Source organism: Felis catus, chromosome C1, assembly GCF_018350175.1.
Source record: "Felis catus isolate Fca126 chromosome C1, F.catus_Fca126_mat1.0, whole genome shotgun sequence".
In the NCBI taxonomy this organism is placed as follows: domain Eukaryota; kingdom Metazoa; phylum Chordata; class Mammalia; order Carnivora; family Felidae; genus Felis; species Felis catus.
Window position 1 is genome coordinate 100,662,571 of NC_058375.1, and position 576,716 is coordinate 101,239,286.

The 576,716-nt window shown below is 41.2% G+C and overlaps 3 protein-coding genes and 3 long non-coding RNA genes across 22 annotated transcripts; 3 read left to right on the forward strand and 3 right to left on the reverse strand.

The window, feature by feature from the left end:
- Positions 1–59,648: 59,648 nt before the first annotated feature.
- On the reverse strand, positions 59,649–109,808 carry LOC123379027. Its single transcript, XR_006582944.1, has 2 exons — positions 105,662–109,808; positions 59,649–59,923 (listed from the first exon to the last, which is right to left on the reverse strand). It is a non-coding gene; the product is annotated as an uncharacterized LOC123379027 (long non-coding RNA).
- Positions 109,809–115,587: 5,779 nt separating this feature from the next.
- On the reverse strand, positions 115,588–196,494 carry GDAP2 (ganglioside induced differentiation associated protein 2). 5 transcript variants are annotated; one of them, XR_006582949.1, is made up of 17 exons: positions 196,280–196,494; positions 187,731–187,974; positions 186,313–186,452; positions 177,337–177,490; positions 176,849–176,937; positions 170,818–170,894; positions 169,286–169,445; positions 166,887–167,043; positions 157,179–157,255; positions 156,376–156,452; positions 153,076–153,215; positions 152,345–152,399; positions 141,080–141,223; positions 136,977–137,197; positions 129,103–129,933; positions 119,363–119,545; positions 115,588–118,670 (listed from the first exon to the last, which is right to left on the reverse strand). XR_006582949.1 is itself a non-coding variant. In XM_006935025.5 (14 exons), exons 2-14 carry the CDS (start codon positions 187,904–187,906, stop codon positions 137,150–137,152), a joined length of 1,494 nt encoding a protein of 497 aa, XP_006935087.2. In that variant the 5' UTR covers positions 187,907–187,974; positions 196,280–196,494; the 3' UTR covers positions 136,727–137,149. The 5 variants fall into 5 exon arrangements, 1 of the variants encoding a protein (XP_006935087.2); XR_006582948.1 differs by having other exon boundaries at positions 115,588–119,545; XR_006582950.1 differs by lacking the exons at positions 115,588–118,670; positions 119,363–119,545 and adding an exon at positions 122,325–125,599.
- A 34-nt stretch (positions 196,495–196,528) lies between these two features.
- WDR3 (WD repeat domain 3) lies at positions 196,529–227,887 on the forward strand. 4 transcript variants are annotated; one of them, XM_045033357.1, is made up of 28 exons: positions 196,624–197,220; positions 198,259–198,337; positions 199,343–199,544; positions 200,489–200,698; positions 203,276–203,394; positions 205,496–205,574; positions 206,460–206,555; positions 207,487–207,600; positions 207,807–207,908; positions 208,353–208,450; positions 209,311–209,418; positions 209,942–210,172; positions 212,520–212,613; positions 214,442–214,543; positions 216,112–216,197; positions 216,585–216,720; positions 217,393–217,449; positions 218,721–218,821; positions 219,040–219,151; positions 219,610–219,744; positions 220,021–220,071; positions 221,078–221,143; positions 221,641–221,733; positions 222,222–222,269; positions 223,172–223,215; positions 224,866–224,994; positions 226,755–226,848; positions 227,148–227,887. In XM_045033357.1, the coding sequence occupies exons 3-28, from the start codon at positions 199,374–199,376 to the stop codon at positions 227,301–227,303; spliced, it is 2,832 nt and encodes a 943-aa protein (XP_044889292.1). In that variant the 5' UTR covers positions 196,624–197,220; positions 198,259–198,337; positions 199,343–199,373; the 3' UTR covers positions 227,304–227,887. The 4 variants fall into 4 exon arrangements, with proteins under 4 accessions (XP_011283394.1, XP_044889292.1, XP_023114811.1 ...); XM_011285092.3 differs by lacking the exons at positions 196,624–197,220; positions 198,259–198,337 and adding an exon at positions 196,529–196,609; XM_023259043.2 differs by lacking the exon at positions 198,259–198,337.
- Positions 221,497–458,065, reverse strand: SPAG17 (sperm associated antigen 17). 9 transcript variants are annotated; one of them, XM_045033354.1, is made up of 50 exons: positions 457,464–457,601; positions 423,819–423,959; positions 423,123–423,206; positions 398,998–399,055; positions 391,157–391,288; positions 379,649–379,835; positions 377,904–378,098; positions 375,461–375,642; positions 371,367–371,528; positions 370,175–370,247; positions 369,857–369,969; positions 358,678–358,815; positions 358,476–358,589; positions 357,511–357,661; positions 354,043–354,270; positions 353,729–353,947; positions 346,407–346,468; positions 345,690–345,803; positions 338,720–338,874; positions 334,973–335,151; positions 333,115–333,212; positions 324,621–324,860; positions 323,498–323,609; positions 321,226–321,384; positions 319,363–319,476; positions 307,922–308,097; positions 305,905–306,022; positions 302,610–302,788; positions 300,124–300,283; positions 291,597–291,814; positions 289,600–289,744; positions 287,707–287,861; positions 278,517–278,705; positions 276,729–276,874; positions 276,495–276,625; positions 274,642–274,769; positions 272,664–272,846; positions 271,594–271,707; positions 271,031–271,076; positions 268,790–268,889; positions 268,525–268,572; positions 265,733–265,832; positions 264,926–265,028; positions 262,890–263,021; positions 254,187–254,323; positions 252,535–252,719; positions 250,552–250,612; positions 247,481–247,625; positions 245,147–245,291; positions 221,497–221,683 (listed from the first exon to the last, which is right to left on the reverse strand). In XM_045033354.1, exons 3-49 carry the CDS (start codon positions 423,125–423,127, stop codon positions 245,152–245,154), a joined length of 6,429 nt encoding a protein of 2,142 aa, XP_044889289.1. In that variant the 5' UTR covers positions 423,128–423,206; positions 423,819–423,959; positions 457,464–457,601; the 3' UTR covers positions 221,497–221,683; positions 245,147–245,151. The 9 variants fall into 9 exon arrangements, 8 of the variants coding, with proteins under 8 accessions (XP_044889289.1, XP_044889286.1, XP_044889287.1 ...); XR_006582945.1 differs by lacking the exons at positions 398,998–399,055; positions 457,464–457,601 and adding exons at positions 233,597–233,823; positions 457,895–458,065; XM_045033351.1 differs by lacking the exons at positions 398,998–399,055; positions 457,464–457,601 and adding an exon at positions 457,895–458,065 and having other exon boundaries at positions 369,857–369,966.
- LOC123379030 lies at positions 403,395–410,475 on the forward strand. The gene is made up of 3 exons (XR_006582954.1): positions 403,395–403,494; positions 408,519–408,665; positions 409,893–410,475. It is a non-coding gene; the product is annotated as an uncharacterized LOC123379030 (long non-coding RNA).
- A 20-nt stretch (positions 458,066–458,085) lies between the features above and the next one.
- LOC123379029 lies at positions 458,086–482,710 on the forward strand. 2 transcript variants are annotated; one of them, XR_006582951.1, is made up of 3 exons: positions 458,086–458,677; positions 478,284–478,485; positions 478,675–482,710. It is a non-coding gene; the product is annotated as an uncharacterized LOC123379029 (long non-coding RNA). The 2 variants fall into 2 exon arrangements; XR_006582952.1 differs by having other exon boundaries at positions 479,595–482,710.
- Positions 482,711–576,716: the final 94,006 nt, after the last annotated feature.

Here is a 576,716-nt window from a genome sequence, read left to right on the forward strand (position 1 = left end):
CCCAAGCAAACTCCATGCTCAGCATGGAGCCCAATGTGGGGGTCAATCCCACAAACTGTGAGATCATGACCTGAGCCAAAACCAAGAGTCAGACGTTCAACTGACTGAGCTACCCAGGCACCCCTGAGATGAATACTTTTGAAAGTACCTTCCTGAACATTCAGAAGCTCCCACACCAAGGCTCTCCAATGCAAAGCACCCCCAGCTATGGCCGCCCTGCTGGTTCTGTGACCTCTCCACACTGGTCACCAACCACTGCCTGTGCCATTGAAGTTGCTGAACATGCTGTCACTCTTCCCCAAACAAGGACAAGCCTGGATTTTGTATCATGATTTTCATTTTTTCTCCCCCAAAGGACTTTCCCACGCCACGAGCTGCCTATTTGGCCCTTCTTGGGTATGTGTTGTGCTCTAGCCTGAGATTGTGGTGAGGCCAAAAGCTATTCTGAGGTTGTCTTTAGCCTCACAGCTATTTCAGGCTCCGGTTTAGACGCGGGGAGGGAAGCCAGCACTCTCTGCCTGAGAGAGTTGTGTCTCAGCCACAACTTCCAAGACTGATCCTTTTATGCTCCTGACACCCTCAGATCCAAAATAGCCCCCGCCCGGAGGTCGGATGCAGCGGGCCTGTGCATGTGCAGCCCAGCCTGCAGGGCTGGAGAGGTTTCTGGGGGTTGAGACTGAGCTCCGGAGAGGCAGCCGGGGCTACACCTCCAGCCTTCGAGCTGGTAGGCTTGCGAAGGGAGAGGTGCTCCAGTGGACACTCAGCTTCCAGTCCTATAGCCGGATGAGGAAGCTCACTTCTGCCTGCTGGGCTCTCAGTTTGTATATTTCCTTCTGGGCTGCCGTTCATCGGTCTGTGCCACAAATATTACTGAACGCCTGCTATAGGCCAGGCACCGTCCTGGGCTCTGGAGGGGCAGCCGTGGACCAAACAAACACAAATCTCCCCCTCGGGGAGCTGATCTGCAACAAAAGTTGTAATACCGAATTGGCATTGATCTTTATACTTTGCAAAGGGCTTTGCCCTATCTTTTCTTAACAGAAAATCCTCTTGAATAGTCCGGGCTGATATAATACGCGTAGTTTTATACTTTCCTGTTTTCATGCAATCCTTCCAGTAATTCCCGGAGTTAGACACTACCCCATTTTACTGCCAAGGAGACAGAGACCCTGGAAGAGTCAGTAAATTGTGCGAGGTCCGCACAGCCAGTAATTGGCAGAACAGGAGTCCAAACCCAGGTATGTCTGACTTTAGGGCCCACGCAAGATCTTAACTACTATGCATAGAGAGGCTGGTGGCATCCACTTACAGAGGCTCAGTGAGACACAAAGTTTGCCAAAGGCAAATTCTGTTCCATGGAATGATGTGACATCAAAGGCTGTGGAAACCGCGTTCTCCCCGTGCATACCTCCTTCTCCCTCAGCCCAAGTGGATGGAACCGGACTCTGCTCAAGTGCTTTTGCGTTCTAGGCCGCTTCCCACCTGTACACCGAGATGGTTCCCGGTCCTGCCGGCCTTCGAGGAACCATCTGCTCTGACCTGCCCACCCGGCAGCCCCTCGGGAGAGCTCTTTCTTCAACACAACCCGGCCCACGCGGTTCTGATTTGCTTCTCTCTCCCGCCAGCAAACAACACGTCCCAGACAGGGTGTGGTGCCCTCCTCTGCCTTCTTCCAGCCCGTCAGCTACCCATCTGATAGGTTGCTTATCTCAGTTAGGAATATACGTGTCTCATGCTTGTCTGCACCACTCTGCACATTGCTGGCACTGCTTGGGGCTCGACCAACGTTTGCTGAGTGAGTGTTAAGGGCGGGGCAACTTCCAGCCATTTGTAGTTGCCTGGAAAGGTTGGGCTGGTTATTACTAGATGTTAACTGCCTCACAGAGGACAAGTCCTCCTTTATCTTCCCTACCATCTGGGTCATGTTATTAATGTGGCCCACGGTAGTCAACGAATACTTGTGCCTTCTGAGTATTATTGTACGAAGGCATTTCTGAAGGCTTTGGCTGGCATTCTAACCCCTGGACCCCTTGAACCGGAAACCCTAGTGTGAGATGGCTGGGGTCTGAAGCAAGCCAGGGTGTTCTGGTATCTTAACCGTAGACTGCCTGCAGGCCAAAGAAACTATTTTGAATAGTCCAGGTGGACATGGAGGGAGCCACCTTAATGCCATGGCAGTGCTATGACAATACACATGTCAGTGGCTCTGTGGCTGGGTTCTTCCTCCGCAAAGCTGCTGTTATCCCAGAGACCAACCTGTGACTGTCCAACAGCCTGACTGTCATCTGGGTGGCCCTTGAGATCAGCTCTCCAGGAAGAGTCTAGCCAGGCCACAAGGACATGATGTTCCAACAGCATTCCCTGAAGCCTCCCCTAGCATGGACCCTCTTACCAAAGCACCTGCAGACTAGCAAAAGGCACCTGAGGATTCCTCAATGCCCAAGGCTTGTGTAGATAATCTTTCTTTAAATCTCTATTCCCTCCTAACCCAATAAAAGCCTATTTTTGTCTACAATTCCTAGTTTAAGCCCAGGCCTCCTCTAACTGGTGACCTGAGAGCTAAATGTGTCCAACAGACTCTTATTTCGGTCCAGACAGGATTAAAAAAAGAAGAAGAAGAAAAAAAAAAGAAAGAAAAGAAAAAAAAAAAAGAAAGGAGTGTTATTAGGCAGGGCAAGTATTTCCTAGTTGTCATGCTTCCCACCAGCCCCATCATGTCGTAGAATGTGTTAGGAACATGGATATGGTTGCACTGCCGGGGCCTGAGCTCTGGATCCGCCCCTAACTAGCTGTGGAACTTCATCTGTCTGTTCTTCAGCTTCTTGGTGGGTAAAATGGGTGTCATCAACGTCCCCTTTGTCATACATGGTACCAATCTCAGAGGTTTGCCGTGAGTGTTAAATGAGCGTTTAATGTTTAGGACAATGCCTAGCATTGGGTATACGATGGATATTTACTGGGCACCCACCATGGGCCAGACTGTATTAGGGACAGGGGATATATCAGGGAACAAGCCAGACTAATCTCTGCCCTGTACGTGACATAGATAATAAACACAAGAGTAGATGATATAATAAATGTAGTGGTACACGTTATAAGGAAAGATGAAGCAGGGAAGGGGTGGAGAATCCTGGGGTGCAATCTAAAAAGGAGAGCCAAGAAGGCCTCCCCGAGAAGATGACCTTCCAGAAAAGACTATAAGGAGGCAAATAGTAAGCCATGTGGAGCTCTGCAGGGAAAAGTGTGCAGGCTGATGGAACAGAAAGCAGAAAGCGTAGAGGCAGCCTGTCGTGTTTGAGAAAATGTCAAATATTTTTATTATTATCTGCCTGGTCCTTGGAGGCATTTGAATTTGTGACACTGCTAGCGGCCGTGGAAACTGGTCCTATGACTCTGGTCTTGACTGGGAAAGAGCGCAGGGGTGGGTGGAGGGCCAGCATGGGTAGTGCGAAGGAAACAGGAGTTGTGTTCACTTCCTTTGCTCGAGGGGGGCTCCCTGAGGGCAGGGACCATGTCCCCGGGCTCCAGGCCCAATGGTTGCTGTCTATCACTGTTAGTGAATGCATGTGTGCGTGCATAAAGGCAGTGGTCCTGGACTGCAGGGTCTGGGAGAGAGGAAGGAATAGTGATGGAGACCGTAGGGCTGAAATGAGCTAAACATAGGAGGAGGCTCGGCCTTAGAGGCCCACGTTTCTAGTTGTGCTGATGATTCTGGGCCACCGGCTGGTGGCTTTGAAGGGAGTTTTGTTTCCAGCTCATTAGAAACGGTCAGTTGGTTTAACTGCAAGGCAGGCTCTTAATGTGATGCACATCTAAGCAGATTGGAGACATTTTTGCCAGGGTTGCTATTTTAGCAGGCAACAATTTGCGTGCCCACCAGGAAACCAGGTTTGGTATGAAAATAGAGACTTCCCCTGGCGTCTTGTATTCAGGAACCAGCAGTAGCTGGCTTTCTATCCGTGCTGCTTCTTGTCTAGGAAACAAGGCCAAAAAAGGGGGAGGGGGATGGAAAGGGGAGAGGACAGCGACTGCCGAGGTGTGTGCTATTTGCAGACGCAAGACAGGTGGGAGGAATAACACCCTGGTTGGGCTCTCGTGCAAAATGAAGATAACCACCCATACTCACGCGGTGAAGGTCAGGATTCCATGCAATGGCCTATGAAAAAGTGCCTGCCCATCATCCCTTCCTTCTCGGCCGGAGACCCATCTCCTTCCTCTGCTAGATCAAGAGAGGACGGTCTCCTCTGTGGGAGATGTAAGCCCCAGGACGTACGAGAATAAAAAGAAGCAATCCAGCAGGGAGCGACAGCAGGCATATGGGATCCTCAGATATGAGGGGCCGGTCACTTGAACCCCAGTCCAAGGATGACACCTGGTACGGGGAGCTGCAGCTGGCCACAGCTGTCCCCCAGGCTGGCCTCATGGGGCTCCCGCTCACCTCTGGCTGCCCCGTGAGTTCAGGCGTGCGGTGACACAAGACACAGCCAGGGACGGGAAGCACAAGTCACACGTGGCAGGTGGATTTGTGTGAGGCCTGCTCATGCTTTTCCACCTCTCAATTTTGCTCTTGTTTGCAAAAAAAAAAAAAAGAAGAAGAAGAAGAAGAAGAAGAATCCAGTTCGTATGAGATTCACATATCCTGTGTAATTTTGATCGTCACTATCCGAACCTCATCTCAGCAGAAAGGGGAATTCATAGCTACCAGAGGGGGGCATGGATGTGGCTAGAATAAGAGACCCAGATGCCACCTGACTCTCTACTATTCCTTTGCCTGTTGATCTCTGCCCATCTCATTGCAGCTGCAGTCTGGCTTTCTGGAAACAAAAGCGGCAATAGCCTCCCGCTGTGGCAGGTGTCAGACCTCGACTTTCTTGATTTGGAGCTAAAAATTCCCAGGAAAGGGGCGCCTGGGTGGCTCAGTCGGTTGAGCGTTCGGCTTCGGCTCAGGTCATGATCTCCTGGCTCATGGGTTCAAGTCCCGTGTCGGGCTCTGTGCTGACAGCTCAGGGCCCGGAGCCTGCTTCGGATTCTGTGTCTCCCTTGCTCTCTACCCCTCCCCCACTTGTGCTATCAAAAATAAATAAATGTGATTTAAAAACATTAAAAAAAAAACTTTTTTTAACGTTTATTTATTTTTGAGACAGCAAGAGACAGAGCATGAACGGGGGAGGGGCAGAGAGCAAGGGAGACACAGAATCCGAAGCAGGCTCCAGGCTCCGAGCTGTCAGCACAGAGCCCGAGGCGGATCCCAAACCCACAAACTGAGATCGTGATCTGAGCCGAAGTTGGACGCTTAACCGACTGAGCCACCCAGGCTCAGGGACATCCATTTTTAAACATCTCCCCCAACGAAGTTATTTTCAGTAGCAATCATGAAATACAGATAATAATAATACAAACAACACCAGGAAAGAAGTGCGGTGAAAAAGTTCACTATTAAACTTTGTATATACAGTCGTACCAGTAAAAAGTAAATTAAAAAATAAGATACAAAATAAAATAACTATTGCAGTACAATGAAGGGAAAAAGTCACGAAATAACTCTTTTTTGCATTCATGTATTTTTTGGAAAGAAGGAAAACAAGTTTATACTCGCATATTGATCTGTCACAGTAATGAATAATATCACTTCAGTTTTTGTTTTTAAGTTGTAACTTTTTGCAAATTATTTGGTCAAACTTAATACTTGCATATTCACATTCAATAGGCGATTTAATAAGATTTATCCAACTGTCTTTGCTCGTGGTTGACTGAATAATACTTTTTATCAATTTTACAGGATTTTCTTCCTGTGACGTAACATATAAATAAATAGGAAAAGTTTGGGGTGCCTGGGTGGCTCAGTCAGTTGAGCACCTGACTTCGGCTCAGGTCATGATCTCTCACCTCGTGGGTTCAAGTCCCACATCGGGCTCTGTGCTGACACTCAGAGCCTGGAAGCTGCTTTGGATTCTGTGCCTCCCTCTCTCTGTCTCTCTGCCCTCCCCTAACTCGCATTCTGTCTCTCTCTCTCTCTCTCAAAATATAAATAAACATTAAAAAAAATTTTCTTTTAATGAATAGGAAAAATTTTATTTATTTATTTATTTATTTTATTTTTTTAATTTTTTTAATGTTTATTTATTTTTGAGACAGAGAGAGACAGAGCATAAACAGGGGAGGGGCAGAGAGAGAGGGAGACAGAATCTGAAACAGGCTCCAGGCTCTGAGCTGTCAGCACAGAGCCCGACGCCGGGCTCTAACTCACGGACCGCGAGATCATGACCTGAGCCAAAGTCAGCCGCTTAACCGACTGAGCCACCCAGGCGCCCCGGAAAAATTTTAAACATAAGGATATGTTTTTCAGAATTTATTAAAATCCCATTTCACAATAAATTCTAGGAATGGTAATACCATTCATGTCTCTGTGTCTCACTCATTGATTCTAGTAGCTTTCAAATGCTGACATGGTTGACAATATTCTAGTAAAGTAGAAAATCCATTATACAACTCAATTATTTTTTGTTAAAACTTCCAAAGTTTTTGTTCTATAAAAATCAGAGTTAATGTCTGAACCATAGCAAACATTGACACTATTTGCTTTAGATCAAGTGTCCAGTTCTTGGTGACAATGATCAAGGTTATTACATGCTGTCCTTTTGATTCCTCCAGTCAGTGCAAGCCAGTATCTTCTGTCATTTCTCCTGGTGTTCACAAAATGACAAAATGGGAGTCATTTGAGTTCTAGTTCTCCATTTTTGTAATCGCTCTCTCATTGTGGCTTGTTTTGAATCTACTGTTTGGATGCAGGAATATGTATGATAACAGGGGTTGGGCCCATGAAGTGAGCTTGAATGAACCCAAATCATCAGGAATTTACTCCAAACGAATGTGTGTGGGTGAGTCTGCGTGTGCCCGGGCTTGGCCGCATAACTGGGAGTTCTCCAAGTTAACTCCCATGTAGAATGCAAGTTATAAAGGATAAGAAATGAAAATGTGCTAATTTGAAGCTTACATACATATGACTTAGAAGGCAACCATAAGCAATTGTGTAGGACTCAGACCAACAAAAGATTTTTTTCAGGAAGGAGTACTTTATCACTGACATTGCTTAGAATTGCCGACACATGGTGATAATAAAAAGCAGATTGATTTCTATTTGGTTTTATTATTGTTTTTAAATTCTCTGCAGACTTCCTTATTGCCTGAACCCAGGGTAGACTGTTCCCCGTGCCCCGCGGTTGGTACCCTAGTGCATTCAGTTGTGGTGGGGGGGGGGGTGGTCGTGGGGGTGGTGGGGAGAGGTTCATGTAATAAAATAGACAAAGACTTCAAAGGCTCACCCTGCATTTCAAGGGCTGTACTCAGAGAAGGGGGCACTGCTGTGGCTCAGGCAGCTACTCCACGTGGTGTCTATTAGTCTCCTCAGTTGCTTAGCATAAAACACACACACACGCACAGCCCATACGCTTCATCCCGTAGGTCTAAGATGCTCCTGCCCAGCACGACTGATGTGCCCACATACAACCACATATGCAGTGGGCTCCAATTCCAAGTCATATCAGCTACCGTATCCAAGATGATATCATGGAGCCGTTGTTCTCAGTCTAGATAGCCGAGTGATCGCCATTACTCTTCTTGTCATATTGAGATCCCATCTGATATCCATCAGGCTATGTATTACTTAGCAAACAAAACCACTAATAACACACCCTATCCTCAAAGTCTGTGCTAACACAATTTCTCCCATCTTAACGATACTCCTTAGCCAGTCCTTGTGTATGACTTCTTTCTTCTCTATGATGGTCCTGCATAACCCACTCCAGGTTGTGCTGAGTTCAAATGCTGGCCATAGAGTGGGCATTATTGAGCAGTGGAACCCAGTAGGGTGGATGGCTAGTTTTCTCTGGTTGCTGGGATTGGGGGTGCAGTGAGGAATGTTTTGGTGGGGCTTGAAGGCTTTGATTCCCCGCTTCCTCCAGCTCCTCCCTCATTCCTTGATTTCCATGGCCAGGATGTCACTCTTTCCTGATCATGCTGTACACACATATGAAACTTAGTGAGTTTGTAAGTGAAAGTGCAGGTATAGTTCAATAGCCTGAAATATCAGTTTCTGAAGTTGTTTTTTTAATGATCTCAAGTTAGTAGCTAGTGGGATCATATTAAGACCTTACCTTTGAATTTATGTCTATGAGGAAGACTTCTGGGACAGAGTTTGCTCTTCCCTTACGCAGGTTATCCCCAGGCACTCAGAGGCAACCACCTGACTCTGGTCTCAGCCTTTCTCATTTCGTTTCAACTGCTTTATGGTGGCAACTATTGGGTCCCCTCAAACTCTAGCACTGGTGAAATCCCAGGTGACCACAAGAAACACACTGCCTGTCACTTTTCACCAAGCTTGCTAATTTCCTATCTCTGAATAAAGAGTATTATTGTCTTCACTCCCATCTCAACAAAATGACCTATTACATTTTCCTCGCAGGTCTGAAATTTGCAACATACTCTCCAGAACCCATTTATGAATTATTTAATCTTATTATTTGAAAACCTCAGATACCGACTCTAGATGATTTCAGCAAAAATAAAGAGAGGCAGACATTTATTGGAAGACCACTGGGGCATCCAGATGGTGAATGTTGAATATACAACTCACTTGTGGAAGGGGAGAAACTGAAGACCTCAATGGCGGACATTTGCAGCCCTTCTATAGTATCCTGTTTTTGTTTTTGTTTTTTTTTATGTTTATTTTTGAGAGTGAGAGACAGAGCGTGAGTGAGGGAGGGGCAGAGAGAGAGACATACACACAGAGCCTCAAGCAGGCTCCAGACTCCGAGCTGTCAGCACAGAGCCTGACATGGAGCTCGAACCCATGAACCGGGAGATCATGACCTGAGCAGAGGTTGGACGCTTAACCGACTGAGCCACCCAGGCGCCCCTAGAATCCTGTTACTAATGTGCATTAGCAAACAGAAGTTCAGCGTGTCTCGGGGAGAATCTGAAATTGGCCGAGCTCAGAACTGTTGTCTGACTATATCAGGGGCAGAATTGTGTGGTACAGACCAGGCCTGTGGAGGGTGGAGACAGGGCGATATGCCTTGTTATCAGGGCCTGCACCCAAAGAAAGGGCAGTTCTTTCAAGATAGGCAGCCTCTGCTTCGGTTTTAGGGGAGGAGGAGGGTGTATCATCCTCTTCCTTCATTAACCCTTGCCCCGCCGTAGGTCCCACTCTCTGTACACCTAGGGCCCATTCAACAGTGTGTTGACCGACTGATAAAAAGATACCATTGGCCAAAAACAGGAGGCTCTAGAAGAGGTTCAAGACCAATGGACCTCTGGATAGGAAGCTGGTGGTGATAGGGTTAGAGAGAAAAGAAAACAAGGAGATGATTCTAAAATCCAGAGAAGAGAATTCAGGAGAAACGCATTACTTTGTGTGACTCTGAGGTTTTTCCCAGCATCCTTAGCTTCCGAAGAGCCCTCCCTTCTCTGAATGGGAGCTCCCAGCACCTGTATTGCTCATTTGACTCCAAGCACAGATACTCTGCCTTGCCCTGTACATTTCCACAAGGAAACTCCATGTCCCAAACAGTACGTCAAGATCCCCAAGGACAGAACGCGTGTTTCCTTTTGTTTTTGCATCTCTAGTATCAGGCTTGTTGCCCCTTCTCACACTAAATATGCAATGACTGTATTTTCATGATGACAATTGCCATGAACATGAGTGAGAGAAATAATACAGGAAATTTTCCTGCCTACTTATGTCTTTTGATGCTTAAAAAAAAAACAAAAACCCTTAAGTTAATAGCATGGCAGTGACAATGTCTAAAATTTATATTCCATTTTTTTTAATGTTTATTTATTTTGAGAGAAAGAGAAGGTACAAGCAGGAGGGGAGGCAGAGAGAGAGGGAGAGACAGAATCCCAAGCAGGCTCCACGCTGTCACCGCAGAGCCTGGCGTGGGGCTAGATCTCACGAACTGTGAGATCATGACCTGAGCTGAAATCAAGAGTTAGATGCTTAACCCAGGTGCCCCTAAAATTGATATTCCATTTAGAACAGGATTTAAGTCATTGGGTAAGTAGAGCTTAGTTCATTTTTCACTCACCACTAATAGTTATAATCGATGCTTAATCGGTTGTTCATTTTTTCTCAAGCTCGAATAGACTACATATTTCTAAGTCTACACGAGACAATGTCTGTAAGAAATCTAGCAAGCTGTCTTACACATACTAGGTCCTCAATAAATGGTAACTAAAATATGCTGGTTATAAAAACCATTCATCTTGGGGGTACCTGGGTGGCTCAGTCGGTTGGGCGTCTGACTCTTGTTATAGGCTCAGGTCACCATCCAATGGTTTTTGGGATCAAGCTCCATGTTGGGCTCTGCACTGACAGCGGGAAGCCTGTTGGGATTCTCTGTCTTCCTCTCTCTCTGTCCCTCCCCTGCTCACACCCTCTCTCTCTCAAGATAAATAAATAAACTTTGAAAAAAATAAATAAAAATCATTCACCTTGAATCACTTTTAGGTCAAACTTTCCAACTAAGGCCCTTTGGAGTTTTTTGACATCTTGATTCTCAAAACCCTTACAGGAAACTTGTATTTATCCTGGTTGGTCTCAGAGGGTTGAGGTGGGGGGACCCAGTAATCAGATCTCCCTGGAGAGGTATTCTTTCTGGTCCCTCTCTTCACCTCTTGCCTTCACCTTTTGGAGAGTCAACCAGAGGCTCTCTCAGAGCCTCTCTGGAAAAATGTGTTGCGATCGCTTCGCCTTGGCTTCTTTTTTTTTCTTTTCTTTTCTTTTCTTTTTTGAAACAAGGAACACTTAAAACTATATGTTTATCATGCATCCGGGAAAGGGCTTTCTTTTTTCGCCCCTTCCTTGCTGTCAGATAAAAGCAAAACTGGAAGAGGAAAATCACGTTGCAGGCCGTCAAAACAGTCTCAGGGGTTGTGTTGCTAACTCAGCTCTAAGTTTCTCTTTCCCCCAGACTCTTCCTTGAAACTTGATCTTCTTAGAATAATACATGCATTCTCACAAAGGGAGCTCCTTTTCAAGGGGAAGAGTCAGGAAGTTCAGGCTCGGGGCTGGTGTCTCCATGCCAAACGAATACTTTCTGGCTGTGTCCTTTCTCTGCCTCAGTTGTCTCTCTGTATCAGGAGGCAATAATCATTTATATCTTACAGGCTTGTTAGGAATTAGAAGGGCACCTGGCACATAATAGGTCCTCGGTAAATATTAGTTCTCCTTATTTCTACTGGGCACCTCATTTGGGGGTAATCACCATTTGCCAGCCACTGTGAGCGGGCGTGTGGGTGCATATGTCCATAGCACATGTCTGTTTTATTCGTTACTATATCTCTGTACCTGAAACAATACTGGGCAGAGTAGGCACCCCCAAAACAGTATTGGGGAAATCCTTAAACACCTATATGTGGGCACACACACACACATCTATAGACACAATTACACACACACTTCACACACACACACACACACCACACACACACACACACACACACACACACACACAATTATGAATATAAATCGTTTCTTGCCAGGAGTCTTGATATTAGGCTGGAAGAGGAAAAGCTAGCAAAGAGAAGATCGTGAAAGGTTTGGTTCACACAGTCCAATTTCAGAAAATATCTTAGTGTACAAAACTGAGGTTTCAAGAGAAGAGGTTAGCACACCAACTTTGCGGGAATCGAAGAGGAGGGAGCGGGAAGTTGTCCCGAGCGGAGCAAGAAGATACAGCAGAGGAAGGGACACAGGGGAGGCAGCCGGTGCCCCTGCCCTCTGCCCTCTGCCTTCTGCCCTCTGGGGAGGCTGTCCTGGGGCCTTAGGGTATTCTCCAAGGCGGGTTTGCACCCTTTCCAGGGCTTCCTCTAAACCAGGTGCCTAGAGAGGCAGTAGTGAGTCCCCTCTAGCCATCGAAAACTATTCTATTTAGGTCCACTTGCTCAGTTTCCCAGAGTCCTGGGATTGCTTTAAATGACTGTTCCTGGACATCTGAGTGTGTTGCTGAGTCACTTCCTAAGAACGTTCCTGCACAGAAGGCCACAGGCTGCAGCACACAGTTCTAGCGACAAGCTCAAACTCACGGCAGCTGATTTCAAGGCTGTTCTGTGTTTAGTGTGGGGGAGAGAATCCCAGGGTGTCTTGACGGGGGAGCCACCCACTCCCCCTCTGGAACAGACCTTTTTCCATGTTCTTGTCTCCCGTGACCTCCAGCAGGACTCCCCAGTCCTGTTCAGCTTCTCCCAGAAGAGCAGACCCCACTCTCCTGCCCATCCACTTCTCCATCTTGATGTCCCTGGAAACAGTCCAAGCATGAGTGTTCAAACCAAAGAATGTGAGGGGCTGGTGTGGATCACCTCTTGTGCTATCCGCTCTCTGGAGACACGCAGGGATCCACATCAAGCGTATCCAGCAATCACACACTAAGCCGCGGTCCTTCATAACGTTAGTCCTCCTCATTTGGGAACTTTCAAGGCTTAGGGGCACTCAGCATAATTCTGTTATTTGGCAGATCGATGACGGAGAAAGAGAGCTCTTTATCCATTTTTATCCCCAGTAAACTATTTTAGCAGCAAGCTTCCATCCATTTGCTCATACATTGATTAATGAGCAAATTGCAAATGGGGTTGTCCAGTTAGAAATGGTGTGCCTTCTGCGGCGCCTGGGTGGCTCAGTCAGTTGAGTGTCCGACTTCAGCTCAGGTCATGATCTCATGGCTCATGAGTTCGAGCCCCACGTCAGGCTCTGTGCTGACAGCTTGGAGCCTGGAACCTGCTTCGGATTCTGTGTCTCCCTCTCCCTCTGCCCCTCCACCACTTGCTCTCTCTCTCTCTCTGTCTCAAAAATAAAATAAACATAAAAAATTTTTTTAAAGAAATGGTGGGCCTTCGAAAGGAGCCCCTTCATTTAAGCATTCACTGGTCAAAAATCTAGCAAAAGCTTGCTGTGTGGAAGGCCATGGGCCAAGTGAGAATGCTGAGATACACTGGAAGGGACCGATGTCGATTTTGCTGCACATGATGTTGAGTGTTTTCCCAACCTTTGCGCATAATCTTTGCAAAACTGTGTGAGATAGGTGTGGCAAAGAGGACTTGTCCGCCCTCAACCTTGCTTTCCACCTTCTTTTAGTAACAGAATCTTCCCCACCCGGAATTTCAGCAAGGTACATGACTTCCCAGCTGTCCCTGAAGAGGACAATGGGAAGATCAGATGCTCGGAGTGGGCGGACATTTCCCAGCTTCCCTTGCAGCTAGGCATGGCCGTGAGACTCTGTGCTAGTCGACAGGATCTGAATGAAAGTATTACGTGCAACCTCAGGGTCAAGTCCTTCCTAGGCAAGCTGTTTCCTCTCTCTGCTCTGCCTTCCTGGGAACTGGACATGGCCGTGGTTGTGGGGCTGGCCCATAAGCATTAGTTCATCTGGGCAACGTTTAAGCAATGAGACCAAGGGAAACTGAGTCCCTGGCCAGCCTCAGAGAATAGTCTTCTACCTCAACCACCTGCCCACCTATGGGTCATTACATGAAAGGACAAGAAACTTCTAACTTATTTGAGTCTTTCTAGTTGGACATCTCTCTGCTACGTAAACTCATTTTCTACAGTTGTAATGCAGTACAGAAATCTATGCTCGTGATGAAAAAAATGAAAAAGCCACGCGAATTTTCTAAAACCACCAAGGTGTGATACGGTACTGTAAACCCGGACTCGGACCCAGGTCTGACATGTTCTGCTTCCTCATGCCGTCTCCCCTCAAGCAGAGAGAAGACGCCGTGGGGTCCCTTGAGCTTCTCAAAAAAAAGGAGCTGTAGCGTAGAGATTTTTAGCGGTTCATCTCACAAAATGCTGTCAGGGAAGGGGGGACTGACTCTAACATTTACTGAATGCTGCTAGGCGCCAGTTATTCTGACGTGCGCTTTGCATTGAGGACGTTGATGTTGCCCCCAGCTATGCACAGTCTAAGACGACATACGCAGAACTGACAGTAAGTTCCACACAAGAGAGCAGAAGTCCGGTGAGCGCAGAGGAAGGAGAGGGCGGTGTCCCTCTGCACAGGGTCAGGCATGGCTTCAAGACAGAGGTGGCACTGGGCATGAGTCTTGCAGAACAAGACTGTGGGGAAAGGACGTTGCAAGTAGAGAGCGCAGCATGAGCAAAGGACAGGAAGCAGGAGAGCGCCAGAAGCACGGCCCGGAAAGAAGTTCCATGAGCTTTGGCAGCGACAGGCAGGCTGGGTGGGTGAGAATCCTGAGGGCTCTGAGGAGCAGGGTTCAGACTTCAACAGAGAAGCCGAATCACTGTGTCGTAGACCCGAAACTAGCGTAACATTGTGTGCCCACTATTTGCAAATTCTAGTAACGGAATAATAATAATAAAAAAAAAAAGTCCAGACTTCAAGTGTAGAATTCAGGGGCACCTGTATAATAATTCTGAACCAAATGGCAGACAAATCGGAGATTCGGAGGCTGAACATTTACTGAACCACGCCAGGGCCCCAGGCACTGGACACAGATGAGCGTATCAGGAACGCGGCTGCTCCATGGAGGAGGACGGACTGGAGGACTGGAGGCCAGCGAGGAGGCTAAGTAGGAAAAGCAACAGGAGAGGAAGGGCTGGATGGCGGGGCAGACGGGGCCGGCAGCCCACTGGGTGTGGGAGGTGAGGGAGAGAGAGGAACCTAAGATAACTTGGAGCTTTGTTTTTGTCTAGAAGCTTGAAGAGAAGAAAATTTCTTAAAGGTACTCTGACCTTTTTTTTTTCTTCATTTTTAAAATTTTATTTATTTTAGAGAGAGAGAGATAGAGAGAGAGTGAGCGGGGGAGGGGTAGAGAGAGAGGGAGACACAGAATCCAAAGCAGGCTCCAGGCTCCAAGCCGGCAGCACAGAGCCCGACCCGGGACTCGAACCCACAAACTGCAAGATCATGACTTGAGCCGAAGTCAGATGCCCAACCGACTGAGCCACCCAGGCGCTCCTTTTTTTCTTAATTAATACAGTGAATGCGAAGCTCTGCCGTGAACTAAAAAGACCTCCCTTTTCTGAGGACTATCCCTTTACGAGAGGCCTGCCTGTAGCATATTGTGTTTCTCTGGGGGTGAATGCCACGGTGGAGGGTTAGGATTAGGGGCCTCTACCTCTGCTCCCAGGAAGTCCAGAATTCATGCCTCAGCTGTCAGTTTTCATGGCTGAGAACACCAGGAGCCATGTTCCTGAAGTCCTGGGGTGTGACTCTGGCTGACTTTTGTTTTAACTTGTCAGATAGATTTGTAACCTGTAAACTCATCCAAACTTTGACAACACCTTGAGGAATCTCGGGAATCTCGGGAACCAGTGAGTACGCTGTCTGTACATCCATAACAAGACGGGCTCCATATACACTCACTCAGCACGCTTCTCAGAGTCCGGTCCATGAAAAGTGAGCCCTTCTGGTCTGTCTGGCTTCCTCTTCCTTCGCCTTTCCCTCTAGGCCTCTTCAATCCCCTTGAATCACAGGACACATATGAGTAGTTGGGAAGTGTTAAACTCTGACAGTAAAGCAAAATCCGAGTTAAAGGCAATGGTCGAACCAACCACGAGCAGACACAAGCTAGTGAATGAAGAGTTTCAGGCGCAAAGAGCCAAATAGTCTGCATTCCTGAGAAATCGAATCACTTTCTCATTCTGGTGACTATTTTCGCATCGGACGTTGCTTCCACAAACCAAGTGGGTGTACCTTTTTGACAGCTGATTTATCGCCGAAAGATTTGAGTCGGGAAGCTGAAAGAAAACACTTCGTATCTATGCGTTTTTTAAAAATCTGCCCACGCAAAAGAAGGCAGATGTCCATTTCTGATGGGGGATCGATCGCGCTCTTGGAGGCTCCGGAAAACCAAGTCCACACGCTTCGCGTCTTGGTCTTTAACCGATGCTGTGCTGTCCTTGTTGTCCTGTGCGGGGTCAGGAAGCTCATTCAGTACGACAACTGCCTCGTAAGGCAAGTTCCACCTCTCTGTACCTCACATCCACCCTCCTGGGAGCTCTGATCCTGTCAGATCAGCACCTGGCCCCCCAACACCTGCGTCTCTGGACCCTTCTCCTATTGGTTTGTGTCCCCTTCCTCCACGGTCCTGGGTCTTGACTCCTGCATCTACGCTACAGTCAGACTGGAGCTGTGGTGTCTCATCTCTCCTCAGTGAGGACTCCCAGCTGCCAGCTCCTGTGTGGGTCGGGGTAGGGCAGGCAGTGGCGGAAAGCAGTTGGCTTTTTTCTTGGGTCTCACTATTCATCCAGTGTCATTATTTGACCTCAGCTATTTAATAGGCATTGCTCTCGGGGGCAGAGAGGAAAATCCAAAAGCGACTCACCTTCAAAGATTTGTGCGCAGTCTATGACGGGGGACAGGCAGACAGAAACAGTGGATTACAACCCAGTGGGGAGACAGGCCCAGGAATGATGGCAGCAGGGATGAGGGGCAGCTGACCTCCAATGGCAAATGGAAAGAGCCCCCCAAGTTCACACCAAGTTCCTCCAGTTCACACCGAGTCTCCGTTCTCTCCATAGTATTCAACACTAGTGATGAACTCCCTTCTATATGCTCCTTATTTTTAATTCTAACCAAAAACATTCAAATTATGAAGTATTTCACCCATGCTTCAAAATACTAGGAATAATAGAACAGAAGTTCAAGTGGTGGTTTTGAGTGACAGTTGAGAGAGGCCAAGGGGTCAGTCTGTGTGAGGTCCGGCAGGCTGCCCCCCCTGCAGCTCAGCTTCCTCCTGGGACACAGGGACGGTCACACCCCCTGGTGAGGCAGCAGTGAAGGTGAAATGCATTAGCGCTCCTAATGTCCCAGAGCAGAGCCCGGCGCAGTCGGCTTCTGTGTTAGCGTTCACGGTCTGTATCGGCCACGATAGTGTGGATTTTGTATTCGGGTCACCTGCCCGTGCGTCCCATCCACCTCTACCGCCCGCTGACAGTATCATCGGGAGCAAGTTATTTAACCTTTCTGTGTTTCCATGCCCTTATCTGTAGGAATATAGATTATATTGGAATGACCTCGCAGGATTGTCTTCAAGGACTGAGTCAACACCGGGAAAGCTCTGACAACAGGTCTGGCACATATAAGCGGCCAACAAATATTAGCTGTTATTACAAAGTAGAAACCCTGTGCCCTCACTCAGTGTTAACAGGTGCTAACATTTGCCATACTTGCCTCGGGTATTTTTTTTAATTAAATAAAATGTTACAACTAAAGTAGAAGTTTTTCCATTTCCTCTCCTCATCCCCTTCTGTCCATCTATACTCATGATGTGTCTCTTTCCTGCCCATGTAGTACTTCTTATACGTATAAATTAGATATATCCGTAAACAAAGTATAGGCATTTTTATGTTTTAACATGTTTATAAATAGTATCATACTGTCTATATTCATGTATAACTTGGGGTGCCTGGGTGGCTCAGTCAGTTACGCATCCGACTTTGGCTCAGGTCATGATCTTGCGGTCCGTGAACTCGAGCCCTGCGCTGACAGCTCAGAACCTGGAGCCTGCTTTGGATTCCGTCTCCTTCTCTCTCTGTCCCTCCTCCTCTCACGCTCTTTCTCTCTCTGTCTCTCTCTCTCTCTCTTTCAAAAATAAACATTAAAAAAAATTATTCATGTATGACTTGGCTTCTCCCCTCCCACCCTACCCCGTGTGCTTCCCCCACCCAACTTTGTTTCTGAGATCTATGTTCCAGTTCATTCATTTTCACTGTGTATTGTACACCATTGGATACATAAACCAGAATGCGTTAGTCCGCTCCCTGAAGGATGGACGGTTCGGTTGTTTCCAGTTTCTGCTGTCACACACGTGTTATTTCAACCACCTTTGTGGGCACACCCCCCTCTGAAGGGCTCTGATCCTGCAGCTTCCAACTATTGTCTGCCTATTTTACTCTGTGAAGCATCAGACAAATGTCTTTGCTCTTAACGTGTGGACGATTATGCCAGGTAACTTAGATGCCTTGTCTTATCCAATCCTCCCAGTGATTCTGCAAAGCAGGAGGCAGGGTAGAATGAGGAGTGTCGTGCCAAGTACCTGGATTCAGATGCCAGCTCCTGCCCCTCAAAGGCAAGACTTTGAGAAAATCACTTACCTGGTGCCTCAGTTTCCTTCTCTATAAAATAGAAGTAATAATTGCACCTCTTGTAAGTTACCTGTTACCGAGAACGGTGCCCAGCACATAATGAATGCACAGCAGGTATTACCATTAGGGAGTTTTCACAGGAAGGGAAACAGAGACTCGGAGAAGCTTAGTAACGTTACCCAAGTCACCCAGCTGAGTTGCACGGATCGAAAGTGAGGCGCATCTGACGTCGCAAGCTTCTAAGCCCATATGCTTTCCACTTTGCCACCACCTCCTTAGATGGAGTTTAGTGTTCGTGCAGTAACTACTTGGTACAGCTGACTCAGCCTGGGAGACCTGGGGCCAAGAGCCAAATCATTGCACACCGTCCCTCCTTCTGAAACCCCACAGTACTTCTCCCGCGGGGTCAGGAACTTGTCACTGGACAAGGTACAGTCCTCCTCAGTGGCTCTTGTCCTTCCACTCCTGGCAGCCAGAGTGATCCATTAAAATGCAAGTGAGGACAAAGGAGGGAAGGCGATACAACGGAGCAAAGGTAGTCTCCCCAGCAAATGGACATCCACATGTGGAAAGTGAATCCAGACGCAGGCCTTATACCCTTCACAAAAATTAGCTCAAAATGGGTCATAGACATAAATGCAAAATGAAAAACTAAAAGACTCCCAGAAGATAAGCTAGGAGGAAGCCTCGCTGAGCTCGGGTATCACGATGCCTTGTTAGATACAATACAAAGGACATCATCCACGAGACAAATAATTGATACGCTAGACTAAAGTTAAAAACCCCTCCACGAAAAAGAATATCAAAAGAATTAGAAGGCATGCCACAGACTGGGAGACAATAGTCGCAAAGGATATATCTTATAAAAGACTGCTCTCCGAAACGTACAAAAAACTCTTCAAATTGAACACTGAGAAAACAATCTGATTAAAAATGGGCCAAAGACCTTAACAGACAGTCACAAAAGAAGACAAGCAGATGACAAATTAAAGCAATAATGAGATACTACCTACCACACGTATATTGGGAGGGCCGAAATCTGGAAGACGGCCAACACCACATGCTGGCAAGGATGTGGAACAAGAAGGCTCGTTGCTGTCGGAATTCATTCATTGCTGATGGGAATGCAAATTGGTACAGCCACTTGGGAAGACAGTTTGGTGGTGTCTTATAAAACTAAACACACCCTCACCATATGATCTAGCAGCAGCACTCTTTGGCTTTTGCCCAAAGGAGTTGAAAGCAAATAACAGACAGAAACTTGCACACGGATGTTTGTAGCGGCTTTATTCATGACCGCCAACGCCTGGAAGCAACAATGATGTCCTTCAGTAGGTGGACGGATAAGTAAGCTGTGGCGCGTATAGACAATGAAACATTCAACCCCAAACGGAAATGGATTATCAAGCCATGAAAAGATGTGGAGAAATCTTAAATGCATATTATTAAGCGAAAGAATCCAAACTACTTCCAAGGCTGAATGATTCCAACTATATCACATTCTAGAAGGCAAAACTATGGAGACAATACAAAGATTAGAGGGCAGGATGGGGGGAGGGTGATGCACAGGCAGAGCACAGACGACTTTTAGGGCGGTGAAAATACTCTGTATGATACTATATTGACGGGTACATGTCCTTATACGTTTGCTCAAACCCATAGAATCTACAATAGCCAGGGTGAGCCCTAAGGGAAACCATGGACTTTCGGTGATTGTCAGTACACATTTATCCTTGGTAACAAACGGACCCCTCTGATGAGTGATATTGAGAGCGGGGGAGACTGTGCATGTGTAGGGGTAAGGGAATAAGGGAAACCTCTGTATCTTCCTCCTGGTGTTGTTGTCAATCTCAAACTGCTCTAAAAAATAGAGCCTTTCTCAAAACGTAAATCAGCTTGCCACTCTTCTGCTCAAAACCCTCCCCTCATTCCCCGTCACACTCAGAAGGAAACACAAATTCCACGTTATGAGGTGTGTCGGGCTCTCAGGACTTGCTGTCTGGCTTCCCGTCCACCTCACCTCTTCCTTACGGGCTCTGGTCAAACCAGCCCCTCCATGTCCTTGAACTTGGCACGTCACCCCACCTCCAGGCCGTTCCTTCTGCTTTCCCTGGATCTTTACAGATCATTCCCTGATTTCACTCAGGTCTCTGCTCTGACCCCACATTTTGCCAGAGGCCTTTCCTGAACGCCCACAGAGCTATCTTACCCTTTACCTGCCTTTCCTTTCCAACCAATCAGAGCCAGTGTTTGCTAAATAGCTTAAAGGCAGGTCTTGTTGCTGGGTCTATGGGAGGCCCTGGGGGCCTGGGGTAGGGCCTGGTGTGGCCCGGATGGGGGAGGGGAGCCACAGAAGACTACCTAGGGTAGCAGCTATTGGTCAGTGGGTAGAGATGTCTTTCAGTATTTTAACCAGTGTGACTACATCGGTCTGTACCACTGGACCTCTAGGGCCGAGTGCTGGCCAGGTAGGGAGTAGGCTTTCAAGAGGTATTTGTTTAATCAAATAAGGAAGGAAGAATGGACAGGGCGACACTTTGGGGAAGGGAAGTCCCAACAGTTAGCTTGCGGCATGGGAGAGGAGGGAGGAGAGGTGTTCCTGGTTGGGTTGGGTTGAGATGGTGGCAGCTGGGTGAGCTGCCAGTCTCCCTCTCTCTGGTGGCCACCTCTTCTCATCTACTGCAGAGAAAAGGACTCTACCCCTGTGTCATCCGCTAGAAGTCGCTCCTCTGGTCTGCCGCACCTGCTGTTGACTTTGCCGTTGGGTTGGTCTGCTCCCCCTGGAATCTCGAGCAGCAACATCGTTCGTGTCCCCCGCCCCCCCCCGCCAGCCCCCCCCCCCCCCAGTGCAGGGCGGCAACAGAGGGAAGGTGTGGGGGACAGCGCTTCTCGGCCTGCTTCTCGGGTATCGCCCACACCACCACCCAAGGCTCTGAAGGCTTTTCAGTGTGTACATGGGGCCCCACGCATATTCCGAAGAGCCTCTTCATTGGTTTTATGCCCTGCCGTTGCGTTCTGAAACTGTTAATAATTTTTGAACAAGGGCCCTGCGTTTTCATTTTGCATCGGGCCCTGCAAATCAAGCAGCTGGGACTGAGGGTAGTATTTCCATAAAACAAGAAAACAGCCTGCCCAAGTTGAACCCCACCCAGAGGCTAAGATTTCTCATTATTGCAGAGGACAGCTAAGGCCTGGGCCTGCCTGAGTAGCAAAGGGGGGCCCATTACCCAACTTCATGCCCTCAGGTGGCCACACAGAATTAGGCAGAGGTTTTTAAGAGCGGCGTTTCTGTATCTCAGGCTGAGTTCTTCATTTCATTTCTCCCTGAGCAGAAAGCAGGCAGCGGCAGGATTTCTGACTGTCTGGGATAGGGAGCCATCCCCGGAGGTCTGGGCGGGTACAGCACAGACTGGGAGTGGCCCTGCACGCACACACCCGTACCCACCTTGGCCTTGTTTTTGTTTTCATTTGTTGCTTTGTTGCTAATTGGCCAGAGTCATCCTGACAACTGAATTCTGGTTTCTCAGACGCTGGGAGCTCAAAGGGTTTGTTCAGACACTTGATTTTGCCCCCTAAGACCCACAGGTGAGGGCGGGGGAGAGAGAAGACTGAGCTTAAGTCTGGGGCAGGGCTGAATTCCAGTTCCTTGGAATTCTTGTGTTTTTCCAGGGACTTGGAAGCCCCCAGGGGCCAGGTCTGTGTTTCAGTTTTCCCAATATACCTCTCACCAACCGCCCTGCCTTGAAAATCCCAGGCTCAGTAAATGTTACTTTTTAACCAATTGATTAAGCCACTGGCTCATTCTGCGGCTGTTCCTGTGTCCCCCCCCCCCTACGATGTCACACAGGCGGGACGAGCCTGTGGGGGCACAACTGTGAGGAGACTACATGCAGCTCTTTACTTGACTTCAAACTCAACATGCCCCAATGTGAGCTCTTGTCCCCTGGCCAAGCCTCATTCTGACCGCATTCCCCAGTGGATGGACAGCACCATTGTTCAGAGAGGCAGCACAGAGGAGTGACTGAGCAAGGAGTGAACCACCTCAGAGGGAGCGCTCGCCAAGCCCCTTAGCCGAGTGCGCCACTCTATTCTCCGTGCCTCAGTTTCCTCAGAGTTGTGGGGATTGAATGAACTGAAGCACGTAGAATATGTAGAATAGCTATTTTTACTCCCTGTGCATGTATTCAAGCCAGGAAACCAGGAGTCAGGTTGGATATCCACTTCTCCAACCTGCACCCCCACTGCTGGTTACATTATCTGCTCAGTGGTTGAGGAATCCATTCCATGCTCTCCCTCTTTATCACCAAAGTCCTGGTCCAAGCCACTGTCATCTGTCAAACGGACTGCTACAATTGTCCACAGCCGGTCTTTCCACTCCCCTTCTCGTCTGTTCTGTTCTCCACACTACAGCTAAATTAATCTTTCCCAAACGTTGGTCTGATCATGCCACCATGCCTACAAGAGCTACAGGGTCCAGCCTCCACACACACCAGACCTGCCTTTCCCCTCTGCTCTACCAACAGGGGCACCATTGGCCATTTGAGCCAGATGACTCTGTTGCGGGGGACTGTCCTGTGCATTGTACAATGTTAACAACGTCTCTGATTCCTACCTACTAGATGCCTGTAGCAACCTTCAACCTAACTTGTGACGAAAGAAAAGTATTCTAAGACTTGGCGGCCAAATGTCCCCTGGGGGACAAAATCACCCGTCTCTGTTGTCTTCCCTCCTACAACGAGGAACAGGCTGCTGCTGCTTCTTGGAGCTCCTTCTGGGTCTTGTCCCTGTCCCTACGCCTTCTTCGTGTCAGAATCTCCATTCCACAATCACCTTCTCGAAGGAAGCTTCTCCAACACACCTGCTTCTCTGACCTCCCTATTTGAAGCTCTCCTAACATCGGGTACTGTTCCTGTACTTATTATATGGGACTCAGAACAAATGTTTACCAACATAGTTGTGATTTTGCTTTCTTTTTACTTGTATGATGATTTGATTCACATCTGTCTCACCCACCAGACTGTATGCTGCATGTGGGCAGGTCCTGGGCATCACCGTATCCCTAGAACACGGCCCTGGCTCCACAGAATTGCTTTCTAGGGAGGAAGCAGGCAAGCACACGAGCAAACTCACCAGGAAATTCTGTGGGAATTGGGAGCACACAGAGCACCTAACACAATCTCTGGAAGATCAGTGGTGCTCATGAAGGAGGTAGCATCACAGACCCCGTCAGGACAGCTGAGTGAGGGACGGAAGAGACACCGCGGGGAGAGTCTTGGCCTCAAGGTGTAATGATCAGCCTGGGCGAAGACACAGAAGTAAGACTGCATGGCCCTCGAATCCCTCCTTCTCCCACTCTCTTGCCACCTTTTGTCCAACTCCTGCTTTTCCTGGGCTAAGGTTTGCTTAAGGGGCCTCCCTCCGGACAAGGTGGGAGGGGACACAGGGAGAGAGCCACTGCAGGCTCCCCAGTAGGGTGACCACAGTCCCAGTTTGCCCAGGCCTGTCCTGGTGTTAGCACAGAAAGTCCCACATCCTGGGAAACAGCTGGTCCCGCAACAAACCAGACATCCGGTCACCACCCTCAGGGTTGGCTTGTGGCCACCCCAGCCACCTGGAAGGAGCAACAGGGCATCTGTTGGAATGATCTCTTGGACACCTGGGCTCGAGTCTTGGAATGATCTCTGGACACCTGGGCTCGAGTGAGTCCGGCTCGAGTTCCTCAGCAGCCTTGTAAATTCCAGGGCAGTTGTGTCTCCGGCCTCCCTTTCTTTCTCAGGCCTCCCTGCCTCAAGCAGCTGATGCAAGGGCCTAATGGGAGAATGTCTAGAAAAATGCTTTGTAAGCTCTGGAACAGAAGGAATTTTTATCATCATTCCTTTCTGGATCATTCAGGTCTGGAAGCACCGAAATCCCGCCGAGCCCTATCGAGGACTCAGGGAGGCTGCTCCGGGTCACTCTCTGCTTCGAGTGAGCCGCCCGCCAGGCAGCCCCAGCCAAGGCCTGTTTGGACAGCCGCCTCCTGGACTCCTGGTCTGGCCGCCTCCTCTCCAGCTTTGCACCTCCTTTTCCTTTCACTGGGGGAACAAACACATTCAGATTGAAACTATAAAGTGCTGGTCTGAGGGAGAAAAGCATCCCATTCCTTCCAGGGAGCATACATGCCTCTGGGCCCAGCTTCCCTGCTCCTCCCTCCAAGTAAAACAGCGGGGAGGCCCCAGAGCCTAGAGGCAGACACACTGGGCGGGGCCCTCCTCTTAAAAGGAGGAGCCCGCATCCTCCCCTCTAATCTCTTCCTGGAAACCCTCCTTCTCTCCTGCAGCCCGGGGCTGTTGACTCTGGTTTACCTCCCAGCTGGGTGGTTTACATCCACAAAGCCAACGCGGAGGCCACGTGTGACCCGTGACCACCTCTCAGACACCCAGGCGGTGAAATAAATCCTGAACAGGCTGGGGCAATTCTGTGGTTCTGTGGCTTCTGTGAGGGCTAAGTGGGCTTGACAGTAGCCCGTGATGGGCTTGCCAGACAAAACACGGGGCTGCTCCAGCATTGCCCAGGTCCTGCTTGCGCTAAAAAATAGTTGTTGTTTATCTGAAATTCAAATTCGACTGGGCATCCTGCATTTTTATCCACTAAATCCGATAACTGCACCTTGGTAGCCCATTTCTGAGTCCGTTTTTTTACTTCCTGAGTGGGACAGGCCCATGGCCTTAATTTCCTGCCGGGGATTCCTGGGTCCAGTCTTTGGTTCCTGTCCCCTGCTGGGTGGATCAACAGATTCCCAGGCAGTATGGGGTGGGGGTGGGGAAGCTTCAGAAGGAACCTGCTTGGAGTTCTGTCCCTAATGAGCTGATAAGTTTGCTGCCCGAGGACCTGAAAGGTGACCAGACCGGGGAATCTTGCAAGATCCTACAGAGAGCATTTGTAGACACGGAAAGGATGATGGTGGTTGAGTGAGTCTTCCCAGGAAATTGGTGTGAAAGGGCCCTTGGCTGGGTGGCAGTCTGCTGCTGAGATGCGGGGAGATGGGAGGTGCACCTGTCCTTTGCCTCTGCGGTTTTGGCTACTGCACCGACTGGAGACTCAACGTATCTATTTGTATCCAGGAATTTGCCAGGGCCCTGGGAGAAAAGGTCTTGGGGTTACAGCCTGTTTTCCGACTTTCAGAAATAATTAAGACTTGTGTAATGAACTGGGTAGCTAGTAGCTGAAGCCAGATCACAGGAAAAGCAATGGGCTGGGCGGGTGGGGGTGGGGTACCCCACAAGGAAACACTCTACAAAGGAAGGAGGTGGGAAGAAACAGGGCTAGGGAAGGACAGTAAGTCTAGGCACAGTGTGGAGGGGATATGGGAACACTTTTTTTTTTTATTTAATTTTTTTAAATTTACATCCAAATTAGTTAGCATATAGTGCAACAATGATTTCAGGAGTAGATTACCTAATGCCCCTTACCCATTTAGCCCATCCCCCCTCCCACAACCCCTCCAGCAACCCTCTGTTTGTTCTCCATATTTAAGAGTCTCTTCTGTTTTGTCCCCCTCCCTGTTTTTATATTATTTTTCCCTTCCCTTGTGTTCATCTGTTTTGTCTCTTAAAGTCCTCACGTGAGTGAAGTCATATGATATTTGTCTTTCTCTGACTAATTTCGCTTAGCATATACCCTCCGGTTCTATCCACATAGTTGCAAATGGCAAGATTTCATTCTTTTTGATTGCCGAGTAATACTCCATTGTATATATATACCACATCTTCTTTATCCATTCATCCATCGATGGACATTCAGGCTCTTTCCATACTTTGGCTATTGTCGATAGTGCTGCTATAAACACGGGGGTGCATGTGCCCCTTCAAAACAGCATACCTGTATCCCTTGGATAAACAGTAGTGCAATTGCTGGGTCATAGAGTAGTTCTATTTTTAGTTTTTTGAGGAAGCTCCGTGCTGTCTTCCCGAGTGCCTGCACCAGTTTGCATTCCCACCAACAATGCAAAAGAGATCCTCTTTCTCTGCATCCTTGCCAACATCTGTCGTTGTCTGAGTTGTTAATGTTAGCCATTCTGACAGGTGTGAGGTGGTATCTCATTGTGGTTTTGATTTCTATTTCCCTGATGACGAGTGATGTTGAGCATGTTTTCATGTGTCGGTTGACCATCTGGATGTCTTCTTTGGAGAAGTGTCTATTCATGTCTTTTGCCCATTTCTTTGTTTTTTGGGTATTGAGTTGGATAAGTTCTTTATAGATTTTGAATACTAACCCTTTACCTGATATGTCGTTTGCAAATATCTTCTCCCATTCCGTCGGTTGTCTTTTAGTTTTGCTGATTGTTTCCTTCGCTGTGCAGAAGCTTCTTATTTTGATGAGGTCCCAGTAGTTCATTTTTGCTTTTGTTTCCCTTGCCTCTGGAGACGTGTTGAGTAAGAAGTTGCTGTGGCCACGATCAAAGAGGTTTTTGCCTGCTTTCTCCTCGAGGATTTTGATGGCTTCCTGTCTTACATTTAGGTCTTTCATCCATTTTGAGTTTATTTTTGTATATGGTGTAAGAGAGTGGTCCAGGTTTATTCTTGTGCATGTCACTGTCCAGTTTTCCCAGCACCACTCGCTGAAGAGACTGTCTTTACTCCATTGGATATTCTTTCTTGCTTTGTCAAAGATTAGTTGGCCATATGTTTCTGGGTCCATTTCTGGGTTCTGTATTCAGTTACATTGATCTGAGTGTCTGTTCTTGTGCCAGTACCATACTGTCTTGATGATTACAGCTTTTAGTATTTTGAGCCTGGCCCAACTAGAGCGTCTTGGAAGGGGAGGGAAAGGTTATGTAGGTGAACTAAAGGATGTGCCATTAAGGGTTGTACTGTGGGGACTCAAGCAGTTTTTCTGCTACATATGCTCATTGTAGCTGTCTACTCTCACTAGTTGAGGAACACCAAGACTGGGCTAAGCGGCATAACCTATACGGGCAGCTGCAGAGATAAGCGGAGTTCTGAGGACAGCTGAATTGGGAATTCAATCAGCCCAGAGCTCTGCAGACTGGCCAAGACCTGGGCACATTCTCAGACGCACCTGCAGGTTAGAGGCAGCGGAGCGGGGACAGGGTGGTTCAGAGCTCAGTGGTCCTGAGGTCAGACTTATCAGTGATGTCTGAGTTCCTTCTCTTCCAGTAGGTGGCAGCAGGTGAGCAAACAGAAGGATCCAGGTTGGGTTTAGGGCACAGGTGTGTGTGTGTGCGTGTGTGTGTGTGTGTGTGTGCGCATGCGCAACTTCGGCAAGTAACCAAACTTCTCCAATTTGGCAGGTGGGGGCTCTGAGTTATTATAACTTGGTTTTTAAAGGAAATGGGACCTTACAGTGTAGTCATGGGTTAGTGAGATCAAGACCACTGGGAAATACACTTTGGAAAGAAACTGTTCCGTTTGGATACCGGTTGACACCAGATTGAACTTCTTTTGATTAAACTTCTTTTGACGCTAGATTAAACTTCTTCCAAATGGAAGATATGGCTCAATTTTTTCAGTTCTAATCTCTCATGAATGTTCAGTTCATAAGGAAGCAGGAGAGGGGAGTCGCCTAGGGCCTATTTTTTTTTTTTAATTTTTTTTTCAACGTTTTTATTTTATTTTTGGGACAGAGAGAGACAGAGCATGAACGGGGGAGGGGCAGAGAGAGAGGGAGACACAGAATTGGAAACAGGCTCCAGGCTCTGAGCCATCAGCCCAGAGCCAGACGCGGGGCTCGAACTCACGGACCGCGAGATCGTGACCTGGCTGAAGTCGGACGCTTAACCGACTGCGCCACCCAGGCGCCCCAAGGGCCTATTTTTTAAAGGAATCCCTTTCTCTGAGTGGGTGCAGTTCTATCCTAGTTTTGGAGAGTGGAGTTTCAGGCCCCTGTTCCTTCCTCAGGTGCATGCCCCAGCGCAACCTTACGTTCAAAGAAAGAATGTTCTAGAACATAAGCCCCTTGCCCTTTTGTGACATTGTTCAGGTAATAGAATTAGTGAACATTTACTAAATGCCAGGTACTAATCTAAACACTACATACTTGCTTGGGACCTTTTGATCCTTATAGAAGCTCTTTCGGATGAGGAAACAGAGGAACTCACCAAGGTAACACAGTAACGGTGGACTTGCCTTTTCTCTCTTAACCACCTGTTGTCCTGCTAGACAGAAAAATTCACTGCAGCGAGGCAGGGCAAACAGATCAGAGGGAGGCCAAAAATGAAAGAGCTGTAAGAAAATTCAGGCAAGGCAGGGAGAAAACAAGAGAGAGCAAAATTGGTAACCAAATGCTTGCCTTGAAGTTCTGTTGACCAGAGAGAAGCCACAGGCACAGTTAGCTCTGAGCTTTTTTGTAACCAACCGGAAGAAAGAAATTACAATCATTTTCAAGATCCCTAATCTCCAGAAGGTATAAAGTTCAAGTATCAGGGGAAGAAGCACAACTATCTGTGGAACTATGATAAAAGGGAGTTATCTCCAGTTGGTTGTTGGAGAGCCACTTATCCAAGGTCTCGCAGCTGCTCAGCCAGAATTTAAACCCCAACCACCGGCCCCCCCTTAACCCGCCTTCTCCGACACGGCCCCACACTGCCTCTGGAGCTGGACGAGGTGCTCTTGATGCATGTGTATTGAATGGCTACCTGACTAACCAGTGGAGCTGGGACAGTAGTTCAGAAGCATCTAGGGCAATGAGAGTACATCTTGATGTTGCTATGTCTGTTCTTATGTAAGAGTTGTTTATAAACCAAGCGTTCACGCTTCAGGGACCACCCGTATTAATAGTAGCCTTAACATGCTCCCAAACCTGAAAGCAAACCGACTTGTCAATGCATTCCCTCAGAGACTCAGCACAAACAGCTATTGTGTGTCCTTTGTCTTCTGCACAACCTAAGAATTTGCTTGGAATCAACCTGATATGAATGGAATTTCACTTACTTACAGGAGTTCCACAGAGACTCAATCATATTCCCTCTCTCTCCCTCTGTCTCTCTCCCTCCCTCCTTTTCTCCTTACCGAGACTTAGATGAACACAAGGCTTGAATCGCGTATTGGGCTGTTCTTATAGAAAGAGAGAGGGAATATTATTATAAGTGTAAAACTGCTTATAAAATTCTTACAGCAATCGGAAAAAAAAATTGGAAACATTAACAGCTAAGTCCCAGGTCAGCTTACACTTCATTAAATAAAAAATCCTTCAAACGTGATAGTCATTCAAAGAGATCCTTACTCAGTGTAGTGGAGAAGGACCAAATCCACACCAGTAAGAAGGAAGCAGATGGCCCTGAATTCGTAAAAATCCCCAAAGTTCCATAATCAAGCTGATATTTTCACCAAACAGTGTCCAAAATCTGTGCAGCACCTCTTAAACTTGAATGCCTGAAGCGAATACATATTGAGAATCCACTGCAATCTGCCACCAATTCTGGTTCTTTCACACGCATCCCCTTCTTGGGGACCCACAACGACCCTGGGATTTCGGTTGGGCAGATATAATTATCCCTGTTTTACAGTGAAGAGCTCAGGCTTAGAGAGATAAAGAACTTGCCGGAGGCTGTAAGTGAGTAGGGACCCTCCTGAGAACAGCCGGGAGCCCCGATTTCAACCCTGGGTCTTCTGTACTCTTGAACTCTGGTCTTTGACCTCTAACCTCCACTGAAGATGTGAGTCCCCATCCCCACCCGCTGGAAGGTTGGAGAACTATGAAAGCAAAAATAAAGCTCTCATCTTCCACTCCACCTGCTTTCCCTGCTGGTGCAACCATGGCCATCAGCACGGCACAGCTCTCCCTTCTGAGGCTTTCTGGGCCAAGTGCACCAGCTCTTTCCTCCTCTTGTTGTCATGGCCACACTCCCTTTTACTGCAGTGATACATCAAGAGGCCCCACGCCATCAGGCTCCAACAGGTTCTGCTTCTTGGCTCACCGTGTGCTGTAGAAGTTTCCTTAATTCTTCTAGAGTTACTGTGAAGGGTATAAAGGGTGAAATGTACAGATCGCACCTAGCTATATTCCTAGCATGGTAAGTTTTAGTGATCCTTAACCTTTCATTCACTAAATGGTCATTCACCCCAATTATTTGGCAATTTTTGTTGAGTGCCTGCTATGTGCCAGCATTGGGGATACAACAGTGGACCAAAGAGATGAAAATATGTGCCCTTAAGGAGCTTCCCTTCTGGGGTAGAAGTAGATGATCAAAAATAAAACATAAAATCAAGAACTGTGGCGTGTGATTAATATAACGAAGAAAGAGTGGGTGCTATAATAGAGAGTGGTTGATCCTGGAAGGCGTCTCTGAACAGGTGACATTTAAGCTGAATTCTGGAGGACAAGAGGACCCAGCTAAGCCATGAGCCTGGACAGGAGCTTGCCAGGCATAGAAAATTCAAGTGCTGGGGCTGGGGTGGGAGGGACCTTAGAATTTCCAGGAGCTGTCAAAATGTCTGTGTGGCTAGAGTGGAGGAGGTGAAGAGGTGAGTGTCAGGACAAGGGGCCAGAGACAAAGGCAGAAATCAGATGGCACAGCCCTGGAAGACTGTGGTAAGGAGGCTTGGTGGCCTGAAGAAGGGAGGGATGTGTGAATACACCCTGTGGATCTCCTGGGCAAGAGCAGACCAGCAGGACAAGTATCAAGTATGTGGTGTGTGAGAATCACCTAAAAATTTACCCTGAAGATGCAAAAAACTACCAGAATTTCAGGGAGAAATGGATAAACCAAAAATTGTAGTTGGAGACTTTTAACCCATCCTTCTGAGAAACTGATAGTGCAGATAAATATTGTAAAATGCACAGGATATAGAACATCTGGGATATAATAAATAAAGACTTACATACATACATTCTTTTTTCAGTTTGTACATTTTTTTTTCGAGTATGGAGCATTCACAAAACTGTCCCTGCACTAAATCATTAAAGAAGCTTCAGTTAGCCACAAGAATCAACATCATGCAACGTTGGCTAACATCTGAAAGAAAATTAGAAATTAATAATGAAAGGATTTCATTTTTAAAAGCCTGTATGTCTGAAACTAAATAGCATCAGTTGGGTTAAAAACGAAAGCATAAGAGAAATCAAAATGTAACTAGAACCAAATAAACATAAAGACGTGGTGGATTATAAAGGTGAGTGTGAACTTTATAAATACATTTATCCAGGATATAGGAAAGGTTGAAAAGAAGTGAGCTAGGCCACCGACTCAAAAGATCTGCAAACAGTCAGAGCCTGGAACCTGCTTCCGATTCTGTGTCTCCCTCTCTCTCTGCCCCTCCCCCGCTTACACTCTGTCTCTGTCTCTCTCAAAAATAAACATTAAAAAAATTTTTTTAAATAAAAAAAAAAAAGATCTGTAAAGAAGCAAGAGAGCCAACCAAGAAGAAATAAAATAGTAGGAAACAATAAAAGCCAGAGCAGAAGTCGGCGAAATAAGGAGTGAAAACAACAGCAGCAAAGATTAGTAAGACCGAAACCTGGTTCTTTCAGAAGATTAATAAACTAGGTCTCTGTCAAGACAGATTGAGACAAAAAAGATAATGTACAAACAAAATATAGAAAAATATGGATGTAAGAGAAACGTTAAAGTCCTGTTATAGACCGAATGTTTGAGTACCCCCCAAATCCATACGTGGAAGTCCTGTTCCCCAGTGTGATGGTAGTTGGAGGTGGGGTCTTTGGGTGGTGATTAGCTTTAGATGAGGTCACGAGGGTGGAGCCCTCATGATGCAGTAGGGCCCTGCTGAGAAGAGGCCTTGCTCTCTCTTCACGCATACACTCAGGAGAAGGCATGCGAGTGTGCAGGGAGAAGGCAGCTGTCTACGAGCCAGGAAGAGAGCCCTCACCAAGAACCAAGAACTAATTCTGCAGACACCTTGATTCTGGATTTTTTAGCCTCCAGACCTATAAGAAAGACATGTCTGTTGTTTAAACCACCCAAGCTTAAACACCCAAGCTATTCTGTTATAGCAGCCCAGGCTCACTAACACAAGGACATCATGAAAACCCTATGCTAATAAATTTGAAAATCTAGATGAAATTAAAGCCCACACCAAATCTACCCAACATCAAAGTTTAGCCTAAAAGGTGAGATTGGTCTCAGATTAGCAGAAGAGACACGTCTTCCGTTCTAACAGGAGGAGGAAGGGGAAGGTGCTGAGCCAAGAATATTGGAAACTTGGTGGTGAGGAGAGGACAGACTTTGTTCTAGAGACTTCATTTGTTCAATACAGCAGGAAGTGAGGTCAAGAGCTGAGAATGGGGATGAGGAAGAACTGGGGAGAAAGCGAGAGAGTTTCGAGGACAAAAGATAAGGCATGAAATAGTCCTAAACCAGATGATAACAAAACTCGGATCAGCTTCGTAACCCCAGAGCCTGGACTGGCGTGTGCTCATTAGGACATGAGGAATGACCGGCAGACTGAGGGCCAAGAGGGCTTGCAGTGTGGACGCACGAGCTGGGAAGTGTTCAGGCAGACATCTTGGGCCTGGATGACAGAAAATTAAAGAGTGCTCGATTGGGCAGTCAGACACCTGCTCCACCACAACCCCTCTGTGGGTTCCTGTGAACCTGTTTCTGGGCTTCAGTTTTTCTCATCTAAAGAATGGGGATAATGGTGCCTGCTGCCTTCATCATACGGAACTGATGTGAAGACTGTGTGTGTGACTTTTCACTTGTCACCCCTTCCAGATCCTTCCTCACTCCCCTGCCTGTCTCCGTGCCCTGGGAAGCTGATCTCAATGGACCACAATTCCTGGCTCCTTAGCCCTCCTTCTTCCCTTTAGGCCCCACTGGTCAGGGGCACCAGTGGCAGATGGGGGAGTAGAAAAAGAGGACAGAGCTTTCAATGCTACAGACGCTAGGGTCCCCCACTGGCTCTGCTGTGATTCTGGCAATGCTACGTTCTTCTCTATAGTCACAGGTCCTGTGAGCCCATCCCATGTCCATGTCTCCAGCATTCTCAAGCTCAGACAATACCCTTCCCTTTTCTTGCCCCTTCAGGCCAAAGTGTGGTAACAGCCCTTGCTTCTTCTAGTCCCTGGGTATTGCCTGTGACGCTGGCCAGACCTCTGTAATTAGTCCCTTCATTAAACTCTCATCAGTCTCTTTGGAAGGTGCCAACCATTCCTGACAGGCCTTGAATTCAAGGGCCAAGGACAGAAAGGTTATTCAGATGCTGAACAAAGGTAAGGTAACTGGGGGCAGGGAGAGAGGGTGCAGAAGAGGAGAAGAAGCATCAAGCTAAGGGACCATCTGTGAAGTCTGGCATGGTCTGAAGTGAGAAAAAAGATTATGCCACTTCCCCATGGCCTTGAACTGGGAAGAATATTCTATTCTCTAGGAGGAGAAAGAGCTCAGCTTAACGCTGAGGCATAAGGTTGTTGCAGAAACCAAGCCATGGACAGAGGGCCCAGGAGACAGGTAAAGGCAGGCCTTGTCTTTGTGCCCAAAGTGTTCTTGGAAGCCACGGACATGGCAAAGTCGCTCAGGTTTGCCACAAGAAAAAAATGGGCTTGCCAAAAATAGGCCAACAAACAGATCATTGAGAAGGGCAATAAAAAAATTATTGTTGACTCTAGCCACTCATTACATCAGCAGATCTCCATTGACAGGCTTCTCTATATGTTGCTGTCTTCTGTTCATTCTGCGTGTCCTTTTAGGTTGTGTGTGCCAGGTGGAGGAGAGGAAAGTTGGACCCAGGGTCCCAGTTCCATCATGTGATGGACAAGGCTTCATCTCTGCTTGTCTCACCCTGCTTGCCCTCGTTCCTTATCCAGCTTCCCCAGAATAAACCCCGTGGGCCAGACTTAACAGCATCTGGGTTCATTACCGTGGTTTCTGTTCGTCACCATTATGTCTCGCATACCTACCTCCACTGGGCCAGCAGACCCAGCAGCACCTGACATGAGCACTGGACCCCTTTATCTCTCTGCCTCTTCCTTGTGGCAGCCAGCCACATCCCATCTGCTACCTCTAGAGCAAGTGCCTGGTGTTGGAATCACGTGAGCTGGACTTGTTCAAAAGTAATTTCTTGCCTCTGAGCCTTTGTCTCCTCATCAATAAAAGCAGAGGCCATAATGGCTGCCCCCAGGCTCGCTCTGAAGTGTCTGCAAGACGGCTAGCACACAAAGGACAATCAATAATGTAGAGTGCTTCTTCTCCTTCACCCTGGGGATCTACTGCCACCTGGATGCCTGAGTCCCATGCCTTTCTCCTTCAGTGAACCACTGCTGGAGCGAGCACAGGGCATGGGCTCTCATTGGACCCTCTCTGGACTTCCCCACCTCCATCTTTGAGGATGATCCCTGTGCCTAAGGTACCCTGTACCTACCTCACCCTGGCTCCGCGTCCTTCTCCCGTGTCCCATCCTGCCTTCAGCCTAAACCTGCGTGATTACAGTACCTTTCAGCTCCATTAATTCCATATTTCTTTATTTATATGATATAATGAAACCCTGCTTTCAGATCTATAAAATGGGCACAAAATTCTGTGCGGGTAGAGGGTAGAATGCTTGACATCTTATAAAATTTATTTATATATGACATTTAAAGATGTAGTATATTCTGCACAAATTCGACTTAAAGTTAATATAGGAGCTATAATAACCTTTACTTCGGTGTCTAATAAACAATAACTTTATTGGATGATTTAGAACATTTGTGTTTGGATAAGATTTGGGTAGCATGGTCTCCTTAAAAAGCTATCCAAGGGTGTTTGACTTGTTTCCACTTGATAAAAACTTTCAGCAGTAAGTAGAGGCATTAAAAGTCATACCATAGACCAACATTAGACTTGGTACATAGCGAGTGCCTCTGGGGAGAGAGATGGCGAGATGGAGAGGGAAACTGTGAGCACCTGTGTTCCACTTCCACTTTTCATGTTGTACAGTTTAAGTGATCTAACTTAACATTTATATTACTCTTCTTTCTAAAAGTCGGTGTCCACAGATGCTGGGGGTTTGTCAGGGCTGTTTTCTTCTATTTCCTGTATTTCAAGACATAAATGGTATGTAATTTATATATTACAATATTTATAATATGTATCATCATATGTATGGTATATATTTTATATACACTATTTTAATGGTTTGTTAAGGTATAATAACCTAAGATACACATATTTGATAAGTTCTAGCACATGTGCACAGCCATGAAACTATCACCACGGTAAAGACAATGAACAGATCTACCCCCGCCCCCACAAATGTCCTTGTGCCCCTTGGCAATCCCTCCCTCCTTCCACCCTACCTCTCCCAGCCCCCCAAAACACTGATCTACTTTATGTCAGTGGAGATTATTCTGCATTTCTAGAATTTTCTATAAATGTAATCGCATAGTATGTACCCTTTTCTATCTGGCTTCTTTCACTCACCATAATTATTTAAACATTTATCCATATTGTTGAGTAGCTCAATAGTTTATTCACTTTTATTGTTGAAGAGTATTATATCTTTGGAATATGCCAAGGTTGTTCCCACTTTGGGGTTACTTCAGGTTATTACAAAGAAAGTTGCTGTGAACATCCAAGTACAAGTGTTTGTATGGACCTTCTCTAGGGCAAATACGTAGGAGTGGAATGGCCGGATCATACGGTAGGTTACAGTTACCTCTTTAATAAACTTCCAAAGTGGTTGTACCACTCCCCATCCCCACCAGCAGTATATGAGAGTCCCAACCCCCTGTGTCCTTGCCAGCACATGCTGTCTTCAGACTTTTCATTGTAGACACTCTGAGTACCTCACTGTGGTTTTAATTGGCTTTTCCTTCATGACTAGGGCTATTGAGTATATTTTCACGTGCTCATTTACCATCCATATATCTTTCTTTGATGAAATGTCTGTTCAAACCTTTTGCCCTTTGAAAAAAAAAACACTAAATTGCTGTTTTCTCAGTAGAGTTTTGGAGACCCTTCTATACAGGCTTACCTCATGTTACTGTGCTTTGCTTCAGTGCGCTTTGCAGAGATTGTTTATACAAAGTGAAGGTCTGTCGCAACCCTGTGTGGTGAGTCAATTGGAGCCATTTTTCCAATAGCATTTTCTCACTTTGTGTCCGTGTCACATTTTGATAATTCTTGCGCTATTTCAAGATTTTTCATTATTATTATATTTGTTATTGTATTCTGTGATCAGTGATTGCGACTCAAACTAAAAGCGCAGATGATGGTTAGCTTTTTTTTTTTTTTTTTTTTTTTAGCAATAAAGTACTTTTTAATTAAAGTTGTACATTCTTTTTTAGACACAATACAGTAGTCTCTCCTGGATAGGGTTAAAGGTCTCCGGACATTTGTAGAAATCATCTAGTAGGCTAGAGAGATGTGAAAAATAAACAAATAAAAACAGGCTTTTCAGAGAAAATAGCTGGAGAGAAAAACAATCATTAAAGAAGGTCTAATTGGTATTAGAATAATTATCCTCATTTAAAAACATATTGCAGACAAGATCAAGACCAAATGAGAAAAAGACAATCAGGACACAAGAAAGACATCGTGGAAAATAAAAATATGATTATTGTCAGGCAGATAGAGGATCCTAATCTTGTAAAGTATGTATATTCATCTGCATGGGCTGCCATAACAAAATACCACAAAATGGATGGCTTAAGCAACAGAAATTTATTTCTCACAATTCTGGAGACTGGAAGTCCAAAACCAAGGTGTTAGAAGCCGTGGTTTCTGGTGAGTCCTCTCCTGGGCATGCAGATGGCCATCTTCTTGCCATGTTCACACTGGCTTTTCTCTCCGATCACATGCACTCCTGGTATCTCTTCCTCTTCTTATAAGGATATTAGTCATATTGGATTAAGGCCTACTGTTATAACCTCACTTAAACTCAATTATCTCCTTAAAGGCCCTGTCTCCAAATACAGTCACACTGAGGGTTAAGGCTTCAATATATTAATTTGGGAGGAACACACTGTGGTCCATAACTGGGGAATTGTAAAATACTATCTACGGTCAATGGAAAAGAAATGAAGGCATGCATATTTATTGAAGGAACTTAAGATTTGAGCCACTTAAAAGTTTCAGTGTGTAGATAGGCCGAGGTGGAACTAGAGACTTCAATCCTACCTAGGAAAGCAAAAAGTCAATGGATACTATTCTGAATTTATAAATTAAGAAATAGTGGTAGAAGCAGATTCCAGAGCCGGAACAAGCAGCTAGAAGAGTTAAAACTGGTTATTCCTAGGGAGAGTCAATAGAAGTGGAAAGCGTGCTACTTTTCATCTCATGGTGAATGTCTCCTTACTATTTTTAGCCACACCCATGTATTTGATAAAAATTTAACAAAAACTGCCAACAACGTCAACAAAGTGGTGGCTTCTCCATCTGTTCTTTTCCTTTCCCTCCAGTTAGACCCTTCTTCAATATTTCCAAACATGGGACCATTTTGGAAACCCATGACAAGCTCAGCTCTCACTCAGCATTCCTAGTTTCTTTTCTTTTAATTGTTTTTAAATGTTTTTATTTATTTTTGAGAGAGAGAGAGAGCACGAGTGGGGTAGGGGCAGAGAGAGAGAGGGAGACACAGAATCTGAAACAGGCTCCAGGCTCTGAGTGGTCAGCACAGAGCCCAATGCGGGGCTCGAACTCATGAGCCATGGGATCATGACTTGAGCTGAAGTCAGGCGCTTAACCAACTGAGCCACGCAGGTGCCCCTTCTAGTTTCTTTTTAATTCCATTTCTGGTTTTATCTTTTTGCATGTTTATTTCCACAATCAGATTATAGTTCCCTTGAAGACTTATCTATGGCTCATTTCCAATGCCTGGAACAATAACCTGGCACACGCTGATGTTCGGTGAATATTCGCTTTATAAACACAGATCTTGTTACCCCTCTGGAAAGCAGTTCTGCTCAGCATCTCATTATCAAACGTGTCCCAACCCTAGAAAACCAGTGTGGAGAGATCCTCATTAGGATCATTTTAAGCAAAATTCCCCTTATGTATTTAGATTTTCAGTAAACATTCAGAAAATGCTATAAAAAATGTCTGGAAGAAGCTTCTCTCCATTTGCTTAAGCATAAACTTTTTAAACCTTATATGTATCTTCTGCTTCCCTCATTTCATCCATCAATTTGTCCTCAGCGGGCTCTATTATATGCAAAGCTCTGCATAAATGCATAATTTTATAAATCACATCTTGTCCTCACAGAGATTATAAGCTGTCCTCAAATGTGAAAGTCAAGGCCATTGTATAAATTCAGAATTTATACTGCAAAAACACTAGAAGGTATACAGGTGTCTCTGCTTTGATGAAATACATGGGTTTGCTGAAAACTTACCTGGAAATTAAATTTCTTTGTCGAGTAAATCATATCCCATCATCTGCTTAATGCTGCTGCCTTGGAGATTTCTTTCCCTGCATTTCTGATTTATGCTAACCCGACAGCAGTGCCTGGGATTCTGGCTCTAAGTTCCCTCCCAGCCCTAACCTCTCCTTTACAGAGTTAATCTGGGAACATTGCCTCGGTCAGTCCGTTCAAGAAGGAGTCCTCTGTGAGGGCCAGAGAGCCTTTGGGGAAGAAGATGGTCATTCTCTGCACGGTCTCTTTGGCATGAAAGAGGCAGTGAGGCACTGGAGCAAGATGTCCTGTGACTTCTAACCCTGGGAATACTTTCACGCCTGGCTTCCTGACATCCAGACCCTCAGATTCTCAGGCTCAGGATGATGGAAGAAGGACAGGGAGAGAATAAATGATGTGCTCAGGATCCCCATGGTGGGCTTGGGCTAACACTGAGTACTCTATTATCCAAAAGTGTTTATTGAGAACCTATTCATGCCTTTCAGAAACTCCACAACTGACCTTCCTACTGCTCATTCCCCGAGACATGAGTTATGCTGTTGGAAGTCTAGCTTCAGGTAGACATTTAAACACATAATTAGAATGCACTGTGTCCCAAACAAGAATTGAAGCAACCAGATGATTCAGAAGCAGCCGAGAAGAGATACTGAATGATTCTGAGAAAAGGAGGGGTGATCAGGTCTGCCTAGGGTTTTGAAGGATGAGTAGACATTTGTCAAATATGTAAGGTAGAAGAGGATCCTAGATAGTGGGAACAGCTTGTAAAAATGAAGATGATTGTGATCACACGGATCGTTGTTCTTGTTGCGATTATAGATATTAATTTCAAAAAAAATTATTGCTATTTGTATCGAGTAGCAAAAATAGACTTTTGTATGTTGATTTTATATCCAGCTACCTTGCTAAATTTTCATCTCAGTAATTAGTAAATTATTTTCAGTTGTCCATATAGGCAATCATGTCACCTGCAAATGATGGCTAATTTGTTTCTTCCTTTAAAATTCTTATACCTTCGATATATTTTTCTTTTTCTTTTTTTTTTTTTTAATTTTTTTTTCAACGTTTTTATTTATTTTTGGGACAGAGAGAGCCAGAGCATGAACGGGGGAGGGGCAGAGAGAGAGGGAGACACAGAATCGGAAACAGGCTCCAGGCTCCGAGCCATCAGCCCAGAGCCTGACGCGGGGCTCGAACTCACGGACCGCGAGATCGTGACCTGGCTGAAGTCGGACGCTTAACCGACTGCGCCACCCAGGCGCCCCTCGATATATTTTTCTTGTATTGTTTCACTGATTATGAACTACAAGACAATAGTGGACTGATATAGTGTGAGCAGGCATCTTTGTCTTATTCCTGATTTTAAAGTGTCCCATTCATTCCCTCCGACCTCCACACTTTACTTCCTGAAACTGCTCTTGCTAAGGCCACCAATGACATCTATATTGCCATATTTAAAAGACATTTTTAAAGGATAGTTCATCTGACCTCAGTTGCATTGACATCATTGATCACCTCTGTTCTTTTTTAAAAAGTGTTTTTATTCTATTTTTTAGAGTGGGGGGCAGAGAGAGAGAATCTTAAGCAGGCTCCACACTCAGCACTGAGCTCAACATGGGGTTTGATCCCACAACCCTGGGATCATGACCTGAGTCAAAATCAAGAGTCAGATGCTCAACCAACTAAGCCACCCAGGTGCCCCGATCACCTCTATACTTGAAACTTTCTCTTCTTTGGGCTCCTTGGTACCACACTCTCCTAGAGTCTCTGACTGCTTCTTCCCAGGTTTTCTTTTCTTCACATCTATTTTTCCTCGACATGTTGAAGCTCCCATGGTTCATATTGGGTCACTTCTTTCACTCTACACTCTTCTTAATTGAGGTCATCCATTTCATATGCCATCTGTTTGACACACACACACACACACACACACACACACACACGACGACTTGACATTATGCTTAGATGTCACACAGGCATCTCAACTTATTTTGTTCAAAACTAAACGTGTCATTTTCCCTACTCTAATGTAACCCACCTGCACTCTCCCCATCTCAGTAAATGGTGCCTTTAGCCAATCAGTTACCCAGAACAGAAAAACAGAAATCTGGGAGTCATCTTATATGCTCCCTTTCTTTCATCCCCCATCACATCCCATCTATTCACAGGTACCATTTATTCCAACTCACAGACATCACATTCCTTTTGTTCTCCATCTCTTTTCAGTCTAAGCTAATGTGCGGTCTTGCTTGACTTACAGCTGTAGTCTTCTAACTGGGGTCCTTGAACTCTTGTTTCTTTATAACCCCTTGGACAAAGCTGTTAAAAGGATATTTTAGAAATACAACTCAGATAATGTTACTCCTTTGTGTCCCTTCATTGACATCTCCTTACTCCCCGTCCTCTAGCCTCCTGGACTCTTGTACTCCTCCGAGAGGCCAGTTTCTCCTGCCTAAGATCTTTAGCACTTATAAACTCCAGGAGGGCAGGAGCTGTAGCTTTCTTGTTCTCAGTTTTATACCCACGTCCAGGAATGTGTAAATAGTTGATATATATTTGCTACATAAATGAGTGATGTTTCTTTTGTTTAGAATGTTCTTCCCTCACTTATTACCTAATTAAATATTATTTATCTGTTAGGTCTCATATCACTTTCAACATCTCATTTATTCAGAGAAGACTTCTGATGACCACCCCTCACCTTACCCTTCATCTATTGGCAACAGCTTTCACTCGTGACAGGGGTAGGCACTGACCCTGGCTGGACCAGCTTCATTGTATCTCATTCCTTGGGTCAATATAAGTCCCCTCCTCAGATTTTCCTATCTGGAAGGCTCTGTTGCCCTTGGGTCAAAGAGATACTTGGCTATGAATCATGTTTTCTGATGTGTGGAGAAAGCTTTTCTGGAGTAGGAGAGAATGAGGCCAAACTCAGAGAGACATGGAGAAGAGGAACAAAGGCAGAGTTCAGATGGTGTGCCAGTCTCTGGATCTCGTTATCCACCCTTGGCAACTTCTCCAAACCTGAATTGTCCATTCTTCTGTGCTTCGATGAACTACCTCAATATCTTTTCAATCAATTCCTCCTCTTTGCTTAAACTAGCTCAAATTGGGTTTCTAGTTGAAAGATTTCTGACTAGTACACATTCCTTGACCTCCCAATCTAAATTTGGTCCACCTATTGTTTTCCTTATGTTTTTCCTTCATAACTCCAGAATTTATACGTGTGAATTCATTTGTATGTTTTTTTAATGTCTGTCTCCCCAGAGATGATGGAAGTTATGCTTATTTTGTTTACTACTTTTTGTCCTGCACACAGTGTAGTGCTTTACAATAGCAAGCATCCAGTAATTATTTGTTGAATTAATGATTAAATAAATGACTCTGTGGTTAACTAGAGATGTAGGGGGACCAGAGAGGGAGGAGGCTTCGGATGACTCCACATTTTCTTGCTTCATGAAAAGAATGGAGGATGATACCATTTCTGTTCCCAGATATGGTGATCTTTCTTTCTTTCTTTCCTTCTTCCTTTTCTTTCTTTCTTCTTTTTTTCTCTCTCTCTTTTTCTTTTTTTCTGTTGCTTTTATATTTCCAGAAACTTTACCATCACTGATACCATCAGACTGGGAACATATGAGGAGGACTCAATGTCAGGGAGGAAGAACATGATTTAGGTTTTGGATGTGAGTTTGGGGTACCCATGTATCCACGGTACAGTGAAGCTTCCAGAAAATAGTGGGTCTATCTGTCTCTGGCTTAGAAGAGAGGACAAGTTGGAGATCTGATTTAGAGAGGCTAAGATAATAAAGCACACTGAAAGTTTTGGAAGCTAATGAGATCCTCCAGGGAGCATGACATGTAGGAGAGATCTGATGACTGAGGAGACAGCCCTGAAGAACAACCCTTCAGGTTGGCCTAGAACCAGAGCTATCCAGTGGTCTCCAGAGTCTGCTTAACTCCTGGCTTCCAGCTGGGCCACAAGGGCCACTGGACAAGAAGGTGAGTCCTAGGTTTTGGAGAGTTTCTGGGAAAAAGGAAGTGTGAGGCTGAGGTCCACCTCTTTGGTGGACCTACACGTGGCCTCTGTCCATCTTCCCAGAATTGTGCATCCTTCACCCAGGACAGATGCCTCCTTAAGGCATCTGACATGTGCCAGGAACTTTAAAAACTTTTAAATGTGATATCACTTAAACTTTTAAATGTGATATCACTTAAATTCTGAGGTATAAATTATTACATCTATTTTACAGAAGAAGGATCAGGGGTTGAGACAGTAAAAATCTCACCCTGGATATGACATTTGGGACACACTCAGACCAGAACTCTAGTGCTATGATCTTTCCACATTCTGGCCTCTTTTTCATCACAGGTTTGTGCCATATGGAGAGGGAGAACAGGCCTGTCCCACAAAATCTATGGTAACAAAAGGTCCAGAGGGCAAAGTCAGCAGCCTGAACATTAACTAACTGCCAACTCTTGCCAAACCCACTTCTCAGAAGAGAGTGAGGTCAAGGTCTACCAACCCATCTCATGCTAGAATCTCTCCGTTTGGTGCTACCAGCTGATCTGTGTGATAACTCCTAGTGGCCCTTGCTTCAGGGCTGGTCCTATAGCTTTCCAGGCTTCTCTCTGCTCACTGACAGAGCAGTACCTCAAGGAGTCTCCTTGGTTTCTCCTAGAAGGTCATGGCATATGGAGACCTAGCACTCCGAGTTGAGCTGCACTGGGATTCTTTTCCTAATTCTGGAAGTAGAATCATTTATCTGAAAAAGTAAAGTTTCTGGAAATATAAAAGCAACAGAAAAAAAGAAAAAGAGAGAGAGAAAAAAGAAAGAAGAAAGAAAGAAAAGGAGGAAAGAAGGAAGAAAGAAAGATAAAGAAAATGAAGAAAGAAGAAAAGAAAGAAAGAAAGACCACCATATCTTCTTAAAAGAAAAAAAATAATTTTTTTTGGAAAAATGGCCATGCCTTCAAGTACTTTTTGGATGTCATTGCTAATCCAAAGCCATTTTATTAATTTAGAACCATAAAACATATTATAGCTTAGCTTATTCCAAAAATGATCACATCTGGTATATTTAGTGACAAGCAAGCCTGGGGATAAATGAAAACTATACAGGACAGAAAAGGGGATGCCCATATTTCTCCTTAAGTTTTCTTAAAAAAACCCCAACAGTTGTTCCCAGAACAAAAAATTTCCCCTCAGATTTTATTGTGACACAACTCTATGATCCAGAAAAATACACTCACAAAAGCCGTCTCTCCTGGTTAATACCTACCACGTATTTCCACAGCGGAGGGAATATTCTTTTATCCAGGTGCCTTCTCCACCTTCCCCAAACCAGGGCTCATCAGGCCAAGTGGGACCTCACTGACTAGGGCAACCACACCGAAACCAATGTGTCTTCTATAAATGAAGAGGCTTGAGTCCTGGACAGGAGTCACAATCTAAGTTTCTAGCTAAGACCTTGTACAGATGAGTTTTCTAGGAAATTCTTATCCCTGTTTTATAGATTCCTAATTCAACAAACATTTACTGGGTTTCTTCCGTGTTAGGAGTCAAACGAAGGGATAGAAATATAAAATTGAATGTGCTATAGTGTTCTCCCTGAAGAATCTCAGAGCCCAATGGGAGCAACCAACAAGCAAATCAGCAATGGTTGAAGTATGTACATGAGACTCCACCTGCCTGTGAACCTGGGGGTGGTGGGAGAGAGTCAAGATAGACTTCCTGGAGAAGGCTCTGCCCAAGCTGTGTCCTATCAAACCAAAAGGAATTAGCTTGACTAAATCAGATGGCTTGGCTAATTAAGAAGGGCATTCAGAGTACAGAAAGTAGTATGTGAATGAATAGATATAAATAAAAAAGCATGTGGCACTTTTTTTGGAGCTATAGATAGTATAATTTGAGCCATCACAGTAAGGGAGGAAAGAATCAAGATGAGGCTGGAGAGAAAGTCAGCTGAGGGGATTGGGTTATTGGATTTTATCCTATAAATCAGGAGTCAGCAAATGCTTTCTCTAGAAGGGACGAATAGTACATATTTTACTTTTTGTGGGTCATGTAGTCTTTGTCACAACTATTCAGTTCTGCTACCATAGCATAAAAAGCAGACACAGATAATATGTAAATAAGTGGGCATGGCTGTGTTCCAATAAACATTTATTTACAAAACAGGCAGTGGGCCAATTTGTGCCAACTCCTGCTATAAATCATAATTGCCCAGAAATAGGCTGACCAACTCATCCCAATTTGCCCAGGACTTACACGTTTTATCACTGAAACTCTCACATCCTGGGAAACCTCTTGGTCCCAGGTAAACTAGGATAGTTGGCCACCGTACTTAGGAAGGTTGTGTAAAATATACAGAATCCTGATGCCACTCCAGACTCAAAACAAAATCTACTGAGGTTATTGGGGCTACAGGTGATGGGATACCATCTTTAGGCAAGAGAATGGTCAGATTTCTGTGTCAGATGGTTTGCTCTCAAGGCAGGTATATGTAGCCAACACTCCAACCCTAGATGACATGAAAACATGGTCAACATGGCCCTTTGAGAGGATGGATCCAGCCCAGCAGCAGCACTTGACCTGGGGCTGGACATTAACAGGTTTATGCAAATGGCTTTTCTCTAAATAATCACCACCTAACAGGGATTCAAAGAGGGTCCACAGAATCCAAGTGACTGGGAGCCTTGACTAGAGGGACCAGAGAAGCGGCCCTTGTCCCTCCTCCCCCTAGAAACGAAGGCTCACCAGGCCAAGGTGGGGCGTCACTGTCTACAGCAGACACACCCAAACCAACACTTCTTCCAGAAATGAAGAGAGGAGTGAGTCCTGGGCTGGAGTCACAATCTATGTTTCCAGCTAAAGCACACATACAGATAAAGAAAATAAGCAGAAGGGAAGATAAATGTTTGGGCCCAGATGTCAATTTCTGGAAGATTTTCATGGTCAACCTTTATCAGCAACAGCTCTGAAAAGCCAGGTCTGAAAGTTTCCTTTCTGAAGCAACAGGTGTTTAACTTCTGTTCAGAAATGGCAACTGTTTGGCTTGGGCAAACAAGGAGTTTGCACTAAAAGGACTAATCGTACTCTCTTTACTTTCCTTAATCAGTCCTTTTTTAATTTAGCTTCTTAGCCATGGGGAAATTTTCCACTTAGTTACAAATGATTTTTCCTATCTTCTGGACCGCTTATTTCCAAAACAGGTGGGTCTCATTCTAAGAACGTCAATATAAGAAAACCCATGCTCACAGTACAGATAATTTGAGTTATGTAAAAATTCTTGACATTTAAAACAGATAGTCTGCAAGAGTTTGTTTATGAACCCTTAATCCCATTAACCATGTAGCCAGTATTCTTTAGCTATTGCCAAATTAAGAGCAATCAGCAATGGAAATGATATATATTTTAAACCAATGCAGAAATAAATAGCCTTGTAGTATTAGGCAGCAGGGCTTGGTAGTTAAAAGAAATGGTTCTTGAGTCAAACAACCTCAGTTGGAAACCCTGCTTTGCTTCTTACTAGCTGTGTGACTTTGGGCATGACTTTGGGCATGAATCACATGTGTGATTCATCTTCTCAGTTTCCTCATCTGTGAACCAGTAATACAAATAATAGTCCCCCCATAGGATTGTTGTGAGGGTAAAATAAGGTAATATATATATAGTGCTTAGCATAGTAAATACGTAATAAACGTTAGCTGTAATATTATTTCTCGTAGGCAAGTAATTTTATCCCTACAGCCTACATTTTTCTCATTAATGAAATGAGGGAGTTAACTTCTAAAGTTTTTCTGTTATTTACTAATTTTCCATCTCATGCTGAAAATTAAAACAGAGAGAGAGAGAAGGCAGGAAAGGGAGGACTGATCCAAGATAGAGGCATCCAAAGATCCTGAACTCACTTCCTCCCAAGGAGACACCAAATCTACAGCTACATATGGGTAATTTCCTCTGAAAAAGATCTGAAAATGAGATGAACTGATCTCCACAACAAAGTTTAAAAGAACATCTTGATGGGTAGGAAAGGCAGAGAAATATTCTTGCAAAAATCTTTACCAGACAGATGCTTCTCCCAGAGGAGCAAAGGGTTGGTGCTCCATGTGAAGCACCTGGGCCCCTGGGAAATCCAACAGAGAGACAAGCCCCCAGAATGTCTGGCTGGGAAAACCAATGGTCTGATCCAGGGGGTCCAGGGATTCCCAGGAAAGGGATATGTCCTTCTTGGAGGCCTTGTATGTGGTCTTGCTCCCTGAGACCAAGTGAAAAAATAGCACTCTGAAAAGCACCTAGACTATACGTGAGGGAGCTTCATTTGCTCACCTGGGAATATCAGTTGTAGGGGCAGGGGACAGTTGAGTTGCTCCCTGGAGATGGAGTCCCCAGCAGATGCTGTTGTGCACTTTTCACATAGTCTGGTAGCACAGACAAGCAAGCTTGGACAAGGCACCCTCCCACTACATTGCTGGGATGGACGGGAGTGAATGGTCATGGCACTCACTGAGGCCAGGAAGTATGACCAGTTGCAACACTCTTCTGCCCCCTAGACAGAGCTGGCAAGCATAAGTGGTTGTGGCATTCTCCCACTCCCCAGCCTACAGCTGAAGTGCCCACACAGACAAGGCACTCTCCAGCTGCATTGCTGAAAGCCCACAGGCACACACAGTCAAGACATTTTCCTGCTGCCTTTCAGAAGTTGGTGAGCATGCCCACTCCCAATGCTCTCCAGCTGCCTGGAGGCAACAACAGGCATGAGCAATTCAGAAAGGAGACACCCTTGATTGTCTGGTCCTGGTGGATAAGAGGACTGGTGTTCCATAGCTCCACAGAACTATGACAATTGGAAAGACAGCTCTTGGCGGTCCACCACCCACAAGGCACTACACAGACAGCAGACTGAAACCCAACTCCAGTATTCCTATGAAAAAGGCATATTTACTTATCCTGGAGCTTCAGCCTGAGAGATAGCCTTCAGATTTCCCACACATCTGGATACTAAGAAAGTACACCAGAGAACGTAAGCAGAAAGACACAACCCTTGTGCACCCCTTTGACCTTGCTACAGCTTGACAAGACTTCCCAGAAAGGAGCTTAAGTATTCTTACAAAGCTCCAGTTTCACAACTGTTGCCTAGGGGACACTAGATCTTCTGGTCCGGAGGCCGGCAACTATCATAATTGTGGCTCCACAGGCTGTATACATTTGCATACTTTAAGAGCTGCTGCCCAAGGGTCTGGTTTCCAGTCAGTCTGAAACTAGGTTCTTAATGAGATATTTTTCCTTGAATCATTGACAAGCACACCCTCAACAATGAGGTCATATCAAGAATAAATCAGCCGGTTATACAATCACAAAATCTTGACAGACAACAAAGAACTGGGGATAGTTTGAATGAAAAGGATCATCACCTCAAAAAGTTCACTCCTTCAAGACTGGGAGAGATAGCTATTTAACCTAATACATAGAAACAAACACAGAAGGTCAAGCAAAATGAGGAAACATATGTTCCAAACAAATGAACATGATAACCCCCTAGAAAAAGACCTAAATAATATGAATATAAGTCATCTACCCGATAAATAATTCAAAGTAATAATCATAAAGAGACTCACCAAATTCAGGAAAAAACAAGGAAACACAGTGAGAATTTCAACAAAAAGGTAGAATACGTAAGAAGGTACCAAAGAGAAGTCACAGCACTAGAGAACACAATAACTGAACTGAAAAATACACTATAGGGATTCATCACTAGACTGTATGAAGTAGAAGAATAGATCGGCAAGCTAGAATATAAAGCAATGTCTCATCCAGACAGAGCAGCAAAAAGAAAAGTGAATTAAAAAAAATTAAGACAACTTGAGAGAACTCAGTATAACATCAAGCAGAATAACATTTGTAATATAGAAGTCCCAGAAAGAGAAGAGAGAGAGAAGGGGCCAGAAAACTTATTTGAAGAAATAATAGCTGGAAATTTCCCTAACCTAAGGAAAGAAACAGATTTCCAGGTCCAAGAAGTCCAGGGTGTTCCAAATAAGATGAACCCAAAGTGCGCTACACCAAGACACGTTATAATAAAATATCAAAAATTAAAGATAGAGAATCTTAAAAGCAGCAATAGAAAAACAAATTATTACCTAAAAAGGAAACCCCATAGGACTATCAGCAGATTTCTCAGCAGAAACTCTGTAAGCCAGGAAAGAGTGGCATAACATATTCAAAGTGCTACAAGGAAAAATCTTCCAACCAAGAATACTCTAACTAGCAAGGTTATAATTCAGATTTGAAGGAGAGATAAAGTTTTCCAGACAAGCAAAAGCCAAAAGAATTTATTGCCACTATAAGCCAGCCTTGCAAGAAACATTAAAGGTACTTCTTTAAGCTGAAAAGAAATGGCACTAATTAATAACAAGAAAACATACAAAAGTAAAAATCTCACTGGAAAACTGAATATATAGTAAAGGTGATGGATTAATTACTTATAAAGTTACTAAGAAGATTAAGAGACAAAAGTAGTAAAATTAAGAAAAACTACAATAATTAGGAGATGTATAAAATAAAAAGATAGAAAAAGTGACTTCAAAAACATAAAATGGGGGGAATAAAATGTAGAGTTTTGAATAGTGTCCAAATTTGAGTCATTATCAACTTAAAAAATAGACTGCTATATACATAGCATGATGTATGTGAATGTCACAGTAACCACAAAGCAAAAAGTTTTGTAAATACACAAAAGAAAATGAGAAAGTAATCTAAACACAGCACTAAAGAAAGTCATCAAACCACAAGGAAAGAGAGAAAGAGAAGAAGAAATGAACAGAGGAGAACTACAAAAACAGCTAGAAAACAATGGACAAAATGGCAATAAGTATGTACCTATCAATAATTACTTTTAAATACAAATGAACTAAATTCTCCAATCAAAAATATAGAGTAGCTTGGGGCACCTGGGAGGCTCAGTTGGTTAAACGTCTGACTTCGACTCAGGTCATAATCTCGTAGTTTATGAGTTCAAGCCCCGTGTTGGACTCTGTGCTGACACCTCAGAACCTGGAGTCTGCTTTGGATTCTGTGTCTCCTTTTCTTTCTTCCCCTCCTCTGCTTTCTCTCTGTCTCTCATAAATAAATAAATGTTTAATTTGTTTTAAAACATAGAATAGCTGAATGATAAAAAACAACAACAACAACCACCCAACACTCTATATACTACCTACAAAAGACTCACTTCAGAGTAAGGGCATACACAGACTAAAAATAAATGGGATGGAAAAAGATATGCCATGCAAATGGAAATGGATAAAAAAGCTGGTTTAGCTATATTCATGTCAGACAAAAAGTTATGTAAATAACTTTAAAATAAAGACCATAATAAAAGACAAAGGGGGCCACCACATAATGATAAAGGGGTGAATCAAGCAAGATATGACATTTATTGGGCCCCTGGGTGACTCAGTCAGTTAAGCATCCAACTCTTGGTTTCAGCTCAGATCACAGTCTCACATTTCACAAGTTCAAGCCCTACATCTTGGGCTTGGGATTCTCTCCCTCTCCCTCTTTCTCTGCCCCTCCCTCTCCCTCTCTCTATAAATAGATAAATAAATAAATAAATAAATAAGAGAAAAAAATTAAAAAGATATATTTATAAATATATATATACACCCAACATAGGTGTACCAAAATATATAAAGCAAAATATTGACAGAGCTAAAGAGAGAAATTGACAGCAATACAATAATAGGGGATCTTAACATCCCATTTACATCAATGGATAAGTCATCTAAACAGAAAATCAATAAGGAATGAGACATTAGACCAGATGGACTTAATAGGTATATACAGAACATCCCATCCAATAGTGGCAGAATACACTTCTCGAGTGCATATGAAACATTCTCTAGGATAGAGAATATGTTAGGCCATAAACAAGTCTCAGTAAATTCAAGAAGGTTGACATTATATCAAGAACCTTTTCTGACCACAGTGGTATGAAACTAGAAATCAAGTACAAGAAGAAAGCTGGAAAAACTACAAATATGAGGAGATTAAACAATATGTTACTGAACAAGTCCTGGGTCATAGAAGAAATCAAAGGAAAACACAAAACAGAAAAACAACATATCCAAATCTATGTGATGCAGGAAAAGCAATTCTAAGAAGGAAGTTCATAGCAATACAGGCCTACCTGTATGCTACAAACAATTTAACTTTATACCTAAAGGAACTAGGGGGAAAAAAAGAACAAACAAAGCCCAAATTTAGAGGGAAGGAAATAAGAAAGATCAGAGTGGAAATTAATGAAATAGACTAAAATGACAATAGAAAAGATCAATGAAATTAAGAACTGGTTCTCTGAAAAGATAAAAAAAATTAACAAACCAAACAAAAAAAACGGAGAAGTCTCAAATAAAATCAGAAATGAAAGAGAAGTTACAACTGATACTATAGAAATACAAGGATCATAAGAAACTATTATGAACAGTTGTATGCCAACAAATTGGACAACTTAGAAGAAATGGATACATTCCTAGAAATTTATAATCTTCTAACACTGAACCATGAAGAAATAGAAAATCTGAATGGACCTATTACTAGTACAGAGATTGAATCAGTAATCAAAAACCCCCCAACAAACAAAAGTCCAAGACCAGATGGCTTCATTGTGAATTCTACCAAACATTCAAAGTTTTAATACCTATCCTTTTCAAACTCTTCTGAAAAACTGAAGAGGAATGAAAGCTTCCAAACTCACTTTATGAAGCCAGAATCACCCTGATGCAAAACTCCTCAACAAAATATTAACAAACTGAATTCAACAGTGCATTAAAAGGATCACACACCATGATCAAGTAGGATTTATTTCAGGGATGCAAGGATGGTTCAACATTTGCAAATCAATCAATGTGATATACCACATTAATGAAATAAAGGATTAAAATCATAAAATAATTTAATAGATGCAGAAAAAGCATTTGACAAAATTTAACATTGATTTATGATAAAACTCTCAACAAAGTGGCCCAACATATATTTGTGGCCCAACATAATAAAGGCCATATATGACAAACTCACTGGTGCTATCATATTCAATGATGAAAAGCTGAAACCTTTTTCTCTAAGATCAAGAACAAGACAAAGGTGCCTACTGTCCCCACTTTTATTCAACATAGTATTAGAAGTCATAGCCAAAGCAATTGGGAAAGAAAAAGAAATAAGAGACATGAAAATTTGAAAGAAGTAAAGCTGTCACTATTTGCAGTTAATTATATATTGAAAACTCTGAAGACTCCACCAAAAAAAATTAGAAATGAATTCAATAAAGTTGCACATTACAAAGTTAATATACAAAAATCTGTTGTGTGTCTATACACTAATAAACTTTCAGAAGGAGAAATCAAGAAAACAATAACTTATGATTGCATCTAAATGAATAAAATATCTAACCAAGGAGTGAAAAGAACTGTACATGGAAAATCGTAAGATATTGGTGAAAGAAATTGAAAAAGACACAAATAAATAGAAAGATATTCCATGCTCATAGATTGGAGGAATTAATATTGTTAAAATGTTCACACTACTCAAAGCAATATCCAGATTTAATGCAATCCTTATCAAAATTCCAATGGCATTTTTCATAGAACTAGAACAAATAATTCTAAATTGTTCACAAAAGGTATAGAAACAAACTTTCTCAATCTTGAGAAAGAAGAACAAAGTTGGAGATAATAGGCTCCCTGCTTTCAAACTATACTGCAAAGCTATGGTAATCAGAACAGTATGGTATTGACATAAAGACACAAAAAGCAACGGAATGGAATTGAGAGCCCAGAATTAAACAGACACATATAGGGTCAAGTAATTTATGACAAAGGAGGAAAGAATATACAATGGGGAAAGAACATTTATCATTTCAACAAATGATGTCGAGAAAACTGGGCAGCCACATGCAAAGGAATGAAACTAGATCACTATCTTACACCATAGACAAAAAATAAGTCAAAATGGATTAAAGACTTATATTCATAAGACCTGAAACCATAACACTTTTAGAAGAAAAGAGTGGTGGTAAGTTACTTAACATCAGTCTTACGATGTTTTTGGATCTGACTTGAAAGACAAGGGCAAGAAAAGCAAAAATAAACTATTGGGACTACATCAAACTAAAAAGCCTCTGCACAGCAAAGGAAAGCATCAACAAGATCAAAAAGCAACCTATTGAGTGGGAGAAAATGTCCCCCAAAATGTGTAAAGAACTCATTCAACTCAATAACAAAAACCAAACAATCTGATTAAAAAGTTGGCGGAGATTCTGAGTAGAGATTTTTGTGAAGAATACATACAGATGGTCAACAGACACATGAAACAATGTTCAACATTATGAATAATCAGGGAAATGCAAATCAAAACCACAATGAGATATCATTTTATACCTGTCACTATGGCTAAAATAAAAAAGACAAGAAATAATGACTGTTGGTGAGGATGTAGAGAAAAGGGAACCCTCATACACTATTGGTGGAAGTGTAAATTGGTGCAGCCATAATAGAAAACAGTATGGTGTTTACTAAAAATAAATAAATAAAAATAAAAATAAATAAATAAATAAATAAATAAATAAATAAATAAAATAAAAAACATTAAAAAATTAAAACTAGAACTACCATATGATCTAGGAATTCCACTACTGGGTATCTATCTAAAGAAAACAAAAGGCAGCCTATTGCGTGGGAGAAAATATCTCCCAAAATGTGTAAAGAACTCATTCAACTCAATAACAAAAAACCAAACAATCTGATTAAAAAGTTGGCGGAGATTCTGAATAGACATTTTTGTGAAGAATATATACAGATGGTCAACAGACACATGAAACAATGCTCAACATTATGAATAATCAGGGAAATGCAACAACCTAAGTGTCCACCAATGAATGAGTGGATGAAGAAGATGTGATTTATACATATAATAGAATATTATTCAAAATATATTATAATAGAATATTATTCAGCCATAAAAAAGAATGAAATCTTGCCATTTGTGACAACATGGATGAACCGTGAGGGCATTATGTTAAATAAATAATAATAAATGTTAAATAATAATAAATGTTTATGGAGATGATGTCAAGTACAGAACTCCAATATAGTCTGAGTAATGTTAAGAAAAAAGTGTGCCCAGACTGCAAAGAAACCTGCGAGAGGCACCTAGCCAGACGGGGAAGGATTAGAGAAAGCTCCCCAGCGGAGGTGATAGCTGATGTGAGTTTTGACGAATACATAGAAGCATAGGTAAGAAGGACAGGTAAGAAGGAGGTTCTATTCTGGAGAAATGACTGTCTGAAAGAGATCATAGTGGAAACTTGGAACAATTTAGCTTTTATTTATAACTAATTTTGAATTATGGCATAGAGGGAGATGGGAGCTGGAGAGGTAGAGAGACAGCCAGGTCATAAGGGGCCTTGTATAAGGAGAACCTTGCATAAGGGCTTTCGTTAATGATCTTGGGTGTTATCCTGCAGGTAGTGGACATCACAAAAAAGTTTGAATCGAGGGAACAACACGGTCTCAATTATATTTTAGGTCTGTAGCGTTGTGCAGGATGGATTGTATAAAATCAAAGTTGAAAGAAGAGAGAACAGTATCAGAAATCTACAAGAGATGAGAAATAAGCTAGGGAGTGGCAAGAAAATGGAAAAGAGGGAGTGGATTGGGCGATCTTAGGAGGTAGAACTGACATGATTTTGCTATGGAGATAAGCAAATGGACTTGGCGCTACTGTTAATGATAACATAACGGATAATGTTGGTAACTGAAGACAAAAGAGTAGATGAGGAGGTGCAGGGAGAGTAGGTAGAGGTAAGATGAAAAGAAGATAGAGGACTGATTGAATTGCAAACCAAGAAGGGAGTGAAGAAGAAGTAGCCAAAGAAGTAAGAAGCAAACCAGGATAGGGAGTTGTCATGAAAAAAATCTGGAAAGGCAAGAGTTTCAGGTAGGAAGCCAATAGCGTCTAAGTATTGGACTTAGCAATAGCAAGGCAGTTCTTGAGACAGTCAAGAGTAGTGTCAACGGAGTAGTGGGGACATAAGCCAGACTGCAGTGGGCTGGGGTGAGAAAGTAGAGATAGAACATAGGCTGCTCTCTCAAGAGGCTTAGTTGTGAAGGAAGACAGATTTAAAGAGATGCCAGTTTGAGGGGGGAGAGACATTGAGAGCCCTGAACACATTTCTATGGGAAGGGGAGAGATTAAAGATAAAGGCTGGTTGGAAGGGATCCCTCTCTGACATGCTGCCCCTTTAAGGAGTGAGCTCTCTGTCACTATTAGAGCACACCCACTGTCAGGAATGCTAGAGGAAGGGCTCTTCCTTCGATCAGTCTAGCTAACCCAATGAAACCTTCTAATTCTTAGATTCTTCAATGTGATGGTGATTTATTGATCTTTTCGTATTTGCATTGCTGTACACTGACCGAGGCAGGATATGCACGTAGATTAAAGCTATATCACTGATGGAATCATCCAGGTCGGCAATTGGGGCTGTTGGCTACTTGACCACCCCAGCTCTCTCTGATTCAGAGATCACAATGAATTAATTCAAGATAGAGGTGATTGTCAGGCTAACCATCTGCTTAGCTACCTTCCCATGTCTACCTTGGGGAAAATCCAGGAAAGGCCTCTTCTCTCCAACTTGGAAAGCAATTTTTGGCTTCTAAGTCTACCTGTCATTTTAATTCAACTCAACACAATTCAGTTAATCAAACACCCATTGAGCGCGCACTGTTTGCAAAGGTATGTTGATGGGAACACGCTTCCTGTCCCCAAGAAACACAGTCCTTCCCCAGTCATTCATCTCTCTGTGAACTGGATATAAAAAAAAAAGAGAAATAACATAACCACCAGGATAGTCATGTTCAAACCATGTTTACGGAACCCTCAGATTCTAAGGAGGTGCTCCCTGACCACGGAAGTGGGTGAAGGTACGACGAGAGGCTCCAGGCCGTCCCATCGCAGCTTCAACTCAAGTAGCTCTACTCTTATCTGTTTTACACTTTTGGGTTGTCATAGCGTTTCGTTTGAACCAAGAGTTCCAAGCTTAGGGCCCCACTAAAGTCATGCTTGATCGTCAAAATCAAGAAAGGCATAATGCTTACTACTAAGAATCACAAAAAAAAGAAGATCAAAGGCATGGATAAAGGGGTTCATTTGGTCTTCCCAAACCTATTCGTGAGTTAAGTCATCAGAAAAACAAATACAGAGCAGCAGGCATTGCACCAGTCCCGTGCTGGGCACTGGGGAGACACAGATGGATTTCATAATCCAGTAATGGAACCAGGCAAGGGAATGATCACTCTTGGGGGGGGGGGTGTATGTGGCATGATCAAGGTGTGGATTAAGGATGGTGAGGAGACATGGTGACAACAATGAACATTGTCTGAGAAGTACGTGAGAGGGGTTTTTCCAGAGAAAGCTTCATAAGAGAACTCATTCAGCTGAGTCAAACGTGTGGCAGTTTGCCAGGAAAAGGAAGAGAAAGGGTGTACACCTGTCCCCGTGGCCAGCCCCAAGTGCAGACAGGGGAAGGGCAGAAGATGACAAAACGCTGGTCCTCAGTAAATATGTGGGGACAAGCTGACTGAGTGATCTCGACAGCTTTTCCCTCAGGCTGCACCTGGGCCTCTCAGAGGCCCTAAGGATTTCAGAGCACTTCCTGCCAGTCAATGGCTCCAGCTCCCGTGGCCTTCCACGTACTGCCACCTAGTGGCCATGCCCAATGCCCACGTTTCCCTGGAGAGTCTTGAATCTGGAGGCCGACTAAGGGTCATCTCCGTTTTCCCATGGATTATAGAGTTGGGGAAACGGCGAGTGCAAAACAGTGACAAGTGACTTCTCTGGGAACACAGGGTTTGTGAGCGCTGGGGCTCTGTGACTCTAGCACGAGGTTGGGTGTGATCTAGTTCACACCCCCTGACAGCCTCAGGCTCTGGCAGGCTTGTGCTGTAGGTTGAGTGACACTCAACTTGGTGGCTGCCTCTGGAATGTGCTTAAAATCCTCATCCAGGCTTTGGTGCGGTGGTGATGGTTTAAGAGAGAAAGAACGTGGGAGTAGGTAGCGGAGCTAGAGAGAAAGGAAGAAGCTATATTCTCTCCCCCTCCCCTGCCCCAGCAGCCTAGCCTTCAAACCTGTTTCTTAGTGTCAGGGTTAAATTGTAGTGTAGGGCTAACCTGTAGCCTTGAGAAATAACAGCTTTGTTTTGACACTATAGGTTAAGAGATAACAGCCTTGTCCTATCAATCAAGGGAACAAAAGTTCAAGGAAAATCAACTGGATTAGTGTTTGATTGGATTGGGGCAAGGGCATGTTGAGAACTTTGAAAAAATGGCACCGGAGGCAGGGTCAAGGAGGTCAACTGGTTGCGGCTTAACGGCAGAAGGTCGGAACTATTTCCACCCCCATCTGGGAACTGTTCCTTTGTTCTGTTCCCAGGTGATGATAAGACGATGTGGTCGGCTATAAAAACTCTGTACCCCGGCTGTTCGAGGCCGCACTCTGATCAATAGTGTCGGTCCCGATCCGTCGGCCTTGCCTCTCATTGCAATAAACCTTGTTGTGACTGTCACTGGTGCCCGTAGCATTGTTTCAGGAGTCGTGTGGATGCAACATTAGCAGTGAGAAAAAGTGGCTAGTGGCGTTCTGGGGATGGACAGAGACTGTATCCTTCAGGGAGCCACCCTATGAAAGAGAGGAGAGAGGACTCTTCAGCCGTACGCTTTCTGAGGAATGGATGGGGGTGGGGGAACCCCGTGGCCACAGGCAAAGGAGAATAGCCAGAGACAAGGCTAGAGGCCACTGAAAACACCTGTCAGCTGCTGAATGTCCGAAAAAAGTGCATTCAAATAGAATTCTCTGTTCAAGCCAACCATTTACATGCAACATGTTTCAGAAGCCCATCTGGTTTCAATCTGTACTGTGACAAAGCCACACACTCAACTGTCCTGGTTAAAATTCATACGTCACTGTGTGTAGGGGTGGGCCTACTCTGTGGTGCTGGCGTATATTATATGTTTTGCAAATATATTTGCAAAAATACATATCTATGTTTGATGTTTGCAATTTAAATGACTTTTAATTCTTAAAACTGTATTTAGAGTCAAAACCCTTTGGTTATAAAAATCATAAGGAGCATTTTTGATAAGGCAGAAGTATATCTAGGTTAACAAGAACAGATCTGGCCTTGATCTGACTGTTTTATACCTAGTAGCTAATGCCAGATGGATTTTTACGATACAAATCACAGGAATAATAAGACTAATATGACCGACACAGTCAAAAGATAACAGGAACCAGACAGTAAAGGTGGTGAGAGAAGAAAATCTGTATAGTAAACAACAACGATTTTGGAGACAGGATTACAAAGTTGAGCCTAAATTTTGGTCTTCATATCCTATCAGACTGAGAAAAAAAGGCGTTGCTACAGTTGAGCCCTGAATGAGGCATTTCATACCCTGGCCAAGGTGGGCTCACAGAGGAACTCCCTTTCCCAGTCCCAAAACAAAACATGCCTTGAACTCTTCCTGAATGTCCCATGCTCGAGGCTGGGCAGCATGTCCCGGGATCAAAGCCCTGGCACCTCATCTTGTACCCATCAAACTGAATTCACAGAGGGAGGGGAGAAGGGAGGATGGGGGCTGCTTCTGGTTAGCTTACGTCTTCTGCCAGTGAGACGTCCTCTCCCTGTGGACAATTAAGCGGTTTTCACGGACCTGCCATCTGGGCTCGCAAAGTGTGGAATAGCTGCTCTCTGTCTCCACCCTACCCCACCCTGGTTCGGGGAGCAGGCCAATGAGATTCAGGAAATCTAGCCCTTTCTGCACCTCCTACCCATCCTCCTTTCCTGGCATAGCTGCTGCTAACCCAGTCTTCCGGCCCTCTTTCTCAGTTGATAAAGCCAGCCCAGGAGCACACCCCGTCAAGGGCCCTGCAAAGAGCCAGAGAGCCACCCCCGTCACTGTGCTGGACCTTGGGACAGGGACTGGTGGCACCAAATGTGAAAGCAGCATCAAATTCCCCAGGCTCTTGGAGCAGCAAAGCCCTGACTTGGTCCCAGTTTTCAGAACAGGCTTGCTTGTGCTGTCACTGTCGGTGCGTTTTTAGGTGGACTGACATGTGAGTTGTGGTGGAGGCCAGAAATGGAGGTGTCAAAAGAGCCAGGCTCAGACAAAATCGCGCGGGGAAGGCATGTCTGAATTCTTTGTCCTGGCCTCTTGGGCCTCGTCTTCCCTACCTACAGCCTTCAGGGCTCTTCACTAACAAACATTCATTTTGTTTACCTCCTGTGTGTCAGGCGCCGTGCTGGGCCCTCACCCTGACCTCACCCATCTCTTGGCCAGGGAGGAGAGAGCCAGGTAAACAGGCAGTGAGAGACCTATTAGATTTATAGAAGGTATGATGAGAACTCAGGGGGGAGGTGTGAGAAGTACCTTGGAGACAGATTTCTACAAAGTGCAGAGGGGCTCCTCTGGCTCAGAAGGGAAGAAAGTGCAAGAGAACAAAATAACTAACAACTGTACTGAGCTTGCGTTTTGTGCAACGCTTCCTCCTAAATAATCTCATTTGATCCCTAAAACAACTCTTTTAGGTGAGGAAGGAAAGCACTGGAGTCCTGGCTCACAGCAGATACTTCAAGTGAGCGAAGTGAATTCAGGTGAATTCCATCTCCCTTTTAGAGACCAGGAAACTGAGGGTCCAGAGAAGGTAAATCTTTGTGCAAGGTCACAGAGCAGGAAGCAGGGAGCCAGGGCTCAATCTCAGGCCTCTGATTCCGAATCCTGCATGCTTCAGACCGCTGGAGTCCTCTTGAGGGTACAGGAGTTCTCCCTAAGGATTTTCAATTGCGTTTATTTTGTCAATAATTTAATACATTGATATAAGCATATTCTGAGTCACCACGATGGCTCCTTATGGCCAAGTACACGTAGGGTTTTGGTGCCCATGTCTGTGTCTGTGTTTACACACAAATCAGAGGCTCCATAGAGTCCACCTTGAATTGCTGTTAAGAAAAGAGAAGTGGACTTAATGCATAAATGAAGCCTTGTCACCACTGAAAGCTGAGTGCCCACTGTAACAACCACTGTAACAACTTTCACAGTAGCCTAAATAGAAAAAACCCAACAAAACAGAGTAGAAGTGTACAGTAATAAGATAATAAAGCATAGTAATAAAGGCATGTTGAATGCAAAAACGCTGACACCATAGCAGTAATTAACATGTTTGTGTTGCCAGTGACAATTTAATTTTTGCAAAACAACATCATTAGTCATTTAAATTAACCCAAACTGGCTTAAACAATAAAGGGAAATGCTTTGGTTCACATAACTGACAACTCCCAAGGCATTATGCTTTCAGGATCCATTTGATCAGGGCTCCGACTCCATTTGTCTATAATACCTTTGGCTCTGCTCTCTTCCATGTGTCTGTTTTGACCACAGGCTGGTTGCAAGTTGTCCGCTAGCAGCCACTAGGCTATATGCTTCTTTTTTCACATCTGGGGGAAAGAGAAAGCACCGCTTGACAAATACAGAATGAAAGTCTTGAGTTTTACATTAATTGGACTATCCTTGAACCATACTCTGTGGTCATAAGAATGCCAGGTTAGGTTTGTTTTAGACCTACTTATAGCAAGAGGGATGGGTTAACCCTGATTAGCTTAAACCAAGCAGAGCCCACCCTTACCATGGAGGCTGCCATGCCCTGGGAAAGAGGACAAAGGATATTGAAGAGACATCTACAATGTCCACTACATAGGGTTAGAACATTTCAAGAAGAAAAGTGTGATGGACAAAGCCCCTAAGAAAGGAAGTTCTTAGCGAGTTAGAGAAATTAAATGAGATCTGTGTGTCTGGATCTGTGCATGAGAAGAGGTTAGAGAGGAATTACCTCAAGCCAGGGCATTCTAAACCATGGCGGGAAATTGGGATGTTTTTTTCTTCTAAGTGCAATGGGAAGCCATTGAGGAATTTTCATTCAAGGAAGGACACAAATAGGTTCATCTTTTAATATAACTCTTGCTGCCATGTGGAAATGGGTTGGGAGGAATGAGAAAAGAGTGGAAGGGGGAAGCCAGTTAGCAAGCAATTGTAATGATCCAGGCAAAACAGATTTATCATTATGCTCATGAAACTTATGCTTCAAGGCTCCCCACTAGCACGAATCTCTTACAAGGTGTTCTTGAGAGAGCCCTGTAATGCTCTCTCATGCTGAAATGTTTTCACAGAATTTGTGAGAGTAAGATGACTTAACAGAACCAGATGAACTCCCATCTCGTCCACTCTAACTCGCCCTCCGTCATGCTTGCCTTCATGACAGATGACTTTAGCATGACCGTGAGGATTCAGGGGGCCCAGCTAAGTGGAGGTGGAATTGGGGAAACATTTAGTGTGGCTTTGGTGGAATATATTTTTGTGGTTCTGTGAAGTTCTTCCAGCAAGGGCCTAAGCAATAGGACAGCCTCCATGCCTTCCTTTCTCCCCACCCTTCACCATCACATTATACTTAATGAGTCTCCCGTTTCTACCCCTGTGGTCCAAATCTGACCCAATATCCTCCTAAATAGTCTTCCATTTTTAGTCTGGGCCCCATCCAGTCCCTCCTCCACATTGCCCCCCAGAAAAACCTTTCTGAAACAAAACCAAGATTGGATACCAAAACCCCTCAGGTGAAAAACTTTGGTGAGAACTGCCCATTGCCCGCAGGGTAAAGTTCATCATGTTCCACATGTTCTATGTCTTTTCCATCTCATCTTGACTTCCAGTGTTAAGAATTACCCGGTCTTTTCTGCTTAACCTGTAGTCTTACAAAATAATAGGTAACAAAATGTATAACAAATGGATGATGTTGATTCCTCTTCAGTTTACCACTCCGGAGCCTGGCATTCTTGCTTTTCTGTGGCTACAGCTCTGGGAAGTGTTTCTGTTGTATCTACACCCCATTTACTCCCAGTGGCTTATGTCAAGTAGGAATGCGAGTTGATGTTGACCCGTGAGGGCAGAACTGTGATATGTTCCTTTTGACCACCTCCTTGCCAGAGAGTAATGCTATTTAATTGGTTTGACAGAGGATTATTATGGAAAAACTTCTGTGATGGTCCCGTATGAATTCCTGAACCTGCCTTTGGGGAAGCTGTGTGGGACTGGGTTAGGGCTGGTAAGGAGAAGGTGGTCATGCATAACCATAAAGACTAGCCATTTTCTCTGGTTGATATCCAAACAGATTCAAAGTGTTCTGTTCATTTGTTTAATAAAAATGTTGACATTGCCCCTAGAACCCAAGTCTAAGGAAGAAAACAACTCAATAAAAGTGATAAACCTCTAGCCAGACTGATTAGAAAATTGACAAGAAACAAATCACCAATATCAGAATGATAAAGAATATATCACTATTGATTCTACAGATATTTAAAAAATAATAAAGAAATCTTTTAAACAACTTTAGGCCAAAAAAAAAACCAAACAAACAAAACCTGATAACTTACATGAAGTGGACAAATTTCTTGAAAGACACAAACTACCAAACCTTACTCAAAAAGAAATTGATAACTTGAATATTCCAAATCTATTGAAGAAATTGAATTTATAATTGAAAACTTTCCCACAAAGAAAAGCCAAGGTTAAGAAGAAAACATCACTGAGGGGAATCTATCAAACATATAAGGACATAGTATCAATTCCATGAAAACTCTCCCAGAAAGGTGAAGTGAAGGGAATACTTTCCAATTTATTGTACCAAGTCAGCATTACCTTGATACTTAAACTGAAGATATTACAAGAAAAGAAAAACTATAGATCAACATCCTACGATATATAATCCAACGATATATATGATATATATATCATATATATACATGATATATAAAATGTATAATAGAGCATGACCAGTTTATCCTAGGAATGCAGGATTGGTTTAATATTTGAAAATCAGTCAATGTAACTAACCATACTACCAGAGTTAAGAGAAAATCCACATGATTATCTCAATAGGTGCAGAAAAAACATTTGACAAAATCCAACATCCATTCCTGATAAAAAGTCTCAGCAACTAGGAATAGAAGGAAACTTCCCCAACAAGATATGGGACATGTATGATAAACCAACAGCTAACATCACACTTAATAGCGAAAGACTGAATGCTTTCTCTTAAGATCAGAAACAAGATAAGATTTTGCCCTTTTCATCACTCCTATTCAATGTTGTATTTGAGGTTCTAATTGGTGTAATAAGGCAATGAAAAGAAATAAAAGGCACTCAGATTGGAAAGGAAGAAGTACAAAGCTATCTTTATTTGCAGATGGCATAATTATCTGTGGAGAATATCTGATGGAATCCACAAAAAGCTACTAAAATTAATGAGTTTATCAAGGATGCAACATACAAGATCAATATAAAAAAATCAAGTTCTTAGCTTAAGAAAAGAAATAATTGATTACGTGGGTATAGTCAAAATGAATTTTCTCTTCAAAAGACACTTTTAAGAGAATGAAGAAACAAATCAGTGTGGGAGAAAATATCTGCAAATCTTGTATCTGAAAAAGTACTTGATCCAGAACATGTGACACGCTCTCAAAATTCAACAACAACAAAAAAGAAAAAAGGGGAAGAAGAAAAAAGAAATAAATACAGAAAGAAAAATAGGAAAAAAGGAAAAATAAGTGAAAAAATTGAACAGCTCAGCAAAGAAGATCTATAGATGACAAATAAGTACATGAAAATATACTTTAGATCAATAATCATTAGAAAATGCAAATTAAAACCACAGTGAGATACCATTGCTCCCATATTAAAATGCTAAAATTTAAAAGTCTGACCATATTATTTGTTGATTAGAATATGGAGGAACTGGAACTCTCATATACTGCTTGTTGGAATGTAAAATGGTACACCTTTGGTAAGTTTCTTAAAGATTTAAATACATACCCACGTATGATCCAGCTATCACACTCTTAGGTAGTTACCAAAGAGAAATGCAGGTATATGTCCATACAAGACTTGTACAAAAATGTTCACAGCAGCATTGCTTGCCATAGTCAAAAATGGAAACAATTGAAACGCCATTCATAGATGAATGGATAAACAAATTGTGGTACACTATTCAGAAAAAAAAAAAGGTACTATCGATACACACAACAATATGGATAAATCTTAAAATAATGATGCTGAGTATAAGAAGCCAGGCGAGCACATAAAATACTGCATTTGTGTTTTCTTTCTTTTTTAAAAAAATTGTTTTTAATGTTTATTTATTTTTGAGAGCAAGAGAGCATGAGGGGGAGAGGGACAGAGAAAGAGGGAGACACAGAAGTGGAAGCAGGCTCCAGGCTCCGAGCTGTCAGCACAGAGCCTGATGCGTGGCTCGAACTCACGAACCGTGAGATCCATGACCTGAGCTGAAGTCGGACGCTCAACCGACTGAGCCACCCAGGCGCCCCTATGTTTTCATTTATATAAAATTCTAGGAGGTGCAAACTAATGTATAGTGACAGAGAGCAGCTTATGATTGCCTATTGATGACTGAGAGGAGAGCAGTGCAGGAATGAAAGATTACAAAGGGTGCAAGACGTTGGAGGGTAATAGATATGTTCATATGTTATTTCTGGTCAAATTGGGTGTAGACCAGCTGAATGTGCAGTATTATGTAGCCCAGATGCCTATGATTGGTGGTTTATTGTGAGAAGGTAAATCATGACCTGCCATTCTACAGACATCTCAAAATTTTACTTACATCTGAATTTCTTTAGAGTTGTGCTGTCCAATATGTAGCCACTGGCTACATGTAGCTATTTAAATTTAAATTCAATTAAATGAGGCACGCCTGGGTGGCTCAGTCGGTTAAGCATCTGACTTTGGCTCAGGTCATGATCTCATGGTTTGTGAGTTCGAGCCCCACATCAGGCTCTGTGCTGATGGCTCAGAGCCTGCAGCCTGCTTCAGATTCTGTGTCTCCCTCTCTCTCTGCCTCTCCCCGGCTCGTGCTGTCTCTCTCTCAAAAATAAACATTAACAAAATCAAAAATAAATTAATTTAAATGAAATAAAATTAAAAAGTTCACACTTCATGCTAGTGTTCAATAGGCACATATGGCTAGGTGGTTAGTGTATTGCACAGTGCAGATAGAGAACTTTTCTATCATTGCAGAAAGTTCTATTGGACACTGCTACTGTGAAGTCTTGCTTTCTTTTTCTTTTTCTTTTTTTTTGAAGTTTTACTTGAGAGAGAGAGTGAGAGATCAGGGGAGGGGCAGAGAGAGAGAGGAGACAGAGAATCCCAAGCAGCCTTCACACTGTCAGTGCAGAGCCCAATGTGGGGCTTGATCTCACAATCTCACGACTGTGAGAACACGACCTGAGCCAAAATCAAGAGTCGATGCTTAACTGACTGAGCCACCCAGGTGCCCTGTTTTGCTTTTCAAATGTATGGTCTATTGATCTACATTGGCATTATCTGGGATCTTGTTAGAAATGCGTAATCTCCCCTTCCATAAGATTTTATGCACATTAAAGTTCGAAAAGCCCTGGTCTAGGCAGTCTAGTGAAATAGTTACACAATGGATGTTGACATACAGGGGGATTTAGTGTTTCATATCAACATGAGGGGCTTGGGTCTCTTCTCTGAGATACCAATTTGGAGTTAAACAGGGAAAGCAAAAAGAGCCCTCATGAATCCAATCAGGGTCTTGAACAGAGCTAGAACATGGTGGGGGCAGGTACAGAATACAAGAAAGTAAAGTTTGGTCATAGGTGACCAGTCACTTAGCCACGGTCAGGAACGGGAGTGGCAGAATCAGGAAGAGGAGTAGATGTATCACAGTTCCATTTTCACAGGCAGGGATGGGCCAGGCCAGGACCCAGAGCAGAATCTGGGACAGTTGTCACTATTTGTTTAAACATCTGGCTGCTCCTGGATCTGTGTTTTTCTTCCAATCACAGAATTCCCCAGTCTCAAAGCTGGAGGGGTCCTTAGCAGCAACCCTCGCCCCATTTTCACTTAATGACCACAGATACATTAAGAATTCCACGGGGCTTCCTGCATTTGTCCCACAATCGCTGAGCATCTACTATGCAGCATGGTACATCAAGGAGGATCTGTATTAGCTTATGGGACTTCCAACATTCTAGGAGCCAAGATCCAGGAGTGCAGAGAGGTGCACCCTTAGGGCTTGCACGCTCTGGGTAAATGTCTGAAGTCCGATCCTCCCACCTCTGCTTCTCTTTCCTCTAACTCTGAATAAATGGGTCACTTATCATTTCACATCTGTCGAACCACAGCCATATATTTCCAAACCTCAAAACTGGACCTCTGTTCTGTTGGGCCTTCATTCCCCTGTTATGCTGCTGCGCATTATTTGTCCCTTCAGACTGCTTTTGGCCATGCTTATTTCCTACTCTGTCTCTCCGATCCCCCTTCTCCCTACTCACCACCCTTCCCCACCCAACCTCCAAAAGTGATTGGCTTTCGTTTCGGATCATTTTTCTAGGCTGCCCTGGCCTGAGTTATTTCCAGCTCCCTTTGATAATTGCTCTCAGTCCTGTTAGGTGAACTCCTCGCTGGTTGGTGTGTGTACCTTGTCTCTAGCTGATGGGCTTTGCACATTTTCTTGACATTTGTTTGTTCCTGCTTTCAAATCATTAGCAAAGATGTTAAATAGAACCAGACCTGACCTTGCTCTCTGGGGAAGTGCCCTCAGCGCCCCGTTCCCCTCACTGGAGCTCTTTCTGGGTATTTATATCATTATCCTTCATTTATGATCTCTCAGCCAGTTATGGAGTCCATGTGACCACGTTCTCATCCAAAACAATCTGATCTGGCCTCAGAGTAGAAATGGCGTGTCAGGCTGAGCAAAAGCCTTTACCCAAGTTCCAAATCCTTTACTAAAGACCTGGCCTCGCTCTGTTTTTCTCCTCTGCCCAAGTCTCTTGAACTTGCTCCTTTCCATAAATCCTTTGTGACTTTATCCTTTCCAGATGTTGATGGATTTTCACTGTTAACATCTGTTTTATTACTGTGACTATCCAATTTACTGGCTAGTAATTTCCACAATTAGCTTTCTTTTGCTTTCTTTTTTTGAACATTCACACCATATTTATGGCCTCTTCTCATTCTCTGCCCTTGATTTTCAACTCTCTTTGTAGTTTTCCAGTGATTTTTCAAACTTTTTATACTTCAACCCAGAATGGTGAGGCTCAGGACTCCACCTTCTTGGTGACAGATCTGAGCTTCAATGAAGGGGTGTTTTAACTTGATTTAGAGCTATTGTTGCTTACATTTCTGTTGCCAGTTAATTGGCCAGGTTTTTTTCTTTTCTTTTTTTAACCTCACTCAGACAGAAAGAAAAAAAATTTAATGATGACATTGACGAGTAACTTTACTTACCTAGAAGCCACTTATCTAGTATCTTTGGTATCTAGAACACAGCAAAACACACATAAGAATCTAAAAACCTAGAAATAATCAGAAATACCACAGGCTGGCCAGAAAAGATGTAATGAAGTTCACGTATTGAATGACAACAATCTTCATCGCTTTCTGGGTTCCTAGGTTATTATCTTAGTAGTTTTCCTATGTCCTCCACGGACAGCAAGATACAGGTAGTCTCTAGCTTTAGGAGGCATTGTCTCCAGCATTATGGAACCAGGTGTTCCAAAGGCTTGCCCAGCACAAGGGCCTGCTGTCTGAAGGCTCAGCACTGTATCATTTTGAATGAGAGAGGAGTAAATCTGGTGTTAGATTAGAATGCCATCTAGCCCAATCCACTTTAGTAAAACTATAGCCCACATAGCTGATCACATTTTTAAAAAACTCCTGGAATTCTCTTCTTCCCCTCTCCACTTGAATCCTACTTATCATCTGAGATCATTTGACTTCCAATTCACATCAGAACAAATGAGCAAATAAGAAGGGGGAGGGTGCGGTGGTTGCTATAAGCAGTCACTATAATAACAACAAAAAGTGTTGGCTGCCAGGGAAGAGACAGAGAATCTAAAAAATAAACCAAACCCAAAACCTCTGGAGACTTAGAAGTTTTGGAGCCATTTTGTATAGGGGAAGATAATTCTGGGTCACTTTAATATCCATTGTTGGAATAATTCTATTTAGGAACAAGACAATAAATAATATTGATAATGGTGATCTTGGACCTTGATTCAGAAAGAAACGTTAAATTGGCCTTGGCAACCATATTTAAGGAAGTAAGGAAGCATGCCATTAGTTTTAAATTAATAGGTAATAGATGTACATCATTCAAAATTCAAAAAGTACAAAAGGGTACATAGTGGATAGTAGTTTCCTTATACCTCTATTCCTAATCTCCAAGTAATCCTCTATTGATACAACCACTATAACCCATTTCTTTTGGACGTCTCCAGAGATATTCAAAATGCCTTTAGGAAAGCATGCTTTGTAAATCGCTTCTAAAATTTTGGATTCTAATAAATAATCTCCAGTGATCTGGAAAATTCACTTAGGTGGAACTGCTTATTTCTCAACAATTCAGGGTGAATTAGGCATCATTGAGTGTGAATTTAATTTTCTAGTTTAATGGGACAGAAAGAGACATTGTTGACTCCAGAGACTATGGGAGAGACCTTTCCAGTGTCCAATGTGGAGACGGGAGGGTTCTGACCTTTATCATTGAGTAAACATTGTTTACTCAACTCCATTTCCCCAAGCTTTTTTAATCCTATTGTGTGTAAACACACGGTGGTTGGGGGAAAATGCATCCTACTTTGGGGGCAGGATGTAAAGAATAAGACTCAGCCTGCCTGTGTGGTGACTCAGTTGGTTAAGCCTCCAACTCTTGGTTTTGGCTTGCGTCATGAACTCACCGTTGTGAGATCAAGCCCCAAGTCGGGCTCTGAGTTGACAGGATGGAGTCTGCTTCGGATTCTCTCTCTCCCTCTCTATCTGTCCCTCCCTTGCTTGTACCCACATGCTCTGTCTCTCCTCAAGATAAATAAATAAACTTAAACAAAGAATAAAATAAGATTTATCTCCATAAGATACTTAGAATTTAATTTTTGAAAAGGAAAGGCATGCACAAAATGCTGTAATAGAAGGTAAAACATTGCCGTAAGAGAATTTAAAATGCCAAGAGAGGAGAGGTCACGTGGAACTGAAAGAATCCAGCAAAGCCTCATGAAAGAAGTAGCACTTGAGATAACCCTAGGGGAAAAAAAAGTAGGAGTTCAACAGAACAGAAGGCAGAGAACATCCCGGGAAGGAAAAGCATGAACAAAGATATGAAGCCTGTAAAAGAGCACTTTGGACAAAACTGTTAGTGGGATGACGATTGGATGTCCATCCCCTTCCTTTTCTGAAACATTTCAAGCCTGTTCCTAAACACTAGAGCTACAAGTAGACATCAGCCTGCAGACCCAAGGGGTGTCTTTGGGAGGGAGCAGTGATCATGTCCAACAAGGCAGGGATGATCGAACTGATTTGTGTGCAGGAGAAGCCAACTGTCTCCTCCACCCTGACTCCAGCAAGTCTGCTCTGCTCTTGGGACCTCTTTGTTGGTCTAGTGTGCCTAAGCCATGAGTAGTTACAACTCCTTGTTTTCCTGGAACTGTCCCTTGTTTCTGTGGTAGTTCTTTAAGGACTATGCCTAGAATGTTACCAGAATGCCAGGCCATCTGCTCCCTCTGGCTTGGGATGGCTCATGGCTGCCTCGCTTTCCTGAAGTGGAGAGTCCCTGAACCAACATCCAGAGCCAGGGGAAGGGGACAAGGCCAGAAGGTAAACTTTCCTGGAAATGGGTTTGTATTTCCTGACATAGTTCCTTCCATGCTTTCCTGGGGGTAAAAATGGCCTGTGACCATGTGTTTGACATTTCCCTCTGGCAGAAGCCCACAAGAACTTTCATGTACAAGATGCATTTGATTAATGATGGAGCCAGGCAAATTCTTTTGTTTTAGGCTTGGAGGGGTGCTTTCCTAGGTGTTGGGCTTCTTTATTCCTTGGCACTCAGTCTACCATTGTCAAACTCAGAAAGGGCTCAAGAGAAAAGCATTTGCCTTGTTAGAAGACAAAGGGTTTTTGTTTTTATTGTTTTTCTTTTTAATCCCAGAAACATAGATTTATAGATATCCAGAAGAGAACTCTCAGGTCACCTAGTTCAAATTTCTACTTCATCCAGAAAACCCAGTCTCCTAGACATGCTACTAGATTTTAAGACCCATGAGAACAAAGACCATATCTGCCTTATTTACTACCATATTCCCAGTGTCTGATTCATGGTAGGTATTCTATAAATGAGTGTTGAATTAAGATAGTTCAGTCCAGTGGTGCCTCAATATCTCAATCAGTTGAGTGTCTAATTTTTAAAAAAAAATTTTTTTTAGCGCTTATCCATTTCTGAGAGAGACAGACAGACAGAGCGAGGAAAGGGCAGAGAGAGAAGGAGACACAGAATCTGAAGCAGGCTCCAGGTTCTGAGCTGTCACCACAGAGCCCAATGCAGGGCTTGAACCCATGAATCACAAGATCGTGACCAGAGCTGAAGTTGAATGCTTAACTGACTGAGCCACCTAGGTGCCCCAAGTGTCTGACTCTTGATTTCAGCTCAAGTCATGATCCCAGGGTCATGGGATGGAGCCCCATGTCTGCTTCTGTGTTGAGCATGGAACCTGCTTGGGTTTCTCTCTCTCTCTCTCTCTCTCTCTCTCTCTCTCTCTCTCGCTCTCTCCCTTGCTTGTGTACTCTCTAAAAAAACAAAACAAACAAAACAAACAAACAAACAAAAAAACCCAGAAAAAGGTAGTTCAGTCTCTCTTGAATGCTTCCAGGAACAGATAATTCAGTGTGTTGCAAGGCAGCTAATTCTATGCTTTTAAACATTGTTTTTCATGGGGAAATATTTTTGTGAGAACAGGGGTGCCTGGTAGGCTCAGTCAGTTGAGCATCTGACTCTTGATTTCAGCTCAGGTCATGATCCCAGGGTTGTGGGATCAGGCCCCATGTCATTTCTGTGCTGAGTGTGGAGCCTGATTAAGATTCTCTCTCTCCCTCCCTCTCTCTCTCTCTCTCTCCCCCCCCCCTTTCTCCCTCTGCCTCCTCCCTTGTGTGCAAGCTCTCTCTCTGTCTCTAAAATAAAATAAAAATAAAAAAAAAGCGAGAGCAAACATGAAAGGAAAAAATAAAAGCAATAAAACTTGTGGTCCAGGTTAGGGATGGGAGTGTGGAAGAGAAAAATGTTGTTTATCAATTTTTAATTGGTTTTTAAATGTCAGTGTAACTGATGTGTAACATTGTGTAAGTTTAAAGTGTATGATGTGTTGATTTGATACATTTACATCAATTTTTAAATCAGTTTGTCAATTTCTACAACAAATCTTGCCAGGATTTTGTTTCAGATGGTTTTGATTCTTACAGATCACTTTGGGAAGAATTGATATCGTCATCATATTGAGTCTTTTAATCCATAAATATAGTATATATGTTCATTTATTTAAGTCTTTAGTTTTGCTCTACAATGATTTATAGTTTTCGGTATACAGATCTGCACATCTTCTGTCAGATTTATTCCTAAGTATAGTATATTTTTGATGCCATTATAAATGGCATTTTAATTTTGATCTTTGTTTATAGTATATGGAAATACAACTGAGTTTTGTAAATTAACTTCATATCCTATAAACTTGCTAAACTCAATTATTTTCTCCAGTAGTGTTTATAGATTCCTTAGGATTTTGTACATGGATGATCATGCAGTAAATAAAGACAGTTTTATATCTGCTTTTCCAAATCTGTATCTTTTGATCCCTTTTTCTTCTCTTACTGCACTGGCTAGCATCTTCACTACAATTTTGAATAGAAAAGGTGAGAGTGGACATTCTTACCATTTTCCCAATTTCTAGAGAGAAACATTCAATTTTTCACCAGTAAGCAAAATATTTTGCTGTAGAGTTTTGTAGATGACCCTTATCAGGACAAGACTTTCCCTTCTATTTCTACTTTGCTGGGAGTATCAACCCTAAATCAACTTTCTTCAAATACATCACCTGCATGTGTTGAGACAAAAACATGGATTTATTTTAGTCTGTTAATATAGTAAATTACATTGATTACTTTTCAATTGTTAAATTCTGCAATCATGGGATAAACCCCACATATTTATACTATCATTTTTATACATTGTTGCTAAAATTTTGTTAAGAATTTTCCACTTGTGTTCATGAAGGATATTGATATTTAGTTTTCTTTTATTTAAAAAAAATTTTTTTTTTCAACGTTTATTTATTTTGGGGACAGAGAGAGACAGAGCATGAACGGGGGAGGGGCAGAGAGAGAGGGAGACACAGAATCGGAAACAGGCTCCAGGCTCTGAGCCATCAGCCCAGAGCCCGACGCGGGGCTCGAACTCCCGGACCGCGAGATCGTGACCTGGCTGAAGTCGGACGCTTAACCGACTGCGCCACCCAGGCGCCCCGATATTTAGTTTTCTTATAATGTATTTTACTGTTTTTGTGTCAGAGTAATTCTGGCCCAATAACATGAAGTGGGAAGCACTCTCTCCTCTTCTATTTTCTAGAAGCATTTACATAAAATGAATATTATTTATGCTTTGATGTTTGTATGAAAATATACATTTTTAATATAATTATGAAAGCAATTTTAATGTCCTTGCTTGATACCTCCAACATCCAAGTTGTTTGTGAATCTGCTTCATTTAACTTTATTATCTTGATTGTATGTCACATTTTCCTGCTTTTTGCCATTTGATTGCATGCCAAAAGTTATATACATGAGAACAGTAAAGACTGGAGTAAAATAATATTCGTTTAAAATTTTTTTTTTTCAACGTTTATTTGTTTTTGGGACAGAGAGAGACAGAGCATGAACGGGGAGGGGCAGAGAGAGAGGGAGACACAGAATCGGAAACAGGCTCCAGGCTCCGAGCCACCAGCCCAGAGCCTGACGTGGGGCTGGAACTCACAGACCGTGAGATCGTGACCTGGCTGAAGTCGGACGCTTAACCGACTGCGCCACCCAGGCGCCCCGATATTTAGTTTTCTTATAATGTATTTTACTGTTTTTGTGTCAGAGTAATTCTGGCCCAATAACATGAAGTGGGAAGCACTCTCTCCTCTTCTATTTTCTAGAAGCATTTACATAAAATGAATATTATTTATGCTTTGATGTTTGTATGAAAATATACATTTTTAATATAATTATGAAAGCAATTTTAATGTCCTTGCTTGATACCTCCAACATCCAAGTTGTTTGTGAATCTGCTTCATTTAACTTTATTATCTTGATTGTATGTCACATTTTCCTGCTTTTTGCCATTTGATTGCATGCCAAAAGTTATATACATGAGAACAGTAAAGACTGGAGTAAAATAATATTCGTTTAAAATTTTTTTTTTTCAACGTTTATTTGTTTTTGGGACAGAGAGAGACAGAGCATGAACGGGGGAGGGGCAGAGAGAGAGGGAGACACAGAATCGGAAACAGGCTCCAGGCTCCGAGCCACCAGCCCAGAGCCTGACGTGGGGCTGGAACTCACAGACCGTGAGATCGTGACCTGGCTGAAGTCGGACGCTTAACCGACTGCGCCACCCAGGCGCCCCTAATATTCGTTTTAAAAAGGCCCTGCCCTTGGGTCGCCTGGGTGGCTCAGTCGGTTAAGTGTCTGACTTCTGCTCAGGTTATGACCTCAAGGTTCGTGAGTTTGAGCCCCGTGTCGGGCTCTGTTGACAGCTCAGAGCCTGGAGCCTGCCTCAGATTCTGTCTCCCTCTCTCTCTGCTCCTCCCTGACTCGTGTTCTATCACTGTCTCTCAAAAGTAAATAAACGTTAAAAAATTAAAAAAAAAGGGGGGGGGCTTACCCTTTTCTCTTTCAGACAGTAAGACCTCCCTCTTCTAATCAGGAATCAATCTGGGTTGGGGTTAGTTTTCTACTTTAGTTCAGTGAAGTTTATCTCTTATTTTTGTGTATTTATTTCCTCCACATCTTTGTTGAGGTATAATTGACGAAACTAAAAATTGTGTACACGTTAAAGTATAGGACGTTTTGATATACACATACATTGTGGAATAGTTACCACAAGCAAGCTAATTAAAATATCCATCACCTCACATAGGTACCTTTGTGGGGAGGGGGGCAAGAATACTTAAAATCTACTTTCAGCAAATTTCAGGTATATAGTAATTATTATTAACTATAGTCACCATGGTGTTTATTAGATCTCTAAAACTTATTTTTGTTGTAACTGAAAGTTTGTACCCTTTAAGCAACATCTCCCCATTTCCCCTATTCTCTATCCCTAGTAACCACCCTTTCTACTCTGTGTCTATAACATTGGCTTTTTTACATTCCACCTATAAGTGAATGCATCTTTCTGTTTCTGGCTCGTTTCACATAATTGTCCTCTGGGCCCATCCATGTTGTTGCAAATGGCAGGATTTCCTTCCTTTTTTTTAAGACTGAACAACATTTTAACCTATGTGTACCACATTTTCTTTATCCATTCATACACTGATGGACATTTAGATGCAATGAACAGGGGAGTGCAGATATCTCTTTGGGATAGTGATTCCATTTTCTTTGGATATATATTTGGATATATATATTTCTTTGGATATATACCCAAAAGCACGAATGCTGAATCACATGTTAGTTCCATTTTTAATTTTTGGAGAAACCTCCATACTGTTTTTTATAACGGCTGTACCAATTTAAATTCCCACCAACAGTCTATAAAAGTTCCTGTTTCTCCACATGCTCGCCAACACTTGTTGTTTTTTGACTTTTTGATAATAGCCACCCTAACAGGTATGAGTTGATAACTTATTGTGGTTTAGATTTGCATTTCCATGATGATTAGTGATGTCGAATACCTTTTCATATGTCAGTTGACCATTTGTATGTTTTCTTTTGAAAATGTCTATTTAGGTCCTCTGGCCATTTTTTAATCTAGTTATTTGGGGTTTTTTTGTTTTTGCTATTTATTTGAGTTAGTTCTTTTATAATTTGGATATTGACCCCTTATGGGACATATGGTTTGCAAATATTTTCTGCCATTCCATATGTTACCTTTTCATTTTGTTGACTGTTTCCCTTGCAGTGCAGAAACTTTTTACTTTGATGTTGTCCCACTTGTTAATTTTTGCTTTTGTTGCCTGTGACTTTGTTGTCAAATCCAAAAAATCATTGCTAAGGCAAACATCATGGAGCTTTTCCCCTGTTTTTTTCCTAGGAGTTTACAGTTTCAGGTTTACAGTTTACAGGCTAAGTCTTTAATCCATTTTGAGTTAATTTTTGTGTATGGTGTAAGGATCCAATTTCTTCTTTTATGTATGTATGTATGTATGTATGTATGTATTTATTTCATGTGAACATCCATTTTTCCCAACACCATTTATTGAAGACACTATCCTTTCCCCATTGTGTATTCTTAGCACCTTTGTTGAATTTTGTCAAATGCTTTCTATGCACCTGTTGAGGTGATATTTGATTTTTGTCCTTCGTTCTATTAATGTAATAAATCACATTTATTGATACGTATATGTTGAATTATCCTTGCATCTCAAGGATAAATCTCACTTGATCATGGTGTATGAGACTTAATGTGTATTTTCCAGAATTTTGTTGAGGAATTTTGCCTCTGTGTTCATCAGGGATATTAGTTTGTAATTTATTTTTTCTTATAGCTTTGGTATTAGGGTAATGCTGGCTTTGTAAGATGATTTTGGAAGTATTCCTTCCTCTTCAATTTTTGGAAAGAGTTTGAGAAGAATTGGTATTAATTCTTCTTTATATGGTACAATACACCAGTGAAGCCATCAGACTTTAGGTTTATCTTTGTTGGGAGGTTTTCAATTATTGATTCTATATCTTTACTCCTTTTGGTCTGTTCAGATTTTTTTTCTTTATCATTCAGTCTTGGTAGATTTTTGTTTCTATGAATTTATCCTTTTCTTCTAGGTTATCCAACTTGTTGGTATATAATTGTTCACAGTAGTATTTCAAGATTTTTTTTATATTTCTGTCGTATCAGTTTTAATGGTTCCGCTTTCATTTCTGAATTATTTATTTGAATCTTCCCTTTTTTCTTAGTCTGACTAAAGATTTGTAATTCTGTTTAACTTAAAAAAAAAACAAACCTAGTTTCATTGATCTCTTCTAAAGTATTTACTTATTAGCCTCATTATTTATTTCTGCTCTGAACTTTGTTTTGTTTTCTTCTACTAATTTTGGACTTAGTTCTTCTTTTTCTAGCTACATGTGATGTAAAGTTAGGTTGCTGAGTTGAGATTTTTCTTTTTTCATAATGTAGGCATTTATCACTATAAATTTCCCTCTTAGAAGTGTTTTTGCTGCATTTTGGTATATCATGTTTCCATTTCTGTTTGTCTCATGATTTTTTTTTTTAATTTCCCTTTTGATTTCTTCTTTGATCGATTGGTTGTTTAGGAATGCATTGCTTACTTTCCACCTATTTGTAAGTTTTCCTGATTTCCTGTTATTGATTTCTAGTTTCATACCATTGTGATCAGGAAAGATGCTTGGTATAATTGCAAACTTCTTAAATTTGCTAAGATCTCTTTTGTGGCCCAATATGTGATCTATCCTGGAGAATGTTTAGGAGTGCTTGAGAAAAATGTGTCTTCTGCTGTTATTAGATGTCTGTTAGGTCCATTTGGGCTAATATATAGTTCTAGTCATGTTATCTTGTTGATTTTATGTCTGAATGAGTCATCCATTGCTGAAAGTGGAGTAATGAAATCTCCTAGTATTATTGTATTGCTGCCCATGTGTCCCTTCAGAACTGTTAATTATTTGCTTTATATACCTAGGTGCTCCAATGTTGGGTACCTATATATTTATAACTATTAAATCCTTTTAATGAATTTACCCCTCTATAATTATATAATAACCTTTGTCTCTTGTTACAGCTTTTGAGCTAAAGCCTAGTTAGTCTGGTATAAGTACACCTCACTTTGCTCTCTTTTGGTTTTCATTTACATGAATATCTTTTTCCATGACTTCACCTTTAGTCTGTGTGCGTCTTTAAAGCTAAAGTGACTCTTATATTGTTGATTTTAGCCATTCTGACAGGTATGAATATCTCATGGTAGTTCTGATTTGCATTTCCCTGATGGTAAGTGATGATGAGCATCTTTGTATGTGTCTGTTGGCCACCTGTATTTTTTCTTTGGAGAAATGTCTGTTCATGTCTTTTGCCCATTTTTAAATGGGATTATTATATTATTATTATTATTATTATTATTATTATTATTATTATTTGCTGTTGGGTTGTATAAGTTCCTTTCTATTTTGGATACTAACCCTTTATCAGATATGTCATTTGCAAATATCTTCTCATTCATAAGATTTTGTCTTTTAGTTTTGTTGATTGTTTCTTTGTTGTGCAGAAGCTTTGATGTGGTCCCAATAGTTTGTTTTTGCTCTTGTTTCCCTTGCTTCAGGAGACATATCTACAAAAATGTTCCTGTGGCCAATGTCCGAGAAATTACTGCCATAATTTGGCTCTCTTCAAGGATTTTTATGGTTTCACATTTAAGTCCTTAACCCATTTTGAGTTTATTGTTGTGTATGGTGCAAGAAAGTGGCCCAGTTTTGTTCTTTTGCGCATTGCTGTCCAGTTTTCCCAAGACTATTTGTTGAAGAGACTGCCTTTTCCTCATTGCATGTTCTTGCCTCCTCTATTGAAGATTAATTGACCATATAATGCTGGGCTTGTTTCTGGACTCCCTGTTCTGTTCCATTGACCTATGTGTCTATTTTTGTGCCAGTGTAATATCATTTTGATTACTACACCTTTGTAGCATATCTTGAAATCTGGGGGATGGGCAAAACAGGTGAAGACTATTAAGAGTACACTTAATCATGATGAACACTGAGTAACGTATAGAACTGTTGAACCACTGTTTGTACACCTGAAGCTAATATAACACTGTATATTAACTATACTAGGAATTTTTTTTAAAGTAAAAAACAAAACAAAACAAAACAAAAAACTGAAGTGACTGTGACTCTCTTGCAGGCAGCCCATAGTTTAGTCTTGTGGGGTTTTTTATCCATTAAGCTTCTGTGTGTCTTTTGGTCAGGGAATTTAATTCATTTATATTTAAAGTATAGTTAAAGTAATTATTGATACATTAGGAATTACTATTGCCATTTTGTTAAATTTTTCCTGGGTGTTTTGTACGTTCTGTATTTCTTTCTTAGTCTCATGCTATATCTATATTTGGAAATTTTGCTCCCCCAGTGATCTGGAACTTCTTGGCTGGATTCCTAGACTCCCACAAAGATACTTCCCTCTGTGGGTAGTTGTCAAACTCATGCTTCTATGGAAGGATGATGGTAGAAAGGTCCTCCTCCTCCATCTTGCTGATGCTCTGATTTATGATGATTTCAGTTCACCTGTTGTTTTGTCAGGGCTTTGGGACCTAAGTACCACAAAATTATGCTATCTTCCTTGTCCTTTCACTCTCAGCCTGTCCTTATCAGTATTTGCTCAACAGAAGTTTGGATGGGAAAAACTGCTGAGTAGTGAGGCCTAGCTCTATGTTTGGGCTCCTCCCGGATTTCAATCTACCATGCCAGTCTATGTACACTCTCATGAGCTCAGAGAGTTTACCCTTGACCCAGGTAAGTCTTTTGCTTATGGAAGCTCCCTGCTTAGCCTACCTGTGATGGCTGGTAGAGTCAATGCCCCCAGGGATGAAAGCAGCTACCAGTCTTAGCTCACCTAAGAAGGCTTAATTCTCTCTGGAATTTAATTCATTTGAACTTCCTTGCATCCACAACAACATCCAATGGCTTTAATTAAAAAGCACCACAGATGACTTTAAATCAGACTATAGATTTCTTTTTTCCATTCATCTGGCGTTTTCTGTTGTTGCGGTGGGAGTGATATTAACATCTTTATCCCAACAAGTGGAACTCTGCTTTTGCATTTTTTGAATTTTCTTACATCCATTCTTCATTTTAACCAATTCTCTTCAAATCTCCTCCTTCATTATAGCCTATTTTTCCTTTGGTTTTCTTACTTCTATTTTATAGAAGCTATATCCTCTTGTGTCTTTTGGAGGAATTCTAGGTGGTTTTGTTTCCTGAGAAAAATTATCTTCCTCAGAGCCTTCAGAACCATGTTATATTTTTCCTTATGATAAAGTAATTTTTTATCAGGTGCACATACTTTTTTTTCTCCACTCTCTACTTGGTAGCCAGCAGCTCCCCTCTTTCAAATTTAAGCCTGAAAGTGAAGTTGATGTTTATTGTACTCAGATCAGTTTGAGTTGCCTGAGAGTAATTCATCTAGTGAGGTCTGTTGGACTGAGAAAAGATCTCCAGCTACCACTGTCTTAATTTTGGGCCAATTAGAGGCTGTCAGATAGAGCTTGCAGTTGGAAATACTTTATAGAATGCACTGTTCAGTGCACAGTGTATTTTCTTAACTACTAAGTATGCCAGGTAACAATTCAGTCTTTGTTCATCCTTTTTTACTGTATCCCTGTTGGATACAGGAAGCAGGTTGAATATTGGATGGGATGTTGGGAAAAGAATGCTTTCAACATGCTGACTAAACATGAGGTGAACATAGTGATAGAACCTGTGGCCTGATAATGACAAGCTGTCTCTTGCCAACTTCCTGGTGAAATATAACCAGGAAGAAACACTCAAATCAAAAACAGTAAGTGAACATTGTCAAAGCTGACAATGATGACATATGGTCTGCTTGGCTTCAAGGTGCAGCATCTGAACAGAAAGACAAGATGGTATGAGCTTTGAGTGGATTTTGAATCAAGTTTGGAAAAACACTGATTTAGAAAGGGCAACAAGGCGGAATAGGAATGCCAGTTTTGACTCCCTGCTCTGGGAGCCTTGGAGTCTCTCCCTGAAGGTGGCTGGGGAGTAGGATAGGGCAGGGGGATGTTAGAGGAGTATTCAGAAGATGCTTAACATGAAAGAAAATGTGAAAAGAGTGGAATGGAAAGGACTGGAAGGGAGGACCCCAGTGGGAGGAGGCCCAGGAGGAAGGAGTGGGAAGAAAAGTTGAACTGAATGGGGATGGGAATATATGGCCCAACGGAGATGCACTTAGGCAGCAACTGGAATGAAGAAAAAAGAATAGAAAAAGCACCAAAGTGTCAAGATGGAATTAACCATCTTTAGGATTTTGAAAGATACTTTGGTGTTTCTTAAGATCTTGATGTCCTAAAAGGAGACAAGATGGATATAGGAATAATTCAAATAATAATAATGAAATTAGTTATTCATCAAACACAAGTTGATCCTTACTCAGGCCAAGGTGCTCTGTCACTGTTTAGCAAAAATGAAATGATAAGAAAACAACAACAGAATTCTCAATGAAACTTGAATGCTGGTAAGTGACTCATGCTTCAGGAATTGAGAAGGCAAACAGAGCTCAAATGTCTACCCACCTGGCACTGTGTGCTTGCTGGCATGTTCCATCTGGCATAGGGGGGCTATCCAGAGATGGGTCCATTAATTATACCTTTCTTCCTCTTATTTAGATGCATCTGGTCGCTGACACAAGGGACTTACGTCTCAGGGACGGGACCCTTGCTGCATAGCAGGAGACAGTATTAGACACTATCCCTTTTGCCAGCCTGTAGATCTGGAGAGGGATCCTAGAAAAGGCAGAATCACCCACTCTCAGGACCATTTCTCAGATTTATCTACAAAATAAATCACTTCTCCTTCCTAGAGGGGAGGTCAGCAGTCATGGAAATCCTTCTGCATGAACACTTAAAGGAGTGGGGAAGTAGTGTATCCCCCTAACAAGAGTAAACCAGTAAAATTACTGCATTATGATGGAGTAAGAACTTTAGGATTCCTTTGGGTGCTGGTGATTTCCTAATTCCAACAGAGCAGAGCCTGGAAATCTAATGGAGATACAACAGTGTGGAAGAAAATTGTTGCCCTATTAATGGTATTACCAAAAGAGGTAAGAAAGGTTGCCAAGAGCACTCTAGAGAAAGTACAAAGTCTGGAGACAGACGAGACAAAAGCTGCCTCTTTCCCATTACATTGCCAGCACTTAGTCCCCTGGGGAGGTGGTCACAGTGGGATTCTCAGGCTGACTCCCTGGCTTGGATTCTATGCTCATCAAGTCACTTCCTGATAATAATTTGGCTTTTTCCATGCAGACTTTCCAACAGCAGAGAGATTGTGCTAACGTAGATACTCGGATTTTATTTCTCACTGAGAGTATATACATCGGCATCTGGTTTCTTGTGGGTTGTCTGATATAATCAATCCCCCTAAGCCAAATCAACTTTGTATAAACTAAAAGGCTTGAGTTTTGGACTTCGCAAAGCTGAGGACCAGACCCAGATCATGTTTACCACAGCAAGACACGGCAGGTCTCCTCAAATATTTGTTGGGCCTTCACCCCAAGTTGAATACCCATGTGTACCACAGACCAGCAAAGGATTAAATAACCGATGCAGCTGTGCCCATGCCTTTGTGTTAAATCTGAGTACGCTATAGTAAATTGTGAAAATTAATGACCCATAATTACATTTTCTGCAGTAGGGTACCTAGAACCAAGTAATTATTACATACAAATAAAACCAGCACCAGCTAGATTTTTCAAAGCCATCACTTCTATACCTCTACCCCTTTCCAAGACCACAAAAGCCGTCTCCCTCTACCCTTCCCCAGGCTCCCTGCTTCCCTTTCCGTCTTCCTCTCTCAGCAGCAGTGAACGTTTCCACAACACTGTTTTTAAGGTCTTCGACACAAATGATTGGATTTGGCTCCGAGTCGTTAAACGAAGTGAAAGCCATAAATTTCCTGTCACGAACATGTGGAAGACCTCTTCCACAGGGAGGACTCCCGCGGTTGTCCTTACTACTCGGAGAAGCAATGCAAATATTTCACAGCCCGAAATGCAACCGCTGAATGTGGCAATAATTCTGCATGTCCGAAGAAGGCCGCGATTTAGAAACGAACGCTGCACATTTCTAACCATAGGAACTTAAAAAAATAATAAGTGGTAGAAGTCAGCATCTGCTGAGAACTTTGCTTCGGGATGATGTGATTCCAGGTCAGGGCTGGCTGTTCACGCCTCTTCTGCGAGGGGACCTCTTCACCTTCCAGCATAGAGCTGGCTGGGGCTTTAGTGGTCATGATCAATTGTCCCAGCAGGGTCCGTGCATGGAAAAGCCTTTCTTGGCCTCAGAAGGAGCTCAGCCTGGGAGGTTGGCCTGGGGGCTGACCAAAAGCAAAATAGGGAAACCACTAATAAGATCCAGCTGGAACGAATAGCCTCTGTTTATTTTGGGAAAATAATGTTATGTCATCATGACACATATCGAAATCTTATGTTTTCGATTGGACAGGCCAGATCCGTGAGCTATAATTCAAGCCACAGCAAGAGCTCTTCCGCTGGAAGGTGAATTTATCTGGTTTTGTAGATGTGTCCTTCAGGTGTGCCTTGCGGAAGTAACCATGTCATCAAGAACTTCAGATCTCAAGCACTGGAAACGTAGGGGAGGCTGCTTATTTTCCATACAGAGAGATCAGAATCAAAGGAATTTTTAAGCAGGGATAAGGGATGGGTTTGATGGCTGACATCGCTCTCTTGTACCTTTAGAAATAATTCTCCAGGGGATGGCTCTGTCGCTGAAGCGTCTGACTTCCGCTCAGGTCATGATCTCACGGTCAGTAGGTTTGAGCCCCCTGTTGGACTCTGTGCTGACAGCTCAGAGCCTGCAGCCTACTTTTGGATGCTCTCTCTCTCTCTCCTTCCCCCCCACCATCCCTCAAAAATAAATAAACACTAAAAAAATTTTTTTAAAAAAGAAATAATTCTTCATTCAGAAGGAGGGAGGGATCAACGTTTTAGTGGGTGAAGCATCTGTGTGGTCTCCGTCTGAGAAAATTGGAGAGTGAAAGGGCTGGAAAGCTGTCAGCACAAAGAGAAGACTGCTGAGGAAGGGGCACCCTATGAGGCATCATGAAATAAACTGCCCTTCTAGGCAGAGGCTAGAGGGTAGAATCACAGAGGCTCTGATTCTGCGGCATGTACGGCAGGATAATCAGCCACCGCGTTACCCTCTCCTCACCTCCAGGGTCCATGCAGAGCTCCTGAGCGTGTGGCCTGCGGGCCAACACTGGTCCAGAGATGTGTGCTCTCTGACCCACGCAGTGGGTCAATTTTTCAAAACTGAGCATGCAAAACAATACACAAAACTCCAGATTTCTAGTTTCTCTTAAAAGAAAAAAATAAATAAATAAAAAGGAACGGGCAGGTGAAGCTGAACTCCTACGCCCCATGACGTGAGCTGGCCCAAGTTCAGTGGCGGCTCGTTACAGACCCAGAGTGGTGTTCGGTGCTGGCGTGTGATGGTGACAGCCAGACTGAGCAACCTGCTGGGGTCTGCAGTCCAACACCCTCATTCACTCGCTGTGTGCACTTGGGCCAGCTTCGTAACATCTGTGGAGCTCAGTTTACCAGTCAATAAGATAAGACTAGTAATTGTGCTTATCTCATAGGTTATTGTGAAAATTAACCAAAGCAAGTGTGTTTCCAGGAGTGCCAGGTAAAAGACAGTAGTTTTTGAAGGTTATTTATTTATTTTGAGGTGGGGGGGGGGCGGGGAACCAGTCAGGGGAGGGGCAGAGAGAGAGAGAGAGAGAGAGAGAGAGACAGTGAGAGAGAATCCCAAGCAGGTTCCACACTGTCACTGAGGAGCCCGATGTGTGAGATCATGACCTGAGCCAACACCAGAGTTGGACACTTAACCGACTGAGCCACCCAGGTGCCCCCAAAGTCACTATTATGTAAGTATTTACTGTTATTATAACCTAGTAGTAATGGTTATTATTACTTAATAATTAATTAATTAATTATTACCTTTCCTTCTAAATTATTTTCATATGTTAATTTATCTACTCTTCCTAATAACCCTATGAGCTAGGTTCTGTTATTGTCCAGATTCTGGGGAATGAGGAAACTGAGCCATGGAGAGGTTAGGTAACTTGCCTAACCTTGTCACATGACAAGTAAGTGGTGGAGCCCACTCCAGGGTCTGTGCTCTCGATGGTCACGCTATAGAATGTTCTTTTGGGGGGGGTGCCCTCTCCAGTTTGCCATTGTACTCACCATTACATATCCAGTGTGCACCGTACCCCCTTTTTCTATCTCCCCCTCCCCCTCCCCTGGACTCTTTCAGGCTATCTCATTGGCCCCACATGCACTTAATTTGGGGACCCCTAATACAGCAGAGTGGATATGCTCCACATAGCTGACTGCCACTCTCCCATGTAAAGCACCTCTGCCAACAAGGCCTTTATGAAGAACCAAGCAGAAAACAAATGGTGTCTATTTGCCTACCGTCAGGGTCTACTCTAGTAGGCGCACTCTGTGATAGTGAAGTGTGGTCTCACGTGAGCAACATCAGATCACCTGGAACTTGGTAGAAATGCAAATACTCTGGGACCCCACCCCAGACCTCCTGAATCAGAATCTCAGGTGTAAAGAGTCCAGCAACCTGTGGCTTACTAAGCCCTCCTGATTCCAATGCAGGCGAAAATTTGAGAATCGCAGCCTTAGAAGGTCATGTTCTTTTCTGCAAAATAAAGAAATTAAGACTCCAATCCGGAGGGATAGCCATATCCGCTCCTACAGAGTTGGCCCAGAGAAGGATGTGGAATAATTTCAAAACCACTCCAGTGCAAGGACTAGTTGGGAACAACATAGCTTTCCAAAGAAGCTATCAGGATGAAATAGTGGCAAATTGTATGCTTAGGTAATTAATTAAATTACACTTTTATTTGTTGTCATATAAGTGACATGCTTTCCACAGGATGAATCAATTAACATTTAGAGACCATCTGCTCAAAACAATTTTAATTTTAAAATAGTTGTTATTTTCTGGCAAGAGTTAGATAAAAGGTCCAAGCATCTGTAGAAGAGGCCAGTGTAAAGGAGAACAGATATCCACAAATTCCCTGTCACAGTAAGCCTGTATCAAGGCCATCCAAAAGTTGCTTTACATAATCACAATCTGTCAGGACTCTGGTTGTAATTGACAGAAACCCAACTCAAACCAGCTTAAGCAAAATAGGAGAAATGTAAAAGTTGTTCTGACTACGTTTAGATCCAGAAGATGAATACGTTTGGGTATAAAATATGCAATGAATCAGAAACAATTTTATACGGCTCAATAAGACCTAATCAGAAGAATGTTTATAATAACGAAATCTGATTGCCTAATATTTGAGCCAATCCGAATTAGACCCTGCTAGCATGGCTGGATCTTAGGAGGAAATAAGCTAGCGAGACATAAAGCCCACTTATGAGGGTACAGCCTTAGAGGAGGAGGTGGAGAAATGACCTGGCCTTGACAGGAACGGGGAGCATGATACAAGTCTGAGGACTGGACACAGACCAGGCTCCTTGCTGGCTGGTGTAATATACATCCTATTTGGATTATGCCCTGACTCAACCCCACTTCCTGAATTCTCCTGGCCCTACGACTCATCCACTGTCTAAGAGGAGCCATTAGCACAGCATCTGCTATCAGCCCAGTTCATCTGGAGGGAAAGAATGCCCAGACCTTGAAAGCATTCTGCCCTGGCACGGTGGGAGAGGAGATGAGGGTGACCAGGAGTGTGCCACTTCCTTGTCTGAGATCAGTAGCACCTGTAAACAAATCAGTAAATCACTTTTTAGAGCATGTGGCCTAAAGAATGTTTAATCCACTTGAAACTTGTGAGTAGGCCAAGGGATATTTGGCTAAGCTAGTTCAGTTGTTCTTCTGAAACCCCATATTAAGGAGTTTGGACTTTATCCTGAAGGTGTAGGGAGCACCGAATGATATCAAGAAGAGGGATGAGGGGCACCTGGGTGGCTCAGTCGGTTAAGTGTCCGACTTCGGCTCAGGTCATGATCTCACGGCCCATGAGTTCAAGCCCCATGTCGGGCTCTGTGCTGACAGCTCAGAGCCTGGAGCCTGTTTCAGATTCTGTGTCTCCCTCTCTCTCTGCCCCTCCCCTGTTCATGCTCTGTCTCTCTCTGTCTCAAAAGTAAACAAACGTTAAAAAAAAAAAATTAAAAAAAAAAGAAGAGGGATAACATAAGAGTTTTAGGAAAATCAACTCTGGTTGCCGTGTGGAGACTAGAATTGTTATAATATTCAAGGCAACAGTTGACAGTAGTCTGAAAATAGATCATTTTTAACAGATGCTGCTCCCCTTGTCAATTATCAGATCGATAAGCCAAGAACTAATATTTATTAAAGAGTAAACTTGCATACAACTTGTTTAAAGTATCAGACAAGCTAACGACAAGCTACAGTAGAAGGTTGTCCATTTTTTTTTAAAAATGTGAAGAGTCGCATTAATTGACCTGTGGAGTCAATTAAGCTGATTGGTAAGAATCAGAGCTCACCAGTTACTACCAACTTTGAGTCGTGTTGGTGGCAAAATATGTTCTGATTATTTAATATTTTCAGCAAGTAACCTATATAAAGAAATGTTAGTGGGTCGAGGCAATGACCCGAGAACTTCAGAGCTAAGAAAAACAGGCCTCTTCTATCTATATTTCTGTGACTTCTTTCAACCAGAACCAGGTCTCAGACCATAACCCTAAATATATTCTTGCTACTGGTTACAAACTCAGGCCCGTGACCTCCCGCATGTATTTATCACACCCAGGTATTCTGGAGGCGATAAGAATTCATAAGAGTTACATTTGACCAGTTCTTGGGTCACGGAGGAGGGGCGCTCTCCCTTGTTGTCTATAAGTCAGCTCATCCAAAAATAGACTTTTGGTTTGTTTTTCCTTTGGCTTCCTAATGTTCCTGGCAAATCAGGAACTGGGAGATTAATACACATTTGCTTAAGAATGAAGCTTTCAAGACCGGACCCAGTTTATCAACAGATCCTTTGTAAGAGGAAAAAAAATGACTCTCTTCTGAGGATACAGAGTGAAAATCAAATGACTAAGCAGTGGGTGTAGAGAGCAGATTGAGGGGTGGTGGAGGGGAGGCCGCTGGGGGGATAGGTTGGGTGGGTGATGGGTATTGAGGAGGGCACTTGTCGTGATGAGCGATCAGTGTTGTGCGTGGGTGATGAGTCACTGGATTCTCCTCCTGAAACTAGTGTTACCCTATATGTTGACTAGTTGGAATTTAAATAAAAACTCGAAATGAATGAACAAGAAGATTAAGCAGTGGGGAAGACCATGGTATATGCTACATATATTGGAAAATGTTATAGAGACGGTATACGTGTAGCGAACTTTTAGGTCTTAAGAAGGAAACTGCTTTGCCAGTGACATCCAAGTCAGCTGCTGAGGCAGGAAAAGCAACCTCACTACATTCTTTGTATGCCAGCTCCTCTCGGGTTGAGGTCTTGGCCCCCATTAAGTCAGTCCTGGGCTTTTCAAAGGTTTCTAAATCAAGTCCTTCAGAAACTTGCAGTAAAATTTTGTTCTTCTCACTCTTGCCTCAAAGTGATGGTAGCTTCCGGCATTTCCAGACCTTCCTGTTCAGCTGAGTCCTCTAGAGGAGAGTTGTACAATTCTTCCTTTTGTTTCCCTCTATTTGTAAAAAATTCTTGCTTCCTCCAGGACATCTGTGTCTCTTCCCCACTCGAGGAGGAAACTCTTGCCCTCCACCCACACTCAGGGTTGCAAGGGGTAGGTTCACAGCAGGACAACTGGTTTAGTCATGCAATTCAAAATTAATAGGTACTCAAATTAAACTTAGACCAGTGAAATACAGAATGTGTTCTTGTGTTTGGCATTATATAAACTTTTATTATCATAGAATTTAGATTCTTGCAGAATGCCATCAGCCACAGAGTGGAGAACTAAAATCCAAGACCAACTTGAGCTGTTTGAAGTGATCATGTGACACTCATAAAGCCCACCAGTCCAGCAAGGAGTACCCAGCAGGGTTCTGCAGAGATGAGCTCACACATGGCCTCACCTAGTGGCATGCATGCAAATTCTGTTCACAATGATGCTGAAGTGGATATATATTTATTTCAAAACCAAGAGCCCTCAGACTATCCACATGGCAAGCCTGTGATTTCCGATCCTGGACTATGAGATGGCTTCTTTTCAAATATTTATGAGAACATAAATTTCAGTTTGCTTTCCCAAGTGAATCATAACAATTCTTGATGGGAAGGATTCGTCCAAAGAAATGAAAATATCCCAAGTCACTATTAATTAAAAGGAAATGTACTAAGACATATATCACTTTGGCTAGAAAGAGCATTCCAACTCTGAAATATAACAGAGCCTGCCAACTCTCAATGGAAAGGGGGATTCATTTGACCCAGAAAAGCCTAATCAGAGAAGTAGCTAGCAGTTATGAGCTATTGTCAGGTTTCAAAGAGATTGGTGTGGAAGAGGGGGAGTCGAGAGGATAATGCTCTCAGAGAGGTTTCCTGAGACCAGCACCATCATGAAAACAGTGAGACTCATCCCAACAAGAGAATTCAAGATTGCAGAGGATTGACACACCCATAAGACTTAGCAAATAGGTGCGGTAAGTAGGCACTAAGAGATGAACACAATAGTATGGCCAATTCTTATCAAGGATCTGTTGGATGATACGTGCTATGTTTTGTTGACAAACATCAGGCTAGACTAAGGACTGAGGCAAACCTATGCTAACTCAAACCCTCTCCAGAAGTTGGAAGCAACTTATGTAATCATTGACAGATGAGTGGATAAACAAAATGTGGTATGTACCTGCAATGGATTATCATTCAGCCTGAAAAAGGCAGGAAATTCTGGCACATGTTACCACATAGATGAAACTTGAGGACAATATACTGAATGAAATAAGCCAGTCAAAAAATGACAAATACTATATGATTCCACTTATGTGAGATATCTAGAGTAGTCAAATTCATAGAAACAAAAAGTAGAATGGTGGTTGTCAGGGGTTATGGAGAGGAGGAAATGAAATGTCATGGTCTGAATGTTTGTGTCCCACCAAAATTTATCTGTTGAAATCTTAACCCCCAATATGATGGTATTAAGAGGTGTGTGTGTGCGGGGGGGGCTTTGGGAGGTGATTAGGTCATGAAGGTGGAGCCCCCATGAATGGGATTATGGTCCTTAAAAAACAGATCTCAGAGAGCTCTCTCCCCTCCCACTATGTGAAGATACACTGACAAGACAGCTGTCTAGAAACCAGAAACCAGAAAGAAGGCTTGGACTTCCAGCCTACAAGAACTGTGAGAAATCAATGTTTTTTTGTTTAATCAACCCCAACCAGTCTATGGTATTTTTGCATAGTGGCCTGAATAGGCTAAGACATGGGAGCTATTGCTTGATGGGTGCAGAGTTTCCGTTCTGGAAGATGAAAAGAGTTCTGGAGATTGGTTGCACAGCAATGTGAATATACATAACACCATCAAAAGATATACTTGAAAATAGTTAAAATGGCAAATTTATGTCATGTGTATTTTACCACAGTTGAAACATTTTTAAACATGTATCAAAGTTCATATTTTATGTAGGTAGTTTATTGTACAATGTACATATGTACATTGTATCATACCTCAATAAGTGTCTTTAAAAAACAAAACCAAAATAATAACTCCAGGTGAGGTCAGCAGAGATGAGCCCATTTTGTCTAAATGGTCAGAGAAAACTGCAGTCCACATAGGGTACTTGTAGATGAGTACAAGTGGACTAAGGAAATAAACTCTGAAGTATTTAATATCAATATTCTGCTAAATATAGGGTAATACCAAGATGTCACATGGGATCTCCTATATGCCTCCATTGTGGAATGCTCATCCAATTTTCCTTTGGTATTCAGGATCAATCATCCCAACCAACACTGTTCTTTGTGGATTCAATGGCATGAGAAGCCCAAAGTAGCCAGGTGACAACCTTAATTTTCAGTTTAATGGAATTGTTATTGTGTCTATTGGTGGAAACATTCTTCCCTCTTGAACTAAGATCTCTAGGCCAGCAGACCAGAAAGTTGCAGGAACAGAAAACAGAAACTTTGCTGTTATTAAGAATGAATGAGTGGTGCCACTCCCATTTCCACCCCTTGATTCCTGGACCCATGACTACTGGCTATCTGAGACACAGCACCAGATATTGGGTGCTGATTCGCAGTTTATCTGAGCTACTGGAGAACCTTCACCCCAGCCCGGGAAGGTATTGCCACCTTACTGGAACTATAACTGAGTCTTCATAAATCTATTCCCCTGTTCCATTAAAGCAGCTGCTTTGGGGTGTTGAGGAACATGAGAAGACCAGTAAATTCCATGAACAATGGGCCCATTACTGCACTTCTTCTATTATGAAGTGAGTTCCTTGATCAGAAACAATGCTGTATGGAATACCACGAGAGAGGATAAGACATTCTAGGAGTTCATGGATAATAGTTTTTACAGAAGCACTGGGTATAGGGAAGGCAAAACCATATCTGGAATAAATGCGTATTCCAAAAAAGATAAAACACCGCAGCTTCCAGGATGGAAGCAGTCCAACGTAATTAACCCGGGTAGCTGGCTGTTCATCCAAGAATAGTGCCATTTTGGAGGCTCTCGGTGATAGTCTCTGTTACTTGTGGATTAGGCACTGGTGACCACAGCCAGATTAACCTTGATGAGTGCATGCCCATGTTGCTGGCCCAGGCAAATGTCCATTTCTGCCGCCATAGTCACTTTGTTCATGAGCATGCTAGGGAATGACAAGGGACGGAAGGGGAAAGAGGCTGACCGATATCCACAAAACAGATTATTCTATACACTTGATTATTAAAATCCTCCTCTGCTGAGGCTATCCTTTGGTAAGCATTCACATGGAACCCAAACATCTTCATGGTTTTTGCCCATTCAGAGAGGTCTAGTCACATACCTCTTCCCCAATTCTGTTACCAAATGTCCATTATGTCACTTCTAAGACCTTGACCATTCAGCCAAACCTTTTGCTACAGTCCATGAATCTATTTGCATGTCTCCTCATTTCTCCTTCTGAACAAAGTAAACACCCAGGTACATTGCTTGAAGCTCTGCCCTCTGGGAGGACTTCCCTTCACCACTGTCCTTATGGGATGTCTCAGGGAGGGACTGTAGTGCTACAGCTCTTCACTTTTGTGGGGCGCCTGTACATGGTACAGAAGCATCTGTAAGCCAGTTCTAAGTGTTCTCTTCCTCTGCCAGTTGACTGCAGGGAACTTTCCATGAGGCCACAGGTACGCGGGGTGAGAGAAGATAGGGCAGCAGGAGTAGGTCCAATGGCCATTTGAGCCACTTCTTCATGTAACTTACGCCTTTAGGATCCGATCGGGATTGAGCATGTACTTACTGCTTCCATTTAATGATGGGTTGTTGTGCATGTCTAATTTTATGGTTTGGTGAGTTAGATAACAACCAGTTCACGAAGGTAGCTCAGTTCACATAGTAAATTGGTGGTCCATGGTTAAGTGTTCAGTCTCTACGAAGGCCCAGTAGCAGGCCAAGAACCATTTCTCAAAAGGAGAGTAGTTATCCAAGGAGGATCTTAGGGCCTTTCTCCAAAATCCCAAAGGCCTATGTCGCAGTTCAACTATACGGACCTTTCCAAGTCCCCAAACACATCCCTATCTGCCACCGACATTCCAAGCACCAACGGATCTGCTATATCATATGGCCCAACTGGCAAAGCAGCTTACACAGCAGCCTAAACCTGTTGTAAACCCTTTTTCTGGTTCTGGGCCCCATTCAAAACTAGCAGTTTTTTGGGTCACATGGTAAATGGCCTGAAGTAACACACTGAAATGAGTAAAATGTTGTCCTCTGGGGCGCCTGGGTGGTGCAGTCGGTTAAGCGTCCGACTTCAGCCAGGTCACGATCTCGCGGTCTGTGAGTTCGAGCCCCGCGTCAGGCTCTGGGCTGATGGCTCAGGGCCTGGAGCCTGCTTCCGATTCTGTGTCTCCCTCTCTCTCTGCCCCTCCCCCGTTCATGCTCTGTCTCTCTCTGTCCCAAAAATAAATAAAAAACGTTGAAAAAATAAATAAAAAATAAACTGTTGTCCTCAAAAGCCCACTAGGGGCACCAACTCAGTTGGTTAAGTGGCCAACTTCAGGTCAGGTCAGCATCTTATGGTTCTTGAGTTTAAGCCCCATGTCTGGCTCTGTGCTAACAGCTCAGAGCCTGGAGCCCGCTTTGGATTCTGTGTCTCCCTCTCTCTCTCTGCCCCTCCCCTGTTTGTGTTCTGTCTCTCTCACTTTCAAAAATCAATGAAATAGTAAAAAGAAGAAGAAGAAGAAGGAGGAGGAGGAGGAGGAGGAGGAGAAGCAGCCCACTAAGGCATTGTGCCTCTTTCTTGGTTGTAGAAAAGGCCAGCTGTAACAACTTCTCCTTTACTTTAGAAGGGATGTTTCAACATGTGCCATTATCACTGAACCCCTAGAAACTTCACTGAGTAGAAGGCCCCTAAATTTTAGTCAGATTTATTTTTCACTCTCTGACACACACACGTCTTACCAATAAATCTAGAGGAGTTACTAATTCTCACTCATTAGGTCCAATCAGCATAATGTCATGTGATAAATATGGGAGAGCAGCTATCTCTTTGAGATACTAATTTTATTTCCATTTGATGTATGCCCAGAAGTGAGATTGCTGAATTATATGATAGTTCTATTTTTAGTTAAAAAAAATTTTTTTAGCATTTATTTATTTTTGAGAGAGAGAGAGAGAGACAGAGTGCGAGTGGGGGAGGGGCAGAGAGAGAGGGAGACACAGAATCCGAAACAGGCTCCAGGCTCTGAGCTGTCAGCCCAGAGCCGATGCGAGATCACGACCCCAGCCGAAGTCCGGAGCTTAACCGACAGCCACCTAGATGCCCGTCTATTTTTAGTTTTTTAAGGAATCTTCATACTGTTTCATGTAACGGTTGTACAAATTTACATTCCCACCAACAGTGTACAAGGGTTCCCTTTTCTCCACACTCTTGCCAGAATTTGTTATCGCTTGACATTTTTTCCTCTGCAAACTGTAGTTTTTAGGAAAATATATACTTAATTTATTTACAGAGATACTGTATTATTTATAACATTTATAATAATAATAAATCATAAATTTATCATTTATTTATTTATTATTATTTATTCTTTATTAATAACAAGTTAATAAATATTCCTATTCAGGGCACTGAGCTTGATTTATATACATTACTCTTGTACAATAATTTCTTGAATTTTTTAATAATAGGCATCCTAACAAATATGAGCTGGTATTTCATTGTGGTTTTGATTTGCATTTCCTTGATGATTAATGATGTTGAACATCTTTTCATATAACTGTTGGCCATTTGTAGATCTTTGGAAAAATGTCTATTCAGGTCCTTTGCCCATTTTTTAATTGGGTTATATGATTTTCTGCTATTGACTTCTAAGTGTTCCTTATATATTTTAGATATTAACCCCTTATTGGATATACAGGTTGCAAATATGTTCTATCATTATGTAGGTTGCTTTTCTTTTCTTGTCCTTTTTATTTTTTTTAAACTGTTTCCTCTGCTGTGCAGAAACTCTCTAGTTTGATATAATCCCACTTGTTTATTTTTGCTTTTGTTGCTTGTGCTTTTGGTGACAAATCTAAAATATCATCATCACCAAGCTCAACATCATGTAGCTATTCCTGTGGAGCTTTTCCAGAATTTTAGGAGTTTTACAGTTTTAAGTCTTATATTTAGGTACTTAATCCCCTTTGAGTTTATTTTTATGTACAGTGTAAGATATAAAGCAAATATATAAAAGAAACATTGATAAAATTTAAAGATGATATTGATAAATCTGTCATCAAAGCAGATTTTAACACATTAAATATTATAACTATTTTAGCTATCAAATATAGATAGCACATGCCAAAAAAACATAGTAATGTAAATGACTCGAATGTAACTAATGAATCTGATCTAATATATAGATCATATATAAACTTGGCTCCTTAAGACTAGAAAATCACCTTCTTCTCAACATTCACAGAGATCATAATCATGTTAAGCAAGCTGCAATAAATTTAAAAATTGGTACATAAAGACTACATTCTGTAATAAGAGTACAATTAGGTAAGAGTCAATAGCAAAAAGACTAAAAATTCTCCTATATTTAAAAATTTAAAAATTTTGAGAGAGAGACCACACATGCATGCACACATATGAGCCAGGGAGGTTCAGAGAGAGAGAGGGAAAGAGAATCCAAGCAGGCTCCATGCTGTCAGTAAAGAGCCTGACACGTGGCTCAAAGTCACACACTGTGAGATCATGACCTGAGCTGAAATCAAGAGTTAGGCGCTTAACCAACTAAGTCACCCAGGTGTTCTTAAAAGCACTCTTCTAAATACATAATGCGTCAAAAAAAATCGTATTGGATATTAAATTACTTAGATATGAATAGTAATAAGATAATAAATATCAATACTTGTGGCATACAGTTAAAGTGGAAATTGTAGGTTAATTTTTAGCTTTAAATATTTTTTTATAAATGTTTACTTATTTTGAGAGAGAGAAAGAGAGAGAGAGAGAGCATGAGTGGGGGAGGGGCAGAAAGAGCATGAGTTGGGGAGGGGCAGAAAGAGAGAGGGAGAGAAAGAATCCCAAGCAGGCTCCATGCCCTATGCAGGGCTTGATCCCATGACCTGAGCCAAATCAAAAGTCAGACACTCAACTGACAGAGCCACCCAGGTGGCCCATAGCTTTAAATGTTTATCTTGGAAAAGAAGAAGCCTGAAGTGTAATAAGATTAGGAAATTTGGAAAACAACAACAGGATAAACACAGAGAAAAGAAAGGGAAAACGAAGAGTAAAAATCAAGGAAATAGGAAACAAAGATACATTAGAGTGTCAGAAAGCCAAAGGTTAAGTCTCTGGAAAGGCCAATAAAATTACTTAACCTCTGTCAAGATTGATAAGGAAGAAAAAAAGAAATATACAATTAAAGAGTATTACATTACACTAATGTGATATTAATGCCATATAGTATTAATATTGCATTAATATAGCAGTGATTAAAAGGAAATATTATGACCAAATGTATGCCAATAAATTTGAAATGCAGACAAAATGGACAAATTCCTAGAACATAAACCTGATGCTAGAAGAAATAGAAAGCCTTAATAGTCCAATCTTTATAACATAATTGAAGTAGCATTTAAAACTCCTCAGTAATGAAAACAGCACAGGTTACAGTTGTACAAGCAAATTCTACCAAGTTTTCAAGGAGCTGATCATTTCATTATCATAAAAGCTCTTCTATAAAGTGGAAGAAAAAAGAACCAAACCTTCCCCCCCACCCCCTGCCCAATAAATCTAATGAGGCCAGAATAATCTCAATACCAGTACCAGTCAAGGATGGTAAAAGAAGTAAAATAACAGGAAAAAAGCAGTCATGAATTTACACATAAAAGTCCCAAATAAAATATTATCAAACTAAATCCATCAGTTTTTGAAAGAAAGAATACAGAGGAATGACTGTAAAGGGGCATGAAGGAATTTTTAGGGTGACAGAAATGATCTTACACGTTGACTGTAGTAGATACATGATTGCATGTATTGGTTAAAATCCATTGCACTATACACTCCAAAAGTTAATATTATTGTATATAAATTATACCTCAATTAACTTATTTTCAAATACGTTTTTATTTTTATTTTATTTTTAAAGAGACATTTTATAGAATTCCACACATATTTCATGATAAAAATTCTTAGTAAATTACATGAATAAAAGAAAGCATTCTTACTCTGATAAAGACTATCTACCAAAAATTTACATAGGAAGCCACATCATTCTTACTAAGGAATGTTAGAAGCATTACTTTCAAAATTAGAAAGAAGACAAAGATGGCCACCATTATGACTTCTATTCAATATTGTCTTGGTAATTTTAGCCAGCATGGTAAGACAATAAAAGTACTAAGAAAGGTTAAAAACTGAGAACAAACTGAGGGTTGATGGGGGGGTGGGAGGGAGGGGAAGGTGGGTGATGGGTATTGAGGAGGGCACCTTTTGGGATGAGCACTGGGTGTTGTATGGAAACCAATTTGACAATAAATTTCATATATTAAAAAAAAAAGTACTAAGAAAGTTAAGAATGGGAGGAAAAAAGAAACAAAAAATGATTTTCCCAAATAATATATTTGTCTGGACAGAAAAATCCCAACCAACAGAATTAGAAACAATAATAGAAGTTAGCAAAGTGACTGGCTAAATTAGCAAGATAAAAGATAAAGTTCTATTTTTATGCCAACAAAGAACAAAACAGTTTTAAAAAGGAAAGCATTTGAGTATCAGTAAAAAATAAGGTGCTTAAGAATAGATCTAACAAAGCATATGCAAGACTTGTCTGTAGAAATTAAAAATTTTTTTTTAATTTTTTTTTCAACGTTTTTTATTTATTTTTGGGACAGAGAGAGACAGAGCATGAACGGGGGAGGGGCAGAGAGAGAGGGAGACACAGAATCGGAAACAGGCTCCAGGCTCCGAGCCATCAGCCCAGAGCCTGACTCGGGGCTCGAACTCCCGGACCGCGAGATCGTGACCTGGCTGAAGTCGGACGCTTAACCGACTGTGCCACCCAGGCTCCCCTAAAATTTTTTTATTGGAAAAAAGGGGATTTAAGTAAATGGAGAGGTTTTTTGTTGTTATTGTTCATGAATAGAAAGATCTAAGTTGATTGATTCCATGCCATTTTAATCACACTTGCAACTGGCTTGGAATTCAATAAGCTTATTTAAAAATGTATACTTAAGAGCAGAAGGATGAGAAAGAAGAATACACGGGGATCCTTGCCCTACTAGTTACCAAGACTTATTATAAAATTATAGGAATACACAAGTGGATACATGTAATAGTAGGTAAAAAGAGAAATAAGCTTATACAAAATGGAACTTTGATACATGATACAGATGGCATCACAAATCAGTGGGGGAAGAAATGGTACTGAGAAAGTTGATTATTCATATAAAAAAAAGTTAAATTGGATCCCCAACCCACTCCATACATAAAATCAATTCTAGATGTATAAAACAAAATGTGAAAGGCAAACCTTTTAAAACGCAAAATAAAATATAGCTTTCTGATCTTGGGGTAAGAAAGAATGTCTTAAGCAAGAGAGAGCACACTATAAGAGACAAGATAATGTTAAATTAAAAATTGTATACTGGTGGGGCGCCTGGGTGGCTCAGTTGGTTGAGTGTCCGACTTCAGCTCAGGTCATGATCTCACTGTTCGTGGGTTTGAGCCCCCAGGCCGGGCTCTGTGCTGACAGCTCAGAGTCTGGATCCCGCTTCAGATTCTTTGTCTCCCTTTCTCCCTGCCCCTCCCCCACTTGCACTCTGTCTCTGTCTCTTAAAAATAAACAAATGCTAAAAAAAATTTTTTTTTTTAATTTTATACTGGTTTGTAGGTTTCCAGGTGCTCATCATATTATTACACATTATTGTATATATTATATATTTATAGTTTCTATAATAGTTGTATTATAACATAATTATTTATTATATACTATGTAATATACATTATATAGTTTATATAATCATATTTTTATTGTATGTTTGTAGTTTACATGTTTGTGATAAATACTCTTGAACGTGGCAAGTATTATATTAAACACAACAGAGGGGAAGCATTTAAAAAATGAAGAAAGAAATGAAAGGCTGAGATGGGCTAGATAGAGCAACTATGTAGCCAACTTAAATGAACTAAATGTCCAGGTCAGATGAATTCCGTCCCAGAATGTTAAAAGAATTTGCAGATGTGGTTGTTAAAAGTCTTTAGAAAATCATCAATGGGAGATATGATAGTAAAGTGAAGACAGTTAAATAAATACCCTGATTTTTTAGAAGTAGAGTTTTTTAAAATAATGGCAATCAACTTCATATGGATTCCTGTCACAAATTTCTAACAGATGACATGTTGGCATTTTGAAAGAATCATGTGCCCACCAGGAGCTTCGTGGGTTACTGGCAAGTGTAATTTCTGTTTGTTATTGGGTGATTGGACATGTATCATGATTAGGCAGGCAGAAACATAGTGTGATCTTGCTAAGTGATCTTAGCAAGACCTTTGATGAAAAAAAAGTCCTCTGTTTTTGCAGACAAGATAGAGAGTGGAAATGTGTGGATTTGTTGCTGACTGAACAAGCCGAAATGTATTGGTCAGTACCAGCCTGAGTGAGCCCTGTCCCTGGCCTCCTTGCAGTTCTTGTGCAGCCTTGAAATGTGGAGGGGGAGCTAATAATATATTCAGTGCCAGAACCAGGACTGAGAGAGACCTGGACAAGACAGAGTGAGCATAGATTAAAAACAAAACCCTCAGTTTAGTTTAAAAATGTACTTGGAAAAACATTGTTGGGAGGAAGAGCTGAATTAATAGCCACATGTCTGAAAAAAGGGAAGGGGAGAGGCAGAGACAGGAGGAAGAAATATGTCCTCCAAATTCAGCACAAGGAAAGGAAATGGCGTGCTAGGGTTGCTAAAAGAGCGGTAAGACTCATACTCTATTTTGCAAATGGCTAGAATGCATCTGGAGTTTGGGTCCAATTATGGGCACCTATTTTAAGAGGAACATTGACCAACTAGAGAGAACCCTGTGGAGGTCAGGTTGGCTGTGTAGGAGTCATACCAGAGAGGGTTGAAGATTTTAGGGTTTGGGTTTGTTTTTTTTTTGTTTTGTTTTTTCTTTGCTTAGAGAGGAGAAGCCTTGGGCTGGGATGGCTACTTTAAAATATTTAGCCTACTATGATGTGGGGAAGGGATTCGACTTATTTAGGCTCCAGAGGATCTCACTTGGTTTGGTAAAAGGAATCTTTAGGAAGGTAGGTTTTTCTTTCGGAAAACAAGGGGGGGGGGGGCGGAGAATTTCTAACAAAACCATTCAGAGGCTGAATATCTGTCTCTCACAGAAATAAGTTGCTGTTACTAGAAGTGATCAACCCGTTCTGGGTGTTTTAGAGAGAATTCCACCATTGGGTAGAAGATTTTGCTAGATGGCCATCAAAATCTTTACCAGGGGTTAAGGTTCAGGGATTCTATACCTACCCCTTACCAAAAACTCTCAATTCTGTTACTGAAATGATATTAGGAAAACACTATTTGCCTATCAGTTGACTCCAGGAATCTATCTTAAAAGCACAGTTACTTCTAGGTATAGGAAGCTTTAAGCAATTAGCACATAACCCTAACTGAATTTATCAAAGATTGGCCATAGATTAGACTCAAAAATCGGCAGGGAAAGAGAAAGAAATAAAAAAATATATTACTTTCATGAACAAAACACGATCATCGTAACTGTAGGGGAATTTTTATGACAGGAAGAGAAATCACCCTTTGCCCCGTTGTCTTAAAACTGACTTCACTTTGACATTTCCTGCATTTGTCCCTCTGCACACTGTTTTTTCAAAATTATTATTATTTTTTTAGCATAGTGGTAGTCAGAAATATTTTGGTGGGAGAAGTTTGGGGAAATAGATTTAGAGTAAAGAGTAAAGAGCAGCTGGGCTCAGAGCAGAAGAGCTCTGAAAGCCTAGAAGTGAAGGAAGGAGTAGGGAGGCTGAGGGAGGAAAGGGACTGACTGGTTAAGGCACAGGATAGTGCAAAGTACCTGCTTTGGGGTGGTAATTCTCTACTTTCTGGGTCCTGCCTCAGTCAGACGGAATGCCTGCTCTCTCCTTAAGCAAAACCCACATGCCCCTGCCCATTCCTGCTGCCTCCAATACCCTTGCACCCTCTCTGCTGCTCTGCCTCCTGGGTCTCTTCCTGCAGAGAAACCCAGCCAAGAGAGGCTCCTTTTATTGCAGTGTGACCAGACACACTCCCAGTTCCAGATGTTGCTGGCATCAGTTGAACAAACCTCATGAAGACCGTAAAGCCAAGCACAAAGCCCAGACTAACTGTTTTAGATGTTTTCTTTTTCTGAGAACTGGGACAGGGGTCTCAATCTTCTTCATGCCTTTCTCAAGCTAGAGCCACGTAGGGACAAATAAAAGTTACAATTTTCAACCAGTTGTTAATCATGACTGTGTAAGAATAGCATAGGGCCCAGTAGAGCCAAGTGAATGTTGCCGAGGGTTCCAGACATGATGCAGGGGGGTTCTTGCTTGTTCCAGTTCCGTACAGTGGGGTGGTGGTCTAATTTGGCCTAGAGGCCATGGAGAATCCAGAAAGGTGACAAAAAGGCATTTTGAGACTTGCTTCCTTCACTTGATAAAACTCATCAGAAAAATCTAGAAAAATATCCCTCAACTGATGGAAAGGCCAGCCCATGCCAGGGTAAGGTGGACCCACGGTCTATATCAAGGGCGTTAGAAGGAGGAAGGAATAGTGCTATGGTGATACAACACCAAGAATCTGCTTTCCCAGGCAGGGTCTGGTCTGAGCTCCCATGGTGGGGAAGCTGTCACCTATAATGCTAGACTTCTGGCAGGACCTGGAGCCTTGGGCACTACGGTGCAGGCCCCATAAGTACATGGGGTATATCTTCAGGCTCTGTAAGTCAAGGAAGACAGAAATATTCTTTTTTTTTCAAACCTTCAACTTTCTCCTATGCCTATGGGTCAATGTATGTTCCTCCTCTTGCCTAGAGCTCCATCTCTGTCCTAGATCCCTTTGCCTGGCTCCTACTTATCCTTTAAAACTTGGTGTTACCCCGCTGGAAAGTCTTCTTGAACCCATCACTTCCCAGGCCAAGTTCCCACAGCACCTGGTGCCCTCTGTGTTACGCTGTTTTTTCTCTCTCCCATTTAGCCTCTAGGTTTCTCTGAAGTCAGGGCGATGCCTTATCCATTCTGTACACACAGGAACACTCAGAACTGTTCTTTGAATAAACAAATAAAGGAATGGCGTCCTGGGATCCTGAGGAGCTAGAGCAGAGTAGCAGAGATGTCTTAAAGACGGCATATCAGGAGAGCAGAGCAGTGGGGCTTCTCCCAGGGATCTCAAGACCAACAGTTCCCATTAAGGTCAAGGATGGGGAAGAGAGTGGGGCCCCAGGGATGGCTTGGTGACCATTATGCTATTAGAACTGAGTATGCAGAGTGTGTAGCCGTTCTGAGGCAACTTACAGAGCAATGATGATGAAGGTTTGTTTTCGGTTATGGTGTGGCCTCAAAACACCATTGGGAGAGGCCCCCCGAGACATCTCAATACTACAGTGTCTCAGAGTTGCTTCCAGAGCAGCACCAATAGGAGCCTCAGTTGACCTGTGTTCTGTTGCCAGATACAGAGCAGGGTCAAAACAACCATGGGGACAGTCACTATGGTGGGGGGCCTGGACATGAAAAATGCGGTGGGTGGGATCTGGCACTATTTTGAGTTGGTCAAATTGCCATACATGATGTAAAGCACGTATTTCCTGCCAGAGCAAGTCCCATATATGGAAGGATACTAGTAGTAATATCATTGTTAATATGATCAAGCCAAAAATTAAAATGACCCCAACACTAAATAGCCAATTATTTGTGGGTGGAGGGAGTGACTTCATGGCTCAAGTAGTTTCGTTGTGAGATGAAAGGAAGAGAAAGCAAGTACAAGACCGGAACCCACTAGGCCTGGTTATCAAAGAGCTGTGGGGGTCTTGCAGTTTGTCAGGCAACATGTCTCACCTGAGACAAAAGGCGCACAGAGTTGTCAATGGATGACTGCCCAGCTTCCATTAGTACTTCTTCAGTTTCTGTCTCTGTGGCACCAGGAGGCTCTCACTGAGAGGAGCGGTGGGGAGTGAAGGGCTTTGTCATGGGGAGTTGCCCTGCTTCTCAGCAGAGAAGAGTCCCATCCCCCCCACCTCCTGAAGCAGGAATATCCTGGTCAGTATGGGGGCGACTGTGCTGCTTGGTGGGGGCAAGGTGATGGGGTCTCCTTTCGTCACCGACTTACTGTTGCGCTGGGCTCACTAACGTCTTTCAAAGGCTCAGTAACTTCCAAAGAAAACAACCACAAACCACTTCTACCTAGCAGAAACAACAGAAGGACTTATTTGAGCAAGACTTCAGACTTGGCAGGGGCTTTTCTAGATCAGAGGTTGACAATTTTTTTTTTTTCCTGCAAATAGCCAGAGAGTGAATATTTTAGGCTTTTTTGCAGACCATGACATTTATTTCCCAACGACTCACCTCTGCCCCCTGAAGCATGAACGTAGCCATAGACACCATGTGAATAAATGAGTGTGGCTGTGTTTCAATAAAATTTCACTTACAAAATAGTGAGCTGGATTTGACCCATGGGCCATGGTTTGCTGACTCCTGAATTAGATCAACAAAAAGCTGTCGTTACCGAAATGGTTCTCCCACATTACAGCAGGTTACTGCCATGTTCTGGGCTTCTCCGAGGAATGAGGCTTAAGGACAGGCGTGACCTGGAGGGCAGAAGGTCAATAGTAGGTCATCAGCCTTGCCCTGGTTGCTGCACTCAAGGCCACTCTGCTGAAGGGAGCAGAAGAAGGATGGTCAGAGGCATGAGGGGCAGGAGGAGAGGGAAAGTTAGAATGTATGGTGAGAAAGGGGACTCTGGGTGGGACACAGGAGGGGATCAGGGAGAAGCTGGGGACGGGAGGATTAAAATAGGTGGATGGATAGGAATCTCTGCTTTAGCCAGCTCCCTTTTACTGGGGCTGGACTGGAAAACACTTGCTCTGGGTCACAGATGACTTTGTCCAGCTTCTTTTGGACAAAGCCTCCAGCACCTCTGGCTGGGCCTTCAGGTGGTCCACAGTCTTGCGGGTAGAGAACTGGTCCATTCTTTCTGCCATCTCAGATCTTGGATACCTCCCATTTCTCAAAACTCACTATACCAGATTTCAGCTGAACTCAAATAGATGCTTAGAAGTGACACAGGGCAGATCCCCTTTCCCGAGTCGTGTTCCCGCTCTCAGCTGTCACAGAGCTAACCTTCAGAAGTACTGAGTCCCCAGGATCGCCATGTTTTCCCTGTAGGGTGGGAGGAAATACTCAGTGATTTCTCCTTTCTTGTGCATCTGCTTCTCAGAATACTAAGGATTCTGCACCGTTTGCTGTTGACAGCTCCCAGATAATGGATGGTCAGATCATGGAATGACTTCAGAAATGGCAGTCAGCTCCTTAACAAAGAGCAGGTCCTCCCAAGGCTGCTTGCATCATGCAGAGTCTACATTGTGCCTGCACATGAACTTGGAGTGGAGGGAGGCACAGGGCATGTGTGCACAGTCAGGAATTCCGAGCAAATACTGCCATGGAAGGAAGCATACAGGTGGCTGAGTGGCCTTCCAGGAGCCTTCTCTTCCCTCCCCTACACAAACGGGAGAGTGGCAAGAGTGCTTAAGAAGGCGGGGTCTAGAGTTTGGGGACCTGAACCCTAACACATTCTGGCTGTCACATTCTGACACATTCTGGCTGTCAGTGACTTCGGAAAAATCATTCAACTCCTCTGAGCTGTACTTCCCTCATCTCTAAAATGAGCATACTATTTCTGACGTAAAGAACTGATGTGAGGATTGCTGGAAATAATCAGTTTCAGAAAAATAAACCTTTTTCTTCTTCCTATTGTGACATAGACAGGAAGCAAAGGGTGTAGACAGGGTCCCATGAAAACCCCAGACCTCCTGCTCTGAGCCTGTTCTAGCTGCCTGAATCCTCCTCTGGAGATTCTTTTGGAATAAACGTCCATTTGTCTGGAGATAAAACAAGGTACGTCACCGTCAGTCGCTTCTGTCTCAGGGAGATGGAATATGCTTCTCTACGTGCATTTTCCTTCACTTTAAACAGAACACTTGCACGTACATTGTATGTTCAGAACTCAATACAGTCCTGGAAAAGTGAGCCTAGGGAGGGATCATTCTCTTCATTGCACAAAGGGGAAAAATGAGTCACAGAATCCAAGTCATTCTGAGGGAGTCTGGACAGAAACCAAGTGCTTATTGCACTAGAGCAGTTGCTCAGAGGGTGTCCACAGATGCCCCCGCTCCAGAAGCATTGTGGGGCTTTGCTACAAAAGCGCATTCTGAGGCCACAGTCACATGGGTTGTTTAGACTCACTAGAGGTGGGCCTGGGAATCTGTATTCTTTGCACCTTCCTCATGTAATTCGCATACATTTTATAGCTTTGAGGCCATTGCTCCCGAGTCTACAGCAGGGGCTCTCAAGCCTAGCTAAACGTCTAGATCACCCGTGAGGGATTTACTTAACAAAATACACTCAAGCCATACCCACTCAAGTATGGGCCCCGTACTCCAGAGTTGTGACTAGATAGGTTCAGGGTGGATCTCTGGCATCCAGTGCTTCTTATTCTCAGCACCAGTTGAAAGTTTGCTGCAATTAAAATGGCCTGCACGGGCCGCACCCCAGGCCATTAAAGCAGAATATCTGGAAATAGAATCATTTGTATTTAAAAAGTCTCTGGGCTACATGGGCATTAAGGAGGATACTTGTTGGGATGACCACTGAGCATCATACGTAAGAGATGAAGTTCTGGGTTCTACTGGGTTCTACTCCTGAAGCCCATACTACACTGTATGCTAACTAACTTGAATTAAATAAATAAATAAAAAGAAAAGAAAAAGAAAAAGAAAAAGAAACAGCCTCTCCCAGGTGCTCCTAATGTGCAGTCACAGCTGAGAACCAGTGGTCTAGACCAGGGGTCAGCAATTTCTTCTGTAAAAGTCCAGAAAATAAATATTTTTGACTTTGGGGGCCGTATGGTGTCTGTCACAACTACAGATGGTCCTTGACTTACAACGGTTTGACTTAACAATTTCTTGATTTACGATGGTGAGAAAGTGATATGCATTCAGCAGAAACCATACTTGGAATGTTTAATTTTGATCTCTTCCCGGGCCAGTGACATGCGGCACAATACTCTGCCATGATACTGGCTGGTCGCAGCTCCCAGTCGGCCATGTGATCCTGAGGGTGAATCACCAAGACACGGATGACCATTCTGTCCCACATGACCATCCTGTTTCTCACTTTCAGTAGTCAATAAATTACATGAGAGACTCAACCCTTTATTATAAAATAGGCTTTGTGTTAGATGATGTTGCTCAAATGCAGACTAATGTCTACATAGGCCAGGCTAAGCTATAATGCTCAGTAGGTTATGTGTATTAAACACATTTTTGACCTATGATATTTACAACTTACGATGGGGTTATGGGAACCTAACCCTATGGTAAGTCAGGGAAGATCGCTACTCAAGGCTGCCATTGTAGCGTGAAAGCAGTCCTAGACAGTATGTAAACGGACAGGTGTGTCTGTGTTTTAATACATTTATTTTAAACTTTTTAATGTTTATTTATTTTTCAGAGACAGAGACAGAGCACGAGTCGGGGAGGGAGAGACAGACACAGAATCCGAAGCAGGCTCCAGGCTCTGAGCTGTCAGCACACAGCCTGATGCTGGGTCCGAACCCACGAACCGTAAGATCGTGACCTGAGCCGAATCTAGCTGCTTAACTGACTGAGCCATGTGGCCCTTAATACATTTTTATTTACAGAATTCGGTGGTAGGGTGGATTTGGCCCATGGGCCACAGTGTGCTCGTTCAGATCAATGCCTCTAAAACCAGCTGGATAATTTGTTTTTAATTTCCAGTCTGTGCTAGACTGATTCTTTCGTAAAATACAACAAAAGTGAATTACTACAAAAATGAAATAAAAAACATAAAATACAAGCCCACTGATTATGCAATTAGATGTCACAGCAATGCCAAATTACTATCAAAGCTTCTAGTTACACTTTCTTTACCTATCTTGCATGAACTGGCAACGAACATCTCACATTAGATCTGTTCGAAGATAACACTCTGAGCCCACTGCTAAAATCACAATAATCTTCTCGTTTAAGAGATAAACGTGAACAGAATTGGATAGAATTGGTATAAACTTTGTAGAGAAACAACCTTTGCATCCAACTTTGAAAAAGATGATGGACCTCTGTTCGTGAAGAAGGAAAGAGAAGGCATCTTAACATAATACTTGCCAGTTAATAAACACTCCATAAAGTAAGTGAGCTGGATTTGAATCAGGCAGGGAAAAGCAAGCTTTACTTGTTAAAAAGTTAGACAGAGGCATGTTTGCTGCTGTAAGTTGAGTAGTGCTGATGAACTCTCAAGTGAAAGCACTTTGAGGGGCTTTGAAATCAGACAAGGATCAAAACCTGGCAATGCCGTTTATTAGCCAAGTTGGGGTAATCATTGACTTTTGGGAGCCTCGGTGACCTCATCTATGAATTAAGAATATCACCGACTTCCCAGGACTGTTGAGGAAATTCAAATCATATAATACAAAGTTCCTACCTCAGTACGTGGCACTCAGTAAATGGCAGCGACTGTCACCGAAAGCAGGCAGCGTCGTGGGGAGAACGCCAGCTCTGGAGCTGGGCAGACCTTGGGGTGTGAATTCTGACTTCACCACCTGTGTGATGTTGGGCCCTTTCACTTCAGTGAGTCTGTTTTTTATCTGTAAAATAGAGACATCAGTACCTACCTATCTTTCAGGTTAAAGTAAGAATTAGGGTTGATCAAGGTATGTGAAATGGTGGCCCAAAGTAGTGCTCAAAAGGTGGTGGTTCCTGTTTCTCCCTCATATAATTTCTTTGTTGAGCTATATTCATATTGTCATACAATTCACCCCTGTGAGTGTGCAGTTCAGTAATTTTTAGTATATGCACAATGCTCTGCAACCATCATCACTATTTAATTTCAGAACAGCTCCTGGCTTTTAACCCATGTAACTCAGTAACCTGAGCTCGGCCTCTGTCCTCTTGCCAGCTACTGGAGGCTTGGCAAAGCCTGACATGGGAGCCATCACACCAACAATACTCTGCAAGATTTCTTAACATCTCCAAAGTCTCACACCCCACAGCCTCAGCTCCAATCTATTCTCTCTCCTCCTCCCCCTCTCCCTTCTCTGAGCTTCTGTGTCCTTCCCAGTGGATAGGTCTGTGTCCTTTCTAGCCCATTCCCTTGGCTTCTTCACTCCATTACTGCCAGTCATTACTTCGCCACGTCAGGGACTGTTTTTCTGAGACCTGCGTCCCCTCTCATGATGAGGGGGTCTGAAAGAGGGATTCCCAACCGGAGCTACATTTCTCACCTGCCTAGCATCTATGTGGACTAGGGTAGACTGGTCCTCATCCCTGGGAGGTGGGCAGAAAGGTCACTTCCAGGCTTAAGTGATTGAGAAGGGGGTACTTCTCCTCCACCTTCTCTTTCCTTCTCTGCCAGCTAAAGGCAGGACGGACGCCAAGACCCAAGAGGATATAGCTAACTAAGCTTCAAGGAAGGAACATGGGTCCATGAATCATCACATGTGAGGCTACCTATGGAATCCCTGATAGGATTGACGTTAACAAGAAATGAAACGATCATAGTGATGCTATGGAGAACTGGAAGGTCTGCTTATTACAGAAGCTAGTTTTGCCTTGATTAGTATACCTGCTTAGCTCAAAGAAAACAAAACCCTTTTTTAACCTCAGAAGCCCCCAGAGGGAAAATGGTTATACATATTATCCTTCATACAAATTTTTCTGACCTATTATTATTACTCTTATTATACACCCAATTCACCCAATTCCATTCAAGACTGGGACTTGCAGGGATGATAATAAGATGTCTCTGCTGACAGAGAGACTGAGTTGCTCCATGAGGCTGGGGGAACGCTTCTGGGGCAGCTGGTAAGGGCCTTCCACCCCATCTCCCACCCTCTACTCTAGGATTAGATGCTCTGGCTTGGCCCCCTGACTCAAGTGGTCAGTGGTAACAGGGCTTTCATAGTTCATAAATGCATTTATTCATTTGGCATCTTCATAAATTCATTTATTCATGCCTTTACTTGTTCGTCTACCAAATGTTTCCTGAGACCCTACCTTCTAACTAGCACTGCTGTAGGTGGCACGGAGTTTGGAGAAATGAAGAGGTCTTGGTCCTTGTCCTTAAAAGGCAGAGCACAGAGGCAGAGATAAGAGCAACAGCTTGTGATTAAGTCTATGTCAAAGCAGTGGCACAACCCTCTGACAATGGGCCAGAGAGGCCTGGGGGTTTGGTGGAATCTAGAGAGCTGGACGCTTCTAGATATGCTGGGGCTTGTGGTCAAAAAAGACAAAGGCCTTGGCAGGGGCTACGCCATCTCCCAGCTCGGGTGGAGCCTACTGGCATCGTGTTAAAGCACAACGAGAAGGAGACGCCAGAGTTCAGTTGGCTGCCCCAAAGCACTAGGGAGTGGACTCTGGCTAACTACAAACAGAGATGATACCTCTCTCCCTCAAGCTGGCTAGAACAGTTCCAGAGAACAGCACAAAACCTTCCTTGGAGACAGGCAGGAACTTGGGCTGAATTTCAGTTGTCCAGTCTGGCTCTCTCCCTTTTCTTCTTCTCTGGTTCCTAAGCCAGTAGCCCAGGTGAAACTGCCATCAGACCTGCCCAGACTTGCTTTGCCAGAGAATCTTCCATGGTGTCACCCAGGGGGAAATTAGTGCACCTTCTGGTGTGTGTGTGTGCACGCACGCACGCACGCCCATGTAAGAACAGGAATCCTCTGGCACAGGTGCGAAGGTTTCATACCACTACTACCTCTTGCCTCTCTCCTTGGAAAGAAAATCAAGAGGACCATTTTTTATAGCCCAGTGGGTATGCAAAACCAGTTTGAAATCCACCTGAGATCTAGTCCTGGGGCAGCCCTGGGATCAAGAAGACCAAGGGTTTGGGTCAAAGCTCACAACCACACAGGGGAAACACCTAGCGTTTCTTCCCCCACAAAAAAGTGAAAGGCAGAATGGGAAGATGAATATGGTTCTGGTGTCTCCCCTAGTCTGTCCCTATGACCAGAGATTACAGACCATGCTACCTATTTGTGCTACAGGACTCAGATATCCTCCCAGGGGACCAGCCGAAGGCTCATTGATCAGATGTCTGTCATTGAGGCTTCTCAAACTCCTTCCCATCCTGCCGGGTCTTAGAGAGCACAGCCCCAGAATTCTTAGGTGACAACATATTGTTTCTCTAGTGGCCAGTTCCTTCTGTTTGAGATGTTTCCTTAATGTATTTGTTGAATGATGATGCTGAGAGAACTTGCCCAGGGTTTCTGTACCGAGTCACCATGACCCAGAGGTTGACCCTTAGGTTTGCTGGTTTGAGAACTTAATTTCATCAGTTCCTCACAGATAAGCAAGGTATGGAGAACCACATCCTTTAAATAAGGGCCTGAATGACAATGAGGAGATCAGGTAGGATCACTGGTGCCCATCTTTTCTCAGAGAACTCCTGAGGATCATACCACTCAGGATGCTGAAACACAAAGCAGATATTCTTAATGTGGACACAAGCAGGGAAAAGCTCCATGGGATATCCTTTGCTCCTAAGGGATATTTAATCATCCTAGAGTACCTGGATGAACTGCCTACTGCACTCTGGAGATGTTTCTGGTTGAACAGTGCTGGTTCTCAGAATCAGAGGGATCCCACTCCAGCCTGGAGCTTGAGAAGCACCAACCAGTTGGTGTAAACTCACACAGACCACGCCCATCTGTGATGCCTGCCTTGACCCAGACATAATACAGTACAATTGAACCAGTAACTTTAGAATCTAGTGCTTCCCAACTTCTTGTCCATCATGCAACCATACACAACAATGTTTGTGTGGCATACTGGGTGAACTGATAGAGGGACTTGTCATCCTAAGTCCTGTTCTGCCACCCTAAGGTTCCAAGAAAGTAAAAGCCCCCAATACAACGGTGGGTCATTGTTGCTAGCGAACATGTTAGAAAGCTCTGGCACATACCATGATCTTCTTCACTGGACTTGGGAGTATTTAGTAGAGATGGTAAGTTCTCCAGTCTCATCAGCAACACACCTTCTTTTAGGATCTGATTCTTTTAACATTGAGTCTCAGGGTGTTTTGGTTTTACTTTCGGCAGATGAATTCTTCTAATCCTTACAAATCTTGAATACCTTCTGTTCTCTCCAGGTCCCCTCTTCAGGGCTGAGGCACCCAGCTCCCAGCTGCTGAAGGCTCTCAGCTGTGTCCCTTACTAGGTCAGTGCCCTTGGCAGAGAACTGCCTGGCCCAAGATTGAGGCCCCTCCCAGGGGTGGCTCACAGCCAGGACTGGCTAATGCAGCGTTATAAAGGCCAGGCCTCCTGGCTTCAGTTGGAAGTCATTCTGAAAGCTCATTCCAGCTCCAGAATTCCATCAGATTGTCTAAGGGCTCAGTTACAACTATATTAAAGATTAGTTTCTTCTTCTGACCAATCATCATAGGTGTCCCTACGGAAGTACACCCAACTTCTACACTGTAATTCTTGGCATCGGATCTGCCTCCAAGGAACCCTATCTAGGCCATACTCTAAGATCTCTTTAGGGGTGCCTGGGTGGCTCAGTCGGTTAAGTGTCCAACTCTGGCTCAGGTCATGATCTCACTGTTCATGAGTTCGAGCCCTGTGTTGGGCTCTGTGCTGATAGCTCAGAGCCTGAAGCCTGCTTCGGATTCTGTGTCTCCCTCTCTCTCTGCCCCTCCCCTGCTCACACTCTGTCTCTCAAAAATGAATAAACGTTAAAAAAAAATTTACGATCTCTTTAGCATTCTACATACTTGATGTCTTTTACCTTTTACTGCATGAAATGGCCAGATGTCTAGAAAACTCACAGAGTAAATGTTAAAAGTTATTTGATGATGTGAGGACTGGTGAGCAACTGGAACTTCTGAGAGAGGACAACGATTCAAAAGAAAAGTCTGAGTTTCCCTGAAGGAAAGGAGAGAATCCAGAGAGACCAAAAGGCTATCGACCCTCTACATCTCCTAGGACCAGTTGCCTTCTCTCTCTGGGCCTCATTTCCTCCATCCATCGTGAGATCACCACCTGATTGCTCTGCTCAGACTTCCTAGGTTCTCCATTTCTGTTTCTCTAAGGTGGTGGTCCCTCCCAACTTGCATGCGTCAAATAACCTCTGGGTGGCAGGGGGTGCGGGGGAGAGGGGAAAATGGGTGATGGGCATTGAGGAGGTCACTTGCTGGGATGAGCACTGGGTATTGTACCTAAGCGATGAAGCATGGGAAATCTACCTCCAAAAACAAGAGCACACTTTACGTACTGTATGTTAGCCAATTTGACAATCAATTATATTAAACAAAACAAAACAAAACAAACACCTCTCAAAAGACTTGTGAGGACACAGACTGCTGGGTACCACCACTAGAGTGTCTCATTTAGTGGGTCAGGGGTGGGGTCCAAGAATCTGCATATTTCTCACAAGTCCCAGGTGATGGAGGTTGGGGGGCCACGCATTGAGGACCACAGCTTGAATGGTATCTAACGGCTGCCTCTTCTTTCAGACAGAAAAGGGGCTGGTTCACCAATTATAACGCGGTGGCACTATTCCTCAAGTGACTTTAAAGAGTTAATTCAGCTTCTTCATTTGCTTAGTGAGAAACTCTCTGTTTAAGGAAGTGCATTCCCAGCCCAGTTGGGGCCCAACTCTCGAAAGCTAAATCTTATGGGCAAAAGAGGTCACTTTCTTCCAGAGGAGACCGCAAAGGCTGAAAACCAAATAGATTTGGGTTTATGGCAAGCTCCTCAAAGCAGAGAAGGGAAGGAGGGAAGAAACCGTCTTTCTTGAAGACTCTTGCCACCTGAATGTGGCCTGCGCCCCGATGGTGTCAGACGCTGAACCTCCCCTTGGGCACAAGGTCTCAGACTCCAGCTCCCCGGGATTCTGGGGAAAGTGCTATAACCTTCTGAGGCGTGCTCGGTGCCAGCAAGAATCATCATCAGCATGGGGCTGTGCTGCTGGAAGCAGTCTCCCTTCTCTGGCCCGGGGCCTCGCCACCCAGTCTGTTTTTACTGGACATCTAGGAGGCCTGAGAGCCCAGGCGTCAGGGCACTTCCTTCTTAAGAGTGTAGTGTCTGGGATGCCGAACCCGGGCCTGCCAGTTCCCATGCAGGCCTCCAGGCCATGACCTAGCTTTGCTGGCTCGAGGAAGGCAGGCTTTGCCTGTTGTCAACAAGTATTTGGTTGGACGGTGCCCTGGAGCTGTCTTCTGGAAGCACTTGGGCACTGCATGGATCAGGGACATCTTCTAATAAATCTTCTCTTTTTCCCCAAACGCAGTTTACCCAGGTTTAAAGCGTGAGAGGATCTCAGGTATCCAAGGGACCCTGACAAACCAACCAGTCTGGCTCTTTAATAACCAGACAATCCCAGTCGTAGTCTCGAAGACAACATTTTACAGTCTGCAGAGTCTACAAAAGGCTTTCATGTACATTTCACGTTCCCCTCACACAGCACATTGGATCTGTTAAAGGTCTGCGGACTCTTCTAAAGTGTGTCCTGTGGACCCGTCTGCTCTCCCCGTCTTCCCTGCTGCCACCCTGGCACCCCTCACCTCTTCGGCGTCAGCCTCCAAACACGTTTGTTCTTTTGTGCCTTGCTCCTCCGCCACCCATTTTCCACATGCTGACCAGAACGATTTTTTAAAAATATCCATTGGTGGTGGCTGCACAATCCTGTGAATGTACTAAATGCCACTACAATCTTCACTTTAGAATTTTATGTATGTTATGTGAATTTCACCTCCATTAAGACGTGTGTGTGGGAGCACCCGGGTGGCTCAGTCGCTTAAGCATCCGACACTTGACTTCGGCTCAGGTTGTGATGTCATGGTTCGTGGGATTGAGCCCCACGATCTGTGCTTGGGATTCTCTCTCTCCCTCTCTCTGCCCTTACCCCACTTGCATGCACACTCACTCGTTTTTACTCAAAATAAATAAATAAGTTAAAAAAAAAAAAGATGTGTGTGTGTATGTAAATCACCATATGTCGTGTGTTAGCACAAAACTCAACGGTTTCCCCGCTGTATTTAGAACGAAACCTAAATTTTTTTCCATGAGAATACTAGGCCTACCTGATGTGACCTTGCGACCTTAACCTACCTCATCTCCTACCACTCTTTATTGCACGGCTCTGTTTCCAGGCACACTCACTTCCTCTCTGCACAAGCACACTGAGCTCATTCCTAAGAAGCTCTGCATGCCCCAGTCTATAATAATGTTCCACCCAGATCCACCCAATCCGAAGGAGCCCCACGCAATCACAATCAGCACCTGGTTTTGCATTTTATTCACATCACTATCTGATATTGCCTTGTTTGCCTAATTGTCTGACTCTTGCCCCTCAAGAATACTTGCTCCCTGTCTCCTTCAACAGTGTGCCCCAGGCTCTAGAACAATGCCTGACACATAGCAGTTGTGTTAGTCAGGTTCTCCAGAGAAATGAACCAATAGGGGAGAGAGAGAGAGAGAGAGAGAGAGAGAGAGAGAGAGAGAGAGAAAAGAGAGAGCGAGGAGAGAAGAGATAGAGAGGGGAGAGAGGAAGAGGGAGAAAGAGAGAGAGAGAGGAGACTTATTATGAGATTAGTTCACATGATTATGGAGGTTGGCCAGTCCAAAATCTGCAGTGTGGGCCGGCAGCCTGGAGACCCAGGAAAACTAGTGGTGCAGGTCAAATCTGAAGGCAGTCTGCTGAAGGATTCCTTTTTGCTGGGGGAGGCTGATCTTTTTGTTCTAACCAGGACTTCAACTGACTGAATGAGAGCCATGTACACTGTACAGGATAATCTGCTTACTCAAAAGTCATCAATTGAAATGTGATCCCATTTAAAACACCTTCCAGGTGGACACATAAAATTAGCCATCACAGTAGATATTGTGTAAGTGTTAACTGAATTTCTAGTTTGATCCTTGGAAGGCCTATGATACACGGATGACTAGCCCCACTTCATAGGTGACCCTGGAGCGAGGAAGTTAATGGATTCATTTGAGAACACAGAGCTGGAAAGTGGCAAAGGCAAAGAAGGGCAAGCCCCTCTTCTACCACCGAGACTGGAACTCAGGTTCATGGTCTCCAGTGTACTCTGGACACACGTCGTCTCATGTGCTACGCCAAGTCAGGACTGTGTCTGGAGAGCACAATCTCTACTTTTCTCCGGAAGCTCTTCCTTATGGTTACAGAGATCTCCCTGCCAGGACAGGAGCCTGAGAAGAGTCCGAGGGACAAGGGCAGTGCTCCTCCCCAGGACTAAATGCCCTTTGGTTTTTTATGCCTGTTGCTTCCCACTCTCGTTGCTTCCACCACGTCAGTCAACGACACGTGCAGGGGAAAAGCAACCCACGTTGTTGCTGTGGCCCACTGCTGGCTAAAGGAGCTACCATTTGCCAGATGCCTGCTGCGTGTCAGGCAACCTTCAAGAGTAGATATCAACTCCATTCTGCAGCTGATAAAATGGAGGCTACGTAACTTGCCAAGGTCACAACTTGTAAATGGCAAGGCAGATTCAAATCTTGTCTGACTCCAAAATTACAGTCTTCTCACTACCCCACAGGGTCTCTTAAAAGAGGTCAAATCTGTGACTCAATTCACCACCTTCACTTCCTCCCCACTCCGTTCCCCTCCTCTGCCAAACTGAAGCAGTATGCTGTAGTGGACAGATCACAGGTCCTAGACCGAGAAGGCCTGGGCCCTTCCAGGCTGTCTGAACAAGCTGTTTGGTCTATCATTCTACAGTTGATTCATGAACGAAAGGAGAAAAAAGTACCACCATTCGGATGAAAAGAGATGATGGCTGTAATGTTCTCTGAGGACTAGAAAGCGATACGTGTGTTAGTTGGTATTGTTATAATCTACACACATGACTTCTTTCTAGATCTGAAGTAAAAACCTAACTTGCAGGAGTCCTTTTCTGACTGATACAAACCCATTTAGTCACTTGCTTGATCTGTATGCTGTGAGCATTAGCAAGAATTAGGGCCTCGTTTTCAAATAAATTCAGCATTTGTTATGTATCCTCAAATGGACTGTTCAACAAGGCAGGGACGGAAACTTCCATTTCCTTTTCATCCTTCTGTCTTGCCCAATGCAGGGATCTTCATTTAACAGAAGCTGGCTCAAGAATGATAATTTGTAGGAGAAGTCAAGAAGTCATTTTGCTTGAGGGGAGTAAGAACTTTGATACAGGCAAGTGTGGTGAATCAGAGGTGCAAACAGAGTGGGGGACGGAGCTATTTCCCTAAACGAACTAGTGAGAAAAAAATGGGGCCACGGGAGAGGGGCAAAATCCCAAAATCCCAATGCTTATCCATTTTGAAAGGGTGGGTATTGGTTCTTTCTGTCCTAGGGTTGACATGGTACCGTGTAAAATTTCTAAACCACGAGTCAAAAATCCTGGGCTGCGGAATCGCAAGTCATTTCATATCCTTAAGCCAGTTTTTAAATTTGTAACATGATAGTGCTGAACTCGATTATTGTAAGGTTATTGTTTCCAGCTCAAACATGTTATGTGATCACAGACAAGAGGCTTTCTTAACATACAAAGACCTCCTACAAACCAACTAAAAAAAAAAAAAAAAAAAAAGCCAGTAACCCAACAGAGAAGGTGAAGGATATAAGCAGATAGTTCACAGAAAAGAAAATACAGGCAACGTTTAAACCAAAAGAGCCATGCAAGTTAAAACTACAAAGAAATTAAATGTTTTCAACTATCAGATTGGAAATAGAGTTCCATGATGCATTGTGTTGCTGACTATGAGAACGCCAGCACTGTCAAGAAAGTAGTAGAAGCGTATACTGGACAATTTGGTGCTAACTATTAAAATTAGAAGCTCACATATTCTTTGATGTGGCAGTTCCACGCCTAGGTGTTTACACAGGTATACTTACACACATGAACCACCACCTTAAAGGGCATTTCACAACAGCATCTTGGCAGTATCAATGGATTTTAAAACAACCTCAATGGCCATCTCTGTACTGTTACTTAGATAAATTATGGTGCACTAGATTCCCAGGCAATGTAATAATAGCAATCTTGAAAAACAATGAGCCATCGCTCTATATAGTACCACGGACAAACCTTCAAGATATACTGTTTAATAAAAAAAGAGACGGGGAAGACAAAAAGAATATATATGTTGTATAATATACATATTCCTTTTTACTTGGAAATACTTTAAAACTTACAACAAAAATTGTAAAAAAAAAAAAAAGGGTGTAAAGAACACCTATGTGTTCAAAACATAGCTTTGATACAAAGCCTGTAAACGCAGCAGAAGAAAACTACAAATAAGGCATAAGAAATGGTTTTCATATGGCTGCTTGGTTTGTGACAAAGATGTCATCGCAATTCAGTACAGGAAAGGATGGTCTTTTCAATAAATAATGTTGGGTCAACTGAAATCCCTTAAAGTAAAAGGTTCATTGATCCTTTATTTCACACTCTATTTCACAGTATACCAAAAAAATTTTTTTAAAAACATAGACATGTATATATGATTGTTAAAGCAATATGCTACCAGAAAACAAAACAAAACAAAACAAAACAAAACAAAACAAAACAAAACCACAGACGGTATCTCTACAACTTTAGGTAGGCAAACATTTTTAAGACAAGATGTACAAACCACTAAACAAGAGAAATATTTAATAAATTGGATTCCATTAAAATTAAGAACTCTTCATCAAAAGACAACATTCAGAGAGTCAAAAGGGAGGTGACAGACTGAGAGGAGAACTCCCTCCCTCCCTGTCATGACAAGGGCCTCATCCAAATACCCAAAGACCTACAAATCAAAAGACTAAGAATGCAACAGACAAATGGGAAAACACTTGAAGTTGGCATTTAACAGAAGAGGATATTCAAATGACCCATGTGCAGATGAAAAGGTGCTCAATGTCATTTGATCAGGAAAATGCAAATGAAAACCAAAAATGTGATACCGCCACACTACCACCAAAATTAAAAGGACTGATTAGAACCAAATGTTGGCAACAATGTGGTAGACAACTAGAATTCTCACACGCTGTTGATGGAGTACAGATTGGTTCAACCGCTTTGGAAAACCATTCGGTAGGTTAATTTTTTTTTAGTAGCTCTGAGGTGTAATTCATATACAATAAATTGCATATTTTTGTCGTGTATAACTTGGTGAGTTGTACATATGTATGTACCCATGAAGCAATTGCCACAGTCAAGAAAATAAACATGTCCACCACCCCCAGAAATTTCCTAGTGCTTTTTGGAACCCATTCCTTCTCTCTATTCCCCACCACTTGATACTTAGGCAACCGCTGATCTGCTTTCTATCACTATGGATCAGTTTGTCTTCTCTAGGATTTTATATTCATGGAATCACAGAGTAGGTATTTTTGTACCCAGTTCTTTTACTCACATATTGATTTTAGAATTCATCCATGTTGACTTAGCTATTGTTTTTTATTGCTGAGTAGTATTCCATTGTACAGCTGTACCCCATTTGTTGATCTATGCACCTGTTGATGAACAGCTGTGCTGTTTCCAGTTCTCTACTATTACAAATAAAGCAGCCCTGAACACTAATGTACAGGTCTTTGTGTGGACATATGCCTTGTTTTCTCTTGGATAAATGGAATGACTGAATCATAGGTAGAGGTACATGTAACTTTTAAACAGATGAGCAGCAGTTTTTAATAGAGCTAAATGAACATGTTTCCTATGACCCATCAAGTCCACTCTGGCTATATTCCCAAGAGAAACGAATGTATACGTCCACCCAAACATATGTACCAGAATGTTCATAACACTTTACTTGTAATAGCCAGAAATTGGACACATATCCAAAAGCCCCTGAATGGTCGCTAGAAATCCTCCACCACTGGGGTGTTCCTGAGTTGCTTTGAGCCAGCCGCGGGCCTTCTGTCGCTCAGAAAATCTGACTGTTACAATCACTCCATTACATATACCCTCAATCCCCCTCCCCCTCTTCTCCTGCCCATGTTCTTGACTCAAACCCCAAGAGTCCTAAATTCAGATTTCTGCCTACTTCCTGCCGGCAGGTGAATGTGACTACAGAAAAGCATGCTTCTTTGTGACTGGTGTCCTAGTTTTTCTCAATTAGGAATAGATCAGTCCCCTAGGGGGCGTTTGGAAATGTGACCGGGAGTTCTTTTGATCATCACAATCAGTGAGGGGTATTACTAAGGGCCAGAGATGCTAAATGTCCAGAGGGCCAATAGCCTGGGAAACACTGCTTGACCACAAACCTCAAGTGGTAAGTGCTGACCACAATCATGCTAGAATTCCTTCACTGATTCCTTTTTCCACTCCCCAGACAACTTTTCTCTCTTCTCATTTCAAACCTCTAAAACCTTTTCCCTCTTCCTCATTTTCAGCTAAAAACCCTATCTCTTAATCAAAAGAAAAAAACAGGAGAGTTCAAGAAAAAATGTCCACATTCTCTTGATTATCTACCAATATACCTACAACTACACCCACATACTCAGTGTCCCCTACTGTCGCAATGGGTAAAGTGTCCAGGATATTTTCGAAGTCCTGCACCAGATTCTATCCCCTCTCACATACTCAACAATTTCCCCCCTGCAAAAATTTTATCATCAATTTCCCCTCTCTGCTCTATTATTCCCATCAGGATATAAACAGTCCATACAATTTCACAACCCCCAAATATTCTCCCTTGACATCATGTGACCCTCCACATTTTAGAAGGATCGTAATGTACAGGGAGCCAAGAGGCCTGGCTCTGCCACCATGTCACCAATGACCTTGGGTGGTTGACCTTTGCACACATCTTTTTCTCATCTATAAAATGAAAAGGTGAGACAAGTGAATCTCTAAGATTCCTTCTCTGGTTAACATTGGATATCGATGACATGTCCCCTCACAATGTACATACACATCAGGCAAGGCACAAAGCAGAGCGAGGCTGTTTAAGAAAGGTATTGTAAGCCACACACTCCTCCACGGGAGGAACATGGGGCACGGGACAGGAACACAAAGGATCCTTTTACCAGGGAGGTTAACAGTAAGGGCCTTCAAATAGGGATCAAGTTCAGGGTGGGGGAGATCAATGAAGTTAGGAGAACTGGTGGAGGTTTCCTGGAGGATAGGGTTTATGACAGGGCTTAAAGGATACTCAGAGGAACAGTAGAAGTTCAGAGCTGCAGAAACTCTGCCAGGAGTCAGCCCAATGTGTTGGAGGTGAAGGAAAGTAGTGGGAAAAAGACGAGGCTGTAAAAATGGGCTGGGGCCCTATTGTTGGAACCTTGAGGTCTGAATGAAAGGCTTGTTCTTCACATGCGGCGTGGAAATTCATGCTGAAAAAACTAAAGATAGTGGAAACAATGGAAACAAGTATGTTTTGCAGCTCAGCTTGAGTCCTACGTCCAACATGAATTTGTGTAGCTAAGGTTCCGGTCTCTAATACAGGGAATGGGGCAGAGATGAAGAGAAAATCATCTTTCTGATGAATTTGGCCAAAGCACATCTGGAAGTTGTCCAAAGAGAACAAATGAGTAACCCTAGAGTCCTGGTGTACCAAATACCTGTTTTTTTTCTGACTGTAACTATACATTTAACCCTGGAACCTAGTCTCTCCATATCAGGAACATTCTGTTCCAAGTTACCACAGGAGAATGCCCATTTCTTGTCATACTGGGACATGCAGTTATATGGGTGGTTGCCAAGACAAATCTTGTCATACAAAGGGCAAATAAATGTTAAATGACAGGACAAAATACTCAGTTCTAAGATCAAATACATATTCTCATTTAGTTGCTAGCACATTCTTGGTTACTTTGTATAAAGCTCAACATTAAATACTTCAACAGCCTTTAACACTGGCTGTGGGGTTCACAAAGCTGTGTGGGGAGCCTAAGAGTCTGAATTCCCATTGATCCCACCACCAATTCACAGGTATCCTTAAGAAAGTAACTGCCTGCCACTATTAGTTGGCAAACTGGAGGCCTGGATACTTTGACACCAGGTTCAAATCCTGGCCCTGCCACTAACATGACTCAGGCCTTAATTCTCTTTGTGCCTCAGTTTCCTCATCTGTAGAGTGGGGATAACAAAGGTCCTAGCCTCCCAGGATTGTTGGGAGAATCAAATGTGTTCATCTATTTAGAATACTGCCTGGCCTGTGGTAAAGGATTATAAATACTAGTTATTACAATTTACCTCCACACTATTTCAGCCTCTCTCTGAGGTTATCACTGCCTACTGATGGCTTTAAATATGCAAGGCAGGAACACAGTTTCTGTAAAGGACTGTGAGGCAGAATTTAGGATGCTCAGAAATCTGACCTTTCACCTCCACTTCTTCTCCCAGACTCACTGGTGTGTGATCTATGATCAGAGACCCCTGGGAAGAAAGAGAGAAGTTCTGTCAGAATTTTTTCTTTGAGGTGGTCATAGTGACCCTCTGATACAGCATGTTCTTCAAGAAAACTCTTCCCCCACCACCTCATTATCCATTTCCATTTCCCTTCTTCAATTTCCTGGTAGCTCCTTTCCCATTTTTCCTTTGGTGGCTTCATTGGTACCAGTTTTTCTTTTCTCTCTCACCTAGCCCATTTTTCAAGTGTGCTTATCTGTATAAGGACACCAGGACAAATGTGCCAAAGGTCAAAGCCTGATAACCTGGGTCAGAAGATCAGTTTCTCTGGTAAGAGGTTGAGAGAAGAGTACGGAGCCTCTTGGTTCACCCAGTGGGAGAACGTGCTTGGGCAACCATGGAGTTAGTGGGCTGGACTCAGGAGACTTCTGGCAAACAAATTTCCCGGGGAAAACATGGAGCACATACCTTTTCTATTCCTGTGTGCCTTCCTCCCACCTGAAGCTAAGGGAGTTAAAAATCCAACTCAGGAGTGCCCAAAGGAATGTTCTTAGACATGTTGCAAAATTTGGTTGAGTTCAACATACTCTCAGATCTGATTCCCTCTGGAAAATCTCTACAAGGTCACACTTCACTGAAACCATGACCGAACAAGGACACGATTACCGTGCAGTCTCTCTGGAACAGCTGCAAATTCAAATAAAGCTCATCCCCTCAAACGATCACTTTGCAACTGTCATACCACGAGTCCTAAATGTGTGTTTGAAAAACAGGAAGTGTTAAAACTATAAGACAAGAGAGTACAGTATGCTATTCCTGTCCGTAGGTCATCCAGAATAAAGGGCAGGACTGACAACTCTCTGCTGGAATGCATTTGTTTTCAACACTTCACGGCAAAGTGAGATTCTTCAAACAGGACAGTAATAATTTGGTATGGACATGGCCAAACCTCCTGACCCTTATCGCTGAACACAATGTCCTAGTCTACTCTAATTCATTCCGTGACATATCTGCTTGAGGAATCTTGACATTTTCGTCACTTCTTTTCTCTATCTCCAGGTTGGTTGCCAACCCTTGCTAACACTGCAACAGGATGTAATCATTGACCAAAACTCACAGGACTTTGTGAACTGCTTCTGTTGCACTGTGTTCTTTTCAGGAATTTGCCTTGGCAAAGTCCTTGCATTTATTACATTAGACTTGGGTGAGCAGAAGCCTTTCATAAAAGATGTAATTCTGGTGAATTCTGACAATATCCAGAGTCAGGGGGTCGATCTTATTTACAAAGGATGTGACGATGCTACTTTTCTAGTCGGATATTGCACTTTCTAGTTTCTAATTTACCTTCAGCTACGTTTTGAGGCGATGCAGTATAATTATAAGGCAAGAGTAAGGTCTAGAGATAAAGGCCAGGTAGGTAAGAAAATGGAGAAGCTAAGTTTCAAACACAGGTCTTGTAATTCCAGAGCCCTGTGTTCCTTCTGCCAACACTCTAACAAGTTAAATGCAATGAACAAGGGAAGCAGGAAAAAGAATCTTCAACCCTTAAAACACAGCACACCATTAAGCCTTTCTTTCTACAGTGGAACAGACACTCTCCTTTGCGAAAGAATGCATTTTTGATGAACATATATCCGTCTTTTATACCTTCTTTGCAAATAACTCATTCTACACCGAAAGTCATTTAGCTATTTAGATATGTAAACAAGGCAAGACTGATTTTCCTGCCTCTTCTTCCTACCTTCTCTACCCCCTGGTTGTAGTAATGCATGGCTTTATAGATACATGCCTACTTGTTTTTCATAGTAGTATTACAATATAAAGTAAAAAACAACAAAAACAAGCAAAAAACATAAAAATGGGTGTCAGTTAAATACTGCTTATAGCTCAGCAGTAAGTAAGCTATTTTTAAAATGTAGTGTAGTCAAGAAGTACATATTTATAATGTCATGTTCAGAAGTAACTATAAAGGGCAGGGCTTCCAATTAATGTGAGAATCCAAGAGAGCAGTTAGCCCAAATATTTATGAAAAATAAATAGTACAGGTATCGTGCTCAGCACAGTGAATAGTGTGGTGTTCAAAACAGACACTGCACAGCGCACCCTCTAGATGCAAAGTTTCTGTCTTTCACCAAAACCTACCTGGAGGGTTAACAAAACTCCTTTTCTCACTGCAAAAATGCAAAGGGAGTATTACACAGCAGGCTGCATCCAAAGCCATGTTTGAAGAATTGTCTAACATTGGGCAATCTGATTACTGCAAGGATTTCCCAAGGAGCAAATAGCGAGAGAAATGTCTGTAGCAATAGAAATATAGCTGAAGATTCTGCATCTTTTTTGAAGATTCTGAATGTTAAAACTTGAAATCAGAGCAACTACTCAGTGACAAATAAGTCTCTGAAATTTCTTGCTGGGCAATAAGGTCACCTGTCTCTAGCGGACTGGAGGGGTCCCACACGATCCTGGATCACACAAGCAGACGGCTGACACAGACCGGCATGCTGAGAAAGGATCTAGATGAGCACGAGGCTCTCATAAATCATGCATTAGCCTCCTGATGACATTCTGCTGGAAGAGGGAGAGGCTGGCAGGGACTGAGCCATCACAAATACAAGCAGGGAGTTGGTGGCTCCCTTTCTGAGGATGGGCACGTGGTCCCCAGACAAGTTCAAAGGGCAGATGTCAGTATTTAAAGAGAGACTGTGGAGTGTGACCCAGGACACTTTGGATGAGGCAGATTCTTAGAATCATATGGAAAACCATGAAGTGCACAGCAAGAGGGTTTAGAATCACAGTCTAGCCCTGATTAAGCAGAAAGTCTGTGTATTTATTACCATACAGTAAGTGGATCAATGACTCTGTGTGCTTCCAGACATTCCAATATCAGATATAGGGCAGCCATGGGGAGTTAGGCAAATACAAAATACACCAGTTATTACTATTAGATTCCAGAACTTTTCCCTGCTCAGCCCAGGAGGGCGCCCTGGTCATTCTCATTACAGTGATGCAAGCATCTGTGATCAGTTAATGTCCAAACATAACCTTTTTGCAACACTTGGACTAGGCTTTCCCCAGAGCTCTCTTGTAAGTGGGGAAGGACCTATTAACTTGTTGCCTATCAAGGTTCTCCCTGGATGCTGGAGTGAGTGAAGAGGAACTTTCAGGTAGGTGAGTACATTTTAATACAGATAGGAGGACTGACAGGATAGGTGGGCAAGAACTGACAAACAGACATCTGCCTAGTCCCTCCTGACCAAGGATTTTGTCTATCCCTTGTTGGGACAGAACTGGTCATTAACATCAGATTCACACTTGTCTTGCATGTTTACAAATGTCCCCACCAGGCTAGAAGATGCATGAAGTTAAAGACTCTGACCCTCTTGTGCAAGCCTGTGTTCCTACAGCCCAGTGCATGGTAGCTGCTTAACAAGGATTTTCTGAGTAGGTAGTAAGTAAACTTGTGTCTAGTAACTGTTTAGTAGAACAAATATAGTGGATTCAGTTGCTCACAACTGCAACTGATTCTTATTGTTTGTGGTAGTTACATTTTATAAAGGTGCTGGGACACTAAATCAGTGAATCCTGAAACACTGCTGCTAGGAGAAATACGAGGTTCCACTCGCTGAGCCTCTGGTCAAAACATTTTTCACCAACCAATCAATCCGTAACTTTGTTTTCTGTATGTTCCTGTTTAAAGATCCCTTATATGGTTGACTCACTAACACTTGTGGCCAACAGCACCGTACAACTCATGCCTGAACGGAGCTCATCTAGCCCATTTATTTCTTCCCTAAGGAACATCACAGCCTTCCTGCGTTTAGGAATACCAGACAGCACTCGAGTGCTGCACTGGGAGCCATTTTAAACAGAGAAATCAACAGAGAACAAAAATGCAAAACACCTGGCACTAAATGAACCAAAACCAGGAGACTTGTTTATGGCATGGGAGCTGAAACGAGGAGGCAGAGTGCCATCTGGTTCCACCTCAATCATTTTGCTGTCACAAGGCAGAAAATAGAGCACCTCTTTGGTGTGATGGAGAAGAGTAATGGACCCAAGAGGTAGTTTACGGTTAGCATCCGGGTGCCTGGCAGGTCCCCCAAGCACACGGGGCCTCTTGAAGAGCTACATTCATCTGGGGATGATTACATGAAGACAGGAGGCATTAGGGAGGTGAGCGTGGAACTAAATAATCACCAAGTTATAAAATGCCAGGTTTAGCAGGTAGTCCTTGAACACTGAAAAAGACAAATCTGGAACACGTGGAAGATTGTATCTCACAGAGTAAAAATAAAAAAATAATGGATGGCATAGGCTTGGAATAGCTTCCGAAGTTCAGAGACATTCACAGGTGGATATTAAGGAAAGGCAGGAAGTGTTAGGGAATTCTTAAGAATGGACCACACTGAATTGTTTGGACTCTGCCAAGGTGATGTGACACGAGCATCTCTTGTCCGTCTCCTAGCCTGGCAAGAGAGGCATGCTGACGACGGTGCCCAGGTTCATGTGGGGTAACTTTACCTGAGGGTAGCTCCAGGGGTAGGTATTAAGCATTCATCAGTGCCCACTCTCTCTGCGTGTGTGTGTGTGTGTGTGTGTGTGTGTGTGTGTGTGTGAAGGCCCAGCTGTCGGGAAGGACAGGAACGGCTCTGGCCACTTAGGCTTTCTGGCTCGTTTTATGGGTGACTCAGTCTCCACCATCCTAGAAGACTGCACAAAACTCCTCTGCAAGGCTGTCTCATCACCTCAGAGCCTTCCCACAGGTTTCCACATCTTGTTGGCTTGGTAGAAAATCAGTTTCTACCTCCAGGTCTAGTATTTGGTCATTAATGAGGCAATTTGGGACCTGAAACCCAATCCTCACTTAACAGCCCTTCCCCGGGGTGGAGGGAAGCAAATTATTCAGAGTTAATGTTGTGAAGCAAAGTTGCTAACCAAAGGAAAGAAAATTTGGCTATCCATAAAAATGTATTATATGGGGATCCTCTTAATTCTTATGGCTTTCCTGCTCCTAGGACTCAAGTAGTTCCCAAATCCTGATTGACCAAGTGATTCTCCTGCTTCAGATCTTACTTCTTGGATACCATAAGCATAAATACATTTTGCTTTCAGCAATTACTTAAAAACCTACTACATGTCAGCGACTGTTCAAGGAGATATTGAGAACACTGCAATGAACAAAACAGAAAGTCTATATCCCTAGTTATTCATATATATATATTCATATATATATTCATATATATATGACCTATATATTCATATATATATATATATATGAATATGGCAATAAATGTAGTATTTAATAAATGTGGCACTGACCAATCAGAAGAGGTGCTAGCCATAGTCTTGGCATAGGGTTCTGGAAGGGCAGGTGGTATTAACCCTTTAGTTGCTAGGATTGTGTGGAGATCCAGGGAACCTGGGGGAAGGATGGGGGTAGTAAAGGGCACCTGCAGGGCTCAGGATGGCAGCTATTTTGGTACTTTTAACAGTTGATGTGGTTGAATATGAGCCCTGGCGGTAAGTGCCATGGGGAATATTAAATGGCACGACATGACCAAAGCGTGAATAGAGTGACTTATCCCAGAAACGCAGTAATACTCATGTTTTAGAAAGCAACTTTTTTCGGGGGGGGGGGGGTGGTCAAGGGCTGGTGGGGGGGGGGTGCACTAAAGGGAGTGCAAAGGGAGGAGCAAGTGAATGCAGTGCCTGAATGTTCTTTTTTAAGTCTCCGTCAGCAACAGACTTTGTTTTTATAGCACTCCGTGAAAACAAAATACCCTTAATCTCACAGTTTACCTGAAATGAGTCATGACCTAAAGGTTCTGATGTAAATGATGAGAGTACGTAAACGGCAGATGCTTTAGAGGAGAAAATAAAAATCAGCAACATCTGAATTTAATGTCTGAATATTAATAACCCTCTCTCTCCTTAACAGGAGACCATGGTATGGAAGGCGATGTGGTAAGTAAATGACAAGAAGGAGAAGCAGCAGAAGGCCAATCCTGAGTAACACGCTGGACGCAGATCCAAGTGGCTTCCGAGCAGTGAGCTGTGAATGTTACCCTCACAACTGTATTTCTGAAGGCAAAAAATGGCATGTTAGTCCTAACAGGCTGTGGTTTCTCACTTTTCCTGTTGAAGCACTTGGGACCAATAAATGTCATTTTTTAAGTGGTAATTTTTGAGAAAGTGACTTTTAAGGGAATCAAGTTTTGAGAAATATGCCTGGGAGCCATGAGTGACTACAGAAAACATGTTAGGCCTTAATGTTTAGTGCCCTTGATATAATTATTTCAAGAAAAGGAAAGAAATAAGACATCTCCAAATCCTGTTTCCATGCTTATGAAAAGAACTGTGATCAACATTATTCAGAACACATAAACAGCATCTTCTTTCAATAGTTGGCCAAATACTTAATGTAAGGTTTCTTAGTTTGATATTTATCTGGAGAGATGTTCCAGACCTTTAAAATAGTTTCTCAGAGGTGTCCCTGACCTAAGAAAAGATGAAGAACCACTGGCATAAGGGAAAATTCATTCATTCATTCATTCATCTGTTCGTTCATTCATTCATTGCACATGCATTTATGCAATGTCCGTTATATACCAGGTACTAGGCTAGGCACTAGGCATATAACACGTAATGAGTCCAATGAGCTCCCTATTCCCATGCAGTCTGTATTCTACTGAGTGGGTTGGGCAGGCTTATGGGGTTTAGAACCCTGGGCAAGTTTTTTGCTTCTCTGAGCCTCCCTGCTTCATCTGTAAAGTAGGAATAAGAGGATAAGAACAAAAATGAGTCAAATATCTTGTACAAAGGTATAAATACAATAAATAATAATTATTATAAAACTCCCATCGCCCGGAGGAAGTAGGCGTAGGTCAGAGAGGTAGCGCTATCTTCATTTTTGTAGATACAAAGGTTAAGCTCAAAGGGGTTGCATGAACTGTGTTAGGCAAGGGAGTGATCAATACATAGTCCTGATCTGGGCTAGCTAGTTGATACACTGACTGGCTCTTGATTTTTTCTTTCTCCAAATTGCTTTTTCTTCATTAGGCCTCTACTGGATTCATCAGTTTTAGAGAAACACTGAATTATTTAAAACGGGGGTTGGCAAACGGTGGCCCGCTGCCTATTTTCACATGGCCCTCAGGCTGAGCGTACTTTTATAGTTTTACACGGTAGAAAACAAAGAAAAATATTATTTTGTTATACTTGAAAAGTTAGTTGAACTTTACATTCCAGTCTCCATAAAGTCTTATTGAACACAGGCACACCCATTTGCTCCAGTACTGTCCGTGGCTGCTCTCATGCTATAGTGGCAGAGCTGAATGGTTGTGACAGAGACCATATGGCCTGAAAAGCCTAAAATATTTATGATATGGCCCTTGACCAAAAAAGTTTGCCAACTCCTGACTTAAAATGTCATTTTCTCTTGAAGGAAAGACATACCAAATACATCATCATCTTCTGAACTGGGAATGTGACATAATTTAAGATTAAAGAGCCAAGATTAAGTCTGGAAAGTGAGACACTTTTGATCACAGCAATTAGAATACTTAAATGAGACACCAGCTAGTGTTTATGAGACTTTTGGAAGTATTAAGTCATTTGATCCTCAGAATAACTCTAAGAGGTAAGTACTCTTTACATATAAGAGGGCTGAAATTCAAAGAGGTTGGGAGACGTGTCTGGGTCACACAGCCAGTAAACGGCTGAGCTGGGATTTGAATTGAGGTCTATGCTTCTATATACCAGACCAAATGCCATACAATGGACAGCCTGATAGCTTAAGGAAGACACTCTGTATAGATAGATTTACCCAATCTTCTCTGCCTTTCCAAAACGTATTCCCTAAAATTACCTGATGGGCAGTTTCTTTAGTGCTCCCAGTTTCTTCTCTTTTTTTTCTTCTGTAAAATGGGGGAAATAATCTAACCTGCAAGTTTATTTTAAGAGTTAGGGATAATATATTCGCAATGTCTGGTATCCTGTAAATGACAGCTGCTATTATTTCATTACTACTGTGTCGGGATGTTTTTGTAAGATGCATGTATAGCAAATCTGCTAAGGCAACTCGAGAGGCAGGGGGAGGTGGTGGCTATGAGAGAAAAGTAGAGTTAAATACGTCCCCTTGTCCCTGAAAGGCCTGGCAATCAGTCCCAGGCTGTCAGTTGCCTAAATTAGGCATTGACATTGGACACGCTCGCTTCTGTACAAAGTAGCTTATGGAGTAGCTACTGCGTGAGAATCAACACCACACGTGAGGAGGACGCAGCGATCGTGCTGGAGAGGAAACGGGAGAGGCAGCAGTTGGGAGGTCAAGGGAGAGTGAACAGCTGGAAGTTGTACTTTAGAATTCTCTCTCGTGAGGAAGGAAACTGGGAAGAATGGCAATAAGAAGGAGCTATGCCACTACTTGGAACCCCTAGGTTGGCGACCAGGGCAAATGCCTGCTGCCAGATTTCTCTAATGTCCAATCTGGTAGCAGGCATTTCCCCCGGTCACCAACCTAGGGGTTTCTCTTTTACCAAGAACAAATGTCAGTGACTTTCTTAGTGTGGGCCAGGCACTGCACCAAGTGTTGTGACCATATTTTCTCGGGTGATTCTCACAACCATCTTGTGAAGTAGACACTGCTATCAATGTTTTATAGGTATGAAAACTGAGGCTTAGTACGGCTAAGTGACTTCATAGCCACAACAGCACTCCTGTTAAGCATCAGTCAGGATCGGAATCTAGTCTTTTGACACTGATTCCACTGCCCTTTCAATTACTCCTCAGTTGCTATGGCTAGGGACCTATGTGGGTATTAATTCATTCAGTAGGTACTTATTGAGACACTGTTCTACCAATCGTGCAACATGGAGTTGTGTCTTAGAGGGAGGAGTAAAGTCCAAACAACGCAGGAGGAAGGGTGGAGGGGAGTGGGAATGGAGAATGACTCTTAATGGGTATGGGGCTTCCATTTAGGGTGTTCTAAAAGTAGATGGTGGTGATGGCTGTATAACACTGAGCATACTAACAACCACGGAAGTATACATTTTAAATGGATGAATTTTATGATATGTGAATTACATTTCAATAAAGATGCCAAAAAACGTAAGGAGAAAATAAAAAAATGCACATACCAATAAAGGATATACTCCATAAAACTAGAATAGAAACAGGTATAGTCACGAGAGCTTTTATATCCATAAGAATATAATATAGGATGGTATTATATTTACAACTTGATTTTGATACATGTCACAATAAATTATATAAACATAAAAACAAGACAAACAAAAAGCCCTAGATGCAGAGTAGTCTAACCCTATGCCACTCCACTAAAAACTAAAAAAAAAAAAAAAAAAAAAAAAAAATGGGGTTCTTGCCTTTTTCTCACTCCTTGTGTAACTCCCATGGGGGTACGTGAGGCTCCAAACCGACTTTACTAAGACAACATTTTCCATAGCAACAGGATGGATTCAACAAGGAAATGATAGCACCTCATAGTTCTGGTCTTGTACTAAGTGTTTTACAAAGAAAACAACTGTGCAGCATGTCCGCTGTGAACTGTGAACTGTGCATTCACTTACCTAACTTTAAGCTGACTGATAACTCTGCTGCTAATTCTTGAACTCTGGTCCTCCCGGGGAACTTGGCTGAGCAAGTGCAACTTAGATAAAAAAAAATAAATGATAAATAATAAATTAAAAAAAAACAAAACAAAACTTGTTTAGAGGTCTCAGAGGGAATGTCAAAGGCAAGGGGCCGTGCAAACATAGTTAAACCAAAGGGCTCCAGCTATAGATAGCAAGGTCATCCTGAAACTACCTACTATCGCCATGATCTGGCTGTGAGCGCAACGTTGCTGCCTTAACCTGCCTGGCCCTCTACTTCCCCATCTGTTTGAGAACCTATGCCCCTTTCATAGTAAGTTTTAACACTTACTTTGTTATTAGAAATAAAATTCACAGATACCAACCCACCTAAGACAATGTGTTAAACCAATGTTATCATTTACAATAAGCATGTCAAAATGAAAATGTCAGACGCATCTCAACTAGAAGACCTAATGAAATGGTCAAATGCTTTGGATACCTCCTTATAAAAAAATAAATTTGGATTTTTTTTTTTAAATTCAAAGACGAGAGGCCATTCCATCCAAAGTTATAATGAATTGATCTTATTTGCCTTTAATAAGAGAAAGAGGAAAAATAACTTGAAGTAGGGCTTACAACCCAAATCAAGTAACAGGCTGCTAAAACTGGAGAAAAGCAGGTAAAACTGGGCCTTATCTGTAATGTGAAGCCGGAACAATTTTCCAATGCTGGGCTACAGGATAAGGCAGAGAGGACATCTTTTCTATCTTGATGGAGAGCCATACATTCATTGAACTTAAAGATCTTGCAGATGGGGAAAAGAGGCTGGATCAGAAACAATAATTTCCACGACATAGATTATTATTATGCTTCTATACAGGATGTCATCAAGAAAATATATATATTTTTAAAAACAGACCTTACAAAATTCAGTGGCAGCCTCATGTTTCATGTATCTCCACTGCCTTAATAATTTGTGCAAGTATGTTTTAGGAAGTAGGGAAAGAACTTGATTTTGATACATACTATCTTTGTTAATAAATGAGTTCCTCTTGCAACTCTCTCCTGGTATTTTCTCCCAGCACCCAATTAGAAAAAAAAAAACACAAAACAGTAAAAACCCAGCCTACAGATATGCTTGTTCATATCTGGAGTTCTTTTCAGAACTCCAGAACTTATTTTAGAAAACTAGGAGAAGGTAAAAAACTTATTTGAAACTATTTTAAAGGACAGGGCAATTTTTAAAAATATGTCTCACAGGTGAAAATTAGATGTCTGCAGACTATTTCTCAGAACTATCAAAGAATATAATAGTGGTGAGGGGGAGGAATTCTTTTTTTTTTTTTCTGCAAAAAAGCTATATCGAGATTCAGGAAGAATCTCATGTTATCATTAGTTACAGATGTTAAATGTGCAAGAGAACATTAATGTACAAGTTGAGCCTAACGGTCCTAATACCCTTTTACTGGACCACAACCTAGCATGATAGCCTTGAAAAACAATTCATATTTATTGTGTCAATTTCTTAGCACATTACACAATTGTTTAAAAAAACCTTAGCCACATCCCCTCCAGAGAAACACCATTAGTTTTATAGTATTTTTGAGAAAATACAAATTAAAATTAAATAAGCTTGTTAAATAAGCAACTTATATCGATGCTTTGTATCATTACTTAAGAGTATGAGTTTTAAAATCAGACTTTGATTTGAATCCTGATTCTCTCTCTCAATGTAGAAGGTAACATATATAAAGAGCCTGGCAATGTAGAAGGCACAGACTAAGTCCTCAAATGTTAGTTGTTCTTTTTTTTTTTTAGTATTTATTTATTCGGAGGTGGGGGAGGGGCAGAGAGAGGGGGAGAGAGAGAATCCTAAGCAGGCTCCACACCCAGCGTGAAGCCTGACACAGGGCTCAATCTCATAACTGTGAGATCATGACCTCGGCCAAAATCAAGAGTTGGACACTTAAGTGACTGAGCCACCAAGGCGCCCCAGTTATTATTATTTCTAATCAAAGCAATGGTAGCTACCTTTTATAAACACTTAACCATCCATGCTTTATGAGCATTATTGCATTTCTTTCTAATTATCCAATGAGTATTATTATCCCTGTTGAACACATGGAAACACTGAGGTTCAGAAAAGGTGGAGAACCATGCCTGAGGTCTGAACCCAGGTGTGTTAGGGGCCAAAGCACTAATATTAACTAACCATCCTTAAAAATTCTTGGGTCAGGGGGTGGGGGGAACAGTGGGGGGGAATGGGAATGTGAGTGTGTGTGTGTGTGTGTGTGTGTGTGTGTGTGTGTGTGGTTGGGGGAATCCATGAGTTTATTGTGAGAATTAGACATTTTTTGTGCTGATGAAAAACTTCAACATAATTAATATTCATGTTCCAGATATTAGTTTATTAACATAAACTGCTTTAAAACCCAATTTTGCCAGGACGTTTTAAGTGCCTACGTTCGTATTTATGTTCACTTGCACACTAAAGCTGGGTTCTGCTTTGGCTGCGGAAGGCTTATGGAGAACAGAGGCTGACTTAATAGGGGAACGATACATTCAAGCTAGATGAAGGCCAAGTGATACCACTACGTGCTAAACAAATGAAAGGAACAGTCTGAACTGAGACACACGGGGGAGACAGCTGAGTCACTACGCAGCACACACAGCACAGGGCGGGTGTATGCTAACCCTGAAGGAACCTGTGCTACAGGGCTCAGTACCATCATCACATTACGGGTGACAGTTCTGTTTGGGCAAAACATCGTTGTCCATCCTATTTCGTTAAGGTTACTTTAAGTTGTATTAGTTTTATAGTTTTGCTTGTATCTAATCTATAAACTTCTTCTGGTTTTATAATTGTGCAAGAACTATAAGCGTAAAGCATTATACATAGCTTTATATATACTGAGATACAATAAATAATGGAGTAAACACTGAGGAACTACGACAACCTCTCCTTACTAAAAGGGGATGTGCATTATTCAAGTTTGAGAAACACGCCTCTGTCAGGCACTGCTTGTGTGCGTGGGCTTCAGCAGGTCATTTAACCTCTCTATCACCATCGACCTCACAGGATTTGTAGGAGGATTGAATGAGATAATGAATCGGAGTGCCTGGCCCACAGAAAGGATTACGATAGTTATGTCTCCTTTCCTCGAAACAGGGAAAATATGGAAGCTGAATATAGTCTTGGCTCTTTTCCTTGTGGTCTTGGGACCAGGAGTATTGATAATCACCTGAGCTTGTTAGAAACTGAGAATCCCAGGCCCCACACCAGAGCTACTGGATCAGAATCTGCATTTTGACATATTGCCAGATGATTTATTATATGCGCATTAAAGTTTGAGAAACACTAGTCCAAGTCCCCATAGAGAAGGTGGACAGTAAAATTCACTGCATTTAACTCCATAGGTTAACTTTGGTGATTACAGAAAATCCAGGTGTAAATGACCAAAACAAACTATCCCACCCTATGGTTCAATATAAACACTACCATTTTACTACTGGCTCTTCATAGGCTATATTTACAGAGTGATGGGATCTAACTTCAACTTCAGAAAGACCAAAATATGTTTTTAAATGTAAAATATTCAGGGGCACCTGGGTGGCTCAGTTGCTTAAAACTCCGACTTTGGCTCAGGTCATGATCTCGCAGTCTTTGAGTTCGAGCCCTGCGTCTGGCTCTGTACTGACAGTTCAGAGCCTGGAGCCTGCTTTGGATTCTGTGTCTCCCTCTCTCTCTCTGCCCCTCCCCCTGCTCACGCTTTGCATCTCTCTCTCTCAAAAATAACATTAAAAAAAAAATAAAAAGTAAAATAAAATATTCATAAAAGCATCCTGAATTCTGAATAAACACATTTTAAGATCATGTCAAGAAAACATTTTTGGGTCTTCTGTGCCCAACAGCAATTAAAATCATTTACATATGTTAAACTCTTATTTAAATATTTTGGCCCACAAGAATTGGTCTAACAAAGTGCTGGCTCAGTTTATGATGACTGTGCGCTTACACTAACAAAACACACCGCAAAGGAAAAGTATGATTGTATATACAAAATGTATTAATTTTAACCGTTCAACAAAAATATTAGATCATTCAGCAGTTACGATTTTGTTAGTGTAATTCACCTACAGAATATCTGTTTTTCTTCTTGAACTCAGTGACCCTATACATTTCATGCTTGTTTCATGTAAAAAGATTAGATACTATTCCTGGAAGCAACGAAAACAAAATTAACTAATATCCAAAAGAGCCACTAACACATAAAGTGACCTTGATATCATCTGCTTAAGGGCTATTCTGATAGAATCAAAGCTTGAACTATGTTATTTATTGCTCTGTGTTATCTACATATGGGCCATAGAAACCACATTCAAAGAATGTGATGCAAAGTGGATTACTGGGTGTGTGTGTGTGTGTGTGTGTACACACATATATATTCACATACATATGTATGAAGGTAGATGTATATAGGATGTGTATATGTATATGTATATGTATATGTATATGTATATATATATATATAGGGTTTGGCCTACTGGGCAATCCTTATAATCTCTGGGTTTCTGATATGACCTAGATCACAGGTAGAGCCCTCCTTTAATCTTTCATGGTTTCAGGCAATCCTGAACCAGAGTCAATCACGTACCATGAGGTATATCAGTGCCAGTGTAGGTAAAACATTCTAGTGCATGTGGACTATGATGACCATAACTTAAGAGAACTACCATCTGAAACTCCCTGGCCATCTCCAATTTTAGAGGTGTATATGCTGCTACCTTATAGTCCTCTGGGTCATTAATACAATCAATCCACTGGTCTTAAAATACAGTCCTCCTTCTAGTACTTCAAATTCTAATCATTTCTATTCATATATTAATCAACATAAACTCTCTGTATATATACATACACAATCAGGGGAAACACAAAGAGCGATTTGTAGCTTATACGGAAACCACATTTTATCATTTTCTTATTAACTACTGCAAAGAAAAGAAACCATTACCTACAGTATGAGTTCATTAAACAACATCTAAGCAAATGGAGAACAGGGAGAAATAGTCAGGCCCTGTTCTTCTACTGGAGTGGTTACTCTCATCCCTCTCTAGAAATGCAAGATATTTTAACCCTTTCAGATTTCAGATATGTGATCAAAAACCTGTATCCATTTTTCCTATCAAAATTAAAAATCCTGTTGTTTGGTCTCAAACTACTTGGATTCCTTTGAAAAAATAAATATAACAGAGCACCAGCCAGTGAAATAAGATGTATGTTAAAGAAAAGAAAATCTTGAAACCACTTGATCTCTAAGCTTTAGGAGTCTAATAAAGATAGTTTTTTTCCAGATGTTATTTTCGCTAGCAAGAAACTTGGATATAGAGGAGTTAAGAAGAACCCAAATATACACTGAAGAAATGTACTTGTTTAAAAAATCCTATTATGCCTTGGATGAATTAATGAATTAAATTAAAATTTTAGAAGTTGTTTCTTCCTCAATTCGACTAGCATCTGGCATGACCGAAGTTGGATTAAATCAAAGACTTGGTGGGGCTTTGAATTAACATCAGATGCTAGTGCTCATCTCCACCCAGTCACCCTTTTATCCTCTAATGTGTCCCTGGAAAATGGCATGTTACCCAGACAACGCAACCTGTTGACAAAGGCAGATACATACTGAACTTTACATGATCATTTCACCATAAGGTCACTATGTTCCCCTCGTAGGACTTTATGCGCTGAAACAACTTCATTATATAACACTCTAGGCAGCTATAAAAGCATGAGCTTGGTCCCATACCAAATTTAGTTTCACTGAAAAGTACAGCCCTTATCTTTGGACACCATTAAATTGTGAAATGGGGCTGATATGTATATACTTTCATATTACCTTTATACCCTAGGATATCAATTGAACCAGAATTTCACTATATGTAGAATCTTGCTTGTGTTACTAGACATTAATATACTCATATGAATATAGCAGAGGGACATTCTTTCCAAATTATTCTTTCCAATAATTTTAGTTCCTTTTGAACGGCAAAGTAGTTTGCAGCCTCTATTATCTACAGAGGAAATGATTCAGGCCAGATGCCAACTGGAGGTAGCCCAGTCCACTTTCAAAAAAGAAAAGGTGGTATATTTTTAATGACCACTCCCAGTGACCCCAACTCTGATCTAATAATAGCCTGGAGAAGATGAAGATAATTTTTCAGATTTTTAAAGCTCAAAGCTTAAGGGATTTAAAGCAGTGCTATCAGAGAGGAAGGAGGAAGCCTAATACCAGCCAACTGACTGGCTGTCTGGATCTGATGACCTAGGGAACATAACAGGAAACTCTTACCAAATAAGCACATATAAGGAGCTAAGTGGCTTTGATATCTGATGCAAAGCAAATGTGTCCAGTACATACAAAAGAGAAGAGGGTTTATCGAAGAAATGTAAAGTCCCCTGTTGCTTGAATGGGGCTAATACAACTATAGGGGAATTTCTCTGTCATAAAAGGAGGAGGTTTCCTTTATCGCCACTGAACGATTAACTTGGGCACAGATGTATGGGACCTTTGGAAGCACTGATCCTGAACACACTGGAACAGAAGGGTTCTACTTTTTCTTCCCTGAACCACCAATGTACAGGATGGACTGAGGGAGGGGCGTGGCATAGGAATCAAAAGGAATATGAAGACAACCAGACGGAAATGACAGTGGTTTGACCTTAATTCAAGAAGAAATGTTTAAAATGGCTAACTGATGCCTCTTGTTAAAGTGTGGCATTGGGGGAGGAGCAGGCCAGAAGAAATTCTGGACAAAGTAGGAAGGAGGTCCTCACGGTTGGGATTTTTCACTAGCAGCTCTTGTCCCACGAAAAGAAAAATGACTCAGAAGGTGCCAAGGACAAGAGGAGTGCCTGGTAGTACCCTCAAGTCTATCTATTATCATTTAAAGACTGACCGAAACGACACCCTAGATAAGCTCCGCTAGCATTTTGCACCCAAAGGCATCAAAAGCCCTTTCTAAATGCTCTTAGGATACCTCTGTGAGGTAGGTATCGTAATTCTGGTTCTTATTCATAAACAAGCTAAGGCACAAATAGAGTCTGAGTGGCAAATGCGATCTGGAATTTCATTTGCTGCAACAAACTTCCTCCATATTGATGTAGGCAACTCAAGAGACACTGCGAGGAAATGTCCTTAGAGGGAGTAGCTTTAAGAGCCAAACAAAATCACACCTCTGGGAAGACCACGCTCTCGAAAGGGTCACTGATGGAGTCTAAGAGATACCTTTCACTTAAGAGTACTAATAAGTGAAGTCCTCTAAAATAAGGCAACCAAATCACCCATGATTATAGGAAAAAGGCGGAAGATATGGTCTTATTGTCCTCCACTACTGAGACCAGAACAGTGGCAATCTTAACAAATCATAAGTCCAAGGAACTTTAGTCCTTAAATCTTCGTCTTAACTAGTGCAGTAAGATTCCAAGACCTATAGTTTGCTAATGATTTTGGTATTTTGATCAGATACATTTCCACATCCTTGATCCCAGACAATTCTCTTTTATCATAACCAAATTATCTGCATAAAATGTAGTGCCAGGATCTGAAGCAAACAATGCATCTATGGTCAGCACACACTGGTTCTATATATTTTGAGAAACAGTGAAGTACACAAAGGAAGCGTGCAATGTTAGAGAGATGGCATGGACAACATTGGTGGCTGGTCTAACGGAGAATCTAGTGTCCTCTCAGGAAACTGAAGATACTCAAAAGTTGCTCCCCGATTTCTATTAACAACCCTCTAAAAATGAACATTTTCATTTGATACAAATATACAAATTTAAAATAAGTGTGCAGTTCGGAATGGCCTACCATTTTCAGATTGCTTATGTGCCAGAAAATATACAGTCAATAAAAAAATACCAGAGAGGTGGGGACAAAAGGCTCTCTGGATCTGAAGAGCAAAAATGAATATCACTTCAATAGGTAGCAATTCGTGGAGAAAGTGACGTCCCTGGAAACCAGTAGCGCTAAAAGATGGCAGGTCACAAATCTGGTGATGGGGGATAAGATGTATAGTAAGGCCCATTTTCCTGTGGAAGAAAAAAAAAGACAAGAACATTAAGTAATAAAACCAATTCAAATGGGAATGTGAAAGAACGGGATTTACAGTCGGCGATATGGCCTCTGTAAAATGTCTAGCACATGCGTGGCCCTGAGCCAGGCCCTCAGCCATCAAACCAGGTCCGCTGGAGTCAGCCAGAGCTGGTGTAGAGTAGGCAGAGGTAATCGGGATGGTAATATTTTTAAATAACCTCATCACTTAATATTTAATTCTATATACCAGACACTTTATCGGCACTTTCCTTTCATTATCCCTTCATGTTCTCACATAATGCCATGAAGTAGATAACATCCTCTTTTCACAGAAGAAGACACCAAGGATCACACAGCTTGCAGAACTCACCCAAGGCCAGCCATCAGTAACCAGAAGAGTCTGAATCTAAATCCTCGTCTATTCAAATCTAACACCCAGATTTACTTTTTTAGACTGTACTGTCTTACTGTGTGCTGCATCTTAAATTAACGTAGAATGATGGAAAACAAGAGTAAGGGCAAATTTCCTGACTTCATTTCGGCTAACTTTATCTTAATAAAAAAATGAAGACAGTTCACTTTATGGTAGATGGGCCTCTGACTATACTTACTGGACTTAGGATTCATTTCTCATATCTAAGGAAAGTATTTGACAAAAAACTTGTTTGTCAGTAAATCATAAACAGAATTGTTTAGCACCAATGTAGATAATAATTAGGAAAGCAGAACGGCGGACCAATGAAAATAGCATTGCTTTACGGTACATTTACATTATTGGTTATGACAGAGCATTAAATGTATCTGGTTTTGAACCCAGTAGGTGGCTAAATGTTATCTAAGGGAATCAAAAGCTCTAATATTCTTCAGAGCAGATGCTCTAGGGCAAGAATTGATCTTGGGACCTTAGCCCGGAAAACAAGAGAATATCTAGGAAGACTTACTTTCTGATTACAAATCTGACCAGATATTAAAAACATTTCTAAAAATTAGGTAGAAACAAATCCTAGGAGTGGCTGCCTTTCATGTTATTTGAAAAAAAGTTAAGGAAAGCCTTTTTGTTTTTGTTTTGTATTTCAGAATTGCCCATCAAGATCCTTCATACTAACCAATCCTATATCCTCAACATGCATGGAAGCTATGCTTACGAAACATGCCTCAACAAATAAATCAACTTTGAAGTTCATCTGAAAAGAAATGGTTCACTATCTGTCTTTAAGATTTCTCCGTTCCATTCGACTACCATATTGTTTTAGGTTTCTTACATCCGCATTAAATTGTGATAAAGTAGGAAGGGCAAATCTAACTCTTAATGCTATGAAATAGAGCTTTTTACATTAGTCTCACACTGTGCAAGAGACTGCCGTGCAATCTATTTTCTCTATTTCTGGAAACAAAGAACTTTGAAGAATTGTCGCCAGGTAAACTTGTATACTCTTCTTCGACTACATTTATAAGAGTGCTGACTGGCTAGCTCCTTTTCTGAAATCGTCTCCGTACCATTTTGATACAGATAGATAAAAATTACCTTCTAACTACCTTCAAAGGTTCCTTTCATTCCCATAAAACTTATGTCAGTATTCTAAGTCACACAAGACCCAGAAAATAGAAGCCCGCTGAGACCTGCCAACAACAAACGCCACATCCCACCTACTATGTGCAAGGCATGACTGAACATGCCAGTAAATTAACCAACTCCATACTTATTTCCTTTTCTCTAATCATACTTTCAATTCTTCCTAGCAAGAGAAAATGTTTCCTTACAAGGCAATAACCAACCACCTATCGGATCTCCACCTCAGTGTTCCACGGGCCACCTCAAACGCAGTGTCACAAACTGAACAAACACACCGCCTGTCTCTTCTCTCCCACTCCAACACTGCCCCCGCCCCCCATGCTCTTCCTCCAAAATGCCCCTCTGGGGTGGCGGCCACGCCATCTACCCAGTCTCCCACGGCGGAAGCTCTGGTAGTCACTTTAGGCATCTTTGCCCTTTCATCTTCCTGAATGGCTTCCTCAGTCACCAAATGCTGTGGGTTTTATTTCCTAAAATGTCTACTTCTAAATCTAAGATCTTCAAGCCCTTGCCATGAGCACTGCTGCTGCCCCAGCTCTAGTCTCCTTTCTCCTCCGATCCTCTACTCGCCTCTTCCTTGTCTCCCTGCCTCTAGTGTTATCCTTCTCCAGTCACGTTCTGCACTGTTGCTTTTGCCATGGTTCTAAATAGAAATATAATGGCAGTTCTCCCTTGTAGAACACTCCCCACTGACCACAGAGCCAAAGTGCTGCAAGTAACATGTAAAGCTCTAGCATCTAGTGACCTGCCCTCTGCCAGCCCTTTCCACATTGTCTCCTGACACCTTCTTCAGTTTCTCCCCTTTTTTTTGTCCTTCTCTTTGGCCTTTATATATAGATGGCCTGATACCTCAATTTTAGAAAGCTCTAGTACAGGCACAGAGAGATGATTCAATGACCCAAGTGTTACATTATAGGTTGTTTTATTAAAATGTAATTAATCACATCATTAATTAGGCCTGCATTTGATATACAAAATAGAAGAAAAACCTAAAACAAGCACACAAACAAAACAGACAGACAAAACCAGGCTAGAGTGTGGTGTTGATATTTAACGAAAGTCTGTTTTATGGGCCCCTAAGATTATAGAAAATGTGTTGGCTTAAAAAACAGTCGTTCGGGTTTTCTAACCAATGCAATCCAACTTGTATGTTCTACCCCAGAAAATATATTATAAATCCAGACACTAGCTTTGAACTGTCATTCCAAATTTTTGATCTCAAAATGTCTTTTAGTATCTTTCCTTTTATTTCCCGCTATCCATTTTTTTTAAATATTAAGAAGAGTGATATATAGTTCAAAAGAATAATAATAAGGTTATTTTCTACCCCAGCAATCTGCATGAACACAAATTGGTATTCTTCCCCCCCTTCCACATATTCAACAATCTTTCTATGATCCAGCTACTCCAATTACAAATCCTCTCTGCACAAAAGCCAAATACGAAATTTTATTAGTCATTAGAACACATTAAATACTTTGCTCTTCACATAAAGGAACACAGGAATTAGAGCTGAAGTTAAAGAAATGGTGGAGAGAAAATGTCTTGTAGAATATTTATTTTGGTGTATACATGCTGTACAATAATTGGGGAAGAACAATCCATTTGAAGCTTAATATAACCTTCAAATATATTCCCTGATTCATGCATAATGTTATGTAATCAGCAACAGTTAAATAAGGAGACTGATGATCTTTTGGCCAAGCATGTTACTTACTTTTGTTTTGTTTTTAACTACTAAAGCGGTAGTGAGAATAAACACAATGCGATGGATAGAGCTTTAATGACACTCAAGAGTAGCCCTTTACTAGTGTTTGATATATTCACAAATTCATCTAGAAGTAATAATAATACTAGTGTTGCTTGTTCTTAAAAACATTAGATAAACTTTCAGCAAACTGAAACTTGCAGCAGAGTAAAGGCTAGGCTACCTTGTTTGAATTAATGCTGAAAATGTCAGACACCAAGAGATTCTTCTGACCTTACTTATGTAGATAAAAAGCGATTCAATCTTAAGGAAATTCGGCAGAGGTGGCAGAAAACTGACCATATAAGCAAGGGTTGGCTTCAAACCAGCAGAAAAATCTCCCATTGAAAAGTTAACTGAGGAAAAAGCTCTCTTAGGACAAAGCGTTTTCCTAGTTACTGCAGGAAGAGAATGTTGAATGATACTGTCAAGTTTACTAAAACACACGAATTGCATTAATACCATCTTATAATAAAAGGATGCTGTGCGCCTAAGCAGGGCCCCATAGAGCAGTTAAGATACTACACCGGGTGAGGGAGAACTCCTGGAACTTCTTACCCTGGCATCATATTCAAGGACAAAAGGTGGAAAATCAATCTGTTCTGGTGATATGGCAGAAAATAGCTGGTGGAGGCTGTCCACATGGTGGATTTTGTCCTTCAGTCCTGAGACAGAAAAGGTGGTAAAAAACCATGTTGATACCTAATCAATAGAAGAGAAACACAATTTAAGCCAGGGGCCAGTGTTAGAAATGCACAACGTGATTCTGAAAATTTATACTAGATAGAAACTATTATTTCAAAGTTGAAACTGATGTCAGAAAAAGCTTATAATGAGCCGTATTTGTCAAAGTGCAGGTGGTAGCTCATCAGTGAATTATGCAATTAGTTTAGTGGATTATGGACAGAATTAAAAACAACCACAATGAAAAGGACACACGCTAGAGCAACAATTACTAGGGAAGGTGATAAGGGGCGAGCCAAGTGTTTCATGAAGCTTTCGCTTCTGTGAGGTGTCTGTATGCTTCCATGTGTAGTGTGTTGTCACATAATATACGCTTCTTACTGTGGGTTGTGGGCAAAAGGACCCCGCATTATTTGGCAGAATAATGGATTCAGTGGTTCTCTGAAAATGGTTAACATTTCCAAATCTCAGAAACTCATCGTTTTTCCAAATGAGACTGCGAAGAAAATTTGTGCCGAAATGTGATACATTTATTTTTCATTTGACATTTGGCATGCAGTCTTTCTTAGTCAAAGTGGATCTTCTGTGAACGTGAAGCCACCTTTACTCATTTCAGTTTACAACATGCAAACCCTCTGTAAGAGCCAGTCTGCAAAATTTGTTGCAAAAAAGAAAAAATTATTAACAGCAAACAATAGTGACATAAACTAGGCAACAGCTGGAACTCACAAATTATTGTTCATCGCTCTCAACTGCTGATCTAATCAAGTCATGTTTATCAACGGCTTACACAACGGCTCTGCGCAGTAGGTGCAATATTGTCGCTATCCCCATTTACAGAAGGAAACGTGCATGCGAATGTGTGCCCTGGGACAGTGCGCTACAAATGTACAACTGGGCACGTTACAAATACAGGACACTTTGGATATCTGCCACCGATGCCAGTCATTTTGTTAATGTCTTACCACATTTTCCACTGGCTGTCCAAACCTTTCACATATTCTAGGCATGAAAGAAGAGAGACAACACTGCACTGACTTATCAGGATCCTGTCCAGATTTGCAGAACTTGGTAGAGACTCATTTTCAATCATTATTTCTCCCTTCCAGCTCCAGATTACCCCTTCTATTGAGTTCTTAATACCAGAAATTTACACTGCATTTAGAGCACTTATTCCTGCTTCCTAGGATTTCAGTTTCTTACGTCCATTTCTATAATTTCCCTAGTACTTGGCAGACAATCATAGAATAACAGCCTAATGTTTTGTGAGACACAGACAGAACCAGCATTCTCAAAATATTTGATAAAGAAAGAATAAATAAAGATAGGACTTACTTTACAATGATTTTTATAGCTTGAGTCACTATTTTATTTTGGCTACACTACTAATGACTGGCATAAGGCCTCAAGTATTAACATTAGCCTCTCGGCTACCCTCTCCCCCTGCCCCAGTATTACCAAGTTTATTTAAAGGGGGGTGTTGGAGGGGAGGGGAGGCATTTGGCCTTGCTAGAACTAGGTGAGTTAATTTAAATCAAATTGAATAGTCACTCAATTATATACCCCCAATCAGTTTTTGACATCAGTTCCTTTAAAGTACATGCTGTTACATACCTCACGAATGTAAACTTCTGCAAACTAGGTTAGTGAAACTTGCAGATTAGAAGAAGCTCTCAGACTGGCCACAGAGGTAGTTAATAAACCAGTTAAGAGCTATGGAGAGGTCACAGACATGTTACAGATTCCAGAATGAGCTTAAGAAAATTAGAAGATTGTAGAGTCTGGACAGAGAAGAACCAGAAGGCTATGTTAAGACAGTAAACATTTATGCAAGGCATAAACATCTGCTGGTCATCTGTGTCCTAAGCATTAAGTTGTACGTCAAACAGGAAAACAATGATAGAGCCACTCCTCTAAAGGGAACTTAGAGCCTAGTAGAGGAGCCAGATTATAAGCATGAGACTAACAACTAGCTAAGGCAAAATGTACTGACTGTAATGAATGGCCCACAGAGACACGTGACTACCTATGTATGCAAGGAGCCCCAGCCACTTGGAAAAAGGGAGAAACATACAGAGCTATAAGGGCCTATGCAGAAGACTTCAGAAGACTTTTGTGCCATTGTTCTCTTGCCTCAAAACCCTTTTACATGCTGCTTTTATAGTCCTGACACCCTTTCCCTCAATTCTTTGCCTGGCTAAGTGTTCTTCAGAGCTCAGATCAAAATTCACCCCAATGAGGAGGCTTTCTTTTACCACCCTCCACCCAAAGCGGAAAAGGAGCCTCCTTCTAAATGTTCCAACAACACTTTGTTTACTCATGCTACTGCAAAGCTAGCAATAGTATTATATTATCTGATTCTCTAAATAGACTATAAACTCCCTAATGTGGGGAATGTCTTATTCAATACCATATTCATAGCATCCAATTAATGCCCAACCAAAAAAGTAAGGAATTCAATATGTTTTGGAAGAATTAACAAATGGAGTAATAAGAGTTTCTAAGCTTATTACTTTAATACTGTTTAGGGCTGGTTTAATGTTTCTTCATTCTACAATAAAAATATATTGCCCTTCAATCGGTGCCTCAGTTTCTTCATCTATAAAATCAGCAAATTAGACTTAAATGATCTTTAAGGTCCCTCTTAATTGTACAGTTCTACGAAAGCACTCCTGCATATGCCACACCAGACCAACATGGGGGCGGCGGCGGTAAACTCAAAGAGACGGTTGGATTGGGGAAGTTGAGGCAGCGATCTGTGAAAGAAACACATTTCTCTGTCGCACTTTCTGCCATTACCTTCTTCACATCCTCCATGTATTGCAAGAGAAAATTACTCAAAGTAGATAGAAGTAGAAACTCAGTTAACTTCTGCTCAGCAACCTGAGCAGAAAACTCAAGAACACTGTCTTCACTTTTTAAAATTTTAACTTTTATATAGCTTAACTTTTAATTTTCAATTATTTATAAGTCATATACATTTACATAGGTAAATTTGTATTACTTATTATCTACTATTTTAACAAACTGAAAAAAATGTAAAACTTGAAAAAGGACTGCTTTGATATTTTGTGAATGCCATAAATTCTTTCACCCAATTATTCACAAACGCAAAGCCAAGAACACAGAATCACAAAACAATATAAACTAGAAGACTGTTTACACACGTATGCACTAATCAGTTGGAGCCAGAATCAATGGTGGGTTTAAATTCTGTTACTTTGCCTTGTATTAGTAAACTTCTAAGGAGAAAAAGAGTAGTGATTTATATGAGCAGTCAATTTATTACCACTTTGGGTGGAGTGGCCTGGAAAAGATCTGAAGAATATCAAAATCAGAACAATGTGATTCGATTGTTTTATTAGCCCTTGATTTCATCTCATTATTTTATAATTACAAACACCCCATTTAGAGTTCTTGACTTAGTATAAGATAATGGTGGATTTCATTACACATGGGTTTTATTCTCTCAATCCTAATTTTCCCCATCCCAAAATGTTATGAAGAGGTAATATAACAGTTTTCACTTTATTCATCTGGTCTTCAGCCTCTGCCCAGCCTGCCACTGACTCCTATCTGAAACAGTTCCAACGTGTGACAGCCAAGGCTAGTGGCTCTAACTCTGAAATTTCTGGTAATGTGTTTCCATCAAAGTCACAGGATGGATAGCTATTTATAGATTTTCTGTGTGGAGGAGGAGGGGACTAAAGCCATATCTTAGCAAACAGTGGCTACACATTTTTATAAGTCTGGTATAAAGGAACACTATTCTGGTAAGTCTGAATTTGTAACAAAAGAAAATTATGAAAATGTTCAAACAGTCACTAAAGTTGGAAGGATTTTACAGTGAATACCAGCATAGCCACCACTCAATCATTAACACTTTCCTTATGTTTTCTCTATCACATATTTATCCATCCGTCTATCCATCTGTGGATCTTATGTTTTTGCATTTGCAAGTAAACTGCAGACATCAAGAAGCTGTCCCCAAATACAGCATTCATCTCTCTAACTAGAGTTCAACGTTCACTCAGTTTCTTTGCTATAAAATTTACATTCGATGAAGTGCACAGATTTTGTGTGTACTTTTACTGTTTCGCCAAATGCACACACTGGAGAGGCAAAAACTCCTATTAAGTTAGAAAACATTTTCATCACCCCGGAATGTTCCCTCATACTCCTCTTCCCTTATGGCCCTCTCCACGGAGGCAAACAATGTTTTGATTTTTTTTTCTACCATGGATTAGTCTGGTCTGCTCTAGAATTTCATATAAATGGATTCATACAGTATAATTTTTATGTAACGGTTCTCCTACCCAGCTTAATGTTTTTAAGATTCTAGCATGTGGTTCTGTCTATCAGTAGTGTGTTCTCTTTCACTGCCAAGAAACACTGCATTACGAGAATATACTAGAACTTAATTATTCATAATCCTATTGATGGGTGCCTGGCTGTTTCTAGTCTTTGGCTGCTATGACTAAAGCTGCTATGCACGTTCTTATAGAAGTCTTTTTTGGCACATAGTTTTCATTTCATTTGGGTAAATACTTAGTGGCACTGATGGGTCACAGGCTAGGTATATATTTAGTTTATAAGAAATTTTCGTTAACTCTTTTCAAAGTAGTTGCATGATTTCCAACTCCCTCTTAGGATGTAGGAGAATTCCTGTCACTTCACATCACTGTCAGTATTTGGTACTGCCGGTCTTCCAAATTTTAGCTATTCTGGTGGCAGTGTAGCAGTATTTCATTGCAGTTTAAAAAAACGTATCTTTTAAAATATAACTGACATATAATAAACTGCACATATTTGAAGTATACAATTTTTTAAGCATTGATATATATATATATATATATATGCATACATATATATATATATATATATATATATATATATATATATATACACACACACACACCCCCATAAAACCATCACCATAATCAAGAAAAAGGACATAGCCATCAGTCCTGGAGGTTTTCAGGGCCCTTTGCCACTCTCCCCTCCCACCCTCCTCCCCCCCCCCCCTCTGCAGGTAATCGCTGCTCTACTTTCCGTAATTACACGTTCGTTTGTGTGCCCTAGAATTTTATACGAATGAGATCATACGGTGTGCACGCTTGTCTGGCTTCTTTTACTCAGCATAATTACTTAGAAATCTATTCGTGTTGTGATGTGCATCAACACTTCATCCTTTTTCATTACTGAGTAGTATTCTATTGTATGGATATACGAGTTTGGTTATCAGTTCTCCCAGTGACGGGCATAGGGGGGTCGTTTCCAGTTTGGGGCTACAATACAGCCTCCATGAGCATTTGTGTATAAGTCTTTGTATAGATAGATTTTCATTGGTCTCAGGTAAATACTAGGAGTGGAATGGCCAGATCACATGGTAGGTGTACATTCAACTCTTTAAATAAACTGCCAGATTGCATTCCAAAGCTTCTGTAACATTTTACATTCAGATCAGCACTGCATCAGAATACCAGTCCTTCCACATTCTCACCAACATTTGGTATGGGCACTCTTTTAAGTTTTAGCCGTTCTAACAGGAGTGCAATGATACCTCATTTTTAATTTGCACCTTCCCAATGACCAATTATATTAAACATCTTTTTGTGTGATTATTTGCCATCTATATATTTTCTTTGGGGAAATGCTAGCACAAATTTCTTGCCCATTTCTAAACTGAGTTTTTCCCTATTAGTGATTTCTGGGATTCCTTTATTCTAAAGAGAAATCCTTTTTCAGATAAATGCTTATTTACAAAGACTTCTCTCAGGCTGTAGCCTCATCTTTTCACTCTCTTAACCATCTTTAAAAAGGCAGAAGTTTTTAAATTTGATGAAGTCCAATTTTGTTTATGGGTTGTGTTTTGGTGTTGTATCTAAGAAATCTTTGCTTTACTCAATGTCACAAAGCTTTTTCTCTTATATTTTCTTTTTAGAAGTTTAACACTTTTACGTTTTACAATTAAGGTCTTTGACCCATTTCCAGTTAATTTTTGTATGTGATGCAAGACATGGGTCAAAGTTGTTGTTGTTTTGCATATAGATATCTAATTGTTCCAGTATCATTTGTTGAAGAGAATGTTCTTTTTCCACTGACCTGACTTCACACATTTCTCAAAAACCAGTTATCTCTATACACGTGAATCTATTTCAGGGTTCTCTATTCTGCTCCACTGATCTAGATGTCTACCTTTATGCCAATACCTTGTGCTGTCTTGAGTACTGCAGTTTTAGAATAAGCTTTGAAAGCAGGGAGTGTTGGTCCTCAACTCTGGTCTTCTTTTAAAATTGTTTTGGCTCCATTAAAAAAAAAAAAAGTGGGGAGGGGGTGCCTCGATGGCTCAGTCAGTTTAGCGTCCGACTTCAATTCAGGTCATGTTCTCACGGTTTATGGATTTGAGCCCCACGTCGGGCTCTGTGCTGACAGCTCAGAGCCTGGAGCCTGCTTCTGATTCTGTGTGTTCCTCTGTCTCTCTCTCTGCCCCTCTACCACTCATGCTCTCTCTCAAAAATAAATAAACATTTAAAAATAAATAAATAATAAATAAAATCGCTTTGGTTCTTTTAGGTTCTTTGCATTTTTGCTTGTCAATTTCTACAAAAAAGCTTACTGAACTTTTGATTGGCATTGAATCTGTACATTCAGCAAGCACTGAGATTTTGACAATAATAGTGTCTTCTAACCCCCAAATACAGCATGTCTTCCTTTATTTATGCCTCCTTTCTCTCACAAATGTTTTGCAATGTACACAACTTGTACAGTGCACGAGTCTTTCACATCTTTTGCCCCATTTACCCATAAGCACTTAATAGATTTTGAAGCTAATATAAATAACATTATCTTTTAAATTTCAATTGCACTGCCTGTTGCTAATATATACAACTGATTTGTGAATACTGATCTCAAACCCTGAAGCCCTGATAAAACTTACTTATTAATTCTATTAGTTTTTCTGAGGATACCACAGGGTCTTCTACACAGATGCTCATGTCATCTGTGAATAAAGACAGTATTATTTACTCCTCTCTACATCTAGAGGCATTTTGCTTCTTTTTCTTGCCATATTACACTGGTTAGAACCTCTGGTACAATAATGAACAAAAGTGGAGAGAGCAGACATGCTAAAAACCAACCTAATCCTCCTGTCCATTAAAGAAAAATATTCAGTAGCTACTGGGTGAACAAAATATAAATGGATTATGAGATGTGGGGAAATAGTCAAGTGATATCTTTAAGTGCTACAGAAAGAAAAAAATTAGCCACACACTAAGCATAACAAAATAGTAGAAATGTTGATATAACAGATGTTATCTGATAAGACTATGTAATCAGAACTTTACTGAACAAAGAGCAGGAAAAGCCTTTCATTTAACTGATTGTTCCAACACTGTACTTTTCTTTTTTCTTTCTTTCTCTTTTCTTTTCTTTTCTTTTCTTTTCTTTTCTTTTCTTTTCTTTTCTTTTCTTTTCTTTTCCCTCCCTCCCTCCCTCCCTCCCTTCCTTCCTTCCTTCCTTCCTTCCTTCCTTCCTTCCTTCCTTCCTTCCTTCCTTCAAGCCTGGCCAAACAGCGTTCTCATAAGCACTTAATTAGCACTTACTATGCTATTCCAACACTGAGGAAACCAAAAAAAAATTTGCAATTTTTAAAAGGATTACTTAAAATATTTCATGCAAATTTTTAAATGTTTCTTTTTTGAGAGACAGAGCATAAGTGGGGGAGGGGCATAGAGATAGAGATAGAGAGAGAGAGAGAGAGAGAGAGAGCTAGAGAGAGAGAGAGAGAGAGAGAGAGAGAAGGAGACACAGAATCTGAAGTAGGCTCCAGGTTCTGAGTGTCAGCACAGAGCCTCACGCAGGGCTTGAACTCATGAACTGAACCATGAGATCATGACCCGAGCCAAAGTCGGATGCTTTACCGACTGAGCTACCCAGATGCTCCTTACATGCAAATTTTAAGATGAGAAATTCAACAATTCTGTAAACAATCAGAAAGCGAAAAGTGAAAAACATTCTCTCAATGAAGTCTTCACTCATCTCTTACTATGAAGGGTAATGAGGACTTTTCATTACTTATCTTACTTAATTTCTCCACAGTGCTTTAAAATAATGACTACTTCTACCGTCTTTGACGCTTTTCCTGTCCACTGGCTCCCACAACATTAGTCAATCTTGGCTCTCTGGAAGATCTTCACATTACTGCTCCTTGGTCGCCCTCCTTGATCCCAGGGCTCTGTCAACTTTAGCTGTCTTCTTTGTGATTTTATTCATTAGCATATTTAAAGAGTTAAAGCACTATTTGCTTGATGGAGACTCTCAGATTTATATCCTAGTCCATGATCCCCTTTATCTGATGACGGCTAGAAGTCATGAATGACACAGTCCTTTCATTTACTAAATAAATAAATCCTGGGTTTTATGCTGAACTAAGTCCTCTTTTCTCCAAACCCCAATGATATAGTCAGAATTTTTTTTTTCCTTGCCTGGGCCTGAGTTTGGCCAACTGTTGCAAAGGACTCCGCTGTAAATACTTTAGGCTTCCATTAACATTCTAAGAAAATATCACTAGGCAGGCCTGAAGGAACAGTGGTGTGCTCTACTGGAGGCAGGACAGTATGGATATGGACTAGGAGGTAGCTGTGTCCTTTCAGATACAAGACGGTGGTGGGACGAGCTCACGTAGAGGCAGTGGGACTAATGGCACAGGCATGGATTTGGACAGTAGTGAGCACACAGAACTGATGTAATAGGATGTTTTCCTGGCTCCTGGCTTGGGCACCTGAAGGGCAGTGGTCCCACTGACTAGGACAGGAAATATAAATAGCAGTTTGGGAGTGAGTAGGGGAACACAGGAGTTATTCTGTTTCTCAAATGTTGAACTTCAGGACCCTGTAAGGCATCTAAATGAAGATACTTAATCAACAGTTCAACATTCACGTCTAAGCACAGGAATGACGACGAGGAGGAGGACGATGGCGACGATGATGATAGTGGTTAATGTTTCCTGAGCGTTTATTATAGGTCAGGTAAAATTTTAAGCATTTTGCAGGTATTAACTAATGTTATCCTTCCAATAACCCTACAAGGTGAGCACTGTTATTATTATCTCCGTTTTACACAAGATGAAATTAAAGCACAGAGGTTCCATTATTTGCCTGAGATGATAAACTGGTAGTTGGCAGAGCTGGGACTAGAACCTGAGTCTTGGATTATGCTTTAAACATTGGGCTTTTCTGCCTCCCCTCACATGTATGTATTTGGGAACCGCATATATATATTTGAGGGTTGCTGAAGACACAGGAATGAAACAAGGTACAGAATGAAAGAAAAGGATGAGGGTTTGGGAACACTGACATTCCAAGGATAAGCAGGAGCAGAGAGAGGGGACAGCATAGGAGACCGAGAAGGAGCAGCTCGAAGTGCGAGAAGACTCAGCAAGGTTACGTTCAAGGGAGCCCAGACAAAGTGTTTCAAGGAAGAAGGGACCGGCTGGCATTAAGGCTGCAGGGAAAACAGGTAGGACGCAGATGACCAGTGATTTTGCTGTGAGTCGCTTTAGTTGCCAGAGTGGCATCTGAATGAGACTGGAGTAAATTAAGGTGGATAAAAAATGGAGACAGTGAGTGCAGAACGTAGGTCACACTAAAAAATTTTGGTTGTCAAGGGGAGGAAATAGAAGTGGAGGCTTTAGCATGTTTAAAAGTTGATGAGTTAGATCCAGAAAAATGGGAGGAGAAAGACAAAGACAAAAACTGCTGAAGAGAATTCCTGAGGAGACGGAAATGTGGTGTGTAGTTGATGAGTGGAGGCTCTCCAATTAAAATGTCTAGATCCAAATCCAAACTCCACTACTTACTAGGTGCTTACCTCAGAAAAGTTACTTACTCTCTCAAAGCATCAATTTCCTTGCCTGTAAAGTGGGCATAAACTACTATCTACTTCATAGATACAAGACTTTAACAAGATAATGCCTGGGAAGAGCTGGCACACAGGAAGCGCTTAGAAAACATCAGCTCTTATTACTAGGGGATCCAGACCACCAGGTAGAAGGTCTGCCCTTCATTAAGAAGAAACACATTTTTTTTGTGACAGAAAAGGAGCTAATGATAGGAACAGATGTCACGTAAGCTTGGGGTGGGAGGGAGAGGACAGAAAGCTTTTTACTGATGCTTTTGATGTTCTTGATCAAGAATAAGGCAGGGCCAACTGTTGGAATGAGGGGCTGCTTGAGGAGAACGTGTCCTTCCTGAGACATACTGTCTAGTGAAATACCAGGGGGGCCTTAGCAGTGAAAGCTCCGTGTCTGCTTAGAAGCCCCCAGTCACATGGCTCTAAGATTTCTCCATCTGTGTTCAGCAACCCAGATACGAGAGTGAAGAAAGCAGAGTGGTGAAATGTCTCACGACCAGGTTTTGATGAGCAAGTGTGATGAACGATACTGTAGGCATTAACAGCAGTGACTGAAGTGACAGGGCAAGGGTTTCAGGCTGGACAGGGAAGAAAATAAAGACCAAAAAAAAAAAAAAAAAAGATGATATTTTTAGAAAAAGTAAAAGAACCCAGGGAGTGCATGTGTTGATGAAGTCAAAATGCAGGACTAGATATTAGAGATATTAGGGATGTGACTGTGAACAAGACAGCTGTAATCTAGCTCTCACAAATCCTGCAGGCTAGCATAAAGTAGAAAATTAAACAATTAATTGGAATTAAAAATTAAAATCTTAAGGGGGAGTATAATGCAGGAGTACCTACTCGTTGGCAGAACGGGTCGGGGAAGGCTTTCTATGGACAGTAACTACTGAGCAGAGGGGCAAACAGAAGTTAGCACGAGCAGAGGAAGGAAAGCGCATTCCGTATCAAGAGCGTGAGCGAAGTCCAATGAACACAGAGCATGAAGAGGCAAGCAAGAACTGAGAGGCGGACAGCCTGTATGCGTTGCCTACAAAGATACTAGACTTAACGTGGGACCAAAGCATTAGGATCACGACTGAAAATCACTGAAAAGGAACAGTAGACAAAGAAATTGGCCATCACAGTGGTGATAGTGAGAATTAAGATGTTGAAATAGATCTTAAAATGCTGGCATGCAGTGCACTTAAATGTGAGATTTAGCTAAAGAGAAACACACTGTACCTTTGAACGAAACGTTGGATGAACAAAATAAACAGCCTTCAAATTCCTCTTGTATCTAATGCGAAATAAAAACATGGGTCAGTATGTCATGTTATAGACAATTAACTCTTTGCTAGAATACAGAGATATATTCACAAAGGGGAAAAAATTTTAAATGGGTGTAGTTTTACATATTGAATTTTAAGTGAAATGTCAAAAAATAATTCAGGGGACATTTCATTATTTAAAGTATCCATTTTATAGAAGATATTGTTTCTCTTGGCTGTGACAGAGCCAACTACAGGTAACACAAAGTAAATTCATATCTAACAAAAAGTTATCATGTGCCTTTTTTTATACTGTACTAGAATATCTGAGATCATATCATGAATTATAAAACTCATGGGTCACTGGTCAAATGAAATAATATTTATAAATGTATTTTGAGAAGAGTAACACACCTTATTAACAGAAGGTAGTATTTTTGTTATCTTATATACAAAGATTGGTAACGACCCCAACCCTTTCGCAAGATGTTTAAAAGCAGCAAAAATTTTACATATGAATTTACTTAAATGCAAAATACACTGGAGTTAAGGAGGGCCTCCTGATATTAAAATATCTGATCTATGTGTGATAAAAATCTTTGTTACATGAAATATCTTTTCACAGAATACACAGCAATGTTTACTACTCATTAATAATAAGAAAGAAGCTATCTCCCCTCTTCATAATTTGCAAAAATAACTAACTTGACATCAACAACATCGTAGAGTTTCTTCAGGAAGTCAGAGTCCAGGTGATTGTATTCACTGGTCAGTGTGTGAAAATATACTAATACATATTCCTTCACAGCAATGTGATCCATTACATGGATGAAATATAAGAGAGCCTAGAAGGAAAAAAGAAGTAAACGTAAGATCATCTTGCATAAGTAGTCAATTTCGCAGAAGCCAAGAGAGAGACAAAACTCAGAAGATGAACCTAATTGATGCCCCAGGCACTACAGATGGACATCTCAGACTAATGAGTATCAATTCTCTTTGAAAAAGAGCTTCAGGAAAGTGAACCTAGCCAGTGTTTACCAGTTCTCAGAAATGCTACAGTAGGATCCCTTTCTGCCTTGTTCTAAGGGCTGGAGGAGAACAATCAGTCTCTATGTGCTCAAATAACTCTTCATATACTCAAAAGAGTTCTTCAGTCAATTACCAGGTTTTCCCTCTCTAGGATAATGAATTGTAGAAGTACAATTTCTAGACTTCTGATCATTCTTGAAGTTTCTGCCTGCAACTCAATGAAAATCTTTGCAGTCTCTAGTGGGATGCAGACTTATGGCTCTCACGTAACCAAGAATTACTACAGAAGGACATTCTGAGTGATGCCTCCCTCCCATGGCTCACTTGGAGGACTAATTTTCTTGGCATCTTTAATGTTGAGCTGAAATGAGGAAAAGGACAACAGGTTTAGTCAGTAGATGGCAATGAGCCGGGCAGCATTTCTAGAGCTCTGAAAGATTCAAATTTAATGTGACCCAGATCACATTAGAGAAACACTTCATTATAAGAAGGATGAAATTTAAGAGAAACATTAAACACGGAGCAGAGCTCCAATATGGGCAGGGCCAGGGTAACCCAGTGGTGTAGCTATAAACAATGACATAGAGGAAGCTAAGAATTAACCACTGAAAGATTATCAAACAGGCGATTTCCCAATTCTCCTCAGGACAGTCTTTGGCATTATCATGAGTAGACTAAAATGGATTAGCATCCAACTGCTACCAGAGCGGACGAAGGAGGAGGGCACTAACAACACACAGGATCCTTCCACTTTGCTGGTTTGGACCTCACAATGTATCTCATTATGTTACATGAAACGATACATCATGGATATCCAGAACACCAAGCAAGTGCACGCCAAAATCAAATGCAGAGATTTATGTTTTTATTGGTTACCAATCACATTATTAATGATCAGAATGAATGTTATGTTGGTTGTTAATGACAGAAAACAAATGGCTACAAGTAGAAACTTAGTAATGATATAATTTGCATTAGTCGAGCTCTTCCTGTGCATTTGTGTGTGTGTATTTTTATTATTATTTCTGCTTTACCAGACTGCTTTTGGCCCTCTTTCTATCCACTCTCCACCCCCTGCAGGGCAATTAAGATACCCATTTTCAGCTTTAAATTCCCCATCTTTAACTTAAATGTTTTTCATTATAAGGAAGTATAGCCACATGACCGAAAAATGTAGAAAACAAATTCTCCCCAAAACCATGACATCCATTTTGAAATATTTACATTTTGAGTTTTTACCTTTATGCTTAAAACAAAACAAGTTAAAATCAGGGTATAGGCAATTAATGCACCACTTTTCTATTGATATTACATTATAAATATTTCTCTATAGTACTGTATTTATTTGCCTTTGTAACCATAACCTTTAAGGGTCACAAAATACTCCATCTGTGGATATGCCATAATTAATTGTTAGAACTTTAAGTCATAGTTTTGTGGTACAAACCAGCCCATGGAGCATGCCAGGTCCATTGCTTCCATAATTTTTTTTTTTTTTTTTTTTTTTTTACCTAAACACCAGTGACCAGGAGCCTAAGGGCTTAGCCAGAAAGCAATGATCTGCTTTTGTACAAATGTGTTTTATCTCAAAATTGTGTGCAATTTTTATATTTTTAGGTCCAAAATTTGTTACTATGGTTAAGAACGATTTGTTAAAGTGATTTTCCTCTTTTGCAGTCACTTTCTAATACACTGATGTTCTTGGATGACCTATGTATTTATCTTTTGGATTCAATGGTCTCTTGCCCAAGTATTCCAATTTGGGCAGTTTCAGGCTCTACAGCTACTTCCATACTCAGATTATTTCCTTAGTACAAATTCTGAGGAACAAAATTCCTGGGTCGATGGATATGACCACCTTTATCATTTTAATTCATCTTTGATGACAATGATTATTATTTAAAAGTTCAGGACAGTTTTGAAAGTGAAAAAAGATATCTCATTCTGATTCGCTTTTTTTTTTTGGATTACTAATCATTTTTATTTTTTATTTATTTTATTTTTTTAAGTTTATTTATTTTTGAGAGAGAGAGAGAGAGAGAGGAAGCATGCAGGGAAGGGGCGGGGGGCGGGGGGGGGAACAGAGGCTCTGAAGTGGGTTCCACGCTAACATCACAGAGCCCCATCCGGGGCTCAAACTCACAAACCATGAGATCATAACCAGAGTCAAAGGGGGATGCTCAACCAACTGAGCCACCCAGGCGCCCTGGATTACTAATTATTTCTTTATAAATTTTTTAAAAATGTTTATTCATTTCTAAAAGACAGAGAGAGACAGGGCACAGGCAGGGGTGGGGCAGAGAGAGAGGGGGACACAGAACCTGAAGCAGGCTCCAGGCTCTGAGCTGTCAGCACAGAGCCCGACACGGGGCTCGAACTCACGAACTGCGAGATCATGACCTGAGCCGGAGTCGGATGCTCAACCAACTGAGCCACCCAGGCACCCCAGTAATCATTTTTAAAAGCATAATCATTTTCTTATTTTTATTTGCCAGTAATAATACCATTTTTTTCTCTTACGAATCTGTCCTTTGCATCCAAATGAAGGGATTATGGAATTATGACATCTTGGGGTAACTACATCTCTGACTTCTTCTCTTCAGATAGATACTCAAGAGTTAATTTTTCTTTTTTTCAAGACAAGCAGTATCTGATTGTTAGTACAATTATAACCTAGAGTGATTCCAACCCAAAACTATCCGGCTACATCACATCCGAAACGGAGCGGCTGCGTTTTTGGAGATCACATGATGGCATTCTCATATTTTCGAGAATTTGCTCTCCTACAGAGCAAAACCGAACCCCTAACGTAGTGAAATGAATGGTGCATGCCAGCCTACAGACCCAGGGCTGCTCCTCTGCCCAGATACACACATTTCCACCCCCTCTCGTATTCTCAGTCCTGATTCCAAATTCACATCCTACTAATTGTAAAAATCAACATCATGTGTAAAATAGAGCCTTGCTGTGGCTTACCTTGTCCATATCTATTAATGTGACAGGAATGTTTCTTCCAACTACCACCATCACTGTGCGCCCACAGTTATCAACACCTGCGAACGGGAAATGTGATCAGCGCCTAGAGACTTTATTCCAAGGCTGGACTCGGACACTGTAAAAACATTCTACACAAATATAAAAGACTGAAAACCAGGAACTTAAGGTTTTTCAAATTTCATCCTCAGATTTCTTTCACTTTGTGGAAAACAATACATATATATATTTTAGCTTTATGAGGTTCTGATGACTGCACTTATTTTTAAGATAAAGGCTTCCTGCAGGTTTTAAATCAGGGATAGCCAAGGGTAAGGCTGCAGGGCCAAGGCCTTTTTATAAATAGGTTTTGTTCAAGTTTTAATAACATCAGTGATCCAGGAAAAACTAATGGGAACTCAATTCTGAAAATTAACAATTACTGCCTGAAAAAGGAATTTAATGGAGAAAGAGTGGAAACTTGAGAACTTTCCCCATCTCCGTTATACATTTAGACAAGGTTTGAATTTTGTATAGCAAGTGAATGGTATTTTTAAGAGCAGAAAAGATGTTAAAAGGTAAGAAAAGAGACATTAAGAAGAAGTGGACCAACGTAGAACTACAAGATGAAAATTTTATAGGTTGAGATGTTATTTTTAAGATCTTGATGATGAGCCAAACTATCCTCATTAGTATAAAAAATTTTTTTTCATAGGCAAAATGGGCAAAATCAGAGAAAAATGAAGTTTCTAGTAGCGTGCTAGGTGGGGTCCTTAAAAAGGAAAAGAAAAGCTACTTACGCTCACCTGTTTGGTATAAGGCTTTTAGAGAAGCAATATCAGATAGATCCTCAGATCTTGCTTGACACAACCAGCGATTATAACTAGAGAAATAAAGGATATAATTATTATAATAATCCCCTGTAAATTAAATTTACAAATGGAATCTGTTTCTTTCCCTAAAGAATGAGGTTTTATTATAATGTGCAAGAAGTTAAGGAGGGCATATTATGCAGAATCTCAACCAATGTTGAGAAAATGTTAAACCAATGTTTATTATATAATAAACAAAGATGAGTCACTGAGAAAATGTGTTCATACTACATGATTTAAAATAATCCTTTATGATCAAGTGAAGACTATTCATATAAATGACAAAGACAGCAAGTACTCAAATGAACACTGTTTTCAAATACTATTATTTTCCCTTACTAAACAACATGGCAGAGAAGGCCTAAAGCAATAGCAGTTATCCAAAACAGATGTACACTCACCCAACGATTTACCGAGTGCTTACAAAACGCTAGGTATTGAGAATGCTACAGTGAATAAACACTGTCAGTGCCCTCGAGTTTACTTTTCAGAAGAAAAACAGGTAAGTGTTTTACATGTTACATGGGACCACAAAGGAACTAGGTAATTTTATGTGGGAAGTCCAGGTTTATTTTAATGATTGGTTAATCAAACCAGTTGTGCTGAGAACCCACAGAGCAGATCCCAGGGATCTTGGCTTAGCTTGGCTTTAGCTAAAAGGACATGAAAGCTGGAAGAGACATTAAAGATCTCAAAGCGGGGAAATGACTTGCAAGGTCGAGCTAGTCTTAGTCACTAGTCAATTACTGCTAGAGTTGAATTTGAAGTTTACTCATATCTCCACAGTTCTGGAAAGGTCAGTACTTTTTCTACTATTTCATACTGTTTTGTTGTAATTCAAAGTGCCACTTATTTGCAAAAACAGCTTTCACAGCACTGAAATCATGAGAAGCAACTCTGAAGAATCTAGGTTACATAGGGCAACATCCCACAACATGAGGAAAACTAAACCAGGAGAGGGAGACTTGGGTTCTAATCCTATCGCTTTCTGTGCAACCTTAGTAAATAAAGCTGCTTCACCTCTATGGACCTGTTTCCTCATCCGTAAAGTGGTGTTTACAGAGGACACCTTTCAGCTATAATGTACACTCACACAACTAAGGGCATTTAATAGGAAACCTATTACATATGGATTGTAATCAACAAGTGATATGTCTGCTAGTATCACAGAAACTGAACTGCCTGTGAAAAACATACTTGGTATCACAAGATTCTACAGTTTAAATCTGGAAACTTACCCACCTACGCAAATTGAAAAGTGAAAGACAAAATAGCTTTCAACTCTGGCTTAAGACATAACTTGCAACTCAAGAAAAGAACTATGTTTATGGTCGTTCTCCCTTATCCCTATGTACTGTTCCAAAATTTTAGAGTCATTTCCTTGGTTATTCACATGAAATCCGCAAAGGTACTGTTTTCTAACTGTCTTACGGTTAAGTCAATCTCACCGCAAGACTGAACAGAACAGATCTTAAGTGTCTCATGAGTTCCACAGGTCCGACCTGGCATAAAACATGTAACAGGAATTCAGTAAACGTCTGTTAATTTCTATACTCCATTCATGTATTCATTAGCTCACTTTTCAAAGGTGCAGGGCATACATGCAAATGTCTGCATCATAGTAGGGACTCTAAGCTTTGTTGAATGAAATAATAAACCTAAGTATTATTCAAGATATTGGGGGGGGGCACTGGAGAATGATAATAAAAGGCACTTGGTTTCAAAGATTTTAAAGCTGAATATATGAGATAGACACATATTACAAAGAATAAACTTTGTAACAGGATGGAACGAAACACGCAGTCCAACAGACGTCTAAAATTCTATCAATCAAGTGTGCTCAGAGGAGGACTGGCGGGGGTGCGGATAGTGGGAGTGGAGTGGAGGCAAGATCCAGACATGCAGAATTAACTGTTCTCTTCTTTGAACCACAAAGATTAGTACAAGGCTTCACCCACTTACTGCCAGTGTTTGCTTCTACTCAGACCACATGACAGAGAATATGGCTTATTTGTCTCTATATTTCCAGCCAATCCCTAGGGTAGCTCCTGATACTGAGTAACGATGTGTTCAATGAACTCTGAAAAAAATCTTTTTCGAATTGGAATTCAGGTGCACAAAACAAAATTAATTAGCCTTGGTTCAAATCACTCTCATCACGGGTACACACATGGTTCTCTTTAAAAAACTGCTTATCTAATTACTTATGTTTAATGAAGTAATAAGTGCTCTGAAACCTCCTGACCAAAACAAAAGCAGGCACTCTCACAATAATCTACATCTAATCACATGGTCACTCCCCTCCAATTCTGGCCCCTGCCTCCTCTCCTCCCGCCCCCCCCCCCCCCCATAACCAGTGTCTGGAATCACAGGTTCATCATTTTCTTACTTTCCTTTTTATATCTTTTTTTGTTCATTTGTATGTATTCCTAAAAAGTTTTTTGGAAAAAGCTTACCACTCTGTATGTAATCTCTTGGGTCTTCTTTGACCTACTGGACTGCTAAGATTCATCTGTATCATTGGGTGGCATTGTTCTTCATTCACCTTGATTACCATGTAAACTGTAGTTGTACTACATGCACACGATGCTTTTTTTCCATCTACTCTCCTACTGGTGGGCGCCCGTACTGTTTCCAGGTTTGTGCTCCTGTGCACAGTGCTACGATCAACTTATTTTACATGTTTCCTGGTTTATGTGTGCATGCTTTCTCTTGGGTAGCTACATAAGGGTTGAAGTGCTAGGTTACAGGTATATTCAGTTTTGGGAGGTAAGGCCAGACCCCTTTTCCAAAGGGTTGTACCTACTTGTGCTTCTACAAGCAATGGATACGACTTCCTGGGAACCCATGTCCTCAGCACGTGGTATTGGCAGATGTGTTAACTTTTGCCAGTGAGGTTTGAAAGGGTATCTCATTTCTCTGGTCACTAATGATGCTGAGAACCTGTTCATATGTATTGGACATGCCTTCTGTGAGATGCCTGTTCATATTGTTTTTCTAGAGGGCTATTTGTTCTTTTCTCACTCACCTGTAGGAATTTTTTGTATATTCTTGATCCTAGTCATTTGCCAGTTATGTTTACCGTGAACACTCCCATTCTGTAACTTGTTTTTCACTTTAAGATTCACTGCTCCATCTGCCAGAACTCTTAATTTTAATAGAGTCAAAACTATTTTTTCTTTTACAGTCAATTCCTTTTATATCTTGTCTAAGAAACCTGTCCTTTCTCCAAGGTATAAAAGACACTATCCTACAACTTCTTCCATGAGTTTTAATTAAAAAAAAAATTTAAGTCCTCAATCCATCTAAAATTGACTTTAGTCCATGGTGTGAATCCTGATATGGTATAAACTCTAAAATGTTGTTAACCTTGATCTGTGATTAACAGCTTGAGCTCCTAGAATAGATTTTGGCTGGCAAAATCTATACGAGCATATTCATGGGGAGAAGGTTTATAGCTTACATGTGATTCTTTAAAGGCTTTATGATTCAAAAAGGTTTAGTTTCTAAGCCTGAGATGAATTCCAATGCAACAACTCAGGACTGCAATCTTCAGCTGGTTTCTTCTTTATTCTAATCAAGTCTCCTCCCTTCCCACTACGGATCACAGAAGTTTAATTTGATTATCTAGTCAACTTTCTTTTCCTTTAAACAAGAATTTGGAAGAAGGGAGTAAAAGCAAAAGATGTTAGCTTTATCTCCTCAGCTAACATGTTTGTTTCCCTCAACTATTAAAAAAATATTTTTGGAGTGCCTGGGTGGCTCAGTCGGTTGAGCGTTCGACTTCAGCTCAGGTCATGATCTTGCGGCTGGTGAGTTGGAGCCCCGTGTCGGGCTCTGTGCTGACAGCTTGGAGCCTGAAGCCTGCTTCATATTCTAAGTCTCCCTCTCTCTCTTCTCTGGCCCTCCCCTGCTCATGCTGTCTCTGTCTCTCAAAAATAAGCATTAAAAAAATTTCAAAAAAATTTTAAAACTTCCATTATATCTCTTATAAACTGCACCTCATTTTTTGCTATAGTTTCTGCACTTTTTTTCAATAAAGACATACAATTTTTTTACCCCAATCCAACAATCAAAACAAACGCTAAAAGGAAAGTATCAACTTAAAACATTTTCTTGTTTTCTTAGAGCTTATTCCAGGTAAACGGATTTCTATTACCTGCTGGGTAAATTGCAATAATCACAGGTAAACAGTCACACAAAGTATGGCAACACGGCAGCGAAGGGAGCCACTACAGTGCTCTGAAGGCAGAAATACTGAGTGGACAGATTCTCAACAGGCTGCAATCAGCTAAGGCTGGATGCCGTCCTCACAAAGCTAACAGAAGGCAATTTCTTCCAGTTAATCAATTACCATCCACGTGCATAACCACAGGTTGAATGATGAAGAAAAGATACGCTAAATTATTCTTAAAAGACTAATGGCTAACATATTTGTGTGTAACCAATAGCCCAGGAAGAATGTTGGCTTTGGAATCAACATAAGCTTTCCTGACCTGATGGAACTGCCCCACGCTGGACTTGGTTAGGACCCCTGTCACATACTCATTGGACCCTGTAGTTTAAATAAATTATTCATACAATACTTAGTTTAACATTTCTCTCCTCTGCAAGACCCGAAGCTCCATGAAGCTGACACTGTATCTGTCTCGCACGTCACTATTATGTTTTCAGCATGACACCTAGCACATTAGTAAGGGCTCAGAAAATACTTAACAGTGAAGGAGATGAAGTTTTTATTCCGGAAAATGACTTAAGAGTTGTTGGCAACTGGATCTTAGGCCAAGCGAGGAATACTAACGGAAAAAGAAAAAGTTACTGTAATATAATTTTAAGAGTTTTAAAGCTGTATTTTTGAAAAAGAGTATCTAGGTTGCTTCCTAATTTTTGTAAGTAAACCAACTTCTATCTTACGATATACCCAAATCACTGTCACAACTGGATAGAAGACCTAGAAATATTAGTAAAGAATTAGGCAACATGCCTAATTTTTTCAGATGTTAAAAAGAATTACCGCACAGAGGTAATGATGTGGCGAGGTAGTGCTGGGCAAACAATGATCTGACTCTATAAAGACAATCCATGGGACCTTAGTGTTGTTACTGATGGAAGAATTGAAAGCTTTCAAAAAGATATTGCTAACTAAAGACCTACTTCCTCAGAGATTAAAAAAAAAATCACTCGATCAACCCGATCAACCCACATAACGAACAGAAACCAGACCTGTTATGTGTAAATAAAGCCTTATTTAGACAAAATAAGAGAAATAAATAAACTGAGAAAAACCACAGCCTGAAATCTTAAAACATTCAGCACGTAGCAGAGTAAGCACTCAGTTATGTTATGAACTCGTAGACAAGGAGTCATCAAATCTCAAACCTTTTGGTCTCAGGACCCTTTGATGTTCATGTCAGTTATCTCTACCAACATTTACCACGTTAGAAATAAAAACAGAAATGTTAAAAGTGGTTATTTGTAAATCTAAAAACGACAAAAACCTTTACGTGAACATTAAGCGACTTTACACGACAAAAACTGTGTTTTGGGAGAAGGGTTAATACTCCTCGTTTTGGCAAATCTCTTTAGGTTCTGCTGGATTCTCACATCTGCTTCTGCATTTAATCTACTGCAATGTCACACGGTAAGTAGCCTCTGGGAAACTCCACTGAACGGTGGCAGGAGGAGGAGGACAAGGGCAAATAGTCTGAGTAGCATCACAAAACTGGTTTTGGTCTCTTGGGCTCCCTGAAAGGGTCTCTGGTTCCTTGCCCACCCTTCTGAGCCTCTGTTATTACTCCGAAGTATCCTGCAGCATAGCTATGAGACTCAACCTCATTTGTAATCATCACAGACGCTGGGCACTTAAATGGAAATCTGACAACGTTTTGATTCAGACGTAGCTTATCACTCAAGAGCACAGTGTGAGAGGCACCTCGCCCGTTTCTCAGTGCAGGCTTTGGGAGCCACAGGCTGTGTTTTGACTACACAGTCACAGCCTGACCGCTGCTCAGAACACACCGCGACACCTGAAGACCATGTGGCTCACTCATGAATTTTAAAACAGAGGGACTACCTTAATTATCTCGGGCTACTTCAATATCTAGAATGTTATCTTGTACAGTGTAAATATTCAACATTTTCTGAACTGAATGGAAACTATCAACTGTGCAACAAATGTGAATCTCAAGATCAAGGCCCTCTACCAACAAGGACAGTGCTTTCCATGCTGTATTCATATTCCTTCTGAGAAGCTATCCCTTTGCCGAGGACTCCTTTCCAGAAAGGAGTGAAGAGCTTTTAATGCTGACTTGAACTAGTCACTGAACTAATCATTAAGTGAAACAAATCTCATTAAAGAGAGAAAGAGACACACACAGACAAGTATCCAGTCCAAACACAAACTTCAAAATTTCCGGATTATCCATACTACTCATGGAGAAATGAAAAAGGTATGAGGGGTGCACGTGTGTGTAGAAGAGAAAGACAGAGAACAGGTTGACTGATTTGAGAAAAGTGGCTGCAATGCAGTTCTTTGAATATGAATACAAAAAATCTCTAGTCCTTTGCCAACGTGTCTGAAGTTGGTTTGTGTAAGTGGGCTGAAGAAGGTGGCGGAGAAGGGAGATGTGCCGTACTCGCCACTCGGAAGGCTCTTTCTCAGTGAGTTGTGACTCTGGGCGAGCCAGTCTTGGGGATCATTTACCCTCTAGAAAGGGGTCAGACTACATCAGTGATTTAGGACGCAGAAGAATCACTTATGAAACTTTAGAAACTTTCCACAGAGGTTCTGATGCAGGAAGTTTGGTGTGGGGCATACACATTTTTAGCAAGCAGCCCGGGTGATGATAATGCTTACAGACCATGTGTTCCACTTTGGAAAACTGTATCAGACGATTACCAACATTCCTTTTGACTACGGGTATTCATTCACGAGAAACCACAAACCAGTGGTTCTTGAAGTGCGGTCCACAGTCTTGACGCTTTTCAGGGGGTTTCCAAAGTCAAAACCGTTCTCATCATCATACTGAAACATCATTTGCCTCTTTCACTGTGTTCACATTTGCACCCATGGCGGAAAAACAACTGTTAAGTCAAACTACTGGTGCCTTATGATGAACCATGGTGGAGGCCCCAGATTGTACTAGCAGTCACTATGCTCTTCCGTTGCCAAAATTCCCAGAGAACCAAAAAAAAAAAAAAAAAAAGAAAAAGAAAAAAGCCAGTTTTACTTAAGAATGTCTTTGATGAGGAAGTAAAAAGTATTATTTTCATTAAATCAACCCTTGGGAACACATCTTTTTAATTTTAATGTAGCACAGAATGGGAAGAACACTTCTACATACCGAAGTATGAGGTTGTCTTGAAGAAAAGCACTGTGTGACTTAGAAGCTGAACTAGTTGCTTTTTTTTCGTGGGACACTGTTTTTCTTCAAGTCATGACTGGCAGACAAACTGTGGTTATTCAACATGAGTATCTGGCAGATGTTTTCTCAAAAATGAATAAAGTGACCCTGTCGTTTCCAGAAAAACAACCAACGGTATTTCTTGCCAATGATAAAACTTGAGATTTAAAATGCACATATAATTTTGGAAAATTCGTCTCTATCACCAGAAGCTTAGAGCTCCTAATACTTAAAGACTTTTCTGATGAGGTCAGTGGCAATATTAACAAATATAACTTCTTCATATTGGGTACTGAAATCTGTCAATATTTAGAAGATCCGAATAATTCAGTGAATCGATGTTTTCCAACAGAAAATGTTATACATTCATGCTATAAATTCCTATTATAAAACCAATTCAAAGAGGACAGAACAAAACATTTTAATATATCAGAATATAAAAATTCATGGATATGCTTTGAGATTCCCTATTACCACTAAACTGTAAGAAACTACCATTTATCAAGTTATGTTGTAATAGCAGAAAATACCATAAATTATTTGAAAAGGCTATTAACATACGCCTCTCCTTCCCAATTATGTATCTGAGTGGGGCTGGATTTTCTTCATACACTTCACCCAAAACAACTTATTGCAACAGTCTGAATGCTGATATGAGAATCCAGCTGTCTTCTATTAAGCCAAACATTAAAACATTTGCAAAAATGTAAAACAGTGCCATTTCTATTTTTTTTTTTAGTTATTTTTCATAAAAACACAATGGATTATTTTTAAATAAATTAATGATTTCTCATACGATAAATACTGGTAGACACAAACCACGTAAACAAAAGCTCTCTGGGGTCCTTAACAATTTTTAAGAGTGCAAAGGGGACCTAAGACAAAACAGTTTAAACACTGCCTCCGACCAAAAAAAGGTACCCAGATCTAGTAGTGCATGAATCACCATGTGAAAAAGTTCAAAATATATACAGATGCCAAAGTCCCAGTCATGTGAGGGAGAACCCCATCACTGTATTTAAAGAAAAATGTTTGCCAGTTGATTCTTACACATGCAAATTTAGAAACCACTGAAACTATCATTTGCTGGCCACTGCTTGTGGAAAAGCTGTTCATTGGTGCCCCCTAGTGGCAAATTTGCTTTGTTTCTAAAAATAAAATCAGAATAAAATGAAGACCAGAAAATCACCAGATACAAAGTTCTAATTCTGTAAGGGACTGCAGAGGTCATCCAGTCCCCTCCCACTTACAGATGGAGACTGACAACAACCACACATCACTACAAGATACCGTGACAGAGGCTATGCTTTGCTTAAGTACAGGGGTGAAAAAGCATACAGGAGAAGCCATCTATTCCAGACTTCCCTTCCACCTATTCTGGCTTATCTCCAGGGAGATAAATTTCCAGAGGCAATCACTTTTAAGCTGAAACCTGGAGAATGGGCAGGAATTGAAGGATGAGAGTATTTTGGTCAAAAGGGATGGCAAGTACCAAAGCTAAAAGGTAAAATAGACCAGGATTTGCTCAGTACTGAAGAGAACAACAGTGATCGATTTTAAGAGCTTGCTAAGTACCAGGTGCTCACAACAATCCCATGAGATGTTAACCTCTCAGCCAACCCTATAAGGTAATGCTGATATGAACTATAATTTACCATTTTTCTTTCCTGTAAAAGTGCCTGAAAAGCAGCTAGTTTTCCAAAGACTGTTAATCCTTGGAAAATCTTACCCGGAAGCACATAAGCTGCTTTTCTTTATGCTTGAAAAAGGACTTATTCAGAATTGCTTTAGAAGACACCTGAAAGAAATGGAATGGCTTTTAAGGTCCCTGGGATAAATCGGGGAGAAATAAAGTGTTTTTAAATGTAACGAAACTATAGATTACGCTTTAGTTATAAATACAACAAAGTTAAGTAAAATCTTTGTTAACTCTGCCTTTCCCTTCCCCTAGTTGCTACTTTTAGAACTTCACCCAGAGGCACCACAACTATAGTAGAAAGAGTGGGGGCTCAGAAATCTGATGTGCATCTGAACACTGGCTTCGCTACATTTTAACTGTCACCACTGAGAAGTTAACTTTGATTTTCTGCATCTACCAAATAGGGACAACATCTTCCTCACCGGATTGTCATGAAAAATAGACTAGAATACATTATGTGTTGATCACTTGGCAGCTGTAAGGTCCTTTCTTATTCCTCAAGTCCTTCCATGTCTATCAGTCCAAAGGGGTTCGCCTTACTTTCTCTGATGCTGCTTCTGCAGGGCTGCCTCTGATAACTGGCCCTGAAGGATCAGTCTTCTCTGCTTATCAATATCTCCTTCCATTCGAGCAAAAGCATGAGAGCCGATGAAAGAGAGATCTACTCCCAAGCCTTCAGCCTCCTCTTCTTGGTTGTCTGTAACAAAAATACTATCAATAGAGAGCGTAGGACAACACCCAACTATAAATGCTACAGACTGTGAATGCCTAAGAGGGAGGACTGTGAGGTAATCAAAAACACTGGGGTTAACGGTATTTTTTTTCTTGAGAATCAAACTGAAATCAGATTTAGGCATGTAACGAACTGAAATAACGCAAGAAACCCCCTGTCCCTGTGTGACAGAAGTTTTAGGAATACCAAGGTGACCTAGGTGTCACTTCAGGAAGGAAAGAGTAGAACCTAATGATAAGCAAAAAGAAGTAATTATACAGAATGCAGGTTGAAAGATGGACTGTCACACCACATCTGACAAAACAAATAAAAAAGAACAAATGTTTGGGATCATTTATCCAGAACTGCTTAAGGAGGCAGTACGTGGTTAGCGGACACAGAAACTGGAGTCCTTTTGTTGGATAAGCCCCAATGACAGACGGCTGGAGCGGGACTGCAGGACCCACATTCACTAGGATAACGTTTCATTCTAATTTAGCATCCTGGTTTTCTCTACTGGTCATGACTATGTAATCATTCTGACCCGTCAGAGTTCTAGTTTTCACCACAAATTAATAAATTAACTTTCCAATTTACCCATATGATCATTTTGTTTGGCTAGATGTCAGGACTTCGGGAATGGATCATCTCTTAATGTGCTCCTCACTGCCTTCCCAGATTTATTAAAAAAAAAAAAAAAATGTCTTTAAAGAAAGGAAAAAAAAATGCCTTGGACCATGGGGAGCTTCCCAAGGTGATGCCACTACTTGAAGCCCAGCCAGGTGGGCCACCTCAATGGGACTTCCTTACCTCTACTTCACTGCTCTTCAAATTGTGACAGGTCAATAGCTCAGAAAGTGTGCTTTTATGAACAAATACCCACGAATGAATCAAGTAAGCTGATTTTACATCTATTTTAACAGACTGAACATCCTAAATGAAAAGATTTATGAGTACTAAGGCCTACATCTTTGAGGCAACCAAGCACTCTTTGTGAATGGCTGACACAAGGAACCCTTTGCCTAACGAGTTGGCCTAATCTGTTGCCCAGGATTACGATCTCGAATTGGGTTTGCTATTCATTACTCCTTGTCATACAAAATGTATTTACCCATTTAGGAAAAACTATATTCTTTAGTGGTGGTCCTAAGCATGAGAATTCCAAATAAGTCTGGGCGTATCCTAAAGTACATAGGCAGCCCTCCAGCAAAGCTTGGTTCAGACATTTCCTGGTGGTAAACCACTTACAATTCCTCCACTGGAGTTAAGGCTGCGTACTGGTGATAAGAAGGAGATGAGCAGCCTTCTACAGATTTTTACCTTGATGCTCATTTACAAGTGTTCACAGCAGGAATCTCACAGTAATTCCTAGACTGCTGAATTTTCAGATCAAGTTCTAGCACTGAAGCATGTAAGGCATGCCTCCACAGAAGGGAGTTATGGCCTTCACCATGTCCCCGTGAAGACCAGTGCAAGCTGTCAGCACGGATTCAGAAGGGCTCTCACCCTACCGTGTTCTGCTACTGCTCCAATCTACATGAGTATATAACTTAAAGAAACCAAAAGAGTGATAACAGCATTCTTGTTTCAATATTTAATATTAGGTCTGGCTTTTAGAGGACATATTGTTGAAGCTGTTGACAATTTCAGATGATTGTGTACTTCAGGAAGGTGAAAATGTTGTTATACCCAACTCTGGATCTCTACTGCCTAACAAACTTGATGTTGTGTGTGTGTGTGTGTGTGTGTGTGTGTGTGTGTGTGTATAAACATACATTTTTTTTTTAGGTTAAAGACTACACTTGGGGGCGCCTGGGTGGCTCAGTCGGTTAAGCGCCTGAATCTTGGTTTGGGCTCAGGTCGTGACCTCACGGTTCCTGAGACTGAGGTCCACATTGGGCTCCATGCTGACAGCATGGGGCCTGCTCAGGGTTCGTTCGTTCGTTCATTCATTCTCTTTCTCTCTCTCTCTCTCTCTCTCTCTCTCTCTCTCTCCCCCCCTCTCCACCTCTTCCCTGCTTGCATGCACACACGCTCTCTCAAAATAAATAAACTTAAAAAAAAAAAAAGTAAATTTTAACAAGAATAAAACTCTAAAAACATTTAAGGTGGTCTTGATCTTAATGACACTCATAGAGAGCCCCCAAAGGCAGGCTAAACCATCTCCTTCTTGGTGGTGTTCATCAGTCCCTGACAGAAGAGGGAAATTAAGAAAGGCAGAACTCACCCTCCGGGGCACCAGGTTTTTCACTTATTCTAATCTGTCGTTCAGGTACCACAGGCTCCCCTTCTGCATTTCCAATATCTGCAGGTAGGTATGGCAATGATCGACATTCCTCCTTTAATGACCTTGGGAAGTACAGAGGTAGCAGCTTTTGGTAAGTAGCCTGTGTCAGAAAAGCAAGACATTCTGTGAAAAATAATGAAGTAATGAAGCAGCCATCAGGCGTCAGCAATGCATTGTGCTGTTCCAGTCACTGTGAAGACAGCTCCCGCCAAGAATAAAGACCTTTCCCCTTCTAAGCTCGACTAGAACCGTCTGGGACCCTCCATCAGTTCTTATGTAAAAGGTCAGGATATTGTTAGATGGTCAAGTTAAGCCTGACTCCCATCCCGGCAACTTCAGGTCACTGAACCTGGAATGCAGAAGCGCTGCCACTCCTGTCCTGCGGTCATCTGCCCCTCCCTTGGAATATCGTATTTTTCTTTAACGACAATTTCAGCTTTATCACCTCCCATGGGAAGCATTTCCTAACCCTGTGCAAGCTAGAGTTCTGTGTTCCTGTCCATTCCATACTTCCATTAGTGCACTTATCACGATGATCAAAAACTCTGAACTGTCTGTCCCCACCAATAGACAACGGACTGCTTGAGGACAACGACGCCGACTTCTTCACTGGTGTATTCCCATCTAGTGTAATAAACTTGTACGCCAGACACTCAATGAAAGATCACTGACAGAACGAATGAATAGGTAACCAGGTGAAATAAGAGACAGCAAACAAGCAAACGTGTCTCGTTTTAGCAAATTCAAAAGTATTTATATATCATGCATATAGCTATTAATACTTTCAGTGGGTATTTCACAGGAATTAACTCATTCACCACAAAACTCCTGTGATATAACTGCTATTAGTACTCCCATTTTATCAAAGAACAGAGAGGTTAAGTAACTTTCCCAAGGACACGAAGCTGCAAAATAATGTAAGCTGGATGGGAGAGAGCACACTAAAACTAAATAAAACTTAAGAGTTAAAGCGAAGACCTAATTTTCTAAAACGGCTCCAAATTAGACTGAAACATACTAACCCCAACTACATACAACAAAACATAACCCTCCAACTTAATCAGTGCCAGTCACTAGGCTAGGCTGCCACCTGTTTCCAGGTGAGGCAGACATCAAAGCTTTTCCAGCACAGTAGCGGTTTTCCAGTTACGCTGCCCAGGCACCCAGTACTTGGGTTATAAGGTGATGCCTCAAGATATTTTAAGAGCTAATACAGGGAGCAAAGCAGAACAACTCCACCTTGTGGGACTTCACTAAGTGAAAACAGTCTTAGCAATGAAAAACATGAACAAATGCTCCTTTCTGATTTATTTTTAGTTTCTAACATGGATTTTTTTCAACAAATGATACCAAACACATACACTGATACCTAGGATTTGCCTGCTAGCAATTCAGCAAATAGATAATGATGACACAAAGGCAAACACTAGTAAAAGTAAGATTTAAACAAGGCAACATAATTAGCAAGATACCTCTTCAAGTTCAGAGACAGCAAATACTACTTTTTCAATGGTCTCCCCATGAATCTCCAGGAATCTCCTTACAGTGCCTAAGGAAAAGAATAAATTATTCAACAAATAATGACTCGTGTGAAGAAAATTCAAACAAACTCTTCAAAGTTTTATTTTTGTAATACATCACTCCTCATTTCAGTAGGTCTCTGCTCAATGACACCTTATCAGTGACGCCTGCCCAGACCACTATAATTAAAAATCCTTCTCTGGGGCGCCTGGGTGACTCAGTCAGTTGAGCGTCCGACTCTTGATTTCGGCTCAGGTCATGATCCCAGGGTCATGGGATCAAGCCCCATGTTGTGCTCAACACTGGGCGTGGAGTCCGCTTAAGATTTTCTCTCTCTCTGCCCCTCTCCTCCGCTCACACGTGCTCTAAAATAAAAAAATAAAATTCCTTCTCTGATTTACTTTCCTCCAGAGTAAATATTATAGACATCTTGTGGAATCTGTTTATTTTACATGTTCTCTGTCCTCCCTGCCCCATCTGCTAGAATGAAAATACCCCAACAGCAAGAGCTTTATTTTATTTACTGCTTTATTGTCAACGTCTAGAACAGTGCCCGGCCATAGAAGATGCTGACTCCAGACAATTCATCCTTATCCAGTATATTTTTATTCCCTGGGGCCTCTCACTCTCTGCCTAGAATGATCTAGCCTAAGCGTCTCTGTATTCATTCAGTTACAGTATTCAACGACCTCCTCAGCCCTGCATCCCTATCAAAATCTCATTAAACCAAAGGTGATTTTTTTTCTTAATTTCTACATTATTCTGATTCTTCTCTATCAATTTCCTATCAATGAAACCTAAAGGCCTTTTTCTCAGTCCTTACCTCACTAGAGATTTCTCTAGCTTTAGTTTTAAATGCCCATGCTCTACCTTTTTTTTTTTATATATGAAATTTATTGACAAATTGGTTTCCATACAACACCCAGTGCTCATCCCAAAAGGTGCCCTCCTCAATACCCAATGGTCTACCTTTTAAAAATGCTATTCTCCAGGGTTCTGACCTCCATATTTATTTTCTTGATATATATATTCTCTTGCCTCACCAATTTGCTGGCTAGGCACTGATGTAAATACTCAGACTCTCAGATCTTTATATACTGTTTTCTGAATGTAGGAGCTCAATTGCCTACTGCCTACAGGGCTTATCTGCCTAGATCACCCAGAGACCTCAAACTGGGGAGGACTAGACTTGACCTCCATCTTTCCCCCCAAATCTGTTCCTTTACCTGTATTCTTTATTCCATACCATAGCAACATCCAATCACTCATCCAAGCTCTAAACCTGATTTCAACACTTCTTTCACTTCTTCCTTCATTTTCTTTTTAAAAAAATTTTTTTAAATGTTTATTTACTTTTGAGAGAGTGAGAGAGAAACAGAGAGAGAGAGACAGAGAGAGAGGGAGATGAAGAATCTGAAGCAGGCTCCAGGCTGTCAGCACAGAGACTGATGCGACGCTTGAACTCCAGGACAGCGAGATCAGGACCTGAGCCCAAGTCGGATGCTTAACCGACTGAGCCACCCAGCACCCCATTCCTTCACCCTGCATTCAATGGGTTATCATGTCCTTTAAATTCTACTGCTGACAGAAATTTTCAAACATCCACTCCTTCTTTCTTCCAGCTGCTCTTAGGATCTTAATGCTTATGAGCCTTTGGCAGTAAGCTCTTAATTGTGTGCTTATTTTTCTCTTTTCCAGGTCTACATATTCAGCACTGCCCGAGTTATCTTCCTTACCCTGTCACCCTCCTTACTCAATAATCCTGGGGCTCTGCACTGCTTATAGGTTAGGATCCAAGTCCCAGCATGGTTCTAAGCCCCCCTGGCTTTAGTCCTGTTTCCCATCATTCCTCCCACACACCTTATGTTTTGGGCAAATTGGCTTCTTTGCTGTACTCAGAACGCTCCACTTAACTTTTACGCGACCCTGCCTCTGCCTCCATGGCTACCTTTGACTAGATATCCTTCATTCACCATGGCCTTCTCTTAGTGAACTCCTACCCATTTGTCAAGACCCTGTCCAAAGCCATCTGGTTTGTACAGAACTCCATCCTTTCTTGTGCTCCTCTTACAACCTGAATAACCCTGCATTTGTGAACTTCTCCTAGCATTTTACGGTTGGATGGTGAGCTCTCTGAAGGCCAAGTATACCTTACATTAATATTATGAGAACCTAGCACATCTTTTTTTTTTTAATTTTTTTTTTTTCAACGTTTATTTATTTTTGGGACAGAGAGAGACAGAGCATGAACGGGGGAGGGGCAGAGAGAGAGGGAGACACAGAATCGGAAACAGGCTCCAGGCTCTGAGCCATCAGCCCAGAGCCCGACGCGGGGCTCGAACTCACGGACCGCGAGATCGTGACCTGGTTGAAGTCGGACGCTTAACCAACTGCGCCACCCAGGCGCCCCGAGAACCTAGCACATCTTAAAGATGTGGCAAGCAATCATTCAAAAGTAACCAGCACCTGAATTAACATTTTATAGCTCTGGTTATCTACATATTGCCTGCCTTGTTTGCTACTGTATCTTGAGAACGTAACAGCAGACCCATTTGCTGAAGGACTATTCATTATTCTCCCTCTACAAGGTGATAAGTTTATTTTTCATTTCTCTTTCTATTCTGCCTTAACAATTTTTTTAAAATGAACTTTCAGAAAGGGATTTTCTTCTCTTTGACTCCAAGTTTTAATTAATGTTCACACATAGTGGTTTCCCAGCATACAACTGTAGGATTTCCACTAGAAGACAAAATGCAATGCCAGATAGTAACTAAAACTGAATTCCCTCAGCAGAATTCATTAAGAAAAGTAATTTTGCAAAAAAAAGGATTAAAAAAAAAAAAAAAAGGAGAGTGATGTCATGGCTACAAGGATTTAGTACCAACAGTCAATTCAAACCGTTTCCTTCCAAGTTTCATCTCTGCACTATTCTTTGCAGCCAACCAGGATGTCATGCACCTCACTTTTAGTGAAAACCCTTTAACTGGTGAGAATGACATCTGGGGCATTAAAATTCCCAACAGGGAAACACAGTAAGAACAAACAGCGTCATCTTTTTTTTCTCACCACTGTATCCTCTCCTGTATAGCACAGGGCCTAGCACACAGTCGCTCAAAGTTTTGTTGAATGAATAAATAACCTGATGAACTGATTTTAATGCAGATGTTTCTCTGGGCTTCTAATGCAGAAGAACTGAACTGCACGTGAACCCAGGGAAAAACGATAAATAGTCTTGATACATCTATCAAGAGGACATTACCTAGGTTTCAAATGAAATAAAGTTTGGTAATATTTTAAAGAGTTTGGTACTAAAGCCTTAGAGTTACATTATTAGACTTGCTCTTGGTCTGTACATGCTGCGAAAGTCCATCTGTATTTTTTTTAATAAAATGCTACAGTTTTGCTATTGATTTAAGGTAAAGTCAAACAGGCCTTATAAAAGTTGACTTGCCCATGTTTAAGTTTTCCATTTCCTTTGTGCTAAATAAGTAAATTCTTAGAAACTGCCTCATTGAAGTCCCTTAAACCAACTATTGACCTTCATCTGCTCTTACTACAATTCCTGCTCAAAGTTGACACCTCCAGAGTACTGTACCAAGTGATTTATCAAGCAGTTTTTCTGGGGCCACAGAGCCAGTGAGACTGGTAGAACTGGGATCAAAAGCCAGTCTTCTTGACTCCCTTTTCAGAGCCTTTTCTACAAAATGTTGCTGCCTTTTTAAATTCTAACGCCTGAGTGGCTCAGTCGGTTGAGCATCCGACTTTGGCTCAGGTCATGATCTTGCAGTCTGTGAGTTTGAGCCCCGCATCGGACTCTGTGCTGACAGCTCAGAGCCTGGAGCCTACTTCAGATTCTGTGTCTCCCTCTCTCTCTGCCCCTCCCCCGCTTGCACTCTGTCTCAAAAATAAATGAACATTAAAAAAAATAAGTTCTAACCTATATGATTACTTTAATAAGAAACGGAGACATATAAAAAGTCATAGCTCAAGGTATGGGATGATAAGGCAAGGACTAAGAGGAATCAGAGAATGTCAAGACCTGTCAAAAGCTTTGCCAGGAAGAATTATATAAAGGCAGGAACTTTGCTTTGGTAAGGCACCATTCAGAATGCATGCAGAGTAGTGATAACATAGGAGCTTCCCACTGAAGCAGTTCTAACTCAAGCATAATTGAATTATTTAGTATAATAAACAGGTTACTGGACTTGGGAGTCATCAGTATGCATAACCTTAAGAACATGATAAATTTCTGAGCCTCTTTATTTGTAAAAAGGACACCATATTCCCTAAAACACAGGGCTGTTGAGGGAATTTCTATATCCCTTTTTAAAATACATACTTTTTTAAAAAAGTTCTTTAAAGATTTGAGAGAGAGAGAGAGAAAGGGAGACAGAGAAAAAGATTTGAGAGAGAGGGAAAGGGAGACACAACGTGAAGCAGGTTCCACACTGTCAGGACAGAGCCCAATGTGGGGCTCGAACTCACAAACCGTGAGATCATGACCTGAGCTGAAATCAAGAGTTGGATGCTCAACCGACTGAGGCACCCAGGTTCCCCCAAAATACCTATTTCTTAAGCAAGTACCATATGTAAACCATTCTTGACCTATGGAAGCATTAGAAATGCAAAGATGAAAAGATAAGAGCTCTGCTCCTCAAGAAACTCAGTCTAATATATATAAAGTATAAAATAGGTAAATTCACTACAAAATCCTTGAGCAGTCAATCTTCATTTTAAAAATAGTTAATTGTTAAATAAGACTACTTATGTACTCACCCTAAATTCTAGGCTATCTAATAATAATTTTATACATTTGAGTATCTCTAGTTTATCGTTGAGAAGACTTTCAGCTCCTTGTCTTTAAATTCTAGACATACAAGGGTTCTTAAAGATCATCTTATACAGTTTTCCTCCTCAATGAGGAATATCTGCAACAAATGGTCATTTAGCCTCTGCGTGCACATTCCCAGTGACAAGAAGTTCACTTAAATCACCCGCCTATTACAGTGAGTCCTATCTCAAGTGGGACCAAATCTCCTTCCTTCTGACACAGTCTTGGACCTGTTCTCTACCGCTGGAGGTCTTACCTACAAGTCTTACAAGAAATCTGTGAACTCCCTGAAATTGTACACAAATTTCCTGTGTATGTATGTCCTCTGGGGGAAGGGGTCCACAGCTTTCTTCCATCAGATGCTCGGCATAGTTTATGATGGCTCCCCAAGAGGCTCGGAACCACTGCTCTAAAAATGCAGCACAGAGTAAGTTCACGAGACTCCTTCAGATGTTAAAGATGGGCACCATATATGCTAAAAGCATCATCTTCTTTAGGAGAAACACCTGTTTCTCCTGTTTCAAACTGTTGGCTCTCCAGTTTGTCAGTGTCTCATAAGATAGGACACCCAAAACTATATACAAACGTCTAGATGTGGTCTGAACCTGCATATAATACAGTGAGATCATGGAATCTCTCGAGCCGAACACCTTGTTTTTATATCACATATATGACATTCTGTCTCATAATGATCAAGCTTGGTCTTTTTTAAACCTCAATGCAAGGATTTATACTCAAATGACACATGTGAAAGCTGCTATTTCAACTGCAAAGTGCTACATAAACACTGTATCATGAAATCTGTTTGGACATCATTGTTGCAATGTTACAATTATTCTGAATCATGATGCAAAAACCCAATGCGCTGACCATACTTCTCAGCTTGGTGTCATTTGCAAATTTCGTAAGCAAGCCTGCAAGCCTTTATTCAAGCGGAGAAAAATGTCAGCCTGGGAAAGTAAATTGAGCTCAGCAACTTATCAATACAAAGTTCCCTCCAGGATGCCATGATTAGCTAATCAAAATCTTCTCTGGCTATAACTATTTAATTAGTGATAACAGAAAAATATGTAAGGCTCAATTTATGTGCTGCAACCCAATCCTATTTATGAAGTCCTCGATGTAGGCACAGCTTCGCCAATGTTACTTACGAAGTGCTATGTGTGTTGCATCCTCTAAAGGATAACCTCGTTTTGCAGAATTGATGACACAGAATCCAACAGATGACATTGACTGCTCTCTGCGGACAGAAAACACAAAGCACCAATATTCATAACACATACATATGTAATTAATTTAAAAATGCAGCTCAACTTCTCCTTCCCTACCTCCTCAACAAATCTAGTGTAACAATTAACTCAGTTACGCTATTTAATATTTATATTAATATTATAATTGTACCACTCGGGGGGAATATAGTTCAAGCAAAGATTGAGTGAAATGGGAACAGGTTAAATTCTTAAGTCACCCAAATCCATTTCTCTTATCCTGCTAAATTTGCGAAGATAATTTTGTCTTCAGAATCCTCTTACGTGATTTAAATCCCTCAAAATTTGATTTCCACAGCCAGGTTTCATTTTGAAACCGGGGCCTTTGACAGTGTATGGCATGGTGCATCCAGGAGGTGAATAAGCCATACTTTGCCAGCTGAAGCACGTTTCTGTAGCAGCTGTACAGGGAGCTCTCAGCAGCGGTGCGATAGCGGCTCTTGTACTTAGGTCCCACTGTGTGAATGATGAACCGGGCAGCTAGATTAAATCCTTTCGTCAATTTTGCTTCACCTGTCCGGCAACCTGGGAACAATGGAGCATGCTTAAGTCATGGAGGTGTTGGGGGGGAAAAAAAGTCAACAAAATAAGGCATAAAACAGAAAAGTAATAAGAACTTCATTGAGAAATTTCAATTAAAAATATGGATTGAACACAAACACTGATCTCTGTTGTCAAAATGACAGTGAAGCAATACGATAGGTATAAAAACAGAGACAAAGAGAATGGGAGAGAACATCAAGCAGATAAGCATCATCAAAATTCTGGAAGGCAGAAGGCCTGGAAATAACTGATTCAGCAAGCAGAGAAACCTAACTGCTCACAGAAAAGAGGTCGCCAATTGGAAGCAAGCAGGTCGTATGGAAAGGAGGTGTTGGATTCAAGACAGACTGCTTGGATTCAAATCTCGGGTCTACCACTTTCCTTCTGTGCTACCTGGGCAGCTGCCTGGCCTCTCCAGGCCTCAATTTCCTGTTTAGTGGGAATACTACTGGTACTCACTTCACAGGATGAAATTAGTTAATACATGCAAAGTACACACACGCGTTACCTACCATTCTTGTTGTTACTACGGAACACTAGGAAGGCTCAAGACTTGGAGGCTTATTTATGTACTTCTAAAGGCTATGATGTGAAGTGGGACTAAAAAGAGGAGGCGGAGTTAAGTTTGCATAAGAACAGTCAAATCTGCAACAACCCCTTCCCAGCCAGCACAGCAAGGGGATGATTTCTTTACCATCACAGCAGCAGGAACATTTTACTCTCTGGAGATGCTGCGCTGGAGAGTGTCTGGACTGCAGAACCCCGGGTGCAGCTGAGAAGAGGGGATTTAGCTAAGGTGTTACACTCTACAGTGAGAGCTTTAGCCTTCTGCTCCTAACTGGTGTCCAAAACACAGATGCCCACGCTTACACCCCTTCCAGGAAACTAAGAGGCCCAAACCAAAGGACTCTCAGACTGTGACAACTAAGGGAAGTTCCCCAACCAAACAACAGGGCTCCTTCTGCTCATCACCTGTGGCTAGACCCGCCAAGCAGTAACTCTTGCCCGTGCACACAGAGCTTCCCTTCACCTTCTCACTTCCTCCATCATAAATACAGCTGACACTCAAGGATCACTAGGAAGTGAGCCAAGCCTCTGACCAAAGGGGGTCAAAACGATGCTCAAACAAGAGAGAAGGCAACCATTGTCAGATAGGTAAGAGAAGATACGGTACCTCAGAAACAAAACCAGAATGCTATAAGATGTTATAAAAAAAAATATTCAGAGAAGAGGAAAAAACAAAGCACTTCTATAACTGTTACAGCCAAATGAAAACATGTTATCAGGAATGACAACAGATACATTAACGCTGAAGTTAAGGAAAGCTTCTGGAGAATAAAAAGCTAGAAAATAAGACATGAAAAATTGGAGGATTAAACAAGGAGGTACAAAATCCAATAGAATTTCTTCAAAGAGAGAACAGAGAATACAGAGGGAAGGAAATTATGAAAGAAAACAAATTTTCCAGAACTGAAAGATAAGAGTTTCTAGCTCACAGAATACCCAAACCACATCAAGGTGGAGAAACTATGAAACTGAGAATACCAGAAAGATGAGATCATAGTTTCCAGAGAAAAAAACATTATCACGCAAAGAATCAAGAACAAGAATAGCATCTAAGTTTTCAAGAGCAATAATAAAAACAGAAAACAATGGACCAATGCCTTCAAAACCTGGAAAAGGATTACTAGCTTAGAATTTCATTTTCAGCCAAACTTCCAATTAAGTATGAAGGTGGAAGGTCTCAGTAATTTTGTCCCCATCCATCCTTCTCAGATATCTCCAGTAGAATTTATCCACAAAAATGAAGGAATACATCAAAGAAGAGAAAGGCATGAGAGATCCAGAAAATGGGAGGATTCACTGAATAGAAAAAAGGATTTCCTCGGATAATAACTAGACAGCAGGCATAGAGAACAACCTAGAGAGGAAAGAGGACGGTGGATTTCAGGAGGCACCTTGTCAAGAAGAAAATGGACTTGAAAGATAACCAAGAGTTTTTGACTTTACTGAGAGGTTTATAGTCGTATTTAAAAGTTTGAGATTGAATCAGTGATAGTTAGAATATTAAATAATCAAATCAATAACTCAGGAAAATAGCTATACAAAAAGAATTCAAATCCGTTTTGTAATAAGCAGTGAGCAATATTTATACAGTCACAATGTTAAGGCTGAATGTCGATTTAATAAAAATTTGACAGACCAATTGGGGAAAGGGGTGAAGAGGGAAGAAAATGTGAATTTTTTTTTTTTTTTGTATAGTTAAAAGCAGGGAGTGGATAAGAGTTTAATCTTTAATTTCCACAATAGGAAGTCAACAGAGAAGGAAAAAAATCGATACAGTAGTTGTAGCATATTATTTGGAAATAGAAGTAAAATAAGGAAGTTAAAGGTTTGAAAGTATATGCCCCTGAAGAAAGGGAAGGGAAAGGCAAAGACCTGCTGCTTTCCTTTATATATTTCGATGTAAGATTCTTTGACTTTTAAAACCACATACACATTGATCAATGAAAAGCCGTAAGCACGAACTGATACTCAAAAAAGAGAAAGGGAAAAAAACATCATTTGGCACCATTTGAGGCAGCTCAAATTGGTTTAATAACCAATTCTTAGTTTGAAAAATGGTAATCAAAAGAATTAAGCATTTACGCTGCCCTCTGATAGAAACTAATTCAGAGTAACCACATGTCAGTTATTGGGGAAAGGCTCTACTTTAGAGGAATATGAGCTAGCAACCAAGGATATGATGATAGGTTTTAGAAAAATACAACTTCAGGGGCGCCTGGGTGGCGCAGTTGGTTAAGCGTCCGACTTCAGCCAGGTCACAATCTCGCGGTCCGTGAGTTCGAGCCCCGAGTCAGGCTCTGGGCTGATGGCTCAGAGCCTGGAGCCTGTTTCCGATTCTGTGTCTCCCTCTCTCTCTGCCCCTCCCCCGTTCATGCTCTGTCTCTCTCTGTCCCAAAAATAAATAAACGTTGAAAAAAAAAAAATTAAAAAAAAAAGAAAAAGAAAACTTCACAACCTTTTGTTAAAATTAATTAATTAATTTTTGAGAGAGTACAAGCGGGGGAGGGGCAGGCAGAGGGGGAAAGAAAGGGACAGAGGATCTGAAGTGGGCTCTATGTTGACAGGCTGACAGCAGCGAGCCCCATGTGGGGCTTGAACCCACAAACTGCAAGATCACATCCTGAGCTGAAATCAGACACTCAACCGACTGGGCCACCCAGGCGCCCCTACAACTTCACAATCTTAATGAAATTACCGACTCAGATAAGGACTATAAATGTTGCTAAAACCATTATGTGAATGTATGACAGGGTCCTGGGTATTCATAGAACTTAAATAACCCCATATGGACTACAGAGGGTAAAACAACTGTACAAATGGAAGAATCAAGCCGTCATCACTCTAAGCCAGAGAGCCATCTTAGTGTCAGTAATGGTCCACTAACAGGTCAATCAGATTTTATACGTCTCCCAATATGATATACTAAGTACACAATACAACATCACCTATGAAATCCTTTAGCCAAATCTGATTCAATTAGATACAACTTCCAGGTTATAGGAAATACAAGGGATAAAGCGACAGACCAAATGGTACCTCAGGGTAAGCAGATAAACCCAGAAGGTGAGCCATCTTGGAAGACATGTTGGCCTACTTTACTCAACAAGTGTCATAAAAAGGGAATGGAGTTGGATGAAAACAAAATCTTTAAAGATACAACAATTAGATGTAATGTGTGACCCTTGGGGCACCTGGGTGGCGCAGTCGGTTAAGCATCCGACTTCAGCCAGGTCACGATCTCGCGGTCTGTGAGTTCGAGCCCTGCATCAGGCTCTGGGCTGATGGCTCGGAGCCTGGAGCCTGTTTCCGATTCTGTGTCTCCCTCTCTCTCTGCCCCTCCCCCGTTCATGCTCTGTCTCTCTCTGTCCCAAAAATAAATAAAAAACGTTGAAAAAAAAAATTAAAAAAAAAAAAAAAAAGGATGTAATGTGTGACCCTAGATTGGATATTGCTTTGGATAAACTAGCTGCAAAGCGCATTTCTGGGTCAACTGGAAAGTTAAAACTATGGTTTGGGTATTAGATGAACAGCCAAAAGGTAGAATTCATTTGCTGAAGAAAGCAGACTGCAGAACAGTATGTGTATAATTATCTTAAGATATGCACTGTATACATATAATTATTTTGGTAACAAAATATTTAAGAATGTATGCGTATGCCCACATACACATAAAGATCCAGAAGAATATGCGCTACAGTACGAGTACTGGTGATCTCTGTGTGGTGAAAATGTTAAGTTTTCATTTATTTCATAGCTTGTGTGCATATACTTTCTACAATTTACATTTACTGCTTCTGTAACTAGAAAGCAATTATTTGAAAGGCATAATATATATTAAAAAAAAAATAAAGCAAGTAAGGAAATATGTATTGGGGCAGTTGGCAGAATCAGACCTGAAGATCTCTGAAGACAGACTACAGACACAGAAAAGAATTTTAAGTGTTCAGGATACTCTGGTTTTGGGAATCGCACCTTTTCCTTAATAATTGTTAACCAAAATGCAGAACTCTGGAGACTAGACTCATGCTAATAATAAGCACACCGTTCCCAACCTTCCACTTGTTCTGTCTAGCCCAGATTTCTTCTAACCCAAAGCCTAAATCCTGACATCATTATGAACAGTTAAAACACAACCCTGAAAGTATCTTTAATTCCTGCAGAACAAATGCAAATTTCTTGAGTAAGTTCAAGTTCACTCCAGCCGAAACTCTGTCCAGCATGCCTTTTACCCCTCCGCTAAGGAGCGCTGCTGGTACGATAACCTGAATATCGGAGCAGTAAAGATTAGTTAGGACTTTTCAACTTCACTTATTTCTCTCCAAATGCTAACATCCACAGTAAGAAACACAAAAGTTGTTTTAATCCTTATAGCAAAGACTCCTATTCATAAGAGAACAGAGCAATCAAAAAACTCAGTGCGTGTACTCCCATCCTAGCAAATGTGCACATTAAGTACCAAGTGACAGAACATTTAAGTAGCAAAACTACACAGTGGTCCTGATTGCAGGAGAAAGTATTTTCCTTCTCTTTTGCACATGGAGACGCATAAGCTCTACACTGGAGAATGTTGTGTGTGTGCCTGAGAAAAATTTGCACTCTGGTGCTGTTAGATGGACTATTCTGGGTATGCCTATTACATTCATTTGACCCCACAGTGTAATTCAGGCCTGCTGTTTCCTTACTAATTTTGTCTGGATGATCCATCCAGTGTTGAAAGTGGTGTACTGTGGTCCCTGCTACTGTATGGCTATTTCTCCATTTAGATCTTTTTTTTTTTTTAATTTTTTTTTTTTTTTTTTTTTAGTATTTATTTTTGAGACAGAGAGAGACAGAGCATGAACGGGGGAGGGTCAGAGAGAGAGGGAGACACAGAATCCGAAGCAGGCTCCAGGCTCTGAGCTGTCAGCACAGAGCCCAACGCAGGGCTTGAACGCACGGCGAGATCATGACCTGAGCCGAAGTCGGCCGCTTAACCGACTGAGGCACCCAGGCGCCCCAACCATTTAGGTCTTTTAATATTTGCCTTAAATATTTAAGAGCTTCTACGTTCGGTGAATACATATTTACAACTGCTACATCCCTTTGATGAACTGACCCCTTTTTCATCATACAGTGACCTTCTCGGTCTCTTGTGACCAATTCTGACTGGAAGTCTATTTTATCTGGCAGAAGTACAGCCACTCTTGTTCTCTTTTGGTTTCCATTTGCACAGAGTATCTTTTACCATCCCTGCACTTTCAGCCTGCACGTATCATTAAAGCTAAAGTGAATCTCTTGTAGACACTATACTGCTGGGTCTTGTTTTTTTATCCACCAACCACTCTGTGTCCTTTGATTGGAGAACTTAGTCCTTTTATGCTTAAAGTAATTGCGGCTAGGTAAGGAATTACTATTGCCATTTTGTTAATTGTTTCCTGAGGTTTTTTTAAGTTCCTCTTTTTCCTCTCTTGCGGTCTTGCTTTGTGATTTATTTTTCTTACTGGTATGCTTTAATTCCTTTCTCTTTATCTTCTGTGTATCTGTTAGAGGTTTCTTTTCTTCATGAATATCACGAGGCTTACGTAAAACATCTTATAACAGTCTATTTTAAGCTGTTAACACGTTACCCTCCTCTGTGATGCTACTGGTGACATAGTCTGATACTGTTAGTGTTTTCAATAAAAATAAGACATCATCACTGCTGAGTCTAGTTACTTAACATCCCAGGGAGTTTGTAGTCATTCATCTGCTACTTAAAGGGTGCCTCCACTACTCCTCTGGGTACAGGCACACAGGGACCAAGGAGACATACAGTTCCTGTCCTCATGGAGGTCAAAGTTTAATGTGAACCCCATCATCATATAAACAATTTATGAAATTACTATTATCATAAGAGCACAAAAGAAAAGCACCACAGGCAGGGAGCACATATCATGGGGAGATTAGCAAATTCTGAAGTAAATACCAGGAAGAGAGTAAGCAAAGACTTAAGAAGAATTAAGAACTGCAAGAGCAAAGTACATGCAAAATTGAACAAGAGCTAAACGATCAGTTCGGTTCAAGTACAGTAAGGGAGGGAGAAAGGGACATGGAAGGAGCCGGAGGCAAGTGCCTGAGATCTTGTAAGTCCTTGGACACCAGCTCAAGGAGCTTGTGTTTTAAATGTCATGGGAGGCCACTACACGGTTCAAAGCAGGGAAGCAGTAAGAAGGGATTTACAATTTAAAAAGCAAATGCTTACTGTATGTGGCAAATAGACTTAGGTAAAGAAGAATGAATGTAGGGAGACCAGTTGAAAGGGAAGCTCCAGTCAGGGAATGATGGCAAGACAGGCTAGGTTGGAGGCAGTGGTGATAAAGAGACTCAAGATATATTTATGGCTTGATGATAGCCTTTATGTGGGGAATAATGAGGAGAAAGCGTCAACCCTAAAGTTTTCTGTGTGAAAAATGGGAGAGAATGACAATGCCATTTTACTGATAGCAAACACTTTCTTATATAATAAGAGTTGTCAAACTGGGCTTCCCCATCCTGAATTTGGAGAATTCAGGTTTTAAACTTACTGCAAGACTTTTATATTCACCCCTGTCAGTGTTTTCATTTTTTGGCTCCTGGTTCCAGTCGGCTCAGAATATTTAAAACTCTTTGGTCATCCAACATCTCCTATTAACTCCTCTCAACTTTCTATCATCTACAAATTTGGGGAGTCATGCTTTGCAATCATTTATGAAGCTGTTACTGAAAATGTAAAAAGGGGAGAGGATTAAGTATCCAGCCTGCAGTGCGTCATTAATAATCTTTCCTTAGGTTTGCAGAGACGCATCAAACAATTGGGGCCTGTAACTAACAGCAGCAGTAACACTAAACACTAGAATGTACTTTGAACTTAATGTCTATTATTTCATTTACTTTTCATGATACTGTTTCTATCCCCAAATACTCGCTGAGCTCTTGTGATGTGTCAGGAACTGAGGTAGAGACTATCATCACCACGCCACTTTAGAGAGTAGGAAACTCAGGCTCAGCGGTGAAGTGACCGGTTTTACACAACACTAGTTAGTGAAGGGCAGAGTTACAACATGAACTCCTGCTTAGAGACTCTCAGACACATGTTGTCAAATACTGAGGTTTCATTTGTATGCTTACATTAAATTTGATTACTTTCTTTCTCTTACCCTTCCGTCTAGCTCTAAGGGGTGAGAACACACACACACAGGCCGTAAGGAATTTTTCCAGACCAGCTTCTCTATTACCTTTATCAAAGAACTTGTCAGTATTATCCCTACTGCATTTTCTAATTTCTACATGTTCTTCCCAGTATCATGTTTTCAGTTTAATTGAGGGCTTTTTTCCTCCTTCAGCTATCATATAGTTCAGTTTCTTGATCAGATGATGTAATGCTTCTCTCTCTATCCTCTCTTTCATGGAATCAGCATTATTAAGCATTCCTCTTCAAATTCTAATATTCTTATTAGGTTAGAAACCAGTTTCACTGATAAATGGTAGAGATCAAAAAAACTCAACATTTTATACAGGTGATATCTGTTATTTACATTTTAAGAACATTGCTGTATTTCCTAAATACCTTTTATAAAATGGGCTGACTGAATTTCACAATATTCTATTTGGGCTCAAATAATAGTAACTTGGCTTGCCAAGTTGGTAATTGAAGAAAATGAATGCAAATAAGGTAAACAAGATTCTGAACTAATGGAACTCTTCCCTGTCTCCATTTCTAATGAAATATTCTCAGAAGAAGGTTCTGGTTAAAAAAAAAAAAAAAAAAAAAAAAAGCAAGTGCAAAAGTAATCGAGAATATATTTGTCCTTACAATGCATTTTGGTTTTATCACTAAGTCAACTTCATTTCCAAAGTGCAACATTTACTCTCCTTGAGGTATATGAAAAATTCTCTATCAATATCAAATAATGATAGAATTTTTTCAGTTTAAAGAAAGGATAGTTGTTTCACAAGGCTTATTTGTGCAAGAAAATATACAGCCAAGAAAATGCTACCAAAGACTTAACTGGCTATAGTAACTAGCATTTTTAAATTCAAGAACATGACAGAGGAGTTTTACTGAGAGTAAAGTCTCAGTGTTCAGTTTCTAACACAATGTGGGGCTTTCAAAAGCTGTTTTTATGTAAACAAAAACAAAACAGCTGCATCTACTTAGTATTCTCACTAAATGCAAAACATGCTTCTTTAAATATCAAAAATGTGTCCTAACAATAACATACCTAGGAAAACTCACTCACCCTTAAGTTTCTGGAGGTCCTCCTTCAAATCGGGTCCTGCGAGCATGAAGATACTCTCTGACACAGGGTTCTTATCTGTAAGACTTTCATTGCTGGTATTCACAATGGCCGTACAGTTCAGTAATGCCACGTCTCCTTTCCTGAGGAAACGATGAACAAAGGACAAACGTGGGGAAGAGGAGGGAGATAAAAAAGCTAACTGCTAATTATTTCAAAACGTTCTATCCTCACTCCCCTTACAACATTGGTTTTGCTAGCTCACAAGCTTAAGCAACAGTAGAAAAGGAGTTCCGGACTCAGGAAGACTAATCTGGCATCTTAGATCTTCAATGCAAACGCTGCAAAGCCGCTACCCACAGAATCGTGTTCTTTCTTTCCTTCTTCCGTATTGCTTTCATTGCAACAGAGTGCTTATAGAGCTGAAAGTGGTTGGTTTCGAGAGTTTACCACAGCAGCGTTATTCCTAATAGCCAAAAAGTAGAAAGAACCCAAATGTCTAACAACTAATGAACTAACACTGACAAATGGCATAGGTATGTATATCCATACAGTGGAATATTATCTGGCCATAGAAAGAATGAAATACTGATTCACACTACCACATGGATGAATCTTTAAAACATACCAAGTCACAACTGACTCCATTTACATGAGATGTCCCCAGTATACAAATCTATACACAGAGGAAGTAGATTAGTGGTTGGCTGCAGCTGAGAGATGGGGAGACAGGGAATGACTGCTAACGGGTAGAGGACTTTGGGGTGATGAAAATGTTCTAAAATTGACTGTGGTGATGGTTACACAACTTTGTGAATACACTAAACACCACTGACTTCTACAATTTAAACTGATAAACTGTATGAGATGTGCATTATCTCTCAATAAAGCTTTTTTTTTAAAGAAGAAAGGCACTACTACTAACAGACGCAACACAGGTGAACTTTCGAATGATCACGCTGAACAAAGGTGGCCAGATGACAAAAAGGGTACGTGATTCCATTTACATAAAACTTTGGAAAATGCAAATTGATCTATAGTGACAGAAAGATTAATGGGATGTGGAGTCAGGGGGGGCATGAAGGAGGGATTATGCAAGGACACAAAACACACTTTTGGGGGTGATAATTAAGTTGGCTGTGGTGATTGGAATGGGAGAGCAGGCTCACGGATATACACATGTCAAAGTGTACCAAACTGTACACTTTAAAAAAATACGCAGCTTATTGTATGTCAATTATACCTCAATAAAACTGTGTAAGTATGTGCAAAATGATACGTTAACAGAGCTAGGGCTCACAAAAAAGTTCAGAAGAAGTTATGAGAAAAGAGGGGTTTAGAAGAAACAATGAGAAAAAATAATTCAGAAAAAAATTACGAGAATATTATCATATTTTGGTATGATTTAGTCAAAGAATTACCAAAGAATCACTTTCCCGCTGATATCCTTGTCGTAAAGAAAAGGTGATCTAACAGTATTTTCTTGTAATGTTTCAGCTGCAGTATCGGAAGTATTTAATTCATCTTCACATGAGTCGCCCCAGCTGGGTAGCGTATCCACATCCACAAACTGGGAAGGGGCACCCAAGGGATCCATGGAATGGGAACTTCAGCTGGTCTTTCCCCAAATTTCTCAGCAATTCAATATTCACTGGAGACTTCAGCCTAAAAGAAAAGAAAGAACCATTTTAACACAAGTACAGATACTACTTTACTTCCATTAGATCAAAAAACAAATCTCTACTGTGAAATGCTCTAATAGTACATTGTGTGATTAGTCACTTAAACACTCCATAAAAATCAATACACAACAAAGAATTGCTATAGTTTCTCTAAAGAAGAAAGGGGGATTATTGAAGCACAAATTCTTTTCAAAGAATTATAGTCATTAAAATAATCACATGACCCACCAGTTCTACTTTCTAGAAACACAGGACAATTCATTCAGCATTCACTGAGTGTCTGCTATGGGGGGCGGGGGTGGTGCTAGGTGCTGCAAGAGATACAAAGATAAATAATATGCACAATTTAAAGAGTTCAGTGGAATGATAATATGGAGATAAGATCTTAATGATAACTGAGTAGGACAAAAGGAAAAGCGGGGAGGTTCCTGCAATCAAGTATAAAAGTTTGAACTTAGTAGAGAAGCAGACGGAGAAGAAGGCGTGGATTTGAGAGGCAATATACATACAAAGGAAGAATTAACAGGACTGGACAATTTACAAGATATGGCAGGAGACAATGATGTGGTAGGAAGATGGTTGTACAGAAACGTAGAAGTTAGAAGAGGGTGATAGGAAGACACACGGTATCAAGTACTACAGAGAGGCCATGGGAAATTCAGCATGAGTAGAGGATATTTAATTTGCCAAGAAGCCAGACAGCTGTTGCAGTAAAATGCAGATTCATTCATCCAATAAATCTCTATGAGCATCTGTCATGGGTCAGGTATTGTTGGAGGCACGGGGGATGCACTGGTGAATAAGACAGCAAGTCCATGCACTTACTGAGCTTATGCTTCCTGGAGAGGAGATGATAAACAGTAACCAAACAGGCAAGCAGGTATCTAAAGAATGACTGAGGGCAGTAAGTATTACAAGAGAAATGGGGTATCTGAGTAGAGAGCTAAATAAAGTGAGAGAGCAGGCAACGTGAAGCCCTGCAGTGTTTCAGGCAGAGGAAATAGCAAGAGTAAAGGCCCAGAGGGCAGAAAGGAGCTTGGTGTATCCCAGGAAGGGTGAGGAGGCCGATGTGGATACAGTAGAATAAGCTAGGTAATGAGTGGTGGGTGACTGAGGTTGGTGAGAGATGGAAAGGCTGGATGATGCAGTTTGTAAGCCCTAATGAGAAGGTTCGATCTTATTGTAAACAGGAGGGGAAGCTGTTAGAGGATCTTGACAGAGGTAATGACTCAATATAAACAACACCTGGTAAGATTACTCTAGCTACCGTGAAATGGAGTGAGGGTGAGAATAAAACCAGAGACCAGTAGAAAACTGCTGCAGGGATCTAGGTGACATGGTGAAGAAGGTGGTGAGAAACGGTTGGATTTGGAATGTATTTTGAAGGTAGAGGCGACGAGACTTGCTAAACGGCTGTGAAGGATGAGGGAAAAGAAAAGAATCAAAGGTAATTCCTAGATTTCTTGCTCGAGCAGCTGAGTAGATGCTAATGCTATTTACAGAGAAGAGGAAGGCTGGAGTAGGTTGTGCAGTGGAGTGATAATCACGGTCGTTTTTCCTCATATGTTTTTGCACGTGTTAAGTTTGAGATGCTCCTCATATGGCCAAGTATTGAAGTCAGATATGCAATTGGCTGTAAGAGGCTAGAGCTCAGAAAAGAGGTCGGGCTACAGATATAAATCTGGAAGACTCAGCGTGTGGGTGGCATTTAAGGCTATGGGAACCGGACATGATTACCAAAAGAGACCATACAAATGGAGAAAAGAGATCCAAGGACTGAGTCCTCAGGCAAAACTTATAGGTTGAAAAGAGGACAAGTTAAAAAAAAAAAATGATAAAGAGGAATAAAAGGATAGGGAGGAACACCAGGAAACAGCCTAAAAGCCTAAAAGCCAGGTGAAGAAAGCATTTTAAGGAGTGTTTGAGAAGATCAGCTAAGGGAAGTGCTACTGAAATGCCGAGTCACAGGGCCAAGAACTGATTAGTGTGTTTGGTAAGTTACAGATCACTGTCACCACTGAGCAGGCAGATGATCAGCTGGGCTGTGAACTTCTTGTTAGAATTTTCTGTGTGACCTTAAGGTTTGTTATTAGAGAAGGAGAACAAACATGCCTTTCTTCATCTAATTCCTTGGTGTTTCTTGCTGAGAAATGTGAGATACTAAATGGAACGAACCATGGATTAGGCACAATATGTTAGCTCCTGCGCCAGCACTGTGGCGTGGGAAGTGTGATCGTTTATATAACAATTTCAGAAAGGCCTTATAGATGATACCATGATAAAACTATGTAAGAGGATTATTCTTATCCGATATAAATACGCCTTTGAAATTATTTTGAAATAAATTAATTTTATCAGAAGTCAGTGTTTAATCCACCCAATTGGCCTTTGAAACTGGAGGCAATCACGAGATCTGCTGATCTGTTAACAAGTATGCAAACCTGAGCTGGACAAGCTGAAGAGAGGACAAATAGAGACATTTATTTTCCACAGTTGAACTGCCTGGAGCTCAATGGAATGACATTTTGCAGAAATTCATACTTAAAAAAAATTATTCACAGATTTCTGAAGACAATGACTCATGCTGAAACTTAGCTATAACATAAAAAAGTCCATTAAACACAGAGTTAGTGTTCATTTTGCAAACTCGAGTGCCAACTTTCAGAACAAAATTACTTATTTATTTTGTATTAAAAAAATTTTTTTTAACATTTATTTATTTTTGAGACAGAGAGAGACAGAGCATGAGCAGGGGAGGGTCAGAGAGAGAGAGAGGGAGACACAGAATCCGAAACAGGCTCCAGACTCTCAGCTGTCAGCCCAGAGCCCGATGTGGGGCTGGAACTCACAGACCGCGAGATCATGACCTGAGCCAAAGTCGGACGCCCAACTGACTGAGCCAGCCAGTCGCCCTCAAAATTACTTCTTTAAAATAACTTTTCTAACTCTAATATCCACTTATAGAACATTTGGAGGGGGGAAGTAACAGGGGAAAAACTCCCCAATTTTTATGTAGTTCCTATCTTTTTCTATGATAGGTGAAATCATAATGTATGTACAATTTTGAATCTGGCTTCTTCAGTGTTTTAAGATAAATCCTTCCACGTGCAATTACACTGTGAGGGAGAGGCAGGGTGGTACAAAGTAAATAAATTAAGCTTAGGCTCTGTTATCAGCAGACCTGAGTTTAGGTCTAGGACATAACAGTTGGGTCATCCTTAACTGCAAGCCGTTTCCTTACTTCGAAAATAAGAGTAATCTACTTACAGGGTTATTTTGAGGATTATACAATATAATCTGGCACAAAGCAAGGTACGATGAAAAGTTACCTGTTACAACTTTCTCAGAGCCAAGGTGAAAGTCACCTGCACCACTGCTGAGATAAAGTTATGGCTCCACGTGTGGCAAAGACCAAAACACTTGCTGTCAAAGACAGTACCAAATAAACCAAACCAACTGCTGAATTAAGATACACTTATTTATCTCAATGTCTGCCCTTATAATGATTTGTTAACCCCTAAAACCCAGATCAACCCAACATCTTTTTTCTCTCATTCTAGTCTTATGCTATGAGAAAAACAGTATCCTGTCTGCTGCCAAGACAAATGCATGTTTTCCGAGGCCCTCCATCAACACTATTAGGAAATACTAGGAAACTGTGTTAGTAATTCTTGGGTGACTCTATACTACACCATATAGCATTTGCGGTGGACATCCTCCAAGATGTCCTTCAATGATGCCAATTCCTGATATCAATGCCCGGGTACAGCTGCCTCTGACAATGAACAGGGCTGGCCCATATACTAACCAATAGATTCTGCAGAAATGATAGAATATGACTTTGAAGGATGAGTCATAAAAGATATTGTGCTCTCTTGGAGTGCTTGCTCTGAGAAGTTAGCTCCTACGATGTGGGATACTCAAGAAGCCCATGAGAAGGTCCCCATGGGAAGTACCTGAGAGTTCCTGCTAACAACCAGCATTGATGCCCAGGCAGGTGAAGGAATCCCCTTGGATCCTCCAGCCTCAGTTGGGCTTCAAATGACTTCAGCCCCAGCTGACATCCTGACTGCAACCTCACAAGAAATGCTCATGAACCAGAACCACATAACTAAGCTGCTACTGAATTCTGAATTCCTGGCCCATAGAAGTTATAAGACAATAAATACTTATTTGCCCACTATGTCCCAGGCATTCAATTACTTAAGTATTGTTAGATGCTGAGATTCTACTGGCAGAGGGAGACTCACAAAAATCACACAAATATATAATCACAGAAACAAATATACTGCCTAGCTGAAATTTGTGAGAAGTGTTCTGTAAAGAAGAACAAGATGGAAAGCTAACTTAGATCGGAGAGAATGTCTCTTCCAGGATGTGACAGTTGAGACCAAAAGTAGACAGGTTTTACAGAGGTGAGGAAAAATCTGGAAGCTGCACTTTTAAGCCTGCCCAACTGCCTTCAAATAATGCATTTTATTCCACTTTACCAGCTCTCCTCTAAGTGAAAAGATAATAACTCTTCCTTCACAGTATCTGATCTCTCCTTCCCCTCTGTCCTCCTATTCTTAAAAAAAAAAAAAAAAAAAAGTCCTACCCTATTTCTTCTTCAGATGCCAGCTAAATGCTTCATTCTATGACCTAACTTCATAAACATAATCTGTTTTGGAGATCTATTTCCTTTTCTTCCATTTATTCAACCTACTGCAGTTTTGTTGGCACCTCTGGTAACAATGCTAAAATTGCTCTTTCAAGGTCTAACAATGACTGCCCAAATGTTAAATCCAGGAGCTAATCAAATTTTAGTTGCATTAACTATTGGTCATTCTTTCCCTGAAACTCTACTATCCTCTTTGACAGTACACTAGTGGGTGGTTGGCTTGTATCTTCGATCACATCTTATCCATATAATTTGTTGGACCTCCTTCCCAGATCTTAAAAGTCACTGTGCCCCTTAAGATATTGGGTGCTAAATGAGCAATAAACATGCTTCAGAGCTCTCAAAGTTGAATGGCATTCTATAGAAAGCGTCATAGCATTTAACAAAGAATAAATTCTTTTTCACCTCCATCTCTAAACAGAAATTGGTATTTCTCATAAAAAAGAGATTTAAATCTCCCCTTTTCTCCAACACACACACCTTGGCAATAAAGCAAATGGAGCAGCAAAGCCAAGCTACGCAGGAAAATTTGATCCTTGATACTTAAGGAATATGGGTTCTTAACATTTTTCGTGTCACAGACCCTTTTGGGAATCATATAAAAAGATCAAGACCTTTTCACCACCCAAAATGTGAGTACATGAGCTGATATAAGGAAAGATTTGCAAATAAATTTGAGAAGGTTCCCAGACTCTGATTAAGAATCCCAATGACAGAACACAGAGTGCTCAGGTGAGGGAGGAGGGAAAGGCAACACAGTGCTATGTAGTTGAAGCCAAATTTTGGTTAACATTAAGGAGCAAGACCTTCCAGTGAATATCAGTTAATCAGTTCTGTACTTTGCGCAGGTTCCTAAGTAAACACTAAACCTTAGTCTAAAAGGCTCCTGAGGCAAGACATCTATGTCCCAGGATCAAAAAGTCTACAGGAGACAAACAGAAGATTCTAGAATGGATCATATCTATTTCCTTAGCCATACTATCTTAAGGTTACCTTCAATATCTTCATGAATGATGACCTAAAGATAAATCCTTTACGATTCAAATGCATAGTGAGAATAAACAATTCTCATTACCCTATGGCTTGTCTATTTCCCCAAATATTGTCAATGTTTAGGTTAAGACCTCATTTGTTTTTTAAAAAAATCTGCAATCCTTCAGTTTAAGAAGTGCTCTAAATAAAGCTTTATATGAATAATTGTATTGGCTAGAGGGATTAGATTTTTATTGTTCAAGACTAGGCAGGGTCAGGCAGAATAGCCTAGATCACTGTCTCAAGATAACCTCGTTTTTGTCTGGATAAAAAGAAAATGGTATCATTTAAAAGAGAAAAACAAGAACTTTAAATCTGTTTGCTTGGTTTTTTTTTTTTAAATGTTTACATTGTTTGGACAGGCCTGGGTAAAAGTACATAGAGAGCTGGTCCATGCTTTTGACCTCCATTAATCACCAGCGCTCTTTTCACTGTGCAAACACAGCAAAACAAATTACAGATTTACCCTTCCTTATGCCTTGTATTTCGGTATTTAAAACTTCAGGGCACATTAGATATTCATCTGGAGTACCTCCATCCCAACACCAAATCTATCATATTTATGAATTATTCTATACAAATAGAAATAACTTTATTTTTAAGTTACTTAGGTGGAACAACAAACCAAGGCAATAAAGATAATGTCAACAATAAATACAGTTTAACAAATATTTCTAAGTGGTATCAATGGCCCAGGTCAAATTTAACATTATTCAAAACCACCGAAAGCACATGCTCCAATGGTGAGTTCATAGTACCACCTTCATATTAAAAGAACTTCATTTAACTAGGGGCGCCTGGAAGACTCAGTCGGTTAAGCGTCAGACTTGGCTCAGGTCATGATATAATGGTTTGTGAGTTCGAGCCCCACATTCGTGTCTGTACTGACAGCTGGGAGCCTGGAGGCTGCTTCAGTTTCTGCGTCTCCCTCCCTCTCTCTGGTCTTGCCCACTTACACTCTGGGTCTCTCTCTCTCAAAAATAAATGAACATTAAAAATTTTTTAAAAATACTTTACTAAGTTTTAATTATTAGTATTAATACAATTAATACAAATTGGACAATGTGAAACTTAAATGAGAAATCAGGGTTATTCTCTTTAAATACTGTATGAATTGGGACTTTTATAAAATGCATTATCTTGGCACTCAATCACAGCTGCTCTTACCCCAACTTTTATTAAAATTATTTTTTCCATTTGTGATTGTCCCTCCGCATATTTCATAACATTAAGAGAAATTTTAAGTAAAATCATGACTCATTCAAATATAAAAATGAATAGGTATCCAACATTTTATTTAACTCAAAAGCAAACCAGGCAGGTGGTAGATTGAAGGGAATTCCAAAATTGAACATATTGATCAGGAATATTGAAATGAACATACAGGAAGGCAACTTCCACTGAATCTTTAAGAGGACAAAATCTACATGTCTATAGACAAAAATTATACAGTATTGACATTAGTTATCTAGAGTTCACAGAGTTGTAAAATAGCTTTCTTGGAATAGCATTCTAGATAGAATCTAGATTATGCAGTTTTCTACTGAAGCATACATTTTTTCTAATTATATAATGCATATCACCTATAGGAGATTTTAACTATACACACCCACCTAAATGCTCCCTTCCCCATAACATTTACTGAAATAATAGTTTGTTGCCACAATTTCCTCCTTTCTCATTCATCCAAGCCACGGTAATCTTGTTTCAAAACACCTACAGTGCTACATCTATCTATAGTCTCAGTCGCTACTATTGCAATTTTCTTGAATATGGAAGGCCAGATGCACATGTGTTAAGAACTCCAGAAACGTCTGAAGATAATCAGATAATTTAGATAAATGTCTGATTTCTAGGTTGACTGCAGACATCTTGTTAAATAAGCAAAGGCAAAGGCTTATTTCCATCGTAGAGCTTTTTGTTAGCTTTAATTTTCCACAACTACACACATCAGAACTCATTTCTGAACATTTCTGTGCCGCCCAAGAATAGAAGCGGACAGAGCTGCAAGACAGAAAGCCTAATTTCCACTTGGTGACAGAGTACCTAAACCTCGATTACCACGCAAGGAGGAGTCAGCACTGGTCACTTCCCCCTCAAGCGGCCAGGGAGCGGAAACACAAAGCCAGACCAATGTCACTCCAGGGACTGTGGGGATCCAGACAACTCAGCATCCTGGGCTCGGCGCCTATCCAGCCCTGACTCGACCTGCTCTCGGTTTGTGGAACTCTCCGTCCACACGCGCGGCAACATACACTTGACCGTGGGGCTGTAACCTGCAGGGGTCCCAGCCGCCCTATCTCACCTGCATCCAGGGCGCGTGCCTCCCCAGTGACTGCAGCACCACTGGCCCTGGTACCCAGGTCTGCCTACCCTGTCTTCTTGTCGATAAGTCGTCCCCGACAGTGCTGCGGGCCAGAAGAGCCCGACCAACCGCTGGGGAAGAAGTGGCAGGCTCATTCTCCCAGAGGGCGGACAGCACTAACCCTCTCCGTCCGCACCCCCAGCCGGGGCCGAGTCCGAGCGCCTCCAGCCGCGCCCCCCGCCCGCTCCACCCCGCTTTCCCCCCGGCCCGGGTCTAGGTCCCGCCTCTCACCGCACTCCGGCGGTCCCATCCGGGCGGCAGTGGGGCGGGTTAAGCTCCTCGCAGAAAGCGGCCGAGCGGCATCCCCAGACACCCCCGGCCAGGAGCTCGGCGATCAGGTGAGGCAAAGTCCCAGGAGGCTGGAGTGACCAGCTGGAAGAGCTTTGAGTGGCGAACACGGCTTCCGCTACCGGCCGGCCCTCACCAACCACAGCCCACACGTACGTCATTTCCTCCTCGAAGGCAAAAGGAATGCCGGGCGGAAGTGGGTCGCGGAGCGGACCCGGAAGGGGCGGGTACTGTGGGCGGGTCCAAGCGGCCCGGATCCTCGTGGAGGCCCAGGTGGGTAAGGTGGGGGCCAGGCGTTCCAACCCCGTTCCTCGCGGTCCTGGCTGAGGCCTTCGGGGCACCAGCCCCAGATGAGGCGGGGGCGTTTGCGGCCGGTTGCTAGGGTGGAGGGGACCCTGAGCGACTGCGAACCTACCGACGTCCCCGGAGGCCACCTGCAATCGCCCGGGGCTGGCGCCTGCGGTAGTAGAGGTGCCGCGAGTCCAGCGGCTCTCCAGAGGATGCTCGGGCAGCATGATCCGTGTGCGGAGCCCCCTCGCTCTGTCCTGACTGAAGACTTGGGTTAGGGACGTCTGACAAGTCTGTCGCAACGTCCCAGCCCTTCAGTGCATCATAGCAGCAACGTATTTTGGGGATCTGCGGCTATACCTGGAAACAGGGATGGTAGGGGTGCGGGGGAAGGTTAGGTCATGACCTCTCTCTGAAAGGCGTCGAGATCTGTGCACGTGAGACACAAATGACCAGTGCCAAGTTGTATGGAAGGTAGTTTGAATACGGAGGCAATTGAAAAGGCTGCGAAGATTGGTCTAGCCTCGGAGGAAGTGGGCCTCAGAGAATAACACCGGTTAAAAAAAATAGGTCATGGACAATGCACGTTTTTCTAGGTGAGAGGAAAAACGTGAAGAAAGCAAGGTGGTAGGACAAGGAAGGAAACCAACTAACCTGATAGGAACCCAGTGGCAAAGAGCTAGAACAGAAAGTATCTTACATCCCTTTGCTTAGTTTCCTTGTCTGTAAAATGGGGGTAAAAATAGTACCAACTTTGAAGGTTTATTGTGAATAATTTTTTATAAGTATATTTACAATACTTTAGATGCTTTTCTAAATGCCTTACGTGTATTAACCCTTTTAATTCACTCAATTGCTATTTGTCATTAACCACATATGTTTACTCAGGTGTATTCATTTAATACATCGCTATTTATAAGTGCCCTTTAAGTCTTGCCTGCTATAATAATATTTTTTAATTAATGAGCCAAAGGTTGCTACAAGGTTTTGAGCCTGAATGGCTGGGAGGGTTGTGTGTCTTAGAAACAGGAACAAATGAGGGGTTCAGGAAGCAAGGTAGGTTTGGTTTTACATATGTTCAAGGAGGTGCTGCAGGGTCTTTGAATGGGAATATTTCATAAGTTTTTGGAACTCTGTTATTTGTATTCACGTATATGGACAGGAATAGAGATGTAGGTGTCCCTGGGCCCAGGCATCCTATGTGAAGTCTCCAAGGAAAATACTGTGGAAAGAATTGGTAGATGGCCAAAGACTACCAAGAGGACCAATTCTAGTTAAGGGGCTGGAGAAATAAGAGGAATTGGGGAAGAATTGATCAAATGGCATGGGCTAACAGCATTATCACATTGTTAATAATTCTTTTCTTGGGGCGCCTGGGTGGCGCAGTCGGTTAAGCGTCCGACTTCAACCAGGTCACGATCTCGCGGTCCGTGAGTTCGAGCCCCGCGTCGGGCTCTGGGCTGATGGCTCAGAGCCTGGAGCCTGTCTCCGATTCTGTGTCTCCCTCTCTCTCTGCCCCTCCCCCGTTCATGCTCTGTCTCTCTCTGTCCCAAAAATAAATAAATGTTGAAAAAAAAAATTAAAAAAAAAATAATTCTTTTCTTGATTTTTAACTGGCTTTTGTTGGTTCTTAGGTGAGGAAAAATGAGGCCACTAAGTGATTACTAAAAGAAAATATTAAAGAGAGCTGGCATTGATTATTTTTCTGTTAAGGTAGGCTGAAGGAGAGTGTAATCAGAAATAGTTTCTGTAGAGTTAAACCAAATGTAGAAACCAGCAACAAAACGCAGCTCCCAGAAAAAGGGTGTAGTTTCTGTTTGGTGTTGTATTTTTTAAGATGCATAGGTGTTTGGGGCACTTTTCACTTTGTATTAAGACCAGAGAAGCTTGGCTTATCTTCTTCACTTGTATCTTTTGTCAATAACCAGTGTTTCAGGGGCACCTGGGTGGCTCAGTCGGTTGGGCGTCCAACTTTGGCTCGGGACATGGTCTCGTGGTTCATGGGTTCGAGCCCCACGTTGGGCTCTCTGCTGACAGCTCAGAGCCTGGAGTCTGCTTTGGATTCTGTGTTTCCCTCTGTCCGTCCCCTGCTCTCTCTGTGTCTTTGTCTCTCAAAAATAAATAAACATTAAAAAATTTAAAAAAAAACAACAACAACAGAAATCGGCCCTGGGAGGTAAGGTGAATGTGGCTCTCAGCAATTTGTTTTCGTAAGACCTCTTGTGATTTGGATATGTACCTGAGTTTGAGAACCACTATGCTAGAGGATAATGTGCCATGAAGTTAAGGATTTTCTTTTACTCAACATCATATCTCTAGTATCTAGTATCTAAAATAGCACTTCTCCAGGTAGTAGGATTATAGTAATTGTTTACTGTAAATATATTCAGACTCTGTCCATCTCAGTGTAAAAACTTTGATGGCGGTTGAATGAACAGAAGTGAATTGTTGAGCTGCCTTGAGGCCATATGTCGGTTATTTGTGAGGTGGGCACAAGATGACCAATTTGAAACTTGAGGAATGAGGGCTTACACGTGAGTCAACAGCACATAAAAAAATGAGGATGTCCAGGTATTATGTGAATGATTTATTCAGAGTAAATAAAAGCGAAGAAGCCACAAGTTACATGCTTTAACCACATGATAAACAGTTGGTGTTTGCTGGCCTCACAGAACCCAGACACCCAAGGAACTGAGTTTTCTTTGTTTGCATGCACAGCTGCCTCACTTGTGGAACCAGACATTACGACATGGGGCTCACGAAGCAGTATCTCCGCTATGTTGCCAGTGCAGTCTTTGGCCTTATTGGCAGCCAAAAAGGTAATATTGTCTTTGTGACGCTTCGTGGTGAAAAAGGACGCTATGTGGCAGTACCAGCCTGCGAACATGTGTTCATCTGGGACTTAAGGAAAGGAGAGAAGGTAAGCCAGAAATCAATGAGGTTGATAACTGATTTATACGTATTTGAGGATGGGGAGGCAGAAGTGGGAGATTTTTGTATGTGTGTGCCCCTGGAAGAGAAGTCTTTCTTTGGGCCTAGGTAGCAAGTAACAGGTTCTATTGTGTTCTTCTGCACTAAATTCTGAAAACCACACCAAACAGCAGTTTACCTCTTAGATATCTATTTGTAGTATTTCCAGGTGAGTAGTTGTCATTATTCCTGACATGTTTGGTTTTCTCTGCCAGTTCTTTATTTTTCAAGTTCTTCTACTTGGCCTCGCAACCAGTTATAAAATATTAACCATTTAAAAGGAATATTACTCAGCTATGTTGATCGAGTCTTTTTCTCACTTCTACAGATGAGGCCCAAGGTTGTTAAACTAGGTTTTGATACTTTGTGACTGAGTTCCCTAAACCTACCACTTCTGCCAAACCAAATTGAGGCGTTTTGATCTTGTCCACTTACTATGTGACTCCCAAGAGGTTAATACTTTGATGCTTGTTGCCACCCAGAATTTCTTGGGGATAAACCATACAGCACTCTAGTGGCACACAGATTGACTTCTTTAAGATGGGGCTCAGTTAAAGCGAGGATGTTTTAATAACCCTATATGGAAAGTCATTTGGTGTTAACATAGGATGAGGATTTAGTAATTTATCACTTGGGAAACTTTCGCACATCATTATGCTAATGTAGGGCTTTGGAGAATATAATTTTACCCTTTCTTGAGTGTTTCATTGCCCAGCACAAGTAATAATTCCTCTATTAAAGAACTTGAGATGAATTGTAGAATTTTATTATCATTCATAAGAGTGATCTGGAATTATTGACGCTCTTAATTTTATTGTCCCTGATTATTCCCACACTTTTCCTTTGATGACGTGTTTAACTCCTGTACATCGTTTATGATTCTTACAATTGCAGATCCTCATCCTTCAGGGACTTAAACAAGAAGTCACTTGCTTGTGTCCCTCCCCAGATGGGCTGCACTTAGCTGTTGGTTATGAGGATGGGTCTATCCGAATCTTCAGTCTTCTGAGTGGGGAAGGAAATGTGACCTTCAATGGACACAAGGCAGCCATCACTTCCCTGAAGTATGATCAGCTAGGAGGCAGACTGGCTTCTGGGTCCAAGGTGAGACTTTGAATCAGGTGCCCAGATTTTGATTTAGTAAAGGACTATAAGGCTTATGTTGAAGCTGGTTGTTCACAAAAACTGATGGGTGAAACAGTGGGTTTTTGGTGTACAGAACAGTATAGATGGTGGAAATAAAGGGAGAAGGATGAGTATGAATTGGGTGGTTCATTTTATTTCCTATCACGTTCTCTGATAAAAGCCTGTTGGTATTGTTTTTAATCTTTTTAATATTTATTTTTGAGAGAGAGAGACAGGACAGAGTGTGAATGGGGGAGGGGCAGCGAGAGAGAGAGACACAGAATTTGAAGTAGGCTCCAGGCTCTGAGCTGTCAGCACAGAGCCTGACACGGGGCTGGAACTCATAAACCGTGAGATCATGACCTGAGCCGAAGTCGGATGCTTAACCGACTGAGACACCCAGGCGCCCCAAAATCCTGTTAAATATAGGAGCAAGATGAGGGTGCCCCAGATAACTATTATATAGCATCATTGTGGAAGTGCTACTTAAAACAGTACACAAGGGGAAAAACAGATGGGTCAAGGAGAGACACAGTGGTCATTCTTTGCCATTAAGTCCAATAAAGTCCACAGTCATCAGTTTAGAAGATGCAATATAAAAGATTGCATTGACAGGGGCGCCTGGGTGGCTCAGTCGGTTAAGCGGCCGACCGGCTCAGGTCGTGATCTCGCGGTCCGTGAGTTCAAGCCCCGCATCGGGCTCTGTGCTGACAGCTCGGAGCCTGGAGCCTGCTTCTGTTTCTGTGTCTCCCTCTCTCTGTGCCCCTCCCCTATTCGCGCTGTCTCTCTCTGCCTTTCAAAAATGAATAAATGTTAAAAAAAAAAAAAAATTTAAAAAAAAAAAGATTGCATTGACAACAGTAGGTTAAATAACAGAAAAATACTATGAAACCATACTAAAGAATGTAACAGAAGACTTGAATAGAGATACAAACCATGTTGAATGGGAAGACAAAGATGCTACTTTTTTCCAGTTCACTTATATAGATAAAGCAATTTAAATAAATATCTCACAAGTTTTTGTTGTTTTTTGAGAACATGACCAAATTATTTAAAGCATGAATGGAAAACAAATGAATCAAAAACACCAGAAATTTGGGAAAGTTGAATAATAAAACAGGGCTTCAGGTTTGTTTGTTTTTTTTCAGAGTTAGATTTTTTTTAGGAGGTTTCAGATACTAAATGCATTATGAAGTCATAATTTAAAATGTGTTAATCTGGCATCAATTCAAAAATAGGTAGATTATTGCAACCAAATGGGAATCCCAGACTCAAATCCACTCTCATGTTTCTAATTAGTATATTTTAAAGATAATGTTTCTGGTGTGTATAAAAATGATGAATTACTCACAAAATAGTATAGGCAATTGGCTCAGTATGTAGGGGGAAGTTTTGAATTAAAGCTTTACTTTATGCCATATGCAAAATGAGTCACAGATTAGAAACTTAAATAGTAAAAAGTGATATTTTAAGTACACTAGAAGATACACTAGAAGTAAGTATCTGCTACTAAGGTAGAAAGGGACTTTAAGCATGTCAGTAAAGAAAGAAATTACAAAGGAAAAGATCAATAGATTTGAATATTTAGATTTAAAGCGTTTGTACATTAAAAAAAATAGGAAACTTATTGAGAGTAAATCCTGAGTTCTCACAGGGAGAAATTTTTTTTCCTTTTATCTTCTTTGCTTTTTGTTGTATTTGTACGAGAAGATGGGTGTTAGCTGAACCTGTTGCTGTCATGGTGTACATGCACCTCAAGTTTATCCAGTGATGTATGATTGTTATTTCTCAATGAAACTGGAAAAAAAGTTAAAAGACATTGAAAAAGGGGATGTATTTAATATTTTCAGTATAGGAAGGATTAATAGCGTTCATCTCATAATAACTTTACTGAAGTTGGCAGTGGTTTTTGAGAAGCTCATAATATCCAGAGCCAAAGGGATGGGAAAACTGGCCTTGTCATTCATATCCCTGGTGGACCTACAGATTGGAGCAAATTAAAGAGATCGCCTTGTCGCGATGAATTGCAAACTTGAAAACTAATACCTTTTAACCCAAGAATTTCCCTTTTTAGTATTCTGATCTGAGGTATATACAAAGATTTCTGTGCAAGAATGTTCATTTCCACATATTTATGATAGAAATTTGGGAACTACCTAAGTGGTTAAAACAAAAAATTTTAAATGGGTTATGGTATATCCTTAGGATTGATTATTATATGATCATTGAAAACGAGAACAGTCTGGAGGGATGTGGAAAAATGGAAATATTTTAAGTGAAAAGAGTTGGGGGGGGTTATAAAATGTTACCAATAACATGATCCCAGTTTTCTAAAAATAACCTGGATGTTGGATTGGAACATTATAAAACAGCATACCTGCAACAGTGGTTACATCTGGGTGGTGGAATTAACTGGTGTTTATTCCCTCTGTACTTTTTTGTATGTGTTTCCAGATTTTCTACAGTTTTCTGTTCTATCACCTTTGCAGTAAAAATACTACATCCTATTGTTTCTCAAGGCAAAGAAAATTCTTCTGTATTATCTGATCCCTTTAGGACACAGATACTATCGTATGGGATGTGATCAATGAAAGTGGCCTCTACCGTCTGAAGGGGCACAAGGACGCCGTGACACAAGCATTGTTTCTACGAGAAAAGAATCTACTAGTTACTAGGTAAAGAAATAACCGTTTCGTTTCCAGTTCTTTCCTATGTGAATGCATCAGAGAGGGTTTCAAAGAGGAAATGTGCCTCATTCCTTCCTCATTTCTCTGCACTCTCCTCAGGCTCATGTGCTCGCTTCCTCCTTTGTCCTCTGCATTCCTCTGTCCTTCCCTCTTTTCCCCAGTGGTATCATAGAAGCTATCCAGAGTTGTTTCTAGCATTTTTAAAGTATCTTTTCTGATTTGTTATTGTTATCCCCTGGCATTAGCTTTTCCATGTTCCTTAAACCTTGGCATGCCTTTCATAGACTGAGCTGTCTGCTTTCTGGATCCCTAGAAAATCAGGAAAGCAGAATGTGGAGCAGTGGGCTGGTGTAAATACCAAGTGCTTGAATTCCTGCCTGCCTTTTGAGAACAGACGTGCTCTATATGTAACCCTTCTGAACGTCTCTTAGGTTGAGCCATTTGAAATTTCCATTTGTGTAGGTCAAACATGATATCCGCCATTTCGTATGGCTCAACCTTCTATAATAATTATTGGTCCTGAGGAATGGCCACCCAGGGAAGTTTGGGATCCTAAGGTTTGCCAGCAGTAACTAGAAGAACTTTAGTAATGACTCAGAAGCAGTTGTGAAGGAGCACTGAATGGCATACCGTTGGTGGGTTAGTTCCTGTGGGATGGCACATTGGTGTATCTTGTTAGATAACACAAGTTCTATGAGAGAACGACTAAGGTTCCACTAGAATTGTACCCTTTATAGCTCAGTGAACAGTTGACCCTTGAACAACAGATTTGAATTGGGCCGGTCCACTTATCTGTGTGTTGTTTCCAATAAATAGAGTACTGTAAATGTGTTTTCTCTTATGATTTCTTAATATTTTCTTTTCTCTATCTTTGTTGTGAGAATGCATATCACATACAACGTAAGTGTTAAGCAGCTGTTTATGTTATTGGTCAACAGTAGGCTGTATGTGAGTAGTGTTTTGGGGGAGTCAAAGTTGTATGTTGATTTTTGACTCCACTGGGGTGAGGGAGCCAGTGCCCCCTAACCCCCTCATTGTACAGGGGTCAATTGTTTAAAAAAAAAAAAAAAAAGGAAATAACACAGTGAGGTGGGATTGTATACGCAAGACTTCATAAATTGGGTTTTTTGTCTTTTGGTTTTTTTCCAGTTTGGTCATGAAGGAGAATTATATTGGATTTATATTAGTGAAGAAGCAGGGAAGAGGTGTTTGAGGCAGGAGGAGTAGAGCTCATTGGCAGGGAGACCCAGAAGCCAATTAATGAGAGGTTTTGAAAATGGTGCTGAAGAATTTGATTTTGATTCTATAGAGAACCTGGAGCTAGTGTAAGTTTAAAAAGTTGTGATTATCTGATAGTAGTTTATTGGATGTAATGAAGGAACGGGAACGGACAAAGAGATCAGATGAAAAGCTATGAAAATAATTCAGGCAGTAGAACTGAAATTCAGGCTTGTGTACAGAAATGAATTCGAAGGAGTGAAGGCCTCACAGAGGCGGCATAGAGACCAGCTGGAAGCAGGAGATGGGGGAGCAGAAGAGATCCGAGGTATTTCTGTGTCAGACAGCTGACAGAAGGAAAAGGTTAATGCTGCCATGCTCAAAATGATGGGCCACAGGTCCATCACACAGGTGATATGTGCCTCATCACTCTGAATTCAAGGTTATTTTTGTGCTTGCAGGTGCAACGTGGTATTTTGTACCTGATAGCCACATGGAGTTAGATTTTTTCCTCAAAAAAAGGAGGAGTAGGGGCACCCGGGTGGCTCAGTGGGTTGAGCATCCAATCTTGGCTCAGGTCATGATCTCATGGTCTGTGGGTTCATGCCCCATGTCAGGCTCTGTGCTAATAGCTCAGAGCCTGAAGCCTGCTTCAGAGTCTGTGTCTCCCTCTCTCTGACCCTCCTCTGTTCATGCTCTGTCTCTCTCTCTGTCTCAAAAATAAATAAACATTAAAAAAAATTTAAAAAAAAAGGAGGAGTAGTAGCATTAGACATGTTGCTGTGTGTATTTTTTTGAAGGCAACAAATGAGTCCTTGATGTCCTGTTTACTGATTTTTTCTCATAAAATTTTTCTCGTTTCTTTTTTTAGTGGGAAAGATACCCTGGTGAAATGGTGGGACCTTGACACCCAGCACTGCTTTAAAACAATGGTTGGCCACCGAACCGAGGTACATGTAGGGTCACGGGCCCAGGGAAAGAATGGCGAGGCAGAAAGAAAAGATGGTGTTCTCTCCTGCTTTGTTTTTACTGCTCCCAGTAATCCTTGCATGCTGTCCCGAGAGACAGAGAGGTTGGTGCGGTGGAGGAAGTGCCGGCCGTGGGAGCAGATACAGCTGCTTCGGGATTTAGTAAAGATTGGCCTTGGATAGGTTTTTAACCCACGAATAGGAGTTTCATTGCTTCTAAGTAATGTGTCCACCTTTATGATTGTAGGGGGGTTTAATGACACTGTACAGTGCCTGGTCCGGTGACACGTAAACAGCAAACGTGGCCATTTTAAGAGTCACCTGAACATACATATTTTCAGTGAAGAGCAGGGAGTATTTTAGATCGTTGTATCCTCCTCCATGTTTTGTTCTTACCAGGCTTTCAAAAACATACCTGGAATTGATGATGAAAAGCAATTAGATTCTTTGTTGACTCGCAACAATATTGTTCTTAGATGTTTGAGGCTGAAAATTATACAGTAGACATCAGTGGGGGTACCTTTTATTTGCAAGGCACTGCTGAAACAAAGAAGTACCAGACTTAAAATCGTCCTTTGAGTGGATTCTAGTTAGATCGATTTGTGCTGAACAGCCATTATGTAAATTTAAGGGTAGGAAATTACAGAGAAACTTCTAGTTACTGCATGAACAACGGTTCTACCACAGACCACTTTTTCTTTCCAAAGGTGAGAATTTCTTTCAGTATTTTGAAAAGATTACCTTAATATTAGCTTTGTAAATTCCAAAGGGATTTCGCTACAGATAGTATACTTAGACTTTTGGAATGCCACATCATATATCCTGGAATGTCTTAAAAGTCCTGTTTGATCTTTTTATACCCTGTAGGTGTGGGGGTTGGTTCTCGTGTCAGAAGAAAAGCGACTCATCACTGGGTCTTCCGACAGTGAGCTGAGGGCGTGGGACATAGCCTACCTACAGGAGGTAATTGCTTTTCTGATTATGGGCAGTGCTGTGTTTTAGCAGTGTCATGGGCTCATCGAATTTAGAATCAGATGTAATCATTGAGTTCTTCTCATTGTACTAGAAGGAATTCTATCACTGATAACTTCCAACTCCTAAACAGAGATTTTTTTTCTTCATTATTAGTGCCTTTGCCCTCATTCATTTGAGCTTGAAGAAGGATAATTTTAGGTTACACCTTCTGGTAATGCTAATCTTTTACTTTGTGGAACTCTTAGCACAAAATTCCTGGACCTTTGGGTGTCCGTGGGTGGACTTAAGAATATGTGTGGCCCTTTCCCCTTGGACAAAAATCTGTGTAAAATTTCCATGTGTTTATAAAAATATATTCTGAGAAGATCTGTTACTTTCTCAGATCCCTAAAGATTTTGTGTGGAAAAAAGTTTATGGACCTCAGATTTAGCTGGAGTTAGGTGTGGAGTGTTGTGTTCAGTAGCTGTTCTGGTGGGTTCTACTGCAGTAGTCTAGGCTGTATCTTTGCTTCTTTAAAGGAGAACATATAACCTCTGTAGGTATTATTGCCTCTGTCGTTCTCGATTCCAGACTTGAATCTTTCCTCCACAATATGGTGGTAGCTCTTTCACCTAAGAAGGTTTTAAAGTTAATGAAGAGTCAGTCACCGTTTTTTTTTTTTTAATTTTAGATTAAGTTAATAACTTATTAGCTATAGTCCGTATATTTCAGAAAGTTATTGAGATAGGATAGTGAACACTTTTGTTTGCATTTGCTATAGTCAGTTTTTAAAATACTCTAGTAAGCGTCCTACCATTGAAGAGGTTTGATCAAAGAGAACCCTAAATGGAAGTTACCGGTGGCCATGAGGATAGGTTTCTAAGTCATTAGGGCTGGGACACATTATTTCAGCTTTTATTTTCCCATTTTTATAAAACAGATGGATGACCTAGAAGAACCAGAGCCCAAGAAAAGCAGAGGGTCCCCCCCTGGGATACAGGATACACCTGAGCCTCGGGATGGTACCCCGGAGACAGATGAAACTCCTGAGGACGTAATTCTTTTTTCTTTTTGTTTCTAAGCTTCATTTGAATTGAGTCGTGGGAACAATGAGAATTGGAGATTTTTTAATTTAAAAATTTGCAGTTCTCATCATTTCAGGAAATACCTTTGTCACCCGCATTTCTTAGAATCGTATCTTTTCAGAGGTTTGACAGAACTTGCATTTAACCTTCACCTTCTCCTTTGCTTCTTCCGTAGCGCATCCTTACGTGCAGAAAAGCTGGTTCCATCATGCGGGAGGGCAGGGACAGAGTCGTGAACCTTGCCGTAGACAGGACGGGCAGGATTCTAGCTTGCCATGTGAGTACCAGTCGTCAGAGAAAACAATAGGGATGGGCTGTTCCCTCTCAGAGACCGTGCTTGTTTCACATCCAGTGCAGAGACTGCGTTTCCCCCAGTCGTGTTAACAGTTCTGTATGTGCTGCTGTGTAGACTTAGGATCCCTAGCTTCTATTAGCATAACATAGTCATAGTTACTGTGATGGCCCTTATCGTTAGCGAGCATTAGTGTGTGCTTTCTAAGCAGTTTAATGGCATTAGCTTCCTCTTTGGTCTTGAGAGCAATGCTGTGATAGGAAGCGGTATTCCCACTTTACACACGAACCAACAATCCCAGAGAGAGGGAGTTGTCCCAGCTAATACAACCAGTAAGTCCTGAAGGAACATTCTTGTTTAGGTCTTAGTGAGAAAAAGCTACATTACAAATTGCCTTTCCTGGACTCACGTCAACTTTCACCTTTCTAGGGAACCGATTCTGTGCTAGAAGTGTTCTGCATCCTTTCCAAAGCGGAAGTTCAGAAGAAAATGGATAAGAAGATGAAAAAAGCTAGAAAGAAAGCAAAGTTAGTTTTTTAAAAAATATGTACTACTAATAAAATATCTGGGGTGGGCCACATAGCCCTGATAGAAAAACTTCTTTAAGGAAGTGATTACCCTGCTAGCGATTACTGTTAAAAGCTGGAGAAGATTTTGTGTAGCACTGATAGTCCAAATTTTAAATTTCTGCTCCACGGTACAGCTTCATAGTACCTTCCTGAGTCTTGAACTCAGAGCCATACAGAACTACAAAAGCTGTACAGATTTCGTAAAAATAGCTTGTAAATGATTTTGTTCTCAGGCTGGCAGGTGTCTTCAGTGACAGCAGCCCGTACAGAACGAAGCTGGGTTGCATAATGCTAACAGTGGAGGTCATGAGGAGAAAGACTGTAGCAATGACATTTGGGGGCAAAATAACCTTGGAATAGGTTGTTATAATAACCACAGTAACTGTTTCCTCAATGGTTGAAATTAACCAGGCTCAAAGGAAAAGACACCTGACTTGGCAAATTTTTTGAGACCTCTGGTTTATTTGACATTGTTAGATTGATAGGTACAGGTTACTGGATCTTGTAAAAAGTTCTGAAGTGAAGAAAGTTTACTAGAAACATATCACTGGGATAGTTTGAATTACGAAGACTTGGCCCAGGAAATTTTATGGGCCGTTGCCTTCAGAATCCATTTATTGAGGGTACCTGTTAAATGGAATAAAACTTTGTATTTATGACACTAGTTTACAAAGCACTTCTGCATACACTGTGTTGTCTAATTCTCACGGTAATCCTGTGGTTAAGTGACCCCCAGGATCACACAGAACTTGACTCAAGTAATTGCAAAGATTCTTATAGAAAAGTAGTAGCATGATAGTCTTTTTCCCCCTCTCTAGATTAAATTCTTCCAAAGGGGAGGAGGAAGACCTTGAAGTCAATGTTGAAATGACTCTGCAAGATGAAATCCAACGGGTGACTAATATCAAAACTTCTGCCAAAATCAAGTGAGTAAAAATAAAGTATCTGAAGTACTTGAAAGCAGCATTATAGAAATATTGTGCTACAAAGTTGTATTAGCTTTTTCATGCTATTTGTAAGCAGCCTAGAGGAATTATATATTTGGAGACAGTGGTCATGGGATACCTGCCCTCACCATGGGCCAATTATTCATCATCTCATATTTGTTTTATTAGAATAACCTTATTAAATAACCTATTTGTTTAGTCTTCTTTCCTGCTGCTATTTAGAAAGAAAAACATGTACCCTATGTTCCAAAAGGACTTAAGGTCACTTAAAAAATTATACACACAAAAGCAAGTTATATGTCGGATTCAGTATCTGAGCCCAGGTTTCTTTGACTTAACAGCCTATGCTCAATGTCCAATTCTCAGAGCACTTTTTGTAAAATTCTTTACAGTTGCTCAAATGTCTTAGGTTGAGGACACGGTGAAGCCGTTCTACTAGAAAATGTTAACCTTGTGAGCGAAGATGGTAGCTAGAACATTTATGAATTATTTTCTCATGCAGATCCTTTGACTTGATTCACTCGCCTCAAGGAGAGTTGAAGGCGGTCTTCCTGCTGCAGAACAACTTGGTGGAGTCCTATTCGCTGAGCCCATCTGCACCTGCTCCTCAGGCTGTGAGGACGAGCAGAATCACCCTCGGGGGTCATCGCAGCGATGTGCGGACTCTGTCTTTCAGCTCAGACAACATTGCTATCCTTTCAGCAGCGGCGGAGTCTGTGAAGATATGGAACAGGTTTGTGAACTGGTGCTCTCCATAGCTTTATCCAGTCGTGTGATTTTCCCCGTGAATTAGGTTTAACTACGCTTTTTTGTTTTTAAGTTTAGTTATGTATTTTGAGAGAGAGAGAGACAGAGCAGCACAGAGCCTGACATGGGGCTTGATCTTACAAACCATGAGATCGTGACCTGAGCCAAGATCAAGAGTCGGACGCTCAACTGACTGAGCCATCCAGGCCCCCCAGACTTGAGTACTCTTGATGGTTGGTTGTTAGTCTCTTCAGGCCCTACCTACAGTTCCCTCAGAACGTATCTTAACTGTAGGCGTGTGGAGTTTAGAGTGGGAAAAGTTGCCTTTTTAAATTTGGTGCCCAAAAAATGCAAGCTTATTCCATGTGTGAAGCTTGTCGCTGTACTTGGCTCGAGGAAAATGCACAAACATGCTGCCTGTTCCTTCAGTTCTAATAGGCTGTTAATGCTGCCCAGTATTTTGACTGCAATTTCTCATTCCTGACTTTCCTAGATGACTATTCTATACCTTTTGTCTCCTGAAACCCCAGACACCCCTAGCACCTATAAGCTAGTGAGCTTGCTTCCTAGTTCACTAAAAAAACGGAATCCTAGAAAACGTTCACGTGCTCCCAGCCTATCTGCCAACTAGGCTGCATCTACACCCACATAATCCGTCTTCCCTCCCGTTACCATGGTGGTGCTCCTAACCAGAGTTCCCCACGACGTGTACCTGAGGTTCTTCCTCTGCTCCCTGCGAGCACTGGTCCTCCTCCTCCACCTGTAACGTGCCTGCTCTACCGGATCGTTCCCCTCAGCCTGCAGATATGCTGTAATATCTCCCGTCTCAAAAGTAATGCCCCGTTTCCTGCTCAGTCTCTCCAGAGCCAGCCCATCCTCTGGTTTCTTTTCTCCATTCTGTCTCCATTCTCCATTAGGCCTTTCCCCACTGTCTCGCCACAGCAGCTCTTGTCACCTCATCACTGATCTTCATGTTTCTGAATCCCGTGACCCAAGAGCTTCATGTGACACTCTCTCCTTGAATTGATAACTTCCTTGGACTCTCATTACTTCCTCTTCCTCTGCTGGCTGTTCCCTCTGTCTGTGCCAGTTCCTTCTTACCTTTCTGACCTCCAAGTGTCTGACTACTTCCAGGGCAGAGTCTTCGGACCTTTTCTCGGTCTACAGTCACTTTACGCTGCTTTCTCTGTACTCACCATGCATAAATGTTTCTCTAGCTTTAGCCTCTCCCTGAACAGCAGACCCTTACATCTAAGTAAGATGGATGTCTAATTGGGCATGTCAAGGTTTTATGTCCCAAACCATGTTTGTGATCCTGTTTCTCTGACAGCCTACCCACCTGCTCAGGGCCGTTCCCCCATCCCCAGCCCCGTTCACTAGCGGGTCCTGTCAGCTCTACTGTCAGGACATGGCCAGCATCTGACCACATGTTATCACCTGTGTGGCCACCACCAGCCCCATCTGCTGTCCTTCCTCCCCGGGGTTGTCGCGATAGCTTCCTGACGGGTCTCCCTGCCGTGTGCCTCACCCTCTGTGGTCTCTCCACACAGCCACCAGAGTGCTCACAAACCTCCCCTCTGACTCCACTCCCGTTCTGCTGCCCTAGAGCTTGCTGGCCTGTTGTCATCCCCTAAACGCAGCAAGAACGTGCCCCTGTGGTAGTGGTTGTGCTCCTGGTCTTTGTGCCTGGAACCATCTTCCCCATTATATACAGGCTTTCTCCCTGTCTTCTCACCAAATGACAGTCCTGCCCTCGACCAGGACGCCCTCCTCCTCCCTTCTGACCAGCATGGTTTCTCCGGGACACCTGCCAGCACTGGATAGGCCAGCATGTGGCTGCCTCGTTCCTAAAGAATGTTCGGGTTTATGAGGTTCAGGACCTCTTTTCTGTTCAACACACTGTTATATTGCCAGCACCTAGAATAGCATTTGGCATTCAGTAAGTTGTTGATTGAAGTGGGCATTTGATGTTTATCTGTTGAATGGATGAATGCTTATGGTCCAATAAAATGAACTTTACTTGCAGAGATATTAATATGCTAATTCAGCCTATAATCCTCTGGGCTCACGTCTTTATGGTGGCACATCGGGCTCCGTTGAGCCCAGCACATGCTTTTTTATGCCCTGCTGTTACATAATCTCTGTTCTTTAGGATTAGGAGGCCCCTACACAAAAAAATAAAGTTAGGTGCCATGTAATTTTTTTCTCTCTTGACTATAATTAGGTTTGGGCCAAAGTCTGTGGCTAGGTGTGTATTGAACGTATGCATTGACCTCTAAGATGGGGAGGCAGGTTTCTTAATGTATGAGTTCTTTATTCCTTCTTTCCCACAGGGCCACGCTACAGTGCATCCGCACCATGACCTGTGAATATGCGCTTTGCTCGTTCTTCGTACCTGGTGACAGGCAGGTGGTCGTAGGAACAAAGGTAAACAGACTTCTCGCACTCTGGAGGCTCTTCTCAATATTCTTAAAGTTGTTTGAGAATTCTGGCTCCTGTTTTTGCACAGAACAGGAATGTATTAGAAATGTATTAGAGCTGGATGATATGTGAAGGTTGGTAGTTGGTTCCCCTTTTTTTTTTGAGGGGTTTTCTTTTTAGCTGTAGGTTCTTTTATAAAAAAAATCAAACCTTATGTTATGAGTAATAAAATTACAATCACGACCTTGAGATCACTGTCCGTGTTTTGGTGATCGGCCTTTCACGCATCTTTTTATGAGCACCTACGTAGTTGTTTTAAGAAGACTAATGATAAAATATACAAAGTACTTAGTGTCATGCTTGGCAGATGGAAGCATTCAATGGAGACAGACTGACTAGTCCTCATTCCCAGTTGCTAATCAGATTGGAAGATAGACATGCAGGAATGAGCAGACAGATTTGGATTCAGATTCTCCCCCAAGGTCACCAAACTTCTCTTAGTGTGTTTCCTTATCTGTATAATAGGATGGTGACACTTGTTTTTTGACAGTGGCTTTTGCACTAGATAGGCCTACGTCTGAGTGCTAGATTTTCCACTTGCTAGCTGTGAGAACTTTGGACATTACTTACTCCTATAAGTCTTGGTTTTCTCATGTAAAATGGGGTGAATAACCTACGTCACAGTAGGTAAAGCACTTAGCACAGAAACTGACTCACAGCAAATAACTAATGACTAAGAGCTGGTAGTAGAGGCACAGGGAAAATAAGGTCATGGAATACTTTAAAACATGCTTTGCAAGTTATTTGTCATCGTTATCCCCCTAAACCAGTGCTGTGTGCACGTGATCACTTTATTAGAAATCCTGTGTATCACAATGGGTATTTTTTGCCCAGCTAAAAGCGTAAAATAAGCTAGAGAGATTTTAGGGTCAGTGTTGGAACGGACATTAAATTCCAGTTAAAAGTTTCTCTCATCTTTCATTCATTCTTTCAACAAACGTCCCTGTATTGTTTTTGTTAGGAAAGTGTGTTGTGAGTACCTTCCAAGTCCACCTACCTGTGTGACTAAAGTGCAGCCCCCACATCCCAGCCCAGTCTCTGATCATTTAACGTACGTGATCTTATTTAACGCCCACAGCAGCTTAGAGAGGTTGCTGCTATAAGCCCCATTTTGCAGATGAGAAAATGGGCTCTTGGAGGTGAATTCAGCAGTAGTCAGCCCTGGGACCCCAGTCCTTCCACCTTAATGCTCTCCGCACCCCCCTTCCCCTGCAGAAGCCCATCATAGAGCGGGCTTTGCGGCTGTGTGTGTTCCTCGCTTGGTATTGTGACCGCGGCATATCCCAATTTCTAAACAGGAAGTGAGTCTCATTGTTTTCTAAGCCTTTGCAGTTTATTTTTAAGTCCATTGCCCTCCCTAGCATTGTAGGTAGATTTCTGTTGCTCACTGTCGGTGTACTGGAGAGGAGGAAACCAAAACTAGATGGAGTAATGTTGGTTAAGCCAGATACCATTTAAAATCGCTTTAACTCGAAAGGTTTTTAGGAGCATTTGCTGCTGTGTTTCTCCTGGTTTGCCTCTGGCCATGCTGTTGCCCTTCTGAAGTTGAGGGACCAGTGAAAGTGACGAGCCCAGTACTGTGAGGCCGCAGGCTCTGTCGTTGGGCAGCAGAGCAACCCTGCCAGAGACTGCTCCGCGCATCGGCGGCCTCACTCACCACGCGGAACGTGCACTCCATTCACAAGCAGTTGGCCACATCTAAATTGTGTAGGCATGAATCTTAGAGGGTATGGATGTGCTCATTGGAGCTGTGCTCATTTTGTGTCTTCCACAGACGGGAAAGCTGCAGCTTTATGACCTGGCCTCGGGAAATCTGCTGGAGACAGTAGATGCACACGATGGAGCTCTGTGGTCCTTGTCTCTCTCTCCAGATCAGGTAACTAAGCCAGACATTTGGATCCGGACTTCAGTACACTAGCTGCCTTTCCCGTTGCTTGCATCAGCGTTTCCTGCTGCCTGCCAAAGATTCTTCAGGATATCTTTAAAGAAAGCCAACTTTTTGTCTAATCATGAGATTTTGTACGTGGTGGCATATCATGTGCCTGATAATACGGATAGCTGTCGTAGCAAGTGAATTCTCGTTCAGCTGCATGACATCACATTACTTGGCCTCATGATTTTTTCCAGGGCTTTGTGCTGCTTCCTAAAAGGAACTATCTCCTTGGGCAACGAAGTGCAGAGGATGCAGTAGACTTTCTGTTTCTGCTTTCAGTCCCTACATCCACGAGGCTAGAAGTCTAGTGTTTGTAGCAAACGTATCAGCCCTTTCAAGTCAGTAACAGGGTGCTTCCCTTGTGAGGGGTCACCTTGGAGAACTGTATGCTTATTCTAGTAATGGTGCTGTTGGTCAGCATTTTGAGATGTTTTTTGATAATACTTTAATAAGAGCTTGTGGCCCATTCACTTGAACCTTCTCGATAGTGGCAAACCATCTACTGAAAGTAGCTGTTTTTGGAAAAAATGGAATCTGGAAGTTAGAGCAGGTTACATCGTCTGTGGTCAGAATAAAACAGCACTTAAAGTTTAAATAGTAGTAACATCTAGAATTCTATCTCTCGAAGTATTTTTATTATTTTTTTTAACATTTATTTATTTTTGAGAGAGAGCGTGAGAATGAGTGGGGGAGGGGCAGAGAGAGGGAGGGAGACACAGAATCCGAAGCAGGTTCCAGGCTCTGAGCTGTCAGCACAAAGCCTGATGTGGGGCTCAAACTCACGAACCCTGAGATCATGACCTGAGCTGAAGTTGGATGCTTAACTGACTGAGCCACCCAGTTGCCCCTCTCAAAGTATTTTTATATCCATCTTATCCTTTATTCTTTCATAATGGTTTTAGAAGCTAGATAGTCTTGGTCATTTCAGCATCACAAGAGTCCTTGTAAGGTTGTTTCCTATGGCAAATCTCAAATGGCAGAATAAACACTTGAGATCTAGCTTTCTGACCCATGTTCTATAGAGTTTAACACTACAATGCGATGGGACTGATTTTCTTGATATTAGAAAACAATTTCAAATGTATTTTACGCAGAGACATTGCAAGAATAAATTTATACCCTTCTGAGAAATACTTTGAATGAACTTATTTAGATGATCTAGTCTGTGTATATTTGTCAAACCATTTTATCAGCAGCAACTTCTTTTGACTGGTGCTTTCTTAGGTGGAGCAAAAGACCCTACAGTGTTCAGAGTCCTCCTGATGCTGAACGAAAGTATAGCTAGAACTTTCCCCTAGCTACTGTCTACATTAGCTCCTGCTAGGAATTTTCAAATAAGATCTGTGGCTGCCGCCCCAAAAGAGCAAGGAGAGGGGTTAGGGAAACCACGTTTTTCTTCATTCTTCTCCCATGCCATTAAATACAAATGGTCTTTTATGCTATTTTGATGTCGTCTTATCAAAGTTTCCGTAACAAAATATTTTTTAATTGCAATGTCATTTGATTTTCAGCGTGGCTTTGTGACAGGTGGTGCAGATAAATCTGTCAAGTTCTGGGATTTTGAGTTGGTAAAAGATGAGAATAGTACCCAGAAGAGGTGAGTAGACATTTTTTAATTTGTGTCCTTGTTTTAGAGTGAAAATGGGGAACTACTGAATGGGTTTTTGACATATTTTTTTTTTGAATGTTTGTTTATTTTTGCGAGAGAGACAGAGCATGCATGGGGGAGGGGCAGAGAGAGAGGGAGACACAGAATCCGAAGCAGGCTCCAGGCTCCCAGCTGTCAGCACAGAGCCCGACGCAGAGCTCGAACTCAGACTGCATGATCATGACCTGAGCGGCAGTCGGACGCTTAATCGACTGAGCCACCCAGGCACCCAACATGTGTATTTCTCTTGTGCTCCAGGGACTTTTTGGAATTTTTGTCTGCCTTTGTAGAGCCCTCATTTATTAATTTTTCCCTTGATGCTTTCTGTCCTGCCAGACTTTCTGTGAAACAAACCCGAACCTTGCAACTAGATGAAGATGTTCTTTGTGTCAGTTACTCTCCCAATCAGAAGCTGTTGGCTGTCTCTTTGCTGGACTGTACTGTGAAAATTTTCTATGTTGACACTTTAAAGGTACAGTGATTATGCCTGCAAATAGTTTCTGTCTTTCTGACTGACCTTGGTTGGGTTGAGACTGTAAAGTGGCCCTAACTGTGCCCAGCAGTGGTAGGTTTCTAAAAATTTATACGGGAATCAAAACATTTTAGGTGCACTAGGAAAGCCGGAGTTTTAAAGAACCCTTTGGTTCATAAATTTTGCTTGAGGCAAGTTCTATTTCGTAAGTTCAGAAAATCCTGTTGCAGCCAGTAGCTTAAGAGCGTTGTTGGGTCTCCCGGGCAGTGCTTCCACACTTGGCTATACGTCGGGATCGTTTGGGTTGCTTTTAAAACTATAAGATTACTGGGCCCTGTGCCCTGAGTCGGCAGGACTGGATCTGGCCTGGGAACATTGTTGTGAAGCGAGGGCCCAAAGTCTTTTCAGCTGAGAGGTGCTGTGAACGTCCCTGTGCCCTATTGTGCCTGAGGCAGTGGGCGTCAGGGGCATGCCGGGCTGTGGCAGGTGCATGCAGTGTCCACATGCCGGACCCAGGCTGAGCTGCCTTCAGTGGTTTGTCTTCTCGGGAAATACAAAGCAATCCAGAACAGTGTTCATTATAAAGTTATATTTTTGATCCACTTGTAACAAACAGTGCCTATATTTTATAGATAGATGTGAATTATTTGTTCTTTTCTTTTTAATACTTAGTTTTTTCTCTCGCTGTATGGACACAAACTGCCTGTTATATGCATGGACATCTCTTACGTAAGTAAAATGTAAACAGTGTCTCAGAAACAAGTTGTCTTTTCTAAAGCACTTTCTTAGTTCTTGGCTTGCTATCTTGACTTCAGAGTATTTTTTCATCCTGTTGTTAATCTTTCACCCAAAAAAGCCATAAAATGACATATGTTATAATTGTACCTTAAATATGTATATTACTTTAGTACTTTCAGAATATGTTCACAAATGTCTTAATTAATCCTTAAAACTAACCCCACTGTGGATTTTCCAGATAGTATTTTGATGTCTAAAATACTATAATTGGTAGACCGCCCTAAAATACGATTTTAAAAAAGGCTCCCCCTTTGTTCTGAAGGATAATGCCGGTGAGGAGGATGGAACTTGGCTTCGTATTTGGACACTTACCATATTTTGCACTATCTGTATACTTTTAGTCTCTTGACCAAAATCATATTTTTGCAATGTCTAGTTATGGCTAAGAGTGGCAATAATGTGTTTAAAGACACGATCTAGTCTGTGTGAAAGGGATCAGCCCCGTGCTCTAGCTGTTTGAATTCCATGCGTTAACAGTAGGTAGGTGTCACACAGTATTTCCGGTGTTCTTTTTTTAAATTTTTTTAATGTTTGTTTATTTTTGAGAGAGAGAGAGAGACAGAGTGTGAGTGGGGGAGAGGCAGAGAGAGAGGGAGACATAGAATCCAAAGCAGGCTCCAGGCTCCGAGCAGCTTAGCACAGAGCCCTATGTGGGGCTCAAACCCACAATGAGATCACGACCTGAGCTGAAGTCGGACGTTTAACCGACTGAGCCACCCAGGCGCCCCATTTTCCGGTGTTCTTAAGTTGACAACCATTTGAATGAGAAGTTGAGATAGGAAAGATAGGAGAAATAGAGATCAGGAACATGAGATAAAAGGCTGGGTTGCAAACTTTCCAGTAGGTTCTTTCCCACACTCTTCTTTCCTTCTTTCTCCCTCTTCCCCCAAATCCTAGGACAGAGATTAGACATTCTTCTTCCTATGTGTTTAACAACGTAAATAGGTAACTGACATCAGGGCACACCACCACCCTACGGCAGTACAAACCCACTGGAGCCGCAGAGTTCTTGCTCTCACTCAACAAGCTTTTAAAGGCAACCTTAGATAAAAGCAAAGAAGTAGGTGCTCTTGATAGATGAAATTAATTGTTTGGTATTGATTTTACTGTTTCCGGAAAAAGTGGGTTAAATGTTCTGGGTAGTCTAATTGTAGGGTTTCTGATAGTCAAGCAAAGTAACGGTTTACTTCTCTTCCTTGTAGGATGGGACACTAATAGCCACTGGCTCTGCTGACAGGAACGTGAAAATCTGGGGTTTGGACTTCGGGGACTGCCACAAGTCTCTCTTTGCGCACGATGACAGGTAGGTGCTGTCTTTTCAAAGACGTCCCTTTGCGTCACCTGTATCATTTCCCTTGTGCCTCTGTGTCTGTTATTTTGGTGTTTTCAGACAGTCATAAGTGTAAAATTCTAAAATATAAATAATCAGGCATTCTAGAACTAGCTCTTCAAAACTATGTGCATGAGACTCTTCACTAATGTGGAATTTGATGACATTTGCTCCCTTCTCTCACTTTTCAGCGTGATGTACCTCCAGTTCGTACCCAAGTCCCACCTCTTCTTCACCGCTGGGAAGGACCGTAAGATTAAGCAGTGGGATGCGGACAAATTTGAACACATACAGACTCTGGAGGTGACTCTTGCTGCTTAGTTTCCTCAGCTCTCAGTACTTCAGAACTTTAGAACTTTACTACTCAGTACTCAGTACTTCAGAACTTTACTACTCAGTACTCAGTACTTCAGAACTACTTTTTTTCTTTTTTTAATTTTTTTTATGTTTGTTTATTTTTCAGAGTGAGAGAGACAGAGGATGAGTTGGGGAGGGGCAGAGAGACAGGAAGACACAGAATCCCAAGCAGGCTCCAGGCTCTGAGCTGTCAGCACAGACCCTGATGTGGGGCTCAAACCCACAGACTGTGAGATCATGACCTGAGCCAAAGTCGGACACTCAACCGACTGAGCCACCCAGGCGCCCCTTTCAGAACTACTTTTAAGATCAAGTGTGGGCTTCCCACTGATGTAGAGCAGGTATCGGTCAATGAATAAGGTATTTCTTCTCAGGGTTTTTGTTTTTGTTTCTTTTCTCTCCAGGGGCACCACCAGGAAATCTGGTGCTTGGCTGTAAGCCCCAGTGGAGACTATGTTGTGTCATCGTCCCATGACAAATCTCTGAGACTTTGGGAGAGAACAAGGGAGCCTCTTATTCTTGAGGAAGAAAGGGAGATGGTAAGGACTTAGGCTTGGTTATGGAGGTGCTGGTGGGTATCTGACCTGCTGTCCCAGCCGCGGCGTTCTGTCTAGTGTGGCCACCCCTCAGCCAGTGCGAATCCAGGGACCTCCAGGAGATGTTTCCAGCACTACTGTCACCGATTCAGCAGCCACACAGAGACAGAGATGCTATTGGGGACTGCATTTTGAAAGAAGCAGCTTTTCAGTCTCATTTCACTTCATGTAGAGACCATGTTTTTTCTTCCAGATTAACTTCTCTCTCTCTCTTGACAGCAAAGGGAAGCAGAATATGAGGAGAGCGTGGCCAAAGAAGACCAGCCAGTAGTAAGTAAATCTTTTGGGACTCTGAGATTGAGCCCTGTAATTATCTTATTCGAATTTACTTTAGTTTCAAGAATTTCTAATGGAATTAGAATTAGGATCAGATGCTGAAGTCATCACCAGCTCATGCAGGACGCTGTCTGTGCAGTCCTGTTTGATTCAACTGTATATCCTGATTTTGAGGGACAAATGACTGACCAAATTTGGTAATGCATGATTGTCATTCTCGCTATTGTTTTGTTTCATTTTTTAAGGAGGCCTCATGGAATCATAGAACAAATATAAAAATCAAAAGGTTTCAGAATTTGGGGTTTTTTTTTTTGCCTTTAATTTTAGAGAGAGAGAGAATGTGTGAGCACATGCTAGTGGGGGAGGAGTAGAGGGAGAGAGAAAAAGAGAGAGAGAGAGAGAGAGAGAGAGAGAGAGAGAGAATCCCAAGCAGGCTCCACACTCAGTGTGGAACCCAGTGGGGGCTCAACCTCACAACCCTGGGACCATGACCTGGAACCAAAATCAAGAGTCGGACACTCAACTGACTGAGCCACCCAGGCTCCCTTGGGCATTTTCTTTAAACTTTGTAGAATAGGATATTCTCATAATAATGAATATAAAATACTTGCCAATGTCTGGAACTTAGTAAGTACCCTATTAACAGTAGTTGGTAACACCATGTTACCATTATCATAACATAGTGATGTCTGTTCTTTTCTGGATATAAGATTAATTTATTGTTTTGTTTTGTTTTTTAATGTCTATTTATTTTGAGTGAGAGCATGTACACTTGTGCAAGCAGGGGAGGGGCAGAGAGAGAGGGAGAGAGAGAATCCCAGGCAGGCTCCACGCTGTCACCACAGAGCCCAATGTGCAGATTGATCTCACAAATCACGAGATCACAACCTGAGGTGAATTCAAGAGTCGGATGCTTAACTTACTGAGCCACCCAGGTGCCTCTAATTGGTTCTGTAATGCGTCTCAGCAATATTGTCAAGGATCTCTTTTTTTCTGGCAGGTTCCAGGAGAGACTCAAGGTGACAATTACTTTACTGGAAAGAAAACTATTGAAACGGTCAAAGCGGTATGTTGATACAGAATGTAGTATCTCATTTTTAAAGAGGATACCAACTTTTCAGTGAAAAGTTTTTGTCAACCAGATAGCCCTTTTGTGGCGAAAAGTTGATGAAATATGTAGGTGGAGATCATAACCCCTGTTTTCCTTCCTTGTAACCGAGGACAGAAGTAGTGCCAAGTCGGTGATGGTTTGTAGAAAGGAGAGCTCATTCTCCCCAGTGTCCTGGAAGCAGCACCTCTAAGGTGCCGGGAGCTGCCCTGCTCCCTGAGTGCACGTACATACGGTCTCACCTGAATCCAAGACGCTTAGTGTCCTCCCCGTAAATTAGAAAGAAAAGAAAAACCGAAGACGTCTACAAGTGGCTGTCTGGCACTCTACTGACACGTGTTTATTACACGGATTCAAGTTATCTAGTAGTTCTCTAGTCAGGTCTTCTGGTTGCAGTGTTCCGGGACGATGGGGCGTGTGGCAATGATGTCTGTCCTTTGTCGCCATCTGTGTAGGCTGAGAGGATCATGGAGGCTGTCGAGCTATACCGAGAGGAAACTGCAAAAATGAAGGAACACAAAGCCATTTGTAAAGCTGCAGGGAAAGAGGTGAGATAGTCCATGAAGTTACACTCTCAGAAACGTGTCTAAATGGAATTCCTGAGATGAAAACCATCATTTTAGGACGTTCTTGACTCAGATCTGCAAATAGATCTCTATTACAGCTGGACTGTAATAGAGTCTTTCCTATTTCAAGTATTAGAAAGAAGGAGTTGAGGGCCTAGGAGGAGGGAAGCTTGGTTTTAATGGAAAGCAAAAGAGAGGAAATTCCAGACTGAGGTGACCATTATATTGGGTAGAAACTCCTGCTCCTGCTTTGGTTGCAGAGGCACTGTAACCATTCCAGATTTCCAGATAAAATATTGTCCCAACTCATTCTCAGCACTATTAAAACTAAAAGGCCTGGTCATTGTTTTATATTCTTTCAATTTGTAGGGTTTCCCTTTTCAAAACTAGAGTACGATTGTCGCCCTGCCTATGACAGGCACCATCCAAGTCTTGGTTTTTAATGATGTGATTTAATAATTTCTTCATAGGTTCCTCTTCCCATCAACCCCATCCTGATGGCCTATGGCAACATCTCTGTGAGTAGAGTGTCTAACAGCTTCCCCCTGGTTACTCAGAGGTTCCTTTCAGGGACAAGAGAGGCAAAGTAGGAAGTGAGGAGGCATGATTTTTTTTTTTTTTAATGTTTGTTTATTTTGAGAGAAAGAGAGGAGTGTAAGTGGGGGAAGGGTGGAGAGAGAGAAGAGAGAATCCCAAGCAGGCTCCTTACTCGTCAGCCCGGAGCCTGACACAGGGCTCGATCCCATGGACTGTGAGATCATGACCTGAGCCACGATCAGAGTTGGACTCTTAACTGACTGAGCCACCCAGGCGCCCCTCAAGAAGCATGATTTGAGGCTGGATGTATTGGGGAATACTTTGCCGTTAAAACTTTCTTTTGTCTTCCGTGGTGTTGAGTATTTCAAAAGGACCATTTTAGCGTAACTTCCAAGCCATCCTTTTTGGTTGGACTGGATGGCATTCTTGTATTTTCTAGTGCTTATTTGTCCAGTTTCCAAAGCCCTGTTGCAGATTCTGTCCATGTAAATGAACTTGGAAATTGAGGTTTCCGGAGGAAAAGTTGGCATACGTCAGTCAGATAGAGGAGGAGGGAGAAATGGGACAGCGTGTGCACATCAAGCAGTCTGCAGTATGTTCCATGCACGTGTCATTCGTCGCACTCATCCTGTGAGTCAGGGCAGCCTCATTTTACTGCTAGGAAACTGGCCTGACTCACAGATAGAAGGTAACACAGTTGGGGAGTGGCAGAGCTGGACTGCGAACCCAAATGTGACAGACTCTAAGCCCGCACATGCATTGCCCTCTTAAGAGCCCCGTTTGTCATGTGAGCGGGATCCCTGGTGTTTAGGAGATGGGAATGAGGGAGCCTCCGTAGAAACCAACCCAGGGCATCACTAAGGCTGCTGTGCTTCCTTTACAGCCTTCAGCTTATGTGTTGGAGATTTTTAAAGGAATCAAGTCGAGGTGAGTCCCAGTGTACGGTTACAGTTTGTCAGCTAACATTTACTGACTGCCTGTCTGACCATGAGATAAACAGGAGTTATAACTGATGATTATTTTCCATGTAAGTTGAACTATGTCAGCATTTTGGTGGAAAATAATACATTATAAGGCTCTTTTTGAGGCAGAGCCAGGAGTCTCCTCCTAAACTATGAAGGGAAATTTTAGGGACAAACGAAGGGTAGTGCTACTGCACATTGAGGGTAATGAAAGCATCTATCATCAGTCACAAGTACCAACTGGTAACCTTTTCTGATTGTGTGTTTCCGATGGCTTATTTTTATTGGAATCCTGCTGTATATAATGTTGTATCCTGTCCTTTTGCACAGAATATTTCCTGAGCGTTTGCTCATGTTACCAATATTCTTCAAAAATAAATTCGTTGCGTTATATCAAAACGCTCATTGCATGGATAATTACTATTGGATTTGCTTTTGATTTTTGCTGTTAGCAGTAGTGCTTCTGTGAACACCTTTACATAGAAATCTTCGTTGTTGTTTTTTAAGATAAGAATCCTAGCATAACAATAACTGATCAATGGGCATGAGCTCCTTAAAGGTCTGTGTTGCGGAATTACTTTCCAGAATGCTTGTAATGACTTTTTACCAGGCTTTGAAAAATTCTTTGCCAGTTTCAGAGGCAAAAGGTAGTATTGTATTATGTTAATTTCTTTCAATTATTAATGAATTTGTTGGCCTTTGTCTTTTTTTCCTGTGAATTTTTAGTTTCCCTTTCTTGTACTCTTCAGTAATTTCTCATTGGTTTCTAAAAATTCTTTATATCTCTTGTTCTGTATTTTTAGGATCATGTTTCTTGTTTGTGATTTACCTTTGGGTTTTATTTATGAGTTTGACCTACTGATAGATAGGTCATAACAATTCTCAATATCTGAATCTGTCCCTTACAACAAGAAGTAACAGACCTGAGGATAATGACGAAACTTCACTAGAGAAACGTAAAAGAAAATTTAAATGAATGGAAGTGTTACACATTCCTAGAAGGGAAGATTCTGTGTTCTAAAGATTTACTTGTTTTTTTAAAAAAACTAATTTACAGGTTGGTGACTCTAGTTGAAGTCCTCTTGAGATTTGGAATTGGAATTGATGAAATGATATTAGAACTAGTTCAAAAAAAGTAAAACAAACCAGAAGAATAGCAAGAGAGAGTTAGATTCTCCTGGATTAAAAAGCTATAAAATTAGCAGAACTAAAACACTACAGGATTGTTGTCAGAATCAGTCAGTCATGAGGACCAACTTGAAAGCCCTGAAAGAGAGTCTAAAATGTGAAGATTCAATACATGGTAAAAGAAGTATCATAATGTAAAGGCGGAACATTCAACAAAAGACTTTGGAGAAATTAGTTAATCTGGAAAAACAGTTAGATTCTCCTATCGTGCCATGGACCAGAATGCATCAAATAGATTAAAATATTAAATGTAAAAAACAAAACATGGAAAAGAGGGAACCATCCGGAATATAAATGAATATTAAATTTAACTCTGAATGGGTAAGATCTACTCAAACATAAAATCATAGAAAAATCAGTAGAAGTTTTAAAATTGAGCAGGTTAAGAAATGTGGCATTTTTAGCGTTTTATTCTCTTTGTCTTCAGCGAGCTGGAAGAGTCTCTGCTTGTGCTGCCTTTCTCTTACGTCCCAGACGTCCTGAAGCTCTTTAACGAATTCATCCAGCTGGGCTCTGATATTGAACTTCTGTGCAGGTGCCTCTTCTTTCTGCTCAGGTAACCTGCTTTCCAAAGAGTACCGTGTCTACTCGGCCTGACTGCCCCGGTGCTACTTTAACTGATGGTGTCCACACTGGAATTAGGAACTCCGATGTTTGAGACTCAGAGATGGTTACAGGATTTCACTTCTGTGTGACATAAATTATTTCTTATGCTGTGGAATCAGTCTTGTCCTTAAACAAGGGTCATGGTGGCCCATCTCTTTAAGTAATGAGGCGGAGCACTGCTCAGGGATGCTTAGTAGCATAAGCCTCCAGGCTGCAGTAGCTCTGGTTCTGGTCTGTTTGCTGAGAGCCCAGTACTGAGTGGTCAGCTGGCCTCATTCGTTGTGTCTGTTTAACTGTTTAGTGTAAGCAAAAGGATTTGGTTTTGTCCTCCTAACAGCATCGTCTGGAATAGTGCCTTTATTTTCCTGGGTCTCTAGAAACAAATGGAAACATCAGGGCATATCCAGAGGGAAGTAAGAAACAAAGGAAATATGTTTATTAGACTATTTTTAAATATGTAAAATTGCTCTTAATGTGTAATTGAGAAGAGTGTGTTTGTAGGAGTTTAAGAGTGTACTCTTGTATCTCTGCCCCCTCAGTCTCCAGCTGTTACAGCAGAGACCGGGAATAGAGACAGATCCAACACCTTGAAACACTGTTAGGAAGACAAAATACAAACTCATCAGCCAATACCAAAGAGTTAAAAAACTAACAAAGAGATATATTTAGAGAATTCATATTTGAATTGACCCATTTTCATGACTCTTAATTCTGTGTTCCTTTTATTCCATCAAGATAGTAGCAATAGAAGAACAGGGATATGTTTATGTTAGTCTCTTGCCATATTTATAATTTGAGGCAAGTGATGAGGCCTCAAATTGGCACTCAACGATGTTGCTAATAATTTCTTACTGCTTGGCATAGGTACTAAATCGGGGTTTCTGATCTTAAGGGAAACACTAGGAATATTTCCAGCATATCAGAGGGTTGGAGATGCCTAGTGCCTTACAAGTAGCTGTGACAGGTCACACATGAGTGTGAGTTACGCATCGAGGAATATGAATTCATTGTAGGTCATCTTGGTACTGTAGGTCAGAGTTTGACTCTCTCGTCAGTGACTATCTTCTTTTCTGCTGTGGCTTCCCTAGAAATATTAACAAACCTTTGTTGAGTTAGCATTTCTTAGCACGCTCATTCCTCTCTGAGCTTTCCTAGAATACCGTTGTCAAAGTCTGCGGCCTCATGGTAGATGGCAGGGAAAAGGGCCAGCTTTGCAAACAAGTTGAATGTGCCATAACTTTTAGGATAGTATTGTTAAAATTGACATCAGATAAAAGTGAGTAGCAGAGAGGAAACATCTTCAGCCATTTTTTTTTTTTATTTAAAAAAAAATTTTTTTTTTTCAACGTTTATTTATTTTTGGGACAGAGAGAGACAGAGCATGAACGGGGGAGAGGCAGAGGGAGAGGGAGACACAGAATCGGAAACAGGCTCCAGGCTCTGAGCCATCAGCCCAGAGCCTGACGTGGGGCTTGAACTCCCGACCGCGAGATCATGACCTGGCTGAAGTCGGCCGCTTAACCGACTGCGCCACCCAGGCGCCCCATCTTCAGCCATTTTTTATACTGCCATGATATGGTAAAATTAATCCTTTTTTTGCTTTTTTTTTTTTTTTTTTTTTTTGCTTTGATATTATCTGTTTGCTTTTCTAGAAAGGATAAGCGGAGCACTACCTCTCTTTGTAACGTGACTGTTTTGTTTTTCTATTAGGATTCACTTTGGGCAGATCACTAGTAACCAAATGCTTGTGCCAGTCATTGAAAAATTAAAGGAAACAACTATTTCAAAAGTCAGCCAAGTCCGGGTAGGTATCCCTGTAGTAATGCAGTAATGAGGGGAAATCCTAGTGTGTGTGACTTTGAAGTAGCACAGTGAGCTGTGCCTTGTCTTTGGTGATATTGACCAGACATATATCTGTATTGAGGTAAGATTTCCACTGTCTTGGATAAAGAATAGAGAGAAGAAAACAAAACAAGAAAGACCTTAGACAAGGAGGGATGCCTAAGAACACCTGAAGCATTGGTTCTCCTGACTTGCACATGCTGCTGCGATTGAACTCAAGTGAGAGAATGTTCATCTCACCTTTCTTCTATCCCTCCCCAGGATGTTATTGGCTTCAATATGGCAGGTCTTGAATATCTCAAGAGGGAATGCGAGGCAAAAAGTGAAGTTATGTTTTTTGCTGATGCTACCAGCCACTTGGAAGAGAAGAAGAGGAAAAGGAAAAAGAGGGAGAAGCTAATTTTAACATATACTTAAAACTGAAATGCGGTACCCTTTTCTTTTTATTTAAAAGGACTTCTAAACTAAGCTGTCAACTTAAAAATTACCAAAGACCAGAGCTTCTGTGTTACAGAAGATGTCAGGATATGGTTCCCAGCTTTGCCTGAGAAGATCCCAATGTGAGATTATGGGCCCCATGTCTTGGACATAAGGCCTCAGAGTTCAAAATCTTTCTGTGCCCTCAGAGGTTGAGCCCTACAGGAGGTGTTCCTATCATATTCTGTCAGGGAACAACGAACTTTTTGTTTGTTTTTTACTAGTTATTTCACTAGAGCTAAAATGAACATTTCAAAAGTTTTTCTTATTTCTGTGATAACAGAAGATTTGTTGATATGTTACTCTTTGTATTACGTTTTGTCTCCTGCAGAGACCGTCAAGTGCACAATTGATTGCCCTCTCCCCATAAGTGCAGAGTCATGGACTTAGCTGAAAAGGACCATAAAAATGATCTAAAACAGCCTCCTTAAGCTCAACCTCTTGCAGGAGGTTATAACTGTATGTAAAAATATCTAATTGCTAATCTTTTCTACTTGTTTCTAATTAAAGTGTAGTTAAGCTGAGATGTCTTACTGGGCTTTTGGGTGATTAATAGCATATACATATGTATGTACACGGTAGGGATTTGGGGAGGTGAGAATATTTTAGGAAAAGAAATGGATACATTCCTTTGGGCCTGACTTTTCTTTGTGGGAAGTTTTTAAGGCACTAATCCAACCTTGTTACAGTTCTGTTTGGATTTGTGTTTGTTTTTTTTCTTCTTTAAGATTTATTTAAATTCTCCTTAGTTAACATACAGTGTAACATTAGAGTCACATGTCCAGTATAGTGATTCAGCACTTTCATACAACATGCAATGCTCATCACAAGTGCACTCCTTAATCCCCATTGCCTATTTAACCCATCTCCCCCACCGCCTCCTTCTGGTAACCATCAGTTTGTTCTCTACAGTTAAGTCTCTTTCTTAGTTTGCTTCTCTCTTTTTCTCAGTTTGTTCATTGTCTTTCTCTGACTTATTTTTCATAGTATAATAATACTCTCTCGCTCCATCTATGTCATTGCAAATGGCAAAATTTCATTCTGTTTCGTGGCTGAGTAATATCCCATTGTACGTATGTACCACGTCTTTATCCATTCATCAACCGATGGACACTTGGGCTGCTTCCATAATTTGACTATTAAAGGTTTTGGTGCTATAAACATTGAGATGCATTATCCCTTTGAATTAGTACTTTTGTATTCTTTGGGTAAACGCCTCATAGTGCCATTGCTGGATCATAGGTTAATTCTAACTTTAATTTTTTGAGGAAACTCCACACTGTTTTCCAGAGCAGCTGCACCAGTTTGCATTCCCACCAACAGTGCAAGAGGGTTCCCCTTTCTCTACATCCTCACCAGCACCTGTGGTTTCTTGTGTTGTTGATTTTAGCCATTCTGACAGGTGTGACGTGATCTTTCTTTGTAGTTTTGATTGGTATTTCCCTGATGACGAGTGATGTTGAACATCTTTTTGTATGTCTGTTGGCCATCTGGATGTCATCTTTGGAAAAAGGTCTGTTCATGTCTTCTCATTTTTAAATGGGATTATTTGTTTTTTGTGTGTGTTGAGTTGGGTAAGTTCTTTATAGATTTTGGATACTAACCCTTTATCAGATATGTCATTTGCAAATATCTTCTCCCCTTCAGCAGGCTTTCTTTTAGTTTTGTTGATTGTGTCCTTCGCTGTGCAGAAGCTTTTTATTTTGATGAGGTCCCAATAATTTATTTTTGCTCTTGTTTCCCTTGCCTCAGAAGACATACCTAAAAAGAAGTTGGCTATGCTCGATGTCAAAAAGGTTACTGTGTTCTCTCAGAATTTTATGGTTTCAGGTCTCACATGTAGGTCTTTCATCCATTTTGAATTGATTTTTGTGTTTGGTGTAAGAAAGTGGTCCAGTTTCATTGTTTTGCACATTGCTGTCCAGTTTTCCCAACACCATTTGTTGAAGAGGCTGTCTTTTTCCCATTGGATATGCTTTTCCTGCTTTGTTGAACATTAGTTGACCATACAGTTGTGGGTTCATTTCTGGGTTTTCTGTTCTGTTTCATTGGTCTGCCTGTCTGTTTTTCTGGCAGTGCCGTACTCTTTGGCTCACTTCAGCTTTGTAATATAACTTGAAGTCTGGAACCGTGATGCCTCCAGCTTTGCTTTGCGTTTTCAAGATTGCTTTGGCTATTCAGGATCTTTTGTGGTTCCATACAAATTTTCGGATTGTTTCTTCTAGCCATGTGAAAACTTCTGGTGGTATTTTGATAGAGATTGCATTAAATGTGTAGATTGCTTTGTGTAATATAGACATTTTAACATTATTTGTTCTTCTAACTCATGAGCCTGGAATGTTTTTCCATTTCCTTGTGTCATCTTCAATTTCTTTTCATCAGTGTTTTATAGTTTTCTGAGTATTGGTCTTTTACCCCTTTGGGTAGGTTTATTCCTAGGTATCTTATGTTTTTGGTGCAGTTGTAAATGGGACTGTTTTCTTAATTTCTCTTTCTGCTGCTTCATTATTGGTATATAGAAATGCAACAGGTTCTGTATGTTGATTTTGTATCCTGTGACTTTACTGAATTAATGTGTCAGTTCTAGCAGTTTTTTGGTGGAGCCTTTCAGGTTTTCTGCATAGAGTATTATGTCATCTGCACATAGTGAAAGTTTGACTTCTTCCTTGCCAATTTGAATGCCTTTTATTTCTTTTTGTTGTCTGATTGCTGAGACTAGGACTCCCAGTGCTGTATTAAATAACTGTGGTGAGAGTGGACATCCCTGTCTTGTTCTGTAGAGGGAAAGCTCTCAGTTTTACTCGTTGAGGATGATATTAGCTGTGGGTGTTTCATATATGGTCTTTATTATGTTGAAATATGTTCCCTCTAAACTTACTTTGTTGAGGGTTTTTATCATGAATGGATGTTGTACTTTGTCAAATGCTTTTTCTGCATCTATTGAGAGGATCATATGGTTCTTATCTTTCTTTTATTAATGTGGTGTATCATGATGATTGATTTGTGAATATTGAACCACCCTTGCAGCCCAGAAATAAATCCCACTTGATCATAGTGAATATGTTACTGTTGGATTTGGTTTGCTGGTGTTTTATTGAGAATTTTTGCATCCATGTTCATCAGAATATTGGCCTGTAGTTCTCTTTTTTAGTAGAGTCTTTATCTGGTTTTGGTATAAGGGTAATGCTGGCTTCATAAAATGAATTTGGAAGTTTTCTTTCCTTTTCTGTTTTTTCAAACAGTTTGAGAAGAATAGGCATGAACTCTTCTTTAAATACTTCATAGAATTCCCCTGTGAAGCCATCTGGCCCTGGACTTTTGTTTGTTGGGACTTTTTTTTATTACTGATCAGTTCTATGCTGGGTATTGGTATGTTCGTTTTCTTTTTGTTTCAATTTTGGTAGTTCATGTTTCTAGGAGTTTATCCATTTCTTCCAGGTTGTTCAATTTGTTGGCATATAGTTCTCATAACATTGTCTTATAATTGTTGTACTTCTGTGGTGTTGGTTATTCTCATCTCTCATTTGTGATTTTATTTATTTGAGTCCTTTTTCTTGATAAGTCTGGCTAGAGGTTTATCAATTTAACTGACGTTTTTCCCAAGAACCATCTCCTGGTTTCACCAATCTGTTTTATTGGGGTTGTTTTTGTTTGTTTTGGTTTTTTTTTAGTTTCTAAATAAGATAATTTATATTATTTCCCTTCTGCTGGCTTCAGGCTTCATTTGTTGTTCTTTTTCTAGCTCCTTTAGGTATAATGTTAGGTCATTTATTTGAGATGTTTCTTGCTTCTTGAGATAGGCTTGTATAGCTATAAACTTCCCTCTTGTAACTGCTTTTGCTGCATCCCAAACAAAGGTTTTGGACTGCTATGTTTTCATTTTCATTTGTTTCCATGTATTTTTTTTTTCTTCTTTGATTTCCTGGTTGATCCATTCATTGTTTAGTAACATGTTGTTTAGTTTTTGTGTATTTGTGGTCTTTCCAAATTTTTTCTTGTGGTTGACTTCAAGTTTCATAGTGCTGTGGTCTGAAATATGCACGGTGTGATCTCAATCTTTTTGTATTTGTTGACGCCTGTTTTGTGACCTAATATGTGATCTGTTCTGGAGAATGTTCTATGTGCACTTGAAAAAATATGTATTCTGTTGTTTTAGGATAGGATGTTGTAAATACATCCGTTAGGCCCATCTGGTCAAGCATGTCATTCAAAGCCATTGTTTCCTTGTTGATTTTCTGTTTAGGTGATCTGTCCCTTGGTGTAAGTGGGGTATTAAAGTGCCCTACTATGATGTGTTATTGTGTATAGTTCGTTTATGTTTGTTATTGATTGTTTTATATATATTTGGGTACTTCCGAGTTGGGTGTATAAATACTGAACAATTGTTATATCTTCTTGGTGGTTTGTCCCCTTAACGATTATATAACACTCTTGTCTCTTTATAAAGTCTTTGTTTTAAAGTCTAGTTTGTCCAATAGAAGTACTGCTACTCTGGCTTTCTTTTGACATCCATTTGCATGATAGATGTTTCACCATCCCCCCACTTTCTATCTGTAGGTGTCTTTAGGTCTAAAATGAGTCTCTTGTAGGCAGCATATAGAAGGGTCCCCATGTCTTTTGATTGGAGCATTTAGTCCATTTATATTCAAAGTAATTATTGACAGACGTGTATTTATTGCCACTTTATTTTTTCTCGTTTCTGAAGATTTTCTTTGATCCTTTTCTTCTTTTCGCTTTTGGTTTCCTTTGTAGTCAGAGTCCCCTTTGATATTTCTTGCAGTGCTGGGTTAGTGGTGATGAATTTCATTTTTGTCTAGAAAACTGTCACTCCTTTTATTCTGAATGATAGCCTTGCTGGATAGAGTATTCTTGGCTGCAGATTTTTCCCACTCAGCACTTTGAATATATCCTACCACTCCCTTCTGGCTTGTCAAATTTCTGTTGAGAAATCCCCAGCTAGCCATATAGGTTTTCCCTTGTAAGTGAGGGACTTCTTTTGTCTTGTTGCTTTTAAGGTTTTTCTTTATCATTATGTTTGCAAATTTAATTTAATTATAATATGACTTGGTGATGTGTGGACAGGGATTTGTGCTTGTCTTGTAGGCTAGGGGCCCGCCTTGCTGGGACTGAGGCAGGCTTGACTGAGAAGAGCAGTCCTGTCAGAGCGGAGAGGTGTGTGGGGCTTGGAGTAAGCAAATTAGGCAGCCAGTGTCAACACTGAGCTGCTTCCCTCAGGGTGGCTCTGTGTTTATGCTGAGGGGCAGGGGAGGGAAATGGTGCCTGCCAGCTCCTTTGTTCCCGGAGAGGTGTCTATGATTGCCTCTCAGGGATGCTGTGGAGAAGAGTGAATAATATTCCCTCTCTGTGCCCCAGGCGTTCTTCAGATGTTTCCACACTATTTCCCCCTGGGCTGTCTGTCTGCTTTCTCTTCAGGAGCAGCACAGTGCCCCCTGGGCTCTCTCCCAGCCAAGCCGCTGCTGACCTTTAAAACCAGGCTCTGAGCCTGCTGGTTGCAGCCTTTCTCATTTTCCAAGAAAATGGCTTTAGGGAAACATTCTCCTTCTGCTTCCCCTGGCTGCTATTCCCCCCTGTCATATATATACATACATATATACGTACGTATATATATAAATGCTGTTCTCTGTGACCACAGCTCCCTTGCCTCCACAGCACCCATTTCTTCCCTAAAACACATCTCCACACTTACTACCTTCTTCAAGGTGGCCTCTTCTCTGCCTTTAGTTGTGGAGTTTAGTCTGTCAATTGATTTCTGGGGTATTTAGGGTGATTTTATAATTATCTAGTTGTTGTTTGTCGGACAAGATAAGCCCAGGGTTCTCCTACTCCACTGCTGTCGTCTTCTGTCTTCTTGAGTCAGTTTCAGTGGGTGGTGTCCTTCTGTGAATATGTCCATTTCATTGGTGCTGTGTTGTGGTGCCACCATTTTCTTGACAGTCTCGGAGCTGTAGTCCTTGTGGTGTCATTCTCCAAGGTCCCCACAAGTCCAATACTGTTCCTACACATAACACAGTCACGGAAGCAAAGTAAGGAATATAGTGGGGTTTTTCACTGGGCAGAATAGGAGTAAAGAAAGATCCTTTTGGCATAGAGTTCCTGAGGCTTAACTACAAAAAGGTAAGAGAAGAGATCGCTTGGTGGATTTTAGTCTGAAGCAGCAGACTTTTCTTTAGGTGGCTGTTCCTGCCACTAGAGAGAGGAGTTAGTGTACTTACTGAAAGGTGTCTTAGTTCTTGAGTGAGCAAAGGCTGGATCCACATCACGTCTGTGCTTGTTGGAAGCATTCATCCCCAAATAGCTGCAGCATCTCCCATTAACATTGTTGATGGTTCCAAACCAAAGCAAGTTCAGGAGGGTACTCTCCTTGTGTTTTAGAAGTGTTGCTTTCCCATTTCTCTACCATCACTTAAGATTAACAGTAGTAGGGGATTTAAAGGTGTTTCTGTGTGGAAAGGGTTACACACATCAAAGAGAAGGAGGGCTTATGGCGAATGAAGTGATGTGTGCAGGAAGTAACTGAGTTCCAACTTTTAATCAAAATACTTGAAACTCCTTACTCCTAAAGGTTTGAGGTTAACCAGTGAGTTAAAAAGTAAATTTTAAGCCAAGCCAATTCCTAGTCATTTAGTCAGCATATAATGGCTTCGCCAGCCATTGGCTACATATAATCCTTAGTACAGGAACCATTTTATGAATAATATCCCTTGCAAATCATGCAGTGTTACCTGTAGAAGCTGGTGATGCCATAAAGAAAAGCCTCATGAATGATTTATTAGTATAACATCTAAGCTTGTATTATTTATATATGTCTTTGTTTAAGAAGATTTGCTTAACCATTTTCAGATTTTCTGCCTGGAAGTTAGGTGCTTGGTGTACCGGGTATTAAATGGTTTCTCAGTGCGAGTGTCCTAAGTCATAACTCTCCCAAAGAAATCTATAAATCTGGCAGATGATATGGGACAGCGCAAGGAGGCAGTGGTGTCTCACTGAGGACATGACTGCATCTAGGGTTCTGCTCACTTATCCACATAATCGATGAGCCCGCTCTGTGTAGCCTGTCCATGCCAGGCACGAACTCAGGAAGCCGCCCGGCCTCCATACACTATCCACACAGTCCGCCCCTTTTCCTCATAAGATCCTGAGTTTTGAGATGAGACTGAGGTTCTCACGAGAAACATCATCTTATATTCTAAGCCCCGTTATTTTTATTTCTGAGATGTTGTGGGCTCAAGCAGCTCCATGTGATTTTAGGACAGAGCACACACCTCGTCCGATCTCGTCAGGCCTAGTGCCAGCTGCCCCCGTGTAATCCCTTCCCGGTGGGAGTGGTTGGGACCTGGCTGACTGACTTCTGAAGAACAGACTACAGCAAAGGTAGTGGCCTGTCTCTTCCAAGATTGGGGTATAAGACACTGAATTCCACCTTGCTCACACTCTCAGGCTCTTCTTCTGATGAACCAGGCTGCCTGCTGTGGGGTTCCCTAAGGAGAAGCCCACGTGGCAAGGAGCTGCCTCCTGCCAATGACTGCCCATGTGGGCTGAAAGCAGATTCGTCCCTAGTTGAGCCAGGGTATCCAACCGAGTTCTGCCTGGATTCTGGAACCACAGAGGCAAGGAGATCTTAAGTGTCTGTTGTTTTAAGCCGCTACATTATAGGGTGATTTGTTTTATAGCAATAGGTAACTAATATGGCTTCTGTAGAGCAAATTACTTAACGTGGTTACTCATCTGTAAAATAGGCACATTACTGTCTACCCTCATAGAAGTGCTTACTGGCTCAAAATAAACACATGGTGCTGTTACTGTGGGAGCCACACAAGATCTAAAACTACAGAATGATTCCAGTACACACACATAGGAGGGATGGGAAGGAAATAGACTAACATGTTATCTGTTAGCTCTGGGCAATATTACAGAGAATCTATAGACCAGATGTTTGTCTTTAAGATGAAAGAAGAGGGGAAGATGGCGGTGTAGGAAGATGCTGGGCTTACCTTGTCCTACTGATCACAGATTCCAGCCACATCTGCCTAAATAACCCAGAAAACCGCCAGAAGACCAGCAGAACGGACTCTTTGGAGCCAAGCATAGACAAGAGGCCCACGGAAGAGAGTAGGAAGGGCTGAAAGGCGGTGTGTGCTACACGGTCTGGCGGGAGCGAGCCGGGGCGGTGGAGGGGCAGCTAGCCCACCCGGCAAGGCAGAGCCCCCGAGTCTGGCTTGCAAAAGCGGAGGGGCCGGACTGGGTGAGTTCTGACAGCCAGCAGGACTTAACATCTGGAATGTTAAAAGTCAACAGCTCTGCTCTCGAGAGTGGGGAGGGCAAGAGGACGCCAGGAGGGAGGGTTGTTGAGCCCTGGAACACAGAGCTCAGCTTGGTGGGGGGAACAAAGGTGCTGGCAAGCGCCATCTCCCTCTCCCATCCCCCAGCCGAAATTCCAAAGGGAACTAGTTCCTGTCACCAAACTTGCTTGCAACTCGCATATGCCCAACGCTGTGCTTCTGTGGATCCATCCCTCTGACAGGTCAGCCTCCCTCCCAGTGCCGCAGGGCCCATCCCGCAGGGGACCACCAAAGGCAAAGCAAGCTAAGCCTGCCCTTCCCGCCCCTCTGCACCTTGTGGATCCACCCCAGCTAATACGCCAGATCCCATCAAAGCAGCACCACAAACCTGGCAGTGTGCAAGTAGCCCAGACAGGGGCCACACCACTCCACAGTGAGTCCTACCCCTGGGAGAGGGGAAGATAAGGTACACACCAGTCTGACTGTAGCCCCAGCGGTGGGCTGGGGACAGACATCAGGTCTGACTGTGGCCCTGCCCACCAACACAAGTTACACCCGACAGCACAGGGGAAGTGCCCTGCAGTTTGGAGCCACCACAGGGACTACCCAAAATGAAAAAACGGAAGAACTCTCCTCAAAAGAAACTCCAGGAAGTAGTGACAGCTAATGAATTGATCAAAAACAATTTAAGCAATATAACAGAACAAGAATTTAGAATAATCATAAAATTAATCGCTGGGCTTGAAAAAAGCATAGAGGAGAGCAGAGAATCTATTGCTACAGAGATCAAGGGACTAAGAGTCATGAGGAGCTAAAAATGCTATAAATGAGGTGCAAAATAAAATGGAAGTGACCACAGTTTCAGATTGAAGAGGCAGAGGAGAGAATAGGTGACTTAGAAGATAAAATGGGAAAAGAGGAAGCTGATAAAAAGATAAAAAAATCCAGCAGTATGAGGGGAGAATTAGAGAACTAAGTGATGCAATCAAATGTAACAATATCCGTATGATAGGAATTTCAGAAGAGGAAGAGGGAGAGAAAGGGGCTGAAGGTGTACTTGAACAAATCATAGCTGAGAACTTCCCCGATCTGGGGAAGGAAAAAGGCATTGATCCAAGAGGCACAGAGTACTCCCTTCAGATGTAACTTGAATCAATCTTCTGCACGACATATCATAGTTGAAACTGGCAAAATACAGGGATAAAGAGAAAATTCTGAAAGCAGCTAGGGATAAACAGACCATAACTTACAAAGGTACACATAAGAGTAGTAGCAGACCTATCTACTAAAAATTGGCAGGCCAGAAAGGAATGGCAGGAAACCTTCAATGTGATGAACAGAAAAAATATGCAGCCGAGATTCCTTTATCCAGCAAGTCTATCGTTCACAATAGAAGAAGAGATAAAGGTCTTCCCAAACAAAAACTGAAGGAATTCATCACCACTAAACCAGTCCTACAAAAGATCCTAAGAGATTCTGTGAGTGAAATGTTGCAAGGACCAAAAAGTACCAGAGACATCACTACAAGCATGAAACCTACAGACATCACAATGACTCTAAACCCATATCTTTCTATTATAACACTGAATGTAAATGGACTAAATGCTCCAACCAAAAGACATAGGGTATGAGAATGGATAAAAAAACAGGACCCATCTATTTACTGTCTACAAGAGACTCATTTTAGACCTGAGGACACCTTCAGATTGAAAGTGACAGGATGGAGAACTATCTATCATGCTACTAGAAGTCAAAAGAAAGCTGGAGTAGCCATACTTCTATCAGACAAACTAGACTTTAAATTAAAGGCTGTAACAAGAAATGAAGAATGGCATTATATAATCATTACAGGGTCTATCCATCAGGAAGAACTAACAATTATAAATGTCTATGTGCCGAATACGGGAGCCCCCAAATATATAAAACAATCATAAACATAAGCAACCTTATTGATAAGAATGTGGTAATTGCAGGGGACTTTAGTACTCCACTTACAGTAATGCATCATCTAGATACAGGATCAATAAAGAAACAAGGGCCCTGAATGATACATTGGAACAGATGGTCTTGACAGATATATTTAGAACTCTGCATGCCAAAACAACAGAATATACTTTGTTCTCGAGTGCACATGGAACATTCTCCAAGATAGATCACATACTGGGTCACAAAACAGCCCTTCATAAGTATAAAAGAATTGAGATCATACCATGCACACTTTCAGACCACAATGCTATGAAGCTTGAAATCAACCACAGGAAAAAGTCTGGAAAACCTCCAAAAGCATGGAGGTTAAAGAACATCCTACTAAAGAATGAAAGGGTCAACCAGGCAATTAGAGAAGAAATTTAAAAATATATGGAAACAAATGAAAATGAAGATACAACAATCCAAATGCTTTGGGATGCAGCGAAGGCAGTCCTGAGAAGAAAATACATTGCAGTCCAGGCCTATCTCAAGAAACGAGAAAAATCCCAAATACAAAATCTAACAGCACACCTAAAGGAAATAGCAGAACAGCAAAGACACCCCAAACCCAGCAGAAGAAGAGAAATAATAAATATCAGAGCAGAAATAAACAATGTAGAATCTAAAAAAACTGTAGAGCAGATCCATGAAACCAAGAGTTGGTTTTTTGAAAAAAGAAACAAAATTGATAAACCTCTAGCCAGGCTCCTCAAAAAGAAAAGGGAGATGACCCAAATAGATAAAATCATGAATGAAAATGGAATTATTACAACCAATCCCTCAGAAATACAAGCAATTATCAGGGAATACTATGAAAAATTATATGCCAACAAACTGGATAACCTGGAAGAAATGGACAAATTCCTAAGCACCCACACCCTTCCAAAACTCAGGAAGAAATAAAAACTTGAACAGACTCATAACCAGTGAAGAAATTGAATCAGTTACCAAAAATCTGCCAACAAATAAGAGTCCAGGACCAGATGGCTTCCCAGGGATATTCTACCAGACATTTAAATCAGAGATAATACCTATCTTTCTCAAGCTGTTCCAAAATTAGAAAGGGAAGGAAAACTTCCAGACTCATTCTATGAAGCCAGTATTACTTTGATTCCTAAACCAGACAGAGACCCAGTAAAAAAAGAGAACTACAGGCCAATATCCCTGATGAATATGGATGCAAAAATTCTCAATAAGATACTAGCAAATCGAATTCAATGTCATATAAAAAGAATTATTCACCATGATCAAGTGGGATTCATTCCTGGGATGCAGGGCTGGTTCAACATTTGCAAATCAATTAATGTGATACATCACATTAATAAAAGAAAAAGAACCATATGATCCTGTGAATCGATGCAGAAAAAGCATTTGACAAAATTCAGCATCCTTTCTTAATAAAAACCCTCAAGAAAGTCAGGATAGAAGGAACATACTTAAACATCATAAAGGCCATTTATGAAAAGCCCACAGCAAATATCATCGTCAACAGGGAAAAATTGAGAGCTTTCCCCCTGAGATCAGGAACATGACAGGGATGTCCACTCTCACCACTGTTGTTTCACATAGTGTTGGAAGTGCTAGCATCAGCAATCAGACAACAAAAGGAAATCAAAGGCATCAAAATTGGCAAAGATGAAGTCAAGCTTTCACTTTTTGCAGATGACATGATATACATGGAAAACCTGACAGACTCCACCAAAAGTCCGCTAGAACTGATCCATGAATTCAGGAAAGTTGCAGGATACAAAATCAATGTACAGAAATCAGATGCATTCTTATACACTAATAATGAAGCAACAGAAAGACAAAGAAACTGATCCCATTCACAATTGCACGAAGAATCATAAAATATCTGGGAATAAACCTAACCAAAGATCTAAAAGATCTTTATGCTGAAAAGTATAGAAAGCTTATTAAGGAAATTGGATATAAAGAAATGGAAAAACATTCCATGCTCATGGATTGGAAGAATAAATATTGTTAAAATGTCCATACTACCCAAAGTTATGTACACATTCAATGCAGTCCCAATCAAAATTGCACCAGCATTCTTCTCAAAGCCAGAACAAGCAATCCTAAAATGTGTATGGAACCATAAAAGACCCCGAATAGCCAAAGTGATTTTGAAGAAGACCAAAGCATTAGTCATCACAATCCCAGACTTTAGCCTCTACTACAAAGCTGTAATCATCAAGAGAGCATGGTATTGGCACAAAAACAGACACATAGACTAATGGAATAGAACAGAAACCCCAGAATTAGACCCACAAAAGTATGGCCAACTAATCTTTGACAAAGCAGGAAAGAATATCCGATGGAAAAAAGACGTCTCTTTAACCAATGGTGCTGGGAGAACTGGACAGCAACATGCAGAAGGATGGAACTAGACCACTTGCTTTCACCATTCACAAAAATAAACTCAAAATGGATAAAGGACCTGAATGTGAGACAGGAAACCATCAAAACCCTAGAGGAGAAAGCAGGAAGAAACCTCTCTGACTTCAGCTGCAGCAATTTCTTACTTGACACATCCCCAAAACAAAAGGGAATTAAAAACAAAAATGAACTGTTGGGACCTCATGAAGATAAAAAGCTTCTGCACTGCAAAGGAAACAACAAAACTAAAAGGCAACCAACAGAATGGGAAAAGATACATATCAGACAAAGGGCTGGTATCCAAAATCTATAAAGAGCTCACCAAATTCCACACCCGAAACACAATCCAGTGAAGAAATGGGCAGAAAACATGAATAGACACTTCCCTAAAGGAAACATCCAGATGGCCAACAGGCACATGAAAAGATGCTCAATGTCACTCCTCATCAGGGAAATACAAATCAAAACCACACTGAGATGCTACCTCACGCCAGTCAGAGTGGCTAAAATGAACAAATCAGGAGACTATAGATGCTGGAGAGGATGTGGAGAAACAGGAACCCTCTTGCACTGTTGGTGGGAATGCAAACTGGTTCAGCTGCTCTGGAAAACAGTGTGGAGGTTCCTCAAAAAATTAAAAATAGATCTACCCTATGACCCAGGAATAGCACTGCTAGAAATTTACCCAAGGGACATAGGAGTGCCGATACATAGGGGCACTTGTACCCCAATGTTTATAGTAGCACTTTCAACAGTAGCCAAATTATGGAAAGAGCCTAAATGTCCATCAACTGATGAATGGATAAAGAAATTGTGGTTTATATACACAATGGAATACTACTTGGCAATGAGGAAGAATGAAATATGGCCTTTTGTAGCAACGTGGATGGAACTGGAGAGTGTTATGCTAAGTGAAATAAGTCATACAGAGAAAGACAGATACCATATGTTTTCACTCTTATGTGGATCCTGAGAAACTTACCAGAAGACCATGGGGGAGGGGAAGGAAAAAAAAACAGAGAGGGAGAGAGCCAAACCATAAGAGACTGTTAAAAACTGAGAATAAACTGAGGGTTGATGGGGGGTGGGAGGGAGGGGAGGGTGGGTGATGGGTATTGAGGAGGGCACCTGTTGGGATGAGCACTGGGTGTTGTATGGAAACCAATTTGACAATAAATTTCATATTAAAAAAAAGAATAAGTACAGCAGGCATCTTTCAATCTCATTAAGTCTGTGATCATCTGAACAGAGGCATAAAGGCAACATCACTGAAGTCATTTACTTTTGATAGATTGGTGCCAACAGGAATTATGTATCTTTTATTTGGAAGCTATTCTGTCCAACTAGTGATGCAAACTTTACCTCTTCTCAGTTTGGAGTAACTTCCAAAAGTCATTAAGTAGAACTGACATAAACCATGAATTCAGTGGTTCCCAGAGTATAGTTTATGATCTCTAGGGGTCCGTAAGACCTTTCAAGGAGTCTGCAATGCCAAAAATACTTTCAAAACCATATTAAATTCCATAGTAGTTTAAAGAGTGTTCTCCAAAAATTCATGTCTACCCAGAACCTATGAATGTGTCCTTATTTGGAAAGAGGTTTTTTTTTTTTTTTTTTTTTTTTTTTTTTTTTTTTTTTTTAGGAGAGAGACAGAGCATGAACGGGGGAGGGGCAGAGAGAGAGGGAGACACAGAATCGGAAACAGGCTCCAGGCTCTGAGCCATCAGCCCAGAGCCCGACGCGACACTCGAACTCACGGACCGCGAGATCGTGACCTGGCTGAAGTCGGACACTTAACCGACTGCGCCACCCAGGCGCCCCGGAAAGAGGGTCTTTATAAATGTAATTAGTTAAGATGAGTTCACACTATATTAGAGTGGGCCCTACATCTAGTGATGGTGGCCGTATAAGAATGCAATGTTAGGAGACACACAGGAGGCCTGGGGACCACAGAGACAGAGACTGCGATTGGCATGAGGCAGCTATAAGCCAAGGGACACCAAGACTCTGGCTACCACCAGAAGGCAGGAGATAGGCTGGAACAAATTCTCCCTCAGTCTCCAGAAGGAACCAGTCCTCTAATACCTTGGTTTCAGACCTTTAGTTTCCTGAACTGCAAGAAAATACCTTAAGCCACCCAGTTTATGGTAATTTTATGGAAACCCCAGGAAACAAATAGATTTTGATGCCAGGAAGTGGGGTGCTACTGGACAAATACCTAAAAATATGGAAGTGGCTTTGGAATTGGGTAAATGGTAAAGACTGGAAGGATTTTGAGCCATGTAATAATTAAAAAAAAAAAAAGTCTAGGTTATCTTGAAGTGATTTGGTAGAAATATGGAAATATGGACAGTAGAGAAAGCTGGCATCTCAGAGAATTTCTATTTCATCATGAACAAAATGTTGATAGAAGTGTGAACATTAAAAGGTGCTTCTGGGGTGCCTGGGTGGCTCAGTCGGTTGAGCCTCTGACTTCGGCTCAGGTTATGATCTCGCAGTCCGTGAGTTCGAGCCCTGCATCAGGCTCTATGCTGACAGCTCAGAGCCTGGACCCTGCTTCAGATTCTGTGTCTCCCTCTCTCTCTGCCCCTCCCCTGCTAGCCCTCTGTCTCTCAAAAATGAATACATGTTAGAAGATAAAGGTTCTTTTGGTATGAACTCAGAAATGAACATGTTGGACACTGGAGGAAAAGTAAGGTGGCAGAAAACTTGGCTGACTTGTGTTCTGCTTTGGGGTTAAAGTAGAGCTTGTGAACCATGACACTGAATATTTAGCTGAGGTTTCCAAACAAAATATGGAAGATGTGGCCTACTTTCTTGCTGCTTATAGTAAAATGCAAGAGGAAAGAGATAATTTGAGGAAGGAAATGGTTAGCAAAAAGGAACCAGAACATGATGAGTTTGAAAATTCACAGCCTATCTATTCTGCAAGGGCATGCTCTTCAGAGGTCACCAAGGGTGTGTGCTAGAAAATGTGCGATTAGATTTGTGGCCATGGATACGATCAAGCATCTCAGCAGAAGCCAGGAATAGAGGCACGGCTGTCCAGAAAGGATCTGTGGAGAAGCCTCATGTCTAATGGTGTGGAACTCCTTGACACCCATGAAGACTGACGGGTTTGTGAGAATGTTACATCGGCAGAAATGCTGCCATTTTGGCCTCGCAGGGACAGAGATGGGACAAGAGGAAGGAAGGCTGCCAGACTTGTAGGATTCTATAAGCAGGAAATGGGCTGCCCGGAGGGTAAGATTGTGTCCCAGGCTGAGGACAGAGAGGGTGGGGCCAACAGGGCTTCTGATGGTCTAGAGGTTGGGGCTGGGACAGCCCCTGGGCCCAGAGGGCCGGTCAAGCCACAAAAGATTATTTTCAGGCCTTGAAACTTCATGACATTTGCCCTGCAGTGTCACAAATTTGCTTTAGACCAGTGACTCTATTCCTTCCACTTTCTTCCTTTTGGAACGGGAATATCTATCCCATGCTTTTTCCACCATCGTATGGTACAAGCTGAAAACATGCTTTTTAGTTTCATACGTCCACCAATGGAAAGGAGACCAACGGAGACCAAGGCCGGGCATACCAGAGTCTAACCCGTACTTGATTTAGACAGATGGGATGTGACACTCTGAATTGAGAATTTGGAGTTAATGCTGGAATGGGTGAAAAGTTTTGGGAGTGTTGGGATGGGATGGATGTGAATGTTGGGGGACCGGAGGGTAGATTACATTGGGTTTGTTTCCACAAAATTCATGTCTACCAGAAACGGAAGGTGACCTTACGATGCCACTCAGAATTCGGGTACCCACTAAATCTAATGAATGGCATTCTTACAAGGAGGGAGACACGCAGAAATATATATACGGGGAAGAATGCCATTTGAGCCAGAGATGAAAGTGAGTCAGCAATAAGCCAGTGAACACCAAGACCTGCTGGCAGCCCTGAGACGGTAGGAGAGAGGCATAGAACAAATCCTCCCTCCATCTCCAGAAAGAGCCAAGTCCGACACCTTGATCTTGGATCTCTGGCCTCCTGAACTGCAACGGAATATCCGTTGTTTTAAGCCACCTACCTTGTGTGACTCCCAGCAGCCGCAAGAAACGAGCACAGACTTGTTTCAGCAGCTCCAGGAAACAGACAAGATGCTGTTTGCCTTTTTCTCTCATGAGCATACAGTGGAGTTTTCCGGAGGCTACGTGATGTCTCATATCGTGACAGACTGAATGCAGAGCTGGGGTACGAACCCAGCTGTGTTCTATTAGGCCAGATAGTAAAGGAATTATGAAAATGTAAAACAGTGTCCTGTGAGTAATCCATTTCTGTTTTGGAAAATAGTTAATGTTTCATTAAAAAAAATCTATGTTAATATACTGGGTTCATTATGGTTTTCACATTGGTAATTTTTCCCAGTTTTAATTCCAGTTTGGTAAATGCAGTAGATATGACCCACATAATATGACAGCTCTTTGGGGTCCTCAGTAATTTTTAAGAATACATAAAGAATCTGCATTCAAAATGTCTGAGAACCACTGGCTTACTTATAAAGTTTCAAGTTCAGAAGGACATCCTGGTGTCGGTGCCCCTGCTTCTTGGAAGGTCAACACTGAAAACAGCACTTAAAAGAATGAACTTTAGGGGTGCCTGGATAGCTCAGTCAATTTAAGCGTCTGACTTTGGCTCAGGTCATGATCTCGCAGTTTGTGAGTTTGAGCCCCATGTCCGCAGACAGCTAAGAGCCTGGCGCCTGCTTTGGATTCTGTGTCTCCCTCTCTGTCTGCCTCTCCCCTGCTTGTGCGCTCTCTCTTTCTTTCTCTCAAAAATAAACATTAAAAAAATAAACATTAAAAAAAATTTTTTAAAAAGAACGAACTTCAGAATCACATTGAAGTAGGTTAGATTTTTACATCATCAGCTTCCCCATTTATAACGTGGGAAAGAATACCTATCTTATCAGTAGTGTGAGGATGAGATATGATAATATGTAAAGGAGTAGCTGTTTTGGTCATTAAGAACAAGTATTTCCTTTCCCCTGGGCTTAGTGGCTCATTGGTTTCTGGCTGTAAGAAGAGAGGAACAAACATGAGGTCTAAGGCCTCACATATGAATGGTTACCAGTCAAATTCCCATTTATTACTTACTTACCGGACCTAACGTGGAGAAATTTTACGGGACATGAAGACTCCAAGTGCAGAAGAAGAAATCGTAGAAGTCCTCTGGACCATGGGATTTTCTTTTCCCTGAGGAAAATCTTTTGGTCTCTTATCATAATTGCTGCTTGTTAAAACTGGTAAGATACTCGTTAAGGACTTTTGTGACCAAATGATGTGTATGTACAAACTCGTTAACATTTTCAAATCAGAACCTCCTCTCTAGCCTCATTAGCTCTGTTTTGGGTCCTTTACCATGCAATGTGAATTCTGTGGACTCAGGCTTAGAGGAAGACGGACGGATATTGATTTCCTGGAATTTCTCCTGTCCACCCAGTGTGTGCTTCTCCCCTGACTGTGGTGAGTCTTCCTATAGGAGACATCAATCACCATAACAGGTCCCAAAATCACATCAATGTCTAGAGGTCATGCCTTTTTTTCTGGGGAAGGGATAGATCTTGAGAAATGGGCTACAAATTCTCACTACTGACATTAGAAGTAGATAAAAGATCTAATAAAACTCTCTGCCCCATCTATCTATGCCTGACAGGTGGCCTTTAATCTACGAGCATAAAAGCAGAATGACTTAGTTACTGTGACCAGCAGCAGGGTTACAGTGTCTCTGGGTCAGCATCTCATAACTTGTGTGAAGAGGATGTATGGAGACTTGATTTAATTCTTAGAGGAAAAAGCTGGTTCTTTGGTTAGTTTTCTCCTATCACTGCAGAAGAACCCTGCCATCCATATAGAAAAAAAAAAATCACATCCCCCGTGAGGTCTTTTCTTGAACATCCCACTTTAAATTGCAGTCCTCCTTAATCCTCCCTGTACCCCCTTTCCTACTTTTTATTTATCTCCATTGTACTTACGAGCACCACTGTAGTCCTTGTGTTACTTATTTTGCGTACAGTCTGTTCTCCCCCTGGAAAGTAAGCAACGTAGGGGCAGGGAGTTTTGTGTCTTGTTCGCTGCTGTATCCCCAGTGCCTAGAACAGTGCCTAGCACACTAGAGACACTTCTCTTTGAAATAAGTGAACAAATGAATTCAGCTCCATTTCCACTGAAACCAAGGTCATCTGACACAAGCTTCCCCAAATTTCCCCTTCACCTCAAAGTCTGGATCCTTAGCCGTCCTCTCACGCCCCCTCGCCGAGACTAAGCCTTTAGCCCTCTTCTCGACTATTCTCTTGCTCTCCTTTGGATGCTGCTGCTTCAGTTACTTCCTCTCATTCATATTTTTTAATGTTTCTCTTCCATTCCCTTCAGCCCAATCTAGCAATCCTACGTAATCTGAATTCTCCAGGACATCTCTGTAGCACCTGTCAACGAGGTCCGTGTTTTCCTTGAAATTCCTTGTGTGGCTTCTGAGATGCTTCTTGGTTTTCTGATTGCTTGTTCTGTCTCCACGGTCTCCTCTTCTTCCTTCTGTGTCCTTAACAGACCCCGCAGCTCTACTCCTTTTCCATACCTCCAGTTGTCTCCTCTTTGTAGATGATGTTTAAAATCATTACCTCTCCTGCGCTGTCTCTTCAATTGAGATCCAGACCTGCATGCTCCAAACCTTGAACTCTTGAGTCCTCTTACTGCCCTCCCTCAGTGGGTTCCACCTGAGATTTTACAGATTCCTCTCCCCCGCCAAATGTCTTTCCACCCATGACCCTCTTCCACAACTGCCACGGGGTAGTTCCTGTCCTTATGCTCGGCCTAATGAAGCGGCCTTCCAACGACTCTTTGTTTCTATTTGCATCAGGTTGCTCCTCGACATGTCCAGCACGGTAATGCTGGGTTCATCTTGATAAAAATATGACAACTGTATCATGCACTGGATCAATGATTCACTCTTGCTTATATAATAAAGTTTAAGCAGGGATTCAAAATCTTCCACAACTTCCCTACTATGTTTCCTAATACCCCTAAGGTCTCAACGAGTTGAACTCCCTATACTTCCCAACACCCAGAACTCTCCTATTGCTGTGGATTTGTTTGTTCTTTCTACTTAAGTCTCCTTTCCTCAAAAGTTTTAAAAACAATTCCCTGCTTAATTCTGATGGCCTGATACCCCATAGACAGCAATGAACATTGACATTCATTCAACTTGCAGTCACTGCTCATGTACTGTGTTAACAGGCATTTTGCTAGCCGCTCACAAAGACGAAGACAATCTTTATCCTAAAACTTCAACTCTACGGTTTTAAAAACAGAATTAATGAAGCTATGGAGTGCAGGGGTGGGGGTGGGGGGTCACGGAATAGCATTCTAATATTTTCTCCTTGCTCAAATGTAATTTTTGCTCTATTTATGACTACTCAAATTGAACTTTAAAGGATATTTGCTTCCACGGGTAAGAACAGGACGTCATGCTCAGTCATAATCTCAATATTGTGCGAGATGTGTGTTGATCCCCTGGCACCTTCTTCTCCAACAGCCATGGCAAATAACTCCACTTTCAGTTCCGTCTGCAGACCCGCTGCCACCTATAGGACACAATGTAGCTTTAGAATCAGACACATCGGGGCTCAAATCTAGGTTTTAACATGAATTTGGGCAAGCTAGTTAGACTCTCTAATCCTGTTTTCCCATCTATAAATTTGGCGCACATGAACCATCGCAGTTAGTCACTTACAAGAATTACCTTGTAGATTAGCTAGGTAGACTTCCATGGAGCAAATGGGACCCGGGATCAATTGTTGAAGGGGAAAACCAGGTGCCATTTGGGAAGAAGGGTAAGAAAAATAAAAGCCAGCGTCCTGGAGGTGGCACTGAAGGCAAAGTTTACAATGCCCGCAATCGTGCTCTTTCTTGAATATCTGCAGTGAGTTCCTAGGGGCATCCTTGCAGATAAAGAGAAGTTTAAAATAAGAGACTACGTGAATCGCACAACTTCCTGGCCCTGCCTCTTAGTTTATAATGTTCCCAGTGGAGGGCCTATGGTGTGACAGAGCCAGTACAGGGAGACCGGAGGAGTTCAGATGCCAAACTGCTTAGGTCTGAAAGCTACGTGGAAGAGGTCTGGACCAACAAAGAAGAAACCCGATATATAATGAAGAAGAAACACAGCAAGGAATGGGCTTCTTGCCTTGTCCCTTGAAGAGAACACTGGCCAGGAAAGAAAGAGCTGTTTGTGTTCCTAAGCTGCCTCTCCAGGAGGTAGGCTAAGAAGCAGACTTGAGAACAATTGGCTGGGGGGAAAAAAAAAATACATCAGAAACCACCACATGGAAAGCAGTTAGATACAAAAAATTTGTTTTCTTCAGTGTAGTTTGTAAATAATAGGACCGGAAAAATGTTTCAACTTTTTCAACAATGTGCTTGTGAAGGTCTGCTTACTGGACGGTATCCAACGCTCCATGTCTGAGGACCAGGCCCTTCGCCCTGGAGCCCAACACGGAGGGCAGGGCTGGGGTGACGCCACTCCGCATGGCAGCTGGCATCCTGCCATCAGGTCTACCCGGGCTCCGAGCACATTCACTCGGTGTTGGCAACCAACCAAGCTGAACAGCGGTTAGCTTTACATATGGACAAGTCTATAGATTATATTTGTGCAGAGCCAAAACTTACTGTCAAAAAGAAAAAAAAATATTAAAAAACTAACAGTCGAGAGTGAGCTTCAAAGAATACACGCTGGGTTTTTAGTACCTATAAAGATTGATCCAACAGTCATTTTGGCTTTGGGCATTGCCCCTACTTTAAATGAAAAGAAATCTGCTAACTTCCCAGAACAGTGGAAGGAGAGCTAACTTTGATTTTTTGTTTTGTTTTTTGCTTTATGTTGAGAAGTTTCTGAAATCTTGACGCAGTACGATGATGAAATGTGTGAGAGAGGTGCTCACGAATTGGTGGGTCTAATCTCAAAGTATATTTCTGTTTGGAACTGCAGCCTGCAAACTACTGTTTTGTAGACCATAAGGTATTAGGGCTGGAAGAGGACTAAGAAATTATTGGGTCTAAGCAACTCTTTTTTTTTTTTATTTTTTTTAACGTTTATTTATTTTTGAGACAGAGAGAGACAGAGCATGAACAGGGGAGGGTTAGAGAGAGAGGGAGACACAGAATCTGAAACAGGCTCCAGGCTCTGAGCTGTCAGCACAGAGCCCGATGTGGGGCTCGAACTCACAGACCATGAGATCATGACCTGAGCTGAAGTCAGACGCTTAACCGACTGAGCCACCCAGGCGCCTCAAGCAACTCCTTTTATAGATGAGGGAAACAAGGCACAGAGGGTTTAATTAACCAACGACACTGCTGCTGGTGGCACAGTCATTACAAGAAGCCAACTGATTTTGCACCATACCTAACTGCCCCTCTGTGTCAACGCACAACCGTGGCAGTTTTAAGATCTTGGGACTCAGCGAACACCGTGTGCTGGTTATAGAACGGGATGCCCTTGCTCTGTGTTCCCATGAGCCCGTGCGCGTCCCAGTCTGTGATGGCTGATCCTGTGTCTACCAGATATCCTCACTTCATTCTGTCACGTAGCCATCCATCTCTTGTGTCCCCGCTATGTGCCCAGCTTTGCGAGCAACTTGTGTGTCCTACTCATTTTTAACATTTCCTGTCCCCTGTCCCTATCAGTGGCGTGCTCAAGTAACTCAAAGCCTGTTAAGTGAAATGGGAGGAATGTTAAACAAGACGATGGGCTCGCTGATCAAGAAATAAATGTTAAGATTTACAAGTGTGATTTTGTTATATTTTATATATTATTTTATATTTTGTATATTTGTAAACTTTTGTTTGCTTGATACTACATTTCTGAAATTATAATTTAAAGTGAGTGACGACATACAGATTTTATATTAAACACCCCACGTTGGGGAATGTGTTGAATAAAGAACAAATTGACATTTTAAAATTGGCATTTTCAGAGCTCCTTGGAGAAATGAGGGGGCTGATGACGTTAATATACTACCATTTCTTTGTATGTCATTAGATAATATTCTCTTGGCAAACCAAAAGAAGCCAAATGTACGTAAAATACAAAGAGCAGAATATTTATTTTTCCAAGGAGTTTTTCATTTTGCAGACAAATTTATTACAGGATACCTTGAGGTAGTCAGCTTTCCAAGCGCGTGTCAAATCATATTTAATTTTTAAAAAGGTGGTTTTCATACAACTATACGTAGCTGTAGTATTGGGACGAATGAGTGAACTTCAGGAAAGTTTCCATAGCTGGAAGTTTAACTCTATTTATGCATAGGATCTGTCTCGGGGTCATTACACGAAGTAAGTGATATCAAGCCACATATTGTACCAATACCAGGGATCTTTTGCTTATGATCCTAGAAAAATCAGACTTCTACATGGCTTAAACTGAATGCACAGAATGACTTAAAAGCCCACTCCCATGCACACACTCCCATGCACACACAGGGACACACACAACAGGTAGCACATGGGACTTACGGGACCGGGTTTATAAGTCACTTTCAGTCCTGTGCTGGGTGGGGGCTGCTTCACCCTAAACCTGCCAGGCAAAAAGAGAAAATAAATTTACGCCATCACGAAAAAGCAGTGAATGAACTGGGATGTCATAAAATCAGGAAGGTGTTAATATTTGCTACAAAGGAGCAGGGGGTCCACACCATTAAAGAACCACCCAATATTCAGTTGGGAGAAGCTGGGGCCCCTTTCACAGCCCCCTTTCCAGCAACAGTTTTCATCAGCGTCAAACAGACTCCAACCCCAGTTTCAACCCTCTGTTATTGGATGCCGCCGACCAGCTTGGGCTCGGGCCGACTGTCGTGAATGTTTGGCTGGTGTGTGCACGGCAGCATAGCCGCCAGTGTGAACACCGATGCTGCCTGCCAGATCATTAAGCTGAAGAATAAAGGCTCTTTTGGAAAGCAGGAGAGCATGGGAGCCGTCTCGTTCTGCCGTGGCATGGGGCTTGCATGTTTGGGGAGAAGAGAAACAGAAAAGGCTCAGAAAATGTAGAGACCTTGAAAAGCCCCAAGCTCACACGTGGTGCCTATTGATCTCTTTCCCTTCCTGTGGTTTGTGGGTTCTGCCTGAAGGTTAAAGACCTGGAGTAAATTAAAATGCCAGGGAAAGCCTACCTCCACGATGACCTCAATCCTGCTCCTTCCGCCATCAACTTTGCCGTCTGAGCCATAGTGGCTGAATTTAACAAGCTGAGGAGTGAAACCCCGAAAGCTAAAATTCTATACTGAGTAGACAGGATCTGCATGGATAAGTTTTATTGGTTTGAAGTTGGTTCTCTATTTCTCCCCACCCACTTTGTTGGCAGTAGCCTAAAAAGACAGTAATGTCTGATCTGGTGGCCTGGTTGTTTCTGAGGAAACCAACGTGATTCCTGAAGCTGGGTATTTGCCTCAACTAAAATGGGATGTTGATCTTTTAAACCAGATGCCTCTGTAGCTTTATTACATCTGGTTTCCGGTCTCGAGTCCAGAACCATAAACTGGAAGGACTTGCCACTTACAATGAGCATAGCTCTGCAACTGAAATAAACATTTATTTCACTGTTTTGGGGGGAGGGGACCCCATATTATGCTTAAGTTTAATCCAAAATAGAATAGGGAAGATTTTGTAGTTGGGTATAGACACTTTTAATTGGGTATATGTCCTGGTATAGACATATGGTCTATTGACCCAGTGGGAAGGACTGAACTCCCACACAAGAAGTGACCACAGCTGTGTGGATAAAGCATGGTGCCACATACAAACAGGTCCACAGGAGATCTGAGATCCTGTCTTGCTCTAGCCAATAAGACCTTAAAACATGTTACTCTGATCCTCTGTAATAGTCTCTGCAAATTCTAAAATTCTAATGATCTGGAAATGAAGGACTCTTGTCACTGAATGCCAGCTGTAGGGTATTTTCAACTGGGAGGTCAGGCTCTGAGTTACGGCCAAGTCAGATCTTCAGAGGCAAAATGGCCCTAATGACTCAGGTTAATTTTTTTTTCCTTTTTGCCTCAATTATGCAGAAATAGTGGAGTTAAAATCCCTTCTGGATCATAAAGTACAAACAAATGTCAGCTGGCATTACAGTGGGTGGTGGGTTTGAGAAATAGACTTTCAGGTTTTATGCGTTAGTTACTATAAGACTTGTACAGCTTCCCCTTTAGTTTTTGCTACCGTAGATCAGCCCCTGAATTGCTTCTACCAAAGTATGAATAACGATTAATGGGAGGACAAAGAAGTGCCCACCACATAGTTGAGGCTTGAAAAATACTGATCTGATGAAGAATGAATGAATGAATGAATGAATGAAGTAAATGGTTGAATGAATGATGTGAGGATTCAAGAGTCAAGGTGTAATTAGAGTGCAGTTCGATAAACGTTCAGTGACACAGGTAGCCAAAGACAAGTCTCAGCGAAGGAGAAAGTGACGTGAGTAGACATTTGGTGCCTTGGCCTCACCTGCAAAAGTCCACTCCAACATTCTTGAGCTTCACAGTGGCCGCATAGGTGTGTCCCTCTTTTAGGACTCCAAACTTCACTGATGGTGGGAGAAGGTGGAATCCAAAAGGGGATGAGTTCACGTTATTAATGGCAGCAGACGCAACAGAGGACGTTTTCACTTTGCCTCCAACCAAATCTTGCACCTTTGCATTTAAGGAAAAAGTAACAAAAGAAAATGGTTCCAAGTTGTGTTCCCAAAGTAAGAAAAAGGCCCTATTGCCAGAGGAAAAGAACTGCTTGGCTGTGGGAGGAAACGAACACTATCGGTCTCGTGTAATCCTTACAACAGCGCTGTAAGGACAAATTTTAGGCTTTCAGGATGAAGAAGCTGTCGTTCCGAGAAGCGTAAGGCATCATTTGCTCAAGCAAAAGTTTCAAACTCAAGCTGGCCTGATTCTAAACTTTATGCTTTTTCCTCTGTGCCAGTGACTAGCGAACTTCAGCTTCCGTCCGAATCACCTGGGAGGCTTGTTAAGACACAAATTGCTGACTCTATCCCCCAAGTTTCTCAACCAGTAAATCTGGGAGGGAGGGGCGTGAATTTGCATCTGTAACAAGTTCTCAGGCTTTGCCAATGCTGCTGGCCAGCTAATCACACTCTGCGCTCTTGTTATCTTGTTATTGGCCAGCACTGAGCTCAACCTGGGAGTTCATTAGCACGGCCGGTTCTCAGGCCCCCGTGACTCAGAATCTCCACGCTCACAAGATTCCCAGATAATCATGTGTGCATCAAAGTTTGAGAAGCACTCTTACCATGTAACACTTACATTGCAACCTATTCTGTGATGACAATGAACACACGGCGCCATGAAAAAACTATCAAAAGGATTGGTAGGCTCAAGGCAGGTGTTCCCAGCAGAGATGAGAGGAAATCTTAATCTTGGAGGCTCTGAGGAAGGAAGGAGCTTTTAAAGAACTAAGGGAGGGGCACCTGGGTAGCTCAGTCGGTTGAGCATCCGGCTTCCGTTCAGGTCTTATTCTCACGGTTCATGGGTTTGAACCCCACGTCGGGCTCTGTGCTGACAGCTTAGAGCCTGCTTCGGATTCTGTGTCCTCCCCCCCCCCCCCCGCCTCTCCCCCACTCACGCTCTGTCTCTCAAAAGTGAATAAAGATTAAAAAAAATTTTTTTAAAGAACTAAGGGAAACCCATGATGGCTGAAGTGAGTAGGGGGGCAAAACGAGACTAAAGGCAAACAGGGCTTGTAGCCATGCTGCCATTGTGGATTTTATCCTAAGAGCCACGGGGAAGGATGGCCAATGATCCCTGGGACCAGTGGTGCGCTGGTAAGCTGCCTCTCTGAAAAGAATGTTGATTAGTAGCATTTGCTGATGTGTATGGTGTGAGCACTCCCAGCAGGCTGATTTCAGGCTAGCCATGGTTTAAGAGCCAGCTCCTAAAATTCCCCTCGTGAGTCTGGATGAGCTGGCCCCGGGCAAAGGGCGGCCTTGGCTCATTCTCTGTGTGATCCAAAGGCCTTCATGGGGAGATGATGGTATGTATGTCCACTCAATCGCAGTACCCAGTGGCTGGACATCAGTAACCTCAATGGGTCGGGATTGCATGAAATGCCGCCTGGCTCTGGGACATTGGTCCCCATGTCTGTTTTACCTTTGTGAGAGGCTGGGACTTGGGCTTGGAGCTCAGCAGGTAGTGAGGTAACTTCACTTTTTCTTTCCTTGCTTGCCCCGCAACATCCTGCAGCAACGACTGGGTGGGGATTTTCACAGGCTCACGGGACTCTGCTTCTGTTAGAAAAGTTTAAATTGTGCCACACAGACATTTTACTCAAAGACATTTGAGGGCATACCAGAGTTTATGAGAACATAAGCCAACTTGGGAAACTTTCCTTCTTACCTTTTTAAAAGAACTTATTTAAAGGAACAAAGTCAACCCTAGCGTTATGTCTTTACATTTTACAAAGAGATTGTAACCTAACGTTGGTTCTCACGACACCCCTCTGAGATGGGCGGGCAGGTGCTTAATAGCATCATCTCTTCTAAATAAATGAGAAAAGTCAAATTCTGAGAAGCTGGGTGACCAGATCTCCCCAGGGTTCTTTCTGTTAAATCAACGAGGGACAATACAGTAAACACTGACTCGGAAAGATCTTTTAAAACCGATGAAGGAAAAACACTTATATTTTTATATATACCCTTATAAATGTGTAAGTATTTATATACTTCTAAAAAGTGGCTTAGTAATTACAGGTAAATTAAGCCAGGGAATTAAATCTTCAGATCACCACACTTGGTGAAGGAGTGAGCAAAGCTAGATAATGTGCATAGATAGCTGCACCTGTCTTTCTCCAAATACCCAGTGGTTGAAATAGCAATAGTACTTTAGATCATCTGATTTAAACGTCCTTCCTTGCATTCAGATCACCAAGGGCGGGAAGGCATGGAAACCAATGTTTGAGTGTCCACCATGTGCAGTCAAGCGCCACAAGTGTGTTCTTACATGTAGCATCTTACTCAATTCTCAGAAAATCCTACAAGCTGAGGGCTACGGTATTCTAATCACTGTACACTCAGCACTCTCCCCATTGCCCGTCTCCACCCCCCACTCCACCCAGACATACTTCTGGTGCCACAACATCTCCGGCTCCAGTCACCAAGATGGTGCACGACCCATGCAGAGCCAATGCGGGCTCTTCACCAGTATATTTCCAAGAAGCTGACAGCGATGGCCCCAGCTTTGCCTACCGGGTTATGGATCTGGGAGAATCAAGATCTTGGACCTCTACTGTCATGGTCCCTGCCACATGGACATAGTCTGTTCTTTGCAGGAGAGGGTAAAACCAAACAGGGACAAATCAGGATGAAGCAAGATGGAGGCGGTGGGGGGGGGGGTGCTGCCCCAAGAGAGGGGCAATCAGACACAAACACACTCCTGAAAAGCCAGAGTGCCTGGATCCAGTCAGCCCTGGGCTGGCACCACATCCACTACTCTGTGGCTGGCTTTTGAGCACCAGTAAATGTCCCCCCACTTTTCTGTTCAGCGACTTTGAGTTCTCTCAGTTACAAATTGAAGAGTCGTAACTAATATAATAGCAATCTCTCTCTCTCTTTTTTTTTTCTTACAAACAAGACAACTGAGGTTAAATAACTGGTCCAAGAAATGGAAAGAAGTGGCAGGGCTGGAATATGCAGCCAAGTGAGTCAGACTCCTCCAGGAACATGTTCCTTCTCTTAGTGTAAGCTAACAGAAAATACAGATACTGGTCTCCACCCCTGGTTGCACAGAACTCCTAAAACCCTTGGAATTTCCTAGATGGTAAGAACGCTAGGAACATCTTTTGTTCTAGGATTTGGTCTTTGACCCAGGTTCCTAACACAGGGCTCCTAAATGCCTTGGACTTTCCTGGGTAATCGCAGAGTCTTTTGATACAATGAGGCTACTCTTCCTGAGCCCCTGGATAGCTTCAAGATGGGGGACGGTCACCAGAAAGACCAAGACATGATTAGCAGCTTAGAACTTTCAGTCCCACCTCCGTCCTCTGGGAAGGGGAGAAGAGATGAGATTGAGTTAATGATGGATCACGCCTGGGTGATGAATCATTCATGAAACTGCCCACCGTACAGGGTTGCGAGAGCTTCTGGGTTGGTGAACACATCTGTGTACCTGGAAGGTGTGCACCCCAACTCCACAGGGGCAGAAGCTCCTATACTGGACCCTTCCAGACCTTGCCCTATGCCTCATCATCTGGCTGTTCATCTCTGCCCTTTATCATTTCCTTTATATAATAAGATGTGAGTTCGGAGCTGTTGTATCAAATTGTAAAACCCTAGGTGGGGTCATGGGAGCCCCAATTGATAGCTGGTTGGTCAGAAGCACGGGTGACAGCCAGGATTTGCGACCCGCACCTGAAGTTGGGCGGGGGGCAGTTTTGTGGGACTGAGCCCTTCACCTGTAGGGTCTGCACTACGTGTGGTTGGTGTCAGAATTGAAGTGAATTGTAGGACACCCATCAGTGCCGCAAAATTGCTTGGTGTGGGAAACTCCTCCCCCCCCCCCCCCCCCCCCCGGGCACAGAAGTGTTCTGTACGAAGAGTGAGTTTTTCCTAGACAACTGCCCCAGTGTGTCCCAAACTCATCCATGCATCATAATCTCCTGGGCTTGTTCTAGAAAAATAGAGGTTCCCAGGCCACGGGCCAGACAAGCCCAATTTTAGACCAAAACCGAATCAGAATCTCTGGGGATGGAGCTCAGGGAGCAGTGTTTCAATGTCTTTCCCTTTGGTTACCATTTCCTACACGTGCAACCATTCTAATGGGTTGATGTACCTTTTTGTTTGTTTTCTTACCATATGCATATTACTGTTTTGTGTCCGTGCATTTTACGAGTCTAATAAGTTCTAATTAATTGCTCACTGTTATTATTAACAGTAAATACTGATAGGGAGTCTATCCTGTGCCAGGCACTACTCTGAAAAGCATTTTACGGATACTAACTGATTTAATCCTGACAACCTCGTGATGCATATTACGTTATTTCCCCTTTCCAGAAGAGGAAACGGGAAGAGATAGCGGGGTTAGACAGTGTGCCCAAGGTTACGCAGCTATTTCATAAGGAGCCAGGTACAGCCTGTCTGTACTCTCAGCTCTGCAGGTCACCAGGCTGCCTCCCATAATACCCCACTGGACCGCCCCTGGGCTTCAGCAGGGATTGGAGGAGGGGGAGGAGTGCTTTGAGGCGCTTGAAGCAGCTGATACAGAGGTACTTCGCATATATATATATATATCTATATCTATATAGGTATATATAGATATATATACACATATATATACACACATACATGTATATATATACACACATATGTGTATGTATGTATAAAATATATAAATATATATTTATATAAAAATTATAAAATTTATATATTTAAATATATATACGTGTGTGAAAAAATATATATAAATATATATACACGTGTAAAAAAATTAAAATGTATTATATATATTATATATATATAATATGTATGTAATATATATATATATATATATATTTTTTTTTTTTTAGAGACAGAGAGAGAGAGAGAGAGGGAGACAGTGTTAAGCAGGCTCAGGGCCCAGCTGGAAGGCTGACACAGACCTCCATCCCATCACCTGACCTGAGTTGACCTGAGCCATAATCAAGAGTGCAGAAGCCTAACTGACTGAGTGGCCCAGGCGCCCCCAGAGGTGCTTTAATATTTAAATTGGGATGGTCCCACTTTTGGGGGGGGGGGTGTCATCTGAATATGACCGCTGGGCCCAATGCCCCTGAAGAAGCCGTCATGGTGGTCGGCTTCCCCGCTGAGGCGGACGACTGTAGTATTTATTCATCATCACTCTTTTTTTCCCTCCCTCGCAGAGCACGTCTTCCGTGCACGTGGCGCATATTTCTCTGCCCCACTGACACTGAACTCGGCTGGTGGGGGAGGGCGTGGTGGCGGCGGCTCTTTCTGTGTGGGGGCTGGAGCACCCCTGACAGTCACCCGCAGCCCGTGGGGCGCGGGTAGAAGTCTAACCACTGCCTCTCCGGAGGAAACCTGCCCTGGTTTGAACACTGTGCCCATCTGCAGCATTTGCTGATTTCTCACCCGGCCGCCCGCAGCTGTCAGGGCGGGGCGGCGGAGAGGGCGCCGGGAGGTGGGGACTCTCTCAGAGCTCAGGGGCCTGGTGGCGCCCCCGTGCGCCCGCCCGCCCGCCGCTGGAACAGAGGCTGCCCGCAGTCCACCCGCAGCCCCCAGACTCTTACAGCGTTGGCTGTAAACCGCTACAGGATTTACACAGTTTTGTTGCAGCAAATGCCGACAAGCACCTTGTAATTGTACAAAATCCAGACCTCCTCGAACTGACGCTGTTGCTGACCAAATGAAAACACTGAACTATTTGTTAGTTTCCAGTTCATTTCTCCCTTCGGGCTTTGGAAGACATGCCCCCTGCCCATCTCTCGCTCTCTCTCTCTTTTGCATAAAGTATTCTTTGCTCTTTCTTACATCTGGAGGGCAGTGTAATAAAATATAGAGAATGAGGAGTCAAAAAACCTCGTTTTTCTCCCCCAGGCTTAGTTCCAGATTCGCTGTATGAGTTTAGATGTTGCTTGACTTCTCTAGGCTTCAGGTTCCTCAAGTAGATGAAATGGGGGTTGTCTGAGGTGATCCAATCTTAAATCTTAAAACCTACGAAATTTTATCTTATTCCCCAAGGCCAGCTCTCCTATAAAGCTTTCCCCACTCTTCCTGTTTTGCGCTTCCTTAAGCTTTATTGTTTCCATCCAAACTTAATTCACCACTTTTAGTGAGTCCCGTTACCGTCTCGCATCTCAGCATCTTGATCCCTACAGGTGCAGTAGGTGTCCTTGTTCCAAAGACTCTTCCCTTCTTCAAAATCTCCTGTTTCTTTGAAGCTCGTGCCATCAGATTATTACCTATGACGTCTCCATGATGTACTTGTCGCTTACAGACCTCTGTCATTCCCTTGATTCACTGGCGGTCTTGACACCTCGGATGGACTTCCACTTCACCTGTTGACATCACCTGGACAAGCCACCCAACCCACCCCCCACCGGTCCTCTCTGATTCTCAATCATCTCGTTTCTTCCTCTTTTCCTCTTCTCCACCCACAAGCTCCCATGGTCAGATCTCAACTTTGCCGCTTTCACAGTCTCCGCGTCCACTTTCCTCTCTAGAACACAACCTCCTAAACTTCCAGCCCATTACTCTGTCGTATCTAGCAAATGATCATTTGGCCTCACTGAGGCCTCTAATCAACTGACACTGTCACTTGAAAACCATCAGTCGCCCCTCTCTTGTTTTGCTTTCTTGTTTCTCTGGAATGGACTTTCTATTCTTATCATTATATCCACTCCTTTGCCATCAGACTCGCTCATCTGCCTAATATTGGTACATGCAAACCCACCTGCCAATGTACCCATATTCCTTCTCCTCTCTCCTGTCGCTGGATGAGGTGGCCCTATTTACATCCAAGGTCAACTCGGACACTCAGGGTTTGCCGCAAACGTCACGTTCTCTCACCTTCTTTAGAACTTTGCTCTCCTCCAAGCAGGACCTCTTCTCCTGCAAGTTCTCTCTTGCTACTGAATTATTGTCTGCAACTCAACACCCTCCAGTGTGTCAAAATTTTTGTTTTTAATATCTCCCCTGGTCACACATCTGCCTCGGCTGCAATGCCGTTCCTCCGTTCTTTTCAGCAAAGCTCTCGGGTGAAGCTGTGCATTCCTGGTTCCTCTTCCACCGTTCTATACACAGCCTGCTTCAGTTGGCTGCAGGCTCCTCCAGGTCCTGAAAGGGCTCTTACCAAGATCACCAGTTATCTCCATCTCCCCCAGTCCCATGGGTATTCTGCCTCTCCCTTGGCCCTTCAGGGCCATGTGATCCACTGGAAACACGGGTTTTCGTGCTCCTGTTCTTCTCCGACCTCACTGGCTTCTTCTTAGTAGCCTTTTCTGGCCCTTCTTCTGCCTGTTACATTCTAGAGTCTTCCCTAGGGCCATGGTTCTCAGAGTGTGATCCAACATCAGTACCACCTGAAGCTTGTTACAACTACAAATTCTCAGCCTCATAACTGGTCACAGAACTCATCCTGGGAACCACCCTTGGTTCCTCTTATTCCTCAGCTCCACATCCCGGTGACCCGTGAGTCCCTTCAGCTCTACCTCCAGGGTGGACAGTCCCAGTGGGTTTAATCCCCCCCCAGACTCCACGGCCTTAGCCAGGTCTCTGCCAGTGCTCACATGGCCTGCCTCAGTGGCTTCCTCCCAGCCTCCGCTTCTCCACTCCCCTTACCCCACCCACGAGCTACCGGGTAATCTTTTTAAAATACAAATTATAGGGGCGCCTGGGTGGCTCGGTCGGTTAGGCGTCCGACTTCGGCTCAGGTCATGATCTCACGGTCCGTGAGTTTGAGCCCCGCGTCGGGCTCTGTGCTGACAGCTCAGAACCTGGAGCCTGTTTCAGATTCTGTGTCTCCCTCTCTCTCTGCTCCTCCCCTGTTCATGCTCTGTCTCTCTCTGTCTCAAAAATAAATAAACATTAAAACAAAAAAATTTAAAAAAATAAAATACAAATTATAGTTGTGTAAACTACCCTGTTCAAAACCTTCCAGTGGTATTTGAATAAAACTGTACACGGACTAAAACCCCAGACTCCTTATGCACCATCGCATGGTTTTATCTTTATCCCTCCCTCTGACCTCACCTTCCTTTACTTCTTTCTTTGCCCATTGTCTTCTAGCCTTATGCCCATTTTCCTGCTTCTTCTCCTCTAAGGGTCTTCAAACCTGCTGTTCACAATACGTGCCCCCCCTCTCCCCCAGGGTTGGCATGGCTGGCTCCTTCCTGTCGTTCTGTCTACGCTCAGATGTCCTTTCACAGAGGGGCCTCCTACCCCCCTAATGAAACGCCATCCCTCTCCCCAAGACATTTTCCATACCTTATGTACGGTTTTACTCCGTGATAACATTTATTCCAACCGCAATTTATCTGATTTACCTGTTTATTGATTTATTGTCTAGGTCTGCCCATGGCCTGTACAGCTCTACAAGACGTAGGCTTTTTAGCTGCTATATTTCCATGCCTAGAACAATGCCAGGTGTACGATAGGCATTGAGTAAATTGTCCACTAGATGAATAAACTTTATAGAAGAGATAACCTTAAATTGAGTTATTTTTATTTTTTTAACATTTATTTATTTTTGGGAGACAGAGTGAGACAGAGCACGAGTGGGGGAGGGGCACAGAGAGGCGGGGACACAGAATCCAGAGCAAGCTCCAGGCTCCGAGCTGTCGGCACAGAGCCCGACGCGGGGCTCGAACTCACAGATCGAGAGATAATGACCTGAGTTGAAGTCGGACGCTTAACCGACTGAACCTCCCCCAGGCGCCCCAGAAGAGAGAACTTGGAAATCAGGAAGGCAAAAGGCATGTGTAAGGTAAATCCCTTAAGTCACTCGTAGAGGTGGCAAGATGCTCCCTCTGGGAGAGGTAAAACTAAGACCTCTTGGCGGATTCCCATCTCACTTTCTGTTTTGTTTTGTTTCTTAGTATAATTTATTGTCAAGTTAGCTAACATACAGTGCATGTTGCTCTTGGTTTTGGGGGTAGATTCCTGTGATGCATTGCTTATGTACAACACCCAGTGCTCATCCCAACAAGTGCCCCCCTCAAAATGGACCATGTCCACAGGAGTGAAGGGGTGCAAATTCATCTACACAATTTAAAAATTTTTTTTTCAACGTTTTTATTTTTATTTTTGGGACAGAGAGAGACAGAGCATGAACAGGGGAGGGGCAGAGAGAGAGGGAGACACAGAATTGGAGACAGGCTCCAGGCTCTGAGCCGTCAGCCCAGAGCCCGACGCGGGGCTCGAACTCACGGACCGCGAAATCCTGACCTGGCTGAAGTCGGACGCTTAACCGACTGCGCCACCCAGGCGCCCCCATCTACACAATTTTAAATACTCTGTTCTTCTTTTTTTTTACGGATCAGCCATAAAGTTGAATTAACTTCAGTGAAATCAGTGTGATTCCACTGTAATTACAATTATTTTGTATTATTCCATACTTTAATTTCTGCTACAAATGAGATGGTGTGCTGTATAAATAGAGACTACACTTTATGTTTCTCTTCTAGCACCTGCAGACCAAGAAAGTGCCTGAAAAGGTGGGTAAATATGAGTCCAACCACCAAATTACTGGCTGCTCAAAAAAAGCTACCAGGTTCCTGACATTTAGTAAGTATTGCAAGCTCTCAGATCCACGAGGGATAAAATCAAATAATACAATGTAATGAATTAATTAAAATAAATAATTATATACAATAAAGAAATAAAATACAATAACCGTCTAATACATATTTGCCATTTTTTCCTTTCAATCTAGGACTTGCAATCATTCTCAAAACATTTTTTTTTTCAACGTTTACTTATTTTGGGGACAGAGAGAGACAGAACATGAACGGGGGAGGGGCAGAGAGAGAGGGAGACACAGAATCGGAAACAGGCTCCAGGCTCTGAGCCATCAGCCCAGAGCCCGACACGGGGCTCAAACTCACGGACCGCGAGATCGTGACCTGGCTGAAGTCGGACGCTTAACCGACTGCGCCACCCAGGCGCCCCATCCAAACATTTTTTGAGATACTTTGATGTGCGAAGAAGCCTTACAAAGTGCTTTAGTTCTGGCCTCTGTGACCCACTGGAATTTTTTCTGTAACCGCCACCCAGACCTTCAGCTCCCAGTGTCATCTTCCATCCTCCAAAAAGAGGTAACATTCAGTTTCGAGAAAGAATGAGATAAAGCAAATGACTGCCATACCTGCAATAGGTTTTGCCAAATTTTCAGTTTGGTTCTGGTCAGCAGACTCCTTGGCATCTACAAAACTCTTGAGTTTTGGAACACTCGGTGTTTGTGGGGACTCCTGTCCTGAAACTGTTTCTGGCTGGGAACCTAGAAAACCCCAAACAAATATTATAAAGTGATACTCTGGGCAATGAGATAAGAACTACTGATGTTTGTATTCTTTACAGCAAACAAGGTGCTCCCCACACCCCTGCCTTTAGAAAGACTAAATGGAAGAAAGCTTTTAAGAGGCAAGGATTCGTCATGATATGATGCCACGTTTGCCATTAACAGGATGGTATCTGCAAGGAACGCACGCCCCAGGAGCTAGATGGTTCCGCAAGGCAACACAGTAATTATCTTGGTTGGGTTATGCAGCAAAAGCCAAGTAATTTAGCCTACTTTTACCTGGCAAGAGTAACTGAGCTGTGATTTTTGTTTTTAAAGTTTCCAATCTTGAATCCATTCATTATTATGAAAATGTAGCTCTTTATTAAGACGCTCTCTCTAAGAAATCAGTGCAACATGAAATACATTTAAAATACATCTATCAAGGACTGGGGATGCAAATAGTACATTTCAACTTGCATGTGGGCCGCCCTGGCTGAATGGTGGTTGCTCCCTGGAGGATTGTTGAGAAACCTGTGGCCTCGCCCCCTTTCAAGGGGACAATAGGCTTCATTGATTACAGTTGTCTGCCTGGGAACAGGTGGGCACCAGCACCATCAGCCTTCGTCTCTGATTTCTCCCCATTTTGTTTCCAAGTCATTTTTCCAGCCTTAATCTTTGCTTTGCAGACTCTGTGGTAATCAGATGTTTTCTTTGGCTGTGCTCAATCCAGGCAGCCGAACCTCTGGTATGGCATTGTGCAGTAGAAAATTCCTCTGTGGGGGAACTTTCACTACCCAGTTTATGAAAAAGAAGCACTAAGTTGCATTTCATCCCTAAATTCTCCAACATGCATCTCTGGAAAAGGAGACCTTGTTCTACACATCCATCATCACACCCAAGAAAACTCAGAAAAATTCCACAATGCCCCCAACTAACAGTCCCCTACTCCAGACTTGTACAGTTGCTCCAAAAGATCTTTGATAGCTGTTTATTTTTCTCAACTCGGCTTCCAAAGTTTATGTATTGCAGGTAGTTTAGATGCCTCTCTAGTATCTTTAAAAAAATTTTTTTTTCAACGTTTTTTTAATTTATTTTTGGGACAGAGAGAGACAGAGCATGAACGGGGGTGGGGCAGAGAGAGAGGGAGACACAGAATCGGAAACAGGCTCCAGGCTCTGAGCCATCAGCCCAGAGCCTAATGCGGGGCTCGAACTCACGGACCGCGAGATTGTGACCTGGCTGAAGTCGGACACTTAACCGACTGCGCCACCTAGGCGCCCCTAGTGTCTTTCAGTATACAACAATCATCCCATGTTTTTTCTTTTAATGACACTGATTTTTTTTGAAGGGTCCAGGACAGTCGTCTCCTAGAATGTCTACATTCTGGACTTGTCTGATTGTTTTCTCTTGGTTAAATTTAGGTTACTGATATAGGTCCAAGGCACTTCATATTGTATTATATGAGAGAGCACTTAATGCTAGGCTGTCATAATTGCTAGAAGTTTGATCAGTTGGTTGGGCTGGAAAATGGCCTATCTCTTCACTATAAAGACACATTTTCCTCCTTATTATCGGGTATTATGTGAGCTGATACCTCGAGCCTGTGTGTCTGGCCTGTTCTCCTCCAACCTTTCATTACTCCCTTGACTTATAAATCAGTCAGGTCTTCTAATATTCTTAGGTAAATTTTAAGCACACCGGAGGAAAATTAAATTCGATTTGTATCTTGGCTTCTTCATATAACTCAGCCAAATTTGTAATACACAAGTCACAATAGGTTATGCCATCAGCCGTTACTGAGACAAGAGGCGGTAGGAACTAGTTATGTCCTAAGAGGCCATTGTTAGGCATTCCTCATTTAAGTTCAGTGACAGGAACAGGAAGCTACAGAAACACATTACCTGGAGGAAGATCGGATGTTTTCTGAACAGCTGTTTCGTCTGCAGCTTCCGCTGTCTTTGGAAAAGGAGGCAAGTTTTTGGAAAGCGTATCCAGATAATGAAACTGAAAGAGAAATCCAAAAGACTTACTTTAGACTTATGCATGCCTGGAAGGCACCCTCCACCAACATGTTAAGTTGAAGAGCAATGATGAAACCATTTTTCTTTTTTAAGGCTCTGAAACTGAAAGTTTTTCAAGAGACCGTTCAACTCAATTCTAGATTTTGTCATTCTGTCCTAACTTCCTGTAACTTCTTCTCAGGCAGCTTCCGGTTAATAATAGCACCTGGAACATCCATAGAAATACATCAAGCTCTAAACACATTAGGATATTCACTTTGCTGAAAAGTTCCAAGGTTTCATGGGAGTGCTCCGTCTCCTCGGGCTTCCAAGAACTCACAGTAATTTAGTGCTGTTTCAGCAGCTGATGGATGCAGAAATCTTAATGGGATAAAAACTTCAAAATGGAATTTATGGGATAAAAGTGGGGAGAATTCAACTCCCAAAAGGACTTGAAATAGATGAAAGAGGGTGATTAATAGTGATAATGCAAGGTATGAAGTTGGAGTGGTAGTAATAAATTGGCAAGACCTGAAATTAGTTTTCCCTCTCAAATGCTCTTGAGGACGTGGATTTGAAAGGTAAAGTTAGTCAGCTGGGCTGATGAAGGAAAGAAACATCAGGAAAGGTAGGTTACATAATAACACATGCATTGCATCAATCTCTATAAAGATTCTTACTTAATTGTTGTTAATTACGTTCAATTACCTTAGACTGACATAACTTGCTCATTTCCAAGTTGAAGTAGGGTGATATTACTTTGTTCCTAATTTCCATTAGGTAATTTTGTGTGGTTTCAATATCCTTCCTGGTTGATATTTCCATAATGATGCAAAAGAAGACAGAATGTTTTACAATGTTATTCGCTTGTGTTTTACCTTTAAATCCTACAGAAAATGGGATCGCTAACAATAAAACGGATAAGAACTCATCAGACAATTTTTTTTGGTCAGCTTGCTTTGGTTCATTTTCTGCTCTTTCTAGAATCAGTCACATTCCTTACTTCAAAAATCAGCTTTCATTTAAGGTAAGAAATAATGATACCAGGTGGGAGTTTGGTTTTACAGTTGATCTCAAAAGACTAAAATACACACGGTTGACCTTTTTTGCGTGTCTTTCAATTCTCTGAGGTTTAAAGGCCAGCTTGATTCTACCAATTTCCATGATTTCAGTAGCAAGGGTAACAGAAACTAAAACCAAAACCTCAGGAGTGGTTTGTGAATCGTGTGATCAGTGATTACAAAGTAAAATAAAAAACAATCATGATAATTCTGCTAATTGTCTTTCCAGTATCAGAACTCTCTGTTGGGGAGGCGATAGACCTCTAAAGACTAGAAGGCTGAAGACTTCACTTCCCAGCCTTTCCTATATATATAGGGAAGGCCAGTAACTAGTAAGCTGACATCACTGGGTAAGACTCCAGAGAGCCTTTAAAGAGATCTAACTCAGCTGGGAGGCTTTCCCTTTGTCCTTGCCTCACCCCTTTTCCAGTAGGAAATATGGATGAAATATGAATGGAATGAAATATGGATGAATGAATGAAATATAGAATGAATGGATGAAATATGGATGGAATGGCTGCAGCTGTGGCAGTGATTTTGCAACCATGAGGCAAACTTGAGGATGGAAGTCATGCACCACTTCTGACTTCTTTGACATCAGGAAAGATAAACTTCTTTCTTGTAAAAGCACTGATTTAGGGGGTTGTCTGTTAAATGTAGCTGGACCTCATCTTATCTGAAATAGTTCTCATTTTTAAGTGCTTCTCACATGCCAGAAATTTTACAAAGTGCTTTACACGTTTAATCTTGTAATAACTCCATGAGTTAGTCTTATTATGCCCCTTTTATTGGTCAAAAAACCCCAAGGTATAGAAAGGCTAAGTAACCTACCTTGAATCACATAACCAGTAAGAGGTGAAGTCTGAATTAAAACCCAGGTTGCCTGCCTCTGAGCCCATGACCTTGATTAGTGCAAACGCTAGTCAACTGTTAGCTGCCCAATGTGTGGGCTGAGATACCTCCGATATTAGGCGGCCCAACACCCTCCTGTTACAGATGAGCAAACTGAATTCCTGAGGTACGTTTTACTGATGGAAATCAGTAAATTGGGAAATGCTGATTTATACAAGGTTGAACACGTTTTGTTACCGTAGGACCTAGGGTACACCATGGCTCTCTAAAAAATAAGCACGACCAGCTGACATCATGCATCTGTACGTAACCAAGTTGGAACTGACTCTCGGTCTGCTGACTCTAACACTAGTGTCCTTTCTCTCACACTAGCTGGCCTGTCAGGAAATACTGCCCGAATCAAAATAGCATCTTACTGAAACAACTTTAATTTCCCATTACATTATCTTATCTCTACTGCCTCACCTGATTCATCATCAATCTATGGCAGTGGGGCTACTGCCTTGACAGGAACCATTCTCACACAAGAATAAGTCCTCCAGTTGATAACCTCCAATTCCTCTCTGCATTCACCTTTCTGATTCTTCCACGGAACCTGACCTTTTTGTGGTTCACCTTCCGTGCCCCTGAGACTTTCTCATTCCTTAACCCTCCTCCCCAAACCCATTTTCCACGCTGCCAAAACTTCTTTTTCAATGACACAAATCTAATTATGCGTTTCACTTTCTTCTTCAAACACTTTCATTGGCTTGCCGGCATCTACCTGTGGGTTAAAATCTGAAAGTGTTCATGTTTCAAGAACTTTAAAAATGTGAATGGGTAACACAGACACATAATGAAAAAAGGATTAAAGAGTATGCAATAAAAAGGAAGTCTCCATCCCACACTGTCCCCTAACCTCTCGGTCGGCTTCCCCACAGGCAATCATTGTCACTGGTCTAGAAATCAGGGATATTCCATGAGACAACGTATACCTTCTAGTTTGGCCTTGAATACAGGGGTGGCCCATGAGATGCAACGTCCTATCTCACCACTTCTCCCATACATTCTACAGGGTAACCCAGGCATTTTTTCGAAGAAGAATCTTCATCCTTCCTCCAGTCATTGTGGAGAGGAGTCATGCAAACGTGTGCAATTCTGCCATATGTACTACTAGATTTTCAGGAAATACATCTGGCTCCCTTTCCTCACGGGGTGGTATCTTTGGCTAGGAATGAAAAGCACATAATGCCTGGAACACATTCTTCACTGAGTTAGAAGAATCCTTGAATGTTTACGACTAGTCTCTTAAGTTCTAGAATATTTATTAGTATATTCGAATTGCCACAGCGCAGAGAATGCCTGAGAACTTTCTTGCTTACGAAAAGGAGAGGATCTGCATGAGGGTCAAATGGGCTTCCCCTGGAGATAGTGACGGCCTCACTCATAAGCGGAGTAGTCACTTGGCAAAAATGTAGAAGAAATTCAGACAACGGCAGGGAGCCTAGGTGGTAGGACTTTTCAACCTAGCCCACTCTAAAATTCCTGACTCTACAAAACTGGCCATTTTCACATGCTGATGGATGCCGTGCTTCAAGATAGAATTACCTCTTATGTTCCAACTTTTCTTTCCAGTGCTTTCCTTTTGTTGTTTGCCTGCGTGAAAGGAAAGTATGATGAAAAAGGGCAAGGCTCTCAGCTTACAAACAATAAAAGAAAAACCTCTACTGTGTGATAAATTGTTGGCAATGTCGGAGATGAAAGGCTGAGGATGCATTGATATAGTCACCCCGAGTTATGATGCCATGGGTCTCCATTTCCTCAATCACTGTATGCTTAATACTAATTGGAACACATTAAGGGATCCACTTACCTCCATTTCCTTTCAAAGAAATCTGTATCAGTTGTCTCTGGCAGACATTCCGGAGCGGCAGGCAATGATTGCTTGAATAAATCGGTTAGGTGGGCTGCAACTTTAAAAATAGATGCATTTAAATTTATCCTCACATCTTTATGGCACAACACACAATCAGTGCCTGGTGACTCACTTGAGAGGTTTTCTAAGAGCTTATGTTTAATCTATGAAGTGTTTACTAGAATTTCCCTGACCAAACTGTAGTATAACAGTAAACCAGACCACTTTTATCAAATATTCTATTAGAGAACACACATCTTACGGTCCAAACGTGGAATGTAGTGACATCTCATTCATCCCACATCATTTGGGGAATCAGTGTTTTACCTAACTGAATTTCTTCAGATCTGAAACACCAAAACTTTATTTTTTTTTTTATTTAAAAAAAAATTTTTTTTCAACGTTTATTTATTTTTGGGACAGAGAGAGACAGAGCATGAACGGGGGAGGGGCAGAGAGAGAGGGAGACACAGAATCGGAAACAGGCTCCAGGCTCCGAGCCATCAGCCCAGAGCCCGACGCGGAGCTCGAACTCACGGACCGCGAGATCGTGACCTGGCTGAAGTCGGTCGCTTAACCGACTGCGCCACCCAGGCGCCCCGAAACACCAAAACCTTAAAAAAAATTAACCATCTTACTGAAACTGTTTTTCTAAAAAAAAAAAAAAAAAAATCTAAGGGTCTGAATCTAAGTATATTAACATAATACAATGGTTGTTTGATAATCCGGGCAGTTATTCTGAGTTTATTCCTCAGATCATGATCTCAGTGGGATGTGAACAAAGATTAAAAAAAAAAAAAGTTTCCCTGTTCTATCTGAGCTTGGGAAATACTGATTTATACAAGGTTAAATATGTTTTGTTACTGTAGGACTCAGTATACACTGTGGCTCTCTAAAAAATAAGGAAATATGCAGCATTATCCAAACTTACTTTATCATAAAATTCATTTTTGGTGCAGCTATTTCATAGACTAGTGTTTCGGGAAATAGTTTGGGGAGCATTGACTTAAAATCACCACCACTAATATTGTGGCTGTAACTATGCAAGACCCTGTTTGTTTGTTTGTTTATATGTTTGAAAATATGTTTAGTTTGTTCTTCATTATTAGGCAACCTGCACATTTACCTCGATGGTGATTGTACCCCTCAGACCAGAGACCACCAATTCAAATGCTGCCACTTACAGTTACCGGATAAAGTATACGGCATCCAGTTAACTTTGAACTCCAGATGGACAACAAATAGTTTTTTGGTATAAGTATGTCCCAAATAGAACATTCAATAGAACTTATACTGAAAGATTACTTATTGTGTACCTGAAATTCAAATGTAACTGAGCCTTCTGTATTTTTATTTGCTAAATCTGACAACCATAACTTAATGGGCTGCCCAGATAAAAGAGAGACAACAGAGTGGCAGCGATGGGCTGTAACAGATTCTTCTGTTTGTGGTCATTCTAAAGGGGCAGCTTTAATCATCTTCAGCCAAATGTCACCATGCGGTAATGTCACATTTCAAGAGATGGAAAATCAGCTAAAAATAACTGTGTAAGCCAACCCTGTGGGGGACACATAAAACACATCTGTGGGCTAAATGAAGCCTATGGCTGCCAGTTTCTGACCTTTGTAATACAACCAAAATAGAAAAGGAAAAGAAAAGCCCAAACCACCAAATGCTTCCCTGCTTGTCTGCTGTGAACTATGAAATCATATAACTAAGTTTGCTGGGGCTATATATTCTCCAAATAAATATGCTTCGAATGAGGATATTTTCCAAGGGTAGACTGCTTGAGCTATATATTCAGTGTAAAATAGTGCAAGGTTTTGGTGGTAACTGTGTAGTTGCTCAAAAGTTCTGTGTGTGTGTGTGTGTGTGTGTGTGTGTGTGTGTGTGTTGGGGGAGAGCGTTGACTGGTTGGTTGTTTCCCCCTTCTGTCTTAGGTATGTTGGAAATACATGCTGAGGTTAACATAAAAGTCAAATGTCAACTGTTTTCGTTCAACAAATGAAAGTTAAAGATAAATTAGATGCAGCCATGTTTCACAATGTAGGCTGAAAAAATACATAAATAAGTAATTATAATACAACATGGCCAATATGACAACAGAAATATATATATACATGGTACTTTGCTCTCAAAGGAATGACTGAGAAGGATATTTAAGATTTTTAAATATTTTGCAGAAAAATATGTAGTTACCTTCAGTTACATGACTTTTTGTAGTTTCTTCCATTTTAGGGAACGACTGAAATGAAGATAGAATTCCTTAATGATGATGATTATGTTACATACAAATTCACTCGGTTTGACAGCATTCTTCATGGAAAATTACTATCAAATGAATTCATTTTTTAATGCCAGTACAAAATGTATTTGATTTTTTGTAGTCATTCCTTCCACACGACAGAATTTTTCAAAATGCAAGTCATTTCAAGTTGTAGAAATTCCTTTTTCTTCCTCCTTCCTCCTTCATTCACTAATTCATTCCACATTCCAAGAAACATCATTTTCTCTGAAGACAGTATAAACTTTTATTTAAGAGCCTTCAGAATTATATACAGTTTAAGGAAGGGCCTAAGAAGCTTTTGGAAAATTCAATCCATGAGGAATCAGATTTTCCCCAGAAATAAGAAATTATAGGGAGGGAAGGCGAATGTTCCATGAAGTGGCAGAAACAGCTATGAGGTGTAATATTTTGTCTTGAAGCACCTGATATTGAAACAACAGTGAAAACATTGGTACTGAAAACGTTTCCTTCTCACCATGACGAGCTTGAGGAGATCTGCAGCATTGCCTCTTTCCTCCTCGGTTCTGGAATCCTTAACCGTCATTTCCTGTAGCTCATCTTCTTTCTTTAGAATATGGTTTATATAATCCTAAGTCAGCGGAATAAAATAAATCAATAAAAAACAGAAATGAGGCAGAAACACCAAAACAGTGAACATCAACTTGAAATACTACTGAAAAGGGAAGAGTATGTAAGTTCCCAGTGCTCAACAAACCAGTTACTGGTCGAGCAATCTGGAAAACCTTTTCCTTGATTACATTAATGAGCAAAGACCTGAAATGTCCAAAAACAAAGCTTGAGGGCCACGAGATCTTAGAACTATATGGAGATGCCACAGAGACATCTAGCTCTGTGCTCCGGTGTCCTCATCAATAAAATGTACGGACTTGGGTTAGATGGTTTCTAGAGCCCTTCCAAGGGTAGTCTTTATGATTCTGTCTATGAATGTAAGTTTAGGCTTAGTCTATGCCTTGGCTTCCAAGAGAAATACACTTTACTTTTTCCATAAACATCTATTTTCATAAATAAATCGTCCCCCGCTGTATGCCAGGTGCTGGGTATATAACCATAAACAAAACAAATATAATCCCATTCAGAGACAGTTGACAAACTAGACAGTAAGATGCTATAGGTACGATGTGCACAATTAACTATATATTTACAAATTCTTAGACCATTTCCGAAAACCAACAATCCTTTTCTTCCATGGACAAGCAGCAGATTAATAAGCAGCTGTACTTTTTTTTCCAGAGGTCACAAAGCCAGTTCCCCATACAGTAAGAGAGAAGGAGGACACTATATAGTAATCGCATATAAAAGTCACCTATCTTTTCAGTGCGTTAGGGTCTCAATACTTCCTATACCTTCTGGGAACCATTGAGTATTTTCTACTTCTCAACCTCCTACCCTCTGGAAAATTGACATTCCTTTGTCGCATTAGATAAATATTGGTACAGTGACATAATTTCAGATTCCTCAGGAAACCAAGAGGAATGATTGCCCTGTTGCTGATGCCTCTGGGTCGGGTGACCCGGATTCCATTACCTTAAGGGAAATTTGCAGCTTTTGCTTCACCTCCTCTTTTATGACCTCGTGCTGGGTGAACTGGCGCATCTGTAGAACACTGGGGCTCTTGAGTATAGGGGCCGGCGCACTTGCTAGCTGTTTGGACCCAATGTCAAGGCCCTTCCAAATCTGAGTGCCAAATGGAGGTCCAGGAGTCTTCTTCTGTTAACAAAACGAAGCAAAACAACCACCAAAAAAATCAGAATGTTTTCGCTTTTTTTTTTTTTTTTTAACTGAGTCCTTATTATGTCGACACGATGCTAGGAACCACTCGTTAGGGAATACGGTGGTCAAAAACATACGGTCCCTGCTCCCAAAATGTTTCTCAAATAGAAGGGAAATTGGTAAGAGAACTGGGCACGCTTTCCTCTTTATATGCGTTACCAGGAACTTGGATATATTAAAATCCCGTAGCATTATCCAGTGCTGTCCCACTGGATAGCATTTGGGGAGTAGTAAGCAATGTCGCATCATGGAAATGTAGCCTAGCTTATGAAAACTGCATAAATGCACTGTTGCTTATTACCCACAAGCAGCCCAAGACATCTGGAATAATCAGGCTTTCACTTTCTGGTTTCATGTTCAGTTTGACCTTAGAGAGATTCTTTGAGAGAGAAAACTCATCCCATAGATCTGAGTGGTCTCTGAGCTCACTCTAGATTAAGCATGCTTCCAGAGTCTTCCCAGGGTCTCTTGGGGTACATATGTTCTACCTCAGATTAGACTCACAGCTTTATGTTACCCCTGTAATTGATTTTCAGGAGTAGTGTGCTTTGATGCCCTACGTCCTGTAGCGTTCCTGATGTCCTCCATTGTAAACTGCTATTCAGTCTGATGCCTGGTCAGTGATAACCCTGAGGGGCTTGCCTGGGCTGGGCCACTGTGACTGGGCATAGAAGGCCAGAGCCATAGGAGTTGCAGAGAAAGAGAATAAACTTCTTTCATTAATCAGATGTGGCATGTTATTTGTCATGAAGCACTACTTTCAACCTGGATATAGCCTTAGTGAGTCATTTGGTGTGGCCTTTCTAGTTTTCAGATATGGAAGTAGAGGTCCAGTGTGGCTTGTCCCCTATCCCACATTAATAATTGGTAGACTCAGGACTAGAATTCAGATACTTTTCACTCATTGTGTTGGTTATAGCCGCCAAATTACAAAATAGGACTCAGAGGTCTTTGTTACCTTAAGTGTTCATTGTCTGTGCCCTTGCACAAGGTTGTGCAGGGGAACAAAAATCATCATAAACCAAAAAACGTTGTCCTCCCCACCTAACACTTGAATGTCTCTCTGATCATATTATCAATGTCCTCATTGATCTAATAATTTATCATCTAACAATATACTGGGCCTATTACACAAATGGCTTGCAAAATGAAGTGTCAAGTCTTGCAAGGTATAGGACTTCATGATTCTTGCTCAAGATCTCTAAGACCTTTTCTTCCATTCTTTAAAAAGACTTTCGATGGAGCTTCTCTAATCTGACATAATCACAACGTTTACTTTTTATCATTGTAGTTGCGTATCCTTTGTATAATCCTTCACATCATTCTTACGTGCTTCACTTCGTGCATTAGTAAATTAGGCAAAAAAGGAGACCTGAAGTTGGGTGTTAAAACTAACAAATAAGAAATGAGAGAAGGAAAGTTTTCTGTATTGCATAGTATCAGTAATTCCATGATAGGAGAGGTATAACACGTGTTACTCAGAGTGGATATTTCCATACTATAGGAAGACGTTTGAGCCTGCAACACAGGCTAAAAGAAATAAAGCTAGTCAGGTATATTTCTCCAAAATCTACAAATGTTAAAAGTCTTCAAATATAAAACTCCTGAGCCCATTAACAGTTTATGTAAGAATGAAAATATACGAATATATGGGAGAAGACTGGAGACTCCAATCCATTGATGAAATAGATGTGCAATAGTGTAGTGACTTTGCAGCAGAAAAAATTTATACCTCGACTGAGGGAAACATCTCCCATGACCTTGACTGGAGATTCGGAGGAACAATTGTATCTAATTCTTTCTTCATTAGCCATGGTGATGCTTCACAGAAAGGGCGAAGGACAGTGATGCTCAGGGCACCTGGTTCAAAGAGAGTTATCAGTGGATCATTTCTCTATCAAATACATTCTGAGAATTCAATAGGTTTTCACTAAATTCAGCGAGCTTTTTGATAAGTGAGACATAGTGATTATGCTTAAGAAGCTTACAATCTAACAAGTAAAGTAAGGCTTTTGGCCACTGTAACACCTAGAGACTGGGTTTAGATCACCTGGAATTATTCATTGACACCTTACAATTCTTCAAAAACCACATCCAAGTCCTGTCGGTTCACTTGAGCTTACCCGCTGACCTACCTTGGATCATCTGTCTCTGAGAGATGCTGTTCTGGGCTAGAGCAACAACTAGCTTTTCTACCCAGCTCTACTCTGCGAGTGAACCTCCCGTCAGCGGTCAGAGTGACTGATTATATTAGTCCATGGTTTAAACTCTTCTTTGACTTCCCACTGTTCACAGGACAAACCCGAGTCCTCGGTGTTTTCTCACCCTGCCCTAACTTGCACTACCCCCTCCTTCTGTGCCCTGGCCACTTCAGCATTTTCCTCCTGGTTCTCCAAGGCTTTTTGCTTTCTGCTTTGTACTGTCTCTTCCAAGAAGGTTCTCCTTCCTATTTTAATTAACTGCTACTTATCAACCAGCTCTTGGTGCCAGTGTCTTCAGGGAAGCCTTGTAGACTACAGCAGGTTCCTCTGTTAATGCTCTCATAGAACCATATTCCTTTCCTTCACAGACCTTACCCCAATTTATAATCACACAATCACAGTTATTGTGTGACTATATAATTAATGCCTATCCTCTCATTAAACTCTAAGCACTATGAAAGCAGGGTCCACGCTGTCTTAGCTCACACTGTATTCCTAACACCCAGCCAGTGTGTTTGGCACATGCTGGGTTATCTAGATGCTAAATAACTAACAGAGCAATTTGTGATGAATTTTTGCACAACCAATCAGAGCACCCCACTCCCCATATTCACAAAGAACAAAGTTTATTTTATCACGCACACGTGCATTGATACACTAAAAGATATAAGTGCGCAGATGCGGGCATATTCATAAACGAGTGCAAATTATATACCACCAGAGAAAAGACGAAACATAAGCCTAAGCACAACCCATTGGTTTCATTCACAGATAATATGCACGTTTATATCTATGTTTAAATGCACATATAACATACACCGATGATGCTTTCTTAATGCAATACGTATCTCGAACCCTTAGCCACACACTGATTTCTTTGAAATTGATGAGAACAGCATAAATACACAATAAATATAATTATATATACAACTTATCTTATATTTCAGGCTGACTTTCTAACTCACACATCAAACGTATTTTCTTTTCTTAATATATTAAGTTCATCAAGGCAACACCTTCAAAAAAAAAAGAACTTACAGGTGATATCTCACTTTTCTTTGTTTTTTTCTTTTCCCCTAGCCAGATGAAAGGAACACATAAATAAGATCACAGATACATGCCTACCGTACCTAAACTCCGATTCAATTCATATCTGCTTACAGGTAGGAGAGCGGCTTATATACAGTTTACATACGTTGATGCCCAGATAACGCTTGGAGTGAGCATAAGTAGCTGTATAAACAGGTTGACATGGCGATGTGGCAAGCAGAGTTGAAAAGGGAGAAAAAGGGAGAAAGTAGAGATGACGTGGGGGTGGACTGGATAAGGGGGCTGGATGCTGGTAAGGAGACACAATGACTTCCAGACATTCTGGATTCCCTACCTGGCTGTTCTTGTATTGGCTCCTGGAGAACTACAGTAGTTGATTCCCCGTATGCCAAGGATAGGTATTCTTCTATGTCACTGTCTCGAAGAAGTTCTGCTCCTGATCCATCAGCATAAATGACAAAAAACCTATTTGAAGCAATAAAATTGAATCGCGTGAAGTATTCAGTTAAAATGCTCCTGAAACTTAACATTTAAAATAAAGGTCATGGTATTATTTTTATCTTATTACCTGGGTACATGTTCACCATAGATTTGCAGATGATTCTTATAAACATGAGTAGATGATAAACTATCATAGCCTTCAGTTTTTTCATTTGGATCATCTTCCAAATTGTTTTCACATAGCATAGTTGATACACTACCATCAGCCATTACCTACGGGACAAAGTATATAATCAACTAAAGAAAAGAAATGTCGTAAAGCTTACATTTCTCATTTGAGAAAGCATGCGATCTGTTGGTATATCCAGAAAACCAGAGATATTTATTTCCAAGGTAATATCCAGTTGGCATTAATAAAAGCAAAAACATCTCTACTTACAGACCACACCTAGACTATGAAGACAAACTGGAATACACTCAGAGTAAGGTGAGTAGGATCGCAAGGAACTCAAAATCTTATCTGAGCATTGGTTCACGGAACCGGGGATTTAACCATTGAGGAGAGGCTACCCATCTGATAGTTGTCTTGAAATATTAAGAAAGTGGCAGTGTGGGAGAAGTTCATATTCTGTGGTTGCAAGTGTGGAACTGGGATTCATGAATAGACTACAAAGGGAAACAGATTTAGCGTGAGAAGAAATGTTCTAGCCATTACTACTGTTTAGATCTGGTGTGGGTCTCTCCAGGAAGGGATGTAGTTCAGGCTAAAAGATCACTGGAGGGGATGTTCAAGAAGAGTATCAGTGCCTAGAAGAATGTTTGGCCTGAATGTCCCATGTGTTTAAAGCCTAGAGGGCTCAGGCCTATAAGGTGCAATTTCAATTCACTACAAATTAAAATCTGTTAGCAGCCTGAACTCATGCTGGAAAGACTCTCATTTAGCACAGAAAAAACCAAGCTGGATCAGGGCTAGTCTGCGTACCAAACCAAAGCTGGGGGCTCTGTGCTATGGCTCCAAATCTGGAAAATCACTACACCACCTCCTAGCTGATACACCATCTTGGGTGAGGAGTGAAAACAAGGAGAAACGCTTGGAGCAGGGGCTGGCAAACCATTTCTGTCAAGGGCCAGAAAGTAAATAGTTTAGGAACTGTAGGCCATACAATGTCTGTTGCAACTACTCAATTCTGCCATTATATGCAAAGGCAGCCATAGACAATGTGTGAACAAATAAGCGTGGCTGTGTTCCAATAAAACTGTATAATGACACTGAGATTTGAATTTCCTGTGATTTTTATGTGTCATGAAATAGTCATCTCCTTTTGACTTTTTGCCAACCATTTAAAAATATGAAAGTCACTTTTCTCTCAAGGGCCTATATAGACAAGTGGCCATGGGTTGCCAGTTTCTGGCCTCGCTATAAGAGGATAGCTGTGGTGTGGAAGGACAGAAAAACAGAAGAGAGGGCTCTACCATCTAACAGCTAAGCACCTGTCCACCTCCCCATCTTCACACCTACTAGAATCTTCCTTAATTGATATTGCACACCACGGATTCCCTGCCTAGTCAAACAAACTGGTTCTCTCGCTTTAGCCTGGATACAGACCATTCTTACATCATTTCTTTCTTGCTGGCATTATTTTAAATGTTTAGTAGTATTCCTCCCCTTCCGTTCGAATTCTTTATTTGGCTTTAACGTTTATACCATCCCAACTGTTAGGCTTTTCTATACCCTTGGAAGTACACTTTAGAAGCAGAGATATTGGCATCCATTACTGCTTACGCTAAGTATTGGCAGCAAGTGGATAACTAATCCCAAGGCAGCTAAGGCATAAAGCTGAATGGAAGCTCTCTGGCCGAAATATCTCAAAAACAAAGCCCCAGCCTCTCACTCCACACGAATGGTGCACTTTACCTGAAAGGTATTTCCCTCAGGATCCAGGACCTCACAGATAATCTCTGATGTGTGCTTCATGATGTACCTGCTAGCTCTTAGCTGCTCACGTTTTTGGAAAGGATGGTATATATCACTGCTTGGTTCATGGCAATATGTAGCTGAACAATCCCGATCAATGTGAAGGCAGCCTGTGTTGGGAGGTAACACCTAGAAGGGTAACAGAAAGAGAGGAATTATTTAGAAGGGTCTTGTTAAATTTGAGGGATTTGGAAAATCATTTCAGGAGAAATAATCATCTATAGATCTTAGCCATAAACTCTCGTTTCCAGGAAAAACACATTACCCAAGAGAGGACTTCAGCTTTGGGAAGGCCTCCCTGATAAAGAGGCAAACTGACTAATTAAGATATAATTTCTTCTGTGTCCTCATAATTTATCTACTCACTTTAATATTTCTTTTGGCATCTTCTTATTTAAGATATTTAATAAGAAAATAATAAAGATATATTTTAATTGAAATCAACACACTTGCCTCTACTCAAAATGTCGGGAATCCTTCATGTTCTTGGGCAAGAAGTAAGTCGAAGAGAGTCAGAAGCTATGGGACAAATGCTTTTAGGAGCTTTTAATTGTCCCCATTCCTCTGGTGGCTGACACAGTCCTTAAGTATTAGCTTTCATGTAAAGATGTGTGGTTCAGATAGACTCATTTTTGACACATAATTCACATACCATAAGTTCACCCTTTTAAAGTATACACTCAGTGGATTTTACTTTATCCAAAAACATGTGCAAACATTATCAGTAACTTAAGAGCATTTTCACCATCCCGAAAAGAAACCGTGACAACCACGAGCAGTCACTCTGCATCACTCCTGCCCCTAGCTCCTGGAAACCAGTGGCTATGGACTGCTCTCTCTATGAACTTGAATATTCGAGACATTTCATACAAATGGAAGCATGCACTAAGACACGTTTTGTGTTGGCCTTCTTTCACTTAGCATAATATTTTCAAGACTCATCCATGTCATAGTATCACTACTTCATTCTTTTTTATGGATGAATCATATTTCATTGTCTAGATATATCAAATTTTGTTTACTTATGAGTTGATGGACACATGTTATTTTCACAATCTTGCTATTATTCACAATGCTATCAACATCTGTATACAAGCTTTTGAGTGGACCTACATTTTAATTTCCCTTGGATATCTACCTGGGAGTAGAATTGTTGAGTCAGATGATAACTCTATTTTTAACTTTTTGAGGAACTGTTTTCCAAAGGGATTGCACCATTATGCATTCCTACCAGCAGTGCATGAGGGTTCCAATTTCTCTGCGTCCTCCCTAACACTTATTATTGTCTGTCTTTTGTAGTCTAGTCATGTTAGTGGTTGGGAAGTGGTATTTCATCGTTGAATTTTTGCAATTCCCTGAAGACTAATGATGTTGAGCATCTTTTCATGTGCTTATTTGTCATGTATATATCTTCTTTGGAGAAATGTCTATTCAAATCCTTGTCCATTAAAAAAATTGGGTTATTAGTCTTTATTGTTGAGTTGTAGTAGTTCTTTATATATTCTGGGTACTAGACTATTATCATATATGATTTACAAATAATATCTTCCATTTTATAGGTTGTCTTTCCACTTTCTGGGTGGTGTCCTTTAAAACACACTTTTTTTCACTTTGACAAAGCTTGGGCTTTGGGTGTCATATCTAAGATGCCCTTGTCAAATTCAAGGATATGAAGATTTGCACAATGTTTTCTCCTAAGAGGTCTATAATTTGCATTTTTACAGTTAAGTCCTTGCTGCTTTTGAGTTCATTTCTGTGTGTAGAGTGAGGTACAGGTCCAACTTTATTCACCATTTGTTGAAAGACTATTCTTTCCCCCATTGAGTTATCTTGGCATGCTTGTAAAAAAATTATGGACCACAGGTTGATAATAAATAAATACTTAGTTCTAGTCTATTGATCTATATGCCTATCCTTATTCTATTAACATTTTTTTAATGTTTTTATTTTTATTTTTTATTTTTGTTTTTATTTTTGAAAGAGAGAGAGAGAGAAACAAAATGCAAGCAGAGGCGGGGCAGAGAGTGAGGGAGACACAGAATCAGAAGCAGGCTCCAGGCTCTGAGCTGTCAGCACAGAGTCCTATGCGGGGCTCAAAACCGTGAAGTGTGAGATCATGACCTGAGCAGAAGTCCGATGCTTCACCGACTGAGCCACCCAGGTGCCCCAATGCCTATCCTTTTCTAGAACCACACTGTCTTGATTACTATAGCTTTGCAGTACGTTTTAAAATCAGGAAGTGTCAGTCATCTAACTTCGTTCTTTTTCGGGATTGTCTTGGTTATTCTGAGTACCTCAAATTTACATAAGAATTTTAGTATCAGCTTATCAATTTTTGCAAAAAAGGCAGCTGGGATGTTGATGAGGAATGTAGGGAGTACTGCAATCTTAACGAGATTAAGTCTTCCATAAACTTAGTATGTAATGTTTTTCCATTTATTTTCTTTAATTTTGTTCAGTGATATTTTGTAGTTTTCAGTGTTTAAGTCTTATACTTCTCTTATTAAATTTATTTCTAAGTATTTTATTCCTTTTTTTAAAATCCTCATCACCTCTTTTGCCCATCCCCTACCCTCTTGCCTCTGGTAACCATCTGTTTGTTCTCTATAGTTAACAGTCTATTTCTTGTCTTGTCTTTCTCTCTTTTTTCCCCCTATGTTCATCTGTTTTGTTTCTTAAATTCCACATATAAGTGAAATCAGATGGTATTTGTCTTTCTCTGATTGACTTATTTCACTTAGCATTATACTTTCTAGATCCATCCATGTTGTGGCAGATGGCAAGATTTCATTCTTTTTCATGGCTGAGTAATACTCAGTTGTATATATACCACATCTTCTTTATCCATTCATCTATTGATGGACACTTGAGCTGCTTCCATAATGTGGCTATTGTAAATAACACTGCAATATCTTTCTGAATTAGGGGTTTTGTATTTTTTGGGTAAATACCCAGTAGTGCATTTACTGGATTGCATTCCTACCAACGGTGCAAAAGTGTTCCTTTTTCTCAACATCCTCACTAACACTTGCTGTTTCTTTTGTTGCTGAGTTTAGCCATTCTGACAGGTGTGAGGTGATATTTCATCAGAGTTTTGATTTGTATTTCCCTGATGATGAGTGATGTTGAGCATCTTTTCATGTATATGTTGGCCATCTGGATGTTGTCTTTGGAAAAATGTCTGTTCATGTCTTCTGCCCATTTTTAAATTGGATGACTTGTTTTTTGTGTGTGTTGACTTGTGTAAGTTCTTTATATATTTTGGATACTAACTCTTTATCAAATATGTCATTTGCAAATATCTTCTCCCATTCAGTAGGTTTTCTTTTAGTTTTGTTGATTATTTCCTTCACTGTGCAGAAGGAATTTTGATGTCATCCGAACATTTTATTTTTGCTTTTGTTTCCTTTGCCTCAGAAAACATATCTAGAAAAATGTTGCTAGAGCCAATGTCAGAGAAATTACTGCCTGTGCTCCTTCTAGGATTTTTATGGTTTCAGGCCTCACATTTAGGTCTTTAATCCATTTTGAGGTTTTTTTTTTTTTTGCATGGTGAAAGAAAGTGCTTGAATTTCATTCTTTTGCATGTAGCTGTCCAGTTTTCCCAATGCCATTTGTGGAACAGAAGTATTTTATTTCTTTTGATGCTACTTTAAATGGAATTATTTTATAAATTTCAATTTTGGATTGTTCATTGTTAATGTAGAAAATACAGGGGCGCCTGGGTGGCTCAGTCAGTTAGGCGGCCGACTTCGGCTCAGGTCATGATCTCGCGGTCCGTGAGTTCGAGTCCCGCGTCGGGCTCTGTGCTGACAGCTCAGAGCCTGGAGCCTGTTTCAGATTCTGTGTCTCCCTCTCTCTGACCCTCCCCCGTTCATGCTCTGTCTCGCTCTGTCTCAAAAATAAATAAATGTTAAAAAAAAATTTAAAAAAAAAGAAAATACAATTGATTTTTGTATATTGATCTTACACCTTGCTGAACTTTTTTTATTAGTTCTAATGGTGTGTGTGTGTCTGTGTGTGTGTACATTGAATTCCTGGTGGATTGTATTCCTAAGAATTTTTTAAATACATTTTTTCATCATCTTAAAAAAAAAGAAAATCTTTTACTTCTTTCTTTTCAATTTGCTTGCACATTATTTGTTTTTATTATCTGATTGTCTTGGTTATAGCAATCAGTACAATGTTGAGTTAGAAGGGTGAGAGCAAACATTCACGTCCCATGTCTGATCTTAGGGGAAATTTTACCAATAAGGATGCTCTTTGTTAGCTATGATGTTGTTTTTGTTTTGTTTTGTTTTGTTTGTTTGTTTTTAGTAGATGCCCTTTATCAGGTTGAAGAAGTTTCCTTCTATTCCTACTGCTTTGAGTTTTTTTTTTAATCATGAAAGGGCTTTGAATTATGTAGAATGCTTTTTCTGAGTCTTATTTGGATAATCATATGGTTTATGTCCTTTATTCTATTAATATAGTATATTATATTGATTTTTTCATCTTGAACCAACCTTGCATTCTGGGGGTAAATCCTACTTGGTGACAATGTATAATCCTTTTTATATGTTGCTGGGTTCAGTTGGTTAGCATTTTCTTGAGGATTTTTATCTATGTTCATAATAAACATTGGCCTGGAGTTTTCTTGCGATGACTTTGTCTTGTTGTAATATCAGTGTAATACGTACATGCTAGCATTAGTTGAGAAGTGATTCCTCCTCTTCTATATATTGGAAGAGTTTGGGAAAATTATTCAGCGTTAATTCTTCCATAAATATTTGGTAGAATTCACCAGTGAAGCCATCTGGACCTGGGCTTTTCTGCGTGTTATGCTTTAAAACTACCAATTAAATCTCTTTACTTGTTATAGGTCTATTCTAACTTTTTAGTTCTTCTTGACTCATTTTTGGTAGTTTGTACCTTTCCAGAAATTTATCCTTTTCATCTATGGTATCTAATCTGTTGGTATTCGTAGTATTTCCTTATAATCTTTTTCATTTCTGTAAGGTTGATAAAAATGGTTTCTCTTTCATTCCTAAATCTAGTAATTTGGGTCTCCCCTCTCTCTCTTTCTCTCTTTCTCTCTCTCTGTCTAGCTAAAGGTTTTGTTGACCTTTTCTATTCTGTTCTTTTATTTATTTATATTCTTATCTATTTTTTACTTTTATATGCTTGCTTTTAGTTTCCCTTCTTTTTTCTAGGTTCTTAGGATGGAAGTTTAGGTTATTGATTTGAAATCTTCTTAGTATACACATTTAGACATATAAAGCTATAATTTTCCTCTATGCATTGCCTTAGCTGCATTGCATAAGCTTTGGTATGTTAAGCTTTTAATTTCAGTCATCTCAAAGAAATCTCTGTGATTTCTTCTCTGTGTTAAGTTTCACATATTTGTGGATTCCCCAAACTTCTTTCTGATTTTTAATTTAATTCCGTGGTGGTGGTACAACATATTTTGTATGATTTTGAACGTTTTAAATCTACTGAGACTTGTTTTGTGGTGTAACACATTGTCTTTCCTAGAGAATATTCCATGTGCACTTGAGAATAACGCATTTTGTTGTTGAGTGGAGTGTTCTATAGAGGTCTAGTGGGTCTCATTGGCTTATTCTGGTGTTTAAGTCTTTTATTTTTCTTTTATCATTCACTTTTATGGTATATTGCTCAATCTATTACTGAAAATGGGCTACTAAAGCTTCCAATTATTGTTGAATGGTCTATTTCTTCTTTTAACTATGCCAGTCTTTACCATTTAAAATAAGACATTTTAAATTGTATAATGTACAACTCTGGAAATATTCATGTTGTTGGGAAAATAAGTAAAGTTCTGCACCATACGATGGCCCACGGGACTAACATAAGGTCTAGAGACTCCTCTTCCAGGTTCTTCTTCCTGCCCTGCTTGTCTGCAGCCAAGTAATTTGCCTGCACCAAATTACTACTAATGCAGAATGCGGAAGTAACAGAAGATAAATTGTCCCCCATGCTTGTGCTCAGGACTCAGATCTCTGGAGAAGGACCTCCTCTGAGCCCGCTGGTGTAAAATAAAACTCTGATCCATCAAGATCTCTGAGTGCCGCTTGGTTTTTCCACCAGTGATCCAGCCTGGTTCCATAACAATGTGTTTAGGAACTGTGTTGTTCGGTGCTTAATATGTTTCCTTGATGGATTACTCCTTTTATCATCAGAACATAACCTCTTTGTCTCTGGTAATATTTTATTGTAAAGTCTATTTTGTCTGAATTAGCACAGACACTCTAGTTCCCTTTCAATTACTTAATCTAGGTCTATCTATTTTCAGCCTTTTCCCTTCAACCTATTTGTGTCTTTGACCATATAAGTGTATCTGTTGTAAAGAGTATATATTTGGATCATGTTTTTAAATCCATCCTTCCAATATCTGCTTTTTTATTGGATTGTTTATACTGAGAAGGTCAGAATAACATCTTCCAATTTTCATTTGTTTTCTATATGCCTTATGCTTCTTTTTCCTCTCAATTCGTCCATTACTGCCTTCTTTTGTTTTAAACAGATATTTCCAGTGTGCCCTTTTAGTTCCCCTATTGTTTCTTTTACTATATATTTTCAGTTATTTTCTTAAAGTTTCTTGAGGATCACAAATAACGTCTTAATTTATAATCATCTACATGTACTTAATACTAACTTAATTTCAATATTATATAAAGTCTTTGTTCCTATACAGCTCTATTCCTCCCCTTTCCTGTTTGTGTTATTATTGTTAAAGAAAATTACATCTTTATATGTTATAAGCGCATATTCTTTGGAATCTAGAAAGCCACATTCACGTGCAGGACTGTGTGCATGCCCAGAAAATAACTCTGAAAGCCCTAATCTTTCACCCTTGCTGATAAAGAGGATCTGCATAAGCAGGGAGTGAAGGCTAAGTAGAGCGAGCTTTCTCTTGCTTCCAGCTGGAACACTGGAAAAAATACCGCAGCATGCAGACCGAACCCTCAGAAGAGGATGATTCCAAGCAATATGTCAGAGCTTTTCAAAGCCTTCTAAGGACTTCTGTTCCCCAGCTGTTGCTTTTAATGTTTTTGTTTATCCTCTTCTTTGTTATTGCCACTTCAGGCAGCCGTAATGTTAACTTACCACTGTTCGGGGAGAAGTCTGTTTGTAGTGAGTAAGCTCAGAGTCAGATGAAACAAAGACAATGCTTGCAAATGGGGTTTCCAGGGAACTGCGAGACAGGTCAACAATGACAATATTTTGTGGTGGGACTTTTGGGGAGCTCTAAGTCCATTCTTCCTCTTTAAGTGGATGCTGGCATGCTGGTTTTCATTGCTATCATGAATGTGAGGCTGTTGATTTTCCAGGCTACCATGAAGCTAGGGGAGGGGAGGGGAATATGGCAAGTGAAATCACCAGGAATCTTGCCGTCCTTCCTGAGAATGAGTCTTTGTCTTTCTTTGTTTTTCTGATTGTTGTAATCCTTTGGTTAATTTTCAGCGTTCTGAAAAAGTTGATTTTGACAATATTTTCAGTTTTCTAGTTGTTTTTATGGAGTAGTGTACTTCTGGAGGTCCTTACTCCACCATTCTGGAAGTGTCTCATACTGACTATACGAACTGTTATACCTGCTTCTTCTTTGATGCTTTGGTTAATCTTTTTGTGCTGCTAAGGAACAATGGTGGACAATACCAAGCTCTACCTCTCTTTTTATACATTACCCACAATCCAGCCTCGATTATCATCTGTCCATTGTCCTAATGCTGGTGAGTGAGGAAGTGATGACCAACCCATTTGGGGGGGGGGGTGCAGAAGGCACGCCATCTTTCAGTTCTATACAACTAGAGAACTATAATAGGTGCTGGTAATTTTATTTGGAGTTTTGTTGTTGTTGTTGTTTTTTCTTTTTTTCCAGTTGGGAACTAAGGTCTGTGTATTTCTCAATCAGGAGTGATTGGCCTTCCAATCCTTTCTCGGGCTGTGTTTTGGGAGATTGAGCAAACCTGGGAGGAACAAGTGACTACATAACAGTGGCAGACACTCAATGTCCCTAAGTTGGATCTCTTTTCTGTTTGGGTCTCCTCCTCCAGTGCCAACTGTCATTGGTTCTAAAATTCCTTTGCCCTCATAGTTGCAACCATTAGAGTTTGGGACTATGATAAAAACAAAAGGCAAAAGCTGGCCTTATCACAGAATCTTAGGGGATTCTCATGACCTCTGGTGGCACACATGGTACGAGATTGTGGATGCTGCCAATCTGCCGAAAAAAATGGACATTCTGAATGTTGTAGAAGAAAAATTGCGCCCCTTAGCCAACTGCAACACTTTACAGTCACGTCTCACTTTCAGCACCTGCCTTGCCCCCTAACAGTCTACACTGGAAGAAGAGGGAGAGAAAGGTGGGCGTGGGGGGAGAATGAACTGGCCTTCAGCAGCTTCCACAGTAACAAATGAGCTCTATGTCCATCATCTTCAGGCTTTGAGCTGTCAGCATCTGACATTGTATGTGACATCCTGGCACTTGTGTCTTTTCTCCAGCAAGCAGAATGATAAGGGCAAATCCTTCTAAGGCTAAAGGGACTGCAGGCTGACACTGGGTGGTTGTGATTAATAGGGAAATGTAGGGAGACACAGAAGCTGCTGACAATGTTCCTCCCTGACCCTTCAAGAACAAACTGCCCTCCTAGGACCGCACAGGCCTTATGCTCCCCGCCCCCCCCATCCTGTCAGGACATTAGGTAGAGTGAAGGCGGGCTGGAGATGGGAAGGACGGGAGAATATGAATGAGGTCAGAGGACGCAGGAGGTGAAGCCGGTCGGGTAGGCACAGAAGAGACCACATGAGGGTGCCTGCCAGCTACCACATAAAAGATCCCCAACAACTACATTCTGGTTTAAAACCTTGATCCAAAAATGCCAAAGCATTGTAAGACAAGCGGGACATTTGTTGTTGTTGTTTTGTTTTGTTTTGTTTTTGTTTCTTTCTGCAATGGATTGTCAGAAGAAGGTGAACAAGTAAAAAAGAGATTGAGAAATGTGTTCTAAGAACATGAGCCAAAAGGAACATCAGCCGTACATGGCAGGCATGTTCACCGCCCCAGAACAGTGGGTTCGCTTAGTTGAATGGACGCTTGTCTCTGGAACCCCTCATTTCTCCACAGACCCACCTGATACGTTCCCTGTGGTTTTGCGATAATAGACGTCCCGTCCGCAAAGGTGGCACAGCAGCTACTGTCCTCGCAGTTGGTGATGACAGTGGCAAAGTGTGCATTTTCGATCCGCATGCACTTCACCTGCCTGGTGACCGTTTGAGGACTTTCAGCTGCAAGCAAATGCAAGGTAAGCAGATGTGACAGGATGCACACATTGGGAAACACGCCCACCTGCTGGGTTTGTTCCTGTCTCCTGGCCCCTGGACTAGCGGTGGGGACGGGTGCTGAGGACTCACACCACAGGGCTGGTGTGTGTGGTCCACTCACTGTCAACGCAGAGTCGTTCTTCCAGAACAACTCCTCCTACTTAATTTAGTGTGCTATTTTGTTCTACTATGTTTATTTTGAGAAATTGAAAACACCCAGAGGAGCATAAATTATAATTTAATTATTCATATACTCACCAATCAAAAGGTACACTTGTCAGTGTTTTACCGTATTTGTTTCAACGTTTTTCATACGTATACAAGAGAAAAATTACAGGTGAGTTGAAGTTCACTTTTCTCCTGGTCCCTGAGTTTACTCCTTTCTCTTGAAATCTATTTTTATCTTTTATATAAATATGTGTATCAAAAATAATGTATAATCTTTTGTGGGCCTTAAATATGCGTAGATTATATATCACTGTATGTATCATTCTGCACCTACTTTTTTGTACTTAACATTGCTCTGAGAACTTCAGCCCTCTTGATATACAGGTGTGTGGCTATATATGTGTGGATATACTTCATTCCTTTTAACTACTGTATAGTATTCCTTTATAAGATTGTACTGCCTTCTATTTTCCTATTCTGCTGTTGATGGCCATTTATTTACCAGTATTTTGATACTGGACTTGGATTTGCAAGTGATGCCCTGAACACGTTTCCTTGGACAAGTGTGTAAGAGTGTGTAGTAAGAGGAAGAGAAGTGGAGTTAGTGCATCGTATGATAGGCACATTAAATTGCCCTCTCCGGCGGCTCTTCTAATGTTCCCTCTAACCAGTGGGGTAGGAAGGTTGTTCTTTTCCCATTCACTTGCCAATTTTGTCGCACTTAATTTGGCGACATTTAATGAAGTATTTAATGCACTGAACAAATAAACTCTGGAATTAAAGAAAAGGGAGTCAGAGAATAATTTGACTTTAAAAATCTTAAGAGGCGCCTGGGTGGCTCAGTTGGTGAAGCATCCGACTTTGGCTCAGGTCATGATCTTGCAGTTTGTGAGTTCGAGCCCCCGCTTGTTTTTCTCTCACACCATCTCTCTGATGAGAGGCGTGTTCAGAACTGAAGGAGGACCTGAGGCCACCTGTATGCAGATCAGATTCCTTAAGGATTAATGGAAACAGGTGTGAGCGCTGATGTCCAGGGCAATTGAGTCATGATTATTTACTTTTAATTGCCACCAATCTAGACCAGTCTAGGTTTTAGTGGTGAAAATAGAAAAAGGTGCTATTGCTATCTACAGCCAGCTAGGGCTTTTATCACTCCCATGTCTGTTGAGGGTAAAGATTGTAACAGCAGGACCTAAGAGGCTCCGCTCTTGACTGCGCACGCACTCTTTGGTTGACAGAGTTCTTCAAAAAAATATTTTTCTTGTGTGTGTTAATAAGAGCAGTGAGGCTCCTCCTTGTCTTATTCTAAAGACATCAAATATTTGGGGCACCTGGGTGACTCAGTGGGCTGGGTGACCAACTGCTGATTTCGACTCGGGTCATGATCCTAGGGTCATGGGATTGAGCCCCATGTTGGGCTCTGTGCTGAGCATGGAGCCTGCTTGGGATTCTCTCTCCCTCGGCCCCACTCATGCTCTCTCTCTTTCTCTCGCTCTCTCTCAAAATAAAAAAGCAAAAGCAAAGGAAAACTTACTTATTTCTTGATCATCCGGAGGAGTAATACAGTCTTCATAAACTTGATAAAAGGTTGTGATTCTGGTACCATCAGCATGATCCACTATCCGAGTACCATCTTTCTTTTCCACAATGATCACTCTGTCTTCTCGAGTTATCATGACCTGAACATACAAAGGCAGAGCATGATCATTTGGTCAGGTGGGTTAATCCCAAGTGCGTTTATTTTTATGCCTCATTGAATATCATCAAAATCCTGGTTATCTGTTTATAAGCTAAAGTTTTATCTCATCTACTTGGACAAAGCTTTACAACAATTCCTAGGAGGCGGGCAATGCTATCCCCATTTTGTAGATGATGGAAGTTAGGCTTGGAGAAGTTAAGAAATTTGCTCGAGGTCACTCAGCAAATGTCAGGGCTGGTGTCGACTAAGGCTGTTTGACTTGAACACTGATGCTCCTTCCATTGTCATGTATTGGTGAATGAAAAGTTAGTATCAGGACTGGCCTGGCCGAGTTCTGTCTGGGAACATGACCCCAGGTTCTGCCTCCTTGAAAATTATAGGTTTAAAGTAAGCATGGCCTGCTGAGGCTGCCTTTCCTATGCCAATCTTGGCCTAATGTCATCAGAACAGAAGGTGAATCATGCTCTTAACCACCATGTTCTGCAGAAGTATTCCTCATTGTACATACTGGTTGAGAGTTCCAAGGATAAGAACCTAAAATAATGAATAGTGTACATTTCTTTCTTATATATAGTGATTTCTGCCTACTATAAAGAGATAAGAAGGCAATTATCACCTGCTTCCAACAGCCCCAGACATTTGAGTCAAAAAACAGCTGATAAACCCACTCTCACACCCATCTGGACTCTTTGGTGAAATATTGTGGCCCTTACAGTTAGGACAGCACAAGTTAGAAAATATTCAATGGTTGAATTATATATCATAGAATTTGCAATTATTGCCAATTGAACACCATGATTGAAATATGTATTATATAAATTGCTATTATTGCCAATTGGACACCATCTGTGAAAGGAAGGGGAAGGAAGCATGAACGGGCAGAGGCAGAAGCTGAGCTGTGGCACAGACCCGACAAAGCCTCAGTCAACTGGCAGGAGCTCAGGAGCCAGTATCCCCTGCCCCAGTGTCCCAAGTCTGGTAGCAGGAGCCAGATTGGCATACCCCTGCCTCACTCAGTGCACGCAGCTACCTTGGAACCATGTGAGTCAGACAAAGCAACTCTCTGCAACTGAGGCAGATGCGGAAAGACCTGAGAGCTGCCCAAGTGGAATCCAACACTTCCTGGATATACTCTTGACCACATTACTTAACTTGCGAAGGCCCAATTTCCTCATCAGTGTCATATAATATTCATTGGTGCAAAGACTGAATGAGATAGTGTACACAAAACTCCAAATCCCTAACAGAAATCCCGGCACACAGAAGGTGCTACTGTTCATCCCAGAAGTTTCGATTTCTTATCATTAATCAAACCATTATTTTCTGTACCACTCATTTGTCACTTATTCTTAGGCCACAAATAAAATCTTTTGTACAGTTGCTCTGGAGTGTTGCTAAATTCTTGAATTATTTAATGTGAGTATCTCCTTAAATATACCATACATACTTTGCAGTCAAGGATCACGAGCAAATTTCTAGCATTCATCCCAGCTGCACAGAAAGAAGTAGGAACCAAGTACAGCCCAACTTCTAGAAGATAAGACATACACACAAATACATTCAACATAAAGAAACACGTGACACAATCTTCTAAGTGTTAAATGTGGTACATTCATGATCTGTTTCTCATTTCAAAAATTATTATTTCATGGCACGTTACGTTAGTCAAATAAACCACCCAGTGTTTTTGTGTTTGGGAAGATGGGTCCGTGTGTTCATCCATCCACCTAGTTACCAGTTACAGAAAACTAATTATTTGCCAGGCACTCTTCTATGTGTTTCAGAGCTCTAATGACTTATAAAAATTTGCAACATACAATAGTTTGCCATACCGTTCCACTGACAGGATCTGTGGCCTTAAAGAATAATAATGGGGTCATGTCTGCGATTCTTTCCAGTCCTCTGGTGCCAATCCGATTTCCTTCAGGTGTGGTTGTAAACCAGGTGCCTACATGAACGTCTACAGGAGTTACTGCTTGAACCGTCTCTGGGTGAGGTTCATGGCTTTCATTCTTATGTGCCATTGATGACTGATTTTTGTGACTTTTTCCTGTGGAAGTTCAAGTAAAATCAAACACAATGTAACTATAATATCAATTACATAAATTACTAAGTTTTAACACACCGTAAGCTACCTCAGACACTGTGGCATAGAAATTCTATGTAGTATTCATCAGTTATATTATTTTTCAAGTGGAAAAATATATCAAGTTATGCACTTGAACCTTGGCTGGATTCCCACCACCTCTTCCCAAATAGACACAGGCATATACAGCTCACCCTCTATGGCACAATACCTATTTGGTCAACTGCTGTGTACCTTTAAGTATTGCTTATAGCTCCCTGGATTCCAGATTTGGGGCTCTGTACCCTGGTTTTTAAAGCCTACCTTTGCTCCCTACCTTTGACTCCTTCTTTTGACTTACTTAACTCTAGCATTATATGAGATTTTTAACTCTTCATTCCCCTGATTTTGTCATTTTGTTAGTCACAGATAGGAGATAGCTTTCTTCAGCCCTGGATCTGGAGAACTTTACCAACCAGGCATATATCCTTGGCCTCTCACTAGGGGAGAGGATTTGTAGAGTTCGACTACTCCACTGATAATCATCTGATGCATATCTCATCCCTATCCCTCCCTACCACGATCTATTTGGAAGACAGTAATGAAAAAGCCCTCAAGGAACTCTGAATAATGTCTCAATGCCTTTTTCAGGATAGATTTGCTCCATTGGTATAAATAATAATAAGTGATCTGTAGATGAAATTTGCCCATGTTATCAAACCTCAATGATGAAGTGAATTCAGACCCAGAAGCAAATTACAAGAAAAGATAGTAAAGGATTGTTAACTCTTGGAAGATTCCTCAGAGTCAGAGTATGAAATGTGCATAAGAGCATCGATCCTGGACTAATATGCAGACTCAGCTAATGGGAAGACCCAAATAAGACAGATACCATTGCCCTAGGATTTAATTTGGACTTACTTCTATTTCCAGAGCATTAAAAGAGCACTGAAAGATAGACCTGTAGAAATTATTTTGAATGAATCTCAGAGAGTCAAAGCGATAGAAATAATAAAAGAGAGGTAAAAATCTCTAATACATGCTTAATTAGAATTCTAAAAGAAGAGAAAAAAAGGAACAGAAACAATATTTGAGGAGGTAACTATTGAGAACTTTCCAGAATCAATGAAAGATATTAACCCAGAGATTTAAGAACCTCAATGTATACTAACTGGATAAATAAAAAGAAATCCACACCCAGCTAAACTGTGTTGAAATTATAATAAAAAAAGAAAATATATTCAAGGCAGTTAGATTATCTTCACAGCAATAGCAATTAGACTGACAGCCAATTTTTCGACATCATCACTGGAAACAAGAAGAGTATAGAGAATTTTTGTGAATATACTGAGAGAAAACATCTGTCAATCCAGAATTCTGTACCCAGTGAAATTATCATCCAAGGATGAAGACAACATAAACACATTTTTTTGGGGAAGCTATCTGTTATACGATAGATTAGAAGATCTAGTAAAAAGACAAAAATTATCAAACTGAATTTTAAAAATATTACCCTATAAGTTGCTCACAAGAGATACATTTAAACATAAACCACAGGAAGTAAAATAAAATATGAAAAAGTTACACTGTAAAGGGATTAATAGGTGGTGTGTCTATAATAATATAATAACATAACATAATAAGATAAGCAAAATACAATTTTGCCCTCATAGAATAGACATTAGGGCAAAAAAGAATCCTAGAACAAAAAACCACTGCATACTGATAAAATGTTAAATTCACCACAAAGATATTATAATTTTTAAATTTATAAGTATCTAAAACCACATCCTCAAAGTATATAAAGAAAAATTAGACAGAACTATTCAAAAGATGTAATAATTTCAGAAATAAAGAAGTAAAGATTAAATTATAAGGAGTATAGCACTGAGTAGACTATTCTACCCTTATTTAAACATACTTCTGCTGAAACAAATTGTTACAGCAGATTAAAAATATCTGTGAAGTTATACAATACTGATTGGTAAATTTGACCTGTAAAGCAAATATGGTTTGCTGTATGTTTTTGTATAGTCTGTGAAGTAACACTTCTTTTGACGTTTCTATATAATTAACAAATCAAAAGAATAATAATACCTTGTGATACGTGAAAATTACATGAAATTCAAATTTTAGTGTTCATAAGTAAGTTTTATTTAAACACAATACAGCATGCTCATTTGATTATGTATTGTCTATGGCTACTTTTGTGTAATAAGGGCAGAGTTGAGTAGTTGTGACAGAGATAATACAGCTCACAAGGTCTAAGTCAAATATTTACTATCTTGTCCTTTGCAGGGAAGTTTGCTGAACTTGAAAATGGACCAGACAACACAACCAACAGGTTTGATCTAATAGACATAAAGAGAACACTATACTCAATAACTACAGGATACATGCCCTTCCAATCACACACAGACTTTTTACAACACTTGCCCATATATGAGGCTATACATCATGTTTTGACAAATTTCAAAAGATTAGTTAAAAATCAATTATTAAAAAAACCTAGAAACACTTCATAGTTTTGGAAATTTAAAAACATTACGGGTCAAAAAGGAGGTCATTATGGAAATTAGAAAATATTTAGAGCTAAAAATAAAGAAAATACTAAAGAGTATTTCTTGTGAGATGGGAGAAGTACTTCTGGAATGGCAAGAAAGGACCTTCAAAAAACCATTCTTCCATCAAAACAGTGAGAGCGCTGGGAAAAAATGATCAAAGTCAACTCTTTCAGAACTCTGGATATAAACCAAAGAATTGCAACAATCCAAGAAACAATTCAAGGAAACAGTTGAATCTCAGTAAGAATAACTGCTTTGTGTTGTTATAACTTGTCCAATTCTCACCCTCCCTCCGCACCCACCCCCAACCCCCTCCATGCCCTCCACCCCATCTCCAGCTCTGCAGTAACCTTGAAAAACAGTAGCCTTGGAGTTATAGTAGCTGTGACAATCTGGCAGCCACTGGAGGGGGCAGATAGGCCTGCAATTCTCTCTAAAAGCCCCATTCCCAAAGACTTGTCATTGTTTGACTTCTCTGAAAACTCCCTGAAAATCCTCACCCTGACCTGGGTCAGAATTCGCTCATTATAAACCACCTTTTCCTGGGGCTCCTGCTGAAACAGTCAGTGGCAATTGTTCACAACGTGGCTGTCTAAGGCAGCAGTAACAGTTGGGGCAAAAAAGAGGCTGACCTAAAAACTTAAAAGGAAAAGCTAGAGAATGAGATGACCAAAAGGACTTTGAAAAACTCTGTCATTTTCCCAGGAATCTAGAAGGCCACATGTACATGCAGGATTGTACTCATGTCCAAGAAACACCTGAGAAACACGGGCTGAGTTTGAGGCTAAGGCTAGGGTCTCAACTGCGAGAGCGATGAAGGAATGCCCCAGTAAGCACACACATCCCCTTGGCAAAGGCTGGGAGACTTGTTGGTTTGAGGCATGTAAGGGAACCCCTGCCTAATCACTACCTGACCACTGGGCTAACAGAGCAGAAACTTCAGTAGCTACACAGGACAAAGGAAAGAGATTTGCAAGAACAAGTTCAGTAAAGTCACTAAACAAACAGCAATAACAGCAACAACAACAAACACTGGGGGTTAGGATCTTATTTCCAGAGTTGCTGCAAAACAAAAAAAAGGGTAGAATAAGAAAGGTCAGCAAGATTTTAAGATACTAGCTCAAAATGCAAACAAAAAAATCAATTATATTGGTATACACCATCAACGAACAATCCAAAAATAAAGAAAACAATTCCATTTATAATAGGATCAAGAAGAATAAGACACTTAGGAATAATTTATCAAAACAATCGTAATAATTGTACACCGAAAACTATAAGACAGTATGGATTGCAATTAAAGAAGTTCTAAATAAGTGGAAAGATATCCCAAGTTCATGAATTAGGGACAATATTGTTACGATGTCAATACTCTCAGAATTTAGCTACATGTTCAGTGGAATCTCTATAAAAATCCCAGCTGCCTCTTTTGTAGAAATTGACAATCTGTCCCCAAAATTCATAGAGAAATGCAAGGGACCCAGAGTAGTCCAAACAACATTAAAAAAGTAAAACGAACATGGATGACTCCCACTTCCCAGTTTCAAACTTATAAAGCTGTAGTAATCAGGACAGTGAGATGTTGGCATAAGGACAAACATATTTATCAGTGGAGCAGAAGTAAGAGTCCAAAAATAAACCTTACCATTGATTGTTAATTGATTCTTGACTGAGGTGCCAACCAATTCAGTGGGGGAAATAATTGTTTTTTAGTAAACTCAAAAAAATGAATCTGGACCCCTTTCTCTTGTCGTATAAAAAATTATATAAAGAGGCACCTGGGAAGCTCAGTTGGTTGAATGTCTGACTTCAGCTCGGTCATGATCTCATGGTTCATGAGCCCAACCCGCGTTGGGCTCTGTGCTGACAGCTCAGAGCCTGGAGCCTGCTTCAGATTCTGTGTCTCCCTCCCTCTCTGCTCCTCCCTACATGTGTGCATGTGCTCGCTCTCTCTCTCTCTCAAAAGTAAATAAATATTTTTTAAAAGTTCTATAAAAATGGACTTAAAAACCCCAAATTCAAGAACTAAAAATATAAAACTCTTAGAAGAAAATATAAGAATAAATCTTTGTGACTTTGGATTATTCACTAATTTCTTAGATATAATAACAAAACCACAAGCAACCAGAGCGGGGAATAAAGCAGATACATTGGACTTCAGCAACACGGACACCATGAAAAGACATCATGAAGAATGTAGAAAAAGAGCACAAAGAACGGGAGAAAATATTCACAAATCATGTATCTGATAAGGAAGTTGTATCCAAAATATACAAAGTATACTTACAACTCAATAATAAGAGGATGGATAACTTTTAAAAAATTGGGGAAAGGATTTGAATAGACATTTCTCCAAAGAAGGTAAAAAACGGCCACTAAGCACATGAAAAAGGGTTCAACATGCTGGTGAAAAATAAAATAATGCCGCTGCTTTGGAAAACAGTTAATCAGGTGCTCAAAACGAGAAACATAGAGTTATTATTCCAGCAATTCCACTCCTGGTTTATGTACTCAAGAGAAATGAAAATATATGTCCACACAAAAACTTGTACAGAAATGTTTGCATCAGCTTTATTTGTAATTTCCTAAAAGTGGAAACGACCTATATGCCCGTCATTGATGAATGTGTAAACGAAGTGTGGTATATCCATACAAGAGAATATTCTTCGGCTATAAAAATGAGGTACTGACACAAGTTACAACATGGATGACCCTTGAAAATATTACACTAGATAAAAAGAAACCAGTCACAAAAGGTCTTATATTGTATGCTTCTGTTTATATGAAATGTCCAGAATGTGTAAATCCATAGAAACAGAAAGTAGATTAGTGGTTCCAAGGTCCTGGGTGGAGGGGAAAAGAGAGTGTTGGCTCACGGGTACTGGTTTTTGGGAGAGGGTAAGGAGAAAGATGAATAAATAGAGCACAGGGTTTTTGTTTTTTCCCACAGAGAGTAAAATTATTCTGTATGATATTGTAGTGGTAGGATTCACTACATTACGCATTTGTCAAAACTCTTAGAACTGTACATATCAAAGATTGAGCCCTAATGCAAACTATGGACTTCAGTTAATAATAATGTATCAATATTGGTTCATCAATTTGTAAGACATGAGTTTATTACTTTTTTTTAATGTTTATTCATTTTTTTTGAAAGATAGAGACAGAGCACAAGCAGGGGTGGGGCGGAGAAAGAAGGGGACCCAGAATCTGACGCAGGCTCCAGGTCCTGAGCCGTTAGCACAGAGCCCAACGTGGGGCTTGAACTCACGAACTGCGAGATCAAGACCTGAGCTGAAGTCAGAGGCTCAACTGACTGAGCCACCCAGGCGCCTCATGACATGTGTTTAAAACAGGGAAAACAGTGAGCCAGATAGAGAGGAAGCACGGAGGAATTCTGTACTTTCTGCACATTTTTTCTGCAAACCTAAAATTGCTCTTAAAAACAAAGTCTAGTGGGGCCCCTGGGTGGTTCAGTTGGTTGAGCGACCGACTTTGGCTCAGATCATGAACTTACAGTTTGTGAGTTCAAGCCCCGCGTTGTGCTCTGTGCTGATTACTCAGAGTCTGGAGTCTGCTTCAGATTCTGTGTCTCCCTCTCTCTCTCCTCCTCCCCCTGCTCACGCTCTGTCTCTCTCTCTCTATCTCAAAACTAAATAAATATTTTTTAAAAACTCTTTTAAAAAGTCTAGAGGCACCTGGGTGGCTCAGTCAGTTGAGTGTTGGACTTTTTTTTTTTTTAATTTTTTTAAATTTTCAACGTTTTTTATTTTATTTTTGGGACAGAGCGAGACAGAGCATGAACGGGGGAGGGGCAGAGAGAGAGGGAGACACAGAATCGGAAACAGGCTCCAGGCTCCGAGCCATCAGCCCAAGAGCCTGACGCGGGGCTCGAACTCACGGACCGCGACCGCGAGATCGTGACCTGGCTGAAGTCGGATGCTTAACCGACTGCACCACCCAGGCGCCCCGGGTGTTGGACTCTTGACTTTGGCTCAGGTCACGATCTCACAGTTGTAGATCTAGCTCGGCATTGGGCTCTGTGCTGAAGTGTGGAGCCTGCTTAAGATTCTCCCTCTCCCTGTGCCCCTCTCCTGCCCATGCACTCTCTCTCTCTCTCTCTCTCTCTCTCTCTCTCTCTCTCTCAAAGAAAAAATCTATTTGTTTTTCGTTTTGTTTTTGTTTTTAAAGTGAATGCATCACCTCGGACGGGAGGGCTTTGAAGAAATCTGGAGCACACCATGCTGGAGGTGGAAACTCTTTGGAACCCTGTGGGGTGCTAAGGAAAGTGGCCACCCTTACATGAAGTCCTCTCCTATCAGAAAAGGAAGGAGCCTTTGAGCTGGGGAGTTTGAAAGCTATGAGGATGCTTTCATTCACTTCAACCAAGGACCTTTTGCTACTACCAAAGGAAAGTCTATTTCACTAAATTTTGAGTAACCAAAAAAGGAATTCAATTTGCCTCTTGGTCGTTGGTTACTGTGGTGGTGGTGGGGAGGGGTGTGTGTGTGAAACTGACAAAGAAGATTAAATCCTGGTCTCAGACCATTTAAGTCAAATGAGAGATTGAGAAAAATTTGCAACGCAGGTGTCCAGATCCAAATCCCAGCTCTCCCACTTACTAGCTGAGAGGCCTCAAGGCAGTTATTTAACCTCTCTGTGTCTCAATTTCGTCATCTGTAAAGTGGGATTATTAAAATAGGTATCACACAGGGTTGCTATGAGGATTCACTGATTTAATACTTTATTCAGAATTGTGCCTGGTACACAAACACACATGTCCTACATCTAAAGATCTCTTACAAATAAATATGTAAATAATGAACCTCCCAAAGGTAAACAAGAAAATATGTGAATAGAAAAATTCATAAAGAAAAAAATTATTAAATGTTCAACCTCACCAGTAATAAAGAAATGCAAATTAACACAATAATAAGATTATTAATTATCTATCAAATGGAATAAGATTAAGAGAATGAGGAACTCCAGCATCGGCAAGGGTATGAGGAAGGAAATATTTTCGTACAACACGGGAGGTAGGGGTGTAAATCGAGAATACCTCTGAGGAGAGCAATTTCATAATTTAGACTATGGCAGACACTGTTGATTGCTTACTCAACTGTTACCCGACTTCTTTTTTCCCTACAGGTAGTGCGCATCTCCTGAGAAAAAGGCCAGAAACGTCAAATGCTTGTTTTTCCAGCTTGGGTCCCTGGCCAGGTCGAGTCAGTGAGATATAAGGGAAGGTCTTCTGGTGGGGGAAGGCGGTGGAATCCAGAAATGTTTTCCTCCCTGATAGAGAGACAACCTTGAAAGTTCTTGTGTCCACTCTCTTCACGTTTTGCTTTGAGGGTTACTACATGAGAACCTGGGGCCTTTGCAGCTCTGAGGAAAGTCAAGAGAACCAAAGAGATGCCTACTTAGAACCTTGACATTGCCGATCTGGTCAACTAACCCTAAAACACTAGCCCAGCACTAGACCTAATGTGGAAGTGTATATAATGGCATAGGAAAATGTTCGTTATTTAGTACTACGGGAAGGAAGCAGTTCATGACAGTGTGTAATGCCGTGATTCCAATTAAAATTTATACATATGTATATGCGTCTATGAGTATAGATGAATATATTCATAGAAAAGATGAGAAGTAAAAGAATAACAATAATGAACATTTATTGAGCATTTGAAGGCTTATTAGATCCATTATAAACTGAAAGTCTTCAATTATTACCTTTCTTTGTGATGACAATCTCAGATGGTACAATTTCTGATTTATGCTGAGAAGCCGTGTCCATAAAGTCGCCGCTGTGAGGGCTTGTTGGCATTTCACCAGGAGGACAAACAGAACCTGAATCAGGACTACTGCTCACGGCACCATCGGCAAAGAGAATCTGAAGGAAAAGCGAAATCCTTACGTTCTCAGAAGCAAGCAAGAGGCTGGTTAACATTTGATGCTGTGTCAAACTGACATAAGTTAAAATAAATCCAAAGGAAAAACGCTCTTTGCAGACCTCCAGACTCAGCAACACGAACATAATATAGAAGGATAGATTGGGAGCGCAGAGAGAATAGCTTACTATCCAGCAAAATAATATTATTTAATGTTTTCCATTTACCTTCCATTTTGTTTCCTGTCTTTTTATTTCTTGTCTTTTATTGGATTAACTTGAGTTTTTATTTTCTCCATTAAAAAAATTTTTAATGTTTATTTATTTTAGAGAGAGATAGAGCATGAGCCGAGGGGCAGAGAGAGAAGGAGACACAGAATCCGAGGCAGGCTTCAGGCTCCGAGCTGTTAGCATAGAGCTTGCTGCAGGGCTTGAACTCACGAACCGTGAGATCAGGACCTGAGCCAAAGTTGAACACTTAACCGACTGAGCCATCCAGGAACCCCTATTTTCTCTATTCTTTATCCTTCCCCTATGCCACTGGAAAATTATGCACTCTGTTGCAACTTACATAATGACTACATTTAAAACTTTATCACATATTTAAATGTTTAGTGTCTGTCGATATCTATCTAGTAGATATGGTGTCTACAGGTACTACAGATACATCTGTCTGGATCAATCTCTATCGCTTACCAATGAACATGACAAGAACCACCACCAGCTGCTGCTCATGAGAAATCTAACGTCCATCCCGTCCATTCTGTACTAGGTAACTGGTTTCCTTTAGGAAGCTTTCGGGATTGTCTGCGCAGTCCCAAAACTGCACTACAACATATCTAGATGATCTTTTAAAGATTATTAGTATCAATCCTGATCGACTCTTGTTTAATCCAAAGTATTTTTTTTTTCGTTCTGGGAAAATTCCCTATGTTGTTTCTTTATTTTCCTTCTTCACTCCCACCATTTTCTTCTTCTGGAGATTGTATTCTTCAGATCCCTTTTCCATGTCTCTTAACTTTTCTCTCCCTCACAATCCACCCCCCCCCCCCAATTTTCACAATTATTTTTCTTGTTTATTTCTCCTTTAAAATTTTTATTTATTTTGTATTTTTAAAGTTTGTTTATGTTGAGAGAGAGAGACAGAGAGAGACAGAGAGAGCATGCATGAGCAGAGGAGGGGCAGAGAGAGAGGGAGAGAGAGAGAATCCCAAGCAGGTTCCACACTGTCAGTGCGGAGCCTGACACGGGGCTTGGACTCAATAACCATGAGATCATGACCTGAGCCAAAATCAAGAGTGGGTCACTTAACTGACTGAGCCACCCAGGAACCCCTCTTAAAATTTTAATTGAAGTATACTGACATACACTGTTATCTGACTTTCAGGTGTACAACATAGTGATTTGATACACCGTTGTCATTTTTAGTATCTAAAAACTCTCGATTTTTTTTTCCCCAGCAACTGTTCTTTTTTTATTGTTATTTTATAGATTGTTAGCCTCTCAAGTCTCTGTCTATATTACTTCTACTCACTTCCAAGTTTTTTGTTTAACTATGCTTCTTTTTAGGTCCTCTGTCTTTAATTTTTTATTATTCTGTAATTTACTTTCATACAGTTGGTTTTTCTGTAAGGTTGATGACTCTTGGGTGCACAGTCATATTTCTGTTTGAGGATCCCTGTTCACTTCTTGGTGGCGTAGCCTCTGGTCGCTGGGAAGGAATGGAGCAGGACACACATCTCCTGGGTATTTTGATGTCTGGTTGCCACCCTCCAGGTAGTAGTGAGTCACCTGGGACACTAACTCGATTTTCTGAGTGCAGATCTCCATCTGTGAAATGTCTGTGTTAAAACTTCTGAGTCTGAATTTTGCTGCAGGCTTTTCACTGTACATGTTTTAAACTTTCTTATGTTTCTCCGTCAGTCTGATCTCACCTGACTTGCATTTTCTAGAAATTCTCCCAAAATTTTCATCCACTGATGACACATCTTGCTGTTTTCCAGTACAGTTGTGAATGCGCTATTCAAAAGTATTTTTTTTATTATGATTTTAAGGTGCCTTGAGAGGCAGAGGAGGCGAACACTGTGTTTAATCCTCAGCCTTGGGTCATATATAGAACAAGCTTATTTATAATAAGGATACAAATAGTCTTATTGGCAGACTATTCTATTCTATTCTACTGTTCTATTCTCAATTTTCCATCTCTGGTGTCACTCCATTTTCAAGTGGGTTGTCCCTCTTACCTACCACAACACTACTCCTGCCCCATAGCTTGTTTGTATTTTACTTTGCAGCAGGAAGGAGAATTATTTACCTAACATTCTCTTACCTGTGTGGATCCATCCAACATGTACTTGACAACAGTGCCTTGCCTGGTGATAACTCTTGATGCCTCCTGTTCCACTGGTGGCATCACCGTCTTATAGTACTCATAGTGCTTCACCTTCTGGGGGTAGCTCTGCCGGACCATGATGTCCCAAGTGGGTTCCTCATCCATAACATTCCCATCTGAAAAAAAAAGCAAGCCTTAATGTGAACTGGGCAATGCTGTGTGGCCGGTGTTTTATCTTTTTAATTAATTGTTTTCATTCTTCTGTCTACAGCTGAGTGATAGGGCAGTTTCCATGTCATGACCGATGGCGCAGAGCACTGGTTCTTTTCTACCTTTGCTATGGTCAAATGTAGTAAAGAAGGTCGTCTATAGGTACTCAATAGGTACCTTCTCTATGTACAACCCATTCTTTCTCATGGGTGCTAGGACACCTCTGGCCAAATTAGGAAGGAAGCAGAGCTTTGTTGTCTTAGAGGTTCCCTTTTCTCCCTGTTGGCACTTTTCTCTTGCCCTTGACTAAGCTCTTGCCCCTGGGTGCTCAATGCTCTCCTGGTGACCCCTGGCTGCCTGGAGCCTCAGGGGGAGTCACTCACTTCAGGCTTGCCCTTCCAAAATATTCATCATTTTTCAGAGTTAACATCATCCCCTCATCTCTAACCAAATCCAGATTTTTCTCAGCATTCTACTCTAAGCTGGCAATCAAGGAGAAAAGCACCTGGTAATTTCCTTCAAAAGAAAATATTAACGAGAATTCAGTTTTTGCTAACCGAATATTTTCCTCTTCTCAATTTGTAAAGTGGTTTATCAACATGTAATGATGGCATTTCAAGGACTGTATCAGGCTCACAGAAAAATATTTTGAAATGAGGGCCCTTCGTGATACCCTCTAAGTCACAGAAGTATTACTAACAATAAACTAATAAGCACTTACTTGGATGTTTTTATATGTTAAACGCTTTGTATATGTATTTTATTCAGCTCATCCCAGCAAACTTTTTTTAAATTTTTTTTTTCAACGTTTATTTATTTTTGGGACAGAGAGAGACAGAGCATGAACGGGGGAGGGGCAGAGAGAGAGGGAGACACAGAATGGGAAACAGGCTCCAGGCTCTGAGCCATCAGCCCAGAGCCTGACGCGGGGCTCAAACTCCCGGACCGCGAGATCGTGACCTGGCTGAAGTCGGACGCTTAACCGACTGCGCCACCCAGGCGCCCCATCCCAGCAAACTTTTAACGGAGACTTCACTTTCCAGGGTTTTGAAGAAATGGAGGCTGGAAAGGCTTATAGCTTCTCCAAGGTCACACAGTTAAGTGGCAGGCCTAGGAGTTGAACGGGTCTCTAGGCTTAACTGTTTTCTCATGTTGTAAAAACAACTGCTGCTACCATGACCCAAAATAAACAAAAACCACCCAAAACCTAACACTGGATTAGTATGCTCCAAATTAGAAAGTATTTTCTCATTTAATACTCATAATAACCCTGTTTAGTATATGACACTATCTTATAAATGAAGAAATTCAGGTGGAGAGGGGTTATGACTTGTCCAAGGTCACCCAAGAAAGCTCTTTCTTCATATACCGCATGACCTTCCCTCCTTCTGTGCAAGGCTGACCCTAATGAAAACATTGCTTCTTTGGTATTTATGTTGTAATTATGTTCAGACTTGAATAAGGATATTCATAATATATGGAAGATTTTTAAAAGATTACATGTTCCAAGCAGAGTTATTATTAACCACATTGTCTACCATGATATAAGGATGAAAATATCAGGCTAGATAATGAAACTAATAAAAAAAGGTGGAAAGCTGGAATTTGATAATAGGATCAAGTGAACAAGCAGACAAATATGTTCTTATCTAGAAATATCCCTCTTAGTACACTCATAACATCTTTGACTTTGACTCTGGAAGACCCTTCATGGTCATCACACAGTCATCTCATCATGGAAAACCTGGACCACTAGGAATCCTGGGAAATCGATTCCAAGAATCATGGTCTATTTTTAATAATTGATAAAGCCTAATGAAAAACAATATTGAGACAAATCAGATCAACTGCAACATTTAGTTTCTTTTCATTTGGGTGGCAAGTAAATATGACATTGAATTATTTTTCAATAGGCATACTTTTTTTCTTTGATAGATATACTTTTCCAATATGGTGTACATAAGGAAATTATAATAAAGAGAATATTTGGTTGTGAAAAAAGATCAAGACCCACTGATACAATACAACATTTATAGATGAAGAAACATGGTCTAGAGACAGTAAGTAACTGAAAGGGCCATATAGTCAGAACTCAAGTCCCAGGCCCATGTTTGCTTTGCTGCTTCTGTTAATTCTATCGCAATAGTGGGTCTCCATTTAAGTGATATGCAAATTCAGTCACCAACGTGGATGCCCCAATTAGGGTAATTAAAGAAATCCTACTTGTACTTACTGTGACTAAGGTCACTCAACTCCTAAGTGGCAGAGATAAAAGTCCATTCTTGGTCCAGTGATGGCAAAGCCAGTGCTCTTAACAGCTATTGTGGGCCCTGTCTTCCTGCCTCTACGAAGGGATGCAGGTATATTAATTTGCTGGTCTGATGAAAACAAAGGACAGTGAGCACAAAGGAGGGAGAGGCAAGTGCAGGTTGAATGCTTGAAGGAAATCAGTCTTGTTCTCAAGTATCAGCATATGATTTTATAATGTCTGTTATTTCTGTATGGCCTCTAGGCTTTGCCATCACTGGACCAAGAATGGACTTTTATCTCTGCCACTTAGGAGTTGAGTGACCTTAGGCAAATTAATGAACTTCCCGAAGCCTCAATTTATTTTGTAAAATGGAATTACTAGGACTTAGCTTAAAATAGTTGTATTTTTAAAAAATGTTTATTTATTTATTTTGAGAGAGAGAGAGAGAGAGAGAGAGAGAGAGAGAACATGAGCAGGGAGGGCCAGAGAGAACCCCAAGCAGGCTCCTGGCCGACAGTGCAGAGCCCAATGCGGGGCTTGATATCATGAACCATGAGATCATCATCTGAGCCAAAATCAAGAGTTGGATGTTCAACCAACTGAACCACCCAGGCGCCCCTATAATAGTTGTATTTTTTCATGTATATTAAATACTTAGTGCCAAGCTAACAGTAAATGCTCAGAAAATGAGGGTTATTATTATTAGCCTATTGTTCATTATTAACAAGTATATTTAACTAGTAGGAAAATACACACTTTCAATGGTGATTTAATTGTTTTCTATATTTTTTTGCTCCACTCCCTCCTTGCTCTACACCAGCTAACACTCACCTGTAGACTCTTGCCCAATGAAGGTCACTAGGAGCCCATTGGGGCAAGACACATTTAGGTTTTGGAAAGTGGGAACATAAAGAGTCTCTTGTAAAACAGGTTCTGGTTCCACTTCGTCCTGTAAATAATTTAACATGTGAATAAGTGTTATTTTCTAAATGAGCTATTGATTTATTACAACTAAGCATGGACTTGCTGAGTGCTTAACATATGACTTGCCCATGACTAGTGGGCCCTGTGATGGAACCTATAAAATGCATGAGTCTCTACCTTTGTGCAATTTATATTCTATATTGTAGAATGGTACATAGACATGTGAAACAATTAAATTATAGTACCAAATGGTTGGCACATCTCTCCTCAAAAAATGAAGATATCAAAGTTAATGAGAATAGTTAGGAAAGGATCATGGAGGAGTTGGGCCTTGAGGTAGGCCTTGAATGATATTTCTGTTTGCAAGTGTGGGTGTAAAGGCTGACCACATCCCCACTACCCACTTTGTGTATTTTTTAAAGTTTGGGTGTTAGAGACGTTATGCTGTTAGGATATGTGTCCTTATTTTTCTCTAATAAGCAGGCATTACTTTTGTAGTAAGTAAAAACAATTTAAAAAGGGCATAAAAAGATTATTTATAAACTGACGAAGTTTGGGTGTGTCTAGGGAAAAATCCTAATTAATTTTATGCCAACTATGCCTGAATACCTGGTTGGTTAATTGCATTCCAGAATCAAAGTTATTTGGTTGCTTCCAACCAACCCCTCATGATAATAATTTCAGTTTTTCCAGTTGGCTTTCTTTTGTTAGCCACTAAAGTCATTCCAACCGATCCCTTGTTTCTGGATCTTTAGTTTATTCTAATTAGTCTTCTACTGTTGATCATTTAAATTGCTCTGCCTTTGTTACTAACAAATAATAAAATCTGAATAGTTAGCTAAAAATCAATTAAAAACACAAAACCAAATTAACAGGAAAGAAATTATGAAATTCTGTAAAATGAACAATACTGCTTAAAGATATGAACCTTGCCATGACAAATCTACCATTACACAAAAAACCAGTAATTATCTCCCATCCTTCCATTAGCGTCACTTTTTAAAAATTTTAGGAGAGCTGACTGGTTTGCTACCAAATTGCTTTCAGTCAAATTAATGAATTATCCAGGGCTATTCTGATCAAACACCATGCAATTTTCATTTAGCAAGGGTCAAGTGTCCTAGCTTGAGAAGTCATCTTGCAGTAAAGCTAAATAAATATGGTACAGAGAGGCTAAGTAGCATACAAACCCCATGACTTTTAGAGGGCCGAGGTCTGAAATCAAGATCCCTGATCTCTTTTTAACACATTTTTTTATTCTAACGAGTTGAGTGTTTGTACATTGTACAAACTGCACAGCTGTTCTAGTAAATGCCTAAAGAGTCAAGAGTTCATCAGTGGTTTTCTTCTTGCTCCTCTTTTGATCTGTATTCTTCTATCAGGAACATGTTTGGAACCAAAGCCTCTGTGAGTGTGTGTTTGCGTTGGGTGGCAGGTTGGAGGTACAGGGTGAACTGGTCTTTAGCCAGAAGCGGGCTGTCCTTCAATCCTTGGCATATAAATCTAAGCCCAAGTTTACCAAATGGAAGCATTTCCGTTATTTAATTAAAGATACTCCTCTTTCAATTGTCATTTATCTAATGAAGCTAAATAAAGTACTTAGAGAATGGTAGGAACTTAACCAACCAAGAGCAAAGAAAACTCAAGAACCAGAGTGGCAAAAAAGGCTGAGCTTGTCCTGCTGAGTTTAGAATGAAAGACCTGAGAGAGATGTATATGACAATATGTCTCCTGGCATAGGGACCCAACTCCTGTGTGCACATCTCTTCTCATTCATTCAAAATTGAAACTCCAGGGAATGTTAATTCATTTGCACAAGAATGTATATGTAGTGCAATAACACTATGGACCTAACTCATGATTTAAAAAAAAGTTAACACTGAGGTAGGAGTAGAGTTTTGGAATCCATGGCAAGTCCCTGTACCTTTTTCTCTTCTTCTTTTGGGTGTTCCTCTTCTTTAATTGATTCTCTGGGTTTTTCTTTGCCTTTTGATTTTGGTTTTCCTTTGCCTTGAGGAACAGTCACTACGACAGGAATTACTGTTGCAGTAAGTGCTGATGGGATATTCAACATTGTGTCCAAATTAGGATCCTTATCCTCTATAAAGAGAAAAGGAGAAAACAAGTAAATTAGACATTCATATTGGGTATGTTTGTTAAATAAAATTGGTATCACAAACATTTACACCAGTTGGCAACAATTTTTACCTTGCTGAATATGATTTTTTCAGTTGGATAGATTTCAGGGGTAATGTAGTCGATTTAAAATCAGAATTGTAAACATTGGGATACAGGTGCCCCTATGACTTAGCACTCTTGTATCCTTTGGATAAACTCCTAGGTAGTGCTATTTCTGAGTCGTAGGGTAGTTCTATTTTTAATTTTTTGAGGAACCTCCACTGGGTGTTGTATGTATGTGATGAACCATGGGAATCTACCCCCAAAACCAAGAGCACACTGTACACACTGTATGTTAGCCAATTTGACAATAAATTATATTTAAAAACCAATAAAATAGGGAGGAGAAGATGGCGGCGTAGGAGGACGCTGGGATCACCTGGTCCAGATCACTTAGATTCCACCCACACCTGCCTAAATAACCCAGAAAAATGCCAGAAGACCAGCAGAACGGACTCTCCAGAGCCAAGCATAGACGAGAGGCCCACGGAAGAGAGTAGGAAGGGCAGAGAGGTGGCGCGTGCTACATGGACTGGAGGGAGGGAGCTGGGGTGGTGGAGGGGCAGCCAGCCCACCCAGCAAGGCAGAGCCCCTGAATCTGGCTTGCAAAAGTGGAGGGCCAGACGGAGTGTGTTCTGACAGCGAGCAGGACTTAACATATGGAATGTTAAAAGTCAGCAGCTCTGCTTGGGGAGCGGGAGGGTGAGAGGATGCCAGGAGGGAGAGATGCTGAGCCCTGGAAGACAGAGCTCAGCTTGGTGGGGAACAAAGGCACTGGCAAGCGCCATTTCCCTCTCCCATCCCCCAGCTGAAATTCCAAAGGGAACCAGTTCCCATCATGAACTTGCTTGCACCGTGCAAACACCCAACGCTGTGCTTCTGTGGATCCATCCCTCTGACGGGTCGGCCTCCCTCCCGGTGCTGCAAGACCCTTCCCGCAGCAGACCACTGATGGCAAAGCAAGCTGAGCCTACCCCGCCCATCCTGGTGCACCTTGTGGATCCACCCCAGGTAATACGCCAGACCCCATGGAAGCAGCACCACAAACCTGACAGTGTGCAAGTAGCCCAGACAGGGGCCACACCACTCCACAGCGAGTCCTACCCCTGGGAGAGGGGAAGATAAGGTACACACCAGTCTGATTGTGGCCCCAGCAGTGGGTCTGACTGTGGCCCTGCCCACCAACACAAGTTACTCCAGAAAGCACAGGGGAAGTTCCCTGCAGTTCCACACCACCCCAGGGACTATCCAAAATGATGAAACGGAAGAATTCTCCTCAAAAGAAACTCCAGGAAGTAGCAACAGCTAATGAATTGACCAAAAACGACTTAAGCACTCTAACGGAATAAGAATTTAGAATAATAGTCATAAAAATAATTGCTGAGCTTGAAAAACGTATAGAGGACAGCAGAGAATCTATTGCTACAGAGATCAAGGGATTAAGAAATAGTCATGAGGAGCTAAAAAATGCTATAAATGAGGCACAAAATAAAATGGAGGCGACCACAGCTCGGCTTGAAGAGGCAGAGGAGAGAATAGGTGAATTAGAAGATAAAATTATGGGAAAAGAGGAAGCTGATAAAAAGAGAGATAAAAAAATCCAGCAGTATGAGGGGAAAATTAGAGAACTAAGTGATGCAATCAAATGTAACAATATCCGTATGATAGGAATTTCAGAAGAGGAAGAGGGAGAGAAAGGGGCTGAAGGTGTACTTGAACAAATCATAGCTGAGAACTTCCCCGATCTGGGGAAGGAAAAAGGCATTGATCCAAGAGGCACAGAGTACTCCCTTCAGATGTAACTTGAATCAATTTTCTGCACGACATATCATAGTGAAACTGGCAAAATACAAGGATAACAAGAAAATTCTGAAAGCAGCTAGGGATAAATATGCTCTATATTCAGCTCTATAAACATATAAAGGGAGACCGATAAGACTAGTGACAGACCTATCTACTGAAACTTGGCAGGCCAGAAAGGAATGGCAGGAAATCTTCAATGTGACGAACAGAAAAAATATGTAGCTGAGAATTCTTTATCCAACAAGTCTGTAATTCAGAATAGAAGGAGAGATAAAGGTTTTCCCAAACACACAAAAACTGAAGAAATTCATCACCACTAAACCAGCCCTACAAGAGATACTAAGGGGGATTCTGTGAGACAAAGTACCAGAGACATCAATGCAAGCATGAAACCTACAGACATCACAATGACTCTAAACCCATATCTTTCTATAATAACACTGAATGTAAATGGACTAAATGCTCCAACCAAAAGACATAGGGTATCAGAATGGGTAAAAAAATCAAGACCCATCTATTTGCTGTCTACAAGAGACTCATTTTAGACCTGAGGACACCTTCAGATTGAAAGTGAGGGGATGGAGAACTATCTATCATGCTACTGGAAGTAAAAAGAAAGCTGGAGTAGCCATACTTATATCAGACAAACTAGACTTTAAATTAAGGGCTGTAACAAGAGATGAAGAGGGGCATTATATAATCATTACAGGGTCTATCCATCAGGAAGAACTAACAATTATAAATGTCTATGCGCCAAATACAGGAGCCCCCAAATATATAAAACAATTACAAACATAAGCAACCTTACTGATAAGAATGTGGTAATTTCAGGGGACTTTAATACTCTACTTACAACAATGGGTAGATCATCTAGACACAGGATCAATAAAGAAACAAGGGCCTTGAATGATACATTGGATCAGATGGACTTGACAGATATATTTAGAACTCTGCATGCCAAAGCAACAGAATATGCTTTGTTCTTGAGTGCACATGAAACATTCTCCAAGATAGATTACATACTGGGTCACAAAACAGCCCTTCATAAGTATACAAGAATTGAGATCATACCATACACACTTTCAGACCACAATGCTATGAAGCTTGAAATCAACCACAGGAAAAAGTCTGGAAAACCTCCAAAAGCATGGAGGTTAAAGAACACCCTACTAAAGAATGAGTGGGTCAACCAGACAATTAGAGAAGAAATTTAAAAATATATGGAAACAAACGAAAATGAAAATACAACAATCCAAATGCTTTGGGATGCAGCGAAGGCAGTCCTGAGAGGAAAATACATTGCAATCCAGGCCTATCTCAAGAAACAAGAAAAACCCCAAATACAAAACCTAACAGCACACCTAAAGGAAATAGAAGCAGAACAGCAAAGACAGCCTAAACCCAGCAGAAGAAGAGAAATAATAAAGATCAGAGCAAAAATAAACAATGTAGAATCTAAAAAACTGTAGAGCAGATCCATGAAACCAAGAGTTGGTTTTTTGAAAAAAGAAACAAAATTGATAAACCTCTAGCCAGGCTCCTCAAAAAGAAAAGGGAGATGACCCAAATACATAAAATCATGAATGAAAATGTAAATTATTACAACCAATCCTTCAGAAATACAAGCAATTATCAGGGAATATTATGAAAAATTATATGCCAACAAACTGGATAACCTGGAAGAAATGGACAAATTCCTAAGCACCCACACCTTTCCAAAACTAAAACAGGAAGAAATAGAAAACTTGAACAGACTCATAACCAGTGAAGAAATTGAATCAGTTACCAAAAATCTGCCAACAAATAAAGAGTCCAGGACCAGATGGCTTCCCTGGGGAATTCTACCAGATATTTAAAGCAGAGATAATATCTATCCTTCTCAAGCTGTTCCAAAAAATAGAAAGGGAAGGAAAACTTCCAGACTTATTCTATGAAGCCACTATTACTTTGATTCCTAAACCAGACAGAGACCTAGCAAAAAAAGAGAACTACAGGCCAATATCCCTGATGAATATGGATGCAAAAATTTTCAATAAGATACTAGCAAATCGAGGGGCGCCTGGGTGGCGCAGTCGGTTAAGCGTCCGACTTCAGCCAGGTCACAATCTCACGGTCTGTGGGTTCGAGCCCCGCGTCGGGCTCTGGGCTGATGGCTCAGAGCCTGGAGCCTGCTTCCGATTCTGTGTCTCCCTCTCTCTCTGCCCCTCCCCCGTTCATGCTCTGTCTCTCTCTGTCTCAAAAATAAATAAAAAAACGTTAAAAAAAATTTAAAAAAAAAAAGATACTAGCAAATCGAATTCAGCAGCATATAAAAATAATTATTCACCATGATCAAGTGGGATTCATTCCTGGGATGCAGGGCTGGTTCAACATTCGCAAATCAATCAATGTGATACAGCACATTAATAAAAGAAAAGAAAAGAACCATATGATCCTTTGAATCGATGCAGAAAAAGCATTTGACAAAATTCAGCATCCTTTCTTAATAAAAACCCTCGAGAAAGTCGGGATAGAAGGAACATACTTAAACATCATAAAAGCTATTTATGAAAAGCCCACAGCTAATATCATCCTCAATGGGGAAAAACTGAGAGCTATTTCCCTGAGATCAGGAACACGACAGGGATGCCCACTCTCACCGCTGTTGTTTCACATAGTGTTGGAAGTGCTAGCACCAGCAATCAGACAACAAAAGGAAATCAAAGGCATCAAAATTGGCAAAGATGAAGTCAAGCTCTCACTTTTTGCAGATGACATGATATTATACATGGAAAACCCGACAGACTCCACCAAAAGTCTGCTAGAACTGATACATGAATTCAGGAAAGTTGCAGGATACAAAATCAATGTACAGAAATCAGTTGCATTCTTATACACTCATAATGAAGCAACAGAAAGACAAATAAAGAAACTGATCCCATTCACAATTGCACCGAGAAGCATAAAATACTTAGGAATAAACCTAACCAAAGATGTAAGAGATCTGTATGCTGAAAGTATAGAAAGCTTATGAAGGAAATTGAAGAAGATATAAAGAAATGGAAAAACAGTCTGTGCTCATGGATTGGAAGAATAAATATTGTTAAAATGTGAATACTACCCAAAGCTATCTACACATTCAATGCAATCCCAATCAAAATTGCACCAGCATTCTTCTCAAAGCCAGAACAAGCAATCCTAAAATGTGTATGGAACCACAAAAGACCCCGAATAGCCAAAGTGATTTTGAAGAAGACCAAAGCGGGAGGCATCACAATCCCAGACTTTAGCCTCTACTACAAAGCTGTAATCATCAAGAGAGCATGGTATTGGCACAAAAACAGACACATAGACCAATGGAATAGAATAGAAACCCCAGAATTAGACCCACAAAAGTATGGCCAACTAATCTTTGACAAAGCAGGAAAGAATATCCGATGGATAAAAGTCTCTGTAACCAATCGTGCTGGGAGAACTGGACAGCAACATGCAGAAGGATGAAACTAGACCACTTTCTCACACCATTCACAAAAATAAACTCAAAATGGATAAAGGACCTGAATGTGAGACAGGAAACCATCAAAACCCTAGAGGAGAAAGCAGGAAGAAACCTCTCTGACTTCAGCCACAGCAATTTCTTACTTGACACATCCCCAAAACAAAAGGGAATTAAAAACAAAAATGAACTGTTGGGACCTCATGAAGATAAAAAGCTTCTGCACTGCAAAGGAAACAATCAACAAAACTAAAAGGCAACCAATGGAATGGGAAAAGATATTTGCAAATGACATATCAGACAAAGGGCTAGTATCCAAAATCTATAAAGAGCTCACCAAACTCCATACCCAAAAAACAAATAATCCAGTGAAGAAATGCGAAAAAACCATGAATAGACACTTCTCTAAAGAAGACATCCAGATGGCCAACAGGCACATGAAAAGATGCTCAACGTCGCTCCTCATCAGGGAAATACAAATCAAAACCACACTGAGATACCACCTCACACCAGTCAGAGTGGCTAAAATGAACAAATCAGGAGACTATAGATGCTGGAGAGGATGTGGAGAAATGGGAACCCTCTTGCACTGTTGGTGGGAATGCAAACTGGTTCAGCCACTCTGGAAAACAGTGTGGAGGTTCCTCAAAAAATTAAAAATAGATCTACTCTATGACCCAGGAATAGCACTGCTAGGAATTTACCCAAGGGATATAGGAGTGCTGATGCATAGGGGCACTTGTACCCCAATGTTATAGTAGCACTTTCAACAATAGCCAAATTATGGAAAGAGCCCAAATGCCCATCAACTGATGAATGGATAAAGAAATTGTGGTTTATATACACAATGGAATACTACTTGGCAATGAGAAAGAATGAAATATGGCCTTTTGTAGCAACGTGGATGGAACTGGAGAGTGTTATGCTAAGTGAAATAAGTCACACAGAGAAAGACAGATACCATATGTTTTCACTCTTATGTGGATCCTGAGAAACTTACCAGAAGACCATGGGGGAGGGGAAGAAAAAAAAAACAGAGAGGGAGAGAGCCAAACCATAAGAGACTCTTAAAAACTGAGAATAAACTGAGAGTTGATGGGGGATGGGAGGAAGGGGAGGGTGGGTGATGGGTATTGAGGAGGGCACCTTTTGGGATGAGCACTGGGTGTTGTATGGAAACCAATTTTTGTTTTAATTTTTTTTTTCAACGTTTATTTATTTTTGGGACAGAGAGAGACAGAGCATGAACGGGGGAAGGGCAGAGAGAGAGGGAGACACAGAATCGGAAACAGGCTCCAGGCTCTGAGCCATCAGCCCAGAGCCCGACGCGGGGCTCGAACTCACGGACCGCGAGATCGTGACCTGGCTGAAGTCAGATGCTTAACCGACTGTGCCACCCAGGCGCCCCGTATGGAAACCAATTTGACAATAAATTTCATATTGAAAAAAAAAAAATAAAAACCAATAAAATAAAATAATATATAAGGCCTGAAAAGAATCAGAATTATAGTTAAAAAAAATATCAGGTACTGAATACTTTGACATATTTGGTGCCATTATTTCACATGTTCTTGCCTTCCCGTCTATATTATCAACTCCTAATTATAGGGCAATAACTGTATATTTGAGAAATATTTATTGAGAGGCTCCTATATGCAAAATATTTGGACCAGTGGGTAATAATAACAAAATGTATAAAAGACCTTATGAAGCCAAAATAGTCTAAATAAGATTTATACTCAAATAGCTTCAATACAAGGACATATTAAATAGGAAAATAAGGGATACAGATAAGGAAATTCAGAAAAGAAATTGGTTTGTTTAGTTGAGATGATAAAAAGAAGTCATAGAAGATTGATTTTATGCTTAATATAGCAATGGATTGTCAGAATTGTCAAAGGAGAGCTGATCTCTGAAGGAATTATGTTGGAATCTTCTGAGCATAATTTGCATCTTGAGTTCTATTCTCCTCTGGGTTCCAGAGTAATACTCCCACCTGAATCTCCTCTTCCTTCTTTGGGCAATTTCTTTCTGTCTCTTTACTGGTTCTTCCTGTCTCGTGAATCCTTAACTGTCGTTAAATTTCAAGGATTCTTCCCTTATGCTTATTAACTCTGGCTACTCATAATAATTACTCACTGAATTACAAAAAAAAAAAAAAAAAAAAAAAGCTCAGCACTCTCCCACCCCCTTGACCCTCTGAGTCAGACTCTCTATGGATGAGGCACAGGTATTTACACCTGTGAAAAATCACATGTGATTGTGATACACAGTCAGGACTGAGCACCTTTATTACATACAATAGACCTGAATATCTCATATACTACTGGAGGTCCAACTATCATCTACATACTGATGAGTCCAAAATTTACATCTCAAGGCATGACCTTTCTTTCTGAGCATCAGATTCATATGTGCAACTGCCTTTAGACATCTCCCCCGGTTGTCGTACTGGAGACGTTTCAAACTCAGTGATTCTCTCTTTTCCTAGGAAAGGAAAGTCTATGTACTCAAATCTCATTTAATGACCAATCAAGCACCTCTTTTCCCAAGTCAGACAGTGAGGCCATTTGCATTTTCTCTTTTTGGCTGACCCTATATAACCAGTCACCAAGCCATCAGAAATTTCTCTTGAATGATGCCTCTCCTATCTAGCCCTCCCTTTGCTTGTAGTCTCACTGATCTCTTGATTTTCTGTAGCAGGCTCCTAACTGGTATGACATCTCCAATACCACCATTTCAGTGTATTCTTCAAACTATCACTAAAATTATATTCCTAATATGAAATCCAATCATGTCACTTCCCTTCCCTTACTTAAACACCTCTGACACTCACTGATCTTATAGGGCATACAGGACTCATTTTCCTCCACTCCAGCCACACTCAACTCTTCACCTTTCTGTAAAGATGGCATGCTTTTACACAATTGTACATTTATACAAATGGTTCTTACTGTCTAGAATTGCCTTTCCTTGTTGCTTTGTCTGGATAGTTCCCATTCGTCTCTAAGGTACCACCTCAGATGCTGTATTTTCTCTCTGAAGTATTTTCTAGATGTCCCTGGAACTCTGTTTATATATAATTTCTAGCACTTCTGCAGTTATTTCTCTATTTATGTTTTCTCTCCCCATTAGACAATGAGTTTTTTTGAGTAGATATGCTATGGTTTTATTCGTCATCATGGCTCAATGCCAGCAAGACCCCTGGCCCATAGGAAGTACAGTATATAAACAAGTGAATGATGTCCAGTTACAGGCAGTTGGAAACTCCTCTCTCTCATCCCCATCCACTTACTCATTCAGTAAATATTTATTGAGTACCTACTATCATGAACTAGGAATTGGGTAACCAATGACGAACGAGGCTACAGGGAATTTACACTGTAATGGGTAGACAAATGAAAAAACCCTCAGGTACAATGGCATGTGTTACGTCCATGATAGAGGAGGTACGGTGGTCCATGGGAACACAAAAGAAGGGAATCAAACACAAAATGCCTCTATACAACTTATACATTGACTATACTACACAGTTTGCCTTTCCATAAACAAGTCATGCTTTTATGTTGCTGAGATTTTGTACACACTGTTCTTAGTAATTAGAATTCCCTTTTCCTTTGATTCTTTGCTTAGGCAATTCCCACTCACTTCCAAAGACCCAGTTCACATGCTACTGCCACTTGATCTGTGAAGTCTTTCTCAGAGCAAGCAGTCTGTAAGCTGAGACCTGAAGGACGGTAGGAAGCTTAACTGTCATTAAGTGGCGGTACATGCAGCAGGAGAAAGTGGTCAGAGCAAGAGGCAAAGCATGAGCAAATGGCCAGAGATAAGAGAAAGCACTCAAGGGACTAAAAGTCACAAAAAGAATCGGGTAGGTGGAAACAACCCAGATGTCTATCAACAGACGAATGGATAAATAAAACGTGCCATATACATATCACAGAATACTATTCAGTCTTAAAAAGGAAGGAAATTCTGCAATATGCAACAACACTGATGGAGCCTTGAGGAAATTATGCTTAGTGAAATAATCCAGTCGCAGAAAGACAGATACTGTACGATTCCATTTACATGAGTTATCTAAAATAGTCAAAATAATAGAATCAAAGTGTAAAATGGCGGTGCCAGGGGCTCAGGGAGAAGGAAATGGGGAGTTATTACTCAATGGGTAAAAAGTTTCAGTTAAGCAAGATGAATAAGCTCTGGGAAGCTGTATATACCCAATTAAGGGGGGATAACTGGACTGGAAATTTGTTATTAGCAGACAAAAGTTCTTAAATATTACTATTATGTGCATACGTAAGGAGTTCATATTTTTTGTAGACTCATGCCTTCAATATTTTTAATACACGAAAAGTAAAACATTACTTTTTTTTTAAGTTTGGATTTTAATTCGTTAGTTAACATGCTTTGTTATATTGGTTTCAGGTGTACAATATAGCGATTCAACAATTCCGTACTTCATCCTATGCTCATCATGACAAGCGTACTCGTTAATCCCTAATTGCTCTCTATAACTAAGAGTCTATTTCTTCAAAATAAAAGTCTGTCTCTTGATTTGTCTCTCTCTCGCTCTCTCTCTCTTTTCCCTTTGCTCGTTTGTTTTGTTTCTCAAATTCCACATATGAGTGAAATCATATGGTATTTGTCTTTCTCTGCTTGACTTATTTCACTATAGTGTCTATAGTATAGACTTTTGAACAGTATTTGTTCTTCTAATCCATGAGCATTGGGATGCTTTTCCACTTGTTTCACACTGGAAACAATTTCAAATGCAGTACTTATAACTTGAAATTAGGAACATTTGTTTTAAATGGAATACTTGCACAATAACTTAAGGATTAAATAAAAAATAGGGAAATCACTTAAGAAACAGCATCAGTAGAGTTGATTGTAGAGTGTAAATGTCTTAATCTGAAATCATGATAAGAATGGATAGGATTTTTTAGTGACTGTGTATGATAATGAATCTAATACATAATTTGTTAGGCACAGAATGACTTCAAGTGCTGGCTCAGAAACAAACCAAATACAAAATTAAAAGATAAAACCTCAAATAAAGCAAAAATACTAACAAAGTTAATGGGCTCTCTGACTCACTAGAGTTCTACAATATTTTGTACAAGGTAAGAAAAAGATTATAACGATCCAATGGAATATTGTCTCTGCATAAAAAGAGCTAGATAGCAAGGCAGATAAAACTACACATAGTTTTAAGGCTATATAGCATAGGGATTATCTTTTGATTTTGTAAAGTTTTTTCTTCTTAATGAAATCTGTGTGTTTAGATCCTTGTAACACGCGTGGGAACCCACAAGATTTCCTAGTTGGTTCTTGGTTAAGTGACATATTATTTTGTGGTTTGTAAGGAAATAGCTTCCAGTTGGAGAATTTGTTCATTAAAAGTGGGGTAAAGAAATCCTTCAAGATGTCCAGTGAATGGCTCCTTTAAGGCTGTTAAGTTCTGAAGTACATTGAGATTCCACAATCGCAGGATTCGTAAAAATATTATTATGTGGAAAACCAAGAGGATTCCTTGAGAAATCAGGCTTTTTTTTTTTTTGGCACCAACTAATGGACTTATTTTCCTGGGCTAGTTAACAAAGATAACTGAAATTATTTATCTATCTATCTATAAAATTTTATATGTATATGTGACTATATGTAAAATTACATATGATAAGTTCTTTTTCAAATGTCAAAGCACTGTTTTTTTCTATGTATGAAAGATTATACATGTACGTATATGTAAATACACATGTATATATACACACTCACACGTATATTCCCACCTTTCAGGAAAAGAGGGGCATTAAATCAGAACGTGTTTATCAACAAGTGAGCAGGTTGAGGATGGACAGGTACCATTGGTCATGGGACACTTATCCTTGCTGTTGTGTTTATTTTACCTGGTGCCATTCCACTTGGTCCATAGTAACTTATTGAGAGGCAGATGCCATTTTCTAAGGTGGCCGAAAAAGATCCAAACTTGCTGACAGCTTTATTCTCTGCATCTGATTCTTCTAAAAGACAAAATCAAATCAAGGGCATGTCCGTTTTATTAAAAAGAAATATAAGCAAAATCAATGCAAAGTGGAAATCGTGTATATAAAAACATAGATATGATTTTTCTTAATGTTTATTTAATTTTAAGAGAGAGAGAGAGAGAGAGAGAGACGGAGCAGGAGTGGGGGAGGGGCAGAGAGAGAAAGGGAGACACAGAATCCGAAGCAGGCTCCAGGCTCTGAGCTGTCGGCACAGAGCCTGACACGGGGCTTGAACCCATGAACTGTGAGATAATGACCTGAGCTGAAGTCAGCCACCCAACTAACGGAGCCACCCAGGCACCCCAAAACACGGATATGATTAAGTAAATTATTGATATATATGTATATACCAATAAATCACTATGAAATAATTAGAAAACTTTGTTTTCGAAGAATATTGAATGAGTAAGAAAATGTTCCTGATCATAAAGTAAGAAATACACTAGGATAGCAGTTACCGCTGTGGTGACAGAATTATGGGCAACTGTTATTTTCTTTAAATATTCAAATTTCATAATTTTTAAAAAATAATAAACCACATATTCTTATATCAGGCAAAATGAAGAAAAGTAACTAAAAATTTTATGTTTTAAGTTCTTGGGTACATTCAAACTTGTCAAGCATTGTTTTTTGAGTTTGGAGAACACTGTGATCATAACTGAATCTACTGGTAAGATCTGGTTATATATTTTATCAGTAACTTGAGTTCAAAACGTTTGATTAATTGACTCTTCCCTTTTGCAGGTATAATCCATGTCACATTGGGCAGGAAGCATTTAGTCTTCCCAGGTGGTGCTGCCTGGAGATGTTAAATAGTGTTATCAGGAAGTTTCATGGTGTATAATCACAGGACGTCTACCTGTAGCTCCCAACTACCAGAGATAGAGACGCTCAAGACTAAATATAGGGTTTCTCTCTTGTCCTTGTAACCTAAAAAATGTGATACCATGGGGAAAACTAAGTGATAGAGCACAGAAGGAAACCCCATCATTTGTAGTGAATATTGGAGAAAAGCTAAAACTTTAGGAGAAATGAATTAATGAGAACCCAAGTCCTAGAGATTGCACTTGGTACAAGTTGTGTAAAAGATTCAGACAAGGATGGACATTGCACACTCAATGTTGCTACTTAAAGGCAGCCACCTATGTAGACTCTGTGTGACAACTGGACTCAAGAGCTGGGCATCCAGATGGGGTAAAAACCAAGTGAGTAGCCCACTATCCATGGGCTGTGTGTGCAGGGTATGTACACATTACCTCAGGGAAAATGTACATAAGCAAAATGGCAAAGTGCTTGCCTTACTATCTGGAAAAATTACACTAAGTGGTAGAGATGCATGTGTGTTGCTGTCAGATGCATGGGTCTGACGCACTGCTGGAAGGCTAACCTCCACTCACTCAAGGACTAACCTCCACTCACGCAAGGACCAACCTCCACTCACACAAGGACCAACCTCCACTCATGCAAGGACTAACCTCCACTCAGGCAAAGACCAACCTCCACTCACGCAAGGACTAACCTCCACTCAGGCAAAGACCAACCTCCACTCATGCAAGGACTAACCTCCACTCACGCAAGGACTAACCTCCACTCAGGCAAAGACCAACCTCTACTCACGCAAGGACCAACCTCCACTCATGAAAGGACCAACCTCCACTCAGGCAAAGACCAACCTCCACTCATGCAAGGGTTAACTTCCACTCACGCAAAGAGGCAGCCGCTTGCCTGTGTCAAGCTTTTGTTCTTCCTCTCTTTCTTCTTTCTCATCTTCCAAAGAACTATCCTCTTCTTTTTTTTCCTTTTTCACAATTTTCTTAGGGTCTTTTAAATGAATTATAAAAGTGTGCTTGTCCTTTTTCACAGTCGCTTTGATAAAAGTTGGCCCTGGGGAAAATCAGGGGATAGAAGGTGGGCTTGCTGGTCATACCCCATTAGGGCGCTTGACAAGACATGTACATAAGGCAGCATAGAATGTACTCCAGGGAGTGGAAACACCTACGGATATCACTAGTTTACAAAAAGGTGCCAAAGGAAGAGAGTGAGGGTGGAATCCCAGAAATGAATGGCAGGTGGATCAGGGAGACGTTGGCAGAGTTTCTTCTTCTTCTTTTTTTAAAATAAAAAAAATTTTTTTAATGTCAATTTATTTTGAAGGAGAGAGACACAGAGTGCAAGCAAGGGAGGGGCAGAGAGAGAGGGAGACACAGAATCCCAAGCTGGCCCCGGGCTCCGAGCTGTCAGCACAGAGCCTGATGCAGGACTCAAACTCATGAACCAAGAGATCATGACCCGAGCTGAAGTCGGACACTTAACCAACCGAGCCCCCCAGGCGCCCCTGTTTGCAGACTTTCTCATCAAATTACAGAAGAGAAAATACATTGGCTGAGGCTACCTACACTCAATTTTGTGATTAATCACATGAGTCAGTTGATGTGAAAGGGTTTTACAATTTATAAAGAATTACATCAATCAGTTATAGCAGTTATTATTGTTGATAGCAACAAATAAGCATTTTCCTAACGGCCCATTCTCTCTTCTAGTGTTCTGACTCGTCTTTGGTCCCCTTTCTCAGCTTTCTTCTTCTTTTTTAAATTCAGCATATTCTTTTCAATGTTGAGAGGGCGACCATCTCCCAAAACTGATAGGATTAGGATAAAATTACCGTATTTACTGTGACCCACTTGAAACTAATAAACGTATGCATATTCAAATCTCGATGAGAGCAAGGAATAGTTATTGAAAATAGAACATAACAGCACACAACTTGAGTCCAGTAGTTTTCTCAGTTATGTGATTCTAAGCTCCATTTTTAATGACTACTAATTGTACCCTGTCCCCAAGGATGATATTCAAAATATCAAATACTAAAACACATGATAATATAAAAATGTGTACCTATATATTAATAACAACCCCTGCCATGTTTCCAGTAAACAAACCTTATATAATAAAATGGCCTGACATTTGATGTAAGTTGTACCACCAAGCACTGTTTAAATAATTTGAATAACTTTCAGGCTTTTTGATTTTAAAAATTATTGGTGTAATCTTTTATTTGATGTGGCAGTTACTTACTATCTAATAATGCTTCTGCCTGAGCCAGGATTTCACACAGGGAACAGCATCTAACGGTTGCAATAATTTCCTCATTAAATGCCTTGTTATTAGATGACAAGAGAGAAGGAAAGAGAGAGGGACTGAGAGAGAGGGAGGTAGGGAGGGGAGAAGGAGAGGAGGGAGAAGAGGGTAGGCTGGCATCAGGTGGAGTGTGGGAATAGGAGGAGCCCGTGTTGCCCCCTCCCGGGGGGCATAACCTTGTGGACATTACACAGGGTCTTCCTGGACCTCCTCACATCTCTCTGAGACAACCAGCTAGCTCCAATCCACCTGAGAGATCTTTAAGGGGGCAGTGAAAAGATTAGCCTTCAAAGATGTCCCTGATAGGTTCCCGGGGAAGAAATATGCATTTCCTTCATGCGGTTTCCAGATTAGGTCCTCTGCAGTGCATCTGCCAGATTCCTCTCCCACTCACAGGCTTCTGAATCCAGAAGCAACTTCTCTGTAGCTCAAATAACTGACCTCGGCGGCAGGCCCCCAAACTCTGTGCTCCAGAAACCAACCCAGAAATTTGCTGTAAACTCACAGTATGTGCTTGGTTTCTGAGATGTCACTACGTGTTGTAATTAATACTACTAATTAACTCTTTGCTTGTTGTGGTTACTGTTACAATAGTTCCCGATCATAGAGAAATACGTTAGGACTTTCACCACTGGAATTTTCTTCACAGAGCGTCCCAGCTAACCTCTCAGCTGGCCCGTGCCCTGCAGGCGATTGTAACAGAAGAGTGTGAAGTCTGGAAATCCTGAATGTGGCGCATAAGAAACTGCAGTGGCCACGTCACCACCCTCACCTATCACACTCATGGTTCAAGGTCCCGAGACCACCTGAAAGGGTTTACTATCTTCCAAGCTATTAACCAGCTGCCTTCAAAATGTACCTTTTTCAAATGTTGTCTTCTCTACTTCAATCTGCCCTCCATCTGAAGGATACAGGTAAGAATTTGTTCCAGAGATTTGGATGGGTATCTCTCCCATATTGTATCCACAAAACTACAAGGGAAAAATCATGCTTTGAGTGTGGAGCTGCAATTGACAAGAATCAGCTCATCGATGTGAGCCAGTTCCAGTCGCCATAAGCTCAATTTCTGCTAAATGAATGCCTGTCACTCTGCGGACTCAGAGGCTCGTGTCCATATTATCTTTAGCACCTCCTGTGGGCTTACAGTGACAGGCAGAATTAAAGGAGGCCCAAGATTTTAAACTCTGTTCACTGGAGCGCCCGGATACCCTAGTGCAAATCAAATGACTGTACTACTGAAAAGCAGTGGGAGGAGAAATCGATTTCTCTTCTGTTGGCTGTTAATTTTCTGTTTAAAGTGAACTGATATCTTGAGGAATACTGACACTTTATTCTTTATTTTTTGACACACTACATTTTACGAAGTCCTATGGTAAAGGCATGTTTTACTAAATGTTGCTAATAGAGCCCCCAGTGATTGGTGATGCATGCTAACATCTGAGAACTGGCTTAGAGTAGCTGCTAGAAAGGACAAGGGCTGTTTCATTTCTTTTCTGTCCATCTCTTTCCCATTAGGTTTTCCTCATAAGACTGCTTGAGGGAGAGGTTTTACCAAAGCATACGAGCAGACAGCATACCTGCATATGAGCAGACAGCATACCTGCTGTCTACTCAGCAGGCCCTGTCATGGAGACAAACACAGCCAACCTCTGTGCTCACTGTGATCTTTCATGGTTGCTTATTTACACTAACCTAAATGAGTGTTTTTGTGTCAAATCTCCATTCTCCTGCCCTGAGTAACCTGGCTTCAGGGCACTCATGGAAAACTGGCCTCAGGGTGTTCCTATCTTGGTGACTGGCTACAAAGAACATCCTAGGCATTAGAGGGTGGAGTAGGGTCTGAGATCATCTTTGCTAGAAGAAACTCCAAGGCCTTCGGTGGGGTCAGTGAAGACCGGGAAACTTGTGTTTCCACAGAAGCCGTGTTTCTCCCAAAACAATGAGTGAGGACCCAAAGAGGCTTCTTAGAACATCGATTTTACCGGATAAACAATCCCAGGTTCGGGATGCGGGGGGGGCTCCTCTGTTATTTCTGGGATCTTCAGCTGGTCTTCTTTAGGTTTCTCCTTCAAAAAAGATTTTCTCTTCACAAGCTTACTGTCTTCTTTCTCTACCTTTTCCTTGCCTTTCTTTCTACCGGTTTCCTTACTCTTCTTTTCTGCTTTTCTTTCTTCCTTTAAGCGCTCTTCGTCTGCTAATCGATCTTGTTCTTCTTTCCATGCCTGTGAACACATTCAAAAAAATGAATGGGATTTTTGAAACACATTAGATCCCACTCAGGTTCATTTGGGGGAGTATTTCAAACGCTGCTTGTAAGTGGTATCTCTAACAAGTTAATATCCTGACCCGGAGACCCTGCCTTTAGCTTTGCTTCTCTTCGCTCACCCAACTTCCTGGTACTACGCCCTGCCAAAGCTCTTCAGACGTCACCCTTTACTCACCTGCTTCTCTCACCTGCTGCTGCAGTTTTCTTTAACGCAGGTCTTCTTATCTTTAGCCTGAACTATTACAACAGCCTCTTAGCTGGTCTCCCTGCTTCCTATACTTTTCCACATGAGCTGAACCCCCAATTTAGATCGTAAACATGGTTAATCAGCAATATGGCAGACCAGATGTTCCAAGAAACATTCCTGGCACAAAATATTTCAAAAGTGATAGGTAAAATATAAAATCATCATAGCGCATAGCAGGGCTGGCAGCCAATTGAGAGGTATGAGAAAGCACTAATCCAGTAAGGAACAGGAGAACTGAGGAGAGAAGTTTCCGACGGCTATCTGCCCATCCCTGGAGGCCTAGAACCGGAGTTTTGATGGGCTACAGGGACTAGAGCAATAACATGGGAGTCAGACCTATGAATAGAGCAGGTATTTTTAAAAATGACACCTTTGGGGGCACCTGGGTGGCTCGGTCGGTTAAGCATCTGACTTCAGCTCAGGTCATGATCTCACGTCCGTGGGTTCGAGCCCCGTGTCGGGCTCTGTGCTGACTGCTCGGAGCCTGGAGCCTGTTTCAGATTCTGTGTCTCCCTCTCTCTCTGCCCCTCCCCTGTTCATGCTCTGTCTCTCTCTGTCTCAAAAATAAATAAACAGGGGCGCCTGGGTGGCGCAGTCGGTTAAGCGACCGACTTCAGCCAGGTCACGATCTCGCGGTCCGTGAGTTCGAGCCCTGCATCGGGCTCTGGGCTGATGGCTCAGAGCCTGGAGCCTGTTTCCCATTCTGTGTCTCCCTCTCTCTCTGCCCCTCCCCCGTTCATGCTGTGTCTCTCTCTGTCCCAAAAATAAACATTGAAAAAATAAATAAATAAATAAATAAATAAACATTAAAAAAAAATTAAAAAAAAAATGACACCTTTGTTGCGTGAACTAAAAACTTATCTTTCCCCATATAGGAAAACCATGAATTCTAGCTTTCTTCCTTGGCCCTGCATGAAAGGTGACGTGGGGTGGGAGGAGTCTTCCCTGAGAACTAACCACAAGTCTATCTTCAGAGCATGCCAAAATGTACATTGCCTTAAAAATGTATTCTAAAAAGACTGTGGGTAGATATGAGCTCACAAATGAAAATCACAAAACGTGAGGAAGTAAGCCAAAAGCAAGAATCTGGAGAAGAAACAAACTATGAGAACATATCTGCAAAGACTGAAGGTATTGGAATTATCAAATAGAGGGTGTAAAATAAGTATTTTAATCTGCTTAGTCTTTAATTTGCTTCAAGAGAAGAAAGGATCAAAAGTATAAATAAGAAATAAGACATTTTTAATAGGCATTAAAAATAAGATGAGTTTGAAAGCCCTCTTAGAAATGGAATAGACCTGGGGCGCCTGGGTGGCGCAGTCGGTTAAGCGTCCGACTTCAGCCAGGTCACGATCTCGCGGTCCAGGAGTTCGAGCCCCGCGTCGGGCTCTGGGCTGATGGCTCAGAGCCTGGAGCCTGTTTCCGATTCTGTGTCTCCCTCTCTCTCTGCCCCTCGCCCGTTCATGCTCTGTCTCTCTCTGTCCCAAAAATAAATAAACGTTGAAAAAAAAAAATTTAAAAAAAAATAAAAAAAAAAGAAATGGAATAGACCTTTAGAAAAGCAGTACAGTATTTAAATAGGTAATGGTTGAGTCATTTCCAGAGTTGATGAAAGACACAAATCCTAACAGTCAGGAAGGCCAAAGAGTTAAAAGCAGGCAGTAACGGTCGTGTGCTGGATCTACCTCATGTTGACTGGAAGGAGTTTATTGGTAAATTTTCAGGAATTTTGCAAGCTGGTTGTTAACTACAGCCATTATTTAAAATTAAATTATACGAATGCACACTCAAATAACATATTAAAAACAAAGACATTAAAAACTCAAAACTTACCACCTATTTTTTTTTTTTAATGTTTATTTTTGAGAGAGAGAGAGACAGAGCATGAGCAGGGTATGGCCGAAAAAGAGGGAACCATAGAATCTGAAGCAAAAACTTAGCGCCTTCTTAATTGTTTTGTTACATTTCCCTATTATCTATGTTTTTGATGTTATTTATATCAATTATATCTGTATCATAGATATAATATGCGTACAATGTAATGGTGTGCGACTGCATAATGCTTCCAGTGCTGCATTCAGTGACGTCATATTGATGGCCTGATGGGAGTATTTACACTACACATAACAGCAAATGCTACAAAGCACGGACCAACTGACTGTTGGTTATCCAAAGTCATGAAAGTGATGGTGAAAATGTTAATAATGCAGATTAAATTTAAAAGTGTTCTGTTTGGAGTTGTTACATTGTAACTAGTAGTACAATAAACTGAGGAAATATTCTTCTAGTATCTAAAAAGTGATGCATCTACCAAGTGAGGAACACCAAGGCTTGCTGCCAAACACAAGGAGCTAGGAAGGGTCAAGAAAGGATCCTCCCCCAGAGCCTACAGAGAGAGAATTACCCTGCCACCACCTTGCTTCCAGATTTCTAGCCTCCAGAATTGTGAGACAATAAATTTCTGTTGCCTGGAAGCTTCCCTGTTTGTGGCATTTTATTACGGCAGCCTTAGGAGGCTAATAGAGTTGGGAAGGGTAAAACAATAATCCTGGATGATGCTCGGACCCCATGTTGGGAAAGTGTTTGTATCCTGATCCAACAGCACCTTTTTTACCATTTTAACACAGATGAAACCTGAAGTGCTCATGGGCAATGACCCTCCATTGTAGCTGCTCGGTGGGGCATGCCTATGGGAACTTTATGGGTCTCCAGATACAGAAATTCTCTGGAGTACTTGTAATTTACACTGGAGCGCTGATGGCCCTTGCCCCAGGAATAGATTGGAATAAGATATCTGGTAGTACAAATAACAAGGAAAGTAACTGTTTTGGATACCACCTGTGTCCTTTTAGACGGAAAGCAAGCCCTGCTATATAACAGCACACAACAGAATCCAGTTTCACTACAAGTCTGTAAAATGAGGCAGAGCGTATAGCTTCATCCCCAACTGACTTGTAAATAAATGAGTCATGGCCAATTGTAATGACACCTGACCATAATATCTGTTCATGAACTGATTCTGTTAGGAAGGCATACCAAAAACCACTGAAATTCCGGGTTGTTTTTTTTTTCCTGTAACTGAATTATACCATAACCATACTGCAATATGGTGTAACTCTGGCATTGGTATAGTCAATTACTGTATGTAAATAAGTCATAATACTGATATTGATGATTAAATTTATTGGAGATAGACAAATCTTCCTTCAGATGTAATATTAACGGAAAAATGACTAGCCTGAGGAAGAAATGGATTTTGCTAACTATCAGCTAATTTCTGTGCCAAATAGTCTATACAACATTATCCTAAGGTACAAATAATACTGGATTAAAGGGGGAACAAATAATCAAAGTATTACAGAAATGTGAAAATGTATGCAATACTTTATAGGATGGCTTAGTTGCTTCTTTACTTCTATCCCTACTCCATACTGGATCATCGAAGTGTTAGGCATATTCATACTGATACTATTGCTGTACCAAATATGATTATTTTTCTCTAAGAAAGCTTGGGCCAAGAATTAGGGCTTGACCTGTGCAGTAAAGAATTAACCCTGCCTAAAGAAATGTTAGACTCTTGCCCAGCTTATGGGAGGTTACCTCGAAGGCCTTAGAGCATCCTGCCTGATGAGTGTCTTTGTTTACTTGGACTACAACAGGTAGTGCAATTTATAATGTAATTTATAGTGGGGTCTTTGAGCCATGTGCTATCAGCGTGACCTCTGGAGAGGCTAGACACAGTGCAACCGTGTGGTCCCTCAGTCATGTCTGTGTAACGGACCCCCAACAAAGCCGTGGACACCAAGGTTTGGGTGAGCTTCTTATATGTCAGTACTCCATGCATGTAGTCACACACTGTTACTGGGAGAGATAAGCACTGTCTACACAATTCCACTGGAAGAAAACGAAGGAAGCTTGTGGCTGGAACTTTCATAGGCCTTGCTTGCCCTGTGTGTGCTTCTCTTTGCTGATCTTAATGTGTATCCTTTCACTGTAATAAGCTGAAGCTGTGAACATACTAAAAAGTAAATAAATAAATAAATAAAAATTATTATCTGATTCAGCAAAGAAGTTGCTCATGTCATTGATGAATGAGTGAGACCTATTCCTTTGTTGTTCATTTTTGTTTTACTTGTTCACATCACTGAAAACATCAATCAACATTCATATTGAATGTTTGTCAATTGTAATCACAGGTTGACTAAGAGCTTAGTAAAAATCTGTGAAAGTATTCTGTGAGAATCAACTGGCTAAATGGAATATACAACAAAAAGTAGTATGTTCTATAATTTGTACATTGTGTGCTCTACACACTATGTTATCAGTAAAATTTAGAATAAACATATTATTTTTTTTTCCCTGAGAGAGCTATTCCTAAACATTTCCAGCACACCACTGAGTATTTTCAAAGCAGCTGGAGAGAAAAGGTAAACTGTTGGGGCGCCTGAGTGGCTCAGTTGGTTAAGCGCCCCACTTTGGCTCAGGTCATGATCTCACAGTCCGAGAGTTCCAGCCCCGCATCAGGCTCAGAGCCTAGAGCCTGCTTTGGATTCTGTGTCTCCCTCTCTCTCTGCCCCTCCCCTGCTCATGCTGTCTCTATCTCTCAAGAATAAATAAATATTTAAAAAAATTTTTTTAAAAAGAAAAGGTTAACTGTTTATAAAGAAATGACAAATTAGATCAACAATTTATTAACAACTACAACGTCAACCCAGGAAAATGTGGAACAATATCTTGAGAGTACTAAGAAGATATATAAAAAAAAACAAAACTGAGAATTTTACAAATGAAAACCATATTTAATGTGTAAGGGTAAAAAAAAAAGCCAATTTTTAGGTAAGTAAAAACTGAGGGTTTTACAAACCCCCACTAAAAGAAGTTTTAAAGGAAATACTTCCAAAATATAAAATGTGAGAAGAAATGTTTGACAAACAAATGATAAGCTAAATAACACTGACTACTTAAAACAATGACAATAATTATGTTCAGTTTGTGGGAATAAGAAAAGATAAAATAAAACTTAAAATATAAGTTGGGAGAGGGAAAGCAAATTTTAGATAATATTAATAGTTCCATGTATTGTTCTGGAAGAAAGTAAAGATATTTTATTAAGTTTAGACTTCATTAAATTACATATACAAGTTGAATTTCTAGAGCAACCACTAGTAGAAATAGAGTGCATACATTTTAAACTTCTGTCAAGGGCCAGATAGTTAATATTTTAGGCCTTTTGGGTCTAGAGGCAAAGTTGAGGACATTATGTAGGCACTTATGTAGCAAGCGAGGAAAGTAATTTTTGCAAATATTTTAACAAGTCATTGAATACAAATTTCTTTTGTAATATAAGTCTACTAATAAGAAAAATAGAATTGTTTTTTGGGGGAGGAGAACGTTTCACTTAGGGTTCAAATTAGTGTTGCCATCATTAACTGATTGAGAATGAAAAGACAAAATAAATTCAACATAAAATAAAGTAAGAAAGGTGGAAAAAAGGATCATAGAAAAGGCAGGATATAAAAGGATTCAACTCTCCTGTTAAAAGAGAGATCATCCAGATATGGATTTTTTAAAAATCTAGTTTATAGTCCCTCTGCACAAGAGATATGCTTAAAATATAAACACACAGCAAGGTGAAAATAAAGAGATGTAAGCTGACAGTTAAATGCTACCTGAAAGAAAGATCTTATCCCTTTATTTTTCTTTATTAATTTCAGAATTGGTTTTCTAAGGTTCATAAAAACTCTGTTGGGATCTTGATAAGAATAGCATTGATTTTATAGTATATTTCATTTCCTAAGTTGAATCTTCTCATCCATGACTATGGTATATATTCCCACTTAATTGTTAAATGTCCTCAATAATATGTGGTAATTTTCTCCATAAAGACTTTGCTTATCTTTTATTATTCTTTTTGGCACCTTATAGTTTTTGTTCTTCTTGTGAATGATATTTGTTTTCGATTACGTTTTCTAATTGGTTATTGCTAGTAAATAGAAACTCCAGTGACTTTTTTCCACGTTGATACAGCAACCTTGCCAACTTCCTTAACTTATTTGAAAAGCCAAACTAACACTAATAGTGATGCTTGTTAATAACAACGCAAAGTCTATAGACTAATTCATTCATCATGGCCACAAAAATTCTAGATAAAATACCATCAGATCAAACCCAGTTATTTATTAAAATAATAACACGCCATGAAAAAATAGTGCTATCATTCTTAATCTATAATGTGCATAAAGATGGTTCTAGGAGATTATTCAAAATTAAAATTCCTAGATTCGACTCACAAAGATGTAATTCAGATGGAATGAAGGCATCTGTATTTTTAAGTCTCTTCTCCCCGGAGACCCCTAGGCATTCATAATACATGTCTTTGTGGGATGAGGACTAAACTTTAGGAAATGCTGAAGAGGAGTTTGCTTTAAAAATGCAAAGATGATTCCTGTTGTTAAATAAGTCTCCATACTTCAATATATCAATAAAGAAGAAAAACCAACATACATTTTTAAATTTTAATAAAGTAAAGCAGCAACTAATAATAAACTCAAAGATTTGCCATGTAATGATGTTTACCACTAAGACCACGAAGCTAGGGAGGCTCACCAATATTAACCTACATTGTTTTGTGGTTTATTGGATATTAATGGGGGTGTGGAAGTCAGCTCTTGCCTACCCAGTATGTGAGCTTACAAAATATCTACTGTAATTATTATTATTTAAAATTTTTAAAAACATTTATTCATTTTTTGAGAGACAGAGACAGTGTGAGCAGAGGAAGGACAGAGAGAGAGGGAGACACGGAATCCAAAGCAGGCCCCAGGCTCTGAGTAGTCAGCACAGAGCCCGACGTGGGGCTCGAACTTACAAACGTGAGATCATGACCTAAGCTGACCGCTTAACTGACTGAGCCACCCAGGTGCCCCAAGATTCATCCGTATTTCTGTGTGTAGCTATAGGTCATGCATTCCCAGAGCTGTATAACATTTCATCATAGGACTAAACCACGCTAGGCATTCCACTGATGAATATTTGAATGGTTTCTAGTTTGGGAGAATTAAAAATAATGCTGCAAGAACAACTCTGTCCATGTGTCTTGGTGCGCACATCCATGCATTTCTGTTAGGCATATCCTTAGGAGTGGAACTGTTAGGTGAAAAGAAAATCGTTTGCTTGACGTTAGTAGCTATGCCCAGTTTTCCAAAGCGGAAGTGCCCACTTACATGTCAACCACCAGTGTATGAGAATTCACTGTGCTTCACACCTTTGCCAAAATGTGGTATTGTGTCTTAAATTTTAGCCAAAAATGGTTGATCTGACTACATAAAAGTAAAATATTTCCGTATAAATAGAAAAATAAGTGGTGCTTATTAATAAGGAAATTAATACTTTACATATACCCAAATTTAAACTAACAACATTTCTTTGAAAATAAGTTAGATCTGTAGATATTATATGGAAGTGATATTCATGATACTTTGCTATAAAAAAAAATAGTATGTGGAAGAGTAAAAAAAAAAAAAACAAATCTAAATCAAAACCAAACAAATGAAAACCCTCTTTATATTTGTGTATGCATGAATGTATAAGTATAGAGCATATCAAGTTGTTAATATTTCTTATTTTCAGGGGTTTGGAGACCCAGAGTAATTTTGACTTCTTATAAAAGCATACATTAAGTTTGTCATTAAAAATTGGAAACAAGAAACAAACACCTGCAGCAGAAACAGAGACGATATGAACAAGGCACCACATTGGATTTGGGTTTTATAAAAATGAATGACACAGAATTCCTTCAAAGTTTATCATCTGGAGGAGGAGAGAGCTTGGTGGGGAGACTGCTCTTTCATTGCAGATTCAATTATTTCTGAGAGGTTAGCAAAAAAGATCACTTTTGTTCCACCACACAAACTCTCTGTCACACAATAAATTATTCAGTGTCATCTGTCTTTCCTTGAATTACCTTGAGAGAGCCTTCTAAAATAAAAGGAATCTTTTCCTTCTCTTTTTCTTTTTCTTTTTCTTGATCCGCTATCTCTCCTTTGCTCATTCCTTTGTTACCTAAAGCCAGAGAAAATTAAACTTCTTAGTGACTCTCTACGACAAAGGTTCATTGAAGGACCAAATGTCTGAACTGTAGGGGACCTCAAAGGCTATCAAGTTCAACTCTCCATTTATTCATTCCTGACTCCTTCTCGCTGTCTCCAGAGTGGGTGTCTGAAGTGGGACTGAGCTCCTCCAAGGATGAGGAACTCAACGACCGTGGAGAATGCATTCCATTCTGTGTTGAGACCTTGAAGCTTTTACTGAAGTAGACTCTCTATCCATAGAGCTTTAACCTAACTAATCCTAGCTTAAGACCACACAGAACAAATCTAACTTTTTCTTCCACATTGAAGCCCTCCTCTTGCTATAATAGTCCTTCTGTTTGGAAGATTTACAACTTTCCTCACTTAAGAGGTCTCAAACTGAATGCAATACCTACCAAGTGTATTTCAATCTCCAACTAACCGTATTCTGGATTTAACAGCATCTAGATAGTAATTAAACTTTTGGTTCTGTTCAGAAGCAGAATAAAGAAAAGGCAATTTTTCCTGGTCATAGGCAAGTGTGGCCCTAGACACTATTGTGAGAGGGTAGCCCTACCTCTCTTTATATAGTCCCATCCATCATCCCAGATACTTAGTGCTGTCCTTCTGTGCCCCCGTCAGGAGAAAGGCCAAACTGATGGATGAATTATATAACCATTTGAGTGGATGGTGACTGATTCATTAGAATTAAGTCAAACACAAATTCTTTTGGTAATGGACAGAAGTTGCAAAATCTTTGGGAAATATATAGCTTTGCTTCTTTATGAGAAACCATTCTCAACTTATGCTATCAGAAATAATGAATATTATTAACATGGAAACCACTCCTAGTGAGATATCCTTATTTACCACACAGGTTACCTCATTGTTTTACTCCTTTATCAAGTATCCTTCCTCTTTTTTTCACTCTCTTCTCCATTCCCCAACAGCATCAAAGCCATGGAAATTAACAACAAAAATAAATATATGTATTGACTCCACCCCTTGTTAAGTGCCTGTCACAAATCCTCAAGAATCCATTTTCCCTTTATTTCTAGAGTCCTACTCCCAATTAGTCTTGAGAGATTGCTCTTCCAAGAAATGTCTTGTTTTAATCTCACTTTTGGAATCTATAAGTATTCTAATGGAAACATACTGACTCCGAATTTGCCTCATATATTGCCAACAAATCTTAAATAGCTGAAACTATCAACCCTACCAAAATGAAGACATCTGGCATTTCCCTAACATCACATTTAATCTGCAGGACAGATCGAATCTTCCAGATCTGGCAGGAGGTGGCATCAATATAAGACAAATATCCCATTATCCTATCACCAAATTGATCATATTTAGAACTCAGCTGTTCTATTTTTTAGAGAAAGCAAAGAGTCACAGAAATTTGTAGGCAATTCATTTTAATACTGAAATATTCAGGGGCGCCTGGGTGGCGCAGTCGGTTAAGCGTCCGACTTCAGCCAGGTCACGATCTCGCGGTCCGTGAGTTCGAGCCCCACGTCGGGCTCTGGGCTGATGGCTCAGAGCCTGGAGCCTGTTTCCGATTCTGTGTCTCCCTCTCTCTCTGCCCCTCCCCCGCTCATGCTCTGTCTCTCTCTGTCCCAAAAATAAATAAACGTTGAAAAAAAAATTAAAAAAAAAACAAAAACAAAAACTGAAATATTCAGTCTTGATTAAATTATCAAATGGAAGAATGTCTTGGGACTTTACGTGTAAGTTCAACCAGTGACTTACTTTTAGGTTTTTTAACAGAATACATTTTGTTAGAAGTGATTTTGGTAGTAGCAGAATATTTCAATTCCAGCTCAGCCTTCGTCCTAGTGATTTCCTCAGCCATTTTAGATTCCTGATATATAGCTTCTTCTTTTATGATCCAATCTTGAATGGAGTTTGCAACAAGTTCCAAATAATTCCTAAAATTTAAAAAAAAAAAGCAAAGAAGAGAAAATGACAATCGAGTTACTGTTAAAGTCAGTAATACTTAAGACACCAACCATGCAAATAAACTTTGCAAAAACGAACTGATCCTAAATTGCCCATATACCAAATGCAATAGACTCAATTATATATCCTAGATGTAATTCGTACAAAGTCATCAAATATAAATATCCAGTGAGCATATGAACAATGCCCAACTTCATCCACAATTAAAGACATGCACATTTAAAAATGAGATGTTTCTAACCCAGTCAAGGCTTCAAAAGTTTAATAACACCAAGAGTTGATGACAGTTTAGAGAAACAGTCACTCTCAGCACTGTTAGCTGGAGAGTAATATGGTACAATCTCTTTTTAGAGCAATTTTATAGCATAATAGAAATTCTTTCAAGTGACGATAGCTAATTGACTGACTGGATTAATTGAAATGCTCCAGTCTTGCTGTAAACTTACTGGCCTGGGAATACCCACGCTGTAAATACTGTGCCCTACGCTGCATGTGCACTTAGGCTCACATCTGTGAGTTGTTGCTCACCAGGGGTCAGTCATAGTTGTTCCCAAATCCATTCATTCTATTTATGTGGATGACTGTAATTATTTTTAATTAAATGTTGTATATACTTACAACATTTGAGTGTCCTTAGAGAGTTGTTTCTGAGGAAGTAAGTTGAAATATTTAGGTTGGATAATCAAGATTAGTTATTGTCAGATTGTGTGAAAGTGAGGCCTAAGGCTTGAAAAATAAAGCTACAGGGTTTCTATAGTCAGGCTGTTTCACAGTTTTCTCTCATTTTTGATTCCCTTTTAAAGAAATGAACTGAAAACCGTAGACTGTGAATTTGAGGTACTCAATATCTTCATTGGGAAGGGAAAAGACATCTCAAACTCAACCTTTCCCCAAATAAACCAATCTTCCTCTCTTAGCTGATGGCAAGTCTATACTTCAGTTGATCAGCCCAAATGCCCTGAAGTTATCCTTGACCACTCTGATTTTCTCACACTCCACTTCGCATCTGTTGGGAAATCCAAATTTTTTAAAGCACATATTTAAAACATATCCAAAATCTAATCATTTCTCATTTGCTTCACTGTTCTCTTCCTGGTCTAAGCCACCATCGCCCCTTGCTGGGATGACTACAGTAGCCCCCCAACTGGTCTCCCTGTACCTACCCTTAACCCCCTGTAGTCTATTCTCAACACAGAAGAGAGACATGTTTTTCACTCTAAAGGCAGATCATGTCTCTCTCAGGTTCAGAACCTTTCGATGTGTCTGCCTTTCAAACAAAACCTAGAGTTCTTGCTATTTATTCATGATGAGGGAACACAGACTCGTACACAGCCCAATCAGTATTCAAATGAGATGACAAAATAAAGAATATTTCAGCATGCATTGACTCAGGAATTCCCCAGCCTGATACTTTCTGAAAGAATTAGTCACAAATGTACTCCAGCTGCATTGAAAAAATAAATCCAAGAAAGAAGACAATATGGTATATAAATAAAAGGGCTGAGGACGAAAACAGTACAATTTGTAATTAAATGTAAACAATCATTTGTGCTCCTTGTCTGTGATTAAAAATATTACTTAACAGTTGGAAATAAAATTTCTAGACAATTTCAAAATGGCGATTTCTTGGGAGTAAGTAAAATATGTTAAAAATTTTAACATCTGTGGAATGATATTCATACTCATTAGCTCCAATTACGATATAAAAATATTTAAATATGTGATTTAAAAGGATAACCTCTATAGGGATATTAATAGAATATTTAACTTTAAAAACATCACACACTAAGAATGAACTAAGAAAATTCAATCTAAGGATGAAAAGGGATTAATCCTAAAGTAGAAATATGCGTGTAAAATTAAATGGTAAGAAAGAGGCCAAACATACCCCTTATAAAAATAGAAGTGAATAGATTAATTCTTTAAAATATAAAGTTTTAAAATATTGTTATTATTTAATTAATTGTAAAAATCTTTCAAAGACAGAGGATCTCAGAGTAGATGGAAAAATCCAAGGTAACACTGAAAAGACATGTATCTACAAATCAAAATGACGCAGAAAAATAAAAGGGTGGCAGATGGCTGGCTAGAAAGCCAGAGAAAGTCCAGCTCCTTGATGACTTAGGTGAGTAGCTGAACTACCCCTGAGATACTGCCCAATTCTAAATTTGTCACTACAGAAGAAAAAGAATTCCCTTATTAGGTTAGCCACTGTATTCCGTTTTCTATTAACATAGTGAGACACAATTCCCAGTTGACATGTAAAATTATTGAGAAAGTCCTATCAGTAAATTTCTGTATAAGAGACTATCCAACAATATTAATATCAAACGTGGTGAAATTCAAGGTGAAAAGCATTAAGGGGAACACAGAGAGACATTTGCTCGTATTGATAAAAGTTACAATGCATTAAGAAGGATGCTTCTGAAGTACAGATTCAAAAGTAAGTTTAGACATACACACATATACACACAATACATGCAAAACTAACAGGAGAAATAGACAAACCTATAATCATAAAGATAGACGCTAATACATCTCTCTCAGGAATGGGCATTTATTGTGAGACGACTGTTTAATTTCATTCCGAAAGACATCCAAAATCCAAATGTCATGCATGGATGTGTAGAACAAAAATCACCAAAAGTAACTGAAGAAGAAATAGAAATCCTGGATAAGAGATTAACTTTAGAAGAACTGCAAAGCTTGTAGATCATCTGTTCCTCATCCTTTCCCAATATTGTCTCTCCCATTGGGCTCTGCCATCCAGTCCGTAGGGAGCCACTACCTCTAAATAGTTTTCCATGTGAAGCATTCCTACCCTTCCCCAAATAATGTGCTATATTATGTAAGCTACTGTATATGTGAGCAAAGGATTAGCACACGACCTGTTTTCCCAGTTATTCTGTAAGCCCATTCTCTGTGTCTTTCTGTATCCCTTTAAACTAAAACAACGCTGTACAAATAAATAAATAAATACTGGATATACAGTAACCGGCATTGAAAAAATAATGAAATGTTCTCATAATTACTGAGAGGACAGAGCAAAGCTTTAAGATCATCAAGAAATAATTAAGGAGCTTGGCAGAAAAAAAAAATCACTGATTCCTAGAGGTCTCAGTTTGCTGAGCACCTGACCGCTGTGTTGATATGGCACTCAGTTGCCCTACTTTGGAGTCTTCCCCAGATCAAGTGGAGTTATCCAAAACCAGCATGAAGAATGTCATGTGTTATAGTTTCTACTTGGAATCTTTCAGAGGCAGTTTTATTAGGGTCTAAATAAATCAAATGTAAGGTAATGAAATCCCCACTAGACTTAATGGCTCCAGGAATGATGTCTGTCTTGTTTATTTGGTATAGTTTTAATGCTTATTACAGTGCCTGGTACACCTCAAACATGCAACTTGATAAACTAAATTGAAGGTTTAGTGTTTGGCTTGAAGCACTTACCTTAGGCTAAGGAACTGAAAGCTAATTAACCAAGTAACTAACAAGCTAACTAAGATAATAATCAACTAAACTGTCCAAGGTGGTCACCTGAATCCAACATTGGAGTGAAGAGCAATATTCCAATATTCACAATGCAGACGTTGACTATTCATTGGATTATGAAAGACTAAAAGTAGAGAGTTGTCTTGCGTATGGTAGTAAGAATCAATCCACCTGTATTGCTGCCTGGCTTCTTGAAGAACCTGAAATCAAAATAATTACATTGTTGTGTCTTTTTTTCCATGAGAAGGATCTCCTGCTAAGGTATGTCTCTGCCCCCTTACCCTCATCCCTTTATTTCCACACTTAGTCTCACTGTTAGTGAGAACATCAGTGGTAGAATTTGGGGGGAACATTTCAGCGACTCTTACAGAAAATAAAATACTAGCCTCCAGGCATAGAGGCATTTGCTCAAGTGTTTTTTATTCAGGCTTGGAGATAATAATTAAGTCAAGCAGTTATTTAACGTTTTCCATGCCTTCATATAGATCATCTCATTTTCTCGTCATTAAAAACCCCGGATAAATAGGAACCATTATTTTTCCTATTTTGAAATATTAAAATCCTCATTTTTTCAGTGTAAACTGGGGCTGAGAAAGGATGAGAGGTTTGTCTAAGAAGATAGAGTTCGTAAGTCCTGGTGCCAGGACACCAGTCTCTGTGTCATCGTTTTTGCACTCCAAAGAGTGCTCTCCACCACACCATGCTGTAGTACAGAGGAACAAGGTGCATGATCTTTCTCATACATACTGTTTGCACGTGACTTCTAACCTTGGCCTTTTCCAAAACATTCCACCCTCAGCATGCACTGCGATCTCAGCTACTGACAGAGGGGCACAGAGGGCAGGGCACACTTTGTCCTGCTACTATTTCACTGCCAATCAATATAAGGAAACATGTCCACAGGGAAATAAATTACACAGCTGTGGATTGTTGTTTTTGTTTTCGTTTTCAACATCAATCTCATGCAGGAACTTTCAGTTCTCTGCTGGTGGGTGATCTGAAGGCATGGAATTGCATATTATGTTAGGAAAGGACTGTTTTACTTTTGCTTTCAATTTTACACTGGTAGCATTACCAAAATAATACATCTACTTCCCGAATCTAGTCCCCTGTATGAGTGTCTTTATGGAGTGGTATTGAAACTATTACATCGGTTCCCCGAGAGGCAATACCAGAGACACACATGTGGTGAATATCTTTGCATTAATTTTGTTGTTGTTACATAGGGTACTATTCATTACTTTACTTTTTGGAGATGCAAATTCCTTTTAGACTTTAAACCCCCAAACAAAACATGTTCATTTCTGATGAACATGAATCCTTCTTTCCATTAGAGAGCTCTGTAAAATTTGTTTTCATGTTTACTTTGGCTGCTAGAATTTATAGCACTAAGTTTCTCAGAGCTATGGCTGCTCTCAATCAATGTTTGATAAGTTTTCAAATAGTATCTTTCCTCTCCATTTTTTTTTACTATTTGGCTTTTCCCTATTATCCTATATTAATATTGTGATGCCATGAACTTTAGTTAAATTTTTTTATTAAAAATAAACACATATTTATTGAAGCATTATTCACAGTAGCCAAGATATGGAGGCAACCCAACTGTCCAACCACAGAAGATGGATAAGAAGATGTAAAATAAATAGATAGATAGATAGATAGATAGATAGATAATGAAACCTTGCCATTTACAACAACATGGATGGATCTGGAGGGTGCAATGCTAAGTGAAATAAGTCCATCAGAGAAAGAAAAACACTATATTATTTCACTCATATGTGGAATTCAAGACACAAAACAAAGGAAAAGGAGACAAACAAAAAACCAGACTCCTAAATACAGAGAACAAACTGGTGACTGCCCAGAGGGGAGGTGGGTAGGGCATGGGTGAAATAGAGAAAGGGGATTAAAAGTACACTTAGTGGGATGAGCATTGAGAAATGTATAGACTAGTTGAATCATTATATTTTACACCTGAAACTAATACAACACCGTGTTATTTATAGTTCAGTTAAAAAATAAACACCTACTATGTGCCAGGTACTGTGTAGGTTCTTGGGGAAAAAATGAACAAGATAGATGAGATTTTCCTCTAAAATTTAATAAAGATTTTTACAGATCATCCTGGATTCAGGGAGGTGTCCTAAGCAGATGAAATTGATGGGAGTATCTGATTCATAGAATGGACTGGACGAGAGCAGAAGCAGGTTAATGATTAGGAGGATGTTGCAGGAGAAGAGGAGGGTGGCTGTAGCAACAGTGGAGGTGGTGAGGAGCTTGAAGATATATTTTGAGGTACACCCTTCAAAATCTGACGATGGATCAGACATGAGGGATGCAGTCAAGCTGAGATCAGTGAGAACTCTTAGCCTTCTGGCTTGAAGGTGACATTTTCTGAGATGGATGAGGAGAGAAACATGCTCACGTGGGAAAATTATGAGCTTTGTGTGGGACCCTGAAGTTGAGACGCCTGTCATAAATTCAAGTGGAATTTGGAGTTAGGTATCCTAGTATGGAACTAAGAAATCATTTGGAAGATAAAATCGTAGCAGTCATTAGCATTAGGTCATAGATAATAGATGAAATCGTCACAAGGATGTTTGCAGAGGAGAGAAGACGGTTCAGGGCTCAGACTCAAGCCATTTCGATATGTAGACATTAGGTCAACAAAAGTCCAAACAGAGCACTGAGGAGAAGTACAGTTTGGCACCTTGGAAACCGAGAGTGGGCAGTGTTTCACAGTGAAGTGATCAGCTTTGCGATGCTGTGAAAAGACCAAGGAAGATGAAGCAAGATAATTGTCCATTAGATGTGGCAGGACAGTGATTCATAAAGGGGTGAGGACAGAGCCAAATCGAAAAAAACCCAAAGCCTGAAATGAACTTCCATTTTAAAGATGAGAGATGAAACCCATGTACTTCTTGACACCTCATTAAAAGAACAGTAAAATTACTGGGTTTTAGTCCCACAAAGCTGAAGGTCACAGGAGAGGAGACAAAGGTAACAACAGTTGAGAAACTGGAAAGCAGAAGGATAGGGGTAACTGCCGGTAGAAAGAAAATCAAATTCTAAGATTAATTTTACGAGAGGCCACAAGTAACCTTGTGCAGAAGTGCAGAAAGGCTCCAGAAAGTACCAGAGCACTGCCCCATTCTGAGAGTGGGGTCAAGGAGACACTGAAAATAGGAAGATTAGAGTATTTTTAAGAAGCCGTTAGGGCCTCCGGAAGCCCTCGACGATTCTGAGCAACTAGGCATCTGCCCATCTCCCACCTCAGCGGACAAAGGGAGGATTATGACCTATAGAAATGACCCCGTGGATTCTAAGAAGAGGGATCCCAGGCACTGCTAAGGGGAAGATGTGCTACAGAAAAAATGAGAGTTGTTTAAAAGCATAAATTGATGTCCAAGAAATATAAGGTGACCCACATGTATAATTCTACATTTTATAGTAGCCATACTTTACAAGTAAAAAGAAACAGATAAGATTACTTTTTAAAATATATTTTATTTGGGGTGCCTGGATGGCTCAGTCAGTTAAGCATCCAACTCTTGGTCTTGGCTCAGGTCATGAGCCCTGTGTCAGGTTCTGCGCCGACAGGGGGGGAGCCTGCTTAGGGTTCTGTCTCTTCCTCTCTCTGCCCCTCCCCCGCTCGCTCTCTGTCCGTCTCTTTCTCTCAAAATAAATAAATAAAAACCTAAACAAATATATATTTTATTTAACTCAATATGTCAAAGAATTATCATTTCAATATGTAATGAATATAAAAATTGTTAATGGGATATATCACCTTTTTCATATTAAGTTTTTGAAATTTGGTATATATACTTAAACCAAATATATAGTATACATGTAGTAACATATATAATAATAAGTAATATATACTATATTATTTAAGTAATATATACTATAGTATATAATATATATACTATATATTATATATAATACATAATAGTATAATATATATATTACTTATATAGTATTATAATACTACATACATATATATATTTGAAGTAATATATATACTATAATAAGTATATAAGTATTGCTTATATACTATAGTATATACTATAGCAAACATACAGAACGTCTCAATTTGGACAAAGTACATTTCAGGTAGTCAGAAGCTACCTGTGAGTAGTGGTTACCATATTGAACAATGCAGATCTAGAGACTGGATGGTAAGAAGTGTAACTGCCTTCCCCCTACCACTCAGTTTCCAAAACCCTGACAGGTAAGTTATGTCTTTCAGTTAGGAGATTAGGGGTTTTCTCCCCTGGAGAATTTAAATGGCTTAAGGGTACAGACTAATATACCAACACTGATGGGTATCCCAAGGAAACTACCCAGCCAAGTCACCCAAAATGAAGTCCATTTATTGACAACTCCCTCCTTCCCTGACCTCATACAGTACTTCTTTTGATATTTTTAGTGTCTCATTATTAACATGAAGAAAAAGGCAAATATCATGAGGTATTATTCTCTGAAATGAAAAATAAAGACCAAAAAACAAAAGTAAAAATAAACTTGAGAGAAAAAGAAAAAAATTTGAGGAAAAAGACACAATCTAGGGATAAAACACTAAGACCTCAAAGGACTTTAATATCCTCATAGAGATAAGAGAAGATATGGTATCAGGTAAGACAAATAAGATGCTATAAAAAAGTAATTTGCAATTATAAATAGAACTTTAGGAAATTAAAAATGATAACAGAAATAGAAGCCTCAGTAGAAAAACCAAATGAAAGCTGAGCCATATCTCCAGGAAAAAAAAAAAAAAAAGACAAGTATTGGAAATTAGGAGAGAAAAGGTAAGGAAATTGGAAGTTCAGTCCAGAAAGTTCAGCACCAGAATAACAGAAAGAAGAAACAGAAAAAACAGTAGGGAGAAGGTTATCAAAGAAATGATTACAGAACATTTGTTTCCTAGAATATAAAGACAGGAGTCTCTGGATTGTTCTGGGCTTACCACTACGATACTTGGAAATAGAACCACACCAAGGCACATCAACAGGAAACCAACGACACTGGAGCAAACAGAAGATCTTAAAACCTCCCAGACAGAGGGAAAAAAAAACAGGCTCAAACAACTAATCAGGAATCAGAATTTCATTGTTGCTTTTCCTCAAGGACAACCCAAGAAGCTAGAAGACAATTGAGGAATGCCTTCAAAATGTTGAGGGAAAATGCTTTCTGACTGAGCATTTTATGTAAAGCCAAAGTGTCACTCAAACGTAAGGGTAGAATTAAGAGGGTTTCACACATCCAATGCCCCCCCCCCCCAATTTACCTGCCATGAATTTTAATTCAGAAAGCAATTAGAAGTGATAACCCCCTACAAAAAGGGAGTAACTCAGGAAAGAAGATGACACGTGATTCAGGAACCCAGTGTCTGGTTGGAAAGAGAGGCCAAGGATGTGACCCAGATGATAAGAAAGGAAGCTCCCAGGGCCACAGCTGTGAAGTAGGCCTGGAGGGCAAGCGGGAGTTCAGAGCATATGGGAGAGAGGTGGCTTAGATGATAAAATTGATCGAGTGCCTGTGTGGTTTAATGTATTGAGAGGAGATTTCACTCTTTGGTGGAGAGTTTGGGGATGAGTAATATAAATGCATAGTAAACTACACAAAGGAAAAAAAAATGGGAAAACAAACACCAAGGAAAACAAAAATAGTATCAAGAAAGAAAATGTAATAGTTCAGCTATGAATAAAATTTATAAAAATGAAATAAACTAAATATTCAATATTGAGCTACACAAAAATGATGATATAGTTAACAGTGTTAGAGAATGGGAAGAAGGGAGTATATGAGTGAGTGTGTATGTGTGTGTGTGTGTGTGTGTGTGTGTGTGTTCACATGCACGTGCATACGCTAGATGGGGGTTGGCAGCTATTTCCTCAAGAGAGAATCAGTTGATGGTGATGCCCAACCAAAAGTAAAACTAAACAAAATATACTCATTATTAGAGGTAACTGAGTTAAGTAACACAAGAAACCTGTAAGTGCCTTGAAGATTTTTACCTCTGAGAATTTGGGCATGGGGGTAGGAGGGAGTTGCTATTTTTCATAAGACTCTTTATAGAACTTTCTGGGTTTAAAACTGTGTAGAGGTAGGGGCTCCTGGGTGGCTCAGTTGGTTAAATGCCTGACTCTTGATCTCGGCTCAGGTCATGATCTCCGGTTCATGAGATCGAGCCCTGCGGCAGGCTCTTTGCTGACAGCGCAGAGCCTGCTTGGGATTCTCTCTCTCTCTCTGCCCCTTCCCACCCTTGCACGCATGAGCTCTCTCTCAAATAAATAAACATTTAAAAAAATGTGTGGATCTAAAACTTTGATGTCAGTAGTTAAAAAGATAAAAGCAAGTAAAGGTTTTTGCATAAAATGTATACACAGAAAATGTAGGGTTACTTGTTATTTTGCATGAGCACAAGTTCTGTGGCCAGATTTCTTGGGTTCATATCTTGCTTCTCTCACTTGCCAGCCATGTGACCTTGGGCAAAAGTTACTCTTGGTCAAGATGTCTCAATTTTCTATTATTTACATAGGTTTCTACTTCAAAGGACTGTTGCAAGGATTAAATGAACAAATAATACTAATCATTGCTAGCAAAATGGTAAGTGCTCAATAAACACTAGCTATCACAGGTTCCATTGACCTGTAAACTGCATCAGAAAATACTTTGAAATGTAGTGAAAACTTCGTAGAACTGATAGGCAATATGGGAAAAATAAGATTGCTTTCCCATAATGCCTTACTTTTGTTCTTGGAAAATATGTGCAGCAGTCATGTCTATTTCCTTTCTTCTTCAAGATTTTATAAAAACATCCCTTTGGGTGGAGATTCCCTGGGCGTGCATAGCTCGATCTGGGAATACATTCATTTTAAAGCTGAAGTAAATGGGAATATTGATCAGAAGTAGATCTGAGAGAGTGACCTAGAAGCGAACTGTTCTAAATCATAGCATGACTCCCCAGACCTGTCCAACCGTCTCCTGGAGACTCACGGTCCATTAATACCTGAAGCAGAACTTTCGGTTTAAAATGTTCAGTGTAACTCCAGTCCATTAAACTGCGTTGTTGCGTTTTCTTTATGTCCTCCAGGTCTGCTTCCACAGTCATCTTCTTGGGTTTCTAAAAAACCATAGGAGTACAATTTCAGCTTTAATTTGTTCAAGTCCAAATAAAGCCCTCTTGGACTCCATCGACTAACCAGCATGCACTCCATTTTAATTGGGGAAATCTGCATATGTATAAATCCATATGGCAACATTTTAGGAGAGCTGCTGCCAGAAAGAGTATGCCTTTGAGTTTTTTTTTTTTTTATGGGCAACATAATCTAAATATTTTTATTGTTAGGTTATACTCTTCTGAGTCCTGTTAGCAATTATAGGCAGGTTTTCTGAACTCACTTCAAGACAGCATTAGTTCTACATGGCTGTATGGTCAGCAGGTGTTTGTGAGGTTGCCAAGCCACACTGTCTAGAGAGGAGCATGGAGCTTGGAAGTTTTGCTTAAGCCGCTAGTGAAATTAACTCCTTTCTCTCCAGTTGGATCTGGTCTGAGGATGTCCGAGTAATCCCCTTCCTTATCCTGCTAAGCATCTCCTTTGTGTGTGTGTGTGTGTGTGTGTGTGTGTGTGTGTGTGTGTGTGTTTGTGTGTGTTTCTCACTCTGGGTCACAGTTTTCTCAGATCATCTTACTTGTATCTACACTTATAGGAAAACAATTCCTTACCTTTTCAAGAGGATCAGCCTTTGTGACTGCTTCATCTTTGATCTCATTGTTCGTGGTCTGTTCTGTAAATCAAAGACACCAACATCCAGTTGTGTTTGGGCTTTGTTCTTGCCTTTGTCAGTGCTGTGCCTTTTTGTTGCCCATATGATCTATGTTTCTGTGCTGAAAAGGTAATTCCTGAAAGGCATGTTTCATGCCTCCAAAAAGGTGTTTGTGTCAATAATTCTAAATCAGTGTCTACCTAGAAAAGTTATACTAAACCCTTGGAAAAGAACCCAGCTTCCTCTATGATACATTCCTAAATCATATCAGATAATTATGCCTTCAGGCTATCTCCCTCACTTCTAAAAATGTACCTTTACCTTTATGAGTTGCAAATATTCGCTGATTAAACTACAGCTCTTGTGATTCTGAATCTCTCATATAGAAATGGATAAACTATATAGCACATTCCCAGTTTGACCAAAGAAACGGAGTGGGTGATGAATCTTGGGGTAATGTATTTGTGATGCCGCTGAATAACTGAGCCAACATGGCTTTTTACCAACCTTAGAACAACAGCAAATTAATCGCTGCATAGTCATATATAAAATGGTCCCACCGTCACTCTCCAAACACATCCCTTCCACTCGCGTTTTGCTCCTTCCTCTCCAGGCTCTCCGGCTTGCTTGCTGTGCCTGAAAGTTTTTACACTTGCCTTTCATTCTGTCTTGCTTTGCTTTTAGATAATCACTTGGTTCAACCCCTTATTTCATTCATATTGTTACTCCAATGTCATCTCTTCCAGGGCTTTTCTGCCTTTCACCCTGTTGTATTTTTAATCATGGCATTTACTAGCATCTGATAATATTTACTTGTGTCTGTCTCTCCATCTTGGATGTGAATTCCTGGAGAATAAGAACCTGCTCTTATTTTCTGTAACTGTACCCCGAGTGCCCAGCACATGGTGGGACTTCAGTACAGTTCGTTCTGATTGAATGAGGAAAATCTATATCATATAATGAAACTGGAAATGTATCTAAAGCCATACGGAGAGAGAAGAACTGTGGAAGGAACCCAAAACAAAAGCTTATTTTAGGGTAAGCATAAGATTCAGCTTCATTCTGTGGCAAAGAGAACTGTATCTACACCTCTAGCGGGAGTAGTTAATCATGTCTACCAAGGATAGACCAATGTTTTTCTTTCTTTTAGGAGCATAGCTACTTACATTTTTGCTACTAGTTTCATCTTGCCTTGGGCTGGTGAAGGTGATGGCATGAATGTTCCATTTTGATTTAGGGGAAAACTATAAAGTCAATTCAGTTCAGTATTTATATAAATACATCTACTCAAGAGAAAACTCGGGCCAACTATAACTCTAAATAGACCATGATGTCCCTTGTGTCCCTAAAGCAATTGATATGAAATCTGTGGAATAAAAATTATTCTATTCTGTGGTCTGCCAGATTTCCGGGAGATTTGATATTCCCTCCTGTGTCTAAGGATCCAGCAGAAAAAGTCTCCAGTTTAGAAAATATGTTTTAAAAAATTGTGCATCAGTTATTTTGTCAAAGGAAAGAACATTCTAAAACCAATCTGAACTCTTTATTTAATAGTAGAGTAAAAATCATTTTTTCCTTTCTTTCTGATTCTGCCTTCAACCCCATAATCCTTTGACAGTGTGATTCAGTAGTTTTTGACACATCTGGAAATGGATGCTTTCTCATCCCTTTGAAAAACAGCTTTCCTAATCTGTTTTACTTTAGAGATAACAAGATCCCTCTGCAAAGCAGTTACTTTATTAAAAAAACACCCAACAAGCATAGAGGGCACATCTAAACCCATAGCCTCACGGTTATCAACTCTCAGGTTTTTCATAAATATCCAATAGGCCCTGTCAAGTTCAAAAACAGTCTCAGATGGAAATCCAGTGTTTGGTTAAGAAAAGCACAAATATTCAGTCCTTCACATCCAGCAACAGGTTTTTATATGTATTTGATGCTAAGATGGTTTTGCAGGAAATACGTGAACAATTTCTGCTTTGTTTCAAACGATTTCAAGTGGCTGCTTTAGAAGTGCGATTCAGAGTCAGGGCGGGGGCACGCAAGACCAACAACAAGTTCCCTTAGACACAGCAGCCATCATGGGGCACCAAAGCTCAGCCACCCTCCCCTGTCTAACTGTAACAGTTCCTTGATGACGGTCAATACACATCCTATAGGATCCTTTACAGGTTGTGGGGGTTCAGCTCTCAAGGATTGCTCCGTCTCTAGGACACACTATCCATTATAGCATTTTTAGCCCCGAAGATTTAGAGTTGCTCAAATCATCTACTTTCCACCAGGATTTGGAACGCTAATTTACATGGTCTGACCACCAGGTGGCAAAAGTTGCCTGAAGAAAACTATACACCAGTTGCTCTTCTAAAGAAAAGAACAAAACACAAAGGAAAAAACCTCAGGCCTTATATCTCTCCTGGCTTATTCTGGATCCATATTAACACAAAGTGACTTCTTTGTCGTATATTTACATTCCCACAGGATGCACTAATGCCATAAAATCCCAGATTAACTTATTTGGCTTAATTATTTCTGTGAGCTAGGCTAATACGTAAGGGCACTTAGAACAGAGAAATAGGAAATCAACCCTTTTGGGAAGTAAGACCCAACAGTAATAAAATCGAGTTAAGTATCAGCATAAAGAAGAGACCATGAGTGTGGCTAAGCCCATAGACAAGAAATTTCTGGAACTGAGGAAGCCACAAGACACAGCACTGGTTTGGAGTTAGCTCTCTGTTGGAATCCTGACTTACTCCTACTTGTATGTAGTTGAACAAGTTACTTAACCCCTCTGGTCTTCAACTCCTTGTCTTTAGAATTGGGATATAGTATCTTACTCATAGACTTGAAGTTTATATTAAATACTAGTTAATATATGTAAAATGTCTTAGCATAGTGCTTAGAATATAGCAGGGCATTACTAAATAAATGTTATATCCTTCTCTCCTCTGTCCCCCTCACCCTCACTTATCTGGTCTACTAATCAGCAATCAGATTTTCCCTAATTCTACTCTATCAATGACTTCCTCTTTTACCCTCATCTAAGTAAACGAAAATGGCAAGATGACTATTTGGTCAATACTGACTTGGGGCTCCTGGTGGGCTCAGTCAGTTAATTGTCCAGCTCTTGATTTCTGCTCAGGTCATGATTTCATGGTTTTTGAGATTGAGCCCCATGTTGGGCTCTGTGCTAACAGCATAGAGCCTGCTTGGGATTCTCTCTCTCCCTCCCTCTTTGCCTCTTTCCTGCTTGCGATCTCTCTCTCTTTCTCACAAAATAAATAAATGTTTAAAAAGTACTGGCTTCACATCTGTTCTCTTATGGCACTGATGACTTACTTTTGTTTAATGCTTTTTAAAATTATGAGTTATAACACATACAGAGAAGTACATAGAACAGAAATGCTTAGTATCGTGAATCATTTATTTTTGGGACAGAGAGAGACAGAGCATGAACGGGGGAGGGGCAGAGAGAGAGGGAGACACAGAATCGGAAACAGGCTCCAGGCTCTGAGCCATCAGCCCAGAGCCTGACGCGGGGCTCGAACTCACAGACTGCGAGATCGTGACCTGGCTGAAGTCGGACGCTTAACTGACTGCGCCACCCAGGCGCCCCACGTGAATCATGATAAAGTCCCAGCACTGCAGACATTTTATGTGTGTCCTTTTATAACCATGACCTCCTTGTTAAACTATCATATTAATCCTGACTTTTTTGTGTGTGGATCATTTTGGGTTTTCTACATACACGATATTTACAAATAGTAATAGTTTTGTTTCTTCCTTTTCAAATCTTACATTTTCATCTCTTTTTCTTACCTTACTGAGTTGGCTAGCATCTCCAATGTAATACTGAATACAAGTGTTTATAGTATATACCTTCCTGGTGTCAAGGGAAATCTTTAAACATTTTATCTTGATATATAATGTTTGTTGTAGCAATTTAAGAATAATCTTTACAAGGTAGAAAATTTTTCCTTCTATTGCTAGTTTGCTAAGTTTTTTTTTTCATGAATTTCTATAGTTTTAAGTGCTTTTTCTGCATCGATTGAGAATGATTATATAATTTTTCTCATTAGTGTTAATTGATAAATTATATTGATTTTTACAATGTATGTTTTTTCTCTATTCCTGTTATAAAAACAACTTGCTTGTGATGTATTAGTATCATTTTGTATATTGCTAGATCAGCTTACGTATGTTTTATACAGGATTTTTGCATCTGCGTTCATGAATCTGTTTGATGTATAATTTTCTTTTGTAGTACTATTGTTGACAGTTTGATTTTAAGGCTTATGCTAGCTTTCTAAAATGAGTAGGGAAGGATACACTTTTTTTATTTCCGGGAATAATTTTTAAGGTCAAAATTATTTCTTTTTTGAGTGGTACCACTAGTAAATAAGAATATTTGTGTTGGGTGTGTCCTTTTGGGGAGGATTTTTATATTTTTACTTATTTATTTTATCTATCTATCTATTTATTTTTATTTATTTTTTTTTTAATTTTTTTTTCAACGTTTATTTATTTTTCAGAGAGAGAGAGACAGAGCACGAACGGGGGAGGGGCAGAGAGAGAGGGAGACACAGAATCGGAAACAGGCTCCAGGCTCTGAGCCATCAGCCCAGAGCCCGACGCGGGGCTCAAACTCACGGACCGCGAGATGGTGACCTGGCTGAAGTCGGATGCTTAACCGACTGCGCCACCCAGGCGCCCCCTATTTATTTTTATTTGAGAGAGATAAAGAGAGCACAAACTGGGGGGGAGGGGCAGAGAGAGAGAGAGAGAGAGAGAGAAAATCTTAAGTAGGTTCCATGCTCAGCATGAAGCCCAATGTGGGGTCCAATCCCGTGACCCTGGGATAATGACCTGAGTTGAAATCAAGAGTTGGACACTCAACTGACTAAGCCACCCAGGCACCTTGGAGGATTTTTAATTATTGATTTAATTTATTTAAACAATTACAACACTATTTCTTCTTGAGTCACTGTTGGTAAGATATACTTTTCTAGTCATTTGCTCATTTTATTCTTATGTTTAGTGGAATAAAGTTGCTCATATCCTCTTATTATCTTTTACATTTCTGTAGGATCAGAAAAAAGTGTGTTTCTTTATTCCTATTGATTTTTATTCCTGTTATTATTATTTATGCTTACTTTCTATGTGATCAGCCTTTTCTAAAAAAAATAATTTATCAATTTTAAAAGTCTTTTCAAAGAACCACACTGTTATATTATTTGTTCTTCCTTGTTACATCTATATTTTATATCTTAATAATTTACTCTTATTTTATTTTCTTCCTTTTACTTTATTTGGATTTATTTTGTTCATCTTTATCTAACAACTTGAGGCTGATGTTTGGCTAATTAATTTTTAGCTTTCTTTTTAAAAATGTATTCCTTTAAAGCTGTGAACTTCTCTCTGAGTATCCCTTGCTTTAGCTGCATTATAGAAATCTTAATATTCAGTATTTCCATTACTATTCAACTTGAAATATTTCTTAATTTCTATTGTGACTTTTTCACTGAGTGAGGTGTTTTGCAGAAGTATATTTCTTAATTTGGAAATTTTAGGTATTTTCCCGTTATTTTTTTTGTAACTAATGTCCGCCATAATTTCATTGTGGTATGAGAATATACTCTGTAGTTTTGATCCTGTGAAAATTTGCTGATACCTGTTCTATTGCCCAGCATACAGTTAATATTTTTAAGATAAGCATACCTGTGACCTTTAAGAAGCTATAGTATTATGGAAACTTAATACAGACATATGAATAATTGTAATAAGTAGTAGGAAATGATCATTAATGCTATAAAGGGAGCACAGATTAACTGTGACCACAGGAATGCTAAGGGAGCCATTTCTAGCTGGACACATCTAACAAGGCTTCATGGAGGTGCCATTGAAACCTAATTGTAATAAAAAAGAAAGCTCTAGGCGAAGGGTATTGTGGAGGAAAGACACAGATTGAAAACAGCAGGCTGTGTAGAGGAAATAGAGCCTAATTCTGTTTGGCCAGAGCATGGGATAAGTAAGCAAAAGGGAAAAAGTGAAAAAGATTTTGGAAAAGTAATTTGGTACGACTGGAGACCCATGGTACAGCAGGCCAAAGAATTAGGTTCCATTAGTAGGGAGCCATTGAATGTTGTAAGCAGGAAACTAAGAGCTGTATTTTAAGTGATTAATCTGACAGCTATGTATAAGATTGCCCAGTAAATTTAGCCTAATAGTCTCCTATGCTTCTACACTTCCTAATATAACATTTATGATGCTATATTCTAATTTTTTTAATGTGTTTTTTTGTGTGTGTTTTGTTTTGAGAGAGAGAAAGACAGAGCATGAGCAGGGGAGAAGCAGAGACCGAGGGAGACACAGAATCTAAAGCAGGCTCCAGGCTCTGACCTGTCAGCACAGAGCCTGATGCGGGGCTCGAACTCATGAACTGTGAGATCATGACCTGAACCCATGACCTGAGCCAAAGTCGGATGCTTAACTGACTGAGCCACCCAGGTGCCCCTATGATGCTATATTTTAGAATAAGAGTCATTAGCTGAGCTATAAGGAGGAGAGAAAGGGAATCAGTGTTCTTCACTGAGCATTGATTTTGTACCAAGCTCTGTAGTAGGCAGTTCACTATCTTATTGCAGGTAGTTTTAAAATAATTTTTCATATAATCACAATAACCCTATGAAATACTAATGAGGAAAGTTTAATTACGTTCACCTCACTATATTTACTCAGGTAAGAGTGCACTAACAGGCTTTAGGATATTTTAAAAACAAGGGTTGGAATAACAAGGACTCACTCAGTAGCAAAGTTTAATTAACCAAATACCTTAGATGTTAAATAGTTTTTCAATTGAAACAGGGGGGCATTTAAATTTAGATAATGTTTCTTTTTTAAATTTTAAATTTATTTACTTGAATTCAAGTTCATTAACATACAGTGTAGTATTAGTTTTCAGAAGTAGAATCCAATGATTCATCACTTATAGGTAACACCCAAGGCTCATCCCAACATGTGCCCTCCTTAGTGCCCATCACCCATTTAGCCCATCCCCCCACCCCATACCCCTCCAGCAACCGCCAGTTTGTTCTCTGTATTTAAGCGTCTCTTATGGTTTGCCCGCCTCTTTGTTTTAGTCTTATTTTTCCTTCCCTTCGCCTACATTCATCTGTTGTGTTTCTTAAATTTCACATATGAGTGATAATGTTTCTTGAATCATTTTTTGGGTTAATACATTCTATAACAGTGTCTACACACACACACACACACACGATTACTCACCTGACAGCGCAGACTGGCACCGAGTCCTCAAGCTGGTCTCCTGCTCTGACAGCTCTATATTTTCATAGTCTAAGGGTTCCTTGCTGTTTGGGTCAGACTGCTTCATTTTGTTAGAACCAGACCGACTAGGGTCTGAAGGTTCTTTACTGACCTCATCCTCTTGCACCAACATTGACCAATTCTGATCCACAAATAAAATTCTGTCTTTGGCTTCAGTATCTAGTCAGTTTAAAGAGACTCCATCAGACACAATGCTAGAAAAATCAACAATCATAAAACGGAAGAATGCTTTTGGTTCCCTCCACGCACTGTACCTGTTTGGTGTTTGGCCTCTTGGGTATTCATTTTCATGATGTATTTCTGCCTTATCTGTTTAGCAAATCTGGCAGGGTTGTCCCACGGTATGTTGGACAGCTCAGAATCTGTTCCATACATCATCTCAGAAGGCATTAGTATGCCTTCTTCATTAACCTCAGAGAGTTTCAGGCTCTCAAAAGTAAACACTTTGAAGGCTCGTTCTACTTCATTCCAGCTCAAGACTTCTGTAAGAAAGCAAGAACTATATGCTGCTAGGAATGGTCTTATTACCACATGGTACAGGGCTGACAGAGGGGTGCCCAGAGGGTCTGTCCACCGCAATAACAAGGCAGTCATATCATGATGGGTGTTGACCTGACTTTAAACATGGGCTCCACAGTTCTGCAACAAATGTCAATAGTGCCTAATAATAAGGAAGCTGCACAATCAAGGTATAATCTATCAGGATAATGTTCACAAACTGCTTCATAGCTTAATCAGTATTAGGTGTATTAGTATTAATTCACATGGATTCTTCAGGGTACCATAATGATTGAATATGTTTAAAACTTATGATTTGTAAGCAAAAGCACCTTTGCCACTGTTATAATTTGAAACAAACAAACTACTCACTTGTGTCTAACATACACTGTTACATTCAGTAGGTTTTACTGACCCTTAGGGCTCAGAAAAGGCCTCTTTTCAGCCACTTGAACTGGTGGGTGAAAATAATAATTGCACTTCAAAGGTTATCAGCTTTCAATTGGCCCTATCCATTTGTGCTTTTTTAAAATTTTTTTTAATGTTTTTATTTATTTTTGAGACAGAAAGAGACAGAGCATGAGCAGGGAAGGGGCAGAGAGAGAGGGAGACACAGAATTGGAAGCAGGCTCCAGGCTCTGAGCCATCAGTACAGAGCCCGATGCAAGGCTTGAACTCACAGACTGTGAGATCATGACCTGAGCTGAAGTTGGACACTCAACTGACTGAGCCACCCAGGCACCCCTCCATTTGTGCTTTTATTCTCTTACAGTATTTATTTCATCCATCCACTTACTCACTCACTTACCTGCTCACTCGTTTTGTTTTCTAAGTATTAGGCTTTGTCATAGATGCCTCAGATTCAAAGAAAAGATTTGGTTCTTGCACTTTAGAAGTTCAAACTAGAGGGGTATGAGGTAGGTATTAGCAAATAATCATGGGATGCAATGAGGAAAAGTAAAATGATAGTGGCAGATCAATGATTCTGGGGTAACCTCCGCTTTTTCTCCAATAGAACTAAGGGCATGTGTTTTTGGAAAAATCATGAGGAAATTCAGAAGAGAAACAGGGAAAGGGGAAAAGTTACAGAACTAAGGAAGGTTTGCTCATTCATTCATTTTGCAAATATCTTTTGAGCACATATTAGTGGGCAAGGAGTATAGTAAAAACTGTGACCACAGCAGTAAACTAAGCAGTGACCTCCTGGTCTTATGGAGTATCCATTTTGGTGACTGGAAACAGGGTAAACAGAGAAGTGTATACCATATCAGAGATGATAAGAAGGATAAAGCCAGGTGAGGGGATAAAAAGTGACAGTGATTGGGGAGGGGCTTCATATATATATATATATATATATATATATATATATATATATATATATAAGGTAGTCAGAGAAGTGGGAGAGCAAGTTCTGTGAATATCTATCTGGGAGAAAAAGTGATAGACACAGGAGAAAGAGTAAGTGCAAAGACCCTGAGGCAGTGGGGTGACCAACATGTTCAAGGAATCACAGTGAGGCCAATGTAGATAGAATGGAACAGTGAGAGCTTGACAGGTGATGAGCTCAAAATATGGATGGCAGAAGAGTCTAGATTCTACTTTGAGTGACACGGGTGGCCACTCGAGAATTTTGAGTTAAAGAGGCACATGGTCTGACTAACGTTTTAGAAGGATGATTCCAGTTATTGCATGAAGCAAAGGCTAGGTAAAAAGGTGAAAGGCTGTAGACCAACTGGAAAACTATTGAAATAGCCCAAGCGAGAGGCGATGGTGGACTGGGCTGGCATCACTGGGGGATGCGGTGGGATTGGTTGTGGGGCATAAAAAAAAAGAGGAATCAGAAATGACTTGCAAGGTTGTGGAAGAAAATAGTTGCCATTTACTGAAATAAAGAAGACTGTGAAGGGAGAAATTTTGGGGAGTCAAGAGTTCGGTTTTGGATCTGGTAAGTATGAAGTGCTGAAGGAGGGAAGAGAAGAGGAGAAGCAAGGGTTTGGGATGAAACCCATAAGTGGGATGTGTGTGAAGTTGCAATGGTGGCAACAGACGCAAGAATTCTACGCTGCGTGTAGGACGAGGTAGAGAGAGAACGGAGGCAGAAGAGGAGGTGAGGTGTGGCAGCACACAGGCAAAGGACAGATGTTCTCAGGAACATCAGGAAGAGAGTGATTATGTCAACAACTGTCTCCACATGCCCAGGCCAGCAGGCTATCCCCTACTTTTCCATGAGGAGACGGCATGACAGTATTCAAAAGATTTTGGTTTTTTCTCTGTTATTAGGCTTACTTAAAAGTTAAAGAAGAAATCGAGATGAAAATATTTCATGATTTGCTTAAGGGGAGAAACTGAGGTGCTTTTTCTCTTCTCTGGGTCAAATGCTTTCTTGGCCAATAAAGGTGTCTATGCCATTTCATATTCCTTTTTCTTTTTTTTTTTTTTTTAATATTTTTTAATGTTTATTTAGTTTTGAGAGAGACAGAAACAGAATGTGAGTGGGTTGGGGCAGAGGGAGAGGGAGACACAGAATCCAAAGCAGGCTCCAGGCTCCGAGCTGTCAGCACAGAGCCCGACGCAGGGTTCGAACTCACAAGCTGTGAGATCATGACCTGAGCCGAAGTCGGACACTCAACTGACTGAGCCATCCAGGAGCCCCTCATATTCCTTCTTATAAGTAGGAATCTATCTGCAGATTGCCTCAAGTGGAAATAAAGATTTTTAAGGAAATGACTGTATCTCAAATCTCAGTGAACTCTGCAATGAGAAGCTGATTTTAGATTCTCCAAATTCCCTCCAAGAGCATAAAATGGCCCCTCCCCTTGCGAGAGGAGGGGAACCTGAATGGACACACTCTCAGCACCACACCGCCAGGGGGCTCCCTACTCAGTGCTTTAACCTCAGATAGAGATCACCATGTCTTCTCCAATGATGCCAAGGAGGGGGACACGGGGTGGCGAGCAGGGAGAAGGAAGAAAGGAGCAGATTATTCTTGTCATGGAAACACGATGGAAAGAAAACCCAGTGTATCAAATTGAAGAATGTTATGCATCACAGCTATCACGCTATCGCTAATGACATTATCCAAGGTAAGAAAATCAAAATACCCACCTCAGTCTCTGAAAGGTCTTTAAGTAATCAAAATACTTTTTGCAAATAGGGGTGTAATCTTAAGAAGCACATATGACCATAAATGAATGAGTTCGAGCTAAGACAAAGAACGTACTCACCATTTGTACAGAAGTGCATGAGCTCATGAATTGTAGCTAGACGCTTAGTGCTGTTCCATGGCGGGGGCAGAGGGAATTTAAGGAATTCCCACAGTGGCAACTTGGACTGCATCTCCTGCTCAATTTGAACTGGGTCAAAATTCTTTTGGTCCTGATGAAAAAGCGCAACATGACAGAAGACATTAGAGTAAGCTGTCAAGTGCCTTATGCATATGGAGAAGGCAAAACCTGATACCTTCGCTCATTATTTGGGAACAGGGGAAATCAATGGTAATTGGGGAAGACAAAGTGTTGGTATTTTGCTGAAGGTCAAAAAAGCTCGTTCTCACTTTGCCAGAGGTTCCTGGTGCACAGAAATGATGGATTCTTCACTCGCTGTGACAAACTGCCAAAGTCTCATATACATTCATCTCTCCCTTCTGGGATTCTTCTTTGGCCTTCACTAGTTTTTCACATTAGTAAGATATTTAAAGCCAGTAACTAGAAGGTTTTAATGCGAATGTGGTGTACTCAAATCAGTTTTTTAAAGCGTTTATGTATTTGAGAGAGAGACAGAATGCAAGTGGGGCAGGGGCAGAGAGAGAGAGAGAGAGAGAGAGAGAGAGAGAGAGAGAGAAAGAGAGAATCGCAGGCAGGCTCTGCACTGTCAGTGCAGAGCCTGATGCAGGGCTCAAACTCATGAACTGCAAGATCATGACCTGAGCTGAAGTCAGACACTTAACCGACTAAGCCATCCAGGTGCCCCAGTGTACTCACAATCAATTAAATGGCTAATTGGACCCTTATAATTAGGCAAGTTTTCTTCGCTCCTTTATGTGTCTCTATTTTCAGAGGTCTCACTTTGCAAGCCCTTTGACTGTTACTTTTAATTAGCACTGGTAAAACTAACTGCAATTTCTTCAACTGAATAATTACAAATGGGCTTTCTTGCATCCCTTCTCCTCTGGGTAATCCAGTTTTATTACCTTCAGTGCGTACTTCTTGTGGGCATGTGCATCATGATAGTTCAATAGGAGAGGGCCTTTGGGCACTGCTCTGCTTTCATGTTCTTCTTCGGATAAGAATATTTCATGGAGATTCTATTCAAATTGAAATACATCGACTTAAAAAGAGAATCTGTACTTTTTCAAAGCATGCAAACTCTTTGGATATCTTATGCCGTCTGACCTTTTGCTCCCTCTCCGTGAGACAGAGAGAGGGCAGGATGGACACAATATGAGCGGCGATTCTGTGGTCCAACCCATCTGTTCTGGGAGGTGGCTCCACCAGACTGGGTGGGACAAGGTCTTCTTCAGTTGCCACAACCTGTTAAAATGAACAGGTGGGAGGATTCGGTTTACGGGTACAGTAAAAACAAGGCGGTTCCTACCAGTAAAGTACAGTGATGACACAAAGTGGCAATGTAACTACCAGTGGTTACAAAACAAAAGGGAAAGTGTTTATAATCCAGGCACAAAAGTAGATATAATTTTAATGTATGTATTAAAATAGATACCATGAAATGTAAATGGTAAATAGGAAAATTTACTATGGCAGGAGTCAAAATAACCATATAAGAATTTTTTTGTTTCTTAATGATTTGCTCTTTCTCTTAAAGCACTCAAAACTGCTCACATACCCTTTGGGTTCAAGAAGTATTTATTGAGTGCCTATGATATGCCAAGCACTGTACGGGGCAGCTTCTCAGCCATTATCTCATTTAAGTGCCACAGCAACATTGTGGGGTAGGTATTTTCTTCATTTTACAGAGGAAGAGCTAGGGTGAGTGAAGTTAGTGACTGGTGCAAGCCCAAGGCCACTGAGTGGGAAGAACTGGGTTCAAATCAAGTCCTCATTCCTTCTTCAAGATAATGACAGATGGTGAGATCAGTCAAGGGTAATAGTCTCCTTTATATGGGGAAACTGAGGTCTAGAAAGATTAAATGGCCTGTTCAATTTTACATGGTAAACAAAAGGAGTTGAAATGTAATCAAGGTAGGCACCTAAATTACAACTTTTCGTGTCTCCTTAAATCCTGCAATCATCCTCTGTGATTTCACATCCTTTTATACAGTTTCTCTACCTTGGAAATTGAGACATTTGAATTAGACAGTTACTTGTTGTGGGTTCTGTTTTGTGCAATGGAGAATGTTTAGCTGTATCCCTGGCCTGTACCCATTCGATGCCAGTAGCATCCCCTGTAATGGTGATAACCCAAATATCTCCAGACAAATGTCCCCTAGGAGGCAAAATCAGCCACTGCTGAAAACCGCTGCTATAGATGGATAACAAAATAGCCTCATATCCATCACCTTTTGTCAACTCCTTACTTTCAAAAGAGCCACTCATGTCTCCACTTTCTACCTTCGATTGTCTCTTGGACCCGCTCCAATCACAAAAGACCACTCAAAACCATTCTACCTCTGAAATGTCAACCTCCAATATTCTGTCTTGGAAAATTCTATCCCATTCCTCTTATATTTCACCTTTTTGTCATCCCATTATTAAGTATTTTTTCAATCAACATGTATTATGATTGGGTGCCTTCCTGTGTGAGGAATTGAGGTCATCTGCTGGTGCCTCACACCAGCAGATGTTAATACATGTTTGTTGCTTTGGATTGAGTTGAATAAAATAAGAAAGACTAAGATAAATAAAATGATGATACTGCAAGCTCTAGAGGGCTTTTCAGCTTTTACAAATTTATTAATATAATAAAAATACTGGTCTTCCAGAAACATAATGGGGTAATGAAAGGCAACTGTGAGTGTGCTTATCTAAGCAGTCAACATACATAAAATGTATCTTGGAGGTAAAAGATGATGGAATCTGAGAAGGACTTTAAAATAAACATTTGAATATTCAGAAGGGTATAGGGATATGTTACATCCATGCACTAAGGACAATAACAAGCAGTTGTAAAAAGAAATTGGAGAATTTATAAATTAAAAACATTTACCCTCGAGAAAAAACTTCAATAGCAGACTGGACTCCACTGAAGAATGAATTAGTTGGAAGTGAAGCTGGAATTTCCCAAGAAGATAAAATTTATAGAAAATTTAAAAGACAAGGAGGAAAAACCAGAAGTTCCAACATCCATCTAATAAATGGATAAACTAATAGAAAAAATAATATTTGAGGATATATGTATTTATTTATTAAATGTTTTATTTACTTTTGAGGTGGGGGAGGGGCAGAGAGAGGGAGACAGAGAATCCCAAGCGGGATCCATGCCATCGGTGCAAAGCCTGACACAGGGCTCCATCTCACAATGATCATGACCTGAGCCGAAATCCAGAGTCAGATGCTCAACCAACTCAGCCACCTAGATACCCCGAGGATAGATTTAATTCAGCAAATGCATATTCAGTGTCTGCTGTGGGTTAGATGTGGTTATTGTGTGCTGGGCATATGGTGGTGAACAAGATTAGAGTTAGGTCCCTGCTTGCATGGAGCTTATATTCTAGTGAGGGGAGGTAGGTAAGACACAAAGCAGGTAAGTTATTTTAAGAAGAGCAGTTGTTGATAAGAGGATTAAACAAAGTGATGTGGTAACAAGCACTCTGTGTTGTCAGGGGATTCCTTTAGATCAGGTGGTGGGAGAAAGACTATGGAATGTCATTTCCACTGGGGAGTGAATGACAAGGAATATCCACCCTTTTGCAGACATGAGGGTCAAAAACTTTCTAGGAAGAGGAGTTGGAGTAAAAAGCTAAGGTGGAATTAAATAGTGTATTTGACGAAAGCCCAGAAAGCCTATGTGGATGATGAGGGGGGTGTGTGGTGGGGGTGGGGGCAGGAGATGAGATGACAGATCAGGCCAGAACCGTGTTTTTGGGGCTTTATGGGCCAGTGTAAGGAATTTTTTATATTATTCAGAATGTAACGGGAAACCAGATTATACTCCTTTAGAGCATTAGTGACAACGATAAAACAAACAAAGCCATACCTGGACATACCTTGTGTTATGAATTATAAAGAGAAAACTCTAATAGCTGCCAGAAAGAAAAAACAGATTACCTACAAAGAAAACGTATTTGACTGACATCAGATTTATAAACAACATTAGAAGAAATAAGACAAAAAGCGAAGCCATCAAAATACTTTTCCACTCAGATTGACTGGGTTTATTTATTTATTTAAAAAAATGTTTTTTTCAACGTTTACTTATTTTTGGGACAGAGAGAGACAGAGCATGAACGGGGGAGGGGCAGAGAGAGAGGGAGACACAGAATCGGAAACAGGCTCCAGGCTCTGAGCCATCAGCCCAGAGCCCGACGCGGGGCTTGAACCCACGGACCGCGAGATCGTGACCTGGCTGAAGTCCGACGCTTAACCGACTGCGCCACCCAGGCGCCCCCAGATTGACTGGGTTTAAAAGCAATTTCTGACACTGACCACTGGACAAGTTACTTAACCTTTTTATGCCTCAGTTTCCTTATCTGTAAAATGGGGAACAAAAATAGTTTCTGCTTCGTAAGGTTGTTCTAAGGTTTGTAAGGTTGTTCTATAAATTAACTCTAAGTGAGTTAATTTATAACAACTCTTTTCAAATACATCTAGAAAACTCACAAGAATTGATCACATATATCAGGTCACACAGGAAGTTCAGGAAATTAAAAAACATTTTTTAAGATGCAGACCATCTTTATGGCCCATAACACAATAAAATTCGGAACTGACAGTAAACAATGGAAAATAAAAGATTTAGAACTGAATAGATTGAAAGCATCAAGATACAGCCAAAGAAATACTCAAAGGAAATGTGTGGCTTTAAGTAAAGCAAAAAGCCTGAAAATAGATGAAATAAGCTTTCAATTCAAATGAAATACAAAATAAAGAAAGTAGAAAGAAGGAAATAATAAAGATGAATGAAGAAATTAATTAAACAAAAAGTAAAATGAAAGTTGGTCAATGAAACAAAATGCTAGTACTTTGAAAAGACCAATTCAATAGATATACCACTGACAACCATGATCAAGAAAACAGAAGAGTAAAATAAATAACATCAGTCATAGAAAAGGAACATAACCAGATGCAAAGGAAACTTTAAAATGTGTGTAAGTGAACAAAGAACTTTATGTGATATTAAAAACGCAAATAAAATGGGGATGTTTATTAAAAAACACAAATGATCAAAATTGGCCTGAAAAAGAGAAAAACCTGATTAAACCTACAAGTATAAAAGAAATTTTAAAGACAAAGACCATTAACCTCCTGTCTACCTCCCCTTTCTCATTCATTAAAATAACACTAGACACAGGAGGGAGGGGCCAAGATGGCAGAGCAGCATGGAAGGTTTTTGCTTCTCTCTTCCCTGAACAGAAGCTAGATCTATACCAAATCATCTTGCACAACTAGAAAACGAATCTGAGGACTTACAAAACAATCTGCATAACCTGAACCAGAGAACTAGGCACGTATGCAGTGCAGAGAGGTGAACTGGGGGAGAGAGAAGCCGCGGAGGGTAAGGAGCTGTTTTTGCTTGTGGAGAGAAGAGCAGACAGGGGGAGAGTATAGGAAAAGCACTCCCCCCTAAAGCAGCTGGAGAGAAAGAGAAAGAGTGGAAACACCCATAAGGGACTTAACAAGAAAGGGAGAAAGGAGAAAGGAAAGGGTTTCAATACCATTAGGACTCTATAAACAGGGGATCCCAGAGTCTGAAACTCCTCAGCTCCATACCTGGCAGTACTCTGGTGGGAAGGGCGAATCCCCAGGAGAAGACAGCAAGGTCCCAGGGGTCCTTGGGCCACACGGGGAGAGATGCTGGGAGGACATTTGGTAGAGGCAGTGTGGCAAAGGTTCCAGTGGACCCTGGAGAACAGCCATGTTTGCTGATGTTGGAACAAGGACATTAAGGGGCAGTGAAGCCTGGGGCCAGATGTGTGTTGTGATTCACCATAATCCCTGAAACACTGCTGCTACACAATCATGTGAACTTCTTCTGGGTCGGGCTGGCACCCAGTGGCAGTCTCTGGGCATCTACAGCAGTGCGGTTGCAGGAACGTTCCTGGGGATGGTCAGCACCTGGCCATTGCTTGGGGAGACCCTCCTCCAGAGGGGTGGAGTAGGTCAAAGCCATAGGGCCCTCAGAAGTGAGGGGTTTGGAAACACAGCTGCATCTGAGATAAAACTCGGGAGGGAGATGCCACCTGGCAGGCTGATGGCTTGGTTGCAGATGGTGTAGAAGCAGGGAGTGGACGGAAGCCAAAGACAAAGCAGGGGTGCTTGATTGCCAGTGGGCGAGAGCACATAATTCTGATACCAGAGACTAGGTAGTTGGGTGACACCATTTTCACCTCTCCTGTACATGCACATACAGGCATACTCGTGCATAACGATCCACCCCATGAAGCTAAGCAGCGCCATCTAGTGGAGAATTGAGCTGTTACACCAAGCCCTGTCCAACTGTGCCAACTACCCTCTGGAGAAACACCACAAGTCTCTCCGCCTGCTAAGTTTATGGGTTATAAAGTGCTTCATAGCTTGACTTCTGGGGGAACATGGATGTAACTTCAATTGTATTTCATTCTGTTCGCTGGTCCATCTATTCAAATTTTTTCTTTTTCTTTTCTTATTCTTGAATATAGAAAGAGAAAAAATTATTTTTATTTTCCGTTTTTATAAAAGATTTTTCTTTAATTTTTTCTACTATATATTTTATTTTTTATAATATTTTTAAAATTGTAATTTACTTTCATCATTTCATTTTATCTATTTTATTGTATTCATTTTATAAAATTTTCAAACATTTTTTTTCCCTTTTCTTTTCTTTCCTTTTTTTCTCTATTCTATCAAGCTTCTTTCAACAACCAGACCAAAACACACCTAGGATCTAGCACCCTTTATTTGATTTTTTGTTTTTTAATTTTTTAATTTTTATTTTTTCAATAAAATAAATTAATTCTTTAAATGTTAAAAATAATTTAATAAAATAATTAATACTCTTCTTCCTCCAAAATGAGAAAATAAAAATATTCACCCCAAAATAAAGAATAGGAAGAAATGACAGCCAGGGACTTAATCAACACAGATACAAGTAAGATGTCTGAACCAGAATTTAGAATCATGATAATAAGAATACTAGCTGGGGTTGAAAAAAACATAGAATCTCTTTTTGCAGAGATTTTTAAAAAAGTAAAATCTAGTCAGGACGAAATTAAAAATGGTATAACTGAGATGCAATCTCAAATGAATGCCATGGCAGCAAGGATGGATGAAACAGAGCAGTGAGTCAGCGATACAGAGGACAAACTTATGGAAAATAATGAATCACAAAAAAAAGAGGGAAGCTAAGGCAAAAAGCACAACAAAAGAATTAGAGAACTCAGTGACTCATTAAAAATGAATAACATCTGAATAATAGGGGTCCCAGAAGATGAAGGAAAGAAAAAAAGAGTAGAAGAGAACTCCCATTCAACTCCCATACAACAAAAACAAAAACCGACCATCAACAAGGCATATCATAGTCAAATTCACAAAATACACAGACAAGGAAAGAATCATGAAAGCAACAAGAGAAAAAAAGTCCTTAACCTTGGCAGGCCAGAGGGATGGCAGGATATATTCAGTGTGCTGAATTGGAAAGATATGCAGCCAAGAATTCTTTACCCAGCACAGCTTCATTCAAAATAGAAGGAGAGATAAAAAGTTTCTGAGACAAACAAAAACTAAACGAGTTTGTGACCACTAAACCAGCCCTGCAAGAAATTTTAAGGGTCACTCACTGAGGGAGAAATGACCAAAAGCAACAAAGAGTAGAAAGGACCAGAGAACACCACCAGAAACTCTACAGGCAACACAATAGCAATAAATTCATATATTTCAGTGTTCACTCTAAATGTCAATGGACTAAATGCTCCAATCAAAAGACATAGGGTAACAGAATGGATAAGAAAACAAGATCCATCTGTATGCTGTTTACAAGAGATCCGTTTTAGACCTAAAGACAACTCCAAATTGAAAGTAAGGGATGGAGAACCATCTATCATGCTAATGGTCATCAAAAGAAAGCCAGAGTAGCCATACTTATATCAGGCAATCTAGATTTTAAAATAAAGACTATAACGAGGTGACAAAGGGCATTATGTCATAATTAAGGGGTATATCCATCAAGAAGACCTTATAATTGTAAACATTTATGCCCCCAACGTTAAACACCCAAATATATAAATCAATTAATCACAAACATATAGAAACTCATTGATAATAATACCATAATAGTAGGGGGCTTCAACACCCCACTTATGTCAAGGGACAGATCATCTAAACAGAAAATCAACAAGGCAACAATGACTTTGAAGGACACACTGGATCGGATGGACTTAACAGATGTATTCAGAACATTTCATCTTAAAGCAGCAGAATACACATTCTTCTTAAGTGCACATGGAACTTTCCCCAGAATAGATCAAATACTGGGATACAAATCAGCCTTCAAAAAGTACAAGAAGACTGAGATCATACTGTGCATATTTTCATACCACAACGCTACAAAACTTGAAATCAACCACAAGAAAAAATTGGGAAAGACAACAAATACTTGAAGACTGAAGAACATCCTACTAAAGAATGAATGGGCTAAGCAAGAAATCAAAGAGGAAATTAAAAAGTACATGGAAACCAATGAAAATGATAACACCACAGCACAAAATTTCTGGATGCAGCAAAGGTGGTCATAAGAGGGAAGTATATAGCAATCCAGGCCTTCCTAAAGAAGGAAGAAAGGTCTCAGATACACAACATAACTTTACACCTTAAAGAGCTGGAAAAAGAACAGCAAATAAAACCCAAAACTAGCAGAAGACAGGAAATAATAAAGATTAGAGCAGAAATCAATGCTATCGAAATTAAAACAAAACAAACAGTATAACAGATCAAGGAAAACAGGAGCTGGTTCTTTGAAAGAATTAACAAAATTGATAAACTCTAGCTAGTATGATCAAAAAGAAAAAGGAAAGGACCCAAATAAATAAAATTGAGAATGAAAGAGGAGAGATCATAACCAACACTGCAGAAATACAAACAATAATAAGAGAATATTATGAGCAATTTTATGTCAATAAATTGGGCAATCTGGAAGAAATGGAAAAATTCCTAGAAATATGTAAACCACCAAAACTGAAACAAGAAAAAATAGAAAATTTGAACAGACCCATAACCAGTAAAGAAATTGGATTAGTAATCAACAATCTCCCAAAAAACAAGAGTCCAGTGCTGGCAAGCTTTCCAGGGGAACTCTACCAAACATTTAAAGAAGAGTTAACACCTATTCTTTTGAAGTTGTTACAAAAAATAGAAATGGAAGGAAAACTTCCAAACTCATTCTATGAAGCCAGCATTACCTTGATTCCAAAACCAGACAATGACCCCACTAAATAGGAGAACTATAGACCAATTTCCCTGATGAACGTGGATGCAAAAATCCTCAACAAGATACTAGCCAACAATACATTAAAATAATTAGTCACCATGACCAAGTGGGATTTATACCCGGGATGCAGGGCTGGATCAATATCCACAAAACAATCAATGTGAGACATCACATCAATAAAGGAAAGGACAAGAACCACATGATCCTCTCAATAGATGCAGAGAAAGCATTTGACAAAATACAGCATCCTTTCTTGATAAAAACCCTCAAGAAAGTAGGGATAGAAGGATCATACCTCAAGATCATAAAAGCCATATATGAAAGACCCACTGCTAAATCATCTTCAATGGGGAAAAACTGAGAGCTTTTCCCCTAAGGTCAGGAGCACGACAGGGATGTCCACTTTCACCACTGTTATCCAACATAGTATTGGAAGTCCTAGCATCAGCAATCAAAGGAATAAAAGCGTCCAAATCAGCAAGGTCAAACTTACACTCTTTGCAGATGACATGACATTCTATAGGGAAAACCCAAAAGATTCCACCAAAAAACTGCTAGAACTGATCCATGAATTCAGCAAAGTTGCAGGATATAAAACCAATGCAGAGAAATCAGTTGCATTTCTATACACCAATTATGAAGCAACAAAAAGAGAAGTCAAGGAAGCTATCCCATTTACAATTGCAGCCAAACCCATAAAATATCTAGGAATAAACTTAACCAAAGAGTTGAAAAATCTATTCACAGAAAACTATAGAAAGCTTATGAAAGAAATTAAAGAAGACACAAAAAAATGGAAAAATATTCCATGCTCACGGATTGGAAGAACAAATATTGTTAAAATGTCAATGCTACCCAAAGCAATCTACATATTCAATGCTATCCCAATCAAAATAACACCAGCATTCTTTACAGAGTTGGAACAATCCTAAAATTTGTATGGAACCAGAAAAGACCCCGAATAGTCAAAGCAATCCTGAAAAAGAAAACCAAAGCTGGAGGCATCACAATCCTGGACTTCAAGATGCACTACAAAGCTGTAATCATCAAGACAGTATGGTTCTGGCACAAAAAAAACAGACTCTTAGATCAACGGGACACAATAGAGAACCCAGAAGTGGAGCCACAAACGTATGGCCAACTAATCTTTGACAAAGCAGGAAAGAATATCCAATTGAATAAAGACAGTCTCTTCAGCAAATTGTGCTGGGAAAACCGGACAGTGACATGCAGAAAAGTGAACCTGGACCACTTTCTTACACCATACACAAGAAATAAACTCAAAATGGACGAAAGATCTAAATGTAAGATAGGAAGCCATCAAAATCCTAGAGGCAGGCAAACACCTCTTTATCCTTGGCCGCAGCAACTTCTTACTCAACATGTCTCTGGTGGCAAGGGAAACAAAAGCAAAAATGAACTATTGGGGCCTCATCAAGATAAAAACCTTCTGCACAGTAAAGGAAACAATCAGCAAAACTTGAAGGCAACCAACAGAATGGGAGAAGATATTTGTAAATGACATATCAGATAAAGGGTTAGTATCCAAAATCTATAAAGAACTTATCAAACTCAACACCCAAAAACCAAATAATCCAGTGAAGAAATGGGAAAAAGACATGAACAGACACTTTTCCAAAGAAGACATCCATATGGCTAATAGATACATGAAAAAAATGCTTAACATCACTCATCATCTGGGAAATACAAATTAAAACCATAATGAGGGGTGCCTGGGTGTTAAGTGTCTGACTTCAGCTCAGGTCATGATTTCATGCTTCGTGGGTTTGAGCCCTGTGTCGGGCTCTGTGCTGACAGCTCAGAGCCTGGAGCATGCTTTAGATTCTGTGTCTCCCTCTCTTTCTGCCCCTCCCCAGCTCATGCTCTGTCTCTCTCTCAAAAATAAATAAACATTGAAAAAAAAAACACAATGAGATACTACCTCACACCAGTCAGAATGGCTAAAATCAACAACTCGGGCAACAACAGATATTGGCAAGGATGTGGAGAAAGAGGATCCCTTTTGCACTGCTGATGGGAATGCAAACTGGTGCAGCTACTCTGGAAAACAGTATGGAGGTTCCTCAAAGAGTTAGAAATAAAATTACCCTACAACCCAGCAATTGCACTACTAGGTATTTACCCAAGGGATACAGGTGTGCTATTTCAAAGGGGCAGATGCACCCTAGGGTTTATAGCAGTGCTATCGACAATAGCCCAAGTATGGAAAGAGCCCAAATATCCATTGATGGATGAATGGATATATATATATATATATATATATGCATGCAATGGACTATTACTCTGCAATCAAAAAGAATGAAATCTTGCCATTTGCAATTACGTGGATGGAACTGGAGGGTATTATGCTAGGCGAAATTAGTCAGTCCGAGAAAGACAAATATAATATGACTCCGTTCATATGTGGAATTTAAGATACAAAACAGATGAACATAAGAGAAGGGAAGCAAAAATAATATAAAACAGGGAGGGAGAAAAAACATAAGAGACTCTTAAATACAGAGAACAAACTTTGGGTTGTTGGAGGGGTTGTGGGTGAGGGAATGGACTAAATGGGTAAGGGGCATTAAGGAAGACACTTGTCGGGATGAGCACTGGGTGTTATACATAGGGGATGAGTCATTGGAACCTATTCCTGAAATCATTATTGCACTATACGCTAACTAACTTGGATGTAAATTTAAAAATAAATTTAAAAGTGACAGAAGACACAGATAGTTTCAAGGCCATGTCTGCTGAAACTTCAGGGAATGTTATATAAATTGTTCCAGAATATTGCAAAAGAAAGGATATTAAAACAGATGGTCAAAGCAAACTTTAGTTTTATCTAAAATGTTCTAATCTTTATAAAGGAGAATGCACTCAGGTATTATGTGTGTAGTTTTAAAATAGTTAAAACCCCAAACAAAGAGAGTTGAAGTGACTGACAAGATGACCCACCTGGGAAAAAAGCCTCGGCGTATACCCACCTACCTGTTCCAGCATACAGTGCAGTATCAGGGGCACAGAAATGAATTCTTCTGGAATTGGATTCAGCAAGTCATTGTAATATCTCATGTCTACTTCAGTTGTGAAGACGAAAGCTACTGTAAAATATACAATATGTCATTGCTCGCTTAAGATGTGGTCTCCATTTCTTCCATCAAAATTTGATCCATAAATTCAAACTATGACCATGCACTAATAAATGCAGGATGTGTAGGTGGAGGGATGTCTGAAGGCAATATGGAGGCTAGTCAGTATTCCTTAAAGCCCCAGCTCACACTGTTGGTTTTCAGGTTTCATACATGCCTGATGGTGGGGCTTGGGGTTCCTCATACTGTGCTTTCTTCTTGCCAGGGGTTGGAGCAACAGGTTGTGGAGCCTAAAAGAAGTAGTCAAAAGAAATGACTGAGGTATCCAGCTGAGAGATTCTTTCGTCAAATGCTGGCGTGATGGGGTCTGACGGGATTCTGAGATTGTATATTTACGTTCACACCACAAAACCATTGGCTAATATTAGGATCAAATGAAAGGGTTTTGTCTGAGGGAGGGAAGAAGTTAATGGTTAATGGACATTTTTCAATTTTCCCTAACAGAGCCCAATGAGCAATTGCCAGGAAAGGGATGGGGAGACAGGGCACTGGTCCCTGGGTGACTCAGAATCATGCCACGCTCCCTTTTAAACTCCGTCAGTGGTCCCCCATAACCTTCAGGGTACAACCCAAACTCTCTAACTCAGCACCAGAGGGCATCCTCCTCCTGTCTCTTTAGTAGGAGTTCGTGTTGTTCTCCATTTTGCACATACTACCTGGGAGCACAGACCTACCCTGTGGTCCTGGCTTGTGAGCTAATACTTCTTTCCTTTGGCCCTATATGTGTGTACATCTTTGCCCCTTTCTTGAGAATACCTTTCTGTCCCTTCCCCCATCAGGCTTTCCGGTAGACAGTTCATACGCAGCCTTCACCCACATCACTTACCCTGCTGGGTGAGGCTTTCCCAACTCCTCCCTCTCCCCTTGCTGCTCCTCTCAAGATCAGGTTGGGTGCCATGTTTTAGTGTTTCTACCGCAGCCCGAGCTGTTCTCACAGCGCTCATCATGCTCTGTTGAAACCACTGTTAACGTGACTGCCATCCTCCTTAAAAGTCAACCTCAATGAGGAGGACAGGGGATGAGTCTTGGTCATTATTTTAGGTGCTAAATAAACAATGTGATTAACTTATCAATATCCCTCTTTGTTTCAGGTGTTAATTATTGTGCCAGGGGCTAAAAGTGAGTGCAGGTAGTTAGGGAGCTTCATAAAGTCCTGACCACATAGGTGTCCTTTAGACTGTGTTTGGGGAGCTCTCCTTGTTCCCACTCTTACCTCTTAAATCCCAGAAGGCCGTATTTCCTTCCTACAAGTATTTATGCAATTTTTCCTTCATACGTTTTACAAATGTGACAATTAAGTTGTTCAGTTCATCATTCAGCCCACTGAAGACATTCCAGGATGTGCCTACCTCAGTAACTGACATGGCTTCCAAGAGAGGTTTCTCACTAACCACTTGTGGAATATTTATAAGCTGCATGCTTTCCAAATAGTGTTGGTGTTGCCTCTTCCAATCCAGGGTGTCATACATCAAACAGGCAACATTTTCAAAAATTTCAGTACCCAATTCCAGCTACAGGTGAGAGAATTAATGATAGTTAGTTATTAGCTTTATGTTGTTGGAATCGATGTATGGTTTGTTTCTCTCTTAACAACTAAACCAAGCACATCCCCAAACCACTGAATACCAGCCATGGTGAGTGAGTCTTTATTTGTTGAACCCTTCTTGTCCGTCTTGTTCACCATAATGTGGAATGTTCCCTTTGGAGGGCCTTATGTCTAATACTGTAAGAATCTAATTAATTCTTCAACTAAGTGAAAAACACCCTTTTCATCAGTTTCTGTGACACGGCCCATTCTCTGATGTCTCAGTTTCTAAAACACCATATTGGTGTTTAGGTAACTTCAATATCTGTTCTGTGCTACCTTCAGGGGGAAAAAAACCCTAAGAAATAGATAGTCCACAGTTTCTGTATATAATACCCATAAGTTTTGTTATTTAGAAAGCAAGCAAGCAAGCAAGTAGTAGATCAGATACCCCTATTACCTGGGCTTTCATTTCCAGAAATGGAAAAGCACTGTTATCACTAGGTGTGCCTACCTGAAAACAAAGAAGAATTAAGTGGGCTCATCTTAGCTCTGAGTTACAGAGGTAAGGTAGAATGAGATAACTCCTTGGGGGTTTAGTGAATCACAGTCTGGCGGGAGTCCAGAGAAGTGCTGAGTTCTGCCCATCTTCAAGGCAGAGTTGCCAGTCTGGGATTCACATGCCTACTGTATGACTGAACATTCTTCAGTTAAGCTTCAACATGCTACTCTTTGCCTAAATTCTGGCACAGGAACACAGTTTTTGCTTGTGTTTATAAGAAATATGGTAAGACTTCTGCCTGATGATCCCTTACCTTAACTAGCTAATTCATTTTTAAATAAAACAGCAAATCGCATGCTAAAAGCCAGAAAATTATGTCAGCAACCCAGGTCTTAACTTGAGATGTTGCAGATGTCTTACGTGAGCAGTTAGCACTTCTTGATGGGCATTTATTTGATGTAAAGCTTTCGTTACCTTGGTTCAGCAGAAATACAGCCGACTTGTTTGCAGACAAAGGTACTAATGCTTTCCTTCTTCCAGAGAGGAAGAAGACTCGTTGGCTGGCTTCTGCTTTGGATATGAGGCCATTACCAACTTACACATATAGCTGAGTGTGTGACATCATGTGTCCCTACCATGTATTTAGTCTATTTCTATGAGAAGTAGATTTATTACTCTTGGGTTTCTCAGGTGATCCAAACTTTAATGTGAACTTTGTCCTTCGATATGAAACCTTTCTTTTTGAACCCAAGTCCATTACCAAACCGTTTTCAAGGCTCTCTTTCTCTATCATCCTCAATACTGGGTCATTCAGCCCATACAAATGGTACCTTATAAAGGCATGTTTGGACTCTAAAAAAACTACTGCAATTGGACCCAGACCACAGCTCTGGCATGAAGAAGATATTCAATAAATACTTGCAAACTGATTGATAGGAGATTAGTGTGTCCAGCTGGGCACCCTAGCCATAAGTGGCTCCCTAGACAACTGAATATTTTCATTCCTGACTGTTCCTTTCAAGGCCTGACTAGACATCCTCGGTGTTAACGTTCTAGTTCTGAGGTCAGGAATGTTCTAGTATTTCAACTGAGATGATACTATTTTTTTAACATAAAAATTTCTGAACTTTAATTGCCATTTAAATTCTTCTACTCTATGTTTTAAAGAAGTAAAATAGTCTGTTCATTTTCTTTAAAAATGGAGGGATTAAAATCTTCTAATGAATAGAAAATTGTGGACACTGGAGGAGCAAGCAGGGTTCTGGGTCTTTTGAAGCTGTGATTAGGTGCCTTGGTGTTTACAACTATGTGCTGAAGATCAATGGAATGTACTCTACCTTGGGTTCAGTACATTTCAGCTCTTCTCAGTCTATGCCTGGAGGGTGAAGAAATCACAAAGAAGAAAGCCCTAACTAGAGCAAGAGTGAAAGACAGTGGTCTGAGGCTGCCTTGGAAGACGCTTTTTACTGCCTCCTCTGAATTATGGCTCAGGAATTATATCTCCTACACCTGATTGAACCAAAAATGTATGCAAGTTCTTGAGAGGTTATGCAGCCAGAATGTGGCCCAGATGACAGGAAGATTATTTCTCCAACATAAATTTGTAGATGTGGGTTTTTGTTAGGCATAGATTTTATGTTCTTAGGAGAAGAAAAGGTCTATTGGAGAGATAGAGTAGGAAGCTGGCTTTGAGGTGGGGTTTCATGGATATCTAGAGACATAGCTTCTTCCCCAAACATATCTCATACTTGTTGGGTATAATCCAGAATTCCCATAAAATAGGGGGGAATGATCATAGTATTACATTACTTGGAATGCCAATATCTCCAGGGTAGAGAAGCATATTGACCAAATTTGGCACGAAACAGTACAGGACAGAGGGCAGTGGATTCTTTTCTGAACTCATGTTTAGGAGGCAGAAAAGTGAAAGACAAAACAGGAAAGATGGAGATGTCTAGATGAAGGGGTGGAAAGAGGCCACGCCAAGGGAGTTCGTAGCAACCAGTTTTGCTTAGAACAACTCTGCCTTCAGCCACAGATTCTCTCTAAGGTCAGCTTCATCTCCATATATAGGTCAAGGCTAATATTTATTCTTACAATTGGCAAAGTGTCAGACTTCTGTGTTCTGTTTCTACAATTATGACATTTCCTGCTTTATGTTGACAGTCTTAATCACTCAAGCTGATCTACACATTGTTACTTATTCCAATCTTGTCCACCCTTCAAAGTGCAGATGTGGGCCTCCCTCCTCAGTGTTGGTTTTTTTTTTTTTTTTTACCGTGTGCACATCCATGTCAAGACACTACAGTCAGGGACTCTCACAGTGAGAGATGTTTATGCTCCAACCCATGACCATGGGCAGCCTATCCTTTGACTCGGAAACTGTTCCAGGCTTCAATATTACTCTCCTTTTATACAGTTTTCTTTTTGTTAGCTATCCATACTCACTGTGCACAGACACCCACGGACCCCCTGTATCCTGCTTTGCCCAGCTCCCTTTAGAGCACTCACTTGGTGTGATCACTCCCCAGGACTCTGCTTTCCCTAGGAATTCAGCTCCCTTGATGCTGAAATATATCACCCTGCAGGGAATTCAGCACTTCTGGGCCCCTGTTTGTGGGAACAGGGGGTCGGCCAGAAAGAGACTGGAGAAGTTTTCTGTGATAGGGATGCTTGGATATCTTCCACAACATCCGTGAGAAGTAGTCACTCAACCTTCTTTTTTTTTTTTTTTAAAAAACCGTCGTGTATCTAGCCTTTGCTATTACTTTTTGATACACCCCATTTCTTCTTTTTCTAAATTAATCAGAAACTTAGAGTATATTTCACCTAGCTGAGCACTTGAACACTGCTTCTCTGTTTCATGGTTTTGGTCATGCCTCTGCAAGATCCTCAGTAGCAGGGGCCAGTAAATGCTCTCGGAAAATACTTGTTAATTGTTGGGGTGGGTCCAAGTTATCCCATTAGGATAGACCCAGTTGGCCAAATATATTGAAAATTCACTTTTGGCAAGAAACTTAAGGGCCTAGAAGAGCAATGTTTGGAACTGACATATGAAAAAAAGAAAGATAATGTAATTTGAAAAAAATGTAAAATTTACCATTTTCACAATTAACACACCATATATTGAGACTACTGCCAAGAACACTGTTAAAAGTACGAGACAAAGCCACATGCCACCAAATAAAAGAATTACCTTCCTTCATCTCTGTCTCCATCTTATTCTTTGCCATTAATCCATATACTAAAAGCTAAAGACCCAGGCTACAACCATCACTGGACATTCAGTGGAGTCTATCCCAAAGCCATGTGCATAGTCAATTCACAGTGAATGTCGGTGGAATGAGTGGATGTGATGAATGGAACCACACTACCACATGGCCGAACCATTCACTCTCACTAATGCGTGTACTAACCATCATCTCGCTGTCTGCCCAGTCAGAAGGAAAGTCATCTGCCTTGACCACGTACTCCAGTCGAGCAACATCAAAGAGATTTGTTTCAGGTTTCTCATTATTCAGGATTGGTTCCAGGTATTTCCAGAAAATGTCAAGTTCTTTTATGGCATTCTCTTTCTTCAGTTTTTCAGCCTTTATGTCTAATCATAGCAACATGTTAACACAACAAGATGAGAATGTTGAATTTTTTTCCCACTTTAAGTGGACATGGTGGGTGACATGCATTGAAAGGTGTCTGTGCGGTATCAGAAAAGGCAAATAAACAAACATAATTTTGAGAAGCGTTTGGACTTGGATTATAGAGTTATGAAATCAGAGCATTTCTCTTCTGAAATTGATATTAAACCCGAGCTCATCCCACCCCTTCATTTGACACTTGAGGCCAAGAAACCTTATGGTAAGGTCACACATTTGTGGAGCTAAATATGCTCGAGATATCCATCACCCTTAGAGCTCATCTGTGTAGGAGCAGTTTTTCTGCCAAATCACTGTTTGACCATCTTAGTGTGTTCGTTTCATAACGGGTTAGAAAAGCTGGCGATCCAATTCTTCCTCCCACATGGCTAAAAATAGACCATGTCAATGATTGATGCTTCAGGTAACTTTTGGTCACATTCAAATAGCTAGAGCCTTCTCTGAGCATTTGTGCTCTGACTGTAAAATAATGACCAATTCCCATAAAGTTACACACGAAATTTTGCCTATAATATTTGTTTATTACACCTATAACTAAATGGGTTCTACTACTAAGATGTTATTCTACTATAAAGTCTATTTTTCTGTGATTCTATTTCTATATATTAATTTTTTTTTGTAGAGAGGCTACAGACGTATGGGACATTTTCTCACTGGTTTCAATAATAAGTTATTTAATGTTACAACTATGCTTTCAGACAGGAGTATCTGGGTTTGAATCTCCCCTCTTTTCCTTAATAGCTGCCTCAAGGCTGAGAGTCCTTTTGGTAAAATGGAAATACAGATCCTTCTTGACATATGATGAGGATGGGGTTGTATCCCAATAAACACATCATACATTGAAAATTTGAAAGTGCATATAATACACATCATAGCTTAGCTTGGCCTACCTTAAACATGCTCAGAACACTTACATTAGCCCTACAGTTGGGCAACATCATCTAACACAAAGCCTATTTTGTAATAGAGTGTTGCAAATCTCACGTAATTTATCGAATACTGTACTGAAAGTGAGAAACAGAATGGCTGTGTGGGACAGAATGATCATCGGCGTATCGGTAGTTTTCCCTCGTGATTACGTGGATGACCGGGAGCTGCCACCATCCAGAATCACAAAAGAGGATCATACAGCATGTTGTTAGCCCAGGAAAAAAAATCAAAATTCCAACTTCAAGGTAAGGTTTCTTCTGAATGCAAATCTCTTTCACACCATCGTAAAGTTAAAAATTTGTTAAGTCCAACCATTGTGAGTTGGGGACTGGCCGTAATAAAACACGCTTCTGAGGGTGGTTGTAGCAACTATAGAAATCGATGCACTTAAAGCCCTTAGCACTGAGCCCCGTCCCGAGGCATCTGCCCAGTAAATGGTGACTCTTATTATCATCAGTGGTAGAAATTTCTCATGTGGAACAGCAGAATTTCAAAACATAGTGTTCTAGAAATTGGGATGTGGTTATACAACATATATAATATATAATATAATCTGTAATCCCTATACAGATTACAAAATGCTGTGCAAATGGTATTATTAGTAAATAACAATAAAAGCAACAGAAGGTGGCAGAAACTCTTGGACTTTCAGGTCACGCAGGCTTACACAGAATCCCTGTTCTATCGCTAAAGGGTCCAGTGACTTTCAGTTCCCTTCCCACAGCGCCATTCTGGCATGACTCCCTTGGATGAAGATCCCGTGACTCCAAATGTGTGCATGGCAGTGTGGTAGGGCCTTCACTCTATAGCTTCACAGTCTAAGGCTTGGAAGATAGAGTGCCCTCTCTGATTTATCACAATAAGCCAGAAGCAAAACACACCAAGAATCCAAAGCTATGACCTCCCGTGGGCCATGTCGTGCCTGTGGCTTCTGGAAGAACCCATTAGCTACAGTCGATCTTTTCTAGCCCACACTTCAGGTGAAAGTTCCAGATGAACTGTCCCCGAGAAAGGTAGTCAGATAACCAAGTCTTCCGACCCATAGTCCGTGTTCTCTGTGGCTACACGGGGGTATAAAGAGAATACAATCTTAATTCGTAAAATTTACAGCACCTGACTACGGCAAGCAGCATAAACAGCGAATCAGAGCCTTAAAAGGGTTTAACAATGAATGTATTATTGCATGACTGTTTTTTTGGACAGAAAAATCTATTTGTACTTTACAGACAGTGGGTGATACTGAAAGATTCAGCGGGTTGTGTAGCAGACTGCATACCTTCTGGCTGAAGAAGAACTTCCTGCTGCTGGCTAACTGTTGCCAGGTGTGTCTGCAGAGGCTCATAATTCTCTGAAGATATTTTAATCACGCTGCTTATGGGAATGCCAAGCTCAGTCATAATCGCTAATAGCTGAGGATTGTTGAAGCCCACGACTATAATGTAATGTTGGGCACCATCATCTGGCTCATCGTCTGTTCAAAATACCATAAAAAAAGAGCAGCCGTCATTTTAAAAGAGAACAGGTTGCACTCAGCCAGTTCAATGGCTACATACATTATGCATGCGTTTATAATACCTCCGGCTTGCCAAAAACAGTCCAGTTGGCCGGAATGCAGTCATGTTGACTGGTTTTCATTATTACCCTTCCAGTGAAAAGGCTGTGGCCATTTTACAAAATATTAAATCACTTTTGTAAATGAGATAGAGCCATAATAGAAGGACAAACATACGTGGGGCCTGTGGTCATGGAAAATGTGTGCTCGGGTTTTTGTAAAAAGAAAAGGTTTAGGCTGTGGGCTGTAATTTGGGGGGGGGGGGTTTCAACCTCTTTTGAGCAACATCTGGCTTTACTCCTGAATTACGAGTGGCTGCAGCTTTGTGGTATTTTATAAGTAGAGGTGTTTACAGGAGAGGGAAATATCGAATATGGACATGCCCCCTACCAAAGTATTCTGTGTATTTATGTCAATAGGTGTGAATGCTGAGTATGGGTTACGTAGCAATTATATACTTATTGCACTAAATTTTTAAAATATACGTTGTGCACCTTCCTAAATTTCCCCCCTCTGCTTAGCCCTCATTACACTGTTTTTATTAATGTTAAAATATGAGTTTATCCTTGACTGTGAGATTCTGAGGGGTAAAAATAATTGTTGTACTTTAATATTCATGCCAGATGGTATGTGAAAACATTAAATCCCACAATAGCCCGTGAAGATAAATTTACAAATAATGCAGCATGCACAAACTTTTCATTTTTAAGCAATAAGTTTTCTCCTATCACTAAACGAATCAGTGTTGATATTATCTACCGAATCCATAATATCATAGCTTCTAGGTCTAGTGGATTTAGAGCAGAGATACGCCAGGAGAGGCAAATTGATGAAGGATGTAAAGGCCTGCCACCTCGTTTGAATGCAATGCAAATAATAACAGGAAGCTCCATCTGGGTTCAAGTGATGGTGGCAATGAATTACTCATAGGCTGCACGGGTCAAACCAGCTTTATATCAATAATCAAAAATGAAAGGAAATTCTAGTTGCCCTAAGAGAAACTAATAGCAGGAGAAGCTGAGGTCAGGTCAGGAAACTGTGTGCTCTGTGTGAGTCCCAAATTCACTGGTCTGATTTTATCGCCACCGTATTTCACTCATTACAACACTTTCTAGTTTGTTAGCCCAGTCACTTTCTAGTTTGTCTCATAATTATGTCTGACTTTTTAAAATGCCCCCAACAAGGTAGGAAGCTATTTGGTGGTAGCACACTCAGCTCGTGACTTCCTATTCGCATTATGACAATGTTGCCCACAGCAACAAGACCTGAGCTAAATAAATATTTGCTGAAAACACAAATGAACTGCTACAGAGCAATATTTTTCGATTAGGGTATCATGGGTAGTATGTGATTTGTGGTTTCATAAAGAGTGAAAGATTAAGCATCATTATTGGAATGCTTTCTCAAGCTAATTTGTAGATTGGAAGGCAGGAAGGGAAAGGTAGCCCACAGGAGGGCATGTCACCGACCAATGTAAGGTTTAGCGTCATCGTCTTCCCCTCTCCGTTTTAGCTGTGTGGTCTTCTTCACTGCTGTGTTCGCCTCAGGAGGATCCTTTCCCTTCCCTTTGGCAACCTTGGCACTTGAGGACTTCTTCTCCTTGGGAGATTTTGCTTTCCCTTTATCCTTTTCTATCTTGAAACGATCTTCTATTACCTGGAAAAAGAGAATACTTTTTCTCCAAATCATATAGTGTGCAAGCAATGGCTTTTCTACGGTTGGGTTTATTTCATTCAGTTGCTTGTTTACTCATTTATTTTTCATGTATTCATTCTTCAAGCCAGGATAGTGGCAATCCCAGGTTGGGCCTAGGTTGGGATAAGGCACATCTCCTATGAGGACTGAGGGGTGGGTGCCAGGAGACTGTTTACACAAATGGTCTTCTAGAAGAGAATTCATCCTAAGGGAGAGTCAAGCATGGGCATATAAACTACCACAGTTGTCGGGGGTAAGGCGAGTGGGGGATTCAGAGTACCTCATGATGGCAGTATCTTAGGTTTATCTTGCAGCCTAACCCTGGGGAGTCTCTGTCTGAGTCTTAGAAAGAGGTTGTTTGTTCATTAAAAATAAAACAAAACACGGGGTGCCTAGCGTCTCAGTCGGTTAAGCATCCAGCTTCGGCTCAGGTCATGATCTCGCTGTCCGTGGGTTCGCGCCCCAAGTCGGGCTCCGTGCTGACAGTTCAGAGCTGGGAGCCTGCTTCGGATTCTGTGTCTCCCTCTCTCTCTGCCCCTCCCCTGTTTGCATTCTGTCTCTCTCTGTCTCTCTTACGACTCTCTCTGGGTCATAAGGTGGCCATACGGAAGATCCAGAATATGCTTCTATTGCTTGTTTTTCCCATAATCAACACAATTGGAAACAAAAGAAAATTATTGTAGCAGCATCTGGGCTCTGTATCTTCCTGAGGTTATGAAATCAAATTTGAAAAACTCCATTCTAAAACATTAGAGACAGAAGATACGTTGTTTCGGCGTCCGGCTAACAGAATGTAACACAGAAGGGGAGAGAAGCATTTCTCTACTCCATGTGTCTTCTGGATGTCGAGGGCTCCAGAGAACAGTGTAGCTTTGGCACCCAGAAGAAGCGTCAGAGGTAGCTATGGAATCTCCATGCAGGCCTGGGTCCTATAGCTCTACTGGTAGGGAAACTCCCCCTCCTCAGCAGCAGAGGGAAGCATCAGGAAAGGCTGTAGATGTCACTACTAGCCTTGGGTGGAGGCAGCCAGGAGTGCACAAGGTCAGGGGCAGAGGTCTGAAAAGCCCCAGCATTTCATTCTGCACCAGATATAAATTGGTGCATAAAATATGGCGGGGCTTGTCCCCTTGAGCTCCTAGTCTACTGGGGTAGAAAGAGGAAAAAAGCACATACAAAAACAGGTAAAAATATAACAACAAAGTTCCATGACTTTTATGAAGGATAAAACCCAATGTAGTCATAGGCACACAGTTGGGGAAACCTTTAAGTGGGTGACGGAGGACCTTTCTGAGGAGGTGACATTTGAATGAAGACCTGAAAGATGAGGAGTCTTCCACATGAGAAGCAAGAAAAAGGCAAAGTGGATGCCACAGGTGGGGTTGACAAGTTCGTATTTTATTAAAAATGCAACGGGAAGACCACAGAGAGTTTCAAGTAGAGAAGTACTACGATTCGTCAAGATAGGGAACAGGAAGTCTAGGAAGGGAGTCTCTAGCGATGGTCTAGAAAAGACCTAATAGGGACTTAGATGATAGAGAAGTTGGAGCAAGAAATGGCTTTTACTGGAGGTAAGCAAACTTTTCAGAAAATCACGTTAACTTTGAGATGCCCCGAAATGTCAGGAGGCAGGCAAATACACACATTCTCCTCTGAGAAGAGAGATATGGCTGGAGTCACATGTTTGGATGTGGGTCACATATACATAGTGATGAACTGAATGGAAGACACGAAATGCCGTGGGTGAGAGTTCTTGAGATGTTAGTGGGTAAGTGAGCGGCAGGAGAGTATGAGGTCCAGGTGTGTATGTATCTATGCCAAGTCAGGAGATGTGTTTGCAATCTGATGGAACGACCCAGTAGAGAGGGAGACACTGCAGATATGGGGGAGGCTAAAGTCCTCGAGGAGGTAAGGTGGGAAAAGATCAAAAGAACATGCCAACTTCCTTTCATAGGAAGAGAGGCAACTTCTCAGTTTAATAAGAGCAAGAAGGGGGTTGGCTGAGTGTGGGTTCAAGAGAGCGAGATGTCTCGATGGTGCTGAGGGAATGTTTCCGTTTTTTCAGGTGAAGGGTGAGGCACGGTTACTGGCCGAGCACAGGCAGGTACGAGGGAAGAGGTTTTGAACAGAGACCGTAACGTGAGTCGTGTCAGAAACTGGGAGGTCAGGCTGACTGAAGAAATATGGTAGAAATCCCTGCCAGTGTTGAGAGCTTATTGGAAATTTTAAGATTGTTAATTTAAAATGAAACCAGAGCACAAATCAGTGCCCCTGAGTCCAATTAGCTCAGAGGCATTGGCGAGGCTCATGCTGGAGCTCAAACAGCCACACTTGGATGATGGTAAATCCACTGAAGTGAAACACTCCCGTGCAGCTCCTTGGTGGACAGTGAGCCTTGCCCCAGAAAAGTCCCAACTTTGCCATCACAATCTTCCAGAAACTTCCACAACTGCCATTTTAAATAAAATCTCAGGGTGAGCTTTAGAACGGAAAAGAAGAAACTGTTTCAGGTGACATTATTCTAAAGTTCACCCAGAAGACTAAACATTTATATAGTCATGCATCCATTCATTTATCCTGTCATTCCGAACAAATACTGCTGGATACAGAGGAAGTTTAAAACTAGTTTCTTTATCCTTTTCCTGTTAGGAGGGCCCTCTAGCCCTGCTGGCTTTCCTAGGGGTGTTTGGGAGCCTGTGTAATCACATAGTTCCCATCCCTTCAGATCCTCTTTGGCAAGGTTGGAGTTCTTTAAGGTAAAAAACTCCCTGAGCCCTTTCTTCTGTAAGGTTTCTTGGCACCTCAGAGAAGGCAGGACTGATCACAACCAAAATTTAAAATAAGCAATAAAGTAGAGAGACTTAGCTGTGTGGTATGATTGGTGCTTTCCAGACATCATCATCTTTAATTGGTTCTCAAAATGCAGCCTGCAAGATGAGTAATTTTGTTCATGTTGTAGAAATTAAGACAACACGGTTTGCCCTCAGACACTGCTATGGAAAAGCCAGTTTAACCTCAGACCCTAAATTCATTTTATTTCTGTGGTCCTGTTAGGCCATAGAGATGGTCTGTCTTTCTACTCTGTCTTTCCAGGGGCTAAATAATACTATTTCCTGGATGCTCTTTTGATTCTCCATAGCTCTCCCTCCCCCACCCATTCTTCCTGTTGAGTGCTGAAATTGTCAATATTTACCTCCTTCCTTTTACAAAAGAATCTAAAAAACACCTACAAATCCTGATTCATTGCTTGAAAAAGCTTTTTTTAATTATAAAAATCATCATTATGGAAACATTTGAAAGAATATAGCGATCTAACAAAAATCACCAGAGAAGATGAGTGAAGGAGATATTTAACGCATTCTTTCAAATCAGGTTTATGCGCCGTTATAACATCATTGTTATTGTTCTCTCTATACAACTCAGTCTTCTGCATTTTCCTTTATCAATGATGCATCTTCAATTGGTAGAATTTCAAGAAGAATTACTACATAAAGAATTTCCCAAGTAGAGCGACTATGTATGTACTTTCCTGGTGCAGAGACATCATACGGCAGAGGACAAAGCCAATGGAAGTACCCAGGTTATTCTGGCTTCCAGATCCAGGCAGAGAAATCCTTGGTGGATTTCTGAACATGGTGCCCTACCCAGTCCCTTCTGCTTCCCCATGTCTGACTCTAGCTGTCGTCTACCTACTTTATCCTATATTCCCTCTGTTCCTCACGCCTCCAACCCTCCATACTTGAACTGAACCAGGACAGTCTCTTTGTCCCTGAGATTCTTGACAATGTTGACTGCTTGGGCCACAGAATTCTACTTTGGTCAAAAAGCAAAATATCCTTTTCTACCAAGCCCCCATCATAGCAAAATCACCTCCTGTCTTCTTCCCTTTTCTTCTATTCTCTCATATCCTGAGTAAGCTCCTCCCCCTATGAGTTTATGCCTTGAGATCCGGGGCTAGGGGGTGGCAGGAAGTGAACCAGATTAGCTGAGCACTCACCAGAGTTGACCCCTTCCTAAATCACAAACTGAAATTTGTCCACGCCAACTTTTCTTGCTCGCTTCTGGGTAGTGCAGCTTGCATAATCCCATTCTATGGTCATCTGCACAAAACGTAACTCAAGAGGGAATCCTTGCCAACTCAAGACAAAAACTAGGAGGGGGCGTATCCAAAAGTCCCCTCTTTCCACCATGTTTGGGGAAAACATGTTCCCCAGCATATGAAGGAAAGGTCAAGTTCGTTACAGAGTCCATTTTCTTTAAAATGCAGTGTGTACAAAAAGCATCTGGATGCCTCCTACTGTGAGAAGGCTGTGGATAGGCACAGAGATTTCTTAACTGGCTAAGCTACATAGCAGATGTGAGGCTCTTGTTTTAGCAACAACCAAAGAACTATTAGCATTTCGCATATTTAGTTGAGTATCAAGTGGCACTTACCCCGTGTCCTCAATCTTGTTATTCTCACTTTTTAAGAGGGAAAAACACAAAAACTGTCCCTCTCTCTAACAGGGCAACCTAATTATTTGATGCTTCCAAATATTTTAGATTGTATTTAACTTTCTAAATGACTCTTGATGTCAAGATTCAAATGCCTTCAAATACCGTGACAGGTATTTGTTATGTTATCACAATAAAAGGGAACCAAGTGGTAAAAGTCAGTGGAACTGCTGGTAAATAGCTCTACTTCATCTCATTTTTATAGGTAACAGCACATCTAGATTTGTGTGGTACTTTATGATCTCACATATGCTCTATCGTCAGATTCCCACAATACTATTGTTAGGGATATAGATAAGAAAACATACTCATGGCAGTTAAGTGACTAAGTCACTCTTATTACGTGGCTTATGAGAAACTAGGTCTGTCTTCTGAATGCTACTTTAGTTCTCTTTCAAGAGATCACCGTCTCACAAGCGATCTATTTTATTGGTTACAGATGATAAGAGAACAATAGGCAGGCTGAAAGAAATCTATGCAGTCAGATACGTTTGAGAGACAGTAGATTAAACAATATTAAACAGATTTATTTGCACAAAACTCCTCTTTTTTTTAATTTTTTTTCAAAGTTTTTTAAATTTATTTTTGGGACAGAGAGAGACAGAGCATGAACGGGGGAGGGGCAGAGAGAGAGGGAGACACAGAATCGGAAACAGGCTCCAGGCTCCGAGCCATCAGCCCAGAGCCCGACGCGGGGCTCGAACTCCCGGACCGCGAGATCGTGACCTGGCTGAAGTCGGACACTTAACCGACTGCGCCACCCAGGCGCCCCAAAACTCCTCTATCTTTAATAAGCTAATGTGCTGTTAAATCTCTAAGAGTTGTGTATAACACACAGTGATTTCCAAGTTCTTTTGACCCGGGGGGGCTTTTTTTTTTTTTTTTTTTTAATGAAAAACTGGGTCTAAATGGTTCTAGAACTTACTTTGGAAACACAGGTAATGGGCTTTGAGGCCATATTAATCCATTTATATAAGCCAATGCTAAGGAAATTATCCCAAATATAAAGAGTTCTATACTATAAAGTTGTTCATCACAACATTACTTATTATAAAAATATGGAGGGGCGCCTGGGTGGCGCAGTCGGTTAAGCGTCCGACTTCAGCCAGGTCACGATCTCGCGGACAGGGAGTTCGAGCCCCGCGTCAGGCTCTGGGCTGATGGCTCAGAGCCTGGAGCCTGTTTCCGATTCTGTGTCTCCCTCTCTCTCTCTGCCCCTCCCCCGTTCATGCTCTCTCTCTCTCTGTCCCAAAAATAAATAAACGTTGAAAAAAAAAATTAAAAAAAAATGGAAATAACTGAAATGTTCAATAGAGGAATGGTTAAGAAAATTATAGTAGTCAATAGAATATCCTACAACCAATAATAGTGATAGATGTGGCTACTGTGGTAATAAGTAAAATTATGATACATTTTAATTTACAACGATTATGTAAAGGAACAATTTCACAGAAAGAAAAAAAAAAGAAACATATCAGAATGTTAACATTACTTGTAGTAGTGTTATGGCATTATGAACATGTTGTTTTTTCTTTTCTATATTTCCTATTTATTCTTTCCCTTCTGCTCTTCTCCCTGCTCCCCTGCCAAATAGAAAATATAATGCATGGGGTCGAGTTAGGAGCTTACTTTTCTAGGGAGCTGCTGTTGTGTAGAAGACATAAGTCCAGGAATGTAGTGGGTTTACTTGACCAAATAATGCAATCTTCAGAACCCTGCGGAATGTCCTGGGGTGCCATATTGCCCCCTTCAGAACTGGAATCCACAGAATTGGAACGTGGACATTTTCTATGACTGGTGGCAGTGAGGGAGTAGGTCTGATGTCTATCTGATTGTCTGTCTCTTGCAGGATTCTGTGTGATTCAGAAGCATTAACAGTGGATCAGCCGGTGTTGTTCCACCTCAACATCCAGAAGGGGGGAGAGAGGGGTGAGGATGTTTGGAATAATCTCAGGGAGTTTAGTTCTAAGAGATTTTCCCAGAGACCAGGTCATTTCCGGGCAGTGGGGCGGGGCCAGAAATGAAATCAGAATTCCCTTGGGAATTGGTGGTTGGTGAGCTCTGTGTGGACTTTGTTTTTGGTAAGCGTTGTTCCTTTCCTTGGCTTGTCCTCACACTTTACCTCGGGATGTTGTATGTGATGTAATTAGTGGGACCAGACGGTTGTTGGTAGATCACTGAGCAAAGCCATTGCTCCTACAGGGAAATACCTTAGGGCCGGCACTCTTGACTGTGGGCCAAGGGTGCCATTTTGCACAGCTAAGGAGACACATTCGGAAGGTGTCTGTACAGTGGTTAAGAACATAGCGTCAGACAGTTTTGGATTTGAATCCCAGCATCACCTCCGAGTAGCTATTTAACCTGGGGAAAGTTACTTAACTTTTCACACCTTCAGTTTTCCCATCTGCAAATCAAGAATAATACTCCGTACCTCATAAAGTCATTTCAAAGATTAAATGATATAACATGTGTAAAGAGCTTAGTATAATGCCAAAGAGTCAATAACGGTAGCTAAATATTATCATTAGCTGTTGTAACTACAGCTGCTCATATTTAAAGTTACTATTCTATTCTAAATATGCGTGTTTCTTTACATTTTTTCCTGAAATCCACAAACAGGTTTCATTAATTAAAAGCATTCCAATGAGGAAAACACTTCTTTCTACAGATCAGTTAGCCGGGGAGTCATTTATTATTTACCCTGAACTGCTGAATTTCGTAGCTCTTTGGATGCAATGGTTTTGTTGGTAGTACCCTCATTTTGATAATCCTGCTTCAAAGAATTCCATCCAGTTAGTGAGGCAAGTTATTCCTTTCCTGAAACCACACGGGTCCCTCTAAACTGAGTTCCTGCTCTTCCTCTGTTTGATTTCTCAAAATAGTTTTTGAAGATTTTAACCACAACTGAATCAAAACTAACCAGCCTGTAATTTCCTGGCATGTCCCTCTGGTCTTTCTTTTAAAACAAAACACACACACACAATGGCATTACGTTGGCTGGTTTCCAGTGTTTGGGGGTTTCAACTGGAGTAAGCTGTAAAACGTCTGTGAAAGTTACCCTAATTTCTCTTCGTGCCTCCTTTGGAGCGGGCTCTGGGTTGTTTGTGGCTTCCTCATAATGCCTTATCAAATGTAGGTGCTTTTAATTTTGAGCTGTTTTAAGAAAAGTCTACCGGTACCATCACTCCATGGTTCTTAACTGCCTTCTCTCCAGTTCTAGTTCTCTGGAAAATAAGGCAAGTACTTCTCCTAAGTAGAGAAGCCAGAAAGAGAAAGAATTGTTCTGCTTTTACACAAAAAATATGCTGAAAATATCCAAGAAAATATGGACTGGTTATTTGCATCCACAAATGAAAAGCACAGTTAGAATATAGTTGGATCTTTTTCTAAACATATGCAAATTTCCCAAACTAGACTCAGAGGCATAGGAAGACCAGACTTAGTTTGGCCGATTATTTAAATGGTTATTATTGTTTTTTTTGTAGTATAGGCATTTTTCATCTTTTTTTGATGATTAAAGGTTTTAGCTGAATTCTCGATATATTTTAAATATATTCACAATAAAGTCTTTTGGTTTTGAATAAATGTTTATCGTTAATATAGACATAAAAGTTGGAGTGAAAAAAAAGTAAAAAATGTGAACAATGCTATAATATTCAGATAGATTAAATTAAAACACGTATCGGAATACAAACCCCAAATAATTTATTTTAAAATGATAATGAACATTATGATATATGTGTGCCTAGTACACTGTTTCTGTAAAGTTTGTTTCAATAAGTGTTTATTAAGTTGATGAATTAAAAACAGATTGACAATGACAGATCTAAAAACACAGAATAAATGCTGAGATAATCATGTGTGCAAGGAAGAGTCGTTTCTAAACAAAACTCTCAGATTTTAAGATACAACAAAATCCGATTTAGGGTTAATTGTATAAAAGAGTCTTTCAGAATTTCTGAAATTCTAAAATTTATTTAGAGAAATACAATATATTTTCTTCATGATATGCAGATTTGGATGTAGCCAACAAGGTGTTTCCAAATAGATCAGAGTTTTCAACTATTTTTTACTTCACTGCAGTTATAAGCAGGCATTTGCTTTTCAGAAATGCCTTCAAAACTGCTCCTTTAAGAAATATCTTCCCTTGTATTATTTTTTATGCTATTAATTAGCCAGCAAGCTTTCTTCAAGGACAAAGCAAACGCATGATAAGCATAGCCCATGCTAAAGTGCTAGAAATTATTAAAATCAGTGCAATCTACAATAATGATATTTTTACCGTATTTGGCATCTGGAACTATATTATTCACCACTTACTTTTTTTTTCCACCACTGATTTCTAAGAAAAAAATTGGGTTGATTAAAACAGGATCAAATATATAAGGATCTACTTGTTGCACTGGGGAATAAAGGACAGGGACCTAATTATATTAGTTATTTTTGTCCATATCTTCTCCCTAGTATTTTTGGTTAGTTCCCGCTGTGGATATTTTTTTGGCATTCGTTTTTAAAAATACAATTCTGAAAATTCAAGATAGGAGATACAAAACACAATTTGGGTTGCACAGTTTTCGGCAATGTAGTCAGCATTCGAAAGGAAACACCTATGTAGATTTCTTATTGCTGTTAAAAAGCTCCCCTTGTAGGAAATCTAAGAATCTCGGCCTGGGTTCAGGAAAGAGGAAGAAACTGGAAGTCTTTTCTTTTTTGCATTTTTCTCATCCCCATCCCACAGCATGGGTCAGTTTTATTTACTTTGTACTTATTTTACTTCTCTGCCCAAGTTGCTGGCTGAGAAGCATTAACCTCAACTGTTCTAACTGACTGGTTGGGTGGTAGTGTTGAAATGAATAGAGATTATATCATCCCTCAAACAACTCTATTCATCTGGCCTTTACCAAGAGTATTTTCTGGAGAGTACTCCATTCCAATCAGTTTTCATCAATTTATTTAGCACTTACTCGTATGGTTGCAACTGAGAGATTTGGGACTGGTGTTTTGGGAACCCAATCTAATGAAGACATCAGATTAGACTATGTAATTGTTGGCTCTTGATTGCTGAGAGTTCTCTGAGTGCCTCTATTACATCTATCTATCTATCTATCTATCTATCTATCTATCTATCTATCTATCATCTATCTATCTAAAATTCAAGCCCGCATTCCTTTAGACTTTTGAATTTTCAAACAATAAACTCAGATTATTTGCGCATCTTCAGAATCTCACAGCTGTATTATTACCGTTCACATTTCAAAGAAATGCTGAGGAAAATCACTGCAGAAATATTTTTATATTACTTCTAGCTTTAAAACTTTTTCCTGAGCTGCCAGGATATTCCATTTACTGTTACTTAAAATCCATTAACTGAAAACTAAACCTTACTCTGTTACAAACGATTGCTGACTTACAATAGTTGGCAAACAAGTAAACTGATCCCCTTTAGCACATTAGGTATATTTGGAGGTGCTGCGGGAAAGCGCAGAGAAAACAGAAAGCGCAGAGATTTTCACAGGACTCACAGTCTACTTTTTATAATTCATATTCCCAAGTGACGTTGGAATTTAAAAAGGCAAGAAAAGATGTTTCTATACTAGCTTCAAACTTTCCAGTTTTTCTTCTGCCAAGTCTTAATGACCCCGAGTATTTCCGAAGGCACAAATGTCCTGTACATGATGAAAAGAGCTTCAATAGATGGAAAACTAGACCATCACTTGTGTTCCTATGAGTAGAATTTTCCCGGGAACAATGTGTGCCACTCTAATAAGATGTTATATGGGGAATCTGTTTGAAAAACAGAAAGCCCTATTCGGCAAATATAAGGTGGCATTATTTTTTTTTTTTCCTACAATTATCCTGTCAAGCATCCAATTCAAATAGGAAACCTAGGTTTGGGGGTCTTGCAAAGGTGAGAAAGGTATTACTGGAACACATTCCCTCTTGTCTTTCTTCTTCCATGAACTGATTTTGCCTCTTCCACTCAGGGGCATAAAGATACAGCTTACATGTAAATCCATTTCATGTATACATGTGTACACACACACACACACACACACACACACCACATGTATGTACAGAAGCGTTCGGCTTTCCAAAAACATCTCAGCATGATTTGGAAAATAAGAAAAACATCTCTTATTCCGAGTAATGATAATAACAAATGGATTTGAACCTAGCATCGTTTTGCTAAAGGTATTTCAAAATATTTTTTTTCAGATAAAAATATGAATCTTTGGAAAACGCACAGATTGATTTCCATAGGCAAATTAAATGAGAAGTCTACATGTGAAGAAGTAATCAAGCGTATAATGGGGGGGGGGTGATGGATTGCTGCTGAAATGTTCAGATTATTATGAAGGTGCAGATGCAGCCTGCCATTTTAATAGGAACTCCTACTGAATATGAGAGAGAATATTTTAAACGGTTAGACCCTGACTTTGTGGGGTTTTTTTCACATTACATTTACTTCTCCTGACTCTGTCTCACCTTGATTCCCTTCTTTGTTACTAGCATATAAGTAGACTACTCTAAAATCAACCTCAGGCACATGCCCTGATTATTGTCTGATTTTTGCACGAGGGAATTTATTTTTAATGGGTCTGTCTTTGAGAAAATATAATTCCTCCAACAGATCTTTGGATGGCCTTTTTCTTTAGTTGTCCAGGCGACAGCTGAATGTGCTAGGTAACATTTAATGGAAGGCTTACGAAGAGAGGAAGTGTCCCTGGAGAAAACTGACTCCATTTTATGCCCTGTTTGCCCTCTTTAGAAGACCCAGCGTCATACAGTACCTTCTTTTCGTTTTCCCGTCTCTGCTGGTCCTTAAATTTAATCTGGAGAAGCTGAAATTTCAAGAGTTTCCCTATCAGTGGTAGGGTTAATTTCTCTCCACTGTCCATAATTGCCTTTGCTGCCGTTAACACCTAGGAAGAAACACATTAATGGGAAAAGTGGCATTTTATAACCTTTGGCACAGTCTGTTGGTGACAAAAAGATGAAATGGTATTTCAGTTTTGCAATATTCATCTTACTGCAAAGGTGCCTCACTGCTGGCCAAAAGAATTAGAGCAAAATACCCCATCGCCATCGAGAGGGGCATTTATCTTCTACTTTACATAAATTGGGTTGTCTGAAAATGCACTTATTTTTCCAATAAGGCAGAGAGTGCTTCCCACAATGCTGCGAGACTCAGACTCCCCAAAAAGGGGTAGAGGAAAGATATGCCAGGGCTCCATTCTGGATGACTGATAGGTCAGTTTCATGCTACAGAAAGTCTATTGTTTGGCGTAGCCGATAGTCCAAGCTGTCAAACTTTGACTTATTACAACATTATGAATTAAATAGGGTTTTATAATAATGGAAATAGCTATGTTAGCAATCTTTTATTTCTTGGTGACCAAATTCAAATGCAAGATAAAGACTGCTTGACGCAGAGGCGCCATATGAACGTTTCTCCCCCGCCCCCTCGCAATTTAATGTTGATCCTGTTGGTATGCAGCCTAATTGGGGTGAAATGAGGTTATTGAGTTTTCTTTGGGTGACGACAGCCACTAGGAACATACAGCTGTATTGTCCAGATGTGTGGCACTGACAGCCTGTTTTATGACTGCGCTTTTTACAGCTTGTTTCCTCTAAATTTCACACAACTCTCTAACATCTGGGGCCTTTTCCTTGGAGCCCTATAACCACTTTATTTACTGCAAAAAAATAAAATCATGTAAAATATACCATAAAAAGTTGTTATGTGTTTCTCTTTATTCATGTTGTCTCCCTAATAAAGTTCACCTCTGCCGGAAGCACTGTCACAAAAGTAATCTGGTCAAAGTATTTTTCGACTTTTGTTTTTAGGCAAGCATTAAGATTTATTTATAACCTCGAGATGAATTAGGTGTTACTAAAATGTTCTGACACGTTGCTTTTCTCCCCCCTTTGGAGCAATTACTCCTCGGGGCGCATATGGTGTCAATTTCAGACCCTCTGTCTCAGACAATGACTGCGCGCACGGCATCTCATCGAGCTGCGTCTTGTCTGAGGTTCATACCCGCTCTTGGTCAGGGCTTTCCTGACCGATCCGGTTCCTTATGACTCTCCACTTTGCCAAAGGAAATAGCGGAAAGAAAGGGAGAGGACTATTTTGCTTCTAACTGCAGAAGGCCCTGTGGATTATTCGATGCCAAAACGTAACTGGACCTCTTAGAGACTACATTGGGGTTTCCTGTGTTGCATCGCAGAAGGGGAAGGCCAGGGAAAGGACTCTCTTAAAGCTGCTATTTCTAAAGACCAAAGGAACAAACCAAGTGTCAGAAAGCTTTGTGTGTGTCTAAGCAAACACCCCTCCGTGGAACGGAGTGCTTTGCTTCTGATGGCAGTTCTGGTCCTGCTAACACGATTTAGGGGAAGGGACATGACGGCTGTGATTTCTGGGAGCAGGAAAGCATAAGGGTACACCTGCAGGGCCTCACCGTTTAATGATGACCAGATTCAAGAGGGAAGGGAATCCTAAGGGGACAGAAGGTCACACATTTACTGTAAAACGAAAGCTGTCCAATTGGGTCCGGCCCCCAGGATAGATGTATTTGGTCTGAAATGACATTTTTCAATACCCGTTAAACAGCGTGCTGACAATCAGGCTGTTTTGTGACATCTGGCTCAAAATACACAAATTTGGGTTTTGAAAACTCACAGCAGTCTAGTATGGGGTGTGTTCCCGGTAACACAAGTATAATGACAGCATTGAAGGGAAGTCAACACTGGAATGGGTTACCCCAGAGTGGCGTGGAGTCTCTCTTTCTGATGACCTGTGAAAACAGGATATTTACCTATGTCTGGGATGTTTTGGGTGAAGCCTGCCTGGCGTCACGGTGATGGATGGGATGTCTCTGGAGCTGCTTTCTAATCCCGTGTCTCTATGAGTCTATGACTGTTACCTCACTGTGCTAAAATGTATTCAAAGCACAACAAAAACGTCCCGAGGGAAAGGTATTTTGCAGACCCATAAAAGCTATTTCTGGTCCATCTAAAACTGTCTGTACAGAGCTGGTTTTAAAACAAAACTCTGGCGTGGCATCAAAATAACATGCTATCCTACTGTGCAACGGGGAGATTAGTGACCAGAAGTGTCACCGGAATTGCCAGGTTCCCGTGTTCTCATGCTGCATGTACACACAGTGAAGATGAGGAGTGGCAGGGCGAGGCAGCACTGAGCCCCCCACACTGCCCATGGAGCTTCCTCCCCCAGAACAGCTCCAGGGCACCCCATGCAGAGGCAGACTTCATGCCCACAGGGCAGGGCAGTGCATGTGGCCACCAGAGCAGTGGCAGGAACTAGCATGCCGGTCCTTCTCTCTGGGGCTGCTCAGAGGGGACTTGACCCCTGCACATGCCATTTTCTGTGGGTGTGTCCCCCCTAAGGGAATGACAGTGAGAATCCTTGGGATAATTAATGAAAATGAAAGTCTCTGCTGAGCTCAAAATCTGAGGCTGGAAATTTTTATGGTATGTGGTCACCCCCCTCCCCAGGAGACGCAAAGCAGGGAAGATGTTTACAAATTAATTTCTACCGAAAAGTCCTTCTTGTCACCCTCCATAACTCACAGTTCTCCCCAATCAGGAGTCAGTGATTTGGTCTCCGATGAAAAACAAACCCGTAGAGGGCCTGTGTTCGATGGATGAGTCTTTGAGGGAAGAAGAAAAAAAACTGCATTTGGAAGGAATGCAAACTTTTCACGGAACATTCCAGGGAGGCTTTCCTTCCTCACCTTACTTGTGGTAATTGAAATAATAATCAAACCTTCAACCTTCCATTATCGTAAAGGCTGCTTGTCCAGTATCTAGTCAATGTATGTGTATGTATTTGTGTGTGAATTTGTGTGTGTGTGTGTGTGTGTGTGTGTGTGTGTGTGCTGGGGAGGCATGCAGACAAGGGTTGTAGGTATTGGGATGATAAGGGATACGACAGAAAAGGGGAGCAGTGAGCTGGTCGGGGCTGGGGAATATTCAGACAAAAACCGGAGCTTCCAGAATGAGGCAGAACGACAGTCCTAAGTGGGTTAAAACCTGGGTACTCATCAAGCCGAAATACCAAATAAGTGAGCCTGGCATGAGTCAGAAACTTAAAAACAAGTCTTATGGGCAAATGAGACTCATTAAAATGGAGGAAAACTGTTGCCAGGCGAGGCCTGTATGTGTCTCCTGGACCTACTCAGGCCAGGTCTCGGGGCCTGCCAGGGCCGCGGCACATCCAGGCCAGCCTTACCAGGGGTGCTCGGTTCTGGGAAAGATGGTGTCAGAGGAAACTTAGCTTGGGAGTGCAGCTGAGGGAAGAAGACACATTTGCATTGAACTGTGTGCAGATTGTATCTGGAGGGTAGATGCCCTTTGTCTGTTAGAAAATTTGAGATTCTGAGCATACCAAGAAATAAAAAACACTTCCCTCTTTATCACCGACCTGGTTCAGAGACTTATGTCATATTGACTATCTAATGATCTGATCCAACAAAAATATATCAAATGAGCCAAATTCTTCCCTTGCCTGGGGATCAGGCCCACCCACAGACACCAGTGCCCTCCCTTCTCCTCTTCCAAACCTCCTCTCCGGGCTTCCACATTAGTAGTAAGCATAGCATCTGCCGGCACAGGAGTTAGAACTACTTCAGAGGTTCCCATAGAAACCAAGTGTATGCATGTGTACAAGTGTCTACATAGGCGTACGTATAAACACATATGCATACGTGCCTATGTATGTGCACATGTATATATGACAGATGACGGATGGATAGACAGAGAGATAGATAGGTGATAGACACAATTTCATGAGGTCTGCTGCCTGGTTTCCCCGGTAAGCTTACAAGAAGGCACACGGAGCATCTTGAATCATTGCCTAACCTGGTCATGCTCAACGCAGGTGAGTTCTGAGGAAAGGTAAAGATTTTGGATCTGCCATTTCTCCGGGTCGGAGCAGAGGCCACAGAAGAAGGTGGAGGGGAGGGAAAAGTGTGGTTGTGAGGGGTGGAGGAGAGAGGGGAGATGGGAGAGGGTCAGGCAGAGGGAAGACATCCCTCCAGGAACTCCAAGTAGCCACCAGGTCTCCTTAAAAACAATCTTTTGGTTTCAGGTCCCTCCTTGGGGGCCCACGATGTTTGTTAAAGCAGCTGAAATGATGCACCGGGTGTGACTTCATATTTAACCTATTATTCTGGAGTCAATGACTTAGGGTTTGGAGATGGAAAGACCGCAGCCAACAGGAACACAATGCATTACTTTGACTCGGTCCAGCTAGCACGGGACTGAGCAAATAGGCTTTTGACACGCAGAGGATCCCACTCTGCCGTGTATGTTTTTGCACTTTCATTCATTTGGTACCACATCGTTTTCAGTAGCTCATCTCCCTAACGTATGACCGATTAAGTGCAATGGTTCATCATCATGGTCAAAAGTCCAAACAGCACCAGAAGGATGTACAATGAAAAGAAAATGCTTCCTCAACCTGCTCCGCCATTCCCTCTTTCCAGAAAGAAACCTTGTGTATCCTTATGTAGTTTCCTGGGCATATATACACATACATATGGATACCCTTTGTATTTGAATACAAACAGGATCATGCTTTCGTAGGGTTTAGTGGCTTGTATTTTTTTTTTTTATTTTAGAGAGAGAATGTGAGCAGAGGAGAGGGGCAGAGGGAGAAGAGAGACAAAAAGAGAGACAGCGTCGTAAGCAGTCTCCACACTGAGTGCTCAGTGAAGAGCCCGACGCCAGGCTCAGTCTCATGACCATGAGATAATGACCTGAGCCAAAATCAAGAGTCAGAGGCTCAACTGACTGAGCCCCCAGGGTGCCCCAGGTGACTTATATTTTTATATACAAAGTTATAGGACAGCTTTCTGTGCTGACACATATAGCTTACATATATATTTTTAATTTCGTCTTCGATATAAAGATAAATTTATATCTTTAATTCATCTCGAATTTTTATTTCGTCTCCTCTTGTATGGACATTTGGGCATTAATTTTACCAGTTCCCTAATGATGGACAATTAAGCAAGTTCAGTTTTTTCTTCTATTAAGTGCGATGTGTATTTTAATTTAATTTAATTTTTTATTTCTTTTCAGTGTATTTATTTTTTTTAGTAATCACTACACCCAACATGGGGCTTGAACCCATTACCCTGAGATCCACAGTCGCATGTTCTACGACTAAGCCAGTCAGGCGCCCCCCAACGCATGTGTATTTTAAATATTTATGGCTACTTCCAAGTTGACATTTGGAAACTTTGTAGCATTTTTGTGCCCACCACCACTCTGTGAAGGAATGTGCTTTTTCCCCAACCCCTTCACGGACACTGAGTACTCTCCAACTTTTCTATCTCTGTCTAGCTCAGTGCTGATAGAACTTTCTGCAGTGACGGAAATGTTCTGTGTGCTGTTGAGCACACTGGCCACCAGGCACATGTGGTTATCGAGCACTTGACTATCGCTAGCATGACTGAGGAACCGAACTTCTAATTTTCAATTCTTAGTTATTTTTTAGTTCAAATCCTTCTTACCACTAAAATAGCCAAGATTTAACTTGGTAACTCACTTTGAAGGAAGTTCATTCATACCAGTGGGTTAGCTGTATTTTAAGATTTTACCCCCTAGTGACAGGATGAAACGACTAGACACTGTGAAATAATTTCAAGCAGGAAGTCATAGGTGTGGCTGCTTAGAATTTGGGGTGAGGGTGGCCGTTCTTGCTAACCTGAAATCTTGCAATGCCAGAGTCGAGCTGAAAGGTAAATACGGTTTCTGTCTTTGTGGTGCTCTGCTCGGAGGCCTGGGGGGACTGATGGCGACACTGGGGTGACCTGACGGGTTTCCCAGGTACCCACCCTTGGGTTTCACTGCTGGGAGCTGCGGTTAGATTCCAGGACTGGGTCATACAGGGGAAAGGATCTAAAGAGCAAATGGAAATCTCCCGCAGATCCGGGTCTGAGGAGCATCAGAGAGGGCGAGTGAATGGGTGAGTGGGGCAGAGAAAGGGTTAGAGGGCAGGTAGGTGCCCTGAGGGAGGAATAAAGGCAACGGAAACTGCCCTGGGAACAAGACCTGGGGCGTGTCTGCGTGTGCGTGTGTGTGCACAAGAGTATGCGTGTTTATGTGCACAGCTGCCTGTGGGGTGATTAAGATCGCGAAGATACTCTGTATCGAAAACCAGGGTCAAAACTGAGATTGTGGAGGTTGAAGAATTACTAAAAAAGAAAAATACTAACACCTTTGTTAGGCACTTGAAAAAGTGATACTATGGACTACTTGCCATTTCTATCTAATTACCCTACAGAACACAAGATATTATGTTTACCGTTAAACACACGTCGGATTAAATATGTAGAACCTATTCGTCAAAGTAGGCTGTGTAACAGCATGTGCCATCTTCAAAATTTGTTGCTTGGGTAGCATCAGTGTTTGCTTATGCATTCTGCTTTAATCTTACATGTTATATCTACTGATAACATTAAATAGGAACTATTGCAGTGTGTGCGTGTGCACGTTTGCATGTGTGCGCATGTGCACACGCGTGCACATGTGTGTGTGTGTGTGTGTGTGTGTATTTTACAAAACTTCCAGCATTTGGATGGGCCCCATTCTGCATATTTGGTGCAAAGGATGGACGGGCAGGGGGTCTGCAAATGACTCATGGAGGTACCCTCTCATGGGAACATTCCTGCTGAGAATCTTAGCTCCTGTGGCACACGGGCCCCGGAGGTTATAATGATTTGTGTGCACCATGATGAGGAAGCACAGGCCGTGCTTGCATCCTAGACTTCTCAGATACCACTGGGTGGTCTTGGGCAAGTGAATGAATCCCCCTCAAACCTCAGCTTTTTTTTTTTAATGTTTATTTATTTCTGAGAGAGAGAGACAGCACACACAAGCAGGGAAGGGGCAGAGGGAGTGGCACAGAGGATCTGAAGTGAGCTCTGTACTGACAGCAGTGACCCCAAAGCGGGGCTCCAACTCATGAACCGCGAGATCATGACCTGAGCCGAAGTATGACACTCAACCCACTGAGCCACCCAGGCCCCCCTAAACCTCAGCTTTTTAATCTGCAGCAAGGTTTCTCAACAGTGGCATGGTTGACATTTTGTGCCGGGTAGTTCTTTGTGGTAGGAGGTTTCCCTGTGCCTTGCAGGATATTTTAGTGCAACCCTGGCCTCCACCCAGTTGTGACAAGCAGAGGTCTCGCCAGACATTGCTAAATGTTCCCTAGAGGGACAGAATTGTCTCTGACTGAGAACCACTGATTTACAGAAACAGAACATAAATAGAATTGATGGGGCGCCTGGGTGGCTCAGTTGGTTAAGGGTCCTACTTCCATATAGGTGGTGATCTCGTGGTCTGTGAGTTTGAGCTCTGTGTCAGGCTCTGTGCTGATAGCTCGGAGCCTGGAGCCTGCCTCAGATTCTGTGTCTCCCTTTCTCTCTGCTCCTCCCCCGCTTACTCTCTGTCTCTCTGTCTCCCTCTCTCTCAAAAAATAAACAGTAAAAAAAAAAAAATGAAAAAGACCATCAATAGAATTGACTGAAATAACGCATAAGAAGTCTTAGCATGGCGAATGACATACGCGCAGTAAACCCTCACTGAGGTTAGCGCTTACTGTTACTATGCTCCTCTCCAGGAAAAAGTTGACATTCTGGAAGGCCTTACAGTCCAGGCTGGGGAAAAAGAGAAAAGGAATGGAGTGAAGTGCATTTAGGCAGGTAGACAGTGACCTCAATTTATTATCAGCAGGTGATAACCTGGCCTCTCCTTTCATTTAACCCTTTTCTCTGCTCTGAGCAAAACAGATCAAGATCCATGTAGGGAAAGCAGAGATAAAAAGAGAAGGTGTGAAACCATACTTTGTTATGGCACGGCGTGCGATGGCAATGGGGGGAGGGTTGTGCGGGGAGGGGGGCACGGGCAGAAGGAGGAGGGCTGCTATTCCTAATTTCTCCTGAACTGTGAGCTGGAGGACCCATTCGAAGAGTGCTCTGCAATCCCGCAGTCCCCGTTTCCTGCTCCCTCCATGCCCCCCCTTCCCTCCTTCCCTCTGCATTTACTGAGTGCCAGCTATATTGCAGTCATTGTATTACTTGATCCTCTACACGTCTGGTCTACCCAATTCACATTCTTTAAGTAATGAATAATTTCCAATGAGGCATAATTGGAAAAACAGCTGGAAGGATATGGGTTGCAGGGAGAGGAGGCAACGGAGAGGGACAGAAAAAGAGGAAAGGAAAGGAATAGGAATGGCTGAAACATATTTTCTCACTTTGAGCGGAGGAAAAGAAAATAATCAAGCAATATTAAGCTGTCTATACGTAGGTTTAAAGGTGACGGAAGATGTAGGCTCCGCATGGCTCACACTGCCTGTCCAACGCATACGGGACGTTGTGGAGGTGCTCAGACCACAGCAGTGAGAAGTTCGTAATGATGATAAATACCCATAGCAGGTGACTCCCAGATCATTTTCAGCTGTCCATAATTAAACTGGTACCCATCTCTCGACAATGTCAGGCTTGTAAAGTAATTCCAGTCATTGGACCCCTTACATCTGTGCTGAAATGAAATAATATTTGGCAGTAACGAGAAGTCACTGAAACTAAATAAACAACCCCTTTCAAGACTACATAAAAGTCGGTAACATAATAACATTTGACAGGGATTAAGACTTCTTTGGGGCTGTAAGGAAGTTTCAGAAGCAGCAATAACAAAATACATGGAAGGTAGAACAGATCTGTGCTTTCACGGGCATGTATAATTTGAAATGGGGTGGATTTTCCCAAAGGAGACGCGCATTTCGAACGTCTAATATGCCCATGTCAAAAAGCACAGGACTCTATTTTAGAAGCGTTTGTTGGAATTACTCTTCCAAAGCAGGATAATGCAAAGCTTCCCTCCTTTTTATTACAGAGTGATCGGGTTTTTGTATACCTACAAAATATATAAAGGCACATGAAGCTGAATGTGATAATATATGGAAGAATGATACAGAAAGTTCAGATGTGCCTTAGCTTATGTGTGTATTAGTAACATATGTTTCCATAATCATGGCAATCTTTTTTTTTTTTTTTTTTTTTTTTTTTTTGTAGATCAAGATCTTTTTCTTGGTCCCATAATGCTCCCACCTTGGTCCCATAATGCTCCGAAGTCATTCTTGGTTCTTTCAGCTTGTGATGAAAGCTACAACTGAACAAGCCTACAACATTTTCGAACCTTTCCTAAGGGAATTAGCTCTCATATCAGGATTATTGGTGACCAGGGTTTGTCTCCTCTAGGAGCTCAGACGTCAGATCCTTATCCTTACCTAACTCATCTAAACCCCCTCGCAGACCTCACAGAATACGTAGGGATGTAGGCATACAGCAGGCTCACTCATTCAATCAGGGTGGGAATGCTGTCTTCAGAGTTATTTCAAATGTTTTCAGCAATGATTGCAAAGCTGTAGGAATAGATGGCAAGCAGGAGTAGGTTCTCAGCCTAAGGAACGTGCAAATGGTCACATTGCACCCACCACGTACAGGTCAAGGATTGTGCTGCACTACATTTTATTTTGAGCTTCAGATATCCCAGCTCATTTAATTCTTGCCTTCTCTTCCAGGTGGGTCCTCTTATCACCCCATTTTATTGATAAAAAAAAGGGAGGCCTGGTGATCACGCGGCAAGTGAGTAGTAGAGACGGGATTTGAACCCAGACGATCTTCTTCCAGTCCTGCTCGCCATCGCCATATTCTGCGGCCTCACAGTAGGCCTTTTCACCCCTCCGCTGAAGTTCCTGGAGTCCCATCTAGTGCCTCAGCCTTTCCCCAGTCTCCGCACCCAATCCTCATCTTGGCTGGAGGGATGAAGGGCTTCTTAGCCCGAGGTTTTATGTTTAAATACTCTTGATATCTTATCTAGTGTTTCTTACTAGAAATAGCTGAGCTGCTTTTTTTTTTTCCTGAGACCTAGCGGGGACCTGAGGCTCAGAGTTCTCAGCCCTACTGGCTCTGGGGGGGGGGGGGCGGAATACACCACCCCAAAATATACCACTTTGGCATGAAGATTATTTTGAGCTCAAAGCGCTTAAAAAACAGCTGGTGCGAGAAGAACATTCTGACCTCCCCTTTTCTTGATTGTGGAAAACAGGAGATAAAAAGCTTCCGTGTGAAAGATGCCATCCCTATACCAGGGGAAATGAAACATTAGCATCATCAAGGATGAGAAGTTGAGACAGAGAATTCTCTACAAACAGGCCTTGTGAAAATAAATGCTCAATTTTCTTTAGCCTCCCCGCACCGTTTCCCTGCTTTTTCACATTGCCTCTCTGTTCAGTTGGATATAAAGGCCCACGGGTTTTGCCATTTTTTCGAGATCTTCATTTCCTTATGGGGGCTCCCTTGTCACATAAAACTGATGCACACGTGTATGTTTCTGTCTCCTGCTACTCTGGACAACGCCAATTTAATTGTCAGGCCCAGCTAAAAAGAACTCTAAGAGGGTAAAGGTGGCCAGTGACCTTCCCTCTGGCTCCATCAGTGTCTTGTCCCATAGCCTGAGTCCCGTAGAAAGTCAGAAACTCAGGCTGGCAGCCACCTCCACTTCCTAGCCTCTTCCTCGTTAAATCCTAAGTCCTTCTCCTGAAATCCTGCCTCAGTCTGAGTCCTGCCACTTCAGACCCTGCTAGTCATTGCCAGACCTACATATCTGGATATGGCTGGTCCCTGGACTTCCTGCGCCCGACACCACATTACACGCACGTGTCACTTGCCGTTTGGCTCAGATGCCACCTTCCACCTCCCAGGCTGAAGGTTGCTCGTTGCCCACCCATCATCCCCGCTTTCTTCCTGGGAGAATCTGACTTCTTTTCGGGGATTGACTCCTCTCCTATTTGGCCCATGTGCCTCAGGGCAACCACAGCTCCATGGGTGGACCTATTTGTACTGGAAGTAATCCCATCCCCTAGCCCCCTGCCCCACCCCCCCCGGCCCCAGCCCCATCAAGGATTGGTCCAGCATGAGCACACGATCTAGTTAAGGCCAGTGGGATGTGAGGAGTCTTATTCTGGGGCCACCAGATCTGTGGTGACAGAGCTTTGGAAAAAGGCTTGAAGAGCAGGTTGCTGTAGCCACCACCCTTCCCCCCACCCCCACCCTGGCCACCTCCCGGATACAGGAAGGGTCAGGGCACTGAGGGGGTGGGGCTGGAGCCTCGGCCGATGCTTACCCTGAGGCTTGCCTAGGCTCCTAGTTATACAAGCCGGTACATCCCCTTTGGTTTAAGCCAGTTTTAGTTCTATTTTCTCAAGTCAGAAGTAAGGTGACCAAGCTGCTATGGACATGGTGAGATTCAGACTTTCAAATTAAGAGACCTTAAAAAAAAAACAAAAAACAAAAAACCCACCAGGGATAATCCAGGTGTGTTTCCCAGCAGCACCCACATCAGCTGGAAACTTGTTAGACGTGCAGATTCGTGGGTTCCACCCCAGAACTACCGAACCCACAACTGCGGGAGGGGCCCCACAGTCTGTTTTAGCAGGCTCTCAGGTGATTTCGAGGAACCACTGCTTCATCCATGGTTTCCTCTGTGGCCTTTTCATGCCAGTGTCTTTAAGCCACATGTTGGCAGTTTCACCGTTGAGTCCCTTGTTAACTCTCAGTTTGCCTCAGATTTAAATTATTTATTTATTTATTTATTTTTTAAATTTTGCACACATGAGAGAGCACTAGTGGAGTAGGGGCAGAGAGGAAGGGAGAGAGAGAATCCCAAGCAGGCTCCATGCTGTCAGCGCAGAGCCCCATGTGGGGCTCGAACTCACAAATCGTGAGATCATGACCTGGGCCGGAACCAAGAGTTGGACACTTAACTGACTGAGCCACCCGGGCGCCCCTTATCTATCTATCTATCTATCTATCTATCTATCTATCTATCTATCTTTCTTTTCTTCTTTCTTTCTCTTTCTTTTTCTTTCTTTCTTTCTTTCTTTCTTTCTTTCTTTCTTTCTTTCTTTCTTTCTTTCTTTCTTTCTTTCTTTCTTTCTCTCTTTCAATATAGAGACACCAAGTTGGCCACTTGAGAAGACAGCGTGCAGGGAGATTTCTGCTAATGTCCTGCTGGGTGAAGAATGCCTTTGGTATGTCAGCACTTTCCACTTTCCCCCAGAGTACTCTGTTTCCTCACAGTTATGGGAAAGCTGTTATGCTTTTCCAGCGTGGTTGCTGGTGGTGTTCTTCAGGGCTCGTGTTGTCTCCTAGCTTTCAATCTATCCCAAACCTGTCCCACAAAGAGGGCTTGTTTTTCAGTGTCTCTGTCCCTCCCTCATGTCCTTGACTCATTAGTTAGAGAGGAAGCATAGAGGATATGGGTGGCTCCTGGCTGGCTACTGGCAGCACCCTTTATGAGCAAATGGATGCTACATAGTTTTCCGTAAGCTCCAGAATCCCTGGGACCCTCATTAAAGATTCAGATTGCCCAGGATCTACCCCCCCAAATTACCAAATCAACCTCTGGAGGCGAGGGCCTGGGGGTAGGAAATTTTAACAAGCATTCTAGGGATTCCTAAGAATCCTGGAGTTTAAGAACTGGGACCAAGGTCATGTATATGCTAAACATGAGAATCATGGACAGAGGAGTTCCCCAGGGTGTGGTATTCTCAGAGCTAACACTAAAAAAGTCCCTGGCACCAAGGACAGTTGGTCACCCTAAGAAAGCACGTTCGAGGCAAGCCATCTTGAAACTGTCTGGTATAGCAGTAGAGCGTCATTGGTCTGGTTTTATCCTTTGATCTGCTTTCCTCAGTCCTAGCTCATCAACTGATGACCTTCTCAGAGCCTCATGGTCACGCTAAAGTCTGAGTCCGTCTGTCTGAGGCAGGGAGGCTATTGGCTTTCCCTCTAACAGGTATCATTTGACATGGTTATTCATCTCAGAGTCAGGAACCAGTAACCTAACATCAGACATTCATGGGGCACCGAGAGGTGGTCCCTTGCTCAAGGGCACTGGTGTTTAATGGTGGTATTGATCTTTATATATGGCATCATGATTCTAGAGTCTGCAGAGGGTTATCTGCTTCTCATTTCTAGAATTGGCTAGCATTTTCTCCTGAACTCCACTGGAGTCTGAACCGCACCACCAAGGAGTTATGAGCGAGACTGCCAGTTTAGAACACTCCCTTCAGATTTCCCTTCCGTAGGCTCCGACTCTGAGCCCCACGCTCCCACTGCCTGCTGGAGGTGTTGTTCCAAACCCTCCCGGGAGCTCCAGATCAACTCCTATGCGATCTGAGCCCACCTCTGGTCGCATTCCTCTTCTAGCACTCCTTTCCAGCCACTGTCTTCTTGGTGTCCGGCCACTATGCATCAGAACCTTCTCGCACATGCTATTTCCCCTGCCTGGGAGGCTCCTCCTCAGATATCCACAAAACTCACCTCCCTTGGGTTTTTTATTCAAGGGTTTCCTTCTCAATTTTATCTTCTCTGACCACCATGTTTAAATTAGAAAACTTCCTTCTACTGTCCACACTCCCAACACTCTATGCTTCTTTTTCTCCAGAGCATTTATTACCATCTCATATAATACATGCTTTATCTTTTCTCTTATTTCCCCTTCCCATAAGGGCATCAGTTTTTATCTATTTTTCCCCCACTGATCAGAAATCAAAGCCTAGAACATAATAAATGTTTAGCAAATAATTACTGTACGGATTAAATCAGATGGTCATTGTGAACCATGTTTTACAATGCTTAATTGCAAATTTCACCACTACCTGGAGCCCCTACTATCATGAGTCACCCATGCTTGGATCTTCCTGTTGACCTGGATCAAGTCTGAGTTAACTTGGGCCTTCTGGAGGGTGCATTGCCAATGCTGTTTACCCTTCCTCAGAGACCTGTTCTAGAAACAGACTGTTCTGGTGATGCAATCCCAGTCATGTCCCTTCCTAATCATCCAGCTGTTGAGATGGAGCCATTCTTGGTTAGGAATTACTTGGCTCACACTTTAAGGATCCACCCTGTCACTCACCTATCTGATATTTTACAGAGCACCCCCTACATTCCCCATGCTAGAGATCTAGAGACAAAAGCAGCAGCCTCTGCCCATAACGAGCTCTCAGTCGAGGCGGGAAGGCCCACTACAGTGTGCACAGAGCACATCCTATGGCATCCTGTGCCCTACCCAGTGATGGAGGTGAGAGAAGGTGTGCTGGCCCATGGGAGGGCACCTCCTCTAAACTGGGAGAGATAGCAAAGGTTTCCTGTAGGTGTCACTCCTCAGGAAGTTTTGAAGGATCAGTGGGAGTGACTGATTGAGCCTGGGCAGTGCGAAATGGGGGAGGAGGGAAGGAAAGAGGAAGGGTGGGATCCCAGACAGAACAACGACGGAGGCCAGAGAGAGTCCCATATTCAGGAAACTAGAAAGTGGCTGGGAGCATGGTACAGGTGATGGGGGGTTGGGGGAAGACAGAAGTGGCAGAGGGGTGGGCAAAGGGGGAGGACTAAGGGAAAGTTGACACTGGCGAGGACACCAGGAACTTGAATGACATATTAAAGGGATTTGGATTTAATCCTGAAAGTAATGAGACACAGAGAGTTTTGAGCAGGTAAGAGACATGATCAAATGTGTAGAGGTCTCCTTGTGAGTCTTGGCATTTTATTTTTCTTCAGTGAGTCATCATATGTAGCAAAAAACCCCAGGCTTTAGTGGAGGTCTTGGTAACCCATGGCAAACTTCAAGATGCTTTGAATGCATATTTCAGAGTTTACATTCTGGACCTTCCCCCTCCAGCTTTAACTGTCATCTGCTTCTGACACTAGAGGCTCGCATGTTTACCAGAGGTATTCTCATTTGCTCAGAGGCTACGGACAAAGCCCAGGGCGGGGAAGCAGCACCATCTACCTTGAAAAGCAAGGGAATTAGCAGAGCATGAACATGTTCTGGCCCCTTCCAGGTCACTGTTACTTTGGCAAAACTCAACAGATTGCCATTTGGATATCCGGGCCTTTGGATGTTTACAAAGGCAGGGGCCTTTGATGGCATGTTCCTCTGTCCCTCCAGCGCTCAGAATAGCACCAGCACAAGCATTCGAAATGAAAGATAGAATGAATAGGACAAATGGATGACTGGGCAGTGCAGAGGAGTGAGGAAGGGTGAGAATAAGTGGAGCCGCAGTTCAGTTCTGTGTGTCCGGCAAGGGGCGTCCAGAGTAAGATGGAGAGTTCCTTGCGGGGGATGATGGCCCCTTTCCTGGCTCTGTGGGCAACATGGGGACAGAGGGAGGCTGCATTTCTCCAAGGGCAAGCTCAGAAGTGCCTGGATGCTAGGACAGAAGATGTGTTCCTGGACTTGCCTGAAGATACCCCTGATCACCATCACCATGGCTGGGATCTGGAATTGGCATTTTTAATGAGCCCTCCAGATGATTTTGAGGCATGGAACTTTGAGCACCTCATACAAGGAGGCAAGCAGAGGATGGAAATTGGAATGGCTCACACCAAAGAGCCTCCCGGGTCAACCTTTCCCAGACTTCCTACCTGAGATCACTCCCCCTGGGTCCCGCTTCTAATATCTGCCGACCCCTCTCCTGTGCCTTCATTAGCAATCTGGCACATGTGTGTCCTTCTCCTGTGGTGACCTTGAGTTTGTACAGGGCTTGGGTGATGGCTTCTTTCTTTTATCCCTCACAGCACCTGAAATCTGTTTGGAAATCACTTAGAGCAAATATTCCCCATTCTGAATTTAGACAATAGAGGGTCCCCTCCCACTATCAGAAGATATCTGAAAATAGAATTACATAATCATTTCATTCTGATGAATTCCATACTCACAAAACATAGCCAATAAAAACACAATTAAGTGTCTGACGTTACGATTTTTGCTTATCAAACAGACTAAGATAAAAAATACCATGTTGAAGAGGGTGTGGTTCAGCTGGAACTGTTAGAAGGAATGTAAATTGGCACAAATTGTCTCGAATGCATTTTGACAGTACGTGTCAAGAGCTTTAAAAAGATTGATATATTTTGACTCAGTAATTCCACTTCTTGAAATTTTGCATAAGGAAACAATCAGAGTCGTAACTGTTGGTAAACAGTCTAAATTTAGCAAAAGCAGAAAAGGGGGAGTGGTTAAGTGAATTATTGAATAGAGATATGCTTTCTATTATACAGACGCTGAATATGGAGTTAGAGAAAGGCTCATGTCATAATATGAGAAAAGGATATGATAGAAAGCATATATAATATCATCCCCATTTTTAAAAAGAAGGCTACATCTCTGAATGATGGAATATTCTATAGATAATTTTCAATTCCGTACTCCCTCCCTGCTGTTATGTGGACTAATGCTTTCCCTACATTGTCCAGATTTTCTACAATTAAACTGCATTGCCTTTATGATAGAACAGCTGGTAAAGTATATACACAATGCAAATGCTATACGGCAGTGGACTGTTTTTAACCATGCCACCCCTCCAGCCTCCCACAGAATGCTCCCTCCCGCACACTGACACTAACATCTCTACCTCTCATACTACTTCCCAGCTCAGAATTCCTCAGGGGCCCCCACACCTTCACGATAAACTACACACACTTCTCAGCGGGGAATGCCAAGCCCTGGGTGACCTGTCCTTGATGCACCTGTCTAGTCTCTCTCTCTCCTGGCTGCTCCTTCGACTTCAGTTATAGTTCCTTGGTCATGCTGTGGCATCCTAGGTCTGCATGATTTTGTTCTGTTTTTTAAATGTTTACTTATTTATTTTGAGTGAGAGAGAGAGAGAGAGAGAGTGCAAGTGGGGGAGGGGCAGAGAGAGAGAGAGAGAGAGAATTCCAAGCAGGTTCCACACTGTCCCAGAGCTCAATCCCATGAACCCTATGATCATGACCTAAGCCAAAATCAAGAGTTAGTTGGATGCTTAACCGGCTGAGCCACCCAGGCGCCCCAGGTCTGCATGATTTTGAAGGAGCTGATTCCTTTACCTAGAATTCCCACTCCTTCCTCACTTGGTCGATTCCCCATTCGGCTTTCAAGCTCTTTTCCTAAAGCCTTTCCCTCAAAATTTTCGGAAGATTTAGGCATTGTTCTGTGCACTCATCACACTTTTTTAAACTTCCTTTTTACCATATGGTAATAGAATTGCTCATTTCCGTATCTGTTTTCCAGGTTGAAGGCTGGCATTAACTCTGTGACAGGTGCATGGTGAACAATGGATAAAGTGCATACGCTGAATGAAAGAATCAGCACCCAAGTCACACAGACCTTCACAGGCATTGTACAGGTTGTGCCTTGTAAAAGGGTCCCCTGCAACAGGTGAGTGTGGGCTGACACCCAGCCGGAACCTCGTCTCACCAAGCCAGTGTGCTCAAAGACCGGGAAAGCAAATAAGTGAGTGGCTCGAGGTCGCTAATTTAGAAAGCGGTGTCCTGGACAATGCCTAATGTGCCAAAGAGACTGTGGGTATAGGAGAGGGTTCATTCATTCATGTACCCATTACACAAACGTTTGTTGTGTGCCACCAATGTGTTCGAATCAGTGGTTTTGGTCTCCAAATGTATCTCTGGCCACGTACAAGACTATCTTCCAGGAAGGGGAAAATTATTAGAACTCCTGATTCAATGCATTTTTATCTCTTCCTTTTCAATTTGTATTTTTGAGGATGTTCAACGATGTTGTATTCTTACACACTTTTACCTCTTTCTCTCTGTACACATACACCCACACTGTATACGGAATAATTGCTCAATTTTTTTTAACTGATAGGATATGTGATCACAATAGTTTAGGGTGGCTAGCCTAGAGCACTGGGGTTTTAGTGAGGCATAACACATGACTTCTCATGCTCATGCCCACCCACAATATAACTTAGCGAGATGGATTTTGCCTAGGAGAATCCAAGAAGACTTCATAAAAGAGACGGAATTTGAACAGGGTTATTTGGCTAATAAATGGAAACATCTAAGTCTCAACTTTACATAATTCTATTCACTTTGCACTTACCAGCAGAGGAGTATAACGTGAATGGAGTGTCATAATGGCTAGAGTTAGTACAAAACTGTAAAGAAATACAGCCATGTGTGCTCAGCTACGGAGCAAAGTAGAAATCCTAGACTTCACAGTCACTTCATAATGCCTATCCAATTCTACCGCCACTTTTTATCAAGTCTCAGAAAACCCCTAAATCCCAAGGGCTTCTAGAGAAAATTCTAAGTTAACTTCCACCAATTCATGTTTTTATTTCCCCTATCTAATTTGGCTTATTGTTGTGTTTTAGAGCTTTGCGCAAAGCAGTCAGTATTCTAGCTGGGAGATGTTTGTTGCCTGGACAAGGATGTGAATGCCTGATAAAACCTAACTCAAATTTCTGAGGCTGAATGTGTGCCTGCAGAAGCCTGCATTTGGCACAGTGCTTTTAGAAACGTTAGGACAAGGGGAAACACTTCCTCAGGAATGCCACTCGAACAAACTCCTAGAGCTTGCTTTTTTGTCTAGGTGAGTCACTAAGTGGATTACACTTAACCATCATCTCCTTGACTACAGGGGCTGTGTCTCCAGGAACTTGAAGTTAACAGAGTGATCCTTGAATTTGGAGTCAGAATGTCTGGGTCCCAACGCGGGGCTCTGCCGTTACTAGCTGCCTCCTGGCGGTGGGGCAAGTCACTTAACATCTTTGAGACTCTCCCCATCTGCCACCTGAGAAGAGTCAGATGTTAAGTCCACCTCACAAGGCTGTTGTCGGGATCGGATCTGACATGGCGCGTGAAAGGATTTTGTACTCAAAGAGGCATTTTCCAAATGTGAGCTGTTGTTATTCTTGCCTTCTTTAAGGGTCGCAGCAAAGAACATTGCCTGTTTGAGAAAATGTCATCTTCCATCCAACGGTGATTCATAAAAGACAGACTCCCTGACCAAATGGATGTGGAAGAGGTGTAGTTCCAACAAACTCAATCATGGTTATGCAGAAATTGCTTCTGGGGACGGTGGGTGACTCTTGTCCCATTCCCGGAAGTCTTGGACCTTGCCGAGCCCGTCCCCTGCACTCCCTGTGCAGGGACATCCCCCCCCCCCCAGGGTCCAGCTTTTATCTCCGATAAATAAAGGCATGCTGATGGGATAACGGATGTAAGGGGTTAACAGCCTGAAAATGCAGTTTCATTTCATTTAAACTGGGGTTTTATGGACACTGTGCCTGAACTCAACAGGCGGCTGTGGGGGCTATTTTTGGACAGGCAGGACTTCCAGCACCTCTTAAATCACATCACACGGCAATTGCCTACTCCACCTACACACAGGGCGGGCCTGCGTACATAAAACAGGACGCTGGCCGGGGGTGAGAGCGAAAACGTCTTTCCCTCATCTGATGACTAATCCTTGTCTCTGCTTTCAGAAAGGGAAAGCACCAGACACAGACCTTACCAATGGAATACATTTTCCTTTGCTGACTCCAAAACAGGGGGAAAAGGACTGTGTGTGTGTGTGTGTGTGTGTGTGTGTGTGTGTGTGAGTGTGTGTGTGTGTTCCCCCACTGATTGAGGAATCCTGAAATGAACTTCTATAGGAAACCTCTGACAATGTTCTGTGGATGATTTCGCACAGGGAATTGAAACAAGTTGGCAGGAAGAAGAATTCTTTCTGCATAATTCAAAGCAGACATGTTACTGGGGGAAAAGCAAATCAGAAATTTGCTGTCAGTCCTTGAAATTTTATTAGTTACAAAAAGTCATATATTAGCCCCCTGCATTAAATCCAGATAGGATCTATCCTTTGCTTTTTTCAGGGATATTCCTCACGTGAATCTCTGAGCGCACAGGACAGCACCGCCTCCTCACAGAGGCCAGTGGTGGTGGCCTGTGATAAAGTCACATGTTATCAGACTCTGCTCTGCTTCTCTGTAGCTCCCGAGATAAATAAAAGGATAATATTAAAAGATTTCAGAATCACTAAAATACTTGGCTATTCTTTCTGACAAATAAGATAATCTAATTAAAGATTTCTCGATGAATGAGTGAGGCCAGAGGGAGTCTGTCTTTTTACATAAATTCTTTTTTTTTTTTTCGGTGTAAATTCTTGATAAAGGCTAATCAGAATCAGGGTAATGATAAACTTAATAGTTTGGGAGTGTGGGGGGCAGTACAGGGCACTATGCAGGGCATTTCTGGTCACCATCACAGTTCTATAGATTTCAAATGCTTATGCACATTATAATCCAAGTAACTATGAAGTTGAAATACGAAAGTTTTAAAGGGAGGGGTTTATTGAACAACTTCCCTTTTTCTTGGTAAGGATTTTTATAGGATTGGTTTCCTATGTTTCAAAATGCTAAATTTGCAATGACATATATTTTATACATTTCTTGAAGTAATACAGAGGACATGTTGTTCGGAACTTACATGATCTTGCTACTTAACGAGGTTTGAGGGCTGTTTTTGGCTGATGGTGTTTGCAAAACAGAAGAATGGGAGCATTTTTAATATGTAAATATCTATCTGAAATTCATTCACTCAGATATTCATTGAGTATTTAATACGCACAGTAGCTTTTCAAGAAATATAAATGAATTTCTAATAGTGAATTCTTGCCCCTTTAGTTTGGCATTTCTTCTTCCTTTCCTTGCAACCAAAGATCGAGGAAAGAGTAAGAGTTTCAGAAATAGAAGTCATATTAAAGACACGTAGAAACATGAAAATTGTTACCATACTTCAATTCCAGCAATACTTTCTCTGCCTCTAAGGGAACAGGCTTTCTGTATCTTTGTTGCATCTTGGACTATTTTGGTGTGTCCTACCCTCCTGCTCTCCTCTTTCCAAAATACCCCGTCTAGGGGACCATTACCCTTTTGGTTGGAAGTTGTGAACAATAAGTAGTGTCAGCCACAGGGCTCAATGAAGAACAGACTCAGTTGTAACCGGGGATTCAATATGTAACTCTCACATCAGACTGGCTACAAGGTATTAAAATGAAATAGCAGGAAACAAATACGTTGTTTACACAATTACCCACGACGAGCTCCGGAGGTCAGAGACGGGGTTCAGTTCGATCTTGTGTCCGTTACCCAGCGTACAACAAAAACTCGGTCAATGTCTGCTGAGTGAGCAGAGGGCTAGTGCAGGGTGATGTGAGAGACTGACAGAGAGGAAAATTCAAAAGGAAGAGGGATGGATTGAGGGGATTCCGGGGCATTGGTTTCTCAAACTCTCTTGGAGCTTATTTATAGCAAACAAATATTGACATCACAAATCACACACATACAAGCACAGCTGTAAACCACTGGGCTGACAGCCACAGGTAGGAAACCACTATGGGGGACATGGAACCCATCCAGGGAGGATGGAAGGGCCGGGAACTGCTGGTACCCGGGAGCACTGCCGAGATGGGCTGTGCTCTACTGGCCTCGTTGCCTCTACGAGGGACCCTCACCAGCCCCGCCGGAAGAAGCGAGCTCTTCAGACCAAAAGCACTTCTTCCACACTGACTACGCACCATCACCAAGCTAGGCATGTGAGGACACGAAAAGGGAAAGAAGACTCAAACATCTGCTTTCCTTTTTGATATCTCCTTCCTAGATATCTCTCCTACACTATCCCAAATGGTCCTTTCAAACTTCCCCAAAATTTAATCTCCAATTTTCTCTATATCAGAAGGTATTTCCGCGCAGTTTCCCAAGCCAGGACTTTGGAGTCTCTTCTGATGCGTACTTGTCCCTCACCCCTCACCTCTCACATTGGGGCCTGCTGCCGAGCCTTCCCCCTAAACGTACCTCCAATCTGTCTGCACTCTCTGTCTCCACCTGGATACTTCCAGGGTCTCCTAAGCGTTTTCTTCACCCCCACATTTGCTTCCTGGCCCATCCCAATTTGGCCCTCACTTAGCAGTGGGAAAACTTTTTTTTTAATTTTTATTTTTTTAAAATATACTTTACTGTCAAATTGGTTTCCATACAACACCCCATTGTATCCCAACAAGTGCCTTCCTCCATGCCCAAAGCAATCTACGCACTCAATGCAATCCCAATCAAAATTGCACCAGCATTCTTCTCAAAGCTAGAACAAACAATTCTAAAATTTGTATGGAACCATAAAAGACTCCGAAGAGCCAAAGTAATATTGAAGAAGAAAACCAAAATGGGAGGCATCACAATCCCAGACTTCAGCCTCTACTCAGTCAGGGAAAACAGTTCTTTTAAAAAGAACTCAAGATTGTGTCACTTTCCCCCTTTAAAGGGCTTTATGGCTTCCCATTTCCTATGAGGTAAAAATGCAAACTCTTTCCTAACGAGGACCCAATAGTGCCCGAAGGTCCAACCTTTGCTCCTCTCTACCTCACATTCCAGGTTCCAGGCTCAGTGGCCTCTTGATCGTCTTTTTTTTTTTTTTTTCAATATATGAAATTTATTGTCAAATTGGTTTCCATACAACACCCAGTGCTCATCCCAAAAGGTGCCCTCCTCAATACCCATCTAACGGGCCAACATCTTTCCTTTCCCTTTTCTGCCTCAGGTTCTTTGCATCTGCTTCCCACTCTGCCTGAATATTCTCCCCTACTCTTTCCAGTTGGCTCCTTTTTGTCTCCCAGCTCATCTCCAATCAGTCTAAAGCATTTTCTCTGATCTGAAGCAATGGTCCCAGTTTATAATCATGCATACATTTGTTTGCTTGTTTGAGCTTTGCTTAATTGCTGCCTTTATTTGGATGTAAACTGTGCGAGGGCAGGGAATTATATCTGTTTTATTCACCAAGGCAAACTCAGTCATAGATTTGGTGCATAATAGACGCTCAAATATTTGTGGAATACATGAAAATGAAGCATTTCCTAAACCTTGGTCATTGAACATCCCTTGATGATTTAGCCAAAGCTGGGTACCACCTGTATTATGCAGCTAATATTTTCCTCTAAACTTTAAAGCAAGTAAAAAAAAAAAATTGAGCTCTCTCCTAAGCCACGGAGTTGGGGATTTTGTAAGTCAGTATTCCATTTTTATTTTTAATGTACATTAAAATATATGTTTAACAAAATACAAATTTTGTATCTATAAACTGTCTAAAATTGTCTTGTAATACAAGACAATACAAGACAATACAAAATTGTCTTGAAAATACAAGAATCAACAAGAAATTCTTAATGAGTGAGGCTTGCTTTCTGTTGGGTGTGGAGTGGAGCCCTGGACTATGAATCAGGAGGACTGACACTCATTTTAGCTCTGGCTGGCGACAGGGAACAAATCATTTAAGGTTCCTATGTTTCCATGTTCCCATTTATACTACGGAGATACTACTGGCTATTTGGTTCAGCTCACATGAAGGTGTGAAGATATAATGAAAGAGTCTTGAAATCCTTCTTTTTATCTACATGTGAGATTTTGTTATTATAATTATTATTTTAGAAATGGTTACTACTGCTGTTTATTCCTCAGGGTGTTCAGTCATATTTATCCCTTACATGACATAACAAAGAAGAAGAATGTGTATTAGTTTCCATCATGGCCACAGAGACTAGTATAATGGAATAACCCAAATACCCTTTGATTTTTTTTTAATGTTTATGTATTTTTGAGACAGAGAGAGACACAGAGCACGAACGTGGGAGGAACAGAGAGAGAGGGGGACACAGAATCCAAAGCTGGCTACAGGCTCTGAGCTGTCAGCACAGAGCCCGACGCGGGGCTCGAACTCACGAACCGTGAGATCGTGACCTGAGCCGAAGTCTGACGCTCAATCAACGGAGCCACCCAGGCGCCCCAACCCAAATACCCTTTGACCATTAGTTTGCCTTTTTTTTCTCTTCATTCACCTAGTGATTAACTTACCTTGTATTAATTGTATTCCACTTGCTGAAAACATGCTCATAATTTGCATACCAAAGTTATGGCATAGCGGCATTATTCGCAATAGCCAGGAGATGGAGGCAACCCAAGAGCCCACCCATGGTTGAATGGATGAGTGAAATATTATACACACATACCATGGAATATTATTCAGCTCTGGATAACTCTGACATATCCAACAGTATGAATGGACTTTGAAGACATTATGTGAAGTGAAATAAGCCAGTTACAAGAAGACAAATGCTACGTGATTCTACTTCTATGAGGCATCTGTAGTTGTCCAACTCATAGAAAAAAAAAAAAAAGTAGACTGATGGCCGTCAGGGCCTAGGGGAAGTGGGGAAGGGGGAGATGTTTACTGGATATAAAGTTTCGGTTCTGTAAGATGAAAGGTTGTGGAGACTGGTTGCACAACAATGTGAGTACATTGAGCTCCACTAAACTGTGCACTTAGAAATAATTAAGATGGTAAATGTGATGTTATGTGTTTTTCACTGTAATAAAATTAAAAATAAAACACCCCGCTCACAGATGTTTCTAGTTCTTTCATGCTTCCTGAAGTCCAAAACTCCAACATTCACGATGACTGAGAATAGAAATAAAAAAAAAAAAAAAAAAAAACAAAAACGATACTAGCTACACTTTAATGGACACTTACTGTAGGACAGGGACTATGCTACGTATTTTATATTTGCGATCTCATTTTATCACCACTACAGCTCGGTGAGGCGGATACCACCATGGATGCTGAGTTTACAGAGGAAAAAACAGGTACAACAGAGTTAGAGGAACTTGCCCGAGATCCCATAGCCAGTAGGTGGTGGAATCAGAGCATGAGCCCAGGCAGACTGGTTTGGATCAGCGCATCTAACCAGTAAGTACATGTCTCACCAAGCTAGCAGAAGGCACTCTGGGAGATGAAATTCACTCTCACTAAATCGTGTAGGATTTCAGACAGGTCCCTTTCTTTCCACACCTTTATCTCTAATGCATATATATGTATTAACTTCCCTCTCAATTCCCATCCTTCCATCCTCCCTCTCCCAAAGGAAAGACTTAGTCACCTTTACCATATAAATCTAAACTGTAAGAATTAGAAGTCCCAGTTGCTCCAAACATTTGGGCAGGAGCTACTCATCAGTGTGGCTCAAAAAAAAAAAAAAAAAAAAAAAAAGGACTAAAATTGTTTGGCAGCTTTGTCACATACAGATACACCAGTGTTTTTGCCCGAGCAGCAGGAAGAGCAGTAAACATATCACAGAATGACTGAGAGCTTTAGAGCTTAATTCTAATTGCTAACAGTAGCTCGTATTCAAGAAATGTTAAACCGCAACAACCACTTGCAGAATCTCAACTATTTATCCTCGATTTTTATGTGATACAAGCAGAGGGGACAGAGGCTTCTGAGTCACTGAGTTACTCAACCTGTCTGAGGCTCCACTTTCACCATTTGTAAGTACCTCCTGGCAGGCTGTTGAGAAGATTAGGTTAGCTAATACATGTGAAGCACCAAGCACATGAGACTTGGAATAAACGAAGGCGTCAATAAATCATAACTATTATTATTGCCATATATAAAGGCAGATTATTCACAGTCTTAGGTACAGGACTAGAATGATATAGTCTTTCTGATTCCCTCCCTGACATCCTTCCAATCATGGTGGGCGTGGAATGTAGAGTGTTGGGGAAGTTCCAGAATCCATCCCGGCTAAGACTGTGATGGCTGCCCTTCACACCAGCTGAACCTTGCTTTGTTCTTGTGGCTTCTTCTCCAGTGAGATCTATGTCCTGGAATTCTCGACTGGATTCTTGTCTTGTCTGGAAGTTCTCCCATGGACCGAAGGTCCTACCTGCGTCTCTATCACTTAGATGGCCCTTGGATGGTGTATGTTTCCTGCTGCTGAATCCCAGGGGCCTCAGCTTCTGATTCCACTCCTCACCAGGGACTACTACTTGCCCCCTCCTGGAACGCGTGGGCCTGGCCAGCCGCCTGTGCCCCAGGGTGGAAAAGAGCTGGGGGGCATGATTCGGATGCTTTCCAACGCCTTTGCCTGAGTTGTGCTTTTCTTTGAAAACAGAACTCTAGGTTTCCGATCTGAGAGGCAAATATATTCACTCCCTAGGAGCCCATTCCTGAGGCAATGGAGGCCATGAACTTCCACCCCCTCACTGACTAGCCTGGACTAAACTTTCTCCGCTGGGCCGCTCTGGCCTTCTCCAGGACTGTAGAGGCCCGGGGTTGTTAACACATTTGACGGCTCCTTTTCCCATCTTGACAAAATTCATTTGGTTGTGACTCTTCATAACTCTTTCCCCTACAACCATTTCTAACACTGTGACTTCTCGTCATTTTCCCTTCTTCGGGCGAGAAATGCCTCCAAAGCCCAGATTTTGGCACAGTAACTCCCCAGATTGTTTTTATAGTCCCAATGTAGTACTTCTTTGTTACAGCTCAATATTCCTAAATTTTGTTCCAAGTCTTTATTTTACATTTATAAATATCAGGTTGTATTAATTGGTTCCAGCTTTAAAAATGTTCCATCAGAGGTTATTTTCTACTATTTTGATAGCGGTTTCGAAACTCGGGGCACCGAGGCCCTGATGTGGGCCACGTTCTGCAAGCGTCCCTCAAGGACTGGCGTGGAACGGAAAAGATACGCAGATCCTGGGCCTCGCTGTATTCTTTGAAGACTGTACTGGCCATAATAGCTTCAAAGAATTTCAACAAGTTCCTAAGACACGACCTTCCCTTTCCGAAAACCACGCTGGCCAGGCTTGCCTTAATCAAGCTGTGCTTTTCTAAGCATCTTTTTACTTGATCTCCTGCAGCAGTTTTTAATACTTTCCCTACAAGTGAAGTTAAACTAACTGGCCTGTAATTTCCTGGTGTATCCCTAAGCTCTATGAAATAACGGCATTAGGTTGGCTACCTTCCAATTCTTCCTGAATTTTTTTGTTTTGTTTTAAAACGCAGGATTGAAAAGGCCAGAGAATGCTTCCTGACTCTCTTTTCCTTCGTTTCTTCCATGACATACTGCTTTCTGTTCCCAGTAGAGCTGCCATTTTAATAACTTCAAACCTCTTAAATGTTTTCACATATTATTTGTTTCTATCTCTGAAGCATGAGTTTTCCATTTTTCATTCTGACAAGGGTCACCCCCCCCCCCCCCAAAATAAGGGCTTCCAATTCCATTGAATAGACTGTTAATTTGAAGCACTGTCAAAGGAATGAGTTTCCTATTAGAAATGTGGACAAGGGAGGCAACTCGATTATAATTAAGTCTGTGTTCTTACTTGTGAATTATTATGAATACGCGTTCGGGAAAGAGCCGAAGAATATATCTACACACATAGAAATAGGAACCAACAAAATGAAATTATTACCTCTGGGGATACTAATCCAATATACCAGCGAACTATCTTAAAAACGTGATGAAACTAATTAGATCTTTATGTATAAAATTTGCAACCCATATATTTTTTAACTGCATTTGATTCATTACTTTCAAATCTAACATCAGAAACAAATCTTTCCATATTTAATGATCTCCCAGAATGATCTCCCAATAGAAAAGCCCATAAAAATATGTTAATTAAAACCTATGAGTTAAAAAATAAGGTCTTATTATTTTTTTTTACTGATAGGAGTAAAGAGGAAGACTAATAATTATTTGTGTTCATAAAATCGCACTGTATTACATAATCTTGCAAATTGTCCAGGATCTTTGTTGTATAGAATTGATCAATTTTTAAAATAAGCCAATCACCAACTAGGTCATAAATACTTTTATTCTTTATAGATACTTTTTTTGTTTCAGCAAACTTTTGTGTTTTTTAAAAAATTTTGTGGTGACCTCATTTGTTTTTTCCGAATAAGTCATACAGGCAGGCAAACACTGGATGTGTGGATGGATGCTCATTTCTAGGTAGAAGGTATGATATTCACCATCACAAAATAAAGACACCCATGGGATGGAACCTAAAACTTTTTAGACAGTTTACCCAGATTTCAGAGAAGTTAAAAAAAAAAAACAAACCTGTCCAATTGGTAGGTTTTTTTTCTTCCTAATTTATCAAAGTCACAAAGTCAAAGTCCAAAATTTGTGCATCTCTTATAATGCACACATACTGTGTCTCAGATTTAATTGCAGGTGGGAGAATCTTTGCAGGTATGCATAGACCTCTCTCAGAGGGAACACTGCACCTAGCTTTGAATGATCCTTAATATTTTCCTCTTTGTTTTGGTCGGGACTGAATAAACCTGCAAATGAACAAGTCAGATTCTCTATGTGGGCCATAAAACAGACACATGCAGCCAAATATTTGTGCACATTTAGTAAACAAATTTAAGCCCAAGAGTGTATCTTAAAGCATGGATTCTATGGAGTGTTTGAAATATTTCCTCATAGATATCCATATTCAGGATTTTAAAGTTGTAATTCAAATACGTATAGGATTTCCCTTTCCTACTGAGTATATCTTATACCATCTAATTACAAATTTAGCACATATTCACTCTTCTCCCTCTCCTATGCCTTTACTTATGTCAAGACCGCCAGGACCTACTATCCGAGGGTGGACAGATTTGAGTCCAGTGGAAAAGTACCAGGTTTGTGGTAAAGAGGAACAACCTGAGGCTATGTACTTAACTATGGCCAAATTCAAGTTCTTCACTATTCTAATTAGTAAACTTCCTACCTTCTCTCTGCCTCCATCTCCCCATCTATAAAATGGGGATATTTACATTTCCTTTTAGAATTGTGATATGGGTTCATTGGAATAATATATGTTCAAGATCAAAATTAGCCACGCTTGCTTTCCCTCCCAACGCCACCTTCTCCACAAGGCTCCTCTAGATCTCACCCATCACCCCACAGTAGCTAATGGTAAGCTCATCTTCCTTTGAATGCCCATGACACTTCATCTGTCTCTCAGGGACTTCGATGCACTGTATTGTTCACTCTTTTAATAAACATTTGTTGACCATTTATTGTGTGTTAGGATATATTTTTCCCCCTTCTCCCCATAACTAATCCTTAAGCTTCTTGAAGTTACAGTCTTTATAATATTCATCTCTCCCCACCACCCATTGTCTAGATAGTGTTTAAACCCCTAGTGTTGAACAAGAATGTAGTTGTTAATTGTTTGGTATTTGGTAAAATGCCACTATTTGGTAAAACTGGTCATTATATAATACAGACAATATCTGTATATCCATTTTCATAGAAGTCCGCATCCTCAAATAGGATTACAAGCTAGAAAGTATGTTCGTATGTAAGGCCAATGCATGGGATCATCATCATTTTCATCATCATTATTAAATAATGATATTAAATAATAATAGACTACTACTATAATAAAGTAATAGCTAACATCCCTGAGACTATGCACAAAGGTGAATATTTTCCCATTCCCATACGAGTCCTTAGAATAGTTCCTGATAGAGCAGAACATGGTTTCCGACAGGAGATGGTGAACGAACAAATGGGCTGTAGCTATGTCTCTGTGGAATTACATTAGCACAAATCTAAGCACATTTTCAAAGAACTGTGGTTTATAAATAAAGACTCTCTCATATATACAATACTATGGCTCGATGAACTCTAAAGTTTCAGGGGAAATTACACAATTTCAAAATGAGGCTGTGTGTACACAACACCAAGCCATCCAAGTGAAAGCCTGAGCAAATCACTTAGGAATGTGGTCTTTGCTGGCCCAGACATCGCAAGTCGTTATTGGAAATATGTAATGTGGTTCTGACGCTATTTTACTACTCATGGATGAACTGCACTGTGGTGACATTTCACTTTAATTTGCTGCTCCTAATTGACTGCAGGCAAGGAAACCAGAAAGCCAAACTGGTCAGCACCATGTTTAAAGTGAGAACAACTAGGCTCGGATTTAAGGCCAATGAGGGTATGCTACCAATAGAAGTAAATGTAAGTGGATGGTCTTCATAGTGTCTACCTTGAGTTCTCCTTCCAAAATGGAGGAGACACAACTCTATGGATATCACATGTCACATAAGTGATTTTCTTAGGTGACCTTTTCTTCCCCATTGCTGAGTTTCTTTTGAGAAAAAACTCCCCAAAGAGGCTCCTGGGGAGCTGACCTGTGCCATGTGTCCTAGTTGCTACAGATTGTGCAAGACTTCAAGCAGAAATAGACTCATAAGCCTCAAACACAAGTCCCAAAAGAGTTTGGCTTCTGCGCCTCTTTCATGGTCACCGCTCACAACTACCTTAGAGTTCTCAGTTGACACGGCCTGCAGCTCCTCAATTCACTTGGGGTGAGGTACCAAGTGGCAGAGTTTCTGAACATGTCCTAAGCGTGAAGGGACTGAGATTGGAAATGTGCCCTCTTCTCCTGATGTGCATTCTGTCCTCGGCTGACGCTGATCAAGAGCCTGAATTTGTTTCATGTTCTATATCTGTTTTTACTGAAGCAATTGGAGTTGATGCATGTCTGGTATACCCAAGGGCCAATCTCTGTGGTGCTCATTCTCCCTTCCCTTTTCTTCTGGAACCATTCAGAAAAGGGTATGTGTGGGGGTGTGGGAGGCTTAGTGCCCAAATGCTCCACTGGAAGAATGTGGCAGAGCCAGATGTGAAATGGACCTCCCCTGAGTGAAGGATTCACAACCCAGAGCCACAGCACATATTGGAGAGGAATGGCTTTCTAACTGAACTCTGGATTTGTAACATTGTGCTATCCCACATCCAAGTCAAAATGTCTGTCCAGATTAGACATCAAAACTGGCCTGTTATCATCTCTGATTTTTACTGAGCATCTTTGAAGAAGAAAGAGTCCTTTGGGGGCTAATTGGTCCCAGGCCTGAGAATTGGACATGGTTTTCTATGGCTACTTCAGAAGAAAACTTCCAATATTTTAAATCCAGGTATCACATAATGCTTCAACTGGAGCACGCACATCCAGAGCATCATAAAAAGAGGGGAAACGTGCGTTGTTTGACTCCAACAGCACAGAATCAGTTTTTCGTGATAGTAAGAGTAGTATGGCAAGAGTTAATGTTGTAAAATCCACTGTACTGTCAAGCGTAAATAAATCCAATGAAACTTGTTCAGATAGTACTCAGGCAATACTAAAGCGGCCATTAGGAAATCATCCAAGACCTGAGACACATAAAAACTTTATTAGATCACTGAAATAAAGTGCAAACAAGTTTGTCTCAGAAAGATCCAAAAATCTTTATGCTTTCAGTCTGACGAGCCATAAAACAGTGCCTGACAAATTTTAAGTGATATTCTAATTAATCACTGGATTTTTATAGCTTCTCGTAAGCTGTAAGTTCGATATTAACAAGGCAGCAGGAGAGGAAATCCCCTTGTACTGAGCATGAGTTCTAAGTCTTTGCATAAACCCAGTGGTCACCCAGGCCAGACTTTTGTGTTAAGCATCTGCTAGGGATAGAATGGACCATTAATCTAAAAATTATCATTATTTCATGTTGGTCGAAGTAGGATGGAAGTGTGCCCAAATTTCACAAACTGATGGAAAATTGTAACAGCTGTGTCTCTGTCTTGTACAGGAAACACATTCTGGGGCATTTTTACATTGTTCCTTTGGTGAAACTAATATTTTGTAATACACTAATAATACAGCTCCCTTTAATATCATCACACACTTAATAATTACCATGAAAAAGTATGACCCAACTCTCTTGAATATAAAAACTTCTGATTTACAATCTTCAATTGGATGCAGGGATGGTGTCGACAATCTAGAACAATTTTATTCCTAGAGAGGGATTTTGTTAGAATGGAGGCAGATTTTTTTAAGTGTCTGCCCTCAGGCAGCTCCAATGAGGACCCAGAACTTGCTTTCAAAGAATGAATTAAAAACTTCTTAAAAAGTGACTATCAGATCACCACTTCATTTCTCATTTTCTAAAAATTACAAAACTCTTTTCAGTAAAGATGTTCACCTACCTCATAATATAAGGGAGCACTATTGCCTACAGGTTTCTTTGCTTTCTTAGACGTAGTTCCAAGAAGGGCATTTGATTCATTGATCTGTAAGAAAATCAAATTCATCTATGACGAACAAGAGAAGCGTACTTAAACAATAGTTAGGTATATGTAAATTTCAAATACTTAGGTGACTTGAAGGGTTGAGAAACCTAGCAAGGAAGAGATATTCATTAATTAAGTAAAAAATTTATAGTCACTTTGGTAAAGCTGTTAGTAGTTACAGGCATATGTGCCACCTGCCAGGACTTTCCTATGTTGTCATTCCTCTCTGACCTCTGACAGCTAGCCTTCTCTGTAGACTTAATTCTTCTGGCTTGTTATGGACTTTGCTAGAACAGTAAATAGTTTAGTCTTTTATTATTCAATCTTTTATTAAATAGATAATTCCTCAAAGAGCCTAGCAGGGAGTCTGGTATGGCTACAGAGGTTTGGTCAAATGAATGCGTGTAGAAAGGGCAATATTCATGGGCCTAAACTAATTCTTCCCGATTAAACAGTTCACATTGATTCTAGCTAAATTTTGTTTGAAAGAATCCGCCCAAATTTACCCAACAGCCCAAGAATAGGAAAGTCTTATTTAGTTTATTACTTTATTCTGTTATTTTAGGCAAAAAAAAAGTCTTTGAGGGGCTTAGAGGTGCAAGGGACAGGTACCTGCTGTAGAATGTCTTGCCATGATACGATACTGAAGAATTTGCGCTGAGGGACCTGGACGGCAAGAGTCAATGCTCGGATGGGAAGATCGTCCTCAATCCGGTTTCCGACTACAAAAGCGATGGAGCCCTTCCAATCATTCTGTTCAAAAAAAACCAGAAGGACTTAAATGATAAATACTCCTGGGTAGGTTTTGCGTCTAAGGCTTCCACCAAAAAAAACAAGGTAATTTTCACTTTAAGCCCTACCTTAAAGGTAAGCGTTGAGCATATATAGTGTGTATAAATTTCTGACTTAAGTGGCCGCAAGGCGGCAGTGTTGCACCAAATTTCATGTAACTCGACCAAAAAAAAATCATTTTCTTTTGAAACTAGACCTTTTATTTTAAGGCAGACAACTTTTTAAAAATGGCATGCTTTCACAAGAATGCTGTCTAAGAGTAATTTGGTATTAGGAAGAAATAGGTCGTTTCATGTTACAAATATATATTAAGAAATAATCTTGAAAGCAGAAATCTTTGTTTTCTTCCCTGGTACATCCTAAGAGTATAAATAGCGCTAGGAGCATAGTAGGAACTCAATAAACTCTTGTTGAATATTAGGTAACATTGAATGAGTTGGCAAATGGGCTTTTATATGGGGTAAAAATTTAATCCCTGAAGTTTTGGTAAAGCACGGAACTAGAACAACAGCTTTTCCTCCTCATGTAACACGAGAATCTCATTGCTAATTCACAAACGAGTACTTCCCCCCACTCCCAGACATAGGCTAAAATATCACACTCGGACATGAAATTTGCATCAAATAATTTAAAGAGATGTTACTAAATGTTACAATATTCTTATTCAGTAATCCCTTTCTCTGTCTATTATAATGATAAATTCTCTTGAGAAGAAGCAACTGGCTGGAGAGTAAGAATGGAATTCACTGAATTACCCGCTGTGCGGTGCTGGGTGTCAAGGTCAGGCACACCAGGTCTAGTGCTTTTGCACACTCACAATCCTATGGGGAGATGGAAGAAGCAAACTTGATAAAGACATTTGGAAAGAGAGATAAATAATAAAGGGGGGCACACTAACCTCGTGTCTTCTCTAGGCCTTACTTCCCCCATTTATAAAATAAAGGAGTTCCGACAGGGCAATACCTAACGTCCCTCTAGCTCTGCTCTAGAAATCTGATTCAAAAAGAGTAAAACTTCTTGTTGATGGATTCCAAAACAACGTCTACGATGAGGTGAAAGGATATTACACAAATTTAATGAATTGCATAATTTTCTGTGGTGCTCTGTGGTTTCTGTCCAGTCCTTGGTCAGGGTGATGACAGAACTAGGGTTTAGGAGGGAGAAAAGACCTCAGTGCAAATTTTTCTTTAGCATCGAATAATCAGTATCCTTAAAGGTCTCTTACTTCTCTCCACAGAAACTTACTAACTACCTAACAAAACCCACCAATGTTGCATTCAGAACAAAAACCACACACGAAAGCAGAAAAATGTGTACTTTACCTACAAAGTACGTGCGTGTGTGTGCATATGTACATGTAGGTGTGGCTCGATCTGTTTGCCTCTGTTATATTGGGTTTAAGACCTTATTCGTTTGTTTGCTAATTCACCACAGGAAGACTGAGCATCTGTTTGTTTTTTTTTTTTTTAAATATTCTGATTTTCAAAGTAGGTATGACATTTATAATGTATTCTTTTGACAAAAAAAAAAAATTCCACTATCACCAAATGACCTTTCCCGCATTGGATGCCTTTCTTATCTCTTGTCTGCTCCCCCAGTCAACACTGCAACTAGAATCATTAAAGAAGGAAAATCTCTTTTATTCTCACAAGAAAGTACACGGTTCCTGAACAGGCAATACCCCCAGCTTCCTGTCAGTTATACTTCCTGACACTGAAGATTTTAATGACCACCTCTACCTTATCCCCTCCCCAGGGCAGATGTCCTCGCCAATATTTGAAAGCTGATGGGGACAAGGAAGGACTGCCGCTCCACTCTTTGGGGGACGATTCAGAAAGAGGGCATCATGGTACACCGTCTAGTCACCATCTACCCATTAGTATCAGGGGTCAAAGGCAGGTGTTGACTATTTCAGACCAGAAAAAAATAAGGGAGGAGGAGGAGGAAGGAACTAACAACTATTGAAATCTGCCATGTGCCAGGCATATGTTATCTCATTGAATCCCTGAGTAATCCCTTTAAATAGGTGCACTAATACTTTATAGGTGGAAAAACAGAGACCCAACGAAGTGAAACAACTTGTTCAAGGTCATTTTGGCACAGAGACCACATACATGGCTTACAATTTTGTGATCATTTTGAAACGGTTCTGAGAGCAAGTCTTTGGGGTCAGAATGCCTTTCCATAATCCTTAAATTGCACCTAATGGCTACCTCATTCATAGTAAACATAATAGATGAAGATTTATATCACATGTTAAAGTGTGTAAAAACCTTCAAAAATAGATGATGTAGCAAATCCTTAAGACATCTTAAGATTACTTTTTTTTTTTTTTTGAATCGATGATAGTTTTACAAAGGCTCAAAGAGGTTAAGGAAATTTCCTAAGCTTGTCTCTCTCCAAGCCGAGTGTTCTTTACTTTGCCCTGGATGCACCTTAACACGAGATCTGTTCCTCTGATTCATGGCACTATGCTGAAAATTCTGGGCCCGGTCTCTCCACTGGGAGGGGTCTGGAGAGTCCAGCTGAAACTCCCATTTTTCTCATCTGCACTCGCTAGCCCACCAAACTCCTGCTCCCGGAATAGGATCTGTTTGGAAAAATGGGGCCCATGAAGGACTTTATCTGAGTCATGGATTAGTGTCTAATCACATTGCCAGAACCCAGGTAAGCATGAAATGGACTGATCAGACAGTAATAATGCAAATCAAGAATGTCTGCAGAGAAGGATGCACTCACTAGCGTGCTGCACTAGGGGGCAGCGACATGTCAGGAAATGCACAATATTCAACTAATGAAAAGCAAGTTATTGCCCTGGGGTCTAATTAGGAAGAATCCTTAAATGAACAATGCTCTGTGGAGATCATTTCTGAATCTTTCTCTTGGGACTTCAGGATAACTGTAGATTACAAATTTCCATGAGCTGGCAGCAGTTTTAGAAATAGGAAATTGTTTTGGAAAAAATGGGACACAGATTTGGTAAAAAGCTGTTCAAAACACCCCTCCACCCGTATTCCCCCCCTGCCCGCCAACATGCCGTTAAACACAGTCCTTAAATTTGGGTTCACAGGGCACCAAGAGAAATTGAGTACAGAGAAAACAAATGTTGACAGACCATAGGGGAGAAATGAACACATAGCACGCACTCTGGTGAGTTCTGACCAACGGCCACCGTAGGAGGGTTTGTTTAACACAATTCAAGAAGTTTGGGGTAACTCTTAGCATACGCCTAGACAAAGAAAGCATTCATCATCTTAGAAAAGCTACACTGGATGTATCCGATGGTGAAGGATCCGGGGTTTTAGCCTGGGCACACCTCAAACACCTTAGCAAATAAAGTCAGCTCTCTGTTGCCTGGAGGTATATTGGACACAGCTACAGCTGAGTCTTGCTTTCCAGCAGTTATCGATAAAGTCATTCCAAGGATGGAATGAAGTCATGTATGGACACAATCCATTACCTTCTATTTACTTTACCAGCCTCACCTAATTGAAGCTTAGCAGCAGGGCGTCTTAACCCAAACACAGACATCCCAGCCTTCCGAGGCGACAAAGTATTCACGTTAATGCAGCGACCCTGGCTGTCTCACGTGCACCTACTGTCCCAGACACACAGGGTAGATTGATAACGACTTGCCTTTCCTATATGGCAAACTCCCCAGATTTCACTTCGGCATTCCTACCTCCTAAGATAGTTACAAAAACCCTTTCAAAAACAAGTGAAAACTAGCTTTTGGCCCATGGGAATGTGATAGCTTCCTCCTATTAGCACAAATAATCAGGTAGGGGAAGGGCAATGCCACACAACACACGTGGTCTCTCCCTCTGCCTTCGCTGGCCTGTGTCAGGGGGCCTTCTGCCCTCAGAGATCTGCCACGAGATTCCCACGGTCCGCTACCTAGTACCGATTGACCCCGACGAGCTCGATGAACCAAGAACTGTCACAACTTTTATTTGGAGATGTACAAGCCCCGAACAAAACCGATGAGGCATTCGAGGAGTCAAATTCTTTTCAGAGCTATTGAACACCATCCAGATAAGCAAACCTGTACTTTAGGTCGATACTCCACTGAAAAGATGACCTTCTCGTTAAGTAGATTTACTGCCAGGGGACGGGGATTTGTGAATGTCTTGCTCGTACCAGGTTTTTCCTTCAAAAGGAGTCTTGGATCTCCATCAGCAAAAGAGTGTTAGTGTGGGCTGTTGGCCAGCAGAAGAAATATTTTTATTACATAGACCCGGCTGCTACAATCGTATGTGTTAAAAAGGGGTTATAATTATAAAAAAGTTAGGAATATAGATTAAAAATGGGTACACGCTGTTATCTAATAAACAAGAACAATACAATTTCCCAGGATATGCAGTTACCTCACCGCTTTGACTGCCTTTACTAAACAACTTATTATACATTCTTCTCTAACTGCAGATGCCTCACAATCTCTGATAAATACTGTAGTCTGACGTGGTCATCATACTATTATAACTGCTCCTTATTTTAGGAATTGGTTCATGTGGCTGTCATGTGTTGTCAAGTGGATCATGAGCTCTTTGGGTCAGAAATTAGGTTGAATCGCTTTTGTACCTCATGGTGCCCAGCAGTAACTGGGAAATAGAGCAGGGCTCTCTATAAATATCTGTTGATCGATATTTTAAGGCAACAGAGAATGTGCTTGGACGGTGAGACTTTGGCTCTGTGAAACCATAAGGCACTAGAAGGTAGCATATCATGAAACCCTGATGCACACACGGTCTGCAGCTATGAGGCCTTTTAGGAGGGGAACAGGCTGTATCTGATCCAGCATGGTTTATGGCAGGCGTCCGTGACAAGGGTTTGGGGCGTTAGGCCCTGCAGCTGTGCCTCCGCTAAAACAGGTTTCCTGGGAGTGGCTCAGTCGAGCAACCAGATGGTAGGGGAAGGAGGCAGCTCTTCCAGATAAGAGGGGAAGAGCCAAAGACTCACATACAAATGCATGGACTATAAAACCATTCCTCCCTCTCTCTCTTTTCTGCTTTCTCCCATCACCCAACAAGAGGGACCTCCATGGCCTGCTCCCTCCTGCCCTCCACCCAACTGCCTACAGGCTGCAAGTCCTGTGACTCCTTTCTCTTTCTTGGTCTTTACGAAATTCTTACGAGCCTGATTTTATGGTGAGAGAATATTCGGGTGGGGCGGGGAGGGAGGAAAGACAGAAGCCGCACAGGGGATCAGGGGCCAGATGTGCAGAATCCGAACCTGACACATGGGGCATCGCTGCCCCATCCGTCCTAACCTTCTGACCCTCAGCAGGAGTGTTCTGGGTCCGATTGCCCCCACTCTCCCCGACTGCCCGGTGAGGTTGTGGCGACAACGTGAAATCCCCCCATGGTGGGAGTATCGAAACGACAACAGCGCTAAATGCCATGAGTCAGGGCTTTGCCCCTAGAGAACCGGTGGGTAAACATTTACCAGCACGTCAGGGCCCCGCCCCAGGAAGGCCCATGCGTCTAAGACTGACATAGAGATGCCAAGACCGTCTCTGGAAAAATACTGAGGACCAAGCAGTTTCTCTCCATCTGTCACACTCCCCACCCCCCCATACATGTTGTGCAGCGCGTGCTGTGTGAAGTGATATTGTCTGCCCATGCTGTTTCTGGTGTGACCCAGTCTGAAGTGCCGTCCTCCCAAACGAGCTTTATGAAAAGCAGACGAGAGTGAGGAGAGAGAGACCACTACGGCAAGAGCTGGGCCAACCCAACCCAAGGCTCTCCTTTGCTCCCGACCACCTCGGGGATACTTTTCCACTCAGGCATCTGACTCACTGGACCACTGCCGTGGCGGGGTCGGGGGGAGGTTGGTCCCCGAGCACCTCTCACCCACAGGCGGCGAGACTCCCTCACACTTCAGTGACCTTCTGGAGAGGTGCAGGTCCTCGTGGCGTAGTGATTAGGAGCCTGGGCTCCTAAGGAGGCCGACTTCTTGGATTCAAATTTTAATGCATCGTCTCTGTGTCCCTGGGCAGGTTACTTAACTTCTCTGTGCCTCAGGTATAAATGGGGATAACCACAGTACTTGCCTCATGGGATTGTTGTGAAGACAGAATGAGTAAACCTACAGAAGGCCCTTCTGAGCACAGCACCTAGGAATGATCATAGGCATCACCATGGATGTTATTTTTGGTGGGGGCTTCTGTTCTTGGTAGCCATTAAAACAAATATGGTTATTCCATACATGCTGTTCCCAGCGGGGAGAGCTTATGAGTGAATCAAGAAAAAAAATCAAGCAGAATATCAACAGCTGTATCATGAAAAAAAAAAAAAAACCTTAATTTGAATGACAATCTGTAGAATAACTCTTTGATAACGATAAACTTATTAACCGATATACTTCTAAAACATCTTAGGTCCTTGGAAGACAGGGCACAAGTCACGAACATACTATGCTTAAAATTCTAAAGGTATGTTCTTTGCAGAGCTGTGGGAAAAAACGCGAGAGTGTGGCAGAAGGGGGCTTGAAATCATTTTGAGCTTGGGAGAGGCCAGGCAGAGACACGGACTCATCCCCAACTGGGCAAGAGATGTGGGCCGGAGTCAGGAGAGAAGGGCAGAGCTGACCAAGGAGGCAGTGAGCTCAGAGGAAGCCGCACAGAGGGCTGGGGCAGACAGTTGCACCGGACTAATTCTCATTAGAGACGGAGACCCGCTCACTGGGCTTAAAAAAATAAGAACACGATCACACGTTTGGTATGTGAATTGCAAATATTAATCTGATTAATTGTATGGGCGCAGACCTAAAGCCCAGATACCACGCAGGGCTAGTTCTTAAAAACAAAAACGAAGTGGGGCGCCTGGGTGGCGCAGTCGGTTAAGCGTCCGACTTCAGCCAGGTCACGATCTCTCAGTCCGTGAGTTCGAGCCCCGCGTCAGGCTCTGGGCTGATGGCTCAGAGCCTGGAGCCTGTTTCCGATTCTGTGTCTCCCTCTCTCTCTGCCCCTCCCCCGTTCATGCTCTGTCTCTCTCTGTCCCAAAAATAAAATAAACGTTGAAAAAAAAATTAAAAAAAAAAAAAAGAAGTGATTAAAGTTTATTTTTGATAGAGAGCGTTCATGCACCTCTCTCTCCAGATCAGACAAGTCCCTGGCCTGTGGCTATATTCTGGCTTCTCAGGGCCCCTTACAGGGCCTTCTAGAATTCATCACCCCCTTCTCCTGAGCAGAATGCAATTTATCCACATCACCTCCTATTCAGCTCAGGGCCTTAATACTTGATTTGTTAACTAGACAAATTAATATACCCCACAGCATTAGTGACTGGGACCATCTTGGAGTTCTGTTTTGTTTTTGTTTTTTTTTTTCTCTCCATGCTATCTGCATTTTCAGAAAAAGAATCTGAGCGACTCCTGGACTAACTCAAAGGGATGCCCTGCTAACGGGGGTATTTAGCAGTGGTCTGGGCCAGTGGAAAAGGCTCCCCTAGAATCATACCACCTAGATAACTTCCTACTTTGCTCATTGGCCTGACGTATCGTAGCATTCAATAAATGTTTCTTGAACTTAGCAGCCAAAACCACACAGTAAGGAGAAATTTTTACACATGTTTAGAATGGGAAGGACAGCTAAGTATGTGGCATTTTATCAGGTGCACTCAGAACTTCAGAAGGAACTATGCCTCTGAATCACGGAGCATTTGAAGTAAAGAAAGGACATATTCCTTTGATAGGTAGACGGCACTGTAATGTCTTCTGTTCACTGAGGAGAGCTCAGCCGTCCAGAACCATCTTTACTGTGCACGCACGTGCTATCTGGCTGGTTTTCCTTCTTCATGAACATTAGATGTGGTCACTAACTAAAATTATTGAAGTTCTGGTGCAAAGACACAGAGCTTTGAAGTGTTGTTCACTTCTGCTTCTGTGGTTTCTTAGACAAATGACGTTGGAACTACCTTTGTGCCTCAGTTTCTCATTTATAAAGATGAGCCTAATAATACAAGCTTCCAAAGGTTTTTTTCAGGGCTCCTCTGAACAAACATACCCAGGATCATTTTGTCAACTGTAACGTACCGTGCAAAGGTAAAACATTAATAGATTAAATAATTCTTATTTCCCCTAGAAACTTCGGCAAAAATGGGTTCAAAGAGCTGGTTGCTTCTTTAGTTTTGAATTTGGCTATGTCCTGCCGATCCTCTTTGGATGCTTTAGCCTCTGAGGTTGGCTGTCTGATCATTTTTCTTTCGTTTTTCAGAGTCCTTGGCCCATCCCACCGATGTAGCACATGAGCCTAACTCGGTTTTGCTCCGTGCATCAGAGAGTTTTAAGACAGCTAGTAAAACACCACATGGAAAAGCTTTGCAGGGAATTCTACTCCACAGAGAAACCACAGAAACTACGACACACCTTAACTATCTCCCCGCCCCCAACAGTTGGCTAAAATTACGGCTCCGTTACGTTAGTACAACCCAACCGGTTTTGTTGCTCGGAGCAAAATCTGAGGTCCAGAACGAACTTCAGAACATAAGAAGTAAGGCAAACCTCAAAAGGAAACACGCTTCTTTGGGTTTTCAAACAAATATTACATATCACAGGCATTCTTCTAACGGAGGAGACCAAGCAAAGGGAAGAGGGGTCCTGCTAATTGCGCCACAAACATAAAATGGGAATCGGGGACTCACCCCAAAGAAAGGAGATCCCTTTTCATCATCAGATATTAAAGGCTACAACTTGTCATCAACTCCATCTTCAGACATGGGACCCTCTTGTCCCTCCCTCAAGTCCCTTCAGTGTTGAGTTGCTATCTCCCACATTAAAAATGAAGATGTATGCTCAAGACTCAGTATTAGCTCATGATTACCCTCTCATAGCCTTTTTCTTTGGTTTTTGTTTTTTCCCATCTTCATTTCTCTATTTTAAATGCCATTTATCCGCTGAACGTTATGGTTGTGTTCCATAAATTTGTATGGCCTTGGCACTGAGACTACTCAGAGGGAAAGAATAACCAGCCAATACTCTTCCTAATGTATCATTCGTGCCCCATAGCTGCTGCTGAGTTCATTACGTGTCACGGACAACTCATTTTCCTGTAGTTAATCCGAGTGTCCTCACTTATTTGTTTACTACACAAGCACTGACGGAGTTTAATTTCCACATCCATCTAGAGTGAGTACAGGATCCCCAAGGATGCTGCTGACCACCACAAGGATACCAGACTATCTTGATTGTAAACACTCCATCTTATTCTCTTCCAAATTCAATGAACTATTCAAGAAACACCAATATTCCGGCAACCAAATTATGATGTGGGAAGGAAGGAGAATCTAAGGATGGTCCTGGGGCAATGCCAGGTCTTCTAGATACCCAAGGTTGACCATGCTTATAGGGAATGATGGGGTTAATCTGAAAACTCCCAGAGGGTGTCTCAAAAAAGCTGCGAGGGTGCCCCTTGAGCAACAATGTGCTCAGGAATCTGTGATCTGCCTCAACTCAACAAGAAACAAGCAGCAATTCTACCAAAAAAGCATTTGTTAGTGTGATTAAACATCTGTGATATATGAAACTGCAACGGTTACACAAAAATGACTAAGATAGGAGTTTGAATGTAAGCAAACTATCTTTATATTTCAAAATAAGTTCCTTCAAAGACCTTTCTTTTGTTCAGGCTGCTTAACGACCTCAACTTCTCTGGCCCCTCAAGGGAGTCAGGATTTGCAGCTTTCCAGAGCTGGCACTGTGCAGTGACCTTGACTTTTCCAGCCTCCCAGAAAGCAGGAGTTGTTCAATGAAGGCCAGAGGTGGTGGAGATCCATCTCTGGTGAGAAAACTGGGATAAGACCCCCAAATTGACAAGCAAAGGGTCAAAAGGACTCGTCAATATCAACCAGTCCTGGCGGGTGGGCAGAGTAGAGCATGGGTGGGTGTCTGAGGCAGTTCTTGGGATCTTTCTTCTAGAATGCTCATGACTTTCTTCAGATCTCCACTCCACTGCTGCTGTGTTAGGGAAGAGTTTCTCAGGAGGCTGACAAGACGGTGGGGTGGAGGAGAGCCAGGAAGGAAGGCGTCACTGAAGTCAGGGGAGGAGTGGTATATATCGTCAAAGGCAATTAGAAAGTTACCAGTGACCTTAGCAAGAGCAGTTCTATTTGAATGAAACTGCTTCCTGCTCATTCCTTCACTCCTGCAACACTATCCACCCTCATAATTCACATATCTCCTTCACCATATGAACCTTGTGTAAAGACCGTGTGACTAAGTATTCCAAGTTAATGATTATGATAAATTTCAAGCCCTCGATCTGGATATGGTTATTAATTTTCTCCAATTACACAGGTACATGGAGTCTATTTATTGGTTACATCAGGGCAGTAATTCATTATAATTATTCCTTTCCTATTGATTCCCTAATATAGTCCTTACAATAGCTCTTTCAATGGTGTAATAAAAAGAGAACTGGCTTTAGTATCAGAAAACCTGGTTATTAGTCCTGATTCCAACCACATGGTCTTGGAAAAACACTCAGATACTCAGAATATGGACCTTAGTAAAATAATGCTTATAGTGGAGAGTCATTCATTCATTCAACCAATATTTACTGAGGAGTTACTAAGTGCCAAACATCAAAATGGGCATTAGGAATAGAATGCATAGGCATGGGACATAATTACTATCCTTAAACCATATCAGCCTGGGAAGGAAATACACAAATAAAAGTGAAAAGAGACTATATATGAAAGTATTTCATAACTATAAATCACCGTACAAAGTATTTTTTTAATTATTATACTGTTCATTCTAACTTATTCACTAATAATGAACATTTACTAAGTGGGTACCTATGTTGTACGTGCTACTCTAAAAATGGAGGATACAAAAATGGATAAGAGCAATTAAAGGTAATGAACTCTTTCTGTATATCTCAACATGGCTGACTTCAAAACACAATGAACGCTGAATTAAAAAAAGACAAATTGCAGAATTGGTAAATAGAATATGGAAATTAAAAAAAATATAGTCATCATACAGTAACATAGAGTAATCATACAGTGAACAGTACTATATATCATTCATGGATATAGATAAAGAAGTTCATAGATAGGCTGAGAGGATATGCCTTAAATTCTTGTTGGAGTTTGTTTCTGGGAAGAAAGAGAAAGAGATAGAACAGGGGGTGGCGGTAAGGACAAAGTTTTCAGGGTTTTTTCAGCGTTTACTTAAAAAAAAAGAAAGACAAAGTAGCAACTGTCAATTTTTCATGATACAATTTTCCATGGTACAAATGTGCTTGTTATATTATTCTTTGAGCTTGTCTGATTTTATTTATTTTTTTATTTTTTATTTTTTCAACGTTTATTTATTTTTGGGACAGAGAGAGACAGAGCATGAACGGGGAAGGGGCAGAGAGAGAGGGAGACACAGAATCGGAAACAGGCTCCAGGCTCCGAGCCATCAGCCCAGAGCCTGACGCGGGGCTCGAACTCACGGACCGCGAGATCGTGATCTGGCTGAAGTCGGATGCTTAACCGACTGCGCCACCTAGGCGCCCCAAAGCTTGTCTGATTTTAAAAAGTACGGAAACGAAGTCTCTGGTCTCAAAAGACCCCCTCAGTCTGGTAGGGGAGATAGATATATGAAAGTCACAATGTAAGGTGATATTCTTCAACTATGGAAGAATAGGAATTCTTCAACTATGTCTCCTGCTTGTCCACTTTCTCTCTACACAGTGGCCTCACTTCCACTGCCTCAGAAAAGCAAAATTTTCTTGCTTATGTTTCCTCCCCTGTTCACGTTTCATCTCCATGCATTCTTCATGAGTCTCAAGAACTTGCTCTTTTCCTTGGACTGAGGAAGATTCTAATCCCTCCTCTGCTGTTCTAGAGCCAATGATTCACTTTCCTTTGACCTTGTCTACAACTTTGTTCCTTCAATTGTCCCATCTCGCCCTCTCCAGTTTTCCAGCCCTTCTCCTTCCCCCTCTATGGCATTTCACACATGGATAACTATCTTTACCTAGTTCCAGTCTTCCCACTAACTGATTCCCATCTGATCTCCTTTTCTTCATAATTGAACTCCCCAGAACATGTGACCTACACTTGAGGCTTCCATATACTGATAAGCTCCATGTGTTTTTTTTTTTTCCATTTCTTAAAAAAAAAAATTATTCTCAAGATAGCTAACCTACAGTGTAGTCTTGGGTTCAGGACTAGATTCCAGTGATTCATCACTTACATATAACACCCAGTGCTCATCCCAATAAGTGCCCTCCTTAATGCCCATCACCCATTTTCCCCACCCCTCAACCCCACCCCCATCAACCCTCAGTTTGTCTTTTGTATTTAAAAGTCTCTTATGGTTTGCCTCCCTCTCTATTTTTATCTTATTTTTCCTGCTCTTCCCCTGTGAACATCTGTTAAGTTTCTCAAATTTCACATATGAGTTAAATCATAGGATATCTGTATTTCTCTGACTTATTTCACTTAGCACAATATCCTCCAGTTCCATCCGCGTTGTTGCAAATGGCAAGATTTCATTCTTTTTCATTGCTGAGTAGTATTCCATTGTGTGTGTGTGTGTGTGTGTGTGTGTGTGTGTGTGTGTGTGTGTGTGTATACACCACATCTTCTTAGTCCATTCATCAGTTGGACATTTGGGCTCTTTCCATAATTTAAGCCTATGTTCTTAAACTCTACAGTCTTGTTTCCAACTCCCTCCTTGATCACCATTACCACCACCATTCACCCTATTGAAATTACATCCTTGAAGGTCACTAATGATATTCTTATCACCAAATATAGTCGCCTTGCCCTTTTCTCCCCACATCTCCATATGTGGGTGACTTGACCCTTCTCCCTGATCTAACTTCCAGGACCCCACCCTGTCCTCATTCTGTCTTTACTATTTTGGATGTTCCATCTCTGACCATCAGGCTCTTTCTTTTCTTTCCGTTTCATACATGAGGATCTTTTAGATATCCCACAGAATTCTGTTCTTAACCTTCTGTTCTTCTCCTGACACATACTCTCTACTGGATAGTTTAGCTGCTCCCATGGAGCACCTCTCTACTGACAATCCCTAAGTTTATGTTTCCAACCATGGACTGTGAGCCTATGTTTGACTTCCTGATGAACATTTCTACTTTGATGTTCTACCATCATCTCAAACTCAGCGTATCTAAAAGCTGAGCTCTTTGCCTCTCTCTAGCCTGAAAACAAAACAAACAAAATCTTCCACATCACAAACAGTAAAAGTCATCCAAGTTCATCCTGCTAAATTAGTTGATTTCTGAGACTCTCCATCTCTCCCAGTCATCATAACTTCAAATCCTCTCCCATTCTCCTCTCGGCTGGCAGCCACAGTTACTTTCTTCCTAGGGTTTCTTGAATATGCCGCTTCCTTTTCATTTTCATGACTATTCTCCTAGCTCAACCTATAACTACCTCGACTCTGGACCATTGAAAACAACTTCCGCAGGGTCTAGTCAAGCCTCCAGCTTCTTCTATCTCCAAACTATTAATTTTCCTAAGACATCAAATTTATCATTTCACTCTTCATTTACAGAAGGTATTTTCATTGTCAACTCTTGGACTCTAATGGAGTAGAACTCAAAGCCCTTTACCTGCCCTTCCTCAGATATTTTTAATACCATACTATTACTTTTCTAAAGTCTTACAGCTCAGGTAAATTTCTCTGTGTAAAACGTTGAACTTCAACTCTCTCATGTAAATAAGAATAATATGTTGTTGTGAGGATTGACCATGATAATATGTGTAAAGAACCTAACACAGTGTCTGGTTTATGGCTAACTGTATATCACAGGTATGCTCTATGTTTTCTCAGTTCTCTGCTCACCTCAGCCTGGTCTTTTTATACAGAATGCCTTCCTTCCAGCTGAAATTCCTGCTTGATTTTTCCCAGCCCAACAGTGATCTCTATGTCCTCTGACTACCTATAAAAACTCACTGTCGGTACTATGCTAGCACTATGGTACATACATTGTGATCACTGTATTAGGGTATGTCTTAAACATTAGTTTGCAGCAGACACATGCTTGATAAAGCACAAATAACCGGGCTCCACCCTGAATCTATGATTCAGTAAGAATGGGGTGGGGCCTGAGAATCTACATTTCTTGTAAGTTCCTCACTATTGCTATGGCTTCTGGTCCAGGGATCACACTTTTTAAAAAAAATTTTTTTTAAATTTTTTTTCAACGTTTTTATTTATTTTTGGGACAGAGAGAGACAGAGCATGAACGGGGGAGGGGCAGAGAGAGAGGGAGACACAGAATCGGAAACAGGCTCCAGGCTCTGAGCTGTCACCACAGAGCCTGACGCGGGGCTTGAACTCACAAGCCACGAGATCATGACCTGAGCCGAAGTCGGACTCCCAATGGACTGAGTCACCCAGATGCCCCAAGGGATCACACTTTTAGGAGGACTGCTGTCTGTCATTCTCAGATTGTAAGCTCCTGTAAAACAGAATTGCTGCATTGTTCCTTTTTCCACTGACCCACCCTCTTTATTTCTTTTCTCTCTTTTTAAGTTTACTTACTTATTTAATTTTGAGAGAGAGAGAGACAGAGAGCATGCATGAGTGAGTGGGGGGCAGAAAGAGAGGGAGAAGAAAATCCCAAGCAGGCCGACACTGTCAGCATGGAACCTGACACAGGGCTCAAACTCACAAACCATCAGATCACAACCTGAGTCGCAACCAAGAGTTGGACACTTAACTGACCGAGCCATCCAGGCACTCCGTCCTTTTTTTATGTACTCCAGGTAGTACATTGGACAGTAATTTAACATGGAAGAAACGTGTTTTTTCAATGGAATTTAATGCAGACTCCATATTCACTAGCTGGTGTAATCAGTCTTAAACCATGTCCAACATTTTAAAATCTACTGAAATGGAATGACTTAGTCAATGACAGGTATTTGTTTATAAAGAAAAGCCCATTAGATATAAATACAGGCAGACAACCCTCAATTCTTCATGTTAGTGGAGAGGTATAAGAACTCTAAGAATTAAAAAAAAAAAAAAAGAAAATTATTTGTATTTTCCTTGGAATGCATTTTAAGAGTTATGTTTTGGGATGGGCCTTACACTCCAGAAATTCATAGTGTTTTAAGTATTTTCCCCATGAAGGGATGTTTCTGTATCAAGGACCACTGTCTGCTTTCTCTAAAACAGATGATGGATGGGTGGGAAGGAAGATTAGGAGGCAAGTGTCAATAGCAAAATAGGACAGAGGAATGAAAATGGGGAAAACTTTCAGAAGACAATGAAAGGGTAATTCTGTCTCCAAACCCGGGGAAGATAATGGCTGGCCACTTAATCATGGCCTAGTCTCCCTGTGGACTACCCACATCTCAGCTACTCCTGGGCTGAAGGCATATTATGTAAAGAGGTTCCTGCTGGATAGCTGACATTTTCAATGTTTAGAATTGACTAGTGGGGAAGGTCTATAAAGATTAACATAAGAAAGATCTAGAAAGGCATCCACTTTGCCTAGCTTGCCTTTGTTTTAATCTCACTTTTTCCAGTCCAAGCGAGGGTGCAGGCTGTTTCCAGTTGAATTAATTTAAAACATGTCAAGCACAATTGTTCTGTGTCTACATGTTTATTTGTTTGACTGAAAATTTTCATCAACCAAATTAAGCTGGATGACTTTAAAGACTTTTTTTTAGTAGCTGAAACTCAAAAGAGAGAGAAAACTTTCAACCATCCTTTTGCTGGAATACTGACTGGCTCCTATAATATAATTAGAGGGGCACCTGCTTGGTTCATTTTAAGTGTCCGACTTTTTTTTTTGGCTCAGGTCATGATCTCGTAGTTTGTGAGATCGAACCCCGCGTCGGGGTTCTGTGCTGATGGCATGGCGCCTGCTTGAGTTTCTCTCTCTCTCCCTCTTTCTCTCCCTCTCCCCTGCTCTCGTGCAAGGGTGCAGGTGTGCACTCTCCCTTTCTCTCTCTCAAATAAATAAACATTAAAAGAAAAAGAGTAATTAGCCATGGTGGTGAGGTCAACCAACAGATAAAGTAAAAGGAAGAACCCTAAAGAAGCCACAAGCAATCTTTCAGCAAAGTTGCAACTGGAAAAGTGAAGTGCACGCCTTGGAGGATGCGCTGGCTTCCTCAGCTGTTTTGATGATGGTGTTAATGAGGGTACAGCCAGAGGTCTCCTCCCCATATGGACTTCACATTTGCAAATTCGGCTCCACATGACCAAAACCTTTGATCTCTAGATAAGACCGTTCATTATTGAGCACAGAGGCACTAAGCAAAAAACCTTCTTGAGCAAAACAGGCCACATCCTTACTTTGAACATAATTTAAAGCATACAGCCTTCTGACCGAAAGTGTCGTCTTTATCACAAAGAGTAATACTGTGTAATATATCTATAGTTCTTTCCATAGCAAAGGTTGAAAACATGGTCATAATAAACCAGTTTTCCACATTTTCCTCGGTTAGTGCTAAATGAAGAAGTTAAGCAAGATAATAACAATAGGCGTTCTTGAAGGTTTCACTTTATAATTACAATAACAAGTGTAAAGAAAGAAACCATTTTTGGGGCGCCTGGGTGGCGCAGTCGGTTAAGCGTCCGACTTCAGCCAGGTCACGATCTCGCGGTCCATGAGTTCGAGCCCCGCGTCGGGCTCTGGGCTGATGGCTCAGAGCCTGGAGCCTGTTTCTGATTCTGTGTCTCCCTCTCTCTCTGCCCGTCCCCCGTTCATGCTCTGTCTCTCTCTGTCCCAAAAATAAATAAACGTTGAAAAAAAAAAAAAAAGAAAGAAACCATTTTTATACTTGCTCAGCCTTCTAAATATGCGATGTGAAGATATAAGTGGTTGAACTCAATATTCCTAACCTTAAACTAGTTTGACCCAAACTCAGATATTATGTACATATATGGAGTCATGTACATTTCTGGAGATCGTATGTTTTTTTCATGGATGTTTACATAATTTGGGGGGGGTTCCTTCTCCATTTTCTATTTCAATGTACACTGCCTGAGAAACTGCGCCATTGCCTGTCCCCCCAGGGCCACACACTCTAGTCATATTTAGTAGAAGACGCAATAAGAACAACACAAAGAATAATGACTGTGAGGGAGGAGGACGAGGGGAGGCCAGGAAACAGACTTTTATGTAATCTTAGAAAGCATTTTGCAAGTTTTCATCCCAAAAATATTGAGTTACCATGGGAGTACTTAAAAGCAAAGGTAGGCTTAAGCAGGCCCTTCTCTGCATGAAGTAGTAGTAACGGGGGGTGGGGGGAGCCCTAGAGATCATTCTTGAACAGGTTTTATTTAACTACTTTTATTAAAAATATGAAAATAGATTACAATAAAATCTAAAATCCCAATCCAACACTGGGTGGCTTCTTTCATTGTCATTTAGTCTAATTCCTTTATTTTGCAGATGGAAAGAAAAATCTATGACATCTTGGCAAGTTGACACAGAGAGAGAGAAGCATGTTCTGATTTCCAGACAGTGAGCCTTCCTCTGTCGCCCTGTCTTGCCGTCATTATCAGATATTTTGACAATGACACTGTGCCAAGGGGATAGCTCAGCACTGCAGGGAGATTTCACAAAGGTCTCTGAGCTGAGCAAGCACATATATCAGATGAGATTCAGTGTGGGAAGTCTAAGCGAATGCTTTGAGGAAAACATAATCCCGTCATAAGTTTAGATGATCAACTATAGGGAACGTGTCTATATGTAACGCTTCCCATAACCATCAGCTCAATGTGCTACAGGTCTATTGAAGGGCCTTTGCTCCTCTTGTCTGGAAAAAAAGGAGGAGTTAAATAGAAAACATTATCCTACCATTTTACGAAACCAGAGTGTCCTCATGGAAAGTTGTGTTGAGTTTTAGGCATAACACTCAAAAAAGGATTGAACAGCTGGAAAGATTGACAGAATGGCAAATAAACTGGTCATGAGGAAGGAGGGACTTCAGGGGGAGGATTGACTAAAACAAATTTCGGGTAGACGGGGGAAATATACAGTAAGTCTCAGTCTCTTTAGGGTGTTATAATGGAATACCACAGACTTGGTGGCTTATAAAACAACAGACCTTATTTCTTACAGTTCTAGAGCCTGGGAAGCCCAAGATCAAGGAATTTGCAGATTCAGCATCTGGTGAGAGCTCACTTTCTGGCGTATAGATGGTGATCTTCTCACTAAAACCTCAAATGGAAGAAGGGGTGATGGATCTCTCTTGGGTTTCTTTAATTAGAGCACTCATCCCATTCATGAGGCTCCATTCTCGTGACCTAATCACCACCTAACGCTCTTGATTTCAGCTCAAGTCATGATCCCAGGGTCGTGGGATCAAGCCCCATATTGGGCTCCATGCTGAGCATGGAGCCTGCTTGAAATTTTCTCTCTCTCTCTCTCTCTCTCTCTCTCTCTCTTCTCTTTCTCCCTCTACTCCTCCCCAGCTCAGGTGCTCTCTCTCTTTCTCTCTCTCAAAAAGAAAAAAAAAAAAGATTGATAAGCGACTTGTACTCTCATCCATTACTGATGGGGGTGTAAATTGCTGTAAACCCTTTGGAAAACTCTATTGTAGTAGCTACTAAAGCTAAGCACATGTCTATCATATGACCTAGCATTTCTATTCCTAAGTATATACCCAAGAGAAATGAGTACAAATGTCCAAAGAAAAATTTGCACAAGACGTTTATAGCATTGCTTGTAATATTTCAAATTAGGAATGACCCAAATGTCAATCAGCAGGAGAATGCATAAAAAAATAATGGCATATTTACACAATGGAATAGTAGAATTCCATAAAAAAGAACACACTACTTATACTGCAACAACATATATGAATTTCACAGATATTATGTTGAGCAAAAAGGATAAATTGTGTATTAGTTCATTTATATAAAATGCAAGAACAGCAGAAAAATTGAGGGTGTTAGAAGTCAGAGTTGTGTGAACTCCCTGGGCTATAAGTATCAACAGATGAAGGTGTGAGGAAACCGGCTGTAGGTCTGGAAGTGTTCTATATCTTCATCTAGATGATGGATTACAGGGGTGTATACATATGTCAAAGTATATGGGGCTGGACATCTATTATTACTGTTTGTTTGCCCACAATAGAAAAAGAAGAAAACTAATGGGACGGGAAGAACATGATTTAAAGGAGGGTAGTTTTAGTACAAATAATAGGAAGGATTACTGCATTTGTTTTGTCATTTTTCCAATTGAGATTGACTGAATATGTTCCAGGCACTGTTTCCAGAGGGGAGACCCAAAGATAATACCACTCACTTCTCGTCCTTGAGAATTTCACAGTCATGTGAGAGGACAGACCCATCAATAACTCTAATAAACACGGTAAGTGCCATCATCATGTTATTCATAAGAACCATGGAAACATGGTGAATCAAATGTAGGAAATGAGAAGTCAAGGGATAGTTTCATGGAGGAAGAATATTTGAGTTGTGACTTTAAGAAAGAGAAGAAGTTCACCAAGCGGTGTAGGAGAAGGAAGGATATTCTAATATATCTATATCTATATCTATATCTATATCTATATCTATATCTATATCTATATCTATATCTGTATCTATATCTATCTATATATCTATATCTATATCTATATCTATATCTATATCTATACCTATACCTATACCTATATCTATATCTATATCTTATATATGAAAGCACAAAATTGCCCAGCAGGTTTGAGTTATCTAGTTGTCAGGCATGACGGGGAGTCTGGATAGGGGAGGGACGATGAGGCTGGAATAGGGCTAGGAAGACTGAGAAGGGCCAATAAGTAACTGAGCCAGAAGCAGGAAGTGCCACAGTCATAGTGGTACTACAGAAATACAACCCAGGCGGCCACAGAGGGTACACAGAGGGGAGAAGAGGAGGCGCCGACAGTCACTGAACACACAGCGTTCACTATGCCAACCTGGTGGCTGAACTGAAATGCATGCTGGCTGGTAGACAGAATGAAAGTAACTGTGCTGAGTGGTAAAATTAAGAATGTAAAATCTATTGACTTGTGAGTACAAGCTGATCATTATAAGATGTTGCTATGATCGTTGATAACTGGGCTTGCTGGCATTGTGACATCAAGGGGACTTTTGCAGCAGGTCTGTGGATCTGGGCTGTGTCACAGTAGACAGCAAGGCTACACTGCGTATCCTTTAGTAGAGCATCCTGGGCTTCTGGAGGATCCCTAGTGAATCATCACCCTAACCTCAAAGTATTGCTTTTGACTTGTTTCGTTTTTACTTTTATTTTCATTATAGTGAAATGCAATTCTGTGTGTGTAGTTTTTGATATAACATACACAATTATGGTAAATATTTTAAATAGAAACCCACAGTGAAGAGACTTCAAAGTCTGGATATGTTTCTGAAATTTCTTTTAAGTATCATGTACTCAGGTAAATATTCTGGATTTTCGTGAGATCAAAGAAGAAAATAATAATCAACCCCAACCTGAGGCATGTTCTGATACTGTGCAAAAATCATTACAACATTAAAAATGTTTGCATTTCTAAAATGAAAACAACTTGATTCTTTCAACATAAAAATCTGATTAACTTATTATTACAAGTGATATAAATGTTGGATGGAAATAGAGCTCAAAGGTTGTATTGTTAAAAGTTGAACAGGCAAAACAGTTTTTTAAATCAAACTGCCTATCATGTTTTGTTAAAGGTCATGATTCCAAAAAAGAAAATTTGTAATCACTAATGAAGGAAAAATTAAAGAACACAATAAATCAGTTTCATGCAATAAAGTGCTTCAAATAAAATCTTCTTTTAAATCAAGTGTGTCAATAAGGTAATTACTCAACATTTTTAAACATATAATCAGAACTTTTAATACAATCTATTAAGTAGTTAAACATAAGTGAACATTTTTAGACATGAAATACTTAGTTGAACCTTGAAAAATAATTTGTATGGGCATATCATGGCAATGTAGCCTTATGATCTTGACTGTGGCAAAGCATTTATCTACTGAAATGATAGAGCAACCTTTTGGAAAACATATAAATCAGACTAGTAAAATTTTAGTCACTATTGATAGAGCTGTAAAAGTTCCATGTAAAAGTATTTTAATAATACCTAATATGCAAAGTTCAAGATGCTGAAGGTAATTAGGTATTTTTTATTGATCTGGTGTAGCAAGACAGAAAAGCATTTGTGATATCTCAAACTATTTCTTTTTTTTTTTTTTAATTTTTTTTTCAACGTTTTTATTTTATTTTTGGGACAGAGAGAGACAGAGCATGAACGGGGGAGGGGCAGAGTGAGAGGGAGACACAGAATCGGAAACAGGCTCCAGGCTCTGAGCCATCAGCCCAGAGCCCGACGTGGGGCTCGAACTCACGGACCGTGAGATCGTGACCTGGCTGAAGTCGGACGCTTAACGATTGCGCCACCCAGGCGCCCCTATCTCAAACTATTTCAATGGGTACCAAGAAAAATGGTTTCACTGAGAAGTATTTACTTGAAAACGGTGCCAGAGTGGTAACATGCATAAAGTCTGGAGTTGCAGCCCACATTTTTTTTTTTTTTAAGTAGGCTTCACACCCAGTGTGGAGCCCAACAGGGGGCTTGAACTCAGCGCCCTGAGAACAAGAAAGACCCTGAGATCAAGCTCAGTCTGAGCTGAGATCAAGAGTTGGACACCTAACCCACTGAGCCATCCAGGGACTCCAACAGCCCACAGTTTTGAAGAAAATTTCAGATGTTTTGTTTTCATCCCAACTCAGTATGTATTCAATATATTCAGCTGATACAACAAGAGATGTATATGAAGTCAATATTAGTACCTTCTTTATAAATTTTCCATGTGTTACCATAAGGGGTTTTAATACATATTTTTAAAATTTATTTACTTTTGAGAGAAAGAGAGACACAGAATGTGAGCAGGGGAGGGGCAGAGAGAGAGGGAGACACAGAATCTGAAACAGGCTCCGAGCTATCGGCACAGAGCCTGATGCAGGGCTTGAACTCATGAACCGTGAGATCATGACCTGAGCCGAAGTTGGACACCTAACCAACTGAGCCACCCAGGAGCCCCTCTTTATTACCATATGTTAAACAAACACTAGAGATAGTTAAATAATATACCTGAAGAGAGCTCAAGATTGGACATTAGAGAAATATTAGAACTTAGCTGGGCAACACATAGTGCTAGCATTGTACCGACTGAGAAGAAATCATGCCAAGACTGTGTGTTCATTTTAATGTAAATCTGAAGTGGGAGTAGTTAAACATTTGAAAAGTGCAACTAACTTTTAGGGATTTGGCTTTAGTGAAATATTCTACTATGAATTTCAATACTTTCTTTAGCTTTGTCAGAGAGAAATGAAAACATTTTGCCCATATAAAATTAATAAAGTGAACCATAAAAGAGATGTAGAAGATATATAGAAACAAATGAATAAAGAGTACAACTTGAAACAAAGCAATTATAAGAGAAAAATATTTTTTTGTTTAATAAATTATGCAGAAATGGGTTTATTATTTTATGACAAAAATGCAGAGCACGATGAATTATTAACCTCTTTCAATTTATTCAATCTTAAACTTTAGCCACAGTATGCAATGTTAACCAAGTAGATTTAGGGTGATCAAAAATGTATAAAATTAAGTCAACTAATTGAATGTGACATTCCAAGAAATGGTTTTGTGACTTAATTGATCATAAATAAATTAAATATAAAAAAACTCACAATATTATGAAGCCTAGAAAAAAATTTCAACATAATTATTCGCAGTTCAAAGGCTGGAATTATAAGAAATCCAAAAGTATAATTTACTTTTACTATGACAAATGATATTGTTGATACTGAGAGAAATCCTCTACGTACAGAGAACTACAAATTGCATAACGACTACCATTTTAAAAGGAAAGTCACAGAAGAGCCTATGCACATTTCTTCATGTTACCTCATGGCTCAGACAAGGGCAACTTTTAAGAAGTGAAATCCATCAACCAAAGGCTGCACCAACACTTCTGAAAACCAACAAATGATTTGGAAATCATCGGAAAAATGTGATGACTGATAAGGATGAAAAACTATACCATCTGGCAAGGAGTTTCATAAGGTACACATAATTGAGTTTATATAAAGAATAAAAAGTAATTTAATTGTAAAAAAAAAAGAAAGAAAAAGTAATTTAACTGTTAAGTTTATATGTTGATTTCCATGTAATTGTGCCAGTTAACATATTTTTAATTTTCCCTCCTGGATGAAGGCAGGCAAGAAGAAGTTGAGAAGGTGATCGTAATGGTGTTGGAAGTTACGAGGCGTGAAAAAGAAGGAAGTGAACTAGAGAGGCCACAATAATAAGATTTGCTGACCAATTTGTTATGAGAAGAGATGGGGCTAGGGTGTTTCTAACTTCAATGAACAGGATAATTAGTACCAGTTCTGAACACACTGAGTTTGAAGACATGTGTAACGACCAGGTGAAAATACATAAAAGAGTAATAACAACAATAATTAGTATATTATCCTATAATAACATAATAATGATTATTATTATAAATATTTATACTGGGCTACATAGTGTTCCACATTCCTTTAGATACTTTATTTGATTTTCATGCTGCTCCAGTAAATATAGTCACGCTATTATTACCAGGAGCTCCTCCTTATTGAGGCCCTACTATTCCTGCATTCAACAATGCTATTGGAGCCCCTCTATAGGCCAGGGGTTGGTGATGTATCAGTCAGTAAGATGAATCCCTGCCCTCATGGAGCGGACGTTCTCATGGAGGAAAATAGACAATAATGAAATATATGTAAAGCAGAAGGTCAGGAACAGAGTCAGGGTTAAATGGATGGAATGTGATGGTGTAGTTTAAATAGGATGGTCAGGGAAGGAGATATTTGGACAGAATCCTAAAGGAAGGGAAAGAGCGACTCACATGATTATTTTGGGAAGGGTCATTCTGGGAAGAGGGCACAGTAAGAGCAAAGATGGCAATGTGTTTTTGATGGGTCTGAAGATCAGCAAAAAGGCCAGTGTGGCTACCATGGACTGAGTGAAGGGGAGAGTCACAGAAGATTTGAGATGAAGACAAAGTAGTTAGCAGAGGACACACACACACACACACACACACACACACACACACGGTCTTTAAAGCCCATGGTAGACCACTCGGGATTTTACTCAAAGTCTTGCGTATTAAGAGAAACACTCTGACTGCTATATGCTATATGGTGACAAGACTCTCCGTCAGCAAGAATGCAAGTAAGAAACCAAGTTCTAAAGCTCTTGAGCTACCTGTAGCTTAGGCAGGTGATGATGATGGCTTAGAATAGGATGTAACAGTGGAGTTGAGACCAACAGGACAGATTTTAGAAACATTTCAAAGATGGAACCAACAGGATTTACTAAAAATTAATTACAGAGTGCAGAAAAGAGGAAGAAAACAACAAATGCAAGATATTTGGCCCTAGTGACTCACTGGGTGAATGGCGAATCCACTCAGTGAGGTGAAGACGTAGGAGGAACAGGTTTGAAGGGGGAAAATATGGGATTTGGGTTTGGAGTCTGAGATATTACATGTTAGATGCCTTTAAATCCTCTCAACAATTGCTTTCATATCTGTAACGGAGGTATGACCACTGTCCCTATTTTATGGTTGTAAAAACTAAGGCTTTGAGATTTTCTTCAATTTAAGTTCTTACAGCCAATGGGTTGAGACTAATCCTAGAGCTCAAAGGAGAAAATAGGCCAGGAGGCTGACACAGTAAAATCCAACCAATGAATTTGACTCAAAAGTATTTCTTGAAGATCACTATGTACTTACTTAGCACTCTTAGGTGCTGTGATCAGGAAGGAAGGAATCACATGTTCCTTCTGCTACCTTCCAGGAATTTGCAATGTTGTAAGGGAATTGAGATACAATAGATGACTCTGAAATTGTTGGACCACAGCTCAAAGTAGGATCGCATTAAAGATAACAATCATTGGAGTAGTCCGGTAGAAGGAGAAAAGTCAGTGATGGGCAGAACTAGGTGACTTGAGCTCCTTTCTGGAAGATACGAGGGAGGATTTTAATGAGAAGGAGTTGGATGATCTTCAGGCCAGGAACCTGCATGGGTATAGTCAGTCAGTACGTGCCTGGGAATACCACGGAGACCATTCAACTGGAGTAGACAGAGAAAAAGATGGATGGACAGAGAAAGGCCAAATTAGGCAGCGCTGTGAAAGCCAGGCAGAACATCTTGGATTTTATCCCATGGGTAACTGGGAGCCAATGATGGTTTCTAAGGCTAGAGTTGAAACATGGTCAACATTCACCATTTCTTAACTAACATTTTCCTAGGGTGTTGCCAAACTCACATTGGCAACACTTACATTTTACTTATATTTAATATTTTTCATTTGTAATAAAAGTGATCACATATAACATCTAGGTAGATATTTTGACATGCTAATTCCTTTCAGTTCCAAACTCATTCAAATAATACATTTTTGTCCAGAAAAGAGAAATTATAATGTGAGGTTACGAAAAGTCCATTTCCCTCTTAACATTCTTCCTAGCAACTCAGTTGTTTTCGTTGGCTTTTATTAAAACAACCTTTGTGTGAACTGGCAATTTGTTTTGTAAATATCAATGAAAGCATATTTCAGAAAATATAGTAATAAAAACCAACCCAATTTCAGAAATATGCTCGCTGCCAGACATCAGTCTTCAGCTCATATTATGAGTATTTCCAGTAAGTCTTAAATACACATTAACATGAGAAATAGCTCACTGTTTAAGATCAAAAAAGTTGAAAAATCCTTCACTGCCTCTCAAAAACTACTCAAGGATTCTGCCTAATAAAATGTATTTCCCTTTTTGATAAAGTGCATTCGTAATGGTTCAAGCGCTTCATTTCAGTTGAACATTTTCCCCCAAAACTGACTTAAACTCAGTTTATTATAATCCTAACATCTATGTGTTTTACAACTTTGTTTGTTTAAGAGGTCTGGGATATTAACATTTCAGCAATACCTATCTTGAACCCTTATCCACATTATTAAACCTTTACAAGAACTATAAACTTTGTCCAAGACTCTAAGGAACTCTATTATTATTTTTCAAATGTGCACAACTCAGCTATTGTCACTAAACTACAGTTAATAAGAGAAAAAAAATCTTCTGCAACTGAAGTATAATAAGGAGACACTACTAACTAAATATTCTGAAGAACTTTCAGCTGGCTGGCAGCTGAAATATCTGAGAAGTTTTGAAATGGTATCATTGCGTAGTTATTTTCTGGACACTGTCATAATCATGCTATGTACCTGCTGGGATGCTCTTTTATGTGAATGAATGTTTTCTGTCCCTTCCTCTTCTCTTAGAATACATCTCTTTGGTCTACTAATTGTCCTGATTTCCACAATATATATTTCTTCATATTTCAAAGTAGATCAAAGTGAATTAATTCCATTAATATAGCTTGAGTGTGGTACCCTGCGCTTAGAACCATGCAAGTCATTATGGGGTAGGTACAAGAAGTATAAAGATACGATTTTGCTACGAAGCAGCTCATATTATACTTGTGTTCTACAAAACATGAATTGATAGCACATAATTCAAGGCATTCTGTAAATACTAAGTTATATGATAAAGCCTAGAGCCAAAGCGAGGGAAGATAAATCACTGAATGTCTCGACCTTGCCATGCTTAGATCCTCAGTGGTATGAAAGGGGCGGGTTAGCCCAGATACCCAAGGAGTCTCCACCTCTGGGTGAACACAGGAAAGGATGGCACTACCATGTATGTCCTCAGCTTGCGTCTTTGATGCCAATATTATTACTTACTTGAAAGGTATCATGAATTTCTTTTTTTTTTTAATGTTTATTTATTTTTGAGAGACAGAGCATGAGTGGGGGAGGCACAGAGAGAAAGAGGGACCAAAGATCTAAAACAGGCTCTATGCTAACAGCAGTGAACCCGATGCGGGGCTCAAACTCATGAACCTTGAGATCATGACCTGACCTGAAGTTGGAGGCTCAACTGACTGAGCCACCCAGGTGCCCTGCATCATACATTTCAATGTGTAAAAACATACATTCAAAATGAAAATACAGAAATTGGAAGCAAGACCTCCTGAGTCTCAGTAAAGACCTCAACATATTATGGTAGATGTTCCCAAATATATTTTTTAAGTTTATTTATTTATTTTGAGAGAGAGAGCGAGCAAGTAGAGGAGGGGCAGGGAGACACACATACACACACACACACACACACACACACACGGAGAGAGAGAGAGAGAGAGAGAGAGAGAGAGAGAGAGAGAGAGAGAGAATCTCAAGCAAGCTCTGCACTACCAGCGTGGGCTCGAATTCACAAACCATGAGATCATGACCTCAGTGGAAATCAAGAGTTGGGCACTGAACTGATTGAGCCACCCAGGCACCCCCCCCCAAATATTTTTAAGTATGTAAGTAATCATATTAAATAAGAATTGAAGTATTAATCAAGAAGTAAAATCTTAATGATAAATGTAAGGCAAATGACAAGAAGTATTGAGTCCCTTAAGTTGGGCATTAGGGAACTAAAATCATAATTACAAAATGAAATCAGTGAATTACAATAGCAAAGCTGACTGGGTTAAGGGGTATGTGAATTGCCATAAACTTTTTTTCTTTTCTTTTTCTTTTTTTTTTTTTTTTTTTTGTGGTGAGTCACAGTAAGCAAATGGAATAGTTTCTATGCCAAAAGACGGTCTCTTGAGTTGAAGCTGCCTTTTTACTACACATAAAAATGAAACCTTAGGGGCACCTGGGTGCCTCAGTTGATTCAGCATCCAACTCTTAAACAAATAAAAAAAATTTTATGTTTATTTAAGACAGAAACAGAGCATGAGTTGGGGGGGGGCAGACAGAGAGAGAAGGAGACACAGAATCTGAAGCAGGTTCCAGGCTCTGAGCTGTCAGTACAGAGCCCAACATGGAGCTCAAACTCAAGAACCATTAGATCATGACCTAAGCCAAAGTCAGACACTTAACCAACTGAGCCACACAGGTGCCCCCAGAGTCCAACTCTTGATCTCAGCTCAGGTCATGATCTCATGGTTCATGAGACTGAGCCCTGCATCAGGCTCTGCACTGATAGTATGGAACCTGCTTGGGATTCTATCTCTCTCCCCCTCTGTGTTCCTCTCTGGCACGCACGCACACACACACACACACACACACACTCTCTCTCTCTCTCTCTCTCTCTCTCTCTCTCTCTCCCTCTCTCTCTCTCTTGCTCTGTCAAAAATAAATAAAAACAAACTTAAAAAACTTGAGACCTTAAACCAGGAACAAATGAAAAGAAATAAACATCCTCAGATAATCTGAAAATATGAAAGGGGTTAACAATTAAAATTAGCAAAATCTCCAGAATTCTACCTGTGAGATATCTAAATCAACCCGAACAACTTTTGCGGAACCTGGAACTGTGAAGAACACGTTTGAGACACATGTTCATAACATCTTAAAGAAAAAAAAAAGGATTTGTATCTGACTTCCGAATATTTCCTGTAGTGTTATCATGTTGTCACTTAACATAGAAAACATTGCGAGATTCTTTTTTCCCATAGTGGCACCAAAGCTTGGACCATAACACAAAAGGCCAATTGAAACATGAAGCCCACTCATTCTGAAGCTACGTGACATTACCCAGAGGCAGGTCTTGTGCAATCTGTAAGCTCCTAGAGGGAATGGCTATATTGTTTGGACAATTGTGAAAATTTTTCCTAAGTTGTCATGAACAAAGCTTCTACTAATCTCCACTTTCTCAGCATCACCTGTCCTATAATAGGCTTGGAAGAAATGGGAAGATCATAATTGATTACAAGTTCTCTTAGACCACAGTGACATCAAAACAATGGCAGACTAGGCAGTTACATGCCTCTGCGTCCCCTGGAAACATTAGAAAAACAACTTGAAACTGGCTGAAATTACTTTATAGGAGCACTGAAACCAGTCAAAGATCTAAAGCACCAAGCAATGTCCAATCAAGAAAAAGCCACATTCAATAAGGTAGGAAATTTTTTGGCTCTTGTACTCTCCCTTGCCCCACCCTTTCTCCATGAGAAAGGACAGCCTTTTCAACAATTGGTGCTGGGAAAACTAGATATCCACATGCACATGTGGATATCCACATGTGGATTATATATATATACATATATATATATACACACACACGCACACATATACACACACGCATAATACATATATGCAATATACATGTATGTATATTACATGTATACATATGTGTATATGTACACATATGTATATGTAGATGTATATACATAAATATGTATACATATGTATGGGTATATACATGTATATACATGTGTGTATATATATAATGTTGGACCATAATCTCACACCATACACAAAAATTAACTCAAAATAGACCATGCATCTAAATTCAATACTAAAACCATAAAAATCTTAGAGGAAAACATAGGGGAAAAGCATCATGACACTGGGTTTGGTAGTGATTTCTTGCATAGGCAAGAAAGAGAAGAAAAACTAGATAAATTGAACATCAAAACTAAACTCTTTGTGCATCAAAGGACACTGCCAACAGAATGCAGAGGAAACCCATGGAAATAAAAGAAAGTATTTGCAAATCACATACCTCATAAAGCGTTAGTAGCCAGAATATATAAATTAGTCCTACAATTCAACAGTAATAAAACCCCAACAACTCCATTAAAAATGTGGGCAAAAGAAGATATACAAATGGCCAAGAAGTACATAAAAAGATGCTTGATATCATTAATCATTAGGGAAATGCAAATTAAAACTACACTAAAATACCACTTCACATTCATTAGGATGGCTGAATCTATCTATCTATCTATCTATCTATCTATCTATCTATCTATCTATCATCTATCTACCTATCTCTCCCCAGAATTTTGAAAGTACTGGTAAGGATGTGGAGAAATTGGAACACGTTTGCATTGTTGGTGGGAATATAAAATGGTATAGCCACTGTGGAAAATGTTATGGTGGTTCATCAAAAAATTAAACATACAATTACCATAGTATCCAGCAATTCTCACTTCTAGTTATATACTAAGAAAATTGAAAGTAGGGACTCAAGCAGATTTTTGGACACTCGTATGCTTTTTGTAAAATGGGTCCACTCCTATTAATAACAGCATTATTCACAATAACTAAGAATTAGAAGTGCCCATTGATGGATGAGTGGATAAATAAAACGTACCCTGTACATCCGATGGAATATTATTCACCCTTAAAAACAAGGCAATTTTAATACATGCTACAACATGAAGGAACCTTGAGGACATTATGCTAAGTGAAATAAGCTGGTCACTGCAAGACAAGTACTAGATGATTACATTTACAATGAAATATTTAGTTAAATTCACAGATACAAAAACTAGAATGGTGGTTGCCGGGAGCTGGGGGGAGGGAGGTATAGGGAATTCTTTAATGGGTATAGTTTCAGTCAGGGAACATGAAAGTGTTCTGGAGAGGGATGGTGGTGATGGTTAAACAACAAGAATGTGCTTAATGCCACCAATGGTACATTTAAAAATGGTGGATGGGGCGCCTGGGTGGTTCAGTCGGTTAAGCGTCCGACTTCAGCTCAGGTCACGATCTCGCGGTCCGTGAGTTCGAGCCCCACGTCGGGCTCTGGGCTGATGGCTCAGAGCCTGGAGCCTGCTTTGGATTCTGTGTCTCTCTCTCTCTCTCTGCCCCTCCCCCGTTCATGCTCTGTCTCTCTCTGTCTCAAAAATAAATAAACTTAAAAAAAAATGGTGGAAATGGCAAATTTCGTTGTTATATTTTACCATGATAAAACAGTACAGATAAAAATATCTTAGACAAGTTCTCCAAATAGTGCCTTCAGTCACCAAGTGTTTAGGTTAGCACCTTTTCCTCTCACTGTGGCCAGTAGAGGCGGCCTTGACAGTTGCATTAAGATTCTAATTTATCTTGTTTTTTTTTCTTTTTTTAATATGCAATTTATTGTCAAATTGGTTTCCATACAATACCCAGTGCTCATCCCAACAAGTGCCCTCCTCAATACCCATCGCCCACCCTTCCCTTCCTCCCACCCCCCATCAGCCCTCAGTTTATTCTCAGTTTTTAAGAGTCTCTTATGGTTTGGCTCCCTCCCTAACTTTTTTTTTTTTTAAAGCATCTTTAACTCCCTAATGCTGCTGGATATCATAAATATAATGTCTATGTCACATACAAGCCCACACTAAGATATTTTTATTATCTTATTGCCAATGTGCCTAAATATTTTTATCGAATTTGAGGTGCGATATTTCACATATATTAATAAGATAAATGTTTCAATGCCTGGATAGCAAAGTTAGTAAGTGACTTTTTGATTGGCGGGAGTATTTTAGGAGCAATGTACCCCAGAAGCAGTCTAATCCACATTTCTCTTTCAATTTAAATGTCCCAGATTTATTTAAGGCCTATATTGGTCTCCTTACGTAAAATAATCATCCTTCATTCTACCAGCTCAAATTCTACCCATTCTTTAGGGCCTAGCTAAAGGCAAGTAATTTTGTAAAACATTTCCTGACAATCCCAGCCCACATTCATCTTCCTAACCTCTAGTTAGTCATTTAATGCTTAGTCCAGTCTCTATCTACTCGTTTAGAGCTTAGTAACAGACTACCTTGTATCATTTGCTATCATTTTGTGTTTTAGGACCACCTAAAACCTACCAAAAAATTAGCAATTATTCCAGCCTGAAAGGACAGCCCAAAATACTGATACAAGGTAACTTCACTGAAACCAGATTGTGGATTTACTGATTCTCATTAAAGTCTAGTACAGCTCCACATGTGCACGAGTTCAAAATCATTACTGATGTGACTCTTGAATCCGTTAATTCTAAAAAACTAGCTTATGGAATGCTGAGACTTTTCCTTTCTCACACCCCCCCCACGCATATACACACACATACACACACACACTCAACTATACATACTGGCACACAATATTTCCTTGAGTAGCAACTGTACAGAGAGAAATTTTGGGTGCCAAAGCAAAACATTTTTTGAGCACCTACTATGTGCAAAGCGCCTTGCTAAACCCTATGAATCAGGAATTCACACCTCTAGAAGTCCTCTTTAACCCCACTCCAGAATCTATTACATTGGTGGTTAAGTCATGCCTCTGAACGTTGGACTGCTGGGTTAAGTAATCTGGGAATTTTCCTCTTGGAGCAGACATGAACTCAAACTGAGAAGATAAAAATTAGGAGAGGAGGTAGGGGGGAGTTGTCTTCCCCTGCTGTCAAAACGCGTGTATTCCAACAAACCGAAGAAGTTCAGCCTTTGTTTTTAAAACCACATATTACTTCGGGTTCAAATTCTTTCTCTTAATAAATAAGATTTATTGAAATTATACTGTTTGAGCCGAACTGAGAAAGCTGAGTATTATTTCAGGTTTTCGAACCATAAGGAAAAATAGTGTCTGTAGGTTTTCCATTCAACTAGGAAAATTATAGCTTCATATTTGCAACACTAAAGCTAATGCAGTGTCAGCACCCCCATCAAATTCTGTTGTTCAGCACTTTATAATTCAAGCAGAAAGGTTCACTCCAAGCCCAAACTTGGCCTACACAATCTCAAAGAAAATGGAGAAAAAGCTATTTTGGCCAGTGCTGACTTATAAAAGCAAAAGAGAGGGGGCTTTTAACAGAGTATTTTGAAAAACATCTTTGAGAATTTGAGAATGTAACTGAGAACTACTGAGCTGACATCCTTCATTCTTAAAAGTTATAGAAATAACCCCAAATTCCATGATGTCATGTCAGCATCAGCAGTGTCTTAACCACTTTCATGAAATTCTTCATCAGGTAGAATTCCTTATCAGACAGAATACCATTCTTAGAGAAAAAAAAAAAACAATTACAGTAGAAAATAAGGACACATAAGTACGAATTTCTCATGAGGGTATCATAAGACTTTAGGTATATTTTTCCTTTAAGTACTGATTCTCTAGTGCACTGTATGTACACATGGAAAATGAAAAAAAAAATGTTTTTCCAGTTTTTAAAGTACTTTGGAATTAATGGCAGGCCAGAATTCCCAGAATCAACCTTTCTCCATCCAAATGTCATCTTGGATTTAGAAGCAACTAAGTGTAGCAGTGGATTTCCAGGAGCAGGTGACAAGAGTTATTGGGCTCCCCAACCAACTAAGTGTTGGTGGGTATGAGTGGGGTGGGGAGCTAGTCTGGTTGGGACGTGGTGCAATTTGAAGTCATGTGGCAGGGGCGTTATAGATTGCCTGGTACCTTTTTGCTACGCTACGGATGAATCCACCAGCCAACCCCTCAGTACTCTGATCCCTTACAGTACCTTCAAAATATATCAAAACTTTGGTGTTGTGGTATCAGAACATTGCAGAAGAATCTCGTCTTTTCCTCTCTGCAGAAGGCTCACTTGTATTAAATACGTTGGTATCTTAACTACTCCATGTCTCTCTTCCTACAGCATTTAGTAAGCCTTACTTACCACAGGCCAGGCTACGGATGATTTAACGGGATGATTCCTTCAGATGTCCGCAGGAAGCAAACAGTTCATAGAGACAACTCCAGTGTAATTTTGGAGTGCCATCTAGGCGACTTCACTGAAAAGGATCTTGAGGAGTCAGAGCTACACCACCTCCCTTCCCCCTCACTCCGGTTTCTCCACCCTTTGAAATCGCACTGATTGACCGGCGCCCCCTTCCTTCTTCCTTTAACGCCCACTCTGCGCGGATGGGAGCGTGGGGCGTTTAGTGGGCGGAACTCCCAAAGCGTAGGACAGCGGAATCAAGAACAGTTTTCAGAAAGGGCGGCGGTGGCGTCTGGAAAAGAGGGCGAGCCTGGCTGCCTTTCCTGGAGGGTCTGGCGGGGCTTTGGCATTCCCGGGGTCAGAGAGGACTTTCAGGGCTCTGGGCTCACCTGATTGAAGTGTGCAGCGATGAGCGAGGGTTCCCATATCTTAGAACTGGTGCTTGGAGTCCCACCTTTCTCTTTCTTGGGTGCCATGCAAAGGACAGGAGGGGCATTGGCGTCTAAACTGGGCTCAGGCCCGCACTAAGCGTCCCCGCTGCCATAGTAACCGAAGCCACGCCCCATTCCCTGAACGTAGGCGGTGCCCCTCCCCCAAACCTGCCCTGAATCCTCCTGCCAACTGCTCCCGTCGCCATAGCAACCGAGCTTCCCAGCTCCATGCAACTCCGAGGCCGGACTCCCAGATTAAATTTTAGGATTTTCCAGTAGGGCAACTGTGCAAGATGGTGAGGTCAGGACGAGGCTAGCCTCGAGATTGCCTGGCTTCCTTTAACTCGCTTTGCCCCCGCTCTGTTGCTTCTTGGAGACCCTGTGGTCCGAGGTATTGTCTAGAAACTCAGAATCCCTGGAATCCCGCCCACGATTTCAACACCTTTCAAAATTTCTTCGATCCTGGTTAACCTAAAATGGAGAACTGGCTCTCTCAAGAGACATCCCATGCCATTTTCTTCTCCCTTCTACTCTGCCCCAAATGCTTCCTTATGTGAAGTCAAATTTATCTCCCGACCCACATCTTTTGCTTCCGTCTTGAGTCCTCCTCCCAGGGACTTCCTAAACCAGTGGGCTCACTTCTCCAAGAGATCCTTTATCTAACTGTAGTCGGGATTAATGTCTTTCTAAACCGTCTTCTCGGCCTAATCAGCCCCAGTTCTTTCAAATTGTCCTTCACTGGTAAGTGGAATCTTTTTTTTTTTTTTTTTTTCCCCACCCCACAGTCACCACTATCTAAAAGATCGCGGTCAGAATCCCCCAAATAATAATGATAGTAATAATAATAATGGTAATAACAACAACTCCTGCTTCATGATCACTGGCTATATCTTGTACATAGTTACAACAGCCTTATTCCAAGTCCCACAGTGTATGACTGATGGCACCAGAGTTAGAAGCCAGATTACCTGAATCTCAGATCCATCTTGTTTAATTAACCTCTACAACACCTGTTTTAGGACTGCCAAAATGAGAGATGCCCCTCTTGGGGGGGGTGGGGAGGGCAGACTTACTTTTATTTATTTTTTTATTGCATTAAGACTAATTTCAGGACAGACAGGGGCAGAACTCAACCAGAGGTGTTTTGCTTTTAGTACCTATAAAATACAATGCTTAACTATTCCTCCCAAACCCTGCTCTTGCTGTGAGATGCTTCAATTATCCCAACGGACCAGGGATGGCTAAGGTGATGCACGTGACCTGCAGCTTAATTTCATTCAGCACGGCCTGCCAGCTGACCTGGCAGGGAGCAGGTTTAAAAATGCTGCTGCTGGGGCGCCTGGGTGGCGCAGTCGGTTAGGCGTCCGACTTCAGCCAGGTCACGATCTCGCGGTCGGTGAGTTCGAGCCCCGCGTCAGGCTCTGGGCTGATGGCTCGGAGCCTGGAGCCTGTTTCCGATTCTGTGTCTCCCTCTCTCTCTGCCCCTCCCCCGTTCATGTTCTGTCTCTCTCTGTCCCAAAAATAAATAAACGTTGAAAAAAAAAATTTAAAAAAAAATGCTGCTGCTTCACAACTCCTGTTCATAATTTGGACCTACCAAGGGAAAGTTTCTCTGGCCACCTTAATTCTTTAATATAGATATTAAAGAGAAAGCACAATTTCCAGAAGCAGTCTTTTCACAGGCAATTTACAAAAACTGTTGACTTTCCTTTCTTGTTGCAATGTACGTATTTCTCTTGTGGGAGAGACTAGATCCATGAGGCCTAGTCACAAGTCATATCTCCAAGCCCTCTCTTCTTGTCATGACAATAAAATGTCTGATGCATAGTGAATCCAGAGGACTCATGCCAGAAAGAGATTTTCCTGAGTCTCCATAGCAACCACCTAGGCTGCCACTGATACATTATCATAGAAATTTTTCCAAAATTTTGGCCTTCATTAAAATTTTCTTTATGAGATGAAACTGTCTTTGGATTGCAGCTTGAATATAAAGATGAATTGCTTACAGACTAAAAAGTAAGTAATCATTGATGACATCATTCTTCATTTTGATCATAATTCTTCCCATAGCTTTAAACCATTTGGGAAAAGAGTCTTGTGTTTGTATTAGAAAAGCAGTGAAGAGTTTGTTGGCCTTCCAGTTAGATTTTATAAAAAAAAATTAACTAGATGTTTATGCATGTCATACTACGTTACTAATTTTCTTTCTTCTTCAATGTGAATACAGATTTCAAAATAAAACATTATGGACAATCAGTTCAGCCAAATCACCGGCAGATGATTAATAAAATAGGTTGCAGATAAGAGAAATGAAGGAAAAATGGAGTAAAAAGAAAAAAGTAAAATTAAGTGTTTTTAACATTGCAGAGAAAATGTCACTCACTAGCTTTGTCTTACAAGTGACAGCTCTCTAACCCCAATTTTTGCAGCAACAAAGTTTTTGTGACGTATATTGTGGAAAAAAGTGACTAGCTGTTCATCAAACATTTCATTTTCTTTCCTCCTACTATGAGAGTCAGACATTTTTCATCCCTCTTTATCCTTAGATGGCAACTTGTGACTGAGTTCTAGGCATGGGACATGAGCAGAGTGATAAATCATCACATCCAAGCCTGGCCCTTAAAAATATCTCCCAATATTATTCATGTGCTTCCCGATCTGCCTGGATATTGGGGTGACACTGAAAGCTTTGGATTTCTGAATGACTGCTGTGGCACAGAGGTTCCAAAGTCTCCTTTACCCCTGAGCTTCACCCCACTTTCTCCACCAAAGGCATTGCTTGGGACTATTAAGTGCATGAAAAATAGGCTTATTTTCTTAAGCTGCTGAAATACTGGAGTTTGCTATAGCAGCTGGAGCTACCCTAACTACTCTAACATTTTTGATAATTTTCATTTGAGAGTCAGCTTTTAATAAACCTGACAGTAGCCAGCCTTCCCACAATAGGCTGAGAAAACAACCTGGTTACTTTCAAGTAGGCTACAACGCTTGGCTACAATCTAATCTTTGCTCTTAGGTTAGTCCGTGGAAGGGAGGAAGAGGGAGACTGCATCTAGTATTACTAACCCACTTGCACCCTTCACCTTGCCTTCCACCCCCTTATACAGTACATTCTTTCACTTTATCAATTAATAAGCTTTTAACTTTAAAGAAGTGGTTTGCATATTAAAGTAATCCAATAAATTAGCCTGCTTACGATCACATACACCTATGGAAAGTTTTGCTCATTTTTCAGAAAATGAACCGTGTCACTAAGACATCTATGAACATAAATCATAATTTAGCAAATGATTTAAAGGAATGGTGCATGGTTTAAATGTCAAAAATAAAGATTTCAGGATGTTAGAATGTACTTGCCAGATAATCTTTGATGGTTTCCTTTGTAAAAGTCCTAACAGAATGGAAGATTTTATAGAAGATTTTTTTACGTAGAAAAATTTTTAAAACTGATTTAGAGAATTTGAAATGAAAGTTTTATGCCTTTTGCCTACTTTGGGTCTATTTCATTATTCTAGGGAAGGTGGCACTCTGGATAATTTATGATACAAAATGGGGAGACATTATACAGGAACCAAATTTATAGGATGTTTCATCATAGAATTGGTCTGTTTAATTTCAGAAAATAGGTGTGAATAACAATGTTCATAGTTTTAAGAAGTGAGAGCCAGTTCAGCTAAAAAGGGACCTTGCCAAGAATAGGAAAAAAAAAAGCACTGCCATCTGTCATACATTTATGCTTTTTTTTTTTTTGTATAATAAATTGTTTCCCCAACTAAATATAAGTTGAAACTTTATAAGCATAAACTTTACTACATAAATTTTCCCATATGTCAGTGGCTAAAACAAAACTAGACTATGTGGAGAATTTTCTTTCACGTTGGCAGGGTTACTCCTGGCTTGTTTAGTTTGATTTTTGCATTCAATATTGTTTAGTTCACCAAGGACTGTCTACTTCTAGGGATGCTCTGTTTCTTTAGGATACTATGATCACTGAATAAGTTATTTTTTAAAGTTTTCTATTTCAATCTCATAGTGTTCCGTGAACTCTAATTTAGGCATGCAGTCTAAGCATTATTTCTCATACCTGAAAGGGTCTAGCCAGCTCTAGATGCATCCAGCATTCTCACTGTTGTCAGGTAACATCAGGAGCTCTGGACCAATCCAATTCTAGGCCAACATTTCAGGTATTCAAAGTACATTTAGCTCCAACGATCTGCTTGCCTTTGGCTAAGAAGGCCTCACAGGTGTTCACTGACTTCTCAGATTGGCATTCTACATCTAAGAACACTTCCCACAATCTGTTTGTGTTATTTACCATCATGATCTTTGTGCTGCTAACCTTCAAAATGCAACGTTATAATGCACTGTCCTTGAGTTTTTATTGCGTGTGATGCAGAGGGCTTGATCTCTTTCAGCTACAAGTTTCAAAACATATGGAGAATATTACACCTGCAGCCTATGGTCAGCATTAGCTGCCTATTTCGTCGTGAGTGCAATTTAAAGTGTTGACTTTAATCTTTAAAGCCCCTCATTGTTTAGAAGCCACTTACTCCAGATGTCACATCTCTCTCTATGCATCATCATGACAATTAAAATCACCTGCAGTGCTTCAGGTCCTAATCCCCAGTGAACTGTGGGGCGTTTGGGAGTAGATCGCTTTCTAAAGAAGAACTTCCCTAAGAACCCTATGTTTCTGTGAATGATAAAAATACTCGAAGGTTACAGTTTGAGCCTTGAATGTCTTGTCTCTTAGAACTGTAGGTCTCTGGAGCTGTAATTAAGTGATGTTGATTTAATTTTTATTTTACTTTATGTTATTTGTGGCCAAGAGTGTAGAACGCCAAGTCTATTTTTTAATGAATCTGAAAAATAACGGTTGTATATATTAAAAATAGAAAAAGCTAAAATTCATCTGTTTCATATTTGTTAGTGTGGGAGTTTCCACACCAGTGTGCTCTCACTCAAATTTTTCTTTGAATCTAATTTTAAACGTCTTCAGTGAAGGGATTTGCTGTAAATCCTTTGGGGACTATTTCAGAATCCATAACTCATGGTAAGTCATTTCTCTAAATGCTTAACTAAATGTTTGATTTCTTAATGTTTTATCAGATGTCCGTCACTTATAAATTTGTGCTATGTGAAATAATAGCTTTCTTTTTACTGTGTACAAGTTTCAAAAGCTATGGGCGAGGTGAGCCTACGCTAAATCATGTGCCAGACCACAGAACGATCTTTTGGGAAGAAAAGATTTTATATGTCTCTCTGTGTCTATATCTGTATCTCTATCCGTATCTTTATCTATCTATTCTGTTGTTGATGTTTCCCTGGAGAACACTAAGTACACTGATCTTTAAGAGCGCATTTTTAAAAAATTACATTTCCTATAGTTTGATATGTGGTGAATTCTTTGAAAAATCACATTTATTACAACACAGTTCTTATCATATATATTTTATTTGACATCTTTGTCTCGATATTGGTCAGCGTTGGCTTCTATGTGAAATATAAAGAAATATTCACGACACTGGCATCTTTTATGTGTTTAAGAAGGTTAAGAGGAGATTTCATTGAAATGTAAAGAATCTTACTAGTAACAATATAACAGGAAGGAAACCTTCTCATTGAAACCTGTTTTGTGAACATGTCAGTCTGAAAAAGGAGGAGGGATTTGTTAACATTAAGGAAAAGTTCCTACACTCCATCTCTGTCCTTTTCTGAATGCACAGTCTCCGATGAAAGCTCACCTTATGGCTGATACAAATGGAAATAAGGAAAGAAGACGAGGGAAGAGAAAACACTTGAAGTCCAATATTAGGAAGGAAAGGAAGATTATAAGAAAAGGCTCGTTGAAACAGAAAATAATTTCAGCCAGTGCACAAGTCAATCAGCAGAACAAATGCTGCTTCCAAAGGTCCTATTAGAGGCTGCTTTCCCTGCCTCACCCCATTTCTGAATGAATCTATTCACGTCTTCCACCATTTCCTTTACAGGAGCCAACCGTTTCTAGGTTTGCCTACCAAAATAATGGCTTCATTGACTCTTTCTTATATTTCAACTCTCTACCATATTAAACAAAATAAAACCTCATTCTTTGTTATGCTTTGTTGCACTTTTCTCTTATGCATAGCAGGGCCTTCTTTATGCTCTCAAAAGTTTTTTTTCCCCCTTCCTCTGGCTATAATCTCTAGGCTTCTACTTTTGTTCATAATCAAGTTATACAATTTGACAATCATCCACATTTTAAAACTTTTATGATTATTTTCACGTAACGGTATGCACTCTACCTGAGCCAGCTGTCTTAATCCTTTAGAGTGTGGCCATTTTCCCTACTGTACTTCTGGGTAATAACCATTGCCAATTCATCCCACGAAGTAAATTCCTCACTTTATTGAAATTGTTTTTATAAAGCTTAAGTTACTCACATATATACCCATAATCTCTCTCCCTCCCCCTTTACTCCGGTAAGAGTTTGAAACCCTATTAATCTATTTGTTACCATAGTTTCCAAAAATGCCTCAATATTAGTTTTGTTTTGTTTTTTTAAACTTGCCATGTACTCCTTCCTCAATGCAACAGATCTTTTAAAAATCAGAGAATCAAATCATGGTGCTAAGAGACATTATGTTAGAGATCATCTTATACATTCTTTCTCCTAGGCCCCATTCCCCTCTCCAGCCCTTGTAGGCTGTGTGACAGCCTTGAACAAACTACTTAGCCCCTCTTTGCTTCAGTTTCTTTATGAAATGGGATAATCATGTGTGCATTATAGGGTTGTCGTGAAGATTAAAGTACTTAGTAGCCAACTACTTAAAACACTTGGCATATGCAGTGCCCTCAGGAAATGTTAGCTACTATTTTTCTTTAAATAAAGTTTTTATTTTAGACTAGTTTGGCTTTACAGAAAAGTTGCAAAGACAGCATCCAGAAGCCCCATTTACTCTGTCCAGCTTCCCCTATTGTTAACATCTTAAATTAGTATGGTAAATTTGCGACAACTAATGAACCAATATTGATATGCTATCATTAACTAATAGTTTTTACCTACTTCTTTGTTCCAAGATCGTATCCAGGATACTGCATTACACTTAGATATCTTGTCTCTTTGGGTTCCTCTAAACTGATAATTTCTCAAACTTTCCTTGTTTTTGATGACTTTGACAGTTTCAAGTGGTAAGATATTTTATAGAATATCCCTCAATTTTGATTTGTCTGTTTTCCTTATGCTTAGACTGGAGTTACAGGATTGAGGAGAAAGAATAAAGGCATAAAGTGCCAGTTAAGAGTAGGACATCACATGATACCAAGGGTACATGCTATCAACATGACTTCTCATTGATGATATTAACCTCAAACACCTGACTAAGGTAGTGGTTGGTAGGGTTCTCCACTATAAAGTACCCCCCTCTAGCACCACCTTTTGATGATTTGATGCTTCCTTTCTTTGAAAGGAAGTCACTATGTGTAGCCCACACTTAAGGTTTAAGGAGTTATGCTCCGCCTCCCTGAGGGGGGCAGTATCTAGGTAAGTGTTTGGAATTCTTCTGTATCAGAAATCTACTCTCTCCCATTTATTTATTCAATCATTTCTTTGTGTCAGTAAGGAGTCGTGAGTATTTTTGATCTTTCAGGTTCTAATCCAATACTACCATATTTATTGAGTGCTTAGCTTAGTTGTTCCAGTTTTGACCATAGGGAGTTCCTTCAGTTGACTCCTGGGTCCCCTTGACATAGTCTTCCCTCATTGTTCTGTCTTTCCTTTTCTCCTCTCTCTCTCTGTTTTATCCCCCCTTTACTTTCTGGCACTCCCAGATGCTCCGGTCTCCTATTGCATATTCCCTGCCCCAGCCCTAGAATCTCCAGAGCCCTGCTTCTTTTTTATTGGAGAATGGGTTTAAATCCCCAGATTTGGGTGCTGGGAATGCTTGTAGCTACCAGAGTGGTACCTGTTTCCGGGGCCATCACTAGGCAGAATTAAGAACTAACACGTGTATATACACATATACACAATAATTATCTCTATCTGCCCATTTGGGTAAACATAAATTCATGCAGATGTGTACCACTCTAATCCAATACCACATGGTTCCTTCTACCCTGCTAATATTTTATTAGCTATGCATTCATTCACACACCCATTCATGCAACAGAGTATGCTGAGTATCATACACCAGGACCTATGCTTAGAACATGGTAGATGCTCTTCCTACTCTCATGTGGCTTAGAATTCAGATACCAGCATAATTTTTTTACCTTACTTTTTTGGTACTACCAAGAACTGACACCATTCACACTCACAGTAGTCTGTTTTCACATCCGTTTTTGCCCACCACACTCCATGCCCCACTTGCAAAACTGTACCATCGCCACTGACCATCCTTTTCCCTCTCTACCCTCATTTCTCTTCCTACAACTCCTTGTTCTGGGGGGATTTTCACCTCTCATTAAAACACACTCCACATATTACTACTCCCCATTTGTATGGCACATTCTTAACCTTCTTCTCATCTCATTTTTGACTGCAGAGTTCCTTAAAGAATGATCAGATTATTACTAAGGTGTTTGTCCATAGTGGCGTCTTATGATTACTACAGACCTGTATGAATTTGCACGGGATGCATCAGAGAGGAGGCCCCACATGGTCTATTCACCCGACTCCCGCTGTCAGGAATTGGAGGCCATGCGTTACTCATCCATGCAGATACAGAATCTCTACTGGTGCGAAACTCTAGGGTTTCCAGTTTTAGTGCTTTTATTTGCTGCTCGATGAAAAGAAAATTTCTTGATATTTTCTTATATTGTTACAGTTTGTAAATATTTTTATTACTGTAAGTTGAATTCAACCCAATCCTTCTCATTGCTTGAGGGGAATTAAAACTATCTCTGTCCACAAAAGAAATTCACTTGTAATTTTCTTTTTCATACTGTCCTAGTTTTGTTTTGATAACAAAATTATATTAGTCTATAAAATGGATTGAGAAGTATTCTTTTTCTGTTTGCTGATAGAGTTCGAGTAAGTCTAGAATTATCAGTCCCTAGATTGTTTGGAGTAGATCACTTATACAACTGTACGGGCCTGGTGACGTCTTTTGTGTTTGTTTGTTTTATGTATTTGGCCTCTGATTTGATTTCCTTAATGGTTTTAACACTATTTAGGTTTTCTAGTTGTTCTTGAGTTAGTTTCAAGAAGTTACACTTTTCTTAAAAAAATTGCGTTTTTTGTTTTACAATTAATGATACGAAGTTATTATAATCTCTCATTATTTTTATAATTGAAGGGAACTATATCTCTATATCTCTTCCTTCATTCTGAAGGTTATGTATATCTACCTCCATTCTTTTTTCTTGAATAATCTTTCCAGAGATTTGCTCATTTTATTAGTCTTTTCTAAAAATTAGAGGGCTTTTTGATACTCTGTACTGAATGTTTGTCTCTTATTTTATTATTTTTTACTCTTACCTTTGTTTTTCCTTCTATTTACTGTGTTCTATTCTGTTATTTTTAAATTTATAAAGATGGATGTTTAGTACATTAATTTTAGCCTTTTTTCTTTGCTAATATAATCATTTAAGACTTCAGATTTTGCTGTAAGTACTATTTTAGCTTCATATCACAAGTTTTGAGGAGCAGTATTTTATTATCGGTTGGTATTGCTTTGTAATTTCTTTTTGACCCATCAGTTACTAGAATTGTAATTTTGTGTTTCCAAATGTGTGGATTTTTTCCCAGTTATCACTTTAATATTCATATTAAAAATTTTTTTAATGTTTACTTATTTATTCTTAATTTTTTAAGTTTATTTATTTTTGAGAGAGACAGAGAGAGTGAGAGGCTCTGTCAGCATGGATCCCGATATGGGGCTCGAGCTCACAAACCATAAGATCATGACCTGAGCTGAAACAAAGAGTCGGACGCTCAATGGACTGAGCCACCCAGGCACCTCTTTTAATCTTCATTTTTAACTTAATTGTATTATGATTAATTTGTTCTGAATGATGTTTATTCTTTGAAATTTACTGACACACAATTTATGGAAACATCTGTGAGACATTTTTGTAAATGTTTTATGTGTACTTAAAATGGACGAGTATTCCCTAATTGATGGAAGCAGTGGCCTGTGTGAAGACCTATGATCGAGTACATATTATTCATTTTTTTTCAATATTACTACTGATTTATTGCCTGGTTAATCTATCAATTATTTAGAGAGGTGTTAAAATCCCTTTTCTTAAATTTAAATTTTTAAAACCATCCTTGAGATTTTATCAAATTTTATTCTATATCTGTTGAAGCTGAGTCAGTTGATTCATACAAGTTCAGAATTATGTCTTCTTAGTAATATGCAAGTTTCTATCATTGTATAGTGATTCTGTGGCTTCTAAAGAATGATTTTTGCCTTAAAGTCTATTATTTTTTATATACTGATTATCATTATTGCCAATTTATCTGAATTTATTTCCACTATATTATTTTATTATTTTGTAGTTTCTCTTTGTTCTGCTTTTCTAGCTGTGTTTTTGTCTTCTTTCTTGCTATTTTATTATTATTTTTTTTTATTTGCCGAAACTTTTGTTTACTATTTCATTTTTAGCCTCTACTAGTTACAAGTTAAACACTCCATGTACATTCTTTTAAAGATTATCTTAGAAATGTTAACATGCATACTTATGTTATCAAAGTCTCCTCATAAACAAAACAAGAACTTTGGACTGCTTTAAATTCCACCAATCCCTTGTCATTTGTACACCACTGTTAGCCAGCATATCATTCCATTTTGATCTCTCCTCCAAAAGACAGCCAGTGTTTGCTTAGACGCTTAGATTTACCCACAGTTCGGGTTATTCTTTACTCATTATATCTTCTTCCATTTCAGACCTTTCCTCTTATATAATTTCCTATCCTTGTGCAGTTCAACCCTTACAATTTATTTTAATGATTATGTGTTAGTGATAAATATTTTAGATTTCATTTGTATGAAAAAGCATTCAAAGATTGAATTGTCAAAGATCATTTCATTTGGTAGGGGCGCCTGGGTAGTCAGCCAGTTAAGCGTCTGACTTCTACTCAGGTCATGATTTCGCAGTTCATGAGTTTGACAGCTCAGAGCCTGGAGCCTGCTTCTGATTCTGTGTTTCTCTCTCTCTGCCCCTCCCCTGCTCATGCTCTGTCTCTCAAAAATAAATAAACATTAAAAAATTTAAAAATAAATTTAAAAAGATCATTTCATTTGGCATACAATTCTAAACTGATAATTTATTTCTTTCAGAATGTTGAAGAAATTATTTTCCAATTTTCTGGCTTCCATGGTTGCTGACAAGTCAGCAATAAGTTTAATTGTTGTTTCTTTATGTGTAGTCATTATGTTGTCTCTGGTTTTATCAGGATCTTCCCTTCACCTTTGGTTTTCTATAGTTTCACTATGATGTACCTAGTTATGGATTGCTTTTTATTTATGCAGCTTGGGATTCATTCTGCTTCCTGAATCTGCCAGGTAATATCTTTAATAAATTCTGGGAATTTTCTCAGCAGTTATGTCTTCACATATATCCTGTCTTCTATTTTTTTCTATTGTTTTCATTTGAAACTCCATGAGTTATATTTGATCCTCCTACACTGTTCCTCACATTTATTAATTCTCTTGTATTTTCCATATTTTTGTTTCTCTGTACTGAGTTTTCTGAAATTCATTCAAACTTACTTTCTAACTCACTAATTCTCTCTTCATCCATGTCTAAATTGCTGTTAACATTTCTTTCTTTCTTTTTAATTTCAGCCCTAGTAGGTCTATGTGATTTTTTTTTTTTTTTTCCAAATCTGCCTGGTCATTTTCTTTGTTTCGAGTATCTTATTTCTTAACCTATTTGATATTCTTATTTTTTCTATCAACATAGTAAGCATACTTATTTTATATTCTTATGTGATAATTCTGTTGTTTGAAGTGTTAACTGTGTCTGAATATATCCTTGTTGGTTTTGTTCTCATTTATGGAGCACTGTTTTCTTGATACATTTTGTTACTATTTTCTCTGAGTTTATATTGATGAAATCTTTAAGGCATGAATTGAATGTGTCTTTCTCCCATAGGTATGTGGATACTAATTCTATATTTGAAGTTTTGTGGTCACAAACCTACAAATCTATGCGGGTGGGCTTGTCATTTTGCAGCCTCCAGAGAGAGCTTTTCCTCTCTACCGACGCTAGGGCAAGCTAGTTTCCTTACTGTCACCCTTTCTGGAGTGGGATTTATATATGTATGTATTTAGGCCTTCTGTTTCACCAAAGGTGCACTGCTCTGTAGTTTCAGTTTAAAAAAAAGTTTTTTTTTTTAATGTTTATTTATTCATTTATTTTTTATTTTTTCAATATATGAAATTTATTGTCAAATCGGTTTCCATACAACACCCAGTGCTCATCCCAAAAGGTGCCCTCCTTAATACCCATCACCCACCCTCCCCTCCTTCCCACCCCCCCATCAACCCTCTGTTTGTTCTCAGTTTTTGAGAGAGACAGAGCATGAGCAGGGGAGGGGCAGAGAGAGAGGGAGACACAGAATGTGAAGCAGGCTCTAGGCTCTGAGCTTTCAGCACAGAACCCAATGCAGGGCTTAAACTCACAAACTGTGAGATCATGACCTGAGCCGAAATTAAACGCTTAGCCGACTGAGCCACCAAGGCATCCCTGTAGTTTCAGTTTTATGTGGGGGTAACTACTGATAGCCCATCCACTCCTGGCAGAATTGATAGTACAAAAGTTCATGTTCACTTTGGTGTTTTCATACTTTTCTGGTTTCCTGCTTTTACTTTGTTTTTGGTCTTGGAGATTTCTTACATTCTGTTCAGCTCAATGGTATATTTTAATATTTTTTCAAATATAATTTTATTCAGAATGTTTTTATTTTTATTCCGAATGCTTATTCAGAAGTTTTTGGTAAGGAGCAAGTTGCTCATTGTATTTAAGGTATCACACTGTCAGAAACATAAGTATTATAATCTATTTTTAACCGATGTCCATCCTAGACAAAGCAGCTTTCACATTAAAACAACAAAATGATGGTGCAATAGGAAACATCTTTCTTTTTAAATTGATTATCTCCACATTTAAGAATTCCTGTCTGGCTGGTTGGTGGACATCCAATAATTCTGCTTCAACATATGCAGCCTCATGTGTATTTCTATCTTTTAGGAAGAATCATTTTTTTTGTGTGAGTGAGCTTTATGAATGTATTTCCCTTAAACTGATACTTGCTCTTGCTTATATATACTGAAAATGAATGACATTTTCAGTATATATTCTGACATTGTCCAATGACAGGAACTCTTGAATGTAAGGGAGAGAACCTATGTAAGGTGGTAAAAATCTCTAAAAAAAATAAAGTAACCATAGGGATATTCTTAGGAAGAGTCAAAGGTAGGCTCTTTCATTCTAATTCCCCCAAAGACTTTGAAAACTCGTATAAGCCAAAAATGCAACAGAAGGATCTTCCAAGAGTGAGCCTGAATAAATCTTCTAAGCATCAGTAAGTGTCATTGCAATCAAAGACATTATCTACCACATGAGAGGGATACTGAGCACATATGCAGTGCACAGGAAACCCTCCAGTCAAAGGTCACACGTTAATAGGCAACAAACTATACAAAATCACTTACTGGGGAAGAGCATAGATCTCAAATGCAGATTTGAATGAAACCACACCCTGGATTTACTCCTTCTTCCTGGTGTATGGGGCCCTATGTTACCCTTGGGAAATGAACAATGCACTAAGAAATATTAAGACGGAGCTTGGTGGATAGAAACAGATGGAGCAGGCTGCTGGCAGTATAATGACTCTGAATTGCATTTCTTGAGCATTTTGAAGTGGGAGAGAACAGAAGAGGAAAGTATGAAGAACAAGAGGAGGAAGGTACGGGGGCTGAGGTTTGCAGAACAGAAAGACTAGTTGTGGCAACCAGATGGAGAGACGTCTGGGGAACTTGTTTGAATATTCTCTGGTTCAATAAGGAAACCTGATTTTGGCTTGATTCAGAGCCCCTTTATGATTGCAACCCCCCCCCCCCACCACCACCACCCGCCACACACACCACACTTATATCCAGTGACAATATGGAATGATGGAAGATTTTTGTGTTCAACTTCCTGCTAAACTTCCTTAAACAAAAATATCTGATTTGTCTTCATAAATTGTATTTCCAACTCTGAAATGCTGATAGAAAGAGATCTGTTCTAAAATTAATCTACCTGAAAACCACAACTATAATAAGAGTAGTTTTATACTTAATAAATTCCATTTGGCAACACAGGAAAAGAGAAGGGGCAGATATCTCCCAAACCTCCCAAGTGAAAATTCAGCATCTTTCCAGTATTACATGAAGTAGAATATGGTTTTTACTTTACTTACTTCTTTCATTCTCTTGGAGCCTTACTATGGCTATTTGTCTGAAAAGATGAACTGTACTTAACATAACCTAGTCCTTGCTGATTGGAATTCAAGAATTCAAGCTGAGGTAAGCATATGTGCTGAAACTTTGCTTTGCAGAAATTCAGAACACTGAAGTTCAGCTAAAATGTCCAATCCAGAATGTTGTGGCTCTGAAATCAAGAGTTAGTCACCCCTTCCCCAGGCATTGAGTATTGTCACCGTAATTCTAATTAAAATAATAATTCTGATCATGGTTGATAGTTACAATGAGAAGACGTTTTTGTAAGTTTGCAGAGAGATGCTGGCACAAAAAGGAGACAGAATTACTGATTCTTGCTTTGGCAATTATTCTCACAAATACTCTGAAAAATATCAGGTATTCCAGGGGCACCTAGGTGGCTCAGTTGGTTAAGCATGAGACTTCTTGATTACAGCTCAGGTCAGGATCTCAGAATTTGTGAGATCGAGCCTTGTGTTGGGAGCCTGCTTGGGGCTCCCTCTTACTCTCTCAAAATAAATAAATACATATTAAAATTCTTTTTAATATCATGCATCCCAGGACACCAGCGGCAGGGTTTAAAAAGCCTCCGTAAAATCAACATTATCTCAGTGTTTGGCACATATAAGCATCAATAAATGGTAGCCATTATGTACTTTTTTTTTTTTTTTTTGATTTTAGAGAGAGAGTGGGGGAGAGGGGTAGACAGAGAGGGAGAGAGAGAATCTTTTTTTTTTCAATATATGAAGTTTATTGTCAAATTGGTTTCCATACAACACCCAGTGCTCATCCCAACAGGTGCCCTCCTCAATACCCATCCCCCACCCCCCATCAACCCTCAGTTTGTTCTCAGTTTTTAAGAGTCTCTTATGCTTTGGCTCTCTCCCACTCTAACCTCTTTTTTTTTTTTCCTTCCCTCCCCCATGGGTTTCTGTTAAGTTTCTCAGGATCTACATAAGAGTGACAATATATGGTATCTGTCTTTCTCTGTATGGCTTATTTCACTTATCACACTCTCCAGTTCCACCCACGTTGCTACAAAGGGCCATATTTCATTCTTTCTTATTGCCACGTAGTACTCCATTGTGTATATAAATGACAATTTTTTTTGTCCATTCATCAGTTGATGGACATTTAGGCTCTTTCCATAATTTGGCTATTCTTGAGAGTGCTGCTATAAACATCGGGGTACAAGTGCCCCTATGTATCAGTACTCCTGTATCCCTTGGGTACATTCCTAGCAGTGCTATTGCTAGGTCATAGGGTAGGTCTATTTTTAATTTTTTGAGGAACCTCCACACTGTTTTCCAGAGTGGCTGCACCAATTTGCATTCCCACCAACAGTGCAAGAGGGTTCCCGTTTGAGAGAGAGAATCTTAAGCAGACCCCATGCTGAGTGTGGAGCCCAATACAGGGTTTGATCCCATGATCCTGAGATCACGACCTGAGCCCAAATCCAGAGTTGGACACTCAATGAACTGTGCCACCCTGGCGCCCCAATTTTTATTATGATTATTACTGACCTTATAAGTAGATTTTACTAGCAATTATAACCTGTTTGTGCTGACAGTCTCTGAAAAACAAACACCAACTCACATATATAAAATATCCATGTCTGTTTTTTCTATTATTTTATTCTGGCCACTAATGCCATATTGGGTAGAAACCTCCCGCATTCTATCTCTTCCCTTGACCTCTCACTCTCACTGGAGTCTTTATCTTATTTTTCTGCTGCTGATGCTGTCTCAATGTTAGGAAACAGAATTCTCTGCCTTCTTCAGCCCAGGGAAAGGGAAGGGATGAATATTTTCCAAATCTCCCCAAGTTGAAAATCAGAACGAATTTCCCTTAGAAACAAAGTCTAAGTGGAGGTAACCAAAATGAGTAAGTGACATTCAGGCCTATAAAATGTTCCCCAAGCCATGACAATAAAGAAGCTAATCAATGAGAGGACCAGGTGAAGCTGTGCTCTGTTTCAGAGAAAGGAACCCCCAAACCCGGGTAATTTCAGAGAAAAGCTGGAAAGGACTCGGAAGAAGAAAGAGAACATTATAGGTAAGAGAGTCAGTACAGGCAAAACCAACCCCAACAGAAGTGTGTGTGCCTGTGTGTCTTTATGGTGCGTTGGTCAGCTGGGGTGAGTAGGTGGGGGTACAAAATGATGGGACCAGGATGACTGGAATCAAGAGTGTGTTACAATAAAGACCGACAGGATAGAAGGTTGCAGCCAGTGTGAAGCCAGATTATAGAGTTTTCCCTTAGAAAATTTCAGAGATGTGCATGGAGATGTGTTTGACTCCTGGGTCTTGAGTCATACTAGATTTTCCCATAGATCAGCCTAATCTCCATCCATAGGCTCAGCTTTAACCCAGGTCAAGGGACAGACTGTCATGCTTCTGGAACTAGACTCATTTTGTATTCTGAGTTTAACCATCAAGCTTTTGCCTGGTCCCTGGGTATGAGGCCTGCCCCTGTGCCCTGATCCTAGTGTTTGAGTATCTATATTGTTTCCCCATTCCTGGGGTCTTACCTTGTCCAGATTCTAGAAAAACAGTGCCTTCCTCTTGTGCTAAAATCCTTCCTCCCTGTTTAACTTCTGCCTCTTACCCTTTTATTGCCTTTCTGTCTGTATATTTTGGCTTCTTTTCATGAAAGCTAGTTCCTGTCACCTCACACCAGAACTCTTTCAGATTTGAACACGTTTCTTTTAGAAAATAGCCCCTGTAACCTGCCCTATGGACTATCCTAACAATGGGTGGGTCTGTAACATTTCTGTTGTCTCTTCATCTTCTCTGTTTGCTGGTTAAGAGATTATAGCTATGTGGAGATAAATTTTCTTTTTGTCTTCCCCGACTCAGGAAACTTTCATAACTCCCTATCATTTGCAATATGGAATCCACGTTCCCAAGACTGGGGGTGACTTCCTTTTGGAGAGAAGATAGCATGCTTTATTCATATTTATTTAGGCTGAGGGCTTGGCACATAGAAGGCACTCAGTAAGTCTTTGTTAAAAGGATGGACTTTGATTGATTTCTAAGTCTTCTTCTATAATCTGGTCTCATTCTAACTTCCCTCCTCTTCTTCTTTTTAACACATCCATTAGATTCCATTTAAACTTGTCTTTGGATAGCTCTTCCCATCCTCCACCTCCTCCCTCTACAACATCATTACGGATGCTAATAAATACAAATACCGTTATTGCCATGCCTTTGCTCATTACGATCAGCCACTAAATTATCCTTTCTCCTCTGTAAGTTTTTCTCAGATAAAACCTCGCCTCCTTTAGGAAAGCTTCATTCATTATTCTTGCCAACACTAGAAACTCCATTTTTTCCTAATTATTTTGTGTGCATTAGTAGGGTACATGCCTAGGGAAAGGATTCCTCAGACATATTTTATTTCTCTTTTTGTTTCCACCACGCCCACATCAGTGTTGGGTACACAGTAGAATTCTGTGCTTGCAGTCTTGTTATTGATTGCTGGAGGCCTGGGTCCCAAGTATAGAAAAGGCAGTTTCCTCCCCACTGGACTCTCACGAGCTCTCTCTACAGGCTCTGGTCTTTCAGGTCTGCCTTGCTGGGCGGGTCTTGCACTTAGTAGGTGCCAGAGAATTCGGAGTCAAGAAGCCCCTGTCCAAATTCTGGCTACAGCCATGTGTATTAGGGTTCTCCAGAGAAACAAAACCAAAGGATACAATCTACTCAGTCTACTGAGTTAGACTCGGTTTAACCTCTTCTGGAAACACTCTTACAGACACTTCCAGAAATAATATTTAACCAAGTATCTGGGCACCCCACACCCGATCAAGTTGACATGAAATTAACCATCACACTGTACCATCTTGGGTAAGCTGCCTAAGTTCGTTAGCCTCAGTTAACTCACAAACAATAATTAAGTAATAATAATAATTGCCCCACAGGACTGAGGGGAAGACAAGATGTGATAGTGTGTATGAACAGTTTTATAAACCATAAAGTGCTTGGTAAATATCAGGTAGTGTTAGGGGCTCAACAGAACTTGCTTGAATGACTGTGCCGGAGAATCTCTCATCATTCCACGTGTGGTGTCCAGATGAGGAGGTTCTGAAATTTATGACAACACGGTCTGACAGAAAACTCACAAGACATCTCCTCTGTATTTGCTGTGCTCTTTTTAAAGGTCTTTCTTTGTTATTTTCTAAATGTTCTTCTTCATTTTAATGAGCTCAGAAAAGGTTTTCCAGCTATCCTCACCATCTTACTAGACACTAAAAACATGCTTTACTGTTTATTTTTTTTTCTCACTTGGGTCCTTTTACATGGTCTCTCCATCCTAAGTGGGGTTCACCACCTTTGAAGGAGAGGCTTTGCTTATCCCCTCTCCTGAATCCTCCCTGGAGATGCCATGTAGATTACTGGGGCAGGCTAGCTGTTAGGGATCCCTCTCACACGTCTCCTCCGGGAACTTTCTGCATCTCCTCTTCCCTGCTTCCCTGCTGTCGTTCCTATGATAGGAATACCAAATGGGAAGGGTGAGACCCATGTTGGTGAGACCAACTGCTAAACTGCAAATGATAACTCATTCTGATGTGGCGCTGACAGAGGAGAAAGGCTGAGGGAGGCATGCACCCAAGTGGCGGTGGTGGCGCTGGTCCAAGGAGAAGTATCTGGACAATCTTTGACAACAGCACATGCCTGGCTTAGGATATTTTTTTCTCCATTTGTTTTGACCAGCTCTAAGAATAGGGAAGAACTTGGCAGAAAAGCGCCAGAGGGCAGGCTGTGCTCCTCAGCATTTCTGCCGATCAACTACTGAGATATATTCCCTTTACATGGAGCTACGCTGGAGGGTGTGGATGATGGATGTGTGTAAATGTCTTACCTCTTGGAACAGTGATTTCAATTCTAGGTTGTAAACAAGAAGTTAGTTATGGAATTGTTCAGCGCAATGCATTTATTTATAGTAGATTGGAAAATAATGTGAATTTCTATCAATAGGAAATTGATTAATTTCATCAATTTCGTTGATTGCCTCATTATGATGAAATATTATGTACTTATCATAACGATGTTTCAAAAAAGTATTAAATTACATGAAAACTCTTCAAGCTATTTTAACTACAAAAAAGCAAGTTACTGACACGGTTGGTTTTGTACAGTCTAATCTCAAGTTTTTATGTGTCTGTGAAGCCGTGTACCTTAGGGACTTAAAGCATGATGTCAGGAGTTAGGCAGCCTTGGTTCAAATGCCAGCTCTACCACTTAATATGTGTGTGGCCCCTGGAAAGTCTCCCTGTCTCTCCATGCCTCAGTTTCCTCATATGTTAAACGGACATAGTAATTGTGTCAATCTCACGAGACTCTTCTGAGGGTTAAAATTAATCCACATAGAGTGTACGCAACAATGTCAACTCACAGCATTTATGCAGCAGACATTAGCTATTTTTTACATAATTATATATAGATATGTATAATTGTATGTAGATATGCATAGATAAAAAAATATATATAGATATATCTATGCATAGATAAAAAGGAAGGACACATACCAAAACCAGAGTGATTATCTCTGCATGGCATGATTGTGGGTTATTTTTATTTTCTTCATTTTGCATATTTATACCTATGAAACTTATATAATAATTACATGTAATTATTACGTAATTATATAATGCTGTTATCATATGAAACCATTTAGTGAAAGTGGTTTAAAAGGGAAGTTTATCATTAAAATACAGAACACTGGTTTTGCTTTTTTGCCAGGAGGATTCTATAGACGGTGTAAAAATACATCCCACAAATAAATTAATCTGAAGTGCAAAAAGTTCTATCAGGTCATTCTTCTGGATTCAAGATCCTGTTCAATGCTACATATTTATTTGGAGAAGGCACTGTAAGCTATTGTCCTTGGTAATACCAGACTCTGATTTTTTGGTTTTTTGTTTTTGTTTTTGTTAGATGAACCCTATGACTTCTAAAGATCCAAACAGACAAACAGAGAGAAGTTCAACGGAGAACTCTAGAACATCCTAGAGGGAGCTACTTAGTGATAGGAGCAGAGCCAGATGGACTGCCTTGAGAGCCAAAGCAGAGAATTAAGCTTTTGTGCGTGTGTAAAAACAAGAAGGGACAATGAGCATGTCATCACATCTCTGACAGGGTGAGTAGCATCTTGGGTTGTGTATAGGATGGTAGAAGTCTTGTCTGTTTTAGAATCTGACGCATCTGGGTTCAGTCCTTAACATCTCCCCCTTGTTACCCTGACCCCTCTCCTTCCCGCCTCTCTCCTTTCCATTTCTTCGTCCCTTCGTTCCTTCCACAAACTTTCTTGAACTCTACTTTGTTTTAGGTGTTATGTACGCTTCCCGGATAAAAGTTATACAGGATGTGTTCTGTGTCTTCAAGGAGGGTGGGGTCCGGTGGAGGCAGGAGCTAACCCGACAGACAAGGACACTACGGCGTGGTCGGTGCTTTGGTCTAGAAGGTCAGAAGAGGGTGCAAGAGCAAAAGGACTGTCAATCACAACGGGTTTTGTGACGAGGTGGTTGGGAGTGGGCGTGTGGGAGCAGAGTGCTTGCCAGAAAAGGGGCCACCAGCTAAGCGGCAGGCAGTTGAACATAGGTAAAAATGGAGGAAAGGCTGCAGACAGGACTGAGACAGCAGTTGGCGGAGCCAAAAAGAGCTCCCACATGATTGGAAAGATCAGTGTCAGCAGGGAGAGCAGAAGGAAAGGCGGACAGAAACCAGATCGCGACGGGCCTGGTGTGTTAAGATAAGGATTTGCAATTATTCGGAAAGCATACGGAAAGCTCCAAGGAGATTTTTATTCTTGAAAGTTAAGGAAAGTAACTGCTAGACTTAGGGCATCAAGATCATTTCTGCATTTGGCTCTGTGAGCTTGGGCACCATAACCTTTATGAGCTACGTCCGTAAAATCTGTAAGCAGACTAATCTAGAACCTTCCTTGCTGAGCTACTGTAAAAAGAAGACCGTGGCTATAGGGCACCTAGTACAGTATCTGGGTTTATAGTTATGATATGGGGGATATCTCCAAACACGAAGAACCGTGGCTTGGCAATCAGGGAGAATGCTGAACTGGAAGTAAGTTCTGTCTTTAAATCTGGATTCTGCCGCGTCCTGGCTCTATGACCTTGAGCATGTCCCTTGACTTCTCTGAGCAAACAAACGGTATCAACTTCACAAGGTTAAGTCAGGGTAGTGCCTGCGACAGAAAAAGCCTCTTTTTTCTTTTCCTTTTTGGGGCTGCAGGGCTTTTGGACGTCAACCATCCGCTTTATGAGGAAGACCATCCTGGGGTGGGATACCATGCTCTGAAGAATAATCTCTGGAATCCTGATTAGCAAAGCAGCATATCAGGAGCACCATCTGGAGGTGCGTGAACACCTGGGGAAAGGAGGCGAGGTGCGGGCCTGCCTGTGAGGGAGCCAGAGCAAATGTGTGCCCAGAGCACTTCTGGAGCACGACCTCGCCGAAACGCCTGCTGAGCCGTTACTTAAAGGCCTACACAGGTGTAGACCAAATTCCAGGCCTAAATCAAGGAAAAGTATTTCCATATGTTCCCATGCAGAGACCAGAGGAGCAAAAGCCGCTGTAGCCGGGGAGGAGGGTAGAGGCGGAAGTGAGGAACCAGCAGAGGAAGGGAGAAAAACAGAAGAGCTGCCAATGTAAAGAATTCATTAGAGGAGAGTCATGTTGTGACCTCCAAGACGAAGATGAGTGAAAATTCTTGTATGATTTAATATGCTGTGGAAATAGTCCAAACCACACACTCTCTGTGCAGGCTGAGGTCTTTTACCTTCATTTCAGGAAGGTCCTACTACCCATTAGTCTGCGTATTACTTACTTGGTCTGAGCTTCTTTGTAACATGCTGGCAGGATCAGATGGGGAGGCTGCCCGCGGGCTGCAACTGGAGGGGCCTGGACAGCGGAAGTGTGGAAGATATGGAAGTGTGGCTACCAGTCTCCTTGAGGAGCATCCCAGCTGAGTGCCACATGAGCCATCAGGGAGCCTTACTTCCCGGGACCGAACTGTTACCCCATGGTATCGTCTCCAGTGCTCTCATGCCATCAGATCAGTCCGCTAGTTTTTAAGCTTAAAAAAACCAACAACATCACATTAGAAACATCTTCTTCTTAAGATGTCCTTATGAAGCAATGACACCCCTTTGGAAAACAAGCCCCAAAATCTCTAAAATCAAATAAAAAAAATATATGCCTGCCCTGCTTGGAAATTAGAAGGTGGTCCTGAGGTCTTACCCACTAGCTTCTCTCCCCATATGCAAATCCATCCCTGAGGGCTTCACAGAGCAAGAGTGAAAACTATAGCTCTAGTCCAACTCCTTCAATTTGTAGATGAGGAAACTAGGGATTAAGAGATTGTCCAAGGGTCAGTAATTAGTTAGGGATCGAGTTGGGACTGAAATCACATTCTTCTGGTCCTGATCTCAGTGCATTATCCTAGCCCTGGACTCACAGCTATTTGCTTTCAGAAGAAGGGTGGTTACAGTGATGTCATGTCTCATGGGCTGGGAGATACAAGAAGCAGTGGGAGAATTTGAGGAACCTGATGCCCTCTCTTCTGTAGGAGCCCTAGTGGAAGCCTCCAGACCAGGTCCTTCCTGGGGGCAAAATACACGTCTTTTGAATTGGGATGAAATGCTGTGGTTTCAGGCAAGAGTCTCAGGGAGCCCACAGTCTCCCTACCCTCCACCTCCAGTGTGAGACATTCCCTGTGTCAACGAGAGTAGGACTCTGAGGAGCCGCCTTCCCCCAGGAATGTTCTATGCTTCTGGAAATGGTCTCCGAGCTTTTAGGCTCAGGCAGAAAAACCCCAAATTGCTAGTTTACTGTTTATACAAGCAAATTCATAATAACTTGCTGCATCTCTCAAGTGTAAAAGAGGACCAGACCAAAGCCTGCTTGGGATGCTTGTTGAACTCTTAGGTTTCCCTCCCAAAGAACAACTCGTTTGGCACATTAATATTTATAACAGTAAAATAAGATAAAATAAAATAAAATAAAATAAAATAAAATAAAATAAAACATCATAACTTGAAGATTTTTCCTGAGCCTCTGGTTGTCCCAAAGCATTCAGTGAGGTCCTTCGTTTCCTCTTAACCTTACCGGGTCCCCTGTATGTGGAGTGTCCTGAACCATCAAGAAACAAAGTTGCCTGCTGAAATCATCACCCCTGTGACGAGACAGTGGTACTCCCCACACATTCCATCTGCTCCGTCGCACTTGCCAAATCCCTTGCATTTAGGGGGGGCCACGAGGCTAGTTCTGACTAATGAAATGTGAGCTGAGATGGTGAAAAGCCTATGTGCAAATCTCCAGGCTCTCACTGCCACCAGCACTTTCCAGATGGTGAAGCCCCCATCAGCCTAAGACCTGAGTGATTCTGATAAGCAAAGTACCATCCCACAATGGACCCGTGCTGGACATATATCATGAATGAAGCAGAAACCTTTGCTGTTTTAAGCCACTGAGATTTCATGGCTAATCTGTTATGTAGCATAACCTCGCTAATCGTGACAAATACCGAGGAATTTGGGTTCAAGGCAAGGAAGCCCGAGGACCTGCTCTGGCGGGAGCTACCCTGGTCGGTCCTGGGCTTTCAAGCAGCGGTGTGCTGGGGCGGGCTCATGCCAGCCTTGAGCAGCCGATGGATCGCGCACACCTTGTCCCCACCTTGCATTCAGTGACGTTGCCCTGGTAACTTGTGATTGGCTCTGGCGGGAGTGGTCACTCCACAGAAACCGGCAAAGGCTACAGGTCATGTCATTTCCCACCCACCCTGGCAAACTGGCTGCTATCCATTTACCAGCATTCCACTGGTTTCAAGTCTCTGCAGAGAGAGTCAAGGTGGGGAGTCGGAAATGGGAAAGGAGGGCCTTTGGGAAATAAGAACCCCTTTCAGCCCTTAACTCTTTCTTACATTTTCTGTAAGAGAAAATTTGGTAGAGAGACACTCTGCGACTTGCGGTTTTCTCTACATGCTAGGATAAATTGCTAGAATCCTGTCTTTGACAGCATATCCTAAACCTCAGGATTCTGAGCTCATTTTATCTCGGCTGTTACCTTTGCACAGGATAGGAATGCCAGTGTCTCCTTCCACCGTGAGTCGGCAACCCCCAGCAGGGCCTCTGTGCCTTTCGGATTTTCAAGGGAGCAGCAGAAACGGGCCGCTTTCATTCTGACTTAGCTACTTGCATGCATTTCTTTCCCCTTTCTCACCAAAATCCTTCGTGAATACAAACCAAACAGATTCAAGGTTGATTTGCTGGAAGTCTGATGTTAAATTTAAAAGCCTTGGGGGCGGGGCGCCTGGGTGGCTCAGTCGGTTAAGCGGCCGACTTTGGCTCAGGTCATGATCTCGCTGGTGTGTGAGTTAGAGCCTCGCGTCGGGCTCTGTGCTGACAGCTCAGAGCCTGGAGCCTGCCTCCGATTCTGTGTCTCCCTCTTTCTCTGACCCTCCCCCATTCATGCTTTGTCTCTCTGTCTCAAAAATAAATAAAAACGTTAAAAAAAATTAAAAAAAAAATAAAAGCCTTGGGGCACCTGGGTCGTGAAGTTAAGTGTCCAATTCTTGATCTCGGCTCAGGTCATGATCTCACAGTTTGTGAGTTCAAGCCCCACATCGGGCTCTGCACTGATGGCGTGGAGCCTGCTTGGGATTCTGTCTCTCCTCCTTTCTGCCCCTCCCCTGCTTGTGCTCTCTCTCTCTCAAAATAAATAATAAAAATAAACTTTAAAAAATGTCTAATCAATTACCATTTTATTAAATGATATTCAGTATAATTGTCTGAGGGCTCCAAATATGAAGGATTTAATTCCTTCATATACCACCTATATCTTCACATACAGACATAAACACCATCTATGAGCAATGCCCTGCCCTGCCCTGCACACTCATGACAATCCCCACCTCCAATAGTTCACAAGGCTCTGAGAACTTCACGGAGGAGAAGCTTCTAAGAGACTAGAGACCTCCTCTGTCCTGTCCGCTCCGCAAGTTGAAGGAAAGGTCTTGCTTAGCCACCCAGCATCACAAATTGGTAAACACTCTTCTTTCGAGTTGCATTTTTCCTTATTCTTTCTGGCATTTTCCCAGTTTCAACTGTGAAATGTGGGTGGTATTTGGAGCAGGGAGGTACTTACATACTGACCGAAGAAAAATATCTCAGAAAAACTTGCTTTATTTTATTTTATAAGGAGCTATAAAATCATTTTGGTCGACAAATTACATTATTTGGCTTGAATATTAAATCTCATCGGTGAACAGCTTATGTTTCATTGCAGTGGCAACTGATACCCGCTAAAAATAAGATACTAGGATGCTTTTCCAGCTTACGTCATTTTGAGAAACAGTCTTGTCCTGACCTTCTCGACCTCAGTTTCTTCGTTTGTAAAATGCGGGGTTTGGCCTGATGATTTATGGGGTCCCTCCCAAGTCCAACTTTCTTAAATTCTACAGGTATGTCATCACGTATTCATTTATGCAATACACATTAACTGCCTACTGCATGTCAAGCACTATGACAAAGATAGTAAATATAAGGTCCCTGCCCTCAAAGAACTTACTGGAAAAGATAAACAAGTACAAAGGCAATTACAATAGAGCGGAATAAATGCTACAGTGAGGGGAGGGACAGTGGGTACAAATGGGGGACGTGGGACAGGCACCTAACCTATTTTGAGGAAGAGAGACGCCAGGGATCAGGAGAGATATGAGGTGTATGTGGGGCTGAAGCTAGGGGAGAGCAAGAGAGGCGGAGCTATAACAGGGGTACACTCGGTTGGGAACATGCACTCACCCTAGTCCTGGATGCCGAGTGTATAATTGGACAGTATGCATGAAGTTAGCCATAGGAAGACAATAGAAACAGGTGTAGGCAAAGAGAACGTCAGGTGCCAAAGGCTTAGGGGCAAGAGAGAACTTTAGGAACCCCAAGTGCCTTTGGGTGTCTACATTTGGGAGCAGAGTTAAGGCCATAGGTATGAAAGATGAAAGGTGAACAGGGCCAGCTCATGAAATGTCTTGTAAAATAAATTAGGGTATTTGAACTTTCTCCTTAGGCTAAAGGGTATGCATCAGGGTTTTTTTTTTTTTTTAAGTTTATTTATTTTGATAAAGAGAGAGGGAGAGAATGTGCACATGCACATGCAGGGGAGGGGCAGAGAGAGAGAGAGGGAGAGAGAGAATTCCAAGCAGGCTCCCTGGGGGCTCCAGCCCAGGAACCATGAGATCATGACCTGAGCGGAAACCAAGAATCAGATGCTTACCTGACTGAGCCATCCAGGTGCCTCAGGGATTTTTCTTTCTTTCTTTCTTTAAAAGGCCGTGGTAGGACTAGACCTGTTTTTTAGAATATTCCCTTTCACAGCCATGTGGAGACAGGGGTAGGGAATTAGATAGAGAAAGCGGAGGGGGGCAGACAGACCAGTTGGGGGTGGTGGAAGTGGAGGTGGAGAAAAGTAAAGCAAACAGCCTCTGGAAGTGTTAAGAGTTAGAACCGCCTGGAGCTGGTGATTCCTTGCATAAGCTGGGTGTTAAGAAAGAGAGACAGAAGGATGCTCAGGGTTTCTGGTTTGAGAAAGTGAGTGGACAATGGTGCTGGTCCCTGAAATACGAAACACTCCGGATTGAACAGGGTTGAGAGGGGAGGTGAGGAGCTCAGGCTTTGACTGTGGAGTGTGCGCTCTGAGGGAAGAGGTCTCTTAGGCGGCTGCTGTATGGTTGGTGCTCTGCAGAGAGATATGGGTGCGGCTGCGGTCGGCTTGGCCAGGCATCTGCCTGTAAATGCCGAGGACAGCAATGAGAAGGGATGCAACTGACCAGGGAGGGAAGGTACAGGGGGACCAAAAGGCGTAGGGGACATTGAGAGCCACCGCCACCAGTGAAACCATTACAAGAAAAAAGCCCATCTCTGGAGCCACCGTTGGGATGTGACGGAGGCGGGGGTAGTAAGCAGTTGTGTAGCTGTGCCTTTGCTGCAGTGGTCCCCCAAGGCACTAAAAGAACTTGTGTCAGCCTGTGGTTACAGAGTCTGCTGCAGCTGGTGACTTTGGACTCGGACTGCAAAGGAGCACAGGGGCCCTCTCGCCTTGTGGTTTTGGAGAGCATATCACTGCTCATTCCTGACGAGAGGGGAAAACCGGGCAGATTTAAATTTCTCTTTCCCTCTAAGTTGCACAAGTAAAAAATTCGTGACTCTTTTGGATGCCCCCGTCTAAATGTTCCCACTCGAGAGAAAACGGCTTTCCCCAGGAAGTAAGTAATAAATCTCTCTCACTAGTGGAAGTTGCTACATCCTGAAACAACAATCATCAGCTGAAGAGGAGAAAAAAAATAAAACAAAGAAAAAAAATAAAACATCCCTTCCCTCCACGAAACTCTCTTTCTCTTAACGTGTGTCCCTATCAGACTATACAGAGCACCATTATGCAGACAACTCGGACTTCTTCAGGCCTTGCCCAGAAATATAACTGGCTGTGACCAAATGACCATGGCAAACTGCCCAGGGTGTGAAAATGTTTAGTTAGGGTCACTGCTGGAGGGCTCTGCAGTGTAAGGCAGGTTAAATGAGCAACCCAGGCCAGGCTCACACAGATGTGGCCAAGGTTTATTGTGAAGAGGAAGACAGAGGCGGGGTGGTGGGTAGTGAATGAGATATTTGGACATGTGCCTTTTAAATCTTTTACATCTTCATTTTGCAAGCTGTGTGTGTGTGTGTGTGTGTGTGTGTGTGTGTGTGTGTGTGAAATGGCCGAGTGTGTTACTTCTTACCCTTTATTCAGACTTTCTTTTTCTCTGCTTCTGGTCTTTCTTCTTTCATATCCATCTTCCAAACTGTCAGTAGAATGAAATGCACCCCAGAACCTGCTTCAGACTTTTCAAGGGCTTCCCTGCTCCTACAGCTGTGGGTCTACATACCCTGAATGCAGAGCAAGGAGCTGCCTGACCTCCAGGACACCTGGCTGGAGCCATTCTCCCAGAAAGAGGAGGCTTCTGGAAATCTCACTTTTCATTTAAAAATTCGAGTAAATTTGTCTTGATCTGTTCCATAATATAACCATTGTTTTCATAAAAAATTATCATTTTAAACTACTTATTGTTGAGGAAAAATTAATGCTCCAGGAGGATACACTGCTTTGTCCCAAGGGTGTGTGCTGTAAGCCTGAGAAACTGGGCCCTGGGGAACCAGTCCCTGCTCCTATCCAAGTCTCCATCAGCTGGCTTCCCTCCACCTGAAATTCTACAAATGAACCGAAAGCAACTTCCTGCCTGGAGGGGTTGTAAGGTACTTATTTTGTGATTGCGTCTATTAACAAATGTCTGATTTGTAGATAAAATCATTCCGTGTGATGCGATAGCACAGAAGTTAGGAGAGAGCTAGGCGGTTCTAGGCTTGATTCCTTGCTCTGTGAAACCAACAATATAATCACAGGGTTTCCTCATCTGTGAGATGGCAATTGCCTCATGGAGTTGTGAGGATTCAACGAAATGTTTGTAAAGCAGACAGCATGTGTCTGTCACATAGTAAGTGTTCAGTACATATAAACTGTTGGAGTTACTTGCTATGGAAATAATTTTAGAGGTGATTCAGATACAGTTATAGGTACTAAATGATCACAGATGGATACGATTGAGTTGGCCACACCAGACAATTTGCAAAAAAGAAACAATTAAAAAAAGACCACTTTGCACTATGCCAGTGGACACTTCAATAATGAATCAAGAAAGGATTTTAGAGCTCATTGCAAGTATGCATTCAAGAAAATTCTAGAATCATATCGCTTTTAGTTGACTGGGGTAGTTATGTTTAATTCTGGTGACCACACTATTTTGACATTCTGTACAGTATAGTTTATTGTACTAATATGTCTTTCCCCAGAGCAGAAGTATCTCGAAAACGTAAGCAAAGAATATAAATAAATACGAACATCTGGAGAGGGGCTGAAGCAGATGTGCAGACTGAGGTACATCAAAGAAATGCACATTATTATCTTGATGACTGGCTAGTGCTGCATAATATAACATAAACAACTTATAGAAGTGGAAATTAATAGTACAGAGGTGCCCCTGCATATAAAAAGATACCCTGAAAGCAAGAAAAATATTATTTAAATGATACATGGTTACGACGTATATAGTTAATGCTCATACTATAAAAGGAATCAATAGATGATGGACTTAAGGCACAGAAATACCAATATTTGGCTCTGTCTGCTGGAGAATGGTTTCCTTAAACGTGGAGATAAGAGCTTCTTTCTGAGATTTTCTCACACGGCACTGCACACAGTGGACAGACTATTGTTCCTGAGCTGATAAGTTACATGTGGTGATAAACTGACACTAATGTGTATGTACACACATCTACATGCTCATGGGACCACGGAGTTAGAATGATCATGTGACATGACATTTTTAATGCAGGGAGCAGTGAAATGGCCTTATTCCCAGAATGATTCTGTCTGATGTCATGTAAGTTATAGTTACAGACCTTCAAGTTTGAGGTCAGGAGTTGGGCAGAAAAATAACTTTAGATTTATTGGTAATAAATCCAAATATATTAGTTTCCTTTGACACAGTGCAAGACAAAAAGGGGTACTGTGCCTGCTGCTGCAAGTTTTTTCTCCAATATCTTATTGATGACTTTCATAGATTCTTTCTGAAATCCTTACAGGCAAGTTATGCAACAAGCACGCAGGTGTGATGTCTTTCTTCTGATGATTTTAAAGGTCCAATCTGAACTCTGGGTAGGTTGAAAATTACCTTCAAATCCACTGAGTCTTCACAGTAGTGGGAAAACTAAAAAACAGCCCTTCGTTGTGAATCCTGCGAGCTGAGGTTCATGAAGTTGGCAAAAACAGTCCAACACGCCTTCTTCAAATGTCACAATCTGACTGGGAATGCTAAGCACAGTCCTGGGAAGTATTAAATAATATAGGAGTGATCCAAGTAAATCTGGGTTCCTAGCGGCTCTGTGAAGTATCCCTAAATGTTACAAATATGACTCCGTACAGCCCTGAAATATAATAAAAAGTTTTTACTACGGGCACTTGGGTGGCTCAGTCAGTTAGGCTGACTCTTGATTTCAGCTCAGGTCTCGATCTCACGGTTCATGGGTTCAAGCCCCATGTCGGGCTCTGCACCCTCAGCGCTCTTTCTGTCTCTCCCCCGGCTCATTCTCTCTCTCTCTCTCTCTCTGTCTCTCTCTCTCTCTCTCTCTCTGTCTCTCTCTCTCTCTCTCTCTGTCTCAAAATAAATAAATAAACAAGTAAACATTAAACAAAACTAAAAGCTGTTACTAAACTTCTCTTGAACAAGTAGCAAAGGAGAAATTTTTTTTAATTCAGAAAAATTCCTAAAATTTCCCTTATGTCTCTCAACAAAACTCTAGACCAACTGGCTCTCCTATTTAATTCATCACTGGTCCCTTTTACTCTCTTGTCCCCACTTTCTGGATCTTTTTTTTTTTTAGGTTTATTTATTTATTTTTAATTTTTGTAATGTTTACTTATTTTTGAGAGAGAGAAAGACAGAGCATGAGTGAGGGACGGGCAGAGAGAGACAGAGAGAGGGAGACACAGAATCTGAAACAGGCTCCAGGCTCTGAGCTGTCAGCACAGACCCGGACACGGGGCTCAAACCCACAAGCTGTGAGATCATGACCTGAGCCGAAGTGGGATGCTTAACTCACTAAGCCACCAGGTGCCCCAAGGTTTATTTATTTTTTGAGAGAGAGAGGGAGAGAAAGAGTACATGCTTGTGGGGAGGGGCGGAGAGAGAGAGAGAGAGGGAGGGAGAGAAAACCGAGCAGGCTTCAGGCTGTCAGTGCAGAGCCCCATGAGGGGCTTGATCCCACAAACCATGAGATCATGACCTGAGCCAAAACTGAGAGTCGGATGCTTAACCAACCAAGTCACCCAGGTGCCCCTATGCTTTTTCTAACATAGCATGACTTATAGCATTCTCTGTGCTTCTTAAATTCTGCATTTTGGCTTGTGATGGTGCTTAGGACCATAAGGGCTCAACAGTCAAGCAATGCAGCATAAGATCCTCCCTGGAAGGTGAGAGAAGGAAAAATTAGGGTGGTGTGTGTGTGTGTGTGTGTGTGTGTGTGCGCGCGCGCGCGTGCGCTCACCAGCAACATTACAATGCCATTTACTAAAGCAACAGAGGAATTGCCACATAGTCCTATATAATAACTGCTAAATGGGTCACCTAAGGCAGGCAGTCAGGGAAGGAACTCTTTACTTTTGGCCAAGGTGAGCAAGTAAGAATTGATGGGGGAGGTGAACAGGAAGTGAGGAGAATTTGGACTGGGGAGGAGAAAAAACTCAAAGGACTTGGTAGGTAGGTAATCAAATATTTTGAGAATGTATCCTAAGTGATAAGAATGTAAGCTCCTGGAAGGCAAAGGAATTTGAAAAATTCTTAGTGCTTACGGTAGAAAATAAATATTTGTGGAATGAATGTCACCTGCCTTTGTGGAATATGGAATAGATTATGTGTGTGTGGAATGCATAATTTGAATATCATCTTAAGAATTAAGAGATACCCTCTAGAGCAGTATTTTCCAAACTTCTTGGACTACCGTCATAGTAAGAAATGCATTTTTAATATGTACCTATAGCCTGTGTTTGCATATGGAGGCATGCATGCCTGTACATGTACATATACACCCGTATATGTATGTACACAAGGTGAAAGTTCATAAAACAGGTTTACCTTCCACACCTGTGCTGCACTGCTAATTTCTACTCCATTGTAGCTGGTGAGAAATAGTGGCCATCCCAGACCCACTGAATACACTTCCCAGTCTCCAATGAATGGAGACAGACAGTTTAAGAAATGAACTGCTGTAGCGTATAGACCAAAATGGAAACAATAAAACAAAACAAAAATGCACACAGAAGCCAAACGGTTACTGTGAGTGTGAATTTGCTGGTAGGGTGGTAGCTGGCCTGCGGATAAACTGATATGGGGCGCAACCTTTCAAGGGCATTTAAAAAGTTTCAAAAAGAGGAACAACAATGACTACAGCAAAGCAAATGCAAAGTAAAACAAAATGTATCCTGTAAGCCAAATAAAGGTGGCCTAGGCCTGACCCGACACACGGTCCTTGGTTTGTTACTTCTGCTCTGGAGGGAAGAAGGCAAAATCAACCAATTGTAAACAAATCCAAACGTCTTAAATAGGAGGGCTTCAGGGCACCTGGGTGGCTCAGTTGATTGAGCGTCCGACTTCAGCTCAGGTCACGATCTCTCGGTCCGTGAGTTCGAGCCCCGCGTCAGGCTCTGGGCTGATGGCTCAGAGCCTGGAGCCTGCTTTGGATTCTGTGTCTCCCTCTGTCTCTGCCCCTCCCCCGTTCATGCTCTGTCTCTCTCTGTCTCAAAAATAAATAAATGTTAAGAAAAAATTTTTTTTAAAAAATAGGAGGGCTTCATTGCACTCAAAGTCATTGAGTTTCTTCATCTACCTTCAATTTCTTCTCTCTTCGAGCACCTGAACGGTAATTGAAGGAACTGGACCTTTTAATAAAATCAACACAATTACGTTCAATTTAAAATGAGATGCAGGGCGCCTGGGTGGCTCAGGTCATGATCTCGCAGTCTGTATGTAAGTTCCAGCCCGAGACGGGCTCTGTGCTGACAGCTCGGAGCCTGGAGCCTGCTTCGGATTCTGTGTTTCCCTCTCTCTCTCTCTCTGCCCCTCCCCTGCTCATGCTCGGTCTCTCTCTCTCTCAAAAATAAACATTAAAAAATTTAAAAAAATAAAATGAGATGCACCGATCAGTTTATCCAATTAAAAGCTACTCACTGACGACAACCTTCCCATTCAGGGGTATGTGTGTGTAACTGTCACTGTCATTATTGTCCTTATTTTGTACACAACCCATGTTTGAAAATATTTGAAATTTCAATATTTGACTTTTTACTTAGGATATAAAAATATCTTTCCTTTCTTTCAGTGTTCAGTTAGGTCTATACATGATCTTAAACTCTGCCTTCTTGTCCCACATCTACATCCAGAGACTGGTTTTTATTTTACACAGAAATAAATTTTAGCTTAAAATAATTTCCACACCTACTTTGTTTAAAGAAGAGCTACGAAACATTAAATTTAATTTATGAAGCCCTCTATTTGTGTTCCAGTCCCCTGCACATACACACTGTGGTAATGCTGTGTCTCTATATGCCAATGACATTAGAGTTTCTGGCAAAATTCAATATGTAATCAATTATCACCTGTCATGAATGACTTTTAAGATCCAGCCAGATATTTTAAAAATACCGCTTAGCTCCACTGAGCAGGGAAATCCCCCTCTGAAAGTGGGGATGGCCTTCGTCCTTAAATCTCTTATTCAAAGCAGTTTGGACAAGTTTCAGCTTTAGTCAATATGAAATAGAGTCCAGCAACGTACATCTCCAAAGACAGAGAATTTTAGCTATTTCAAAACTTCAAGAGTATTCTCGTTGCTTAGAAAAGAAATGATAACAAATCTTTAATCTTTCCTTTTTTTGCCTCTGTAGGGAGCAAGAATCTTACATGCACTGGTTACAGTCCAGCACCTCTTTTTTCCTTCACTTTTATGCTTGTTTTGATTTCAAACCACCAATTGAGAAGGACTGGACTCTGCCTCCTAGAATTCCAATAAGTATTGTACTTTCTTTTTCTTAATTGATTCTCTCAGAGAAAATAAAAATCTATCATTATCCTCCCAGCCAGAGAATATCATTAATATCCCAACATAATAGCTTTTCTAGGCTTAGACACGTAATTTTATTTTCTCAACTATTATTGGATGGCTTTATGATCTGCTTTTCTCCTAGTTAGTAACATTGTGATCACCTCTTTGTATCACATTTAATTCACTTCTGACTATATCAAGAGGAGGAAGCTGTAATGCAAATCCCCCCAAACTGCAGTTTCAAAGGTAGGGAGATAACTCAGGGTGTGCCATACTCATCAACATTTACTCTCTCGGCCTCGAACGCTCATTGCTACATATTCGGCAAGTGCCCAGCCCGGTGAGGATCACGCACGGTTGGGGCCCAGTGTGTAGAGTCTGGGGAAACCAGTGCTAATGGATTGAAATTAGAGACACAAAAAGCACAGCCTGTTACTTGGCGACACTGGCATTTGCCTGCTTCAAGAGAGGTCAGAGGATTACTGCTTTTAAGCACAATCATTGCCACGGCACCAGAAAGTGGAGAAGCTACTTCGAATCATTTATTTCCAGGATTTAGGTATTTGGGGATTAAAGGATTAGCTACTACGATCAGGAAACAGATAACTAATGGATAATGTTAAGCTCATCGTCTTATCTGCAGTAGACGTCCAGGAAGTGCCATCAAGCCATGATCTGCCTGAACAATCTGGACATTGATAAGATAAACTTGAAGCCATTTCTTCCCAGTCTTAAGCTGCAGTTAAGTTCCCCGGTGAGGAATTTACAGTGGGTCCTGCCTCCTGGCATTGCTGGGCAGAATCCCTGAAAATGATTGCATCTGTGTGAGTTCATTCCACCAATGTTGAGGCCTCACTGTCCTCTTTGTGACGGGCCTGGGCTAGACGGTCGGATGAATTGTTCCAGATTCGGGATCTGTACTGCCTCTCCTAGATTCTCTGGCCTGCCTTTAGGGAAACAGGCTTTCTTAGACCTCCAGGGGGCAGCCCCATACCAGCTGTTATGAAGGACAGGGTCAGATTATTGGGAGGAAGAGAGTAGGACTTCTGTCCCTTGCTCAGGCAGACAGCCGCACCCAACAAAGAGTTGCTGACAGACACCTGCACAGCACCTCAACGTGGGGTGGGGCAGAGATGAGCCATCTTTATTGGTGGCTGAATAGTCAAGGCTCATAGTTGTGGGTCTCAGTTCTGACACTTTTAGAGATTTTCAGTGAGTTCCAGAGAAGTGTGGGAGCTTGTGTCCACAAAGTGACCACATGTGAGTGATCCTGCCATAGCAGGCTTTGAGGGCATAAAAAGCATACAGATTCATTGTATATTCATGCTTAATAGCCACAGTTTTTCAACAGCAGATTCTAGAATCTATAGGAGCCAGTGATTTGTGAGAAATTAACCCTTGGTTGGGTCCGTTTTTGGCTCTATAGATTTGCACTCCTTTCTTTAAGACGATAAGATCAGAAATGATTCTCTATAGATCACATTTTAAAGTGAATTAATTGGCAGAAATATTTGTGAAGCATTCCCTGTGGGAGTTTCGAAAACACTGAATCTCTTTTGCTTTCGGTGAGTTTATATTTTAGCAGGATATCTAAGAACACAAAATAAGCACCCAAATCACTGAATCACTCCCCTTTTGGGGGGAGAAGTACTGAATGCCTGGGAGGCTTGTAAGATGTAGCTACACTGAGAGTCCTGTCCCAGATTATAATGGTGGAGGAAAAACCAAAGGTTTCCCCAGTTCCCAGTTATAGGAGAAAAATGTCAAGTGGTGGGTAGTAATCACTGTAAAACCACCTCTATATGGAAGCAACCCTGTGCTGTGCTGATAGCTTAAGGTGAGGCCAAGGTTGAATTATCATTTATGAGCATTTCCCTGGGAAGCGCTTTTTAGCAGTGTGCTCTCATTTATGAGTTCCCAGGGCTGCGTGAGCAGTAGTTGTCTGTATATATGTTTCACACGGAAACACACACACACACACACACACACGCACAACAAATTGCTAAGGTGGTCCCACTCAAGGAATTCAACTGCAGGGAAGCACCTGGTTGATGCTACCTTAAAAAAACAAAACAAAACAACTAAGACGTTCATTATTGCACGTCTAGCAAGAAGTCTAGAGGCAGGTCAGTTCTTAGCAGAGGCCTCTCTTGGAAGATGCCTCAGAAGAGCAGCTTAAATTCTCATATTAATAAATTCCAAGGTACTTAACACATATATATATATACCTCCTGACTGCCCTCTCCTAGATGGAAGCAGATCTGACTTGTCTTGGAGGTCTCCCCAGCTGGGGGACTTAGCAGTGGGTTCCCAGGCTGAGCAAAGTGAGGTTTAACCTCTCAACTATTCTGTCCATTTCTTCCTTTTTTTTTTATAACAATTTTATTATTTTATTTATTTTTTTGAAGGCTTCATTTTTAAAAATTTTTTTAAAAATTTACATCCAAATTAGTTAGTATATAGTGCAACAATGATTTCAGGAGTAGATTCCTTAATGTCCCTTACCTATTTAGTCATCCCCCCTCCCACAACCCCTCCAGCAACCCTGTTTATTCTCCATATTTAAGAGTCTCTTATGTTTTGTCCCCCTCCCTGTTTTTATATTATTTTTGCTTCCCTTCCCTTGTGTTCATCTGTTTTGTCTCTTAAAGTCCTCATAGGAGTGAAGTCATATGATTTTTGTCTTTCTCTGACTAATTTCACTTAGCAGAATACCCTCAAGTTCCATCCACACAGTTGCAAATGGCAAGATTTCATTCTTTTTGATTGCTGAGTAATACTCCATTGTATATCTATACCACACCTTCTTTATCCATTCATCTATCGATGGACATTTGGGCTCTTTCCATACTTTGGCTATTGTTGATAGTGCTGCTATAAACATGGGGGTGCATGTGTCCCTTCGAAACAGCACACCAGTATCCCGTGGATAAACGCCTAGTAGTGCAATTGCTGGGTCGTAGGGTAGTTCTATTTTTAGTTTTTTGAGGAACCTCCATACTGTTTTCTAGAGTGGCTGCACCAGCTTGCATTCTCATATTCTGTCCATTTCTAAGCTGAAAGCACATGCATCTATGATGTTGTGTCATAACATCATTTTAATAACAATACTTAACACGTAGCATTATATGAATTACCACCATGTACTCACAACTACCCTGTTGTGATGATACCATTAACTCTATTTTCCGGAATAGTAAACTAGAGCTCAGAGTATTTAAATTGCTTGCCCTGTGCCTGACAGGTGGACAGGGACAAAACCTGACCTTGAGCTCAGGTGCTCTGCACAGTAAATCTCATGTTTTTTTCTCTGGCATTGTCCTAGATGTCCATAGGCCTGTCTTGGGTATAATTTCCTGGTAGGCTATCATAATGTGTACTTAAAATTCAGACAAAGAAGGGCCATATAATATGATTGATCAAACAAGCACATTAAAAACCATCCTCACCACTACATTGTCACAGCTACACACACACTCTTGGGAGCTGTTTTCTATGCTCAGTAGGATTGTAGCTTCCTGTTTGTGTACTGAATACAGTGATTCCGTGAGGAGTAAGACTGAACATTCCCTGCCTCCTCCCACTTTCTCTGCCATAGGTTCTCTGGCCCCTAATGGCAGGACTTTGTATCTCCAGCACCTGACTCTGCTGCCCACACCCCTTCTTAGGAGAGCAGCCAAGTGGCAATCGCCACGTCACCCTTAGCCTGCCTGCACAGCCTGTGCCCATGAAAGGCTCCTGTCTTCCACCTCAAACACAGTCACCCTGACCTGGGGATTAGAGACTGTCAAGATTTATCCCTTCTACCCCCCTGTCCCTGTATCTCAGGCAGACAGAAAGCCCAAGACTCCCAGCTCATTCCTTGCCACCAAACTCTCCTCCCCTAAACTGAGCCATAGGCTCAGCCCCCTTCAATCCCAGGCACACGCACCATAGCCTCTGGAACTCACTGTCCATCTCCAGCAAAAATCCTCTGATCCTCAACCCCTTCCCTCTCTTATCTCAATCCAAGCCTAGCTCTTCTCTGAGGATACTTTTCCATAGCCCTCTCAGGCCATGTGCATTTCCTTTCCTATGCCCAGGGTGTCTGAGTTGGCCTCCTTACTCTTCCTTAATTACTCTTCACTGGCTCTTCTGGACCATTCTCCTTTCCCTCTTCCCCCTGCCTCCCTCACCCAGCTCACTGGAAGTTTGGGCTCGCAGGCTCTGCTGTCTGCTACCGTTTCCTGTGGCTCCTCCAGATCTCACTTCAAGTATTCCTCTTCGTGATTGGCCCTTCCCATCTACTTAACTCATTCCATCTAACCTCCTATCTCCAACAGTCCCCAACTCCACAGGAAGCTTTTGGTTCTACTCTGTTTGCACTGTCACTCATATTTTCTTATCTCCTCTTTTCCTACTCCCTTGGATTCTGTGGTTCAACATTACAATCCGACCTTATACACATACTCAACCTTCTGGTTCCCCTCTCCCTCCACCGTACTCATCTAGCAAAACCACAACTCTAATTAAACCAGAATCTGTCTACTCCGTATCATTCCCCAAAGGCTAAACATAGCCGGGGGAAAAAACACTCAACTTTATAGGCTGATGTCTCATTTGAGGCACGAGCGCACATGGCAGGTGGGCCCCAGTGCTGCCCAGCGAGTCTACAGTCCATTTCCCCTCACCAGTCACTCCGCTGCTCTCCCCTGTGACTGTGCTACCTCTTCTCTATTCTTCTGAAGCCTCCAGCATCTCCTCCCACTCCCCTCTCGGCCATTATCTGCTTTCTTATTCCGTGATGAAAACACTAATACTAGGAAATTTCATACATCTGTTCCTATATTTTCCTTCTTCCATTCTCTTATTATGGATGTGCTAAAACCATGCACTAGAGTCAATCCCCTCTCCTACCCCAGGGCATCTCTTGTGGGATGAACTGTGCCCCTCTGAAGTTCGTATGTTGAAGTCTTAACCTCCAGGATCTCAGAATGTGACTATATTTAGAAATAAGGTCTTTAAAGATGCAATTAAGATTAAATAATGTACCAAGGATGAGCTTTAATCCAGTGTGACTGCTGTCCTTATAAGAGGAGAAGATTACGACACAGAGAGGCACACAGAGAGATCACAGGAAGACAGCAGAAGACAGTCATCTACAAGCCAAGAAGAGAGGCCTTCAGCAGGAACTGACCCTGCTGATACCTTATCTGGGACTTCTTGCCTCCAAAACACACAATACATTTCTGTTGTTTTAGCCACACAGTCTGTGGCATTTTGTTATGGCAGCCCTGGAAAACTAATGCAACTTCTGTCTTCAAATTCTTCATATTTTTCTTGTATTAGCACATTTTTCCTTTCAACTGAACTATTAATATCAGCATAAAAACAAGCTATATACTTACTGTCTTCCGTTGTTAAAACAAAACAAAACAAAACAAAACAAAACAAAACAAAATTCTGCCTTGGCCTCACATTGCCTTCCAGCTCTGCTCCCTTTACAGGAAAACCCCTCTTCTAGGAATTGTCTCTATTCACGGTCTCCATTCATTCTCCTCTCAGACTCCTCTGAACCAACCCTAGGTGGACTTTCAGCGCTACCACTCCATCAAGACAGCCTTTTCTAAATTCAGCAGTGACCTAGGCAAAGTGGACTTTCCTCAGTGCTCATCTTACTCAGAATATCTGATATGGTTTCTTTTGAAAGACTTCTCTTGGCTTCTGGGCCTCCTCTTTTTGGTTTGGTTACTCTGGTCCCTGTCTAGTCACTCTGTTCCTGTTTCTTGCTTGTTTCTCCTCATTTCTGCTACCTCTTTTAATGGTGGAGTTCCACGGGCTCAGTCCTTAGACTTTTTCTCTGACTACACTCTCTTGGAGGTAATCTCAGTCTAGTGTCTTGGCCTCACAAGCTATCTCTATGCTGATGACTCCCAAGTTTGTGGCTTTAATTCCAAGTGTCCCCTGAACCACAGACTTCTCTATCTGCAGGCCAATAAAGATTCTGAGATTGACTTGCTCAAAACTGAGCTCTTGGTTTTCTGAACTGCCCTCCAACTTTGCACCTCTTATATTATTCCTCATTTCATAAATATTGTTCCAGTTTCTCAGGATAAAGCTTTGGAATAGAGTTTATCCCTTCTATTTCAATCACACCTCATGTCCAATTCAAATCAATGCCCTGAAGCTTCTTCCTTCAATATAACTAGAATCCAATCACATCTCAGCACCTCCCTGGCATCCCTTCTGGTCCAAGCCACCATCCTCTGTCCTTTGGACTAGTGCAGTAGCCTTCTAGCAGCTTACTTCTTCCATCCTTGCCCTGAATGATCAATTCTGCAGCCAAAGTGATGCTTTTCAAACTTGTCAGTCTATGTCTCCCCTGTGTCCATAAATCCTTAACTAGCATCCTATCTTACTCTGAGAAAATCCCAAATTTTTACCACAACCCAAAGGGGTGATGTGATATGGCCCCTTGACACCTCTCTGGCCTCCCAGTCTCCCATGCTCCCCTTGCCTACTGGGTCCCCTTTGCCCAGGTTTCTCTCTTTTCCTACAACATGCCACATGCCTTCCTGCCACAGGGCCTTTACAGGTGCCATTTTCTCTCTCTCTCTCAAGCTCTTTAAGGATTATCTTCATTATTCTTTCTCTCATGTCTTTCAGGGCTTTGTTTCTCAGCTCTCTCTTTACAAGAGTGCTTCCCAGTACTCTGTGTCTACAATTGCTTCTCTCTCCTCTCTACTCTCTCCCTCGAACCCTCCCAAATCTGTTCCGTCTTCACAGAGCATCATCCTCTTTTTATATTTGTTGAATGAATGATGAGAAAAATACAGATATGTGCATAAAGAATTTTAGTATGTTTCAGATGATCTTATTTAAAAAAAAAAACATAAAATTTTCCTGTAATTTCATGTCCCTTAATTAGTGATTGTTGAGAATTTTGTTGCTTAGAAAAATAGCCTTTGATGTAATCCCCAACTTTAGTAAAAAACATTATTTTGAAATACCAAGGGGACACAGCGCCTTCTTTTTGAGGAAAACTCCTACATACTTAACACTATCTTCAATGACTTGGAATGTAAATCTAAAGGCTTATGTTCTTATAGAAATCAGGCCAAGCTTAATGACATTCAGGAACAAGTGAAAATATTTAGACTTTTATTTAGTCTATAGTGAAAATGAAATGTGTCAGGTAATGTCGATCAGACCTTATCCTGCTGCTCAAAGTTTTCTAGGCTACTTTCGAGGTCCTTGTGGATTTATTGTACTATGAATCTGTGATCATAGGGAATGTTTTGTAGATGGATGCTTGCTTTTATTAGATTCTCAAAAAAAAAAAGTGGAAAAAGAAGTAGAAATTGGTAATAATAATGAGAGGAAGTGACACAGGTGAACGTAAGGAAGGCCAAAACAAAATTCATGGTGTATGCATCATTTCTGCAGGCGTGGTGAAAACTCTCTGCCAAGTGGACTCACAAAAACATTTTATATTCGGGAGCTCATAACAAAATAAAGACGTTACTAAGTAAAGGAGCAAAATACTTGTTGAGGAAATTCGACATACTTTCCTAAGAGGTATCTCTCAAAACCTACTGTTAATGGAAACAAAATTCATACAGATTTGTCAACTTTATCTTTAGAGAAGAAATGTGCATTCTTTATGTATTTCATAAATATTGGTGATGATGAAGCCCAGGGAGTTAACCACCATCAGTCAGCCTTACTCTCTTTTCACTGCAAAACCAAACTGAACTCTTTTCTAGTGACCATTTTTTCCCAAAGTTGTACGCACATGTCCAAACACATCAAATTGTATTCATTAAATACGTACAGTTTTTGTATATCAATTATACTTCAATAAGCTGTACTTAAAATGAAGGGGCGCCTGGGTGGCTCAGTCGGTTAAGCGGCCAACTTCGGCTCAGGGCATGATCTCGTGGTCCGTGAGTTCCAGCCCCGCGTCGGGTTCTGTGCTGACAGCTCAGAGCCTGGAGCCTGTTTCAGATTCTGTGTGTCTCTCTCTCTGACCCTCCCCCGTTCATGCTCTGTCTCTCTCTGTCTCAAAAATAAATAAACGTTAAAATAAGTAAATAAGTAAGTAAGTAAATAAATAAATAAATAAATAAAATAAAAAATAAAATGAAAAAACCTGAGGTTTGCATGTCCCCCCCCCCTTTTTTTAAACGTTAATATTAACCAATCTACTGAACTCCATTTAAAACCCAATAGAGTAGAAAAAAGCTCTGGTTCATAAAGAAAATTTTTGATGACTGATTGTTCTTTATTGTTAAAGGACTTCTGCTACTTTAAAAATTTGGATTTGGAGCCATCTTTTCCTTGTGAATAACAAGCTTTGAGAATTATTTGTAGGGGCGCCTGGGTGTCTCAGTTGGTTAAGCATCCAACTTCAGCTCAGGTCATGATCTCATGGTTCCTGGGTTGGGGCCCCTGCATCAGGCTCTGTGCTGACAGCACAGAGCCTGGAGCCTGATTCAGATTCTGTGTCTCCCTCTCTCTCTGCGGGCGCCCCCCCCCCAACTTGTGCTCTGTCTCTCAAAAATGAATAAACATTAAAAAAAAAGTTAAAAAATTTTAATGCATAAATAATGTTTTCTCCATCACTTCACCAACAACACAAAAATATTTTCTATCTCTTCCTCCAAATGCTCTACTGGATCAAAGAAAATAATTGGTTTTTCTCGGTTTCTCTGAGCACTGCGGAGACTACAATAGTTCCTCTTTCTTGGACATAATAACAGTAGAAACTTGAAAAAAAGAATATATTCCTTAAAAATGTACTCTCCTACAAGTCCTCTGCATAATAAATAATCATCATAAATAGCTATAAAATGTAAGAATAATAATACATGGCTTACATCTATAGATTACTCTGTAATTTACAAAACCCATCATTAACTTTTTTGTCAATTTATCCTGATAATAATTATTGTTTAGATACACTTGATAGATGACAATATTTACATTTAGAGAGCTGAAGCTACTTGGCAGAGACACACAACTAAGCAGGACAAAGTTAAGGTCCACACTGGTCCTGTTTCTCTGCTGTTTGTGCCTCTTTAATTTTCCCACCTAGAATAAAGTAATTTAAGAAGATAGAAGATGAAGCACGTGCCACCATCACTGTTTTCAGGGCAGGCCGGAAGCGGAAGGAAAAGAAAGACTATATTCCTGAGACCGGCAGCCCAGATGGGAACTCCAAATCCCCGGGATGGTAGCAGCAGGCATGAGAGCGTAGAAGACATTTAAAGACAGGCATTTGCTCCCCGAAATGCTTGATGTTTAGACTTGACCTCAAAAGCAAAGGAAAACCATTCCTCAGAGCCTGTCTTTCACCAGGTTTCTGGTCTCCGGGATCAACAACTGCAGGGCTCCTTCCACTTCTAGTCTGAGGTATTGCATGAATAGTCATTTGGAACTGCCACCTCCCTCTGACAAACTCATGGATGAAGTGTAAAACCGAGACTCCGGCCTTTTGTGCTTATTAAAGGCCCCGTGGTACCTTTTAGAGGAATTGGGTGATTAACATTCACAGTCTTGGCCTATTTCCAACCAGGGGAAAGGAACTGAGCGTCAGCACTGCCCCCTTGCCCCTGTAGTTGCCACGGGGTGGATGGCGGTGCAGAAACACAGCGCGGGGACGGAGGCCCTGGTGGACTGGTCCAGGGAAGAGTTGTGAAAATCCCGTCCTCACTCGGTTTTGATTTAGGACATCTGAGGACCACCTGGATGCAGGAAAGCAAATTTACTCCTATCTTCAAAGGAGTGGAGAAGCAAGGCTTTAGGAGTAATTTCCTTCAATCAGTTTCAACTTCACTTCCCTGGGCTGTTTTGTGGAAGCAACACCTCTCCCCTCGCTGTGAAAGAACTGGCCCTCGGCAACGAGCAGATGCGTTTTCCAGAGCACCTGGCAGACACCCACTGACATTGGTGGCTTTGCTCTAGGTTCTGAACGGTGGTTTTAAGGCTCAAAAGTCACACCAATATAGTCACTTGGGGGCAGGTGGCACAAAATAAACAGACTCAGAATTCTAAGCTGATACTAATTGAGGGACTTGAGAGTTAAGTGTAAATGGACCTTTCAAATGATCCAAGGTACACAAATGAAGGGAAAACACTATGGAGAACATGGAGAGGACCTACAATATTCCTAGAAGAAAGCAACCCCTTGGCTATAGTAAGGAAAATGTTAACAAAAAAGCACACACCACCCTAAGGTTTTGACTTTGGAAAGTAAGTAGCCACTGGAAAGCATTTTGATTTGATGGACAGTAACACGAAGGACTGATGGTGATTAGTCATGGGATTAACTCCCTGGGCTTTTTCGTCACTAATATCGATAAAATACATACAGAATGCACGTTTCTTCTCAAAAGATAACAGAAGGGGACAAACCTACATTGCGTAAAGTCTTAAAACACGTTTGGGTATAAGACTACAGAAAGAAGGCAGAGACAAATGTTTGGAAACTTAAGGGAAATAAGGGGGGGCGGTGGAGAACAGGTTTGAGGATTAAGCCATTGCCACCCATGTTTCTTTGGCCTATTTATTTTAGGATGAGGCCTAGCTATTCTTGATTCTCTGAGGGGATTCTATTTCCTTTTATTTTCCAATCACAGGCACTGCTTAACACCACTTAAGCCAGTAACTCTCTAGATCTTACCCCATGGGCCCAACTTCTGGCAAAGTCCAATCGTGCCTCTCTTCTGCTAGTCCACAGGTCATTTTTAGCTATTTCAAAGGCCAGAAGAGGTTGTAAATGTGTGACGAGTCATTAATTATTCAGGGATTGGTTGTCATTATAGAAGCAAAAAAACAAAAACAAAACAAAACAGGCCCCCAAAAGTAGATTTGGTAATGGAACATGCATGGGAAAATTTGAGTAGACATAGTTTATAGGCTGGACAATATTAAAATGTTTTTCACACTACTCCTTTCCTCATGTTCCTACATTCTGGCAAAAGGGCCCAGGGAAATGTTGGTTGGAAAAGTGAAGGGGCATCTCTCTCGTGTGCCAGAGAATGACCATTTCCTTTTAAAGCTCTACTTTTGGTGGCTTAATTAATTTATCAAACAGATATTTACTAAGCAAATAGCAGGCCCTACATTAAACGCTAGGGATATCATGAAAAGCAAAGACAAGACACAGGACACTAAAGAAAGAACCTCTCGCGATAGGCATGGGCCACTAGGCAGATCAGAAACAATCTCAAAGAAGATCAGCAGAGAGCTGAAAGTAAGAAAACGGGATTTTACCCTGCACTTTCCTGCAACAACAGCTGTGGCCTCTTGCAAAGCAATTAAGCCTGTGGGTAGGATTCCAGTCCCATCTCATCTCAGCAGCCCCGAGGTCTTGGAAAGTTCTTGAAGGGAGACTTAATCGATTGCATTCCTTTGTTTTTGCCTTGGCATCTCAGATGGTGGCATTCCCAAGGCTGATTAGCTTGAAGTTCCTTCCCTGTGAAGCCAAAGCCACCGTGTAATTTCCATTAGACCTAAAAATGATCCTGATTTAAGGCATAGATGGAGTCCCTAAGCCACCATCTAATCATACTTAAGAATTAGCTGGCCCGAGCTATATGTCCTTCATTTCTTTAGGAGTAAAACCATTCGTAAAAATATGTCACTCTTTGTGGACAATCGAATAAACACGATGACAGCCTAGTTTAGAACTGAGTAGGCCACTAAATGTCGGAACTCTGATGCTGAGTGGTGTGACTTTGGGTAAGCCACGTAAGTTTCCTCCTTTTGTTTTTGCTTTTCTGTTCTTCCAGTATCTTTGATGGGCCCGTCTTTAACACTGGATTTAGACTGGAGGAGCCAGTAGGTGGGTGGGGAGGGGAAGTGTCGACAAAGAAAACCTGCCCCCTACTCTGGAGAAAAGCAGACTACTGAGGAAGTAGACTTCTAAAGCCAATGATTAGAAAACCACCAGACAGGACCGTCATGAAGGGGTGTGCAGGGTGCTGTGGGAGCACACAGGAAGAAGACTCATTGCTTCCAGGAGACTACATGGGGAACTTGAGAAGGCATCCTAGAGGTAGTTTCGCAATGAGCTGAATTCTGGGAAATGAAGAATTCCCTGGGTAGGGAAGGAGAAAAGACATGCCCAGTGGTTCCGTCCTTAAAAAGGTATAATTCTACTTACCTCTCAGAAATATATTAAGAACAGATACATGAAACACAGTAGACTTGGGAGTTTAACTCCTCCATGAGTGCCAAAGCACTCAAGCCCCACCAGAAAAATGATGCCACATTAGTCTTAGAACTTCTGATGGCTTTTCTACCCCGTGCCAGGGAATGCTTGTTAATCTTTTTTCCCTTGGCAAATGGGAGGAGAAGACCCGCTCACAGCTGGCTTCTTTATCCCATCCTGGCTCATGCTGAGGCTGGGACTGCACAGCTTGTGGCAATGAGGGCTCTCAGAGCTGCTGTGGGAGAGACCTGTGTAGTGCCCGAAGGGTGAGCAGCCCCCTCCCCGCCTCCCTGGAGTGAGGCTGGGGTCCGCCTTGTCCCACCATTTCAGCGGGAGGCCTTTCTTACACAGCTGTCTAGGAGACATGAGCTCAGTTGCTCAGTTACTCTAAACAGTGTTACAAGTAAGAGTCTCCTTATAGTCACCAGGAGCTTATAGCCACCAAGACATTCGTTGGCTCTGTATGGGCAGAGCTGCCCTGAGGTTCGAGGGCATACAGGTATAGTGGGAAAAGAACAGGCAGACATTTCTAAGGCAGCCCGAAGCCTCAGACTTACAGAGATTTTGTATCTAATCAGTCAATGGTGAAAAGGACAAATAATGCCAGCCAGGCCCTGCGTTGGTGCTCAGACTTATTCTGAACACCGTACTTCCCATGAAAAGTCTTGCAAACGAGAACTAGGAATGCTGGCCATATTGGATCTCATGCCATGTGAAATCCCTGGGCCTCTGTTTCCTTCCGATACGGTAAGGAGGGCAGAATTTAGATCCTATGGTTCTTCACAGCTAGACCTAGTAGCCTGTGATCCTCTGACTTCAACTGTACTTAAGATTCTCACTCTTAAACCAGGATACTACACGTATTATATGGGAGTGGGGATTTTAAAGAGTGATTTAGGGGCACCTGGGTGACTCAATCAGTTAAGCACCCGACTCCAGATTTGAGAGACACAGAAATTAAGGTCCGTCATGATCTCATGGTTTGTGAGCTCGAGCCCTGCACCAGGCTCTGCACTGTCAGCACAGAGCCTGCTTGGGAGTCTCTCTCTCTCTGCCCCCCACCCCACTCATGTGTGTGCTCTCTCTCAAAAATAAATAAATAAACTTTAAAAAAAGAGAGTGATTTAATAGTACCTGTTTCTAAGAAAGCATTATATAACAAGACAGGTGTCATATTTACTAGGCTGCATTTGTGAGTACTCTAGTCATCTTTATGGATAGTAGTATATTAACAACTTTATCGCATAAAAGTAGGAAAAAGAGTCATGGGTAGATTAAGTACAACGTGCATTATTCAAAATGGTGTAATTCTCCTTCCTGCCCATCACGAACACCATAGTAGTTTCAAGAATAAGCATCAAAGAATATATAGGAGGCAGCTGGTTGGAAGATACAGTTGGTTATGAGGCAGGATGGCCACGTGTTAGCCTTTTTCTCCCCCTTTTTGTTTTGTTACCCACAGCACGTTGCCATTATTGATAGGGCCTTCATTTCTGTGTCTCTCAAACTAGGGGGTAGCAATGCTGGTCTCATATTGATGTCTCAGGGACAATTTAAGAAAAATGACAGGTGTGCGTTTGAGACTTTCCTGTGATAAGAGGTGCAAAAAGGCGGTCCGTGTTCTCTGCCGAAGTGCTGGGGGGGGGGTCTATATGTTTGGCTGGAGTTAACACATTTCCCTACATGAAACCTGTGTGAATGCATTCAGGGCTTAGTGCTTGTATAAGATCGTCAGTCTTCCACTGTTTTTTCAACCCAAATGGTGAACAGCCTCCCTCTTTGTTGTCTGTCACCCCAACTCATGCTGCCTGAGGATACTAGAGCATAGGAACCGGGCTCAGCTCAGCTTAGTTATTCACCAGGACAGGCATTTCTCCTCCTCCCCATCTCCCCTCAATTCACCTATTCACCTAACAGGTATTTATGATGCACATCCTGTGTGGTCGGCACTGTTCTGAGCATGTAGTCCCTGTTGCTTTGGGACGCACCCTAGCAATGGGAAGACGGGAAACCGGTAAATAGATGTTATCATTTCAGATACTGGTTTATGTGCAAAGGAGAAAATCAATGGGATGGTGCAAGACAAAGTGATGGGGGAGGTGAACTACCCTAGCTTCAGACTCTGGAGGCCTGGGGTGGGGTCCAGGAATCTCTGCTGTCAACCAGAAGGTTCAGTGGATCCCACTGCAGCTGGCCCCTGGGCAGTCCATCTAGCACTACTGCTCTATGGAATGTTCTAAGTGTGTGACCCGAAGGGTCGTGGTCTCCTTTACGAGTGTTGGGACTAGAGTGGGGTGTGTTTCAGGGTGAAGGTTAATTGCTCTGTGCAGATTCCCACCTGAAGCTCCTTCTTCCTGGCACCCTTTCTCACTCTCCGCAGCTGCCTTCTGTGCAGGGATGGGCCTTGCCACCTGTTGGCTATAGCTTCACATTCAGAGGATTAATATGTTCTTCTCTGAAATGACAGAGAGGGGAAGAGGGGGAAACAAAATTGTTAACATGGTTCTCCTTATCTCTCCTCTCCCGGATCCTTTTCTGACCCCTCCCTCTCCCGGATCCCCCCCGCCCCCACCCTCTCAAATCCACTGTGAGCAGCTGCGGGCCCCCTGGCCCATGAGCCTCCCAGCCAGCTGCCTGACGTCACACATCAACCTTCCATCTTTACTGCAAATCTCTACCGATCACATTTCACATTTCCAGGACTCTGGCCATGAAGCCCCTTTCTCTGGTATAATTAGTAATTAGAGGAAAAATGTTGGCCAACAGACACTCAATCCCCATCTGTCAAGTGAGGAAATTCCCATTCAAGCGGAGGCCTGACCGCTCTATCCAGGTGATAGACCACTTGTGGTCTGCTCTTCTGAACTAAGTGGTCCTAATGGAATGTGAGAGCTTTGTTTCCAAGTGTCTATTTGGCTGTACTCATGTCTCTCTGTATCTGTATAATCTAATTCATAATGGAAAAATCACCTCTTCTCTCATCTTCTCTCCCACACTGCTGCTAATATTAATTCAATGGGAACATCATTAGAAGTTCCTCTTGGGGTGTCTGGGTGGTCAGTCGGTTGAGTGTCCGACTTCAGCTCAGGTCATGATATCGCAGCTTGTGGGTTTGAGCCCCATGTTGGGCTCTGTGCTGACGGCTCGGAGCCTTGGGCCTGCTTCGGATTCTGTGCCTCCCTCTCCCCCTGCCCCAACCCACTCGCATTCTGTCTCTGTCTCTCTCAAAAATAAATAAACATTAAAAAAAAATTAAGAAGAAGTTCCTCTTACTAAAGCGTACTTCCTGGGCTATCACTGGTACCTCCTCATGATTACCTCCTGGGAAGGCTGGCTACAGCTGCCAGCTGGTCATTGAAAGGTCACAACTGTGAAGACAGGAGGTAGGAAATGGCTTATGCGACACTTGCAGACTTAGCCTGAGTGGGGACATTTTTAGTTAAGGGCAGTCTTTGCTTATTGTTTCTGTCACTTATTATAAAAGGATCCCATGAACGATTCCTCAAACCCATGCTTTGTAGTGATTTAGTTATTATTTAGCTAAACGTGGGCCAATGGCACAATATGGATACTCCAAACAAACACAAAAATGAAACTCCCCAAATCCAATGTGTGTCTAGAAAGGCCACAGTTTGCTGTTTTTAGAGTCGGTTGAGCCATGTCAGGCTGGCTGGGTATTTCCAAGACCTAAATTTAATGAGGACATTGAGTCATGGAGGTGGTTCAGAGGCCAACCATCAAGAAGGTAAAACAATTTTAGACCTTGTCATCTGAAGAGCAGTTGAAGAATCGAACATTCAGAGCAGAGAGGGCTCAGAAAGAATGTTCACTGTTTTCAGATAAAGGGTTCACATGCTGTAAGAGGCTAGACTCATTTTGTAGCACCCAGAGGTCCACATGGGGTGACAATTATAGGGAGTATGCAGGACACTGGGGTCACAAGGTCTTGGACCGAATTCTGCTTCTGCCACTTCTTAGCAGTCTGATGATGGGCAAATTTCTTAACCTCTCTATACCTCGCTTTTCTCATCTGTAAAGTGGGGATAATAATTGTACCTTGTGGGGCTGTGAGAATTACATGAGTTAATACGTAGAAAGTGTTGCACCAGTGTCTGCCACACAGCGAGCACTGGCTATTCTTATTACTGCAAGAAGATGAGGCAGGGCCACCTGCGAGGAAGCTCAATGTATCTCGAAGTATTTTCCACAAAAGATGCCTTCCTAAAGATGCCACGTGAGGAAAGAGTTCTGAAACTAAATTGGTTGATCCCCAGCCTTGAGATGCGTTGATACACGGACCAGTAAAAGAATACAAGTTACTTTTCTGTCTTAAACCCAACATTTCCCATTTCTTTCCCCGTGGAATCCTCCTTCAGTGGTGAAATATATCTCTAAATAGAGGGTTATACAAAACCTACCTGTGCAAGGGCTGAGTGACAAAACTGGCCAATCAGTTGTGCTGGCAGGAGGGTGGTTCCATTTTGGGTGTTTTGGAAGACTTGACTTCTGGAAAGGACCTCTGCTGATACAGGGGAAAGCGTGTGAGGGGAGCAAGTGATGTTGCTCTTAGTCACCAATCACATGGATTCCTTCCCCAAATCTCCCTGCCTTGAAACAAATGTATAGGAAGGGAGTGATGGAGAGAACGCGGAATATTTCGTTCATTGAACATTCGTGCAAAAGATAGTTGTTTATGTCAGGCCTTGTGGCTCAGAAGCAGTGCTATGAAAGCATGAGCTGAGCACAGAGGCTTGCAGGGCATTGTGTGATCACCGTCCTAGAGGAAGCTTAGAAAGCAAAGGCCTAAGAGAATAGGCAGGAGGGACAACTGGTAATTCTGATGGAAGGAAAGAGGTTTCTGAAGGAGAAGGTGGCTCCCTCCCAGATCTGCCCTGTGGGATGAAGAAGAAATCCACGTATTTACAGGTGGAACCACAGGCGAGGAGGAGATACTCACTAGAGAAAGGAAGACCAGGGAGAGGGACCCGAGGGAAAGATGCCGGAACAAAGACCGAATGAATTTTTTGCTCAAAGACAAGAAGACATCAAAAGTGATGCCACATTCAGAGATTATCCGGCTAAGGGCTTAATAACCAAGAGGCCCTGAGGTTTCATATTTACTGCTATTGCTTGAGACAACACTTTAACCAACTATAGCCTTTTTTGAACTATTTGAGTCTTGGCTTCATTTGCAAAATGGAGGAGGAATGGAGTAGGTTTCTAAAACCACCTCCTTCTCTAACAGTCTCTAATCCCATGACAGATTAAAGTGGGATTCTCAATGCTCTATGTTCCTACCACAGCCCGATACCAGCCAGCCCACTCTATGAAATTGTAAAATCTTCCCCCCAAGTCAATGATCTTTAACTACCTAATTATTAATTTTGTACTTTCCTGACCTCTTCATTTTTCTTTCCCGGCCCTTAGTTTCCAAAGGAGAGATTTGAACTCGGAATTCCAAGTGTGGCCTCCCCTAGGGGTGCAGAGATAATCCAATTCACTGGCATGATGATTATGTCTCCAGCTAATTCTGTTGCCACATAGCAGCGCAAGCTCATATGTTTTTGGTTACTTGCTTCCAAATGCATTACTTTGCATTTTTCCAAGTTGAATCCTGTCTCATTCTTTCCCACCCATACTTCTATAATCTCTTAATATCATTCATGTGTTCAATGCTTGCCCACACTGGGGTCTGCTTCTTCTAACCTGGTACCATTGGCATAGCTCCATTAATCTTTTTTAAAGCACACTGGGCCTGATACTTTTCCTCCTGTCTCTTTGCCTATTACCTCACAGCCCAATGCCTGTCCTTAAGGATGGCACTCGGATCCTAGTGCTTAGTAAGAAACATCACTTTGTGAATGCATTTAAACGTTCCAAGTGCTGCTGCTTTGTGTAATAATTGCTTCGTTCTTACGGATTTTAACATCCTCCAGTTGGGTACTGTCATTAAAGTAATATTATCCAATATTCCCATGAAGGAACAGGCCCAGAGAATTTAAGTGTACAATTGTCAGGGTGCGGTATGGAAGAAACCAACATTTAGGGTTTCCGTCTTCCAGACTAGGAATGGAGAGGGTATATAGGAGCCTCACTAACCTGGAAGTGATGTAGGAAGGACCAGGAGAGGGGGGAAATGAAGAATGGATAATGTTATGAATTTCCTTGCTCTGAGAAGAGCTGCACAACTATGGCACCAATTTAATTATCAAGCCTTAAGAGTCTCATTGCCCCCAATGCATTCACCATATACATCCTAAACCCTTTCCCCTTCATGAGCCTGTAAGAGGTCTGCAAGGAGGTGGGACTCATCTACCCTCAATAGCTAAAGAGCCATGTTCTAATGAGGAATACTGTTCAAAATCCCTTTCTTCCCTTCCCTGCTTGGTCTATGGTATTTATTATTAGCTAGATTCCTGAGATTCTTCTCCAATTTTCATTAGCCTTCAAAAAGATACATGGTTTCTTCCCTACACTTTTTCACGCTCCACACTGTAGCTTATTGTCTTCTGCCATTCTCGGTGCATTCAGGATTTCCAAATATATCTGCTAAAATGCTTCGCAGTTCTTCTTACATTGTACCATTTTCATGGCTTCCTAGTTTACCAATCATTTGCCCGAATTGTGCAAGAGGTCTTAAAAACTTAGTTAATTATTTTCTGTTGCCTGGTCATTATTCGCAGACTTACTTAGAAGAAATTTTTTCTCAGTGTCTTCTCGCATCATGACAATCATAAACAAAAAAAAATATTTATTCTTTTTAGACTGTTATGCTTGCATTAAGTCATTCTGTTTTTTTTTCTGCCAAGTTTTTTCCTCCAAGTCTTGACTGAGGCTGGGCCTCCATGACACCAAAACATCCAAATGAAAAAGAAAAATTCAGTTGAACCACTCAGATGTTTCTCCACCAAATCCAGATGTTTGGCAAGTATGGATGATACTTCTGGATAATGAATGATTCCTCCTACCATCAACATGTTCGTCTCACTGCCTTGATTGATAAAGACACAGCTCAACTGTGTGCACTCTGTAAAGAATGGTAGTTTCTGGGAGATTCAATCCCAGTGTGAAAAGAACCTCTGACTCACTAGTCTGACCAAGGTTGGTGCAGCGGCTTGTCCTGGGTAGATGTGATGGGCTGTTACCATGCAGAACTGTGGGTTAGGAAGTGGGTATCATTCCCAGCATAAGTAGATCCAGATGCAAAAAAGTTCAAGGGAATAAGAATCGGGAACTTGAATCTTCCTTGGCTGCAGAATTGTGGTAAATATTTCAAAATATCCACACTATCCAATTCATTCAGTTTGCATAATTTCCCTAACTTGCCCCTTAATATAATTAAATGAAAAACACATAGTTTGCATTGAGACACTAATTGCCATTATGAAAGACTTGAAGTACTGAACACATGATGCCTTTTATATTCTTTCAATATTCCAGTGAAAAGAGTTTTATCATCTTAATTTATCAAATGACTAGGGTGAGGTAGACCGTTTTACATAAAAGGTAGAAAACATTTTAAGAGTAGACCTGAGTTGAGATTTTTAGATCTGAGGGAGTTGAAAGGTCTTTTAAGGAAAATCCTCATCCGGATGCCCATTTGGCGCATTTGTTGAGTGGATATCCAAGCAGTTCTGGAGACAGGGAATGGCCTTATTATTTTTAAAATTTACCTAAGAATCTACCTCTCTTTCCATTTGCTGAACCCTGACTTCCCCGTTGGCCCCACAGAACAAGTCAGGCTGTCTTTTGGTATGTGAAATAACTTGTCACATCCGTCACCCCTCACCACCCACTTGTCCTGAAATTTCAGCCAAGACTTCCCTAGTCACTTCTGTCCTTCCCATCCTAAGATCTGAGGTTCTTCCCCGAATGTGTTCCAGTTTGTTTGTTCCTCTTAAAGCAGTAGATTCTGGGAAGGCCGTGCTTCCTTGAGGCTCCCCTCCCTTGAGCCTCTGACTTTGCCTTGGGTCTGGCTGCATACCACCGAGGTGGACCAGAGCAAGATGGCTTCTACCCTGGTCTCTGCTTCACCTCTGAGTTCATCCTCACCTCAGAGGCCTGATTTTCTGACAATGAATAGAAACTTGAGTAATGCCTCCTTCCAACACAGCAAACTGCTTCTCACAGCAGCAGCAACTACCACCCACCTTCTTCCTGGCAGGGCTCCAAGATAAGGTGAGGGCTCTGAAACTTTTACACAGCGCTAAATAGGTCGGGGACTCTGACAGGTACCCTGGACCACCTAATGACGGAAAGTTTGACCTAGCAGGCAGTTAATCAACAGCAGTGATTCTAGTGCTTAGGGCAGAGGTGAGGAGCAAAAAAAAAGCATGCTCCCTCTTTGTGCCAGAGCATTGCCCTCTTTTCTCACCTGAGCTCTGCTGAGGCTCCCACACATCTGTAGTCTCTTTATGGCTTCTGGCAGCCATTCTTGAGGCCCCGGAGGTGATTCCCCTGGTAAGAACAACTGAATTTTCCTCCCACCTTTTGCCTTTCTCCAGATACAACATTAACATTCATTGCCTGGTCCAGAATTTAAACTTCTTTGAATTGTGGTTTGTACCACTAGCACCTTGGGTTTATAAAAGAAGGGTAAAATTTCTGCCTTGCATTGTGACTATAAAAACCCTTAACCTAATTTTCCAGCTGAGCCAATTTCAAATTAAATAACTTCATGTCAGGAACATCTGGACAAGACTCTAACAGATCCTGTGATAAATCAGCAGCTGCTGTGGGCGAAAGGTCACTCTAATTCCAGATTCTCTGCCTAGAAAACGCCGAGGCAATAAATAAAATTACCACACAGATTCTGTAAAAGCCGCAAGGGGTTCACACGGGAGAGAGAGTGGAGGCGAGTGGGATGGCCTTGGGTGGCAAAGTTGGCAAGCCCCGTGCAGTTGCTGTTAGCTTGAATGAGTTGCTGGTGGTGCAAACCAGAGGTGACTGGGCAGTCTCTGTGCCCCCTCAGTGCACAACCCGGCACGTCACTGCGTCCCCAAAACAGATCTGGCAAGTGATAAAAGACTCGACAGGGGAGGTGGCGGGGAAGAGGGTAAACATCACAGACTACCTGACAAAGCTTCATAAAATCCTGTTGCAACATCTCTGCCAATCCCCAAGAGTCCCTCTGTGGGCCTTTGCCACTTCTTCTTTCTTGTCTCCCCCGTTCTCCTGCTCAAGGTCGGTCTTTCTGTCTTCCTTTCCTCCTGGGCCCCACGCTCAGCTGAGCCCCCTCCAGCCGAGCCAGGCTTCCTCTCCAACCTTTTCTTATACGGAGCCCTGTCCTCGTCATACCTTCCCGGCTTCTGATCAGCAACTCCACATGCATGGCTGTGCTCAGCAGGCTGAGGATTCTTCTTAGGGTCTTAGATGGTCTTAGATGGCTGGGGAGGGGGGTGCAGGGAGGGGAGGGTTGTCACTAGCAAGACATTTTCCTAGTCAGACATAGTTTTTCCCTGACACGCAGGTAGATTATTTAGGACTGTGCCTGGTACATAGTATATGCACAAAAAAATATTTGCTTCTAGCATACTACTATGAAATAATGTCATTTTAGAGGGGGGGGAAAGGTCTACTATTCATCCATCTGTTCTCTTCGAACTTGAAATTTCCATCAATAGACACTGTTGATTTTCAATTTTAAGGACTTCAGTCCTTTGTGATTCCCAAACTTTGGTGTTCAAAATAACCTGGTGAGGGCTTCACAATGGCTCCATCAAGATTCTGATTCTATAGATTTGGTCAGGGGTCCAGGAATATGTATTTTGACAAGCTCTACAGATGATTCAAATGTAGGTGGTCTGTGGCCCTCCTTCGAGAATACTCTTAGGACTTCCAATTTCTTCCTACTACCAATATACTCCCTCCTCTCATCCCTGTTGGTAGACTGATTTTCTTGAAACCTTGATCATTTCCATGCCCTAATGCTGTGTTCTTCCTTCTTGCTGTACCATGGTGCCATGGCCACCTTCTCTCTGAGTCTTACCTGAATCATCCCAAATCACTCAGTCACCCTCCCTGCTCCTTCCTCTATCTCCCTACGATGAATATTCAAAACAGTAGCCTCAGATGCCACAGAGGCATCCCTTAGTGATAAAATCCAGTATTTCTCCTCTGCTCAAAATTCTCCAATGGCTTCCTATCTCATTCAGAGTGAAAGTCTTTATAATTACTCCCCAGGCCCCTGGGATCTGCCCCCAACCATCTCTCTAACATCAATTCTTACCATTCTCCCTCCTTCACTCTGTCTCAGCCACAAAGGCCATGCCAAAGCTGCCATGATTTCTGTTCCCTCTTTCTCCACGAACAGGGGAAGTGGACTTTGCCAACAAGAATGAGATTTCTGGGTGTGGAGCACCAGGCGAGTGTCTGAGAAAGCCACGCGAAGGAAGGCTGTGTCAAGTCAAAGCCTGGCCCCAGACACAGCTGTATGACCTTGATGGCTCTGGCTGAGTTTCTTCACTGCCCTTGCTGGCCTGTGAGCTTTCTAGCACTGATACCCTCACCCCATTCTTTTGTCCACCATTACCCTCCTCTTCTCAGCTTATGCACAACACAAGGGCTCAGTAAATGTTTGTTGAGGAAGCAAGGATTCTGTTGCTATATAAAGAGATTGCCTTGTTTTGCCTACCTTTGATAGATATGAATTCTATCTACACATGAACCAGTTATTTGTGTCCTGTCCTTTGGACCCCAGCTTTTGTTTTCATGCCTTAGGGACCATGAGGCTTCAGAAGTCAGAGTAAGGGAGCGTGACTGGATTAGCAAAGCCCATTCCAATACAGATGGAAAAAAAATTCCTTTTGAGAACTGGGTAGCAGCATCCCACTTTTCATAGAATCACTGAAAAGTACCCTCAAATCCTATCCAGGTTTTTTTTTTTACTGATACGTAATTTCCTGACAAATGGCTGACCAGCCTCTGCCCAGATAACCCTCCTTCTAAAGCAGCCCTTTGGCACCTTGAATTATTTTTTAAAACACCCCTTATATTCAACCAAGGCCTACTTCCTGCCACTCAAGGTTCTAGTCCTGCTGTCTAGAATTATACATTTCTTATATTATGCAACATAGCCTTTACATAGGTGCTGGCACATATTAAATACTCAAATAATGATATTTTTCCCCACACAGTCGTCTCCACACTCATAGTCATTAAAGGGAATTATCAGTTTCTCTGTGGGAAGGTAATTCATAAAATAATTTTCTTTTAACAAGAGCCTTTCCTAATTGTATTCTGGATTCTACCATTTGGAGACTATTCTTTGGAGACAAAAAATAACAATCACTTGCCACTTTATTTCCACTACACCAACACAATACCCCTTTTACTCTGTGTGACAAGAATATACCTCTGTCTGGAGAAAAGGCCAGAGTACTTTGTTGAGGTAGTAGTTTTGGGTTCCCAGGAAAACTTTAAGGAACTCAGCACTAACCAGAGTGATGGCTACATTGACTGTAGGAATTTAAGAATCAGCTATTGTTGGGGCGCCTGGGTGGCTCAGTCAGTTAAGTGCCAATTCAGCTCAGATCATGCTCTCATGGTTCATAAGTTCGAGCCCCATAGCGGGCTCTGTGCTGACAGCTCAGAGCTCAGAGCCTGGAACCTGCTTCGGATCCTGTGTCTCCCTCTCTCGCTGCCCCTCCCCTGATCTCTCTCTCTCTCTCTCTCTCTCTCTCTGTCTCTCTCTTTCAAAAATAAACATTAAAAAAAGAAAACAATCAGTTACTGTTAAGATCTACCCCCTCACCTGTTCAAGTTGTGCATTTGGGTTTCACTGACTTTCTGGTTCCAATGATAATAACCAAGCTTTTGACCAAGCTTCTCTCTTCTTTTGGTATCAGATGGACAATGACCACAGCCTTGCTAGGTTTCAGTATGTTCTGCTGTTGTCTGGCTCCTTGAAACATTTACTCCTGGATGACACTGAGTAGCAGCTCTAGAAATATTTGTTGGATTGAAATTGTGAGGAGCAGAAGAAAGCCACTGGTCTCTCTAGTGGTTCTTTCTCACGGGCATATTCTGCCTATCGTCAGATTTCCATCAGGCCCAGACTCTGCTGCTGTGTTTCAATGTTCTTAAAGACATTACTGTCTATAGCACTGCATCATGGAGGGCACTTCTTTATAGAATGCACAGAATAACATTTCTTCGGGCATACGAAGAGAGATGCTCCTCTTGGTCAGTTGGTTTGTTCTTGTCTTACAGACACTATGATTCCTGTAATTGATTATTTTCCCCTCTTTTTTTCCTGGTTTCTAGGAAGCTCCGAGTCTGATTTGCAGTATACCTACAGTACATAGACAGGGTTTAATGGCCTTCATGTTCTATATCAATCATTTTCTATATTAATCCTTAATCGTCTTAATTGTCTCACATCTATTCTTCTCTTACATTAGTTTTTCACTTTAAAAACATCTTTGTGCTATGTGTCTTTTTGTAATCTTCCTAAAGTTCTTTTGGAAAAGGGAAGTTTCGGTAAATAATAATCCTTTGCTGTAACATGTGTTCCCACTATGCTCATCACAACACCAGCCACTATCCGCAGAGAATCCAAAACATCCAAGGGCCTAGAGATACAGGACTTCCCTTATTGAGGGAACAAAGCACTTCTGCAGACTGTAGCTAACAAGTGGTACTAATGCCCAGAAGCCCACCCTGAAAGAAGCCTGAGAAATGTGAGTGGACTTCCCAGGGACACAACTACTTAAGACAAACTCAGTTGTCAGTAAGACAAGTCTCACCCCTGCATGAGTGTTTTCATTCTGTGGATGCAGCTAGAAGCTCAGCTGGTCCCAACTGGTACAGCTGTCTGCAGCTGGGGACTTTAGTACCACATAAGCCAGCAGCTGGGGAGACAGAGGCACTGTAGTTTGTCTCTGCACAGAAATGCCATCAGCCTTACACACCTCTTTGGCAGAGGGAGGTGTCCACACACTGTGGGTTCATTCATTCATTCATTCATTCATTCATTGGCTTCCCGAGCCATGAGTCAGGCATTGTGATAGAAGTCTCAGTAGTAAGTACTGCAGGCAGAGAGAACTGTAAAAGCAAAGATAATTGGAAGCGGCTAAGTGCAGGATATGTTTGGAGAACAATAATTAGAGGTCGGTCCCTGGGGAACGTTGAGTGAAGGGAAGAGGTGGTGGGGGATAAAGCTAAAGTGGCATTAATAGTGAGGTTGTGGTTTATGGGAACTGACCCCATAATGATGGTTGGATACCAGAGATGGAGATTCTAGCAAGGGAACTGCCATAATATTCTCAGCAAGAGATCACACTAGGAAAAAATGCTAGATATTTCAGAAGCAGTGTGGACACAGTCACTGTCAAAAAGACATTTTCAGTCTCTGCTTTATGCTACCTCTTTCCCATCTCTTTTTTTAGGGGGGGTATAATTTTTTTATTAAATATTTTATTACTTTTTTAATATAATTTATTGTCATAATGGCTAACATGCAGTGTGTATCTTCCCTATCTCTTCTACACCGAAGTACTCTCTCACACAAATGCATAAGAAATTCCCACTGCTTGTAATCACCGACGAAGCTAGTTGCTTCTAGCCTACCAAACTTTCTTCCTTGGAAGGGATGGATATACCTACCCAAAGTAAACTGCAGAGTCTAGGCAATTTGCAGGGCATATGCTGGAAAAGATAACCTAAAGAGTTCAGGTCCATTTTTATTACTTTTTGATTTAAGTGGTTAATTATTTCAATTACTTTCTTCTTTACAGGAAGAGGTTGATGCTTGAAAGCAGGCCCTCCAGCATCCATGACAAAAAGGTTAACAGCAGCTCTGAGATGAATGAGCCTTTGAGCTCCAGTAGGAGGTCTGTTACCATTGAACTTGTGAAGGGGCTGTTTCCTTTCCTTTCCAAGAGTTTATAGCCAAGTTGATTCTGGATTTCTCTCTTGATGGCATCACTGTTCTTCAGGACCAGGAAGCCTTGAGGATAACTGGAGTTCAGATCCTCAGAAAAGCAATTTAAATCCGAGTGGCGTCCCAAAGCAACTCTGATTTCCTCATGACTACGGGTGATTCAGATTCCCAAGCTTCAGCCAGCCCTACCCACAACGTCATTTCCTGCCATGCCTCCACCTTGTCCCCCTCATTCAGAATAACTTGCAGTTCCCCAAGCATCTGCTGTTTCTCTCATCAGTGCATTCATGTACATCATTTTCCCTGTGTGGAAGGCATTTTTCTGCCCTTCCCAACTTGCTGAGTTCTCCTTGCCCTTCCAGTTGAGCTCATTTGTCCCTGTCTTGAGTTGCCATCTTCAATCTTCCATCTCATTTTTGCCTGTCCCCTGTGATACCAAATCCCCAGGCTTACCTCTAGGGTAGCACTTCATTCAATTCTTAAGTTGACACCAGGTTCTAGGCTGGGTCCTGCATACACCAGAAGTAATGAGACAGACAAACACTCTGCCTGTGTGTGTGTGTGTGGAGAGAGAGAGAGAGAGAGAGAGAGAAAGAGAGAGAGAGAGAACAAGCTACTAACAAATGGCGGTGAGACCCAACATAGGGCAGAACAGTGAGCTGTACTCTGTTGGCTTTCTTTCCTGATTCTCCTGCTGTGCTGTGAGTTCCTTTAAGGCAAGGAATTAGCTCAGTAGTCTTTTATTTATCTAGTGCTTAATCAATGTTGAAAGAACAAATGGCAGTTGACTACTAGTGAAGGAGACTCCAGTTGTGTCAGGACTCAACCGCTCTAGACATCAGGTCTTGAAATTACAGTGAGGTGAGTAGTTGTCTGACTCAGCATCACTTGGGATTGGAAGTGACTTTAAAGGGAATCTGACTATACACCTGGTTTGCACGGAACGGTCCCAGTTGACACCTGTTGTTCTGGTATCCTGTCTGGGTTAGCATTTATTATAGATTTTTTTCAATGACATTTTGTTATTTACTATTAAAGTAAGCTAGGGTGAGTTTGGTAGACCTTTACTTCTTATTCCAGGATTTTTCCACGGCTCATTTAGTAGTATGTAAGAAACATAGTTAATAAAAAGAGTTATCACTCTACTACATATTAAAATGTAAAAGACACTAGTGAGGACTAATGTGAAATGTTGGGGTTTTGGGAGTGAATGTTCAAGAAAGAATTCTTGAGGCATCTTTGGTGGAAAAGGTGGTTTTATTAAAGCACAGGGACAGGACATGTGGGCACAAAGAGCAGCACTGGTGTTGTGAGGGGTGAATGATTACATCCTTTTAAGTTGGGAGGGGGTCGGGGATAGTGTAAGACTCTAAGGAATTTAGAAGCAAGGTTTCCAGGACCTTGAGGAGTAAGCTGTTGTTAGGAAAAGATCATTTACTACTGTCTAGTAAACCCTTAGTCATGAGACCCATCAGATGTGTATCAGGGGGCCATGCTTAGAGGATGATTGCTAACATATAGCTTGAGGGGTGGGTAGAGATAAAGGAAGTTGCCAAAGGAATTTTTATATGTTTAAGGACACTTTCAGGATCCTGGAGGTCAGACTAATGTTAAGTATAAGTGGCCTTTGCCCTTAGCAAAGTATTTTTTTTTTTCAACGTTTATTTTTATTTTTGGGACAGAGAGAGACAGAGCATGAACGGGGGAAGGGCAGAGAGAGAGGGAGACACAGAATCGGAAACAGGCTCCAGGCTCTGAGCCATCAGCCCAGAGCCTGACGCGGGGCTTGAACTCACGGACCGCGAGATCGGACGCTTAACCGACTGCGCCACCCAGGCGCCCCAAGCAAAGTATTAACATCAAGGCAGTTGAGTTCCTAGAGGAAGGTCACTCTGCCTGTCTCAAGGACTTGTCAATGGGCTGTAAGTTATAAGGAAGTTTAATTTTTTTTCTTTTGCCTTTTCTCCACATCCATGACCTATCGTGTCTTTTCCTGAGCCTCCTTGTACAATGTAAGCAGCACTTTCCTTCCCTAGGACAGCATGCAAGGTGTTTATTGATAAACCCCATTGCACTCTGCCATGACTTAGGAGATGTTCAAGACCACTAGAAAATGACAGTAAGTCATCTTGAGTCATGTCCATAGAAACATGGGAAATTACTGAGTAGGTGAAACCGAAATATATGCAAGAAATATAGGCCTGGCAGGCTTGTCATAAAATAGAGCAGTCAGTTCTTTTGCCATAGTGGTTTTGTTATTTATTGTATGGCATAAATCTACAAGTATTATATTGTTTGGCGATACTTTTTTTTTATTTTGTAGGAAGCCCATCAGTAGCAGTTCAGCTCAAAAATGGAAGTGCAAGTTTAATGAAGTACTGAAACTGAATTTGTTTCTCAAGAACGTTGATGGTAAAATAGAAACAGTTTGCAGACAGTTCCTCTCTACCAGGCGGGACGGCAACCCACAAAAACAAGAAAATACAAATCTGCTAAAGAGGCACCGGCATCTACCTCGAAAATCTGTTGTTCTGAGACTGTACCCAAAGGTGACAATTTAATATTGTTTTACAAGTGCAAGTACATAGCATTCTGGGAGAGAGCTGAGAGAGATCAATGTAGACATTCTAATCTGCACATGCAACTAAGCCAGACCCAAGAAAGTGCAGTCAGCCAACAGGCCAGTGAGAGTAAAGCAGTCACTCCCACCCCAGGTGTATGTGTAGGATTTCTACTCTTTCCTTAGTGTTTCTTGCATAGTATATGTGACTACCAGACGTTTAGGTCAAGCAAGGGTGCCATTATACTGGGATTTATAGTAAGAAATATATATTTGATTTGTGTCCCCTCTCTTGGGGAGCTCCTAAAACCCTTGGTATTTTGTGTGATGAAAGCCGGAAAGGTGCCTTTTGTTATGTTAATGAAGTAACTTTAAGAAAGCAACTTAGGATGGGGGCTGGTTGTCCCTGGAGCCAACTCTGTGGTTAGAGGGTTGGAACTTTGAGTCCCACCCTCTGACCTCTTGGGGAGTGGAGAGGAGCTAGAGTTCAATCACCAAGAGCCAACAGATTTAATCAACCATGCTTAAGTAATGAAGCCTCCATAAAAACTCCAAAGGACAGGGTTTGGAAGGGCTTCAGGACTGGTGAACACATGGAGGTGTTGGGAGAGTGATGCCCAGAACGGGCACGGAAGCCTGTGCCCCTTTGCATCTCTTCATCTGGCTGTTCTGAGTTATATCCTTTTGTAAGGAACCAGTGATCTTGTGACTAAAATGTATCTCTGAGTTCTGTGAGTCACTCTAGTAAATTAAGTAAACATAAGGACGGCTCCTTGGGGCCTCCACTTTATAAGTGGTAGGTCAGAAGCACAAGTGGTAAGGCTGGGGGTGCAGTCTTGTAGAACTTGGCCCTTAACCTGTGGAATCTGATACTACGTCCATGCAGACAGCGTCAGAATTATGTTGAATTGCAGGATACCCAGCTGTGTCCTAAGTGTGGGAAAAACCCTCACACGTTGAAATCAGTACCAGAACTGTAAGTGCCAATATAAAAAAATATCTTAACTGTTAGCAAAGGATTTAAAAGATAAAAAATAATTATTTAGTAATAAAAAATAAATATGTAATGATAAATAATTATTTCGCTAGGTTTCCTCACCTGTAACACAGGTATAATAATAGGCATCTATCTCATAGCATTTTTATGAGGCTTTAATGAGTTAAGCATTTAGAAGGGACCCTGGACGCTGGTAAGCAGTAAGGTTTTATTTGTTCTTTTGGTTGCTTTATAATTATTGTTATTCAGCATATGTTTACTGAAATATCTGTGCCAAGTTCTACAGACACTTGGATGATGACTAAGATACCATGAAGAGACTGTCTTTTTCCCACTGGATATTCTTTCCTGCTTCATCAAAGATTAACTGACCATATAGTTATGCATTCATTTCTGGGTTTTCTATTCCATTCCATTGATCTATGTGTCTGTTTTTGTGCCAGCACCATACTGTCTTGATAGACTACAGCTCTGTAATACAACCTGAAGTCCAGAATTTGTGATGCCTCCAGTTTTGCTTTTCTTTTTCAAGGTTGCTTTGGATATTTGGAGTCTTTGTGGTACCACAACAATTTTAGGATTGCTCTTGCTCTGTGAAAAATGCTGTTGGTATTTTAATATGGGTTGCATTGAATATGTAGATTGCTTTGGGTAGTATAGACTTTTTTTTAAAGTTTATTTATTTATTTTGAGACAGAGAGTGTGTGTATGTGAGTGGGGGAGGGGCAGAGAGAAAGAGAGGAAGAGAGAGAATCCCAAGAAGGCTCTGCGCTGTCAGCACAGAGCCCAACACAGGGCTTAATACCATGACTGCGAGATCATGACCTGAGCTGACATCAACAGTTGGATGCTATACTACCCAGGTCTCTTGGGTAGTATAGACATTTTAGCAATATTTGTTCTTCCAATCTATAAGCATAAAATGTCTTTCCATTCCTGTATGTCTTCTTCAATTTCTTTCATCAGTGTTTTATAGTTTTCAGAGTACAGATCTTTCACCTCTTCGGTAACGTTTATTCCGAGGTATCTTATTGTTTGTGGAGCAATTGTAAATGGGATAAATTTCTTGATTTCTCTTTCTGCTGCTTCATTATTAGTGTATATAAATGCAGCAGATTTCTGTATGTTGATCTTGTATCCTATAACTTTACTGAATTTATTTATCAGTTCTAGTCGTTTTTTTTGTAGAGTCTTTTGGGTTTTCTATAGAGTATCATTCCATTTGCAGGAAAGAATATCCAGTGGGAAAAAGACAGTCTCTTCAACAAAGGATGTTGGGAAACTGGACAGCAACATGCAAAAGAATGTAACTCGACCACTTTCTTACACTATACACAAAAATAAAATTCAAAACGGATTGAAGATCTAAATGTGAGACCTGAAACCCTAAAAATCCTAGAAGATAATATAGGGAGTAACTTCTTTGACATCCATAGTAGCAACATCTTGTTAGATATGTCTCCGGAGGCAATGGAAACAAAAGCAAAAATAAACTATTGGGACTACATCAAAATAGAAAGCTTCTGCACAGTGAAGGAAACAATCAACAAAGCTAAAAGGCAACCTATGGAATGGGACAAGATATTTTCAAATGAAAGATCCAATAAAGGGTTAGAATCCAAAATATATAAAGAAACAATACAACTCAATACCTAAAAAACAAACAATCCAATTAAAAATGGGCAGAAGACATGAACAGACATTTCTACAAAGAAGATATATAGATGGCCAACAGACACATGAAAAAATATTCATCATCATTCACCATCAGGGAAATGCAAATCAAAACTACAATGAGATTATCACCTCACACCTGTCAGAATGGCTAAAAATCAACAACACAAGAAACATCAGGTGTTGGCAAGGATATGGAGAAAGGAGAACTCTCTTGCACTGCTGGTGGGAATGCAAACTGGTGCAGCCAATCCAGAAAACAGTATGGAGGCTTCTCCAGAAGTTAAAAATAGAACTACCCTATGATCTAGCAATTGCACAACTAGGTATTTACCTAAAGAATACAAAAATAGTAATTCAAAGGGATACATGCACCCCAATGTTTACAGCAGCAGCGTCTATAATAGCCAAATTATGGAAACAGCCCAAATGTCCATCTACTGATGAATGGATAAGGAAGATGTAATATATGTATTTACACACACACACACACACACACACACACACACACACACACTGGAATATAACTCAGCCATTAAAAAGAATGAACTATTGCCATTTGCAACAACATGGATGGAGCTAGAGAGTATTATCCTAAGTGATAATACTTAAGTCGATCAGAGAAAGGCAAATACCATATTATTTCACTCATATGTGGAATTTAAGAAACAAAAAATGAGCAAAGAGGATAAAAGAGAGAGAGGCAAACCAAGAAACATACTCTTAACTATAGAGAGTAAACTGATGATTATCAATGGGAAGGAGGCTGGGGGGATGGGTGAAATATGTGATGGGGACCAAGGAGTGCACTTGTGATGAGCACTGGGTGGTGTATGGAAGTGTTAAATCACTATATTGTACACCTAAAACTAACATTACACTGTATGTTAACTAATTGGAATTTAAATAAAAACTTAAAAAAAAAAAGATACCACGAATAAAAGAAAAACCTGTAAAGAAATGACAACAATATCCTCTGGCTGTATGGGAGGACAAGCAACATTTCACCTTTTACAGTTTGCATAAAAGCCTGGGCTGAGCAGTGTGGATGGAAAAGCTCTGGGCCCTGAGAATGCTGCAGAATTAGGTACTATTCCTGGCTCAGCCACCAACTAATATAAATATACTCAACCAATAAAAATGAGATAACTGTACCCACTTTGCAAGATGATTGGGGGGAGATCGTATTGGATCATAGTGGTAAAGCAGCCAACATAGTGCCCAGAAAGTGAGGGCACAAAGACATTTAAAATTCTGAACCCATGAAGTCCACTCATCTCACACCTAGACAAAACCAGTTTGGTCATTTCTGACATGGTCAGGCTGTTTGGCAGGAATAGCTGAGCGAGCAGTAAGGCCAGAGCTATAGTTCTTGATGGGCTTATGGTAGAGGCCATTCCAGGCAGATTTCTCCAGTCACCACAGCACCACGGGTTAAGGAGGAAGGAAAATATTGACGTTTTATTGAATTACTCCTATAGGTCAGATCATGTATCACTGCTGTGATCTAAACAATGAGGCGGTGCAGGAGGAATGCACAGCTGAGGCTGATGAGATAAGCCGTCCCCAGCCCTGACTTCTCCAAGACCCAGTAAATTGCTTCCTTTATTTAATTACAAATTAATTGAAAACACTCTCATGCTGATAAAACAATACTAGTCCCCGATTTGTTGATAATAGCCTAATCCTCCTGTAATAGTCCCATAGACACCATCGCATGATTATGTCATCAATTTTACACTTGCAGGGTCTGGAAAAACATGGCTGCCTGAGGTTCAGGAAAAGGATAAACACAGAGAGGAGTGCTTTAAGAAAGCCAATTTATAGGTAAGTTTGGTGTCAGATGGTTCTGGGTCAAATCCCAGTTCTGCCAGTCACTAGCTAGGAGGCATTTTAGTGCCCTTAGAGTTCTTGAAGATTAATAAATACATAAAAATGTCTAACACTACGCTTGTCACATCGTGCAGGATTCATTAATGTTAGCTGTGTTTTTGTTTTTCTTTTTTTTTGTCTCTCTTCCTCTGTGCAGTTTGGAGAATTCATGTTTTGTTTATCAGTTCAGAGGGTCATCTTAGTCCCAGGAGGTCAGAAACTATGATACTCCAGAGCCCCTTACCAGTCTGGTCCTCTGTATCTACCAGAGCACTTTGCCACCCATGGTCACTCCTTCCAGCTTACTATATGCTTGCTTATGCTTGATCACCAGACTGCCACATCTTTCCAGATTCGGTGAGGGATCCCATTGTGTGAGGTGGTCACCAACACTACTGGCTAGCAAGGCTCGTGTATTGGGGTGACTAGTCATTCCTGGGTAAGGCAGCTAGAAAAATGTTGCTGCAGTTAAGGGCAGATACACATAATAGAAAGTGAAGCCATATCTCAAAGCACAGAACTCATTTTAAAAAAGCGAGTAAGAATGAGTTAATATTAAAGCTTAAAGGACTCTGGAAGCCAGGCCATTTATTAGGACAAGATATATGGTCCTTTTTAAAATAAAAGTCATCACTCCATTAAGGTTATCAGAATAAGATTTTACCAGGAAAGCCTATTTACTCTGAAGCACTTTTACATAGAGCAGAAAGGGGGATACTGTATCTTTACTGTTTCAGGGGATGAATCTTTGAAAACAGGAGAAGAACATCAAATACTGGTTTTACCTGTGTTAAGAGAGAGGATGGGCTGGTCTGTCATAGTTTCCATGCTCAAGAAGAAAAAATGGACAGAACATGGGCACGTCCATAAAGCAGAGAGGGACACTTCATGAGACTGGTCCAGGAAACACTAAGGATTCATAGTTTTACAGCTGTCAGACCACATTCTACTCTCTTCGAAACCCTGACAACCCCCATCTCTGGAAGAAGGCCAAAGAGAGCAAGGAAGGTCTTTTTCAAGACGGAATCACAATCTATACTGAGCGTTCATGTCATTTTTGCAGGACTAATTTTTGAGATTGTCTACAAGAAACCAAGCTCAGTTTAATGGATATGGTGTGGGAAGATGGACAATATTTAAGTGAAACCTCGGTCAAAATTAAAAAATCATAAAGCGGGAACGAAAGGACTTCTGGAAAGCGTATCACATGAGGTCAAGAAGAATGGCTTGCTCTCTCCTCTGCAGCGTGAGGCTTATACTGCTGTGCTTTCACATGGCGTGTATGACTCTCCTCTAGGCATGATGAGAGTTTTGAGGGCTGGTTGTGAGTCTTATTCATACTGACTTGCCTTCACCCACTGAATGTCTGACACAGCAGAGAATCAGTAACTATTTGCTTTATGAAATAAACGAGGGATAGAGGGGGGAAAACATAGGAAAAGAAAAAAAAAAACAAAATTCTTTCAATAATAAAAATATGTTTGCTTCAAGTTTAATCAGAAAGTAAAAGCTGATTTTGCATGTATTATAACAAAAGACATAATGTTTTTGGATCTGAAAGCAGATAAGTCAGCATCACCTCATACAACTATTTCAGTTACACAAAGACATTGCTGGAGTCAGAGCCACAACAACTTGCACCATTGTGCAAACAACGGTTTCACCAAGGTGAAGATAAAGTAAACTTCTCAAACTCAAAGCATGTTTAGGCCAGGCCCGTCACCCTGACCGAGGGACTAATTTGCTATATTGAATCAGATCATCTAACTGGCAAGACCAAGATTAAATACTGATGGCAGATTCCAGCAATCCAGATGTCTGCTAGGTCCCATCTTGCTAACACCAGAGAAAGCATAAGATACGGTTTTGATTTGTCTTGCTGATAATTTCAAAATTTTTAATGTATAGGAATCAATGATAGGACTTAGTCCAAAATTTCATTCAGACCAACCAAAAATAATGGGTTTATATCAAACAGCATGTGTTCAGCTGCAACTATCTTAATCTCTGTGTATTGTTGAAGGAAGTACATTAGCTCACATGAATGGAAGAGAAAAAACCAGGCAGATTTCTGAGTCGGTTCACCCAATGGCTCAGAATTCTGGGCATTCTCTTCTGCTGAACTATCGGCCAAGTCAATTTCATCTTAAGTCAAGTTTCTTTCATGCCAATGGGATGGCTGCTGGTAGCAGTCGGGTCCACTTTCCTTTTTGCATCTAGTGGCAGAGACAAAGACCTCCAATCGCTTTCTTTTAAAATAGAGGGGCGCCTGGGTGGCGCAGTCGGTTAAGCATCCGACTTCAGCCAGGTCACGATCTCGCGGTCCGTGAGTTCGAGCCCCGTGTCAGGCTCTGGGCTGATGGCTCGGAGCTTGGAGCCTGCTTCCGATTCTGTGTCTCCCTCTCTCTCTGCCCCTCCCCCATTCATGCTCTGTCTCTCTCTGTCCCAAAAATAAATAAAAAACGTTGAAAAAAAATTAAAAAAAAAAAAAAGAAGAGAAAACCTTCACCAAACCTTCAATAAATTGCCTCTCACATCTTATAGAATTAGATATTATGTTAATTTCTGAATCCATCACTGGCAAGGGGAATGGGATTTCTCTAAGACTTATCAGGGCACATCATTGAAGCTGAGGGTATGAACTGCTCTCTCTGAGTCTTATTAGCAGCATGGGTTCGTGGGTTCGAGCCCTGAGTTGGGCTCTGTGCTAACAGCTGGGAGCCTGAAGCCTGCTTTGGATTCTGTGTTTCCCTCTCTCTCTGCCCCTCCCCCACTTGCACTCTGTCTCTCTTGCAAAAAAAAAAAAAAAAAAAGAAAGAGAGAGAGAGAGAGAGAGAGACAAAGAGAGAAGAGAGTGGGGATAATGAATGCTGAGATGATGAACAAGAGTCATAAAAGGCAGAGCTGCACCCAATACACATTGTGACAGAATGCCAAATGGTCAGGAGTGAAAATAAATACCTGGCTAAAATCAAGGTTTATGTCAAATGTTGCCATTATAAAACCGGCTCTTGGGATAAGGATAAATTGAAACAATTCAAAACTTTTCATTACTACTTATTTATAATATTGTTGGTTCACATCCACAAGAAGATGAAGGGAGGATTACACTTGCTAGAAAGATAGGTGCAGAAGGGTTGCCTCTCACTGTCCAAGTAGTGGCATGGAAGAAGGGGAAGTCTCCAAATCCTTGGAGTAGACGACAGAAAATTCAAAGCAACGAGATGAAGGGTGTTATAACCACTTTATGCATGGATCAGGCTGTCAATAAGCCATCAAACACCAGATTGTCAGAAACTTGCCACTGACTAAACAGCATTCTTCTAAGAAACGCTGCTTTTATATACCCTTGATGGCATGGGATATGGCACTGCCTTGAAAAATGTATACAAAAAAAGTGATTTCGAGGATTTGGACTTGGAGTCATGGGTGACGATTTAGTTTGCTTATATTTTCCTTTTCATATATACAGGTGTGATTGAGATAAAACTATGTCTAAATTTCTCTAAAATTGATTCTAGTAAGCATAAATAAATATTCTGAATGGTAAGGAAAAAATGTTGGTAGTTAAATTTAAAAGTCTTTTAAAATTAAAATTAAAAATTAAAAATTTTTAATTACAAAATTAAAATTAAATTTAAAAGTCTGACATTCTAAGAACAATCCATTCTTGGATATGTCAGCTGTTAGATTACCCCCAAATAATCACAAATAATATCGCTCGCTTGTGACACTACATAGGTACCCACTGTTAACTAAGGTCAATGGAAAAGCAAAGTTATTTTTGGCAAGCTCCTGTTAGCAAAATGCTCTATCTTTTTAATAGTAACTAAGATGAAAATTTACTTTCTTTATCTCCTGAGCCTGGAGATTTGGCCAATGATTATGACACACAGTCTTTTATTTTTTTATGTCAAAGTATAGTTGACATACAATGTTCTATTAGTTTCAAACATACAACATAGTTTATCAACAATTGTGTCCATTACAAGTGCTCACCACAATAAGCGTAGTTACCATCTGTCACCATACATTATCACAACAATATTGGCTACATTCCCAATGTTATACTTTTCATCCCAGTGACTTACTTATTTTATAACTGAAAGTTTGTGCCTCTTAATCCCCTTCATCTATTCTGCCCATCCATTCGCCCCTCCTCCCCTATGACAACCCCCTCCCCTATGACAATAAATACAGCTTCTTCTCTGTATTTATGAGTCTGTTTCTGTTTTTGTTTGTATTTTTTTTTGATTCCACATATATGTAATGTCACAAATAAGTGGTATTTGTCTTTCTCTGTATGACTTATTTCACTTGGTATGATATCCTCTAGGCCATCCATGTTGTCAAAAATGGCAAGATTTGGGGCGCCTAGGTGGCTTAGTCAGTTGAGCATCTGACTTCGGCTCAGGTCATGATCTCATGGTTCATGAGTTTGAGCCCCGTGTCGGGCTTTGTGCAGACAGCTCAGAGCCTGGAGCCTGCTTCGGATTCTGTGTCTCCCTCTCTCTCTCTGCCCCTCCCCAGCTTGCACTCTGTCTCTCCCTCTCTCAAAAATAAATAAACATTTAAAAAAAATGGCAAGATTTTATTCTTCTTTATGGCTGAGTAATATTCCATTATATATATTGAGAAAACATTTTCTTTTTCCATATCTTGGCTATTGTAAATAATGTTGCAGTAAATGTAAAGAGGCATATATCTATTTGAGTTAATGTTTTTGTTTTCTTTGGGTAAATACCCAACAATGGAATTACTGGATCATACAGTATTTCTATTTTTAATTTTTTGAGAACCCTCCGTAGTGTTTTCCATAGTGACTGCACCAATTTACATTATTACTGACAGTGTATGAGGTTCCCTTTCCTCCATAGTCTTGCCAACACTTATTATTTCTTATCTTGTTGATATTAGCTGTTCTGACTGAAGTGAGGTGATATCCCGTTGTGACTTTGATTTGAATTTTCCTGATGATTAGTGATGTTGAGCATCTTTTTGTGTGCTTGTCGGCCATCTGCAGGTCTTTGGAAAAGGTCTGCTCAGATCCTCTGACCATTTTTAATAGGACTACCATTATTACTATTATTTGCCATTGAGTTGTATGAGTTCCTTATATCTTTTGGATATTAACCCCTTATTAGATATATCACTTGCAAATATTTTCTTCCGTTCAGTAGGATTCCTTTTGTTTTATTGGTCATTTCCTTCACTGCGCACAAGCTTTTTTAGATGGCCTTTTGAAGCAATCCCCAACTGAAGATTTGTGTACTGTTTGAAGATACTTTCTGAATATTTTCAGAAGTAGACTTAATTTGTTCTTCTCATTTACTTTATCTAATACTTCTTCAATCACTGTTTTTCCCAATTGCTTGAGGTTTTTTCCATTTGATCTATTATATTAATGTAGCACTGGGGCTATATAATTGGATTCAAGATAACTAAACTGCCTCTGTCTTTTCATCTATAGCTGCTGTCTTTGCATGCACACAAGTGTTAAAATAGCCATAGTTGAGTGATAAGGGGCTCTTTACCATACGTGATTGTGAAATGCGGAACCTTCAAGGCATTTTAGTTGACTACTTTGCATCAGGCTCCAGCAAACTTTGTCTAAGCAACTGTTGTGTTTGTTAAATTCTGCTGTGTAAATACTATAATTTACAAGTTACAAACCTCAGGCTTTTGTTGTTGTTGGAAGAAACTTAAAAAAAAATTCTTTTTAATATTTTATTCATTTTTGAGAGAGAGAGAGAGAAAGAGAGAGAGAGAGAGAGAGAGAGAGAGAATGAGCAGGGGAGGGGCAGAAAGAGAGAGAGAGAGAGAGAGAGAGAGAGAGAGAGAGAGAGAGAGAGAGAGGGAGACACAGAATCTGAAGCAGGCACCAGGCTCCGAGCCAGCACAGAGCCTGACTCGGGTCTTGAACTCATGAACCGCGAGATCATGACCTGAGCTGAAGTCAGCTGAAGACCTGAGCTTAATTAACTTAGCCACCTAGGTGCTCCTGGAAGAAACCTTTTAACTTACACTAGCTGTGATTGCGTTTTATTTTAACATTTTTTTAAAATTATTATTACAAGGTACTTTTCAAATCAATTGGCTGGTCACAGTGGATCACTTTCTGGGTCAGTCTGTGATTCTGTTATACTACGTTGCATTGCAATTTCTTTCTGAACACCTTGTAGAAGGGCATGAATAAAACATCTTATGCTTATGACTGCTAAATTGCTTCACTCGATTGTTCCATCGTCAATGATGATTGTATGATATTTTCTCAGTCTATAACTATTTCTTCAATTAGACTCACTATGTTGTTAGCTGTAGGAGACCCAGAAATTTCTTGGCAGAGGAATAAAGCAATAGTGTGGCTTAGTTCATCTTTAATCTACCATTCTGTCAAAAGTTAAACAAGACCTTTGTTTGCTTTTGCAAACTGTCTATCGTGGTGTGGACAGTTATTATTAAAAGTGCTACTACTTTATCATGTAACTAGATTTTTGTTTGACTAATATGTCAGAGTTTCCTGAACATTAGCGACATATTAAATAACAAACATATATCATATTATCCCTAAAGATAATTTAAAATATTATAGTATGTGTTGATTTACTTCACCATTTCAACATTAAATTGTAATCACTCCCAGGATTGAGAAAGTACTTCCACTGTGATGAGGAACAGTTTTTCTATCTTGAGCAAGTGCGGCTTCATATCTGGGAAAGATCTGAGACAAGAATATAGGACCAGGGCAGTAAATATTTATGATTCTACTGGTGCCATACATGATCAAGAACAAACTACAGGACACCGTTTTATCATCGTGAGAGACTGGAAGTGACTGGATGCAAATACATGAGACCAAGCGGTAGTTACATTTCACGCAGAAATGAGACCAGGACAAAGGACCCTTATAGTACTTCCTGCAAGATGATACTACAACAGGCTCTGATGGGCTGCTTGTTTTTCTTTATGGCTCCCAAGTCAACATATCCTTAGATGGGACAGATTTCACATATCGAAGGTTCAATTTATTCTTCTCTGTGATTACTTTATAATCACAGTCAGTTTATTACCTGATTTAGGTGAATAGAATTCCAAACCCTCCAACCCAGACTGCTCCCAATATTTACTTCTTTAAAGTGCTCGAATTCTGCATTCTTTTCATCTTTTCAACCAGTTCTAGTCATAATTCCTAAGTCATTTTAATGTCTTTACATTTAGCTCTGGCCCAAACTCTAATGTCATGTCACTGAATCATGAGTTCTTGTACTTTGGCTGGCTCTCCAGCCACAACTTTAAAGACAGAAACCTGAAAAATCAAGAAAGCCTAATTTCTAAGCAAGAGAATGTTGCAAAATATTATATATTCTCTTCTCCTTTTGCAAATTCATAGCGTGTCTTCTAGAAGTGATACACAGGCTCTTACTGTACATTATGTAAAAACTATACTCTTTTTTATTATTAAAAAAGTTTTATGTTTATCTTGGGGAGGAGGGGCAGAGAGAGAGAGAGACTCACACACACACAGAATCCGAGGCAGGCTCCAGGCTCTGAGACATCAGCACAGAGCCTGATATGGGGCTCAAACTCATAAACTGCGAGATCATGACCCGAGATAAAGCCAGACAACCAACTGAGCCACCCAGGCAACCCAAGCTATACTCTTTTTAAGTCATCTGTTTCCCTTGATAAAGGAAGGACGTTGATGTCTGGTAGGCACTCTGTCAATTTACCAAAAGACAGTTCCCTGAGAACCAATTTGCCAAATGGCTAATTCACAGAGTTGCTAACTAACTAGATTTACTTGTCTTAAAAAAAAACAAAAACAAAAACAAAACCTATAATGTCTAGTATCCTAACAGCTTTTTAAAATTTCTGTGAGGACGTTTTGATTGATTCTTATTTTGCATTTAAAGTGGTGCGTTGAGGAGTGTCAGATTTGTTCCTGGCCCTGGCCCTGTGCTGTAGCTGGAGGGAACTAGGGTATATTCAGGGATCCTTTGCCATGAAAAAGACTGGTAAGAGAGCCTGCACACAGCCCAGATTGGGCTGGCAAGAAATACTAGAGAAAAGGGTGCCTGAGGGAGAGATCATAAGGCAGGAAAAGAAGATGACAGAGGAACTAGTGTTGAATATTCCTTCCAATATATTCTTTTCCCCCTTATTTTTCAGCTTTGTTGAGGTATAACTGACATAATAAGAGGTGCATATTTAAAATGTTCATTAGGGGCGCCTGGGTGGCTCAGTCGGTTGAGCATCCAACTTCCGCTCAGGTCATGATCTTGTGGTCTGTGGGTTCGAGCCCCGCGTCAGGCTCTGTGCTGACAGCTCAGAGCCTGGAGCCTGCTTTGGATTCTGTGTCTCCCTCTCTCTCTCTGCCCCTCCCCTGCTTGTGCTCTGTCTCTCTCTCTCTGTCAAAAATAAATAAAACATTAAAAAAAGTTTTTTAATAAACAAATAAATAAAAATAAAATGTTCATTAAAAAAATTTGGTGTATGTCTATACGCCTGCAAATGTCACTGCAGTCAGGATGGTGAACACAGCCTTCACTCCCACGGTTTCCAATATTGTATCTATCTGTCTATGTGTCTCTATCTGTCTAGATCTATCTCTCTATCTCTCTATCTCTCATCTATATATTTATCTATCTATACTATCTGAAGCCATTTGAAGAAGCCATTTTACCTACAGATCACTGATATTCTATTCATTTGCTTAATGTTTTTTGTTTGTTTGTTTTCTCTCTGGGTTTCATTCTGAGATAGAACGAGTAGAATATACCACCTGCGGCAATCACAGGGGTAAAGAATGAAATAAATAGATGAGGCTAAGGTAATTCCAAACTTTCCAGTCTGGAGGAATAGAAGAATGATGGGAGTGTTAAAAGAAATTAGAAGTGAAGAGAAGCAGGTCCAGAGGATGACCTAACTCCCAAACGATTACGATTCTTTTCAGAAAGACTGAATCAGGGAAGTAGCCTGGCAAATGCAGTCATCGTGAGAGGTCAGGACTAGAGTCTGACTTGGGACACCATCAGCTCAAGAATGTCATGGAGGTTAATTAGGATGAACTAGGCCTTGAGACTTGTGAGGAACGCATACATTTAGGGGGCGTAAAATTGAGGGAAGGTGTTTCAGTTTGTGATCCATCTGAAAATGAGAAGGATGCACATGAGAAAATGGGGTGGGAGCATGAAAAAAATCACAGGCTGTGGAGCCAGGGTGGACAAGAGGGCTTGTGACCCCCAGCTGGCCTGTCACCAGTAGTTCGGGCTCTTTCCCTATTGTGGCTGTACTCATCCCCTGTGTCACCTTGGGCAGGTCTATTAATCTCTCAAGTCCCGTTTTTTCATTTTATTATAGAGATTATAATACCTAATCGTAGAATTATTGTGAATATTAATTGAGATAATCAAGAAAAACCATGAACCCACTTGCCTTGTGAAATACAAAATCAGAAAGCAAACCTTTCCCTGATTTTTTTTCCTCCTGTCCCTTTACCTTGAACCAGCGAGGCAAGTTTTTGCTCTTCCCCTTTCATGAAAACTTTAATAAATCCTATACATTACTGTGCTAGTGAACTGCTGCTATAAAAAATTACCTCCAACCTGGTGGCTGAAAACACTATTATCTTATTGTTCTGGAGGTCAGAAGTCCTAAAATGAGTTAGCAGGGCTGTGTTCCTTCTGGAAGCTCTAGGGGAAGATCTGTTTCCTCACTCTTTCTAGCTTCGAGAAGCCACCTGCATTCCTTGGCTCGTGGCCCCATCCTCTATCTTCAAAGCCAGCAGGCAGTGTAGCATCTTCCAAACTCTGTCTGTACCTCTACTTCTGTAATCACGTTGCCTTCTGGGTCTGTGACCCTCCTTCTTTTAAGGACCCTTCCTATCACACTGGGTCAATCAGGAAACTCCAAGATAATATCATTTCAATATCCTTAATTTAATCACACCTACAGAGTCCCTTTTGCCATTTAAGGCAACATATCCACAGGTTCCAGGGATTAGGATGTCATTACCTTTTAGGGGTGGGGGATGGGGGGCGATTACTCTATCATATCCCACACAGGTACTACATCCTTCAAAGTAACAGACATAGCTCCATTTCAAGAATTAAAAAACTGTACCGCTCCATGTAACAAGCAAAGCTAAACTTGAGGTTTCTACTCCTCTGCATCTAGTGCCTCTTTGAGCAGGAAGTGTGCAGTCAGCCCTGGAAAGAAGGTACAATTGGCTACTTTTCTCTTTCCTCGGTAGACTTTTCCTTTTCTAACCAGTGCTTCTGAGTTCCTCAGGGTCAGCGCAGAGGGGAGGAGGCAGAGGTAAGGGAATGGGAAATCTGAGATGTTCTAAAGGCGGCAGCCTGTGGACCTGACAGATATTTAAATGATTCTTTTTTTCCAGGGTTCTTCTGGGAATTCTTTGGTGACCCCACCCTCAGCCATCACTAGGGCCTCTCACCTAAAGCCCAGGTCCCAGGCATTAATTAACATTTGACTTTCTGCACAGTTTCTTAGCATCCACCAGAGGTCCACCTTCAGCTTCTCGGCTCTGACATCCTCTTGCTCCCACAGGAAGTTCTCTCCAACCATCTGGTCCACAGTAAATGCCCCAAGCTACGCCAGCCCTCTACTCTGTTCCACGCAGCCTCTGTCTGTTTACATTCCTCAGCTGTGGCTCAAACACCAAACCATTATGTCCCCCAAAGTTCATAGGACTTACAGTAAGATCTCATATTGGTCTCTTCCAATTCCCGCCCTGTGGATTTGGGTTCGGGAGGTGGTACTCTTACCCCTCTCTCCCTTGGGGGGCAGGGCGGTAGACACACCAAAGAAAATCTCTTCCAATATATACCCATCGACCTTTTATATCCTTGACGTGGGTGAGGGGGTAAGTCCTGTGAGAGTTTCTTAACACTTCCTTTGCCAATCATACAAACTGCAATTGGCTGTCTCTTGGTATCTCAGCATCAAGTTCTATTTTAGCATCCTGTTCCATTTGTCAAACAGCTACCACGATGTTTGGCAGGAGGGAAGCACTCAATAAATGTTCATTTCCTCCTCTCTGTGAAACCTAGTACAAAACATAATTACAGATATGTAATTAAATTAGCCAAATGTTTTGAGATTTTCCAGATGGAAATGCCAAATAAGGTGTAAAGCACTATTCTTAGAGAAATTTTCATCCTTTCTCTTCATTCTGGGCAGCTGGCATTCCTCTTGCATGGAGTGCTGACACATTCTGGTGTGCCTTTCTCTGGGACCAATTTTGATGACAGGCAAATACAATTTGATGTTATTCAGAGCTATAGAACTCCCCTCGTGTCAGGCAATAGGCACATCAAACTGAGCATCTCTGTTCCTCTGTGCCTTTTAAAAGTTTAAAAGTACAGGGGTACCCAGGTGGCTCAGTCGGACAAGCGTCTGACTTCGGCTCAGGTCGTGATCTCGCGTTCATGAGTTCAAGCCCTGCGTCAGGTTCCTTGCTGTCAGTGTGGAGTCTGCTGTGAAACCTCTGTCTCCCCCTCTCTGCCCCTCTCACACACGTGTGCTCTCTCTCAAAGTAAATAAACATTAAAAAAAGAATTTTTAGAATTTTAGAAGTCCATCAGGTAAACTGAAGTTTTAGTATATATCATCATCAATGTCCCCTAACTGGAAAGATAACCTATCTCTACCACAGTTGTGGTGTGCCATGATTTAACTGAACCAAGGTGAGTAAATGACATCATGTTACAACCCCTGTGTGATGGCCAATCACAGAGCAATAAGTGGCTGGATGGCTGATCAAAGGTTACTGGTAAGATGGCTAACATTTAAGGTCTGGTTATCAAATTGCATGGGTCGGCTAGGGCTTGGTTTGGTCTTTCTGAAAGGTTTAGTTTTCCAGGCACTCAGGAACAACTGAACTTTATGGACTTCTGTTTCTATCAAAGATGTCAATACTCACCCAGAAGCTCTTCATGCCTCCACACTAAATAGGATGCATTAAAAAAAAAAAAGACTGAATAATGGACAACTAACTATACTTCCCCTACATTAGGATGATTTCTCCACACAGATTGATGGAGTTTCTTCTATGGAACTGCCACAGTTGTTTACCAAGATTTTAACAAAACTTCAGCCTCAGAGTCATAATTGACATGTGCATATAGTTCTGGAAAGTTATTAATGGGGAGCCTGCATTTTCTTCTCCACCTTATCTTGTCATCATTCTTATAAATTCAATATCCATGCTGAAGATCCTTTATTTCCTTTAGATCCTTGGATGTGAAATAACAAGATCAAGGAGTATATACATCTTTAATGCTTTTGAAATATATTGCCCAGTTATCTTCCAAGATGGTTGATATACTTCCTCTAGTAGGGAATAAGAGTGTCTGCTTCCTCAGGTTTTTATTAATACTGGTAAATTCTGCTGACTCTTGACTTTGGGAGCTTCCATGAATTGTTACACTTGTGCTCTGTTCCTTCTGTTGTGATAGGTCAGGAACTGACATTAACCATTTCTTTCCATACCCAAGACTTTTTTTTTTTTTTGATTCATGTATTAGGTTTGGCATCAAATTCAGATTTTGCTTTTATTTTGGACCACCAGTCTAATCCTGATGATCTCATTCAGTCACTCCTCTCTCAAACCTGCATACTAATGTGACTGATGTGTACCTCACGGCCAAGTTGGGTTAAAACTGAGACTGTGGGAAGATGATCAAATAGGATGAGCCCTGAGGAACAAAGCAGAGACCCACTTTCCAGTCCTGGTTTATGTCTTGGATTAACTTCAGAGATGAATGAAAACTAAGAAAGGATCAAGAGCTCCTTAAATTTCCCTAAGACCAAAACTGGTCTCAGAGCTTAGAGAAGGATAGAACCTATAAGAAACAGGAAGAATGAGCAATGGGCCCCATCTGTGGAGATGAAAGGCAAGAATTAGGAAAGTTCAGATTCCCCAGGTTTTCTTCCTTGCCCTTCTTCTCTTCGTTCTCTAAAATCTCACCTTCACTCACTTTATCCACGCTCATCATTTGAAATATCAGCACAGAAAAATGACACTTCAGTGTATGTCTCTAGCCCCGACCTTCTCCAAATTCCAGCCGGTTTAACAATCGCCCGATGGATATTCTCATCAGGATAGATAGATCACAGACAGACACACAGATATAGATAGTACGGATATAGATATCGGGATACATGCTCATCAGTGTGTATACATATATATCTCACACGTTTTAAAGCTTTCAATTTCGATGTGCATAAAATAAAATTTTCTATTTGTTTTCTTTGCTCTCCTCCACAGTAGGAGATCAGCCAGCACACTTCTTGCCTACAAGAATCTTACATGTTGATGGTGACAAGAACACAAAGACCCCAGTGCGGTGTGGCGAATGCTCTGATGAGGTAGGGCCATACACATGGGAAGCAGTGCTTGTGATGAACTCTACATGAGCAAATTAGGAAAAGCTTCATAGAGGGGTTGCCATGGAGTTAGGACCTGATTTCCAAGAGGTTTAGGAATTTGTTGTCTTCAAGAAGAATGAGCAATCAGACATTTCTAATATAAGGGGTTCATCCTTAGGGAACATTGGGAGGTTGGGAAGGTAAATCACTCTGAGTCCTTTCCAGGAATGGCACAGGGTTGGAACGAAAGCCACAACTGTGTGTGGGGGTGAGATATCTTAGTCCTTTCCTCTAGTGACAATGCCATCAACAAGGACAACAATCACACTAGTGCCGATGACTGACACCTCGTAGCATTTACCACGTGGCGGGAGCTGTTGTAAGTGCTTTTCGTAGGTAAGCTCTCATGAGTAAAATAGATGGTTATGGGGTGGGGCCCACACCATGAGGGTTCCTTCATTCAGGCAGGGTCTAGAACCTCCCACTGGTGCCAAAGGAGGAACCACCCATGCTTTGTTCTCTGCTTGCCCAGGTGTGAAACACAGGAGGAGAGGTTAGGGGTGAGACTTAAAAGCTGTCAGCAGTCAAACATCATAAAATGGAGCTACACTCTTTATTACGACTCACCCCTGATGTTTGACTCATGACTGAAAGGTGCCACTTTTCATTTAATTGAATTTGAACTTGTTTAAGTAAGTTATTATTGCACTCTCTGAGGCCTGTGGCCTGAAGCCAACAAGCGAGGTGAAAGTTCTATTTAATGCCTTGTTCGAGAACCCAGCACTGTATATGCCAAGAAATGAAATGAACCCCTGGTCATGCCCAGTCATGTCTAGCACTCTGAAGGGGAGAAGGAGCCTCTCCACGAGACCTGGTGTTATGGTTGGCGATTGCTGCTCTCGTGGCATATAGCGTGTGGCTTTCTTAAGAACACCCAGCAATTTTCCTCAGCACTATGCTCCTATCACACACACTTCGGGCAAGATCACCATAACGCCTCTTTACGGTAATCTTCAACGTTTATTTATTTTTGGGACAGAGAGAGACAGAGCATGAACGGGGGAGGGGCAGAGAGAGAGGGAGACACAGAATCGGAAACAGGCTCCAGGCTCTGAGCCATCAGCCCAGAGCCCGACGCGGGGCTCGAACTCACGGACCGCGAGATCGTGACCTGGCTGAAGTCGGACGCTTAACCGACTGCGCCACCCAGGCGCCCCAACGGCAATCTTTAAAAAGATTCTCTGCACAGCATCTTTGAGTAGGCCTGTGATAATTACATAGGGAAGAAATCCGGAGATTCAATGATTCTATCATTTTAAAAGCTAATGCTTAGTGGCAGACATTTCCTCAGGCTACAGAGAGCATTACTAATAATACCTGTGTGAATAAACCGGCAAATGCGACCTTCAGGCCTTTTTCTGCCTCTCTCCTTCTCCGTCCCACTCAGAGACTTCGACCAGGGCTTGAACCTCTCTGCTTTTGCAGTCTCATTGCCTCTCTCTGTTACTGTGGGTGCTGGAGACAGTTTCAGACTGAAGTCGGTGAAGTGAAGCGAGGCAGGATTGTTTTTGTTTTACCTCACATATTCTTTTTAAATATCACGCAGTTAGAAACGTTTTCCAGAGAAGAACCATGTCTTCTACCATTATGTCCCCTGCTCCTAACACTTCGCCCTACACTCAGAGGGCGCTCAATAATGTGAGAGGATTATAACCACTGAAACGCACTCTTGGGAGGTGAGCTGTCAATCAAACTGCCCCAGCAGATGAACCCAGGGCTCTTGCCCTTGAGCCGGTGGCCTTGGGCCAGGAAGGTTCTACTGTGCTGCTGTCAAGTTTTCCACTGTGTCCTCAGTTGGGCCCCACATAGCTGGTATTGCTGTCCTCACACTATTTTTAGTCATAGATCAGTTATCCCTGACACGCAGTGATGGGGATTAACCAAATGCACCTATATGCATCTCTGAAGGCTGAGCGTGTGTGTCCCCAGACCAAAGTAGTCTTGGGGAGTTCTGGGTAGGATTGGCAAGCTTATTAGTATCATTATTATTATTATTATTGTTATTATTTTATTGTCTCCCTCTACTGCCCCTGACACAGAGAGAGATCCAGGCCAGAACCAGTCCTAATTTGTTTAAGGAATTTGTGAGCAGGCTCTTCTAAACCATACGTCAGGCCTTGTGTTTTGCCCCATTCAGTACCTTGCAGCCCGCTTGGCAGCTGGGTGAGGCTTCCCTTCTGCTGATGGGAAGGGGCCTGTTGAACTCCATCCTGATTTTATGAGAACACAGAGTAATAGGTCACGCTGTGGGGATGTCCCCACCAATCTCCCACGTGGCAAAGGTTCCACATGCCTGGGGCAGGGAATTTCATAATGCCCAATGCCAGCTGGGAAGGCTGTACACGACAGGGTGAACACCATCGTAATCACATCATGTTCTGAAACTTCAGCCCTGAATACTCTGATCTTTATCCTCTTCTGACCTAAGAGGAATGCAAGGAATGGTTTCTAAATGACCCCGTTGTTTTCAAACTCTAGTACAGTGTTTGACTTGGACTTCCCCAGTGGCAGCAAATCACACCAGCTGACGTGAGCTTGCTTCACTTATTTATTTAATTATTTTAATTGTTTGGATCTCTCCACTTCATCAAATGACCCTCGGTTCTTATAACAGGGAGGTAAACTTAAGGGCATTTGAGACTTTATCTGAGTTTTTGTCAAATCAGCTGTCTTCCTTGGAGAAATCCTTTCCTGCTTGGTGCTTACCCATCTGTGTTTATTTCACAGTATTCTTGTTCTCTGCAGAGACTCTGTGGTCAGCTTAGAAACACTGGTCTGGGGGACAGGAGTTTGACATTACGGTCTCAGATCTAGCAGGTTAACACCAGTGTTAATTTAGGGCCCTTATTCAGAAGGTGAGAGTCTCTTAGGAGATCTCAAAAACTGGCCTGCCATATTCCTGTCTATGCAACTCCTTATTTGCTGTGGTTGTTTAGGGTCCCAGCAGGAAGATAACTGGAGCCAGTGGTTTTAGGTCTACTTAAGAATTTCTCTTTTATCATCCTTTCCACTTCTCCATTCTTGCCTCCCTTTTTAAGTTTCTTTATTTATTTTGAGACAGAGAGAGCAAGAGAGACAGCATGAACACCCGCGGGGAGGGACAGGGAGAGAGGAAGAGAGAGAATCCCAAGTAGGCTCCATGTTGTCAGCCCAGAGCCCCGAGCAGGATCATGTCCTGAGCCAAAATCAAGCCAGACACTTAACCAACTGAGCCACCCAGGTGCCCCTTGCCTCGTTTCTTAACTGTCCCCTCTGTCATGATTTCGAGGCTCTAGGGAATTAGTCCTCATCATAATGTAAGCACCAACTACAACTACAGTTACAAAGGAAAGAAAGAAAGAAAAGAAGAAAAGGAAAGAAAGAAAGAGAGAAAGAAAGAGAGAGAAAGAAAGAAAGGAAAGAAAGGAAAGAAAGAAAGAAAGAAGGAAAGAAAGAAAGAAAGAAAGAAAGAAAGAAAGAAAGAAAGAAAGAAAGAAAGAAAGAAAAGAGAAAGAGGGGATGGGAGGGTAAGGAAGGGTAGGGAAGGGAACATTTACTGAGTACCTAGCACATAAAGGGAATTCATGGGCTTTCCTGCCTCCCCTCCACAAAAATTCTCCAAATGTTAAGTTTTCCTACTTCGTTTTATCTGTAGATGAGGCCTTTTTCCATACTTGGGATGAATTCTGGTTGAGAACAAAGTGGGTACTAGGACTTGTTTTAGCAGTTCTCTCTTTTAGCATTAAATAAGGAAAAGGGATCTTTAACCTCTAATGTAAAAGCTTCCACTCAGTGACTGCCCCCAAGTAAGCCAGGGCACGTCTTGATTCAATCTCAGCCTGGCCACACGCTGCCCTTATCTACCAGGTGTCCAGGGTCTGACATCCTGATCCCTCTTATTGGCCATGGCCATGGAAATACTTGGTGTACTTCCTCGGTTTCCTGCTACCGGCTATCAAATCTCTCCAATAGCACCTGTCGGCTCACCTACTGACCCCTCCCATGTCTCCCTGGCTTGCAGAACCTTGCAGAGCTCCTATCTCTTCTTCCTCCTTCTGGTCTGCTTACCTCCTGGGAAGTGGTCTCCTGTTTGTATGTCCCTGGATTACTAGATCCTTGGTCTCACCCATCTTTAGACCCACCCTTATACTTGGTCTTTACAATGTATCAAATTCCCAGTTATATCATACCATAGTAGCTGTGGGGTTTATAAGAAAGTTAAGGTGAGCTTCTTTATGTTAAGGAGCTTTCACCTAGCTAAAGAGATAAGATAATCCCACATGAAGATTGCAGAAAACAACTGAACACAAAATGTGGGTCTTCTGCCTTTAATAAGAGTTCAAAGAATCAAGATGTTGGTGAGGATTCACAGTAGAAACATGTTAAACATGGCGTTGTACAGAAAGCAGGTTGGAACCTAAAGAACGGATAGGTAGACAGCAGGGGGAAAGGTGTTCCAGACAGAGAAGAACAGCATAAACTCAGGTACAGGAATAGGAATGGCACATTTAACGTGTACAGAGAGCCTGACCTGCTTAGATTTTGGGGTGAAGTGTTGCAGTCATTGGCGAAAGGTCTTAGTTAGTGCTCTTGTTTGTAAACTGAAATGAGAGACGCTTCCTTTGCTTTGCTCATCAGACTCTCCCTGCAGAAAAAAATGCTGAACAATAGTCTTCTTCCCAGTCCTTGTATTTGTCTTCTGTGATCAGATGTCCAGGGAACACACTGTTTTAGGGAATTGTTTGTGAAAGCTGGGAGCAAGTGAAACCCAAAGCTTTAGCCAGAGACAAGCCCCTCAAAGACTACAGAGAGGCCCTCACGTGCTTTCCTCTTGTAGCTCTCCCTGGGTTAAAGGTATTGTTTTGTTCAATATATTAGAGAAAATAAAGGAGGGCAACTTCGATATTCAGCAGTGAGAAACATGGCATAGATTTTGATCCTTCTGGGGATAAATACTATACTGCCATAAAAACAAAAGATATCACAAATGCTAAAGCTGCGGGATGCTTCATACATTAAACAAAGGCAGGACTCAAATTTGTACATGCACCGTGATTTCAGCTTTGTGAAAATTCATACAGACAGGTACGTAGCAGGATAGATTAAAAGCAACTGAGCCTGGCATTTTCCTTCTGGAAGGCATCAGAAATTGGGAGGGGAGATCTCATAGACGGGATGAACCTCTCCCAGGACTCTGGAGACCTCAGTTGACAGGAGGAAATTGGAAGAGACTGTCTTCATGGCTCAGGGACTTGGGGGGATGGACAATCCTGGAGTCGGGGGACTGCTCCTGTGTCCTTGGCTAGGTGTGATGAGAGAAGCCTCCAGTTTTAAATATACAGGTGGACAAAATGGAGAGCAAAATGTTTGGATGGAACTGGAGATGTTTGAATGACTACTTATTAAGGAGCATCTCCAGAGCTGATTTGCTCTCTGAAATGTCACTGTGCAGAGAAATTTCACCAACACTCTCAGCCAGGTAGGCCTGGACTGGAGATAGCCCTCGGGTTCTGGACATCCTGCAAGTTCCATAAATCAATGCCAAGTCAAGTAATCAGATGTCTCCATGGTGTTTGCATGATACCGTCCCAGGAATCCAGAGCTCTCACTGACCTCATGTCCAGCCCAGGATTTCCCTCTAGGCTGTAAGGGGTTTGGTTTGCCAGGGAACGTGGTGTTCTCTCTGCTCCTCCCCCATGAGTGTCAGAGATATCATCACCGTCTTGTCTTTTATTGAGTGCCTACTACGTGTGAGGTGCTTTACAGATATTATTTTTAATCTTCTCAACAATCCTATCAGATAGGCATTATTACCCCAATTTTACAGATGATGGAATTGAGACAGTGTGATCAAATCACTGGCCTGGAGGCATAAAATTAGTAAGTTTGAAACTAGATGTCTGCCTCTATCCTTCCTGGGATATCTTTCAGCTTCTAATTTGCCAGTCTGTGCATATGTGTGTGTGTGTGTGTGTGTGTGTGTGTGTGTGTGTGAGAGAGAGAGAGAGAGAGAGAGAGACAGAGACAGAGACACAGAGCGAAAGCGAGATTTACTTTTTGAGTTTGAATGTTTCTTAACTGCACCTATTTCCCAGCACTGGTTTATTTCTCAAATGTTTCTCTCCAACATCGTCCAAAAATTCGATCTCTTAGCTCTTAGTTGCCATTGTCGAAAGAACGTCTTAGCCACAAGTGGAAATGGAATTGAAAACATAATGATAATTTCTTGAGACTAAAATTTTGGCTAGAACTTAACATGAGACTTCTGGTCTCAGGATGACAGAAAAGCTCCTGTGTAAGTTAGGAGCTACCTAAGGTTAATGCCACAGATAACAATAAACAAACAAACTTCCAAAATTCCTCACTTCGTGTCCAATGCAGGCCACGCTCAGACCCTTTGATTCACATGCAGGGCACCAGCACTTGGTGTCAGTGTACCAGCCCCAGAGTCTGAAGATGTGGATGACTTTGTTTTGATCTAGGCCAGATCACTGTGTATCCAGTAAGGCTGCATCCTTCTTCTTCTCTCTTCCTTTGTCCAATAAATACACATTGAAAGCCAGGCACCATCCTGGGGAGCAGCAGTAAATAATGAACATGACAAGCATGGTTCCTGCTCTCCCTGGGGGATGGAGACAAACCAGGAACTAAGATAGAGTGTGCTAAGTGCTCTGATGCAGGAAAGCGGAGGTGCTCAAGGGGACAGATTTGGTCAACAGAGGCTTCCCTGACCAAAATACATCAAAGCTGAGACTTGAAGGATGAGGTAACGTTCACCAGGTGGAGATAGAGAGCATGAAAAGCAAGAGAGACAGTCTGTGGAAAGGCCTGAGAGGGAGGCAGGCTGTGCAAAGCCCAGCTGTCTGTCTCGTGCCATGGTTCCATCCGTCCAGCTCGTCCACGAGTGCAGCCAGAGGGTCTCCCGGGTTTGTTTTTAACTTTTTTTAATTAAGAAGTAACAGAATTCAAGGAATACCAGAGTTCCTATGGCCTCTAAGAATTTCACATAAACACTGAGATAAAGAGAGAGTCCACAGAGGAGTCATAAATCTCTGCTAGAATTGCTACTTGGGGGAATGGAACACCAGTTTTCTGGAAGGGGCTTAGGGCCCACTGAGAGACTGTGTGGTGAGGTTTTATTCTGTAACACACTGAGCTACTTTTTTTTTTTTTTTTTTTCTGCAATAAAACCAAAGCACTCAGAGCATGTTAGGCTGAGTCTAATTCAGGGCTGTGACTATGACCTCTGTCATGGGAGAGGACTAGCAAAATAGCCCGGGGTTGACCTTGATGGTAGGAGCAGCAGAGATTCAGGCATGGAATCAGATTTAGCTCATGACAGCTCATTTTAGCTCCTCAACATTATAAAGAAGTTCCAGTTCAGGATAAACAGTCTTTAAAGACAGCACCTGAGGATTTAGGCACACTAAATGTTTGAGCCTACTTAGTCTGATTCCTGGGACACTGTCAGGACGAGGTGGCCCAACATGAGGTTTTATCAAGATTTCAAACACACAGCCTGTTGCTATGGGTCTAATTATATAAGAAACCCAATATTAGCATAAGGCTCAAGGTTAATTGGCAGAGCTTCAAAAACAACGTCGTTAAGAACTCTTTACTGAGATGCAAGTTCACCATCTCATGAATTTCTTTTTCTTCCTCTTTCTCTCCCCACCTTCTCCTCCCTAATAATAATACATAAAGAAGTGCTTATAAACTGCAGGCTTAGTATCTGCCCCATATTATAACAAGAGCTAAGTTACATTCTGCGACATAATTCACATAACTACTCTATGGAGTAGATATTACTTCACTGATTTTAGAGATAAGAAAAATGAGGTGTAGAAGATAATGAAGACGGTCATTACAGATGGACAAATAGTAGCCACGAAACTGGAAAGGGTCCGAACCTGGACTTCAACCCTTTTTGTCCGAATCTGAGTCTGTGCTATTAATATCTGTGGCTCAGCAATGAAAGTACACATGCTGACACACGGGCTGCCTCTGTCCCGTGTGCCTTCTCCACTACGAGACAGGGACCAGCTTCCTGGTTCTTCTATTTGCCGATAGCATGGAGCGTAGCACGCAGCATGCGTTGGGACATCAATAAATGAGGGAAGGCTGTTCTCAATTTATCCTCGCCACGCAAACTGCAGGATTTCACATCACTGTGCACTTATAAGGATTTCACATCACTTCGTCTTATAAGGACAGGTCTCGCTCCAGTCTGAGGACTGAGGACCCACCACAGAGCCCGCCCTGTCACTGTGACAATAGGAAGCAAGGGGAAGGAAAGCCATAAATTAGGCCAGGGGAGGGAGGCAGAGGAAAATAGATACAGACTGCTGACAAGATTAATATGCAGCTGACGGGGAGTGCTTTCACACCAAAGCGCCAACAAATAAACACAATTCAGAAACTCATCCCTGCCTTACCAGAGGAGGCAGATTCTTGAGCCAAAGAAAGGGAGCAAATGAGCAAGAGAAAGAAAAAGAGCGGCCTGCGTGTGCTCTGGGCCTTGTTTGCCAGGAATTCCTCGAGCAGGGTCAGATAGCTGAGGGATGACGGCAGAAGCAGCATGTCCTGCGAGTTACATGTTTTCGGACCAAAACCAGGGAAAGGAGAAGCCGACCAGGCACTACAGGGGAGGTGGGCTTGAGGGCACTGAGTGGAAGCTGGGGATCAGTGCCTTCCCTGGGCACAGCCTGTCCTTTGCAGCCAGCTAAGGCAGGTGACATCTTCTGACAGGAGTCAGCAAACAGGCCCGGTCGTTGGCTAGACTCCTGATGGGCTCTGTTACCGCCCGCTCTAATGAATGGGACCTCGGCAGACTTTGGGGAAATACTTCAGAGATAAGAACCGATTCTTCTATTGTGTAGTAGGTTGACCCATACGCAATTGCCACTGTTGAAGGTCAAAAGCAGCAGAATATCAGTAATTTCACATGGCTCAAGAGCATAGTAACGACAGAGACAGTTTTCAAATCCAGGAACTGATTTTAAACTTAGGGCTCTTAACCACTATGCTATACTGTTTGGCCAAGTAATTCTCCTTGCTTGACATAAAATCCAGACACTGAGCCTGGCCGAAAAGAATTTTCATGATCTGATCTTTGTTTAGCTGGCTAGCTTCTCTCTCTGCAGTAAGACTGATCTTTCTGGCTATTCAGCCGTTACTTCAAGTTATTGATCTTTTACATATACTCTTCCAACTCTTTCTGAAATACTCACATCCTTCTCTTTTCTCCTGGACTTTTCATTCCATTCCTCAGGCCTTTACACACACACACACACACACACACACACACACACACACACACCTCTCTCTCTCTCTCTCTCTCTCTCTCTCTGGAAGACTCACTATTCCAAATTACATAACTATCTCATCTCATGGATGTCCAGTTTCAGAAAAGTCCTTGACTCTGGCTAGCATTCTGCTACACAGCTCAGTGATACACAGATTGGAAGGCAAGATCACAAATTAGAAAATTCCAGAACATTCAAACATATCCTGAGGAACCAGTTCAGCTCCTAGTTTTCCACACACCATAGTAAGTTTCTCATTTTTGCCTTTCTTTTCTCCTGTGTAGTCTGCCTTTCACTGGTAGAATTTTCCAGAAGTACCACTACATAAGCAAGCCTTTGTCAGAACTAGTTACAGATTCCAATGCTGGTTAGAGATGTTGGGCTATTAGTGCTGGTGACTGGGGGCAGCTTGAACTATAAGTTTATAAGTTTTACCTAGTTGGATTTATATAACATTTTTCCTCTGAAAAGAAAGTTATGGAAGAAAATGGATTCTTAGCTCTGAATCACTTGTAAGGATCAAATTTGGCCCATCTTTTTTCTACTATAGCAACTTGACATAGGTCTGTGCTGTGTAGACAGAAGATTTTATCAAGTACACGTGCTGTACAAAAATTCATTGACATTGGGCAGAGGAGGTATTAATGGGCTCCCAGGCACTAGAAGCCCTAGAAAAGATGCTTAGTATTATCTCTCAGGGATGCTGGGACTGGCGCCTGTGAACTAAAATTCTCCCAACCACGAGAATGTATGATTCTATAAGTTATAACTTCTACATACCCCATTTTTGGTGTTAGCCTGCTAGATAATGTATAATATACCTATATACATTTAAGCAGAATATTTATGTGATATTTTAAAAACCACTTTTTCCAAGCTTTTATTTAAATTCCAGTTAGTTAACATACTGTGCAATATTAGTAATATTAAAACTATTTTAAGCACATTATATCATGAATGAATTTCCACATCAGTTTTTTCCGTTACTGTGTTAATGAATTTGTAGGATTCCAACATACTTCATAATTTAACCAAAACCCTGATTTTTCACAGAAGGGCGTTTCTCCTCATTTTTGACATCATTAAATAGCACCAATGAACACCTCTACCTAAATGTCTCTGAATATCCTTGTTTGTCTTATTTAGATAAGTTGTGAAGTCAAACAGTGTCACATTTTTCAGGATTTTGATAAACGTTGAGAGATTGCCTTCCAGAAAGACTATAATTTCTATGCCACCAGCAGTCATGCCATGACTTTGAAAGCCCTCTCTTGACCACAACTTTATGGTAATAGGAATCTACCTGGTGAGAAACCCCAGGAGATTGGGGTTGCCTATGTCAGAACCTCTACAGTGGATGAGAATTATAGAAGGGCAGAAGGTATACAGATCAAATGTATGGACTTAGGAGTTAGAATTTGGTTCAACTTCTGACTCCACCGTCTGCTAGTTCAACAACTTTGAGCGAGTTACTTAACCTCTTCTAAACGGTTTCCTCATCTATAAAACGACAGAATCTACCTCACAGGTGTTTTGGTTTTTGTTTTGTTCATGGAGGTGATTTACACAACGGCCTTACCATAGTGTCAGACATACAGTAACTTTCTTTTTGTTTTAACCAGTAGCTACATCTAGTCACTTACTCCTCATAATAGCTATTTTTCCTAACTCTCAATGGAAGCATGAGGTGAGGCAAGAAGGGAGAAAGTGACTTAGACTGTTCCAGAAAAGAGATTTGAGGGTGAGGAAAGGTATCTTTATCTTGTTGGGCAGCCTCTACCCTCAGCCTTATCATTCCCTCTAGAGTCGGGGAAGGCTCTCCACCTGTCAGCGTCCCTTGGGGTTTCACTGGTCTTGTAAGCTTTCTGCTCGTTGCCTCTGCTTGCTCTGAAGGAGGCTCTGCTGACCTTGAGGGTCCAGGACATAGTGTTGATCCCAGGAAAGACAGTAATAGTTTTGTTGACAGATACTTTTCAACAGCTGTATGGTATCTGGGAGGCTGAGAGAAGAGGTGGGAGGAGGATGACTCGGGGTTAACCCACTCTTGTCCCCAACAGTATTCCCTTTGAAAGAAACCCTTGTATTGATGGCATTTTCTTTGCCTTAGAGAGCTGGGTTCTGGTGGTTTTGTATTGTTATTTTTAACAGACCTTTTTACAAAAGCAAATTCACATTTAAGGTTCAGAAAGATACTACACAAAATTTAAAAGCATTTCAAAGCATTGCACTTGGGAGGCTAGCAGAGTAAGGGAAGACTTTGAGAATGAGATGGCCCTCAAATGCCCTGGGATTCTACCATCTTGCACCTTCAGAGGCACATTCGATCTGCAGAAGATGAGATGTGGGACTTTAATTTGGAAGGGAGAATGGAATTTATTGTGGTAAACTTCATTCCAGTTTTCACAGTACATAATATTCACATGTGGTTTATATAGTTATTTTCCTATTTATTAATCATAATGTATGTGGTATCATAGCCAAAGCCTCTTTTAAAAAATTAGTAAAGTGCTTTAAATGCATGACATTCTGAACACTAATCCAGTGGGACCTTTCATAATGCTGGTGTTGAGGGATAAGTCTAACAATCGCTTGCAAGGTGACTCTGGTGTCAGACTTTGCCTTTTGGCTTTGTTATATTTTAAGGGCAAATACATCTACAATATCTGAGTCAGTGTAATAAACACAGCATGTAATAATGATTGCATTTCACAGCAAAAATTCATCCATGAGACGAAAACTATATTCATTTCGTTTTTCTATACATTCACTATAATGCGAAACTTAAGCGTTCTAGGGAATGCTAAGCACTTATCATCTGGTAGGATCTCTGCCCTTGAGCAAGTACTTCCCAGAGATCGGACCCAATTCACTTAGAATTAGCTGTAATACAAGGCAGAATGTGATGACTCTCGAGTAAACTACAAGCAATGGGAGGTCTTAGGCGATCGAGGTAGTAAAGACGACATATTGTGATAGCTCAAGCTTTGTGTGGTAGATTTGGGTTTGGTTCCATGTTCTGTCCTTATTAGCTGGGTAAACTTACACAGTTTATTTAACCTCTCTGAGCTTTATTTGCCTTATCTGAAGAATGGGCATACCTAACTCATGGTTCCTTTGCGACACTGCATGTGTAAAACATTTGGCAGAGCGCACATCACAGAGAATACTTAATAAATGATAGCTAAGAGGGGTGCCTGGGTGGCTCAGTCGGTTAAGCGTCCGACTTCAGCTCAGGTCATGATCTCACGGTTCGTGGGTTCGAGCCCCACGTCAGGCTCTGTGCTGACAGCTCAGAGCCTGGAGCCTGTTTTGGATTCTGTGTCTCCCTCTCTCTCTGACCTTCCCCCGTTCATGGTCTGTCTCTCTCTGTCTCAAAAATAAATAAACATTCAGAAAAATTTTAAAAAATATGATAGCTGAGAGTGGGAGGTAAAATGAGAGGGGGATGGTCTAGAGGCATTTGGCTTTAGAGGGAAGTGTGGGTGGAGATGGCTTAGATGTGGGGAGAGGGAACTGCAGGTGGCAAGGACTGCTTTATCATGGTGTGGAGTGGAATGAGTGTGCCCAGAACCTTTAGAAACTGAGTCTGAGACTGAGGAGCTGGACTGGAAGGGAGGCTGTACGGTTTGAAAAGAAAAACTCCTCCAGCTGATTTTGTCATTATGAGATAGAAAGGTAGTCAGTCTGCGGAGAGCTGATGAAGGACCTCAACTGTCGTGTTAAGAAGGTGAGGGCTTGGGGCGCCTGGGTGGCGCAGTCGGTTAAGCGTCCGACTTCAGCCAGGTCACGATCTCACGGTCCGTGAGTTCGAGCCCCGTGTCAGGCTCTGGGCTGATGGCTCGGAGCCTGGAGCCTGCTTCCGATTCTGTGTCTCCCTCTCTCTCTGCCCCTCCCCTGTTCATACTCTGTCTCTCTCTGTCTCAAAAATAAATAAAACGTTAAAAAAAAAAAAAAAAAGAAGGTGAGGGCTGGGGCTCCTGGGTGGCTCAGTCGGTTAAGTGTCCAACTCCGGCTCAGGTCATGATCTCACGGTTCGTGGGTTGGAACCCTACATTGGGCTCCGCACTGTTACTATCCACTCTTGTCCCCAACAGTATTCCCTTTGAAAGAAACCCTTGTATTGATCTCATTTTCTTTGCCTTAGAGAGCTGGGTTTTGTTTTGTTTTTTTTTAACAGACCTTGTTAATAATTTTCTTACAAAATCAAATTCACATTTAAGGTTCAGAAAGACACTACACAAAATTTAAAAGCAGGATTCTCTCTCTCTCCCTGTCTCTCTGACCCTCCTCTGCTCGCCTGCATGCTCTCTCTCACAAGAAATAAATAAATAAACTTAAAAAAAAAGAAGGTGAGGGTTTATTTGGTTGGCAGTGGGGAGACCATCTGTGTTTTAGGGAGCACTTTAATGACATGGAGATGAACACTGGATTGTAGGGTAAGGGAAGAAATTAAAGGCAGGCAATTTCCATGACCCACGCAGACGGTATGCTCAGGGCTCCTTCTACTATAGCAGAATAAGATGTATCCCCTTTGGTTTGAAAGAGCCTTTCTCAAAGGTGACAGTACGCTTTGTGTAATTCACTCTTTATTCTGATGGGACCAATCATTCCCTCTGGGGCAAGCTGATTTCTCCCTTACCCCCTTCACTTATCCTCCCACAGAGAACTGCCTGTTCATATTCCTGCTTTATTCTTTTGTCATCCTGAGAGAATAATACCAAGGAGCAAATTCTAGGCCACAGGATCCTGAGCCTGGCTGACCTCAGGTAGCTTGTGAGAAATACAGAAGTGTGCAACTTCTGATTTGGTAGGTCTGAGGTGAATCCAGGAAACTTCTTTCCTGAAAGATCCCCGGATAAGTCTAAGATCAGCAGGTTCAAGAACCACTGTGCTACATTTAAACTTGCTGAGCAAGCCTATATCTTAATTCATTTTGACTCTACAAGAGCCTACCACATTATCTAGCCCCAAATAGGTGTCTCATGAATATTCAGCACACAGAACTAACATGTTATAACAAGTGCAGAGAGAGATGCCAAACATCAGGAAAATAATAGCTGTGAATGCCTGGCTGGGAACCCAGGGCAATCCTTGAAAAGCACAATTTCTGCTTCAGTGCTGGCAGGGGGCTGGGCTGGAAGGCTAGCACAGAGCTTTTCTTGATTGATTGCCCTGTAACTTGAGGCCTGTCTTTGACCTGAGGGTCAGAGCATTGAGTCTACCAACTTGCAAATTATTAAAATATTGTTAAGGGGAGAGCAGGCACTATCAGAGCACTGCGATGTTTTCAGCGAGGGGGTTAAGACCCGATTTTCCTAATAATCAAAGAAATGCAAATGAGAACAAAGGTCCTTTTGAGGTAGTAGAAACATTTCCTAAGTGTTAAGAAGTAGGGTTATTCATATTGTGGTGAGATGGCAGAGACCCAGTCATTTCAGAGAGAAATTGAGTGTTTTATACTGAGATCTCGTAATAGTTCATTTCATCTGACTCACTGATTTCAGGTCCATGAACGTTTCTTGTAAATTATTCAAAATATAATAAGAAGACAACTACACAAAGCTGTTTAGTGAAGAGTAATCTGTAATTTGAGGCAACTAAAAGTCCTACAATAAATGAAAAGGTAAATAAATTGATGAAATTTTAGATAGTCATTAAAAAATAACATGAGGTTTGGTACCCTTGTGGGAAAAAGCTTATAATATAGTGTAAATGAAATAAGTTAACTGAAAAAAAAATTATATTAGAATTACAACTACATAACTAATAAACATATTTATAACAGACTGGAGAGATGTGTGTAAAAATAATTCTAGTGTTCAGATGGTGGTATTACGAGTGGTTCTTTTCTCTTTTTCCTAAAACTTACAGGTTGAGTTGTGGGATTTTTCCACTTTAAAATTAAAATACGCACATATTCACAAAGACACACTCAAGTAGGTGATTGGATCACAGTCACCAAAGAGCCAATAGTAAACTTAAGGCAAGAATCCAGATGTGTCGGCAGAGCGTGACCCCCCACCCCCCACCTCGACCCCTCAGAGACCACTGCACTATTTTCATTTTGGTTGTACAAACTCCTTCAGAGTTTTGTTTTTGTTTTTTTAAATGAGACAAGATAGAAAACAAATTAACAACAACAAAAAATTCCCCAGACAGCCCTGTTTCTCCTCCCCACCATCTACTAAAGGCCTTGTATTGGGAGAAATTTATTGCTATTGTTTTCTTTTGAGAAGCCTTTCCTCGCCTTCCTTGAAAATGACTCACATCTGCGGTACCCAGATTAATACCTGGATCCTGGTGGGCTTTTCAAAGACACCTAGGAGAAAGAAGCTTACGAGCAAGCGTGTGATGTTAAATAAGGTCATGCTTGCTGGTGGTGGCGATCTCTCCCACATGACACGGTCCTATTTTTAACTGAGACAATTGGTGGATGACTCAGGAAGACCTCTGGAGCCAAACGGCAGCTTGGAGGATAGGACTTGCTGTTAACTGAGGAGAAGATAACTGATGCTGTCGGCCCAAACTGCCCGTTTTCTGCTTTGCGTGTATCTAGCAACCAAACGATGCTACGACAAACCCCGTTTACAAAGTACCGGGCACAGTATGCTGCTGGTCGGACACACTGCTTTTTTCCTTCTTTTGAAAATGGCAAACAATAAATAGTCCTTTTGGATGTTCACAAGATAAATTGGTGCAACAGAGCCTGCCTGCAAATGGATTTCACCAGACGGTTCATTTTTGTGGAGGGGGACGTGGATGAGGGGAGGGGAGCAAACTATATAGAATGCTCCAAGGAACACACTCTGGGAAATGCTGATGTAGTCTGACACCCTCATTTTACGGATGAGTAAAGTGGGGACCTCGGGCATTCTAATAACTTGCCCGAGAGCACCTGGCTCTTGAATGCAAGAACTGACGCTAGGATCCTATTGTGTTTCCCATGGTACCAAATGGTGTCTGTCCCTCGCAGTTACCCAGAATCCACAGCACAAGTGTCCATTAATATCGTTACTATTATTCTTGTGTTTGGTTTTCTAGTAAAAGTCAGTAGTCTGGATTTCTCAAAAGACTTACATGCCACAAATATATCTGTTAGTCCTTGAACAGGAGGTGTTTTAGATAAGTAAGTCATTTTATTATTATTAAGGTCCTATGGCCGATAAACAGTAGAAGTGGGACTGGAGACAGAGCTTTTACTGCCACATTAAGCTCTTTCTGAGCTGATTTTAAAAGCAGTGAACCCCTCTGTGGTAATTAAGGGAATTTCAGGCTGGGCTTGGCCAGTAGAGGAGACGTGTCTCTCCTAACGAAACCTAGGTGAAGGGATCCTAAAAAGGGAGAAGGGACGAGGCCAGGCTTCCTGCTGTAGTGATAGTAACTAAGATATGTGAATTCTGAAAAGCACTTTACCTTGTCTTCTCAGTGACTGCTGTAAATACCTAAGGTATAGTTTGACCCCAGCGAGCCAGGTGCAGGGTCCTTTGTGTACAAAACTGTCGTCTTTCAGCTGCATTAAATCCATATTGTGCCTCCTTTCCTTCAAAATCCCAGTCAACGTGGAGGAGCTCACAGGTCTGAGGGTGTAGTTGAGAATAAGCAGCATGTCAATTTCACATTGCCTTTGCTTTGGTGAGAGACAGCCTCAAGGGCAAACTCAATGGCACAGTGTTTCCGCAAGGGCTCTGGGTTAGGGGGCTTAGAAAGGTCACGTGTCTTACTTTCAGAGAGGGGAAAAAAAAGCTGAAAAGCAGGTCAAGAACTCTAGCTGTAAGAGGAGTGTCTGCTTCTAGGCAGTAAGTTGTAGGCGCTGGGGTGCATGCATGGGGGTGGGGAGCGCTCTTAATTTAGGTCTAGAGTCATCATTATGTATTAAGTGCCTGTAGACTTTTGTCTAAATTTTAATAAGCTACCTATATGTTTGGCTGGGTTGATTGAATCCACCTGAATAATTTCCTGCCTATTTCAGCAGCATTAATCATATGTACTGTTTCCTGACACTTTTACTAATGTGGTATAAGACATGGACAAAATCTGTAGTTTCATTCTTTTTGCTGTGCCTAAAATACCCATATATACTCACATGGAATGATTGGCACTTGAAATAGAGAAGAGTGTATATATTTATACTGTAAATGGCCAAGATATGTAGGTGAACTCTACTATGAAGCATGTTAAAAAAAAAAAAAAGGCTTAATGGAGTAATCTAATCAAACGAGAGCAATCAAAAGATGTCTCAGTCCTCATAAAAAACACGACTAGGAAACAGATAAAGCGCTAAGAGACTAAATAACTTTTCTCAAGGTCACATAAATAATATCAATGACTTCAGAATTCAAATCCAGGTCTGAATTCTTTCCACTACGCCACGCTGAGTCGAGCGCTCCTGGGCATGGACTTTTTATCTTTCAGTGAAGATTCTAAAGACACTTAAGAAATGCTCAGGGCCTCAGATGGTTGGTCCAAATATCAGGGATTGTATTAGAGATGCATTCACATATATATCTATATGTATAATATGTACTGTATTATTTTGAATTTGTAGAATAAAAGTGCCCATTGCTGGTTTCCTTAATACAACTTTGTATTACACAGAATGTTCAGCATGGATAAAATTCTGGATTGTTCACCCCAGAATGAAGGTGCAATACTAACTCAGAATCTGATAGCCTTTAAAAGTCACCGTGAGACCCTTGGCTTCACTTGTAAGGTTAGGATAACAATATTTGATCCTATTCGTGACGTTCACAGTGAGGGATGTTATGAAAGTACTTTGGGCTCACATGAAAACAAAACAAACCTGTTGTGGTAAAAAGCATCCCATGACTTTGTCAAGGGACCAGTTTTTGCAAATTTCCCAACCTGGTAAACTTCTTAGGAGTCATGAAAAATGCATATAAAAAACAGGGATTAACATTTTGAATGTGCCTGTAGAAATACTTCATATGGGAAAACGTCTTAGTGGTTTTATTGTGCTGAATAAAGCCAAAGAAGGATTATTTTAACATAAAGTCTCTCACCTAACTAGGACCACCTGGTGTACAATTGTGTCCCATAAACCAGTGATGTTCCAAATTCCCTTCCAGAACACAAGTCACGCTGCTGAGGTTAATTCTGCTCTAATTAGAAGGCACAGTCAGTTCTCCTTTCATACTCTGGGGGGCTGCATGCTGCAATCTTTAAAATGCACAAGCCCAGCCACTGCTTGGCAACCAGCTTTCCACTATCTTTCTTTCCTTCCTCTGGCGTGTAAAGTGATTATTTAAATATCTTACCAATGTGTTGAGCTTCTCAAGGAGTAGTCTCTACACATGTTGACAACTAATGTGTGTAACTGGTGAAAAGACTTCAATTTTACTGAAGGACTTCTACTAGCTGCTGTGAATTTCTTGGTATAAGTGCCACGGGCATTATTAGCAATGACAAATTAGAGATTTGTCTGAGGTTTCTCTTAATAAAGGAAATACTCAGTTAGAAACTTCTTAAAGCAGTTGAAAAAAATCTCTTCAAGTTTCCTTTATACATCTGATGAAAATTATGTACACTTTACCAGGAAGAAATGTATGGACACGCATTTTTCAGGTGGTCCTTAGACTTGAAAGCCCATCAGTCTGTTAACCACTGAGAATTCCTGTCTTACAAGGTCTACTTGTACATACAGCAACAATACTCATTTGCAATATTATTATCAATAGCTAACATTTATGCATATTGAACTTGGCATTGTGGTGAAACTGTCAACCTCAGGTATCTAAAAGTTTATACTAAAAAAAAAAAGGGCAAACCGACTTCTGGTTGGAGGTGGATTTGTACAAATTTGTCGACAGGAGTCTCCTACATATTTCCTGGGTGTGGGTGCGCATGAGTATGTGTGGGTGGGTGGGTATATGCACAGTTGTGGGGGTGGGTGTATGCAGATTTCTCAAGTGTTAACACTTTGCTATATTTGCTATATTTTGCTGTATTTACTTTCTCTTCACACACACACACACACATTGTGTGTGTATATGAAAATACACACTTCTCTACAATCAAATCATTATCATATCCAAGAAATATGACATATTCAAACTTCCCCAACTGTCTCAGAATGTCCTTATAGATATTTTTCCAAACTCTGAATCCAATTAACATGTTGCATTTAGTTGTCACATCCTTTAATTCCCTTTAATCTAGAAAAGTTCCCTGACAGCTTTTATTTGAGATTTTTAAAGAGTCCAGAGGAACTGTCTTGTAGAATGTTCCACAATCTCTTTATGATCAGATTCAGGTTAAACCTTTTTGGCAAGAAGGCTCCGTAAGTGATGTGGGAACTCACTCTTAAGCACAGCTCTTGCTGTTTTTGGAGCACTCACAATGAACATACTATCAAGCTCCTTACCCTTTAGGCACTCTTGAGTTAAGACAACATTAATCACACATAAGATATCACACACATACAAACTACCCACTTAAAAAGATCAGATTTTTAAAATGTATCTATTTTTAAGGCTGGCCGCAGATCCCATGAGGGTATTTTGGAAGGCGGTACGAATCCATTATTTTACTGGCCCCAGCCTTGGAAGGTATTTATTAAGGGGGAAGGATTCAGCAAGAGAATTAAAGTGTCTGCAGGCCTGTGGACTCTGGTGATTGCTAAACCTGAAATCTATATGGGTCAAAGGAAAAAGGAAGTCAAGGAAGTCGGAGAGTAGGTAACATGGACCAGATACATTGACAGAAGACTTTTCAAACTCAAAGAGCTCTCGCTGCAGTATTTAGTAAACCTTCTGGTACTTGACTAGGGTTTGCCCTTGGCAAATTATATCTTTTTGTTTCTAAGAAATAAAAAATGGAGGAGAGGGCTTGAAAAGCCTTTTGGATAGAAAATAGCACTGAGAGAAACAATATTTTGATGAGTTAGTGCTAAATGAATTAGAAACATGTGGACTGAATTTCCCTTGAAATACAAATGGATTGAATAATTAATGGAAAAAGCAATTGGCAAAATGTACTTGAGGTTTTTATTGAACCCAAACCAAAACATTTGAAAATATTTTGAAATATGTGAAAAGTACAATATACATCTGGATTTGCCCAACCCTAGTAAGGATACAGGAAATATTATTTTTATTTAACATTTATAGGATAGCTGCAGTGTGCCTCAATCCTGAGGTATTTCTTACAACAGCCCTGTGGTCTAGGTCGTAATTATTATTTTCATTCGGGACAAGAAATTTACCAGCACTCATACAGTGAGCTTCAAGTAAAAGGTTCTATTGGCCTGTATCCTTTAGAGGTTTTTGTTAGTAGGAACACTAGACCAGCAGACACAAAACTTGGGTCCAACTCCTGGCTTTAATTCTTATCAGGCCAACCTTACTGTGTATCTTCTTATAGTTTTCATCAGTATGCATTTCTCCCTTTTCCCTACTAATACATTTTTACTTAAATACTATTATGCAAGATGTTACTATCACTACATCAGCTTTCTTTGGTGATTACTTGCCAAATATATCTGTGGTAGGCAGAATAATGATTTCCCCAAAATGTCCACATCCTAGTCCCTGGAACCTGCCAATGTGTTATATTAGGTAAAGGGAAGTTAAAGTAACGGATGGAGCTGAGGTTGCTAATCAGATGACCTTAGAAAAGAAGATGAGCGATGTAATCATAGCAATGCTGAAGAGTAGAAAAAGTCAGAGAAAGAGATGTAATGACAATGAGCTCAGAATGATATGACGTGAGAAAGACTCAGCCCCGTGTGGCTGTCTTCGAAGACGGGGAAGAAGGGTCACAACCCAAGAAATGTGGGCAGCCTCTAGAAGCCAGAAAAGGCACAGGACCTTCACAAAAGAATGCAGCCTGGCCTACACCTTCATTTCAGTTCTGTAAAACCCATGCTGGACTTCTAACTCACAGAACTGTTAAGATAACACATTTGTTTTCCTTTAGACCACTTAGTCGGTGATAATTTGTTACAGCAGCAATAGAAAACAAATATACATCTCAAACATCCTTTGTTCTGAACTGTTTTGTGCATCTTAACTAGGTCTCTTGTAAACAGCATTTAGCTAATTTCTTAAAATCAATTTCATAATTGTCTTTTGGTGCTATGTAATCCATTCACATTTCTCATGATTCTTGATCTACTTGAATTATTTCTGTCATATTATTTTTTTCTATTCTTTTCATTTCTTCTTCTCTGCCTTCTGTTGTTTAATCACATTTTAAAAAATTACTTTTCCTCCTCTACTGGGTTTTGAAGTTATATGATTTATATCACTTTGGTGACAATCTTAAATTAAAAAATAAACTATTTTTTATTGAAGTATAACGTGCATATGGAAAAATGCACAGGTAATAATTATACAGATATATGAATTATCATAAAAGGAATATAGCCACATGACAGGTAACCACCAACCAGGGCAAGAAAGAGAACATTACTCATACCCCGAAGCCCCCTAATGTCCTTCTCAATCACTAACCCCCCCTTCCTCCTCAAAGGTAACCACTGATATGACTTTCAACAAACCAATACACTTGTTTTGTTAGTTTTAGCACTTTTCTTGAAAAATGGTATCACAGAGTATGTTGATAGTCTTGCTTGTGAGAATAATCTATGTTGTGAAATGCTGTATAGCATTCATTTCCACCACCAGTTAGGATCATATATGCACCCAAAGAGATGTGCAAGAATGTTCACAGCAATATTATTCATAATAGTTCCAATCTGGAGACAACCTAAATGTCCAGCAACAGTAGAATGGGTACATATATTTTGGCACATTCATGCCTTTACATTTAAAAAAAATTTTTTTTTAACATTTATTCATTTTTGAGAGTGAGAGAGACAGAGCATGAGCAGGGGAGGGGCAGAGAGAGAGAGGGAGACACAGAATCTGAAACAGGCTCCAGGCTCCAAGCTGTCAGCACAGGGTCTGACGCGGGGCTCGAACTCACAGACCACGAGATCATGACCTGAGCTGAAGTCGGATGCTTAACCAACTGAGCCACCCACGCATCGCTCATGCCTTTACATTTTTAACATGCATAATTAAAGTTAACTAATATCTTCATGTGTTCCTAAACAATAGAAGGACTTTAGGACAGCTTAACTCTTTCATGTTATTATTGCCTAGAATTTTAGTTCCAGATTGGTTTAAACCCAGCCCCATGAGCATTACCTTTTCTTTAAAACAACAACAAACATTTGATTTAACAGCATGTTTACCGATTTCTTTGCTTACTTGCACATCTAGTTTTCCTCATCTTTCTTTCCTTCCACATTAAAATTTCATTTTGCTAAAGTACATCCTTCCCTAATTCTTTTAGCAGGGATCCGGAAGTAGTAAATGCAGTCTTTTTATGTCATTCTTTAAGGATGTTTTAGTTGGTGATAGAATTCTCAGTACACTTACTTTCCCTTACCTCTTTAGAGATATTTATTCCACTTTAAACTTGCATCTGCCATTGTGGATGAACATTCTGCTGCCATTCCCTTGTAAGTCACCTGTTGTTTCCCTCTGATAGTTTTTAAGGGCTGTAATGATGTGAAATGCCAATACAACTGTTTAGGTTTGGATTTATTTTTATTTGTCCTGCTCAAAACTCAGTGTGCTTCTTCAATCTACAGAATCACACATTTCTTCAATTCCGGAAAATCATATACAAGATTTTTTCCAAAGATCTCTCTGTATTCTCTTTTTCCTTTCCTTCTGTACCTCAAATAAACAAAATAAAATTTCAATTCTTTCCTCTTGGCCTCTTAATTTCTCTTTTATATATTCCATCCCATCAATCTTTCCTGGATGATTTTCAATGTGATTCCATTAGGTTTGATTTCTAATTCTCCAATTCTATCTTCAGCTGTATCTAGTTATTTAAGCCATACACTTGGCTTTTCACACCAGTCACTCTATTCCCTATTTCTAGGATTCTACCTATTTATTTCTCAAATCTACCTTTTCTTTTTAAATATCCTGTTCCTACTTTATGTTCCATTTATTCCTTTATATATGGGAACATTTTAGACACACTTATAGTTTCACTCAGATTGTTGTACTATCTCTAGTTTTTGGTATGCAGATTTCCCCTACTGTAGTAAGTGTCTTCTGTCTCTCCTGAATGCTAGTTTATCAATCATGAAATTTATAATTATACTTAATATCATCTTCAACACAAAATGCTTTCTGTTGGAGGTCTGTGTATATGTAGATATGGGAATACTCCTATAGATTATTCTTGGAATACTCTCATAGATTATTCCATAAGAGCCTTGTGATTTCCCTGGACTCACTCCAGTTATCAATAACTCCAGTTATTCTCAGTTTTGGGTAACTAGTCTTATGAGTCTGTGAACTTCATAGCCACATAGTATACAAGGTTGGTTTTCCAGTTCTCATGTATTTTCTACTTAGAGTTCCAAGTGGATTCTAAGCTTCCTTGCTGTTCACTCCTCCCTGGACCAGACTCATGGACTCTGCTGTGGGTGTTTCCCTGTGAATTTCCTTCTGAGCCCCTCAGTATTTCTCAGATTTAAGAATATCAAGAAATTCTATCATCCTTTCTGAACACCTGGATATTTTCAATTCTAATTTTGGCTCTATATTTGTCCTTACAATGTCTCTGACAGATGAGAAGTCTGGACAAATCACTTACTCTCTCTGGAAATCACATTCTTCAAAGTTAGAATAGAGTGGATTGATTGAGTTGAAGCAATTTTCAAAGCCTTTTGGTTTTCAAGTACTTAGATGTTTTTCTATCATTGTTAATTATTTATTTTTTAAGAAATCACATGTATTATAATCATTGGGATTAAAGTAAAGCTTAAGTAATATGGCATTCCATTAGTTGGAAATAGGTTAAACAATCACTCCCCCAGTATGTGATCATATAGGCATAGATTATTAGAGCTAGAGTGGACCTACAGGATCATCTAGTCTAATCATCTCAGGAAGTGAAGGCCCAGAGGGGATTGGCTTATTGGTCATATTGCTAGTTGGCCAAGGTAGGTCTAGAACTCTCCTCTGACTGACAAGATGGTGCTCCATCTACTAGCCAGAAACATGGTAACTGAAATTCATAACAATGACTTTGAGATGCCACAAGTTCCCAAATTACCTTTGCCATAACCAATAATAAAAATTAGATTTTTCAGTACAGTTTGGTATCAAGATTATTTTGTTAGACTGCAATTTCCTGAAACTCAGTGGCCCATATGGTGTATAAGGTAATTTCTTTTAACCAACGCATCTGATTAATTGAAACACTTTGTGTCTAAATCCAGAAAACAGGGAATTTAATGTAAAAATTTTGATTTGGGGAAGTGACATTAAATGCTAATGTTAGTAGATAAGAGATGTCTTGGATTTTGATAAGCCATTTAAGAAATGTCACCATCAGAGGCGCCTGGGTGGCTCAGTTTGTTAAGCGCTGACCTCGGCTCAGATCGTGATCTCACAGTTTGCGAGTTCAAGCCCCACGTTGGACTCTATGCTCACAGCTCAGAGCCTAGAGCTTGCTTCAGATTCTGTCTCTCCCTTTCTCTCTGCTCTCCCCCCACTCATGCTCTCTCCTTCAAAAATAAATAAACATTAAAAAAAAAAAAGAAATTTCACCATCATCATCTGCTACATTTCTTGAGTATTTAGAGAGCCTAAGGCTTTATTGTGTTAATACAAGGTCTTTTCTTTTGGGGGTGGGGTGTGAATGCAAAGAATGAGAAATAAATGAGTTGCGGTCACTTTTTAAAATTGAGGTGAATTCTTAGGGATACTAGCATGGAGAAAGCCATGATTCTTTTTTCTTCCTCCTGACAAGTTCACAGAAAATGCAGAAAAGAGCAACTTCAGGGAGATAATTATGCATTATAAGTAAAGGGTGGGATACTTTGATAGATGTGAAGTGTGAGATTATTCAGCTTTGTAGACTAATAGTTTTGACGTGGCAATGAGAACAAAAGACTAGATGGCATAAAGCTGTGCTATATCGGAAAGAAACAGACAAGCTAACAGGCACTAGGAGACTTGGAATCACAGAAGAAAAGCCTTGGAGTGTATGTGGAGAAAAAAAAAATGGATTCAAATGAACGTCTAAATCATTCAGGAGGAATGATCTTCCCTCTTCACCCTGATTATTTATGAAGAATTTAAAATCTCTTTCTTTAGTCCAGTCCAGTTTCCATATCAGAGTCTTTCTTCCTGTTCCACAAGAATCTCTGGTGTCCTAATGATCTCTCACCTCCTATAGTGTTTGACGGATAGAGTAAAAAAAAGAAAAATACCGTGGAAACAATATGATATCATTGTCAAAACCTTTAGAACTCACAGAATTCACAGGCTAAGTGAGTTATTCCCTTGAAGCCACTGCAGCAGGCTGCCACTGAAAAAAAAATTTTTTTTTTCCTGGAAAAGGAGGTTCAATGCTCAATGCTCACCTTGTGAAAATTATTCTCCCAGGGTTCTGGATTTTGGAGTCAGTGGAAATCCACATGACCGGGTTGTGGGGATATTTGAGTGTGTATGTAGGTTGTTTAAAGAGATTCGTAATTGTAGGAATTTAAACTACAGAACACCAGGAAGCACCCACCACCACAACTGACCCTCTGTTTCCAAAGCCTGTCTGCCAATGAATCAGAATTTCCCCTTTTTCAGTCTGAAAGAGTCAACAATATGTGTCTCTCCCCACTCCTGGCCAGTCTGGCAGTCATCTGACTTGTCAGAGGGCCATGGTTCACTGCTGGGAATCTGCTGGGATGCTCATGGGAGGTTTGCCGGCCATTAGATGACGCTTTTCAGATGCTGTCTCTGGAGAGCCTGGTGGCAAGGCCGGGTGGTGCCTGTAGTCTTTAGCTACACCTGGAACTCTGCAGGTACAGAGGTGGCCCAGAGGTTCTGCTATGAGTGCTCTTCCAAAGGGTGACCCTGGGCACTGTCACTCCAGCCAGAAGTACTCATTCCCAAACTGCAGTTGTTGGCAAGGGGCAACAGTACAAAGTAAACACAGCAATGGCAACACATTTGTGCCAAGCGTCTGGGTGAGAAGAAGACAAAAACTGAAGCAGAAAATCTTCTGTTTGAATTGTGAGTCTATCTATTAGTGTCCGGAATCTGCAGGTTTCCTTGTACCACCCAGTCTGGAACACCTCCCCCCACCTGTTGGACTAAGAATGGATAGATAGGTAAATTTATAGATAGATTTCTATTAATATAGAATGTGTTCCCACTTATCAGCTGTGTGATGACCTTGGGCAAGTTACTTAAATTAAGCTACTTCCTTGTTTTAGTTTTCTGTAAATGGGAATCATAACAGTATATGCTTTACAGTGTTGTTTCTCTTCGGTCCAAGCTAGGAATGAGTTGATATATGTAAATTATTTAGAATAGTCCCTGGAACATAGTAAGCATTTAATAAACATCATCTTTGTTACGTTCTTCTTCTTCTTATTTAAAATTCACTGATACCTCAAGATCTCATAACATTCTGAGTTCAAAGAACCATGTTTTACCCAACTGTGTATCCTTTGTACTCCATGTGATAATGAGAAATACTAAGTTCTTCCCTAGTGCTATGCTTACTGCATGGTGTTGGTCAGAAAAACATTATTATTTGCCTGAACTAAGGAGTGAGACACCTCAAAGACAAAAATTCAGTTATTTGGCATTCCTCAACTATACCCCATTATTTTCTGAAAATATACCACTTATACGATTGGCCCCTTCAATGCACTTACTTCCTCTGTCAGTCTGATTTTTTTGTCTTGCTCTTTTAAAGGAAGTTTGGACTTCTGTCGGCAGAGATTTGGGTTATATATTGCCCAAATATGGGTTAAATAGATATTTTCTTTTGAAATGCAAACACAAAAAATCAGGAAACATCGTATGAATGAGTTGACCACATCTATTTTTTGGCTACAAAAGAGTTGTTAGAAAATGTGACTATCGTGTGTGTGTGTGTGTGTGAGAGAGAGAGAGAGAGAGAGAGAGAGAGAGAGAGAGAGAGAGATGATGTTATGGGAGAGGAGAAGGGTGAGGAGAGAAGGGGGGCAGGGGTTGCAATAAAGCAAAAGGACACAGAAGAAAGAATGAAGGCAACCAGAGCAACAGTACCAGCCTCCTGATTCCAAGGCATGGCAAATATTCCTCTTCTGTGATCATTTTCAATAGTGGCTCCCCAGAGTGGTAAAACTGGGAGATTTTTCTTTATTGGAAGCTGACTATGAATTGTCTGGGGCAGCCTGTCCTTACTAGGCTTGAGAGTACTACAAAGGGAACCCTAGCACAAGCTGCAGGTTCTAGGGCAGAAGTGAGCTTCCCTGGGTTCTATCCTTGCCATTTCTCCTACTCTTGAGCAGGAATGTGTACTGCACTATCCAGTGGACAAGAGCCCAAAGGACTGGAGAATGAGCCAGAGTGCCGTTCTCAATTTACACTCCCCTGTGCTGATTGCTAACACTAGATATCATCAACTAAGCCTGTGTTTATTAACTTGTTGGGGGTACCTTATTGTTTTCAATAGCATTTCTTAAACTCCTTGTGAGAGTGGGTGTTTTTCATATGTCTATTTGTCATTTTTGTTTCTTCTTTTTTGACTTATCAATTCATATGCTTAATCCATTTTCACAATGGTGTGTCAATGCTATTTTTATGTCCAAATCTGACTTTGTTATCCTTGTTGTTTTCCTGCATGTTAGTTGTAAAGTTCCATTCTCACCAAAAGCTCTGTCAGAAAAGTTACCCAACAATTAGAAATAGGTCTCTGATTACAGGATGCTCTTTCAGAGCAATGCTGGCTGTGACTTTCTATTGACTATCTATTTTACAATGCTTTAAGAACGAAGATTACCATGAAAATTTTTGCCCTGCAGAGATGCAAATAATTACTGTCTGACAGAACATATAAACAAAAGGTTGATAGATCTGTTGGACATTAACCGGTTTTGTATCTAACCCATCAATTTATCACATTGCCTACATACACTCAGATTCTCAAATAAGTTTAAGATGAGTTTGAAGATCTTACTGGTTCCCTCACTAATTAATGAGTTAAACAAAATCTTTGACCTGTATTCATTTTATATTTGCCTGAGAGTCATGATTTTACATCTTCAAAGACTATATTTTAATATTATTGGCTTTGAAAATGTCTTCTCAATTCCATTACTGTTCACTGCTTTTACTGAAATCAAAAGGGTTTTGAAGCTTATCTTCTTAGAATTAGGAAAGACAGAGGTTGACCCTTGCCAGACTCTCCTAAACTCTTCTTACTTTAAGGTTAAAATTGAAAACTCCAATCAAAAGAATCCAGCTCCTATCCCTTCTTTTTACTGAAAGTACAGAGTTCCTTCCCATGAAGCCTGCCAGGACTCACAAACCTAACATTTTCTGTTTCCAGGTGGCTGCGGTGGAGTTTTTACAGCCCCACTTTCCATCTCACTCAGCTTAATTTTAATGGCTGCCTCTTTCCGGGGGTCTCAGTGAACTGTTCCAGGAAGGGTTATAACCTACATTAAATAATAATCATTAAAAAAGAAAGATAGAGAAAATAAATTCCTTCTGTTTACACATCCAAACCAAAGGTCATTGTGAACAGGATTCTTGGCTGACTTGAGAAAGACATTACCCTCGCAATTTCTCGCCTGGATTTCTACAACTGCCTCCTATGTGCTGTCTCTGTCTCACATTCTACTTCTTCCTACCCCTCACAACCAACAGCAGATACATGCTCCATATACCATTAATGTGATTTTATTTAGAAGTGAATATAATCAGTTCATTCCCCGAATTAAAATCCTTCAGTGGCTCCTCTTGCTGCTGTGGGGATATAATCAAAGCCCCTCTGTGTAACTTACACAGCCCTGCTTCAGCTCTGATCTCTGTAACTTTCCGGACTTAGTATATGTGGCAGGGGCACATGTTCCTTTCTTTTTAGCTGTTCTGACTTACACATGGCCCTTGGATGTCTGGTGTGCTCTATACCATTGAGCATGCTTCCGTCTAGGATACCTTATCCTCTTTGCTAGTTAACTGGACCTGTCTCCCAAGACCTAGCTTCAGTTCTACCTTCTCTTGTAGGTGTGTCTGATATCCTCTCCAAGGCTGAATTAGGCACTTTTTTGAGCTCGTCTGAACAGCCCCATTGTAGCACTTTATAGACTGCTTTATAATCATTGCTTTTATTCCGTGTCATTCTCAGGAAACTAAGTTTTACACCTTTTTGTATCCTTAGGATTTATCCCTTTGAATTAATGTAGGGAATGCTCGATAATGTTAAATTAATGACCTCATGTTATGACTTACACCTTTCAGCAACAAAGAAGTTCCTTAAGACTATACGGGAAGTTTTACACATCTCTAATGTGCCCTAAATTACTATCAAACTGAGATTGTTTGAAAGAAAAATTTGAAAGAATTTCAATCACCTCCTGTCATTAAAAACCTATCCTATGAATACTGACTGAGCTTCTCAGTGTGTGCGGTGGTGCTTCAAGTGAAGACATAAGAAAAAGGCACAGAATATTTAACAAATCTCCTTGTATGAAGTACTTCAGGGAAGAGCAAGTGTCTTGGGTTTCTCTTAAATCCCCTACGGGACCTAATTTATGGCTAGGCATTTACCAAAAGCTCAGTAAATACTTGTTGTTTGATTGACTGGTTGAAATATATACAGTTAGTGCTGCCAAGAAACTCCCAATCTAATTTATTAAGTGGTGACAAGTTAGTGATGCAACAGGGAAATTTGGGGATTATATCATAGCAGTGTGGCATGGCAACTTAGGAAGCATCTTATTGGTGGTCATCTCGCCCATAACCTCTGCATTGGAGAGAATGGGCCAATTTTCTTGCCTCATTTACACAAAAGCATTCACTGCTAAAGTTTTAACCCACCCCTTCCCCCCCCTTTCCGGTATTTTTCTACGTGACATTATGGCTTTGGCATTTAGTTATACAACAGTGACTCACACCTCCATCTTTAATCTGTCCCTTAAACTACAGACTATATTGCCAACTACAGAGCATTTAGAGTTGGATATTCAGAGAGTACTGGTACACCAAGTGGCCAGATAGAAGCGATATAAACTGGCCTTCTGACCTTTCCCCTCCATCTAGGTTATTGGCCACTATCACTTACTAATTTGTAACTGTAAATAAATTACTTAAACTCTCCAGGCCTTGTTTTTCTGTAAAATTATAGAATATTATTATAGAAAATTATAGAATATGAGTTTCTACCTCATAGAATTTGTTGGGAGGATCAAATTCATTACTTTATGGAAAGCATGTAGAATGGTTCCTCTTGGGCAGTATTTGCTAGAATTATTCTTCTCCCTCAGTATCACTACTTTGACGGATCAGAGTTGTCCTTGATGCCACCCTCTCCTTTACCTCCATATCTACGGTCATTAATCCTTGTACATTGTCCTCTGTATCAATTGCCTCTTTTGGATTAATCCTTCTATTGTCCAGTCAGGGCAACAGACATCTCTTCAAGTGTATCTAACAGAGAGGTTATAATTCAGGAAGTTGGCTTAAATAGGTAATGGAAGATCTGAGAAGGGACATTTGGCAAAAGTAGGAGGCCACTATCACTCTTAAGGGTAGAGGGACAATGGGACAACCTTGGCTTCTTTCTTCCTCAATCTTGAGTTTTGCTCCAGTGCCTCTTCTTGGTCAGACATATGGCAGCTAGTTGTCACCTGAGACCAGGAAAGGAACTTAGTTCCTTGCAATATAAAGCAGAGCAGAGGAAGGAACTATTACCTGAGCCCCATTAGCGGACTCTCTGTCTCTGTCCCTCTCCTGCCCTTGCTCAGGCTGTTTTTACCTCAGGCCTGGACTGTTTTTACAGCCTCCTCACTGGCCTTCCTGACACCAGCTTCTTCCTATTCTAGTCCCTGTTCCATATTTCCTCCAGAGTTATCTTACTACAAGACAATTCCATGCATGACATTTTGGCTTTAAAACCTCAATGTGCTCCCCATTTCCAGGAGAATACAGTCCAGCTTCTCTAGGGCACGGCCCTGCCAGATCCTTCATTCTCAGAATCCAAGATACTGTAGGTCAAAAATGGTTGAACAGAAGCTATTTCTTATGGTCTAACCTACAATCTCTCCTGCTGTATCTGCCATCACTTCTCGCCACAGGCAACTACAAATTTAGAACAGTCTTTTTCATGCTTCTTAATCTGCCTGTAAAGCTTCTATTTTTCTTTCGAGAAATATCACCTTTGAAGCCATGGGCCTCTGGAGTCAGCTGTCCCTTCCCTCTGTGCTCCTTCTGCGTCACTCCCTCACTGTTGTTCTAGAACTTTTGCTGTACATCCAACTGTCCACTTCCCCGCCTGGTTATTCTGTTTCCTCCAGGCACATTCTTCTGGAGCACCTTGAACAGAGCTTTGTGGGCTGTCAATGTTAAATACATTATTAACACTTCATATATTTACTGAGCTAGGATTTGCTGGGCTGAACGATTTTGTGTGGGTTCCAAGTGGGGTCCTGTGAAGACTACTGTGTGAACAACAGCATCCTTTCTGTTTCGTCTGACCGCATGGGCTGGTGGGCTGATTTATTTCACCAGATCTTCTGCACAACCTAGTCAGCATACTGTGAATGGAGATTCAATTTGAAAATTACTTTATGTCCATCATTTAATATCAGAGTTTTCTCTTTTGCACGATTTCCAAATTTTTTTTTTCTGACCCATATATTTTCAAGATACACCTGGCCATGGAATCATGGCCACCACACACTAGGGTATCCTAAGTCCTTGGCTGATGAATCTAAAATATTTTTGGTATGATGCTTTCCAAAGAGCAGAAAATTTCTTTGATACGGTAAAAATCAGTTCCACCTTTTAGGCTTGTATCATTTTGCCAGAGTTGTCTGAAATAAGAAAGTTCATGCTGCTATGGCATTTGACAGCTGACTTTTCCCTTTCAAAAGAGGAACTGTCATTTGTCGCACAGGAATAGGGAGTATGTTTTAATAATTTTGTTCTAGCTTACTGTGCCTAGTTTGGATGCAACTCCCAAAGCTGGTAGCAAGGTTTTGTGTGATCTTTTCATTTATTTTAAAGTTGGAGTTGTCATTTAAAAATGAATCAAAACTTGGGGTGCCTGGGTGGCTCAGTCGGTTGGTAATGACCTTCAGCTCAGGTCATGATCTCTCACCATTCATGAGTTTGAGCCCTGTGTCAGGCTCTGTGCTGATAGCTCGGAGCCTGGAGCCTGCTTTGGATTCTGTGTCTCCCTCTCTCCCTTTCTGCCCATCCCCTGCTCATGCTCTGCCTCTCTCTCTCTCTCTCTCTCAAAAATAAACAAACATTAAAATTTTTTTTTTAAAATGAGTCAAAACTTGATTGACTCACAAAGAATAACTTACTTAAGCCTTTTAGTAAATGAATGCATGGAAGTTTTGGGCACAGAAGGGACAATCCTTCCTTTGGGACTAAGTCTAAAAGCAGTTCTCACCTGCTCCTATTGTGGACCCCTGAGCGTAGGTTTATAATACTATGTAGTAAGTGCAGTGCAAGCACAATCAAACACAAGGAAGAGCAGCTGGGTGAGGTGGAGTTGGGGGTGGAAGATACAGGGTGCATATAAAAAGTAAGATCTAAGATAAGAAGACATGTGTTATAAAATAATTTGGGAAATGATACCATCTCTCAGTTGGGGCATTAGGGTTAATGAGGTGATTTTACCAGGGATATGCCTGGTCTGTCTGCTTCCTTTGTTTTCCCTGCTTGCCTGGCAATACTCCAACTAGAAAATGGAAACGAGTATGGGTAGCAGCGATCCCACTTTTAAAAATACATAATTAGGAGGGGTGCCTGGGTGGCTCAGTCAGTTAAGCTTCCTATTTCGGCTCAGGTCATGATCTCACAGTTCATGGGTTCAAGCCCCGCACCAGGGTCTGTGAGCAGCCTGAAGCCTGCTTCAGATTCTGTGTCTCCCTCTCCCTCTGCCCCTTCCCTACTCAAGCTCTGCCTCTCTCTGTCTCTCAAAAAATAAATAAATATTTTTAAAAAATTTAAATAAAATACAAATACACATTTAGCTTAGGAAGGCCCTGAAGGAAATATGTAGCACCAGTCACTCATGTGTCTTTTTTTCCCATTGCAATATAGTCATTTTTTACACACGTCTCTATCTTCCACAGTGTGAATGTTTCTCAGGACAGGAACAGGATGGTTCTTCGCTTTTGTACTAAGTGTCTTGCTCGGTGCCTGACACATGGTGGCATTCAAAAAATGCTTGTGGAATAAATTATCAGACCTATGTAAATGTATGCAAGTCATACACGAGGGGCAAATTCTAAGAAAATATCTTCTGTGTTCTGATCTCTGATATGACGAATGAATGAGAAGAAGACTTTCATGGATCCTTTCTTGAGAACTTACCATGACCCAATTATTTCTTGCAGGACAAATAGAGGCAAAGAATGTCTAAATGTGCACATGTAGCTAAGGATGGGGGTACTGAGAACTCAAGATGCATCATTCAAGAGAAACTGGTTTGACAGCGATGAATAGATCCAGAGGATCAAAGCAAGAACCCAAGGGACAGAGCCGGGACAGATAAACGAGGGACAGGTGCAAGGGACAGATAAACAAGACTTGTTCAGGAGTTTAAAATAGTCAGATTCCCACTGAGCTCAACCATTCACACACAGCCTGGCAGCATACTCGACGAGGGTATGCCATCCCCTCAGGGGCCATACTCAACGAGACAGAAAAATGAAGACTGACCACTAACTCATAGTTAATTAGGTCTCTATCTACACAAGTGCCTCTCAGCGCTCTTCATATCAAGACACACATAGAAAATGATAATAAAAGTATCAGCACACCTGTAATCCATAACTAGAAACAGCTGGAAGCCCTGATCTACTCACTTACTCCATGCAATTTGATTTTTTAGAATCCTGCGTGTATTACCCAAGTTAAGCTCCTAGGTTTAAGGGAAATAATTTGAACACGTATTTCCCTGAAATATTATTTGCAGAAGAAACTGTATAAATACAATGAATGATGACAGAACAAATTTTAATCACTATTAAATGCAACCATCCATTTAAAACATGGAGAGTGGCTTGGTTGATAATGGAATAAGCCTTCAAGGGTTGAGCTTTTACCCATGATTTTCTATTAATCTTTAAGCTTCTCACAATCACCAGTTTGTATTTATTAGACTTTCATGGTATGCAAGTCCTACCCTTGGAATTAACTGAGAACACACTGAGAAAGCCACAGCCCCACTATGTGAGTACTTTCTAAATGATGCATACATAGTCAAGTAGAAAAAAAAGAACTCCTTTTTAATTAGACATATTACACTATGATAATTGAAGCCATCTTACAACATTTGATATAAAATATTCAGTTATTTGGTTAATCCTCTTCCAATATCAATATATTCTAACACTTACTGAGTCCTTTAAATATGTAAATCAGAATGCTAAAAGTATTGTTAACAGTACTTCTCTGGGGTACCTGGGCGGCTCAGTCAGTTAAGCATCCACCTTTGGCTCAGGTCATGATCTCATGGTTCCTGAGTTTGAGCCCCATCGGGCTCTGGGCTGACAGCTTGGAGCCTGCTTCAGATTTTCTGTCTCCGGCTCTCTCTCTGCCCCTTTTCCACTCGTGCTTGCTCTCTCTCTCTCTCTCTCTCTCTCTCTCTCTCTCTCAAATAAATAAACAAACATTTGAAAAAAAAAGTGTTTCTATAAGTGAAATCTAAGTGACAGAGCCCTGACCAAATTCATATTTCTCTAGTTCCAAGCCCCATGTTTTTCTAAGCCACATCGAATTTTCTCTTCCAATAAAATTAAAGTTTTAATTTAATTAATTCACTTGACACTCAACAGATGGTGGGTACTAAGCAACTAATATGTAGAAGACACCATACTAGCTAATTTGGGTACAAACATGAAGAAGATATGGACCCTGTCAGGTTTTGTGGGATCTGAAGCTTGTATAATTGGAGGGCCTCCTGAAGAGAAAAACAACAGATAGAGAGATGGTATACATCATAAAGGGTAACTATTATGATGGAGATATATAAAATGTATGGTGGCAAGAGAGAAAGAGGCCCTTGGAGAAGTCCAGAGGGTTTCATACAAGAGCTGACCATGAAGACTGAATATAGCTCGGCCAGATCTAGAAAGGTAGGAGGCCATTCTGGCAGAGGAAGCAATACGCCAAGCCTCGAGAAATGGGACAGAGACAGAGGGCATCGTTGGAGGACTACAAGTCATTTGTTGTGTCTGAGGCTGAAGACGTGTGTCTGAAGAAGGTGGTAGAACAATGAAAAGCCAGGACAAGCAAGGATACAGCAGAGGCCAGACAAGGGAAAGAAGATGCTGTAGTGAGGAGTTTAGATACGGTTTTTTAGGCATTGAGTGTTTAGATGTGTTCTTGCAGGCATGTGGGTGTGACTAAATGTTTTAGATCAAGGCATCAGGTTTTTATTTTAAGGTATTCTGTTAGTCTTATCAAGGATGGAAAAGAGCGGGGGCGCCTGGGTGGCGCAGTTGGTTAAGCGTCCGACTTCAGCCAGGTCACGATCTCGCGGTCCGTGAGTTCGAGCCCCGCGTCGGGCTCTGGGCTGATGGCTCAGAGCCTGGAGCCTGTTTCCGACTCTGTGTCTCCCTCTCTCTCTGCCCTTCGCCCATTCATGCTCTGTCTCTCTCTGTCCCAAAAATAAATAAACGTTGGAAAAAAAATTTAAAAAAAAAGGATGGAAAAGAGCGGCATGGGCTGGAGTAAGGGTGATAAGTAAGAGAGAAATGATGAGGGCTTGAACTCAACGATGGAAAAGAGAGAAAATATTTTATAGAAAAACAGCAGAAAAGAGGAGACAATCAATAATACTCTAAGTGCCCACCCTAACCAATGGAATAAATGATCATACATTAAATCATACATGGAAAGCTATATAAATAAGCACTTAAAAATAACACAAATGTAAAATGTGGTTTTCTTATAAGTTGCCATGCAAATTCACAACACATTTGAAGGGAGGTGCATGAAAGAAAAGAAAAGAGAGTTGAGAGGAGGATACATGTAATTTGGGGGTTGATGAACTAAGCAGGTAAGGGAGAGGAACAGATCTAGGCTGATTCTCATATTTCTGTCCTGGGTGGACACCTGGAAGCCAGAGCCACAGCAGAGGAAGGCAGATTTGGGGGGAAAGAAGATATGATCAGTCGTGACTGCTAAGTATGGGGATCTGGAGGACATCCAGATAGAGAAGTCGAGTTGGATATGTGATTCCAGAGATCGAGGGAAAGATTTGGCCTGGAGGTTTGGATTTGGTAATATCAGCCAGCCTTTGGTATTTGAAAGAGCACGGATGCCCGTGCCAGGCAGACTCCTGTCTGTGGAGTGAGAACAGAAGAGGGGAGAGGGCAGAGCCTTGGGGGGAACATGTATCAGAGGATGGGGAGGCAAAGGAGTTTGCACAAGTCGGGGAATAAAACACTTTCCAAAGTCTCATTAGAATCACAGGGAGAATGTAAACAAATAATAAATAGAGGCGCCCGGGGGGCTCAGTTGGCAAGGCACCCAACTCTTGATTTTGGCTCAGGTCATGACCTCATCGTTCATGGGATCAAGCCCCATATCAGGCTCTGCGCTGACAGCATGGAGCCTGCTTGGGATTCTCTTCCTCTCTCTCTGCCCCTTCTCCTGCTCATGTGTGCATGTTCTCTCTCTCTCAAAATAAATAAATAAACTTAAAAAAAACACTAATAATAAATAATGGAAACAATGCCTTACATAAAAGATTCTGATTTCTTGATTCTGGATGGGCCCCAGGACGACACCCTTCTTCAAACCTCTTCAGAGCACTTTAATGTGCAGCTAGGGTTGAGAACCTTAGGTGATTATATCCAATCTCAGGATTTTGAGACGCAACTATGAACTAAGGATTTCTAACTTATACCTCCATCCTGACCTTTTTGAGCTCAAACGAATATACATTTGTTTGTATACAAACGAATATACATCTTTTTCACTTCTAACAGAAATTTCAAAATGACATGTTCAAAATAGCATTCATGGTTTTCCCGCAAATCTGTTGCTCCCCCAGTGCTCCCCATCTCAATAAACAGCATCATTTGCCCACTCAGACCCTGAACCCAGGAGTCATACTTAATCCCCTTGTTCCCCTCACATTCTATTTCTAATTCATCAGCAAGTCTGACTGCTGTACCTTCCAAGTATTTCCTGAATGCATCCGTTCTCACCATCTCAACCACTAGAGCCCAAATCCAAGCCACCATCAGTCCTTGTCTAGATGACTGCGGAAAAAAAGAACCAGTAGAGGATGTGTGTGCCTAGACAGAAAAAGAGAGACAGAGATAGAGAAAGAAACAGAGACAGAGAGACAGACAGATTTAAGGAATTGGCTCACATCACTGTAGAGGCTGGCAAGTCCAAGGTATACAAGGTTGGCTGGAGACCAAGGGAGGAGTTGATGTTGGAGAAGTCCACAGGCAGTCTGCTGGAAAACTTCCTTCCTCCCTGGGGAATGTCAGTCTGTTTCTACCAAGGCCTTAAGCTGATTGGATGAGGCCTTTCCATATTATAAAGGGCAATCTGCTTTATTCAAAATCTACTGCTTTAAATGTTAATCTCACCTAAAAATACTTTCACAGACATCTAGAACAATGTCTGACCAAATATCTGGGAACTGTGGCCTAGCCAAGTGGACATATAAAATTAACCATCACAAAAGGCAAGTGTCATTTGGAGGAGGTAACACACCCATC

Excerpts from the sequence above, each read along its gene's own strand:
- GDAP2 (XM_006935025.5), bottom strand. The coding sequence starts at position 187,906 with ATGGATCCCTTGGGTGCCCCTTCCCAGTTTGTGGATGTGGATACGCTA. Across the intron at positions 170,895-176,848 it reads TGCAACACACATAGCACTTC|GCACTGTAAGGAGATTCCTG; the intron begins GTAAGTAACATT and ends TCTTTTCCTTAG. Across the intron at positions 152,400-153,075 it reads TACGATGTTGTTGATGTCAA|ATACAAGAGGAATTTGAAGG; the intron begins GTTAGTTATTTT and ends ATTTCGCATTAG.
- WDR3 (XM_023259043.2), top strand. The coding sequence starts at position 197,198 with ATGGACAATGCACGTTTTTCTAG. Across the intron at positions 208,451-209,310 it reads AAAGCTAGAAAGAAAGCAAA|ATTAAATTCTTCCAAAGGGG; the intron begins GTTAGTTTTTTA and ends CCCCCTCTCTAG. Across the intron at positions 212,614-214,441 it reads AGGTGGTCGTAGGAACAAAG|ACGGGAAAGCTGCAGCTTTA; the intron begins GTAAACAGACTT and ends TGTCTTCCACAG.
- SPAG17 (XM_045033349.1), bottom strand. The coding sequence starts at position 457,981 with ATGGCACCCAAGAAAGAGAAAGGTGGGACTCCAAGCACCAGTTCTAAG. Across the intron at positions 358,816-369,856 it reads TGCACTGTATGCTGGAACAG|GTTGTGGCAACTGAAGAAGA; the intron begins GTAGGTGGGTAT and ends TCATTTTAACAG. Across the intron at positions 287,862-289,599 it reads TCCGGATGATCAAGAAATAA|CTGAAAGTCCTCAAACGGTC; the intron begins GTAAGTTTTCCT and ends ATTTGCTTGCAG.